The 576,716-nt window shown below is 41.4% G+C and overlaps 2 protein-coding genes, 1 long non-coding RNA gene and 1 pseudogene across 56 annotated transcripts; 2 read left to right on the top strand and 2 right to left on the bottom strand.

Moving 5' to 3' along the window:
• Window positions 1–119,794: 119,794 nt before the first annotated feature.
• On the top strand, window positions 119,795–442,765 carry ENOX2 (ecto-NOX disulfide-thiol exchanger 2). Of its 50 annotated transcripts, none has more exons than XM_089323913.1 (18): window positions 120,063–120,200; window positions 121,684–121,732; window positions 122,148–122,196; window positions 258,286–258,429; window positions 293,000–293,121; window positions 360,934–361,068; window positions 366,753–366,860; window positions 379,043–379,198; window positions 389,300–389,506; window positions 397,408–397,641; window positions 399,856–400,068; window positions 402,561–402,667; window positions 412,945–413,059; window positions 429,394–429,575; window positions 431,578–431,685; window positions 435,138–435,246; window positions 439,381–439,466; window positions 441,182–442,765. In XM_089323913.1, exons 6-18 carry the CDS (start codon window positions 360,972–360,974, stop codon window positions 441,311–441,313), a joined length of 1,854 nt encoding a protein of 617 aa, XP_089180039.1. In that variant the 5' UTR covers window positions 120,063–120,200; window positions 121,684–121,732; window positions 122,148–122,196; window positions 258,286–258,429; window positions 293,000–293,121; window positions 360,934–360,971; the 3' UTR covers window positions 441,314–442,765. The 50 variants fall into 50 exon arrangements, with proteins under 50 accessions (XP_069922598.2, XP_089180039.1, XP_089180029.1 ...); XM_089323903.1 differs by having other exon boundaries at window positions 121,684–121,743; window positions 412,945–413,065; XM_089323911.1 differs by lacking the exon at window positions 120,063–120,200 and adding an exon at window positions 120,242–120,380.
• LOC127485088 (U2 spliceosomal RNA) lies at window positions 157,023–157,113 on the bottom strand (annotated as a pseudogene).
• A 1,694-nt stretch (window positions 442,766–444,459) lies between the features above and the next one.
• On the bottom strand, window positions 444,460–544,875 carry LOC103351970 (uncharacterized). 2 transcript variants are annotated; one of them, XR_007912131.3, is made up of 4 exons: window positions 544,743–544,875; window positions 541,629–541,678; window positions 469,553–469,594; window positions 444,460–444,934 (listed from the first exon to the last, which is right to left on the bottom strand). It is a non-coding gene; the product is annotated as an uncharacterized LOC103351970 (long non-coding RNA). The 2 variants fall into 2 exon arrangements; XR_016227748.1 differs by lacking the exon at window positions 444,460–444,934 and adding an exon at window positions 468,683–469,469.
• Window positions 544,876–545,037: 162 nt separating this feature from the next.
• LOC108178739 (fibrous sheath-interacting protein 2) lies at window positions 545,038–576,217 on the top strand. Of its 4 annotated transcripts, XM_051827511.3 has the most exons (11): window positions 545,038–545,324; window positions 545,565–545,690; window positions 546,267–546,428; window positions 547,573–547,662; window positions 548,352–548,491; window positions 549,171–549,312; window positions 549,938–550,048; window positions 550,471–550,588; window positions 572,050–572,135; window positions 573,607–573,652; window positions 575,142–576,217. In XM_051827511.3, exons 1-11 carry the CDS (start codon window positions 545,214–545,216, stop codon window positions 575,354–575,356), a joined length of 1,347 nt encoding a protein of 448 aa, XP_051683471.3. In that variant the 5' UTR covers window positions 545,038–545,213; the 3' UTR covers window positions 575,357–576,217. The 4 variants fall into 4 exon arrangements, with proteins under 4 accessions (XP_051683471.3, XP_089180026.1, XP_089180027.1 ...); XM_089323900.1 differs by lacking the exon at window positions 547,573–547,662 and having other exon boundaries at window positions 575,142–575,477; XM_089323901.1 differs by lacking the exon at window positions 549,938–550,048 and having other exon boundaries at window positions 575,142–575,477.
• The last annotated feature ends 499 nt before the right edge of the window (window positions 576,218–576,716 follow it).

The raw sequence follows: 576,716 nt of genomic DNA, 5'->3' as shown, positions 1-576,716 counted from the left end.
CTATATTAATGTTTCTTCTATGATAGTGCTGATTTGCAGCTCTCCAGGTGCCAAATGGCATCTGGGAAACATTACTCCATCCCCCAATTGACGTAATAATTAGATTGCATAAATGGCTCCCCTGCGCTCACTGCCAGCCCAAGAGACAAATGTTATTGGTGAGCCAATCAATCTTCCTCCACCCCCCACTCCCTGCCCCATGAAAGTTTCAACCTGCGTCAGCAATTATGCTGTGGAGGTCGAAAGCCACTCAAATGAGTGAAAACTGGCACAGATGAATTTCAGAAGTGGATTCGATTGGGCTGTATTCCAGCAGGGTGTGTAGGATCAGGACCTGCAACTTGATAGACCACCAGGGCGCAGAAGAAGAGAGGAAGGCTAGTGGCAACTTCTGCAAGACTTTCCTTTTCCATATTCCACTTGTAGACACGTCAAGGGACAGAGGAGAGCATATCGGGGCAAGGCATTAGTTACTTAGTATTAGTTCTTGTGATAGGCTGAATAATGGTCCCCCTCCAAAATATTTACATTCTAATCCCTAGGACCTGTAACTACTACCTTCTATGGAACTTGCAGATATGATTAAATTAAAGAAGTTGTGCTGGAAAGGTTATCTGAGTATACATCTGGTAATATGTGCAATCACAAATATCCTACACCAGTTGGTCAAAGGGGGATTCTATACAAAAGAGGAGACAGAAATGGTGGCCAGGGAGGTGGAGATTGGAGTGATGCAGACACAAGCCAAGGAGTGCCAGAAGCTGGACGAAGCTAAACACAGATTCTCCCCAGGGATCTCCAGAGGGAGCTTGGCCCTGCCAATACCTTTGATCTTGGCCCAGTGAAACTGATACCCGACTTCCAGCCTCCAGACTATGAGATGATACATTTCTGTAGTATTAAGCCACAGAGTTTGCAGTAATTTGTTACAATAGCCCTGAGAAGCTGGCCCTCCATATACTGGGCCCAGATCATAGGTAGAATGATAAGTAACCTTCCTGTTGCAGCTTGAAGAGTATCAAAATCCTCCTCTAGTTAAAATGTGTCCTCCACCTATCAGGATGCAATGTCAAGCACCAGGAATCCAAAATTTACACATACATGCCAACATTTTTACTTTGTGGATAATTCCTTCTTGCTACTACATTGCAAACAGTACTACAAGCCCATGTTTTCTGCTAGTCCTTTTGCATGAATTTATATATCCAATTACCTCCAGCCACCAGGCAGGCCTTGGGGGGACAGGGAGGGACACTGAGCAGGTAGGGGAATACAGTAAATATGTCTAAATTGAAACCACAATTGGGCTCAAATCAAATCTCTTTTAGTAATAACACTAAGTAGGGCCTTTAGGAAAACAAGTCATGGCAGAACTAACTTAATTTACTCTTCTGATAAGGTTACAAGGCTTGTAGATCAGGAGAATGTTGTAGACAGGATGCATCTGGATTTTAACAGGGCTTTTGACTTAGGTTCTCATGAGCCCTTTGTAGATCAGGTGAAGAAATACGGACTGTAGGTAAGACTCCAGAGGGAACAGAAAGCTGCTGATATGTGGATCAGGGTCTCTATGTCAGTCCCAGTCAAGGCTCCATTCGAATCCAGTGGTTCATGTGCAAATCAAAACAGATGGCCTACTCGCTGAAAGCGGGGATGCCGGGAAACTAGAGGGTCCAGCTAACAGATTGGATCTGAGAGTCAGGCTCCAAAACAATTTCAACAGGCTGAAGCATGGGCTGACCTCTGTAAAATTCAATGCCCTGCACTAAGAATCCCAAATTCCCGTGTACAAAGACTAGTTTATATACAGTGTAGCCGTCAGGGTACAGAAGGCAGAAGGGGTCAGCAGGCAGACAGCTTGATGAGTCAGAAGAATTGTGAGGCTGACAAGAAAAAAAGAAAGAAAGAAAAAAGCCAAATGTAGCGAAAATGGACCTTTCCAGAAACAGGAAAGAACCATTCTCCCACTTGATTATTTTTCATTGTCTAGGCCATGTTGTTCTGGGCAACAGCCTTTTTTTTAACTCCCAGAAGTGCATTTTCTTTTAAAAAAAAAATGGGAGGGAAGTGGGAGATGTTGGTCAAAGGGTACATTTCCATTAGACAGGAGAAATAAGTTCTGGGGATTCATTGTACACCACGGTGACTATAGTTAATAACACACACTTGAAAACTGCTAAGAGAGTAGATCTTAAATGTTCTCACCCCACACAGAACACTCAATGTGAGAGGTGACTGATAAATTAAGTAACTTGATTTGATCACTTCATAACATGTACACTGTAAATATGTACAATTTTTATTTGTCAGTTATACCTTAGTAAAGCTGGGGGTAGGGGGAGAACAAAAGAACTTCTCAAAAGTACAAAGTAAAAATTGTGGTCTTATGCCCTCCCAGCCTCTTTACTCCAAGGTAATCCCTGTTAACAGGGTTAGTGAGTATCCTTTCACACTTATTTATCCATGTAATTATCTATCATATACAATTTCTTCACACAAATGAAGGCATTCTACTCATATTGTTACTGGCTTTGCTTTTTTTAAATTTAACAACACAAGGACACTTCAAAATGTTCATAGCAAAATTGAATTAAAAGATAAATTTATTTTGATGTAGCAGTTTTTCATAATACACATTTTCCATGAACTTTTTGAAGCAGTCTCATATCTCCTGAGCATTTTCCCATTTCAGTGATGACAATTGTTATTGAGCATTTTCCACATGCCAAGTGTAACTCTCAAAGTATTTCAGGTTTTTATTTATTTAAAACTCATAGTAGAGATGGGTACAATTATTATCCCCATTGTAGAGAAAAGAAAACAGGTTCAGAGCACTTTCCAAAACCACAAAATTATTGAATGACATAAGTTAGATTTGAGTTCTGTATCCACTGGTTCTAGAACCTATGCTCTTAACATTTAAGCAGGCTGCCTTTCAATACTTTGAGGATAGCACAGGAATTCATTGTATCTACACAATAATTTATGTAACTAATTCCACATTAATGGACATAAGATTGCTTCCTTATTAAAGGACTTCTGGGAGCTTTTAATAGGCTAATATGCATTATCAATCTCCCAAGAGGATGGCATAATAAATAGTGTGTCTAAAATTGCCTTCACGAAGGCACCTTTATTTTCCCATGGCGTAGCTGAGGGGCTGGCGCATTGAGGGTGACATTTGGTGTGCATCTGCATTATTTGGGATACTTTTAAGATGCAGCTTTCCAGGCCCCCCAAAATTAAATAATTAAATAATTCTGCTGTGTGCTTTGGGACTAGTCTCTGATTTACAAAATGAATGTACGTGGTGACATAACCACAGTTTTAGAGAGATCAAAGGCATGGGTAGCCGGGGGAGAGAAGCATTCTTTCTCCTTTTCTCCTTGGGCTACCTGATCATAAGAAGTATGTTCATTCCAATACCAGAAACTCACAACTCAATGAAGCAATAATCTGGAGTTCCCAGTGATCTAAGTTCCAAGGGAACTAAGCTGCCAGTAGCCATTACACTACTCTTATTTCTCTCAATGAAAAATTGTGCTGCCACTGAAAGTACAAGCTAGCAACAGGTGAAGATTTCTAGGTGTTCCATTCCATTTAGATTTCCAGTCAATACTGGAAGCACTCTCTTTCAGTTTCCATCATCCATAGGAACATTAGGAAAGGTCAGTTCCTAATGCAATCACCTGAAGATCATCAGGAAAAAAGCAACTATGAGAGACTAAGAGCTCTTATTAAAAAAAAATACATGTGAGCTTGGAAAAGTACAAGATGAACTGTTCATGCTCTCAAGTTGTATTTAACATCAAATCACATTCATGCTTGCAGATTATTGCTTAATGGTCACCTTACATTGGATTGGAGACAGGAGCAGGAGGAGTGAAGGGAAAAGGACTAGAGGGGGAGGACACATCCAGACTGCCTAGAAAAGTGCTTTGCAGGGAGATTCCTGAAGACGCTTGTCTCCAGTGAGTGGACAGAGGCTTACCCCTGAGTGGACCGGAGGAGCCTTTTGCCGTTCAATCCCAAGCCCTGCACTTTAGACCCTCTCCAAGAATCACACGCTGAGATTTCCAAAATACTCTTACCTTTGGAAAGTCAAAGGATCTTCACTTCAGGTGTAAGAGCCCAATGTGACATTGCAACAAAGCTTGTTTGACAAATGGGGGTTTTAAAACTTTCAGGGCTTTGGAGAGGGTACGCCTAGTGGTAGAGAAGAGAACTACACAGATCCTGCCACAGTGGAAAGTACATGGGAACATACAGTGATATATTTAGCAATATCTCAAGTATGTTAAATTGTAAAAACAAAAATGGAAGGAAATATGGATCCAATATTGACAGTTATTTCTGGGAGGTTAGGTTATACATGAGTTGTGTTTTCTAATACTTGTCTGTATCCTCGCTTCCCCTCAAATTGTCCTCCAATGGGCTTTACTATCTTTATATGTAGGAAAGAAGGCTGGTATTAATTAAAGAAAACTAGGACATCACCTAAAAGTCAAGTTAGAGCTCTGCCGCTTGCACAAGCAGCTTCACTCTCTGAGACTCAGTTTCCACAGGTGTCCTCAGGGCCCTAAGGTTGAGTGAAGATAATGGCTGAGAGGGAAAGGAAGGGGGAAGCAGGGCTACATGCTAAGATGTTGCTGTAATTGAAACTGTCTTGGAAAGTGGGGTACTATTTTCTGACTTTAGACATGGTGCCTCTGAGAATGCTTTGCGAGTCGCCAAGTTCTGTTATGCAAATAACAAGAGTTATTGCTGTTGAAATCTCTGTTTTCCTTTCTGACAAATATGTGTGCATATGCGCACATGCACACACACACACACACACACACAGAGAGAGAGAGAGAGAGAGAGAGAGAGAACACCTTCCCCAAGCTGTTTTAAAATCCACACTTTGGCTTAATTTTCTCTTTCGTTTCCTTGTAATACTGAACCGATGATCTTGTTATCAACTCCAGGCAGAGTCTGTTCTCTGCTTGCTCCTAGCTAATCTAGCTACCTTGGACTCCCCACCATATCTGAGCTCTTCCTCTATAGATCATTCTGTCATTAACAACTGTCATCTACATAACTCAACGTCATGTCCCAGGGCTCTGCAGCAGCCATAATAGTGATTTAAAAAGCATCCTGGTCCAACCAGGACCGGATGTGGATCTCCTTATTCTGAGACAGTTAATTGCCTTGTTAATCACAATCCCTCACCTGTGCCCAGAATCTATTGTTTTCAAGGAAGCGCTCTCTCTCTCTCTCTCTCTCTCTCTCTCTCTCTCTCTCTCTCTCTCTTTCTCTCTCTCTGGCTTCACAGCAGCGCTGAAAGAAAAGCAGGGCAGTGACACTCCTGTTATAAGAGTACAGAGAAGGGCCGGTGCCGCAGCTCACTAGGCTAATCCTCCGCCTTGCAGCGCCGGCACACTGGGTTCTAGTCCCGGTCGGGGCGTCAGATTCTGTCCTGGTTGCCCCTCTTCCAGGCCAGCTCTCTGCTGTGGCCAGGGAGTGCAGTGGAGGATGGCCCAAGTGCTTGGGTCCTGCACCCCATGGGAGACCAGGAGAAGTATCTGGCTCCTGCCATCGGATCAGCGCGGTGCGCCAGCCGCAGTGCGCCAGCCGCGGCAGCCATTGGAGGGTGAACCATCGGCAAAGGAAGACCTTTCTCTCTGTCTCTCTCTCTCTCACTGTCCACTCTGCCTGTCAAAAAATAAAAAAAAAATAAATAAATAAAAAGAGCACAGAGAAGGCAAGTAATTTGTTCTAGATTCACAGAGACTGAGTAACAGATAATAGGATTTGAACTCAACTCTACCCTGTATTCGGGACATGCTCTTTCTTTTCTATACCACAGTATTAGCTCATAGTTGGATGTGTAGAAAACAAAACACAGAAAATGAGTAAATTTGAGCTTTACCATTGAGAGATTTGGCATGATATACAGCAGATCTGTTTTCTTCTTGAAATAAGACAAGATCCGGGGCCGGCGCTGTGGTGCAGCGGGTTAACACCCTGGCCTGAAGCGCCAGCATCCCATATGGGCACTGGTTCTAGTCTCAGCTGCTCCACTTCCAATCCAGCTCTCTGCTATGGCCTGGGAAAGCAATAGAGGATGGCCCAAGTCCTTGGGCCCCTGCACCTGCGTGGGAGACCCGGAGGAAGTTCCTGGCTCCTGGCTTCGGATCAGCACAGCTCCGGCCATTGCGGCCAGTTGGGGAGTGAACCATCAGATGGAAGACCTCTCTCTGCCTCTCCTCTGTGTAACTCTGACTTTCAAATAAATAAATAAATTATTTAAAAAAAGAAATAAGGCAAGATACATGACTTGTAATAAGACCCCTTTTGGGATCTGGGAGCCAGAGATAGGAATTGGGCCCTTCCGGAAATCACTTTTTTCTTCCTTTATCCATTCACTTATTTATCCTCTGAGCAGTTGTTGAACATTTTATATGTGTCAGGCACTGAGTTTACAACTGGTGGATAAGATTTAAGGAAGGGCAGGGTATGGTTCAGGCCCTTAAAGAATTAATCACAGTCTGGAAGGAGAAATTGGAAAGAGACACGGCTAACTCCAAACACACAGCAAAGAACATTTCATGCTATAAGAGAACAAACATGGTGTGGAAATCTAAAGGAAGATTCGGATCTATTTGGAATGTCTGAGATTACTTCATGGTGTGTGAGACAGACCTATGGAGGATGAGTAGAATTTTTAAAAATAGGAAATGCATGGCATTGGGGTCTTCAAGAGGTGGGGGGCGGGAATAAAGAACAGCAAGACATAGGTACTGTGGTAAGAAACCAGATTAGATGGGAACTGGCAGCTAATTCTATTTCAGTGGAGCTGGGATCCCTACATAATAAGGAAAAGATAAGATAGGAAGATATGTTTGGGCCAGATTGTGGTAAGCATTGAATACCTCAGGCTCAGCTTCAGCCTCACTCCTTCTCAGAGGCCAGTAGCAGTGACTGCCCATGGAAAGATTTTTTTAAAGATGTATTTGAAAGGCAGAGGTACAGAGATGCAGAGGCAGACAGAGAGAAAGAGATAGAGAAACAGGTCTTCCATCCTCTGGTTCACTCACCAGATGGCCACAATGTCCAGAGCTGAGCTGATCTGAAGCCAGGAGCCATGAGCTTCTTTCAGGTTCTCCACACGGGTGCAGGGGCCCGAGGACTTGGGCCATCTTCTACTGCTTTCCCAGCCCACAGCAGAGAGCCGGATTGGAAGTGGAGCAGCTGGGAGTCGAACTGGTGCCCGTATGGGATGCCGGCACTGCAGGCGGTGGCTTTACCCACTACGCCATAGCACCAGCCCCTCACGGAAGGATTTGAGGTAGGCACAAAGGAAAGATGCAGCTCTTTGCGATCCAAAAGCCAAGAAAAAGAAAATGTGCCCACACGGGCTTCAGAAGTGTGGAAGCCATGCCGAGTCCCCTTGGCAGGGTGGAGAGTAATAGTAAACTGCTTTCAGAGAAAATGCGCTTAACTTTGTTCACTGAAATCTTGGCCTTGGCACCTTTCCCAGTTCACCTTCTGTGACTTCTCTTCTGATAAAGCTTACACCTTTGGTGTCATCCTCAGTCTCTCTCCCATCACTTCTGCTTATTGAAGATGCAGATTCTTTTCTTTTTTTTTTTTCCCCGAGGTGTCTTCCCTGCTTTTTGCTTCACAGCTCTTCGGTTGCCAGTAGTTAAGACAGCTGCTATGTTTCTGCCCAGTGTCCTTCTTGGATGCTCCTTGGCTCATTCCTTCATGGCTCATCGTCCTCATAGTTAAACTCTTGATCCTCTTTTTGCATAGTCTAATTTCAACACACCATTCCCAGGCCACAGGGTCCATACCCCTGTGGCAATTGCTCTGTCGATGACCCCTTAAATCTACATCTTCTCTTCTGAATCCCAGACTCACACATCTATTTTCTTGTTAGGCATCTCTACCTTGATGTTCCATTGTGAATTTCAACATGAAATCCCTTCTGCTATTCCAAAAGAAATAATATTCCCATAAAAAACCAAGCTTTTCTACCTAATCTACCATCATACGCCCTGTCACTTACATTGAGCACTGATATCTGGAAATTTTCATTGACTCCCCACCACTCATTGTCGCCCAAACGTCCAATCAATCAGTGAGTGCTGAAGTTTCTGCTTTGTTAATATTGGCTTACTATGTCTGTTTCTCTCCATACCCACATCTAGATTCTTTTTTTTTTTTAAGGGAAAGAGTTTATTGGGGGAAACCCAAAAGACCAGAGGGAAGGGGCGAAGAATGAAAGGAGAAAGAAGGAGAGTGTAAGAGAGAGAGACAGAAAGATCAAGAGAGAGAGAGAGAGAGAGAGAGAGAGAGATCAGGAGACAGTGAGAAAGAGAGCCATGTGTTCAGGAACAGGTCCTTTTAAGACTTTGTGGGGGGGCAGGGAAGTAAGAGCAGAGAATCCCATTAGGAGGGGGGTGGAGCTGACATCGGTGGTTGGGTCATGTGGCAACCTGGCTTCCAGCAATGGCGGCAGGGACTAGAGCCTAGGATGGTGTCAGGGTGTAGATCACGCCATAGACTGAGCTGTTTTACTAACATTCCTCACTTTTGTTTTTTATAAAGCAGGAATTGTATGGGATTACATTAGCCCCAAAAGTCCAGGAGGGGTAGAGGATGATGATCTGTCTTTAGAGCTACTTCCTGCTGACATGGAGTGATGAGGTACTCTCTGCTGGCATGGGGCGATGTCTCAAGCTGCTGTCTCCTGGGTGGAGAGCTGAGTATATCCCTGTAGCAGCATGTGGTTGACTGCTTGGTTGCTGAAGGCCTTGGTTCATTCCATTAACCACTCCTGTACACACTTAAGCAGACACGGTAATATAAAAGGGTGAGAATAGTAACCAATGATCCTAAGAGTGGCATTAACCAAATAATGAGAGGATTTCATAGAGGAGAAGAAATGAGGAGGGCACATTTGGATTCTTAAAATGACCTTTTCATTGACTTCCTTGTGCCCAAATGAAGTGCCATGATTCCGATGCATGCCCTGACTCAATACTCTGCTCAAATATCTCCTCTTTGAGGAAGTGTTTCCTAATCCTTCCCAAGGAGTGCTCTCCTCACATGGATCTCATTTGGGAAATATTGGAATTTAAAAGCATCTCATAGCCCAGGAACTTCAGAAAAGTCAATACTATGCCCTGTTTCTGTAAAAGGAAATGAAGGCAAGGAAGAATAATGCACCCAGGTGCACTGTTATGGAGAATCCTGAGGGGCATGTGCACCCAAGGGAGTAGGGGTTCAGGGCTTGGAAGTGGACTTCAAGGAAGCAGCCAGATTTGGAAAATGCACACTAATCTGCCTCCAAACACTCTAACTGTTCTAATTTTATCCTTTTTCTTTGGCTTTCTCACTGACGATGTGACCCATTGCTATAGGGATTTGGGAAATAAAATGCATCATTAATTAAAAATTACTCTTCCCTAAAATAAAATATTAGCTCTGTTGGGTAGTTAATTGCATTATCAGAATGAACAACTCATCCTCTTTTACAAGGGCTTTAAACCCTGATCGCCTAATAAGTGCAGGAATTATAGTTAATCTAGCTCAAAATTTAATTATGATGAGTCATACATCACAAAGCAAAGCACACAGGGGCAAAACTCTGCTGAAGTCATGTCCAGCTGACCTTGACCCCAGGCCTGTGGTCTCTTCCTAAGTGGGAAATTGCAAATCCTTTATGCTTGTGGGATAGCAGAGCCATCCAAACATGACACCCCAGCCCCAGTCTACCTCAGAGGTCTTACAAGAAAGCCTGTCTTAATCAAATCTTACCATGAGAAAGTCCAGAAGCAATCCTCTCTCTCGATTCTGCCTTTCCAGATCTTGTTAGTATGTTATGCACTTAGGCTTGAAGAACACCACAACAGTGGATCCAGTCTGGGGCAGGGTATTGAGGAATTGTGTGATGCCTTCCAGAATTTTGAGACTGCATCTAAATATAGTTTCTGAGACTCTCGGGGATGATAAGATCCTCAGAGGTCAACAACCCCTCCATGAGATACAGCATGGCATCCTCAAATTCTCCTGATTATTCACGGAACTGAGGACGATCTTCCAGGTGTTGTTGGAGTTAAGAAGGATGATCAACCTCCTTCATTTGGAATTTTCCATTTCTAATAATGTGATTTAAGAAGTTATTACCAGAGCAGTTACTGTTACTTAAATTATTTTCTCACTGGTTGTGCTAATTATTTTTATACATATCCCAATTGCATCACTGTTCATTAATGCCTGCTAAATTCTGTCTTTTATATTTAACCCAATATTTCAGCTTGTAATGACTTCAGGGAAATACTCTTTCTGCTCCCTAAAATACCTTCTGCCTATCCTTTCTCCTTGTCATGTATAATACTTAAAAACAGTCTTTTTCCCCCTGTCCGTTGGGAAGGCATTTCTATATTGTCTCCATCATTTCAAGGGGCACTAAGCTCTATGTAGTTCTTTCCTGCTGAAAGTATTAAGAGGTCCTTATACTTCTTTACAACCCCTGTGGGGAGCAGCTCGGACTAGACTAAGTTACTGGAATTAAGACTTATTCTATGCATCTGCTCTCCTACAATATGGCGCTGGGAGAGGAGAAAACAGCTTCTACCCAGCTGCCTCCAGTTCAACCAATAAACTGTAGGACTTGCTCCTGATTGGAGAGCAGCGTACTCGGCGTGTGGGCAGCCGAGTTAGGATTGGCGGAGGACTATAAAGGAGGAGAGAGACGGCATGCACCAGGAACATCTATGGGGAACATCTAAGGGAACCCGTGCAGCCCCCGAGAAAGCCGGCCGGCGGTGTGCCGCTCCCCTGCGGAAGTGGGGAATGCGGCCAGGGGGAACTGCCCTTCCACGGAGGTGGAAGGGATAGTAGCCAACCCGGGAAGAACCAGCAGCAAACCCGGGGAGGGCCGAGCAGACGAAAGAACAGCGCAGGGTCCTGTGTTGCTCCTCCACGGGGAGGGGGAGCGACATGATGGTGCCGTGACTCGGATGGGAAACCTAGGAGGGAAGAAATGACTCGGATAGGAAACCTAGGACGGATAGCAAACTTAGGAGGGAAGAAACGGGAAGAAACGGGAGGAATTGGGAAAATACCGGAGAGAGAGACTAGCAAACAGCCTAGGGAAAAGCCGGACGAAAAAGGTGCCGGAAGAAGCTATTGAAAGCCTAGGCATAGACTCGGATACGGACTACGGGGGGAAGCTGGGAGAAATCTCTAAGGTCGAAAGCGAAAGTGAAAGCTAGAACAAACAGACTCGGACGCGGACTGTGGGGAGAGGCCAGGAGAAATGAGGGAGGAATATCGTTGGAGGAAAGCTTGGGGAAACATACCGGGTAGAGAAAAATGTTAGGGAAATTGAAGCCGCGGGGGGCAGGCCAAGGCGGAAACGAAAGCCACTTTGGGATTCTCAAGTTAGCCCGGGAATAGGGGGCGAAAAGTTAAAACCAGAAGCTGAGACGCAAGCCAGATTGGGATCCGTCTGATTAGCCCGGGGAGCAAAGGACGGGAAGCCAAACCGTGGGGCGGAGACGTACGCTGGGTTGAATTCGCCAGGCTAGCCCGGGGAACTTAGATTGAATCCTAGTGGCGGAGACGCAAGCTACGCTGTGTTACTCGCGGAAGCCGCCGCGTGCAGAGAGAGCACGGGGCGTGAATAGATAGGGAACGCTGGCGTAGGCCGTGGTTCAGACGCGAAAGGGTTAAGCGTGGAGACCGCGGAGCGCGCAAAGCCGAGCCGCGCAAAGCCGGGAAGCTGCGCAGATGAGAGAGGCGCGCGGGCTGAAGCGGCGCAGAGCCGGGAACCCGCCGGCGGGGCGAGGTGCCGGAAAGCTGCGGGGATAAGAGAAACAGAAGTTTAGAAGTAAAAGAGAAATAGGAATGTTGGCAGACAGAAGTAAAATGGGAGAAGTAGGAATGCCCGGAGATAGAGAAATAGAGAAAAATAAGGCCTCCCCTCAACATGCCAATTAGAAGGCTTGGATTCGGTCTGCCTGATTTAAGGCGGTAAGCGCCAGCAAAGCTCGACCAGAGTATGAGCTGCAGGTCACCGAAGATAGGCACGAACCAACACTAATGAGTCTCCCCCACAATGCGGCGGTGAGAGGGCTTGGATTCGGTTTGCCTGATAGGTTTTGTAAGCCCCTGCGGGCAGAGCAGAGCATGCGCTGCAGGGCGCCGAACGCAGGCGCGCATCAGCGCCTAAAAACCTCCTCACAATGGCGAGGAGAGGACCCGGATTCGGTTTTCCTGATTGATAGGACTTGTAAGAGCCTGTGGCGGCTCTGGCAAGTAGAGCAGAGTGTGTGCCGCGGGACACCGAGGACGGGCGCGTATCAACGCTAAAAAATAAGAAGGGGGATCTGTGGGGAGCAATCCGGACCGGACTGAGTTACTCGAATTGGGACTTGTTCTGTGCATCTGCTCTCCCACAATATGGCGCTGGGAGAGAAGTAAACAGCTTCCGCACAGCTGCCTCCAGTTCAACCAATTAACTGTAGGACTTGCTCCTGATTGGAGAGCAGCGTGCTCGGCGTGTGGGCAGCCGGGTTGGGATTGGCGGAGGAGGACTATAAAGGAGGAGAGAGACGGCATGCACCAGGAACATCTACGGGGAACATCTAAGGGGAACACCTGTGCAGCCCCCGAAGAGAGCCGGCCGGCGGTGTGCCGCTCCCCTGCGGAAGTGGGGAATGCGGCCAGGGGGAACTGCCCTTCCACGGAGGTGGAAGGGATAGTAGCCAACCCGGGAAGAACCAGCAGCAAACCCGGGGAGGGCCGAGCAGACGAAAGAACAGCGCAGGGTCCTGTGTCGCTCCTCCACGAAGAGGGGGAGCGACATAATGGTGCCGTGACTCGGATATGAAGCCTAGGCAGGGCTTAGTGTCGTTCCTCCATGAAGAGGGGGAGCGGCAAACCCCCTGGTTGACTTCCTTCTCTTGGGATTTTACAGTGTAGGGTGTAAAATGTCTCTATGGTGAGAGACATTTTCATTTACTTATATTTCCCTTTCTTCCATTTTGATTGTCTATTACTGTCTAAAATTTAGTGGCCCAAAGCAGTGATTTTATTTTAGTCACAATTTCATGGATTAGGAATCAGGGAAGACTTCAACTGGTTGTCTGTCTCTGATTCATGTGGAGTTGGCTCAAGAGCTGGGGCTGGGCACTCCGTTTTCAATACAGTTTCTTCACCAACATGTCTATTACTTTAAAGTGTGGCACTTTGGCCTCTTTCTCAATATGATATCTCATCCTTTATGACCTCCCCACATCACTTGAGCTTCTCATAGCATTGGTGGTCTCAGGGTAGTCTTATGTTGGCTGGCTTTCAAGAAATATAAAGTGCTGTTTAGGACATCCGCCATTCTATGAGTCTACTGTGTATCCCGCTTTCCATGTTGGATCGTTCTCTCCCTTTTTTATTCTATCGGTTAGTATTTTCAGAGGATCCGGCTGAAAAGCCCATGAGAGTATTTCAGGCATGGAAAGCCAAGACACTGTGGCAAAAAAAAAAAAAAATGACCTAAATGAAAGATCTCTGTGAGTGAGATCCCAGTGGAAAGAACAAGTCATCAAAGAAGGAGGTACCTTTCTCTGAAGGGAGGAGAGAACTTCCACTTTGACCATGGCCTTGTCTAAATATGATCAGAGTCGGTGAACTCAGAAGGCTTCTATAGCCTTGGCAACTCATGACAAGAGCCTAAGGTGATTACTGATGCCATAAACGAGAGTGTCAATTTGTTAAGTCAACAACAGGAGTCACTGTGCACTTACTCCTCATGTAGGATCTCTGTCCTTAATGTGCTGTACATTGTGATTTAATGCTATAACTAGTACTCAAACAGTATTTTTCACTTTGTGTTTCTGTGTGGGTGCAAACTGTTGAAATCTTTGCTTAATATATACTAAACTGATCTTCTGCATATAAAGAGAATTGAAAAAGAATCTTGATGTGAATGGAAGGGGAGAAGGAGCAGGAGAGGGGAGGGTTGTGGGTGGGAAGGAAGCTACGGGGGGGGAGCCATTGTAATCCATAAGCTGTACTTTGGAAATTTATATTCATTAAATAAAAGTTAAAAATAAAAGAAATATGAAGTGGAAATTGCCAGATCAGTTAAGAGCTATTTAAAGAATTATCACAGAATCACCTCTATTATATTGCAATGGACAAAGCAGTCACAGGTTCTATCCAGACTCAAAGAGGTAGAAAAAATAGATTTTACTTCTTTATGGAAGATTGGCATTGTGCAACATCATGTGGAATCTGAGACGCTCTTGCAGCCATCTTTGGAAAATTCAGACTTTCATATCTTCAACATATATCCAGCTTTAAAAACCTCATGTTTTTAAAGTACACATAAAAAAACTGAACAAAAATAAACATCAAGAAAAAAGTTTCAAGGAATTTTAGTACTTAACTTGAAGATAGTATCATGCAGTAAGTAAAAGATTTGAATTAATGGAAATCTAGATTCAAATCCTGCCACATCCCTTACCACCCATGAAAAACATAACTCTATTAATAAACATTTATCAAACCTTCTTCATATGTTAAACAATACTTAAGCTTTCCAGGTGCTTAAATTATAATAAGGAAGACTAGCCTGAACAAAAATTTGCAATAGAATATAATAAATGATATAATAGAAGTAAAATGCACTTTCGTGGCTCAAAGATAGAAGTTATTATGTTGGGTGGCTAAGAAAACGCTTCACAGGAAAATGAACCCTTGATCTGGGACTGAAAGGTTAAGTAAGAGTTTGCCATACAGAAAGGGGCAAAGGATATTTTAGGCAGAGGTAACAGTGTAACCAAAAACATAGTGCTAAGGAGCAACATAGCTTCTTTAAAGAAAAACAAGTAGTTTATCATGGTTTATATGCATCAGGGACCTATATAAACTTATTAATGAAGCACCCAAACAATTTTGGGAGTCTGTATATTCTATGTGAAGAAGTTGGAACTGTATCTTGTTGGCCAGAAGGAGAGTATAGAAAGTGTATAATAAAGTCATTCTCCAGCAAGTGAAGTGGAGGAAAGATTAGAAGAGGCTTATAAAGCCTGGGGAATTGCTGCAATGATGGAAGAAAGATCCAGAGCTTGATCCAATGCAGTGTCAGTATTCGTAGAGACAAGCAGAACCACCTGAGTGATGCTGCAATAGACTGGAATGACAGGAAGTAGTCTTCAAGTAGATTTTGGAGTTGGAGAGTATGGAGGGTCTTGAATAAGACCCATGTTTCCTGCTTTCATGTTTTGTGTTGCTATTTACTGTGAAAAAGCATACATAGGAGGAGATACCAGTTTCTGTATGCACTGAATTAAGTGTCTTGGCATCAGGCAGGGGAAGATGTCAAATAAGCAGTCAGAAACACTGGAATATTGAATTATCTGAGATAAAGAGAGTTCAGGCGATCATTAGACTAGAAATGGTAACCAAAACCCTGGAAGTGGATGACTGAGAAGAAAAAGTAGCATAGGAATGATCCCTGGGGAATATCACCATGCAAGGATAGATGGAAAAAGAGGTACTTGCAGAGAAAAGATTACTGGATTTGAGGGCATGGCATGAAAAACTGCTGAAAATTAAACAGAGGGAAAACTGAAAAATATTAACATAGTGAGCTGTGAGACCATTGTAATCGGCCTAATAGAAATGTAATTAGATTCCTCAAAGGAAGAGGGAGGACAGAAGAAAAAACATTGGAAAAAATAATGACTAAATATTTCCAAATTAGATAAACATTACAAACTCACAAACCTAAGAATCTCAACAAATTCCAAGCATGAAAAACATAGAGGGAAAAAGAACCACACCAAGGCACATCTGATTGCTGAAAATCAGTGTTAAAGCTAAAATGTTCAAAGAAGCCTTTACAGGAGACAAGGAGATGTGAGTTAAATTACATACAGAAAAATAAATAGAAGAATGACAGTAGATGCCTTACTGAAAACAGTGCAAGTCAAAAGACATCAGGAAAATTATCTTTAAAAGGAATGGAAAGAAAAATTGTTAACCATGCTCACAATAAACACAGGAAAGCTAGAGCGACTGTATCAGTACCTGCAAAATAGATTTCAGGTCAATTAAGGTCATTTTATAATGCTGAAGGGGTCAATTCATTAAAACTACATAACATCTTCTATATTATGCACTTAATAATAGAGACTAAAACTACATGATGCAAACACTGACAGAGCTTAGGCAAATCCACAATTTTAGCTGGAAGACTCAATACCCTTTTCTCAATAACTGATAAAACAAGTAAACAGAATGTCAGAGAGGTTAGGGAAGACTGGAAAAGTACTTTCAACGAAATTGATCCAAAAGATATTTTAGGTCCATCCACAAGTATCAAAATAAAAATTGTTCTGAGTACATACAGAACCTTTATCATGATAGACCATATTCTGATCTGTAAAATATGGCTGAGTGTTTTTAGAAACATTAAAATTATAAAAATTTGTTCTCAAAAATACAGTTGAATTAGAAATAAATAACAGAAAGCTATCTGAAAAGTTCCAAAATGTCTTTTTAAAACTCTAAACAATACGCTTAAATAAACTGTGGATCAAACAGGAAATTATAAAAGCATTGAAATTGTTTTGAACTAGATGAAAACAATAATTCAAGACATCAAATTTTGTAGACTTTTGCTAAAGCAGTGCATAGATGGCAACTTATAGCATGAAAAGCTATCATGGAAAAGAATGAAAGCCTCATATCAATGATCTAAACTTTGACCTTAGGACACTATAAAATGAAAGTAAATTAAGTCCAAAGGAAAGGAAGGAAATACTAAAGATAAAGACAAAAATCAATGAAATATGAAGCAGAGAAGCAATAGAGAAAAATCAATGAAACCAAAAGCTAGTTCTTTGAATAGATCAATAAAGTTGATCTAGACAAACTGACCAAGAAAAAGACACAATTTAACAATATAAGTAATGAGAAAGGTGACACCATTATACATTCTACATATATTAAGGGATAGTAAAATAATATTATTAATAATTTTAGGCCAATAGTTTCAACAACTTAGATGACAGTGGGCAAATTCCTTAAAAGACATAAACTACCAAATCTCATTAGAGAAGAAAGAGACAACTTGAAATTTTCAATACTTACTACAGACAGTGAATTTTTAGTAAAAGATCTTCACATAAAGAAAATTCTATGACTGGATGGCTTTTTTGGACAATTCTACCAAACACTGAAGAAGCAAATAATACGAGTTCTACACAAACATTTCTAGAAACATAAAGATGAAGGACTACTTTGCAACTAAGTCTTTGAGACAGCATTAACCTGAGACCAACTCCAATCAAAATCATTACAAGAAAACCATAGGTTAATATCCTTTGCAAACATAGACACAAAAATTCTTAACAAACTTTGGCAAATCAAATCAAATAACATATTTGAAAGATGTTACATAATAACTAAGTAGAATTTATTCAAGGATCACAAAGTTAGATTACTATTCGAAAATAAACCAATGTTACTTACTATAATAGCACGCTGAGTAGGAAACATAGGTGACTCTCTCTTACATGCAGAAAAATACATTCCACAAAATTCAACATCCATTTCTGGTGTTACAAATAAAAGCTCAGGGTGGGCATTTGGCCTTGTGGTTAAGACACATTTTGGCAGGCCAGCATCTCCTATCAGAGGACTTGTGTATAAATCTTGCTTCCTTTCCTGATTCCAGCTAATGCGCACAGAGTAGTTGGGTTCCTGCCATCCATGCAGGAGACCTGAACTGGATTCCTGGCTCCTGGCTTCAACCTGGTCCAGTCCCAGTTGTTGCAGGCGTCTGGGGAGTTAACCAGCAGGTGGGAGATTTTTCTGTCTTTCTGTTCCTTTTTCTGTCTCTCTGCCTCTCAAATAAATAAAGAAATAATAAAAAACACAAATACAAATGAGACTCCACAGTAGGTCCACGTAGGGATGCCTATTTAAAACAAATCAATAAATAAAACTTCTATGTAAATCCACCACAGAAGAGAACATACTCAAACTGATAACTGATAAAGGGTATCTATGAAAAAAACTACAGCTGATATCAGATTGGATATTGAGAGACTGAATGAATCAGGAATAAAGCAAGATGTCCATTCTCACTACCTCTGTCCAACATTTTACTGGACATCATACTGAATGCAACGAAGTGTGAAAAACAAAAAGATTGGAAACAAAGATATTTTATTCCTGGGTTACAAGATCAGCTCTGTGAAAAATCAGCAGGAATCCACAAAAAATGCTGCTAGAAATAACAAGGGAATTTAGCAAGGTTGCAGGATTCAAGGTCAATATACACAAATCAATTATTGAACCCTAGCAACAAACAAAAGAAAATTGAAATTTTAAAAATATTATTTCCAGGGGCTGGCACTGTGGTGTAGCGGATAAAGTCTCTGCCTGCAGTGCTGGCATCCCTTATGGGCACCGGTTCAAGTCCTGGCTGCTCCACTTCTGATCCAGCTCTCTGCTATGGCCTGGGAGAGCAGTGGAAGATGGTCCAAGTCCTTAGACCCCTGCACCCACGTGGGAGACATGGATGAAGCTCCCGGCTCCTGGCTTCAGATCAGCCCAGCTCAGGGCCATTGCAGCCATTTGGAGAGTGAAATAGTGGATGGAAGACTTCTCTCTTTCTCTGCCTTTGCCTCTTTGTAACTCTTTCAAATAAATAAATAAATCTTTAAAAATATATTATTTCCAAAAGCATAAAATTATATAAAATACTTCAAAATGAATTTGACAATGTGTAAGATGCCTATACAATACTGCTGAGAAAAATTTTAGAAGGCCTAAATAGTTGAAGAGCTATATCATGTTTATGAATCGAAGGCTCAATATTACTATGACACCAGTTCTCTCCCAATTGATATATAGATTTATCACAATCCCATTCAAAATCTCAGCATACATTGACAAGCTGATTCTAAAATTTACATGGGAATGGAGATGGACATCTAGCACAACGATCAAGTAGCCACTTGGGAAGCCCAAATCCTATAGCAGAATGCCTGGTTAGAGTCCTGGCTCCTTGGCATCCGACCCAGCTTCCTGCTAATATGCACTCTGGGAGACAGCAGATGATGCTCAAACACTTGGAATCCTGCCACCCACATGGAAAACTCAGACTGGGTTCCTGGCTCCTGGCTTTGTCCTGGCCCAGTCAGGGCTGTTGTGAGCATTCGATGAGTGAACTAAGGATGTGAGCGCTCTCTCTCTCGCTCTCTCTCTCTCTCTCCTTTCTCTCTATCTCCTAATCTTTATCTCTCTGCTTTTCAAGCACATTAACAAATAATGACATTTACATGAGAATTCAAAGGATTTATATGTGCCAAAAACAACATTGGTAAAGAACACATAAATAAATACCTAGTTTTACGATTTATTATAGGGTCCGGCTTTGTGGCGTGCCTGGTTAAGTCGCTGCCTGTGATGCTGGCATCCCATATGGATGCTAGTCAAAGTTCCAGTTGCTCCACTTCTTTTTTAAAAATATATTTTATTTAATTTATTTGAAAGACAGGGAGAGAGAGAGAGAGAGAGAGGTCTTCCATACTCTGGTTCACTCTCCAAATGGCCATGACGGCCAGAGCTGAGTTGATCCAAAAGCCAGGAGCCAGGAGCTTCCTCCAGGTCTCCCACGTGGGTGCAGGGGCCCAAGGGTTTCAGCCATCCTCTGCTTCTTTCCCAGGCACATTAACAGGGAGCTGGATTGAAAGAGGAGCAACCAGGACTCGAACTGGCACCCATATGGGATGTCGGAGCCACAGGCCGGGGCTTTAACTCAATGTACCACAGCGCCGGCCCCCTAGTTCTTCCACTTCTAATTGGGACAGAAGCGGAGAATGGTCCATGTGCTTGGGCCCTTGCACCCACGTGGGAGACTCAGACGAAGCTCCTGGCTCCTGGCTTTGGCCTGGCCCACCCCTGGCCGTTGCAGCCATCTATGGAGTGAATCAGTGGATAGATTTCTCTGTATCTCCTTATCTCTTTGTAACTCTGCCTTGCAAATAAATAAACAAATCTTCAAAAATTATTATAATTGTATAATAATCAAGACAGTGTAGTACTGGTGTAGAAACAGACATATGTATCAATGAAATGAAACAGAATCAAAATAGATGTACATTTTGGAGAAGTAGATTTTTGATAAAAGTGCCCAGGCAGCTCAATGGAGAACTCTTTTTCAACAAATAGTGCTGGAATAATGGCATGACCATTTGTAAAATATTGACCCTTAGAATTTATCTCACGCTGTATATAGAAATTTAATAAAAATGCATCAAAGACTTAAAAGTAAACGCTAAAACTATAAAAAATGTAGCAGAGCACTTAGTAGGAACTCTAAGTGGCCTTGAATTTGGGAAAGATTTTCTAAATAAAATGCAGAAAGCATGAGCTGTTAAAGAAAAACTAATAATTGAACTTCATCAAAAGTAAAAACTACTCTTCTCCAAAAAACACTGCTACTAGAATGAAAAGACAAAGCACAGATTTGAAGACAATATTTGCAAATTACATATCTATTAAAGGACTTGTATATAGAATATATAAAGAATTCTTTTAACTCGATAATAAGACAAACAAGAAAATAAAAATAGGCAAAAGTTCATAATACACACTTGACAAAAGGAGAAATACAGATGGCAAATAAGCACATAAAAACATGCTTAACATCATTAGTCGTTAAAGAAATGCAAATCAAGGGTGAGTGTTGTAGCAGATAAGACATTGCTTCGGACACCCACATCCCATATCAGACTACTTGAATTCAAGTCCTGTCTCTGTTTTTGACCCGACTTCTTGCTAATGTGCACCCCGGGAGGCAGCAGGTGATGGTTCAAATACTCAGGTTCCTGCTACCCATGTGGGAGAACCAGATTGATTTCCAGGTTACTGGTTTCTGCCTAGTTCAGCCCTGGCCATTGTGGGCATTTGGAAAGTGAACCCGTGAATAGGGAGTTCTCTGTCTTTCTCTGTCTGTTAAATAAATTAATGTTTAAAAAATGAAAAAGGGTACTATTCCTACGACGGTAAAGATGTGAAACAGCTGGAATTCCATTTATTCCTGGTGAGTGTTTAAAATGATATATCCACTTTGAGGCCGGCACCGCGGCTCAGTAGGCTAATCCTCCGCCTTGCGGTGCCTGCACACCAGGTTCTAGTCCCGGTCGGGACGCCGGATTCTGTCCTGGTTGCCCCTCTTCCAGGCCAGCTCTCTGCTATGGCCAGGGAGTGCAGTGGAGGATGGCCCAAGTGCTTGGGCCCTGCACCCCATGGGAGACCAGGAGAAGCACCTGGCTCCTGCTATCAGATCAGTGCGGTGCGCCGGCCGCAGCGGCCACTGGAGGGTGAACCAACGGCAAAGGAAGACCTTTCTCTGTCTCTCTCTCACTGTCCACTCTGCCTGTCAAAAAAATAAAAATTAAAAAATTAAAAAAATTAAAAAAAATAAAATAAATGATATATCCACTTTAAAAAGCAGTCTGGGGCAGGCGCCATGGCTCACTAGGCTAATCCTCCACCTTGCGGTGCCGGCACACCGGGTTCTAGTCCTGGTTGGGGCGCCAGATTCTGTCCCGGTTGCCCCTCTTCCAGGCCAGCTCTCTGCTGTGGCCAGGGAGTGCAGTGGAGGATGGCCCAAGTGCTTGGGTCCTGCACCCGCGTGGGAGACCAGGATAAGTACCTGGCTCCTGCCATCGGATCAGCACAGTGCGCTGGCCGCGGTGGACATTGGCCATTGGCCATTGGAGGGTGAACCAACGGCAAAGGAAGACCTGTCTCTCTCTCTCTCTCTCACTGTCCACTCTGCCTATCAAAAAAAAAAAAAAAAAGAAAGAAAGAAAGAAAAAAAAAGAAAGAAAAGAAAAGCAGTCTGACAGTTTCTTGAAAAGTTAAGCATACACCTACTTTACAACCCAGTCATCTCTGTCTAAGAGAAATGAAAGCATATGTTCACACCATGACCCACAAATGTTCACTGCAGTTTTATTAAAAATAGCCCCAAACTGTAAACAATCCAAATGTTCATTGACTGGTGAGTGGATAAATAAATTATGGCATATTTGTACAATGGAATGGTACACAGCAATTTAAAAGAGCAAACTCTTGTTGCTTGCACAATATGGGTGAATCTCAAAATAATTATTTTGAGTGAAATAAACCAGAAAAAAAAGAGTACATACTGTCTAAGTCCATTTATATAAAACTCTAGAAAATGCAAATTAATCTATGATGACAAAAAGCAGATCAATGGTTGCTAAGCGACAGCATGGGGGATGTTTGGTTTACAAAAGGGTACCTTGAAACTTTTCTTGGTGATAGATACACATTATTTTGATTGAGGTGATAGTTTCATGGGTGTATACATGTGTCAAAAATCATGAAAATGCATATTTTAAATATATGTAATTTAGTATATGCCCCATAAAGCTGTAACACAAAATAAGATTGAGACCAAAGAGTAATCCTAATGCGTACAGGGCAATAAAGTGGTTTGATTGAAGGCCAGATTGTACCAAGCTGAAAAATATAGATTGGAAGCGAGAAGAAGAGATTGAGTACATATAGGTCACTGATTTTGAAAACTTAGAAGATGGGGGGGGGGGGGCGGGCATTTGGTGCAGTGATTAAGACACCATTTGGAATGCCTCATTCCATAATAGAGTGCTGGGGTTTGAGTTGCAGCCCCATCTCCAAGCCCAGCCTCCTACTAATGCCCACCTTGTGAGGCAGCAGGTGACAGATCAAGTACTTGAGTCCCTGACACACATGTGGGAAATCTAGATTAATTTCCAGACTCCTGGCTTTGGCCTGTGCTAGCCCTAGTTGTTGCAGGCCTTTGGAGAATGAACCAGCAGATGGAAGATCAATTCTCTCTCTCTCTCTTTCTCTCTCTCTCTCAATAATAAATAAATGAATTTAAATATTTAATGAATGGGTAGAGCTTTAATAGTGGATGAAGGAGGCAATGATGTCCAGAAAATATTTCTAAAGAAGAAGGATAATATTCAGCATATAAATAATATGAGGTAAGGAAACCAGCAGGGGGTGGGGGCAGAGATTCAGGGAAAGGAATAGGTAATAGTATAAGCAAGCTTGGGGGATGGGAAGGGAAGGCTAGAGGGGAGGACGTACAGCAAGGGTGGAGGAACTAGATGAACATCAGTTATTCTGAGTCAGAAGGACAAATACGAAGTGAGAGCAGTGGAGCTACAGAGATGTTAGACGCAAGGGTTTGAGGGTGACTTCAGTGTCCTCTGGGAAGAGACTAAGTAATGGTGGGAAGTTGGTAGTGGTTGAGTGGAGGGGGCTAGGACTTGAAGGGTGTAAGGAGGAAGCAGGGCACACAGGTGGGAGGCAGAAGGAGAAGGAAGTGACCTGGGGCAAGTGCAGGATGGGCCAGCTGCGGGTGTGCATCCCGACTGGGAGAGGCAGCAACCTGGGGGTGGTGCTCCCTTCTCCCACAGTGGCCATTGCGTGGTTGCAGGATTTAGCTCTTGGGAGGCACCCAAAGCTGAGGTTAAATGGCATGGACACGGTATTCAAAGGGCAGGGAGATGAAGATGCTAAATAAATGTACCCCAAGACCCTGGCTGGATAAAGAAAGAAGTGGGGAGAAAAGACAGGGCTGTGGGCACTGGACCCCTCAGGGAGGCCAAGCGTGGATCCTGGGGGGCCAGCCTCTGCCAGGGGATGTGAGTGTCAGCGGGACATCGAACTCGAATTTGAGAGTGGAGCTGTATGCAGTGAGGCCAAGTGGCTGGAGTGTTTGGAGGTGCGAAGTAATCGTAGGTCAGAAAGGTGTGAGGTCAGGTGCATGGGTGGGTCTTCCACGTGGGTGCTGTTGAGGGCACCCAGGATGAGGACAGGACATGGAGTGTCAGGGAACCTGTGAGCCAGGCCTCAGAGCAAGGGGAGGAGTGACCAGAATTCAGGAACTGATTATCATAATGTTGGTAGATGTTAGTTATAGCAGGGTGCCCTATGCCTTAAATGAAGCATCATGTCCATATTTCTAGTGGGAAAACAATACAGCAGTACACACAAAAAAATGGCTTAATTTTATAAAATTGTAGGAGCAAAGTTTTTTTAAGGCAGCCAATTTTATTTTTTTTCTCTTATTTCCTTTTTTGGAAGAATTGGTTTGAATACTTACTTAGTTCATTGCATCTCTGAGAAAACAAGTTAAGATAATGCATTTAAAGTACTCAACACAGAGCTTAGTACCTAGTAAGTTATCAGTAAATGGAAGCAGTAACTATTAATATTAGTGTATTTTTGATCTATTTTACCCATTAAGTGATGTTATTTCTTTTAAAAATTCCTTCTACTGGCTAGGGTTTTCCCTCTGGAGCCTCAAGGCATGCTTCTCTCTGTGTGAATGACAAGTCTTCAGACATCTAGATACATTTAAGACATCTCTCAACTCAAGGCAAAATATCCTCAATTTATTCCCTATTCCTTCAAGGACCTCCTCTCCTGAATTCCAGTGAAAAAAACGCAAAACAAGTTCAGTCATGAGACTTAACACACAGTGTCTTCTTTCCCTTTCCTTACTGAATTGGCAACCACTCACAGCTCTAACCCTTACATAAATGGCACAGACTATAGGTTGATTGATTGACTATAAAATGCCAATGTTAATTTCAATTGTAAGAATTTAGAGGCCTTGCCATGGCTCAATGGGCTAATCCTCTGCCTGCGGCGCCAGCACTCAGGGTTCTAGTCCCGGTCGGGGCGCCGGATTCTGTCCCGGTTGCTCCTCTTCCAGGCCAGCTGTCTGCTGTGGCCGGGGAGTGCAGTGGAGGATGGTCCAAGTGCTTGGGCCCTGCACCCCGTGGGAGACCAGGAGGAAGCACCTGGCTCCTGGCTTCGGATCAGCTTGGTGTGCTGCCTGCAGCGCGCCGGCCGCAGCGGCCATTGGGGGGTGAACCAACGGAAAAGGAAAACCTTTCTCTCTGTCTCTCTCTCTCACTGTCCACTCTGCCTATCAAAAAAAAAAAAAAAAGAATTTAGAAAATCGATTGACTATGAATTATTTGAGATTTTGGATCTTTTTTTAATCTTTTTACTCAGTTCTAGACTTGCAGAGTGTAATCAATAATGCTCCTTAAAATGAAATAAATTATGCCTTCATGTCATGCCCCTAGGATAAATACTCTTCTGATTAGTAAAATTCAATGGGCAAAGAATGTGTTGTGTACTTAAAGTCAATTAACTGGCATATCCATTCAGAATTATGATTCCAGCACTTTCCTGGCATGCCCTATGCATTTTCTCATCAGTCTCTCCTTGCCTCATTAAACTCAGTGAACTAGGAAAGTCGACTTTGATAGTAATTGCATGCCCTATCCCCATCAGCTTTTAAGCCACATTCTACGGTCACATGTGCCAAATGCACAGGAGAATGGTAACACTGCATGATGGTGTATGTATGTGCGTGTGTGGGGGTCATTAGGATGATTCCTTTCAGGCTGATGTGTTCCCAGATATGGGAGACTGAGAACGAAGTCACGCAAGTACTAGGCCCTAGGTTCCTATTTGGAAAAGTCTCTCCCCCTAACCTCCAAATCTAATCCTGAAGTCTTCTCCCTGGCCAACACAAACACTTTTCTTATACAGAAATATTTCTCCCCATCCTACTTTCCATTTTGGAAGAACTTCCTCTCTGCCTCAAATGACTTCTATTTATTCAACTGTTCCCCTTTCCTGCCACTTCCACCTCTGCTCCATAGGCAGATCCATAACATCCACAATGAGCATTATTTATCTACCTTATTTGAGCTAGATGCTCTTGAATTGGAGTTTCAGATGATCCTTTTTAGAGATCACTTTGCTGCCTACACACAACCTTCCACCATTGCAATGTCTTTGGAAAAAATTATACCTGCACCTCAGATACCATTCTCATTCTGAAAGTAAGGTAAGGCTTGATATTTATAATTCAGCTCCTCATTTACATGGGAGTCATCTTGACTTACTTCTTTTTTTAAGATTTATTTATTTATTTATTTGAAAGTCAGAGTTACACAGAGAGAGAAAGAGAGGTAGAGGTAGAGGTAGAGGTAGAGGTAGAGGTAGAGGTAGAGGTAGAGGTAGAGGTAGAGAGAGAGAGGTCTTCCATCTGCTAGTTCACTCCCCTATTGACCACAATGGCTGGAGCTGTACCAATCCGAAGCCAGGAGCCAGGAGCTTTCTCCAGGTCTCCCACATGGGTGCAGGGGCCCAAGGACTTGGGGACATCTTCCACTGCTTTCCCAGGAGATAGCAGAGAGCTGGATCGGAAGTGGAGCAGCCAGAACTCAAACCGGTGCCCATATGGGATGCTGGCACTGCAGGTGGTGGCTTTACCCTCTATGCAACAGCACCGGCTCCCATCTTGATTTCTTATACACCATTTGTATGATCTGAGATAGGTACAGAGATTTTCTTCATCTATAAAACAAAAGCCATTACAATAAAAAATGCATATATTAAAGGCTAGAATGCTTTGTCACATTTTTAAGAGCTAGTATTAAAACACAGTAATAGGTTTTTCAAATTTGTATTTTTCTGGTTAGTTTGAACTAGACATTCAAAGACTTAAGTCATTCATATCCCTTGGTTCATGACACACAGTCTTCATTGTAACTACTCTCCTTTTTATTTTAATGAATTTTATTTTTCTTCTTCATTCCTCATCTCCAATTCCATTTCCTTTCTGCCTCCATAAACATACATTCTAATGTACTTAGTAAGCATCCTTTCAATCTATCACTCATATTTATTTAGATAGAAGTGGGATCCTCATATTTTATAGTATTTTGCCATAAATTGCATTTCACTATGAAACTCTCTTATTCACTTGACCTCATTCAACATTATGTGTATTATGTGTATTTAAATATCTATTAATGTTGCTAGAGGAGTATTGTTATGGATTGAATATTTGTACCCACCTAAAATTTGTATGTTGAACTTCTATTGGCTTTATTATGGAGAAGCTCTAATCTAAGATTTTGATACTGAGAAGTAGGGCCTTGCTGTAAGAATGTGGAAAAAGCTTTTGGATTTGTGAATGGATAGCGGTTCAATGTTTTTAGGTGTATGCTAGAAACATGAACATTTAGGGCAATTCTGGTGAAGTTTCAGATGGAAATAGGGAGCATGTCATTGGAAACTGAAGGAAAGAGGATCCTCGTCGAGCTGCAAAGAATTTGGCTGAACTATGTTTCTGTAGAACTTGGCATTTACAAACATGAAATTGGTATGTAGCTGAGGCAATTTCTGAGTAAAGTGTTAAAGACATGACTTGGGTCATCCTGACTGCCTATACTAAGTTACAAAAGGAGAGAGAAGAGTTGAAGGAATTGTTAAGCAAGATGAAACCATGAGGATGTATTTAGCCTAGAGGTTGAGGCATCTGTGGCCCATATTGAAGTGTCTGAGTTGGATACCTAGATCTAGCATCTGACTTCAGCGGCCTGTTAATGCATACCCGAGTGATGGCTCAAATAGTTGGGTTCTTGTGACCATATGGGAAACCTGGATTGAGTTCCTGGCTCCTAGCTCCTGGCTCCCGGTTTCAGCTCAGCCCAGTCCTGGCTGTTGTGGTTATCTAGGGAGTAAACCAGTGGACAGAGTGCTGTCTTTCTCTCACTCTCCCTCTCTGTCTCCCTCTCCCTCCCAAATAAATAAAGTTTGAAAAGAAGCCAGTCTCAGAGATTTGGAAATTCTCACCCTATACGCATTGAAAAAAAAAGAGAGAGCGAGCTTGTTGAGAAGAGAACACTGAGAGTGTGTCTGAACCATGATTTTATAAAGAGGCCACGAGTGTGACTCATAAATTTAATCAGCACTCTCAATAGAAGCCAGGAATAGAGATGGGCTTACACCAGCAGACATCCTACCAGTTTTAAATGAAGGGGACAGAGAAGATTTAATAGGATAAAAGAAGGATGCCAGACTTCTTAAGCTTTATGGGACAGGACTATAGGGTTATTCTATTGAGAACAGGTGTGATTCTTCAAGAAAAGGGAAGAATCCGTTGAAACACAATTCAGAGATCATCAGTTTCCAAGCTTTTAGTCATTGCCTTGGTTTCATCAGGCCAGATGACCCATGCCTAGAAGCCTTGGAAGTGGAACTTCCTTGTGAAACCTTGGGGGCAGGATGCCTAGAGCTTTGGAGGCAGGAATTTCACCCTAGCAGAGGCTTGGTTGTGGAAACATCACCTCAGGAGATCCAAGAGGCAGGGCTTCAAACAAAACATGTTTATTCTTGAGCCTTAAAATCTAATGGAGTTTTTCTTGCTAAATTTCACACTTGCTTGGGACCCATAATTCCTCCCCCCTACACACACACATACCCAATTCCTTCTTTCCTATTTCTCCCTTTGGAATGAAAATATTTATCCCATGTTTCTCCCAAAGTTGCATTTTAGAAGCACATAATTTGTCTGGTTTCACAAGTACATAGCTGGAGAGAAATTTAGCCTTAGGGTGAATTATATCTTGAGCCTGCCCCATGTCTGATTTCAATAGTTAATATCTAATGGGACTTCAGACTTAAGGGCTTTAAAATTGATGCTGGAATGACTAAGACTTTGGGGGGCTGTTGAGATGTAATCAGTGTATTTAGCATGTGAGAAAGACATGAATATGTGGGGTTAGAGTAAAATATTACAGACTGAATATTTGCGTCCTCCCAAAATTGGTATGTTGACATCTTAACCTCCAATGTGATCATTGGGAGGTAATTAGGGTTAGATGAAGTCATGAAATGGAGCCTTCATGATGCCATTAGTGCTCTTCTAATAAGAGATATTAGAGTACCACAGAGCTAGTCCTCTCTCTCTCTCTCTCTCTCTCTCTGCCATGTGAGGCTATGGCATATGGTGAGACGGTGGTCATCTGCAAGCCAAGGAAACAACCCTCACAATCACCCAACTATAATGGCACACTGATCCTGTACTTCCAGTCTCCAGAAATGTGAGAAAATTAATATCTGCTATCTAAGCCACACAGTTTTGGTATTTTTGTTTATGGCAGGTGGAGTTGATTAAGAAGTGTACCTAGATTAGAATTCTGCCTTTACATAGTATTCTTTTTTAAAAAAGATTTATTTTATTTATTTGAAAGACAGAGTTACAGATAAAGGTAGAAACAGAGGGAAAGAGAGAGAGAGAGAGAGAGAGGTCTTCCATCCACTGGTTCACTCCCCAGATGGCTGCAATGGCTAGAGCTGAGCTGAGCTGAAACCAGGAGCCAGGAGCTTCTTCCAGGTCTCCCATGTGGGTGCAGGGACCCAAGGACTTGCGCCATCCTCTACTTCTTTCCCAGGAGCATTAGCAGGGAGCTGGATTAGAATTAGAACAGCCAAGACTGAAACTGGCACTCATATGGGATGCCAGTGCTGCAGGCCAGGGCTTTAACCCAATGCAGCACAGTACCAGCCCCTACATAGTTTTCATAGAATCTGCATTTATCACATCTTAGTTTTCTTTAGTTTGTTTTCTTTAGTATCACAATCAGTGATTCCATAAACATCCATTATTGCACATTTCCCTTGAAGGACCTGCTTCAGAATTATAAACTTGGTCACAGGGCTTATGAATTTGTAATTTCATTAAGCAACTCCAGATTGCTCTCAAAAGTAACTCTATCAGATCATACTCCAATCCATCACCCATGAGAATATATGATTATCCATATCATCACTTGTTCATAATATTACCTGACTTTCTGATTCTTCCATTTGAATGGATGTGGAGCAATACCTCATGATTTTTCAAAATTGCATTTGTTCACATAAAACTGTAATTTGGCATCCTTCTATAGATTCAGATTTGCTAGTCTGTGAAATGCCAATTCAAATATTTTTCTCACTTTTCTACCAAGTAGATCTTTAAAATACTTTTTTATCTCTGACTCGTGGCTTGATCTATATCCCAAATGGGCTTAAAGCAGATTCACATAAAATTTTAGAGAAGTAGGAGATATAAATAAAGATGAACAGAGGGATTGAAAAGTCATGTGCAGAAAGGGAGAACTAAGTGTGAAATCATTACTTCTTTTTTAAAAGATTCATTTATTTATGCGAAAGTCAGAGATACAGAGAGAGGGGGAGAAACAGAGAGAGATGTGTTCCATCTTCTGGTTCACTCCCCAAATGGCTGCAATGGCAAGGTCTGGGCCAGACTCCAACCAGGAATCAGGAGCTTCTTCCAGGTCTTCCCCTTGGGTGGCAGAGACCCAAAGACTTGGGCCATCTTCTGCTGCTTTCCCAGGTCATAGCAGAGAGCTGGATTGGAAGTGGAGCAACCAGGACTCGAACCAGAGCCCATATGGGATGCGGCACTGCAGGCGGCAGTTTTACTCACTATGCCATAATGCTGGCCCTGAAATTGTTACTTCTACCTAACATAGTGCTGAGTCTCCTGGTAGAAAAGACAAAAAGAAAAATTGATTCATGTATTCAACAAACATTTTATATTGAAGCATTAAGGTTTCAGATTTTCTTGGTCTTTTGGATGAGTCTGGAGATTTAAAATAAATATAGTTTTCAGAAAATAATTTGGCTAAATCAAGTCCCCAAAATACAATCATCAGAACACCACTAGGGAAAATATTCTTTGAGGATGAATCATCTCACTAATCATCTTATCTGCAAAAAAGCTTTTGAGACATTTGTTTTGGTTTAAAAAATATTTTCAAGACATGTTGATTTTAAAGATTTTTTTAAACTTTTGTTTTTAACGGTAGGAAGCAGAATGTATAAAACTGTCTTGAAAATGTTTTCTCAAAACACTGTTATACTGAACAGTGTTTAAGGAATTTTGATTTCCAAATGTTAGCTTCAAAATGGCTATGAAAATTGCACTCCTCAGGCAAAAGTATACAGACAGTAAGAGGATTGGTGATTGCCAGTGGTTGGGAGGAAAGAGGAATGTATGGGCAGGGAGTAGAGCATTTTTAGGGGGGTGAAGCTACTCTGTTTGACACTATAATGGTGGCTACCTTTGTCCAAACCCCCAGAATGTTCAACACCAAGAATGAACCCTAATGTTAACTATGGACTTTGAGTAAAAATGAAGTGTCTCCATAGGTTCCCCAATTGTAACAAATGTACTACTCTAGTGGGGGATGTTGATAATGGTGGAAACTCTGCATGTATGGGGACAAGAAGTGTATGAGAAATTTCTGCACCTTTCTCTTAGTTTTGCTGTGGACCTCAAACTGCTTTAAAAAAATTCTTTATTTTGAAAAGTTTTTGTACTCCTTGATGACAAATGAATCCCCTAACGCTGGCCTGGGGCCTGCCATAGCTCCTGCCCAAGGACTACACGGGGTCCTGGCTAGGAGCCTGGATCACTAGAACTTAAACTTTATGAATAAAAAAAAGGATCAATTTTCAGAGAGGCACTGAGGCAGACTCCTTAATTCAGTGGCCCCTGGAATGGTCACTGGTAACAATTAGAGAGAGGTAGAGGAGTAAGCAAAGAAGTGGTTCCTTGGGCTTTGATCATTTCCCTCTGCTACCTGTCCAGCTGCAATAGGTAAAACCTCAGAAGTCATTTAGCTAAAGTGGTGAACTGTACCTATTTCTGAGTTCTGGGGTCCCAATGCAGAAGAACCTTCAGCAAATAGCTTTGCATTAGGTGTCACTATACTCCACGTCCTGTGCCAGCCACAGCACATCTGGTGTGGCATTGAATGCTTTCAACCATCCCATGAGGTAGACACAGTATCATTCCCATTTTACCTGAGGCTCCAATGACACCTACTTTGTTTTATTGCATTAATCTTGAATGGTGGCAATTGTACTAAAAAAAAGCATAGTTGATGTTGAAACAGTGGATATAGATTTTGGAGGCTTGCTTGAAGATCAACATGGCAGTTCAAACTTCATTCTCAATATATTTCCAACTCAGAAATTCTAACATACACTTTCTAAATGGTTTCACTTATACAAACCAAAAGTTTGTCTCAAAGGAGAAAACTTTTCTGAGTAATTGGGCAATATTTGGATATGAAAAGGAAAAAAGATGTTAAAGGGGTACATACTTGCACATGATTTTTTAGAAGGCTTTTATTTAATGAATACAAATTTCATATGTACAGCTTTTAGGAAAATAGTGTTTCTTCCCCCCATTCCCGCCCTCCCACCCCCACTCCTATCCCACCTCCTACTCCCTCTCCCGTCCCATTCTTCTTAAGGTCAAATGCATGAGAAAGGTGCTCCCTGGAGGTGTCTTAGGTCTTAACTGGTTCCCACAAAGCGAGTGAAGACTTAACTTTCTCTGTGGTAGGTAGTGTGGGCATAAGCTTAGAATTGCTATTAACTTGGTAAGAGTGCCAGAAGGGTAGGATACTTGTATTATGTAGATGTATCACAAAATTTGTGTAATAATAGCAAGGCATGCTCTCTTGTATTTGTAGCTCAAGCCAGCCATCCGTTCTTTGTCCCTGGGTATAACATGCTTGTTCTTATAGACAGAAATGAATCTATACTTTAATATATATTAAATATATATATATATATCAGGCTCTGAAAAAATGGTTTGGAGAAATTGGTGCTAAAACTAATGTGAAAATACAGGTTAGCTTTTCAGCTTTGGAAAATTATTTTCTGAGGATGTTAGATTTAACACACTGATAAATAGCTTTAAAGAAATGACAAGTAGACTATATTATGGTATTAAGATAGGTCTTAGAGCTATAAGAGTAAACATAATTGAATTATACCAGATAATATATATTCAGTAAGTAGGTAGTGAATTTGCTTTTGTCAATGATGTTAACCTACCTTTATGTTCTTATGTTGGAATCCCTTGAAATGTTCCCTCTAATGTTGATGTATTTAAATTTGGATTTATGGATGTATGGAGACAATGTGGTTCTCAGCTTCAGGCCTAAATTTAAAGTAATAGCCTAGGAAACAGGGCTTTTAATTGCAAAGGAGTAAAAAGGTTTGTCAGCTTATGTGAGTGAAAAAAAATTGTTGGCAGCGACACTTGATTAAGCAACAAATGACTATGATTAGTATTTTATGCTGAAGTTGTTTTGGGATAATCCGTTCAATTTGATAACTGAGTTTCCTCCATTGATGAGTGACAGCTGCTTTTATTTGCACTAATCCTGGTGCTAAGTTTTTGTTAGTGTCTTCATAGGCGGATAAAGAAAAAGTCAATAAAAGATCAAATTATACTATTAATAAAAAGAAAAAGAAAAGAAAGAAACTGAGACTTACGGGTACTATGTGTCGTTCCCTGAGTCACTGCAGCTGGTGAGTAGGGAAACCAGGGCTAGAAACGGAAGTCCCAAAATTTCAAAACTGGCACTTTTAGACAGTTCCCTGTATTGCACTCAGCACTAGGAATAGTAATTGATACTATTTCATTCATCACACTAATGATGCCATATATTCCTATTGTCCTTTACTGCTTGTCAAGCACTTTGCATCCTTGTTTCCTTAAGTGGATTATAAGCTCCTTAAGGGTATGTGAATTGCCTTTAATACTTCCCTTGGATCTCAGTAGTGCCAAACACAGCTCTAGAAAGTTAGAAGGGAAGGAGGGAAGGAAAGGATTTCTATTTATTCAGTGCACACTATGTCCCAGGCACTATCCTATGCATTTTAAATGCTTTGTGTCCTTAAATGTTCACCTCTCTATGATGGAAATGCCATTAGTATTCCTGTTATAAAGATGAGGAAGCTGAGACATACAGAGTTTAAGTGACTTGCTCAGAAAGAGGTTATACACAAAAGAAGTCATTTTGTGTTGTGTTTGATTTACATGAAGATTAAAAACAGGCAGAACTACTGTGCAGTAACAGAGGTTATTATAGTTGCTGCCTCTCCAGGAGTTACTGATTGGGCAGGGCATGAGCGAGCCTACTAGGGTGCTGAGGATGGTCTCCATTCTTATCTAAGAGATAGGTGTATGCATCTGTACAAATTCATTTGGTTGGGGGCCGACGCTATGGCGTAGCAGGTTAAGCCTTGGCCTGTGGCGCCAGCATCCCATATGAATTCGTTTGAGCCCTGGCTGCTTCACTTCTGATCCAGCTTCCTGCTAATGCACCTAGGAAAGCAGTGGGAGACAGCTGAAGTTCTTGGGTCCCTGTATCCACATGGGAGACCTGGAAGAAGCGCCTGGTTCCAAACTTTGGCCTGGCCCAGCTCCAAGCCTCACCCCCGCCCTGCTGCGGCCATCTGGGTAGTAAACCAGTGGATGGAAGATCTCTATCTCTCTCTATCTCTTTCTTTCTTTCTTTTTTTTTTTTTTTTTTTTTGACAGGCAGAGTGGACAGTGAGAGAGAGAGACAGAGAGAAAGGTCTTCCTTTGCCGTTGGTTCACCCTCCAATGGCCGCCACGGCCGGTGCGCTGCGGCCTGCGCACCGCGCTGATCCAATGGCAGGAGCCAGGTACTTATCATGGTCTCCCATGTGGGTGCAGGGCCCAAGGACTTGGGCCATCCTCCACTGCATTCCCTGGCCACAGCAGAGAGCTGGCCTGGAAGAGGGGCAACCGGGACAGAATCCGGTGCCCCAACCGGGACTAGAACCCGGTGTGCCAGTGCCGCAAGGCGGAGGATTAGCCTAGTGAGCCGCAGCGCCAGCCTATCTCTATCTCTTTCTATCTCCTCTTTTCTCTGTAACTCTGTCTTTCAAATAAATAGCAAAATATAAAATTATTTAAAATTAATTAATTGATTAATTAATTAAAACTTCAGTTTGTTGCATATTTAAGATTTATGTACTTTTTGATATACAAGGTGTACCTGAATTAAAAACAAACTAAATAATAGAAAAACATGACTTGCTCTAGAGAACCATAGGTCATTTATGGCAGAATTGAAACTTGAATCCAGATCCATATGTTCCCACTCTAAATGTGTCAAAAATCCCTACCTCTACTTACTTCTGCTATTTTTTATATGTACCAACTTGGTCCTCTTCTACATCCTTTTCACTTCTCACAGCTTCCCTAGTTGAAGCTGAGCAGCAAGAACAGAATTCATTGAATATCCCACCCTGCAGGGCTCTCCACACCCCTCACTCAACACATGAGCCTCCTTTTAATCAAGGGACTGCATTTTAATCCTCAAGATGTCAATAATTCAAGCAGAGGCATCTATCCAGTGGACCTTAGTAATTAAAAGCTGGTAATGTTGAAATAATTTTTCTACTGACCTTCTAATGATTGGAGAGTTTGGCAACCATACACCAGAAGAGGTAACAAACAGCTTCAATTTAGTTCATCTATTCACTCTCATCAGTATTTGCCAGCCAATTGTTCTGCACAAATCATTGTACTGCCTCCAGTGAAGACTACAGAAATGACCACAACCGAGTCCCTGAGGAATTCCAAGTTGAGTAGGACAAGTAGATGTGCACAGGTAGCTCTGTTCTGTGATCTCACTAGCATTATACAGAGTCAGATGGGCATCTGGAGGGAGGCACTGGAGGTAGAGGATGTCAGGGAAGACCTCCCAGAGAAGGTGGCTTTGAATTGAGCCATGAAAGAATGGTACTTGAACTGCAAAAAATCCTCAAAATTATTTGCAATTGCTCTCTCTTGTTCTTTCCTACCCTATACCCAAGCAATCCACAGATATGTTCAACTGTGTTTTCAAAATATATCCTGATCCAACTGCTCTCTCTTCACTTTCTCTACAAACACTTTGGAACAAGCTGTTATCATTTGTCACCAGGCCCATTGCACTGTCTTTCTAACTGGGTTCCCTCCTACTCTTGCCCTCAGGATCATCTTCATCAGGTTTCACATATCTATTAAAAACATAAATCAACTGATATTTCTTGCCTGCTTAAAAATCTTTTGTTGGCTTTTGATTTTACTTAGAATAATATCTCAGCTCTTTGCCATAGTCTGCATAGACCTATATGATCTGGCTCCTACTTCACTGTCTGATCTTTTTTTTTTATTTTTATTTTTTGACAGGCAGAGTGGACAGTGAGAGAGACAGAAAGATCTTCCTTTGCCATTGGTTCACCCTCCAATGGCCGCCGCGGCCTGCGCGCTGCGGCCAGCGCACAGAGCTGATCCGATGGCAGGAGCCAGGTACTTCTCCTGGTCTCCCATGGGGTGCAGGGCCCAAGGACTTGGGCCATCCTCCACTGCACTCCCTGGCCACAGCAGAGAGCTGGCCTGGAAGAGGGGCAACCGGGACAGAATCCGGCACCCCAACCGGGACTAGAACCCTGTGTGCCGGCACCGCAAGGCGGATGATTAGCCTAGTGAGCCGCGGCGCCGGCCCACTATCTGATCTTATCCCCTCCCCATTGCTTTGCTCACTATACGTTAGCCACACTGGCCTCCTTACTATTCCTGAAACTCGTCAAGAACATTCTTATGCACTCTCAGTTCCTTCTGTTTGGAATGCCTCATCACTCACCTCGTTCACAACTTGCTTGTGTCACCTCCCCAGAAATTTCCTTCTTGAAGTCTCCAACTAAAGTAGGAATCCCCTCCACCATTCTCTATCCCTTTGACCTGCTTCATTTTTCTTTCTAGCACTTATTACTACTTGACATTTGCATATATATGGCATTGATTTATGAACTGTCTTTCTCACTAGAATACAGGTGACATCAAGTCAAGGGGTTTTGTCTGTTTTGTTCTTTGCTAAATTTCTAATGCTAAGAACACCTCCTGGGTGCCTTTCTCTGAAGGGAGGAGAGAACCTCCACTTTGACTATGACCGTGTCTAAACAAGATAAGAGTCGGAGAACTCAAGGGGCTTCCATAGCCTTGGAAACTCATAACTGGTGCATAGGGAGATTACTGATGCCATAAACAGGAGTGTCAATTGGTAAAGTCAACAACAGGAGTCACTGTGCACTTACTCCTCATGTAGGATCTCGGTCCTTAACGTGCTGTACACTGAGGCTTAATGCTATAACGAGTACCCAAACAGTATATTTCACTTTGTGTTTCTATGGGGGTGCAAACGACTGAAATCTTTACTTAATGTACACTAAACTGATCTTCTGTAAAAAAAAAAAAAAAGAAAGAAAGAAATTTTCAATTCCCAACTTGACTCTCACTGGGATTAAACATGACAATAGGTCTGATCTGATTTCATCATCATTTTAAAAAAATCATCTATTATTTTTCACTTTATGTTTCTGTGTGGGAGCAAACTGTTGAAATACTTACTTAAGGTATACTAAGCTGATCTTCTGTATATTAAGATAATCGAAAATGAATCTTGATGTGAATGGAAGGGGAGAGGGAGTGGGAAAGGGGAGGGTTGTTGGTGGGAGGGACGGTATGGGGGGGGAAGCCATTGTAACCCATGAGTCGTACTTTGGAAATTTATATTCATTAAATAAAAGATAAAAAAAAAAAAACACCTCCTGTACATAATAAGTGTCCAATACATAATTGCTGAATGGACAGTCAGAGATGGAGGGAAAATACATTACTAGTGGAAGATTGCTTCATGCGTTCAACATAGTGCAGGGTACTGGAGGTAAGATATGTCAGGAAAAGGAAACCTGACAGATATGATCCCTATCCTCATAGAATCCCAGTGTAATAGACAAGCAATTACAAACTGTCAGATAAGTTCTTTGATAAGGGCTAACACAATAGACTACTCTGGGAGCGCGTAGGAAGATCACCTTGCAAGGCTGAACACAGTGACTGGCCCATGGGATTTATTCATGCATTGATTGATTTATTAGACACTTATTGAGCAGCTCTTCTATGAAAAACATAGTGCTTTGCATTGGGAATTAGACAACAAGATTAATTCAGTTGCTTCTTTCACATAGCTTACAGGCAAGTAAGAGGGACACATGAGCAATGCTGAGATACATAAAAAAAAAAAAAAAGGTGAAGGTTGGTGAATGGAACAGAGGCAAAAAACCTGGAGGCAAAGAGCCCAACAAGAGGCTATCATCACAGAGGAAGAAATGCTTGTTTGGACCAGAGATGTTGGGGATGCAGAGTAAGCATTTAGCCTTGCCTATAACCAGTCAACTAAATATGCCACTTTTCCCCCAAGACACCATTAACTGGCCCAAAGAACCCCATTTTAGGCCTTTTACTCCATCTCCTCTCCAACCATCAAGCATGTCATTTTCTCAACTTGTGCCCTTATTTTTTTAAAAGATTTATTTATTTGAAAGGCAGAGTTACAGAGACAGAGAGAGGGGAGAAAGAGGTCGTCCATCCACTGGTTCACTCCCTAAATGGCTGCAATGGCCAGAGCTAGGCCTATTGGAAACCAGGAGCAAGGAGCTTCTTCTGTGTCTCCCATGTTGGTGCAGGGACCCAAGAACTGGTGCCACCCACTGCTTTCCTAGGTGCATTAGCAGGGAGCTGGATCGGAAGTGGAGCAGCCAAGACTTGAACCAGCGCCCCTACAGGGTGCTGGCAATGCAGGCGGCGGCTTTACCCACTATGCCACAATACTGGTGTGCCCTTATTAATCCTTCCTGACATTTCATGAGATCTGCAACACATTCCATTGCACAGAAATTAAATTCCCCATCAGACATACAAATGGGGTGTGGAGGTGTTTCACCTACTGCCACAAAAAGGATACATTAGCTCTACTAAGCAGTGAAGTGGAACGGAGATGAAAGTGTCAGGCAGGAGGCAGACAGGAGCCAAGAAGGGTATGAGAGGAAGAAGGCCCCTCCCTTGAGCCAGCCATCCGGGCCCAGGGAGTCAGACCCAGGGTTGAGCTTCCAGGAGCCCACTGCATTTCACTTGACTGATACAGGCATTACTTTATTTATACCCCTGTCTCATACCACACTGCCTTCTGATCTGATCTGTTGATCCCCTCCCCTCCCCTCACCCTTTCAAATTAAAGGTCATCAGGATAGATTTCCTTGGGGGCCCAGGCTACACCTGTTTCTTGCACGTGCTCAAACGGGAAAGTAGCCAAGGACTAAATACAACTAGTTTGTCGTTGGGGAGAAAATTGAGACCCAGAGTAGTTAATAAACGACTCCAGTTCATAGAGCTAGTAGTTGGCTGAATCCTGATTTTTACCTACATGTGCGTCTAGATCTTCTAAAATTCCTAGTTTGGAAACAACATTGTCTTATGATTCAAATGACAAGGACTCACTTCCCAATGGAGAGCTTTCCTATAGGGAAGGAGACTGTGATTGAGAGGCAAAAGGATTCTCTTTACAAGTTGGCTCACATGCAACTTTGTGAGAAGCCAGGCTTGCATGGGTGAGACTGTGGCGAAAAAGTACATACATGCCTATATGGTGGCTTCTAGCAACTCTACAAACACAAACACACACACACACACACACACACCCCTGTCAGTTGCTTAAAACACTGAACCCATCACTAGTGCAGAAAGCTATATTTTCGGGATGAAGCAATCATTTTGAAGGCTGAATCCACAGTGCTCTACAGGGCCTCAAAGTGGGTGGGGGAGACCTCAGCAGTTGAGCCTCTTCCTGGCCAATTGCAGACCCCAGCCTCTCCTTTTTATCTCTCACTCCCTCTCCTATCCCATTTTGTCCATCACACTGTTATGCTACTCTTAGTTTCCATCTTGTTCTCTGGGCATCTCTCTCTTTCTCTTTCTTTCTCTCTCTCTCTCTCTCTCTCTCTCTCTCTCTCTCTCTCTCTCTCCACCTCTGTGTCTAATTCTGTCTCCATCACACTTTTGTGTTCAGTTACTTGAGTGCACGCTCTCTGCTTGTCTTTTTTGCTCCCTCCCCCTCTTAAAAGAAACCTTCAAAGAATCCCAGGCTTCTGAGCTGACCAGCCAGAACTGCCCTGTCCAGCTCTTAACTGGCTACCTTACTTAATCTTTCTATGAAAATAAGTCCTATTTCTAGGCTAGATTAAAAGCTTCTCTGGATAAAAAAAAAAAAAAACCTGAATCTTTGACTGTTCTTGGACACTTTCTCCCAGGGCTTGCTCCAGGATTGGGCACACACACCTTGTGCTCAAAGAGTGCTTATTCCCCTTGCCTTGGGCCACGCCATGGACTGTTCAGCAATCACAAAGCTACAAAGGTACTCAAAAAACCGTGTGAGAAAAGGAATTAGCAGATGAGTTTACTTTTTGAAACCTCTTTAGAATCCATGCATATATGGAGGTACTCAAGAGGTTCATAGAAATGCATATTATGAAGAAACTATGTATGGATTTCAGTTTCTTTTCCACCAAAATAAACAACTTTTAATTATATTTGTCTACAGATTTTTTTCTTAACCACCCTTGTATTCTTAACCGCAATGCCTCCTTTTTGGAGCTAGGTTCCTTCCTGGCAGCTGGAAAGGAAAAGAGCCTGCCAGAGTCCAACCAGCACATGTGCCTCTCCCCCAGCAGCAATACATCATTTGCCCCAGGGCTGGGCCTCCTGGATTCCGTATAGATGGAATCCATGAGCAAGGCGATATGGGTCTGACTCGTGCCACACCTGTCACCTCAGCCCCATCACCAGCCTTCCTGCAGCTTTCCCTTACACCAGACCTCAAGCCTAGTCTTTCTGCTTACAGGCTCCGTGAGGTCGTGGTTAATGTCTGTCCTACTCATTAGGCAGTGGGCTCCGTGGAGGCCAAGTGCATATGTCTGTCCTTTCACCATTACAATGGAAGCTTCAAAAAGTGTGTGTAAACCTGGAATCACAACCTAAGTTTATTTTCATTTTCTTGGAAGAAAATTTAAAATCCAAGCATTTGAGGGACCCTTCAAAATGGTCATGGAAATACGTATGATGAAACAATTATGCACAGGCTTCCATGTTTTTGCACCAAAAAGAACTTGTCCTTTAATTCCATTTTTCCAAGAACTTTTTGAAGGACCCTTGTGTCCCCAGCACTTAGTGTAGCACCTGGCACAGAGTATGTGTGTGTAATATACATTTGTCGATTAAGTGAACATTATGCTCTGCAGATCTGCATTTTCTCTCCTGTGAAATGGGGACAACATTAACTACTTCCTAGGACTCCTTGGAAGGGCTGGAATGCAGTAATCTTTGTAAAGTGACTAGCATACAGCAGGCACTCCATAAGTGTAAGAACCTTGCAATGTTGTTGGCATGACAAGACAACATGATATATGTACAGAATGGACTAGGGTAGTGCAGTGGCCAGCACAGAGGAAATCTTCATTAATGGCAGCATGCTACCTTCCATTCCTTCCCCGTAGCCTGCAGCCAGAACTACAGGGGGACCAGCTGGGAGTGGGCCTCGTCCCAACCGCTTCTGGGAACTGGGCCCTGCATCCTGTGGTAGCCTCTCTTAGCAGCTCTAAGCGAGTGGACACTTGGTCCGTAATCCCCAAGGCCCCATCTTCAGCCCCTGCCCAGCCTTTCCCGGCTAATTAGATGAGTAACGGTGTTTACTGTCTCTGGCTGGGCAGCTGACGGATGGTCGAGGCTGCGGATCATTAACCTTTCCCTGGGTTCCCAAACGTTCTCATTAAGGAGCCCTGTCCTACATCTCGTTCCAGCCCCAAGCTGAGGGCTGTGGAGCTGGCTGGCACAGGGAGCAGGCGCTGGGTGGGATGTGACTGCAACAGTGTTGGGCAGAGTCCTGTGCTCTGGCTTCAGAATTCCTTCTGTTCTTTCCCTTTCCCCCTTCCTTTAGAAAGTTGTCTCCTTCCAGGGATATATGCTCCTGGGAATACCACACCAAGCACACATAACCTCTCTTTCCTCCTTTACCTCTCACTCAGGCAAGAGGGCTGCTGGAAAGACCCCCAGAATTCCACGATGTGGGTGGTGACACCCAAAGCTCTCCTTGCTTCTGCCTAGAATTGGCTCAGTGACTTTGGACAAACTACCTGTCTCTCTCTGCCCTGTTTCCCTATCTTTGGAATGAGCCTCTCTGCTTTTGAAGGGCTTGCCCAGCTTATGGGACCTCTGTGTCAGGGGTAGGAATAGCGGCAGATTGCTGCAACACAGGACCCAAGAGATCCAGCTCAGAAGTGGGGACCATGTGCCAGTCTACCAGCCGCACTGGCTTCTATCTGAAAAAACTCTTTACTCCCTGGATGCTGCTCAGAAGGGCTCTCTGCAGAATCGCCTGGACTCCCAGAGGCATACACTCCAGTGCATAATGAGAATGAATGAATCAATCAATGAATCAAATTCTCTAAGCACTTATGGTAGAAATATACTTCCAGGTTCTGCATCTGACTCATTACATGACTTTTAATGACTTGTTTAATATTTGGGGCCTTAGATTTTAATTTAAAATGTTTTTACTTATTTAAGAGGCAGAGAAAACAGCGAGAGCTCCATCCCAGTCCCCAGCTGCCTGAACGACCAGGGCAGACCAGGGCTGAAGCTGGAAGCTGAAAACTCAGTTCAGGTCTCCCACAGGGGTGGCAGAAACCCAGTTTTGTGGGACACTACCACTGCCTCTCAGGGTTTACATTACCAAGAAATTGGAGTCAGGGGCCAGGGCCGGGTATCAAACCCAAGCACTGCACTATGGGATGTGGGCATCCTAGCAACTACACTAAATGCCTGCTTCTGGGCCATCATTCCTTTAGCGATAAAATAGAAATAATAACAACCAGAGTGGTTTGGGATATTAAAGAAGACAATGGGTGGAAACCTCCTAGCTCAGAGCCTACATTTTTCCAAAGGGAGTAAGGCTCACCCCATTTTTAGCTTGATGAGGCTATCTCCTCACTGAAATTGAAGGGACAATAATCTAACATGATGTTTATCAACCATTCCCCACCAGTCAGTCACAGAGGCATAAAATTCCCACCAGAAGAGCTACTGTTTTAGCAACCATGTGACTCATGTAGTTTAGCTTGGACAAGCCATCAGAAAGGGACATGGGATGGAGTAAGCACACATACTCACAGGAGGAAGTTTATCTGAGTAGCTTATTAGTACCCAGAGAATGAGGATGGGATTCACATCAGAAAAGTGGAACTGACTAAGATTAAGAGTCATAGAAAGGCTGAAATCCCATACTTGACAAGAGACTCCTCTGTGACTCTCTCCTTCCTCTCCTCCCACTGAATCCAATCCATATGGAGTCCTTGCTGCCTCTTTAAATAGCTCATTTGCCTTAAACTCATTACATCCCAAACTGAATTTATGGTCCCACCCAAAACCTGTTCCTCTTCCTTCAGTGCTTCATGACCTACTGTAGGTCCCAGGTAAGGCACTGGGCCATGTCTTTCCCTCCTCCCTCTCCCTATAATCCCTAGAGAGCCTCTGTCGCTCCCCCTCTTCATGGAGGAGCAACACAGGACCCTGCGCTGTTCTTTCGTCTGCTCGGCCCTCCCCGGGTTTGCTGCTGGTTCTTCCCGGGTTGGCTACTATCCCTTCCACCTCCGTGGAAGGGCAGTTCCCCCTGGCCACATTCCCCACTTCCGCAGGGGAGCGGCACACCGCCGGCCGGCTCTCTGGGGGCTGCACAGGTGTTCCCCTTAGATGTTCCCCATAGATGTTCCTGGTGCATGCCGTCTCTCTCCTCCTTTATAGTCCTCCTCCGCCAATCCCAACTCGGCTGCCCACACGCCGAGTACGCTGCTCTCCTCCAATCAGGAGCAAGTCCTACAGTTTATTAGCTGAACTGGAGGCAGCTGTGCGGAAGCTGTTTACTTCTCTCCCAGCGCCATATTGTGGGAGAGCAGATGCATAGAATAAGTCTTAATTCCAGTAACTCAGTCTAGTCCGGTTTGCTCCCCACAAGCCTCCTAATCCAGTATATTTCACGTGCAGACTAGGTCTCAAATCTGTTCACCTCTCTCTCTCTTTCTCTCTCTCTCTCTCTCTCTCTCTCTCCATTCTCAAAGCCCAAGCTGCACTCCAGGCCAATTGAATCAGAGTTTAAAGAGGTAAGATTCAGTAATCAATATTTCTTAAAACTCCCCCAGATGAGTGCGATGTGCAGTCAGGGTTGAAAACCACTGCTCTACACATTAGCCAGGGTGATATTTTCAAAACATAAATCACACTCTATCACTCTCCCATCACAAACCTTTATTGGATTCCCATTGTGCTTAGAATAAACTCTAAGCTCTTTCCTGAGGCCTATTAGACCCTGTAAAAGATTGTCCCTGTTGATCTCCCTGACATCATCTATATCCTCCCCTCATTGCTTTTTTTTTTTTTTTACATTTCAACCACATCAGCCTCATTCGCCACCTCCAACACTCCAAGATCATTTCTGTCTCACGGACTGGCACTAACAGTTTCAGAATTCCCAAGTCAAATGTCAACTTTGGGGGCCAGCACTGTGGCATAGCGGGTACAGCCGCCACCTGCAGTGGCGGTTCGAGTCCCGGCTGCTCCACTTCCAATCCAACAATCTAGTTAGATCCAAACTGCAAATTAGAACTCTGATGAGACACCACTAAGCACATACACCAAAATGATTGGCAAGGGTAAGGGACAATTGGAACTCGCATACTGTGCTGGTAAGCATGATCATTTTAGAAAGTGGTTGGCAGCATCTGACAATGTAAAAGTAAGATATATGCAGGGGCAGCGCTGTGGTGTAGTGGGTAAAGCTGCCAACTGCAGTACCAGCATCCCATATGGGTGCCGGTTCAACTGCACCTGCGTGGGAGACCCGGAGGAAGTTCCTGGCTCCTAGCTTTGGATCAGCACAGCTCTGGCCATTGCGGCTAATTGGGGAGTGAACCAGCAGATGAAAGACCTCTCTCTCTGCCTCTCTTTCTCTCTCTGTGTAACTCTGCCTTTCAAATAAACAAATAAATCTTTTTTTAAAAAAAGATACATGCAATAAGATATATGTGAGTGTATCCAGAGACATATGTATAATATATATAGATATAAATATAAACAAGTATATATAATATATGTAGATAAAGATATAGCTATAATGACCCAGCAAGTCTATACATAGATGTGAAGGTTCCTCAAAATGTTTGTGGAAAGTGAAATGAAAAGGTAAATTCACTTAGTGTAGAAATTTAAAATATATCTATACAAAGGGCCTTTAAAAATTGTGAAAAAAGACACATATATTTCAAAAAAGATTTACACCAAACATCTCTGTTAATTCTATTTTCCATGAACTTTTTGAAGTACCATTGTCTACAGAGAATTGAAAGCATATGTCCACCAAAAAAAATATGTACAAGAATGTTTACAGTAGGGCACTTCCTGCTAATGTGCCTGGGAAAGCAGCAGAGAATGGCCCAAGTCCTTGGGCCCCTGCGCCCATGTGGGAGACCCAGAAGAAGTTCCTGGCTCCTGGCTTTGGATCAGTGCAGCTCTGGCCGTTGTGGCCATCTGGGGAGTGAACCATTGGATGGAAGACCTCTCTCTCAGTCTCTACCTCTTCTCTGTAACATTGTCTTTCAAATAAATGAAATAAATCTTTTTAAAAAAGAATATTTACAGCAGCAGCATTATTCATAGTAGTCCCTAGCTAGAAAAAAAATCCAGTGTCCCTCAACAGCACAATAAATAAATGAAATGTCATATGTTCATATAACTAACTGCTACAAATACAGCAAAAAACAAAGCACAGAAAAATGAACTGCTACACTATGACTTGGATGAATTTCACACAAAAAGATGAGTAAGAGAAAACAGGCACAGAAGAGTACACTGAAAAATAAGTGAAATTCTTGGATGCTGATAGAAATCAGACTACTGCAGCCATTCTGATAGCACGAGCAGCCCTGGGAATGCACATCTTTGGGCTTCACCCAGATACATTGAGTAAGAATATCTGAAAATGAGGTGTACTCATCTTTGTTTTAACAAGCCCCATTAGATGATTCTGGATTGGTGGTTAGCTCTTGGGAGGGGCAATAACTGGGGAAGGGCCTGTGAGAGGCTTATATGGTGCTTGAAATATACTACAGCATCTAAGACAAAACAGGTGCTGTAATATAAACAAGGAGGACAATGAAGAATAGAGTGGAGATTCAACTGGGGTGTGGAAACAGAACTTGGAATGATGGAGGGAATTCAGACCAGCAGGGGTATCAAACGGAAGAGGGTAATTACAACTGGTGCTACTGGCATTTGCCAGGCTGCTGCTCTCCATGGCAGCCTAGTGGTCTTGCTGTCCAACCCTGCCACCAAACCCAGAGAATCCCCTTCTAGCCAAAAAGTAGTGCTTAGCCATGGACCTTGGCTGCTGACCTGTCTGCCTTTGAAACTTTCTTCTCAATTAATAGAACTCTCATCTCCCTAATGGAATGAGCCAGTTTTGTTCCAAGAGCCATTTCATTTGGCTGTGGCTCTGGGTGGTAGGGGGTGAATAAAGGATCTAGCTGAGTCTGCCAGACTCATCATTTTCCTGTCTACTTCATCAGTTCACTTACTTTAAGAGCCTGTCAGGGAGAAGATAAAGCACCCAACTTTGTGCTATGTCCAAAGTTGGCTGCTGGGGTGCATGGCCCTGCTGACACTGACCTGGGAGCGGGCCCAGAAAATTTACAGCACTCAACAGGTTAGCAGCCAATCAATGTTCATTTCTTGGGGAGCTAGAATGGTAGAAGGTTCAAACCAGAAGAACTACAGAAGGCTTGTGGTCTATCCTCTCATTGCACTCATTGAGAAACTGAAGTCCAGGACCACACAGCAAGCTAAGGGCTCCCAAGAAGGATGCTTAGTAAATATTCCAGCTATATCATCCATGTGTCTTCCAAAAGAGGGCCGAATGGAAAAGTAAACGGCTATAGTTCTAGCTTCTCTCTGCTCATATTTTCTCCGCAGAGCTCATTTCTCAGAGCAATAGTCTTGTGGTAGGAATAGGAGTGCTTATTGCAAATTCACTTCATTTCCAGGGAGCCTCCCTCCAGAATCCTGAGAGTTAAAAATGCTTACCTCAGGGATGTGAAGAGGCACAGCCTTGTGCTACAAATGACTTGACCCTCCCTAAGACTGCTTTCACACCAGTGCTTGGCCATAACGTTTGTATTGAATCATCCGGACTTTTGTTCTGTATTTTGTCAGTGTCTTGTTCTAAGCACCATTGTGAACTTGACTCTTGCCATGGGAGACAAATCTTTCCTTGGAGAACTCTGCTCTGATGAGGATCAAGGAGTCCATGTAGTGTGATAGAATGATAATTGCACATAAAGGTAGAGAGGCATTGATTCATAGACCCAACTCTGTCACTGTCATGGGACAGCAGTCAAATCACTTCATCTCTCTGAGCTCCATGTCCCCCAACTATACACAGGAGAGGCTGATATCAACTTTCAGAGTTCTAGAGATAAAATAATCTCCATGGAGTACTTTTTCACACTTTCCCTGATTTATTTCCTAGTTATCCCTGCTTGCTTCTCTTCTTCCCTCCCCCCAAAGATTGATTTTATTTATTTGAAAGGCAGAGTTACAGAGCAAGAGGAAGAGAGAGAGAGAGAGAGAGCCTTTCATTCGCTGGTTCATTCCCCAAATGGTCGCAATACCTTGGGCTGGTCCAGGCTGAAGCCAGGAGCCAGTAGCTTCCTCTAGATCTCCCACTTCCTCCAGATCTCTCACGTGGATGCAGGGGCCCAAACACTTGGGCCATCCTCTGCTGCTCTCCAAGGCACAGGGAGCTGGATGGGAAGTGGAACAGCAGGGACTCGAACCAGTGCCCATATGGGATGCTGGCGCTGCACGCAGCAGCTTAACCCACTGTGCCACAACACTGGCACACAGAGAGTACTCTATACAATGTCAGGAACATAGTAAGAGCCCACTAAATGATACCTGTTCTTTTTTTAAAGATTTATTTTATTTATTTGAAAGACAGAGTTACAGAGAGAGGTAGAGACAGAGAGAGGTCTTCCATCCGCTGGTTCACTCCCCAGATGGCCGCAATGGGAAGTTGCGCCAATCCGAAGCCAGGAGCCAGGAGCTTCTTCCAGGTCTCCTACGCAGGTGCAGGGGCCCAAGGATTTAGACCATCTTCACTGCTTTCCCAGGCCATAGCAGAGAGCTGGATCGGAAGTGGTGCAGCCGGGACTAGAACTAGCACCCATATGGAATGCCGGTGCTTCGGTCCAGGGTGTTAACCCGCTGTGCCACAGCGCCTGCCCCACCTGTTATTCTTATTAGCTGAGAACTCTTGAGCAATTCCATTCAGCTCTGGAGCTAGCTGATTCAAATGGAGATGATAATATCCACCTGGTAGGGTTGTTATGACAATTAACTGAGATTATGCTTTTAAAATGCCTTGCACAACACCTGTCTGTTGAATTCTAATAGATACCAGAGAGAGCATATACCTAAGTGACAATAGGGCAGGGGTGCGTGACCCACTGGTTTTCTGAAAGCAGGAGTCTCAGTATTCAATTAGAGGAGCTGGTTATTGTAGAGCCATCAACATTGGCTCATTTATCTTGAAGACAGGAAGCTAATAAGGGCTTGTTATGAGAAGATTTTATCCGGTAGCACCAGCTTGTTCAACATCAGTTCCTGTCACCTGGATTTGCTACATTTCTAAGACTCCCAAAGGTACCGTGACAGGATTTGTTCTGGACTGATTGGAGAAAGAAGAACAGAGTCCAGAACACAGACTGACCACAACCAGATGTCTTGGTTCTATTCCTTGGATCACAGCAGCTTGGTCTGAGCGCTCAAACCAGTGCAACTGATAGACGCATCTTGTGACAACTTGCAGGTAACCAGAAAAATGCTGGACATGAGTCCTGGTTAAGTTCTCTGGGAGCATAAGGAGGACACCAGAATGTACACTTGGGAGGGATAGGAAGGACTTACGAAAGGAGGGCACATTTGAGCCTGGAATTGGAAGAGTAGGAGTTCAACAGGTAAGAGTAGAGGAAAGCACAGAGGAGTAAAAGAGCATGATGTGTTTGGGAAAGGGATTTGATTAGGCTCATGTTTAGTGACTATGTGAGAGGGAGACAGGAATCTGGACAAGAAACACATTGACAATGTCCTTATAGGACCAAAAAAAAAAAATGGAGAGCAGACTTGATCTTCCAGGAAAAGTGCCCTCATTTGATTCGTATTTTAGAAAGTGTACCTGAGCACACTGGGCTGCAGAACAGAGAGCGGCCTAGAAACCAATTAGAAGGCTGTGAGAATAGTCTGGGAGGGGAAACGATGAGGCTCTGTACCGGGGTAGAGGCAACGTGGAGTACCAGGCGTTGAGAAGAGGAACTAGACCTTGGTGGTTGATTGAACATGAGGGTCGACGGAAAGGGAGGTAACTGCGGATGATTTTGTAATATACAGTTGAAGCAACTGGCTCAGTGACGATGCCACTAACTGGAATAAGGAGCACGTGAGCGGAGTAATGAGTTCTGTCAAGTTTGAGGTACGTGAACCATGTCCAGGTAGAAATGACAAAGGGGCCGGCGCCGCAGCTCACTAGGCTAATCCTCCGCCTGCAGCGCCGACACACAGGGTTCTAGTCCCGGTCGGGGCGCCGGATTCTGTCCCGGTTACCCCTCTTCCAGTCCACGTCTCTGCTGTGGCCCGGGAGTACAGTGGAGGATGGCCCAGGTCCTTGGGCCCTGCACCCCATGGGAGACCAGGAGAAGCACCTGGCTCCTGGCTTCGGATCAGCACGATGCGCTGGCTGCAGCACGCCGGCTGCAGCGGCCATTGGAGCGTGAACCAACAGCAAAAGGAAGACCTTTCTCTCTGTCTCTCTCACTGTCCACTCTGCCTGTCAAAAAGAAAGAAAGAAAGAAAGAAAGAAAGAAAGAAAGAAAGAAAGAAAGAAAGAAAGAAAGAAAGAAAGAAAGAAAGAAAGAAAGAAAGAAAGACAAAGACAGAGGTTGCTATTGATTTTCTATATGCCATGCATGATACATCATTTGTGTTTTCTAAACGTAGTCCTTAAGACAACCCTATGAGGTAGATTACAATTACTTCCATTTTATAGATGAAAAAACAAGTTGGGCGACACACCAAGTCTAGTACAACTCTAGATGTCTAGTGTTTGTCCTCTACCACTTCAGCAAGAGGTAAAGCCTTGAGGACAGTCTGTACTACAGAAGCCCCTGTATACCAGCTGGGAGGTACCTATCACCACTCTCTTAATGGTCATCAAGAACCTAAATCGATTCCATGGCAATTTCCAAAATCATTCCCTATCATTTCATATGGAACATCTTCTTAGTGGCTAATTTGGGGAAAAGCACCTCCTGCCTGGGAAGCTCTATGCCACTTGGCTGCTGGCAATGGAGAAGACCCTCAGATTCCCCTCTGCATGCCCTTCGTGGGATCCCATAGCCCCTCTCATTTGCACTGGAGCCGGGCCCAGACACCCTGCCAATGGCTAGTAGCGAAATAGCTATGGACTGGCATCACATCATTTATAAAAAAAAAAAAAAAGCATGCAAGGATTGGGGAGATTCCAGGACCCCTGGGAGGTATATCAGGAAAGCCCCCTTTAGATCAGTGATATGTCATCCTTTTGCCATTTTCCCCCTCTTAGATACCTCTCCATTCAAGAAACATGCATCCAATGATTACCCCCTGAACAGTCATTCTCCATTGTATTCTTTATTTGCCTCCTATCGACTATTTCCATACTCAGGGGCTTTTCAGAGTCACTCTAAGACCTCTGTGGTTTTAATTAACCAAGTGGTTTGGTGCCATCAGCCTCCTTCCATCAATTTATTAGTCATTTCCTTCGTGGGTTCATTAATGAACACACTTAATAATACTGTTTCCAGCCCCTTGTCTCTGGGGCCCTCCCCACAATGCCTTTCTCCTTGCCAGGAACAGCTGGACACTCCTGCCCTGACCCCTTCCTCCTGGACCAGTTTGAAATTCATAAATATGCACTGATTCTCCAGGGTTGGGGAGGACTCTGGGCAAGTGTGTGGGTGTGGGGCTGCATATGTATGTGCAAGAAGGGGAAGGAGAGGGAGTCTGAGAGGAAACACGTAAAGAAAACAATGGGAAAGATAATGAGAAATTTTCCAGAATAGGGTTTTTTATTTCATCCATAGGCCTTTTGAAAACTAGTCAATTACATATAATGCATATTCTCCATCCCCCTGTCCACAACCTGCTCTCACGACTTTCACTGTGCCACCTCTCCTCCAAAACCATGAATCACAGGCTCATAAAATGCCACAACTAGGATTGGCCTTAAAGACCATCTTACTCAAATTCCTAATTGCATAGATGAGAAAATTGCAGCTCAGAGGGGGCCGGGCTATTACTCATCAAGGGTCACCGCTGGCATTACTCTTCCAACTTTCCCAGTGGAGGCCCCTCAACCACCTTCCCTGTTTGATCTACAACACTCTCTGACACATTTCAAAGTAACCAGAAAAGAAGGATCAGAAGGTTCTCAACAAATAGAAATGATCAATGTTGGAGGACGTGGGAATGCTAGCCCTGATTTGATCATTACACATTGTATACATGTATCGAATTATACCGTACTCCATAGATATGTGCAATGTGTATTATGTGTCAATTAAAGACAAAAAATAAAATGTACAGGGGTAGGAGATCAGAGAGGATAAGAGGACAAGAGGATAAGAGTCTAGACAGGGCCCAGACTCTGACTGCTTAGGTTCAAATCTGAGTTCTGCCAGCCATTGCATTTCCTAGGGCTGCGGTCACAAATGACCATGAACTGGATGACTTAAAGAACAGAAGTGTATTCCCTCCCAGTTCAAGGGGCCAGAAGTCTGAAATCAAGGCACCTGCAGGGCTGATTCTTCTAGAGGTTACAAGGGAGAAAGCACACTATGCCTCTCCTAGTTTTCTGCAGTCCTTGGCATTCCTTAGCATATACACAAATAACACCAATCTCTGCCTTCTTCTCTGTGTCTCTCCGTGCCCTCTTCTCTTCTTCTAAGGAGTCCACTCAATGGATTTAGGGCCCACCATAAAGCCAAGATGTTTTCATCTCGGGACTGATAACTAAAACTGTAAGACCTATTTCCAAATAAGGTCACATTATGAGGTTCTAGATAAATGGGAATTTGAGGCATTTCTATTCAACTCATTAGAATCACTAAAATTGCCTGACCTTTAGCTCCTTCATCTGTGAAAGGGGGATAATAATATTCCTTACATTTTAAAGTTTTAAAGATTGAGTCAGTTACTAGATGGTAAAGCTTTCAGAACAGTGTCTGGCACGTAGTAAGCACAATATTAGCTTTCTAGCCTCCATCGAATCCTGAGTTTCACAAAGAATTCTGTCTCATCTTAAAACCATGTCTTAGACTGTGAGTAGTGTTTGACACATAATAGAGACCCCATTGGGGTCAGCGCCCTGGCACAGTAGGTTAATCTTCCGCCCACCCCTTATGGGTGCCGGTTCTAGTCCTGGTTGCTCCTCTTCCAGTCCAGCTCTCTGCTGTGGCCTTGGAATGCAGTGGAACATGGCTCAAATGCTTGGCCCCTGCACCCACATGGGAGACCAGGAAGAAGCACCTGGCTCCTGGCTTTGGATCGGCATAGCTCTGGCCATTGCAGCCATTTGGGGAGTGAACCAATGGAAGGAAAACCTTTCTCTCTCTCTCTCTCTCTCTCTCTCTCTCTCTCTCTCTCTAACTCTCAAATAAATAAATACATAAAATCTTTTAAAAAATAATAGGGACCCCATAAATATTTGCAAAATGAACACATGGATATTTTGGGATCTCACCCAAGGGAAGCCAATCTCCACAAGGTAATGGGATCCTGGAGGATTCGTCCACATATCCCTCCAGCAGAAGATGCTAGAATTCATCCAGTCCTGGGGCAACAACTGAAATGGCCTGGGAGTTATTGGAGCATGCAGGGTTAAGGCTTACAAGCCACACCGCTGAAGGCCGTACCAGACCACATGCAGCTCTCAGAGCCTCCACAGATTAGGGACATTGGAATCACTTATCTCTGGGTGCAGATCCAGGTGCTGGGGTGGGAGGAGAAAGGGGAAGGGGAGGCAGGCAGGCACCAGCTGCTGGCTGACCGGGTCAGTGAGTACCAGTAGCTTTCTAAATACATCCCCCAAAAGAGTTCTGGGGACATTGCTTGCGGGACTAAGAGAAACAGTCATGGAGCTTCCTATGGGCTGTGTGTCTTCAATTGGACATTGTCGCCCAAAGGATGCCCTTACTAGGAAAAGTGCCTGGCAAGGGCTGAGCCAGCTGCCCAGCTGTCTTGTAGGGTTCAGTTACCTTTCACTCCCTCCCCCACTGGGCAAGGATTTGCTCTTACAGTTTGGGTGGAAGAGGCATGTGTGTGTGTGTGCATGTGTGTGTCAGAGAGAGAGAGAGAGAGAGAGAGAGAGTCAGCGTCTCCAGTGTGTGGTGTACGTGTACCTGCTTATTTTGGAGAAGGGGTGGCTCTCCAGGTTATAAACATGTAATATAAGCCTGCTTCCAAAGCCAAGGCCAACAAGGGAACTGAAATCCAAAATTAGCACATTGACCTGAAGCCTTAGCCTGAATACATAAGGGTGCACATGGCAGGAGGCTGGCCAGGTGGCCAGGGGAAAAGGCATCATGGAATCTCAAATTGGATCACCCTTGGTAGGAATGCAGGTTCATGGAGCCACCCCCCACCATCTCTCCCAGTGCAATGCAATGTAAGATGACAAGTTGAGACAGTAGCTGGATTTGGAGCTCAGTGTGGTGCCTGATTCAGTTAGTGGCCAGGGTAAGCACAATGTTAGCATTTTAGTTGTCATTGAATCCTGATTGTCACAAAGAATTCTGTCTTTTCTTTAACCCATGTGTCTTAGACTGAGAGTAATGTTTGACACATAATAGGGACCCAGTAAATATAGAGATTTATTGCAAATATAGCAGGTGCCGGGCACTGTGTTAAACTCTTTACAAAAGTTTGTTCCTCAGACTCCTACTGAAATCATTACTGACAGAAGGCCCCCTTTTTCCCCGTAGAAGAGCTGAAACTGAGCGGGCACACAACTAGGAACGAATGAGACCAGAATCAGAACCTAGGCAAGTTTTTCTGGAACTCATGCCCCTAACCATTAACCCGTCCAGTCCTCAGAATTAGTCTCTGCTCCAGGCCAGGGTAACAAGGCTCAAGCTGTGGTCAACATTAGGGATTCAGACAAATTTAAGGGTCTGTTTAGGACTAGTTAGTGTTCTGCCACTGTCTTGGGTTTTGATTAAGCACTGCAGCAAAAACCTAAGAATTCCAGGTGAGGTAGCGCCCCCTTGTGGTGGAGCGATAGTAACAAGGAAATATGGGATTTCAAAACTGTTTTTCTTTATGAATTCTGAGTGAGTGGTTGCACCCAGGGTGCTTGGTGTTGCCTAGGGTCTTGTAGTCCCAAGACAGATGGCCAATGGCAAGTACAGAGTTGCCATGAAAGTACTGAGATAAAGTCCCTAAAATGAACTGAACTGAAGGCAAGGATCTGGGGCATCTCATGTGCTTTGAAACCATATGCTCTGAAAGAGAGTTGAAGGGAGAAATGCAGAGACCACACTCAGTTTCTCAGGGAAACTGAGAAGAGAGGAGTGAAGGAAAGCCTTGTTGGGAAACCTGTAGGTCCCAGCTGTTACAATAGTAAGTAAATGTTATTGCAAATCAAGCAATCAGCACGAAATAGATTAGATTGATTATTGGTAATAGCTCTGATTGCTGAAACTCCTGTGTGCCAGGGTTTTTGACCTATATAATGTTCCTAACAATTCGGTGTGATGGACATTATTCTTTCCATACAATCTCCAAGTTACAATTGAGGAAGCTGACCCTCGGAGGATTGAGACTACCTGTATTTGAATCCTGCCTCTGCAATTTACCAGCTGAATTCTCCTGAGCAAGTCATTGTGCTCTCTATGTGTCAGTTTTCTCATCTGTAAAGTGGGGGTAAGAAAACACAAGCTTTATAGGATTGTTAATCCACATAAGTCTCTTAGAGCAATACTGGCATATAGTGAATACATAATGTTAGTTATCTTTGCTGAAGAGTGCTAAATCTCTCCTCTGGATTCCAGGCCATTTATTCACCTGGCATCTCCAACTGTATATCTCAAAGACAATGCAAAGTTGATATACCCAAGAGCCGAACTCAGGACCACCACCATGCCCCCAATTCCCAACTAGCCCTCTTGCAGTTGCTTGTGTGAACTGCATCATAAGCCGCAAGCCCCATCATAGGAGTTGGCATTATCCCTTCCCCTGCTCAGCCCCCGTAGCCAGTCCATCAAGCGCTGCGGTAATGAGTGTAAGTCATTTGGCGCCATTGTGAAGAACAGAGACTTTGGCATCAAGCATGGCTAAAATCTTAGCTCTGCCACCTGTTAGGGGTGTAGCCAGTCCTCTCTGGGTCCCAGTGTTTTTGCTGCTAAAATAGGAACTGTAATGGCATATCTCTCATTAGATTATTGTGAGGACTGAATGGATTACTACAGGTAAATTTCTCAGAACAGTGCCTAGTAAACGGAAAGTGCACGGTACCTGCTAGGTGCTGTTTTTATGCACGTGAGTTTAGTTTTTGGGCTTTTATTTTGGTAGATGTAGCCTTGGCTTCCTGTTCCTGTGGGCCTCCCTCCCTGTGTTTCCTTCTGTAGGAAGCAGAACTGCAGGAAATGAATGTATGACATACTATTGGTGAAATCTGGGTGGCAAAGCCACAGATGACCTTAAATCAAACAGAACAGCACAGATGGTGCAGTCCCTCATCTATATTCCGTGTCTGTTAGAGGGAGGCTGGTGCCGACCTGGAACACGGTGAATCCTGGCCTTTACAGGCGACCAAAGCCAGATCAGATGAAAATGATTAAAAACATTCATTCAATCAACAAAACAGTACTAACCGAGCTCCTACTATCTCCCCAGACACTGGGAGAGAGAAGTGGATCAAACTATTCCCTGCCCTCAGGGACCTCACAGTATCTGAAGCCTGGGACAAGAACCGTGGAGGTTTCGGGTCACTGCTCTGCTCCCGCACAGGCTGGTACACAAGCGAGTCACTGGAGATAGTTCAGCATCAATGTCCCCAGTGGGGCAGCGGGGCAGCTGCTAGACACAACTGTCCGTGCAAACCCCCCTCTTGGCTGCTCCAGAAACCCGACCTTGAGAAGCAGATAACAACACCAGATCTGCAGTCTCACATGCCAAGGGGCAAACCCCAGCTTGGTCACTTGGCAGCTGTATAATAACTTTGACATAGTCACTCAGTGTCCCTGAGTGGCTGTTGATGTACCTGTACAATAGAGTTAATAATAGGACTTACTTCATGGTATTCTGGATCATCCATTGCAAGCAGTGTGATCTTGGTTACACTGCCTAGCCAATGTGGGCTTTCACTTCTTCATCTGATTTTTAAATTTGTATCTTCATCCATCTATTTATTCCCTTATTTAGTTCAAAGGCAGAGAGATAGACATGCGGAGCTCCCATTTGCTGATTCACTTCCAAAATGTCTGCAATGACTGGGGTGGGATCAGACAGAAACCAGGATCTGGGAACACCATCTGGGTCTCCTCCATGGATGGTGGAATCCCAACTACATTAGCCATCATCTGGTGTTTCCAAGGGTGTGCATTAATAGGAAGCTGACATTCAGTGTGGAGCCAAGATTCAAAGCCAGCACTCTGATAGGGAATGCAGCCATCTTAACTACTAGTCCAAATATGCACCCCTCTTCACCTGTAAAATGGGTATTATGATGCCCAAGTCATGGGCGTTATTATAATGCTGTGAAGTTGAAATGGTATAGTATGTGTTTACATCTTTCTCAGAGTCTACTCCAGAGTCTGGAAATTCAACATTGAATAGAGAATATAAAATGGAGGTGGGGCAGTGAATAGAGCCTGGAGGAAAAAGGGGAATAATGAAGGGAGAGGGAGGATAATGAAGTCAGACTAATGAACATATAATTATTCATACATTCATACCTCATATAATTATCCTTTCCTTCTGGTATTATATTTAAAATCTATTCCTTTAGCAGTTTTGAAATATGCAATATATTATTGTTAATTGTAGCAATCAAGCCACACAATATATCACTGAAACCAATTCCTCCTGTCTAACTGCAATTTTGTGCCTCTTAACCTATATCTCCCAATCGCCCTCCCTTCACTCCTGGTTACTACTATTCCACTCACTGTTTCTGTGCATTCCATTGTTTTTATTTATTTAGATTCCACATACCTGTGTGGCCATGTGGTATTTGTCTTTCTCACTTATATCACTTGGTATAACATCCTCTAGGTTCATCCATGTTGTCATAAGTAACAGAATTCCCTTCTTTTTAAAAAAGGCTGAATAGGATTACATTGTGTGTATATATAACACATTTTCTTTATCCATTCATTTGTTGAAGGACAGTTAGGTTGTTTCCATATTGTGAATAATTAGCTGGGCCTGATCATTGAGCAATGCATATACATATTATAACATCACACTATACCCCATAAATAAATATATGTATATATATAATTTCATTGTTAATTTTAAAAAAGAGGAGATATAAATGTGAACAGAAGGGATGTGTGCCCCCCACCTGATATTTTCTGTGTCCTTTATGAAATGAGAGAGGGCAATGACTGAGAGGAGGTTGAGAAGGAGTCTGTAGGTATCTGACGACCAGTCTTCAGTGCAAATTGTTCACACAGTTGATTGTGTGTGGCTGTTGGTCCACTCCGGTGGCCGCAATTCTTTTAGCTCTGGATATGACCTTCTGCTGCAGAAAACCCTCCTGGGTTAGGCACAGAATGGATTTTCCATGGCAAACACAGTGTGTGCATGTCCTGCTGCTCTTCCCAACTGTCTTATCCCAAAGGTAGATCTGGCCCCTCCTGGAGCTCTTCCACATACCTTGTATGTTGTGACTTGCTAGGAGTATTTCTCTTCCAATGTATACCTTTGAATGCAGAGACCCATCAACAGGTCTCTTTGGTCTGGAAGCTTCCTAAAGGCAAGATTAAGCCAGTGTATTTCTCTCCATGCAGGGGGCACCGCACAGAAACTGAATTAACATTGCCTCTTGTCCCTGTCATTCCGCTTTCTTCCACTTGAGGCAACAGGGAGTCCAGAGAGCCCCTTGAATGTTTTATAAATTTAAATGTCTTTGAATTCTTTTCTATCATCTGTTCTTCTCTCTTTTTTCTCTTCCCCTTCACTTCCTCCTCTTCTTTCTACTTGGTTCTTTTTCTATGTTTCTGTATCTTTGTCTCAATAAACGTCTCTCTCCCTCTTTCTCTTTCTGTTTCTCTCCATATAGGAGTCTTCAAAAAGTTCATGGAAGTGCATATTATTAAAAAGCTATGCATGGATTTCAAATTTGTGTGCACCAAAATAAACTTCCTCTAATTATAAAGTTACCCCATTTATAGTTTCTCTATAAATAACTCATTCTCTCCCACCCTCCCTCTCCTTCTCTCCATCTCTCCTTATCTCCTTCCCTTCTCTCCCTCTTTCCCTCTCTCCCTCTCCCTTATGATTCTCCTTTCACCACGATAGAAGAACCTTCTTTTCTCAGAATTTCTGGAGCCCTATGGAATTCACTCACAACAGGTGGAGAATCTGAGAACATGCTCAAGGCGGGTGGCAATGGCCAGGGTTGAGGAAGATTTGCTACTGCCACCAAAGGATGGAGAAGGAGCTTTCCTTTCCTCCATCTAGAAATGCCCTGCACCCTGCCATCTACCGCAGCCCCTCTGCCCTCCCATCTGCACTACAGTGAAGTAAGCTTACATCACCACAGGCCGGAGGGGGCTGTGCAGATGGTCAGGGTGTGAGAGGAGGTTACTGAGGACCAGGAAGCAGATGCATTTTTTCATACATTTGGCCCCAAGATCCTTTCTGCTTGTCAAATGTTCCCATGAAAAGGCTCAGACCATATCACAAGGGCTTCTGATTGTCAGGGACATGATGAGTGACTCCACCTTCCCCTGGAGCACTCTGCTCTGTCACCCCCATGCCCTGACCCAGGCAACTTGGCTTACAGCCAGGTGCAAGCTTCAGTCAGGAGGCGCACCATGTGACATTCTGGAGCACCCCCAATGGCAGATTCCTCTGATCACATGCTATGTTTAGGCTCCACACCTGTTCTTGCAGCACATGCCTACCTCCTCCTCAGCAGCACTGGGATGCTGGTGTGAAAAGAACCCTGAATTTGAAGGCAGAAGCCTTAGTTTGGGGTGCCAACTCCCACAGTCCTCCTGTTTGCCGCAATGGTCCCCAGTGGCTTCAGGAAGCATTTCCCAGTTGAGTAGCCCCTTTAAAAGGACATATATCTATAGCTCCAATGATTGATTCATGCTGATTGCAGTGTTAAACTATGCACGAAGAGAAAATAAATGGCAAATTCCTTATGCTTGTGGCTGAGATATATATATAATATATGTATTATAAAGCTGAACCAAACTTCTAAGTGAAATGCAAACAAAACTACAAAACCAATAAAATCAAATGCACAACCGTTATTTTAGCAAGGTGGATGATGTTGTTTTTCTAAAATTAAATTGCTGTTCAGATCGTGACTGCGGGGCCGACTGGGACACAGGTTCTGTTGAGTTTGTCGTGCTGTTTTACTGTGAGCTAGGGGATGACTCAGCCCTCACACCGCTTCCCGCTCCCCCGCCATCAAATCTACTGCTAAACTGTCATTCTTACAGCCCTCAGGGACATCATTCGGCCTTCACGAAGACTAAATCATCATTTATGTATTAAGTCCTCCTCTGTTCTTTTCTCATTAGTCCTTGACAATGCAAGCTGGACATTGTGAAGCTAATGAGTTCTTTTGCACGAAATGGGGAAAAGATTGCTATCTATGTATAGTTATCTATCCTAGTTCACTATCCTAATTCCTATCCTAATCCACACCCTTCCTCCCTTAACGTGCCCCCATGAAAAGTCTATTTTTCCTGGCCTCCCTGTGTAGCCATTCCACAAAGTTCTGGCCAATGAAATATTAATTGGAAGTGTTCGAGATTTCTCTGAGATCTTCTCAAAGGGGTCAGGGCTGGCGCTTCTTCATCCTTTCCCTCATCTCACTCACTGCTCAGAATGAGCAAGTATCAGCTGGAGATACAGTAATCAGCTTGGTTCGTGATGAAGGCCATGTCTTAAGCACAGCAAGAGCTGGGAGGAGTTGTGGTATCTAAGAATTTCATGGAGGTACCACACCAAACCTGCACATCCTAAATCCCATCTTCTTTGACATGATAGAGAATGAAACTTCCATCTTGTTTTAACTCAGCCATTTTGGAGCCTAACCTGATCCAAATATGTCAAGACAGCTATAAATGAGGCCCAGAAATAACATGACAGCCTTTAGTTGTAAGGCAACCACCCAGGTGAATGACACACAATAGATTTTAGACTTTGGTTTTAGATTTTAATTATAATCAAACACAATTTCAATTGGCACAACCATTATGGAAAACAATATAGAAGTTCCTCAAAATATTAAAAAATCAAGCTACCGTATGACCTAGCTATCCCACATCTATGTATATATTCGAAGGAGTTAAAATCAGATACGGAAGAGATACCTCCACTTCTATGTTCATTGCAACACTATTCACAATAGCCAAGATATGGAAATCAACCTAACTGTCCAAAAAAGAAATTTTGGCACATACATACAATGGAATATTATTCAGTCTCTAAAAATGATGATCTTGCCATTCATGAAAACATGGATGAACATGAAAGAATTAAGGCTATGTGAAATAAGCCAGATACAGAAAGAAAAAAGTCTTGCCTGGTGTCTCTTTTATATGAAATCTTAAGAACAAGGAGCGGAGCACACAGAAACAGAGGAGAATGGTTGTTCCTAGGGGCGGGGTTGAGGGGTAGGCAATGGGGAAATAAATGGCAAAGGTTACAAAGTTACAGTTATATAGGATGAAAAAGTCTAGGGAGCCGATGTGAAGCCTGAAGAGTATGGTTAGAAGTTTCTATTGTATACTGAAAATGCACTAAGAGAGTAGATTATAGGTCTTCTTACCATACACACAACACTAACTATGTGAGATAATACACACACACACACACACACACACACATTGTGTGTGTGTGTATATATATATATAGTAATTTTAAATATATAGAATTCTATACATAAATATATAGAGTTAAAATACACACACATAGGACTGATATTTATCCTAGTTCTCATCTCACTTGATCTCACTAGTGGTGAAGCCACCCATTGGAATGCCCATATACCATCTTGGAGTGCCTAGATCCATATGTCCTAGTTCAACTCCCAATTCCAGCTTCCTGCCAATGTACACCCTGGGAGGCAGTAGTGATGACACAAGTAGTTGGGCCCTTGACATCTACGTTGAAGATCTGGACTGAGTTCCCCACTCCTGGCTTCAGCCACAGCTCAGCAGTGGCTGTTGCAGGCATTTGGGGAGTCAATCAGCAATGAGAATTCTATTTTATATCCTCTCTGTTCACCTCTGACTCTCAAAAAGACTAAAATGCAGTAAGAAAATCCCATTATCTTAACATTTTTAAAAAATATTTATTTATTTATGTATTTGAAAGGCAGAGTTATAGAGAGGCAGACACATACAGAGAGAGAGAGAGAAAGAGAGAGGTCTTCCATCCACTGGTTCACTTGCCAAATTGGCACAACAGCCAAAGCTGGGCCAATCTGAAGCCAGGAGCGAGGAGCTTCTTCTGGGTCTCCCATGCTTGTGCAGGGGCCCAGGGACTTGGGCTATCCTTCCTCTACTTTCCCAGACCATAGCAGGGAGATGGATCGGAAGTGGAGCAGCTGCAACTTGAACCGGAGTCCATATGGGACGCCCGAGCAGCAGGGGAAGCTGCTACGCCACAGCACTGGCCCCAATATTATTTTAAGATTATCACAGAAAAAAATCTCTAACCCTTGGGAATATTCCATCCCTCCAGAGATTGTCAGAGCCCAGAAGAATCTCTAGCTTAATAGATTCTTGGTTGTCACCCAGACAGGATCTGAGAACCTAATTCTGGGGTGATGAGATATAGATTGTGGAAATTCTATTGGGGATTCCCTGCCTTTGAGCAGAAGCCAAAGGAAAGAAACTAGAAGTGGGCTAAGTGAAGAGCTTGGCTGAGGAGGCTTGGAGAAGCCGAGCAGCCAGTGAGGGCGGAAGACAGACATCATCCCCATCTGCCTAAACCTACTCCCCAGCTCTTTCCCATGTCCTCGCCCCACAGAGCTGCACAGAAGACCACTGCTGATGGCAAGAGAGACCATAAGACAAGAGACTAACTGTCATTGCTTCCTCGAACGCCAGAGGCAAGGAGCAGGTGACAGGAAGGTTAGGGCCAAAGCACTTGCCAGGAAGGGTCAGCTTTCTCTCCTTCCGTGGGGCCCCAGCTGCTGGACATAGCTGTGGTCCTGGCAACTGGACTCCTCTCACTGAAATCCCCGTGCTAATTTCAAATTTAGCCCTGGGCCTTGGGCCACTTCCTAAACTGCTCCTCATTCGTTCCACTCCCCATCACCACTTCAGGGTGCAGGGCCAAAATTTGGTGCAAAAGGGCGGGGGTACGAAACCCGAACCTCACTTTGGCTTGCCCAACCTGTCTCCAAATAATAAATCTTCATTAAGTCTTTGGAGGGAATCCCTTCTGCCTTTGCCACAGTTTTTTCTCTCTATGGTCCCCCTTCCCCTTTCTACTCCTACCTCCCTTTCTGCCTTCCTAGAGTCCTTGCCCTTGGCCCATCTGCCTTCCCCCTCTCTGCAGGCTCTTGTGGGCCCCATGGGATGAAGTAGTGGAAAAAACATGTGTCTGGACTACAGAATGAAAGCTAATCCCTGATCTATCACTAACTAGCTGTAAGGTCCAGGGCAAGTCACTTCAATCCTCTGAGTCTGCTTCCACTCCTGGCAAATGAGAATAGGAATTCTCCTAATGAAGCCGCAGTGTGATTTAATTGAATGAGGTGTCCCCGACACCCGGTAGCGGCTTTCAGTGGCAGGTGCACACAGGTGTGTCTCCCACCAGCCATCACTGTTCCCCAGACCTGGCCGCTTACACTGCTGCTGCCCTCCGTGAATGGTACCTGCTGCTGGCCAGAAAGCAGAGAATGGTTCCTGACTCATTTCTCTGTGTTCCCTTCCAAATCCAGTGCATCATGAAGCAAGTCTTGTCATTTTTATTTCGTTGTGTAAGTCAGATACTGTCTTATGACATCATATATGTCTGGAAACTGCTCTGAAAAGTTGAAATTTTGCAAATTTTACAGTTATGGATGTGATTATTTGTGCTTATCTCTCCTCTCATCATTCTATTCCCAGTACCTAGCCCAGTGCCTGTTGGACAGATGCCTAATAAATATGGTTGAATAGACAAATAACTTGAAGGTACTTAACTGACAAGCCATCTAAGACTCAGAAGGGTTAAGTAACTTGCCCAGCATCACATATATACGCAGATGCTTCCAAAAGTTTGTGGAAAATGGAATTAAAATGTAAATTTCTTTGGGTGGCAAAATGTTTGAAATTCACGCGGAGGGTTTTTTTTTTCTCATAATACATTTTTTCCACGAAATTGTTGAAGACTCCGTGTGTGTGTGTGTGTGTGTGAGTGTGTGTGTGTATAGAGGGATCAAGGGAAAGGGACAACAGGCTTAGACCAGGGGTGTAATGCAGTCCATAGGGATATACACAAACAGGCTGTTCTGAAGCCTGAAGGTAGTGGGGGTGGAGGACAGTAGCACAGTGCACAGAATTTCCTCAAGACTCTGGGCTCATTTCAAGTGGCAAATGAGTTGTAAGGAAAGTGTTGGGGTGTCTGGGGGTGGAAATAGGGCGGCAGAGTAGGAAAAAGAATGATATTCATTATTGAGAGCTCAGTGTGAGCGAGGCAATGTCCTAGATGCTGGTTTGATCTTCACACTAACGCAGATGAGGAACATGAAGTCAGAGTGGTTAACTGGCCTGGGATCCCACTGCTAGAGGGGGTGGAAGAGCTCGGACTGGGACCCAGAGGTTCTGTTCTTTCCATTATGCCGCAATAATTCTGTATGCTGAGGCCACAAAGGGCACAGAAGGGAATTGTAAAGGAAGAACGGAAATCAAAGCCCAAGTCTGTTCTGCCCAACAAAAAAGCACCAAGTCGCAGACTGCATACTGTGACACTCCCAGGCTCCCTCCGAAGCTGCTGATGAACAGCTGGCAGTAACATTAAGATGACATTTTATGTTCCAGGAATCTGCTACACTGGCCCAGCACCCTACCCCTGTGTTATGCCTCACCGCGCTTCGCATTTGCACCAAGTTCTTGATGTCCTCATGTCTCAAAATATTAAGCACTGCTCCCTTGGATTCTCTTCTATCATGACCGGAGAGCAAACTGGCTTACAGAGGCCATCCACCAACCTCAGGGATTTAGATTAAAAATAATGTAACGCTTTCTTTAACACAGCGTTCTGACCTGGGTTTGTATGGTCTTGACAGTTATGAAACAGACACATGCCTGAAATATTTAACTCCTGGCTCTACCGCTTATGGATTAAAGGATCTTAGGCAGCTCACTTCCTTTCTCAGATCCTCAGGTTCTTAGTAGATGAAGATCTTCATTCCTTCCCTTCAGGGCCCTGGAAAATCTAAGAGATAGTATGTATGAACCCCTCCTGCACAGGACATGGCGCAGAATAAGAATACAATATTGTGACTCCTAACCAGCTGCCCCCAGAGAAACATCCTGTTTCAGCAGATCTCAATAGTTCTTAATCAAATGTTAAAGAGTTCCCTTTATTTATGCAGACGTTTCATGGTAAACATAATTAACCATCTTATTCTGTTCAGATACAATCCCTAGTGTGCCTCGTGATCAAACTTGTGAGTGATCAGACTCCTTAGAGAGCCATCTATCTGTGATAAAAGATGGTTTGGGGGAGTTGAAGCACTTTCTGCCACAGGCCTGCATCTGGCGTAGTCAGAAGCATATAAAAAACCATGCACGCTTTTATGTACTTCTTAATTTTCAAATATACAAGGTGTATTTAGCATGGCACACAATAGGGAAATTCTGTGATTACTTTTTTTAAACAACAAGGAAATAAATGACCAGAAAGGCCTACAAGCTCATAGCAGTCAAGCTGTCAGCATCGATGTTTGTGATTGAAAAGGCTTGTATTTCTCATGATCACTGGATGCTTGGCACACACATTGGCTCTTGAGGAGATCTGTGAAACACTCATCAGTCAACCCACCTGAACACCGTGAATCACACCTGAGTGTTTTATCTAGGCAAAGATAACAAATGTGAGGGCTCCCATGATCACAGCTGGACTTTCAGGATGGAATGGGCTCAGTCCCAGGGGTTGAGGAGCATGGCCAGTGTAGTGGGCATGATAAGAAAGAATGAACCCAGAGAAAGACACACCAACAAAATAAGAGCACCAGAAAACCCCAGAGGCACCATTTGCATACGCTACACAGTGAAGGATACCCTTTGGAGCTGTGTGGTATGGTGGTTAGAGCAGAATAGAAGAAGAGAGAGTCCAGATAAACAGAATATGCATTATCTAGGTTGGCTAGGGTCAAATGTAGCCGTCCAGGACAGTCCATATGTCTGGTCACTGTATAGAGTTCTGCTTGCTATGTCTGGAATTATCAGTCTCTCCAGATTTGTCAGTGTTTCTAGTTTGTCAGCATGTCCAGAGTAGGCTATCTGCCTAGCCAGGCCAGTCATTGGCCATACCTGTGGATTTCTCCTGTGCCTTTCCTAGGTGTGTATGACATGTGTCTAGCTGGACATACAACCTGACACTGGCCATGGTTGTCCCTGGAGCAGGAAGCATGTGGTTCAACAATGCTTTCTGCAACTACTTGGCTGCTAGCAATGCCCCTTTGACATAGACCCTAAAATGTCTTGTTTCCAATGGGAGGAAGGGATACATCCAGCTTTAGAGGTGTTACCCAATCCACCACAGTGTCCAAGTGGGGTAGACAAAATGGCCCCTTTTCCCTTAACCACAGCTTCTCCCCAAACCAGCTTCTCACCCCATTACAACTCCGTCTACTACGTGACCTCTGTGGACTCAATACCCACCTTCTCTGTCCTTCAGGCCTTTGTAGAGAAAGGTTGGACCTGACCATGATGAAACTGCTACAATCATCCAGAAATTAGTGAGCAGGAATCTGGAATCAGAAACTCCGCATTTGAGATTCCTCTTTGTCACTTACCCAGCTGTTTGGTACTAGAAAAGTTGCTTATCTTCTCTAAGTCTTCATGTCTTCATAAAATGGAATACAAAAATACCTATTCTATAGCACATACTTTATTGGTAGGACTAGAAGAGATAATTCGTATAATCTATAGCATAACTTTGAGCAAATTACTTAACTTCTCTCTGACTCAGTTTCTTTGTCTTTAAAACATGGAAAATAGTAGCTCCCACCTCATAGAGATACTGGGAGAATTAAATGAGTTATAATTTGGAAAGCCCTTAGGCCAGAAATTGGCATAGAGTAAGTGCTACATAGGTGTTTATGAAATAGGCAAAATGTCAGGGGCCGGCGTTGTGGCGCAGTGAGTTAATGCCCTGACCTGAAGCGCAGACATCCTATATGGGCACAGGTTCTAATCCCAGATGCTCCACTTCCAATCCAGCTCTCTGCTATGGCCTGGGAAAGCAGTAGATGACCCAAGTGCATGGGCCCCTGCACCCGCGTGGGAGACCCGGAAGAAGCTCCTGGCTTCTGGCTTCAGATCGGCGCAGCTCTGGCCGTTGTGGCCATCTGGGGAGTGAACCATCAGATGGAAGACCTCTCTCACTCTCTGCCTCTCCTCTCTCTGTGTAACTCTGACTTTCAAATAAATAAATAAATCGTTAAAAAAAAAAAAAAAAGAGCCGGCACCGCAGCTCACTTGGCTAATCCTCCGCCTGAGGCGCGGGCACACCAGGTTCTAGTCCCGGTCGGGGCTCCAGATTCTGTCCCGGTTGCTCCTTTTCCAGTCCAGCTCTCTGCTGTGGCCTGGGAAGGCAGTGGAGGATGGCCCAAGTGCTTGGGCCCTGCACCTGGGAGACCAGGAGGAAGCACCTGGCTCCTGGCTTCGGATCAGCGCAGTGCACCGGCTGTAGCGGCCATTTCGGGGGTGAAGCAATGGAAGGAAGACCTCTCTCTCTCTCTCTCTCTCTCTCTCTCTCTGTCTAACTCTGCCTGTCAAAAAGAAAAAAGAAAAAAAGAAATAGGCAAAATGTCAGATTCATCTTAACTCATTCCACAATTGTTTGTGGATTACATACTGTGGGACATTATTCTAGTCACCAGGGATGAAAAATGAACAAGATCAACGAGATTCCTCACTTTTGTGAAAATCAGTCAGTTGGGGGGTGGGGAGAAACAAACAATAAACAAGAAAACAACAAAATAAGCGATAAATTATTTCCCAAAAGAAATGAAGCAAGGTAGTAGGAAAGATAGTGATGGAGAGAAAAAGCATATTCCATAAGGTAGTCAGGGAAGACCTTGATGCAGATGTAACACTGCAGCTGGGACATGAGTACAGAAACAGAGCCGGAGCCTAGGAGACAGCCTTCCAGGCTGAGGGAAAAGATAGCGCAAAGGTCCTAAGGTGTGACTGGAGTAGAGTAGGGGGTAGGAAAAGTAGTAAGGGCTGAGGGCAAAGAGGGACACAGAGGCCTGTTTGCTTAGGGCCCTGAGGTACCCATAAAGGAGTTTCAGTTTTAGTTTAAGTACAAGAGGGAACCAAATTCATAGTCCAGCCAACTTGTTTTAGGGGAACTAAAAATCCACTGAGGGAAAGGAATTTCTCAAGATCACACAATGAATTAATAGCAAAGCCTGGATTAGACCTGAGCTTCCCTCATTCCCCAGCCTCATGCATTTGCTTCCAACCATATCATATTGTATGCAAGCAAATATATCAGAACTTTGCAGATTGGATGAATGCAGTTTCCACAGATGAAAGTGGCTACCTGAGAATGAGTTTCACGTCATTTATTCAGTAAGTCCTACTGTGTACACGCCAGTGCTCATCCATGCCAGCCTCTGGCAATGGAGCTGAGTTTCTACACGGATGGGCTTTGAAAGCTGTCAGCCCAGCCCAGCCCAGTCCCTCTCCTTCCAACCTCCTGAGAAACAGCAGGAGTTTTTTGCATTACTAGGTAAGGTAGAATGTAGGCGTCTGGTAGGAGAAAACCTGAAGCTATTCCTCTGCACAAGCAGGCATATGGGGTATTTGTCCTCTGGAGGTCAATTTGAGATGGAGAATTGGGATGAAGTCCTGTATGCTGATTACCTTCTCAAGGCAACGAAAGGAAAAGCACTTGTTTATAAAAGAGAAAACAATGCTATCTCAGATTGCAAAGTCCAGCATTTGCCAAATAGCAACCGCCTAGAGTCTTCTACTGCTTCTTCCTTCAGGAGGCCATGGCCACCTCTTTGCTGCTCACAAAAGAGTAATCCTCCACTAACCCACTGTTGGTGGGAATGCAAACTGGTTAAGCCACTATGGAAGTCAGTCTGGAGATTCTTCAGAAACCTGAATATAACCCTACCATTCAACCCAGCCATCCCACTCCTTGGAATTTACCCAAAGGAAATTAAGTTGGCAAACAAAAAAGCTGTCTGCACCTTAATGCTTATTGCAGCTCAATTCACAATAGCTAAGACCTGGAATCAACCTAAATGCCCATCAACAGTAGACTGGATAAAGAAATTATGGGACATGGGACATGTACTCTATAGAATACTATACAGCAGTAAAAAAAAAAGAAATCTGGTCATTTGCAACAAAATGGAGGAATCTGAAAAACATCATGCTGAATGAAATAAGCCAGTCCCAAAGGGACAAATATCATACGTTCTCCCTGATAGGTGACAACTAACCAAGCACTAAAAAGGAAACCTGTTGAAGTGAAATGGACACTTTGAGAAACAGTGACTTGATCAGCCCTCGCCCTGACTGTTGATGAACAACTTAATACTTTATCCCTTTTAGTATTTTTTTGTTCTACTTAATACTATTGGTTGAATTCTGTAATTAATACACAATTATTCTTAAGTGTTGAAACTTAACTGAAAAGTGATCCCTGTTAAATATAAGAGTGGGAATAAGAGAGGGAAGAGATGTGCAATTTGGGACATGCTCAATCGGACTTGTCTCAAATGGTAGAGTTAAAAACATACTAAGGGATTCCAATTCAATCCCATCAAGGTGGCATGTACCAATGCCATCTCACTAGTCCAAGTGATCAATTTCTGTTCACAATTGATCATAATGATAGGACTAAGAACCAAAGGGATCACATAAACAAGACTAGTGTCTGCAAATACTAACTGATAGAATAAAAAAGGGAGAGAACGATCCAACATGGGAAGCGAGATACACAGCAGACTCATAGAATGGCAGATGTCCTAAACAGCACTCTGGCCTCAGAATCAGCCCTTAAGGCATTTGGATCTGGCTGAAAAGCCCATGAGAGTATTTCAGGCATTGAAAGCCAAGACACTGTGGCAAAAAAAAAAAAATGAGCTAAATGAAAGATCTCTGTGAGTGAGATCCCAGTGGAAAGAACAGGTCATCAAAGAAGGAGGTACCTTTCTCTGAAGGGAGGAGAGAACTTCCACTTTGACTATGACCTTGTCTAAATATGATCAGAGTCGGCAAACTCAAAAGGCCTCCATAGCCTTGGCAACTCATGACAAGAGCCTAAGGTGATTACTGATGCCATAAACAAGAGTGTCAATTTGTTAAGTCAACAACAGGAGTCACTGTGAACATACTCCTCATGTAGGATCTCTGTCCTTAATGAGTTGTACAATGTGAATTAATGCTATAACTAGTACTCAAACAGTACTTTTCACTTTGTGTTTCTGTGTGGGTGCAAAATGTTGAAAGCTTTTATTAATATATGCTAAATTGATCTTCTGTATACAAAGAGAATTGAAAAAGAATCTTGATGTGAATGGAAGGGGAGAGGGAGCGGGAGAGGGGAGGGTTGCGGGTGGGAGGGAAGTTATGGGGGGAAAAAGCCATTGTAATCCATAAGCTGTACTTTGGAAATTTATATTCATTTAAAAAAAGAGAGTATTCCTCTACTTTATGACACTCCACTGGTTAAATCAAGTCCATCCAAGATGTCCCGTCATTCCCCTCCTTGAATTTTAATAATCTGGTATTTTCAAAATAATTCTGATAAATATGTATAACAAAGAGAAAATAAGTTCAGAAATCATGAGGGGGACAAACATTTTAGCTATTAAAATATTCGTGTATGGTATTTGTTTCTGATTAAATAATGTATTCACTTTGTAATCCATTAAGAAGCTATAAGACTATAAAAGAGAGACTTAAGAATCTCCTGTAACTCCACAACCCAGAAATAGTCACTATTAATCTGTAGTCTTTCTACTGTCTTTTACTAAGTATAGAAAAATAAATAAGATATTTTATATATACAAATGTGTATCTATTTTTCTTTATCTCAAATTGTGACTATTTTTCAAACTCATTAAATATTTTGAAAAAGCATAATTTAACTGATTGCTATATAATATTCCAATATAAACATATGCTCTAATCTATATATCCCAAGTCCTAGTGCAGTAGTTCTCAAAGTGTGAAGACTAATAGTGATGCTTGGCTTAAAAAAATTATATAAAAAAGTGATCCCTGGTCAAAAGAATTTTCTCAAATCCTGGTTATAATTGAACTTTACAAGTTTATTTTCAGCATAATTGATCTCAGAGTCTGGTAACACCACCGTGTATTGGACGCTCCAAGGGAATATGGTATGTATTTCCAGTTTGTGTATATGGAGCATTTCATTGAAACGGTGCTTTGTAGAACAAACATAGTAAGATACTGCCCCAGTGTGGACACTTAGAATGCTGCAGTATTTCACTCATAAATCATTCCACAGTAACTATCCTTGGATAGACATCGTTGTGTACTCATTTGGATTTTTCCTTAGGAGAAAATCATAGGAAAGAAACTAATGGGAAAAATACATAAGAATTATGATTCTACCCTAGCTAGCCTCTTCTCTGGGTATGCATGGGCTTCATCCCACAAAGGACCTCAGGGAAAAGACTCTCAGACTGAGTTTCTTTTCTCCAGACTCAAGTCTACCTCTTTGCAGTAGAGATTTTTTTTTTAAAGAAACATTTATCGTCTTGAAACTTTTTAAGGTAAAAACTGGGAAGACAGTACAGGTAGTTCCTATATTCACAACAGTTTGCCTTATTATTTACAACTCACTATTATGGTATATTTGTTACAATTATAGGATCAATCAATAGTGACGATACATAATAATTAACAGAAGTCTGCACTATTTCCTTGGTTTTTACCCAATATTTTTTTTCTGCTCCAGGATCCCATCCAGAATGCCACATCATATTTAGCCACGGTATCTCCTGAAGTTCATTTTGATGGTCATGGTTTCTCAGACTTTCCTTATTGTTGATGGCCTTGAAAAGTTTTAGCAGTTCTATTTAGGTATTTTGTAGAATGTTTGATTGAGATGTGTCTGGTGGTTTCTCATGATGAAACTAGGGTAATGTGTTTTTGGCATGAAGACCTCAGAGGTCAGGTGCATTCCCATCACATCATATCAAGAATATATACTACTCAAATAACTTGCCATTATTGGTATTAACCTTGATCAATTGGCTTGAGATACCGTTTGGCAAATTTTCTTACTGTAAAGTTACTATTTTCCCACTTTCCATACTACATCCTTTGGGAGGAAGTCATTATACAGAGTTCAGACTTAAGGAGTGAGATTTAGTCTTCACTGTTAAGGTCATTTTCAAATATAACATAGAACTATCTATGGTACATTCATCCTTTGAATGAACTACTTGGGTCCATTTACTGGGCAGAGTATCATGGTTGTATTAAACCTAACCATTCTCCCCTAAGAATGTAACATCTGTCTGGGCACATGTTTGAGGGATGATATACAAGCACAATATAACACTGTCAATGGCAGCAGGTGTTTTCTTGGAATTCAGAATCCTCCTCAAGTTATAGAGAAAAACAGGCATCAAAAAAGTATATGACAGTCAGGGTATTCAGTTCCAAGTAACACAAACATGACTGGCAAAAGTTCTTAAAAAGCAACCATTGAAATACTCTCAAAATTGATCTAAGGCAAGACAATAATGAGTATATATTTATTCAAGAAAATATACTAAATCTTGGTAAAAAAAAAAAAAACTGAGTCATGATCCACTGTCCCTCCTTCTTCTCCAAATCAGCTAGAGAGAAACTTTACTCTGGGTGGATGTGACTAAGAAGATAGGGTTCCCTCTCCCTTCAGCTCCCAACCAAGGGACTCAGGAGGATAAGCCACCAGCACTGATCATCACCCCCATCATCCTGCTATGAGCTGCAGAAGCTAAAAACAGTGGATGATGACCCAAAATATCTGGGCACCTGCCACCCATGTGGGAGACCCAGAAGAAGCTCCTGGCTCCTAGCTCCTGGCTCCTGGTTTTGACCTGGCTCAGCTCCGGTTGTTGCAGCCATCTGGGGAGTGAAGCAGTAGATGGAAGACCTCTCTCTATCTTTCCCTCTCTCTCTCTCTCTGTAACTTTTTCAAAAAAGTAAAATCTTTAAAATACAGGAGCACCACTTCCTGTTTTCCTGGCTGATTCACAGGGCAGAGGGAGAAACAAGCTGAGACTACCTGTCAAGCAGTCTGCCCATAAAGTATGGTTGTCACTCAAAAAAAGGGATCTGCTGTCACTGTACGCAGCTTGGAGCTGTGGTGGAGGCAGGCAGGCTGTAAGAACAAATAGCTCTGCAACTCTCGCTAGAGAAAATGACTTTATTTGAAATAGATCGTAGAAGTTCAAGCCTAAGGAGACTCACAAAACTGGGTATTTGCTGCTAAGTGACTAACAGGAAGCTTAAGACTCAATTAGTTAAGAGCAAGAATGTAAAACCTAGACAAACTAGTTCACCAGAGACCCAGGGGAAGGGATGGAAAAGGTAAGCCCTCCTGAGATCTAAACAAACGTCAAAAGCTTGCCTCAAATACACATGTGAAAAGGTCCCAAATTTAATCAAATCTTACTGTGGCACAATTTATGCCGCGGTACATTGTCCAAAAACAATAAAGTGATCACCCAGTAAGTAGTGAAGCCTAACAGCTGGGTACGACTCCAGCAGATGGACCTAGCTTTACTGAGACATGAGAGAGAGAAAGAGAAGAGACAGAGAGCTCTGATACAAACCACTGCCACCCCAGGGAGATGGTGTACATGCCCAAGCTTGTGCTCCCTGAACATCAGCACTAAAGACTTTACACTGACGTGGAAATGTACTTTACTAAAAGATTTTAATTAAATCACTATACAAGCAAACAGTAGCAAAAAAATAAGCCTTGGAGAGAGGGAGGGGGAATCAATAACAAAAATATTAGGAGATCAACAAAGAAATAGAAAAGAGTAAACCATATGCAGGTGAAGAAATGAGCAACAGAAACTGTGAGTGGGACCAGATGTTGGATTTGACAGATAAAATCTTCAAAGCTGCCATTGGAAATATGTTCAAAGAGAACCAGGCGCTGTGCTGTAGCGGGTAAAGCCACTCCCTGCGGCTCTGGCATCCCATAAGGGCTCTGGCTCATGTTCTGGCTGCTCCACTTCTGATCCAGCTCCCTGCTAATGGACTGAGAAAAGCAGTGGAGGACAGCCTAAGTGCCTGGGCCCTCGCCACACACATGAGAAACCCGGAAGAAGCTCCTGGCTCCTGGCTTTGGCCTGGCCCAGCATTGGCCATTGTGGCCATCTGGGGAATGAATCAGCAAATTTAAGATCTCTCTCTCTCTCTCTCTCTCTCCCCCTCTCTCCCTCTTTCTGTATAACTCTTTCAAATAAATATGTAAGTATTTTAAAAAGAAAAGGGAAAAATACATATGCTCAAAGAGCTAAATAAATAAACTGGAAAATAGTGGAATAAGGATCTTCAAAATTCTTCTGAGGCAGGTGGTTAGTCTACCAGTTAAAGTGCCTGCATTCTACACTGAAGTGCCTGGGTTCAAGTCCCGGCTCTAACTCTTGACTCCAAATTCCTGATAATGCATACCCTGGGAGCCAGTGGTGATGACTCAAGTAGTTGAGTTCTGGCAATCCACGTGGAAGACCTGGATTGAGTTCTCATCCCCTCGCTTTGGCCTGGCCCAGGCCCAACTGTTCCAGGCATTTGGGGGAGTGAACCAGCAGATGGAAGTGCGCTCTCTCTCATTCTCTCGCTCTGTGTGTGTGTGTATGTGTGTGTGTGTGTGTCTGTATCTCTGACTCTCAAATAAGCAACAAAAATTAAAAAAAAAAGCAATCCTCTTCTGCATAAAAGCAATCAGAAAGCTGGCAAAAATCATCAGAATAAAATTTTTTCAGGGCTCTAGAAATTAGTTAAGACTTTATATCAATCAATGATGCATTTACTGAAGAAGATAGCTGCATTTCAATAAGGACAGTGATATTTGTTGTATTTGAACTTGCTCTAGTCCAATTCCCTACACTTTAGCACATATCAGTGTTGAATAATAATAACCTATCTTTGCATTGAAAGCCAACAGTTTGGGGCACACCAGAGAGAGAAATAAGAAGCTAGCACTCTTTCCAGAATCATTTCTGGAGAATTGTCATTGTTTGAGCTATCTCATGGTTCCTTGGAAAAGCCCACTTGGAAGATAGTCCATATTTATCCTGACTCACTGAAGTTCCAGTGCGAAAAAAGTTTTCACCTTGAGGGCATTTATCAAAAACAATTAGAGGCCGGCGCTGCGACTCACTAGGCTAATCCTCCACCTGCGGCGCGGGCACCCCAGGTTCTAGTCCCAGGTGGGGCGCTGGATTCTGTCCCGGTTGCTCCTCTTCTAGTCCAGCTCTCTGCTGTGGCCCGGGAAGGCAGTGGAGGATGGCCCAAGTGCTTGGGCCCTGCACCTGCATGGGAGACCAGGAGAAGCACCTGGCTCCTGGCTTCAGATCGGCGCAGTGCCGGCTGTAGCAGCCATTTCAGGGGTGAACCAACGGAAGGAAGACCTTTCTCTCTGTCTCTCTCTCTCTCACTGTCTAACTCTGCCTGTCAAAAAAAATTAAGAAAAAAAAAACAATTAGAGGCAATTGATTGACTTTACTGCCATGTAAGATGGTGGATAACAGCTGAGGCCAACAACAGACTAACCAAAAAATCTTAACAGTAAAGGCCAGGGAATGAGATATTCATAAGGGCTTTGGAAAACTTTTGACAAAGGTGCCAAGCCAACTCAATGGGTAAGAATAATCCTTTCAACAAATGGTGCTGGGATAACTGGATAATTATTAATTCTTTTTCTGAGAGCTTTGCAGTTTTGGCTGCTATATTTAGGTATTTATCTTAACTTTGTGTAAAGTGTGTGGTGGAGATCTTAGTATGTTTTGTACTTCTATCACAGAATAGTACAGGTATTTTAGTACAGGTATTTCCAAAGAAAGGAAATGTATTTCCTCACAATTCTAGAGACCAGGAAGTCCAAGATCAAATGGCTGGCCTCTGCTGAGGCCCTTCTTGTGCAACACCCCATGGAAGAAGGCAAAAGGACAAGAGAGAGTGATAGAGAGGAAGAGCCAAATTTGCGGCCTCAAGTGCTGGCATAATCATCACTACTCCATTCATGAGGTGAATCCCTCAGGACCTAAACAGCTCCCATACCCCACCTTCTAACGCTATTGTGTTAGGGATTAAGTTTCCAACACGTGCTTCTTGGGGGACACATTCGAACCCTTGCAAGAGCTAACTTCATTCTTGTGAATGGGATTGTCCAGTTGGCTCAGCATCAAAAGGCTAGATTGGGAAGCAGGCACAGACATTTCAGGAATATGGTGGTGAAAGTGCTGCTCAGAGAAAAAGGAGAAAAAATACAAAAGGAATTTTCAGCCATGAACAGCAACCTGCACTGATCAATGATGAAGCTAATCACTGGGCCTCGCGTTATGGTTAGAGTGGGAATACATCTCAGTGGTTAAGATAACAAGTTCTACACTCATTGTCTGCATTTAAATCTAAGCTCCATCACTTACCATGTGACCTCTTTGTGCTTCAGCCTCCTCCTTTATATGACAGAGATGGTGATAATATTTACCTCATAGTGTTACTGAGAGAACTATGACATGTAAAGGGTTTAGCTTAATACACATTAGATACGAAGGTGCACCTAGAGTGTGCGTCAGCCTGGAGTCCTATGGTTGAGATCTTCTTAGTACACATGCTACAGATGCCTTGTGCCAGACACCACTGCAGGGACAGTGGGGAACGTGAAGATGTACAAGCTAGGTTCAGGGCTTCAGTGACTGCTCACACGCTAACAACTCTCAAATCTATAGCTCCAGTGCAGACATCACCTTTCCGGAGCTCCACACATCCATTGATTCTTGTTGAAATTCTCTTCACCTGAATTGCCAACAGGTGCCTCCATGTTATCACGTCAAAAATCAAGCAGAAGTCCACATACTTCTCCAACGTGCCTCTTCTCCTGTGTTCTTTATTGCAGTGAATGGCCTCATTCTTTACACAACCTAGAGACCTAGGAGTCATCCTAGTGGCCATGCTCTCTCCCCACATCACATCAAACACTAAATCCATTCATTATACTGAGTACATACCCCTCAAATGCATCCACATAGCTCAATACCCCCTGAAAACACTCCAGGCCAACCCATCATTACTGCTTCCCTGGATTACTCTAACAGTAATGCTCATGTTCCCTTTAATGCATTCTGTGGTAAACAGCTGCAATGAACTTTCAGAAAACAAAGCTCACCCAACACACCCCGGCCCGCACCCCCCGCCCACCCACACTTAACAAACCTTCTGTGGAACAAAGTGCAAATTCCTTAGCCTGGCCAACAGAGTTTGCCTCCCTCTCAAGTCTTGTCTCGGGCGTGATCCACTCCACTCTGTTGGCACCTCCACTCCTAAAGTTTCCGCCAGGCTGCTCTTCCTTCAATTATTCCAAGACATCAAGCTTTATCCAGCCTTGAGATCAGTCATTCTCTAAGTTTGAGTTCAAGCAACACATCACAAGGAACGGCTCCCTTAAGCCCTCAGATTAGGTCAGACCTCTCAGTTAAATACTTTTGCTCCCTAGCACTTAGCAAGAACAGTTTTCTCCTTTAGGAGAGTGTAAGTGCACTAGGACAAAGACCACACTTTAGTCACCATTGTATGCCCAACTACCTAGCACATCGCTTTTTAAAAGGTTTATTTATTTATTTATTTATTTGAAAGTCAGAGTTACTCTTTTTCTGGACAGCTTTATTGAGAAATAATTCACATTTCATACAACTTAACGTGTAAAATTCAGTGACTTGTAGTATATACATAGAGTTATGAAACTATCAATAAAATCAATTTTGAAACATTTTCATGACAACCCAAAAGACGCCCCATACCCATTAGCACAGACTCTGGAGCTAATGATTCGGTTTAACGCCAACTTTTGTCTTTTACTGGTGATGTGGCCTTGGACAAGTTACTAATCTTCCTTAGCCTAGGTTTCCTTCTTTATCTTTAAATGAAGATAATAATAGTATCTAACCCCACAGGCTGGTTGTGGGGATTAAATGGTATGATGCAAGTGAAATGCTTTGCATAGTATTTGGTGCAAAGAAATATTCAAATGACAAGTATGGCCAGAGCCTTCATATAATCATCACATTGTAAGTTGGAAGGTAGAAAATCGCCAACTAGCAAGTGCCACTCCTATTCTGGAGGTTCTGGAGTGTCTCTGCAGCCCAATGCTCCCAGCCATTTAAGCTCTACTTCCTGGCAGTCTACTTCTTCCCACTGTCAGAGCTTCAGGATCTGAGCCAAGCCAAAATGTAAAGGGAAATTGTAAGTTATGTTCTCCATACTGAGGCACGTTCCACAGCGCCGAACTTTCCTCCATCAAAATCTATGGTGTGCATCTCTGAAGCCCAAGGTGAATCGTGTGGGCATTGTTCCTGTTCAAGAGGATCTGCAAACATTTTCACCTCCATCAGAGGAAATAATTAAAATCTTGCATGCTTCCTAAGAGCAATAGTCCTTTGCACTTGATCCTCTTGGATGAGCTTCATGAGAATTCCTTACATTTGTATACTTGACAGCTTTCAAAGAAATTTCACATTAGTCATTGGGAAGTAGGCAACCCACTATTGGATGCAGGGTGTGGAGGTGGTGGATGGGTGGAGGGGAGCGTTGGAACCATTCAGTCACTATGCAACTGAATAAAGAGATGTCTCAGTTTCTTTTTTTTGTTGTTTGTTGTTTGTTTGTTTTTTGTTTTTACTTCTAGTCTGGAGTACTTCTCTTTGGTACCCTAACTCCATTTACTTCTCTCAACAGCTAGCAAGTGATCTCTTCATATTGTAGCAAAATCTCCCCCTTCCCTCAGCTAGCAAATTTTAGCCTCTTTCTGAGTAATCCATACCTGGTCCTCAGTATGGGCGACCCTGCTGGATTATTGATGCTCTCATTCTTTTCCCTCATCACCTCTGCATGCAAACTGCATTGCATCCCTCTCTGTCTTGGTCTCTGACCCAGTTTGACTCATTTGTCAATTTTCAATCTTTGGTTATCACTCCCCACCCCAGTGCTTATTATAAGCTGCCAGTATATTTCCATCTCGTCCATCTTCTCAGCCTCGAAATCTCCCACATGAAAGGTCATATTTCTCTGTTCCAATTTCTGCTAATGGTCTTAACAACATTTAATGGGAACAGAAAAGGATTTCACCTTTCAAAAGGTGTCGATCAACTTTCAACAAGTTTCCCATTAATTCTGACTGTGTTTCCATGGACTAATCGAACAAGACTGTTGACGTCTACTACCCTGGGGCTGCTTCGTGACATGCAGTGCTCTGCTGGAGCCTGTCTGCTGTCTGAGGGCCACCTGTCGACCAATGTTATATTTAATAATAATCATTCTGCCTGGCAAATGACCTTAGGGGAGCAGTCCTCTCCCTACGACATTAGCTACAATTGAGTGCACACCAGAGCTACCACACACTTCCCCTTTCCTTACAAAGTAAAGCAAAATCTTCCCAAGTGCAGGAGTTGGCAGACATTCCCCCAGAGCCATGTCATGTTCCTTGGGCACTTGAAGTAAGGAGTGCTCACTGAGTAACTGGTGGGAAATTGGGCAAATGGAGCAGTATGTAACTGGAGCATTACAAAGAAGGGGTTTGGTTCTTGCAAATAGGAATGCGGGACAAGATCAGCAAGAGCTCTTATGAGTTGTTCAGAGGGTCTGTAGGTGGCTTGCGTGACATTTTGGACATATGTTCCTGGTTCATTGTACCGATGTCTGCCCACTAAACAACTTGTTTCAAAAGATTTCTAAAGTAGAGGTCACTGAAAAGAAATCACACCCATTTGCTGTGTCAGAACTCTGCAAGTCCATGGGAAAACAAGCTGAAGACATACACAGGCCATACTCTAAAATCAAGCCAAGGGAACAGCCAAGTAAGTCATTACATTAGAGGGCAATGTGGAGGGCCTGACACCATGGCACAGCGGGTTAAGCCTCCACCTTCAGTGCTGACATCCCATTTGGGCACTGGTTTGAGTCTTGGCCGCTATGCTTCCAATCCAGCTCCCTGCTAATGTGCTTGGGAAGGCAGCAGAAGATGGCCTGAGTGCTTGAGCCCCTACACCCAAATGGGAAACCCAGAGGAAGCTCCTGGTTCCTGGTTCCTGGCTTCAGCTTGGCCCAGCCCTGGCTGTTGCGGCCACTTGGGGAGTGAATCAGTGGATGGAAAATCTCTCTCTCTCTCTCTCTCTCTAACTCTGCCTTTCAAATAAATAAAATAAATCTTTAAAAAAGAGGACAGTGAGAAAATAACTATTAGGGGAGACATACAAGGTGCTGTAGGAAGAGAAAAGAGGGATACCTAGTTACAGCTCAGGATATCAGGGAAAATCTCTTTGAGGAAGTAACACCTAACAGAGTCTCTCCTTCATCAAACTTTAGTCAGACTCTGAATCCTCTTCCCAACCTGGACTTGACTTTTGGACTTCTGTCCTTGTATTGCATTGCCAAATCTTAGCAAAAACCCTACTAATTGGTTTATCCAAAGTCTACCATCCTCAATACCTGATTGAGTTCCTCATCCTCCACCATCACACAATAATGTCCAATCATCCTGGCCTGCCTTCAGTGAGAATACTTTTAGGTCACTTAAGCCAGAATTCTTCCTTTACCCCTGACATTCTTAATACTTTTCCATCAAGTGACCCCCCCACCCTATTTGGCTGGAAGTCCCCACTTTGCCTTGTTGCATTCAGAGTTGAGTCCAATCTCTCTTACCTATTGCAAAACCCCATTGCAGTAGTCCTGATACAGAGCTCAGTCATCCCCTGAATCAAATGTGGCTTTATTGTGTGTTGACAAGTGTCATCAATTAATTATATCAGTAATTTTGTCTTTAACACATTCAGCCTGATCTCTGAAGCATGCCAAAGAGGTAGACCAGTGAGGGTGTGTGGGAAGGAAGTGTTCCAAGCATTGAGAACAACACGTACATCAAGGCAATTAGAGAGAGAGCAGGAACAAGAGAGAGAATGGGTGAATGCCTAGTATACATCTACATCATGGAGTCTGGCTGAAATTCATCAGTTAGGCTAATATAGTGTTCAGTGATCAGACTACAGAATCCCACCTGCACAGGTTGCACAGAGAAGAGCTGGGATTTGAATGGGACTACAATTTCTGTTATCTACTGTGTACACACACAGCATCTGTGTGAAACGACTCTAGGCTGGAAGAAGTGAGAGAAATTATAGCCATGGTTGCTGTCTTTAAGGTGTTCCGAGTTCATTTGGAGTGCAGAACCTAGGTAAGAAGTGGACTTCAGAAGCCTCCAGCGCATGGTGGCAGGGATCTGGTGTGTCTGCGAAGGCTAGAACCTGACATGGTAGCTAAGGCACCTGAGTGAGACCTAGGGCGTAAGGAAGGGCTTAGGGAAAGAAGAGGGCGTTGCTCCAACTCAGACTCCATCAGCTGCTTCATATTAGGCTTTTTCTTTTGGAGTTAGTCACATACCTCTAGCAAGCCAACAAAGATCCTTGCTAACACTGTGACACAGACACTGGGCTTCAGTGGCTTCTCCTAATGCTCTGAGCCTCAATATAATGATCTATGAAGTGGGCATGGATGAAAACCCAATTAGCTGTAGTTACCCTGAAAGTCCCCTCCACAGAAACCTTACTATGCTCCACCACCCCACAAGTATCTCATACTGCTTCTCCATGGTGGTTGTCTGTCTTAAATGTAATTAACATTCATTATATCTTTCCTTGTGCACTGTTGCCCTTCCCCTATGCAGAGGGAGAGTGCATCCCTCAAGCTCCCTTGAGTCTGAACTGCCCTGTGAGCGTGCTCACTAACTGAAAAAGGTGGAAGTTTCATCATTGCAATTCCAAGCTGGAACTTTAATTATGTCTACTTCCCACGTAAAACTGGAGAAATCAGAATTACACCAGTGAATTATGTGTCAACAAACTAGCCATGATCTTACACTATAGTTTTGCAAAATGTTAGCCATTTGGGGAACTGAGAAGAGTGTCAATGAGTCTCTGAATTATTTCGTACAACTGCATGCAAATCCATAATTATTGAAATACAGATTTCAATTAGTATAAACCATCAACTTGGTTGTTGTGTCAGCAATAAACGTTAAGGGCAAGGATGGCAGGAGGGAAAATAAGAAACTTTTACAGAAATCCAAGTGATAAACAGATGGTCACTTCTACTAAGATTATAGATAGCAGAGGTGTGGAGGTAGGAAGCAATGACTGGAATAGACAATATATGGAAGGTAGAACTAACAGAATTTGCTGGCATGTGCATGTAGGGTGTGAGAGAAGTATCAAGGTTAACATCAAAGCTGCAAGATGAAGAAGGCTGCTGCAGGGGGTGAAGTTTTGACAGTAGGGTTGGGAGAAAAAAAATAAGACGCTAAAGCCCAAGGACTGGCTGAGATCAACAAGGCAGTAATTACAGATAGGGAATAGAAAAGAAACCTAAAAATAGATACTTTAAAGACGTTCTCAAAGAAAGGACCTCAAAAGGGTATCTCAAAAATTTGCTACCCAGGGGGCAGCACTGTGGCATAGCAGGTTGAGCTGCTGCCTGCTACACTGCTTCCCTATGGGCGCCAGCTGGAGTCCTGACTGCTCCACTTCGGATCCAGCTCCCTGCTAATAGCCTGGGAAAAGCAAGAGGATGGCTCAAGTGTTTAGGCCCCTGCACCCACATGGGAGACCTGGAAGAAGTTTCTAGCTCCTGGCTTCAGCCTGGCCCAATCTAGCCATTGCGGCCATCTGGGGAGTGAACTGGTGGATGGAAGACCTCTCCCTCTCTCTGCCTCTTCTTCTCTCTCTGTAACTCTGTCTTTCAAATAAAATAAATAAATCTTTATTTTACAAAAACACACCATCAACAAAAAATGACAGGCCCATAACAGCTGCTTACATATTGTGCAGAAGTATCCCTGCATGAGCAAATACTCATTGTGTAAATATTGTGAAGAATGGCTTCATTCTGCCACCTGAACCCAGCTTTCCACAGGGACCTTGGCCACTTCCCTGAGATCCAGCCTGTCAGTCTTACGGTTGACATGGACTCCTGGAGACAGGGCCCTGGTTGTCATCCTCCCCATCATGCTTCTTACCCCATATGTTGGCTGGTTCTTAATTCTCTGCACTGGTATTAGAATTCCCCTCTGGGAACCCAATTAGGGTGTGCTCACCAAGCAAAACTAATGTGCCCTCTGCATCTCTGCATGGAGTGTACACAGCAATATTCAACATGTTGGTTTGGGGGAACTCAAAGCAGCAAATTGATGGTGCTCCCCTAATGCCTGTCATTCCTGGACAGAGCCAGTGGGGAAGAAGAAAGGAAAGAGGAAGGGAGGGGGAATTGGAACACTTTGAGACACAGCTGCCACCCACTGCTGCTCGGCCATGCCTGCAAAGGCAACAAAAACTGAAGGCGAGAGCTCAGCTTCGAATATCCCCTGTGAGGCAATCATATCTTTAAGCCAATTAGTTACACAGAGGGTGGGAAGGTTGCTCAGTCTGGAGAAACGAAGCGTGGAGAGGGTTGAGTGAAGACAGGAGCTGTTTTTGTTTGCGCGGTGCATGGCTGTCATGTTGGCGACATGAGAATCAAAGGGAAAACTGGGGCTTCAAAGCTCAAACATTCTGATGTCGGTAAGCTCTGGGAAGCAGAGGAAGTAGACTTAGTAAGGAACAAATCTTTTGACAGTCACAGTCTGCCTGCCTGCCCTCCTGCCTCCCTATCCCTAATATAGGGTGGCTGGGGCCTGCAGGGCATACCATGGTTGTGGGCATGTTGGAGTGTGGGGACAGAAGACCAGGATCATCCGGGCACTTGTCAAAGGCACAGATTGCCAAGTGCAACCCCAGGCCTCCTGAAACAGAAGCTCTGTAGAAGGTCTCCGGGAAATGTGCACTTTAACAAGTACCCCTGATGACCCGATCCGAAGCCTATCCACAGAGTGGTCTTTGGCTATCCCTGAACTATAGTTCATCTGGCTCAGGTGCTACGATCTGCCATTGTTCTTACAGGCCCTTCTAAGACCCTTTCCAGTTCCAGGAAACCTATAGTCTTTAGCGCCAGTGCCAGAAGTGAGTCCAGGAAAAGTTACTTTCCAGAGCCAAGGGCAAGGAGGTAAATGTTCTCAGGGAGGACTGCATTCCCAGAAGGCTTTAGCTCTCCAGATAAAGGGGACACGGTTATGGAGCACTTTGTCAGGAGTCGCACACCACCCCTGCCTGGGGTGACATTTTAAGCATGCATAATAAGTCTCCACATGTATAGAGAATCTACTATGTGTCAAGCACTTTGCTAAGCAATTTCCACTTTTTTTCCTTTTTTTAAATAAAAGATTTGTGTCATTTATTTGGATGGCAGAATGATGGGGAAAGACAGAGAGAGATAGAGATCAGCATAGATCTCTGCAGTGCAGAGAAGGGGAAGATGGTATCCACTGATGTTTCCCAGCCCCCACTAGCTTTCTTTCTTTTTTAAAAAAAAAGATCTTATTTTTTTGAAAGGCAGAGTTATAGAGAAGCAGAGGCAGAAAGAGAGAGAGAGAGAGAGAGAGTTTTTTTTTTCCATTTGCTGATTTACTCCCTAAATGGCCACAAGGGCTGGAGCTGTGCTGATCTGAAGCCAGGAGCCAGGAGCTTCTTCTGGGTCTCCCATGTGGGTGCAGGGGTCCAAGGACTTGGGCCATCTTCTACTGCTTTCCCAGGCCATATCAGAGAGCTGGATCGGAAGTGGAGCTACCAGGACTCTAACCTGCACCCATATGGGATGCTGGCACCACAGGCATCAGCTTTACCAACTACGCCACAGCACTGGCTCCTCCCACTACCTTTCCAATATGAATCTTCCACACCAGGGGACTTGGAGAGATGCAGACTGTGTGCCTACTTCGCTGTGCCCTTGGAATCTGCCCAATCCACCCAGTGTACTCGGAGTAGTCCTTTCACACACCATGCTAGGAGAGGGATGGTGCAGCCTCTGGCTCAGGTGCTACGATCTGCCATTGTTCTTACTATTTGTGAGTAAAATTGTTGAATAAATGAATGTCTTCAATTTTGGGTGAACCCTCTAGCCAATATCCATAAACTTTAAAGGGTTTTCTTTGATAATTTTGACCCGTTTAACAGATGTCTCTTGGACAAGATTCTCTAGCTCTTCACACCAAGGAAGAGATTGTGGAAACTTTTTCTCTAATCCTGAGATCAAGATCAGAGCTTCAGGTGACTGAGAACCAGAATCAAATTTGGGTAAGTAGCTCGGTGGGGAAGTGACAGCTATCATCATTAATAACCTGGATCAATAGAGAAGCAGACAGAAAGAAAATACAGCAATGACTTATGCAAACTATATGTGCTATATCCAGCATGAACTGAGTGTAGGCCTATTTTATCTTCATAGGATAGTTCTGTTTGTGTAGCCAACAGATTTATAATACATAAAACTTACATAGCATCTGCCTTCTGGGAAGAATGATGCTTTCTTTGGGTTCACTTACTTCCATGCCCTCATCAGAGCCAATGCATGCATATTCTCACACGTCGTTAGCCAGTTCGAGGGGAAAGAAAAGGCCTGTAGTGGTCCCCAGTCTGATGGACGGAACAAAACATACACTAGGAAAAGAAAACCACAACTCCAAGTTGCATGGAAGAGGTGAGGGAGGCAATATAGTCAGGCAAAAAGAGAAATAGTTCAGGAATCCTGGACACATAAGCTGCAATTCTGGTTTGGTCTTTTCATTATCATTGGGCACTATGTTTGTTCATCTCTTTCTCATTTTTGAATGAGGATATTGATGCTTACTTCAAAGAGTTCCTGAGATAATTGGATAATCAGAATTCAGATCAGAATTCTGTTGAAAGTAGAGGTCAGTTTGTGAAGTATTCAAATCTTAAAACACTGGGCCTTCTAAGCCATGAACATGTTGTACACTTCAGTTTATTAAGATCATCCCTTTCAGTGTAGAGGGCCTACACACTTTTCACTAAACATACATCTTGTATTGTTGATGCATTGTAAATATTTTCTACATTTCATATTCCAATTATTTGTTGCTTATGTAGAGAAATAGGATTCATTTTTAAGTTTGCTATTTTTTGAAAATGTCCTAGGACTTACAGATCAACAATCATGTTGGATGTGGGAAAAAAACAGGTCAATTTTCCTCGCTTTACATCTTTAAGCTTTACTATTTATCTTTCTATATTGCACTTATCAGAGCCTCTAGTACAATGCGGAATAGAAATGCTGAGAGCAAATATTTTTGCCTTATTCCTTACCTTAAAGGTAAAGCACTTGATATTTCACTGTTAAATATTACATTAGCTGTTGATTTTTCTACATACCTAGTTTGCTGAGATTTTTCTTTTCAATCTGAATTGATACTGAATTTTGTCATTTTTTCTGCCTTTGTTATGACTATCATATGGCACTTTAATCTTCATTCCATTAATGTAATAAAATTAAGTTTTTAGATCGTAAACATTAAATAAAACTTCAATTCCTGAAATAAATACTAATTGTTCATGATGTATTACGTCTTTTATGTATTTCTGGATTCCAGTTGTTAATATTTCTTAAAGATGTTTGAGTCTATGTTCATAAAGGATATTGGTTTGTAATTTGTTTTACATGTAATTCTCTTATCTGGTCAAAACTGGGTACCTAATTTGTGGGAATAAGTGCACATGAAAATGAGGGGAACCTTTGTTCAAAAAGTAAGAAAAAAGAACTATAAAAGGAACTAAAATACAATATTTTCCCTTAAAATATATTGTTAGATGAAAAGTAATAAAGAAAATAATAATACATAAATAAGAACATAAACTTACAAACTACAAAAAAGTTTGTTGTCAACATTTTATGTAACACAAAAAATATTTTATTAAATGATACTTTCATTGATCATAAAATTTTCTGGCTCAATTTTCCACAAAATAATTTATTAGAGTCTCAAAATTTGCACTTTGAGCAACCTCACTTTCAATTTATATAATGAAAGTAATATGTAACTCTAAGCCACGATAACATTAGAATAAATTTCTGATAAATGGATTTGAAATACAAATTGTATTACATCTAGAGCTGATGATTCTTGAAGAATAAATTTTCTAAAAAGATCTAACTTCATACGAATCTGTTTACTTTAAGTGTGAATTCAGTTATAAATATGTATTTATAAACAGGTATTTATACAATGGTATTTTTAAACTTTTAAAATTTGAAAGTCAGAAAGAGAGCAGAATCTCATCCATTAATTCGCTGGTCCACTCCTCAAATTCCTGCCATTACTGTGGCTGGGTCAGGCTAAAGAGAGGATCTGGTAACTCAATCCAGGTTTCCCACAGGGGTGGCAGGGGCCCAACTACTTGAGCCATTGCTACTACCTCCAAGGGTCTGCATTAGCAGGAAGCTGAAGTCAGGAGCTGGGGCTAAGTATCAAACTCAGGCACATTAATATGGGACACTGATGTCTTACCTGATATATTAACCACTAGGCCATAGAATTTTATAATGGCTCTAAAACACCATGCCCTAATCCCTAGAACCTACACAGGTGTGTGTGTGTGTGTGTGCTGAGATACAACTCTCATGATTTTGCTATATCATGTGGCACATTGAACTTTAAAATAAGAATATTATATAGGTAATTTTCATCAAATCACAGGAACATTTTTAAATGTGGAGAGTTTTTGCCAGCTAATAGCAGAAGGCGAAGTGAAAGGGATTTGAAGCATGGTGGGGGGCATTCAATATGAGGCATCCTACTGTGGGCTATGATGCTATGAGAGGGCATACAAGAATATTTTTCCCCATTTGGAAGCAAGCCCCTAGCTCTTGCTCGTACTCAAAAAAGTGGTTTGTGGTAATGACAATAACTAAGCTCCAATTCTATATAGATTCTATGGAATTGTTTTGTAAAGAAACTTTTTTATCCTATTTTTATTTATTGGAAAGAGAGAGAGAGAGAGAGAGAGAGAGAGAGAGAGAGATTCCACCAGCACAGGCTGATGTGATTGCTCACAGGTGTGACTTTTCTTTCTTGGAGAAAACTCAGCCCCAATTTTTTAAATAATTTTTTTATATATTTGTTTAAATTTATTTTTTAAGGAATACAAATTTCATAAATACAACTTTAGGAATATAGTTATTCTTCCCACCAAACCCGCCCTCCCACCCACACTGCCACCCCTCCTCCTCCTCCCTCTCCCCTTGCCAGCCTATACTCCATTAAGATTCATTTTCAGTTAACTGTACACAGAAGACCAACTCTATACTAAGTAAAGACTTCAATAATTTGCACACACACTAAAAACTGAGAACTAGTTTTGCAGTTAACTCTCATAATACAACTCATCAAGGACAGAGGTCCCGCATGGGGAGTTACTTCTTAATTGATTTAGTCAGGCCAGCTCAGATTATCCAGGATAATCTCCCTTACTTAAAATCAGTGGATTAGGGGCTCTAATTGCACCAAAGGATCTTTTAACAGCAACCCCTTGCTTAGTGTTTGATTGAATAACTGGGAGCTGTATCCTAGCCAAATCGACACATCACAAGAGCCATTATGCTGCAGCTCTGATGTTATACTTCCTGTATGTGTATATGTAAGCTCTCTTTTTTTATCTTGAGATTTAGACAGGTTTGAAATTTTGCTCCTAGTACCTTTTACATCGTAATCTTCTATAGTACTCTTACTTTTCCTAACTTAACCTACTATCTACTCTGTCATATTAATTTTTATTTGACATCCCTCCCCATCCATGTATTCCTTATGCAATAATAAAACAAAATTAATATTTAAAATAATAATTAGAAGGAGAACCTTTCAAGAATGAAAAGACCTGGATCATCATACTGATACAGCCTTCTGAGTACCTGTGAAAATTGACTCAGAATGGTAAACACTAACAAACCTCCCACGGACATCTATTAGACTTCAAATGTAAAGAAATAATCCTCAGGTGCTCTTGCAAAAGGGTGAAGTGACTTTAAAAGAATGAGAATCACTTCAGCACCACACTTGACAACAACAACATGGGAAGCAAGACAATAATGAAGTAGCATTTTCAAGAAACTGAAGGAAATACAGTGTGAGCCAAGGATTTTACATTCAAGCTGTCTTTCAATTCTCAATGAAAAAAAATTTGTCCTCGTTTCTTTGATAACTTTGTTTTCGATTACTTTCCTAGAGTCAGTCAACTCAATTCATTTTTTTTTTCATTTTCATGTCTACTTTTGCTACAAACTTTGAATTTCTAGTTAAAAGTACTTATTATTTTGTGATATATTATACATGTCTTCTGCTTGATTTGGGGAGACACATTCATCAATGAAATGTTTTGATTCAAAATTTCTGATTTTGTTCACAGTTCCTTTTTATGAATACTGACACCCACTATCTATTTATTTTTAAATAAAGTATTTCCCTGGAGGGCAACACCATTTGCATTATTATGTAGAGGCAAATTAGGTTTCTTGATTCAAGAGTGCCCTTTATCATGGGGTAACAAAGTGAGACTTTTGCTGGTAGTGATGGCGATGATGGTGTTGATGCAGTTATGGTGTGGTTTATGATTATCTTATTTTTTGTTGCTATTTCCCCAAGATTCATATGGATATGTAAGAAATGATACATAAAGATCCTTTGTTAATGCTTACCTAGTTTCTCTCAATGGTAACATCTTGAAAAAGCATGGAAAAAATACCACAAAGAAGATATGGATATACAGCGAAGATACAAAACATATCCACCACCACTTTCCTCCCACCCCGACTCCCTCTTTAACCTTTAACAATTACTAATCTGTTCACAATCTTTATAATTGTGTCTTATAAAGAATTTTATATAAATGAGATCATTCAGCACAGAACTTTTGGAAATTGGCTTTTTTCACTCAACATAATTCTCTAGTGATTTGTGCTTTGTTGTGTTTGTTAACACTTTGTTCCTTTTATTTATGCATGTACAACAGTTTCAGAATTCACTCATTTGGTTCATATGTGGGTTATTTCCCATTTTTGGCCATCGCAAGTAAAGCTCCTACAAATATTTGTGTATGCATTTTTGTGTGGACATGTTTTTATTTCTCTGGAATAAATGCTCAGGAGTATGATTGCTGGTTATATGGCAAGTATATGTTTAGTTTTTAAGAAGCTAGCATTATTTTCAAGAGGGGTTGTACATTGCCACTAGTGATGGACAACAAATTTCATTTCCCTGCATTCACAACAGGATTCATTTTAAAAAAATTAGGTTTGAGGCTGGGATTGTGTCACAGCAGGTAAAGCCACTTCCTGGGATGCCAGTATCCCAAATGGGTACCCGTTCATATCCCTGCTGCTCCACTTCTGATCCAGCTCCCTGCTAATGCGCCTGGGAAAGCCTGGGTGCTTGGGCCCCTGCATCCACATGGGAGACCCGGATGAAGCTCCTGGCTCTTGGCTTTGGCCTGGTGCAGCTTCATTACAGCCATTTCAGGGTGGAGCAGCAGATGGAAGCTCGCTCTCACTCTCGCTCTCGCTCTCTCTCTCTCTCCCTCTCCCTCTCTATCCCTCCAAATAAATAAATCTTTTTAAACATTAGCTTTTTTAATACGTGTGTAGTGATATATCAGTGTGGTTTTAATGTACATTACACTAATGGCTAATGATGTTAATTTTTATGTATAATGTTAGCTGTAGGTTTTCTGTAAATACTCTTTAACAAGTTCAGGGCATTTTTCTCTTCCCACTTTTCTGAGTGTTTTTACATTAATGAGTATTGAAGTTTGGCAAATTCATTTTCTTCCATAATTCAGATTCTTTTTCTTTAGCCTGTATAGTGCATTACATTAACTTCCAAATATTGAACTGTCTTTTTTAGCCCTAGATTAAACTCTACTTGTATGTTGTATATAATTTTTAAATATCTTGATGAATTACACTTGCTAAAATGTTACTGAAGATTTTTGTGTCTATATTTCTGTATTCATGATGAATATTTGTCTGTAGTTTTCTTTTTTGTACACCTTTTGTCTGGTTTAGTATCAGAATAATATTTGCTCCAGAAAAATAAATATTTCCTCCTTATCTAATTCTTGGAATAAATTGTATAAAATTGCTGTTAATATTTCTTTGAACATTTGCTAGAATCCAGTGAAATCATCAATGCTTAGACATTTTCTGTTTGAAAAAAATTATGATTCTATTTCCTTAATAGTTATAGTGCTGTTCAAATGTCTATTTTATATTTATTAACCTGTAGTTGTTTATGCTATCCTATTCATTAGTCAATTTCTTCTAAGTGCTCAAATGCATATGTGTGCAGTGTTATTTAACCATTCCTTATTAAACTTTACATGTCTTCAGGGTCTAAAGTAATAACCTCTCTTTTTATTCCTGATGTTGGCAATTTTCATATCTTCTCATTTTGCTTTTATCATTATTGCCAGAGATTTGTTACTTTCATTGATCTTGTAAAAGAACCAGCTCTTTGTTTCATTTGTTTTGGCTAATGCTTTTTTGTTTTAAATATCATTGATTTCTTCTCTTGTCTTCATTATCTCCTTACTTCTCTTTGCTTTGGATATATTTTACTCTTTTTTATGTAGCTTCTTATGATGAGAATTTTGATGATTAATTTGACATTTTTTCTTTTCTGATGTAAACATTTAGTGCTATAAATTTCAGTCTCAGACCTGTTTTTAGATAGATAGATAGATAGATAAATAGATAGATAAATAGATAGATAGATAAAGAAAACTGGCCTTAATGTTGGCAAGCACCATCCAATCAGCCAGGGGTGCAGATGGAATCAAAAAGGTAGGGGAAAGGCAATTTCCCCTCTCTCTTTCTCTCTCTCCTGGAGCTGGGACATGCTTCTTCTTCCCTTGTACATCAGAACTCCTGGTTCTGAGGTCTTTCATTCAGAGGACGTTGGACTTGGATGGAGCCATGCTACTGTCATCTCAGCGTCTGTATCTTGCAGATGGCCTGTGGTGGGACTTCTTGGCCTTCATAATCATGATAGCCAGTTGTTTGAATAATTGGCTGCCACCTGATAAACGAGTGGCATCAGGCAATTCATTTAACATTTCCAAACCTCATATTCTCCCTTGTAAAATAGATTCCATCAGGATGAACCATTTTTAGGATTTAAGGAGTTTTTTGTCTACAGATTTATTTATTTGTTTGAAAGGCAGAGTTACAGGGACAGAGGGAGAAACACCTGCTGTTTCACTCCCTTAATGGCCGAATGACCAGAGCTGGGCCAGGCAAAGCCAGGAGCCTGAAACAGGATCTGGCACTCCCACATGGGTGGCAGGGCCCCAAGCACATAGGCCATCTTCTGCTGCTTTCCCGGGTGCATCAGCAAGAGAGCTGGATCAGAAGTGGAGCAGCCAGACTGGAACCCGGCACTCACATGCTTTGCAGACTGTAGCCCAACATACTGTGCCACAATGCCAGCCCCAGGATTTAAGGTTATATGTATGTCAGATACTTAAAGATATAAAAGTAGGATAAATAAAACATGCAGTGGTTCCTACTACAATAAACTGGACTATGTGAAAATTATTTGCTCTTTGAAAGGCACCAAAAAGAAAATTAAATGGCAAACCATAGATTAGGAGAAAGCATGTACAAAACAAATATCTGACATAGGAATTACATTCAGAATACATAAAGGTTTCTTATAGCAATATAATAGGCTAAATGTTTTTTTTAAGATTTATTTATTTATTTGAAAGTCAGAGTTACACAGAGAGAGGAGAGGCAGAGAGAGAGAGAGAGAGAGGTCTCCCATCCGTTGGTTCACTTCCCAATTGACCGCAATGGCTGGAGCTGCGCTGATCCAAAGCCAAGAGCCAGGAGCTTCTTCAGGGGCTCCCACGCAGGGGCAGAGGCCCAAGGACTTGGGCCATCTTCCACTGCTTTCCCAGGCCATGGCAGAGAACTGGATAGGAAGTGGAGCAGTCAGGTCCTGAGCTGGTGCCCATATGAGATGCTGGCGCTTCAGGCCAGGGTGTTAACCCACTTCGTGACAGCGCCGGCCCCAGGCTAAATGTTTTAACAGACACTTTTCAAAATAAGAATAATTTGGGTGGGAAATAAGCATATGAGAAAATGCACACTACTCACCAAAATTAAAGCACTGCTAATAACAAGTGGTAAGGATATGGAGAATGAAGAAATTTCCTCAACCACTAAGGGGAATGTTAAGTGATACCACAACTTTGGGAAAGATTTTGAGATCATTTTACAAAGTTTAAATGCATATTTAACATATAACTCAGAAATTAAATTCCATATGTATTTACCAAGAGAAGGAAAGCATCCTTAAATGTTATTTCAATATTTTATGCCAAGTGGTTTTCCAAACTGATTGAACTAATTTTCAGTCACACCAGCAATATGTAACTTGCCTATAAATATTCATAGCACCTTCATTCATAATAGCAAAAACTGGAAAACACATCAACAGGAGAATGGATTAACAATGTGCTGTACATGCATGCAATGGCATGCTAATCAGTAATTAAATGGAGCATACCACTGAAACAAGATGCAAAATGGATCTCAGAAACATTCTGCAGAGGGAACGAAACAAAAAACAAAAGTGTCCATATTATATAATTCAATTTATATACAATTCCAGAAAAAAAACTATAATGAAAAAATCAGTTCAGTGATTATCTAGAATTAGGAGCAAAGGAATTGACTGCATAGGGCTACAAGGGAATCTGGGGTGGGGTGGGGGAGTGATGAAAATTCCTACATTTCAATTGTGTTGCCTACATGGTGAATACATGTATCAAGACTCATCAAACCATACATTTTAAGTGAGCGCAGTTTATTGAATGTAATTTGTGATTCAATAAAATTGATTTTAAACAATGAGTAAACTAATTGCACAGGCATTTCACAACAAAGAATATCCAAATGGCCAACAGGTCATACGGAAAGGGCTCAATATCAATACTCTTCAGGCAAATTCAAATTTAACACGCTAATGAGCTATTACTACACGATCATATGAATGATAGAAATTCGAAAACACTGACCATAGCAAGTGTTAACCTGAAAGAGGAGCAACTGGAAATTTTATATATTGCTGCTGTATGTGAAAATTAGTTCAAAAACTTTGGAAAATCATTTGGCAGAAAACACTGAAATAACACATTTGCTTACCCCATGTTACAGTACTTCCATTCCTAGATATATTTTCTGAAAGAAGTAAGTACATGTGCAAAAAAATGATATGTAATGTCCTTGTGACTGGCATTGTGGCACAGTGGGTTAAGATTCCACCTGCAATACCAGTATCCCATATGGATACTGGTTTGTATCCCAGCTGCTTCACTTCCGATCCAGATCCCTACTAACATGTTTAGGAAAGCACTGGAGGATGGCCCAAGTGCTTAGGCCCCTGCACCCACATGTCTCTGTGTGTGGGTATCTCTGCCTTTCAAGCACAAATAAATAAGCGAATAAAAATGATAAAGTTAAAATAAAAATAGTCACTGTGCACTTACTCCTCATGTAGGATCTTTGTCCTTAGCGTGCTGTACATTGAGATTTAATGCTATAACTGGTACTCAAACAGTATTTTTCACTTTATGTTTCTGTGTGGGAGCAAACTGTTGAAATCTTTACTTAATGTATGCTAAACTGATCTTCTGTATATAAAGAGAATCGAAAATGAATCTTGATGTGAATGGAAGGGGAGAGGGAGTGGGAAAGGGGAGGGTTGCGGGTGGGAGGGACGTTATGGGGGGGAAGCCATTGTAATCCATAAGCTGTACTTTGGAAATTCATATTCATTAAATAAAAGTTAAAAAAAAGTTAAAATAAACACGTTTCATAAAGCACAAAGAAAAATCAATGGTAAAAGGGTAGGAAAAGATATATGCCATGCAAGCGCGAACTACAAAAATTATAAATGTTTGAGGAGATAGATATGTTTGAGCTGATTTGAACATCATACACGTAGACATGTCTCAAAGCACCTCATGGTACCCCAAAAATATATACAATTTTTGTATTAGTTAAAAATAAAAATAAAAACTTGAAAAAATGATATAGCCATGTTATTATGATGCAAAGAATACTTAAGGAAAGAAGGATATTTCATAATGGCAAAGGGTCAGTTCAGCAATGAACTGCAAAGGAAGATATAAAAGAAATTAAAAAGAAGCTATAAAGATCATTAATTTGTATGGAAATAAATCTTCTATAGGGAGATGTAAAATCAGTATTTTGAGGCACGCAATTTCACATCTTGAAAATATATGAGAAGGTGATATAAATTAAAGCAGAAATAGACAAATCTAAAACTGTATTTGGAGATTTTAACACATTTCTCAAAGTAAGTCAGAAAATGCAGAGAAAATGTCAGTAATTACATAAAGATATAAGCAACACAACAGATAACATTGACCTAATTGACATATATATAGAACAGCATTTGCAAAAATTGTGAAAACACACTATATACAAGAGCTCACAGAACATTTCTCAAAAGGGACCATATGGTAAGTGAAGCAAGTTTCAACAAATTTTTAGACTTAAATAAGAACAGAGAGATTCTGTTGCCAACATGGAAATAAACTAGAAACCAGTAAGAAATAAATTAGCAAAATCTTCAAATGTTTGGGAATTAAAAAACACCTTATAATTAACTCATGGGTCAAAAAATTATGGTGGAAAGTTGAAAGTATTTTGAACTGGATGATTTATTTTGACACAAATTATCAAAATGTAGGATTCAGCTAAATCAATTTTCAATGGGGATATTATGATTTTAATCTCCCCATTTTAATATCATTCATGCATTAAAATGACAAAAGTTGAACATTAATAATCTAATGTTCCATTTTAAAAAGCTAATATAAAAATCAATGTAAAGAAAATAGGAGAAAGGAATTAATAAGGACAGCATCTACAGCAATAGAAATTCAATGTAAAATAGAAAAAAAATCTAAAAAGTCAGAATTTAGTCCTTTAGGAAAAAGTAAAACTTATAAACCAATAGCAAGAGAGAACAATATAAAAAAGACACAGATTACTAGTAATAGGAATGAAACATGGATGTGTCTACAAACTTTATAGACATAAAATAGAGGAAATTATGAAAATTACATCAATAGATATCATAGTTTAGATTAAGTGGATAAATTCTTTGAAAAACATCCCTTACAACACTACCATTAAAATAAATGGGAAACATGAGTAGTTTTCTCAATAAAAAAAGTGAATTTGTTATTAAGATCCTTCCCACAGAGAAAGTTCTGGGCTCACATGGTTCATAAATGAATTCTATCAGATGTTGGAAGAAGAACCTATGTCATTATAAAATATATTATTTCAAAAAATATAGGAGGAAGTGACATTTTCTAACCCATTTTATGAAGTCAGCATTATCCTGATACCAAAATCAGACATAGATACTACAAGAAAACAATAGACCATTATCCTTTATGACCACTAATAAAAAATGCTTAACAAAATATTAGCAAATTTAATCTAGCAATACTCAAGTATATACTGTGACAAGGGGATGCTTATCTCATGAATATAACATTACTTTAACACTCATAAAGTGATGGCATTTTATTGAATTAAGAGTATCTGTATGATAAGCTCCATATTTGCAGAAAATGCATTGATAAAATTCAGCACCCCTGGGGCCTGCACTGAGGCGTAGCAGGTAAAGCTGTTGCCTACAGTCCCAGCATTCCATATGGGCGCTGGTTTGAGTCCCGCTGCTCCACTTACAATCCAGCTCTCTGCTATGGTCTGGGAAAGCAGTAGAAGATGACCCAAGTCTTTGGGCCCCTGCACCCTCATGGGAGACCCTGAAGAAGGTTCTGGCTCCTGGCTTCAGATCAGCGCAGCTCTGGCCATTGTAGCCATCTGGGGTGTGAACCAGTGGATAGAAGTCCTCTCTCTACCTCTCTCTCTGCCTCTGCCTCTCTGTTACTCTGCCTTTCAAATAAATAAATAAATCTTTTAAAAAAAAGTTCAGCACCTCTATTTCAGCCACTAGGAATAGAAAATAACTTCTTTGATCTAATAAAAGACATACACACAAAAAAACTAAACCTAGAATCATTGTAAAGGAGTAAACGACTGAATGTTTTCCTATAGTATCAGGAACAAGGCAATTATGTCCATTTTATCATATTGTTCTGGAAGTCCTAGCCAGCACAATAAGGCAACAAAAAGAAATGAAAGGAGGATAGATTAGAAAGGAAAATTTTAAAACTTTATTTGTAGACTGCATGATTGTGCTCATAAAAAACTTCAAGGGATCTACCCTCCCAAAAAAAGAAGAACTCCTACTGGAACTAACACTGTTGGTGAATTAGCAAGGTCACTGGATAAAAACGTTGATACAAAAATATCAACTGCATTTCTGTATAGTAGCAATGAAAACATGGAAAATGATAATAAGAAAACAATTTCAATGACACTGAAACATAGAAAAGCTCTTGGAATAAATCTTACAAAATATTTTACAAGATCTATATTTTGAAAACTACAAACCATAGCAAAGAAAAATTGAAGCCATAAGAAACAATGATATACCAAGTTCATACATGGGAAGACCCAATATTGAAATGATAGCGGTTCTCTGCAACTTGACCTATGCATTAATGTAATTCTATTCAGAATCTAAGCAAGTTTTTGGAAATTGCTAAGGTGATTTTAAAAATGTGTGCAAAATGTCAAAGACCATAAAATCACCAAGAAAATTAAGCAGGAGATAAAGGCAGCGAAAGAAAAGGAGGAGGTAACAGGAGCTGATGAAGCAGAGAAAGAATCACTATCGCCAACATTAGACTACATTGGACTACTAGATAGCAATAATGACTGCAAAGCTACTGGACATAAGCAAGTGTGATGTTGGTGAGACTACAGACAAGCAGACAAGCTGAACAGGACAGAGAGGTAAGAAACAGATCTGCACATACAATAACTTGCCAGATGACAGATGCACCACTACCACTCAGCGGTGAAAAGATGATGCTGGGCTAAGTGAATGACCATATGGAAAAACTGACCCTGATTAGCTGTGTGACTATAGCAAAGTTGCTGGACCTCTCTGATCCTCAGTTAGCCCCATATGTGTTTACTTTTAAACTACTTTTACAAATTATTTATCTATTTTGAAACACAGAGAGATAAAGATGATAGAGATGAGACGAGATAGAAAAGACTGAGAGAGAGAATCTGCCATCCTTTGGTTCACTCCCTTAATGGCCTTAATAGTCAGGGCTGGGCAATACGGAATCCAGGAACCTAGAACTTCTTACAGGTCTCCCATGTGAGTGGCATGGACCCATCCACTTGAGGCATCATCTGCTGCCTCCTAGGGTGCACATGAGCAGAAAGGGGGAATCAAAGCGGAGTCAGCGCTTAAAGCCAGGCATTCCAATATGGTATACGTGCATTCCAAGCAGCATCGGAATGGAATTGCTGCACCAAATGCCTGCCCCTACCTTCATTTTAAAATGCTGATATTGTTAGAAGCTGAGAGGATTAGAGAAAATGCTGCAGTTAGGCACTCAGCCTACAGCAGGTGCTGCTCAGTACATGCTGACTCCCATTGCTGCTGCTGCTGCTGCTGCTGCTTGGTGGTGGTTGTAACCAAGATAGTCTCTAATTCCTGAATCAGCATAGATGGCGTTTCCATTGGGGCTTTTGCTTCCTGTGGGACAGTGCTTTTTTTTTTTTTTTTTTTGCCTTTTTTTTTTTTTGACAGGCAGAGTGGACAGTGAGAGAGAGAGAGAGAGAGAGAGAGAGAGAGAGAGAAAGGTCTTCCTTTGCCGTTGGTTCACCCTCCAATGGCCGCCGCGGCCGGCGCGCTGCGGCCTGCGCACCGCGCTGATCCGATGGCAGGAGCCAGGAGCCAGGTGCTTTTCCTGGTCTCCCATGGGGTGCAGGGCCCAAGCACCTGGGCCATCCTCCACTGCACTCCCTGGCCACAGCAGAGAGCTGGCCTGGAAGAGGGGCAACCGGGACAGAATCCGGCGCCCCGACCGGGACTAGAACCCGGTGTGCCGGCGCTGCTAGGCGGAGGATTAGCCTAGTGAGCCGCGGCGCCGGCCGGGACAGTGCTTTCTAAGAGACACACTAACATACTCCCCTACCTCTGGGCTTTAGGTGACCTGGACTGTAGGGTGGGGAGAGCCAATTAACACTCACACACTACGACTCCTGGGGAGAAAAAACCCTCGGAAGTCGGAAGTCGCACAGAGTCATCCAGATGCCTCACAGGGGCTCACTGGCCAAAGGAGTGGGTGGCTGAATACAGATCAGCTTTTGGAAGGTGTTACTGTGCCTAAGGGTAGGGACGTCAGAGGCGGTGTGTGACTGTGCCTCTTCTCTCCACCCCCTTCCTGCTCCGCTGGCCCCAGAGCCTACCTGCCCCGCACTCACACTACTTGAGGCTCCTCCTTGGTGTCATCATTGTTGGGACTGGCCAGAGCTACAACCTATGGCGTAATGCTTAAAAGCTTGTATGCTGTCTCTGCCACTGCCTAGCTCTTCGTATGGCTTGACTTTTCTGTCTCACTTTACCTGTCTGCAAAACGAGGATGCTGCAATGGGTGGCCGTAAGGATTAAATGGGAAAAAATGCACACAAAGTCTTTTTTGAAATTGTTTTTCTTTTTTAGTTTATAATCAAAGGGCCAGCACTGTGGCACAGTGGGTTAAAGCCACAGCCTGCAGTGCCAGCATCCCATATGGGTGCTGGTTCCAGTCCTGGCTACTCCACTTCTGATCCAGCTCTCTGCTATGGCCTGGGAAAGCAGTAGAAGATGGCCCAAGTCCTTGGAGACCCGGAGGAAGCTCCTATCTCCTGGCTTCAGATCAGCTCAGCTCCGACCATTGCAGCCATCTGGGGAATGAACTGGTGAATGGAAGACCTCTCTCTATGTCTCTACCTCTCTCTGTAACTATATCAAATAAATAAAATAAATTTTAAGAAAATAAAAATTACAAAAAGGGACAAACTTTTGTATTTCATATATACAATTTTACAAGCATACTCTTCCTCACTCCCTCCCTCTCTCCCTCCCTGCTTCCTTTCTTATTCTTCTTTGAATTTTTACAATGACATACTTTCAACTTTCTTTATAATCACAAGCTTAACCTTCCATTACATACAGAATTCAACAAGTAGTAAGCAGAAAAACCACTGTTCCTCAGGAGCATAGACAAGGGCTATAAACAGTAAACAAATCTAAAAGTGTCAATTTTGCTCCTATCCATTACATTTGTGTGTGTTTGTGTGTGTACTCTGTGTATCAGTTAGCACAAATCAGGAAAAACAGATGGTATTTGTCTTTCGGAGACTGGCTGATTTCACTAAGCATAATGGTCTCCAGTATGCAGTCTTCAGCACACTGCCGGCATGTGGTAAACAGTAACCGGTTCATTTTGATGCTCTTACAGCTGGGCCTGTAGCGCATGGGTTTTACATATATTATATCTAGGTTTGTATGCTCCTCCTTGTCCCACTTCCCTTGTCCCACTAGCACCATGGAGCTACCAATTGTTCTTAGGGCGTCTTAGACCCTCCCAGTGCCTGCCCTCACAGCACTAAGCTCTCTTCTGATCTTTCTCTCCCTTCCCCTTCCTTCCCTGCCCAATTGGCCAGTTTCCTGTCTCACAGCATTGCCTCTTGTTATCCACTAGGTGGCACCAGAGAATGTGAGAAGCCTCTGAGCTCTGAATGAAATTTCCCAGATGCCTTTGAATTCTGAGCTGGGCTTCTGACTGGAGGGGGAGTTTGGCTTTTGTTTAAGGCCTGCCTCAAACCACACCATATAAGCTGGTTTAGCCTGTAAGTCAAGTTAAAGCCCTATGCACATTTTTATTCACATGTTTTTACTTTCCTCACCTTTCTCTTCCAGCACTTGGGTCAGAGGTCTTGCTTTTTTTGTTTTTAAAATTTATTTATTTATTTGAAAGGCAGAGAGAAAGAGAGAGAGAGAGAGAGAGAGAGAGAGAGAGAATCTTCCATCTGTTGATTCACTTCCCAAATGGCTGCAATGGCTGGAGCTGGGCTGGTCTGAAGCCAGGAGCCAGGAGCTTCATCCAGGTCTCCCACATGGGTGCAGGGGCCCAAGGACTTGGATTATCCTCCACTGCTCTCCAAGGCCATTAGCAGGGAGCTGGATCAGAAATGGAGCAGCCAGGACTCAAACCAGTGCCCATGTGGGATGCCAGTGCTGCAGGCTGTGGCTTTACCCAATATGCCACAGTGTAAGCCCTAAGGCCTTTCATTTAAGACAAAATATCACCATGACACACTTCAAAAACCTCTTAACCCCTTTTCCTGAGAGACAGCTGGCCCACCTGCATTTCTACCCATCTCTTCCTGGCATTCCTGGAAGATGACACATTGAGAACTTGTCTATGAGGCAGGGAGGGGCAGAAAGGAAGGTCAGAGGTGCCTCAACTCTGAAATCCTCAAGACTCTGGCCCTTGAGTATCATATAGCATGTACTAGCAAATGACTATAACACAATGTTATCTACAGACAAACCAGATCATTAGTGGTATTCCAGGTAGAGCGAAAGAATGAGGATAAGAAAAAGCTCTGAGCAAAGGGGTGGAGGGAGGCATGGCTTAATATGCTTCAGTTTGAAAATGGGGATAAGAAGAGTTTCTGTGACTACGTTTACTGTAAGGAATAAGAGTTCCTCCTTGTAAAGCACTTGTGACCGCAGCTGGCATGTAGCAAGTGCTGTCCTCAATTTGTATAATTGCAGTACTGCAGTTGTCTTATTATTGAGTAGTCCTTGGTCACACTGGGGCCCTCCAGACAGACTGATTTAGAGTGCCAGTCCTTTCCTGGCTCTCTGTTACTTCAGTCTCCAGGATAATACTTCCCTGAACTCCTTCTGGCATACCACAGGATCTGAGATTTCCTCTTCCAACGTGTTCTTGTAGATTCTCTTCACCACCCCCAGCCCCTGGCAGCCAGTGATGAATAAGTAGGGGGTGTCTCAAAAAGCCAACATGTGGCTATTGCACAGGCCCAAGTAAGGTATCTGTAGGAGCAATTTTTTTACTACCACCAAGAGAGGTAAAGTCATCCCCCCCACCACCACACACACACATGCGCATTCTCAGGTTTCCTCACTTGCAGTTGCTCTAACCATTGGATGCTGCAGCAGCTTCCCAGGCTGGCCAGAGAGATGGTTGCCTTATCTGCCACACTTTGTCATCAGGTCCTGCTTTCTGAGACCGGATGATTGCTTGGACCTATGAGCATGAGAAATGTAAAATATTCAGTCCTAAGTGCAAACCATCATTTTACAGAAAAAGCTTCAACCCTGAGAAGTGGGCATGGGACAGGTTTAAAGTCACAATGCTAATGTGTATGTCTGTTCCAAAGACTGTAGGGTTTCTCCTGGATTAGTATTTCTCTCTCTGGATATGATGGAAGGCCAACAAGTGGCACCTTGCCTCAAGTTTCCCTGAAGCATAGGATGCACTGCCCTTCTAGTCCCAAATGCCAGCTGTGGACCAGATAGCTAACAGAGTTTGGCACGACAGGCCTATCTGTGGGCCTGAAGCAGGCTGAGTACTCCCAACTCTACCCTGATCCCTACTTCTGCTATGGGGATGCCCTTTCATCTTTTCACTTTCCAAGTTCTTTAAATCCTTCAGGCGTGAAGTCATAAGCTACAACCAGCATCCCTGGTCCTTATGGTCCCCTAAAAGCTGAGCCCTCCTCATCTCTTCACTATTTACAAGCATGCATTCAGAGTGCCTGTACTGCCCAGTTCAGTGGGGGACACCATTGTGCTTGCTATTATCTTTGTGGGCTAGCTGAATAGTGCCCTAGCATGCAATTCGAGGAATACCACGTGGCTGGTGGTCCCTGCATACGCTCTCTGCTGCTGTCTCCATGCCCATCCACAGGATATTTCCTCCCCTCCGGAATGTCCTATTCCCTTTCTCTCCACATGCTCACACCCTCCCCGCCCACAGATGGCCTATTCAACTTCTAACTCCTCCCAGAAGCTTCCTCTGCTCAGCCCAAGTTGATCTCCCCCTTCTAGAAACACCTGGCATGTAGCAAGTGCTACCTTTACAATTACCTTTGTAATATATAACTTTAGTATCACAGTTATCTTATTAGTGGTCCTTGGTCACACTGAGGCCCCCAAGACAGGGTGGTTTTGGAGGCTAGACCTTATCTGGATCTCAGTCACTTCCATCTCCAGGTTCCAATTTACTACTTACCCTTAAAGTCAGCATGCCCCAATTTAACATGTTTAAATGTTCTCTAGTTTCTTCATGTGTTTTTGTTTTCTCACCTTACCTGTAAGTTGTAGAGGGCAGGGACCACGTCTTAGATTCTTCCTAGAATGATGATTAATATAAATAATGCTACCAGATTGATAAGAGCTACTATGATTTGGTCACTTATGCTGAGTCGGGCACATCAAATGAAACATGCCTTAATTAAATATGGCATTTAATCCTCTTTACAGCAACTTCACAAGGCAGGTATTGTTATTCATTTTTCACAAATGAGTAAACTGAAGTTAACAGATGCCAAGTTGACTCACTTGAGCCAGAGTGCACTCTGAACCATGATCCCATGTTTTTCAAAACTGTGATCTGTACAAACCACATGCAGTAGAATCACCTCAGGTGCAAATAATCAGCTGTCGGGTCCCACCCCAGCTGAACTGTCAGAATCTCTGAGGATAGATCCCAGGAATATGAGAGATTTTATCCATGTATTTGAGCTGCCAGTTGGAGAACTAATATACAATACTTAACACATGCATGCAAATGGATGCAGAATCATGCATGTAAATGCATATCCACATATGCACATAAATAAAAACATACCCATCAACATGTGATGTTTTATATCAGAGTGGTCCTTAGGGATCCGCAAAGAAAGGTTTGTAGCCAAGTCATCACATCAAGAAATCCACATAATGAATATCACACTCCTGCATCCATAGGAAAAATGCGTATGACAATATTTTCACTTTGCTGGGTCCTGAAGAGGAGAGTGGCTGGCTACCTTCCCAGACTTATAGCCTATCTGCCTCCACCAACTGCCTGCGAGTCTGTCCATTAGGCTATGCCATAAGGCAATTTCAAAAGAAAGTGAGTGTGGCCAGTGCCGCGGCTCACTAGGCTAATCCTCCGCCTTGTGGCGCCGGCACACTTGGTTCTAGTCTCGGTCGGGGCGCCGGATTCTGTCCCGGTTGCCCCTCTTCCAGGCCAGCTCTCTGCTCTCTGGCCAGGGAGTGCAGTGGAGGATGGCCCAAGTACTTGGGCCCTGCACCCGCATGGGAGACCAGGAGAAGCACCTGGCTCCTGCCTTCGGATCAGCTCGGTGCGCCGGCCGCAGCGCGCCAGCCGTGGCGGCCATTGGAGGGTGAACCAACGGCAAAGGAAGACCTTTCTCTCTGTCTCTCTCTCTCACTGTCCGCTCTGCCTGTCAAAAAAAGAAAAAAAGAAAGAAAGAGAAGTGTAAAGGAGGTACAAGTTATGTTATGGGTAGGACAGGTTTTGGCTCCCTAGACACTTGCAGACGTTTAAATCCCAAAGTCTTGCATCAACAGTTGATAGATTAGGGTAGTCACTTGATCTGCTTACGGCATCTGGGAGTGGACCTGGTTGGAAGGTATTCAGGTCGTTGGGGACTTGCCCTCTGAAGGTAGTTCTCATGACAGGCTTGCTTATATATGCTGAGTTCAGTCCAGCTGTTCACTCTCTGCTTTCCTGACTTGCCATGTGATCCCTCTTCCCCACACGCTCTGCCATTGCAGCCTCCACCTGAGGCCAGACTAACGAGGCTGCTGGATCTTAGACAGTGAACCTCCAAACTGTAAATAAAAATGGACCTTCTTCCCTCCTAAGTGGCCCTTCTCAGGTATTTCAGCTAAAGCAGCAAAAAGCTGATTAATAGATGGTGTATAAAAATTCTTGCTTAGAACTGATGAAATCTTTACTTAATATATACTGAATTGATCTTCTGTATATAAAGATAATTGAAAATGAATCTCTATGTGAATGGAATGGGGGAGGGAGCGGGAGATGGGAGGGGTGTGAGTGGGAGGGAAATTATGGGGGGGAGCCATTGTAATCCATTAACTGTACTTTGAAAATTTATATTTACTAAATAAAAAAAATTCTTGCTTAGCTAATTCTTAGCTGTGTGAATTCAAGCAAGTGACTCAATCTCTACTTGCTCAGTTTTTTTCATCTGAAAAATTGAGATGATAATTATAAAGTACCCGCTTCATGATTTTTATAAAGATTAAATGAGTCAGTACATGGAAAGAGCTTGGTTTCTAAGCCCTAGAAAAAGAACTTGGCAAGTTGTACTCAATATAACTACAGTGGTAGTAGAATTAATCAGATTTTGAGCTTAGCATCCAGACTCTATTTCCAGCTGGGTTACAAATGAATCCTTAGGTAGAAGACCTTGGGGAGTTTTTCAATATGGGAGAATATGTTTTTGGCTCCAAGCCTAGGATAAGAGAAAAAAATGAAAAACATTTTTCTTAGTGCTTCCTCCCTTGCCATACTAATTCAACTCATTATTACTTATTTTATGATATGCTGTTGTACTGCAAAAGCATTCAGTGTTCCCATTACCTGGCCTTGGCAGATGTTGCCAAGTGTGAGATAAGGTGAAGACGGTTTGGAGAGTGACATCAGAATGAGACAGCAGGGAGGAGAGGACGCACATGTGCAAAATTCCTTGTATAAAATTCTTAGGGTTAGATGTTTTCTGAAATTAAGAATTTGGAAAGATACAGCAGTGTATATGTGGTATATTATATAACACCCTTAGCAGGTGTGACAAATACACTAGTATTTCTACAGTAAAATTAATACATGCATAAATAGATTAAATAAAGACTATAAATAGCTTTATTGATTCAGGTCACATTTTTTTCTTCATTAAGATTCACTTTTAATTATCTTTATACACAGAAGATCAACTTAGTATATACTAAGTAAAGATTTCAACAGATTGCACCCACACAGACACACAAAGTATAAAGTACTGTTTGAATACTAGTTTTACTGTTAATTCGCATAGTAGAACACATTAAGGACAGAGATCCTACGTGGGGAATAAGTGCACAGTGACTCCAGTTGTTGATTTAATAATTGACGCTCTTATTTATGACATCAGTAATCACACAAGGCTCTTGTCATGAGCTGCCAAGGCTATAGAAGCCTCTTGAGTTCACAAACTCTGATCTTGTTTAGACAAGGCCATAATCAAAGTGGAAGTTCTCTCCTCCTCCCTTCAGAGAAAGGTACCTCCTTCTTTGATGGCCCATTCTTTCCACTGAAATCTCACTCACAGAGATCTTTCATTTAGGTCATTTTTGCCACAGTGCCTTGGCTTTCCATGCCTGAGGAACTCTCATGGGCTTTTTAGGCAGACCCGAATGCCTTAAGGATTGATTCTGAAGCCAGAGTGCTGTTTAGGGCATTTGTCATTCTATGAGCCTGCTGTGGGTCCTGCTTCCCATGTTGGATTGTTTTCTCCTTTTTAATTATGTTAATTATTATTAACAGACACTGGTCTTATTTATGTGATCCATTTGACACTTAATCATATCTTTATGATCAATTATGAACTTAAACTGATCACTTAACTAGTAAGATGACATTGGTACCTGCCAACTTAATGGAATTTGGAGTCCCAAGGTACGTTTCTAGCTCTACCATTAGGGGTAAGTCTGAATGAGTGTGTGCTGAACTGTACATCTCCTCCCTCTCTTATTCCCACTCTTATTTTTACCAGGGATCAATTTTCAATTAAATTTAAACATCGGGTCACATTCTGCTGCCTAAAGAATTTTGCTGAAAAAAATGTGGAAACATTTTGGTTTTAGATATTGTTGGATTTATAGATAATGGATCATGGTTCATTGTCTGCTAAATCAAGGATAAGAGCAAAGGAAAAATACTTGGGGCACACTAATGAAACCATGCTAAGAGCCCCCTGGTTGTGGGTTAAGGGATTCATTCTGTACTTGTCTCTAGACAGAGATTATACACGTCCTCCAGACTGATGGCCTCAAAGTGCATATCACTTCAAGATTAGGTTTGTGGACCACCTAATGCAAGTTTATACCTACTATAGATACAGAGAACATGATTTTGTGATAGAAGGGCTGCACATACCAGAGTCAAGTGTTAACCATTGCTGGCACCAGGAAGTAAAGGGGTGAAAGAGAGCAGCTCTGATTTGCTCTTCAATGTATTGAGTTCAAGTCTAAGATTTTATCTGGAGAAAGGGTACTACACTATAGCCAGATAAACATGTGTCAACTACAGCATCAATTAGAGGTACTCTTTCACTTTATCCTATTTGGAGTTTGTTGAGGTCTTAGATGCAGATATTCATATAGTTCATCAACTTTGGGATATTTTGGCTATCATTCATTCAGATATTCTTTGCATTTCTTTTTCTCTCTCATATATCCTGCTGGAACTCCCATTTATGATTCTGTTGGTTGCTTAATGGTATCCGACAGGTCTAGCAGGAGCTTATTCAGCCATACTGAAGGCAGAAACATGGTCAGCCTCTCCTGAAAACAGCATATGAGCTCCCTAGTAGAAGATGTACAGCAGCCAAGGCAACAGTGGACTGTGGAAATAATGGAAATCTGGCTGAATGCTCCCTTGGAAATATTGTTGGTAAGGCTGGTCTTTGAGAACTGAGAAAAGTATAGAGACCTAACTCAATGATCATCCACCTTCTTTCTGTCCCCAGACTCTTCAGGAAGACAACATGTTGTCAGTAACTCCCATTTAAAAAAAAAAAGATTTATTTATTTATTTGAGAGTCATAATTACACAGAGAGAAGGAGAGAGAGAGAGAAAGAGAGATCCTCCATCTGCTGGTTCACTCCCCAAATGGCTGCAACAGCCAGGACTGGGTCAGGCCAAAGCCAAGAGCCAGAAGCTTCTTCAGGTCTCCCATGTGGGTGCAGGAGCCCAAGTACTTGGGACATCTTCCAGTGCTTTCCCAGGCACATTAGCAGGGAGCTGGATCAGAAGTGGAGCAGCCAGGACTTGAACTGGCACTCATATAGAATGCTGGCACTGCAAACGGCAGCTTTACCCACTATGCCACAGCGCCAGCCTCAGTAACTCTCATTCTATAGCCAGTGGTTTCCATGGAGGGGTATCCTACAAATTGCATGTACTCCCATGAAGATGATAGCATACCCTCTTCTGCACACTCTCTGATTTTCTCTTAGTTTCAAAACACTGCACTGAGTGGCACACTGGAAACCTAACATATTCCTACCACTAAATCCTTCCCTACATAAGCCTGCATCAAAATAAAAATTGTCCTTTGAAAGTCATTCCTGGAGACTGAGGTATTCTGAGGCAGCATCATAAACCAGGTAAAGCCTTCAACAGTTGGATATATTTGAGTTCTAATCTCTGCTCTGCCACTTACTAGCTGTGTGACATTGAGACAATAAGTTAACCTTTCTGAACATGCTTTCCTTAACTGTAAAAAAAAGGGATTAATAATATGAATCACTTTTCAAGAGTTCTTTTGAGAATTAAATGAGATACAGTTGATAAAATTTAAGGATAGAAGGTCAGATATAAGTCTCATGTGCACAGTACATACCAAATGATGTCATACAAAGAGTATAGGAGATTGGAGTTACATAAAACTGGCTAGCAAGCTTCGCTCTGCATTCACTAGCTGTGTGATCTTTCAAGTCTCTTAATAAACTTGTCTGCTTATCTATATAATGAGAATGATAACATTTATCACATACAACTGTTGTGAAGCCTCAATGGCAGCAGGTAAGTGAAGACAAACATGCATGCTGGCGCCGCGGCTCAATAGGCTAATCCTCCCCCTGCGGCGCTGGCACCCCGGGTTCTAGTCCCAGTCGGGGCGCCAGATTCTGTCCCAGTTGCTCCTCTTCCAGTGCAGCTCTCTGCTGTGGCCTGGGAGTGCAGTGGAGGATGGCCCAAGTGCTTGGGCCCTGCACCCACATGGAAGACCAGGGGAAGCACCTGGCTCCTGGCTTCGGATCAGCACGGTGCACCGGCTGCAGCATGCTGGCCGCAGCGGCCACTGGGGAGTGAACCAACAGAAAGGAAGACCTTTCTCTCTGTCTCTCTCTCTCTCACTGTCCACTCTGCCTGTCCAAAAAAAAAAAAAGCATGCATGCATGCAGTCAACACGTGTTTATTGAGGCCTATAGCATGCTGTGATGGAGAGCAGCATGAGTGCTGGGGAGGGGGGAGGTAGAGACAGTTTAGAAAAGAGGCTCAGGAAAGCCCATTACCGGCAGAAAACATGAGAGAAGAGTTTACAAATGGAAACTTTCAAATTTGCGCATGTTTCCAACTTGCATTATTCCCACCCGGACAACCTGTAAAAATTCTTCTCCTTCACGAAGGAAGCATGTATCCACTTCCCTGGGGTACAAGCTCCTTATTCAAAAGCTACTTCCTTTCCTGTTAACATAATGCATTAGCTTTGCCCCTCTTAAATATAATATTCTGCTTTTCAACATACCATATTTTTAAAATCCATTTATATTTTTAATCAAAATAATTGTACCTGTTGATAGGGTACAGTTTGACATTGCAATACATGTACACAATGTGTACTGATCAAATTGGGGTAATTACCATTTATTCCTCTTTGTCTTTATTTTATGATTGGAGTCTCAGTGTTCCTCTCTATTGGCACAGAAAATGTATAATAAGTTATTCTGAACCATCGTCATCCCACTTGTGCTGTGTAACACTAGGAAGTACTTCCTTATATCTGAGTCTGATTTAGTACCTATTATGCAACCTCTCTCTATCCTGCATACCCCTCTCAGTATCTAGTAATTTCTAGTCTATGATCAGATTGAGTTGTTTTTAGCTTCCACATAGGAGGGAGAACATAAGGGATTTATCCTTTTGTGTTTGCCTATTTCACTTTATATAGCATTCTCCAGTTCCATCCACTTAGCTGCAAATAACAGGATTTCATTCTTTTTTATGGTTGAGTAATGCTTCATTGTGTATATGTATCATATTTTCTTTACCCATCCATCCACTGATAGACACCATACTCAATTCCATATCGTGAAGGGCTGGTGCTGTGGTGTAGCGGTAAGGTCACCACCTGCAGTGCCAGCATCCCATATGGGTGCCGGTTCGAATCCCAGCTGCTCCACTTCTGATCCAGCTCTCTGCTATGGCCTGGGAAAGCAGTGGAAGATGGCCCAAGTCCTGGGCCCCTGCACCCATGTGGGAGACCCGGAAGATCCTCCTGGCTCCAGGCTTCAGATAGGTGCAGCTCTAGCCGCTGCAGTCAATTGGGAAGTGAACCAGCGGATGGAAGACCTCTCTCTCTCTCTCTCTCTCTCTCTCTCTCTCTCTGCCTCTCCCTCTCTGTTACTCTTTCACATTAAAAAAAAAAACTGGCTTCCTTCCATCATTCTTTCTCTGCATCATGTCTACTATTTCATTTGTAGAAATCTGCTTTTTTCAAAACCTTTTTATGACTATTTAATTGAAACACAATTCACAAACCACTCTCACCCAGGTGGAGCAGGTCTCTTAAGCATAGTCATAGATCAAGCTTCCAACACTGACTATAGGTCCTGTGTTTAAACCTGGCCACCAACCAACACTTAACACAAGATATAGATTGACTTCTAACTCTGCACTTGGAAGCTTTAATTTCAAAGCAAACCGTTAACCCTGGCCACAAATAGAGAACTTAATTCTATCCATAAACCAAACCTCTTTCTGGCAACACTCCAAGGTTGTTAGCCCTGATTAAATTAAGCATCTAGGCCTTAGTCATATACTGACTGCCGTGACTGGTCCTAGACAGAGTCTCTAAACTGAACCTTGACAGTGGCCATTGAGTAAATCCTTAATTCATAATATTAGTAATTTCAGTCATGGCCCCTTAATCTGCCTGCAGGATGAGTTTCTAACCTAAGCTACAGACTGTGACCTAACTCTGAGATATACTTAACATCCTACACTGATCACAAAATGAATGCTCAGCATAGATACTAACTGAGCTCTAACTCTGATGACAGGCTGGAACTCTAACTCAGTCACAGTCTGAGATCTGATCTTGGAAACCAACCCAGCTACAATTTCCACAGACTTAGCACTAACCAGAAAATGACCCCATCATTGGCAACAGAAGGAATACTAAACTTGGCCTCTTACAGAGATGAAAACATTTACAGAGACCAAACTCTACACCAGACCAAACACTGTGTCTTAAGAGTAGCCAAGAAATGAAACCAAATCTTTAAAAAAACTTGAGGATATATTCTGACTACAGCATATGCAATAATCCTTCTCATATACAGAACCTTGAACATGGCCACAGACTGAGAATTAACTCAGTTCAAAGCCAAAGTTCTAAACCTGGATAATGATTGGGTTCATAAGTCTGACCATGGAATAATTCAATGAACTTAGGATAGACTAAACCCTATAACTGGCCTCAAACTTATAACCTCTAACTGATTACCGACTGCATCTGAATTCCTGACTCTCATTACAGACAGAGCCCATAAACCTAACCTCTAACCTGAGCCTTAAACGTGAAAATAAATTTGATCCCCTCAAATGACTAATGACTGATCCAGAATCCTTGATACAGATTGAACTCTATCTCTGGCTAAATGCTAGCCCCAGCCTGGATCCACATTTTAGCCTTAACCTTGTCAATAGACTGATTCCTCATACCAGAAACTGTACTGCTCAGTGACACTGGACAAGGACTGAATCCAAAACGTGAACATGAATTAAGGACAAACCAAGAAGAGAAAAAACACATATTTTTCATATTCTCAGCCTGAAACGTAGTGACAGACTTAATTCTAATACTGAGCATCAGCTGAACTCACCAGAGCCACGGTCTGATTCCTATCCCTGGCTACCTTCTGAGCATTGAGCTAGGATGAAGACTGTAAATCCTGCCCATAGTCTGAGACCTAAAGACCAAGCTCAAAGTCTGACCAATGATTCCTAAAATGACAAAACTAAATCAAAACTCTTCTTATATTATTAGACCTGACAATATTTTGAGTACTAACCTTTGTCACACACTGAGTCTTAAACCCATAGAAAAAGTCACTGGGGGTAGGCATTTGGTTCAAGTGGTTAAGATGCTGCTTCGGATGCCCACCTCTCACATCAGGGAGCCTGGTTTAAGTCCAGCTTCTCTTCTGATCCAGCTTCCTGATAATGCATACTCTGGGAAGCAGCAAGTGATGGCTCAAGTATATGTGAGAGACCCAGAATGATTTCTAGGCTCTTGGCTTCTGTCTGGTCCACCCTCAGCTATTCCAGGCATTTGGAGAGTGAACCAGTGGATGGAAGATCTCTCTCTATGTTTCAAATCAGTAAAAATTCTATTTAAAAAACACTAATGTCACTGACATAACCAAATCCTAGTATTAGTCAGCGGTTAAGCAATCAGCTTTGCTACAAACCTAGCCCCAAACTAAAGATAGATGTACCCATGACAGTGTCCATACTATGGTCACTGAAAATTAGTACAGATTGAACTCTATTATTGATATCCAAATGACTGCTACACGAGCCTGCATCTGAGTTTCAAGACTGACAACAGAACATGAACTCTGTGAGCTCAAGTCCTGGCAACAGCCTGATCCTAAAGCTTTGATTATAACCAGAGTCTCTAAACCTGAACTCCAGGTAGATCCTGTGTGTTGTCCATTCTCACTCCCAACCATATGCACAGACTGACATGTAACATCAACAGCCAATCTGAAAGTCTGTTTAGTGTTTTAGCCCTAAGGCTTAGTAAGCCTTACTCTGGCCACTGGTAACCCTCAAAGTCTACTAAAAGTTTGATTATATCACACCACCAGCAGCATTCAGTGAACACAAATTCTGCATAATTTCAAAGCAGGACCACTACCTCCAGACTCAACTCTAATACTGACTAAACTGAAATGGGAACACAGTCACCAACTGAGCCCTGCTAAGCTAGAGAATGAAGACCAACACTATCCACTGTGATATAGCTCTACAGCCTTTTTTTTTTTTAAAGATTTACTTATTTATTTGAAAGGCAGAGGTATAGAGAGAGGAGAGAGAAAGAAATTTTCCATCCGCTGGTGTACTCCCCAAATGGCCATAACAGCTGGGGCTGGGCCAGGCTGAAGCCAGGAGCTTCCTTTGGGTCCCCTGCATGGGTGCAGGGGCCAAGGTACTTGTACTTGGGCCATTTTCTGATGCTTTCCCAGGTGCATTAGCAGGGAGTTAGATCAGAAGTGGTGCAACCAGGACTCAAACCAGCACCCATATGGGATGCCAGCACTACAGGCAGAGGCTTAGCTTTCTATACCACAGTGCTGCCCCCAACAGACCATTCTTGATATGAGTTATGGACAAAGACAGAACCCTAACACTGGCTTAAGTTACAAATCACACTCTAAACTTACTCTGGCCAAATACTCATTCCATATTCTGTTCACAGTTAAATCTTGGCCACACAAAAAATGATCTACATGAAAGATCTCTGTGAGTGAGATCCCAGTGGAAAGAAGGGGCCATCAAAGAAGGAGGTACCTTTCTCTGAAGAGAGGTATGGCCCTGTCTAAATACTGAGAGGTATTGCTTATGGCCCTGTCTAAATACTGACAGAGTTTGTGGACTCAAAAGGCTTCCATAGCCTTGGAAGCTCATGTCAAGAGCCTCAGGTGATCACTGACATCATAAATAAGAGTGTCAATTGTTAAATCATCAACAGGAGTCACTGTGCACTTGCTCCCCATGTAGGACCTCTGTCCTTATTGAGTTGAACTATGAGAATTAACATTAAAACATGTCTTCAAACAGTACTTTATACTTTGTGTGTCTGTGTGGGTGCAATCTGTTGAAATCTTTACTTAGTATAGAGTTGATTTTCTGCATATGAAGATAATTAAAAATGAATCTTCGAGCTGGCACTGTGGCATAGCTGGTAAAGTCACCTCCTGCAGTGCTGGCATCCCATATGGGCACTGGTTCAAGTCCCGGCTGCTCCACTTCTGATCCAGCTCTCTGTTATGGCCTGGGAAAGCATGGAAATGACCCAAGCGCTAGGGCCCCTGAACTCGCATGGGAGATCTGGAAGAAGGTCCTATTTCCTGGCTTCAGATCGGCACAGCTCTGGCCATTGCTGCCAATTAGGGAGTAAATCAGCAGATGGAAGACCTTTCTCTCTCTCTCTGACTCTCCTCTCTCTGTGTAACTCTGATTTTCCAATAAACAAATAAATATTTTAAAAATGAATCTTAATGAAGAATGGGATGGGAGAGGGAGTAGGAGATGGGATGGGAGTGTGTGTGGGTATGGGGGAAAGAACCACTATATTCCTAAAGCTGTACCTATGAAATTTGTATTCATTAAATAAAAGCTTTCAAAAAAGTAAAATAAAATCTTGGCAACAAATGACATCTTAATTTTCACAGATAAAATGTTATTCATTCTGGTTTGAGACATAGCTCTAGGGAATATTATAGTAATATACTACCATGACAATAGGCTGATTATTCAACATTGACTATGCCTTACCATTGGCTATGGACTGAGACCTGATTACCGGACCAAGAATAAAACCTAGAGGCTGACACTGTGGCACAGTAGCTTGAGCTACCGCTTGGAATGTCAGCAACCTATACTGGAGTACAGATTCAAATCCTGGCTGCTCTGCTTCTGGTCCCGCCTCCTGCTAATGCACCTAGGAAAGCAGCAGAAAATGGCCAAAGTACTTGAGCCCTGGCCACCCATGTGGCATACTGGGGATGGAGTTCCAAACTCCTGGTTTCAGCCTAGCACAGCCTTGGCTGTTGTGGCTATTTGGGGGAGTGAAGATCTCTCTCCCTGCCTCTTGATCACTCTGCCATTTGAATAGATAAATTTTAAAAAAAGAATAAAGTCTAACCATGAACACTAATCAAAACATAACTTGGGCCGGCGCTGCGGCTCACTAGGCTAATCCTACACCTGCGGCGCCAGCACCCCAGGTTCTAGTCCCGGTCGGGGCACCGGATTCTGTCCCGGTTGCCCCTCTTCCAGGCCAGCTCTCTGCTGTGGTCCGGGAGGGCAGTGGAGGATGGCCCAAGTACTTGGGCCCTGCACCCCATGGGAGACCAGGATAAGTACCTGGCTCCTGCCATCAGATCAGTGCGGTGCCCCGGCCACAGCGCGCCGGCCGTGGCGGCCATTGGAGGGTGAACCAACGGCAAAAGGAAGACCTTTCTCTCTGTCTGTCTCTCTCACTGTCCACTCTGCCTGTCAAAAAAAAAAAAAATAACCTGATGAAAGACTGAACAAAAATCTTGCTCATATCCTTACTTAGCCTTTTCCTAGACAACAAAATCAGAATGAATATAGCCATAACCCTGGCCTTTATTGATTCACAAGCCTAGAAATAAAAGTGATTCCAACCATGACCTAAACCAAAGTAAAACCTTGAGCTGAGTCCCAACCCTGTCTGTAGTCTGTCTCAGGCTGGGGCATAGACTGAGCCTTAACACTAATATTAGAATGAAGTCTCTTCCAATATACAGATGCAATTGTAATACTGACCAACATTTGAACCCAAATATTGCACAATCACTCCACAATAATACAGGCCAACATGGCTAACATGTTGTGAGCTTTAACACTGGTCAGAGATACACTCTGTGCCATGTCACAGACTGAACCATGGCTAATCACTCTGGGGCTAACATTGACATCATGATGAACCCTAACCTTGTGTGGACGGTTTTCTAACCATGGATCTACACTACACTGTACTAGTAGCTACACACTGACTAAGCTCTTATATTTTTAAAAATATTTTATTTATTGATTTGAGAGGTAGAGTTACGGACAGTAAGAGGGAGACAGAGAGAAAGGTCTTCCCTCAATGGCTCACTCCCCAAATGGCCACAACGGTCGGAGCTATGCCGATCCGAAGCCAGGAGCCAGGAGCCTTCTCCTGGTCTCCCATGCAGGTGCAGGGGCCCAAGGACTTGGGCCATCCTCCACTGCTTTCCCAGACCTCAGCAGAAAGCTGGATTGGAAGAGGAGCAGCCGGGACTAGAACCGGCACCCCGACCGGGACTAGAACCTGGGGTGCTGGCGCCGCAGGTGTAGGATTAGCCTAGTACGCCATGGCGTCGGCCCCACTGACTAAGCTTTAAGATGAGCAAAGACTGAAGCCAAACATATTTCACAATTCACATTATAATCGTGAACTGTGGTCAGAACCTGAGCTCTATACTAGCTCTGAACAGAGTTCCGACTTTGGACTATAACTTGATCTCTGAATCCAGACAGACTGATTTACCACAGGACATAGGATAAGTTAATTTCACAAATTCATCTACACAACAATGGATCAAAGCATATCACCCATGCTAGTGCCTCACCCAGTAAGCCATTCAGAAATACTACTTGTCACAACTATGTAATTTAATTATGTATCATGCCTGTTGATGGTTTCTCCTATCAGAATATAATCTCCAAAGAGGGGAAAGATGGTAGGTGTGTGTGTGTACCACTTCTCTATTCCCAGAATCTATAATCATGCTTGGAACTTAATAGGTACTCAATAAATACTTATTGAATGGTCACTTAATCATTCCTTGTTACTTATGTTCTCCTGTTACCTGACATTTTGATGCTAGACTCCAGTAATTCCACTTGTTTCCCTCCTGTTTCATCCATCTAGTCATTCCGTCTCATCTTTCTTTCAAGGCATCTGTTCTACCTGCTACTTGAATTATCACTGTTTTTTGAGTTCCATGTTTAATCTTTATATTTAAAAACGGATTCTAATTACTTAACAAGTAAAATGTAATCCATTTCACTCATTTAATTACCATCTATGTACAGATGTCTCCCAAATGTTTAGTTCCAACCAAGACCTTTCTCTTGAGCTTTAAATCCACTTTCTCAACAGCTTACCAAGCATCTCTACCCAAATGTTCCAGACTCCTGAAATTTAAACATCCAGAGTTGATTTCCTCCTACTCCCTCCAAAACTTGTTATTCTTTCTGGATTCCCCATGTCTCAGTGAATGACATTACCACACACTAGACTTCCAAGTCAGAACCTCGGAATCTGAGGGGACTTCCCCTTTCCCTCCCTCCCCACATCAACTAAGTCTAACTGATCATGCCATTCACTTGTTTAAAATCTTTTCAAAGTACTCTGCCATTTTAGATTAAATTTTGAGCTCAACAATATGATTCCCTATTCCTGTCTAGTCTAGTTTCTGCAATGGAAATTTATGAAGAGAGATTCTCTCTCTCTCTCTCTCTCTCTCTCTCTCTCTCTTTTGTATAGAATGTGGTTGACCTCCCTGCCCCAAAATGTAGCACATATCTTACTGGATCTTTCAATCTCATCCTCAAGTATGACCTTCTCTTGAAGTAGAATGAGTTCTTCCTCATTTATGGTCATCTGGAACCCTATGTAAACTTCTTTAGAGCAATTTGAGCATGTATGCTTGTTTATCTCCCTGCCCCAATCACGACTGTGAGTTACTGGAGGGAAGGGACCGTTTTCCAATTCTAGAACAACAATGTCTACTCTAGAGGCTTGCACAAAGTAGGTTGAATAAATGGTTGAAACTATTAAATCTTCTTCCACTTGAATCCAAAGGTTGTCTTTGGTAGGGAAGTTGTAGAAACCCACTGTAACAACCCATCAAACTATAACGATTCATCTCTATGGAAGAAAAAAGTCAAATCTGGGCTGGCGCCGTGGCTCACTGGGCTAATCCTCTGGCTGCGGCGCCAGCACCCTGGGTTCTAGTCCCGGTCGGGGCGCCGGATTCTGTCCCGGTTGCTCCTCTTCTAGTCCAGCTCTCTGCTGTGGACCGAGAAGGCAGTGGAGGATGGCCCAAGTGCTTGGGCCCTGCACCTGCATGGGAGACCAGGAGAAGCACCTGGCTCCTGGCTTTGGATCAGCGCCGTGCGCCGGCCGCAGTGCGCCAGCCACAGCGGCCATTGTGGGGTGAACCAACAGAAAGTGAAGACCTTTCTCTCTGTCTCTCTTTCTCACTGTCCACTCTGCCTGTCAAAATTAAAAAAGTCAAATCTGGAGTGAAATTATCCCTAATAAACAACCATTTCCTTGACCTATAAATTAAAAGTGCCTAGTGTTCCTTACCTATATCTTTATCCACACCTTATAATGTATTTTTAACTTTTATTTAATGAATATAAATTTCCAAAGTACAGCTATCTTATAATATATTTTTACTGAAAATATAGCTTATTAAAGATATACAGTTTTGAGACTTGATTATTGTTTACAACCCTTATCTATGCCCTTGAGAAACACTGGTTTTTCTACTTATTACTTGTTGAATTCTTTATTTAGTAATAGATTAAGCTTGTGATTATAAAGTAAATGGAAAGTATATCGTTGTGAAATTTAAAGAAAAATTAGAAAAGAAGGAGGAAGGGTGGGAATGAGGGAGGAAAGTTAGGGTGAGAAGTATCATTATGCTCTTAAAACTGTATATATGAAACACATGAAATTTGTTCCCTTTATATAAATAAAAAAGTAAAAGAAAAACCTAAAAGTATATGGAAGACAAAAAAAAAGAAAGAAAATATGTCATTGTGAAATTTAAAAGAAAGATAAGAAAAGAAGGAGGAGGGAAGATGGGAGTGAGGGAGATTAGGGTGGGATATATCAATTGCTCTCAAAATTGTATAAAGGGAACCAGCGCTGTGGCGCAGTGGGTTAACGCCCTGGCCTGAAGCGCTGGCATCCCATATGGGCGCCAGTTCTAGACCCGGCTGCTCTACCTCTGATCCAGCTCTCTGCTATGGCCTGGGAAAGCAGTAGAAGATGGCCCAAGTGCTTGGGCCCCTGCACCTGCGTGGCAGACCAGAGGAGGCTCCTGGCTCCTGTCTTCGGATCGGCGCAGCTCCAGCCGTTGTGGTCATCTGGGGAGTGAACCAGTGGATGGAAGACCTCTCTCTCTACCTCTGTCTCTACCTCTCTCTGTAACTGTCTTTCAAATGAAAAAAATAAATCTTTAAAAAAAACTGTATATATGAAATATAGGAAATTTGTTCCCTTTATATAAATTTTAAAGGTTAAAAAATATACAGAGTTATTACTTAAAATCTATTACCTGCTCTAAACTGTATTCTACACTTTTCTGTGGAGCAATAGTTTGACTTCATCTTGTGTTAAATTATTTCTGGGCTGGCCTAGATCATGTGCCAATGCCTATCTGTCACACTGTTTCTAAAGGAAAATATGATTCCCAATTAGAAGGAAAATACACATTTCCCTAGGTTTTTGGAGAGAGAGAGAGAGAGAGAGAGAGAGAGATCTTCCATTTGCTGGATTGTGCCCCAAATGGCCAGGGCTGGGTCAGACTGAAACCAGAAGCTTCCTTGGGTCCTCCGTGGGAGTGGCAGGGGTCCAAGTACTTGACCATCTTCTGCTTTTCCAGACCTTTTAGAGGGGAGCTGGATGGGAAGTGGAGCAGCCAGGACATGAACTGGCACCCACGTGGGATGTCAGGCAGAGGCTTCACCCAAGGCAAGCCTGTTTCCTCTAAGGCTTTTTTTTTTTCCCAAGATTTTACTTATTTATTTGAGAGGTAGAGTTACAGACAGTGAGATGGGGAGACAGCCAGAAAAGCCTTCCATCCACTGGTTCACCCCCCAAAATGGCCGCAACAGGAAGGACCTGCGCCGATTGGAAGCCAGGAGCTTCTTCCGGGTCTCCCATGCCGGTGCAGGGGCCCAAGCGCTTGGGCAATGTTCCGCTTTCCCAGGCCACAGCAGAGAGCTGGGGGATGCCAGCGCCACAGGCAGAGGATTAAACCTAGTGTGCCACAGCGCCGGGCCCTCCCCTAAGGCTTTTAAAGTGATTCTGGGTCCAGCATTGTGGCAAGCAGGTTAAGCTACCGTCTGCAACTCAAACATCCCGTATCTGTGCCGGTTGTGTGCCCACTGCTCCAGTTACATTCAGCTCCCTGCTAATGTGCCTAGGGAAGCAACTTAAGATGACCTAGGTACTCCTCTCCCTGCCACCCATGTGGGAGACTTGGAAGAAACACCCGGCTTCCTGCTTCCTCCTGGCCCAGCCCTGGCATTTGTGGCCATAATGGGGAGTGAACCAATGGATGGAAGCGCGTGCCTGGCTCTCTCACGCTTTCAAATAAATAAATCTTTATCTTTCATTTTTTTTTCAGCAGTGATTCTAAAGCCAAGTAGTTCACGAAGAACAAACTCTTGACAGTGTTTAAAGACTGTTATCTCTGCTTTTGGTGAAAATTTTCCCAGAACATACGTAACATTTAAAACTCTCTCTCTCACAGTGTGAATTTCGAATCACGATATAAAGTGCTTTCCCCCAAATGATGATAACCAACATTAAAATAAATGAGACCTTTGTACCCACAAACACATCCCCCACTCTGAGAAAAATTCCGTAAGAAACTGCGTTGCAAACTACAATACCCAGAATGCCTTCCGTCTGAACTCCGGCGACAAAAGGAAGGGGTGGAGGTATTGTAGCGACAAAGACGCATCTAGACTCCATTTCCCACAATCCTCTGCCTTCATTTGCGTCTCTCCGCCAATGCCAATATTGGACACCACTCAGGAAGAACAGCCTCCTGTGACCTCAAACTACATTTCCCATGAGGGCGAGGGCTTGGGCCTCCAGCTTCCCTGGTGACCAGTAACCAATAGGAGGCGGCGCAGTGGCCGCCGTTGTAGGTGAGTCCTGCGTTGGGCCTGAGTGCTGAGTCTAGGCCGGCTAGCGCGAGGCGGAGAGTTCAGAAGACAGTTGCGCCGCGCGAGGTGCCGCGAAGGCACTCTGCGCCCGGGAGCTGTCGCGCCGGCCCGATTTCCCGCGGCTCTATAAGGAGTAGCGCTTCGGTAGCCGGGCAGCTGGAGGTCAGAGAGGCAGAAAGCCCCAGTGGCCGTGGCCGTGGCTGGGGACTGTGGGACTGAGGGGGCCTAGGGAGGAGGGTGCTTCCGGGGCCGTTGTCCTCTGCGCCAAACCCCGCCCAGCTCCGCCTCTACGGGGGAGGGAGGGGGGGCTGCGACTGGGAGTCGGGGGCTTCTGAGCTCTCCGCGCTAGTTCTGTGGAGCTTTGGGATCTCTTTTTCTCTACTGCCCCTCCGTCTGGTTCTCTCTCTGTTTTCCCCCCAACCCTCCTACTTTCATTTTCTTCCTTAACGCCGTCTACACGTACGTCCCCCATCTCCGCCTTGTGCCTCCTCAGAGATCTGAAGTTAGGGTTCCCAACTAGGGTCTTCCCTAGGCGGCTCCTGGGCTCTCCTTACTGCTTGCGGAAATAGGGTGATTTCTTCCCTCTCTTCCCTCAGTTTGCCAGTCAGGTCTGGGCGCACACACCTTCCAACGCACCCACTCCCCACTCCCCGTTTCCCTTGGGGGGGTGTGGCTTTTGGGCAGGTATTCTCCTTCTTGATCACGGGATCAAGATCGCCACCGCTTGACCGGCCCCTCCCGCCACCTGCCCCTTCCCTGACCAAGTCTTTGGATTAGAAAGGAATTCCCGTCAGTTTCCAGAAGGACTGAAACGCAGAAGAGGAAGGGAATCTTGTTTTTGAGAAATAATGTGTTTAGAGTTCAGGTCAGTGTTCCGGTGAGTGCAAACCACAAGTTAGACTTGTTTTAAAAACCGAGCGCCTTAGGGATTTCTAGCAAAGACTGATAGCGTTAATGTTGACAAGCATTTAGCGAACACACCAACTACAGAATAAAGCAGACCGTGAGAAACAGACTGTATTAATTCTGTATTCTAACAAACGTGTGCAGGAAGTGTGGAGGCATTAGTGGAAGGGCATACTGGTGGGCATGGTGGTTGATCTATGGCCGTTTCAAAGTCTTGAAACCTTCATCTCTTTTAGCCCAGTCCTGGTAGGTTTTGTAAAGGAAGTGAATTTTAATTTGGGCCCCAAGGGGATTTGAAGTGAACCAAGAGAAGGGAGAAAATGCTTCCTTATACTGGGGTGGGGGTTCGAGAAAGGTAGACTGAAGAGGGAGCACCGTGTGACAAACAGGCTTTGGAGTAAGAGGTGTCAGCAGGGCATATATTGGGAAATGAATTGTGTTGAAAAGCTTGGGGTCATAATAACGGGACACTTTGAAGCATCCACTTTGAATATTATTCTGTGTCAAATAAAATTGAAGGCAAAAAATTAAGATTGGGTGATTTTTCTTTTCATCCTAGGGGAACCTGATTTGAGATCAATTCTTGAAGAACACAAAGAAGTGTGGTGGTATGTTCCAGGTGTGATTTTACTTGAATTGAAGAAGTTTGTGGTACTGATGTTTTCTTCATGGCTATTCTTAGCTGCAGTCTATAGTTGTCAGTTTTAAAGCCTAGTGCCATAAATTGATTTTCTTAAGAAGTGCATTTGCTGCCCGTATGCATCATATTATCTTGATTGTATTAATCTCAACAGGTGACAATAATGGCTGCTATTTATTGAGCTCATATGTCCCAGGCATCATCATAAATACTTTGTTGCATTATTTTGAGAGTCTTAGGATGTATGTGCTGTTGTTCCTAGCTTTTTGTAGGAAAAAAATGCAGAGAAGTTAAACAACCTACCCGAATGACATAGATTGTAGAGTTGACTTGGGGTTTGAATGTGCACATTCCTGACACTGAAGCCCATGCTCTTTCCGCAGTGGCTCGCTGGTTTCGATGTTCATTTCTGTTCTTGACTCTCCAGTTGTGGTAAGAAGAGATTACTGTATGGCGTAGTTGATCATTGTGGCAGAAACCCAAGTGATTCATTTTGAATTTTTGTGTCAGAATGTGTCTGCTGTAAAGTAGCTGCCAAAACCAAATTAGCTTAACTGCTATTGCAGCCGTAGCTAATTGTGTCTGCCAAAACTATAGCCAGTATGGCTATTTCTGAATTAGCTGGTTCTTTTTATAAAATATGCCATGCCTGTAAGCTATTTGGACCTGGACAGTAATTTCAGTTTTATTTTCTTTTGCTTTTTCTTGACAAGTGATGTGGGTCACTGTACCTCCTCTCTGCTGCCCACATGCAGTGTTGGAGATGTCACAAAATGTGAGGAATAGATGCCCACCATTCTGAGATACTCTAGTGCGGAGTATAATAGAGGCAGGTACAAAGTGCTATGCAGAGACAGAGGACAGAGTGGTTAGCTGTAAGGGAGAGTCACAGAGAAGGCTTCTGTGAGGAGGCGACATGACAGATTGGTCTGGACGGGTAAATGAGTTTTCCAGGCAGAGAAGAATGGAATGGAGACCTTCTGGATCAAGGCTTCAGTCTCTGAAAGGCCGAGGCTGTCCAAGAGTAGAGCGTGTACAGACAACCTGCTGGGGTGCAGAGTGTTTGGTAAAAGGGAAGTATAATGGTGGGAGAAGAGTCTAGAAATGTAGGTTGGAGCTGATTTGTGAGGAACCATGACTGCAATGCTAAGGAATTTGAAGGGTGCCCCCCATAGGTCAGTGGTTCTCAAAATGTAGGGTATCTCCCCATGGAGATGCTGTGCTCTGGCAAATATTTTTAATTTTATTAGTTATATATTTAAATGTATCTTATAAAAGATAAAACTGAGTTAGGTCATCAAATCTAATGTTAAGTTAGACTTTGTAAAAATAGATAGTGAACCAGTTGGATTTAAAGATAAATATTAAGTAAATACAAGGGGGTCTTTGAAAGCTCATGGGAAATGCATATTATCTTTTAATTCATTTGTCCATGAACTCTTGGAAATACCCTTGTAATGTGTTTCTAAATTTGTGTATATGAAATGAATGAAGTTTGTATACTTTAAATAAAAGGTTTCTAGCTACAAAAAGAAAATTACAAATAGTGCATATAAAAGAAAGTATACCATGGTATGTGAATATGGTAAAGATCACTAAGCGACACTCAAATGACTGAGAAATATTGCTTATAGGCAGTACATATAATGAAAACATTTTAGGGGTGCCATGATCAGATTTTCCTATTTGGATGATGACAGTGGGAAGGATGCACTGGAAAGAGGTATGACCAGTTCAGCGGCTGGTGCCCTGTTGCAGAGAGAGATGATGAAGACCCAAAAGTAGTGACATGTAAGAGGAGGTAACAGATTTGACAGATACCCAGGAAGTAAAATTAATAGGACGTGGTAGCTGTGAATATTATTATATTGATATCAATAATGAATATTATATCAACACCAATATTGTTTTTAAAGTTTGTATGTACCAGTTGCTTGTTATCTTTCATATTCTATGATAAGCATAGTATTGCCAAAAATGTGCATTAAATAGGAGTGGAGGCTGTTGTTACTGTTCAAGAGTACTCCATATCATACACGAGCATCCTTACTACCTTACCGAGTATCCTTGAGAGTAGTGGGACAAATATTCAAAATGCTGATAAGGAGTGTGAGTGTGATCAGTGACTGTTGGCCATCTTAGGAACTCCACGGCTTTCAAGATTCAGCTCAGATATGAACACCTTTTCCAATAACTCTCCCCTCTCTATGCGCACACAAAAATGTACACACAAAGCAGTGCTAGGCCTCCTAGACAGTGAGCTCCTTGAGGGCAGGAACCAGGTCTTATTCATCTCCATGCCTGTAGCCTTCAGAACAGCACTTGGCACACAGTAAACATGTGACAAATGGTTATTGGATGAAAAGAGGAATCAAAACATTCACACAAATTTAACTCTGGACCTTTGTAGCACAGAGGGCAAAATTCTTTGAAAATATTAGCTGGTTGCTGCATTTACTATTTTTGTTGAATAAAACAGCAAAGGAAAATGCCTATACTTTTATTAGCTATTTCTATTTCATTTTTCTCTTTCTCCACTACTTAGCTTTTTTAAAAAATTACTTTCATTCTTTAATTGAAAGACAGACAGAATGGACAAAGAGACAAGAAATCTTCCATCTGCTGATTATTCACTTCCCAAATGCCTGTAATAGCTAGGGATGGGTATGCCAAAGCCAGGAATCTAGAAGTCAATCTGGGTCTTCCACGTGGGTGGCAGGGACCCCAGAACTTGAGCCATTACCTCTGACTCCCCAAGTGTGCATTAAGAAGAAGCTGGATTGGAAGAGACTCTGGTACGGAACGTGGATAGCCCAAATGGCATCTTAAGCAGTGTGTCAAATGCCTGGTTCTCCCCTAGTTATCTTACCTTATTCTTTTTCATCATTCACCGACCCAGACACCTGTTCCTTAGACCTGATCATTGCTTTGCTCCTTTTGACAGAATTCACATCACTCCTGCCCTGATATTATGCTAGAAAACATCCCTCCTTTCTACCAAGTCCAGTTGATACCATCCTTGACACCACTCTCAAACCCATTTCCTGCTCATATACACTGTTAGTGGTGTTGTAATTTGATAAAGCCCTTTGGGAGAGTACTTACTTGGTCAATATATATCAGAAATCTTAAAATTGAGCATAACTCTTAACCTACCACTTCAACTTCTAGGGCTCTATGTTGAGGAAACACTATGTTTTCAGAAGTTTAGTTTTTTTTTTTCCACAGGCAGAGTGGACAGTGAGAGAGACAGACAGAGAGAAAGGTCTTCCTTTGCCGTTGGTTCACCCTCCAATGGCCGCTGTGGCCTGTGTGCTGCAGCCGGCGCACCGTGCTGATCCAAAGCCAGGAGCCAGGTGCTTCTGGTCTCCCATGTGGGCGCAGGGCCCAAGCACTTGGGCCATCCTCCACTGCCCTCCCCGGGCCACAGCAGAGAGCTGGACTAGAAGAGGGGCAACCGGGACAGAATCCGGCGCCCTGACTGGGACTAGAACCTGGTGTGCTGGCGCCTCAGGCAGAGGATAGCCTATTGAGCCGTGGCACCGGCCCAGAAGTTTAGTTCTTAGCATGTATGTGTGTATCCCAGAGTTGTTTATAATGATAGTAATCAAAGAGAAAATATAATAACAAATATTGATTATTAGGTGTGTCAATGAAATTGATTTTGGTACATCTATAGAATAGATTATTAAGTAACCATGTAAGTTAACATTACCAAAGCATAATGTGGCAAGTTTATGGTATTTTAAGGGAAAATTCAGGTCATAATATTTTCAGTACAGAGTGGTAGATCCCAGTTTACATGCATGCATATCACACACACACACACACACACACATCTATATGTGTGCATAGCAAAGATCCTGTAATGGTCATGAACAAAAATGCCAGCAGGGGGTTACTGTAAATGATAAGATTACATATGACTTCTATTTTTTACCTTTTGCATATTTTTATTTACATCAATCCTCTACACTGATATATTTGTTAATTTTAAAAAGTTATTTAAACATATTTTCATGGGGCTGGCATTGTGGCACAGCAAGTTAAGCTGCCACTTGTGATATCAGCATCCTATTTTAAAGTGCTGATTCAAGTCCCAACTGCTGTGCTTCCAATCCAGCTTCCTGCTAATGGGCCTGGGAAAGCAGTAGAGGATGGCCCAAGTCCATGAGCCCCTGCCACCCATGTGGGAAACCTGGATGGAATTCCTGGCTCCTGGCTTCAATCTGGCTCCCAAGTAGCTGTTGTGGCCATTTGGGGAGTGAAACAGCAGATAGAAGATCTCTCTTTTTCTCTCCCCCTCTTCTCTGTTGTTTTGTATTTCAGTTAAATAAATAAATAGATTAAAAAATAAATAAAAATAAAAACATATTTTCCTTGTGTACACCCTATTACCATTGTGTTAGTTTGAGGCATGCTCCCTCCCCAGAATACATGGATCACTTATAGCCTGGTTCACTACTCTCTTCAGCCTGCTGCCTTCCAATTCATTCTGCACTAATGCTGACAGAATGAGTTTTATAAATGACAAATCTGAAGCTTTCTAAGCCCTATGTAAAATAGTTCAAAGGCTGCCCATTGTTCTCAGGATAATGTCCAAACTTCTTAAACCCATTTATAAGACCTTTGAAAATCAGCTCCCTGATTTCCACAACTGCCTCGACTTTTTTTTTTTCCATGTTTACTTGAGGTCTTAGGCCAGTGCCAGGCACATAACAGGTGTTCGGTTAATGTTACCCAAATGTTGATATGAATTGTGTGGGCCAACTGTTCTGTGCCAAGAAATCTGTTGATATTTCACTTAACCCTCAGAGCAAAAAGATGAAATACATGCAGTAGTTATTCCCATCTTATAGATGGGAAAACTAAGTTAAAAGGAGGAGAAAAGTTATCCTAATAAAGAATGCTTTTAAAAGAAAAAAAAATCAACCTCCCTTGCCCTAACTCAGCTCTCTTCATTTTCCTGCAATTCCTGCCAGTCTTTTGTCAGTATGAATACAGTCTTTTTATATGGTCCCTTGGGCAAGTTATATGTGAACAGAGTATAACAAGAACAGCTCCAGACTGACATGATCTCACCATGTCAGGGTTCACTTTGTGCTAACATACAGAAATCTTTCCTTTGTGTGCTTAACACTTCATGCAGGAGAGATGGAATAGTTCCAATTGCTGTGTTTTCCTTTCTGTTTTGAAATTCTATGTCTTTTGGGATGGGAATGTCAGCAGAGAGTTATAGAAAAACTGATAGAATTGAATGTACAAGAAACAATGTGTCTCATGGGAGCTGATGTCATTGGTTAATTTATTATTTCTAAATGTCATGTAGATGTATTTTTTCAGCAATCTGTCCCCAGGGAAGTCCTTGGTTGAATTCAACAGTTAATCCTATTTACAGAATATAGCCCATGCGTGTACTATATTTTTGCATTGCTAAGTCATCTTAGACATATGTAGTAGATTACCGTATAACATACAATTGAGTCAATGTGGAATATCCGATTTTCTCTACAAAAATGTATCAGTGCTCATATTGTCATTCAGGATCCTGCAGTGTGGTCTTTGCTTCTTTTTTCTTGCAAATAATACCCTTTGTGCAAAAATGGATGATCTTTAAAGGACAGAGTCCGGAGCATGAGTCATCTGAATAAAGTAATATTACTTTGTAAAGAGTTGTCACTTTTAAATACTCCAGGAAAAATAATATGTGGTTCTTCTGCTCCAGGATCAAGTAAATTGAATATAGAAATTACAGATGGCATTTCAGTTCATTCAGTGAATTATTGTGGATCACTATTGGAAGCACGGCTTTAGGCACCACACTAGATGCTCATAAATGCCCTTTATAATGCTTTCCAGGCACAGAAAGAGAGAGCATGCACCCACAAGAAAGTGAGCTTTCAAGATCGAATGAAAGAAAGAGAAGATTTTAATAAGTAGGCCCATCATATAAATGAAAATTTACCCAACTGACAATTGGGATCTATACCAATAGGGATTTATTGTGCATTTTTTTTCCCTATATCTTTCCTCTGTGGGCTATCTAGACAAAAATGAGCTACCAGATAGCTGATAAGCAAATGATCTACTTGTCTGTTTACAAACAGTATGAGGAAAGGAACAGTGACTTTCTGTGCATCCAGCCCTGCACAAGCCTGCCGGTGATGTGAGAGTTATGATTGTGTCAGCTCTTCCAGGGTTTCTGTCTCTGCTGCAGAGATTTGGCAGACACCTCAGACAAATTTTCTGTCTCTTAAATCTTCCTCAAGCTAGCTTTGGCTCTTCGATTTATATGTGCAAAAAAGTGAAGTGTTTACCAGTGTGACAGTTTTGAAGATCAAAACAGACTTAGTTTTTTTTTTTTTAAATCAGCGTACACCTCAGCTTAGTCTACAGAAAGGACTAATTGGTTTTTGCTATTTGTTTAAAGCAGCCCAAGTGTTTACTTTTCAGAAGTCACTACTGATCATATGTCTAAAGATTTATATTACAATCCTCAGTGTTGCTTCCTCTTTTTCTTGCCTACAAAGTGTAAAGTTTTGCTGAAGTCTTAATTTTTCTTGTTTTACTGATATGTAGTATAAACTAATGTTGTAGATTGAGAGGCATGGTGGAATATATTGGCAATCTAGGAGGGAAAAAATACAGTTTTTAATAACTTCCCCCTCCCCCAATTGGCACTCTGTTTTCTGGCATCCTGTTACCCACCAAATGTTTCCTGGCATAATCATGATAGGTGAGGATAAGAATTGGAGCCCTTTCAATGACTTACCAGTAACAAGGCTGGTCCAAATGCTTTTGTAGGCAGAGCCCAGGTGGAAGTTTGCCGATAATTCAGGAGAGTTGAAACAGTAGATGGAGACTGTTATATCAGCAACATTGCTTCAGGGGTGAACTATGAAAGATAAGGACAGGGAAATCCCCGTAAGGTCCCTTCTCATCCACTCCAACTGCTTTTCTTTGTTAGTCGCAACTGCCAGTAAGAGTTTCTGGGGATAAAAACTAACTCACAATAAGGCTCTATAGTATGTCCTCTTCCCGTTTCATCTTCAGTTGGCTCCTCAAACACACTTCGCCAGGATAACTTCGGTTATATAATGGTTAATGTTCATCTTGCCATCGATGTGGAGTTTGAACTCAAGGGACACTGGGTGTTCAGACTTATTCCTCGCCAGACATTTGAGCACATGCACAAGGATCAGACCCCATGGCAATATAATAATGAAGTAGACATAATGCCTGCCTGCCCTTAAGGAACTCATAATCTAGTAGGGGAGACAGACTCCAACCGATGATTACATTACAATGTGAAAGGTGCTCCTAGAGAGACAGATGTACAGGGTTTCAGGAACATGGTGGAAGGAATTACTGCTGCAGGTGGGAAATTTACAAGTTTAACTTGTGCTGAATCAGAAAGGATGGTTGGGCATTGCCTAGATTCTAGGTGTACAAGGAAGTTACAGGCAAAAATTCTAGGCAGAGGTGCCACCAATCTGGGTTAGGCAGACACATATGTAAAAATGGATACTTCAGAAAAAACTGTGATATTGTGTGAACCACTGGGAATGTGTGAGAGCGAGACAGGATACAAATCCAGAAAGGTGTCCTGTGGTTACTGGGTAAAGGAAGTCTACTTGATGATAAGCAGGCCAGTGTACTACTGACAAGAGTGCACCAGCATGGGCTTTTAAATGGGGGGATAACATGATTTGATTTAAGGATGGGCTTTGGGGGAAGGGAAACTGGAGATAGAGAAAGTCTCCTTTTTAATTTGGTAGTCTTTGAAAGGTTTTTAGGCTTATCACTTGCCTCTATTTAGCAATGCTGTCTCTATTTAGTTTTCTTTCCATATTTCAAGAGCACTTGGAACAATTGTTCCCTTCTACACACAGGACATACCTTCCTGTGCTCCTTCACATGTCACTTAGCTGAATATTCATTCTTTCCAATCAAATCAGTGAGCCCAGCAGTAATTGAGGCTTGATTAGCATGACGGAAATCAGAGTTTCAAAATGCAGCAGCTTCATTTCAAAAACATTATATGAGGCTTATTTATTGCTTGCTGAGTCAGCAGGGCTGAGGCAAGTGCTGGTCAGCTCCCTTTGGGGGATGTGTCTGTGGGCGGGGAGGCATAGAGAGACACTGAAGAAATGTCAGGAAGTGGCTGTTTGAAAAATGAGCAGAATTGGAATGCTGTAAATCCCTAAAGGCCATGTCCAGATAGGGGAAGTAGGTAGTAGATACAAGGGCCGGAAGTATATGAATATGAAACAAATGCCTGTTGAAGGTACCCATGTCCAAACTAATTGTACTATCCAGTCAATCAGTTTTCCCTGACTCAGATATCAGAAATGGCTTCCCATTATCCATAGGATGATGTCCAGACTCTTCAGTCTGGCATTCAGTACTCTGCAATCTGGCTCCAACCCACCTTTTCAATCTTTATATTTCTCTCCTATGGATCTGTGATCCAACAAATCATCCTTTCAGACACTACTTTGGCATTCCTCCATCTACACTGAGTTCTCTCAGGGAAAGGACTGTGGTTTTTTTGTTTTGTTTTTTACTTTTAATCCCTCATCATGCCTAGCATAATGTCTTGGTGCGGATTATTCTCCTCTACCATTCTGTCATTCTACTATTAACCTAATATTGTTTCTACTAAAAGTGGCAACTAAGACAGTAGATGAAAGGATCTAGTGTTCAGTAAACTATCTTTGAACTTCTTATTTCAAAAACCTTTTAAATAGAGAAAAATTGTAAGGATCCTATGGGAATTCTCATATACTATTCACTCAGATTTACCAAGTTTTATGCTCTTGTATATAAATACATTTATTTTGTACTGAAACATTTGAGGTTGAATAAACTATATCCTTTACCTTATCCTTTTTTCTCTAACCTTTTGTTATGAAAATTTTCAAATATCCATGGAGGAGCACGCATTTAGCCTGTTGGTTAAGGTGTGTACATCCAAGATTGTAGTACCTGAATTTGATTCCCAGCAATGACTCGTGACTGCAGCTTTCTGCTAAAGCAGACCCTGGGATTGGCTCAGGTGATTGGATTCCTGCCTCTCACATGGGAGACTTGGATTATGGTCCTGGTTTCTGGCTTCAGCCTCAGCCCAGTTCCAGCCATCACAGGCATTTGGAGAGTAAGCCAGTGAATGGGATTGCTCTCTCTCTCTCTCCCCTTTTACTTCCCAAATAAATAATTTTTAAAATCTACAGAAAGGTTGAAAGAATTGTATAGTGAACACCCAAATACCTGCTATTTAGATTCTGTAATTTATGGTATACTTGCTTTATCACTAGTCTTTCCATTGATCCATCTTTCGTGCATTTTAAAATAAGGTGTAAGCATCAGTATAATTTCCCCAGATTCTTCAGCATGCGTATCTTTAACTAGATGGACAAACTATTTTTTTGTTGCCTTAACTCTGGTCTACCTGTGCCTGTGCATCTTTGATCTGTTTAGCTATGGAACACGTGTCTATTTAATTACCTTTTGGAGGCCCCTCCATTTCATCTAGTGTAGTGCCAGACACACATTCCATAAATATCGCTTGATGCTGATGAGTTGAGACAGAGCTACAGCCAGGGGAAGAGACACAATACCCAAATCAACTGGAGGAGGAGAGGAGAAGGAAGTATATAAGACAAGAGAGGGATGTGAGAGAGAGAGGGAGAAGGAGAAAGGGAGGGAAGAAAGGGGAGAGGGAGAGAGACAGAGAGACAGAGACAGAGACAGAGACCAAGACTTGAAGAATTAACGAAGGAAGGCTGCCTTAGCCCACCTGGTACTTTTAACAGTACTATTATCTGTTACTCTCTCTAGAAAAATAGATTCCAGGAAACTAGGGACAATAGGTGCTTAGCAAACTGCATGGTGAGTCTTGCTACTACTTAGACACCACTAATTAATAAATTCATGCTGTTTCATGATCATGCTAATTTATATACAGGTACAACTTATATTTGGAGGTATAGGTAGGCCACCGAAAATCTCTCTCAAACTATGTCTGTACTGTAGCTAAAGAGCACTTGCAGCCTTTCCTTTCTTGTATTGTTTATGAGTTTATGACTCCAAGGGTAGATGTAATCTACATTTGTTTAGTAGTCATTTTGTGCCTAGTATTGTGTTACTGCTATCACATCATTGACACTTTCAAACAACCTAACAAGGTAGGTACTGCTTCTTACCACATTTGCCATGTAAGAAAGTTTAAGACTCAGTATGGTTAAGTACCTTGTCCATAAACCCAAATTCAAGAAAGTCAGGTCTGTCTGAAAATAGTCTAGTAGTGATCCTAACCATTATACAGAACTGTCAGGTGACATTTTAAAAAATCAACCCAGTATCAATGCAAGGAAGTTTACATTTACTGTATTGATTTACCATGTGATATATTCACAAAGCAACTGAGTTATGGAATTAAGAAAGAAGTATGCCTTAACATCAGTAAGCCACAGTTTCCTTGTGTATAAAATAAAGAAATAATACCTGCCGTGTAGCAGCAATATAAGGTCTTATTAAGAAAATTATATAGCCAGCGCCGCGGCTCACTAGGCTAATCCTCTGCCTGTGGCGCCGGCACCCCAGGTTCTATCCCGGTTGGGGCACCGGATTCTGTCCCGATTGCTCCTCTTCCAGTCTAGCTCTGCTGTGGCTCGGGAAGGCAGTGGAGGATGGCCCAAGTCCTTGGGCCCTGCACCCGCATGGGAGACCAGGAGGAAGCACCTGGCTCTTGGCTTCGGGTCGGCGCAGCACACCGGCTGTAGCAGCCATTTGGGGAGTGAACCAACAGAAGGAAGACCTTTCTGTCTCTCTCTCTCTCTCTCACTGTCTAACTCTGCCTGTAAAAAAAAAAAAAAGAAAATTATATAAAGCATCATGCAGTAGGTGCTCAACATATTCTAGATCATGCTGTTTCTTTTCTTGTTCTTTTAGGGGGACAATTTACCTGTAGCTTTCTATTAAGTAAAACAAACTATTCTTGAAATCTTTTATTTATTTTTTAAGGGGTGCCGTTCTGAAAAACAATATTAGTTTAACTATTCTTAAGGATGAGAACAAGATCAGTTACCAACTCTTATGTGAGGCATATTTCAAAATAAGTTAGAAACATGAACTCTTAGGAGAGTTTGATGGTCCATCTCTCAGCGTCCTGGAGAGTGGGACCAAGTTGTGACATTGTATATTTCATCACTTAGACTAAGTTTCACAGTAGCATAGTTCATTAGGCCTGAAATGTTGGCAATCCCACTCAGCCATTTCAAGACTAGCAAACTGATTCTAAGACAGTGTAAGTGGATTGACCAAAATCAGCAGTGGACAAAAATCAACTCAGTTCTCCTGAATCCTTGTCCAGTGTTAATAAACACTGTGATTGCTTTGTGGCACGTAAAACCAAGCCTTGAAATGTACTCTCTACAGGAACTTGAACTGATTGGACTCTGAGGGTTTGGTCCAAGTTTGATAGAGTCAGAAAACATGAAGCTTTGTTCTGGTTGAAATCAATTCAGTAGTTTTTGTTGCTGTCATACTCTTAACATTTCTATTTTGTTTGTGGTTTAGCAAATTAGTGGTGTTTCTCACCGTTTAGGTTCATGGTTTGGTTCAAGTTCTTGGTTCTTTGAAATCTTCCACTGGGATTTTTGTTTTTGACAAAATTTCTCTGAATCCAAGGTGGCTAATGACAAGAATTCATTTGAAATGATCAGTCAGGCTTGGTGATGGCTGCTGAGGAGAAGCTGGGTGGTTTTGGGAATCATAGTACTTACATTCTGGAGCTTGAAATCAGGATAGTGGAAACATTGCTGTGGTCTTGTGTGTGTGTGTGTGTGTGTGTATTTTAAATGAGAATTCTTGGATGGTTTTGTTTCCATTCTTGCTAATCTGGATTGAAACTCCTGCCTCCCATCTCATTTCCTTTTGGGACACTCTGTAAGTCATGTTCTTGATAGCATACTCATTTTTTGACTGGGAAAGAAGCTAACGAAAAATCTTCTGCCCTGTCCTTTCTCTTGTATTTTGAATGGTCCTTCTGTAGAATTTGTGGAGTATCAATTTCAAGCTTTTTTTTTTAACGAAAAGATTATTTACTTTAAAGAGTTACAGAGAAGGGGAGAGAGAGAGGGAAAGACAGAGAGAGAGATCTTCCATCTGCTAGTTCACTCCCCGGGTGGCTATGATGGGTCAGGCTGAAGGCAGAAGGCAAGAATTTCATCCAGGTTTCCCATGTGCATGCCAGGGGCTCACGTACTTAGGCCATCTTATGTTGCTTTCCCCAGGCCATCAGCAGGGGGCTGGATAGCAAGTGAAGCAGACAAGACATGAACTGGTGCCCATAAGGGATGCTGGCATCCCAGGTGGTGGCTTTACCTGCTACGCCATAATGCTGGCCCCTCAGTTTCAGGCTTAAATTTGTGAAGCAGTTTAGTTAAAATGCCCAAAGGCAGAATAGATCAAATCTGAGATGCAGCCTTTGTTTCCTTCTTAGCAGTATGGTTTTTAAAGTCTCCAGCAAGCTTCCTTTTGCCTAACCTGAAGTTAAGCTGACACCTTTCTTTTATTGTTCTTTTTTTCAAAGATTTATTTACTTGAAAGGCACAGTTACAGAGAGAAAGATGGAGAGACGAGAGAGAGAGAGAGAGAGAGAGAGAGAGAATCTCTTCCATTTGCTGCTGGTTCACTCCCCAAATGGTCACAACCACCAGGGCTGGGCCAGGCTGAAATCAGGAGCCAGAAGCTTCATCCGGGTCTCCCATGTGGTACTGGGCCCAAGTACTTGGGCCATTCTCTGCTGCTTTCCCAGGCCATTAGCAGGAAGCTGGATCTGAAGTGAAGCATCCAGGACTAACTGCCCATATGGGTTGCTGACATTCCAGGCACTGGCTTTACCTGCTGCGCCACAATGCCAGCCCCAGGCTGGCACCTTTATTAATGGACTGTTGTGCCACAGAATGGCTGTGGCAGAGGGTTGCTTATGAGGCCTCTGAAGGAACCATATTCTACTTGTCTGGCTTTCTGCATGCCAGAGAAAAAGCAAGTTCTGGTGCTAGGGCCACTGGTACCTTTTCAAGTTCCTGATGTTTCCCTGAGTAGTTGGAAGGCTAGGTTTGCTGCTGCAGTGGTAAATGGGCCATGCCTCAATACTGCAAAAAGTTAAGTGCTGTTTAGGAGAAGGTGAGATTTTTTATTTTCCCAGCAAGTATGTTTCTGATTAGAAAGAAAACTCTCACTTTAGATCCATTCTCTCTCTTCTTCTCCCCTTTTGACCCCTATTCCCTCTCTACCTTTGAATAGCTTGATTGCTCTTTGCTACCAGTCACCTAAGTTTTATGGTTCATATTACCTATTTTCCCCATTGATTTAACATAGAATATATATATGTGTATATATATATATTTATATATAGGCATTTTCAGACATCCAAAGGGGCAATTAGAAAAAATTTTCTTTCTTCCCACAAGAATTGGATTGGACTGAGTACTTGTTTGAAGGTACAGATGGCACTGGAGGGAGCTGACGTCTGATATTTCTGCTATAGCCTCCACCTTTCTTTTGGCTGCTTTAAATTTGGCCCATGTGGACAAACACACACTTGGGTAACCACCATACAGATGGAAATCAGGACATGTGGGATTTGGCTGAACCAAAGGTCCCCAAACATTGCCTGGATCATTTAGTGCCCCAGGTGTGGCCACCCTAGGACTTCATGTGCTAAAATAGTGTCCCAGCTTAAGCCAGCTGGTCACTGTATATATAGTATCAAGGCAGCTTGGAGCCTCATAAAGCGTGACTTTGGATTTTTACTTTGTGTATTTAGACTTAATTAATCAACTCAAATTCTTCCCCACCCACTGGGAAGATGTTCATTGTTCAATAGTATGCATTCTAGCTGGGACACAATACAGACCATATGAAGAAAATGGTATAGACATTCCAGAAAGGAAAAGGGGAATTTGAAGGCTCTAGTCTCTTTAATAAACTTTTAATGTGTTATGCAGGTGTATCATATTTTAAAGTTTTTCAAGAAGTTTCCTCCCTGTGCAGTTTTAAGAGCAGTGATTCCTTCTTATGTTAAAATTTGACAGTATTTCATACATTATATTAGTCCTTTATATTTGTTTTCATTATGTGCTAGATGTGCCTCATTTCAGTAATTTAAACAAGATGTGCTTCAGGGTGTGGTAATAATTATCCCCACATAGTTGTATAGCCCTTTACAACTTACAAAAGAGTTTTGATATCCATGATTGCATTAACTCCTCAGAGCAATCCTATGGAGCAGTCAGGATAGGTGCTGTTGTCTTCAGTTTATGCTTTGGGGAATTTAGAATTTAGGTTCAGAGAAGTTAAGTGACTCTCCAGGGTCACACTGCTAGAAAGTTGTGGAACTGGAACCTGAGCTTAGGTTTCCTGATACTCAGCCCCAGTACTCTTTCAAATGCATCATGTTTCCTTCCTGAGAGACTGTGTCCTTTTTGTTCTTATTCATGATTAATTTTAAAATCGGTCTGAAAATTGTGCTTTAGTTTGGTACATGAGTAAAACTGAAGCTCTTGTAGGTAAAGTACCTTTTAAGGCCACCTGTCAAGTGAGTCCTGCACATAGCTCTTGACTTTTCACCTTGACTTTAACTGAACTATTTTTAGGTAGGCCCAGATTTTTTTCCGTGTTAAATATATGCACAAAAGTTGTGTGATTCACTGATTATAGGTGTGAAAGCTGCACCTGGGGAATGGGACTAGGGATGAAAAGTTGATTTAAAATAATTAGCTTCTTGCCTTTTTGTTAAGAGATGTCATGTTCAATAGAATTTAATTCCTTTATACTTCTTTTGCTTCCAGCCTTTTAAATACAATTCTTTAGGGAAAATTAGCAAATATTCATTCTGAATGTTGATTTTTCAAGAATAAGGGTTGCCAGAGGAAAGAGAAAGCAGAGGGGTGACTTTACATGCCCTGTAAGAGTGGGCAAGCATTATTTTGTTCGGAGCTGTGAGCTAAGCTTTCTTCTAAGGCATGCAAATCGTAAAGTTCTGATTTGTCAACTGCATGCTGTTTCTTTAGGCACTGATGTATGAAATCCCGAACGAATTCTCCGATGAACATACTGCTAATTGCTTCTCCACCTGCTCTCCAACCTCCTCCACCCCACCCCCTCCACTCCCAATTCAGCCTATAAGTGTCCGTCATTGGAGATGGATGGTGACACATGCAGTAATAGCAATTCATAAAAGCCAGTTCCAGCCCTTGTCTTCAAGGCTCCTGGATTTTCCACTGCCTGCTTTTGTGTAAGTGAAGTGGATGGAAGTGCTACTGGCATCAGAATCCACCTCCCTATGCTCCGTTGCTAGAGCTCAGTTGGTCGGCTGGAGCTGAGCTAAACAGAAGCATCGGGAATCTGAGCTGAATTGTGGCTGTTTTTTTTCTCTCCTGAATGAGGGGGTGGCTTAGGGATAGGGTGTAGTAGGGGTTTGGAGTGCTTTGGCGTTTCTTTCTGTGGAGAGAAGAGGGTAAGGGAAGAATAACTCACAATAGGATACAACGTGAAACAGTTCCCTGAAGAGTGTCACAATGTTCCTGGTACAATATACAGGTATGGTATGTCTTATTTTATCTGAATTTTCCCTTTTGTTTCAAAGTGCATTTCTTATTTTGCCTCCAATTCAACTGTATTGAAGGACAAATAGGGCTCTAATGAGCTAAACAAAACAGCTGCATAAAACATGCCTGCCCCTAGCTATAATATTTGTAGCAGATTTCTGTGTAAAATCTGGGTTTTCTGTTAAATTGGTAGTCCTGATCCCTTAATTGTGCACGCTTCTCTGCTGTATTCTTGTATTGAATTTCTCAAGTCTTGTGTCTGCAACTGGTAGTATGTGATGTAGCCTGGAGTGTTTGTACAGAAGACACAGTGCATTGGAAGCAAAAAGCAGTTTTTAAACACTTAGTATGTGTTATGTTTCTCTTGAGTTTATTAACTCCTGTATTCCTTAACTGATTGTATAGAATTAGCATATACTTAAGAGTAAGAAAACTTCAAATAAGAAACATTCCAGAATGTGTCTGTGTGGTTAATTTATTTTTATTTCATTATTGAACTTAGGTTGATGAACATAATTTATTAATATTGTTTGTTTATTCTCCTAGTAGAAAAAAGTACTGATAACAGCCAGGCTAAAAGTGCCAGCCCCGAATCATCTGTATTGTAAAATAGCATTGGATCAACAGTGTTCCTTAAGTAGTCTCTTAAGCTTTCAGAAACATCTTGGTCCATAATAATACAGAACTTGAAGACTGACCAGATATTTGTGAATGTTGTTTTAAAGGCTTCTTACATAGCAGTTAGATGGAAAGGACCCTTGTAAATGAAAAACCCTGAGAAAGTTTCACTTTTTTGCTGAACAGAACAGAAGCTTAGTTCCTACAACAGCATGTTTTGATAAGTTTGAATATCATTTATTGTCAAGGGTCTTCATCTCCCTTCTTGCTTTGTTACCCTTAAAATATCATGCTCCTGCCCTTAAGAGCTAAAAGATCATGTTCTGTTTTTGATGCGTGGTTTGACAGTTGATTTCGCTCCTCATTAATTGGACAGCATGCAGATGATGTGGAGAAGTGAGTGAGTGACAATATTTCAAGGTTACGCTGAAGAGCATACAGTGAACCTTAGTGCCTGGACCAACAGCTGCTGAATTGAATTGTCTGCAATTAAAGCAACAGCAGGTTTGTGTAGTCTTCCTGGAGCCCGTTTATTTGAATTTATAGCTTCAGTTTCTTCTTTGGGTATTGGCTGGTTTGTTTTTGCTAAGTGGAAAGTTGTGCTTGCTGGATGTTTTCTCCATACCCCAGTGTATACTTGACTCTAGAAGAGACATCTCTGTATATTTTAATGTGAGAAGTTGTTGAGGTTTTTCTCTTCTGGTTAAAGCCAGAGACTGTCTCGTTTTCTCCACTACAAAATTAAATAGATACATTCTCATGGAAAATATTGCTTTGTTCAATAAATGGAGATTTCGTATGGGCTGATGTTATGGTTTAAGTTTCTGGCTGTGAAAAATGCTGGACTTTGTTATGCTACTAGAATTACTATGTCTGGACAGAACTTTCCTGTGCTAATAAAAATGTTTACTTTTTTTTTTAAAAAGGCAGTGACATTATCTCCTTGCCATCTCTCAATTCCAAGGTGACCTAACAAATAATGACAAACATGTGGCTTTTAAGAATGAATTTTATGCTGATCATTAATACATGTTTAATTCCTTAATGGTTTTATTCCCTTAAAAATGGTTTTACTCTGTTAAACAATTATAATTGCAGTATAGTTTCTAATTATTGAATCACAGTGGTTGTGGTATATAACAATTATACAGTGACTTGATACATACTTTTTTAGTTGATCCTCAAAACAACCCTGAGTGAGGGCAGTGGCAACATGATCTCCATTAGATTGGTAAGAAAACAGAGACAGAGGATAAGTAACTGGCCCAGGGTCTCATGTCTAACAAATGGTAGAGCCTCAACTCCTTGGTTTTATGCTTTTTCCTTCCTTATACCAGGCGGCCTCTCAGTTGATGGATCCAGGGTAAATTTGACTTAAACTACTAATCAGGAAAACTAAATTCAGTCATTTGTTTAAAAAAAAAGTAATATTTGATAGAACTGTAGAGTTTTTCAAAAATATTTTAATCCAACATGTATTTTAATATGTGAATGCTTTCTAGATTTTTATTGATATATCTGAAACACTAGTGTTTGGATTAAATTATGCATCAATATAAATAAAAGTAGAGCCTTGTGAAGTTTTTAGGAGGCAAAATGTCATCTGATCTGAAAGGTTAATATGGAATATTTCCCTTCTGAAATGCTAGTTTGTTTTTAATACTCTGCTTAATGAACCTTTGAGATTGTTTTAATAAAAGTATGTATATTTTAAAATATACTGCCCATGAATTATAAGTGCTGTATATTTTTTAAATTAGAACATTTTGTGCAGATCAACAGGAAAATCTATATAGCTAACTCAGTTCCACACTTCTTACTTTCTGTTTCTCTCTCCCTCCCTCCCTCATTGGCTTCCCCATCTTTTGAAATTTCCAAATGATTTCTCAATTTTAAATTCATTAGTTTTAATAAAAAAACTCACATTCTTTCTGTCCCACTGAAGAAGGAAATACTATTTAAATCTGCAATATCAATTCATCAAATAAACCTAGATATTTAGGTAGCTCATGCTAACTCTCTGGTAAAACTTTCTTTAAAATCCCTTCAAGAAATATTCTTGAAGGAGTCATTCTTAGCTGTGAATTCATTAGAGACTGTTCCCGTATACTGGAAAAATGACAGTTACTTCTTTGGCATTTGACAGTGCTCTTCTTCAGCATTTGACAATGAATATTTGAGAATGTTGTCAAGAAAATGAGCCAGAGGGCAAATATTGTGATAATCTTTTTATGAGACTTTTAGAAAGGTGATGATGGATATATTGTCTCAGATACCATGTAAATTAGAATTTATACTTATCTAAGATATCTTTATGCTTTAACATATCTTAAAGCTATCTTCATGCTATTTCCTTCTGGCAAAAAGGAAAGGAGGCTAAAATGAAGCTCTTTCATCATTCTTAAAACTAAATAGAATTTGACACAAAAAAATACAGGAGGGAACCTGAGGAAATAAGTCTGGATTAGAGGAAGGAGAACTGAGCAAAGTAGACAGGTGATTGGAAGCTTCATATTGAACCTGGTTTCAGGTGACAAATTTTCTGCATGTTTGGAAGCTCTGACTAACCCCCCTTAGTCCATTTCTTTTCCTGGGAAGAAGTCCTCTTCGTATAAATGAAAAAAAGCTTATTGGTGCTTTTTAAGAACTTGATATTTTTGTTTATTTTTTCTTTTGATATATTATTTTTTTCATGTTAATGTAATACTAATACAAAGAGAACAGATTGAATATATTTCATAGATACAATTCTAAGAAAATAGTGATATAAAAATAAAAAGTAAAAAATACAAGCTAAACAAAAACCATCTAACAAAAGAAATTGACATTTCCTAATTGGTGAAGGAAAAATTCTTTCATCTACAAAATAATCATTTGTTCCCTAAACTGTTTGAGGCCAAGGGAAATTAGGGATTTCTAGGTGCTGGTTCTTCAGGGAACTGAAGTTGGGGTGTCTGATGGAATGTGTTTCAGGGTTAGTGAAGGGCAGGTCTTAGGAATGGGAGTGTTAAGAGTTGGTATACATCAGCCAGTGGTGTGCTGGAGCCAGCTTGCAATGGCTTACTTAAGGGGATAGCTGACAATATTTACAAATTGTACTTATTCATATCTACATTTTTCTAAAAAGAGCTTCACCTACTCATTATGAGCAATAATTAAGGCATGTTGTCTATGCAGGATGGTATATTATAAATGACCCTTGGGCTGCTACATTATACTCATTGACATCATATAGGTGTAGCACTGATGCCTTGAAGGGTTATTTAGCATAGCACCATTTAAGTATGTGTCCCCCACCCATACATGTATACAATAATAAGAATACCTAACATTTATTGAATGCTTGTTCTGCCTTGCTGTGTTATAAATAACTTATATGAGGAGTCTTTAGAAAGTCCATAGAAAATGTGTAGTGTGAAGAAACTATTCATGGATTTCAAAAACAATTTTTTAAAGATTTATTTATTTATTTGAAAATCAGAGTTATACACACACACACGCACGCACATGCGCATACACACAGAGAGAGAGAGAGAGAGAGAGAGAAAGAAATCTTCCATCTGCTGGTTCACTCCCCGATTGGTTACAATGGCTGGAGCTGGGCTGATCCGAAGCTAGGAGCCAGGAGCTTCTTCCAGGTCTCCCACATGGATACAGGAGCCCGAGGACTTGGGCCATTTTCCACTGCTTTCCCAGGCACATTAGCAAGGAACTGGATTGGAAGTGGAGCAACCAGGACTTGAACCATTGCCCATATGACAGTGGTTTTAACCCGTACACCACAATACCGTCCCCTCAAAAACAATTTTTATCTTTTAAATTCAGACTAATCTAATATGTAATACTTGCACATTGTAAGGGGTACAGTACATTTTTTACATCAAAATAAGCATGTTTTAATTTCATTTTCCATGAACTTTTTGAAATCTCATGTATGAACCCATCCATTTTCACAGTTCTCCCATAAATAGGTAGTATTAATTCCATTTTAGGGTTTCAAAAAATGGAGACACAGGAGTTTAAGTAGCCTGCCTATGTTGTCACACAGTTACTAAGTAGCATAGTCAAGATGCAGTCACAGCAAGTTTGGATCCAGAGCCCATGCTCTTAACTACCATGTGATGTCTTTTCATCAAAGAAGCTGTTTGCCCCACCTGAGGGCCATCCAGAAAAGATATCCCATTATCCATGACCTCAGAAGATTTTGACAGTCCAGAGCTGTTGAAGATTTTTGCTTTCTTTCTGACCCCCAACACTGGTACCCTCTGTTGACAGAGTGATAGTGGATCACCACAGCACCAGCAGTTTCTGAACACTGCCGCTACTCATGCTCCTTCTTTAGATTTTCTGCTTTGTTTTAAAAATTTCTTTCATATTCTGTTTCTTCTCTCTTGGATCTCAGATTTTTGCAGCAAAAAACATTGCCAACCAGAGTGGAGTTTGTCGTCCATGTAGCCAAATGACCAATTATATACTTTCCTGCATATACTTTCTCCCCACTCCATTTTATATGTAGTTAGAGTATTCTTTCTAAATGCAGATCTTACCCTGTGAGCCTATTCTCAAAAATCTTCTTAAAGTTTTTGAGTTTTTTTTTTTTTTTTCCCAAACAGGCATTCAGGGCCATGATGGTCTCATCCCAGCCACTCAGAATGACTTTACACCTTGGTCTCCTTTTCCACAACCTGCGCTGTGCCCTATTTGCCTGCCAACTAGACCACTTCAGAGTTCTTGTGACTTTCCTCGTGTTTGTGTTTTTCTTAACACTTAAATTGCTATTCTTCCACATCTCCAGCAACAATAGAGAGTCAACATACAAGATTCAGTGCAAACCACACCTGCTATTGTATGATAGTATTTATTGCCTATTTTCCACCATTAGACTGAGTTCTTGAAGTCATAGATCAGATTTTACTCATCTCTCGGTATGTGATCTATTGCCTTGCACATAATTAGCACTCACATACACTATTTAGACCTTAAGCAACTGTATCACCAAGGCTATTTTTCTCTTCTGCTGGTTCAAGGTTCCAGAACTTGAGTGTTCTAGAAACCAAGTGACTAGATCACTTCTGCTTTGCACAGGTATTCCGAAACATTGTGTTAAGATTTGTTTCTAGTACACCTATCTTCTTGACTTTTTTTTCTCCTAACTTATCCTTACTCAGTTATACTCTACCTTGGAAGCTCCTTCATTTGCCTTTGTAGAATACTTTGCACTTTTGTGGAGGTAGAAAGCCTTGCCTATGTACCCACATTAACACTTAAACATATAAGAAAATGCATCAGTATGTAAAAGTGATCATTAGAATTTTTGATGTGTAATCACAGTATTTCTCAAAATGTGGTCTAGGAACTACTCATGACAACATGACCTAGGGCATATGCTTAAAATGTAGATTCCTGGGGCTGTCACTGTGGCTCAGCAGGTTAAGCAGCAGTCTACAGTGCTACATCCCATATAGGTGCTGGTTCAAGTCTCCTGGATACTCCATTTCTGACCCGGTTCCCTGCTAAGTGGCCTGGGAAAGAAGTGGAAGATGGCTCAAGTGCTTGGACTCCTGCAGTCCTGGGGAGACCCAGATGAAGCTCCTGGCTCCTGGCTTTGGCCTGGCCCAGCCCTGGCCATTGTGGCCATTGGGTAGTGAACTAGCAGATGGGAGATCTCTCTCTGTCTCTCCTTCTCTCTCTGTAACTCTGACTTTCAAATAAAAAAAATAAATCTTTAAAAAAATGTAGATTCCTTGATCCCCATCCCTAATTTACTGAATCACTCTCAGTGGTCTACATTTAGCAACTCTCTAGGTGATTCTTATGTACCTTTGCCTTTTGCAAATCACAATTCAAAGTCAAGAGTAAAATGTTAAGTCCTGATCTGTAGTCTCTATGGATATGAATATTAATTACACTGTTGAAAAAAACTATTATTAAAATGGTTTGAATTTTTTGTTCTAGCATAGAAAGTCCTGATCTCTTGGTATCTAACCTGCCCATTATAACTTTTTATGATAGTTTATATTTTTTTAAATGGCCTAAAATGAGTTATTCTCACAAGTAGTTTAACAAATTATTATCACAGTTAAATTTAAATAAGAAATACACTCTGCATTTCTCATCAGTACAGTTTTTCCCATCATGTTGTCTTGCTATTAAGAGCTGGCTGTTAAGCCTTGATTTCTAAACTAGGGATAAGAAAGTTGAGTTAATCAGTAGAAAGAGGTCGCTGGTTTGGGGCTTGTCTTCAGATCCAGCTCCCTGCTATGTGCCTGGGAAAGCAGTGGAAGATGTCCCACGTGCTCTGGCCCCTGCACCCACATGTGAGACCCAGAGGAAGCTCCTGGCTCCTGGCTTCAGATTGGCCCAGCTCTGGCCATTGTGGCCATTCGGGGACTGAGCCAGCGCATAAAAGACCTTTCTGTCTCTCCCTCTTTGTCTTTGTAACTCTGCCTCTCAAAGAAATAAATAAATCTTAAAAAAAAAAACAGAGGCAAGAGTTCCTAGTTCCATTGTTTAGGTCACAGATGCTTTTATGTATTTTAGCTTTCATATACACTTTCACTATTCTCATTTGGATTGTTCAGCCACTCATGACTCACTGCTTTTTAGCTTCCATTTTTCCCTCTGATAAATCATCCTCGAACTAGTAGTATACCCTTTCAGGATGATTTCATTACTTAAAATAGAATTCTAGATTCAGAGCAGATTTTAGGAGGAATTTGGTTAAGAAATAGACTGTGTTCTCTAATTAAAGAGATATAAATCAAGGCCTTCTGTTTTATTGTGTAGAGTTCATTATGTGTATTAATTATACTTGGTTACTTTATAAAGAACCAATGTCAGAATATTTAGTATTGAGAAAAACACATAAGTAGAGTAGTAAACTTGACTGTTGCTATCTATGGAAATTATCTGGTAAATAATGATGCCTGCCTGTCCCGTCCTCTGTTGCCTACATCCCAGAACTCTGTACTCTTTTCAGTTGATGACATTTTTAGCACATCCTGCAATTCCTTTCTCTTTGTATTCTTTTTTAAAAATATTTATTTATTTATTTGAAAGTCAGAGTTACACAGAGAGAAGGAGAGGCAGAGAGAGGCTTCCATCCACTGGTTCACTCCCCAATTGGTCACAACAGCCAGAACTGCACTGATCTGAGCCAGGAGCCAGGAATTTCTTCTGGGTCTCTTATGTGGGTGCAGGGGCCCAAGGACCTGGGCCATCTTCTGCTGCTTTCCCAGGCCACAGCAGAGAGCTGGATTGGAAGTGGAGCAGCTGGTTCTTGAACTGGCACCCATATGGAATGCTGGCACTGCAGGCGGTGGCTTTACCTGCTATGCCACAATGCTGGCCCTGTTCATAATTTATTTTTAATGTTTATTTTCATCTACTTGAAAGGCAGAACGAGAGCAAGAGTATATGAGAGAGATGTCTTCCATCTATTGACTGACTCTCAAGATGCCCATAACATATAGTATAGGGCTGGGCCAGGCCAGCAACAGGAGCCAGGAACTCATTCCAGGCCTCCCAGTAGGTGACAGGAACCCAGGTACTTGAACCATGGCCTGCTGTTTCTGAGGATGCATTATCAGGAAAGTGGATTGAAAGTGAAGTTGATGGAAATCGAACTAACACTCAGATATGGGAAGTATGTGAGTGTCCCAGTTGGCAGCGTGATCAGTTGCCTTGCAGTACCTGCCCTGACCCTTCATAATTTAAACCAGACTGGAGAAGAAATGAAATGTGTTTTAAAAGTGTACTATAGATGGCCCGCGCCGCGGCTCACTAGGCTAATCCTCCGCCTTGCGGCGCCGGCACACCGGGTTCTAGTCCCGGTCGGGGCGCCGGATTCTGTCCCGGTTGCCCCTCTTCCAGGCCAGCTCTCTGCTGTGGCCAGGGAGTGCAGTGGAGGATGGCCCAGGTGCTTGGGCCCTGCACCCCATGGGAGACCAGGATAAGTACCTGGCTCCTACCATCGGATTGGTGTGGTGTGCCGGCCGCGGCAGCCATTGGAGGGTGAACAAAGGAAGACCTTTCTCTCTGTCTCTCTCTCTCACTGTCCACTCTGCCTGTCGGAAACAAAACAAAACAAAACAAAACAAAAAGAAGTGTACTATAGAACCATGCTAGGATTTTACATAAATTATTTCATTTAATCCTCGTTAGCATTCTCAATAAATAAATCAGGACTCTCAAGTAAATAAATGTTAGTTGTCCTTCTTACGTGAGGTTTTTATATACCACTCATTTGTCTCCAGGCTCCAAAGCCTATATTCCTGTAGCCTTTTACTTACACATGTAATTGTGAATTACCTGTGTGTGTGTGTGTGTGTGTGTGTTGTGGGAAGGGGTAGAAGGAGAATAGAGGCCTGGAGAGGAGGGAGAAGGGAGAAGGGAGGGAGAGGAAAAGAGAGGTTATCAGTACTAGGGTATTTATTCACAGCCATCCCATATCAGTGTAAAGTGAAAGACTGTAAAGAAAACACTCCTTGTGCTAATTGTCTACCGAATAGGGATTAGAATGTATCCAGTTAGAGCTTCTGACTGAGAGTTTGTAAAGTTTCTTTATACACTCTACTCATTTGCCATTCCCATCCTCTGCCCTAGGCTGCTCTGATTCTTGCTGCCAAACCTGGTTGGCATTTTCCCAAACCCTGTCCTTGAGTTTAGAGGTAGTACAGAAACTCCAAAGAACTACAACCCTGATGTACTCTGCTGAGCCATGGCAATTGCCCAGCTTATGCAGTGGAAGTTGTCCAACCTGAGTTCACCTCAACTTTTGATAAGGAATGCAAATAACATAAAATAATTGTAAAATTCTGTATTTAATAAAAATGGCAATAATATTCAAGAAAGTAAGTCAGATTATTCTGGAAAATTTTGGGGGATGGGTGGCATATTACATTTTATCTTGCTTATGAACATCAAACAAATATATCATCACTGAAAGTAAATTTGATTCATATTTTTATAAGTATGCAGGTGACAGAGGATAGTAAACTATATTAAGAGTCTGCAATATGATATAGCATTTTAAAAGCCAATATGATATGAGTAACTGACATGGATAAGGACAAGTAACTTCTTAAAGTAGTGAGAATCCCTTTTAATTGCTAAAAAGACTACACCCAAGTTTCCATTCTCTGGAATTGAGATGCTTGAAATGGAAAAGAGTAATTGAAATACATAAGGGATCCGAGAAGAGTGGTTTATGAGTTTGGGACACAAAGTAAATACAATAAGGATAGCTTGAGTAGTTCCTGAATATCTGTGCTCATGGCTATTTTGAGTGGTGTGAACAATAAAGAGCACAATCTGGCAGAAAAAGGGATAAGCACAGGCAGAAATATGACCACTGGAGAAATGAGGCTGGGATTCCAGTAGTATCTCTCCCCATCTAAATTGGAGTTCCCCAAGTGCCCTATCCATGGGCCTTGCAAAGCTTTTAACAAGAAGGGAAAGAAATGACCTGGGAAGAAATAGTCTGAAGAAATTGAAGTGGGAAAGATATAATTGTTTTGTTAAATATTTACAGCTATTTAAAATAAAAATAATCCCCCACCCCCACCCAGCAGCTTACTGTCCAGAACATTTCTTTTGCTGGCCTCACATCAAGGCTAGATGAAGCACAAGCTGCAGAGGAGAACTTCATTCTAACATGGAACATGATCTAGGGCAATGCCCTTCTTGGACTTTGTCCACAGGGATTTATTACTGGAAGTAACAGAAGGGCTGTGTTAGAACACTCGGACACAGTTCCAAGGCATGAACCCTGAGGATGGAATTTATAGTAAGGCTCTGGTGTACTAGTTGGACAATGAGTACGATTTCACTGCAGATGTTTTCCATTTGAGGTTTTCTATATAGGTTTTTCTGTGTGTACGCCTCAGATGTCAATAATGCAGAATAGCTCAGTCAGCACTGCTTAGCTACTATCTACTATATGTGTTGCCTGTCCTTCTTGACAAGTTAAGTGAGGAATATACTTGAAGCTGTCTAGCCATTTCTGATCTGCAGGACACTATTGGAAAGATGCCCCTCCCGGTACCTTAAACTGCTCCTTCTTACTATGAAGCAGATGATGGGTAAGCAGTCTCTCACAGAATCCAAACTTCTCTCTTTTCAGTATAGAATCATTCCAACTAGTTTCAAATTGTAAAGTGGAGGAGAGGACTGGTACCCTTTCTGGTTTTAAATCTGGATCATAATGGAGCACCTGCCAAATCATTTTCCTTTATGATCCCAAATTATTGACAGAGAGAAGAGCACTGTAGAATGGAGTGCCAATTTCTTATGGCATTTGTGGACTTAAGCCAAAATATTTGAAACCTTCAGCCAGATGGATCATTCCAGAGCTTTGAGAGCAACTTGTAAAAGCCAACAGCCTGTATATTCCTTATCTGGTGAAAGGACAGAGGAGGATAGAAAGAGAGAAAAGATAATTCAGAATGATTTATATTCATTAACTTAACTATTATCAATATTAATTGTAATGTAGGATGCTGTTCTAACATTTATGAAGTGCAATGCTTAAAAGCTGAAGACTAAAAAAAAAAGTAAAAAAGGAATCCAGTAGATGAGCCCATTGCTAAATGACTGAGCCAGAGACAGCATATAAATATATTAGAAATGGCCTAAACCACAACATCAAGTTTTATTATTTCATAGGAAATCACTATTGGGATTTATGTCTCTAGTGGAAATATATAAAGTACTCATATATTCCTGGCTAATGAGGAGATGGTTATGAATGAAAAAAAATTTCAGATGAAAGTTCAGAAACATTTTGTATTATATTAATTTTGATAAAATCTTAGGGTTGTAAGAAACCTTAAAAGTTAGGAAGTCAGCCTCCCTCCCCCTCTACACATATACACTACTGTATGTTCCATGAATGGGTTCCATGAACCCATCTACTCCATCCTCAGATGGTCAATCCAGTTTATGTTTTCATACTTCCAATAATTTGGCACTCTTGACCACATTTTAGTTTTGAATGGCACCAGTTGTTGAATGTTTGCACAAATGACCCAAAATTGCTCTCCCTTCAGCTTCTACTCATAGCTCCTACTTTTAGGCATATCACCATTCACATAAACTACAACATGAATTGAATCCTCTGGAGTTGTGTAGTGTGGTGGCCCTGATTCTGCATATTCCTTGAGCCTTCACTAAGCAGCCTCACCTCACTTGCAGAAAACAAATACAATATACTGCTTGAGTAACTGATTTTTTTAATTAGCACCCTTATTGAGGTATGGTTTGTATACTAAACAATTCATGAATTTTAAGTATATAATTTAATGATATTTTATTTATTGACAGTTACAATCATTACCAAAAATTAATTAATTAATTAATTTTATGACAGCCAGAGTTAGACAGAGAGTGACAGAGTTATAGACAGTGAGAGAAAGACAGAGAGAAAGGTCTTACTTTTGTTGGTTCACTCCCCTAATGGCCGCTACGACCAGCTTGCTGCGCCAATCCGAAGCCAGGAGCCAGGTGCTTCTTCCTGGTCTCCCATGCGGGTGCAGGGACCCAAGCACTTGGCCATCCTCCGCTGCCCTCCTGGGCTACAGCAGAGAGCTGGACTGGAAGAGGAGCAACCAAGACTAGTACCCAGCACCCCAACCGGGACTAGAACCTGGGGTGCCGGTGCCGCAGGTGGAGGATTAGCCAAGTGAGCGACGGCACCAGCCAGTACTAATCTCCTTAACCATTACCTTACAATACCCTTTACCACCTACCTCCTCAGTGCTAGGCAGCCACTAATCTTTTTATGGATTTGCCCATTCTGGGCATTTTGCATGAATGGAATCATTAAATATGTGATCCTTTCCTTTTGCATCATGATTTCAAGGTTTGTCCATATTATAGCACACATTGGTATTTCATTTCTTTGTTTGGGTAATATTCCGTTATAGGTTATATATTTTGTCTGTTCATCAGTTGATGAACATTTGGGTTGTTTTCAATTTTTGACTATTATGAATTATGCTACCATGAACATTCATGTTTAAGTTTTTGTGTGGCCATCTGTGTTCATTTATCTTGGGCCTATACCTGGGAGTATATACATGGATCATATTGTAACTCTATGTTTAACTTTTTGAGGAGGTGCCATAATTGTTTTCCAAAGAGGCTACACAAGTTTACAATCCCATCAGCAGTAAGGATTTCAGTTTCTCCACAGTCTTGTCAACTTACAGGCTGTCTTCTTATTTCAGCCATAATAATGCGCATAAAATTGTATTTCATTGTGGTTTTGTAAATGCTTACTACAACTTTGTTGGTTGTCTTTTGATTTTCATGATGGTATCAATTTGTAGCACAAACATTTCTAATTTTTTTGAAGCCTCATCTATTTTTTCTTTGTTGTTTGTGATTTGATATCACATATTAGAAACCATTGCCTAACTCAAGGTCATTAAGATTTACTCCTAAGTTTTGTTCTACAATTGTATATGATATAAGGTTAAGTATCCTGTTATTCCTGTGGGTATCCAGTTGTCCCCATACCATATGCCGAAAAGACTGTTCTTTCCCTATTTCATGGTCTTGGAACCCTTGCTGAAAGTCAGTTGAAGGTAAATGTAAGGGTTTACTTTGGAGTATTCTATTCTGTTCCTGTGATCTCTATACCTGCCCTTCACCATCTTGATTACTGTAGCTTTGTAGTAATTTTTGAAATTGGGATATTAGCGTCCTCTAACCTTGTTCTTTTAGCTATTCTTGGTTTCTTGCATCTGTATCTGAATGTCACAACCTGTCAATATCTGCAAGAAAAAGCCAATTTGGATTTTGAAATGGATTACATTGAATCTATAGACAGGAACTAATTTTTTTAAAAAAAGCCTTTTTAATGATGCCTTTTAAAAGTGTATGCACACTTCACTTAAAATATAATCCTATGAGGAGTGGCTTTGTACAGTTTCTCTGAACCCCTTCAGAGACACCACTATGTACTTTTGGTAACTACCTTTTTGTTTTCTAAGTGACTATAATCCCCTTGGTATAAGTATGTCATATAAGAACCAAAATGAAGTTGTCCTGTTCAGTGACGGATTATTCATACCTAAGTGAAGACACCAAGAACAACCAAACTGAAGGAGAAAATTAGCTAAGTCAAAGATGGTTTCTTTCACTCAGTCCTATCCTGGAGTTAATATGCATGTGTGTGTTTTTGTGCACATGTTTTGGTATCAGTGTCTGCCTGGGTGGTAGTTGGCTGTGGGTGAGTTTCTCTGCATGTTTGTTTTAATCCTGTGTGCAGATATGTGCTTATGTTTACAGGTGTGTGTGTGTGTGTGTGTGTGTGTGTGTGTGTTGTTTGGTGTCTTTTTTTAAATTTTGAACCCTAGCAACAATGCCTTGTGATAATGTAATAGAGTATTATGAATAATCTTCGTGGTATTTCATCCTTTTAGCTGAGCTTGTTGCAATTTTGGAGTTACACATGAATCTGCCCCTCCCACTACAATGGTGGTGTCCTTTATTTTTTTTGCTTTCTCTCCTCGGTATAGCACTCCCTTGCTTGACTCTGGTTTTTGCATTTGCTTTTGGATTGTTAAGCAGCAGTTCCACATGATCTCCCTAGTTGACTCTCTCTACACACACATTTGAACACACATATGCATATGTATGCACACAGACTGCTATGATTGCCTGTGCTGCCAGTCTTGTGATGCTGATTTATTGGCCTTTGCTCTCTCTTCCCACCCTTTACTACCAAGGAGCCAATTGTTATTCAGAACCTTTCTAATTCCTTCACACCCCACAGCCTCAGTTGGTACCAAAAGTGCCAGGTTGTATAGATGGAACAGTGTTTACCTATAGATGGAACAGTGTTTACCTAGTGGCTTTCTAGGCCATGACAAACATGGCTTATCCCACTCACTAGAGTTTGGAGAACAGAAAGCTGGTCCTTAAGAATGAAGAGCTTTCAATTAGGATTTTAAAGCTTAGTCAACTAGAAAACTGGTGTTGTATGTTGCCTCTTGCTTTTTTTTCTTTTAAACTTCTCCCTGCCTTTCTTCCTTCATTCTTTTCTTCTCTTCCTTCATTTCTTTCATTAGCATTGATGATCTGCCATGCAGAGGTTATGAAGGTAGGTAGTAAGTATTAATGGTAGGCTGATGCTGATGCCACCTTGGGGAAATATCAAAGTATCTGAGATTGATGAGACAGAGTTTGCAAAAGATTTCTTGAAGATTCTGATATGTATTCAGTGGGTATTATACAAGCCTGGTTGAGAATCACTAAGATAAATAAAAATGACTACTGTATTATCTATGAGAATTTTATTCTTATCAATCTTCTTTGCCTTCCTATATCTTAACAAATGCTTTTGCCTTATAAAACAACATAGAACAAAAGAGGAGAAAATAGAAACTTACAACAATTTTTCAGATGGTTTCCAGTGTTTACAGTTTACTATATCCATCAACTATGAGGAGCCCAATGAGGTAAAGAAGTTGTTGCAAACAAGAGGAAAAGGCATGCGCTCCCCACGGTATTCCAGCCTATCAAAAGCACTAGCAGATTATGTGAGGAAGGAACACTACTGTCTGACATGAACCAAGAGGAAAACAGTGCTCTGTGAGACTTCTCCCAGATTCAAAATATTTTTCTCACATTATTGTACCAATTGGAGATTCTGTGTTGGTTGATGATCTTTTTTAGGACACAACAGTCTCATGGGAAGGTTAAGCCTGAAACATTTTAACATCAATTACTTTAATCAAATATTAAGATAATTTCTATCTGAGGTTTCTATTTCCCAGTGTCTTAGAAAGGAAGGTATAAGGGAGGTATGTGTGTGTCTCCTTATCTCTTCCTTTAACTGTTTGGTGGTTATGGGGATGGACTTTCAAAATACTTTTGTGTTAAAGAACTGAAGTGCTGATATCGGATGAAGGGACATGTTATAGATTAATTTCATCTTTCTAAATCCTATCCAGCTTATCCAGCTCACATACTACACCTCACAGTAAACCTTCCCTACTTTTGCTAGCCTACATTGATTCTCCCCTTCTCTGAACTGCAACATTTATTGTCTACACCACCCAATCCAATGTTCAATATCCTCCTGTTCTTTAGCGAGTTTATATGTGATGAACTTGTTCCCCTTATACATGACTAATGATGTATGTGTACTATAAATTACTAATGGAAGGAAATGATTGTAGTTTTTGAAGGCATGGACTGTGTCTCATTCCTTACTTGAGTATTCTCCATGGCATGTAAAACAATGTATTTGGATCTAAGGAAAAGGCAACTATGACTTATTAAAACTAAGATTTTGCTTAATATTGTTATCTACCATAAAACATAACAATATTTTCCAGGGGATGCCATGATGGATATGCTGCTCAGAAATGCCTTTAGTTTCTCTGCCCAAGTCGGCTGCATTCTTTCTCTGCCACGCACTAGCCTTAGCTCATCATACTAGCCATTCCCATGAGCTTGATACTGGCTCCTTCTCTTAATGTCTACTGACTGTGAGAGCATATAGAAATGCTGTTCAGTAGCTTCACACAATATGATAAAAGCACTGAAGAAAATATAGCAGCAGTCTCTTTATCTCTCTTGTTTCCCAGGTTTTCAAAGATCTCTACCTGGTAAGCCCATTAGTTTTTTTCTTTGTTGAAGTTTTCTTTATAGAACATAAAAATTCATTTAAACATACTCACCTTTTTTTGAGGGGGTGGGTGTAGACTCAAGTAGGAAAAATAAGAATACCCTTCCAGAAAGATAGAGCAGCTTTTAATTCTTAGCACTTGCTGAAACAGTAAGCACAGTAGCCATAAGCAGAGTGTGTGTTAAGGGGATTTATATATTTAACCATTTCTCCTCTATATTTACTTACTCTTCTACTTCTTCCTGTACCATCAGGTAGAATACAGTGCTGACAGGTAGAATACAGTGCTGACAGTTGCTTCTCTTCCCTCTAGTTGAAGTTTAAAATTATGAACGCTGTATAATGAAATGGTGATTTTTATTCTATCCTGGTGGTAAAAAGGGATTTGCTGATGTGTAAAATGAGACAAAGATAAATAACAAACAGATGTTCTCACAAAATGTTCATTAAATCCCTGCCTAGTGGAAGATGCTGGATTACATGTGTTCAAACTCTAAATGTGTTAGAGAATAAGGAGCTTTTATACCTTAATGCTCAATTTAGGAAAGACTATATAGCTTTCTCTGTAAAAATCATAGTAATCAGTGACTTACAATCTTCCTCATTTCACAGTGGCTTGTCATGACTGTTTTTAAACTTTTCTTATTGATTTTGACAGTTCCAATTATCCAAACAGGCATAACCTTATTGAGAGATTATGAAGTGGGTTTAAACCTCTTTAAAGGCCCCAGACAGGGGTTGTCCAACGTGTGGAAGTTACAACTTTTGCTTGAATTGCTTGTAAAGGACTGTCTGCCTGGGGGATGTGCTAGTGATTTCAGGGACGTGCGGATAGGAAAGGAGAGCAGGAACAAAACCACCTTCACCTTGCTCCTCTGGCTCTTGCATAAAAAGAACCTGTAGTTGTTGTACAGTCTGTTATTTTCTATAGCAAGGGCTACCTGCTCCTGTTCTGTGCCAAGTGTTAGATAGGTGTTGTATGTTAAAGTACTTTCTGTATGTTAAATGTACTTTCTGCTCCAGAGGTAGGAATACAACAAATGTGTTTTGTGTGACCCACATAGGGTTTGAATTTGACTTCCCTTAAACTGAATATGTATTCTTCAGTTTGACATAGACTCTGCAACTCCCTATTGTACTACATCACAAATTCATGCTGTTTTTAAGAACACTTTAAAAACTATTTGAAATACAGATAGAAATAGAGTCCTCCTATCCACCGGTTCATTCCCCAAATGCCTACAACACCTGGGGATGAGCCAGATAATAGCCAGGAGCCCAGAATTCAATCAAGGACTCCCACATGAGTGGCTGGGACTGAGACACTGCTCTCTTCCCAGTGTGCAGTAGCAGGAAGCTCAACTTAGAAGTGGAGCTGGAGCTCAAAACTAGGCGGCCGGCGCCGCGGCTCACTAGGCTAATCCTCCGCCTTGCGGCGCTGGCACACCGGGTTCTAGTCCCGGTCGGGGCGCCGGATTCTGTCCCGGTTGCCCCTCTTCCAGGCCAGCTCTCTGCTGTGGCCAGGGAGTGCAGTGGAGGATGGCCCAGGTGCTTGGGCCCTGCACCCCATGGGAGACCAGGAAAAGCACCTGGCTCCTGCCATCGGATCAGCGCGGTGCGCTGGCCGTGGCGGCCATTGGAGGGTGAACCAACGGCAAAAAAAGGAAGACCTTTCTCTCTGTCTCTCTCTCTCACTGTCCACTCTGCCTGTCAAAAAAAAAAAAAAAAAACTAGGCACTCCAATATGGGATTTGGGCATCCCAAGGGATGTCTTCTGCAACAAATACCCATTCTTCGTTAAGCTCTTTATCAGTAAGGGAGAAGAAGGAATTGAGGATGACCCCTAGATTTCTAGTTTGGGTTATTGAACAAAGGTAGCAACAGCCTATTTTAGGAATTCAGGAGTGTGAACAAATTTGGAAGAAAAGATAAATTGTTTATACTAGGTTTAGGTATCTAAAGGTTATTGATCAGAAATATAGATCTGCAGGTCAGGAGATAAATCTGTACTTGAGATATAGATTTTGGGAAGTCATTAGTTTATAGGTGATAGCTGAATCCATTTAAGTGGATGAGATCACTCATAGAATATATTTAGAATGCTAAAACAAGACTGAGCTCAGTGAGAAATCAGTGAAGTGACCAAAGATATGCTAAAGAAGGAAAGAGTTTTATGTATAATGTAGACCAGTCCTTCTCAAAGTATGGTTGATGGGCCTGTGGGGCTCCCTAAGATTATTCTAGAAAGTCTCAGAGTTCAAAACAATTTTCACAATAGTTCTAAGATGCTTTTTGCCTTTTTCACTATGCTACTATTTCACTGATGGAACAAAGGCAATTGTGTGTGAAAGTGCTGGTGCTTCCCAGGAATGAAGGGAGTGGCACCAGACCGTACTAGTTAGTGATTATATTCTTTACCACCAAAACTCTCAGTTAAGAAAACAAAGATATTTTCACTTAGCAATGTCATTTTAAAATCAGTTAATATTATTAATTTTATTACACCTTGACCCTTGCATTCATTTTAAAATATTCTATGTGTCAAAATGGGAGGTGTACATAAAGTACTTCTGATATATGAGTTATGGTGGTGTCTCAGAATAAAGCACTTGCATGGTTGAGTTGCAAACCAAACTAGCAGCTTTTTACATGGAATTCCAATTTCACTTGAAAGAACTGACAGACTATGCTTATTCTTTGTCACTGTGTATTTGGCAGACATTTTCTCAAAACTAAAGTGAGCCTGTTACTTTAAGGAAAACAGCTGTCAGTGTTTCTTGCTAATGATAAAACTTGAATCTTCAAGTGAAATTAGAATTTTAGAACATGTATATCTGCCGCCATGTGCTTCAGAGCCTCCCAATAACATATAGACACACTTTTAGTGACATAATCTTTATAATCTTGCTTAATGAAATATATCACCATTTGCATGATTTATATAACTCAGTGAACCAATATTTATGAAGTGATCAATACATGATGTTATAAAATCATGCCTGGGAAAAATCCATTTGAGGTGCAAGATTGACCAGTGTTTTTTTTTTTTTTTAAAGATTTATTCATTTATTTATTTGAAAGAGTTACAGAGAGAGAAGGAGAGGCAGAGAAAGAGAGGTCTTCCATCTGCTGGTTCACTTCCCAATTGGTTGCATCGGCTGGAGCTGCGTGGATCCAAAGCCAGGAGCCAGGAGCTTCTTCCAGGTCTCCCACATGGGTGCAGGGGCCCAAAGGACTTGAACCATCTTCTACTGCTTTCCCAGGCCATAGCAGAGAACGGGATTGGAAGTGGAGCAGCTGGGACTCGAACCAGCATCCATATGGGATGTTGGCACTGCAGGCGGTGGCATTACCCTCTACTCCACAGTGCAGAGGCCCCGACCAGTGGTTTTAAAATGACAAAGCTCCTAAAGTTTATTAAACTGATAGGAGAAGATACTACACTTGATCTTAACCAAAAGGTAGAGAAGTGATCCTAAAGTTTATTAATATGGATTCAGATTCCCTGTTACACTAAATGAAACTGACATTGTAAAATTTTGGTGTAGTATCAAAGACTATCTACAATTATCTGAAAAGACTGTTCAAATACCCCTCCATTTGCCAACTGCATATTTACATGAGGTTATGCTTATTTACAAATACTTCAACTGAAGAACACATGTAGTAGACAATGTAGGGGCAGACGTAAGAATCTAGCTGTCTTCTACTAAACTGCTTTCTATAAAAATATTTACAGAATTGTAGAACAGTGCTATTCACTGATTTTACTTTATTTTGGAAAATGTTATTTTTTCTGTTAATAAGTATTGGATTTATTTAAATCAGCAAGTAAATACTTTTAAAATGTCATACTTGCTAACATAATAGATATTAGTAGATATAATCTACAAAAACCAAAAGTTTTTTGGGATTGTGAATACTTTTTTTAAAGATTTATTTTATTTATTTGAAAGAGAGTTACAGAAAGAGGTAGAGACAGAGAGGTCTTCCATTTGCAGGTTCACTCCCCAGATGGCCACAATGGCCAGAGCTGCGCCGATCTAAAGCCAGGAGCCAGGAGCTTCTTCAAGGTCTCCCACGTGAGTGCAGGGGCCCAAGGACTTGGGCCATCCTCCATTGCTTTCCCAGGCCACAGCAGAGAGCTGGATTGGAAGAGGAGCAGCCGGGACTAGAACCGGCGCCCATATGGGATGCGGGCACTTCAAGCCAGGGCTTTAACCCGCTGCACCACAGTGACAGCCCCTTGTCAATATTTTTTAAAAGTATAAAGTGGTCCCTAATAGTAAACAGTTTTATAACTGTTGTAGACTACTAAGAAAAGCATCACATTCATCACCACAACCATCAATGTTTCTTTGTGGTGGAACTTCCAAACTTCTCTTAGTTATTTTGAAAAGGATAATATGTATTTTTTGAAACATCGCAATGTACCTCATAAATTTGTACAATTATTATGTGGCAGTTAAAAATAAAAATAAAAGTGGTAAGGGGAACAAATGACAAGACTCATTATGTAACCTACAGTTTTGTAAGTTAATTGAGATGATGCAAAAGCAGAATGCAGAAAAATTTGACATAATACCAAGTGGCTGACTATACAGTGGGCATAAACAAGAAAAAGAAGAGTATGAACTAAAGTGGCACAGGATTTGTTAGAAATAGAGACTTGAGTATATGTAGGATTTTATAGAACAAGAGAGTGAAGAACCTGCATTATAGCCATGATGACCAGCATGAGCAAAGTCCTAGAGGCCAAGATAAGCATAATGTGCTTTAGGAACAGTGAGGAAACAATTAGACAAGAGATTAGTTGGATGACTAGGCTAGAACCAGATTATGGAGAGCCTTATCTGACAGGATGAAGGTTTTAGATCTTATGGGCAATACAAATCTATAAAGGGTCCATGATTTGGGTTGATGACATCATGAAGGGATATTTCATGAAAATTAATCTAGAAGTAGCATGAAGGAGAGATTAGAAATTGAAAAACTATAAACTAATTAGAACAATATTATAATCATCCATCTGTGAAATGATGAAGACCTAACTATGGGAATGGAAAGTAAATAATAGATGTGAAAGATATTCTAGGGACCGGCACTGTGGTACAGTAGGCTGAGCCTCTGCCTGGGATGCCAGCATCCCATATGGGCACTGGTTCATGTCCCAGCTGCTCTTCTTCTGATCCATCTCTGCTGCTTATGGCCTGGGAAAGCAGTGGAGGATGGCCCAAGTGCTTGGGCCCCTGCACCCATGTGGGAGACTGAGAAGAAGCTCCTAGCTCCTAGCTTCTGGATCAGCTCAGCTGTGGCCATTTTGGCCATTTGGGAAGTGAATCAGTGGATGAAAAACCTTTCTCACTGTCTCTCCCTCTCTCTGCCTGTAACTCTACCTCCCAAATAAATAAATAAAATCTTAATAAAAGAAAGATATTATAATAGCATTATGAACAAGTTTTGATTGATTAGAAAGGGAAGATTAATATTGAAACTAGTTGAGAGTTTGGTAATACCATTGATGTAAAATGAAAGAGCAACAACAGATCTACATTAGGTCTGCCACATGGGTGACAGAGATGCAAGTACTTGGGACTTTATCTGATGCTTCCCAGGGTAAGCATTAGCAGGAAGCTATAATCAGAAGTGGAGCTGGGACTCCAGCCAGGCACTCCAATATGGGATGTGGACGTCCCAAGTTGTATCTTAACTGAGTACTCCAAATGCTCACCCCAGCAGTTAGATTTTGTTAGGAAGAGCCAATGCAGATGGCTGAAGAGGGAGCTGGTGTGGTGGCATAGCTGGTTCAGCTGCCATCTGTGATGCTGGCACCCCAGATGAGTATCAGTTCAAGTCCCGACTCCTCCACTTCTGATCCAGCTTCCTGCTAATGCACCTGGGAAAGCAGCTGGAGGGTGGCTCATCCATGTGAGAGACCCGTATAGGGTTCCAGGCTCCTGGGGCCTGCTCATCCTGGCCATTGCAGCCATTTGGGGAGTGAACCAGTGGGTAGGAGATCTCTGTCTATCTGAGTCTCTCCCCTTCTCTGTAATTCTGATTTCAAACACATACAAATCTTTTTTTTTTGGAAAAAAAAAGTTGAAGAAATCAATGGAGACTGTTACAAGAAAAAATGATTGCAAAAGCCAATGGAAGACAGAATTTCAAGGAGATATAAATCAACCATATCAGATCCCAAAGAGATTTAATATATAATGTAAAGTTTCTGAAAGCACTTTTAAAGTGATCTTTGTATGTTTTATGCAATGATTTTTTTTAACTTTTATTTAATGAATATAAATTTCCAAAGTACAGCTTATGGATTACAATGGCTTCACACCCCCCCCATAACTTCCCTCCCACCCGCAACCCTCCCCTTTCCCTCTCCCTCCCCCCTTCCATTCACATCAAGATTCTTTTTCAATTCTCTTTATATACAGAAGATCAGTTTAGCATATATTAAGATTTCAACAGTTTGCACCCACATAGAAACACAAAGTGAAAAATACTGTTTGAGTACTAGTTATAGCATTAAATCACAATGTACAACAGCACATTAAGGACAGAGATCCTACATGAGGAGTAAGTGCACAGTGACTCCTGTTGTTGACTTAACAAATTGACACTCTTGTTTATGGCATCAGTAATCACCCTAGGCTCTTGTCATGAGTCGCCAAGGCTGTGGAAGCCCCCTGAGTTCACCAACTCTGATCATATTTAGACAAGGTTGTAGTCAAAGTGGAAGTTCTCTCCTCCCTTCAGAGAAAGGTACCTCCTTCTTTGATGACCCGTTCTTTCCACTGGGATCTCTGTCACAGAGATCTTTCATTTAGCTCATTTCATTTTTTTTTTTTTGACAGAGTGTCATGGCTTTCCATGCCTGAAATACTCTCATGGGCTTTTTAGCCAGATCCTCTGAAAATACTAACCGATAGAATAAAAAAGGGAGAGAACGATCCAACATGGAAAGTGGGATACACAGCAGACTCATAGATGTTTCATAAGTGCCTAGAATTGTGCTTGGCATATGGTTGATGATGAATAAATTAATGAATATCCTTGTCTACTGCTGCTAAGTTTTGTGTAAACCTTATAAACATAGTGAAGGAAAATCATTAAAGAGCAACATCTTCAGTTACAAGCCTTAGTAGATATATTGATTCTTTCTATTTGCTTATCAGGCACTGTTGTTGGAAGACAACACAGTGTTATTGAAATGCACAGTGAAGATGAGGGTGGATCATTTCGCTTTGGTGACTCACAAGTGAGGCAGCCAGTGGGAGGTAGATGATAGATGTCTATTTACATTACTCTACAAACCAAAACACAGCTGGTAGACTTACCTTTTTGGATTTGCTGTTCTTTTGAATAGGATGTATTTTTTTGCTGGTGATGTCTGGTGCATACATCATCCTGCTTCAATATCAATAACTGCCTGAGAATTTAAACATTTACGGGCCTGGTGCTGTAACATAGTGGAGAAAGCCTCTGCCTGCAGTGCCAGCATCCCATATGGGTGCCGGTTCGAATCCCAGCTGCTCCACTTCTGATCCAGTTCTCTGCTGTGGTCTGGGAAAGCAGTAGAAGATGGCTCAAGTCCTTGGGCCCCTGCACCCATGTGGGAGACCCAGAAAAAGCTCCTGGCTCCCGGCTTTGGATTGGTGCAGCTCCGGCCGTTGCAGCCAACTGGGGAGTGAACCATCCGATGGAAGACCTCTCTCTCTCTCTCTCTGCCTTTGCCTCTCTGTAACTCTGCCTTTCAAATAAATAAATAAATCTTAAACATTTATAATACTAGTCATTAAGAAATTTGATTTTAAACATTTTTGTATTGGTTCATAAATTTTAGTTGCACATCTTTCAAAAGATCAGAGCATTAGTTATATTGAAAAGACTGTGTCCAATTTGGTGGTTAAAGTAATTTAGTTCAGTTTTAGCATGAGTAGTGATAATTGATATGAGAGACAAATAGGTTTTTTTAAAAAAATGTTTATTTATTTAAACAACACAGAGAGAGAGAGAGAAGGAGGGACAGAGAGATCGTCTATTCTCTGGTTCATTCCCCAAATGGCCGAAACAGCTACAGCTGAACTGATCCAAAGCCAGGAGACAGGAGCTTCTTCTGGGTCTTCCACATGGCTGTAGGGGTCCAAGGACTTGGTCCATCTTCCACTGCTTTCCTAGGCACATTAGAAGGCACCTGAATTGGAAGTGGAATTGAGCCAGGAATTGAGCCAGCGCCCATATGGGATGCTGGCACCACAGACAGCAGCTTAACCTGCTGTGCCACAGTGCTGTCCACAGGGATTTTCCCTCACAAACTAATTACATAGCACTAACTATGTTTTGATTGTGGCTTTTGTGTTAGTTATCAACTTCTTTGAACAAATCATCCTAAAATTTAACATGTTAACAAATCAAGTATTATTATCTTACAGTTGTTGTGGGTCAGGAATCTAGAGATGGTTAGCTAGTACCTTTATTCAAGATATCTCAAAATGATGCTGCAATTGAGCTATCTACTGGGGATGTAGTCTCATCTGAAAGCTTGACTGGTGTGGTTCTTGACAGACCTTGTTCCCTTGCTACCCGAGCTTCTCTGCAGGGCTTCCCCATGAAATGACAGTGGCCAACCAGAGAATGATCCAAGAGAGAATGATAAAGAGTGTCTAAAACAGAAGCCAGAGTTGTTTTTATTACTTAATCCCAGAAGTGATATCCTATCATTTTGAAGTCAATAAATCTATACCACATTCAAGGGCAGGAGATTGCACAGAGGTTTGTGAGTACTACGAAGTGAGGATCATTGGGAATTACCTGAGGAGCTGCATCCCACATATCTGTTGATATCTGTTCTACCTTGTAAACACACAACTGAGGTTCTAGAAAGTGGTATGATACAGAACTAAAGTCAACTCTTTTAATGATGAAAACAGGAACACATCCTATCTCCTGAAGTGTGAAAAGCTAGATTGGGGGCTCGTGCTGTGGCATAGAAAGTTAGGCCTCCACTTGCTGTGAACACTGATTGGAGTCCCTACTGCTTCACTTCTAATCCAGCTCCATGCTCATGGCCTGGGAAGGCAGCGAAGGATGGCCCAAGTCCTTGGGCTTCTGCACCCACTTGGAAGATCCAAAGGAAGCTCCTGGCTCCTGTTTTCAACCTGGCCTTTGCCCTGGCTGTTGCAGGCATTTGGGAAGTAGACCAAGAGATGGAAGATCAATGGATCTCTCTCTGTATGTCTCTCTGTGTGTGTATCTCTGCCTTTCAAATAAATAAAATTTTATGAAAGAGAAAGGTTAGGTCTTCCTCTATAAAGGATAAATAACTTAGAAAAATGTCTAAGTCTTATGCACATACATGCACAGGATTTTAAAAGACATGATGTATTTACTAAAACACAGAATGAGAAAAATAAAAAGCCAAATGAGAAAAAGTGGCTAATATGAAGGGATTAAGTTTTATATTAAAGTGACTCCTAGAATCAATTTTTACCCAGTAAGATAGAAGAAAAGCGATATTAACAGCAATTTTATCTTAATTTTAATGCTGAGATTCAATGTAGGTTAATATTAATGTAGGCTAATATGAAACGTGATGCAAACTATAGTTAAATGTAGCCCCTTTATTGTTACTTTTACCACATACTGGAAGGCAGAGACAGAAAAAGTGCAGTAAACCAGTAAGAAATGAATTTTAGAAGAATATTATAGATTTCCTCATAGTTCATATTTCCTCTTACCTTTTCTTTACTTCTATCACATTTTAGTTTAATAACTGAAATTAGAAAAACACACATTTTTGATGGTGGAGTGGTAATTTAGTAGGAAGCAGAACAATGCCGTCTTGCAGCAGATCTTTAAATTCAACTTTAACTAAATTAATTTCATGAGGTCTAGGTTGTTCTATCTAAATCCAGAAATTATAGGTATTCATTTAGATTCAAAAGTCATTTCCCATTTATTCCAAATAAAAGATACAACCCTGTCCTTGTCTACAGGGAGCAAGAAAGGATTAAGCTGAGAGAGAAAATGCTTTAATAATCATAAAATAGGGGCGGAGCCAAGATGGCGGAATAGTGAGGGCGCGCACCGATAGTCCGGGAAAATTTAGTTTAATAAAAGGGGAGTTACGGTAGCCTCAGAAAAAAGAACCAGGAAAATATTGCAGACAAAACTCTTCTGGATCCAGTGGGCGTGAATCGGAGGACCTACTGGGAGAACAAGGTCGCCCACCGCGCGCGAAAGCCGAACCACAGGACCGAGCCGCGGGACTGAGCCGCGGAAGCCGAGCCGAGGGACGGAGCTGCGCGCAAGTGCTCGAAGGGGAGTGCAACAGCGGGGAGACTTGGGAAGTCCAGGGCTCCGAGTCCACACATCGGCACTGGAAGGGGAGCAGACCTGCGTGGAGAGCGTGGGAGCCCACAGTTCGGGACGTCAGCGGCAGACTCAACACACCAGCGCTGGAACGCGAGGTGAGCCGAACCTCAATAACCCGAGACACCGGCAGGCAAGCGGAGAGAGGAGACTAGAGGGAACGACCCCCGGGGCGGGGGGGACTTCACCAAGCTAACTGGAAGAGAGAGAGGGGGAAAAAAAAAAGGTGACTGGTACGGACACGGGTTTCTCTCTCTCCGCTCACCTCTCAAGGGCGAGCAAGACAAAGAGCAGGCGCCATCTTGGTCATATGTCATAAGCAGAGCGACCTCAGGTCTGCACCGGCCCTGAGCCTAGCAGAAAAACCTGACTCTGGGCGGGGCGAATTAACAGGAGATTAGGACTTAGTAAATTTATGGTGCTACTGAACTGAGACTGTGAAAAAAGAGACGGTGGGGGAGAGAACTCACGGAATTCACGTGAGCACTCTCCAGAGACGCTACAATTCCGTAACTTTGGCAACCCAGTGGGAGACTGAAGGAGAATTTGAGCGCACTCTAAGGGCCGAACAGATTCCCTGTGTGGTCCTTGGGAAAGAGCTTCTGATCTCTGGCTCCTGTGGGTATATCATTTGCCTGCTAACTACCTCCAACTTTGTTCAGCTGTGCAGAATAACTTCCCTGTTGAATCAAAAAAAAAAAAGAGAGAGAGAGAGAGAGAGAGAGAGAGGTTTACCACGCCTAACCTGGGAGTGTCACCTTTGGCACACCAAACAGAGCTCTCAGGCCACACCCATCTCAAGCCCTAAGGCTCCATCAAAAACAGATAGTCCACTTAATCTAGAGTCATAGTATAACAAGAAAAAGCACCACAGTGAAGAAACCAAATATCTCCAATATGACAAATAACAAACGCAAAAACCAAGGTAATAAAAACAAGGAAGTCACCATGAAGCCCTCAAATGAAAAAGACACCCCAATTCAAGATTATGAGGATGATGACATAGAAGAAATGCAAGAAGCAGATCTCAAAAAATTGATAAGAACATTAAGAAGTTCTCAAAAACAAATTCTTGAACTACAGAAATCCTTAATGGACAAGATAGAAAATCTCTCTCGTGAAAATGAAATATTAAGGAGGAATCAAAATGAAACGAAACAACTAGTACAACAGGAAACTGGGATAGTGACTGAAGTGAAGAATTCAATAGATCAAATGAAAAACACAATAGAGAGCCTTACAAACAGAATGGGAGAAGCAGAAGAGAGAATATCGGACTTAGAAGACAGAGAACAGGAAAGGATACAGTCAGACCAAAGAAAGGAAGAGGAAATTAGGAATCTAAAACATATTGTCGGGAATCTTCAGGATACTATTAAAAAAACCAACATTCGGGTTCTAGGAGTTCCTGAAGGCATGGAGAGGGAGAAAGGATTAGAAGGCCTTTTTAGTGAGTTATTAGCAGAAAATTTCCCAGGTTTGGAGAAGGACAGAGAAATCCTAGTACAGGAAGCTCACAGAACCCCTAATAAACACGACCAAAAGAGACCCTCACCACGGCACGTTGTAATTAAACTCTCCACAGTGAAACATAAAGAAAAGATCCTAAAATGTGCAAGAGAGAAACGTCAGATTACTCTCAGAGGATCTCCAATCAGACTCACAGCTGACTTCCCATCAGAAACTCTACAAGCTAGGAGGGAATGGCAAGATATAGCCCAGGTACTAAGAGAGAACAACTGCCAGCCCAGAATATTATATCCTGCAAAGCTATCATTTGTGAATGAAGGTGAAATAAAGACTTTTCATAACAAACAGAAATTGAAAGAATTTGTTGCCACTCGTCCAGCCCTGCAAAAGATGCTTAAAGATGTGTTACACACAGAAACAAAGAAACACGGTCATCAATATGAAAGAAGGTAAAGGAAGGAAACCAAGGAAGGAAAGCTCACAGCAAAAGATCACAGGAAATTCAAAGCATATATTAGAACTTATCTTTGGCAAATGGCAGGGCAAAGTTACCACTTATCATTAGTCACATTGAACGTGAATGGCCTGAACTGTCCAGTTAAAAGACACCATTTGGCTGATTGGGTTAAAAAACAAAACCCATCTATTTGCTGCCTACAAGAAACACATCTTTCCAACAAAGATCCATACAGACTGAAAGTGAAAGGCTGGAAAAAGATATACCATGCCAACAGAAATGAAAAAAGAGCAGGCGTAGCCATCTTAATATCAGACACCATAAACTTTACCACAAAAACCATTAAGAGAGACAAAGAGGGACACTACATAATGATTAAGGGATCAATTCAACAGGAAGATATAACAATTATCAATGTATATGCACCTAACTACAGGGCACCGGTTTATCTAAAAGATTTGTTAACGGACTTAAAGGGAGACTTAGACCCCAATACAATAGTACTGGGGGACTTCAATACTCCACTCTCAGAAATAGACAGATCAATAGGACAGAAGATCAACAAGGATACAGTAGATTTAAACGACACTATAGCCCAAATGGATCTAACAGATATATACAGAACTTTCAATCCTACAGCTAAAGATTATACATTCTTCTCAGCAGTACATGGAACCTTCTCTAGGATTGACCACATACTAGGCCATAAAGCAAGTCTCAGCAAATTCAAAAGAATTAGAATCATACCATGCAGCTTCTCAGACCATAAAGGAATGAAGTTGGAAATTAGCAACTCAGGAATCCCTAGAGCATACGCAAACACATGGAGATTGAACAACATGCTCCTGAATGAACAATGGGTCATAGAAGAAATCAAAAGAGAAATCAAAAACTTTCTGGAAGTAAATGAGGATAACAGCACAACATACCAAAACTTATGGGACGCAGCAAAAGCAGTGTTAAGAGGAAAGTTTATATCAATAGGTGCCTACATCAAGAAATTGGAAAGGCACCAAATAGATGAGCTTTCTATTCACCTCAAGGATCTAGAAAACCTACAGCAAACCAGACCCAAATCTAGTAGGAGAAGAGAAATAATTAAAATCAGAGAAGAAATCAACAGGATTGAATCAAGAAAAACGTTACAAAAAATCAGCCAAACGAGGAGCTGGTTTTTTGAAAAAATAAACAAAATTGACACCCCATTGGCCCAACTAACTAAAAAAAGAAGAGAAAAGACCCAAATCAATAAAATCAGAGATGAAAAAGGAAATGTAACAACAGACACCACAGAAATAAAAAGAATCATCAGAAATTACTACAAGGACTTGTATGCCAGCAAACAGGGAAACCTATCAGAAATGGATAGATTCCTGGACACATGCAACCTACCTAAATTGAACCAGGAAGACATCGAAAACCTAAACAGACCCATAACTGAGACAGAAATTGAAACAGTCATAAAGGCCCTCCCAACAAAGAAAAGCCCAGGACCAGATGGATTCACTGCTGAATTCTACCAGACATTTAAAGAAGAACTAACTCCAATTCTTCTCAAACTATTCAGAACAATTGAAGAAGAGGGAATCCTCCCAAATTCTTTCTATGAAGCCAGCATCACCTTAATTCCTAAGCCGGGAAAAGATGCAGCACTGAAAGAGAATTACAGACCAATATCCCTGATGAACATAGATGCAAAAATCCTCAATAAAATTCTCGCCAATAGAATGCAACAACACATCAGAAAGATCATCCACCCAGACCAAGTGGGATTCATCCCTGGTATGCAGGGATGGTTTAATGTGCGCAAGACAATCAATGTGATACACCACATTAACAGACTGCAGAAGAAAAACCATATGATTCTCTCAATAGATGCCGAGAAAGCATTTGATAAAATACAACACCCGTTCATGATGAAAACTCTAAGCAAACTGGGTTTGGAAGGAACATTCCTCAATACAATCAAAGCAATCTATGAAAAACCCACAGCCAACATCCTATTGAATGGGGAAAAGTTGGAAGCATTTCCACTGAGATCTGGGACCAGACAGGGATGTCCACTCTCACCACTGCTATTCAATATAGTTCTGGAGGTTCTAGCCAGAGCTATTAGGCAAGAAAAAGAAATTAAAGGGATACAAATTGGGAAGGAAGAACTCAAACTATCCCTCTTTGCAGATGACATGATTCTTTATTTAGGGGACCCAAAGAACTCTACCAAGAGACTATTGGAACTCATAGAAGAGTTTGGCAAAGTAGCAGGGTATAAAATCAATGCACAAAAATCAACAGCCTTTGTATACACAGACAATGCCATGGCTGAGGAAGAACTTCTAAGATCAATCCCATTCACAATAGCTACAAAAACAATCAAATACCTTGGAATAAACTTAACCAAGGACGTTAAAGATCTCTACGATGAAAATTACAAAACCTTAAAGAAAGAAATAGAAGAGGATACCAAGAAATGGAAAAATCTTCCATGCTCATGGATTGGAAGAATCAATATCATCAAAATGTCCATTCTCCCAAAAGCAATTTATAGATTCAATGCAATACCAATCAAGATACCGAAGACCTTCTTCTCAGATCTGGAAAAATTGGTGCTGAAATTTATATGGAGGCACAAGAGACCTCGAATAGCTAAAGCAATCTTGTACAACAAAAACAAAGCCGGAGGCATCACAATACCAGATTTCAGGACATACTACAGGGCAGTTGTAATCAAAACAGCATGGTACTGGTACAGAAACAGAAGGATAGACCAATGGAACAGAATTGAAATACCAGAAATCAACCCAAACATCTACAGCCAACTTATATTTGATCAAGGATCTAAAACTAATTCCTTGAGCAAGGACAGTCTATTCAATAAATGGTGCTGGGAAAATTGGATTTCCACGTGCAGAATCATGAAGCAAGACCCCTACCTTACACCTTACACAAAAATCCACTCAACATGGATTAAAGACCTAAATCTACGACCTGACACCATCAAGTTACTAGAGAACATTGGAGAAACCCTTCAAGATATTGGCACAGGCAAAGAGTTTCTGGAAAAGACCCGGGAGGCACAGGCAGTCAAAGCCAAAATTAACTATTGGGATTGCATCAAATTGAGAAGTTTCTGTACTGCAAAAGAAACAGTCAGGAGAGTGAAGAGACAACCGTCAGAATGGGAAAAAATATTTGCAAACTATGCAACAGATAAAGGGTTAATAACCAGAATCTACAAAGAGATCAAGAAACTCCACAAAAACAAAACCAACAACCCAATTAAGAGATGGGCCAAGGACCTCAATAGACATTTTTCAAAAGAGGAAATCCAAATGGCCAACAGGCACATGAAAAAATGTTCAAGGTCATTAGCAATCAGAGAAATGCAAATCAAAACCACAATGAGGTTCCACCTCACCCCGGTTAGAATGGCTCACATTCAGAAATCTACCAACAACAGATGCTGGCGAGGATGTGGGGAAAAAGGGACACTAACCCACTGTTGGTGGGAATGCAAACTGGTCAAGCCACTATGGAAATCAGTCTGGAGATTCCTCAGAAACCTGAAGATAACCCTACCGTTCGACCCAGCCATCCCACTCCTTGGAATTTACCCAAAGGAATTTAAATTGGCAAACAAAAAAGCGGTCTGCAGCCTAATGTTTATTGCAGCACAATTCACAATAGCTAAGACCTGGAACCAACCTAAATGCCCATCAACGGTAGACTGGATAAAGAAATTATGGGATATGTACTCTTTAGAATACTATACTGCAGTAAGAAACAACGAAATCCAGTCATTTGCAACAAAATGGAGGAATCTGGAACACATCATGCTGAGTGAAATAAGCCAGTCCCAAAGGGACAAATACCATATGTTCTCCCTGATCGGTGACAACTGACTGAACACCAAAAAGGAAACTTGTTGAAGTGAAAGGGACACTATGGGAAACGGTGACTTGATCAGCATAGCCCTGACTGTTAATGAACAACTTAATACATTATCCCTCTTAGTAGTTTTTTTGTCTGTTCTACTTAATATGACTGATTTAATTCTGTAATTAATACACAGTTATTCTTAAGTGTTGAAATTTAACTGAATTGTGATCCCTGTTAAACATAAGAGTGGGAATAAGAGAGGGAAGAGATATATAATTTGGGACATGCTCAAGCTGACTTGCCCCAAATGGTAGAGTTAGAAACATACCAGGGGATTCCAATTTAATCCCATCAAGGTGGCATGTACCAATGCCATCTCACTAGTCCAAGTGATCAATTTCAGTTCGCAATTGATCATAATGAAAGGACTAAGAGTCAAAGGGAGCACATAAGCAAGTCTAGTACCTGCTAACACTATCCGATAGAATAAATAAAGGGGAGAGTGATCCAACATGGGAAGTGAGATACTCAGCAGACTCATAGAATGGCAGATGCCCTAAATAGCACGCTGGCCTCAGAATCAGCCCTAAAGGCACTCGGATCTGGCTGAAAAGCCCATGAGAGTATTTCAGGCATGGAAAGCCAAGACACTCTGGCAAAAGATCTCTGTGAGTGAGATCTCAGTGGAAAGAACAGGTCTTCAAAGAAGGAGGTACCTTTCTCTGAAGGGAGGAGAGAACCTCCACTTTGACTATGACCTTGTCTAAACAAGATAAGAGTCGGAGAACTCAAGGGGCTTCCATAGCCTTGGAAACTCATGACTGGAGCATAGGGAGATTACTGATGCCATAGACAGGAGTGTCAATTGGTAAAGTCAACAACAGGAGTCACTGTGCACTTACTCCTCATGTAGGATCTCTGTCCTTAATGTGCTGTGCATTGAGATTTAATGCTATAATGAGTACTCAAATAATATATTTCACTTTGTGTTTCTATGGGGGTGCAAACTGTTGAAATCTTTACTTAATGCATACTAAACTGATCCTCTGTTAAAAAAAAAAAAAAAAAAAAAAAGAAAAGAAAAGAAAAGAAAAGAAACTATCAACTCCCAACTTGACTCTCACTGGGATTAAACATGACAATAGGTCTGATCTGATTTCATCATCATTAAAAAAAATCATCTATTATTTTTCACTTTATGTTTCTGTGTGGGAGCAAACTGTTGAAAGCCTTACTTAATGTATACTAAGCTGATCTTCTGTATATTAAGATAATCGAAAATGAATCTTGATGTGAATGGAAGGGGAGAGGGAGTGGGAAAGGGGAGGGTTGTGGGTGGGAGGGACGGTATGGGGGGGAAGCCATTGTAATCCATAAATCGTACTTTGGAAATTTATATTCATTATATAAAAGTTAAAAAAAAAATAAAAAATAAATAAAAAATTAAAAAAAAAAATAAACAACTGATGGAAGATAAAAAAAAAAAAAATAATCATAAAATAAGATGCATATTTGAAACTGAGGAAAGAGAAAATATGTATAATATTTAAATGGAGTGTGTTTATGCATGCATTTCAAAAGGGATATACTTCTGAAATATTAATTCCTTATTTGGAAGGACAGACATCTTTTCTCTCAAGAAAGGAAAATTATTAGTGAAAAAGGAAGAGTTTAGATTAGGTGATCTGTGAAGTCCTTCTTAGTTTTAACATTCTGAATGCATATTCATATTAGACATTGTAGGTATAAGTTTCCATTATTTGTTTTAGGAGAATGAGGATATATACATAATTACAATTTGTAGATCATCCTTAGATTTCCTTGAGCCTAAGCATTATTAGAGTCAATACTCTATGTGCATGAGTGTGTGTGTGTGTGTGTGTGTTTTCAAGGTATCTAGGTTTCAGGTTATAAGAGTGGGACAGTACTATATACTGTGTGATAGGAAGCTCATTTTATTGTGTCCTGGCAAAAACATAGATAATTGTGCTTTATAGACACAAACCATTGTTGTATTCTTTGTACCTACGATATTGATCAAAAGAAGAGGGGAGCTGTGATTAGCTTTCCTTGTGTCCCTTGGATATTCTCTTCAAATGGACTTTTGTTCTCAATTCTTTTTTTCTCTGGTTTAACTAAGGTGGATCCTCATTTTTTTTTTTATCTCCCATAGGTTCTGTTTCATACTAATACATTTATTCAGCAAGTATATATTGAGTGCCTATTATGTGCCAAGCTCTGTTTGAAGTGTAAGAAATACATTTGAGTATAAAAAAAGCCTTGCTGTATAGCTTGGATTTAAGAAAGAGAAAATAGCAAATATTACACATGCACACAAACAGTCTTAGGTGATTTTATACATAATTGGAAGGTGGTTAGTGATTATATTTATGTGTGTGTATTCACATATATAGTCAGTTTGTGATATGAGAGAAGCAGAACAGGTTTAGGAGGCTTGAGAGCATTGGTCGAATACAGATGACAATTTCAAATAGGGGATGCTTGGGATAACCTCATTTGAGAAGGAACATTTAAGCAATTATTTGGAGACATTTAGAAGGCAGTGGCTATCTGGGGGAAGGATATTCAAGCAGAGGAAACAAGCAGCACAAAGACTTTCAGTACAGAGAGTGGATTGCTCAAGAAACTAGTGTTTTTAAAGATTCATTTATTTTACTTGAAAGAGTTACACAGAGAGAGGAGAGGCAGAGAGAGAGGTCTTCCATCTGCTGGTTCACTCCCCAGTTGGCCACAATGGCCAGAGCTATGTCAATCCGAAGCCAGGAGCCGGGAGCTTCTTCCGGGTCTCCCACATGGGTGCAGGGGCCCAAGGACCTGGGCCATCTTCTACTGCTTTCCCAGGCCATAGAAGAGAGCTGGATCAGAAGTGGAGCAGCTGGGACTCGAACTGGTGCCCATATGGGATGCTGGCACTACAGGCAGTGGCTTTACCTGCTACACCACAGTGCCAGCCCCAGGAAGGCAGATCTTAAATGGCCTTGGGATCATGATAAGGACTTGCTTTTACTCTGAGTATAATGAGGAATTTTTGGAGGATTTTGAGCAGAAGAATCATGTAATCTGGATATTAAATGGATTATGCTGGGGCCGGTGCTGTGGTGTAGTGGGTAAAGCTGCCACCTGCAGTGCCGGCATCCCACATGGGCACCAGTTCATGTCCTGGCTGCTCCTCTTACAATCCAGCTCTCTGCTATGGCCTTGGAAAGCAGTAGAAGATTGCCCAAGTCCTTGGGCCCCTTACACCTGTGTGGGAGATCTGGAGAAACCTAGTGGCTCCTGGCTTCGGATTGGCACAGCTCTGGCCATTGCTGCCATTTGGGGAGTGAACCAGTTGATGGAAGGTCTCTCTCTGCCTCTGCCTCTGCCTCTCAAATAAAAATAAAATAAATCTTAAAAAACAAGATTATGCTGGCTACTACCTTTGTTATTGTTTTACATTTAAAAAGCTATATATATTTAATGTGTACAACTTAATGAGTTTGGAGACAAGTATACACCATGAAATCATCGCCTCAATCTGTGCTGTAAACTTGTTTATCATCTATAAAAGTTTCTTCCTGATCTCTTTATTTTTTAAATTTAATTAATTAATTTGATTTGAAAGCAGAAGAGAGAGAAAGAGATTTCCTTTTCCCACCTTTAGTTCACTCACCACAATGGCCAGGGCTGGGCTAGGCCAAAGCCAGGAGCTGGGAACTTTATCCAGATCTCACACATGGGTGGCAGGGACACAACTACTTGAGCCATCACCTTCTTCCTCCCAAGATACACATTAACAGGAAGATGGCATTGGAAGTGTAACTGGAACTCAAGCCCTAGCACTCCAATATGGGATGTATGCATCCTTTTAACTGCTTCACCCAACATGTACCCTCTATGCACTTATTTAACATTATATTTTGTGTGTGATAAGAACATTTAATGTAAGAACTACTTTATTAACAACATTGAAGTATATAACATAGTATACTGTAGTAGATACTTAGGACTTATTATTCTTTTATAACTGAAACTTTGTGCACTTTGACTAATGCTTCTCTAGTTCACTTTCCTTCCAACCCCTGGCAACCACCATTCCATTCTCTGTACGTTTGACTACTTTAGATTCATTATATAAGTGGTAGCATGTAATATTTGTCCTTCTGTGTCTGAATTTCACTTAGTATAATGTTCTCCAGTTTCATCCATATTATTGCAAATGGAAAGATTTCCTTCTTTCTAAGGATGAGTAATCACATAAACATACAAAACCCACACATTCTTTATGCATTTATTTGTCAGTAGGCACTTAAGTTATTTCCTTCTCTTGGCTGTTGTAAATAATGTTGCAATGAACATAGAGTGCAGATATCTCTTTAAGTTCCTGATTTCCATTGCTTTGGGTGTATACCGAGACGTGGGATTGCTGGATCATACGACAGTTATATTTTTAGTTTTTTGGGGGATTTCTCTACTTTTTTTCATGTGAATGTGCCAGTTTACATTGCCAGCAACAGTGTACATGAGTTCACTTTTTGTTACATCCCTGCCAACATTTCTTGTCATTTTTCTTTGTAATAGCTATTCTAACAAGTGGTAGGTGTTTCCTTGATGATTAGTGATGTCAAACATCTCCCAAACCTGTACATTATACCTTCTTTGGAGAAATGTCTATTCATCTACTTTGCCCATCTTTAATTTTTTTTTGTCTTAGATTTTTTGGTTTTTTTATTGTTTATTTATGTTTTGCTATTGTGCTGTAGGAATTCTTTATATTTTTTTGAATAATCACTCTTTATCTTGAGGCCACATTTTGACACAGTGGGTTAAGCCACTGCTAGCAATACTGGCATCGCTTTTAGTCCCAGCTGTTCTGTTTCCAGTCTAGCTCCTTGCTTTTGAACCTTAGAAAGTAACTGAAAATGTCCCAAATGCTTGGGTTCCTGCTGCGCACATGGGAGACCTGGATGGAGTTCTAGACTTCTGGCTTCAATGTGGCCTAGCCCTGTACATTGTGGGCATTTGGGGAGTGAACCAATGAATTGAAGATCTCTTCCTATCACTATTCCTTTCAAAATAAATAAATATTAAAAAGATAGCCCTTTATCAGATATATACTTTTAAAAACGTTTCTCCCATTCCATGACTGTTCCCCCTGCTATGTAGAAGCTGCTAGTGTCTTAGAAGAGCTGTAAGTGGTGGGCAAGGTGGAAACCAGGAGTCCAGATAGGAAGCTGCTGCAAAAATCCAAGCCAAAAATGATGGTGGCCGGGAACAGGGATAGAACCACATTCAGTGGTGAGATGTGGATAGATTCGGGATATATTATGAGTATATAACCAACAGGATGCTGATAGATTGGATATGGGGTGTCAAAGGGAGATGTAAAGGATGAATCCAAGGTACTTTGGCCTGAGGAAAGAGATGGCGTTTACTGGCATGGGAAAGACTAAGTGGAATGAAGTTGGCATGCAGGAGTTCAGTTTTGGACACGTTGGTTTCAAATGCTTACTAGGCAAATAAGTGGAAATGTCAAGCAGGTAGATTCATATATGATTCTAGAGTGCAGAGCAGAGGCCTCAACCAGGGCTATGTACTTTGGAATCTTCAGTATTTACATAATATTTAATGACAAGGGAATGAATGTCGCTCCCCCTCTTCGTGGAGGAACGACACTAAACCCTGCCTAGGCTTCATATCCGAGTCACGGCACCATTATGTCGCTCCCCCTCTTCGTGGAGGAACGACACAGGACCCTGCGCTGTTCTTTCGTCTGCTCGGCCCTCCCCGGGTTTGCTGCTGGTTCTTCCCGGGTTGGCTACTATCCCTTCCACCTCCGTGGAAGGGCGGTTCCCCCTGGCCACATTCCCCACTTCCGCAGGGGAGCGGCACACCGCTGGCCTGCTCTTCTCGGGGGCTGCACAGGTGTTCCTTCAGCTACATGTTCCCCTTAGATGTTCCTCGTGCATGCCGTCTCTCTCCTCCTTTATAGTCCTCCTCCGCCAATCCTAACTCGGCTGCCCACACGCCGAGTACGCTGCTCTCCAATCAGGAGCAAGTCCTACAGTTTATTGGTCGAACTGGAGGCAGCTGTGCGGAAGCTGTTTACTTCTCTCCCAGCGCCATATTGTGGGAGAGCAGATGCATAAAATAAGTCTTAATTCCAGTAACTCAGTCCAGTCCGGTTTGCTCCCCACAATGAAGACAGAGACGAGATCCAAAGGCTGAGGCCTTGGTTAATTAGCTGTTTAAAAGTTGTGGAGAAGAGGATAATTAAGCAAAGAAAACTGAGAAGGGATGTCCAGTGAGTGATAGCAGGAAAATCAATAGAATCTTGTAATTAAGTAAATTGATCATTGATTATGATCTCTTCTGTCTTCTCTGTTACCACTGCCTTACCTCTAGTCCAGCAGCAGGTCACCACATCCATTCTTAATTGGTCATCTTGCTTCCCTTCTATTCCCTCTAAAGCATCTCCCATGCTGCCAGACTTTTCTGTTTAAAACACAAATTGGATCCTGTCACTCATTTGCTCACAGTGCTTAATCTATTTGTAGTTTATGCACACTTTGTTGCTTCTCTCTTCCATGCCTTTCTTTGCTTATGTGGGCCATTGTTTCTGAAATGCCCCCTCTATGTTACTCATAACCTGGCTAACTCTTATTCATTCTTTCAAGACTCAAAACATCTCATTCAGAAAGCCTTCCCTTGTCTTTATCTGTAATTCAGTTTGCTTTGTGTCTTTTTTATTGGTACTCTGACCGAGCTATTTAATAATTATACATGTATTTAACTGTTTCTCCCACTTATGCTGTTATTTCTTGGAGAACATTGGCCATATATGCCCATCTTTAAATGTCTGGCACCTAGCAAGGCTCTTGACATGTAGCAGGTACTTGGTAAATGCTTAATGAATGAATGAATAAATGAATGGTCACTTTTTCTCCTTGCTCTGGATATGTCAGATTCAGTTTAGAGGGTTATAAGTTTTTCTCTACAACATGGGATTGTTTCTAATTCTTCAATTGAAAATTCTAATATATCTAGTTATGGAACAGAATAACTGATTTACATCTTGCATGCAAGGGTGGCATGCAGAATAATAATATGCTGTGGGCTTCATATCACTGGAATGTCATATCCGCCAGTGTAATCAATATACATCTGAGATACTGTAATACAGCCAATCCTCACAAGTTGAATATGTTAGGTTATTGCATTTATTTCTCTGGAATATCTAAACTATGTAAAGTAAGTTCTTATGTGAAGACCCAAATTTGTTGTTACTTCCTTGGAGAAAGACGGTATTGCCATCCTGGAGTTTTTAAAGGGTATTTAGTGGGGCCGGCACTGTGGCTCATTAGGTTAATCCTCTGCCTGCTGTGCCGGCATCCCATATTGGTGTCAGTTCTAGTCCCAGCTGCTCCTCTTCCAATCCAGCTCTCTGCTATGGCCTGGGAAAATAAGTATATACCACAAAACCATCACCTCAGTGTTTACCATAAAAATTTCTGTCATCTCCAAAAGTTTCCTCCTGTCTTCTTATTTATTATTATTAATTTTTGTGTAGGTAATAACATTTAACATAAGGTCTGTCCTCTTGGAAGCTTTGTAAACATGTATTGTTAACTGTAGGCATTGCACTATATAGATTTCTAGGACTTATTCATCTTTGTATAACTGAAACTTTGTACACTTTGACTAATACTTCACCATTTCCCCCTCCTCATGGCCCCTGACAACCACCATTCCACTCTGCTTCTGTAAGTTTGACTGCTTTAGATACATCTTATAAATTGTATCATGTAGTAGTATCTGTCCTGTGTCTGGATTATTTCACTTAGCATGATGTTGTCCAGGTTCATCCATGTTGTCACAAGTAGCAGGATTTCCTTTTTTTTTTTTTTTAAAGATGATTAATATTTCATTGTATATACACCATTTTCTTTATATATTCATCTGTCAGTAGACATATAGGTTGCTAACCTGTCTTGGCTATTATAAATAATGGTACAAGAAACACTTTAAATATTGAGATAAAATTTACATAGTGATATGCTCAGATCTTAAGTACAAATCACCTGTTACTAAACTTTATATAAATGGGATAATATACTCAGTAATTTCTTACATCTGGAGTCTTTGCCTCAGCATTCTTACTGCTTAGATTGACGCATGAAGTTGAATGTTTTCAGTAATGCATTCATTTTTATCTTGGAATAATATTGCATTGTGTGAATTAGCTGCAATTGGTATATCTGTTTACCAGTTGGTGAACATTTTTTTTTTGACAGGCAGAGTTAGACAGTGAGAGAAAGAGAGAGACAGAGAGAAAGGTCTTCCTTCCGTTGGTTCACCCTCCAAATGGCCACTACGGCCGGCACTGCTCCAATCCAAAGCCGGGAGCCAGGTGCTTCCTTCTGGTCTCCCATGCGGGTGCAGGGCCCAAGCACTTGGGCCATCCTCCACTGCCTTCTCGGTCCACAGCAGAGAGCTGGACTGGAAGAGGAGCAAACGGGAGAGAATCCGGCGTCCCGACCAGGACTAGAACCCGGGGTGCTGGTGCCGCAGGCAGAGGATTAGCCTAGTGAGCTGCAGCACAGGCTGAATATTTGCATTATTTCCAGTTTATATATATGTATATATATATATATAATGAATAAATCTGCTATAAATATGTAAGCACTCAATACTATATATTCCACTCTAAGCACTGCTTTGTCTCATCCCACAAATTTTGATACAATCTGTTTTCATGTTAGCTCAGTTCAAAGTAATTTTTAATATCCTGTGCATTTTATTCTTTGACTCAGGAATTATTTATACTTTTCAGGTGTCTTTCTGTTATTGATTTTTAAAGGTTGATTTATTTATTCAAAAGTCAGAGTTATGCAAAGAGAGAGAGAGAGAGGTCTTCCATCCGCTGCTTCACTCCCCAATTGTCTATAATGGCCAGAACTGCACCAATCCAAAGCCAGGAGCGAGGAGCTTCTTCTTCCAGGTCTCCCATGTGGGTGCAGGGGCTCAAAGACCTGGACCATCTTCTACTGCTTTCCCAGGCAATAACAGAGAGCTGGATCGGAAGTGGAGCAGCTGGGCCTGGAACTGGCACCCCTATGGGATGTCGGCCCCTCAGGCCAGGGCGTTACACCACGGCACTGGCGCTGCCAGCCCCTGTTATTGATTTTTGAATTCCATTGTGTCAAAGAACATGCTCTGTATAATTTAAATAGTTTCAAATGTATTGAGACTTGTTTTGTGGACTTTAGTACCATATATCTTAAAAAATGTTCTAGGGAGTGTAACTTTAGTTCCCTTTAGAGCTGGGAAATCTAGACCAGAAGATCCTAAGGTCATTGGGACAGAAAGCAAAAATTTGCTTGTGAATTACCAACAGTGAACCAAACCATGCCCATTGTTGCCCCCTCTCCGCCCCCAGTAATTATTTCTGGATCCTCTGGAAGGCATTGTCACTTAGCTGGTACTGTGGCTCAGTCTTCAAAAATACCATTCCACCTTTGTAGTAAGCCTGCCGCTTCAGGGTAATGGAAAACATGGAAAGACTAATGATTTCTAGGAGCATGGACTCATTACCACTCTTCATTTGCTGTGAAATGACCTCCTTTACAGAAAGTAATGCTATGTGCAATAACCACGATGGTGAATAAGACATTTCATACTTTTAAATTATTCATTTGCTTATTCTAGAGATATACACAAAGAGTGAGGGAGAGCTCTCTGATCCACTGGTTTATTCTACAAATGCCCGCCACAGCTGGGGTTGGGCCAGGTTGAAGTCAAGCGCTGGGAACTCAATCTAGGTCCCTCACATGTGTAGCAGAGGTCCAAATACTTGATTCATCATCTGCTCCCAGTGTCTGCATTAGCAGGGAGCCACATCAAAAGTAGAGCTGGGACTCAAATCCAGGTACTTCCGTTTGGGACATGGGCATCCCAAGTGGTGCCTTAACCACTAGGCCAAATGCCCATCCTGATTATCTACTTTGCAAAGTGAAACTAAAAAACTATTTTCTTGATTGGCCATTGCCATTTTACATTCTGGTAATATGAATCATTTTCTCATTATCATTGGCAGTATTTGGTGGTTTTACTGTTTTTATTTTAGCTATTCTGATAGGTGTGAATGATATCTCATTTCGATCTTAATTTTGTATTTCCCTAAGGGCTAGTTCTGTTGAATATCTTTTAATCTGATTATTTGCCAACCACATACTCATTTTGGCAAAATGCCTGTTTAAGTCCTTTGACCTTTTTTAGTTGATTGTGTTTTTTACTGTTGAGCTCTGAGAGTTCTTTATGTACTGTGTATGTGAATCCTTTGTCATACATCGGCTTTGCAAACACTTTTATTTTTTACAAAGCATAAAAGTGCTAAGAGTGAATCCACCTGATAGTCTTTCACATAGCAAAAAGTTTAAAATGTTAATGAATGATTTATCATTTTTTCTTTTTAAAAAGTATATTTTATAATGATCACATAAAATGTGTATTTTAAATTTATTTTTAAGGCAAAGAGAGGGGCTAGCTCTGGGCATAGTGGGTAAAGCTGCTGCCTGCGATGCTGGCATCCCATATGAGCGCCGGTTCGAGTCCCGGCTGCTCCACTTCTTATCCAGCTCTCTGCTATGGCCTGGAAAAGCAGTAGAAGATACCCAAGTGCTTAGATTCCTGCACCCATGTGGAACACTCAGAGGAAGCTCCTGGCTTCTGGCTCCTTGCTTCAGATTGGTGCATCTCTGGCCATTGCGGCCAGTTGGGCAGTGAACCATCGGATGGAAGACCTCTCTCTCTCTCTCTCTCTCTCTCTCTCTGCCTCTCTGCATCTCTCTGCGTCTCTCTGTGTAACTCTGACTTTCAAAATAAATAAATAAATAAATAAATAAATAAATCTTTTTTTAAAAGGCAGAGAAAAAGAATAATAGAGATTTTCCATCCATTGATTCACTTGCCAAATACCTACAACAGTCAGGTCTGGGTTAGGCCAAAGTTAGCAACCTGGAGCTCAGTTGGAGTCTCTTGTGTGGCTGGCAGGGACCCAAATACTTAAACCACCAACCTGGTGCCTCTCAGGTATGCATTTGCAGAAAGCTGGAGTAGAAAGCAGAGTAAGGACTCAAACTCAGGCACTACAATGGGTTCTGGACATCCCAAGCAGCATCTTAACTGCTGCACCAAATATTTGTTCTTGTCATTTTTTTCTGTCATGAATTATGTTCTTTGTGACATTCCTAAGAGCTTTTTAAAAAGCCCTAGATCCCAATGATTTTTTCTATGGATATGAATTTTAGGATAAGTTTGTCTTCATCTTGAAAAGAATCTTGCTAGGACTTTGACAGATATTTCATTTAAGCCATATGTCATTTTGAGAGAGAACTGACATCTTTAGTATGTTGAGTCTTCTAATTAATTGAGCATAGTATATGGGTCTTTTTATTGATACCTTTGATTTCTATCATCATTTTTGTAGTTTTCATGATATAAGTCATATATACCTTTTTACACTTATTTTATTTTTTGAACAGTTATAAGTGGTACATATTTTTTTATTTCAATGTCTCCACGTTCATTGCTAGTATATAGTGATGATAGCAAATATCTTTTCTTTATTCCCAATATTACAAAGAAAATATTCAGTCTTTCACCTTTAAGCAAAATATTAGCTATAGGTTTTGTGTAGCTATCCTTTACTAAGTTGAAGAAATTCTCTCTTCTTGTTTTCCAAAATATTTTACCATGGAATTCTATTGCATTTTTCAAATACTTTTTCTGCATCATTTAACATGAATCTGTTTTCTTCTTTAGCTTATTAATATGAGATATATTGATTCATTTTTTTTAGTATTGAACCAGCTTGTATCTCTGAAATAGACCCCACTTGAACATAATGAATAATTCTTATACATCTGCTATCTTTCAAATTGTTTTTCTTAGAGGTAAAAATGTTACTTCTTGATGCTTTCAGCATTTTCTCTTCAGTTTTCAGTAGTTGGATTATCTGTGTTGTCATGGAGTTTTGTGGCTTTGTTCTACTTGGTGGTAATTCAGCCTTTGGATTTCATAGGTTTATATCATTAGGAAAATTTCTGAAATTTTCACCCATAATCTTTCTGAATACTTATTCTTCTCTCCTGAGAATTCAGTTATACAAATATTAATCACTTTGTTGTTTTCCCACAGGTCCCTGAGGCTGTATTCATTTTTTGTTCTATTTTCAATTGATTATTCATATTAAATAATTTTTTCAAAAGTTTTATTTATTTTTTTAATCTGAAAGGAAGAGTGACTGAGAAAGAGAGAGAGAGATATCAAGATCTTCCCATCTGCTGGTTCACTCCCACCTCCAAATGTCCACCACATCCAGGACTGGGCCAGGTTGTAACCAGGAGCTAGAAACTCAATTCAAGTATCCCACATGGTTGGCAGGAACCCAAGTATTTGAGCCATCATCTGATGCCTCCCAGGCTGTGAATTAGCAGGAAGCTGAATTGGAAGTGAAGCCAGTACTTGAACCTAGACACTCTGATAGGGATCACAAATCGTGTCTCAACCACTGTGCCAAAAGCCTACCCCTTTTATTAAATCATTTATATTGTTCTATCTTCAATCTCATTGATCCTTTCCTGTCATTTCCATTTACTATAGAGTCCATCAGTGATTGTTTTTAAAATTTGGTTTGTATATTTTAGTTCTAAATTTACCATTTGGTTCTGCTTTTAATTTTCTTTTTATTCACTGAAACTATTTTTTTCACTTAAGTGTAGTCATAATTGCTTATTCAAGCATTTTTATGGTGGTTGATTTAATCCTTGTTAAATAATTAATTCCAACACCTATATCATCTTGGTGATTGTGGCTATTCTTTCAGTTGAAACTCCTCTGGGTCTAGATATGTGATTCTTTTAAAATAGAATTTTTGACATTTTTAAGTATTATGAGGCCCTGGAATCTTATTTAAAGCTTTTTTTTTTTTTTTTTTTGGATAAGTCTCCTCTGACATCTTGCTGGCAAGACAAGTGGTCATTATTTGTCACTGCCATGTGGAAGTAGAAATCCAGGTTCTCTTTTCAGCCACTATTGATGCTTTTGGAACTGCTGGTTGAGAGTAGGAGTGGAAGCCCCCCTCTAAGCCTCTGCTGACCTGGCAAATGAGGGAGGGACACTTGATTCCTGCTCACCATACGTCCTCCACTGATACTGCTGGTTGAGAATGAAACGTCACCTCCATACTTGGCTTTCTCTGACACACCACCCCAGAAGAGGGGTTGAGGTATTTCAGTAATGTCCAGAGAAAGTGGAAGTCTAGGTTACCCTAGACTATCATTATGATCAATTGTGAACAGAATTTGATCACTTGGACTAGTGAGATAGCATTGGTACATGCCACCTTGATGGGATTGAATTGGAATCCCCTGGTATGTTTCTAACTCTACCGTTTGGGGCAAGTCAGCTTGAGCATGTCCCAAAATGCACACCTCTTCCCTCTCTTATTCCCACTCTTATATTTAACAGTGATTGCTTTTCAGTTAAGTTTCAACACTTAAGAATAACTGTGTATTGATTACAGTATTCAACCAAAAGTATTAAGTAGAACAAACAAAAAAAATACTAAGAGGGATAATGTATTAAGTTGTTCATCAACAGTCAGGACAAGGGCTGATCAAGTCACCGTTTCTCATAGCATTCATTTTGCTTTAACAGGTTTCCTTTTTGGTGCTCAGTTAGTTGTCACAGATCACGGAGAACATATGATATTTGTCCCTTTGGGACTGGCTTATTTCACAGGTGAAGTTTTTACTCAAATGAGCTGTTTCCAATAAGCTTTGCATCAAATTCTCTGCCATTGGTGTAGTTGTCTTTGTTTTACTTAAGTACCTGTTGGTTGACTTTGAGTCCAGAAAGACAAAGTATACCTTATTGGACAGAATTTGAGCTTGGAAGGAAAAAGAAAAACAGCTGCCTTCTTCTTGACCTCGTGGCCTTCTTCCCACCACTAGTAGAGATGAGAGCAGGGAGAGAAAATGGCCCTCATTTCCAGCTTGATTTACCTACTTTGGAGACTTGCTTACTTGCAGCATATGAATGACCTTCCTATAAACAGATTCACTGAAAGAGAGATTTCCTGCCAAAGCAAAATTCAGTCTGATTTTTCTTTCACAAAGAAATTTCTCCAATTATACTTCAAATGTTTGGGCAGAATTTTTATTTTTATTTTTATTTTTATTTACTAACTGAAGGGGTAGACTAACATAAGGGAGTGTAGCTTCTTGCTTTATTTTTATTCTAATATCATCATTGGTAAGTAATTACAGATAGTGGATAGTAAAATGAATAATGGAGATATTTGATTGATTTTCTTATAACGTAAGAAAAAAATTCTATGAACTACAAAATTACTTTCAAAGCTGTATCTTTGGCTAAATTTCAGTGAACATAAGTAATAGTAGCTTTATCCATATACCCAACATCCATCCATTTATTTATTTGATATTTGAGTGCCTGATGCCCCAAACACTGATGATATAAGCCACAAAAAAGATGCAGAAGTGGACCTTCTTCTCATTGGGTCCTCGGTGGTGTCCTGTTCCTTAAAACCCTTCTTCTTTTGAAGTGTATCACTTATTTATTTATTTATTTTACTTAACAAAGTGGTGAGTTCCTCCAAGGTACATATCCCATATTGTATTTTTAGGATGCTAGACAGTTAACAAATACTTCTTTTTTTTTTTTAAGATGTTTTATTTATTTGAAAAGTAGAGTTACAGACAGTGAGAAGGAGAGACAGAGAGAAAGGTCTTCCATTCGCTAGTTTACTCCCCAACTGGCCACAATGGCTGGAGCTGCGCCAATCCAAAGGCAAAAGCCAGGAGCTTCTTCCCAGTCTCCCATGCAGGTGCAACGGCGCAAGCACTTGGGCCATCTTCTACTGCTTTTCCAGGTCATAGCAGAGAGCTGGATCAGAAGTGGAGCAGCCGGGACCATAAACGGCGCCCATATGGGATCCCAGCACTGCAGGTGGAGGATTAACCTGTGCCACAGCGCTGACCCCAACAAATACGTCTTGAAATGAATTGAGCAAAGAGATTGAAGATATAGATGAGAAATGTTTTAGAGTTCATCATAAGATGTTAGATCTAGAGGAAACCTTAAAGATTATCTAGTTTGTATGTATTCAAACTGTGTTTCCCTTCTCTATTAAATTTTTTTTTTTTAGAGTTAGACAGTGAGAGAGGGAGACAGAGAGAAAGGTCTTTCTTCCGTTGGTTCACCCCCCAAATGGCCGCTACAGCCGGAGCTACGCTGATCTGAAGTCAGGAGCCAGGTGCTTCCTCCTGGTTTTCCATGTGGGTGCAGGGGCCCAAGCACTTGGGCCATCCTCCACTGCCTTCCTGGGCCACAGCAGAGAACAGGACTGGCGCCCTGACCGGGACTAGAATCTGATGTGCCGGCGCCACAGGCAGAGGATTAGCCAAGTGAGCTAACTTTTTTATGTTCATAAGATCTTCTAATTATGCAATTATTATTCAGTTATTATTTTAAAGCCTAGAGATTCTTAAAGCCTAGAGATTCAGAGAAACTAGTACCAGATAATGTACAGGCTACTTACACACACACACACAAATACTCACCCTATACCTCAGACGTAAATCATTTATTTGTGTCAGGAACATTTAGAATCCTCTCTACTAGCTATTCTGAAATACTCAACTAATTGTTGACACCATTATTATCCTACTGTGCTGTACAATGTTAGTGATTATTCCTCTCTGTCGAACTGCACCCCTGTACCTTTTCCCCCTAAAGCCTTCCCAGGCTCTGGTAACTACTATTGTATGTTTCTTTGAGATTAGCTTTTCAGTTTTTAGATAAAAGAGAGAATATGTGACATTTGTCTTTCTGTGTTTGACTTAACATAATGACCTTCAGTTCCATCCATGTTACTTCAAATGACAGAATTTCATTCTTTTTTTGGCTGAAAGTATTCCATTGTGTGTATGTGTGTGTGTGGTGTGTGTGTGTGTGTGTGGATGTGTATAAATTTCAGTTATGAACAATATATAGTCTTTATGTGTTGTTACATTTTATTTACTGGTAGTTTGTTGAGAATGTTTGCATATATGCTAATTAGGTATATTGCTCTATAGTTTTTGTTATTGTTCTTTCCTTGTCTTGTTTTGATATCAGGGTAATTCCTAGCCTTCTGAAATCAGTTCTGGAAGGGTATCCTCCCTTTCAATATTTGTAATATTTTGAGAAGAATTGACATTAGTTCCGTTTTTAAATGTTTGGTAAAATTCAGAGTGAAGCCGTCTATCCTGTGCTTTTCTTTGTTGGGAAGCTTTTTATTCCTGATTAAATCTCATTACTTGTTATTGTTCTGTTCAGGTTTTCTATGTCCTCATGATTCGATTTTCATAGTTTATTTGTGTCCATAAATTTACCCATTTCTTCTAGATTTTCCATTTTGTTGGCATGTAGCTGTTCATAATAGTCCCTAAAGATCCTTTGTATTTCTATGGCTTTTGCTGTAATGTCTCCTTTTTTCTTTTCTGAGTTTACTTACTTGGATATTCTCATTTTTATGGTTAGTCTAGCTAAAGATTTGTCAATTTTATAATCTTTTCATAGAGGTGTGCGTTTAGCCTAATGGTTAAGATGGCATTTAAGAAAACAACATCCTGAGGCTAGTGTTCTGGTGTAGCAGGTAAAGCCGCTGCCTGCAATGCTGACATCCCATATGAGTACCTGTTTGAGTCCCAGCTGCTGATAATGCTTCTGGGAAAAGCAGTGGAAGATGGCCCAAGTTGTTTGGGCCCCTGCTACCTGTGTGAGAGACCAGGAAGAGGCACCTGGATACTTTGGGGAGTCAACCAGCGGATGGAAGGTTTATCTTTCTGTTGTCTGTCTCTCTTTCAAATAAATAATAAAATAAATCTTTAAAAATAAAAAAAAGAAATCAACATCCTATGTTGGAGTACCTGGGTTCAATACCTAGCTCTTGACTGCAGCTTTCTAATAATGCAGACTTTGGGAGGCACTGGACTTGGCACAAGTAATTGGGTTCCTGTCACCCATATGGGAGATCTGGATTGAATTCCTGGCTCCTAATTCAGCCCACCCCAGTCCTGGTCATTGCAGGCATTTAGGGAGTGAACCAGCAAATGGGAACTTTATTTATTTATCTGTCTCAGTCTCTCTGCCTCTCAGTAAATTGAAAAATGCAGCTCTTGGTTTCATTAATATTTTTTGTAATTTTAAAAGTCTTTATTAGGTTTATCTCTTCTCTGATTTTTTTGTTATTCCTTTCCAGTAATTTTGTGTTTCGTTGTTCTTTTCTAGTTCCTTGTGTTTCATTGTTGAGCTGTTCATTTGAAATCATTCTGTGTTTTTGATGTAGATACTTATTGCTGTAAACTGCTCTCTTAATGCTGCTTTTGATGTATCACATAGGTCTTTTGGTATGTTGTATTTTGACTTTAAGGAAGTTCTGACATTTTCCTTTGAGTTTCTTCATTGACCCATTAGGCATTCATGAGACTGCTGTTCACTCTCCATATGTTTGTGTAGTTTCAGAAGTTTCTTTTTGGTTTGTTTACTTCTTGTTTTATTCCGTCATAGTCAGCAAAGGTACATGTTATGATTTCAGTATCTTTGAATTGTTGAGACTTGTTTCGTGGCCTAAGATATGATCTATTCTAGAGAATGTACCAAGTGCTGATAAGAATGTGTATTCTGCAGCTGTTGGATGAAATCTTCTGTAAATGACTGTTAGGCTCATTTGGTCTATAATATAATTTAACTCCAATGTTTCTTTGTTGATTTTTTATCTTGATGATCTTTCTCTTGAAGAAAGTGGGATGTTGAAGTCCCCAAATATTATATTAGACTCTCTTATTCAATCAATCTGATGTTTGCTTTATATAATTATGTGCTCCAGTGTTGCGTGAATATGTTTACAATTTTTATTTCATGTTGTTGTGTTGTTGAGTTAATTTTTTTATCACTATGTAATGATCTCCTTTTTTTCCGTTTTATAGTTTTTTATTTGAAGTACATCTTATCTGATGTAGGTATAGCTATTTTTGCTTCTTTTGGTTTCCATTTGCATGATATATCTTTTCTCAGCCTTCACTTTCAGTCTTTTTGTATCTTTATTGGTGAGATGGGTTTCTTAAGGACAACATATTGTTTGGTTCAGTTTTTTATTTCTTGTTTTTATTAAGGTTAATTTTTTTACTTAATATTTAAATTTATTTCTGGAACGTGATTCCTTATATTTAAATTTGTCAAATACTCAAAGCACAAAGAAAAATTATACAGAATAACTTTCTTTTTGTTTAGGGCCTACCTCAGAGGATTATATATATTTTTTTCTCCAAAGAAACATTTTATTAAGGAGTACAAATTTCATAAATAGAACTTTAGGAATATAGTGATTCTTCCACCATACTCCTCATCCACCCCCACTCCCACTCTACCACCTCTTCCCTCTCCCATTCCCAGTCCAATTCTCCATTAAGATTCATTTTCAATTAACTTTAGACACAGAAGACCAACTCTATACTAAGTAAAGATTTCAACAATTTGTCAAAGACATTTTACAAACAAGACCAGTGTAAGCAAATAATGAAGGATAGAATTAAAAGGGAGAGAATGATCCTGCGGGGGAAGCAGAACACACAGCAGACTCATAGAATGGCAAACGCCCAAAACAGCACTCCAGCCTCAGAAACAACCCTTGGGGCATTCGGATCTGGCTAAAAGGCCCATGAGAGTCTCACAGGCATGGAAAGCCACAACATGGTGGCAAAAACAATCTAAATGAAAGATCCTGGTGAACACGACCCCAGCAGAAGGAACAGGCCATCAAGGAGGCCTCTCCGAAGGGAGGAAGGAACCTCCACTGTGATATGGCCTTGACTAAACAAGTTCAGAGTTGGTGAACTCAAGGGGTTTCCATAGCCTAGACAGCTCATGGCAAGAGCCTTGGGTGATTGCTGACATCATAAATAAGAGTGCCAATTGTTAAATCAACAATGGGAGTCACTGGGTACAGGCTCCCCACGTAGGCTCTCTGTCTTTAATGTGTTTTACTATGAAACTTAAAAACAACACTACTAGTCGAACAATATCCTATACCTTGTGCAGTTGTGTGAGGGCAGCCTGTTGAAATCCTAGCTTAGTATATACTAATTTGATCTTCTGTATATGAAGGTAATTGAAAATGAAACGTGATGAAGGGCGGGATGGGAGAGGGAGTGGGAGAGGGGAGGGCCGCGGGAGGGAGGGAGGTTGAGGGGGGAAGCCACAACGATACAAAAGTTGCACTTTGTAAATTCACATTTATTAAATAATAAAAAAATAAAAAAAAACAATTTGTGTGCACAAACACACACATACACAAACTGTGAGCAAGTTTTATAGTTAATTCTCATAATATGACTTATTGAGAACAGAGGCACTGCATGGGAAGTAAATGCACAGTGACTTCTGTTGTTAATTTAACAGTTAACACCCTTATGTATGATGTCAGTGATCACCTGAGGCTCTTGACGTGAGCTGCCAAACCTATTGAATCCACAATCTCCGTCAGTATTTAGACAAGGCTAAGTATTTAGACAAGATAAGCAAAGTGGAAGTTCTCTCCTCCCTTCAGAGAAAAATACATCCTTCTTTGATGGTCACTTCTATCCACTGGGGTCTCACAGAGACACTTCATGTAGGATATTTTTTGGCACATTTTTTGGCTTTCCATGCCTGAAAAGCTCTTATGGGCTTAAGGGCTGATTCTGAGGTCAGAGTGCTATTTAAAGCAATTGTCTATGAATCTGCTGTGTGGACTGCTTCCCATGTTGGAACATTCTCTCCTTTTTAATTCTATCTGTTATTATTACCACACTTGATCATAGTTATATGATCCCTTTAACACTTAATCCTATCTATATGATAACTTTAACATTTAATATGATAATTTTAACACTTAATATGGCATTTTTATCACCCATTTTAATGGGATTTTAGGTCCCATGGCAAGTTTTTAAACTGTACCCTTAGAAGTAAATCTGGGCCGGCGCCACGGCTCAATAGGCTAATCCTCCACCTAGCGGTGCTGGCACACTGGGTTCTAGTCCCGGTTGGGGTGCCACATTCTTTCCTGGTTGCCCCTCTTCCAGGCCAGCTCTCTGGCAGTGGAGGATGGCCCAAGTGCTTGGGCCCTGCACCCCATGGGAGACCAGGAGAAGCACCTGGCTCCTGCCTTCGGATCACCGTGGTGTGCCGGCCGTAGCGCGCCAGCCGTGGCGGCCATTGGAGGGTGAACCAACAGCAAAAAGGAAGACCTTTCTCTCTGTCTCTCTCTCTCACTATCCACTCTGCCTGTCAAAAAGAAAAAAAAAAGAAAAAAAGAAATAAATCTGTAGGAATGTATGTAGGACTATACAACTTTACAGTTAAAACTTCCTCCTCCCTCTCTTATTCCCACTCTTATTTTTTACTAAGATCTGTTTTCAATTGACATTATACATGTATGATTAACTCTATATTCAGTAAGGAGTTCAACAAATAGTATGAAGAAGAAGAAAAAAACTGTTCCTCGTCAGTCATGACAAGGGCTGTTCAAGTCATTGCTACTCAAAGTGTCAATTTCACGTTTACAGATTTCCTGTTAGGTGCTCTATTAGTTATCACAGGTCAGGGAGAACAAATGGTATTTGTCCCTTTGGGACTGGCTTATTTCACTGAATATGATGTTTAACAGATTCATCCATTTTGTTGCAAATAGATGGGTTTTGTGTTTTAATCCATTTAGCCAGTCTGTGTTTTTTAACTGGAGAGTTGAGGACATTTACATTCAAGGTGACTGTTGATAAGTAATGAATTTGCCCTGTTATTTTTCCATAAATATTGCTATGTTTTCCTTTGGATTTCCTTTGTAATTTTACTGGGAGATTTTCTTCCTTTACCTTCTTTAGCAGTGATGACCATGTTTCTGTGTTTCTGTGTGCAGCACATCCTTTTGTGTGTGTCTGTGTGTGTGTGAGTGTGAGTGTGTGTGTGTTTATGTGTGTGTGGCCAATGTTCAGAGTGAGTTTATTTCAAGGAGGAGGGGAAATAAAAACCAACATGATTTTCTCAGACGCCACGGAGTGACTGGCAATTTCATTTCTTTTATCACAGCATACAAAAAAGGAATCAACAGAAACACGCCAACACATGTCCCCATGCCCCTTAAATTAGCTACTTTGTTATACTTTGATTCAAACTCTATTTACAAATTAAATTGCACTTAAAGATGGCAACATTTTTTAGGGTAGTAGGTTATTTTGCTTTATTATGATCTTATATCTGGATATAAAACTTTTAAAGCTTTTTTCAGTAAAAATCATACTTTCTTTTGCAGCACATAATTCATTTATCCACTGAATTTCTGAGCCAGTTTTCTTTTTGTGCTTCTCTGCTCTACTTTATTACACAAATGGCACACATCTTCAGAGTAGGCATAGTCTTGACACTGCACTCACTGTAAGAGACTTCCTTGCATTAAGTGTAAGAAATGGAATATTAAGCAGCCCAATCCTTTGGTTCATCTTTTTGAAAAAAAAAAATCAACTTATATAATTTACAAATTGATGGTTATTCATCTTTTTGGTTAAAAACAAATCCACTAGGTAGATTACTGATTAAAATGCAACACTGCTTTAAAAGTACCACATACCCAGTTTCATCTCATTGCCCAAAGATGCCACTGCAGCACATCCTTAAGCATCTATCGTAGGGTTGGACGGGTGGTGACAAATTCTTTCAATTTCTGTTTGTCATGGAAAGTCTTTATTTCACCTTTGTTCATAAATGAGGGCTTTGCAGGTATAGTATTTTGGGTTGACTGTTCTTTCATCTTAAAACTTGGGTTGTATCTCATCATTCTCTCCTATCCTGTAGGGTTTACGATGAGATGTCCTCTGTGAGTCTAATTTGAGATCCTCTGAAAGTAATCTCCATTTCTCTCATGCACATTTTAGAATCTTTTCTTTATGTTTTACTGTGAAGAGTTTGATTAGATTGTGTCGTGGTGAAGATCTTTTCTGGTCATGTATATTACAAGTACTCTGTGCTTCCTCTATTCGGATGTCCCTTTCTTTCTCCAAATTAGGGAAATTTTCTATTATTATTTTGATAAAAAGGCCTTCTAATTCTTTCTCTTTCTACACCTTTAGGAACTCTTAGAACCCATATGTTGGGTCGTTTGATAGTTTCCTGTGGATTGCCAACAGTGTTTTTTAGTTTTTAATTTCTTCTTCTTGTGTTTGGTCTGACGGTATAATTTCCTCTGCTTTGTCTTCTAAGTTATATATTCTTTCTTCTGATTTACCAATGCTGTTGTTTGGCTTTCACTGCATTTTTTATTTGTTCTATTGAATTCTTCATTTCCAAGATTTCATTTTGATTTCTCTTTAAGATATCAATTTTGTGGGAGAAGTTTTCTTTCATGTCATGTAAGGATTACATTAGTTTGTGCATTTGCTTCTGATTACTTCTGAGTAATCCTATGATCAATTTTTTGAATTCTCTTTCTGGCATTTCTTCAATCTCATCATCTTCACAATCTACTATTGAAGTGTCGTCTTCCCTATTCTAGTTTCTTGAATTGGTGCATTTGTTATTCAACATTTGTAGAGATATTTGTTGGTTTCTTCTTTGTGTTTTCACTGTGATGGTTTTTATGTTTGTACTGTGCCTTCAAGATTAATTTTATTATTTATTTGAAAGAAAGTGTCACAAAGAAGGAGGAGAAAAAGAGAGATCTTCCATATGCTGTTTCACTCCCCAAAAACCCTCTGCCAGGGTTGTGCCAGGCCAGAACCAGGAACCTGGAACCCATTCAGGTCTCCCACGTGAGTGGCAGGGGCCCAAGTTCCTGGACCATCTTCTGCTGCTTTCCCAGGCACATTAGCTAGGAGTTGGATTTGAAGTAGAGAAACCAGGACTCTCACTGGCACTTATATGGGATGCCACGATCACTAGCAGTGGCTTAACTTGCTGTGCTGCAATGCCAGCCCCTGGTCCAGTTTTTTTAATCCATTAAAATCAGTATCTATTAGCTGGAGAATTTAATCCATTTATGTTGAAGGCATTTATTTTTTTTAAAGATTTATTTATTTATTTGAAAGTCAGAATTACACACAGAGAGAGGAGAGGCAGAGAGAGAGGTCTTTCATCCGATGGTTCACTCGCCAATTGGCCGCACCGGCCGGAGCTGCGCTGATCCAAAGCCAGGAGCCAGGAGCTCCTTCTGGGTCTCCCATGTGGGTGCCTGGGCCCAAGGACTTGGGCAGTCTTCTACTGCTATCCCAGGCCACAGCAGAGAGTTGGATCAGAAGAGGAGCAGCCGGGACTAGAACCGGCACCCATATGGGATGCCAGCGCTTCAGGCCAGGGTGTTAACCCGCTGTGCCACAGTGCCAGCCCCTGAAGGCATTTATTGAAAAGTAAATACATAATAGTATCATTCTGTTAATTTTTTCTGCTGGTTTTACATGACTTCCTTTATTCATCTCGTCTGTTCATCTTTATTGTGATGGTTTCCTATATAACTTGAAAATTTTATTTTTATTTAAAAAATGTTTGACATACAAAAATTGTACATATTTATGTTCTGAAATAGGATTTTATTCTGTTTCTCTTTTGCGTAACTAATGTACTTTTAAGTTTTGCGCTTTCATGTGTTTTTATGATGGTAGTTTTCCTATTGGCAATGTGTCCTAGAATGTTGGTTGCATAGCTATACTGGTTTTGGCTCCAGGTGGCTGCTTTAGTGTAGTAATATTGCAGCTTCTTCAGCTGCAATCAGTGTTGGCAATGTCTGCAGATGTTGCAGTGGCCCAGCCTGCAGGGTTTATGGGATTGTACCAGCAGCTAGAATGCACCCTTGGTTGGGGTGCGTTTGGTGGCAGGTTTGTCCTCAGTGCACCCATCTGTGTGCGTAGGACACCCATCAGTTTTTATGGGTTGTTTGAGGTTGTATCCATGCTGGTGGGCCAAAGTAGGTGGGGCTCATTGTGCGTAGAAGTGAGGTGGCCTGTCTGCCTGTATCCAAGGTGACTTTGAGGGTTCTCGGGTAGCTGACCTGCTTAAGAAGGTCTACCCGTGTGCTTCTTATGGCCAAGGTTGGGAGCGCCTGGCTGTGTCCATTTATCAGGGCCTGAGTGGGCACATCTGAGAATGAGATGTTCAGCTGCTTCTTGGGTAATAGGAGATGGGCAGCTTTGTTTGTTTGCCTCGTGGGGGTCTCAGCCAGCCAAACCTCTCAGGGAAGGTTGCCCAGCGACATTATGGGACAAAGTGAGTAGGCAAGGCTGCCTGGCTGCTCTGGCTGCTTCTTTTCTGCTTTCTTGCAGAAAATTAGACAGGACCTCCTGTTTCCCAGGATCCTCATTGGGATGGGCCACTCAGGGCTGGTTTCCCTGCTGCTTCCCAGGGCTGAGGGTGTGTAGAGGGGGCCAGTTGGCTTCTTCTGGGTCAGAATGACTGCTTGCTGGTGCTAACTATGAGTGGATGTGGCTGTCTGGGTGCTTCTGGTATACCAAGACACTGGGCAGGGCTGCTTGGCTGCCTGTGTGGCAGTAGGAAGGTGGACAGGGCCACCCAACTTTTCTCTCCAAGTGAACTGTCCGGTGCTTCTCAAGGCAATGGCAGGGTGGTGAGGTTTCTTATCTGGTTCACAGAGCTGTATTCGTTTAGCTGCTGGGGGCAACTGCCTGGATGTATCACAGAAACCTGAGTGGGTGGGGTCTCAAGATGGCTTGATGGAGCAAGAACCTGCGTAGGGGAGGTCACAACATGGTCTGTGTGCTTTCTCCAGATCAGTGCAGCAGTGTGGTAACAGCTCCCCAAACTGAGCTTAGGGCCTGTGAGGGCCAAGGGTTTTCTAGTGGTAAGTGCCTCAGGCGTCTGTGCTTTGAGTGGAACCTTCTGCTTATACTTTCCTCAATAGATAAAATTCCTGTTGATTCAAGGTCCATTTTTGAGAGATGGAATAGCAGATGCTATGTGCTACGTTACCTTCTTTAGAAGACCATTGTGTACCTTCCCTCTCTGTGTCTCTGACACATCCCGGATATGCTCTGAGGCTCTGCCTCAAAGCCCCCAGTGAAATAGCTGTTGTCTTCTCATTGTTTTCATCCTCTGTTGTGAAGGGAAGCATACCAGGCATTTCAAATCAGCCATCTCACTTATCTGAGAGCTAAGCCGTTGTGACCAGACTATTTTAAGAGAGATTTGAAACTGAGGCTATTAGATGATTTAAGGGTATGAGTAAAGTAGAAACTTGGGTCATTTTAGATTAAAAACTGATTTTTCTAGCCTACAATTATCCTGGAGCTAGGTTTTACTTAAAATGACTTTTAACACAACAGAATCCTTGAACATTAACTATATAATCTAAGACAACAGTTTTCATGCAACGTAGTCAACATTTATTGATTATAGCCATTCACCTTAGGAATTGAGATATTCGTTGCACAATAGCTAGTTTATATTCTAAGTCAAGGTTTTCTATTCTTGATGAAAGAGATTCTTCCACATGTATGTCTGGGTTAGAGAGAAAAACAGACAGCTGTCTGGGTTTTAGTTCTTCTTTTTTTTTTTTTTTTAATATGGATCCTCTGTCTTTTGCCCTTTGTTTCTTAGAGGCCATCTAATTGAATCCACTGTGCTAATGCATCAACTTTATTTTTTATAATTGGATTGAAAGCAGCATCTGTCACAAATGGAATTAGTAAGTAGGTGTTCTCACTACACAGTAGAATATTTCTATAAACTTGGAATTTAAAAAAAAATAATACATAGAAGCCATCAACAGAAAAGACAACCAGAAATTATGCTTATATGTTAATATACATAGGCAACCAAGGATAGACCTGAGGCTTCCTCAAAACAATCCTATTTATATTTATTTATTCATAGATCTTAAGTATTTCAGACCAGTACTTAGATATAGTCTAAAAACATTTTATCCTCCATTAAACTAGATCTTGATGCTTACTTCATTCTGAGCTCACCTGAGATTCCTCTTTAATACAACATGAAAATACATCTCTTTACACATATACACCATAGAATTCAACCTTTTTATGAGATTTCTGGAGACCTTCTTACCTATCAGTTTTGACATGCTCCTGAATTTGGCTATAGGTCTTCAAAATGTCTCAAGGGTATTTTCTTGTTACTTTTCTGAAAAAACACTCTACTTCTTCAATGAAGGCTTGTTGTCCAAAGTCTCAGTGTCTTGCTTCTGAAGTACAGATTTTCCCTCTGCTTGCCCCCAATAGTACAGGCATTCTAAGCTTTAAGGAGACTGTGTATGTCAAAATTCAAAGTTTTATATAAAAAAGCAAAAGCAAGTCCACATGAAGCTTATTGGGACAGGGATACCTTACTTTACAACAAACAAATGTTTCTAAGAAACTAAATATATAAATTATATACTTCTAGAAACAAATCATTTTTAAATATATAATGCTAACTTGTCATTTTTAAAGATTTTTACGTGGAATATTTTTGTAATACAGATAACCACTGCAAACTTCTCTCGCTTGTAGATTGGGTAAGGGAATAATAAATTTTCTTAAAGTAGAGCACACCTATACTCCGGATCCCCACTTTTTTATGTTAGACCCTGTTTTCCCAATATTATCTTCCATAGTCTCTTACGGTTTCTTCCTACTTCATTAGCCCACTGACCCCTGATTTCTTCTTGGCTATAATATATTCAATATCAAAATATAATTATATATTTGCATATTTATAAATATAGCAGGATTTGTATAGAAACTCTATGAACATATATATTTATCTATCCAAGTTTCATGGTATCCAAGACCAGCAGGCATAGTATACATTACTAAGGTTTTTTTCCTATATGTTGATTTTTATTCTAAATATGCTTATTTTGCCTCTTAACCTTTTATACTACACACTAACTGTATACTTCTATATTGCTGAAGTGTGACCATGTCTGAAGTGAAATGACATGTATCTAACCATGTTGAAAATACTATTGGTTTTGGTTAGAATGTAAAGCAGACATTCCTCTTTTTTCTTTGCACTGAAAGACTTTAACCCATCTCCAATGTTGGCAAGCATAATGGTTCTTTTGATTTGTTTTAAAAGGGGGGATGCACTTGTAATCTCATTTTAGCCTTTCATTTTTCTCCTTGCTACTCTGTCCCTTGGCTTCATTTGCCTCTTTATGGGGGAGAATGCATTTGAGGTTTTCTTTGTTTCTACTCTTGCCCATGACATGTAGAGGAGTTTATGGAGAAATACATCGGCTCCCTGCTGTGCATTTAAATTCCCTACTTCCCTGCTGCATTTGTGTGCAGCAAGTGAAAGACAAAGAGATGAATGCAGGGCCATTTTTTGTCAGCAGACCTTTTTGAATGCATATATTACTAACTATGCATCTCTTTAATGCAAGTTTAATATCTGGAAGCAAAAGTAGTAGTACATCAACTTTGTCCACAGAGAGAAAAGGGGTCAGTGTTTATGAGAACTAAATGAAAGTATACCCTTTCTTATCAATCAAAGGAATTAAGAGATGAGAATTGGCTTTAAGGCCATCTGGTTCCTCCCCTAGGGATCAGTAGACAATTGGTCCTTGTATTACTATATTCTTAGTACTGCTTATTGTTGTTACATTTTTTCCCATAGCTTTGCAGCAACTTCAGTGTTTCTGTTTCTATAGTTCCTCTGTTTCTCTTCACCAGGAAAGTTTAAGTTGTATCTTGTTTTAAAGGTGATGTCTCTCTTTTCAACCTTTAATAAGCCTTATTCTACCAAACTGTGTTGTTACTGGGCTTTAGCCTTCATAAGATAGCTTGTGTCTACTCAGTTCTCTCTAGCATTTATCTCCCTTTGTTTTGCTATTGTGAGTATCTTACACAATGTTAAAAAATTTTTATAATATGATAAATTAACATTGTGAATGTCTTAAAATTGGACCTTTAGGGCTGACTGTCATTCTGTACAAAAGATAGAAATGGGAAAAGCAGGGATGATTGCCTCACTATCTCTTCCCTCCTTTGCTCCCTGTCTACCTTCTCCCTTCCCAGGATGGGGTGGGGGCTGAGAGAAGTAGAGGGTCTGGAATGAGGTTTGGGAGATAAGAATTAGATATGTTAAGGAAGCAGAAAAGTAGATTTGCCAAACCATAAGGAATCACAAAGAACTTTTTCCTTATTTATATAAATGTGGAAAGTGAGGCCTAAAGAGCTTCACTTAGATCTGCTGACTTTTCTGGAGCCCACAGTTTGTTTCCTACACTAAGCTGAAGGCAAACATTGTGGAGATTAGGAGTACAAGGTCAAAGTCCTAGAATTTTCTTTTTCTTTTTTTTTAAACTTTTATTTAATGAATATAATTTTCCAAAGTACAGCTTATGGATTACAATGGCTTCCTCCCCATAACGTCCCTCCCACCCGCATCCCTCCCCTTTCCCACTCCCTCCCCCCTTCCATTCACATCAAGATTCTTTTTCAATTCTCTTTATATACAGAAGATCAGTTTAGCATACATTAAGTAAAGATTTCAACAGTTTGCTCCCACACAGAAACATAAAGCGAAAAATACTGTTTGAGTACTAGTTATAGCATTAAATCTCAATGTACAGCACACTAAGGACAGAGATCCTACATGAGGAGTAAGTGCACAGTGACTCCTGTTGTTGACTTAACAAATTGACACTCTTGTTTATGGCATCAGTAATCACCCTAGGCTTTTGTCATGAGCTGCCAAGGCTATGGAAGCCCCCTGAGTTCACTGACTCTGATCTTATTTAGAAAAGGCCATGGTCAAAGTGGAAGTTCTCTCCTCCCTTCAGAGAAAGGTACCTCCTTCTTTGATGACCTGTTCTTTCCACTGGGATCTCCCTCGCGGAGATCTAGAATTTTCATCTGCTCTATAATTCATTCAGTTAACCAACATATATTTATTGATCAACTGTGATGTGCCAGATACTGTGTTAAATGTTAAGGCCACTAGATGGTCTCTGACCTTAAGGAGCTTATATTTTATTCACTAAACTCCTGCTGGAAAGCAGATAGATACACAATCACAGTACAGAATGCTGTTTCCATAACATATGTAGGATGATGATATCAGAACATGTGAGAGTGTCCCCCAATCTAGCTTTGAGTGGTTAAAGAACGCTTACTGCCAGAGTTTATCCAGGCCAACTGGGACAAAGTGTTCCAACCGAACTGATGTTAAAGTGTATGAAAATCTTTGAGGTAAGAACTGAAAATAGTTCAGTGGCTAGAGTATAGAACAGTTAAGGATTTGGATGGCTGTTAAGGGATTGACAAGCTATAGAGTATAGATGAGACTTTGGAGATAAGCAGAAGTTGGATCACAGAAAGCCTTATTTGCCAGTCCAGGAAGTTTGAAGTTCTACAGTCCAAGAGCAATAAAAACTCACTGAAGAGTTTTTAAGTCAGGGCGTGGCATATTTGCCTTTAAAAGGATCACTCTGTCTGCAAGTAGAGGATTGGAGGCAGGGAGAGTAATTGAGAAGGCTGATGCAAGAATGTATCTGAACTGAGATGATGGTAATTGGTATAAAGAGAACAGTTCACATTTGAGATAGGAGGTAGAGTCCATGGGACTTGGTTACTGGGAATTGAAAATAGGGGAGAAGGAAAATAATAAACCTGGATAACTCCCAGGTTTCTGGCCTGAGAGACTAGATGGGATGTTTGCAGTTAATTGACATGGATAACTTGGGAGGAAGATCATGATTGTTGAGTAAACATACCCCTTGGATGCCCACACTGGGAATAGTTTTGGCCTGTAGATTTATGAGTGCATTTCAAAACGTTCATGGAAAAATGGATGTAAAATATAAGTTTATTTTGGTGCAAAAACTTTTTGAAATCCATACTTTTCTCATAATACATATTTTCATTAATGTTTCAAAGCCCCTCGTATGCATGGATTTTAAAATAGTTTTGCAATAAAATAAATTTATTTTTTAATTCCATTTTCCATGAACTTTCTAAATCATTTGTCAGAGATTTGGGAGTTGTCCATAGAGGGAGAGATGACTTGAGGTTGTGGAATCACCAACAGCCAGTCTGTGGATCAATTGCCTCTAGACTTACTTTGCCTTAGACTTCTTTAGGAATCTGACAACCACAGGCCTTTTCCCCATAAAATTTATAAACACAGTTTTGCATATAAGTTTAGGAAAGTTGTCAGACCTTTGAAAATTCTCTATGAACCCTTATGATGTCCAGATCAAAAACATCTGGTTAACTGCAGGATAAGAATAAAAGAGGCTTAAAGATGAAATGCTGAAAAGTACTGGTACGCAAGAAATAGGTAGAGGAGGAACCATCCATGAAAGAAACTGAGTGAACCTGAGAATCACAGGGTGTTACAAAAGGCAAAGAAAGTGAAAGTTTCAAGAAAGCAATAATTATTGATGAAATTTAATGCTACAGAGAGAAAAGAATAAGATAAAGACTGAAAAGTGGCCAGCGCCGCGGCTCACTAGGCTAATCCTCCGCCTAGCGACGCCGGCACACCGGGTTCTAGTCCCGGTTGGGGCGCCGGATTCTGTCCCGGTTGCCCCTCTTCCAGGCCAGCTCTCTGCTGTGGCCAGGGAGTGCAGTGGAGGATGGCCCAGGTGCTTGGGCTCTGCACCCCATGGGAGACCAGGAAAAGCACCTGGCTCCTGGCTCCTGCCATTGGATCAGCGCGGTGCGCCGGCCGCGGCGGCCATTGGAGGGTGAACCAATGGCAAAGGAAGACCTTTCTCTCTGTCTCTCTCTCTCACTGTCCACTCTGCCTGTCAAAAAAAAAAAAAAAAAAAAAAAAAAGACTGAAAAGTGATCACTGGCTTTAGCACAGAGTGTCATTGACTTTTGCAAGGGTTATCTCAGTAAATTCTGTGAACCAAATCCAGAATGCAGTGTTTGAGGGATAAACGAAAGGAGAGAAAGTGCGAATAGCAAGTGCAGTCCATATGCTTTCAAGAAGCCAAAGTGTGTGTGTGTGTGTGGTGGGAGTGGGGGTGGTGTTTAGGTTGTATTTTGTTAATGTAAAGCTGGATTGAGCTTGTCTAGAGTTTCTGTTGATATTTTATTTGAATTAATCAACTGATTTTTCCAATTTCTTACCATAAAAAATAAATAGGTAAACCAAAATTCAGCTATATAAGAAATGGAGTTTCACAGATTTCCAGTGCTTGTCTGATATTAATAAATGATGACTTGTGATTTTAAATCCCTACAGTTATATATCTCATCAGTGTTGCTTAAGGTATCTGTCTAGCCCGGAATCCACAATGCCTCAGGCAATACTAAATTAGCACTATAGGTGTATTCAGGCAAGCCTGGCTGGGAATGAGAGGTAATAAGGCTGGCTTTAGACCCTTGATTGAGGAGTCAGCTTTGTAATACTCAGCTAAGTAATTATGGGGGCTTTATGTTTGCATGTGTGAACCTTAGTTAAGCTTTGTCATAGGTTTTCCAAAACAGCTGGGGCTTTTGGTCTATGAAGACATTAATTTGTGTCTCCAGGGACTCTGCATAAATCAAACTGGGAAAGAGGGGAGGAGGAGCAAATTTCTTTCTTTGTATGGATCTCAGCTCCCAGTTAACTGTTTAATTGAGAAGGAAAGAGTCCTATGACAATTACAGAATTAGTGATGCACTATTATATTCTGCTTGATGTATTCTTGCTTGGTATATTTATGCTAAGAAAGGCAATAAACCCTGTCTCCCCTAAGAAGGCCCTGCTTTGTTGACCTTCAACTGAAATGTAGACTCAGATTTCACAGTTCCTGTTGTTTCAAAGGGAAGCTTAATGTTGGTTGGTGATGGTTGTTAATTTAAACTTCATTCTCTTTTCTTACCATCTGCTGTGTACTGGCCTTTCAGTCACAGTTCAGGGATAACAGCAAGGATCCCACCTGGGGCAAGCAGAGTAATAACACAGGCCTTTGGAAATTCTGCTGTTTCTTCCTCTCTAGCCATGGAAAAGATTACTTGGAGACCATGTCATCATGGAAATGATTGTCATATTGAAGTGAATTAAGCATGGGAAGTGAGCCTGGACGTAAATTCTTCTGACTTTTAGAAATATAACAGCGCAGATGATGCTATGCTAAGTCAAGGTTTCCCTCCTCCCTCACTGCTTTGTGTTTATCTTCAAGCTACTGGGTGAACCTAATAAAAGAATGCCAATATGTAGAAAATTGAGGTTCTTTATACTTTTCTTGTTTCCATATTTTCTGCCTTTTTTGTTGGATGGAAAAATAGATGTTAGCATACAGAAGTCCTCTGCAGAGTAGGATAGGAACTCCCACCCCACAAATGTGTGTGTGTGTATGTGTGTGTGTGTGTGAGAGAGAGAAAGAGAGAGAATTATGTATTTAAGAACATGATCCTAGAAGGAAAGGATTATATTCTCCTATAAAGTAGGCCTGTGATGCCACTGACTTGGTATGATATTTATCAAGTTAGAAGACTAAAAGAGAACAGCTTTTATCAGTATTTTATGGGACACTTTTATTAATACTTATAAAAAGCAATATTGATTCTTAAGATTTTTGTTGTGCAGTATATTTATAGATTTCATATAAACAAATTAAGAATTTGAATGGACAGTTTTCTTATATTGCACAAAAAAGAGTAGAGCCTATTTGAAAATTCAACTAGTACATCGAACACCTCTTATAAACCAATAGTTTTATATTTGCTAGAGGCAAAAAGGCATTATCTTACTAGTTTGACCTTAAGATTTAAATTAATAAGGAAAATTTTAAAGCATGCTAATTGTATGATTGCTGATGCAAAGTCATGAGTGATATTCTCAGATTTTCTCACAACATATTACTAGGTCGTGAGCTGTGAGGAGTGTAGTGTCCACTGAAGGTCACGTCCCAAGCCATTTCCTATGGTTAAAATATTATCAATGGCCTTGCTCATTGGAGCCCTCTCTTTTGTATCTCAGCTATAAATGTTGAACTCTCCCCTTCAGCTTGGACATAGAATGATAATCTTTTTAAAGCACAATTTGATTAATTGCTCTAAATTTATATAAGCAAGACATTGCTAGGGAAAATGTTCAGCTATTTGCAGTTCTCTATTAAAAGTGCAAAAGTTATTTAGAACTCAGTGATAACTGATTAAAAAGGCAAATATGGTCTAAAATATTTTAATGAATCATAAGGCTATAGAATAGAACCATACATTATCAGACCCAGAAGAGATATTAAAATTTATATAGTTCAACTCTCTTATTTATGGATGAGGAAACTATGTGATCAAATATAGGTTAAATGACTGACCCAGAGTCATATACTAAATTAGTAGAATAGACAGGGCTTGAATGCAAGCTCCATGACCCTCAGTGATCTTGTCAGTATTCTATACTGCCTCTAAAAAATTGGAAGGGTGGAAGCTGAACTCTACTTTTGTACGTTTAAAGCTGCATATGCACTTTATCTCTCTACATTCTTAGAGGTGTTTAATCAGTACTAAACATACTAAACAACAAGATTAAAATTATCTTTTTAATTCAATAAATTACTTTGTGAAGCAGCCACATAAAATGGATTGGAAGGGCACTTTGACAGTAATGCTCCTTAATATAAGTGTCAGAAATTATATTCACTGTGTTATGTAAGCATCACAATCTAGTAAGAGAGCAAAATTCTAGGAAAAAGCTACAGAAGCTGGACAATGCACCTGCTCTGATTCAGTAAGTAACATGAAGTCTTGATGCAATTGATCACTCATTAGCTCACTGGGCAGGAAAAAGGAAATCAACAAGCAAGAAGAGTCAAAATGATAGGACAACACACCTAACCCCTGTCTTGCTTGCATATGCCTTTAGTTGAACTTCATCTTCCTAAGATTAAGGAACACTATTCTTCATGGTATTCTTGGACCCAACCTAGAATAACGCTTTCCACCCTGGGAACTACCTCTTAAGAAACATACTTAACCATCTAGAATGAGACAAAGATGGTCAGAGGCTGGAAAACCCTGTCATATAAAGAAAGGTTAGAAATCAGACTTTCAGTGCCTAGAAAAGAGAAAATTGAAATGGAGACGGAGAACTGACATACTTTTTTTTAGAAAGCTTTTATTTAATAAATATAAATTTCATAGGTACAACTTTTAGAATATAGCAGTCCTTCCCCCCATCCCAGCTCCCATCCCACCTCCTACTCCCTCTCCCATCTCATTCTTCATTAAGATTCATTTTTAATTATCTTTATATATAGATCAACTCTACTAAGTAAAGAATTCAACAGTTTGCACCCATAGAGACACACAAAGTATGAAGTACTGTTTGAAGACAAGTTTTACTGTTAATTCTCATAGTACAGCTCGTTAAGTATAGAGGTCCTACATGTGGAGCAAGTACACAGTGACTCCTGTTGTTGATTTAACAATTGACACTTCTATTTATGACGTCAGTGATCACTCAAGGCTCTTGTTGGGAGCTGCCAAGGCTATGGAAGCCTTTTGAGTCCACAAACTCGGTCAGTATTTAGACAGGGCCATAAGCAAAGTGGAAGTTTTCTCCTCCCTTCAGAGAAAGGTACCTCTTTCTTTGATTGTCTCTTCTTTCCACTGGGATTTCACTCACAGAGATCCTTTGTGTAGATAATTTTTTCCACAGTGTCTTGGTTTTCCATGCCTGAAATGTTCTCATGGGCTTTTCAGCCAGATCCAAATGCCTTAGGGCTGATTCTGAGGTCAGAGTGCTATTTAGGGCATTTGAAACTGACATACTTTTAAGCACCTACTGTGTGTCAGTTACTTTACATATACCATCTCCTTTTTTTCTCACAGTCACCCTATGCAGTAGATATTATCTTCTTTGAAGATATCTGCTTTGAGAGTATCAGATAACTTGCCTAATATAGAATTAATAAGGAGCAGAGATGGGATGCAGAGTTGTAAATCTCACGCTTTAGATAGGAGTCCTCCAGTATTTGAAGAGCTGATTTATATCAGATGATAGCCTTAGTAGTGATAATAAGTGTTATAAAAATAACAGTAGTATTAGCAATAGAAACAAGAGCTGATGTTTATTGAGCACTTACTTTGTGTCAGGAACTGTGCCAAGCACTTGACTTATATTAATACGTTTAATCCCTATAATAAACCTAAATACAGTACAATCATTTTCTCTGTTTTACATATAAGAAAACTGAAGGAGAGAGATTACGTGATCTACTAAATGTCATATAAGTGAGGGAGCCTAGATTTGAACCCAGAAATGCATAGGAAGGCAAATTTTAGCCTAGCATAAGGGGAAACCCTTATATTCAAATTGTCTTGTAGTGAAATGGGTGCTCTTGTGAATAAGGGACTTCTCTAGCTCTGAATCTGTTTAGGAAATGTCTAGATGGTATTGATAGGCATGCTATGAATAAGATTCCTTCACTAGACTCAAAGTTAAAGATAAGCAACCTCAGTGGACATTTCAACGCTACAATTATATGAATCTGAGTTGGCACATTTACTGGGTAATGAGCAGCTATGTCCTTTCTAGTCCACTTTTGGACTTACTTAGTTAGGTACTTGGAGCTCATGGTAGACAGTGATCACTTCTGTTACTGTGTAGATGGGATATTGTCACAGGAGAAGTATAAGTTAATGCACTGGTATGCCAAATGGGGAGAAGCCATTTTAATGGTCTTTTACACGCGCAAATTTAGAAACCACGGGACAAGGTCAAAAGAGATCCATTAATGAAATTGATTAGCTCCAAGGGTTCTCCTTTCTAGTTGCAATAATCCAATTTATAATCTAAATAAATTTAATATGCACTTACATATTCTCTTTCATTTTATCTTAATGCTTCCTTGCGTTAACCTGCCAGATGGTTCTTTGCTTTCCAATCCAGTGATAATGTCACTTATCTATTCATTAAAACACCTTCGTATTTCTAATGTTGGTCAATTACAAATGCCATCTGTGGATTCATATAACATACTCATCTAGATCATAAAGAGCTTCTTTAATTTAAAAACGCAAATGCAGCTTGCCATGATGAGAATTACCTAAAGAAACAGCTAAATAGCTAACTCTCTCTCCCTTTCCCTCAGCCTTTCTCCACCTTTCTGAAATAAAGTATTTCAGGAGAAAAAATGAGCTCTCAAGGAATTCCATCACTGTCACTGGTAACAGCAAGAAGACACTATCATTAACCTCCTTTGCTCAGTGGTTCTTGAGAGCATTGGAAAGGTAGCTAGTTGTGTGGCTTATCACTGCTTCCTGTGTCAAAGATGACAGCAGTCCAGAGCTGCTCTACAGAAATACAAACATAAAAAGTGAAGACTCTTCAATTAGTTGGTTGCTCCTCAGACTCACTAGAACAGCTGTAGAAGGTCAATTGAGTCTTTGAATGTGTCCATTCTTTCTGGAGACTCACTGATCAATTTTGCATTTTACCTTGTTAAAAAGGATTAGAACTCAGAGTCTCCCTATAGTGATTGTGACTTCATGTCTTGCCAAGGTTGTGTGAAATTTTATTCAGATGCTTAGTCCCTGGAGAAGGGAATTCTCTAACTGTGGTCTAGTTATGTTTCACAGCTAGCATTTCTCTCAATTCAACTTGACTCACAGCACCAGTGATATTTCAGAAACAATGTATGAGACTTATAATATTAGAACCATTTTTATTGACCTAACTGAGGCCTTTGATTTAGTCACCCATAAACACTTTCTTCAGAAATCCCCTGATTCTGGGTTTAGCAATGACCCTGTAAAATGGTTTTCTCTCCATTTAGTTCTTGCCAACTTAGCCTCGACCTGGAGGTCCAAAATACTTGCAGACTGTCATTTTTAGTGAAGATTAACTGAAGTCTCTCTTTGGCTGATGGTGAAGGAGAGTTCAAAGACTATGCTGGCAGCTCCATTTGCTATCACAAAAAGGCTCTTTTTGAAATCATCTTCCTCTTTCTAGGAGATCTGCTGTGTCAAGGGTATACTTTTTAGCAGAATTTATTCCTTGCATTGCTTTTGGTGTAAGTTATTCCTGGAGGCAAAACATTCATGATAATCCATGTGACATAACTTATTTACAGTAGAGTAAGAGAACAGTGGAGCTAACTGGGATGCAATGGAACCTTTGTGTGATATCCTTGAGGCCCAGATGTGTTAAATAAATCATCTGAAGCCATAAAACATCAGAGCCTAGATTAGAACTCAGGATTCCTAACAATGCTTTTTCTGCTATGTCATGATGCCTTCTACCCAGTTACTTCAGATTTTGTATACTTACATATGTATTAGATAGATAAATACCATTTGCATATTATATGGGTGGCAACATAGCCTTATAGTTAAGAATAGACCTGAACCTGATTTCTACCCCTTATTATCAGTGTGTATTTATGCATCTAACCTAATCTCTGAACCTCAGTTACCTCATCTATAAAACGGAGACAATATATGTATGTATGTACTCACCTGTTAAAATTCTGGTGAGAATTAAATGAGAAAAGGTATGTAAAGTACTTTGTAAAATGCCTTGCATGTAGAAAACTCTCTGTAGTAACTTTTTTAGTGTTTCATTTTTTCTCTATAACGCATTCAGTTCCCCATGCCCCCCTCTCTAGAATGAGAATTCTCTTGGAGATATTAATTTTATTAAACTAATGTGCCAATGTGTTGAAATGCTGTGGCATTCTTCCAGCTAAACTGAGTCTAGTGTATCAGGTTTTTTTTTTTTCTGAGCTAATTGCAGCCTGATTTGGTTCTGTTCAATATCACATCTATTTGCACAAACAGGAAATTGTTTTTGCTGTGTTTAGATTGTCAGGGATGGGTTTATAAACTTTATTGAATTATGCTAGTGTTGCTCTATGGTGGCGGAGATACTTTCATTATCAGCCTCTGTTCCTAGGTGCTTATCTTCTTCATAAAATTACACTTTGGACTGAAATATTTTCAACTTATTTTCTATTTCAGATGAGGTGGGAAAATGGAGGGTATGAAAAAGAAATTTCATATAACATTTTATTTTACTAGGAAGTAATCACATTTTAAGATTTTCCTGTTTGCCCCTGCAGTTCCAAAATGTTAAAACCTCCTAACAATCCAGAAACACAAAGCACAATTATTTAAAGAACTGCTTGTTGAAATTCCACAGGAATCAAGAATGCATATATGAGACCAGAATTTTTTGTAGACCTGGTCCCAAAAGCTTTCTTTTTCAGATCATCGTATATAATATGGATTTTAAAAATTTTTTTCTAATTGGGACCTTGTTCTTTCATATTCCCAATTATCCTCCTTTCTCAACTTGTTTGAGAAATGTTTATGAGGAAGAAAACAGATACAATGTAAATAGAAAGTAAAGATTAGAAGGGAATTAAAGAAAACAAGGATTTGTAAATGGAGTTGGAGACTTTGCTAAACTGGCAAGAGAATGCTAATCAGATGGCAGAGACCAGAAGACAGAGCCCAGTGTCCTGAGGATTTGGGTCCTATTCTTCTCACCAGGATCTAAAAGAGAGAGTTGGTCTCCTTGTAAGAGGAGCTTCATTCTTTAGGGCTACTCTCAACTAAAGGAAGTGTGCCTGAGCAACAGAGAGTGGAGTCAGCCAGAAGTGAGCATCTGAGCTAGGTCTCAGAGTGGAAGTGGCAGAAACTTGAAAAGCAGCAAAAAGACATAGGCCCAAAGGTTAGACTCTAGAGTAGAAGCTAGAGAATGTAGGAAAGAGAAAGGACTATTCAAATCACTTAACCAGTATTAAGCAATGTAGTTATTGCAAAATTGCTGCTAGCTTAGCAATTCCCATTTTTAAAAAGATTTTTTTTATTTTAGAGAGAGATTTACAGACAGAGGGAGAGACAGAGAGAAGGGTCTTCCATCCACTGGTTCACTCCCCAGATGGCCACAACGGCTGGAGCGAGGCCCATCTGAAGCCAGGAGCCAGGAGCCAGGAGCTTCCTCTGGATCTCCCACCTAGGTACAGGGATCCAAGAACTTGGGCCATCTTCCATTGCTTTCCCAGGCCATAGCAGAGAGCTGGATTGGAAGAAGAGCAGCCAGGACATGAACCAGAGCCCATATGTGATGCTGCCACCACAGGTGCAGGCTTAACCCTCTATGCCACAGAGTTGGCCCCAGCAATTCCAATTTAAAATGTAAGCTTTGGGACAAGCACTTGGAGGAATGGTTAAGATGCTGTTTGTGATGCCTACTACCAAATGGGAGCCAGATCCTGGCTTCACTCCTGATTCCAGCTTTCTGCTAGTGTACACACTGGGAGGTAGCAGATAATGGATGAAAGTACTTGGGTTCTTACCACCCATGTGGAGACCTGAATTGAGTTCTCAGCTCCTGGCTTCAGCCTGGTCCACAGACATTTAGGGAAGGAAGAGGTAGATGGGTGTCCATATTATATGAGCTCTCGCTCTCGCTCCCCCTCCCCCTCTCGTTCCCCCTCCCACTCCCCTCCCCTCCTTCCTTCCCTCCCCCTCCTCCTCTTTCTCTTTCAAATAAATACAATTCAACAAAAACCATTTTGATGTGTACTTCATGAGAACAGGGTTCACTGCCAAGCACCAAGAGCAATCCTTGGTTTACAGTAGGTGCTCTATAAGCATTTGTTTAATCAATGAGTGGTTGGCATAGACATTTACTTTGAAATTTCTTCCCTTCAAAATTAAATTATTTGTTTACTAAAAATGCCTCAATGTGCTACTTTGTAGAGGTGGGAAGGAAAAGGTCAAAAATATCCTGAAGCTCAAAATGTAAAAGAAGTGGAAATGGAGCCCTGGACTCAGGGCAGTGATGATCCGGGGCTCCTTTACAGAGTGTCAGTTTGCCTCAGTTACTCAGCAGCAAAAGTGCCTTAAGTTTTCAGATATCCTTTCCCTGGATCCTGAGATGTGTTGTGCTGGAATTAGAAAGGAAACTGAGGTCAGGTCGCTTTGAAGAAGAGATTCCCTGTTTTACATCTCACCTGCTACTGACAGCCCATAGCAATCGCTGTTACCTTGTCTTAGACATAAATTCTTCTCTCCTTATTACTCTCTTAAGCTCGTTTGAACCTGTGCAACCCTTCTGTGGGCCTGTTCCAGCTGCTAGAACAATACATAGCACCTAACAGGCATGTGTTGATTGAATGACCCTGTGTGGTCATGCAGTTTAAAAGACCACCCACCCAGTATGTGGAGCCTCCATGTCCATAGTCCCCTAAAGAAGATAGAGATCAGGAAGAGTGGGGAATGGGAAATAATTACGATTTTATATGTTCCCAAATTCCCATGCATGTTGAGGAATCCCCTAAGTGTCTCAGATGAGTTATACCTCCAAATCAACATGTAAATCAGTTTTTTGAAAGGCGCACTGCTATGACTCAAGAAAGGTTTAGCACTTGTTCTCCTTTAGGGTGAAAAGGAGTATTGTGTATATGTGCCGTTATACATAAACGCTTATTCTTGAGTTGACATTATTAAGACATTTGTCTCTTTGTTGTGCTTCTTTGTTCCAGCAATTATAGTTAGATAGGTAATTCTAGACTTCTTCATGCCTCATCCCAAAACAACTGAATATAACCAACATTTTGCTGAAAGGAATGGTGAGTGAAGGCAGATGTGCTTTCTATAGGATGACATTTGGAATTTGAGTCCTTGAAAGGTTTATAGGCAGGCCTGTAAGGATCCTTCTCTAGAAGCCAAGAAGTAAAATAGCATGGATGGTATTTTTTTAATACTAGGGCTGAATGTGTAGGATGTAAAAGTAGTACAGGAAGTATAGAACAAGAACATTTGGCAACCTTATTCTTCCTGTCTAAAATGATTGTTATGGAATATTAGTGGGAGGTAGTAGGCTATAGTGAATTGTGACTTTTCTTTATTAGATTTACTACTGGATTTTTCCTCATGTTACAGATTTTTGCTTTCTGTTCTTGGAAAGGTGACTTCCCAAGTGTTTTTTAAGGGAATATCTATATTTAGTTTCTGGCTTTAAGCGTGTTTGTTTTCCTGAGTTACTTCTTCAACAACTGACATGGTATTGTTTGGGCAAGTCATTATTTTTAACACTGTAAGGTTTCTGATAGGACTCCTGTAAACTTCAGCTTTAAATTGATGTCAAAGAATCGATAAACTACTTAGCAGAGGAATAAATGGCTTGAGGTAAAAATAACAAAGTAAAATGTATCTCCCTCTTGCTGTTCAAGTGTGTCTAGTGAGAGGGAACATATTTGAAAGAGAGAATCTTAAACAGTATCACCTCAAGGTCCTGTCTCTCATCTGAATTCACTTTGCAGATTTTCATTTTTTATTCATTCAGAAAGGTATCACCACAAAAGAAAATCAGAACCTATACATTAAAATTTGGCAAAAGGTTCACAGTAATAAGCCAACCTAATTTCTTTTCCTAAATAAGGCAGAATTATTTTTCTCTGTGTTATTAGATAGCAATGCATTGATAAGTGAGTATAGAGGACCCAAAGAAGAGCTCTTCAGGTGATTATGTTTATCTTTGTAGTTGACTGGCACTAACTGCTTCCTGTTTTTTGCTTTATTCTAAGGACTGCCTCTCCATACTTGACCAGTGTCCCAGATATTATTAAATCAAATCCATGAATTAACTTTATTTCCTAATTCAGCAAAAATTTATTGAGCACCTGCTTGGTGCCAGGTACTCTGCTATACGTTATAAAAACAACAGTGAAAAAAATAGAGATCCCTTCTCTTGTAGAGCTGAGACAGACAAGTAAATATGGATATACATAAATATACACATACAATATTTGCCAAATGTATTAAGTGTTAGGGCAGCTGTGGATGAGAAAAATAGGGAGGAGCTACTTACATATCATGGAAGGAAGTTTCAGGAATATGAATTTCAGCCTGAGATGGGATGAATGAGAAGACATCTGTCACACCAAGATTCTGGGGAAAAGAAGCACCGGTGTCTAAGACAAGAAATAACTGAGTATGTTGCAGGAGCAGAGAGGTGGCCAACTTAGTTGAATAAAAGGGATCATGGCATGAGATGAAGTTGGGAGAAGTAAACAGGGGTCACATCATAGATGCCTTATAGGCCCTGACAAATTGGGATTTTGTTTAAGAGCTATGAGAATTCATAAAAGTGTTTCAAGCACAGAAGTATTATGAATTGTTTTAATTTTTTTGTAAAGACTACTTTGGCTGCTCTGTGGAGATTGCCTAAAGGTAGGAAGAATGGAAGCATGGCAACCATTTAGGTGGCTATTTATTTCTCGTAGGAGTATAAGTTAGATAACATGGTGATTTGCATCATGTTAGCAAAGATGAAGAGAAATAGACAGAAACAAGATGTAGTTTGGAGTTTAATAAGAAGACAGGCTTTACTGATAGTTGGGATGCATAGCTTTATTCAAAGCATGGGAGACAAGGCTGCCTTCTAGTAGCAAGAAGGAAATTTTGGGGGGATGGGGTGGGGTGATCAGATTTTATTGTTTTGGCAAAAAAATTTCTTTTTAAAATGTATTAATATAAAGGGAGATTTCCTGTATTTCATAAATATAATTCTATGAAAGGGGGAATTATGTTGCAGAAGAAAAGGGACATCTGCAGGAGCAAGTCTGAGCAGCAGTAAGGGATGGCATGGGATGGGATTCAGGGACACTAGTTCCATTTTGATAGGACAGAAGAGAGAGAATATAGCTAGAAATATAGGGAGGTAGGTTTGTATATTTGTTGTGAGTAGATGAAAGAGCTCATTCTTCCAGTGACTTTTCTTTTCTTCATAAAGTATGAGGTAAGATCATTAGGTAAAAGCAGGTAGCAGAGGTGGGCATTTAGCCAAGCAGTTAAGATGTTGGTTTGGAGAACCTGTGTTTGATACCCATGCTTCAGCTCTCTGCTAGTACAGACTCTGGAAGGTGGTGGTAATGACTCATATGATTGTATTCCTGCCACCCATGTGGGAGACCTGGATGTAGTTCCCAGCTCTGGGCTTCAGCCAGTACCAGCCTTGGCCATTGCATGGAACCAGCAGATGGGAGTGTGCTCGCTTGCTCCCTCTCTCCCTCTCTCCCTCTCTCCCCCTCTCCCTCTCTCCCCCTCTCCCCCTCTCCCCCTCTCCCTCTCTCCCTCTCTCCCTCTCTCCCTCTCTCCAATTCTCCCTCCCTCCCTTCCTCTCTCTCACAAAAATAATTTAAAGGACAGTGGAGTGAGGAAAGATACAGAAGGATTGAGGACAGTAGTGAAGATATAAACACTTTGAAGAGAGGGAAAGAAAGTTTAATACTAAAGTAGATGAGTGTTCCGTTAAATCTTGGAAATGAAAGCCCATTCTCAGCTATTTTTTTCAGTTATGTTCAGTTACACAGTCATGTATTTTCTTCAGTCATGTTCAGTTACTCAGATGCAGGCCTAGGAAAGGCAATTTCACTAAATTCAAATCATATTTTTGCCACATGAATACATCCAGGAGAGCACGATGTGATATAATGGAAGACATTTGATTAGGGGTCAGAACACCTGGAATGTAAGGCAGGCTCAGCTCCTTGCAAATCATGTGACTTTAGGCATGTCAGTTAACTTTGTTCTGCCTTACTTTTTTTTAAGAGATAGAGATTTTTTTAAAAAATAATTTATTTATTCAAAAGGCAGAGTTACAGAGAGGCAGAGAGAGAAAGAGACTTCTTCCATCTGCTGGTTCACTCCCCAGATGGCTGCGATGGCCAGAGCTGCGCGAATCCAAAGCCAGAAACCAGGAGCTTCTTCCAGGTTGCCTACATGGGTGCAGGGGCCCAAGGATTTGGGCCATCCTCTACTGTTTTCCCAAGCCATAGCAGAGAGCTGGATTGGAAGTGGAGCAGCTGATACTCGACCCATATGGGATGCCGGCACTTCAGGTGGCAGCTTTACCCACTTCACCACAGTGCCAGCCCCCTGCCCTACTTTTCTCATTGGGAAGATAAGAAGGTTGGAGTTAATAATCTTTAAGGTTCTTTCTAGCTCTAAAACTCTGTGATCAGTTGTTACTCTCTTGGGACGATTTCTGACCTCAACCAATCTCTCATTAATATATTATTTTGGTCATGTATATAGACTGTGGTGCCAGATCACTTGGATTTGAACTTTAGCTTTACCACATCCCAGCTATATGACTTTGAGTAAGTCATTTCACCTCCCAGTGCCAGAGTTTCTTTACCTTTGCCTTAAGTATAACACATACCTAAATAAGATTATTGTAAGGACTAAATGAAACAGTGCATGTGAAGCTACCCTTGTATCTGAGTCCTTATATTAGCAACTGAGCAATAGGTGACTTTTGTCCTTTCTGCTTGCTATTTTCCTGGGGCTCAGAGGAGCAACATATGCCCATCAGACTGAAAGACCTGAAGGAAAAGGCAGAATCTGCCAATAAATGAGAGATAGGGTAAGGGCAGAAGGGCTAAGTAAAGGGGTGCACACAGTTATTTGTTAAAATAAAAACCAATTTCTGTTGGCATTAAAATCTTCTTTTAGAATTTGAATGAATGCCAGTGAGAATTGATTATTAAAGCCAAAGAAAGTTGTACCCCTGATCTGCTCAGCAGCCAGTCTAGGAAGGTCACCATTGCCCTTCACTTCTGGACAAAGACACCTTCCACAGAGCCTGGTTGATCAAACGACAGGGCAGTGGCCATTCCTATGAGGTCCTTGAGCTTCTTGATAAAATGCATCATGTGAGATTGAAAACGTAATAAAATCTCATTCATAGCTGATTCTCAAAACTACTTTGGGACCAGTATCTATTTTGCTGCCTGAGTTTGAAAACACCTCTAAGTTGTATTGATTTTTTTGTTAAGGAAAGGAACTATGAGGGAGAGCCCTTTATTTAAATGCTTTTGTGTAATGTTAACCAAACTAGATCATATAGGGCTAAAATAAAGAGCTCAATTAATACAGATGTTTCCATTCCAATGATAATTTCCACATGATGTTAATTATGAAGATAAATCAGAATGAAAGATATTTTTTCCTTGTCAAGTGCATTTCAGAAAAATACTAGATTTAATTACTCTAGCTGAAAACTGGTCATTCTTGTTAAGTGTATTTCATCTTATTGGCCTGTTGGTCTCTTCTACTATGCTGACTGATGTTAATACAAAATTTCTTTAACTTAAAGAGTAAACGTCAATCCAAGTCCCAATTTCCCCTTGTGTGTGCTAGTTACATGAGTAATTTGAACCCAGAAATGAAATTACCTTTACTACAACCTGCAAGAAGCTAAATTACCTTTACTACAGCCTGGAAAGAACATTAGTCAGTATGAATTATGGGCTTGCTTGCTTTCTCAGATATTTGCCCATATCTGTTTCTCTGGCTCTAAAAAAAGATTATGATAATAATTGTGATCTTACCAAGACACAGTGTTCTAGTGGCTGGAGCATCAACTCGGATATTGGGATACCATTTGCAGTTAGGCAAGTTCACTTCACTCCTCAATCCATTTCCCCTTCAGAAAAATGACATTGATAATATCTGTCCTTATCTATTTTGCTTGGAGCTTGTAAGAATAAATGAAACATGGTTGGAAGCAGTTTGAGCATAAATACATAAATCTGAGGAATTATGATTCCTCGGGAAATTATTTAGGTATATTGATATTTGTGCTTTAAGAAATCCTCTCCCTCTCCATCAACACATTCATAGCACGTTCTGCTATCATCACCAAACTTAAAGACACACACACATACACAAACTCTCATGTTATATAATATACTTTTTTTTCCTCGATGCCTTCTAAAAAATCAGTGACTTTGCACTGTGTAGAATTTGACTGACATTAATAAATTTGTATCTGAATGTCTATACACTTGTTCATTCATTTATTAATATGGTTACCAGATATTTATTGAGTTCCTACTATACACAGAATACTTAGCTATGCTGGGGGGAAACTATAATAAGACAGAGTGTTCTATTACACAGAAGGGTAGTTGTAGTCAACAATATTGCTTAATTCAAAATACCTACAAGAGAGGATTTTCAATGTTCTCTAAATAAAGAAATGATACCTGCATGCCCTGAGTTGATGATTATACAATATATAAATGTTCTGAAATATTACACTCTACCCTACAAATATGTTCTGTCAATGACTAAGAAAGTTTTCTTTCTCACCTGTCTCTCTCTCTCACTGTCCACTCTGCCTGTCAAAAAAAAAAAAAAAAAAAAGAAAGTTTTAAAAGACAGAAATGATTCTTGGCTCATGAGCTTGTGGTTGGGTAAGGAAGACAACAGTTTCAATAAAGTTTAAGTACTGCAATGGGGTATTGTCAAAGAGTGTAATAGAATACCTGACAGGAGTGTACAACTTGAGACTCGGCAGTAGAGAAAGTGGAAAGGGTCCTCATAGAAGTGATGTTCATGATGAAGCTTAAAAAAGAAGCAGCTGTAAGCTAGCAGAAAGGAGTAGGGAAGAGGAGGATTCAGAGGGGACAGTATCATAATAACACTGTGCAGCATTTCGGTGTGCATATCCACCCACATTTAAGACATCAGCCAATTTACAGGCAGTTGTGCCTCTCCCTAAGTTTGGAGGAACTTCAAGCTTTTAAAACCTTGTGTGTGTGATACTGGCGCTGCTCCTGAATATGTTGTGTCAATGAAACCCAGCTCTAGCATGAACTGACTTTGCTCTTGGGTTACTTTTATAACTTCTAAAAGTCAAGTTCTCAATCTTGAATGTTGTATTAGAGCTTTCTTATGATTCTGACTGTTGTTTATTTGTTAATATAAATGCAGATAATTGCACATTTGTGTTGAACATGGATTTAAATGCTTTTAATGAGTTTCTGCATTTTGGCTGGGTTAATTAGGCTATCAGTACAAAGTTGTGTCCATCAATACACATGCTGTTTTATCTTTCTAAACCCCAGCAAGAATTGTAATTTTCCAATGTTAAAATAGACTTAGACAGCACCGTTCTGTGTGATTTAGATAGTGACCATTTACCTATAGACCATTTTTTCTTTTCAATTTTTATTTAATAAATATAAATTTCCAAAGTACAACTTTTGAATTATAGCAGCCTTTCCCCCCATAACCTCCCTTCCACCCACAACCGTCCCATCTCCCACTCCCTCTCCCATCCCATTCTTCATCATGATTCATTTTCAATTATCTTTATATATAGAAGATCAACTTAGTATATACTAAGTAAAGACCTCAACAGACTGCACCCACAAAGACACACAAAGTATAGAGTACTGTTTGAGTAGTAATTTTACCATGAATTCACATAGTACAACACATTAAGGGCAGAGGTCCTACATGGGGAGCAGGTGCACAGTGACTCCCGTTGTTGATTTAACAATTGACCCTCATGGCCGGCGCCGCAGCTCACTAGGCTAATCCTCTACCTTGCGGCACCGGCACACCAGGTTCTAGTCCTGGTTGGGGCACCGGATTCTGTCCCAGTTGCCCCTCTTCCAGGCCAGCTCTCTGCTGTGGCCAGGGAGTGCAGTGGAGGGTGGCCCAAGTACTTGGGCCCTGCACCCCATGGGAGACCAGGAGAAGTGCCTGGCTCCTGCCATCGGATCAGCACGGTGCACCGGCCACAGCACGCCGGCCGTGGCGGCCATTGGAGGGTGAACCAACGGCAAAGGAAGACCTTTCTCTCTGTCTCTCTCTGACTGTCCACTCTGCCTGTCAAAAAAAAAAAAAAAAAACCCTCTTATATTGTGACCCAAGGCTCTTGTTATGAGCTGCCAAGCCTATGGAAGCCTCTTGAGTTCACCACTCCTATCTTATTTAGACAAGGCCATAGTCAAAGTAGAAGTTCTCTTCTCCCTTCAGAGAAAGGTACTGCCTTCTTCGATGGCCTGTTCTTTCCACTGGGATCTCACTCACAGAGATCTTTCTTTAGGTCATTTTTTTTTTCCCACACTGTTTTGGCTTTCCATGCCTGGGACTCTCATGGGCTCTTTAGCCAGATCCGAATGCCTTAAGGGCTGATTCTGAGGCCAGAGTGCTGTTTAGGCCATCTGCCATTCTATGAGTCTGCTGTGTATCCTGCTTCCCATGTAGGATCATTCTCTCCTTTTTATTTCTATCAATTTGCAGACACTGGATCTATAGACCATTTTAATACCATGTAAAACATTTTCTAAAATTAATGGAAGTCATTTCACTCCCAAAGTTTCTAGGATTTTCTTCCTCCCTATGTTCTGGCTACTAAAGATTTTTCAACTGCATATGTTTGCACTCTTTCGTTGACTTTTTTTTTTTTTTGGACAGGTAGAGTTAGACAGTGAGAGAGAGAGCGAGACAGAGAGAAAGGTCTTCCTTTACTGTTGGTTCACCCTCCAATGGCCGCTGTGGCCGGTGTGCTGCGGCCGGTGCACCGCGCTGATCCGAAACCAGGAGCCAGGTGCTTCTCCTGGTCTCCCATGCGGGTGCAGGGCCCAATGACGTGGGCCATCCTCCACTGCACTCCCTGGCCACAGCAGAGAGCTGGACTGGAAGAGGAGCAACCGGGACAGAATCTGGCGCCCCGACCGGGATTAGAACCCCAGGTGCTGGCGCTGCAGGTGGAGGATTAGCCTATTCAGCTGCGGTGCCAGCCTCTCTTGTTGACTTTTAAAAATTTTCTTATATCCTGTTTACAAAGCATGAAGCCACTACCTTGTGTTTTTCTCAACCTAAATGAAGGCTAGCCTCCAGATTAAAGCCTGGACCCAATTTCAGTAGAGCAAAGTTTACCTGGAAAGTTGATTATATTGTGTGTAGTTTACAAGGGGCTATGGTGACTCGTCTCATTGGCTCGAATATGGAGCTAATGTCTACAGATGCTTTCACTTTTGAGACACAGAAAATGAATGGTTTAAAATGTGATTTTGGGGGCCGGTGCTGTAGCATAGTGGGTAAAGCCACTGCCTGCAGTTCTGGCATCCCATCATATGGGCACTGGTTCGAGTCCCTGCTGTTCCACTTCCCATTCAGCTCTCTGCTGTGGCCTGGGAAAGTAATGGAAGATGGTCCTTGGGCCCCTGTACCTGCATGGGAGACCCAGAAGAAGCTTCTGGCTCCTGTCTTCAGATTGGCGCAGCTCCAGCCATTGCAGCAATCTGGGGAGTCAACCAGCAGATAGAAGACCTCTCTTTCTCTCTCTGCCTCTCGTTCTCTTGTGTAAGTTCATGGAAATGCACTCATAATTTAATTTCATTTTAAGAGTTTCATTTATTTATTTGAAAGGCAGAGTTACAGAAAGAGAAAGGGAAGTAGAGAGAGAGAAATCTTCCATTCACTGGGTCACACCCCAAATTGCTACAGTGGTCAAAGCTGAGCCAGGCAAAACCAGGAGCCAGGAACTCTATTCTAGTTTTCTATGTGGGTGGAAGGACCCAAGTACTCGGGCCATCTTCCACTGAGTTTCCAAGCACATTAACGGGGGATTTGAATCAGAGAAAGAGATCTTGCATCTGCTGGTTGACTCTGCAAATGGCTGCAATGGCAGTGGCTGGGCCAGGCTGAAGCCAGGAACCAGGAGCTTCTTGCTGCTCTCCTACATGAGTGCAGGGTCCCAAGGACCTGGGCTATCCTCTGCTGCTTTCCCAGGTACTTTAGCGGGGAGCTGGATCAGAAGTGAAACAGCCGAGATTCTGACTTGCTTCCTTATGGAATGTTGGTGTTGTAGGTGGTGCCTTTACCTGCTATACCACAACACCAGCCCCAAGACTGTTATTTAATACCAAAGCCATAGGTTAGTGACTTAGTTCTAAAAAGTTGAAAAAAAAAATCCTTTATTTTGATAAAGAACAGAAGGCTAATATGTGAATGTGGGGTGGTCAGATATGTGGATCTTGATCAGGTATATCCATCAGCAGTATCTGACTTATAAGTCACTGTCTTTTGCATTGAGAGATGGCCTTTTTCTTGACGATTGATCTCTGTTGGCAAATGACTATCTTTTGCATGCTACTTCCATGTGAAAGCTCTGATTTTTTTAAATTTTTATTTATTTTTTTGACAGGCAGAGTGGACAGTCAGAGAGAGACATAGAGAGAAAGGTCTTCCTTTTGCCATTGGTTCACCCTCCAATGGCCGCCGCGGCCGGCATGCTGCGGCCGGCGCACGGCGCTGATCCGATGGCAGGAGCCAGGTGCTTCTCCTGGTCTCCCATGGGGTGCAGGGCCCAAGCACTTGGGCCATCCTCCACTGCACTCCCTGGCCACAGCAGAGAGCTGGCCTGGAAGAGGGGCAACCTGGACTAGAACACAGTGTGCCGGCGCCACAAGGCGGAGGATTAGCCTATTGAGCCGCGGCGCTGGCCCGAAAGCTCTGATTTTTTAGACAAAGCTAGTACTAGGAGATTTGTTCTGTATGTGACTATGCTTCTGATATTCTAGGCCCAAATCTTTGATCAGAAATACTCTATTCCTAAGGTCTGCTGCCATCCCCAACACTGTCTCAGCTATGTTGGAGGTAAACATCCTTAAACTACTTCTCTATTTTCTGTTGTCCCATTTCTAATCTTTCACTTTCCATTTTTCCTGCCACATTATCTACCTGGCAGTAGCCTAGTTTTCTTACAAGATTTTAGTGTAGATGATATTCTTCTGTATGACTTCTAGGTGATACTGATGAAATTATAAAAGAAGTCAGATAGTATCCATGCCTAATGGTAAAATGAAAGGATGGGCATGGGCAATCTATGTTCAGCAACCATTTACATTATATTCAAGTAGGGCCTCTACTTTTTGCTTGAATTTTTTTCCCTCAGAGCGTTTGCTCCATTAAAACCTTTTGCCTCTTTTCCCTTCCCCTCACCTGCTTTTTTCACTCTTTAAGAACGAGTTCAAATATCATGCCCCCTCCCTGAAAAACCAGTCACTCTATTTCTTTTCTTTTTAAAAATTATTTTTAATTGATGAATAAACTTGTATCTATTTAACAACATGATGCTTTAAAATACATATATATTGTGGATGTCTAAATCAAGCTAGTTAACAAATGCATTACCTCACATACTCATATTTATTGAAACAAAAACTTAAAATGTACCCTTAGTTATTTTAAATAATACATTGCTATTAATTATTAATGGTAATTAATAATAATGGTAATTATTAATTACCATGTTGTATAATAGATGTCTTTTACTTGTTCCTAACTAGAATTTTTTATCCTTTGACCAACATTTTCTCTATCTCCGCTCCTTAAGTCACTGGTAACAGCCGTTCTATCTGCTTCTGTGAGTCCAATTTTCTTATATATAACTGAGATAATGCAATATTTCTCTTGATGTGTAGGATTGTTTCACTTAACATAATGTTATTCATGTACATCAATATTGCCACAAATGACAGAATCCCTGTCTTTTTTAGGCTAAATAGTATTCCACTGTGTATATATCACATTTTGTTTATCCATACATTGGTTGATGGACACTTAGATTTATTCTATATTGTGGCTACTGTGAATAATGCTCCAATGAACATGAGAGTGAAGATATCTATTCAACATATTTTTGTCACTTCCTTTGGATAAATACCCAATAGTGAGACTGCTGGATCACATGTTGTTCTATTTCTAATTTTTTGAGGAACCTCCATACTATTTTTTAAAATTTTTATTTATTTATTTTTATTTGACAAGCAGAGAGAGACAATTGCAGACAGATAGAAGTCTTCTATTAGCTGATTCACTACCCAAATCCCCACAACAAGCAAGCCTGGGCCAGGCCAAAACCAGCAGCCTGGAAATCAATCTGAGTTTCCCACATGTATGTCTGGAACACAGGTAGTTAAGACATCACTGCTGTCTCCCAGGGTGTGAATTAGCAGGAAGCTGGAGTGGAAAGCAGAGATGGAACTCAAACACTGGCACTTTGACATGAGATGTGGGCATCCTAAGCAGTGTATTCATTGCTATACCAAACACAGCAGCATTTGGTGTTTCATAATGGCTATACTAACTTACATTCCCAGCAACAAGAGTATGCAAGGTTCCCTTTCTACATCCTTGCTGGCACTTGTTATCTCTTGTGTTTTGGATAATAGCCATTCTAACAGATCTACATTGATATTTCATTTGTGTTTTTGGTTTACATTTCTCTGATCATTAGTGATGTTAAGCATTTCTTTTCATAAGTGTGTTGGCGGTTTTGTGTGTCTTCTTTTTGGAGAAGTGCCTACTCAAGTCCATTTTTAACTGGACTGCTGTCTTGATGTTAAGTTTTTTGAGTTCCTTATACATTTTGCATATTAATCCCTTAACAGATATATGATTTGCAAATATTTTCCCCCAATTCTATAAGCTGTCTCTTCTTTCTATTGATTGTTTCCTTTTCTATGCAGAATATTTTTAGTTTGATATAATCACTTTTGTCTATTTTCATGTTTATTGCCTGTGCTTTTGGGATCATATCCAAAAGAATTATAGTCTGAACTAATGACATAGAGCATTTCCCTTATGTTTTCTTCCAGTAGTTTTGCAATTCCATGTCTTATCTTTAAGTCTTTAGTCTATGATGAGTTGATTTCTGTATATGGTGTGAAATAATGGTCTAATTTCATTCTTCTGCATGTGGATATTTAGTTTTCTCCACATTATTCATTGAAGAGATTGACCATTCCAGATGCTTGTTCTTGGCACCTTTGTTGAAAGTCAATTGCCTGGGGCTGGTGCTGTGGCATAGTGGTTGAAGCCGCTGCCTGCAGTGCCGGCATCCCATATTGGTGCTGGTTTGAGGCCTGGCTGCTTCACTTCCAATCCAGCTACCTGCTGTGGCCTGGGAAAGCAATGGAGGATGGCCCAGGTTCTTGGGCCCCTGCACCCGCCTGGGAGACCCCAGGGGAAGCTCCAGGCTCCTGGTTTCATATCAGCTGAGCTCCAGCAGTTATGGCCATTTGGGGAGTGAGCCAGCGGATGGAAGACCTCGCGCGCTCTCTCTCTCTCTATGAGCCAGCGGATGGAAGACCTCTCTCTCTCCCTCTCCCTCCCTCCCTCTCTCTCTTTCTTCCACTCTCACACACTCTTTTTTTCTCTCTCTTGCACACACTCTCTCTGTAACTCTGTCTTTTTTTTTTTTATTTTTTTTTATTTTTTTATTTTTTTTGACAGGCAGAGTGGACAGTGAGAGAGAGAGACAGAGAGAAAGGTCTTCCTTTGCCGTTGGTTCACCCTCCAATGGCCGCCGCGGCTGGCGCGCTGCGGCCGGCGCACCGCGCTGATCCGATGGCAGGAGCCAGGAGCCAGGTGCTTTTCCTGGTCTCCCATGGGGTGCAGGGCCCAAGCACCTGGGCCATCCTCCACTGCACTCCCTGGCCACAGCAGAGGGCTGGCCTGGAAGAGGGGCAACCGGGACAGAATCCGGCGCCCCGACCGGGACTAGAACCCGGTGTGCCGGCGCCGCTAGGCGGAGGATTAGCCTAGTGAGCCGCGGCGCCGGCCTGTAACTCTGTCTTTCAAATAAAATAAACCTTTTTTTAAAAAAAGAAAATCAATTGACTGTAGATGTGTGGCTTTATTTTTGAACTCTCGATTTTGTTCAATTGAGCTATATACCTTTTTTGTGTGTATCAATACCACACTCTTTTCATTACTATAGCATTGTAGTATATTTTCAAGTCAGGTTGTATGATGCCTCTAGTTTTGTTCTTTTTGCTCAACAATGCTTTGGCTACTTGAGTCTTTTGTAGTTCCATACAAATTTTAGGACTTTTTTTCTATTTCTGTAAAAAATTGTCAGTGGAACTATGGTGGGAATTGTATTGAATCTGTATATTGTTTTCTGTAGTATGGACACTTTAGCAATCTTAATTATTCAATCTGTGTACATAGGATATCCTTCCATTTATTTGTGTCTTCAATTTCTTTCATCAATAGTTTATTGTTTTCAGTGTGTAAATTTTTAGCTTTCTTATTCCTAAATGTTATTTTTTAGTAGATGTGGTAAATGTGATTATTTGCTTGATTTGTTTTTTAGATAGTTTGTTGTTAGGATATAGAAAAACTATTGATATCTATATTTTTGTATCATACAACTTATGGATTTTATTAGTTCTAACAGGTTTTGCTGGAATTCTTAGAGTTTTCTATATGTAAGATCAAGTCAGGCAGGCATTGGGACACAGTGGGTTAAGCTACTGCTTGGGACACCACAGCCCATATCAGAGTACCAGTTGGCTCCCGCCTATTCCACTTCCAATCCAGAGCAACAGGTGATGACTCAAGTACTTGAGTCCCAGCCACCCAAGTGGGAGGCCCAGATGGAATTTCTTGTTCCTGGCTTTGGCCTGGCCCAGCCCCAGCTGTTGTAGCCATTTGGGGAGTGAGCCACTAAATGGGAGCTCTCCCCCACCCCTGCCCCTCTGTCCCTCTGCCTTTAAAATAAAAAAGTGCATGAGTAATTAAGTAAATGAATATGTCTTTTAAAAAAGGTTATGTTATCTGTAAACAGGGACAGTTTAATTTCTTCCTTTCCTATTTGGATGCTTTTTATTTATTTTTCTTGTCTAATTTCCTTTCCTAGGACTTCTGGTACTATGTTTAATAGAAGTGGCGAAAGGGGCTGATGTTTGTCATAGCTGTTAAGGTACTGCTTGGGAAGCCTGTGTCCTATATTGAAGTGTCTAGATTCAAGTCTTGTCTAAGCTTCTGATTCCTGTTCCTGTTAATGTGCAACCTGGGGGATAGATAATTAACTTAAGTACTTGGATCACTGCCACCCACATGGGAGACCCAGATTTTATTTTTAAAGATTTGTTTATTGGAAAGGCAGAGATAGAAGGAGGGAAAGAGAGAGAGAAAGATCTTCATCCACTGTTTCACTCCCCAAATGGCTGCAATGGCCAGGGCAGGGCCAGGCAGAAGCCAGGAGCCAGGACCTTCTTCCTCCTTTCCCACATGGGTACAAGGGCCCAAGGACTTGGGCCATTTTCCACTGCTTTCCCAGGCTCATTAGCAGGGAGCTGGATTGGAAGTAGAGCAGCCAGGACTCAAACCACATGGGTTGCCAACACTGTAAGAGGAGGCTTAACCTTCTATACCGCAGTGCCAGCCACATGGGAGACCCAAATTGAATTCCCAGCTCTTTGACTCAGCCTGGTTCCACCCTGGTTCAGCTCCAGTATTTGGGGATAGAACTAGAAGATGGGAAATTCTTTTTCTCTGACTCTCTCCCCTTTCAAGTAAATAAAATAAATAAATAGATAGATAAAGAAAGAAGTGGAGATAGTAGACATCCATCTCTTATTTGTAAGCTTTCAATTTTTACCATTTTGTATGACATTCACTGTGAGTTTGTCATACAGACTCTATTGTGTTTAGGTACGTTCCTTCTATACCTAATTCATTTTAAGTTTCATCATGAAAAGAAACTTAATTTTATGTAAATGCTTTTTCTGCACCTATTGAGATGATCTTTTTTTTATCCTTCACTTTGTTTATGTAATGTGTAATATTTATTTAAACATTCTTGCATCCTAGGGATAAATCTCACTTGATCATGATGAATCATGGAATTCAGTTTGATAGTATTTTGTTGAAGATATTTGCATCTCTGTTCTTCGGGGATATTGACTTGTGATTTTCTTTTTTTTTAAAATGATTTTATTTATTTATTTGAGAGGTAGAGTTACAGACAGTGAGAGGGAGACACAGAGAGAAAGGTCTTCCTTCCGTTGGTTCACTCCCCAAATGGCCGCAATGGCTGGAGTTGCACCGATCTGAAGCCAGGAGCCAGGAGCTTCTTCCAGTCTCCCACACGGTTGTAGGGGCCCAAGGACTTGGGCCATATTCTATTGCTTTCCCAGGCCATAAGCAGAGAGCTATATTAGAAGAGGAGCAACCGGCACTAGAACTGGCGCCCATATGGGATGCCAGCGCCGCAGGTGGAGGATTAACCTACTGCGCCACCACACCAGCCCCATGTGATTTTCATTGTTTATAGTGTCCTTGTCTAGCTTTGGTGTCAGGGTATAACTGACCTCATAAAATAAGGTATGTGGGAGTGGCATTGTGGCATGGTGGGTAAAGCTGCTGCCTGCAATGCTATCACCCCATATGGGCACCAGTTGGTGTCCAGGCTGCTCCACTTTGATCAAGCTCCCTGATAATGGCCTGTGAAAAGCAGCAGCAGATGGCCCGAGTGTTTGGGTCCCTGCCATCACCTGGGAGACCTGGATGAAACTCCTGGCTCTTGGCTTCGGCCTGGTCCAACTCTGGTGATTGCAGCCATCTGGGGAGTGAACCAGCAGATCTCTGTCTGTCTCTCCCTCTCTCTCTGTAATGTTGACTTTCTTTTTTTTTTTTTTAAGATTTATTTGTTTATTTGAAAGTAAGCATTACACAGAGAAGGAGAGGCAGAGAGAGAGAGAGAAAGAGGTCTTCCATCTGATGATTCACTCCCCAATTGGTTGCAACGGCTGGAGCTGCGCCAATCCGAAGTCAGGAGCCAGGAGCTTCCTCTGGGTCTCCCACATGGGTGCAGGGGCCCAAGGACCTGGGCCATCTTCTGTTTTCCTAGTGCATAGTAGAGAGCTGGATCGGAGACAGAGCAGCTGGGTCTTGAACCGGCACCCATATGGGATGACAGCGCTTCAGGCCAGGCCGTTAACCCACTGCGCCACAGGCCAGCCCCAATGTTGACTTTCAAACAAATAAATAAATCTTTAAAAAATAAGTTTAGCAGTATTCCCTCTTCTTCAGTTGTTTGGAAAAAATTTAGAAGGATTGGTCTTAGTTCTTTATTTAGTGTTTTGTGTAATTCAGCAGTGAAGCCTGAGATCCTTTTCTTTGATGGTGAAGTGTTTATTACTGAATCAGTCTTACTCGTTATTGATCTGTGCAGGTTTTCAGTTTCTTAGTGATTTGGTTTTTGTAAGTTGTATGTGTCTAATAATTTATCCATTTCTTCTAGGTATCCGATTTGTTGGCAAATAATTACACATAGTAACCTCCTTTGATCCTTTGCATTTCTGTGGTATTAGTTTTCATGTTTTCTCTTTCATCTCTGATTTTATTTGTTTGAGTTTTCTCTTTTTTCTTAGTCTGACTAGAGGTTTATTGATTTTATATATCTTTCCCCAAAACCAACTTAGTTTCATTGACCCTTTCCATTGTTTTTCTAGTGCCTTTTCATGTAGTACTGCTCTGATTTTTTATTGGTTCACTCCCTGTGACTTTTAGCTTAGTTTGATCTTTTTCTGTTTTCTTGAGGTGTCATGTAGGTGTTTAGTACTGTAAACTTTCCTCTTAGAACTATTTGTTGCTATATCTTATATGTTTTGGTATGTCATATGTCAATTTTTGTTTGTCTCAAGATTCCTAAAATTTTTGTTTTTAATTTTTTCTTTTATCCATTGGTTCTTCAGGAGCAGATTATTTAATTTCTATGTATTTGTGAATCTTCTCAAATTCCTTTTGTTACATGTTTTCATACCTTTGTGGTCAGAAAAGAAACTGATTTTTTTCAGGCTTAAACTTACTAAATTTGTCAAGACCTATTTTCTAGCCAACATGTATGCTCTGTCCTAAATAGTGTTTTGTGTATACTTGAAAAGATGGTGCACTCTGCTGCTATTGTATGCAATGTTCTGTAAATGCCTTTCAGGTCCATGTGTTCTAACATGTGGTTTAATTCTAATGTTTCCTTATTGACTTTCTGTCTGGATGATATGTCCATTTCTGAAAGTAAAGTATTGAAGAGTCCTACTATTTTTGTATTACAGTAGATATCTCCCTTCTAATCTGTTAATATTTGCTTTATGTATTTAAGTGTTCTGATGCTGCATACATAAATATTTACAACTATATCCATTTGATGAATTGACCCCTTTGTCATTGTATAATGATCTCTTTGTCTCTTTTTTATAGTTTTTGACTTAAAGGTTTTCTTTTTTAAAAATCTGATACAAGTAAAGGTACTTCTGTTCTCTTTTTGTTTCCAATTGCTTGGAGTATCTTTCTCCATCCTTTCACTTTCTTTTTTTAAAAAAAGATTTATTAATTTATTTGAAAGAGTTACACGGAGAGAGAAGGAGAGGCAGAGAGAGAGAGAGAGAGAGAGAGCGAGGTCTTCCATCCGCTGGTTCACTCCCCAATTGGCCGCAACGGCCGGAGCTGTGCCGATCCGAAGCCAGGAGCCAGGAGCCAGGAGCTTCTTCCACTCTCCCACGTGGGTGCAGGGGCCCAAGGACTTGGGCCATTTTCTACTGCTTTCTCAGGCAGAGAGCTGGATTGGAAGTGGAGCATCTGGGTCTCGAACTGGCACCCACATGGGATATTGGCACTGTAGGTGGTAGCTTTACCAGTTACGCTACAGCGCCGATCCCTTCACTTTCAGTCTATGAGTGTCAAGTGTGTTTTATACTTTCATATGTTTTTATGTCACTAATTAGCACCCATTTCTTTTGTTTTGAAGAAATCCCTTTAGCCTTTCCTCTAAGACAGGTCTGGTGTTATATGAATTCCCTCGGCCTTTGTTTGTCTTGGAAAGTATTTATCTCTCATTTCAGAAAGACTGCTGTGTTTCGTGTCATGGTCCATGAGCAGGCTTACTACTGGAGTCCTCAGGCAGACAGATTTGTTGCCTGGGTCCATGAGATTTGGCTTGTGGCCTATGTCCACTAAGTGGACTTGTTGAATGAGTCTGCTTCGATAGGCCTGGAATCTGAGATTGTAAGTTCAAGCCTATGTACAGTATTCATTGGGGCCAGACTTAAGTGTGGGTATACAGGGCTGGCTCTGATACTGGGGTAGGTCTTGAGTCTGAATCTGCAAAGACCATCCACGCCATGGGTAGGCTTTACACTTGGAACCACTTGGTTAAGCTTGGAGTGTGAGTCCATAGGGGCTTGCTTGGCACTAAGTTGGGTCAGGAGCCTGAATCCATGGAAGCAGGCCTGAGTTCTGGCTCCACAGGAGCAATTCTGGAGCCTGAGTCTATAGGGATGGTACTGGAACCTTTATCTATTGGTTACTGTGACCCCACTCCTGAGTCTACCCGGGGTGGGTCTGAACCCTGTGTGCCCAAGCTTCAGCCTTCCCCCATGGATAAGCACACGAGGACTGATATTGGAGAAGGCATGAGGTTGTATACCTTTGTGGATAAATCTGGAAACTGGATATATCAGGTACTAGTCTGACTCTTGGAGTCTTGGGGACCTGCCTAGAGCCTAGGTCCCCAGGGATGGTCCTGGAACCCAGGTCTGTGGAGGCTGTCCCAGCACTGGGGTCTACTGGTATGGGTTTGGACCTTGAATCTACTGGAACATTGAACCACAGTGGCTGGCCACAGCAACCAGCCTGTGACTGGGTATGCCTAAAGTCTATATCCAGGGACATTGGCCTGGTGCTTGATTCCAGGGATGCCTACCTGGCATTGAGGTAGGCATGAATCATGGGGTTCTTTCTTTTTTTTAATTAATTTATTTTTTTGACAGGCAGAGTGGACAGTGAGAAAGAGAGACAGAGAGAAAGGTCTTCCTTTTTGCCGTTGGTTCACCCTCCAATGGCCGCCGCAGATGGCGCGCTGCGGCCAGCGCACCACGCTGATCCAAAGGCAGGAGCCAGGTGCTTTTCCTGGTCTCCCATGCGGTGCAGGGCCCAAGTACTTGGGCCTTCCTCCACTGCACTCCCTGGCCACAGCAGAGAGCTGACCTGGAAGAGGGGCAACCGGGACAGAATCTGGCGCCCCGACCAGGACTAGAACCTGGTGTGCCGGCGCCACAAGGCGGAGGATTAGCCTATTGAGCCGCGGCGCCGGCTAATCATGGGGTTCTAGAGCCAACCTTGCTTTAGGCTGGTCTGAAATCTGGGGTTAGCCTGGATCCTGGGACTATGGGGGTCTGTCCTGTTGTGGAGGAAATCTGGAGCCCAGGGCTACTAGAGCTGTCCTACCCCTGGGATGGGCCTAGAAACTGAGTCTGCAAGGTAGGCTGAGAACTTGAGTCTGTGGTATCTTGTTTGGTACTTTGACAGCTTGTATGCTCAGTCCATGGGTACTAGCCCAGAGCCTGGGTCCATGGGAGCCTGCCTAGTGTTAGCTTTTACTGGGGCAGGTTCAGTGTTGAGATCCAAGGCAGAATTATGTGCTCACTTTCCTCTCCTTCCCCAACACAAGAGTATTTCTCTGCATACTGTGCTGCCTGAAGTTGGGAGAGGGGTCACACAGGTAATGTAAAGCTATTCTCCACACCCTCTTCAATGTGTCTTTTAAAAAATTGATGAAATGGCTGGCGTCGTGGCTCACTAGGCTAATCCTCCACCTGCGGCGCTGGCACACTGGGTTCTAGTCCCGGTCGGGGCACCGGATTCTGTCCCGGTTGCCCCTCTTCCAGTCCAGCTCTCTGCTATGGCTCGGGAGTGCCGTGGAGGATGGCCCAGGTCCTTGGGCCCTGCACCCGCATGGGAGACCAGGAGAGGTACCTGGCTCCTGACTTCGGATCAGCGCGATGCGCCAACCACAGCAGTGGTTTGTGGGGTGAACCAACGGAAAAAGGAAGACCTTTTTCTCTGTCTCTCTCTCTCACTGTCCACTCTTCCTGTCAAAAAAAAAAAAAATTATGTACTACACCCAGTTGCTACAATCTCTGTCCTGGTTTCCTTAGCTCTTATGAAAGTCTTTTTGTACAGATAATTGTTCAAATTGATGTTGCTGTGAAGAGGTATGTGCTAGAAAGGCTTGTTCTACCATCTTGCTCAAGTCCCTCCACTTCCAATTATCTCACTTCATTTTTAGTGTCTTTTACAATACTTCTTGTATTATATTATAGCTATATATTTCAGTCTGCCCTGCAAACACACATTCCACATTCTGTAGCCCTCCTATGGATGAGAACTTTAACTTTTAATAAAAATAGACCCTTTCCTAACAGTCTCCATGATCTTCCTTTAAATTGTTCTGGTCACAATTTTAATACATAACAGATGAGAAGGGGCACAAATACGAGGAATGATTTAATTGTGGACAATCAAAACAAATTTTATTTTATTCTGCTCCATGTAGTATAAAGCTTGCTTCGGAGAGAATAAAAAACATTGACCTCGGGCATATGCCCTGGTCTTATTTGAAGGACCATGAAAAAGTGAATTTTCATTGTCCCTCCAATAGTACTCATTACTATAGCCATGACACTGGTCTTGGCAATGGTGGAACTAGCATTGTTACTTTAGGTAGTGTAAAGCTGTAAACTTTCTTCATGACAGTGTTATAGATGCTATCTGAAGTGAGTATGTCAGCATCAACACTTGTTAAAATTGTGGTGACTGGTTCATTGTGTTTTCAACAGTTGCACATAAATCAACTCCTCTGTAATACAACAACCAAGAAAGATGAAACAAATTTTAATTTTGATATCTTCAGGCAACTAAAGCAGTATGTACCTGTTAATAAACTTAATAAAATTCTTAGAAACTCTGTCACTTGCTCTTTTTGACATCTTTATTGCCATTTCTTGTTGTTATCAATAGGAACATAGTAGGAACTCACTTCCAATCCACAGGTTTGAAAAAAAAAATATTGTCCAAACTTAACTAATTAAAAACAGCTAAAAACTTAGTGATCTTTATATCATATACAAAGGCAATTAGAAGTCTACCATAAATGTGCACTCTATGGTGTGCTACGAGAGATATAAAATTAATAGTTTAGTCTCTAATTCTGTGAAGTGAGAAATAAAATATATAGGCATTCCATAGTTCGATAAGGTGATAGAGACTGCAAATGCTGGGAGAATGCAAATTAAGGAGAGGTCTTTATGATTGAGGGATTGTATTTAGTCAGATTTTCATTAGTATAATGAAGTACCTATTGACAAGCTACTTATGATGGAAGGTTTATTTTGGCTCATGCTTTTGGAGATTCGCAATCCGAGATCCCACTCACTGTTGTAGTAGGTGTAGTAGGTTAAGCCTCTGCCTGCAGCACCAGCATCCCATATGGGCTCTGGTTCTAGTACTGTTTGCTCCACTTCCTATCCAGCTCCCTGCTAATGGCCTGGGAAAGCAGCAGAATATTACCCAAGGGCGTGGGCCCCTGCACCTATGTGGGAGACACAGAAGAAGCTCCTGGCTCCTGGCTTCAGATCGGCTCAGCTCCGGCTGTTGCAGCTATTTGGGGAGTGAACCATTGGATGGAAGACCTTTCTGTCTGTCTTGTCTGTCTGTCTCTAACTCTGCCTCTCAAATAAATAAATAAATCTTTTTTTAATAAAAGAAGAATCATTACATGGTGAGCTGGGAATCAGTGAGAGTGGCTCTGCCCCACTCAAGCTTTTTATGACCATTTTTGTCTTGAGATTAACCTGCTGAGGACACCCCTCCCCACAGTGGCCTAAAGACATCCCACTGGACCCACCTCCTAAATACCATAATTGGATTCAGGCTCCATCCTTCTATCACCACCAATCTTTGGGGCTTAAATGTCTGCGTGAGTTCGGGAGCCAAATCCTATTCAAATCATCATAGGGTTATTCTCATAAGGCTTTTTTAGTCTTGTTAGGCTGCTTGCTATTGCACCCAAATCACATTTATCTGCGTTTGGGTTTTTCCCTTCCAGATACCACATGTACCAGATCTCTGAGATCTTTACAGATTTACAAATTTTGAAATTCCTTCCCAGGGTTGTATATCCCTTCATTTATACCCAATTGGTGGTGCGTTTGTATATATTTTAAATTCTAGTTTTCTAGCTAAATATTGGAACCTGCTCCATTATTAATTCAATTAGCAGAAGCATTTTCTTTTTTTTTTAAGATTTATTTATTTGAAAGTCAGAGTTAGGGAAGGAGAGAGAGAGAGAGAGAGAGAGAGAGAGAGAGATGTCTTCATCTGCTGGTTCACTCCCCAGATGGCTGCAACAGCCAGAGCTGCACTAATCCGAAGTCAGGAGCCAAGAGCTTCTTCCTGGTCTCCCACATGGGTACACAGACAGCATGGGATGCCAGCACTTCAGGCTAGGGCTTTAATCTGCTGTGCCACAGTGCTGGCCCCAGCAGAAATATTTTCTAACCTGTTCACATATCTAATTCATCTGTCCATACCCTATGCTATTTACCCTTACATCCCAAAAATAGAAGAGGCTATGTAAAGAAGAATTTGGTTTTTACTATATCATCTCTTTAAAAAAAAAAAAAAAGCCAATCTCTCAAAAGCAAATATCATTTGCTTTTCCTGATTTGTGGTAACTGATATACAGAGTATAAAAAAGTAATGGATATGAGTGAAATCAACATTTTGAGATTTAATTATTGTTTATAGCCCTTGTCTATGCTCCTGAGGAACAGTGGTTTTTCTGTTTACTACTTGTTGAATATTTAGTGGAGTATTAACTTGTGGTTATAAAGAAAATTGAAAGTATTTCATTGTAAAAATTAAAAGAAAAATAAGAAAAGAAGAAGGGAAGGTGAGAGTGAGGGAAGATAGGGTGGGGAGTATCATTATACTCTTAAAACTGCATATATGAAATACATGAAATTTGATCCCTTTATAAATTTTTAAAAAGTAAAAAGAAAGGAGATAAGAGGCACCAAAAGTTTCTTCAAAAATGAGTAAGTCATAGCTAATTGACTTAAACTAATATATTTCTTCTGTTTGGACAAAACACTTTATCACTGACATAGTGTATATTTTACTTATTTATTCTGTTTATTTTCTGTGTGTGTTATTAGAATGTGAACTCTATGGAGGCAAAAAGTTTTATCTGTTTTATTCACTTCTGTAATTTTAGACTCTGGAACACAGTAATTTCTCAATAAATATCTGTTAATTGAATGAAAAGAGAGTAATCCAAGGCATACTTGGTCCATGTTAGCTCAGGTACCTAAGGACACCTAAAAATAAGGAAGAATGGTTAAGTGGTATCTCATTTTCACTGTTTTGCTATGTATTAAATCCTGTGTTGACTATGTTTTACTTGGATTATCTTATGTAAGTGCCACAGCAGTTCTGTGAAGTAGATAATATATCCCACTTATAAAGAAATTAATGTTCATGGAGTTCATTATTTTTGGTCACAGTTGCAGAGTTAGCAAGTAGCAGGAAAGAATGTCATGCTGGATTGTTGGAATCCAGAGCCCTTCTCCTACTGTACCATTCTGATTTTTCTTGGAAGGCCATAGAAACATTTAACTACTTAGTCCTACCCAAGATGTGAATGATCCCTTTGGTTAGCATATCTATACCTTAGTACTACCTACCTATTTGTCACTTAGTAAGCATCTTGGTTATCAGATTGAGTGGTGATATCAAAGTGATTATGTTTAAGGAACCCTTATTTTACTTAATGGCCCCAAGCACAAGAGTAGTAATGCTGGCAATTTTATTATATTATAATGATTCTATTTTATTGCTAGTTGTTGCTGTTAATCTCTTACTGGGCCTAACTTATAAATTCAAACTTTCCATAGGTATTTATGTGTAAACAAAATAATATTTGTAGGGCTAAGTACTATCCACATATTCAGTTATGCACTGCGGTTTTTGAAATCTATCCCTCATGAGTAGTGTGGGACAGCTGTACTCATGTGTGCAACATTGTTCTATGTGCTAGAACACTAAATTTGGAATCTTTTTAAAAAAATATTTACTTGAAAGGCAAAATTATAGAGCGGCAATGGCAGAGGTAGAGAGTGAGAGAGGTCTTCCATCTGCTGGTTCACTCCCCAAATGGCCAGAGCAGGGCTGATCTGGAGCCAGGAGCCTCTTTGGGTCTCCCATGTGAGTGCAGAGGCCCAAGGACTTGGGCCATTTTCTACTGCTTTCCCAAACCATAGCAGGGAGCTGGATCAGAAGTGGAGCAGCCGGGACTCAAACTGACACCCATATGGAATGCCAGCACTGCAAGCGGTAGCTTTACCCACTATGCCAAAGAGCTGGCCCCTAAATTTGGAATCTTAAGGTTACTTTAACACCCAATGAGAGATATTAGATAAACTCACATCTTTAAATCTCAGGTTTATCTTTTTAAAAATAAATTAATAATAATAATACCTACTCCAACCCCTGGAGTTATAAAAATGTAAACATGAAATGATATAAAATACATTGTAAATTGGAAAGCCCTATTAAGTGTTGGCAGTTTTTATTTTGAACAGCATGTAAAGGGGTTTATTTAATAATGTCCATTTAGTTTTTGTACCCCCTTAGGATATTTTAAAATAAAGATTTGGAACATGAAATCTGATTGAATGATTTTTCCAACACCCGCTTAGTGAGTCAATAGTAATTCTAGAAGCAGAACTCATGCCTGTATAATGATAAAAGCTGCATTTTAGTACCTCTTGGTGATTTTTGAAGTTTTTTTTTTTAAGATTTATTTTTATTCGAAAGCAGAGTTACAGAGAGGCAAAGAGGGATAGAGGAAGAGATAGAAGGAGGGAGAGAGGGAGAGAGGGAGGGAGAAAGGGAGGGTAGGAGAGGGAGAGAGAGAGAGAGAGCAAGCTACCATCTGAGAGAAAGAGAGAGAGAGATTTTCTACCTGCTGGTTCACTTCCCAAATGGCCACACCGGGCTGCGGCTGGGCCTATCCGAAGCCAGGAGCCAGGAGCTTCTTTCAGGTCTCCCACGTGGGTGCAGGGGCCCAAGGACTGAGACCATCTTCCACTACTTTCCCAGGCACATTAGCAGGAGCTGGATCGGAAGTAGAGCAGCTGGGACTTGAACCAGTGCCTATATGGGCTACTGGCACTACAGGCAGGGGCTTTACCTGCTATGCCACAGCGCTGGCCCCTTGAAGTCCTCTTTAAAAAATCCTCATGATGTGTTAGTATTTTGATATTGGATAACTCACTCATTGCTCTTTTGCACAATTTGCAGAAATATTAATTCAGTTATACAGTCCTTGTTCATTTGTTTCTAATTGAATTTTAAATTTATTTGAATTTGTTAAGTGGAAGATGCTTTTTCAGTATGTCAAAGATAGTAATTCCATATTCAGTCATACATGATAATATTGACAGTGGTGATGGTCTATAATAGTAGAGAGGTTTAAGTAAAGTAAGAAAGTGTGCGATAGGCTGCTGGTATGGCAGGTTGCAAAATTTTTCTCTTCTCAGGCAAGTTTAATTCCAGCTAAACTTTTTCTAGTAATATAAGAGCTTTTAGAATTCATGTCAATTTATAACAGGCTTCCTGTTGTAGTTACTCTACTTACATCCAAATTCATTTCTCAACTCCACATTCTGAAACCTGGCAGCTTCCCTGGTGCATAAAGTATTACTATCTCAATTCCCAAAGATCTCATATTTCCTTAAAAAACTCTGCCTCTTTGACTTGCTATGGTCTGAATGTTTGTGCCCCCCCCCCCCGCCAAAAAAAATTTATGAAGTTAAATCTAATCCCCAAGATGATAGTAGTAACAGGTGGGACCTTGTAGTAGAAGAGGTAAATAGTTTTTTTGTAGATAGGGCCCACTTACATTAAGAAGTAAAAAGGAAGAGAAACAAGAAAGCATTAATGTAAAATTAAAGAGAAGCATTTTAGGTGAATGCAGTGAAATAGACCTTCTATAGCTGCAAATGGCAAATGCATTGAGAGAGAAATCTGATTCTTAATTCCTATATTCCAATATACAATATTCCTGGAATGTTGACTTCTAATGAATCAACTCATCTTTGCTTGAGGGAACAAGAAATACTAGTCCAGTTGTTCCCAGGGCTCCTGCAAAAATTAAACAACACTTTTGGGTACCCAAAACAAGAGCAATAATGAAGTGTCAAGGAAGGCTTTTAACAGTAGTCACAGGGCCAAAGTTTGGCCATCGCTCAGTACTGTTCCTCCAAAGAAGGCCTTGCCGATAAACAGCAATTCTGTGTTTAAGACACTAAAGAAGAGTATAGAATGATGGTTCCAAGAAGGAAATAATTACGGTTCAAGTCAAATCTTGATTATTGAGGAGTTCATTATCTGATTTGTAAGTTACCCATACCCTTGCTATTCTTTATTCTCCATTCTGCTGTCTGACTTTGCTAATTTGACTGTTTGTTAGCTCTTTTACCAGAGGGTGGGCAGGGAAGGACAAGGAGAATTTTTATCACCCAGTTTTGCAAACTGTTAGTGCTCTGGTGAAGATTCTGATGGGGAAGCAGGCAGAAACTATGGGACAAAATGAGAAGTTTGAAGTCTTTGTGAATTTCATTATTCTTCACAATCTCTATCCTCTGTAAAAAGGTGAACTAATTGTATAGCTTTTGGGGAAAAATACTTCTTGATAAGGCTAGATCAGCCCTTTGAAGAAACTACTGGAAGTTCTGTTTTTCAGACCCTTTTATTGCTTTATTATGCTACAAAATGTACTATACCAAGCAAACTTCTGTCAGTCCTTAGGGGGTGGTAGGTTGAAGGATGTTAATGGCATTTTCAGTAATATGCTATGGATTTTTTTTTTGGTGGTGGTCAGCATTTTTCATTCTTTTGAATTACCATTAACAGGTTTGTTATTCATTAACACCCTCATATATGTTTGACCTCTCCCATAGTTATGCCACCTTAATCCTTTTTCACTAGAATTACTGGCTGTGTTCCATTTAATCCATTTTCTTGCTTCCGAACTAATTATTTGGGGTTGGTAATTAAGCCACGTATGTCATTTTCTGGCTTATTTTTGAAGTACAGATCTAATCGTGTTACAATGCATGTTTTTCAAAGGTAAAAGATTTCACTATGGGCAAATTGACTTGGATCACAAAGGGCTATCCTTTGTGGTAATCCAGGAAGCAATGAAGGTGACATTTATTTTAATAAAATGTATGTGTGTAATATAGCTTGTGGTTTACTTACAGTAAGGAAGAAAGAAGCCAGAGGCTTAGAAAAATCAGTTAGTAAAAGCCCAAGTAATCTTCAAGAAAGAAAGGATTAGAAAGAAAAGAAATTAAATTGTGTTTAATAAAACATTTTAAAAACAAAATATTGGACAAATCTATATTATAGAATTAAACAATAAATTTCAATAACAGTTGGAAGATCATGTTTTGTAAATTCTTAGTCTTTAAAATATTACCTATTTTATGCAACAAGTAAATATACCTGTCACTCCCCTGCTCGCAAAGGAACGACGTTGCTCGCAGCTTATCGGTCTTCAGTAGACTTTATTTAAACAGGATAGAAAAAGAAACCCTTGAGCAAGGGGAGCTCCGAAAGAAAGGGGAAGCTGCCGTTACTATTTCACGAACGGCTTATATAGTATATCATTGCAGAAGCATGTAATGCAAGCTTAGTGCATGCTACAGTCCATGCGGTGGCGCTCCAATCGGGTGCTTGATCACGCACAGTCCATGCACTCCTTGTCCAACCATAAAGGTGATCACGTGTCTTCATCATCAAGCTCCTGGTCACTTAGCAGGCGGCTCGGACGCCAGCAGAAAGCTTATCGTTGCTCCACCTGGTGTTTTCTCAACTCTTGGTCAGTGGGAAAAGAAGTATGGGAAGTCCCAAGGCCATAGTTGTTGACTCAACCCTGGGGTTATGGAAAGGTCCCGATATCGCAGCTCAACAGAAACCATAAACATCCACACAGCAGTAACTATTGCAAACGATCAGCAAGCTAAGCCTTAGCATGTGGGTCCATGGCCAGCTCATGGGTCCCCACAGTACCAAATATACATGAAGCTCATATTCTTATATCTTAGAGGGCATTTAAAAATGGCCCATAAGTGATGTAAGCCATGTTTTCACTATTTGTAAGTAAATGACGTATTATGGCATAACTGTCTCCCCGTCCTTACAGAACTAAACAGAATTCTAATACAGAGAATGTACTTATACTGTGATTTTTGTTTATGCAAAGCCTACCTTTTTTGGCTTAATGTTCAGTTTGGAAAGATTTCAATTAAGGCTTAGTGTGCTTAGAAGAAGTCTCTTGTTCAGAATTGCCTGTTTGCCATGATGGCTTCTTCACTTCTTGTTTCTAAGAAATCATTTCTAAATAACTAAGTAGGCAACAGTACAAACTGAGGCAGTGGGTTAGTTCTTTAATTCTTAAAAATGCAACCCTCCTGTCAAGTAGAATCTCTAATAAGATGGTATAATCCCTGGAATGGTAGTTGGGAGACCAAATCTGCCACTGGCTTGCTGTTGGGACTTTAAACAAGCCAGTGTAGCTTCTCTGAGCTTTAGATTGCCATGTTTTAACTGTATAATCATTCCTTCTCTGGTCATCTCACAAGGTAGCTATGAGGCAGATATGAAGGAGAGTTGAAAAGATAATAGCAATCTATGAATATAAGTTATTATTGTTGGTAAAATAATAGACTCAAGCATCTATTTAGTGATAGCAGTAAATGAATGTTCCTACTTTTGCAGCTGCTTCATACTTATCTGCATCTTGTCTATTAGCTCCCAATTCCTCACTGAATCAGACAAGACAATACATTTGGTGCCACAGTTCACCTCTATGCTGAAGGGCAAAAGCAACCGTTTTTTCAAAATAATGTAGCTTGCTAGAGGGTATCTAGGAAGCAGCAACAGATATATTGCCATTTTGAGCGAAATCATTTTGTTGACCACAAGGCAGAACGGCAGCAAGCTCAGATGGGAGAACTGTAGTCATTATCCAAAGGTCAGACTTGATAAGCAGACTCTGCTATTTCTTCCCCTAACTCCCTTATGTCTAGAGGGGCATGTGGGCGGCAGGGGGAGCCAGAAATCTCACTGTAAAAAGTATTTAAGTAATTTCTGTAAATGGAGCTGTCTATATTGTGTGTAAAATGGCAGGATGCCCTGTCTTTTAAATTCTTAGTCTGAGGAGGAAAGGCAGAATCAGGAGGTTCAGGCACAGTCCATATCTGCCTTTTGGCTTGAGACAAAAGTAGGTATTCCATAAATGTCATTTGAATGATTAGATGAATGAATAGGTAGATAAATGTAATGAATGAGCAATTAATTTTAAAAGATAATTCCTCGGAGTTACTATTTGGAAAAGCAGAGATGATCACTTGAAAACATCAAGCAATGTAATTTAAACATCTACTTCCATTATATATTTAAATACCTGAAATTCAGATCAAGGGTAAGAAAAATGTATAGTTCTTATTAATTTATATGTAAAATTTAAAATAAAATTAAGGATTACATGAAGTTAGACACCCATAATTATGAAGTCATATTTAACATTTTATCACATTTTAAATTCATTTTCTTTCCTACCAAACCATCTTGAAGGTAACTCACTTTTCATTTCATCAGTGGTGAACTGTGTGCATCAGTAAAAACATTTATCCCAATAGAACCTTTCAGTTGAGGTGACACAGAGGGGAGGATTTGTAGTCAGAAGATCTGAATTTCAGATCCTCCATACATTCGTGTTATGACCTCAGAGAAATCACTGAAGCTCTTATGAACTGCAGTTAACTCATCTGTAAACCAACAACATTAATCCCTTTCCCCCACCGTAGGGATGTTGGGGAAGCACTTGGTAATATTCTATAATAATGTCGGATAGTGTTAGAGTAGGAGTTAGAAATATTGTCTGAGTGTTCCAAGATCTGGTTTTCGGCATTCTGATATAGAGTGTTCTCAAGTTCCTAAGTGTCAGCTACTACCCTAAGAACATTCAACTTGAAGATAGTTTTGTGAAACATTCCTCAAAGATACTGGTAAAAAATGTATTGAACATGGCAGTTGGATAGATTGTAAGGGGCAATTTTAAACTCCATTTTAGTCATAGTACTCAAGTCTTCCAGATTTCACTTATATTTGCCAATCCAAATGGCATGTACTATGCAGTACTGTAGTTTGCAATGACCAGAATGGAGTTGTTTCATTGATAGGCTCACACCACATTTGACAAGCACCAAAGTTATTAAAAGCTTTGCTTTAATATATTCGTCACTCTTGCTAAACTGTGAAATGGCCATTTCAATTTGGAGGATTATTATCCTACTAAACACAAATCAATTCACTATCCTCTAAAATGTAACTATGTTTAATAGCAGTAGGCAAGCCATAGCCATTCCCTGTGTGCTGGATGAGGTTGTAAATGTGTCACCAAATGCTCAAATCAGGTTGTCACTGAAGCACAATCCTATCTCCAAGAGGGAAGAAAGCTATTAAGAACGAGCTTTAAAAAAAGACATTTTGTAGATGTATTAAAATAGAAAACATAAGCTGATTAGGCACAATTCCAAAGATTCATTAGTTTATTAAAGTAGATTGAAATGAATGTTTGAGAGATTTAAATAAATTAACCTTTAATGAGTACCCAGGGGCCAAGGAAAAAGAATGACAGAGGATTAGGAGTATTTTGTCTGATTGTTGCATAATGCACACTGATTAGTTTTTTTCTGAATGCTCATTGCTATATAACAATACTAATAAATAAAAAAAGATTAAATTTTAAATATCTCTAGATTGTAATTGTTTCCTGTTCTTATGTGAACACAAATATGATGCTTGGCTTTAATAGCAGTTCCTATAACTTTGGCAGAGGGAAACAAGAATTTTTATCATTATATCATATTTTAAAATGTCTCATATTTGAGCAAAACTTGGGTCAATTAGAGTAATTTATTCTAAGATACTGGACATGCTTTTAGTATTTCAGATTAGACTGTTATTCTGAGTTTCACACTTGTGCTCTAAATAATAATAATTGATGGTGGGTTACTTAGAACTATATTGGTACTTCAATATTTTATAAAAACTGCTGCACATCCTTAAAATTCTGGCTTATAATTAGCAAAATTCTTAAGGAGGCTGTTTTTTGAAGCTGTGTTAGAAATGCTTTGATTTTTTTTTAAGGTTGTCTTAACTGTACTAATATTAAATCATTCACTGGCTGCTAAAAATTTTTTTGCATAGGCAGTACTAGGAAGGCATCCTTCCAGGGCTCCCTCCCCTCTCCCTTTTCTACCCTAATTACTGAATTTTATTTCAGATTTAAAATTATGTCTTCTGTCTAGGTTTTTTTTTCTTTTCTTAAACTCAGATCTCAAAGATCACATGTCTCTGTCCTCGTTTTATAGATGAGGAAACCAGTCAAGAATTACTCACCCAGGGTTATCCAAGGAGTTGATAAAGAGCAGAGACCCCAGCCTGTGTCTGTATGGGCTGTTGTTCCTCTGTGCTTAACTACCTCATTTCCATTTTTTTACATTTCACTGCATCCTTTCTGAATCACTGAGGTGATAGGTGACAAGGAAAAACCACATTGCAATGTGATTTTATCAATGTAGTTTTAGTTTTGATGCAATACTTCCCAACATTTTTTATGACACTGCACATATAATAGAATACATGAATGATCTACTTGAGAACAGGAGTGACTGGTCTGGAGTCCCAAGGGTTATGAGATTCAAGGCCAATTCCTAAAGGCAGTTTGGAATCTTTTGTGGAGATAAATAGGACAACAGGCACATGTTTCTTAAGTATCCTAGCTAATTCTCCCGGAAGCGAGGAAATAAACTTAATCCTGTAATCATATTTTGTTACATTTTTTCCAAGACTTCAGTTCTTTATGTTTTTGCCAGTAGTCCTTTTAATCTTTCTTTCCAAAAAAGGAAATCCTAAAAGCATCATTGAAGTAGGCAGGCATACAGGTTAAAATTGATCAGATTTGTGAACTGGAAGACCACGCCCCTGTGTGACCTCATGCTCCTACCTGATGCCTTTGCCATGCCCCTGTGTGGCCTCATTCCCCTACCTGGCCACACCGGGGTGCCCACCAGCCAATCAGGTTAATTAACCACTCCCCTTTGGAGTGAGTTAAAAGCCTAGGGCACAGTGTGCCCCGGCCCTGCTCTTCTTCCCTGGCCTCTTGCCAGGACAGGGCTTGCTGTAGCCCTGTGCCTCCAGGGTGCATGGCCTTCGGGCCTTGTGCTCTAGGCTTCCTGGCCTAGATGCTCATCCACGTGGCTGGTTCCTGGTGCTTGGTATGAACTCTCTTCCCTAAATAGAGCTCTCACTCTCTTATGCATCTTCCTTACTAAATAAAAGCTTAAAACGTACCATGCTGCCTCGTTTATCTGTGCTGGTATTTAGAATTCTCTAAATATTAGGCAAGAACCCTCTCGGGCTTATTGATATTGGGGATTTAGTAATAAGCCCGTGGTGAAATCATAAGGCATCCCAAATTCCGGTAGTGCATGTGACACCCTGGATAGCATTTCTAGAGAACTTTAAGGGGCCACATTTCAGGATAAATTTTAGGGGGTCTTTTCCGATTTCATCATGACTGGATAACATATTTATACCAAAAACCAATACAATTATCTGCATATTGTAGGTGATGAATAAATTAACTTACTCTCTGTTATCTGGTTTTAACTTTTAAAAGCAAACAAACAAATAAAACCATGGGCAGTGGATACTCATTTGTTTGCCATGTATTAGAAAACTATTTAGAATGGTGACTTTCAGTCCTGACTGCACAATACAATTTACCAGACAGCTTTTAAAATCTAGAAGTTTATACCCCACCTTGACATATTAAAACAGAATTTCTGGTTTTTTTAAGAAACAATTTCAGTGAGCACTTGGTGCAGTGGTTAAGATTCCACTTGGGACACCCACATCTGATATTGGAGTGCCCTGTTTCAAGTTCCAGCTACTCTTCTGATTCCAGCTTCTTGCACACCCTGGGAGGCAGCAGGCTATAGCTCAAGTAATTAGTTCCCTGCCACCCACTTGAGAGACTGGCTTTGTCCTGGAAAGCTCTTGGTTGTTGTAGGCATTTGGTGAGTGAAGAAGTTCATGAAAGATCTCTCTCTGTTTCTATCCATCTGTCTCTGCCTCTTTGTCTTTCACATAAAATGAAAAAATAAATTTCCCCAGATGATTTTAATATATAACCCAGAATGAGATAATACTGCCTTAAAGTCTCATTCTTGGTCTGGGGATAAGCCTAATAAATCTATAAGATCAGGTACTGGGTTGAAGCAAGCAAGAATCTGGTAAAAATCAAAAGAACATGGAAAGTATTTTTGGCTCTGTGTGTCAGTGGAAAATCTAAGTGATGGCGTGTATGTACCAAATAAAACAATTGCATTTCAGAAGCCCAAAGAAAAGACCCTTAAATAAAATCAGTTTCTGGTACTTCTGTTCTGTGGTCATGATTGGCATCTGCCCAGGAGACCAGGCAGCCTGGTCAGGTATTTGAAACCTTAATTCATTGCTGTTCCATTTCCTCTTTCCACCATCATCCCAAGCAAGTTTCCAGGAAACTCTGAGCCTATAAATTTACTAATCCAAATCTATCTCTAAAGAATTTGTTCCCGCAAGCCTTAAGTCCAGGAATGGGGGCTGGGGGAGGGCAGCCTTTAAAAACCACAGAATAACCACAATGGAAATGACATTAATTTAATTAGCAAAAGAATGAAAGTGGAAATATTTCAAATCAGAATAAAACCTTGGCTTTTGAGTAGGATTCCAAGATCTCAGTGACATCAGTTGTCTTGCAAAGATGGTTCTCTCTTTTCTGGTCTCATCTTCTTAAATGCACTTTTATAAAGTTACTATACTTTTACAGTCTGCTTTTTGCTTGGTGCAATAGCTTCCTCTATTGTTTAATCAGAATAGTTAGGCTGCACTCTTGGTGTCTCTTGGGTGCCTGGAACTCTTAGGTGTTAAGAATCTATGCAGTGTTTAGAGTAAGGTGATTCTAACTCTCATATAGTAAGTAGTGCTGTTTTGTTGGCAGAGACACTCTTTTCAAGTTGAAAATGTTCACAGAATTGAATTCGACTGTGACATTCTCTTCAACTCCATCCATCATTTTGCAATCTCCTAGGAGCTCCAATTTGCACTGTCAATTGTCTTAGAGCATCTTCCTAAAATGAATTTACTTTAAAGTTAAAGATGATTAGAGTGCTTCTTTGCCAGGAGACAATTACATTGCTATATTCTTTGGCAGAGAGAAAAACAATGTAGCATTAATTTCTCCAAGCTTTCTTTGAGTATTGTTAAAAGGAGAGTTGTCAGATTAATCCAACATGCTATAATAACAAAAAGACAACTGCTATTAAAATGCATGGTTTTCTAATAAGACCATTTTGAGGAGTTGCTTGGGAGGAGAAAAGAAGGGAGAAGGAATAAGGGAGAAAGCAGGGGAATATATTAAGTATTACTGACCTTCAAAGACAGTGAATGTTGTAGACAAAATAAGACCTATTATTAAAATGTTTTTCCCCCTCCTTAGCCCAATAGTATGTTATCTTGCCTCCTAGATTATTATGCTTTATTTCTTCGGGATGAATTTATATCTTTTGACAGGCTTTGTTAAGAATACACAGTAAAGGTCAAATGTGAGCCATTTGCTAGTGTTTCCTGGCAGCCTTTATGCCATGCTAATATAGAGATTGGAAGTGGTTGTATTTTTCAGCATAGCTTTGTGGATTTACTTCCAGTGGGGTGTGCTTTTTCTCATACTGAAGGCCACAAACCTTGCAGGATTTTCAGGACCATGGCTTAAGTGTTTCTACATAGGGTCATCTCATACTCCTGTCTTCTCTGAACTCCTAGATCCAATCACTCTTAATTCAGATGATTCTACTTCCTGAATATCTCAGAAATCCATGTATTTCTTTCTGTCCCACTGCAGCTGTCTGTATTTATGCTTCGGTCATCTCTCCACTGTATCACTGTTTTTCTCCTAACCTTTTTTCTGCCCCTGGTGCCTTTTCACCTTCAGTGCATCCTTCATCCTCCCATGGGAGTGATATTTCTAAGGTACAAACCAGGTGTGACAAACTACATCCAGAACACTCACACAAGCCCACAAACTCCTGCAATAAGTGCTTCGATAAAAAGGCTCTGTGTACTACTGTGGAGAGAGCCTTTGGGGGTCAGGGAAAACTTTGCTGAATAGTTGACATTTGAACAGAGTTTTGAGGGGTAAGTAATAGCTCTGCAGGTGGAAAAAAGAGAAAAATAGAAAAATTGTATTTCACACAGAGGAAGCACAGATACATGAAAGAGCATGGCATGTTTGAGGAATTTTTAAATGTTTGATATGAATGAAGCAAAGCGGTATTTGGGGGAAGTGACGAGATGAAGCTGGTGTAGTAATTTGGGCTATATTTTGTGTGTGTATATCTGTTTTCCTTTCTGGCCATGATCTTCTGGAGGGAAGAAACTGTTATCATAAAGTCCTAAAATCCTTGGGCCTGGCTATGGACAGACACACAGAATTGTTTGAATGAATTGGGTGGAAAAAGAGACAATGAGTCACTATTAATTCATTAATTTATCCATTCCAGTACACACTGAATACCTCAGACTCAAGGCTGGAGCGGAAACAAAGATCCTACTTACTGACGTGTTTTAAAAATGAGATGTTCTTTTTTGCAGGAGTGTACCTTTACTGTAAATTATCTTCTTAGGAAGCATATTCTAGTTTTCTCAGTAGTAGATTTGACTTCAGCCACAGGCAGGGACTTCCCTAAAGGAGTTAATCATTTGTCGGTATCCTGTGTTGATGCTTCTGAGGTGGAACTGGGATAAGGGAGGTATGGATGTGTAAAGATACATTAGCATATTACAGGAATCTGTTTTCTCCTGTGTGTTTCATTTTATAGCCAACAAGATTGTTCATCATACATTCTTAAAAAATGAATCCAAATGAGAATCTAAGATAAGGAATGTAGGAAGCGTGACTCTAGAGCATTAATGATAAAGTATAGGAATATTAGTGGGGGTGAGCCAGGGGAAAGAGGGAGGATGAAAAGTTTGAACATGTAAGTGAAGATTCACTGTATTTATGTAGTTCTGTCTTTAGGGAGTACTAAATCACAAATCCATCATTGGCTAATTAGGGGATAATTAAAATTGTAACACAGTGATTGGATAAATAGTTATTAAAGGCTGAATCATAGAAGAAAGGAAATCTGTTGAAAGTAGTAGTGTGTACATTTTAGGAAAAGCAAAGATACAAATGCTATTTATACAGTGTATCAGCCTTAAAAATACTAATATCCTCCTAGTATTAATAGATAAAATTAACTCTCCAAAAACCAAAAGGCTTCGGGATCCCACTGTCTCCTTCAAACATCTTATGCTGAAATTCAGATTTATCTGACAGTGATTCCAATTTTCACTCTCTCACAGCATGTGAAATTATTTGGCTGATCCTTGTTTTACAACTTATTTACAAATATATTAAGAATCTATTAGAGGCAATTGGTGTCCTCTCTGTGCTGTAACTGTTCCTATTGAAAGGGTTGGCTCAGCCTCTGCTCCTGACCAGATCCAGCTGACAGGCTAGTTTTCAAAACCAGTGGAGTGGTTTCTGCAGGCAGAAACTGTGCTTGCTTTTGATAATTACCTTGGCTTTATGAAATCAATCAGCCTGAAGGGAAGACCTCATTACAGATCTGACAAGATAGACTCCAATTTCAATACCAGAACAACTCTCTATCCTCAGGCTCTGAAATCTGCGATTATTTATTTTATTTAGACAGAGACACCCATAATACAATACCTCTGGGCACATTCTCAGGCAAGTACTAAACAGATAACCTAATGGTCAGTGTGTTAGGAACCTGCCCTTTTCCTGTCAGTCAAGTGGAAAATTGGTCAACAGGAATTGCAGCATGGCCTGGAGCCAGCTCAAAGCAGGCACTGATGAATCACCCTCTTTCTAATCCCCCACCCCCAAAGATGTGAAGAGAAGTTGCTGTAACTGTTTCCAAGGCTAAACCACTGCAAAATAAGGATTTCTCTTCTGCTTTCTTCTGAAGGCTACCAGACTTTATCCTAAGGAAAATGATACTTCGCCCATCTACCATCTGTCATTTTGAACTGTTATATCACATCAATATTTTTTGAACTTTGTTTTCATTGAGGAATATGATTTTTTCTGTTCAGGAAGGAAAGAATCCAGAAGCATTCTTCTTCTTGAAGTTGGAAATACATAATTTGAGTTTCCTGCTCATGGACCTCAAGCACTTTAATGAGTTTAATTCAGAAGTTCCTCAAATAATTTACCTTTACCCGGTCTGAGAGATATCAGCCCCACAGGAAGAAACACAAAGAACACTCTGAGCATGGGAAAATATGGATTTACAGAGAAGTGATCCTTCTCCATTCCAGCTCTAATGCCACTGCTAGTAGTAGTGATCGCATAATACACAACCCAGGTGGAACTGAGTGCTTATTACAGCTTTGGGAAGAGGCATTTCAATTCTAAGGACGAAAATGTGTTTCTTTCACATTAGAAAGTCCAAGGTGCTGACACATATGTTCGCCTGCCCAAGCAAACCGAGTCCAAGCAAAGAGCCATTATTGACTTCTCCCAGCGTTATTCATGAATGACTTACCCTATTGGCTATGTATTATCTTTAAGAAAAAGTAGATTAGAAGAGGAATGCAAAGCTAACAGCTTCTAAGCCATAAATAGGATGTACTCTGGGGACCCAAGAAGCCACTCTAATCAAATATTCTTATTCTATTTTTTTAGGTAAATTCATATAATTCCCCCTTTTGGTTAGAACAGGGGTACTACGTATTTAGTGTCTAATATATTCTAGACCTTAAGCATGCATTCTCTTATTTAAATTTTCTCACTTTCCTATAAGGTGAGGGGGGGCATCATGGTCCCTATTTTACAATGCAGTTGTCTGAGAGACATCAAGTGATTTGTTTTGTACGCTTTATGACACACCTAGTAAGTGGTAAGTAAATGTGGGTTTGAGTCCATGTCTAACTCTAGAGCAGCCCCGTCCACTAAAATGGTCCATGGTTATTTTATTAAAATATTTTTATAAAGATTGACTTATTTATTTGAAAGGCAGAGTTTACAGAGAGAGAAGGAGACAGACACACAGACACATACACAGGGAGAGAGAGAGCTGGAACTGGGCAGGTCTGAAGCCAGGATCCAAGAGATTCTTCCAGGTCTCCCACATGTATGGCCCAAGTCCTTGGGCCATCTTCCCTTGCTTTCTGAGGCATACTAGCAGGGAGCTGGATTGGAAGTGGAGCAGCTGGAATGCAAACCAGCACCCAAATGGAATGCTGACATCGCAGGTGGTGGCCCTCCCTGCTACACCACAATGCTGACCCCAAGGTCTATGGTTAATTGAAATGCTCTACATTTGTGCTGTCCAATATAGTAGCCACTAGCTACACCTGGCTATTGAACATTTGAAATGTGACTAGTGCCACTAAACATTTTATTTTATTCCATTTTGATTAACTTACACTTATATTGAAGTGGCTACACCTCTAGAGTTTGACTTCAAAGATGCATTTTATTTATTTGAAAATCAGAGTTACACACAGAGAGAGAGGTCTTCCATTCACTGGTTCACTCCTCAGATGACAGCCAGGGCTGGGCCATGCTGAAGCCAGGAGCCTGGAAATCCATCTGGGTTTCCCACATTGGTGGCAGGAGCCCAGTTCTTGGGATATCTTCTGCTGTTTTCTCAGGTGCATTAGCAGGGAGCTGGATTTGAAATGGAACAGCCAGGACTCAAATCAGTGCTCAGATGGGATGCTGGCATCACAGGTGGCAGCTTAACCCACTGTGCCACAATTCCACTTACTGGAGATTGCCTTTTCTTGACTATTGTTTGTAAGTCACAATCTGTAACCTGGTTTACATTAAACTATTGACAGAAGATTCATATAAGGGATCTCTTTCATAGTGCTTTCTCACATGAGAGTCTTAGTTGAAGTACTGTTTTGTCCCTGAGAAAGGGAGAATGAAGTTATACACTGACAAGGTTAAGAGTAGCATGTCTGATTGCCTATTACTGCTCCCTAAAGAGTCTGCAGGAATTCTAGGGTAGAAATGATACTAGGATTTCTAAAGGAATTAAAAAACCATACTTTGTTCCTTTCACGACTGCCCTAGCAATAGGTCAGTTCATTTCTGGGGTGAGAAACACAGCATTTGGACCCAAAATTGTAGCTAAGTTCAGGTCAATACACTTTTCTGGTGTGCTTTTGATACTGAACAAGGCACTATCCAGGTACCTCAAAGGAGGAGAGATGAGAAAAATGGGGCATAAAGTTTTTCCTTAAAGAGCTTACAACTTAGTAGGGATAGGGTTAGATAGAAGGGATTGGAGGATAACACAAAATACTCAAAAGAACTGCTCTAAAAGACACAGGGAAAGTAGAGACTAAGATCTAGGGAGGGCAAGAATAGTACTTTAAATCAAAAAAGCTTGAATTCCTTGTTCTTTGTACTTCAGTACTGTAAGTTTCTCATTCCTTGTTGTCAAATGGGAGTAACAACAAGAAAATCAAATAAAGTAAGGTAAAGTCAGGGCACATTCTAAACAACTAAGTAATGATAACTCCCCTGATGGATACTTCTCTTCTCTCCATTGCTGTACCGTGTGTGTGTGTGTGTGTGTGTGTGCACACGCACGTGTGTGTGACTGGATAGAGATAAAGAAAGAAAGAGCATAAGGGAAGTAGCATCTGAGATAAATCCTTAAGAAAGGGTAGTATTTGAAAGTTGGAAATCAAGAAGCAGGTGGTCAGTGTATAGCAATGTGTGGAGGTAGGAAATTACTGGGTGAATTTAATTCGTGCTAAGTAGTCCCATTTTGCTACAGTGTTAGGCCTTTCTATTCAAAATTGGTACTCATACTAACAGAATCAGCATCATCTGAGAACTTATCTGAAAAGCAGAGTTACTGAATCAGAATCGGCAGTTTATTAAGGTCTCCAGTAAACATGTATGCACATTTAAAAGTCTGAGAAGGATTGGGGTAGAGTAAAACTTGGGGCATAATGTGAAAAATGGATGGGATTTTATGGTGAGGAATTTGAATGCCTTGAGCAAGTAGTTTAGGAAGTCACTACCATTTGAAGTATCACGCCAATGAAAACCGGCCTATTTAGGGGAGGACATTTGGCCTAACGTTTAAGATGCCTACGTCTCATATTGGCATACCTAGGTTTGATGCCCTGACACTAGCTTGCTGGTCACTCTGGGAGGAAGTGGTGATGGCTCAAGTAATTTGGTTCCTGCCACTCAAATGGAAGACCTGGATTGTGTTCCTGGCTCCTGGCTTCAGCTCAGCCCAGTGCTGGCCATTGCAGGCATTAGAGGAGTGAACCAGCAAATGCATGATCTCTTGCTTTCTCTCACTCATCAATTTTTTTAAAAAATGTCAGCTTATGATCTGTATTACACCTTTGACAAGGCTACTATTTCCTCTGGAAGTATTTATGTCCACCGCCATTCAAGCAAGCCTAAGTGGAAGGGGACTTTCCCACTTGTTTTCTCATCTCTTCTCCTTACCTGCACTCTCCCAATAATCTTTTACAATTATCCTTGCTTCAGCTAAGCCAGTTATACAGAATATTGAACTTAGAAAATGGATAGAATAAGTTCATTTCTTTGCTATTAATTAAGACCTGGAACTGAGTCATGTTCAGTTGTTCTAGCTGCTAACCCCTGTGACTGAAGAATGGTATTACAGGCCAGCTCTGTAGGACATTTTAAGTATCCCTCAGAAGTAGCTGGTCAAGCAATGGGGATAGAGGTAGTAAGATCACAAATGTGAGCTCAGAGGTTTTTTAGGTTCAGACTAAGGAAAAAGGAGGGGTCAATAAAAATGAGGAGGGTCTTCCAGAGATGGATGCATCCTACAGAAACACCTGCGAGCATGTTAGCGATCTGGCCAATCTCGTAGCCCCGTATTTCTCTAAAAGTTTTAAATTACAAATTAATTTGAAGATCCTCAAAGACCCTAACATGGAATCACAAATCTGATTTTAAACTGAAGTCATATGGAAAATAGGACTCAGGTTACAGAAATTTGTTTTGTAGACAAATTATCTAGAATGTGCCGATTGCCCCAAACTGATATTTATTTTTTTTCAACGTGAATTTCTGTCTGGAGATTGCTACCTAGAATTCAGTTTACTAGATTTCTCAAGATTTTAACCATTTTCTTTTAAAGGGTACTAATCCATGGTAGAATTGATTTTCTTTTTGCAAAATTATACAGTCTTTGGCCCACACCTGCAAATAAGTGACATGGATCACAGGGTCACATTTCAGTACTATAACCTGAGTCAATTGTTGAAAGTGTTAGATTGAATCCTGAAGGTTGCTCCTAATTTGACCTGATAGTGGGAAACTCTCTAGAGTGAATTGTGACAGTAACTGTTACTGCACCTAGACATAAAGAGAGCATTGATCTTCTTTCACAAGTATCATGAAAACTCTAAAGTGCTTTCCTCAAAGCCAGTGAATCGTTTGCATCTATATGGCAGACATCATTGTATGGGAACTCTTGACCTGCATATTAGAGTATTCACGGAGAACCACACTTCATTCTGAGATGTGTAATCCTCTTGTTCCACTGAATGAAAAACGCCCTTCTCCAAGGAGCCCTCCTCCACCTTTCCCCAATAAGCATACTTTCTAAAGCAGCCTTGTATCTGTGTTATCAGATAATTTGTGTTTTGACATGACATGAAATAACAGCTGGTCAGCTGCCTACAGTAGTCAACTTGGTTTTAGAAGAGATTATATTACCACATGGATTTGTTTGATTGTGAACCTAAGATACAGAAATAGCAGAAGTCTATAACACTACTGTTTCTTATCTATTTGTCTTTATTTTATCAATTCATGCTTCGCTTTGAACAAACTAAATTTTGTGGGCTTGGGGAATGAGAGGATGAGATGTGAGGGAGATGAATGAGCAAGATGCCAGGTTTTATTAAGTTTATCCTCAGGAATAAAAGGACTTGGACTATGAGACATGTATAAAACTATAGAAAACTTCTGACTTTATTGTTAATCTCTGTTACTCCCTCATTTATTTTTCTTACAGTGATTATCAAGAGTCTTCCTTAAAAAGTTAGACATCTCTCATGCTTAATTTATGGATAATAAGCAATTCAACAGTTGAACAAAATGCCTCTTACTTCACAGACAGTTTGGAGAAAATGAAAGGAATCTGCCCTCCCCCAAAGATAGTTGTTTTAAAAGTTAAGGAAAGCCAAATTAATACCCAAGAGCTGAGGAAGGAATAGACTATGGGATTGAGGCTTGTCAGAAATCCTGCATATTAATGTATTACATAGAAGAATGAACTAGACAACCTCAAAAATTTCTTCAAAATGTTGTATTTTCCAGTTTCATGATATCTAGTATAAAATGGTAGGAATTGCGCCGCAAGTTTTAAAGATAAATTCTGTAGTTTCTGTGAGAAATACAATATGATAATTGCTAATATTTTTACATGCATATCAAAAATTTCACCAAGATGAATTATTTGGATTAAGATGGTTTATTATTAGGATTTAAATAATTTTGATAGGGCTAATTTGTTAAAATAGTATTTAGTATGGATCAGATATACCTGGCATTTACTCATTTATTTGTGTATTTAGTGCTAAGGAAGGAATGAAACAATACAGTAAAAGTAGCTAGAAAGCACTAGTGTCATAGGATTTTGCTGTCTCTGTAGCCTTTGCTCTTGAACTATACAACTTTGAGACTGTATTAGGTCTTAGATAATCTAAAATGTGGATTTCTGTTCACTGAATCAGCTTATTGAGTGAGATGTCTCTTTCTTCAATATGATATATTTCCACATTCAAAAATTAGGCTTGGGAAGTTGTATCGAATTATCAGGATTTTCACATATCTGTATCATATATGAGGTGGATACACAGAAAGTACTTAAAATCTCAGTCTTACTCAAGGTCAAAAACTCTTTTTATTCATCTTAGAAATAATATACTTAAATCCCTGAAGTGATCATCTGACACAAATAGAGAACTGCACAATTATAGTCAAATGACTATGACTGAATACTTTTAACTCAACAGATCTTTTTTCCTGGAGTCCCTCAACTTTCAAAAAATGATGCAAACAGGAGCAGGTAGTTAGCCTGGCAGTTAAGATGCCAGTTGGGGGCCAGCACTGTGGTGCAACAGGTTAAAGCCCTGGCCTGCAGCACCAGCATCCCATATGGGCATCGGTTCAAGTCTCAGCTGCTCTACTTCCCATCCAGCTCCCTGCTAATGTGCCTGGGAAAGCAGCAGAGAATGGCCCAAGTGCTTGGGCCCCTGCACCCACTTGGGAGATGCTAAAGAAGCTCCTGCCTCCTGACTTCAGATCAGCTCAGCTCCAGCCGTTGTGACCATTTTGGGAGTAAAGCAGCAGTTGAAAGACTCCCTCTTTCTCTATCTGTCTCTACCTCTCTCTGTAACTGTCTTTCAAATAAATAAAATAAATCTTAAAAATGCCAATTAAAAAGTCCACATTGGATTACCTGGATTCAATACCTTGCTCAAGCGCCTGTCTCCATCTTCCTGCTAATGTGCATCCGGGGAGGCAGTGATGATGACTCAAGTAATTGAGTTCCTGCCATCCTTATCAGAGACCTGATTTGAGTTCCTAACTCTGAATTTGCTCCCAGTCCAGCCCCATATGTTGCAGGCATTTGGGGAAGTGAACCAGAGGATGAGAGCTAGCTTGCTCTCTCTCTCTCTCTCTCTCTCTCTCTCTCCCCCCCCCCCTCTCCTCTTCTCTCAATTAAAAAAAATTTTTTTTAAATGTACAAACAGCAGTGAAAAGTTCTATAGACTGTGTCATATCATTCTAATAGAAGATGTTAACAATAGTGAAAGCTGACTGGAAAATATGGGAACACTTTGTAGTACTTCACAGTTTTTGTTTTACAAATTTAAAATATTATGAAATAAAAGTTTGAAAAAAGATTCAATGAGCAAAGTAGAATATATCCTTGGATCAGGGAAAATTCAAGTCAATCTTCTCACATTATATGTCAGTAATTCTAAAAACTTAAAATGGACATTCAGTATCATTCAATATTATAATAGTAGCAGTTAATATTAATCAAACATCAGCTTTGTGCCAGTTGTGATGAAGAATGCTCTACATACATGATCCCACTTAATATTTTGGCAGTCTTGTGAATTAGGTACTATTATTAGCCTCGTTTTACAGATCATGGCTCTGAAGCTCTGTAGGATCTCAGTCATCTCCTTAATAAGGCAGGGAAGTAGACTAATATACTTGTATCATCCTGTAAAATTATCAAATGCAAGAGAAAATAAGAAAGACTTTTATGATTAACAATCATTAATCAGAACCTCCTCATTCTTGAGCATTCCTTTTAATCAGTATTTTACCATCTTGCAGCATGGTACTCAAATGATGGAGATGGGTTTAAAATCTAATTAGTTTAAGTAATGTTGATATAATCAGCACCAGAACTTTTTAAGTTATGGCATTCTTTCTTGATTATTAGCTGCCTAGTCTTTACTGTCATTACATGGGTTAATAAAATGAGTCACCCCATCCATGTGACGATTCATTCATTCAACACTATGTGTTAGGCATGGTGCTTGGCACAAAGGATAAAATTGTGTGTGTGTGTGTGTGTGTGTGTGTGTGTATGTGTATGCAGGCATGAGAAAGAGAATTCCTTCTTAGCGCTTTCAAGCTTAGAGGGGAAATTTTGTGTGTGTGTGTTTTTTTAAGATTTATTTATTTATTTGAAAGAGTTACACAGAGAGTGAAGGAGAGGCAGAGAGAGAAAGGTCTCCCACCTGCTGGTTCACTTCCCAGTTGGCTGCAATGGTCGGAGCTGTGCCAATCCAAAGGCAGGAGCCAGGAGCTTCTTCCAGGTCTCCCACGTGGGTGCAGGGGCCCAAGGAGTTGGGCCATCTTCTACTGCTTTCCCGGGCCATAGCAGAGAGCTGGATCAGCAGTGGAGCAACCAGGACTCGAACCGGTGTCCATATGGGATGCTGGCACTGCATCTTTACCTGCTTTACCCGCTACATCTTAACACACTATGCCACAGCACTGGCCCTGGAGAATTTGTTTTAATTCACTTGGAATTATATGTATATTTTGATACACACATACACACACAAATACACACATATGCGTGCACACACACACATTTGAAAGGCAGATTGATTGAATAAGTGAGAGAGGAGAGATGTCCCATCTGGTAGTTCAGTCCCCAAATGCCTGCAACAGCCAGGGCTGATCCAAGCCAAAGCCAGGAGCTGGAAACTCAATCTGGTTCCCTCATATGGGTGCCAGGGACCCAAGTAATTGAGCCATAACTTGCTACCTCCCAGGATATGCATTAGCAGGAAGCTAGAATTGGGAGCAGGGTCAGGACTGATATGGGATACAGGCGTCCCAAGTAATGTCTTAACCACTATGCCCAACTTCTATCTCCCTCATAAATATTTGTATTTCTTTATCTTTACAACAACCCTATGCACTATTATCATTCCCCTTTCACACATTATAAAACTAGGAGAGGATACATGACTTGTGAAAAGCTGTACAGCTAGTAAATGGTATCCTGAATTTGAACCCAAATCTATTATATTTTTCCATCTGTCTTCCATGGAATTTGTTTTGGTCAATATGATGCTGCAGTAAAAAATGCCAAAACAAATTTTGGGATAGTACACTAATCTTATTTGACTCTGGGACTATTCATGTGCAAAAAAAATCTTCATGGGGCCGGCGCCATGGCTCACTTGCTTAATCCTCCACCTGTGGCGCCAGCATCCCACATGGACACTGGGTTCTAGTCCCGATTGCTCTTCTTCCAGTCCAGCTCTCTGCTGTGGCCCGGGAAGATAGTGGAGGATGGCCCAAGTGCTTGGGCCCCTGCACCCGCATGGGAAACCAGGAGGAAGCACCTGGCTCCTGGCTTCGAATCAGTGTAGCTCCGGCCATAGCAGCCATTTGAGGGGTGAACCAACAGAAGGAAGACCTTTCTCTCTGTTTCTCTCTCTCTCACTGTCTAACTCTGTCAACTAAGTTAAAAAAAAATCTTCATTTGTAAACAATATACAACTCTTGTCTTCTTTGAAAGTTGTCTTCAAAATGATATCAGTATTTTCTAATATACAGAATGTGGTATTTGTTTCTTTAGTTCTGGTCATGGTAGGGATTTAATAGGACATGGATATGACGCAGTGAACAGTTGACTTAAGATACAGAAATGAGGTTCATTCTTACACTTAATGGCTCACATGATGTAAAGGAAGAATGTTTGACAAGTCCCAGAAGATATTTAATGGAGATGTTCCAAGTGGAGTCTAGTTGCTGAAGAAACAGTATTTGTTATGTGGGTTAAAAACATTAGCAATGGAATACACTTTATGTAAAACAATAAAGCAATAATGTAAAGTCATTTTGTTAGAGCCTTAGTATTCATTTTACTGAAACTTGATTGACTTTTAGTTGACTGGATTTCAAGTGATTTATTGACATTTTGCAACATTAACTCAAGACTTGTACAGATACAGACCATAGAAAACTCGAGGGTTAAAGAATAAGCAACATCAGGCCAAACTGATTCCCCTTTTGATAGGATTAGAGACTAACCAGTGGATAAAAAGCTTAGAAGAGATGTTCTAACTTTGGGCTTTAACAAAGCTTTTGATTCCACATTTCATGAAGTTTTAATTGAAACACTTGAAATTTCAGGCACCACTGCCAAAGAAGTAAAAAAAAACTGTTGGCACCTGAATGAACCGTGTAAGACTTGGAGAATAGGAAACACAATTTGCCATTTTATATGACATAGCAGTGACTAGTAAAGTGACTCTGCTTCTTACACCATTTGAAAAGGATGAGGTTAACAAACCTAAACTTGGACCATAACTCTTCATCACTCCAGCTGCTAACCTCCTGTCTGTGTCTTTGTTTCCTTTTCTCATTTGCCATGGTACTCTGGTTTTCTATTTTAGAAACCTCTATATTATTACTGGAAGTGACTTTGACACCAGGATAGTCTAATGATTATATCAGCAGTAGTTTAACCTTGTAATGAAGGAATGGAAAAATGTCAGGAGGTAATCCAAGGAATACAAAGCCAACCTTTTTGAAATAAGAGTGGATCCAACCACAGCCACATTTAAAGAAGGCACTATATTTTTAAGGGAGAAAGGAGAAGATGCTAGCTTGTGGCCAAAATTGCTAAGTTCTCACAGGAACAGGAGGGCTATTACAGATGACAAAGTCATTGTCTTTTATTTTCCAATTTAATTATTTATGTATGTATTCAAAAGGGGGAGGGAGAGGGAGAGAGAGAGGAGAAAGAGTGGGAATTTTCCCAATCTGCTGGTTCACTCCCCTGATGCTTGCAACAGCTAAGACTGGGCCAGACTGAAGGCAGGAGCCAGGAACTCCATCCAGGTCTCTCATGTGGGCAGCAGGAACCCAAGCATCTGGGCCATCATCTGCTGTCTCCTAGGCACATAATCAGGAAGCTGGATCAGTAGTGTGGAGTAGCTAGGATTCCAATGTGGGGTGCAGTTGTCCCATGTAGTGGCTTAATCCCTGTGCCACAACACCCACTCCACTAGCTTATATTTTACTTCTATACCTGTCAATCAGACCTATAAAAATTACACAGGACAACTGTCTGAATAATTCATCTCTTATTCCTGGGCTCTTAAGATTTAAAAAGTTTTCCACTATTGGCTCATATAATTAAATCTGGAAATGATCCCAGTCCTTAATGGAGTCTGGAATTTGGCTTTCTTTTTCTTCTTTAGGATTGAACCAGCTGCCCTTTGACCCTGCCAACAACAACGAGCCCCTGCAGTTTGGTAGTGCCAGTGGCCCTCTGGTCACAGAAGGCCTCATTGAGAATGGAGGGGAATCGAGCAAGAAAAGAAAGAGAACAAATGCTCCTTCAGGTAAGCTAGGTTGATAATGCACTGTTTTAAGTCAGTGCTATTGAGTCAACATTTTCCCAGAGCCTAATAGAATTTGAAGGAACTATAGTAATGACAGAGCTGCCTGCCCTCTTGCTTGGATAGAAGGAGGGAAAAAGCACATGCATGAATAACTCTAATAATAAGAGAATCATCAGTGCTGTGGTAAATGTGTAAAAGGGATAAAAAAACCTATGGGAACACAGAGGGAGAATTTAATTCAGCCTTAGAGATTGTGGAATGCTTCATGGCAGAAGTGACATTTTTAGCTGATCCTTGAAGAATGGATAAATCTTGACATAAGAGGAAATGAGTAAAAGAACATTGTTTTAGGCAGAAGGAATTGCATGAGTGAGTGGTTTCACTGTACATTTTTCTTTGTGTATGCGCATGTGGCTAGCCACCCTTACTTTACTTCTAACAAAGATAACTGAATATATTTGCAGCTCTCTACCTCCACCCGTGTTGCCCCTAATACACACTGTACTCATATGTATTTTATGCCCTGAGAGTTTTCTTAGAATATCTAGCAAATAAATTAGAATATCTAGCAAATAAATTCTTCTAAATCCTCTATAACAGTTGATTGAATTTTAGCCTTTCCTTCAATGCATCCCACATTGACCTCGTTCATGTCCCATTAGCCTATTATCATTTTAAATTTCTCCAAAAGGTGTGAGAAAACAATAGAAGAACAAGATATTAACTGATCATTTGATATTTTAAAATTTAATTTCTTTGTTGCTTCACTATACATTTGGAAACAGAATCATTAGCATATGGAGACTGATCTGAGGTTTTGAGATGGACCCAGTAGACATGTTCATAGTTTTTTGCTTGTTTGTTTTAGTTTACATTTTTGCTATTCTTTTGCCATCAGCTTGTGAAATGCAGCATTTTTATAATCATATAATATCATATATGATATTTATACCATATGCATTTCTGCTTACAAATAAAGATACCTGTTACATATAAGTTTGGAAAAGGAAAATACAGTAAACCATTGGCTACATGGAACATTCAATGATAGAGTGATTCTTGGGGTCGGTGTTGTGGTACAGCAAGTTAAGCCACTCATACAGGATATCTGTGACCCTAGCATCCTATATGAGTGCCAATTCAAGTCCCAGCTGGTCTGCTTCTGATTCAGCTTCTTGCTTATGTGCCTGGGAAGGCAGTGGAAGATGACCCAAGTACTTGGGCCCCTGCCACCCATGTAGAAGACCCTGATGGAGTTCCAGGCTTCTGAATTCAGCCTGGTCCGGCCCTGACTGTTGTAGCCTTTTGGGGAGTGAACCAGCAGATGAAAGCGCTCTCTCTCTCTCTCTCTCTCTTACTCTGCCCTTTCAAATAAATAAAACAAATCTTTTTTTAATGAGTGATTCTGAAAGAGCTCTGTTTTTTAGAGCATGGAAGGCATAGTGTATAGCCAAGGAACTGATCTGAGTTCTAATCTTGGCTCCATCTCTCTTTGTGTGAGCTGGGGTTATTTGCACAATGCCTCTGAATTTTAGTTTCTTCTACTGTGAAGTAGTAGCACTAAAATTGACATTTTAGGATTATTATGAGAATTAATTGAACTGATATACTTAACATTGTATCTGCACACAGTAATCACTTAATAAATGCTACTGTTATTATTATATGATAGTATAATGAACCTAATCTTTTTAAGCCTCAACTTTTTTCACATTTTTAGGTTACCCATTGTGGGTGCAAATTGACTGTATGTGATTGAGGGGTGTGTGTCTATATATCTATATATTTATGTATATAAATTATCTGCCTTTTTTTTTTTGACAGGCAGAGTGGACAGTGAGAGAGAGAGACAGAGAGAAAGGTCTTCCTTTGCCGTTGGTTCACCCTCCAATGGGCCGCTGCGGCCAGCGCACCACGCTGATCCGATGGCAGGAGCCAGGAGCCAGGTGCTTTTCCTGGTCTCCCATGGGGTGCAGGGCCCAAGCACCCGGGCCATCCTCCACTGCACTCCCTGGCCACAGCAGAGAGCTGGCCTGGAAGAGGGGCAACCGGGACAGAATCCAGCGCCCCAACCGGGACTAGAACCCGATGTGCTGGCGCCGCTAGGCGGAGGATTAGCCTAGTGAGCCGCGGCGCCGGCCCAAATTATCTGCCTTTTAACATACAGTCAACATAATTTAACATTTACTTGTTCTTTAGGAGTAGTCATTAATTATTGTGCTATACGCTAATACTCTGTTATAGTTTTCAAGGCTTACTAAGGAATATAGACCTTTTAACTCTGCACTAGATTGTCCTCAACTGTGTTGTTTTCTCAGATATTCATATTTTATTCATGTCCTATCCTTTTTCTGCAGTCTGTGTTCACTTATTTCTCTTGGTGTCCCTTCATGTGGTGGCTCCTGTTCTCCTTCTAATAAGTTACAAGCTTAAACCAGCCAACTCCTCAAGTTGATGTGTTGTGTTAGTATGTTAAAGAAGTCAGCTATCAGTGGAATCTGCTCGTGATAGAGTGCAGGCGATTTAGGGCATCAGTTTTAAAGCATCTGTTGGGTTGTTTTGAGGCCTTTGTTGATTACTGAACTAGTTTCACCACTGTATTCATGCGAAGTGATGCGCTAGTTTAGGGTAACACCTCCTGAACTGCAGTTTACTCATGAGAGTCAGGAAAAGGTTGTATGCATTGATATGAATTGTGAACTAACTTTAAAGGATTATAGTTTTATTTTTAATGAACATACTCAATGAGAGCAAGGTAACTGCTGCAGATATAGGATGTTGACAGTAGAGTACTCTAATCTATAATTAGCAGAATCAATTTGCATTCAAATAATGAATATGCTGAAGTTCTTACAAAACAGTATTTTATTTAAAATACGTGAAATAAACCTTTGGCAGTCTAAATTATCTCCCTTGAAATCTTGTTCATACTATTTGCTTAGTGAACCCTTTCTTTGTAAGTAGTACAAAGGTAACTCCAGCCCAGGTTAAATTACCACAAATTCCAAATTAATGTAGTCCAAATTAATGAGGTTTTACAATACAGGGAGTCTCTTATAATTATCCAGCTAGCAATTTTGTGATATTGTAAATGGGCAGATTGCTGTATAATATTATTTTCTTCCTCTGACATGCTAGACAAAAAGGAAGAGGGGAGATATTTTGTGCATAGGAGCTTCCCTCTGCCTTTGTCATGTTTGCTGCGTTGTGGTAAGAATGGAAGCTAGGGCTGGAAGTCCTTACAGAAACTACCAGCCATTTGAGTTCTAAGGCAAGATACATGTCCAGCCAATTGCATCACTCAATCCTGTAACCCCAATTAAGTCAAAACCATCTCTCACCCTCTCCTTTGTTAGAAATGAGGTAAGTAAGGCATGTGGATCTGGCTGAAATGCCCATGAGAGTATTTCAGGCATGGAAAGCCAAGACACTCTGTGAGGAAAAAAAAAAAAAAAACTAAATGAAAGATCTCCGTGAGTGAGATCCCAGTGGAAAGAATGGGTCATCAAAGAAGGAGGTACCTTTCTCTGAAGGGAGGAGAGAACTTCCACTTTGACCATGGCCTTGTCTAAATATGATCAGAGTCAGTGAACTCAGGGGGCTTCCATAGCCTTGGCAGCTCATGACAAGAGGCTAGGGTGATTACTGATGCCATAAACAAGAGTGTCAATTTGTTAAGTCAACAACAGGAGTCACTGTGCACTTACTCCTCATGTAGGATCTTTGTCCTTAGTGTGCTGTACATTGAGATTTAATGCTATAACTAGTACTCAAACAGTATTTTTCACTTTATGTTTCTGTGTGGGAGCAAACTGTTGAAATCTTTACTTAATGTATGCTAAACTGATCTCCTGTATATAAAGAGAATTGAAAATGAATCTTGATATGAATGGAAGGGGAGAGGGAGTGGATAAGGAGAGGGTTGCGGGTTGGAGGGACGTTATCGGGGGGAAGCCATTGTAATCCATATTCTGTACTTTGGAAATTTATATTCATTAAATAAAAGTTAAAAAAAAAAAGAAATGAGGTAAGGATCTTTGCCTGAAGCTCCAGTTCCTCACTATACCTTCATTTTTCTATCCTCTCCCATCCTTCAAACTCTTTTTTTACAAACCGGCTCTTCTTCTTTTGTACAAAGGTTGATTTCTTAAAGGTTATCATTGACCACCAAACTATCAAAATCAGTGGCCAAAATTTTGACCTTTGTTTCATTCAGTGCCATATGTTGAGCATCCATAATCCAAAAACCCAAAATTCAAGATGCTCTGAAATCTGAAAATTTCTGACTGCCAACATGGTGCTCAAAAACTTTTGGATTTTAGAGCATTTCAAGTTTGGGATTTCCAGATTAGAGTATTAAACCAGTAAAGTCATCGGAAATACTGAAGATTTCTTTTTAAATTCTGAAACCACAAACATGTCTGGTCAAATACCTTTCCTATAAGGGACACTCAACCTGTATTAACAACCTCACATTCCTTGTATTGCTTCTACTTCTGTCTTCCTTGGCAATATATTTTGCAGATTCTTCTTCCTCCTTTAAGCATCATTTTTCATTTTCTTCCTCCCTCCACTGTAGGTTTGCTTTTGTTCACATTTGATGAAGAAAGGTTAAATAAACTTGCCCAAGGTTGAACATCTTAGCAATGTAGTTCAACCAGGCCTCCAAGTCCAAAGCCCATTTCTAGCTAGTAACTAGTATTTCATAGTAACTGTGTCTATAGATATTAAAAAGCTAGGCCATCACTAAAATATTGTTTAAATGTTGATGGCAGACTAGAGAAAACTTAAGATTTTGTGAATACAAGTAAGTTAGAAAAGGTCTCTTCAAATTCTGAGATCCCATAGTGACTTCTTTTCAGGTTCCTTTTCTTTGTTGCTGCTGCCTGCAAACCAGTTTTCTATTTCAGCCAAGCTAATCAGCTACCTACTCACTATGCTCACCTACCATGGAGCCATATTTATCCATTCACTGCCTTTACCCAGAATTTTTTCCCTCTTCTTCCACCCATCAAAATCTTGTCCAATTGACTGCCTAATACGTGTCCTGTCTTCACTAAGAAGACTTCTGGATCATCCTAGTTAGAAATACTCTCTTATACTTTTGAAATCCTCTGATAATTATATTCATATGAATCACTTGACACTGATTGTGGGCCAACTTGAACTATTGTTTATATGCTGCTGTGTATATGTCTTATTCAAAAAGCCCTGACTCCTTGGTCTTTTAACAGAGATGTGGTATCTTGGTCCTGCAATTCTTCCATAAATATTCCTATTGTTTGCTTTGGATTTCCTTTGTAATTTTACTAAGAAATTTTCTGCCTTCATATTCTTTTATATCGGTGACTATTTCTGTGTTTCTGTGTGTAGCACATCCTTAAGTATCATTTGTAAGGCTAGACAAGTAGTGAAAAATTCTTTAAATTTCCGTTTGTTATGGAAGATCTTTCACCTTCATTCATAAATGAGAGCTTTGCAGGGTACAGTATTCTGGGTTGACAATTTTTTTTTTCTTTTAAGATGTGTACTACGTCTCTCCATTCTCTCCTAGCCTGTAGGGTTTCTAATAAGAAGGTCAGCTGTTAGTCTAATTGGGAATCCTCTCAAAATAATCCTGCATTTCTCTCATGCATATTTTAAAATCTTTTCTTTATATTTTACTGTTGAAAGTTAAACTGCAGTGTGTCGTGGTAAAGATCTGGTCATGTTTATTAGGAGTTTTGTGTGTCTCATATGCTTAGACATCCCTTTCTCCAAATATAGTAAGTTTTCTGTAATTATTTCACTGAATAGGCCTTCTAATGCATTCTCTCTTTGATAGCATCCCATAAATCTTGAACATTGTCTTTAATTTTTCTAATTGTCTAATTTCTTCTTCCCCTTCCTTCCTTCCTTCTTTCCTTCCTCCTCCTCCTCTTCTTCCTCCTTTTCTTCCTCCTTCTCTGTCATCATGTTCTTTTTCATCATCATCTTCATCTTTGTCTTCGTCTTCTGTGGGTCTGACTGAGATGTTTCCAAAGATTTGTCTTCTAGCTCAGATATTCCTTCTGCCTCACCAAGTCTGTTGTTAAGGCTTTCCACTGTATTTTTATTTGACATATTTCATTCTTCATTTCTAGCATTTTAGTTTGATTTCTCTTCAAAATCTCAATCTCATGGGAAAAATTTTCCTCCATGTCATGTATGGATTTCTTTAACTCATGAATTTGCTTCTCATTGTTTGTGAGTAATCCTAAGATCATTCTTTTGAATTCCTTTTCAGTAATTTCATCAATCTCTTCATATTTACACTGTAATATTGAAGTGTTATTGAATTCATTTGGGAGAGTCCTGTTGTCTTCCTATTCTTATTTTTGAATTTTTGCATTTATTTTTAGGCATTTGTGGAAATGCTTGTTTGTTTTCTCCTCTGGTGGATTTTATCTTTGAACTATGCTTCTGTTGCTTAGTGGACTATCTGCTCTTTGAGTGAATACTCAGAGGTGTGTGCTGGATGGGGGCAGGGAGCTCTGATCAGTGTTCCAGGGTGGGGTGAGTATCCTGTGTGACACCCAAGTTGGGTGTGGTAGATCTCTGTTGTCAGCAGGGGGAGGGTATGATCACCTGTGTTGGTTGATTACACTGTCACCTCCTCTCTTCCAGTGTGACAATGTCTGTGGTTAGCCCAAATGGATACTCCTGTTTCCACATTAATTGCAACAAAGAATCTGCAATCCTCAGTGTGAGCACAGAACACTCTGCAATGACCCCACCCCAAGCAGTCAGGGAGCTCTGAGCTTCCAGTGCCACACATAATGATTGCCCAGAGACCAGCTAAACCCTGTACCCTATCATACAGAGTTTGCACAGTCAGTACACAAGACTCCCACAATCACAGGGTGCAGAGGATCTGCTTCACCCCACTGGCCTTTCCTGTCCACAGAGATAGCAGAGACATACCCAATGCAAGCTGCCTGTCAGTGTTCTGCCTTGGCAATTAGAGCCCTGGAGCCTCTGATACGTTGAGAGGATTGGGCACCTCATGATCCTACATGGCTGCCCAGCCCCCTGTAACCCCTCCCAGCTGGAATCAGTCAGTTGGGAACACAGCTTTTTTCCCTCTGGTAAAACCCTGGTCAAATACAAACAAGAGCCACTTCAGCCTCTACAGCTATCAAAATGGTGCCTCCTTTCGGCCAGTTGCCTGGTGCCCTTGTGGAGAGATGGGTAGAATGAAACGTGCTTTTCTTTCACTGAATTAGGAATTAGGCGTGCACCCTGTCCCCCACTAGGGCTCCAGTCCAGACTCAAAGACAGTATGGTCCATGTGGCTGTCCCTTGGGCAGAATCACCAGTGGCATGGGCTGCCATAGCCTGATGTCACCTTGCTCTCTGAAGCTGGTGTCTTCTCCAGTTCCAGGCTGTGGGGGTTGTGTGTAGTTTCTCTACTCATGGCTACACGTCTGTGCCTTCCATGGTGTTGCTTTTCCTCTGTAGAATTTCCACTGCAAACTTCACTCCAACCCCCCCCCCCCTTGGAATGTACTTCCTCTGCTTTTCTTCTGCTATTTTCCCCTTGTTTTAAGCAGCATGTCTTTTTTCTATTCAGCCATCTTGGAATCCCCACCCCCACCCTTTATATTTTCTGTTATTTTCTTGTCACTCCCAAGATAGAACTTTGCATGAAACTGAGCATTTAGTATCTGACTTTTATCAACTGCCAGCCTTACTTGTCCCTAAAGGTCAACCTCAGACATTTGTAAGATTACATACTTATAGCAGCCACTAGTCAAATTCGTGGGGCTTATGAAAAGAATACCTGTCCTTAATGGAATGATTTCTTCATTACCAAGTAAAATTTTGTAGGTGCCCAAGGTAAATTTTGAGTGCCCTGCCTCAATTGTCTGTGATGTAGATCAGTAATCTGGATTAGATATTCATGTTCTGTCTGACTACATTCTATTTCTTTATGAATCTATCTGCTTTGTGGCTTTTAAGGTTTAACTCACAATTGTGCAGAGTATTTTCTGCTCTCAACTTTCACCTTTTCCCTATGGAAAGATTTCTTTGGTGGCACTACAACTTACACAAATTGTTCAATGAGGTAAATCATTTATTCAGATGGTACTCTATGGCAAAAAAGTAAAAGATTGTTAAACTCACATTAAATCACAATGCCAGCGTCCCCTCCCAATGATGCCAGCTGCCTCCTGGTTGAGAACCATCTGGATTTGTAGATGCAGAGATACCAATTATCTCATCAAATAGTCCCACTAAAGTGAAAGAATCTATGAGTGAACAATGATGACTAAAATATTAAGCTTTGTTTTAAACAACACCATGGTATATTAGTATTCGAAGAAGGTGTCAGCTCTCTGGAGGAGTGGACATAATTAAGTGGGAATAATTAATGACACTGAGTGAACATCCAGATGTGGACATGGTCCTACTTCCATAGTCTTTTCTCTGTAGACATGTATCCAAAGTTAGGTTTGTGCTTAAACACATGGTGCCCAATACTAATCAGTATTGCCAAGGTTCATGTGAATAACAAATAGCTCTGTATGAAAAGAGCTAGTGCAAATCCAACCATTTAGAATTTGCAATAATTACTGAATTCTAAGAGTTCAAGATCTCCAGAAGGCACTTCGATTCAATAACAATTTGTTTCGATATGGTGATTCTTTCTCTTAATGTATTTTCATACTCATTGCCTTTTAAAAGGAGGTGCTAATAACCAGAGAAGTCAGATGACTTTGACTAAAATAGACTCGTGTCATCAGGAATGTTATATTAAGGACCACTAGAAGGTCCTAATCTTGATCCTAACTCAATTCTTAAAGTTTCCTTTAGAAATTCTAGACATCAAAATGGTACTTGACAAATGAAGACAGTAAGACATTCAAGTATTGCCAAGGCTAGATTAATAAGTGCAAGTGGGCCTATAGAGCAGCAAGAGACATTTGCTCAGATGTAAAGAACTAATTGTAATGGGTCATTGGGAGAAGTTGTTTAAGCTCACTGGGAAGAAAAAATATAAAAATGAAATGAGCACTCATTTGCCTGGGAATCCTTTTGTTTCATTTCTTACCTGGAAGTAGGATGATAAACTAGGAAAGTTTTCTATGACACTTAGAGCCCTTTGATTTGCCTCCGACTCACAGGCCTGAGACTTTTATTTCACATGTACTTTGAAGTCCACAAATGAAAGCATTGATTGTTTTTAAAGAGAGAAAATACCACCATTTTATATCTTGGTGTATGGTATTTCTAGCATGTCAGTTGAATTATTATATTGCCAAAGGCAAGAAGAGGCTATTGTTCCCTCAGATGGAATTAAAATAAGAAAAAGAGTAGACTAATAGCCCTACTCCATTTCTTTAGTCCTTTGGATGTTTTTATCTGATTACAGTTTCAAGAAATAAAACCATTATCTTAATAACTAGAGGATCAAAAAAGTAAGCTGTCTTCTTTTTTACTCAGGTCTGGTAGAACAGTGTAAAATTTTACATCTTCAAGGACTGTCCAGGGGAGAGTAGACTGAGGGTGGCACACACACGAAAAGGCAGGATTAAAAAAATACAGATACATCTCTTTTAAGTTGCCCCAATCATTGGGATAGGCTTGGAAAAATTTTGTGATTTCATTTTACCTATGTCTTTTATGAATTCTTATCTTAGACATGAAGTATAAGTCTCATGTGTTTATAATATAGAGGCTAGTGGTAAATTTTGAATCATAATATTTTAGAATTGAAGACAACCTCATATAATTCCACTATTTGTACAGACGACGAAACTGAGACCCAGGAAGAGGGCTTGTCTAACTTAACATGGTTAATTTGTGGCAGAACAAGAACAAGTTATTACCAGAACTGTATAATCATTTCAAATTGGCTTGACCTGTGGTGTGTGATTGAGTCAATTTTGCTATAGATTGTTACACCCTGGAAGTGCTGACTTCCTCCATGCTAGTGGTATTACATGATTTGAAACAAGCTACCCTCATAATGTATGAGGCCCCATATCTTTTTTGGCTGCCACACAGGGGAAGACCCTTTGGTCTCAACATGGGAGAAGGGGTTGAGATTGAGAAACACCTGGAGGGAATTGCCTCTGAAGGGCTGAACTCAGGGCAGCTCAGCCAATCACAGAAGAAATTCTTGGTGACATCTGCTTACTTCACAGTTTGTCCACCATCCCAGGCCACTCTTAGGTCTACTCCTACAAGTGGGAAAACATTTTATAATTGTGTTTTGTCTGTGAATTAAACTTAGGTGCATATGGTTTTCTAGGGGATTCCTTTCAATTTCTTGATTGTTAGTCAAATATCTGTCTGAAAAAAATCAGTTTTAGGTCAATAAACCTTTCATAGTAAGAAAATTCTTAGACTTGGGGAGGTTGTTTCCTTCTCCTGTTAGCTTAGTAAATTCAACTGACAGCAATTCTCATCCTTAGAGCCTGAAAGGGCGTCCGTGGCCTTAATCTGAGAAAGAGGCATACTTGGACATATATAGTGATAAGTATACTGAATATGACAGTTTTAATACTGTATTTGCACTTTTTATTCATCTTTTAACCCTGATTGAATCATGAAAGCCATTTCCAAGCCTCAGTTTCCACATCTGTTTAATGAGGAAAACAATTTTTTAAACTGTCAGATAATACTTTTAGGATTACTACTGCTATTTTTTGGGGATTGAGAACATGAAGTAATCACACTGGTTTTCTCCTTCCAGTTGTTAATCAAACTAAGAAAAAAAAAACCTGTGCAGAACAAAGTATGCTATCAGCCTTATTATAAATTAAACTAGATTGAAGAACATGTCTTGAACCTAAGGCCTAAAGGGACTTCTTGTCATCAACAGCCACAAATGTATATTTTGATACCAGACCACTTATCCTGCCCATGCCACGGAGAGTAGTAACCTGTGTAACACTTCATTGGAAACTAGAAATCAGGAGTGTGATGGGTTGACATGCCTGTCACTCCAGGACCCTGCCTGTGCCCTAAGCTGTGTTCACTTTATAAGAGAAGAAGGGTCAACTCTGCTGGAGAGCATTGGACCCGAGAAGCAGAATGCATAGGTCAGGCTGTGAATGAGCAAGCAAGGGTGGGGTGAAAACCAGAGAAGTTTCTTCAGTACTGTCTGTGCTCCCTCACAAATAGCACGGAAACATCCTTCTTCCCATGGAGTGGTGACAAGCCCCTCAGCCTCCAACATTGTTGTTTATTTTATGATTAACGTAACTTTGTTTGGGGAAGCTGGCAGTCCATTGTGTTGGTGGGAAGAAAAGTGTTGTTCTTTTTATTTTTATTAATATACTGAGAGCAAATTTCACATACTTCATAGGTACAGTTCCAAGATGACACAACCATACTTCCTAACCTTCCTTTCTCCCTCGCTCAATCCTGCTTCCTTCTTTCCCCTCTTTTTTCTTTAATTTTTGCGAAGACATAATTCCAATTCACTCCATAAACAGAGGCCTAATTCATTACTAACCATAATATTCAACAAGTAAAAATTAGGAAGACTGCAGCTCCACAGGAATACAAACAAGGGCTAGAAACAGCAATCATATCACAAGACATGTGTTACCTATACATTGTTTTGGTATTCTATATTTATTTTTTATTTATTTAAAAAGCAGAGTTACAGAGAAGGTGGGGCAGAGGCAGAGAGAGAGAGAGCTCTTCCATCCACTGGTTCACTACCCTAAATAGCCACAATGGTCAAGGCTGGGCAAGACCAAAGCCAAGAGCCAGGAGCTTCTCCAGGTCTCCCATGTGTGTGCAGGGGCCCAAGCACTTAGGCCATCTTCCACTGCTTTCCCAAGCACATTAGCAGGGATCTGGATTGGAAGTGGAGCAGCTAGGACTCAAACCAATGCCCATATGGGATGCTGGCATCTGAAGCTGTGGCTTTAACTACTATGCCACAACACTGGCCCTGAAAAGAGTTATTCTACAACAAATGTGTGACATTTAGTTTTTTATCAATTTAAACAATCAAGAAAAATTCCATTGGAACCAATCTCATATCTTATATAGCCTCAGAGTCGTACCTTACAGTGAAGACATCTCATTTTCACGAATTTCAAGCACAGAATACCTTGTTGCCATGTCAGAATTATAATTCACATTTGGTTGCAAAGTTGTCAAATCTTCCTTTCTCCTCCAAGACACCAAAGTACAGCAATTAAAATACTTTTTTGCTGCTACAAATAACAGTTGATACTTGTAGAACATCTGCTGAGTGCCAGATACTGTTCTATGTATTTTAAATGTGTTAACTTATTTGATTCTCATAGCAATCCAGTCAGGTAAATAAAATTATTAGCTTCATTTTATAGATAAGGAAATTTAAAACACAGAGAAATTAAATAATTTCTGTATATAGTAATAATTATATCCTGTAATTGCCATATTATAAAGTATATAGTATATAGTGTAGAGGAGTTGAAATTCAAAGATAAGCAGTGGGGTGGGTGTTGTGGTATAGCGAGTTAAGCTGTCACTTGAGAACCTTGCCCCCCATATGGGAGTGCCTGTTTGAGTCCTGGCTCCCTCTGCTTCCAATCCAGCTTCCTGCTAATGCTCCTGGGAGGACAATGGATGATGGCTCAAGTGCTTCAGTCCCTGCCATCCACATGAAAAACCATGATGGAGTTCCTGCTCCTCACTTTAACCTGATGCAGCTCCTTTTGTTGAGAGCATGTGGGAAGTGATCCAATGGATGGAAGCTAGCACGGTTGCTCTCTCTCCTCCGCTCCCCCTTTCAAATAAATAAAAATGAAACACAAAGGCAGTGTAGCTCCAAGATAAGGATCCACAATTAATTTAATTAGGAAGAACTGAGGGAGGGCAGATAGCCTCATCATTTACAGCACTCCAGATGATTCCAACATGCAGCCAGTCTTACAAACCAATTTAGCTAGCCATCTCGCATCAGAATATGCCTGGGGCACTGTGGTTAAAAATGCTGGGTGAGGGGCCCTAGGCTGTGGCATAGTGGGTGGGGCCACCGCCTGCAGAAGAAGCTCCTGGCTCCTGGCTTCAGTTCAGCACAGTTCCAGCCGGCCGCCGCAGCCATCTGGGGAGTGAACCAGCAGATGGAAGACCTCTCTCTCTTGCTGCCTCTGCTTTCTGTAACTCTGCCTGTCAAATAAGTAAATAAATAATTTTTTTAAAAAAATGCTGGGTGTTTACATCTTCTAAAACAGAATATGTCTTGAGTCTTCTGTAAATGTTGACCTTTGTCAGTATCTCAACACAGAAAGAAGGCACTGCATAATTTGCAATTTTGTTTTTGCTTCCTGATACACATTTATTATCTATTTTAATAACAATCTATGGTGATAAAATTCCCTCTGGTGTGGGCAAAGGGACAGTCTTGATTTTCCCCCCAATCTTTAGTTTCCTTGATGATGTAAACTATTCATTTTAAGCCATGTAGGTGATAGTATTCCACATTCAGTAATTCCTTGTGTAATATAATTAATTTTAAAATGTTTTGCTTGTTCTGCATTTTAATTTTAAGCAACAGCAACTTTCATGTGCAATATGTTTCATGGAACATAGTGAAGGTTGATGAGAGTAGCATACAGAGCCAGTGGATGTATGCCCAGTTGCAGAAATGGAGTATGGTGATAATTGGGGAGAGGGAGTAGGTTTTAGAAGGTGGCATTCTCTAGCTCCAGTGACTTTATTCTACATATTTGATTTGATAGCAACAATAACAGCAACAGCAGCAGCAAACGCTTTTATTAAATATTGATTGTATGCCAACCAGTATGACCAAGAGCTTTACATATATAAATTCAAGTGAATTCCACCACAGCACTATAAAACAGACACCATTTCTTCCTTTGCTTGCAGATTTAAAAACAACTGAGGCTTAGAAAACTTAGGAAGCTTTTCCAGGCTACAGTTAGTTAGGACAGGATTTGATAACAGTCCGAGTAATGGTTGTTTCTTTTTTGTTCTTGTTTTAAATATTTTATTTATTTGTTTGAGCACTAGAGTTACAGACAGAGAGAAAGGTCTTCAATCCTCTGGTTCACTCCCCAAATGGCCACAATGGCCCAAGGTGGGCTGATCCAAAGTCGGAGCCAGGAACTTCTTCCAGGTCTCTCATGCGGGTGCAGGAGCCCAAGGACTTGGCCCATCTTCTACAGCTTTCCCAGGCCATAGCAGAGAGCTAGATCAGAAGATGAGCAGCTAGGACTAGAATTGGCGCCCATATAGGATGCTGGCAGTGCAGGCAGAGGCTACACCACAATGCTGACTCCTGGTTATTTCTTTTTTTTCCTCTCTCTCTCTTTCTTTTTTTTTTTGACAGAGTTAGAGAGAGAGACAAGAGAAAAAAGTCTTCCTCCCTTGGTTCACCCTACAAATGGCCACTACGGCCAGTGCGCTGCACCAGTCCGAAGCCAGGAGCCAGGTGCTTCCTTCTGCTCTCCCATGTGGGTGGAGGACCCAAGCACTTGGGCCATCTTCCACTGCCCTCCCGGGCCACAGCAGAGAGCTGGACTGGAAGAGGAGCAACCGGGACAGAATCCGGCGCCCCAACCTGGACTAGAACCCAGGGTGCTGGCACCACAGGCAGACGATTAGCCAAGTGAGCTGTGGCGCCGGCCTCCTGGTTGTTTCTTAAGACATGTTTAGAGTCCTGGTCCTGATCTTAGGCAAGTTATTTCAGCTCTTTGAACCTCAGTTTCATCACCTGTACAACAGAGATTGTAATCCAAGTATACAGGATTGTTTTAGGATTCAGTGCAAAATGAATAAATAGTGCTTAGTATATGATGTTCTTTTGCTCAATTAATATTTATTTAGTCTTAATAAGTGTGAAGCCTTGTGGTAGGCATTAAACTACTACAATAAACTGTGAATTTGACAGTCTCTGACCCTGGCCTTGTGACACACACACTGTGTAGTGAAGAAGATAGTCATTAAGCAAATAATTACACGAATAATTAATTATTTGCAATTATGCTGAATGCGATGAAAGAATGACTGCTCATAGAGAATACTCAGTAAATAAGAGCAAATATTTACTGTGTGGCCATTATGTACTGGGCACTATGCCAGATAGAAAATCAAGAGCAAGTGCACAATTGAGATGAAAAGTAGTGGATTTTCATGTAATTGCATGGCAGATGAGGGTGAGGTTAAAGAGGCTATATGCTTTGCTCTGGTTAATCTAGAAGTTTTGGGGGAGGAAGACAAATTTCAGAAGATGCTTAATTTAGTTCATTACAAAGAGGGCAGAGATCAAGTTGAGAATGTACCTTCTTTCTCCAAGACTACTTCCTGAAAAAATGTGTCAGTCTTTGTTTTGAAGATTTATTTTATTTATTTGAAAGGCAGAGTGACATACACACTCACACACACACATACACACAGATTCAGTCGTCCATCTGCTGGTTCACTTGCCAAATGGCTACAACAACTGGTGCTGGGCCGGGCCAAATCCAGGAGTCATGAACTCCATTTGGATTTCCCAGGTGGGTAGCAGGGTCCTAAGCCCTTGGACCAACTTATGTTGCTTTCCCAGGTATAATAGCAGGGAGCTGGATTGGAAGCAGAGCTGCTAGGACTTGAACCAGTGCTCTGCTACGGGATGCTGGCATTGAAAATGGCAGCTTAACCAGCTGCAACACGCTACTGGCTCCTTCATCAGTCTTGTAATCTGAGGGTCATCCCTAGCAATAGGGGTCTTTGCATTTGGCAAGAGACAGATTATAAGAGGTTTGTGTGACAAACCACAGGGACCAGGCCTTCCCTCTGAGATCAAGGCTAAGTGTTGAATTTACTTCTGAATTTGACATAAAATCTAAGCATGCAACAAGTCATAACTGCATACTGTTTTCAGATGCTGATGTAAATATCATCACATACAAATATAGTGGTTCTGCTGGCAAGCTGTTTTCTAATCTGGACTTCTTTATTCCCCTCCATAATTAACCTGATCTAGGATGAACAGTCCGAGAAACATTGACTAATGCATCCTAAATTATCTCAGCAGGGTAACCAGAAGATTTCAGCTTTTCTTGATTTTGTGCCAGGTCTCTGTTAAGCAGCTCTTATACTACATTAGGTGTGTACAGAGAGGACTATGAATCTTTCAGGCTGAGGCTTGTCATCAATTAAGACTGTTGTCCTTTGCAGTGGGGTGCCACTCTCTGCATGGCATAGTCTACAAAGAAGGCGATGTCTTTCACTTTTTGCCCTCCTGTCAAACAGCCAGTCAGTTGATTGAAAAGCTTTGTGTTGCAGCTCAGACTGCCCAGAAGTGTTTTCTGCCTTAATTGGAGTGAGTCAAGTAGTGGTAGCTAAGGAACTTGATTTTGCCTTCTCCCTGGGCTACTAGCTGATGAAGTTAATTGTAACTAAGGACTTGACACAGCAATAGGTGAAAGTCTGTTCACTGTAACTCTTGTGAACAAGTGCCTGTCAGTAAAGCCAATCTTCCATATGCATTGGTCATGCATAGTAGATTTAACAAATCACATATCAAAAATATTGGGAAATAAATTGCATCTATACTGAAAATGCACAGACTTTTTTTTGTAAAAAGATTTATTATTTATTTGAAAGTCAGAGTTATATATATAGAGAGGGTCAGACATATAGAGATCTTCCATCTCCTGGTTCATTCCCCAGATGGTCACAATGGCCAGTGCTGGGCCAGACCAAAGTCAGGAGCCAGGAGCTTTCTCCAGGTCTCCCATGAGGATAGCAGGGGCCCAACCATTTGGATCATCTGCTGCTGCTTTTCCCAGGCCATTAGCAGGGAGCTGTATTGGAAGTGGAGCAGATGGGACACGAACCGCACCCATATGGGATGCCAGCATTGCAAGTGGCAACTTTACCTGCTATACCACAGACTTCTTTTCTTGCCATTATTCCCTAAGCAATACAGTATACCAGCTATTTACATAGGATCTACATTGTATTAGGTATTACAAGTAATCTAGAGATGATTTAAAGTATACAGGAGGATGTGCTTAGGTTCTGTGCAGATACTACACCATGGTAAGGGACTATAGATTTTGGTGTCTCTTGGGGAGGGATCCTTAAAACAATCTCCCAGCAATAACCGTGGGACAACTGTAATCTCATTTTATACAGGAAGTAATAGAGATTCAGAACCTTACTAGACTGTCCAAGATTAGACAGCCAGTAGGTTCTTCAAACCTGGGTTTTTAGACAACAGAGAATGTGCATTTTGCATTGTGCTCCACTGCTTTTTAAGAGTTTTTGAAGAACGCAATGTTGTGATCTCAGCTAATTTTTCAGAAGATATTCTAACACAAGCATTTTCATTATTGATCATAAAGGGACAAAACTAGAGTTAGGAAGACAAGTTTTAAGCCTTTTAAGTGGCCCACGGAGTGAAAAATGAACTTAAATCAATATTTTGGGAGTAGGAATGAAAGAGATGGGATAAACAAAACAAACCTAGTGGAGGTATATCATACTGAATTGTTAGGGCTTTACGATGAATTATAAAGCCTGGAAATGAAAAATATTGAAATTACCTGACCCAGTTCTCTACCTTTAAGTAGAATATAATTAACCCCACTTTTATAAGTCAGTCAACTGTGTTTCAACCCAAGTGGCTTGTCTGTGGTCCCAAGCTAATTTGGGCGGAAAGAAGCCCAGAATTCATAATTCCTTCTTCCCAATGATGTCCTTTTTCCACTAAAGCATGGGGTCTTCCAAATCTGCTTTGTTTTGTTGATTTTTTAAAAAAAACATATTTTTGTTGGTGTGGGTATTTGGCACAATGGTTAGGATGCCACTTGAGACATCCATATCCCATATCAAAGTACTTGGGTTTGAGTCCCAACTCTAGTTCCTGATTCCAGCTTCCTGTTAATGCACACCCTGGATGGCAGCTGGTAATGGCTAAATAAATTAGGTTCCTCCCACCCACATGGGAAACTTAGATTTAGTTCCCAGCTCCTACCTTGGACTAGCCGAACACCTGGCCCTGTACCAACTTTTGCAGACATTCCAACAAGTGGATGGAAGATCTCTCTTGATATCTCCCTCTCCTTTATCCTTTTCCACTCTCTTTTCTTCTTTTCCTGTCTTCAAATAAAGAATTTTTTTCAAAAATAAAATATTTTGATGAATTGGGTAAAAATCCTATGTGGATGCCAGTGAAGTTTCATAAATAATTTATAAAGGTATCCTAGCACCTGAAATAAGACACAGATTATTTCTGCCAACCCAGAAGACTCCTGTGTCCATTCCCAGTCACTTACTTCCACAAAAGGATAACTTCTATGCCGACTTTCTCTCCATTTTAATAACTGCTTGGTGAACAATATCAGGGTTTATGAAATTTACCGTTGAGATCCTTCTGTTGATGGATATTTAGATTTTTTCTATCTCTTCACTGCCATGATGACAATGCTTGTCTGTGATCATACTTCTTTGTACATTTGAGCAAGTATTTACTCTTAACTAGAATCCATTAAGATCAGAGTGTTGAGGGATTAAGGCCTATGTACATTTTGATGTGTAATAATGCCAGAGTGACTTCTGCAAAGGTTTCACCAAGTCATACTCCTAACTGTGGTATTTCAGAGTGTCATTGCCTATCTTTTTGCCAGTATGCAATATCATCAATCCTATGAATTTTTACCAATTTGATAGGTCAGAAATAACTCTGGACATTAGTCCATTATTAGATGCATAGTTTGCAAATATTTTCCCCTTTTGTTGGTTGTATTGTCACTTTGTTAATTGTTTCCTTGCTATACAGAAGAATTAATATCCAGAATATATAAGGAACTCAAGAAACTCAACAAAACATTCAATCCAATTAAGAAATGGGCAAAGGTTATGAACAGGTATTTTTCAAGGAATGAAATACAAATGGCCAATAGACACATGAAAAATGCTCAGGATCACTTGCCATCAATGACAAACAAATAAAAACCACAATGAAGTATCACTTCACCCCTGTTAGAATGGTTGTTATCCAAAAATCAAGAAATAACAAATGCTGGCAAGGATGTAGAGAAAAAGGTACCATAATACATTGTTGGTGGAAATGCAAATTGGTACACCATTATGAAAGCAGTATGGATATTCTTCAGAAAACTAAAAAATATTTCAGGGCTGGTTTTGTGGTATAGCAGATTAAGCTGCTGCCTGCAACACTGGCATCCCATATGGGCACCAGTTTGTAGCCTGGCTGCTCCACTTCTGATTCAGCTGTCTGCTAATGTGCCTGGGAAATCAGCAAAAGATGGCTCAAGTGCATGGGCCCCTACCACCCATGTGGGAGAACTGGATGAAGCTCCTAGCTCCTGATTTTGGCTTGGTCCAACCCCTGGCCATTGCAGCCATTTGGGGAGTGAACCAGTGGATGGAAGATATTCTCTCTCTCTCTCTCGCTGTTTCTCTCTCTCTCTCTTCCTCCCTCCCTCTCTTTCCTTTTCTCTGTGTAATGTTTATCTTTCAAATAAATAAATATTTTTTAAAAAATATCTAAAAATATATCTACAATATGACCCAGATATTCCACTATTGCAAATATACTCAAAGGAAAATAAATCAGCATATGAAAGAGTTACCGGTACTCCTATGTTTATAGCAGCTCAATTCACAATAGCTAAGATATGGAATCAACCCAGATGTCCATCAACTGATGACTGGATGAAGAAAATGCAGTGTATATACATGAGGGAAAATTACTCATCCATAAAAAAGAATGAAATCCTGACATCTGCAACAAATGAATGAAAATGGAGATCACTGTGCTAATTGAAATAAAGCAGACCTGAAAAGACAAATACCACGTTTTCTTTTATTTGTGGTAGTTAGTATATAGAGAGTGTAAAAGTCTGTGTTTGTCATATTCAGAATATAGTTATAAATATTGATTCACTGAATCATACTATGTAAATGGCAATATATTCTTCTTTATCATGTTAAAAAATAGAGGGAGGGGCTAGTGCTGTGGTGCAGCAGGTTAAAGCCCTGGCTTGAAGCACTGGCATCCCATATGGGCACTGGTTCTGGTCCCGGCTGCTGCTCTTCTGATCCAGCTCTCTGCTATGGCCTGGGAAAGCAGTAGAAGATGGCCCAGGTCCTTGGGCCCCTGCACCCATGTGGGAAACCTGGAAGAAGCTCCTGGCTCCTGGCTCCTGGCTCCTGGCTTCGGATCGGCACAGCTCTGGCCATTGTGGCCATCTGGGGAATGAACCAGCAGATGGAAGACTTCTCTCTCTGTCTCTACCTCTCTCTGTAACTCTGTCTTTCAAATAAATAAAAACAATCTTTAAAAAAATAGAAAGGGGAGGAATAATGAGGACTCTTGGGGTACTAGTAATGTGTTGTTCTTAATTTGGAAGTTTGTTATCACTGTGATCAGAGGATGCAACACTTATTTATCTTTATACTTTCTTGTTTTTCTTGGTATATATACTGTATTTCAATAAAATATTTAAAAATGATGCTTGATAACAGTACAATAAAAAAGAAATGACAACTCTGCATTGGTTGATTTGCATTTTTCTCATGAATGAGAATTTGAGCATATTTTTCATCTTTTAAGCTATTTTTATTCTTTTATTTATTTATTTGATAGGCAGAGACAGATAACAATAGAGAGAGTTCCCATAACTAGTTCTCCCCCTAGATGTCTACATTGGCCAGGGCTGGGCCATGCTGAATCTGGAAGGTGGGAAAACAGTCCAGATCTCCAACATGGGTGGCAGGGACCCAGCAATGCGAGCCATCACCTGCTGCTTCCCATGGTCCACATTAGCAAGAAGCTGGGATCTGGAGCAAAGCCTGGACTCCAATCAATATGAGATGCCCCAAGTAGCATATTAACCACTAGGCCAAATGCCTATCCCTACACATATTTTGTAAATGTTTACTAGGACTTTACAGGGGAATTACAGGAATTTACTAGGAATTACAGAGGCAGAGAGAGAGAGAAAGGTCTTCCATCCGCTGGTTCACTTCCCAACTCGCTGCAATGTCTGGAACTGGGCCGATCTGAAGCCAGGAGCCAGAGAGCTGGGTCGGAAGTGGAATAGCCAGGACTCAAACTGGTGCCCATATGGGATGCTGGTACATAGGTGGCAGCTTTTTACCCACTACGCCACAGCGCTGACCCCTACCTTTTTTTTTTTTTTTTTTCAAGATTTTATTTATTTTAAAGGCCGAGTGACAGGGGATGAGAGCTAGAGAGAACTCTTCAATCCCCGGGCTCACTCCTCAAATGGCCACAACAGCTAGGGCTGGGCCAGTTTAAAACCAGGAATCTGGAACTCCATCTGGATCTCCCACATGGGTGGCAGGGCTCCAAGTACTTGGGCCATCTTCCACGGCTTTCCCAGGTGTATTTAGCAGGAAGCTGGATAAGAAGCATAGCAACCAAGACTTGAATTGGCATTCCAATATAGGATGCTAGCATCACAGCTTAACCTGCTGAGCCACAATGCTTTTATCACTTGTTTGTTATAATTTTTGCTCATTTTTCTATGTTTTTTATTATGAACTTGTGAAAGTTTTTTATGTCATGAAAATTAGTGATTTTTCTGTTGTATATGTCACAAATGTTTTCTTGTGTAACATTGTTTAGGCTCTGTTCTTTCTCATCAAGTCTATTTTATAGCTATTTTCTTCTTGTGTATTCCCTTGGCACTCCTGTAACTATGGAAAACTCACAACTTCTGGATTTTTTGGAGAAGCCCCAGTGTCACCTGTTCTATCCCATTGTCCCCAAAAGTAGAAGTGCATATTTTAAAGTATGTTTTCCCAACCGTACAGTACAAGAGTTTAGTCATCCCACTTATACTGGTTGGCAGTGAAGCTCTTGATCTGTCTTCCAGACATATTCCAGGTGCTCTCTGAGGGAAAAATAGAGTAGCAGGACCCACCTGTCTCATAGCTATAGAATCTGGTATGTGCCAAAGGGAATGTGAAGTGGTGGAATCTAGTCATTCTAACATTGTGGCCCCAGCTGTCTTCTACTAAGAAGCTCAGACAGCTTAGGCACTTAGGAATGTTTGGTTGCTACTTGAAAGTGTTTGGTTACACAGAAGGAGGTCTGGAAAAGTTCTGTCTGGTGTCTATAAAGGGAAATGAAGCTTCTTGTGGCACAAGGGCAGTCTCTTAAATTCCCATCTAGATTCTTTAGGATTACAAAAATGAGTCATTTCTAAGAAATTAAAAGCTTGGTAATTAAAATTTTAAAGAACTGTGAGGATAACATTTAGCCTGTTTATGCAACCAGTTTGGAAGCATTCTCAGCAGCAATTACAAACAAATAATATGCTAACATGTTTATTTGGCAAGCATTTATTGGATGCCTACTGTGTGTCAGGTGAAGTTGAATGAAAGAGTCAATGACTGCTAATTTCTAACAGAAGCTGGGAAATGAATAAGACCTGTCTGTAGTCTACTCAGTGCCCACATCTAGTACATAGATCTTCCCCCTTCCATTGATGAAAAACACTTCCCTAGGAATTCTAAAGGGATCACATTTGTTAGTTTTTAGTTAGAATTACTGAGTTTATGTAAATTGAATAAAACTGAACACACCCTGATTTTATCAGTACCTATGCCTCTTTCTTGTATTTTTCTCTCTGGAGTCTCATCATAGTCTGTTTGCAGGAAAAGCAGATGTAGGAATTGAAGTAAGCAAAAAAGATGCCTAGTCCTTTTCCAGAGTTTTCCTTTGTGTGTTAGTGATATCATTAGGATATGAAAATTAAATTTATTTTGGTTTGAATTGGTGGCTACTTAAATAGTAAAAGATAGGAGATAACCACAATATAGGGACTTAAGCCTATCTAAGTATCCTATGAAATGACACATTTTTCATTGAGAAATGTTCTGGGGTGTTAATTGGCTCCCTGTTGCAGACTGAACATGGCTTGAGAAAATACTTGCCCTGAATTATGAAACAGGCATTGTTGGTATTTTATTTCTAAAACTAATTCAGTGAACATTTTCTCCAATAATTAGGCTCCATAGAGCTTCATGCCGAGGGTACATTTTCATTTCTGTGCAATTTAAAACTTTCTAAGGAATCAGTTAGCTTTTAAAAATAACTAATCAAAATTGGACTGATCGTCTTCTACCCTCTCTACCTTACCCTGTCACCCCCATCCAAATTATATTTGAGGTTTAGACCTTCAAGGTTATTTCTGTAGTTTAGAATTCCATCTCTTTGCACCTTGCTCTCCCTGCAACACACATACTCAGACTATTTCTCACAAATGTTCTTTGAAAGGAATCAGGCTGCCATTGCTTCTAAGAGAGCCCCTGAGTTATTTTTGCAAGTTAGCCACAGCCCAGTAATTCCATCCCCTTCCTTGTGGAGCAGGTGCTCAAGTCTTTCAGATTTCTTTGGCCACTCATAGTTAGTTTTCTTCCAGGACATGAATTTGTATCCCTGAGCACCTCCAGAAGTGACAAGCAATCTCCATAAAATGATTCACTATCAGACTGAAATCTTACTTGTGAATAAACAACAAATCAAGGTGGAGTGGTTTCTAAGAGAGGGGACACTTAGAAATCATCTAGTTCAGTGGTTCTCAACCAACATGGTGGAGTGATGCATTCACATTGTATCTGTCTGGGACTACAGCAGTGATTCTTGTGAAGGGGTGATGGTGGCTGAAAGCAGGTGTTACTGTTGCAGCAGTTTGTAGAAAATATTTCCAGGTGAAATGGCTTAGACCAGAGAACAGTCTCCCTCAGCTTTAATCAAACTATGTTTCTAAATATCATGCAATATTTCAGTGGCAAAACTATGACCTGATCCCACATCCCCGGATTTCCTATCCTCTCCTCATTTTCATAATGTTCTGTTATGAGAAAATGAGGAAAGAGACAGCAAGCAAGATACCCAATGAGAAAGAAGGAAAATAACTGCCTGTGATGGTGTGCCTGCCTCCTCTGTCACTTACTCTCTTAAAAGTTTCAAATAGCTTGAACTCTTGACTGCAAATCCCAGCCAACATTGTAGGCTCTCTCCCTGAGCTCTGTTAAAGCAATACTGGACTCCTTTCCAGAACATGCTCTGTGCTTTAAATCCATTCCCTCTACTAAGAATATCCTCCTTCTTTTCATCAGGCAAACTCCAATTTGCTCCCCCAAATGAAAATGATTTACCACAACTCTGGGTATTTCATGCCTAGATACCTATAGGTAGTAGTTTTTTGGCTGAATAAATATATTCTACAGTTCTCCTTTTATTTGAAGGAAAATATTGTCAAGGCCAACCTCTGACATGTCACTTCTATCATTCAGCCTACGCAGGTCTCCCAGTCTGAATTCAACTGTCCTGTTTTCAAAGTAGTATTTTTTTTTTCTCTCAGTAGCACTTACTCTTTCTTGTCCTCCATTATCGAAATATATGTACATGCATAGATTCGACTGGCTTGTAAGTTCGTGAAGACAGGGAACCTGTCTTTTTCATGTACCCATCATAGTGCTTCACGTACCCAGTAAATGTACTCAGCGGGTGACTAGGCTTTTCTTATTTTCATGGGATTTCTTTTCTTGAGCTCAGCATATTTTCTGTGTTATGGTCCATTCTGTAGTGACAAAAACCCTACCTTGTATATTCGTTCACACATTCATTCATTCTAAATGTTAACAGGTACCTGCTCTAAGCCAGGCACTTTTGCAGGTGATTAACATTTGAAATCCATGCTTACTTTTATCATAATACATGTTGTCCATGAGCTTTTTGAAGACCCCTGATACAATTGAACGAAGAACTGCAGTTTAGATAGGGTGGTCAGGAAAAGCCTATCTGTGAGTTAGTGACATTTGAGCACACCCTCTGTCTTTCCTTAACATTACCCTGACCCTACTTCAACCGACCCGGTAGCTAGTACAGAGCTAAATGGAAAGTTACTGCCCATGATGATGTTTGCTGACTTTCACAACATCCTTCTGAGGTTGTAAGGTAAGGGCCAGTGTTGCTTGCTGCTTTACGGCTTGGCCTAGAACTGCCATCAACTAGTCTGTGATCTTGAGCAAGTAACCAGCTTCTCTAAGCCATAATTTCCTATATCTGTAAAATGAAGAAAATAGTACCTACCTACTAAGAAGATATTGTAGATTAAATGAAATAATCAATGTTAGATTACTTACTATGAATATTACATGAAATAATGAATGTAAAACTTCAGAATGTAGTAAGGAGCCCGGAAATGGAGCCATGAATGTATGGAGCTCTGGTATAAAAATCAAGCTAGCATGTCAGATAAGTGGAAAATGTAGACTATGTAATAAATGCATCTGGAAAATGGTTAATGGTTATCCGTAGGGAAAAAGGTGAAAAAAAAAACATTTTTACACTATCTGAATATATAATATCAATTGAGTATTATTTCAGTCTATTTTGTACACTGTAACAGAAAACCACAGACTATGCAAATAATAATAAACAATGGAAGTTTATTTCACTATGGTTCAAGGTGCTGAGAAGTCTTCCTGCATTATAACATAGCAGAGGGTATCACATGACAAGAAATTATGAGAGAGGGGAATGGGGAAGGGGGTCCATACACCTACTATGCACTTAATAACCCTCATAACCTAATCACCCCCTTAAAAGTCCCATTTCTCAAAACTATTACAATGGCAATTAAATTTCAACCTGAATTTTGGAGGGGACATTCAAAATATTGCAACTATAAATTTCAGTAACCAAATTTTAGAACCTTTAGTAGAAAATGTCAGTGAATATCATATTGACCTTGAGATAGTAAAAGAGATTTTAAGGTACAAAAGGAATTAGTTCTAAAATAAAAGATTGATAGACTTAACTATATTAAAATGTAAAACTTTGTTCATTCAAATACACCTTAAAGAATGAGAAAAGAGGGGCTAACACTGTGGTTGTGTAGGGTGTAAAGCCACCGCCTGGTTTTCTGGTATCCCTATGGATGCTGGTTCGTGTCCTCGCTTTTCCACTTCTGATCCAGCTCCCTGTGAATGGCCTGGGAAAGGCAACGAAACATGGCCCAAGTGTTTGGGCACCTGCCACCCACGTGGGAGACCTGGATGAAGCTTCTGCTTCTGGCTTCCACCTGGTCCAGCCCTGGCCATTGCAGCCATCTGGAGAGTGAAACAGTTGATGGAAGATATTCCCTCTATTTCTCTCTCTCACTCTCTTGCTTTCTCTCTCTCTCTCTCTCTCTCTCTCTCTCTCTTTCTCCCCCTATATATTTCTCTATAACTCCTTCAAAAATAAATAAGTAGAACTTTAAAAAAGGAAAAATACAGGTTGCAAACTGAGAGAAAATATTCACAAAAGACAACTGACAAAGAAATAGCATCAAGGGTACATAAAGAATTTGTAAGAATCATTAAGAAAGCCAAAGCAGTTCCATAGAAAAATGGACAAAAGACATGAACAGACATTTCACAGAATTTTAAACACATATGGCCAATTGTGAAGAGAGATTCAATGTCATTAGTAATCAGGAAAATGCAAATTATATCATAGTAAGATATCATCTTATAACCCAGTGATTGACAAAAAATAAAAAAGTGCCAATACTAGGAAGCCTTTCCCAACTGGGGTTCATGGAAAGTGCTCAGGCCCTAAGGAATCCAATGTATAAAAAGAATGGACTTCTCTCCTTATGCACTAGAACAATGCTAGATAGAGACAAGAGCACTTGAAAAAGTTTCTGGATAAGTAGAATTAAAGAGTAAATTTATTTTGGTGCAGAAAAAATTTTGAAATCCATGCATAGTGTTTTCATAATATGCATTTCCATGAACTTTTTGAAGAATCCTTGTATGCATGCATTTCAAAGATTTTTTTGCCCCATGTAAACTTACATTCTAATTCCATTTTCCATGAACTTTGTGAAGTACCCTTGTACTCCCCTTGGGGAATTGAGGAGATAGCCAAATAATTTTCTGTGTTCTGTGATTCAGATGAGAAATAACAGCTAAAAAAGGGATATATTCAACATACAAAATTCATAATGTGACAGAGGGCTTATAAATAGGGAGCCACATTATATTTTGTAGTTACTAGTGGGAATACAAGGAGACTTTGAAAAGTTTGTGCAAAATGTAGACTTTTAATTCCATTTTCCACAAACATTTTGAACTACCCTCATACATATAAATTGCTGCAAACACTTGAGATCACATTTTGGCATTATCTCTGAAAGCTAAACATTGATACATCCTGTGACCCAAAAATTATACTCCAAGGTAAATACACATGAGGAACTCTTATTCATGTATAACAACAGACACGTACAATTATGTTTATAGAAGGATAATTCACAACACAAAAATCTACAAGTAATCTAAGTCCCTATCAATATTAATAATGGCTTAATCAAATGTGGTACATTCATGCAGTTTAATACTATACAGCATTCAGAACAAATGAACTATTGCCACACACAACAATATATGGATTAATTTTGGGAATATAATATTAGATGAAAATAAGCCTTAAAATATTATGTAAAAGCACATTATATATTTATAAAGTTAAAAATAAAAATTATACAGATTATATGTAGGTATAATAAAACTAGAAAAGAAAGAAAAAAGAGAATTTAGAATTGAGGGAGATGTTAACTTGGCTGAAGGGAGGTGGGCATGTGGGTTAGGGATGGAGCAAATCTCATAATTAGATATTTCAAGATCTCAGCTTGTGAGACCACATTTGTGGCATAGTAACTTTAGCTACCACTTGCGAAACCAGCATCCATATGATAGTGCTGGTTCAACCTCAGCTGCTCCACTTCCAATCCAGCTGCCTGTTAATGCACCTAGTAAAGAAAGCAGTGGAAGATGGCCCAAGTGCTTGGGCCTCTGCCACACACATGGGAGACCTAGATGGAGTTTGTGCTTCCTGGCTTCAGCCTGACCCAGCCCTAGCTGTTGTGGCCATCTGGGGAGTGAACCAGCAGATTGATGATCCTGATCTTACTCTGTCTTCTTCCTACTCTCACCACCACCATCAGGCTGCCTTTAAAACAAATAAATAAATGCTTTTTTAGCTCATGTTTTGGGTTGTGCTTTTGCAGGTGCTTATTAAATTATTAAAAATAGCCTGCTAGAGCTGGCGTTGTGGCACAGTGGGTTAGGCTGCCACTTATAGTGCCAACATCTTGTATTGGAGCACCTGTTTGAGTCCCAGCCACTCTGCTTCTGCTCTTGTGCCTGGGAAAGCAGCAGAAGATGGCCAAGTGTTGGGTTCCTGATACCAATGTGGGAGACCTGGATGGAGTTCAGAGATCTTGATTTCCCTCTGGACCTCAGCTGGAGAATGAACCAGCAGATAGAAGATTCTCTCCCTCTCCCTCCCCCTCTCCTTCTCTCCCTCCCTCTCCCTCTCTCCCTCTCTCCCTCTTTCCCTCTCCCGCTCCCTCTCCTTCCCTCCCTTCCTACCTCACTCTCATTCTCAGTCTCAAATAAATAAATGTTTTTAAAAATAACTGGCTAATGTCCCTGTTCCCTGATACCTTCTCCCCCAGGGTCCTTTTCTATGTAACATCAGAAGTTCCCTCCCTCCCTTCCTTCCTTCCTTCATTAAAATGCTGGATTGTTTAGAACCTATTAGACCACTGAAGCCTGTTAGAACCCATTAGGTGACTGAGGCCTAAAACCCCAAAACCCAATAAACTGGGAGCAGATAATCTAAGGGTTAGTAGAACATCTATTGCTTGGGAGAACCTTCACCTGGACCTTCGAAATTGCTGAGATAAGATATCATAAAAAAGGGACTTTACCAACCCACCCTTCTGTAACAGGACCACTCCCAACAAACAACATAAGTAAATAGGCTGCTGCCATTGCCCAGCAGCACTGAACATTCACTTCAGCCTCCCTGCCATCTCTCTGGGTGGCGTACAATCCTTTCCAAACCCCTTCTGTGCTGTCCTTTCTCCAACAAAAACCTTTTCTGCTTTAAAAATAAAATAAAATAACTGGCTAAATGACTAGGGGACCAGTGTAGAGAATGTGTCAAGAACCAAGTATAATGATACATCCAATTTTATGCACCTGAGACCCTAAAATAAATATGTGAATAATGAAGTACTTGGCGCGGTGATTTTGATGCAAATGAGGCTGAGTAAATGACAGTTGTCACTGCTAGTATTGCTTCCTCTTGCTTCTACTAACTTTTCCCTCTGTGAAGCAATCATTATCTTCATTTTGTACCTGAGAATTAATGATTCTGAGAAATACTAATTTGCACAAGGTGGCCCCAAATGACTGAGAAAACTGGGTTTAAAATTTAATAGTTCTTGGGTTTTTAACCTTCCATTAATCCGTTAAACGTCTTTCATTGAATTGTGCTTTATTTTAAATTATAAAAGTACTCCATACGTGTACTTTCAGGATGTTGCCAACACCAGAAGCTTTAATGCTGCATATTGTGACTTTGGTACTCAAAATCTTAATAATATATTAAGCTAATAGTGGCAGATAATGCTGAATTAGGGCACTCTACTGGAAGGTTATACTATATGAGGAATGGGTAGCTAGAGAAAAAAAGATTGTGCTCCTACCCTGGATCTGTAAGTGTGTTAGCTATGTTTAGTTATTAGGTCTTACCTAATACCTTTCTTCATTCCTTGCAACAAATATTCCTCTAGTCCCACCATCAAAAGAGCTGAGCGTCTGTATATAAAGATAATTGAAAATGAATCTTCATGTGAATGGAATGGGAGAGGGAGTGGGAGATGGGAGGGCTGCGGGTGGGAGGGAAGTTATGGGGGGAAAAAGCCACTGTAATCCAAAAGCTGTACTTTGGAAATTTATATTTGTTAAATAAAAGTTAAAAAAAAAAAAGAGCTGAGCTGTACCTTTTTAGGAAGAAGAGTTTTTAATGTTATAATGAGGAAAAGAAACTTGGAGGTGGTTGTCTGATTTCAGTGTATTTTTGTGTTGGATGGTTCAGTGTGTAACAGGGAAGACCTTAAAGATTAGCAGATTAAATTATATGAAGAGACAAGACTATATGTTTCCCTTCAGGTATAAGCATCTTAAAATTTAAGGCAAATGGGGAAAGAGCTACTTTCAGGAGGATGAAGTAGATGTGCTTTTCCCTATTCTTCCCACTAACTAAAACTGAAAACCCCAGTTATGGTATATTTTAAAATTATTAGAAAACTGTAACATACAGAGAAAGCAAGAGTATTTAGAGAACTCAAGACCTGATGAAATATGTGGCAATAAGTTCCCTGGATTTTTGTTTTGCTTCATTTGTCTCACACTAGGAGCTGAAAAACCTGGAAATTCAGAAACACTAAAGGGTGCAGACAAAATAAAAACCCCCAAGAAGAGCCTCATTTCCTCCAGGCACAGGACCAGGAAAGAACAGTCTGGTAATATGGAAAGCTTATAGAAAATAGCTAGCTTGCTACTCCAGTCAAACACTGTAGAAAAAGCTGTAGCTCTACTCCTACCCACTTCTAGCCAAGTGGGGAACCTAGATTTTCACCTTCATGAAGCTCTAATGAGTCAGTCCAGCACCCCTGCCAGGGACCTCCACCAGGATGATGTGATGGAAAGCAAAATACTGATCTGGAACTTTCATTCCTACTGGCCAGCAGTGAACCACCTCCCTCCTCTCATGCTGTGTGTGGAAACAACCTTGGAGGAGTCTGGACTCTACTCCTCCCAGACAGTTAACAGTTATGAAACCACTCCTATCTATTGAGGTGAGAGAGTAATGACCATCATGGAGAGTAATGACCATCTTTATCACCCAGAAGTGAGTTCATGGAAATAAGATGTAATTGGAGACTGCTGGGGAGCAGAAACTCCCACTCTGGCCATCAGTAATGAGGAGAGTACCTTCCCCAGATGTCAATGCAAGTCACATAGGGTGCCTGGGTTTTTATATCCATTTGGCAATAATGAGGCAATGCACCCCACGTCCCCCATGCTAAAATGTTATACAATGCCAATTAAAACAGAAGATTTAGGCCGGTGCTGCAGCTCAATAGGCTAATCCTCTGCCTGCGGCTCCGGCACACTGGGTTCTAGTCCCGGTCGGGGTGCCGGATTCTGTCCCGGTCGCTCCTCTTCCTGTCCGGCTCTCTGCTATGGCCCAGGAGTGCAGTGGAGGATGGCCCAAGTCCTTGGGCCCTGCACCCACATGGGAGACCAGGAGAAGCACCTGGCTCCTGCCTTCGGATCAGCGTCGTGTGCCGGCCGCGGCGGCCATTGGAGGGTGAACCAACGGCAAAGGAAGACCTTTCTCTCTGTCTCTCTCTCTCACTGTCTAACTCTGCCTGTAAAAAAAAAAAAAAAAAAAAAAAAAGACTGTGTGGTATTGGTGAGGTGAAAGATAAACAGATTAATGGAACATAATAGAAAACAAAGAAATATACCCACATAAGTACAGCCAACTGATTTTTCCAGTGTACAAAAGCAATTCAATGGAGAGAGGATAATCTTTTTAATGAGCAATCCTGGAGCAGTTGACCAAACATAGCCAAAAAAATGAACCTTGATCTAAATCTCTTTGTATGAAAATTTAAAATGTAAAATTATAAAACTTTGAGAAAAAATAGAAAGGAATCTATAGGACATAGGGACATGGAAACAACTCAGACTTGACATCAAAAGTATACCTATACAAGGAAAATTGATGTTAGATTGCATTAAAATTATATTTTCATTCTCTGTGAAAGACTACATTAAGAAGATAAACAAGCTACAGAATGGGAGAAAATTTGCAAAACACATAGTCACAAAGAATTAGTATCTAGGATATATAAAATGCATCAAGCTCAATGGCAAACAAAAATAATTCGATTAAAAATTTGCAAAAGATATCAACAGGAATTTCATGGAAGAGTATATAAAGGTAATTAAAAAAAAGTACTTAAAAAGATGCTCCATATCACCAGTCATTAAAGAAATCTAAATTAAAGTCACAATGATACATCACTTGCCAGAGTGATATAAAAATAATAAAAACTCAAAATTCTGATCAAGATGCAGAGAAATGGAATCATTATACACTGCTGGTGAAAATGTGAAATTTTATAGCCAATATAGAAATGTTTGGACTGTTTCTTTAAACATGAAACTACCTTAGGACCCAGTAGTTGAATAGTTAGACACTGATCGCAATGAAGTGAAGACTTGCATACACGATAAAACCTTTCCAGGAAAGTTTATAACAACTTTAAATCCTAATAGTCAAAAACTACAAACAACTCAGGGCTTTTCATTGGGTGAATGATTAACTTGTAGTATATCTATGTCTTGGAATATTAGTAATAAAAAAGATCAAAGTAGTGATACATGTAATAATATAAATGATTCTCCAGAGAATTACACTAAGTAGAAAAAAAAAAGGTCTGATGGGGCCAGCGCTGTGGGGTAACAGGTAAAGCCGCCGCCTGCAGTGCCAGCATCCCAGATGAGCGCCGGTTCAAGTCTCGGCTGCTCCACTTCCAATCTAACTCTCTGCTGTGGCCTGGGAAAGCAGTAGAAGGTAGCCCAAGCCCTTGGGCCTCTGCACCCACATGGAAGACCCAGAGGAAGCTCCTGGCTCCTGGCTTTAGATCGATACAGCTATGGCTGTTGCAGCCATCTGGGGAGTGAACTAGTAAATAGAAGACCTCTCTTTCTCTGCCCCCCTCTCTCTCTGTAACTCTGTCTTTCAAATAAATAAATCTTTAAAAAAAGAAAAGAGCCTGCAAGGTTACATGTTGTATGATTCCACTTATATAACATGCTTGGAATGACAAAATTACAGAAATACAGAACAAATGGCTGGTTGCCAGGGGTTAATAAGCTAGTGGGAAGAAGAAGGAAGCAGGTGACTGTGAAAGAGCAATATTCAGGAGGAACCCTTGTAGTGAAGGAAATGTTCTGTGTCTTGCCCATATAAATGTCAATATCCTCTTGTACTATAGATGCTACCATTGAGGAGAAATGGGTAAAGGATACATAGCATCCCTCTATTATTTCTTATACCTACAAATGAAACAATTAAATCTCATTACATTGTCATTGAAAAGAAGAGACATTAGAACAAATGAATGACCACCCAAGGGTCACAACAGTTAAGTACAAATATATCCCCATTCTGAAAAAGCAGTGCTAAAAGAATTAGAACAGTTGTAAAAGGGGCAGGCCAATTTTGAATTGGTAGCCTCTTTACCATCATACTCCTTTTGTCCGTGGCCACCCTAAGGTACAAAGAATGCAGCTACAAAAGATTATTTTTCTGCTGCCTATCATGCCATTTCACAGAAAATGTGAAGCTTTAGGAACTAAGCAAGGTGTTTCTTGTAGTTAGGCTGTGTAAATTCTACAGATCTGTATCTCAGGACCAATATTCTTTAGCTACATGACCTTGTTCTTTTATCTCTACAGCTTGGATAAAATTCATTCTGCATGTCTGTGGGGGTGGGAAGCATGAATTTGTAAGGGAGCAAGCATGTGCATGAATGATCACAGGTATGCTAATGTTGGGGAGATTAAGGGAGAGGGGACAAGACAGTCACTGGGGTTAGATGAATGTTGTCATGTCCACACAGGGAATTTGACATCCTCATTCCAGGGAAATTGTTGAGAATAAAAGAAAATAGAAGCTTGAGTAATTAAAGATCCTTATAGAATGCATGAAATTTGTCTGCTTTAGTCATAGAAAATATTCTTAAAAGTGTATAGTATAATGCCTTCACAGTCGAAAATTCATTTGCCAGAGTGCAGGGTACATTATGTCAAGCTATTTGGAAGTAACAGTTTTTTCCTGAATAAAAATGTTTTGTGCTTCTACCGTTTCCGTCTTTCTCAGGGGCAACCATTGCCAATTGCCTAGCCTAGCTAATGAGTTAGAATTTTTATGTCACAGGCTGGTCTCCCAGGCCCAAGGTCAATTTGCTAATTAATATCCTTTCTTCCAGTAGGTCCCCATCTCCAGTTTATCCATTCAGGAAATGGGCAAAATATGCCAAGAGATTATATTTATTGTACACAGTTCTTAGCATAAGACCCATTCAGTATGGGGAAAGTATTAATGAACTTGCCAGTGGTCAATTTACCAACCCAAAACTACAGAAATATATTCTCAGTTGTCCCTCAAAAGCTGCATAAGAGAAAAAGAAATGCCGAGCAAACAATATTGGAGAGTTCTTCAGGTTGGGAGATGCTTTAACAACAGAGAACCTCCAAAGTATACTATCTACAAACAGTACGCAGAAGCAAGGTACAACCTCCACAGACAGCATTTCCAGGAAAAGTATAACATCCACGGATAGCTGTCCCAGGAAAGTGGAATGACTACAAATAACATTCCCAAGAACAGTGTAACACAAGAGAAATTTGGAACAAGGTGCATTTCTACTAAAAAGGATGGTACTCTAGCTATTCAATGATCCAAGTCCAGTTTTCTTTGTGGCAGTGTTGGCATTGGAGAAATTTATGAATTTATGGTTTTTGTGTGTGTGTGTGTGATCTTGTACGAGGTAAGTCAATGAGAAAGCAGAGGTTTGCACTTGTCAGGTTGGCTTTCAAAGTGTTTGCAAATCAGCAGTTTATTCTCATGGATTTTTTTTCTTTAATTTGTAACTTACAGGTTTGACAGACTTGTGAGGATAAAAATTACATCATGGAGCCTGATCTAAGATAGGATCCCATATGTTTAGTGCTCAGAGACACATGGAATTCTAGAGCCATAGGACCTTAAAGATCTTAGAGGTACGTTTTCATTTTATAGATAAGAAAACTGCACAGAGAACAGATTTTCCCGAAGCCACATGAATTTCCTGAGTCCTACTCCATCTCCATTTAGATGTTTACACATAGAAACCAGCAGAAAGTAAGAGGCATAGAGAGGTAGAGTGGTAGAGACTGACAAAGGAAGGCAGGCCTCAAGCATTAGACAGATTGATTAAAAGACAGACTGAGAGTTAGACATGGACAGTTAAATGGAGACAGATATTTAAGCAAAGAAAAAAAGAAATAGGAAAAAAAAAACAGTCATAGGCCATTCATTAACGAAATACAAACAGAAATCCAGAAGGAGACACAGACACATGGAGATAAAATGAGATACAGATAGGCATAGGGAAAGAAGGGAGAGAGGGAAGGAGAAGGAGAGCAAGAGGGAAGGAGAAAGAGAATAGATAATAGAGGACACAGAGCAACAGGATAGACAGGGAGACAGACCTGAGAGAGATAGGGACATATAAAAACAGGAAGCAACAGGGTAGGAGACCTGGACTGAGTTCTCAGTTCATGGCTTTAGCCTGGCCTAGGCCTGACTGTTGCATGCATCTGGGGAGTAAGCCAGTGGATGGAACCCCCCACCCTCCACCCACTGCTGCTGCCGCAGCCAGTCTCTCTACCTCTGAAATAAATAAAATGATTTTTTAAAAGAAAAGGTAAGTAGACAGGGAGTGCCAAAACTGGCAAGGACAAACAGGCAGAGAGAAATTGAGGGACATACTGGGAGAATGACAAAAAAAAAATGCTGACATTGAGACAGACAGAAATGCAGACAGAGAGACAAATTGGAAAATAAATGGAGAGGTCCCTTCTCATTCATCATCCCCACTCTCCCACCATCATCACTACAAATGCCCTTCCTTGTTGAGCCTTACATGAGTGACAACAGGAAGCAATTTTAGCACTGTGTCTGGATCATGATAGAGATTTAGGAGAAGGTGGTGTCTAGTAAAAATCATTCAAATCACACTGGGAAGGGGACTGAGTCTGAACATTTTTGTCTTTTGGAAATATCCCAGGGCTTATGTGCAATTAGGTATGAGAGTACTTGTCCCATGTGAATAATTCAAGCCTTTGTCCCTTGTCAATACTGTGGGGCTTGAGTTGTTATTTTGGTTTTTAAACAAACACATGAATTCTTTCAGAAGTCCATTGTTTGCAGATTTCCCATCATGCCTCATTCCTCCCTGGAGGAAAATGCTTTGTCTTTTTTTTTTTTTTTTGATAAAGCAAACTTATCACTTTTCTCTTTTACAGTTTTCTACTGAGTGTCTTGTTTTCATACTTTAGAATTCATATAGCTCTCAGGCAAGTTTCTCTAAGATGTTTCTATTTAATATTCAGCTGCAGCACCAAGGAGTTTAACATTATTTTCAGAGTTTTAAATGAAATATCTAAGAGAACCTTCTTCCTGTAGGCATTTCACCTTAAATGTCTTCAAGGCACTTCTGGCTTTTTCTTAATTATTATTGACATTTGATATTTGCTGCCCCAACTATATAAAAATGTGCAAATAAATAAGTTGAACTCCATAGATATTGGGCTGTGCCAGATTCTCAGGTGATCTTAGCCAGCCCAGCTCCTGCCCAGAAGTAGAAAACAATGGGAAGTGAGTTGAATACTAGGAACCAGGCTTAACCTCTCTTCTAGAACCACGAGGCATTCATTGTTTATCTTGAAGGAGGTAGAGAATGACAGTGAGTCTTCACGATTTGTGATTTACTAGGGTCTTACTAGGGTCGAGTGCAGGGAGCAACAGTGGCCTGGTTTATGGGAAAGCTCACCATCCTGCTTTGTGGAGGTTGCTCCAATTATAGAAAAATGAACAGGAAATTCAGGACTCCAGGTCTTCCAGCACCTAACATTTGCAGCAGAAAAAGTTACATAGCATAGAATTTAAGAACCAAGTTGGAATGCTGTCTGCCAGAACTTTATCTACACTTGCTTGGAAAAAATAAGATAGTTTTCATTTTCTTTCCTGATGAAATTATTGGAATTTTAGAATTAGGAAGGTTGTAAAATCATCCAGTCCAAATGTCCTACCAATACATAAAGAAACTAAGGAAAGGAACAATACAGTTTAATAAATAGTATAGACCATAAGTAAGGATATTAGTGTAGAAGACAGGCAGTGATTCAAAGAGGTTAAGAACACAGCCTTAGGCATCGGATTAGCCTGGGCTCTGTGTAACCTGTGTTACGTTAGACAAATGTTTGAACTCTCTGTGCTACCTGTAAAAATGGGGAAAATAATAAGACCCATATTGTGGTTGTGAAGAAATAAATGAGACAACATAAGTAAACAGGGGTGTGCTTTCCACAGTATCTGGGATATATGCAAGAGTACTTCAAAAAGTTTGTGAAAAATTGAATTAAAAGGTGAGTTTATTTTGGTAAGAACTGTGAAATTAGTGCATACTTTTTCATAATACACATTTCCACAAACTTTTTGAAGGCTTTTCTTGCATGCATGGATTTTAAAATTTTCACATCAAAATAAACTTTTAATTCCATTTTTCCATAAAATTTTTGAAGTACCTTCGTAGATGCTTAACATGTTAGCTCTAGCTCAGAAAGAAGCAGCTTTGCAGAGTTATGACCTCTTGATTCCTGGCCCAGGTTGCTCTTTGAAAATCAGGATGTACTGAAAGTGTAGCAATGTCCTTAATAGGTATTCTGCCTTTGCACCACCAACCTTCTTTGCCTTTTATTGCTATTATTCTGAATTTTCACAACTTTGGGAAAAACAAGAGCATGATAAACATTTGCCTCTGACTACATCATTCCGCATTTGTGTCTAATCTTTGTTATTGTCTGCAGGCCTTCTTAAATGGTGGCTACAGCCGGAGCTTGAATCCAAATTGCCCACAGGCCTCCACATGTTGAATAAATACATCTGTCCAAAGACACTGAAGACTCCACTCTCAATCAGAGACACTTCCCCAAATGAGGGACTTGGTAGATCTGAGTAATGCTCCAAGTCTGGTACACATTGCTGCAAATTTTTATTGTTGGAAAATACATAGGATGGGAAACTGGTTTTCTGCTGGATGAGCCCTAACCATAGTGTGCAAAGAGCTTGCTCAGCAAAGAAACAGTTTGAGAAGCCCTGCTTCTGGGATTATAAGGCCCACAGATCAGAGCTGCTTTGTGTCTTTTTTTTTTTTTTTTTTTTTTTTGACAGGCAGAGCGGACAGTGAGAGAGAGAGACAGAGATAAAGGTCTTCCTTTTGCCGTTGGTTCACCCTCCAATGGCTGCCGCGGCCGGCGCGCTGCGGCCGGCGCACCGCGCTGATCCGATGGCAGGAGCCAGGAGCCAGGTGCTTCTCCTGGTCTCCCATGGGGTGCAGGGCCCAAACACCTGGGCCATCCTCCACTGCACTCCCTAGCCACAGCAGAGGGCTGGCCTGGAAGAGGGGCAACCGGGACAGAATCTGGCGCCCCGACCGGGACTAGAACCCGGTGTGCCAGTGCCGCTAGGCGGAGGATTAGCCTAGTGAGCCGCGCGCCTTTTTTTTTTTTTATTCTATAAAGGTCTTCCCTCCGTTGGTTCACCCCCCAAACGGCCACTACGGCCAATGCACTGCACTGATCCGAAGCCAGGAGCCAGGTGCCTCCTCCCGGTCTCCCATGCGGGTGCAGGGCCCAAGCACCTGGGCCATCCTCCAATGCCTTCTCGGGCCACAGCAGAGAGCTGGACTGGAAGAGGGGGCAGTCGGGACAGAATCCAGTGTCCCGACCAGGACTAGAACCGGCGTGCCGGCGTCGCAGGTGGAGGATTAGCCTAGTGAGCTGCGGCAACGGGCTGCTTTGTGTCTTAAAACGGGTCTTCTGTGCACTGTATCTGGAGTCACCTGGTGGGCAAAACTCCACAGTGGATTCAGGAAGATGGTAATCAATATTTTTCTGAAACCAGTAGAAACTTGAGCTCCTTTTATCTACATGTACTATTATGAAGTTGAACTGAGGGATTAAATCCTGAGAATATGTTGAAACTCTTGGCATTGAAAGGGTCTTAAACTGAATAATTGACTCCCAGTTTCTTTTATAATTCAGCCTTTTTCCTTTGAAAGGCCATCGCCTATATAAATAGTGGGATTTTAGGGGAATTCAAGCTTTCTGCTGAGCACTAATCGCTATCTTAAGTGAATTGATTAAAACAAAACTAGGAACTTGGTAGACTTGTCTCCTGTCTCAGTGCATATAGTCTAAGATCACTTGTAACTTACAATGCCTTCATTTAGAGTACCTGTTTAAGCTGTGTTTCACAGGTTTCTTTCATAACTTTTCTCCCTTGCCTCCATGGCCAAGAAAGATCCTCAAATTGCTCTTCCACTCAAACTTTAGTACACAGGCTTGAAGGTACAACCTGCTACCATCAAACAGTTCAAATTGACTCCATGGCACCAGTCTCCTTCAGATTCCAGTTAATATTTAACAGTACTGTCACCAGCCTATATCATATTCTAATAGCACCTTAACTTGCCTCCCGGCCTCCAGGTGTTTACTTATCTCTGACTTGCACACAGCTATTCTAGTGTGATCCTTATTGGAGCCCTGGTTCTGGCTGTACCAGTGCCTGTCCCACACAGGCACAACCACCCAGTTTGGTTTGGGGCTGAGGATAATGAACCAAAGTGTAACCATCTTTCCCATCCTCCCTTGATTAGACCCTAATCTCATTTTCACATTCCTCATCAGCTAGTTAGAAATGGAATTGCTCTGTGCCTGGAGACCAGCTTGATTGTTTATTCTTTCCCTTGTGCTAGGCAGTTTCAGCAGTGGGAAATTCCTAGTTGGAGGAAAATGGGAATCCCAGGTTTATGTCAAGTTAGACATGATGGCAGGGATGTTTAAAAGCAGTGCTAATTAAGGCAGAAAGAAATCTTGCCCCAGTAGACACCAATAACTGCTTTGCAACTGTTATATTTCTATCCTCAATACCTAAAACAAAGAGAACATCTTTTTTAAAAAAAATATTTATTTGAAAGGCAGAGTTACAGAGAAAGAGAGGAAAGACAGAGAGAAATAGAGCAAGCTTCCATCCACTGATTCCATCCCCAAATGGCTACAACAACCAGAGCTGGGCTGGTCTGGAGCCAAGAGCCAGGAGCTTTCTCTGTGTCTCCCATGTGGGTGCAGAGGCCCAAGCACTTGGGCAATCTTTCACTGCTTTCTCAGGCACATTAGTAGGGAGCTGGATCAGAAGTGGAGCAGCCAGGACTCAAAACAGCACCCCTATGAGATGCCGGTGTTGCAGGTGGCAAATTAACTTGCTATGCCACAATGCTGGCCCCCAAAGAGAACATCTTAACTAAAACATAAGAAAAGGCAAAATCAAGGTCCCCATTTAAGGAAAAATGAGGATGTGCATTTATAGGGACTCCTGTGTTGGCAGTAATGTGTCTAGTAGACACATTAGTCTACTAGAGAAATGCAGCTATCAGGCAATGGGTGTGGCTCAAGTTCATAATACTGTAATTATTGCTGGAGTGTCCTGTCTGGATTGGAAAAATAGTGGGTACAAATAGTGTCTGCTGGCAAGTAAGTCTGTTTATTGCCTCTCATTAATGGGAATCTTAAGAGGAATGTGTTAGCTTGGAAATGCACTGGCCTTTCACCAATTGCTTAAATCATCAGAGCAGCAGTTTCTCTTCATGCCACAGTTACCTTCTCGGAAGTGAGAATTTGTGGTCTCTTTGATTCAATTCATCACAGACTATTGGAGAACAAATGGTAGACCAAGGCCTTGAATTAGAGCTGGCCAACCAGATCTTCTTTCCTGGCAGTATTTAGTATTCCATTGCAGTATTTTGTCTCTTCTTCAAAATCTTATTCAAGAACCAGTTGAACTCAGGATTTTCTGTAGACTTTAATCATTTGTACTAATGAGGGAGGGAGAGTGAACATGAAGCTTCATCAAAAAAAGATGACTTTGGGGCCGACGCTGTCGCATAGTAGGTTAAGCCTCTGCCTGCGGCACTGACATCCCATATGGGCGCCAGTTCGAGTCCCGGCTGCTCCACTTCCAATACAGCTCTCTATTAATGGCCTAGGAAAGCAGCAGAAGATGGCCCAAGTGCTTGGGCCCCTGCACCTACGTAAGAGACCCAAAGAAGGTTCCAGACTCCTGCCTTTGGATCAGCCCAGCTCAGGCCGTCGCGACCATTTGGGAATGAACCACTGAATGGAAGACCTCTCCCTCTCTGTCTTTCCTTCTCTGTCTGTAACTCTGTCTTGCAAATAAATAAATAAATCTTTAAAAAGGTGACTGTTTATAGCAGTAGATCTTAGACTGGCTGGGAAATTTACTGCATGGCTTTATAGTCTTCATTAAAGGTACCCTTCAACATGGAGCTCTATTATGGAGGGAACTTGGTCTTCTTCTGTATCTTCACAGTCATTGCAGCGTCTGCACATAGTGAACAAACAAGAAGTGATGTATCGTGGACTGTTTGGCCTCCCATCTTTCCTGTCCCCAAGCAATTTAGAATCTAGATTGTGGGAAATAGAAGGTACCTGTGCCTTTTACCTCTAAAAGTTCTTCAAGCCATTCTTTTGATCCTAAAATTAAGCGTATAGAACAGACCTGGAGCCACCAAATGTGTCCCCTTCTGTGCTAAAAAGATAAAGCTTTCTGTTAGAATAAGAGTTTTTTTTTTTTTCAAGAAAGAGATCACATAAATCTAGATGCTGAACGTTATACCTGTTTATTAATGATAGCCATTATAGACATTATACTTGTGCTATACTTTACATCTCAAAAATGCTTTGTGTTGGCCGGCGCCGTGGCTCACTAGGCTAATCCTCTGCCTAGCGGCGCCGGCACACCGGGTTCTAGTCCCGGTCGGGGCGCCGGATTCTGTCCTGGTTGCCCCTCTTCCAGGCCAGCCCTCTGCTGTGGCCAGGGAGTGCAGTGGAGGATGGCCCAGGTGCTTGGGCCCTGCACCCCATGGGAGACCAGGAAAAGCACCTGGCTCCTGGCTCCTGCCATCGGATCAGCGCGGTGCGCCGGCCGCAGCGCACTGGCTGCGGCGGCCATTGGAGGGTGAACCAACGGCAAAGGAAGACCTTTCTCTCTGTCTCTCTCTCTCACTGTCCACTCTGCCTGTCAAAAAAAATAAATAAAAAAAAAATAAAGACAAGAAATTTATTTAAAAAAAAAATGCTTTGTGTTCATAAGGACACAAAGCAACAGAAGAAAGAAAAACAGAAGAAAACAGAAGGATTCTTTAACATAGCATACAGTATGAATCAGAAATGCCTGTGTTCCAGTCTTGACTCTAGTATATCTAAAGTGTGTGATCTTAGATTACTTGCTTAGCTTTGAGACACTATCTCCTCAAATTTAAAGTGAAAATAAGATCTTTGTACCAACCTTCATGAGTAGTTACTGGGAATCTTCTAGCATAGTGATGGATGCAAAGTTGAAATCAGAGCTCTGTAAATTATTATTCTGTCTGCTCCACAAACAGCAAAATAATCATCCACTGATTCATTCATTGAGATGAAATCCTTTTGAAATTTACATTTTCTAAATTTTTCTCATTGTGTATTCCTTTTTAACATTTTATTTCAGAATACTCTTGAATTAACAAAAGAAAAACTCTGAGGTATTAATACAAAGAGTTCCCATGTACCCCTCATCCCATCTCTACTATTAGCATCTTGTCACAATTATTTTTTAATCCAAAAAACTTCTATCCCTCCCTTCCCTCCCAGCTACAGTAATCAACATTAAATGTTCAGTTGGAGGTTTTTTTTTTTTATATCAGGTCCCATATATAAGGGAGGTGGTGTTTGCCTTGCTATGTCTGGGTTATTTCACTCTAGTTCCATCCATTTTACTGCAAATAATATTTCATTTTTTCAACTAAATACTGTTCGATTGTGTGACTAACCCACATTTTCTTTATCCATTAATCTGATGATGGTCCTCTTGATTGATTCCATATTTGGGCTAATGTAGACAGTGTTGCTATAAACATGGTGGTGCAGGTATCACTTTGATACAGTGTGTTCATGGCTTTTGGGTAGATACCTGGTAGTGGGATTGCTATATCATATGGTAGTTACTTTTTTTTTGTAGTTACTTTTCTACTTATTTTTCAGAAATAATGTAGTCACTGTTTTCCACAGTGACTACATTAATTTACATTCCCATCAACAGTGTATGAGAGTTTCCCTTTCTCCCTATCCTTGCCAGCATTTATTACTCTATTTGACAGTAGCCATTCTAACAGGAGTAAGGTGATATCTCATTGTGATCTTTATTTGTTTACTTTTTTGCGAGAGTTACAGACAGTGAGAGGGAGAGACAGAGAGAAAGGTCTTCCTTCCGTTGGTTCACTCCCCAAATGGCCGCAACGGCCAGAGCTGTGCCAATCCGAAGCGAGGAGCCAGGTGCTTCTTCCTGGTTTCCCATGTGGGGGCAGGGGCTCAAGGACTTGAGCCATCTTCTACTGCTTTCCCAGGCCATAGCAGAAAGCTGGACTGGAAGTGGAGCAGCTGGGACTAGAACCGGCGCCCATATGGGAGGCTGGCGCTGCAGGCGGAGGATTAACCTGCTTTGCCACAGCACAGGCCTCCTCATTGTGATTTTGATTTGCATTTCTCTGGTGGCTAGTGTTTATGAGCACTTTTTTTCATATATTGATTGGCCATTTGTATTTTTCTTTTGAGAACTGTCCAGGTCCTTTGTCCATTTCTCAACTGGATTGATTGTTTTTTCATTGCTGAATTTTTTTAGTTGCTGATATATTCGGAGTCTTTTGTCAAATAAATAGCTTACAAATATTTTCTCTCATTCTCTTGAATGTCTCTTCACTCTGTTGATGGTTTCCTTTTCTGTGAAGAAGCTTCTGAGTATCATATAATCACATTTGTCTAGTTTTCTTTTGTTGCCTGAACCCTTGGGTTCTTATCTAAGAAGTCATCACCTACACCAGTGTCTTGAAGTCTTTCACCTACATTTTCTTCTAGCAGTTTCATAGTTTCTGGTCTTAGGGTCTTTGATTCATCTTGAGTTGATTTTTATATATGGTGAGAGATAGGGATCTAATTTCATTCTTCTAAATATATATACGTGTGTGTATGTGTGATATATCTCTAGTTTTTCCATTTCTTGAAAAGACTATCCTTTCTCCAGTGTATGTTCTTTTTCAAAAAAGCAGTTGGCTCTATGTACATGAATTAATTTCTTGGCTGTCTTTTCTATTCCATTGATCTATGTGCTTTTTTTAAAAAAAAATTCTAGTACAATGCTATCTTAACTATAGCTTTGTAGTATATTTTAAAAGCAGGTATTGTGATGCCTCTTGCTTGATTTTTCCCCCTCATGATCACTTTGGCTATTTTGGGTCTTTTGTGATTCCATATGAACTTTAGGATTTTTTTTCTGAATTCTGTGAAGAATGTCATTGGTATTTTGGTTGGGATTTCATTGAATCTGTGAATTGCTTTAGGTAATAGAGGCATTATAAAGATACTGATTCTCCCAATCTGTGAACAAGAACTATCTTTCCACTTTTTAATGTCTTAGGTGATTTCTTCAATCAGCGTTTTATAATTTTCATTATAGAGAACCTTCACTTCTTTGGATAAGTTTATTCCTAAATATTTCAATTTTTGTAGCTATTATGAATGATATTTCTTTTCTGATTTCTCTTTCAGCAACATCATTACTGGGATATAAAAATGTGATTATTTGGCCTGCGCCACGGGTCATTGGTTAATCCTCCACCTGTGGCGCCGGCACCCCAGGTTCCAGTCCCGGTTGGGGTGCCGGATTCTGTCCCGGTTGCTCCTCTTCCAGTCCAGCTCTCTGCTGTGGCCCGGGAGGGCAGTGGAAGATGGCCCAAGTGCTTGGGCCCTGCACTTGCATGGGAGACCAGAAGGAAGCACCTGGCTCCTGACTTCGGATCGGCGTAGCGCGCCAGCCATAGCAGCCATTTGGGGGGTGAACCAACGGAAGGAAGACCTTTCTCTCTGTCTCTCTCTCTCGCTGTCCACTCTGCCTGTCAACAAAAAATGTGATTATTTTTTGTTGATTTTGTATCCTGTGACTTTACTGAATTGGTTTCTCACTTTGAACAGCTTTTTGATGAAGTGTTTAGGGTTTTCCATTTACAACATGATGACATCTGCAAACATGGATATTTTTACTTCCTCCTTTCCAATTTCTTTTCCCTTTACTGGTTTCTCCTCCCTAATTGCTCTTGCTAATACTTCCAGTGCTGTATTGAATATGGGGTGGTGAAAGTTGACATTGGTTACTTGTTTCAGAACCAGGGGAAATGCTTTCAGCTTTTCCGCATTTGGTATGATATTAGCTGTTTGTCATATATACCCTTTATAATATAATTTTTATGTATGTCCCTTCTATACCTAATTTGTAGAAAGTTTTTTTTATCATGGAGGTATGTTTAATTTTATGGAATGCTTTCTCTGAATCTGTTGAGCTGATGACATGGTTTTTATTCTTCATTCTGTTGATATGATTTATAACATTTATTGATTTTTTTAAAACTTTTATTTAGTAAATATAATTTTCCAAAGTACAGAGTAATAGTGGCCTCATAAAAAGAGTTTGGCAGAGTTCCAAAATATTTTTCAATATTTTGGAATAGTTTGAAATGTATGAGGCTGGTGCTGTGGCATAGTAGATGAAGCCACTGCCTGTAATGCCAGCATCCCATATGGGAGCCAGTTCGAGACCAGCTGCTCCACTTCTGATCCAGCTCTCTGCTATGGCCTGGGAAAGCAGTAGAAGATGGCCCAAGAAGTCCCTGGGCCCCTGAACCCATGTGGGAGACCTGAAGGAGGCTCCTCACTCCTGCTTTTGGATTGGCACAGCTCCAACCATTGCGGCCAACTGGGGAGTGAACCAGTGGGGGGAGACCTTTCTCTCTCTCTCTCTCTCTCTCTCTCTCTGCCTCTATGTAATACTGCATTTAAATAAATAAATGCATCTTTTTAAAAAAGTATTGTGGTTAGTTCCTCTTTAAGTATTTTGTAGAATTTAGTAGTAAAGGCATCAGGCCCTTTACTTTTCTCTTTTTTTAAAAAAATATTTATTTGGTTGAAAGTCAGAGTTACAGAAAGAGAAAGAGAAAGAGAAAGAGGGTCGGGGGAGAGCAAGCACTTCCATCTGCTGACTCACTCCCCAGATGGCTGCAATGGCCAGGATTGGGCCAGGCCGAAGCCAGGAGCCAGGAGCTTCATGTGGGTCTCCCACATGGGTGGCAGGGGCCCAAATACTTGGGCCATCTTCCACTGCTCTTCTCAGGCCATTATCAGGGAGCTGGATCAGAAGCGAAGCAACTGGGAAAAAAATTGACACCCATATCAGATGCTGGCATCATAGGTAGCAGCTTCACCCACTATGTCATAATGCCAGCCCTCTGGACTCTTGTTTTATGGGGGAATTTTAATTACTGCTTGATTCTTTTTTTTTTAAGATTTATTTATTTATTTGAAAGTCAGAGTTACACAGAGAAAGGAGAGGCAGAAAGAGAAAGAGAGAGGTCTTCCATATGATGGTTCACTCCCCAGTTGGCCGCAATGGCCGGAGCTGCACTGATCCGAAGCCAGGAGCCAGGAGCCAGAAGCTTCTTCCTGGTTTTCCACGTGGGTGCAGGGGCCCAAGGACTTGGGCCATCTTCTACTGCTTTCCCAGGCCACAGCAGAGAGCTGGATTGGAAGAGGAGCAGCCGGGTCTCAAACCGGTGCCCATATGAGATGCTGGCGCTTCAGGCCAGTGCATTAACCCGCTGTGCCACAGCACCGGCCCTGCTTGATTCTTGTTGCTTGTTATGGGTCTGTGTAGATTTTGTGTATATTCTTGACTTAATCATGGTAGGTTATATTTTTTCAGGATTTTTTCCATTTCTTTGAGTTTTTGTTGTTGTTGTTGTTAGCATATAGTTGTTCGTAGTAGTTTCTTTTGATCCTTTATATTTCTGTGGCATCAGTTGTAAGTCTCTTTTTTATTTCTAATTTTATTTATTAAGTTTTTTCTTTTTTTCTCTGTTAGTCTGGCTGAAGTTTCATCTACTTTGTTCATCTCAAAAATAAACAGCTCTTTGTTTTGTTGATCTTTTATATTTTTTTCATTTCAATTTCATTTATTTCTGCTCTGATTCTTATTATTTCTACCTCCTACTAATTTGGGGTTTGTTCTTGTTTTTGGTTTGGTTCTTGTTTTTCTTTATTTTTAAGATTTATTTATTTAAAAGAGTTACAGAGGGACACACACACACATAGGGAGGGAGGGAGGGAGGGAGGGAGGGAGGGAGGGAAAGAAATAGAAAGGGAGAGAGAGAGAGAGAGAATCTTCCACTCGCTGGTTCACTCCTCAGATGGCCACAGTGGCCAGCACTAGGTCAGCCTAAAGCTAGAAGCCCGGAGCTTCATCTGGGTCTCCCATAGGGATGCAGGGCCCCAAGCACTTGGGCCATCTTCTATTGTTTTCCTAGGCTATTAGCAGGGGACTGCGTCGGAAGTAGAGCAGCCAGGACATGAACTCATGCTCAAATAGGATGCCAGTGTTACAGGCAGCAGCTTCATCCACTGTGCTACAATGCCAGCCCCTGTTCTTATTTTCCTAAGTCCTTGAGATGCATCATTAGATCATTTATTTGGAAATTTTCTGTTCTTAATATAAATACTTGTTGCTGTAAACTTTCCTCTTAATACTCTTTTTGCTATATCCCACAGGTTTTTGTGTTATGTTTTCATTTTCATTGGTTTCAAGGAAGCTTTTTATTTTTTTTTAATTTCTTCAATGATGCATTGATCATTCAGTAACATGTTGTTTAACTTCCATGTATTTGTAAATTTTCTATTGTTCTTGTTGATTTATAGATTTGTTTTATATTTTTGTGATCTGAGACGACACATGATATGATTTCAATCTTTTTGAATTTATTGAAACTTGATTTGTGGCTTAATATATGGTAGGTTCATTTGTTCAATACTGTGGTTCAACTCTATCTTTGTTGATTTTTCTGTCTGGATGATTTGTTAGTTGATGAGCATAGGGTGTTGAAGTACTCTACTATTATAGTACTGGAGTCTGTCCCTTTATGTCTAATAATATTTGCTATACATATCCATGTGGTCTTGTGTTGGATGAACATAGATTTATGACTGCTATATCTTCTTGCTGAATCAATCCTTGTATCAACATATAATGTCCTTTTTCGTCTATCTTTACAGTTTTTGATTTAAAGTCTGTTTTAGCTGTTAGAAGTATAGCTATTTCTGCTCCTTTTAGGTTTCCATTTGCATGATATATCTGTTTCCAGCCCTCCACTTTCAGGCTAATGTGTATCTTTACCTGTGAAGTGAGTTTCTTATAGGCAGCATATATTTGGATCTTGTTTTTTTTTTTGTTTTTTTTTTTTGTTTTTTTTTTTTTTTTTTTTTATTCATTCAGCCATCCTATATCTTTTCACTGGGAGAATTTAACCCACTTACATTCAAGGTTAATGTTGATGGATATGAGCTAACTCCTGTCATTTTCTTGATTGGTTATTGATTGTATCTTCCCTGTTAGTGAATTTGGTACTGTCTTACTGTTCATAGTGTTTACTTCTAATGTAGTATTTCCTTGAGGATTTCTTGTAAGACTGGTCCAGGGGTGGTGAGTTCTTTCAGTTTTTGCTTGTCTGGGCAATACTTTATTTCTTGATTTCTAAAGGAAAACTGTGCTGTATATAAAACCCTTGGCTGGAAGGTTTTTTGTTTTTTTGGTTTTTGGTTTTGTTTTTTGTAGTTTGTTTGTTTGTTTTTGTTTTTGTCTTTAAAGACCCTGAATGCATCATCCCACTCTTTTGGTTTCTGGGGTTTCTGCTAAGAAATATGCTGTTAGTCTAATTGGTTTTCCTTTATGTGTAACTTGACATTTTTCTCCTACTGTCATTAGGATTCTCTACTTGTCTTTATCTTTTCACAATTTGATTATAATATGCTTTGGAGAAGATCTTTTTTGGTGGAGTCTGCTTGGGGTCATTTGAGCATCCTGTATCAGAATGTCTATTTCTGTTTAAACACTTGGGGTGTTTTCAAATATTATTTTATTTAATAGGTCCTCAATGACCTTTTCCTTCTCTTCTGCATTAGATATCTCTGTCATGCAAATATATGTTCTCTTAATTTTATCCTATATGTCACATAGGTTGCTTTTCATTCTTTTCTCTGCATTTTTGTCTGATTAGGTTATTTCAAAAGTTTTGCCCTCCAGATGAGCAATTCTGTCCTCTACTTTGTCTATTCTGCTTTTGAAGCGCTTGGTTGTATTTTTGGTATTTTATTAATTGAATTATTTTTCTTCAGTTCCAAGGTTTCTGTTTAGTTCTTTTTTAAAAAACAAATCTGCTTCTTTCTTTTTTTATTATATATATACACATATATTTTTAAGATTTATTTATTTATTTGAAAGTCCTAGTTATACAGAGAGAGAAGGAGAGGCAGAGAGAGAGGTCTTCCATCCGCTGGTTCACGCTCCAATTGGCCACAATGGTTGGAGCTGGGCTGATCCGAAGCCAGGAGCCAGGAGCTTCTTCCTGATCTCCCACGTGGGTGCAGGGGCCCAAGGACTTGGGCCATCTTTTACTGCTTTCCCAGGCCATAGCAGAGAGCTGGATTGGAAGTGGAGCAGCCAGGACTCAAACTAGAGTCCATATGGGATGCTGGCACTGCAGGTGGCTGCTTTACCCGCTGTGCCACAGCACCGGTCCCTGTTTGGTTCTTTTTAATGATTTCTATTTCTTTATTGAATTTATCATTCATGGTATCTGTTGTTTTCATCACTTCGTTAAACTATCTATATTCCCTTGCGTCTCATTGAGTTTCCTTAGGATCGTTATTTTGAATTCTTTTTCAAGTATTTCATAGATTTCATTCAGATCAGGATCTATTTCTGGAGAAATATTTTATCCTTTTTTAGGTGTCATGTTTCCTTGCTTCTTCATGTTTCCCATGTCCTTACATTGACATCTGGCATAATCTTTTTCTATGGAGTAGGTCTCTGGAAAAGACCTCTTTGTTTAGACGGAATGTGGAATGTCACCTGGGTTGATTTGCCTTTAGTACTAGGTGATTACAGACATGTAACCTCTAAGTGATTTCTTTAGTGGTCATCAGTATCTTCAAGAACCACAGTTTTCTAGTGTATAGCAGTTTTTAGAGGTAGTAGTGTTACTTTGCAGTGGATGTGAACTTCCAAAGAAATGTGCCTTTATTACCCAGAGTTGGATATCAATCACGCTGAGTTTTTGATGGCTGTAGCCACATTTTTAGAGCTGTGGACACAGGGTGGCTGTCCTCTTATCCTGAAAGGCAAGTCTGAGTGATGCTGGGCCTCATGGTACCAATAGCTATGACCCTTAGACTGTACAATGTAGATAAGACCTTTCCCAGATCCTGCTGTGTGAACATGATTGATGCTGGGGCTTACAGCATGAAGAGCCCAGGTTCCAGCACTGCAAGATGTTAAGGGCACCTTGCCCCAGTCCCACGGGGTGAATGCAGGTTATTTTGAGGATTACACGATGGTGAGTGCGGGTCTGGAGAACTGAAATACAGGTAAGTTCTGCCCTAGGTCCTGCAGGATATGTTCTGATGACTCCGAGGAATATAGTGTAAATAGTCACAGCCCTGAAGCTGCAGGATATAGTGGGGTCCTTACCCAGGTTTTTACAGAGTGAATGCTGGTTATTCCAGGGATTGTGGACTGATAGTCACCAGCTTGAAGGAGAGGAATGTGGGGAGGGCCATCTAGGTCCCACCTGTGAGTGCAAGTTACTCCAAGGGATATAGCACTAGTAGCAACAGTCCCAGAATTACACGACACAGAAGGGACTGCTCCCATTTCCCAAGTGGCATGCAAGGCTGATGGTTGGGGTTGTGCACTGACCCCTCAGCACCCAATGGTTAAGAACTGTAGAAGGGACTTCCTCAGGTCTGGTCCTGTAAGATTGTATATGGGCTACTACAGGTGACTAGCCCCGTGAAGCCATGGGAAACTTCCCTAGCACAGAGCAAGCGAGTGTCGCTCCAGGGCTTATCCCGAGAACCCCCACAACTACAGGACTTATAAGGGCCTGCTCTCTGCCCTGGAAAGTGCTCTTGCTGTCTCTGAGGACTTCTTTTAGCAAAGGGGCTGCTTGCTTCATCCTAAGACAGATGTAGTTTAGCAACTTCTCAGTAGCAGCTAGGGTGTGGCACTTTGGGCATGGAGGTAGGCAGTGGGGATTCTCTCTTTGGAGCGGAGTGGTTTCTTGGATCCCAGTGAGCCCTCTAAACTTGATTTAAATCAGTGAGACTGTGGACTTCTTCTGTAGTTGGGGCTGCCTGTCTGCAGCAAGGGGATTGGTGGGTGCACTGGTCACAGTACTTTTTGCTTATCTCTTTCAGCAAGATAGCTCCCCCAGGAATGGGAGCTGGGGAAGGAGCAGTGGGTGGTGGCAGTGGGTGGCATGCTTTGTTCCTCACTCTCTCTGTTAGCCTTCAGAGTCTGTGCTGTTGATAGATCTCATTACTTCCTTACCGAAGTTTTTCCCTCAGTCAGCCTCCTCAGTTTTAATGTTTTATATATGAAACCCTTTTCCCAACAAGATGGCATCCTGTGGCCAGAGAGCCAGGGTAGGAGTGACGTGCAGACAGCAGCTACAGTCAGTGGCTGCAGTGACAGGATGCATTGTTTCCCTCTCTCTATTTTCTGGACTTTCTGTGCTGTTTACAGTTCTTGTCATTTCTTTACTGGAGTGTTCCTTCACTCAGTCTTCTCAATTCTAATATTTTACATATAGAACTATTTTCCTGGCAAGATGGTATCCCCTGGCGAAAGCACCAGGGTAGGAGCAGGGGCAGTAGCAGTGACAGTAGTGGTGTTTAATTGTGTATTCTTGACAAAATGATGTATATTTCAATTCCTTCCCATCATAAATGCAACATATGTTATTTTCTCACTTTGTGCATGAGCTTAATTAATAGACTAAGTATTGTTAGGATTCCAGATCATCCAAAGCTGCCACATATCCAGATGGTATCCATTCTTTTTCCTTAAACCCTGGTATGTATATAATTTTAAAAATAAATATATATGTGTATACAGATATACACACAAAGACATAGCAGCAATCTTATGGAGAGTTCACAATACTATATTTGGACCACCAGCTTATACTGTTTAATGTTATGAAGTTGAAAACAGGTAAAATAGAATATATATTCTTATTTTAGATAGGGTCTCATAGAATCATCTAATTCAATTCCACCTAGTAGCATCTCAATTCCAAATCACATGTGAATGATTCATTGAATGCTATATTTAACATAGAGTTAATATATATGTATAATGTTAATTGAAAATAGATCTTAGTAAAGAATAAGAGTGAGACTAAGAGAGGGAAGAGGAAGGGGGTAGGAGTAAGGGTAGGAGGATGGGCACTGTGGGAAGAATCACTAAGATCATAAAGTTGTAATTGTAAAATGTGTGAAATACACAACTGCAAAGCAGTATAGTCCTACATACATTCATGCAGACTTACTTCTAAGGGTACTACTTAACAACTAGCCATAAGAGTCTAAAATCCCTTAAGCTGGCTGATAAAAGTAGCAGCTTAAGTTTTATAAAGATCAAATGAATAGAAATAGGGGTAAAGTGATCATTAGATACGATCAAGAGTTAAAGTGATCATATAAATAGGATTAAGTATTTGGAAGGAATAATAGACAAAATTAAAAAGGAGTGAAGGCTCCAACATGGGAAGCAGTCCGTACAGCAGACTCATAGAATGACAATCACTTTAGCACTCTGACCTCAGAATCTGACGTTAAGGCATTCCAGTCTGGCTGGAAAGCCCAAGGCGAGCATTTCAAGCCTGGAAAGCCAAGACACTCTGGAAAAAAATGTCCCACATAAAGGACCCCTGTGGGTGAGACTCCAGTGGAAAAAAAGTGGCCACCGAAGAAGGAGGTACTTTCCTTTGAAGGGAGGAGAGAACTTCCACTTTGCTTATGGCCTTGTTAAGCTAGTTGATCCAAAAAGATCCCATAGCTGAGGCAGCTGCTGTCAAGAGCCTTGGGTGATCACTGATGTCAAACATAAGAATGCTATTTGTTAAATAAACAAGAGTCATTGTGCACTAACTTTCCATGCACACTTCTGTCCACAAAGAATTATATCATGAGACTTAACAATAAATCTTGTTCTCATGAATCACTTCCTTCTAGTATATTAAATGGAGGGTATTATGATGTCTCATAAGTTATAGTTAAGTCTAAGAGCTTACAAAAGATGTACCATCCTTGGGTTCTTCTTTAAAGACAATTAACTTTCAAAAAGGAAAGAAGGAGGAGGAAGAAAAGGAAAAGAGGAAGGGAAGGGAAAAAAAGCAAAATCACCTTCAAGAAGCAATAATAAAGAACAGCCCTGGTTTAGTCTATTGAGGAAAAGTTTTCTTAGTTTTTTTTTATTCAATTCCTTCTTTTTTCTCTTTCTTACTGTTTCTTTTTCTTTCTCAAACCAAATAGGAGAGGGGGGAGGAAGACAATGCACAGTAATGAATGGCAATGTAATACATTAGAAAGAGCATGGGATTTCATAGTAGACACACTCGAGTTTAAGTCTTGGCAGTGCCACTTACTAGTTATGTAGCTTTGGATAAGCTATTTAAAACCTCTCTAAGCCCTACTTTCCTTTGGCTGCAAGATTTCAGTGAGACAGTTTATGTACAGTAGTGCCTAGAAAATACTTAATAAATGAGGGTAATAATTATTTTTGAAGCTCAGTTGTATCATCAAGTAAGTTATGTATACTCTCCACCTTTGTCTTATTTGTAGTTATAACAAACAAGTTATTATTCTACCTTCATCCAAAGTCATAGATTAAAATATTGAACAAGACATAATCAAACAGAGAACCCTATTAGTACTTATTGTAGAGCTCCCTCCAAATTGTAATCAATCCATTCATCACTACTCTTTGAGTACAATTCTTCAACTATTTCAGAATCAGTTATCTGATCTGAATTTCTGTATGTTTGATAAAAGGTGGCTGTTAAAGCAATACTGTAAAGCTGTCATACTAGTTGCCCTTTCCAGGAAAAAAGAAAGGAAATTCCTTTTACTTAACTATATATGTTCTTATACTGGCTTTGCTGGTTAACACTTACTTTCCTAAATGCTTGTATATTATCTGTTTAACAAACAAATTTTTTATTAAACAGTAATAGCCACCAAGCTCAGTGAGCTGTCATTTTAAAAATCTGGGTTTCCTCTCTTTTTTGAAAAAGTGAAGAGAGTAAAATGTAAGAAAGACAGTACATGTGGTCATGGAGGGTGGCTTCCCAAGCTTTTTCTTCAAAAACAAGACTGTAACCCAACGTAGAACAGAAAGATTATATTTGAAGGCTCTTTTTGGAAACATTTGCTTTGGATTTGGCATAGGGTTTTGAAGGTGGTTGGAGCTACCCAAAGTTAGCAGGGTAATTTTCTTTATCAAAAACAGAGCTAGCTTGACTCTCTTGAGTTCCTCACATTTAAATATTACATTGTACTCTGTCTCTCCCTCTTTTAATTAGGGTATCCATCTGTTTTTCTGGTTCTAAGGGGAGGCTCGTTGGTTGGTAATTACAGCGATGTCCCTGGGCTCCTATTTTGAAAATGTGCTCCACATTCATGACCTTCCAGGCTCAGGTAACAGTTGCTCTTTCCTGGGATTCTGTTGCTTATCATTGTTAGCACCTGTTATTTCCTTCTGCTTCACTCAAGCCAGGAGTTTCCTTCCCTGAAGTTTCTCAGACTACTCCTCAGTGTATCTGACCCTTTGCTTAGATGTCCCTGACCTCTTATTAGAAAGTGATTTATACCCAGAGCCTCCAGGGCAAAATGCTGATCCGAATTTCCCATCCATCAGAAAGTATATGAGGGAAGGCAAATGTGCTCAGCACATCGTAACTCTCAGAAATCCTACTTAGAGGAAGAAAAGGAGAGGAGCTCAGAGTGTCAAGTGGATGGCGATAAGGATGAGCAGGTTGCAGGCTTGGGCCACTGTTGCCAGAAGTTTGCTGAGTGCTCTTGAGCTGATTCCTGTGGTTCCTTCTCCTTAGTCAGAAGCCCTTGGTATTCCCTAAAGGACAATCTCTTCAAACCAAACATGAAGGTCCTGCATAAACTGATCTTAGTTGTCCTATTCAGTACCATTTCCCACTTTCTCCTTGCAACTATCATAGTTTTTTTTAGCATTTTTTATCAAAAGTTGAATAAAATATTAAAGCAGGTGGTTAGACCACTTTTTTTGTTTATCCATGTGAAAAGAAATTATCAAAGGTAGAAAAATGAAGTATCTTTCTTTGGATCATTTTATTGTAGTTCACATTTAATCAATGCTTACCATGCACCAGCACTATGCCCAGTACTAGATGGGATCATATAATAGGCTCCTCATTAAATCCCCCATTTTACAGAGGAAGAAATGAAGCCCCTAAAGGTTAATTAATTAACCAGAAGTAATGTGGCAAGCAAGTGGTAATCCTGAGGCTCAAACTCAAGTCTGACTCCAGAGCCCAAGCTCTTAACCATCGGTATGCCTACTTTCAATGACATTTTATTCATAAGTAAACAGAAAGCTATGAAAGGCAAACAACCCTCTGTTTGACTTAGGGTGAATCATGGCTCTACCGGACACTTTCCCACTTTTTTTTCACTTACATTAGTACCTTCCTAGATACACAGTCTCATGTATGCCTGCCTCTTTTTGGTTTAGCTCACACTGTTCTCTTTCAGAACTCTTTATGCACTTTTTAATATGGAATTACCCTCTTCTGCCTCTCTAATAATTAAATTCTAGTCATTCTTTAAATGCTTCAATTCCTTGCCTTCCATAAATACTCCCTACACACAGCACTTAACTGTTGTGACTCCACTATTTAGGACTTCATTACACAATTTTGTGCTTCTAAATCTCTGTGAGATGGGGAACCACATTTGATATTTTATATATCCCTGTAACACTTGCACAGGGTCAGTTATTATAGATGGTCAGAAAATATTTGCTTTGACTCTAGAGGATATAAAAATCAGTTGACTTCATTGTGTAATATGTATTTTTTTCTAAGAGTCCTCCTAGCCACTAATTGCATGATGAGAAATTAAACCTATGACAGAAGTCTCCAATATCTTGACTCAGTACAAAAATCTCTGAACTTTAATTTGCAGTTTTGCCAATATCTAGCAGTTGACTATTATCAAGACAGTTAGAAAACTTTATTGGTGAATTAGCTGAACCAGTCAAGATTTAAGTTCTACTCTCAGGACTGCCACTTTCTATGATACTTGGGATGGGTCATTGACTCTCTGAGCCCTAATTTCCTTATCTGATAAATAGGAATAATAATGCCTATTCTCACCTCAGTAAGTAATTGTAAATGAGAAAAATACATTTATTAGCTTGTGTTGTAAAATGTAAGGCACTATGCAAAGTAGGCTATCATAATTTCTAGTATGTTTTCTAAACATTTTTAAATATCTAAGAATGAGAACCACTGTTATCAATTATTTAGAAGTAACTCCATCACCTCCATGTGGAAGGAACTCCAGCATTGCCCTCAAAGTAAGTGTTAGACTTGGCACAGGGTTTCTGTGAGTTGGCCAGGATTTCTTCTGGTGATAGAATCATATGTTCCTGATCTAAAAATTGACCTGTGTGGGCACAAAGAGGAAACCACTTTGTTTTCACTGGGTGATAGGGAAGCTCTCTCTGGCTGCACAGTTGGGGCCTTTTGTAATAGTACTTGCTTGCTGTGCTGCCTGTGGGGTAAGTTAATGAACCACTAGAGAGCTGCTCTGAATTAAAAAGGTCATACCTGACAGGAGCCATTTCAACGCAAACATCCTGTTCTTTCCCCTTCTCCAAGGGGGAGATTTTATTGAAGACCATCTGCTATTTGCCAAAAAATTAAATTGTGTAGATGGCAGAATGACCCTTGCAAATAGATGTCAGGAGAGAAAATCCTACCAGGAATTACAGGATCATAAAATATTAGAGGTGACAGATCCCTTAGAGATTCTGGAATCCAACCCCCTCATCTCATAGACGAGGACAATAACGTCCAATGAGAGGAAGTGCCTTAGTCAAGATCACAAAGTAATTTGAGTGACAGGGCTAACACTAGAGAGCCAATTTTCTCCAAATGTGCATACTTCTTCACTGTGCCTTCCTCTATATCAGTTTGTTAAGTTACACATTTGAAGCCATTAAAGTACTTATCATGATTTCAGTCTCTAAAATGGAAATGCTGCCTCTAATCCAGTAGCTGGAACAGCTCGAATGTTTCAACCCTGAAATGAAGTCCGTACCCCTAATGCCTTTGTAGATTTTATCAAGCCTCAGAATCGCTTCCTTAGCTTGCAGTTCCTCTGTAAAGATTAACTCACTAAGTTCAAGGAGTGACACAAGGGTAAAGCCAGAACTGAGACCCTGAGTCATAAAGACTTGAACTGCCCCTACAGTTAATATAGTTAATATCTCAAGGCTGGCCTCTACTTGGAAAGCTTTGCAGAAATTCACAGGCCGTGATCAAACAAAATCATACCCAGTCTACCTTTAGACCCAGGCACTCTGGAGCCCACCTTTTGCCTTTCTGCAGGAAACACACTGGCCCCTATCACTGAACAAAGGAAAAGCCACCTACACTGCAGACCAACCAGAGGCCCACACAAAAGCTGATCACATGCTGCCTATCCTCAGCTTTGCACTGTGAGATTCACTGCCTTTCATCCTTCTGGGAGTCTGGAAATTGAGCTGCCTGGCTCCTTGCTCTGAGCTTTGCAACAAATCTCTTTTTTCCACCACCCCACCATCAGTGATTGGCTTGCTGTGTGTCAGGCCAACAGACCCAGTTTTAGGGTTATATAGCAACTCCTTCGACTAGTTTTGGGAGTTTTCTATAATGGCTCCATTAATTCAGAATCTACCACTTATAGGTTTTAGAGCAATTGGTTCCTATAACTTAGAATTTCTGCCATCTCCATAGAGGCTTCAAGCAACCATTTGACAACTATATGCAACAGTATTTCTAAGGTGTTGAAATATTCAAGAAAATGAACAAACACCAGCTTTGTGAGCAGCTTTATGGCTTGGTGTGGTACAACATCAGGGTAGAAACTGAAAGGGTAAATTTACATTTCAAGATAACTGAGGTGGGCCTTGAGTGAATCATTTAACCTGCCTCTATCAATTAGAAATTACAAATCTAGGAGCTCTGCTCCCTCAATAGTCCTCTCTTCGTTTTAGATCACATTTACCCAGCATCTTGACTCCATATCCCCACCCATTGAACCTTTGAAAATCCCCATTGAACCTTTGAAACATTGTGTTTTGAACTTCTTGGTTCTCCCAATGACCTTATCTCACTTCCCATTCTTTTACCCACTTTATTCCTACTCCCCACTCTTCACATGGCTGATTGTGGTGGGCTGCTCCCCATGTGACCTGTGCTGCATGTAAGTCCTGGGATTCTATAAGTAAATCTTTGATGCTACATATCAGATTTTCCCAAGTAGGGAATTCAGGACATCTGGCCCCATTGTAACCCAGAGTCCTTAGTAGTTGTCTCCGGTTCCCTAGATCTAGGAGCTAATGTTTTCTATTCTTAAGAATATAATTTTGAATGTGATTTAATATTTTAGATGGCAGTGTTAGGATGATCTAGAAGCCATGTAACTTTTAATCATTTCAGAAGAGAAAGAATTTGTCTGTGTGTGCATCCATGCATGTCTGCACGTGTGTGTGCGTGCATGTAGGTGTGCATGTGCTGTAGTTTAACCCCCCTTACTTTTAAGAGAAAAGGAAGATTGGATGCTATTGTTTACAGATTGGACATCTCAAGTAAACTACTTCAAAAAACTGTACCATTGTTTGTAACTTAAGGTCAAGGTGAAAGAGTGAATTGAGTTCAGTTATCCTTGTTCTATTGCTGTCCTGGGAATCAACGATGCTGTCCATGACTAGGAATGCCTGGCCATGTTCAGCTGTAATGTCTTTTCTCTTCCATGTGTATTTTGCCTCAGCTATGAGAGTATTTTAAAAACTTTTAAAATTAGGCTGTTGTTAAACATTTTAAGACCCTCTGAAAGCTTTCCTCTGGATAGGCTATAATAATCCATCTCTTCAGAAATCAGGTTTACAGAGTGTGTTCATACTGGTGACCTGCAGGAAGCAATTGATCCCTTTTGGACTTTCTTGTTTTGGGTAAGGTCTCTCAGTTGTTTGGCTATGAATTCTTCAACCTTTGCAATCACTTAGGTGCTTCTGGCCGTCATAACTTTGTTTATGACAGAGCTACAGTTCACTTGGGTGGTTAGGGTGACCCTAGATAAAGCATGACCCCAGTACTGAGTACGAAAATTCCCATCCCAAGAGTCAAAAACTGAAAAGTTCCAGTTTTTTCTCCTAGCCATTTTGGCCTTAATTCTGGGGTGCTGCAACTAGTAATATTACTTGTGCTAACATGGGATAGTAAAGGAAACTAGCTGGATTCTCAAGGCACCTGGGACTTAAGTCACCTCTCTTTAGCCCTCAGGAGCAGAGTCAGTAAACCACACCCTTTGGGCAAAATGTGGCCCCCGCCTGGTTTTATGAAGTTGTATTAGAGGGGCCTGTGTAATGGCATAGCAGGTTAAGCCTTCGCCTGCAATGCCAGCATCCCATATGAATGTCTGTGGCTGCTCCACTTCTGATCCAGCTCCCTGCTAATGCACCTGGGAAAGTGTTGGAGGATAACCTAAGTGCTTGGGCACCTGCACCGACATGGGAGACCCTGAAGAAGTTTCTGGCTCCTGGCTTCAGCCTGGCCCAGCCCCAGCCATTGCAGACATTTGGGGAGTGAACCAGCAGATGGAAGAGTCATTCCATTCCTCTCCTCTCCTCTCCTCTCCTCTCCTCTCCTCTCCTCTCCTCTCCTCTCCCCTCCCCTCCCCTCCCTTCTCCTCTCCTCTCCTTTCCTCTCCTCTCCTCTCCCCTCCCTTCTCCTCTCCTCTCCCCTCCCTTCTCCTCTCCTCTCCTCTCCCCTCCCCTCCCCTCCTCTCCCCTCCCCTCCCTTTTCTTCCCCTCCCTTCTCCTCTCCTCTCCCCTCCCCTCCCCTCCCTTCTCTCCTCTCCTCTCCTCTCCTCTCCCCTCCCTTCTCCTCTCCTCTCCCCTCCCCTCCCCTCCCTTCTCCTCTCCTCTCCCCTCCCTTCTCCTCTCCTCTCCCCTCCCCTCCCTTCTCTTCTCCTCCCCTCTCCTCTCCTCTCCTCTCCTCTCCTCTCCTCTCCTCTCCTCTCCTCTCCTCTCCTCTCCTCTCCTCTCCTCTCCTCTCCCTGTAACTCTGCTTTTCAAATAAATGAAAAACCAATTCTTTTAAAAAATGAAGTTGTATTAGAACGCAGCCTTGCTAATAATTTACTTATTCACTATGGCTTCTACAAGAGTAGGGTGAGGTAGCTACAACAGAGACTGCATGAGCTGTACAGCCTATAATACTTATAATCTGGCCCTTAACATAAAGGTTTGCCAACTTCTGCTATAGGTTAAAAACCTGGGGTTTAAATGGAAATATAAAGCTTATTTGGGCTGCAGTTTAAAGGTAATTTTTAAGCTTTATAGCTATGATCCTGTAGTATCTTTTTTATTTGGGAGTCAGAAAGACAAGCAAGCACCCATGTACTGGTTCACTCCCCAAATGCCCACAACAGCTAAAGCTGGGTAACTGAAGCCTGGAGGCAGGAACTTAATTCCAGTCTCCCACATGGGTGGAAGAGACCGAACTACTTGAGCCATCACCACTGTCTCTTAGGTTATGCATTACCAAAAGGATCTGGAATCAGGAGCTAGATCTGAATATCAAACCCAGATAGTCTGATATGAGACATGGGTGTCTTAACTGGCATCATAACCACTAAAACAAATGCTACCCATGTACTATTTAAAAAATAATAATAATTTTACCTGTACTGTATATGCTTTTCCAGAATCCAGAGAGTAAAAAAGTGAAGAAAATATAAAAAGTCATTTACAATCACAACACCCAGAGAGAACTTGTTAACATTTCAATGTATACCTTTGCTGGCTTTTTTGATGTAATATCAATTTTTTTACAAAAAATGATTGAGTTTTAAGTATACATAGTGTTTTAGCTTGATTTATTAATATATCTTAGCATCGTTCCATGTCAGTAAACAATCATCATTCCTATTTGTTACAAAGTATTCCATTATATAAATATATCATCTATTTAACCAATCCTCTATTAGTGGACAGTTGGGTTGTTTCTAATTTATTTTCTTCTTTTAGCAATGCCAGAATAGACATTCATCATATGTATATTTCGCACTTTTTTATGTTCTTTCCCATGTTTCAGAAATCATCAGTTACTTTAATGATGTCAGAAAAAAATCCTGCACCTTTCCTTATGGTGAAGGAGTGTTTTCATAAGTGACAAGAAATTTCAGTTATATTAATGTAGGCACAGAGACAGAGGGACCAGGAGGTCACCTTCCCTCAAGGGTAGGTTGAATTAGTGTACCCACCCGAGATCATTAAATAACAGCTTTGGCACTTAAAGCATGTGCATCTCAATAGGTTTTTGTGAAAGCTTCTAGTCACTTTAAATATTAATGACTGATGGTAAAGCACTGTTTCAGAAGAACATAATGGCTCAAAGGAAACTGGAAGGCTCTATTTAAAAAAAAAAATAGACAAAAAAAAATAAACCCACAGCACTTCTGTCAGGATCAAATTTCTGATTGAGATAACAGAGCTGGCAACCAGAAGAGAAAGTGAGAACTGCAGGAAGGTGCTGTGCTTTGTGAAAATGGGCTGAGTACAAAATGAGCTTGGAAGGCCAAGATTCTCCCCTCTGCTTCTGGAGCATTAGAGAAGACGGCACCAACTTCCTACACTGCTGCCGTGAGACAACCAGATAGATCCCATGAGTGGGATTTTCAGTTTACCTTAAAATTTCTTAATTCAGACACATTGGATGTTCGCCTGACCCAAAGGAACTCTGCTGATTGTAGGTGGACTACTGGGCATTTTTCAGTAGACTTGGTAAATGGGGAACCAGTGTGTAGGGAGGTTTGAAAGGTAGTGTTAATCAAAATGTTTAATGAGATCATGGAAGAGAAGTGAGTAGCAAGACTCTTGTGTCTGTTTGAAAATACTTTGCCAGTGATATGAATGCTTTGCCAGTGATATGAAGGCATTCTCCCTGTAGATCCATCTTCCAGATGGAAAAGGAGGCTGGTCTTTAATATTCTGCCCAATGATTCATGAGTGAACAGTTAGCCTTCGAAGTGAGATGTCAATACTCAGTTGGTCTTTACCCAACACCTTTCTTCAGGTTGCCTGAAATACTGCATGACATCCATAATGGGAAGTTGATGCCCAATTACCCAGATATGCAGGCAGAGAAATTTCTGCTTTCTCCCTTGTCAAGCTTGGAATTCCTTATCTCTCTTCTTCTCTGCCACTCTTGAGCCTCTCTTTTCCTTCTCTAGGCCATCTCAGATAGAGCTGGCATACAGCCTGCTCTCCCTGTGTCTCTTCTTCAGAATCTAAGCAAAAGCCCACTCCAACCTCCTTCCCAGTCCCTCATATCTGCTCTGCTTAGCTTATCCCTAAGGAAATTTTTGCAGCAACAGCCTGGGTCCAAGTAACAGGGCCACTTGGAGGAATTTTGCTAGTTCTGACTATAACCCAGAGCTTCCTTGGCTTCAGGAACTGTGTGATATGCCTTTCAGTTTCCAAATTTGTAAGAGCAATAACTAATATCCCAGTGAGATGAGCAAGTGCCATCTCTGCAGGAAAACTCTTCCTCGCTTTCCTACACCAGTGGGATCTCTGCAGTACATTAGATTAGCCTGCCAAGTGGAAACCCTGCTATAATCGGGGACACACATCTGAACTGTATTACTAGCTGCAGAGACTATACTCTACTCCATCTATCTACATTTTTTTCTAATTCTTTTTTAAATTAAACTTTTTTATTTTAGATAAAGAAAGATTCAGATTCAGTTATAAGAAAGAATATTATATAGAGACCCAATATACCCCTTACTCATTAATATCTTAAAACTGTAGTACAGTATCACAGCCAGGATATTGATGTTGTAGTCAAGATGCAGAACAGCTCCATCATCACAAAGATCCCCCATGTTGCCCCACCTGCCTGTCTTCCTCTGAACACTAATACTTGTGTGTACTCCGTTTTTCCAATTCTGGCATTTTGAGGATATTATCTAAATGGAATCATACAGTATGTAACAATTGTGGATTGGTTTGTTTCACTCAGCATAATTCCCTCCAGATTCATCCAGAGAATTGTGTGTATCACTAGTTGATTATATAATATTCCACGGTATGGATGTTCTGTGATTTAACGATTCATTTGTTGAGGACATTGGGGTTTGTTTTTCCAGTTTTTACCATTAGAAATAACCCTTCTGTACATATTCATGTGGAACTGTTTTGTGTGAAAATAGTCTTCATTACTCGGGTTGTATATGCTCAGGAATGCAGTTGCTGGGTCATTTGGTAGTTGCATATTTAATTTTTTAAAGATTTATTTATTTACTTGAAAGAGTTACACAGAGGAGAGGCAGAGAGAGACGTCTTCCTTCCACTGGTTTATTCCCCAGTTGGCCACAACTGCCAGCACTGGGCTGATCCGAAGCCAGGAGCCAGGAGCTTCCTCCTGGTCTCCCACATGGGTGCAAGGGCCCAAGGACTTGGGCCATTTTCTACTGCTTTCCCAGGCCATAGCAGAGAGCTGGATCAGAAGTGGAGCAGCTGGGACTTGAACCGGCACCCATATGGGATGCCAGCACTACAGGCGGCAGCTTTACCCGCTATACCACAGCACTGGCCCCATGCGTATTTAATTTTTAAAATAAACAACCAACCTTTTAAAGAGTGACTATACCATTTCACATTTCTATCAGCAATGAATGAGTGATTTGGTCTCTCCACGTCTTCACCAGCATTTGGTGTTGTCACTTTTTTTGAAAATTTTAGCTATTCTGACAAGTGCATACTGAGCTCTCACTGTGCTTTGGGTTTGAGTTTCCCTGATGATTGATGACATTGAACATGTTTTGGCATATCTGTTGGCCATTTGTATGTCTTCTTTAGAGAAATGTCTATTCAAGTCCTTAGCCTATTTTAAAAAATCAATTAGTTGGTTTTTTGTTTTTATTTTTGTTCTGCTGTTGAATTGTAGGAATTCCTTATGTATATTGGAGATTTTGTCCTTATCAGATGTATGCTCTGCTAGTATTTCCTCCCATTTTGTAGGTTGGCTTTTTATCCTGTTAATTCTTTCTTTCTCTGCACAGAAGCTTTTTAGCTTTTTTAGTTTTATGTACTCCCCATTGTTTATGTCTGGCTTTTTGCCTGTGATTTTGGTGTCATATGCATGAAATAATTGCTCAATCTAATATGAAGAAGCTTTTCCCCTAGATTTTCTTCTAGAGATATTATGACTTCAGGTCCTGTATTTAAGTCTTTAATCCATTTTGAGTTGATATTTATGTATGGGATAAAATAAGGATTCAATTTCTTTCTTTTGTTTGTAGATAGCATTTTTCTTTAAATTTTATTTGTTATACAAGTTTCATATATCTCACATATACAGATTTAAGGACATAGTGATACTTCCCACCCTAACTACCCTCCCACCCATGCTACAAACCTTCTTCCTCCTCCCTCCCCAATTCGCATTCTTAATTTTCACACAGATCTATTTTCAGTTAACTTAATGATCATAAAGTTAACCCTACACTAACTAAAAGAGTTCAACAAATAGTATGAAGAAAAAAAAAACAAAAACACTGTTCCTCAACAGTAGAGACAAGAGCTATAAACCATCATTGAATCTCAAAATGTCCATTTCACTCCAATACATTACATTTTAGATACTCCATTAGTTACCTCGGATCAGGAAAAACATACAATATCTGTCTTTTTGGGACTGGCTTATTCCATTAAGTATAATGTTTTCCACTTGTGTCCATCTTATTGCAAAAGACAGGATTTCATTTTCATAGCTGAATAGCACTCCATTTTGTATATGTATAATAATTTCTTTATCCAGTCAACAGTTGATGGACATATGGGTTGATTCCATATCTCAGCTATTGTGAATTGTGCTGCAATGAACATAGGGGTACAAATAACTCTTTCATATGCTGATTTCTTTTGGTTTGGGTAAATTCCCAAGAGTGGGATGGCTGGATCATATGGTAGGTCTACATTCAGATTTCTCAGGTATCTCCATACTGTCTTCCACAGTGGCTGTACCAGTTTACATTCCTACCAGCAGTGGATTAGGGTACCTTTGCCCCAACATCCTTGCCAGCATTTGTTGTTTGTTGATTTCTGTATGAGAGCCATTCTAACTGGAGTGAAGTAAAACCTCATTGTGGTTTTGATTTGCATTTCCCTGATGGCTAGTGATCCTGAGTATTTTTTCAGGTGTTTTTTGGCCATTTGATTTTCTTCTCTTGAAAAATGCTTGTTCAAGTCCTTTGCCCATTTCTTCACGGGATTGTTTGTTTTGTTGTTGAAATTCTTGAGCTTTTTATAGATTCTGAATGTTAACCCTTTATCAGTTCTGTAGTTTGCAAATATTTTCTCCTACTCTGTTGGTTGCCTCTTCACTTTGCTGAGTGTTTCTTTTGCATCTCAGCTTGATGTAATCCCATTTGTCAATGTTTGTTTTGATTGCTGTGCTTCTGGGATCTTTTCCAAGAAGTCTTAGCCTATGACAGTGTCTTGCAGAGTTGCAGAGTTTCCCCAGTGTTCTCTAGTAATTTGATGGTATCAAGTCATAGCTTTAGGTCTTTGATCCATTTTGAGTGGATTTTTGTGTAAGATTTAAGGTAGGGGTTTAATTTTATACTTCTGCACATGGATATCCAGTTTTCCCAGTACCTGGGAAGGCAGCAAAGGATGGCCCAAGTACTTGGGCTCCTATACCCCTATACCCAGGTGGGAGACCTGGAAGACACTCTTGGCTCCTGGCTTTGGATTGATCAGCTCTGGCCATCACAGACATTTAGGGAATGAATCAGTGGATGAAAGACCTCTCTCTGTCTCTACCTCTCTCTGTAACTCTTTCAAATAAATAAAATAAATCTTAAAAAAAAAAGATTGCTTTAGCTATTTGGGGTCTCTTGTGTTTCCATATGAATTTTAGCATCATTTTTTCTAGACCTGCAAAGAATGTCATTGGTATTTTGACTGGGATCACATTGAATCTGTAAATTACTTTCAGTAGTATGGATATTTTGATGATTTCACAATACATATAAAAAGAATTAAATACATTGGAATAAATTTAACCAAGGATGTCAAAGATCTCTGTGATGAAAATTACAAAACATTAAAGAAAGAAATAGAAGATGACATTAAAAAATATAGATATCAGTTTTACCAATACTATTGTTGAAGAAACTGTACTTTCCTCGTTATATATATTATATATATTATATATGTTATATATTATGTATCAGTTGACCATATACATATGCTTGGATGTATTTCTGAGGTTTCTACTATGTTCCGTTGGCCTCTATGTCTGTCTTTGTGTTTCTATTTACCATTTTCAGGATTTCCTTTATTTATTTGAAAGGCAGAATGGCAGAGATAGGGAGAGACAGAGAAGAAAAGAGATCTTCATCCTCTGGTTCACTCCTCAAATAGCCACAACAGCTAAGGCTGTGCCAGTCCTAAGCCGGGAGTCTGGAACTCCGTCTGGATCTGCCACATGGGTGGCAGGTGCCCGAGTACTTGCGCCATCCTCTGCTGCCTTCCCAGGCACATTAGCAGGGAGCTAGATTGGAAGCAGAGTGGCCCAGACTTGAACTGGCACTCATATGGAATGCCAGCTTTGCAGGCAGCAGCTTAACCCACTATACCACAATGCTAGTCCCTATTACTTTAACTTGATAATATATTTTGAAATCAGGAAGGGTGGTACCCCCCTCCTCTATTCTTTGTGCTCAAAATTCATTTGGCTATTTGTGATCTATTCCAGTTCCATATAAATTATAGAATTTTTTCTATAAAAATTGTCTTGGGATTTTGGTAAGGATTGCATATAATCTATATATTTCTATAAGCAGTATGAACATTTTAATAATATGAAGTCTTTCTATTCTTGAACATGAATGTCTTCACATTTGTCTGTTTCTTTAATTGCTTTTATTAATGTTTTATTATTTTCATTATACAAGTCTTTCACCTCCCTAAGTTTATTCCAAAGTTTTTGTTCTTTTTAGTATTATTGAAAATGAGATTGTTTTCCTAATTTCCCTTTCAGATAGTTTTAGTGTACAGAAATGCAACCAATTCTTATAAGTTGATTTTATACTCTGAAGCTTCGAAGTTTATTATTTAGTAACAATTTTCAAGGAGTCTTGAGGGTCTCTTCTATATAAGATCATGTCTTATATAGAGATAATTTTACTTGTCCCTTTACTATTTGGAAGCTTTTAATTTATTTCCTTCACTAATTACTTTGGCTAGGATTTATGAGTACTCTGTTGAATAAAAGTGGTGAGAGAGTGGTCATCCTCATTTTCCTTCTGATATTAAGGAAAAGCTTTCCATTTTCCACCATTGAATATGATGTTAGCTATGGTTTTCTTATATATAGTCTTTATTATATTGAAGTCTTTTCTTTCTGTTCCTAGTTTGTGAGGGTTTTTAATCCTGAAAACATGTTGACTTTTGTCAAACATTTTTCCACATATATTGAGATAATTATGTGATTTTGATTCTGTTAATGTGGTGTATAATATTTATTGATATTTGTATGTTGAATCAACCTTGCATTCCCATTTAATTATGGTGTATGATCCTTTTAATGTTGTGCTAGATTTGGTTCACTAGTATTTTATTGGGGATTTTTGCATCTATTTTCATCAAGGATACTATGCTTCATCTATACAATGTGTATGACTTGGGTCAAGATCGCTTTCCCACTCTGACCACCACCACCACAAATGTATAGTTGCCCCAGCAGCATTTGTTGAAAGCCACTGAATGGATTTTGTACCTTCATCAAAAATTATTTGGGAATGTTTGTATGGATCACATCTTTTTACCTCTGGAAATACCTCCACTGTCAACACTTCCAAAACAGGCACAAGAGAACAGTGCGATAGGATGCCATGACTTTGTGCTTTTTAGTAAATAATGCGATAGAAATGATGGTTGCTACCACATACGGAATTTTTCTATAGTTGGTTCACTCCCCAGCTGGTCACAATGCTGGGCTGGGCAAGCCAAAGCCAGGAGTCAGGAACTCCATCCAAAACTCCCACATAGGTGGCACTGGTTCAAGTCTTTGGGCCATCTGCTGCTGCCTTCCCAGGTGTATTAGCAGGGAGGTGGATTGGAAGCAGAGCAGCTGGGATTCAAACTGGTGCTCCTGAATGGGATACTGGCATTACAAGCAGCAGCTTAACACTCTACAACACAACACTGGCCCCACATCAGTTCTTGTAGTTCTTCGCGTACCAGACCATCTAGAAACCCTGGATAAAGCTAGTGCTCCAATCTGCAGTCATTATAATGGCGGGAACAGAGGACAGATGCTTGTTTTGAAAGGAAAGGCAGGTCTGCATTTGTTTATAGCAACCCCTGATTTGTTTCAGTGACCTTCTGGACTCTTCAGGGAGAAGCTCTAACTGAGGCAACAAACTACTACATGTCACCTATTCTACCTGTCCCCACCAGCTACTGAAGTATAAACCATTAAACTGCTCAGATATACTGCTCCTTTTCCATTCTTGGTTATGTGATGTATGCATGTGTGTTTGTGTAAAAGACAGAGGGACAAAGGGAAAGCTAGTAGTGAGGGTTTCCAGGAATGTTAACCAGGGCCAAGACTGGTGGGAGCAAATAAGAAGGGAAGCAGCAACTCTAGTTGAGTGGATTTTCTGAAACTCCAATTAGTTAATTTTCTGTCTGCAAAAATTACTGTGTAGTGGCTTAAGTTGGCATCTTCAATCATGTATGAACACATGGTACTCTAGGTGATCCAGAGGACTACCTGGAAGCCTCTCAAAGACCATAGATATTGCAAGCTACTCTGCATACATGTGCTTTATTGAAAGCTTATATGGCTCCAAATTCAGTTGCTATTGCTGTGAGGCCTCTAACACATGGGGTATGTGTATTAGAAACTTCCTAGCAATTGAGCAGACTGTCTGATTAGCTATGAAGTTTTTAATGTTTCTGAATTTAATGTGGGCTAGTGCTTCCTAAATACTCCAAAGATGAATTTGTATTATGTACAGGGAGCATTTAAGTTGGTAATTTATTCTTGAGATTTACATTTCCTTTATTCTGTCTTATTTAACTACTTGCCTTCCATTTTTGCATTCACTGAGCTTTGGGGAGAGAGTACTGTAGTTTAAGATAGTGGAAGGGGAGGAAGCATAAAGAAAACAATAGGTAGGTAGTGGCTAATTAACAAGTGTTTTGGAAAATAATTCATTCAAATTCAAAAATAACTCAGCTGTCCAAATCCATGAGTAATACAAAAATGATGATGTGTTCTGTAACTGGTGAAAAACTACTTCTTCCTGTGATATTTGGAAAACATACTGTCACATAAATCCCAAACACTTAACTTCTATACTGAGGTTTCAGAAGTTTTTACAGAATTCATGACATTTTAAGTTGTCTAAAATTTGTGTTCACAGGAAAGCAAGCTGGAAAAAATGAAAATAGTTGATCTCTTACAATGGAGGGAACACAACTTTTAGCTTTGAAAAGCATTCTGTGGGCAATCAAAGAGATTTTGAGTTCAACATTAGTCATTTTCTTAACGATGGTGATTGTTCAGAGATTGTCATCACAAATACATCCTCCATTAGGGCACCTGAGCTATAGAATTTCAAGTACTCTAGACTGGGAATAATCAGAAGCCCTATGAGTCCCATGACTCAGATAATATTCAGATTCCAGTTGCCTTTTTTATCTAGCAGATTCTTTTCTCTTCATTGAAAGAATTCAAGCTCCTGAGAGGCTACCCATGTTCTAACTCATTTTCTTATATTACAAAGCAAGACAGAGATGTAATCTGATTCCTGAAAAATAAGGTACTCTTTTCTCTTTGGACCTTGTCTCTAGGAAAAGGCCATCCTCCCTACCCTCACTCTCATTCTAGAGGCATCCCTTTACCCTTGGAATGCACTCTATTTGGGGAAAATTAGGAATGAGAAACCACATAGTAATTTGAATAGAGAATGAACATTTAATAATAAAAAAACCATTAACTACAACAGGAAGTTAGCAAGTAAGAGGTAAAGAGAACTATAAAGAATGTAGGACTAATATAGAGGGAACAGTTACCACACCTAGAGCTGAGCTAGGACACCCAAGAGAGACCCCTTCACCCACGACTGAGATCCAGATCCTGTAGGAGAAATTGTTGTCATGCTGCATCATCCCAACTTGATGGAATTCTGCCTTGTGGAATATCTGAGAAGTGCATCTCTATAATGCCAATGAAAATTAATCACAGGAAGGTATCTCTTGAAAAGTTGCATATGTCACAGGACCTTGATTCTGGGGAAGCTGTGTGTGCTGCTTGGACAGGGCACTAGGGAAACTGGGTACCTACACCTAGGAGCTTACCAAGTTAGAGCACTAAACACACCAGTGCTCAGGAACTAGAAAGAAAAGCCCCTTCCTCTTGAAATGTCTCTCTAGCACCCTCTACTGACAGAGGTGAATTTGCACCAACTGGCAAAGGAAAAGTATTTAAAGGGCCCAGATCACTTTTCACAGAGCTGGCAACAAGGGTGAATTTGGAGCTAAGAGGCGTTAAATGGATAACTGGCATACCAACTCAGCTGAGATAATAGTCCCGAGGTAATGGTAGATCTCTACTAGTAGTGTTATCTCCTTGCCTTAACTCATGTGCTGAGTGATCTCCCCACCTCTTTTTTTTTTTTTTTTTTTTTTGACAGGCAGAGTTAGACAGTGAGAGAGAGAGACAAAGAGAAAGGTCTTCCTTCCATTGATTCACCCCCCAAATGGTCGCTACAGCCGGCGCGCTGCAGCCGGCACAGTACGCTGATCTGAAGCCAGGAGCCAGGTGCTTCCTCCTGGTCTCCCATGCGGGTGCAGAGCCCAAATGCTTGGGCCATCCTCCACTGCCTTCCCGGGCCACAGCAGACAGCTGGACTGGAAGAGAAGCAACCGGGACAGAACCGGCACCCCAACCGGGACTAGAACCTGGAGTGCCAGCACCGCAGGTGGAGGATCCTCACCTCTTATAATTTGAGGATGAGAGGATAGAAATCAGTTATCCCCTTAACTTTCTGTGTCTCTTACCAGCTCTCCCTACATTCTGTGTAACAGTAGCCCCAGAAGAAAATAGATGATATGGTTCCAGCTCAACTGTATAACCTCTTGTGCTGGTAACCTTCCATAATTTGTCCTCCATCTAGGTAACTTTCCATAATTTGTCCTCCATCTACCTTACCTGTACCACTTGTGATAAGGACAAACTTTTTTTTTTAAGAGAAAGTATTTATTAGGGGAAACCTGACAGACAGGAGGGAAGGGGTGAAGAAGGAAAAGACGGGGAAGGAGAGCATAAGAGAGAGAAAGAGAGAGAGCCACATGTTCAAGAACAGGTCCTTTTAAACCTTTGCCGGGGGGCGGGCAGGGAAGTAGGAGCAGCGAATCTCATTAGGATGGGGGTGGAGCTAACACTGGTGATTGGGCCATGGGGTCACCTGTCTTCCAACCCTGGCAGCAGGGGCTAGGGCCTAGGATGGTGTCTGCGGTGTAGATCGCGCCATAGATAAGACTGAGATAAAACTGCACCATTTTACTAATATTTCCCCCCTTTTTTTATAAACCAAGAGTTGTATGGGATTACATTAGCCCCAAAAGTCCAGGAGGGGTAGAGGGATGGTAATCTATCTTTAGAGCTACTTCCTGCTGACATGGGGCAACGTGGTACTCTCTGCTGGCGTGGGGTAATTTCTCAAGCCGCTGTCTCCTGGGTGGGGAGCGAATATATCCCTGTAGCAGTATTTGGTTGGCTTCCTGGTTGGTGAAGGCCTTGGTTCATTCCATTATCAACTCCTGTAAACACTTAAACAGACACAGTAGTATAAAATACATGATGAGAACAGCAGCCAATGATCCCAAGAGTGGCATTAAGCAAGTAGTGATTTCATAGAGGAAAGGAAATGGGGGGGGGGGGAATACCCTCTGAACCCTTGTGAAGACTGAAGAACAGACTTGATAAATGTTGAAAATAAGTCAGATTACAGTAGAAATAGTACAGTTCCGTGGTTAAGAGCTTTGTTTTGGAGTCAGGCTTGGATTAGAACCCTTACTTTCACTTAACTGCTTATGGGAACTTGGGCAAATTTCTTAAACTCTGTAAACCTCTGTGCCTTAAAATTTATATAGACATAATCCTACCTGCAACTCAAGGATGTTATGAGGATTTATCATTAAGTGAAATACTAAGCACAATGCTTGACACTTAGGTCTAAAAGAAAGGAATCTGGCTTCAAATCTTAGTACCGTCTTTTACTGCTCATGAAGCCCTTGAACATGTTGCTTAAACATCCAAGACTCAGTGTATTTGCCTCATAAAATTGTTGTGAGAATCACACACATATAAAGTGTAATGTAATAATTAACACACAGGAGGTGCTTAACAAATGGTAGCTTTGTGTAGAGGGGTGCTCATCAAGTATTGTGTGTTATGACTAAAAAGCACAAAGCCTTATATCTTTTCATTTATTTCCTCTTTATTTCTTTTATCTTCCATTCTCCAGCCCTAGCCTCCCTACTCCAGGGCTTCTGTCTACAGAAGGAACAGAAACGATATATATATATATATATATATATATATATATATATATATATATATTTGAAAGGCAGAGTTAGACAGAGAGAGAGACAGAAAGGTCTTCCTTTCCATTGGTTCACCCACCAATGGCCACTGCGGCCAGCATGCTGTGGCCGGCACACTGCGCTGATCCAAAGCCAGGAGACAGGTGCTTCTCCCGGTCTCCCATGCGGGTTTAGGGCCCAAGGACTTGGGCCATCCTCCGCTACCTTCCCGGGCCACAGCAGAGAGCTGGACAGGAAGAGGAGCAACCGGGACAGAACCGGTGCCCCAACCGGGACTAGAACCCAGTGTGCCAGCGCCGCAGGCAGATTAGCCAAGTGAGCTGCCAGAAACAATATTTTATAAGATTAATTTATTTGGAAGACAGAGTTACAGAGAGAGGTAGAGACAGAGAGAGCGAGAGAGATCTTCCATCTGCTGGTTCACTCCCCAAATGGCCATAATAGCCAGAGCTGAGCTTATCTGAAGCCAGGAGCCAGGAGCTCCTTCTGGGTCTCCAATGTGGGTGCAGGGGCCCAGGGACTTGAGCCATCCTCTTACTGCTTTCTCAGGCACTTTAGCAGGGAGCTGAATCAGAAGTGGAGCAGCCAGGATTCAAACGTGAGCCCATATGGGATGCTGGTGCTGCAGGCTGGGGCTTTAACTCACTGCACCACAGCACTGTCCCCCCACAGTATTCTCTTGTTAAATAATTTTATTTATTCATTTTCATTTTATTTGAAGCACAGATAGATGGAGAAAGATCTTCCATCTGCTAGTTCATTCCCCAAATGCCTGCAACAGCCAGGACTGGGCCAGGCCAAAGTCAGGATCCTGGAACTCCATCCAGGTCTCCCATGTGTGTGGCATGGGGCCCAAGTACTTGAACCATAATCTGTGTCCCATGGTGTGTATTAGCAAGAAGCTGGATCAGAAGCAGAGTAGCTAGGACTCGAATAAGGTACTGCAGTATAGGATGCAGACATCGCAAGCAGCAACTTAACAACTGTACCACATCCCCGAACTGTAAACAATATTCTTGACCAGCTGACTACACGCTGCTCAAGTGAACAAACCTAGACCACCAGCCGGATACTCCTCTAAGCCCAGAGGCACTCTTGAGGTGAAGCCAGGGTCTTTGTTCTTCATTTTGGCATACGACCAAAGGTCTCCATCCCTCAAAAAAGGACTCATTTCCTTAGTAGTGTATAAAATAGGTTATTTGAAGTTGGTCACATAACAAGGGAAGAAAGAGACAACTCATAGACATTTGAATCATAAAATCGAAGTCTCATTCTGCTTACTGTTATTAGGGACTGGGAGGGAAAAGGGAATGAAACTAAATCTGCTTGAAAAGAGCATATTTTTCTAATGTCAGCGTGATATGCCTCTGGCAGAGTGTAGACCAAGTAACACATCCAAGCGCTTCCTTTATTGGAAAAACCTCAGGTGCTTTGCAGGCAAACATTTGTACTCACACATAAATATTTGGTTGGTCTGTTGCATAAGGGAAATCCCTGGATAAGACATCTTAACCTTTGTGTTTGAAGCTATTGCAACCTAGCAGGAGGCAAGGCTAGTCATAAAAATTGGAAAAGCCTGTAACTGTCAAATTGTTCTCTTCCTGGGCATGTGTGTCAAAGTTCTTGTGTGCTGTGCAACCCAAGTCATTATTTTCAGTGTGTATTCCATAAGCATCAATCCTTCTCAAGGCTCTTCTGCTTTCCTTTTTGGAATTCTGTAAAGGTAGGGCTTTGCTTTGTTGGAGATCCCTTTTGTTAAAAATATTTATTTATTTATTTGAAAGGGGGTCGGGAAGAGAGATATCTTCCATCCGCTGATTCACTCCCCAAATGGCCACAATGGTCGGAGCTGGGCTGATCCAAAGCCAGGAGCCTGGAGCTTCTTCTGGGTCTCCCACGTGGGTGCAGGGGCCCAAGGACCTGGGCCATCTTCTACTGCTTTCCCAGGCCATAACAGAGAGCTGGATCAGAAGTGGAGCAATGGGACCCAAATTGATGCCCATATGGGATGCCAGCACTGCAGGCAGCAGCTTTACCAGCTATGCCACAGCACTGGCCCCTGGAGATCTCTTTATATTGTGGTGGATAACAGGTAAAGGGATTTTTTCTGGGATATTTTCTTGGAACTCACAAATAAAAACTTGTAGTGGGTCTTTTGCCCCAATCAGCTATGTGGCATGTTCAGTACTAAATATGCCAACTTCTTTTGTCTGTCCGGTTTGCAACCTGACAGGTGTCTCAGACGGGAAGGGATACATCATGCTCCTGAACTCCTTTTTTAAGCATACATTGGTGAGAATTCCTACTTTGTCAGTTCAGTGATATTATAGTGCGAATCTCAGGATTAATTTCCCAGCACTAAGAAGGGTATGATGAACACCTTGTGTCCAACATTGTTGCTTAGGCCTCCTTCCAGGCAGAAGTCATAATTGTGACCCCCCTTTTCCCTAGTCTAGAATACCTAAGGAGCTTTGCCAATGGTATATGCCTATAATATACCCATACAACCACAGCCATCATCCCTAGAGAAACAGGAATTACTTTGCTGATCTCCCACATGCCTTTTCTCTTCTCTTCTCTTCTCTTCTCTTCTCTTCTCTTCTCTTCTCTTCTCTTCTCTTCTCTTCTCTTCTCTTCTCTTCTCTTCTCTTCTCTTCTCTTCTCTTCTCTTCTCTCTCTCTCCCTCCCTCCCTCCCTCCCTCCCTCCCTCTCTCTCTCTCTCTCTCTCTCTCTTTCTTTCTTTCTTTCTTTCTTTCACAGGCAGAGTGGACAGTGAGAGAGAGAGACAGAGAGAAAGGTCTTCCTTTGCCGTTGGTTCACCCTCCAATGGCCGCCGCGGCCGGCGCGCTGCAGCCGGCACACCACGCTGATCCGATGGCAGGAGCCAGGAGCCAGGTGCTTTTCCTGGTCTCCCATGGGGTGCAGGGCCCAAGCACCTGGGCCATCCTCCACTGCACTCCCGGGCCACAGCAGAGGGCTGGCCTGGAAGAGGGGCAACCGGGACAGAATCCAGCACCCCGACCAGGACTAGAACCCGGTGTGCTGGCGCCGCAAGGCGGAGGATTAGCCTATTGAGCCACAGCACTGGCCCACATGCCCTTTCTAAGCAATTTCACTAGTATTCCTACAAATTAAACTTGACACTAAATGGTAAAGACAGGCTTACCTAAACCAAGACCTTGAAACTCTACCAGTCTCCCAAAAGAGAAGTGTTACTTATTGCAATACAACCCTAAGGAGTGAACATGGACAGGTGGTAATAGGTGACAAGTTATCTAAGCAGCCACTGTATGTCGAGTGGAGTAAGTCTACCACCAAGAGACCTGGATACTGGACTAGGATAACAAGAATTTTAAAGAGCACAAAGCATGACACTTTTTCTCCATTGTTTCTAATAATTTCAAGGGAGAGCTTCATGTTTCTCAGCTTCTGCCATTTTCTAAGTTTTTGCTTTTTCCACCCAAGCAGAAGATAGCTGCTCAGTCTCTACTCCCCAGCTACCTCTACTCAACTAACCTATTACATTGGGATATGGTTTTTTGTTGTTGTTGTTGTTTTAGGTTCAGAAACAGCTGAAAGTCAATTTCAATTAATTTATATAAAGAAAAAAGCATGTTTAGCAGATAACATACAGTTAACACAACAGAAGAGTAGGTTAGTAATTCTGTTGGAAAGGATTTTTCACTGGAATTTAATATAAGAAATGACTACAAAGATTTCCTTGAATGGTAGGGCAGGGTTTTTTTGAAAGACTACCACTATGGATATGAATATCTGTTCACTTACACTGTGTGTTCAGGTGAAAAGTTCTTCCCCTAATTCTAGGCTGATATTTAGCCAATATGCACTGATCAGAAATATAAGTTTTAAAATACTGAAAAAAATTGTCTGTACCATTTGGTAAATAGGTACTTCCAGGAGTTCCCTAATCCCTCTGATATTCCCTAGGGTACCCCACATTCTAGCAATAATGGATTGACCCCTGGCCAAGGAAGGGGATCTCCCAAACCCTGCTCCAATGTGAATGTTAGGTGTCCAGTTCTATTTGATTTCTCATGCCATATTGGTATTTGAATATTTTGAATGTCACTACTGGTTCCCTTGATGTTTATTCCCATGAGTTGAGGCCACTTTTGTAGGCAGAATCAACCAACTTGCCAGAGAATCACTAGTGGAGTGTATTGCTCTTATATAAACTAAAGTTCAGTTAGTGGAAGCCAAAATTAATATGCAAAATATTAGCAAAATTAACTTGAGGAAATTTTTTTAAGTTGAGGAAACAATTTCTACCTTGAAAAAATACCCAGCAGGGGCAAGTGTTTGGCACAGTAATTAAGTTGACACTTAGGATGCCCTTACCCCGTATCAGAATGCCAGTGTTCAAGTTGTGGCTCTGCTTCCAGTTTCGGTTGCCTGCTAGCATGCACCTTGGGAAGCAGCAGAAAATGGCTCTAGCACTTTGGTCCGCACTACCCACATAGGAGATCCAAATGGAGTTTTGGGCTTTAAGCTTCTGGCTGGCCCAGCCCCATTTACAATACTGTCAGCAGATTGAAGGAAGTACAAATAGATCTGTGCTGACTATTTATTCATTCACTATGCCTTATGCTGGGGGCAGAGTGGCAATTTATCAGTATATTGGCACCATTCCTGCCCTTACAAGTTTTTACAGTCCAATAGCGAAGCACCCTGTTAGCTATGCATACAAAGTAAATTGCTAATAGTATTTACAGTATCACATTAGTTATTCTCTAAGTATTTCTTTTTATGTATTTTTTAACTTTTATTTAATAAATATAAATTTCCAAAGTACAGCTTTTGGATTACAGTGGCTTTCCCCCCACCCATAACTTCCTTCCCACCCACACCCCTCCCATCTCCCGCTCCCTCTCCCATTCCATTCACATCAAGATTCATTTTCAATTATCTTTATATTCAGAAGATTAATTTAGTATATATTAAGTAAAGATTTCAACAGTTTGTACCCACACAGAAACACAAAGTGTAAAGTACTGTTTGAGTACTAGTTATAGCATTAATTCACATTGTACAACACGTTAAGGACAGAGATCCTACATGGGGAATAAGTGCACAGTGACTCTTGTTGCTGACTTAACAATTGACACTCTTGTTTATGGCGTCAGTAATCACCCTAGGCTCTTGTCATGAGTTGCCAAGGCTATGGGAGCCTTTTGAGTTCGCCAACTCCGATCTTATTTAGACAAGGTCATAGTCAAAGTGGAAGTTCTCTCCTCCCTTCAGAGAACGGGCCCTTTGATGGCCTGTTCTTTCCACTGGGATCTCACTCGCAGAGATCTTTCAAAAGAAAAAAAAAACTAAATGAAAGATCTCTAAGTATTTCTTAAAGAGGTGCCAAGTCATCATACTTTCTGTGGTACGAAAGAACCTGTATGTTGGAAAAATGTTCAGTTCTGAAGAAACAAAAGTGTGGGAGGGGGATGAAACCAAATTATCCCTGTGATGTTAAATTAGTACTGACTCTGAGATGATGAGTAATATTTAATTCTGCAAACCCTAACTATTAAAATAAAACTTACTGAGATCAGTAGAATGGTACAAAAATGACCATTGCAGGATTCCTTCTGCTCCTATGATGGAAATAAATTGGATAATTTTGATTCCCTTATCATCTTCTGTGAATTATATTTGCTAATAGAATGCAAATATCATTGGTAAAGAAAGAAGAACAGAGATGAATCATTATAATGAGTGTTCAAATAAAGAGCATCCGATTCAGAAAGCTACATTATTATATTGCCTAAATAAAGCCAACCACTATTTCCCACTGCAAACAGTCTTAGGGCTTTGTGTATTACACACTTGTTAAAGTGCGGTGACTGGAACCTTGATTCCTCCTGGGTGGTGCTATAGTTGGTACTACTGTTGTAGAAGCTTTCTGGAAACCAAACAGTTCTTTCCTTTAGCTGCCTTGAGGAAGACAGAGCCCTCCTGCTTCATTGGTATCCATTTGGCTTTCTTTGTTTCTGAGTAACAATCTTGTGCCAGACTTCCAACCACAAACTGGAATGGAAAGGGCAATGCAGAAGTATGACATGTCTCTCATACCTCCCCAACCCACTCACCTTCCACACTTACCCTGGGATCTCTGGCACTTGCCAGATGGCTCCCGTGCGTGGAAAGTTCAGAGAATGAAGTTGTCTGTGAGTGATAGGGAAAGGAACTCTCTGGGTGTCAGACATCAGATTTGACTTACTTTATTGCCTTGGTCACTGAATCAGTTCTCATTGAATGTATACTATGTATCAAGTGTGACCCCTTACACTTTATTGCTAGCATTTTGTATGCCTTCCCTTTCCTACCTAGTTTAGTCGATTCACTGGCATCCTGAAATGCATCAACCTCAATTCTCTCCTCTGATGAGCTTAAGTGGAATTTAATAATCCCTGCTAAATTGTCTTGTGACTGTCATATGAATAAAGGCTACAGACTCTAAGTTAGATTGTAACCATCAAATTAATTTTATTGCAAAGGTCAGGCTACTCTCCTGGCGTTCTGTTGTGCTTGAAGGTTAGTCACTGCTTGACCAAAACCTTCCTGTCTGGGTTATATTCAAAACAGATTTCAAGATATAACCAGATTGAAAACAAGACATGGAGATAAAAGGCGGTGTACTCTGACCCGCTGGAAATAGCAAGCAGCTGCAGTGATTTTGTGTGTATATAGAATACATCCTCTTCTCCAGGCGATGATGGGCATTAAGCTCAGTACCTCTTGCTCCCAAAGCAAATGTCTGCTCATCTTTTCCACCTAGCTGCTCATGTTAGAGCAAAGAAATATTTCTTCCCAAATGACTTTTAAGCTTGCTTGTCTCAGAAGTGCTGTCCCTGAGGAAGCACGACCTATCAGTGGAGTTTGGCTCAAAAAAAAAAAAAAAAAAAGACATAATCATATTCAGATAATGGCAGACACCTCCACTCTGGTTCCCTTTAACCTTTATCTGTCTTCCTAATTTACCATGGGCCCTCTCTTTCCAGCTTACCTCTTTCAACCAACCCTGTTGTGAGTTCATGCACTCCTGACGTACGTGTCTAATATACTCATCAGTTCAAGTTATATAAGCAACATTCATGTTACAACTTGCCATCTATTCTCCTGGAAAAATCCAAGGATAGACTCTGAAGTTATAAGGAGCATCTAGGCCATTATCAGAGCTACAGTACTTTGAACCTATAAGCGCCAGGATCACAAGCAGATTTCTTATAGCATGACAGTTCCTTTGGGCATAATTATGGCTTCTTTCAACTGTCCTTAAAAGAAATAGCCACGGTCAGTTGTTGTTCCAGAGAATAGGTCTTATAGAAAGAAATTCAGTTAGCTTGCCATTCTGCATTCTGAATTTTCATCTTCCCAATGAGAAATTTAGAAGTTGACCTAGGGAAGCTCCATAGTTTTTTTCTTGTAACAAACTTCAGCGTTCACCTGTTACAGTGAACGCTGCTGACCCATTGTGTACAGAGCAATGTGTGTGCTCAGTGTTTGAGTTCTCTAGAACAGTTACGACCTCTGCCCAAATTTCCAAGTGATATTTGCAAGACTGTTTGTTAGCTGTGGGCTGGGGCTTTAGTGCCAAAAAGTGACTCTAGAAGGTATCATCTGGGATGCTGTTGAACATCAGAAAAAAATGCTACAATGAATCCAAAAATGCTTGTTTTTAAATTTATTCAAGAGCCAGAGAGAGAATTCCCATCCCCTAGTTCACTCCCCAAATGCCTGCAATGGCTGGGGCTGAATGGGGCAGGAGCCAAGAGCAGGAAACTCAGTTTCAGTCACCTATGTGCGAGGCAGGAAACCAATTAGCTAAACCATCACATGCTGCCTCCCTAGTCTGCATTAGCAGGAAGCTGGGAATGAAGCCCTGGCACTCTGATGTGGGACATGGGCATGCTCACTACTAGGTTACTCCACTTGGAAGATAATGCAGACCTCCTTGCAGATACCCCATGAATGGGATGACACTCCATCCGGACAAGCACACAAGTCAAATAACTTAATTTCACAAAAGAATGACAGCCTTGACACTGTATGTCTAACATACATGTGGTTCTCACCTCAGCCCACAACACAGTCACTAGAGCACTCAATCTCGAATTAGCTTCCCTCTAGCTCTTACATACATACAACTATATGGGCATGCCAAGCAAGTATACTTGCCTAACAAGCACTGCCTCAGGCAAGCAGGACCTATCAGTAGAGTTTGCTTCAAAAAACGACATGATCATACTCAGGTAATGGCAGACATCTCCAGCCTGGTCCTGGTTCCTTTTTTTTTTTTTTAATCACATCTGCCACTTCTAATTTACCTCATGTTCTCTCCTGTTCATGTCCTTTGGCTGCCCCCTTTGTGAGTGCATTTACTTCTTTTTTTTTTTTTTTTTTTTTTTTTTTTTTTGACATTCAGAGTTAGACAGTGAGAGAGAGAGACAGAGAGAAAGGTCTTCCTTCCTTTGGTTCACCCCCCAAATGGCCACTACGGCTGGCATGCTGCGCTGATCCGAAGCCAGGAGCCAGGTGCTTCCTTCTGGTCTCCCATGCGGGTGCAGGGCCCAAACACTTGGGCCATCCTCCACTGCACTCCCAGGCCACAGCAGAGAGCTGGACTGGAAGAGAAGCAACCAGGATAGAACCGGCGCCCCAACCAGGACTAGAACCCGGGGTGCCGGCACCACAGACAGAGGATTAGCCTAGTGAGCCGCGGCGCTGGCCAAGTGCATTTACTTCTGATGGAAATGTCCAATATGCTCATCAGTTTAATCCTACTAGTAACATTCATGTAGGAATTTGCCATCACTCCACATTTCAGGATTTCTCATGTTTTCCCTCTACCCAGTAGGAAGTTAGGCTAGTCACTTTATACTCAGGCCTACTATGGAGTCTTGTTTGGTCTTTATTTTGTGTGTAAATTTGTTGGCTCACACCTGCAAGTAAATTATGAGCTCCCTGGGGGACTAATTTCAGGCTTCTGAAAGTCTTCTGCCTCTCTTGTGTCCCTCTGCAGCCACTAACAAAGAGCACTATGGGGGCTCAATGAATACCTGTTAGTTCATTTGTAACTAGGAAGTACTATCCAAGTGGATCACACTGATTTTTGAAATCAGATGCAGTTTCTTTTCCCCCCTTCTTTTCCTGTGTAAATTCTCCCTCTCAGGTTGTATGTACTCTACCAAAAGTGAAACTGTGCTCTGTGGTTCTGTGCTGTGTCCCACAACAGATTTCCCAAACGCAGTGGCTTTTTCCATTGTAGCTAAGAGAGTCACTGAAAACCCCAACCCATTGCCTTCCATAGGTGCTGCCCTCATGGAATGTGCAGCCCAAAGGCATGTGCTTCTACCTTGGCTCCTTTTATAACCCAAATTATCTTATGGAATGGTGATGCCACCTCAGCTCATTTTCATTTAACCTTTCCATGCCTCCCTGTTTTCTTCAGAAAAGCCCATCAATATTGACCTGCTTTCCAGGGATGTTTTGAGGACGTAATACTGATAAGAAAACACTCTCTATGAGAGAATATTGATGACAGTTGTCTTGTGGCCACAAAAGGAGAGGGCACTCAGCGGTAATTGGGGGGCCATGTTTAGCTATCCAACCACCCATTATCTTCAGTACTCAGATTGATTCTAATGCATCAGAATAATGCAGCTTGTAATCCATATGTTGGGGAGGAGGTGATTTATTGTCAGGTGGTGATTGTTAGTAAGAGCAAGCTGTTTGAACATATTCAGGACATAGCTGTACAAATCTCCATGTTTCTCTTCTTTCCCTTGTTTGCAGATCTATTTTTTTACCCCTTTGACTATCCTATTTTCTCATTTTCCACTCCATATTATAGTATTGTTTTGATTCTTTAACAAAAAAGCTTTGTGTCTCAATGAAGAGCTAGAACACAGGAGACTTATTTGGAAAAGCAGTGTGAGTAGCCAAGTCCAATTTAAGAATGGTGGTGGATTTTATCACTCAGCTTTATTAATGGACCTCGTTCCTGCTGTATCATGTTTCTTTCCCTAATGCATTTGAATAAAAGCCCTTGCCTCCACTATTAACCCGTTAACTGGTGTTAACTCATTCCTGGGCATCTGTTGCCATAGCTGCAGCTGCCCCTTTGCTAGCCCCTGTAGAGGCCATGAGGGGCTGACCTGCTTGTTCAAGACGTCAGCTGTTAGGCGAGGGCAAGAGTCTTACAGCCTCAGAGGTCAAACAGCCTGTTCTGGGTGCTTATTCCCTGTCTATTTTTTTCTTAGCAACAGATGGGCATGTGGCTGTCCAGCCTCAAGGCTGGGAAACATGTGTGGGAACCTTAGCAGCACTGTTCCTCCCTCCCCCTCCTGGGAACCCAAGCAGGTAGCCTAACTCCATACTCGGAAAGATGATCAATATTTCCCCACTGTTGTTTGATTCTCTTCCTTCAGCACCTGAGGCAGCCACAGGGAATCATGCACAACTTGCATCTGTTCACTGAAATAATTGCCAGCAGTTTTATGGAGCGTCTCTTGTGTATGTTTTTGCCCATTTACAGATTTGATTATATCATTTGCAGAATGGAAACGTGGCTTTCCACTGCTTACTCTCATTCTCATAGATCTTCAAGGAGAGGCCCTTTTAAAAACAAAATGGAAATGGCATGCAAATGGTTATGTTAATATCACACAAGCAAAAGTCAGGACCTCCAGAAGCTTCCTCAGGCACAAACTGATCAGGTGATGAGCACATCTTGCATACATTTCTATTTGAGTTACCAGCCAGCACCGTCCTATGAGAAATGATTAGGAAGAAAAAATGTTATATGCCTATAATGTGTGACTGCTTTCTGCCCTGGGCTCCAGTACTGACGTAGACTGGAGCCAACACAACTCCCACACACGCAGATTGGGCAGGTACATTGGGATTTGAGGAAGATGTTTGAAGGTAGAAGCTTTCCAGGTCGACCAGCATTGGATAAGAAATTTCAATTTTTTTCTGTGCTGTTCCAGCTCTGCCAAGCAGCTAGCAAGATTATATCTGTGCATTAACTCCAGACTTAGAAAATTCATAACCCTTTAGCCCTTTACCATGACTTTAATAGAATTTATATGTTGTCATGATGTTGTTAACAACTAGTATTTAGATACTTTTTTACAGCTTTCAAAAAACTTTTACAATTAATATTGCATGTTTAACCATCTCACCAATGCTTTAAGATGATGATTATTGTTATCTATGTTTTTGTGATGAGGGAACCCAGGCCCGGAGACATTGAATGACTTGCCCAAGTTACACAGCCAGTAAATAGCATAGACTTCTGCCTCCAGACCCCTGCCATATCCATGCTAGGCGCTACTCACAGCCCTGTCACCCTGCATTCTAACCCACTGTAACCTCTGTGTTCCAAACTACCTTATAACCTGCAGGTAAACATGTTAGGTTCATGCAGAGATTCACTTGAAAAACCAAGGGAAAGTAGCCATGTTACACAAAAGAATAACTGTCCTTATATATGGGTTCACTGGTAAATGATGTCTCTTGGAGTCATGTTTGTTTCTAAATCACCAACTACTCCACTGGCTGATGGGGGAGGATGTGGTAAGCAAGGGACAAAAGAAGAATATGAGGGAAAAGCATCAAAATTGCTTGGCAACTAAAGAATCCTTTAGAAATTAAGATAAAACATTTCTGAAGAGCACATCAACATATGTAGTAGAACTGTAAAGATAAGTGATAAATGATTAACACAAAATTTAGAATAGTGGTTGTCTTCCAGGAGAGATGGAAGAGTTTAGGGAGAGCACGTAGTGGACTTCAATAGTATTAGTTTTGTTCTTCAATTGCTTGTTGGATACACAATTTTCATTGCATTGTTGCTTTTTTTCATACTTTGTGCATGTGTTTTATAAATCCCCCTTTGTACCTGCTCAATATTTAATTTTTATTTTTTTAAATACATAAAACTTTTATTTAATGGGCCGGCACCGCGGCTCACTAGGCTAATCCTCCGCCTAGCGGCGCCGGCACACCGGGTTCTAGTCCCGGTCGGGGCGCCGGATTCTGTCCCGGTTGCCCCTCTTCCAGGCCAGCTCTCTGCTGTGGCCAGGGAGTGCAGTGGAGGATGGCCCAGGTGCTTGGGCCCTGCACCCCATGGGAGACCAGGAAAAGCACCTGGCTCCTGGCTCCTGCCATTGCATCAGCGCGGTGTGCCGGCCGCAGCGCGCCGGCCGCGGCAGCCATTGGAGGGTGAACCAACGGCAAAGGAAGACCTTTCTCTCTGTCTCTCTCTCTCACTGTCCACTCTGCCTGTCAAAAAAAAAAAAAAAAACAACTTTTATTTAATGAATATAAATTTACAAAGTACAGCTTAGGGATTACAATGGCTTCCCTCCCACCCGCAACCCTCCCCTTTCCCACTTCCTCTCCCCTTCCATTCACATCAAGATTCATTTTCAATTATCTTTATATATAGAAGATGAATTTAGCATATATTAAGTAAAGATTTCAACAGTTTGCACCCACACAGAAACACAAAGTATAAAATACTGTTTGAGTACTAGTTATAACATTAAATCACAATGTACAGCACATTTAGGACAGAGATCCTACATGAAGAGTAAGTGCACAGTGACTCCTGTTGTTGACTTAACAAATTGACACTCTTGTTTATGGTGTCATGAGTTGCCAAGGCTCTTGTCATGAGTTGCCAAGGCTATGGAAGCCTTTTGAGTTCACCGACTCTGATCATATTTAGACAAGGTCGTAGTCAGCGTGGAAGTTCTCTCCTCCCTTCAGAGAAAGGTACCTCCTTCTTTGATGACCTCTTCTTTCCACTGGGATCTCACTCACAGAGATCTTTCATTTAGGTCATTTTTTTTTTTTTTTTGCCAGAGTGTCTTGGCTTTCCATGCCTGAAATACTCTCATAGGCTTTTCAGCCAGATCCAAATGCCTTAAGGGCTGATTCTGAGGCCAGAGTGCTGTTTAGAACATCCGCCATTCTATGAGTGCTGTGTACCCCACTTCCCATGTTGGATCGTTCTCTCCCTTGTTTTATTTTATCAGTTAGTATTTTCAGACGCTAGTCTTGTTTATGTGATCCCTTTGGCTATTAGTCCTATCATTATGATCAATTGTGAACAGAAATTGATCACTTGGACTAGTGAGATGGCATTGCTACATGCCACCTTGATGGGATTGAATTGGAATCCCCTGGTATGTTTCTAACTCTACCATTTGGGTCAAGTCCGATTGAGCATGTCCCAAATTGTACATCTCCTCCCTCTCTTATTCCCACTCTTATATTTAACAGGTATCACTTTTCAGTTAAATTTCAACACTTAAGAATAATTGTGTATTAATTACAGAGTTCAACCAATAGTATTAAGTAGAACAAAAAAAAAATACTAAAAGGGATAAAGTATTAAGTTGTTCATCAACAATCAGGGCAAGGGCTGATCAAGTCACTGTTTCTCAAAGTGTCCATTTCACTTCAACAGGTTTCCTTTTTGGTGCTCAGTTAGTTGTCACCGATCAGGGAGAACATATATTTGTCCCTTTGGGATTGGCTTTTTTCACTTAGCATGATGTTTTCCAAATTCCTCCATTTTGTTGCAAATGGCTGGATTTCATTTTTTTCTGCTGTATAGTACTCTACAGAGTACATATCCCATAATTTCTTTATCCAGTCTACTGTTGATGGGCATTTAGGTTGATTCCATGCCTTAGCTATTGTGAATTGAGCTGTAATAAACATTGAGGTGCAGACAGCTCTTTTATTTGCCAATTTAATTTCCTTTGGGTAAATTCCAAGGAGTGGGATGGCTGTGTTGTATGGTAGGGTTATGTTCAGGATTCGGAGGAATCTCCAAACTGACTTCCATAGTAGCTTTACCAGTTTGCACTCCTACCAACAGTGGGTTAGTGTCCCTTTTCCCCACATCCTCACTAGCATCTGTTGTTGGTAGATTTCTGTATGTGAGCCATTCTAACCAGGGTGAGGTGAAACCTCATTTTGGTTTTGATTTGCATTTCCCTGATTGCTAGGGATCCTGAACATTTTTTCATGTGTCTGTTGGCCATTTGGATTTCCTGTTTTGAAAAATGTCTATTGAGGTCCTTGGCCCATCTCTTCTTAAGTGGGTTGTTCATTTTGTTGTTGTGGAGTTTCTTGATCTCTTGGTAGATTCTGGTTATTAATCCTTTATCAGTTGCATAGTTTGCAAATATTTTTCCCCTTCTGTTGTTTGCCTCTTCACTTTCCTGACTGTTTCTTTTGCAGTACAGAAACTTCTCAATTTGATGCAATCCCAATAGTTAATTCTGGCTTTGACTGCCTGTGCCTCTGGGGTCTTTTCCAAGAAGTCTTTCTCTGTGCCTATATCTTGCAGGGTTTCTCCAATGTTCTCTAATAATTTGATGGTGTCAGTTCATAGACTTAGATCTTTAATCCATGTTGAATGGATTTTTGTGTAAGGTATAAATTAGGGGTCTTGCTTCATGCTTCGGCAAGTGGAAATACAGTTTTCCCAGCACCATTTATTGAATAGACTGTCCTTGCTCCAGTAATTGGTTTTGGATCCTTGAACAAATATAAGTTGGCTGTAGATGTTTGGGTTGATTTCTGGTCTTTCTGTTCTGTTCCATTGGTCTATCCACCTGTTTCTGTACCAGTACCATGCTGTTTTGATTATGACTGCCCTGTAGTATGTCCTGAAATCTGGTATTGTGATGCCTCCGGCTTTGTTTTTGTTGTACAAGATTGCTTTAGCTCTTCGAGGTCTCCTATGTCTCCATATGAATTTCAGCATCATTTTTTCTTGATCTGAGAAGAATGTCTTCGGTATTTTGATTGGTAGCGCATTGAATCTATAAATTGCTTTTGGGAGAATGGACATTTTGATGATATTGATTCTTCCAATCCATGAGCATGGAAGATTTTTCCATTTTTTAGTATCCTCTTCTATTTCTTTCTTTAAGATTTTGTAGTTCTCATCGTAGAGATCTTTAATGTCCTTAGTTAAGTTTATTCCAAGGTTTTTGATTGTTTTTGTGGCTATTGTGAATGGGATTGATCTTAGCAGTTCTTTCTCAGCCATGGCATTGTCTGTGTATACAAAGGCTGTTGATTTTTGTGCATTGATTTTATATCCTGCTACTTTTCCAAACTCTTCTATGAGTTCCAATAGTCTCTTAGTAGAGTTCTTTGGATCCCCTATCAATACTTAATTTTTAAAAACCTATAAAAAGTGTGAGTCAGTGGGAAAATATTTTGCTGTACAGAGATTTAGCTTTTAATTTTTAAAGAACTTAGTCACTCTAGAAACTGGGTGTAATTTGTAAAAAAAAATCTTAGCCATTTTGTTCTGATGGTATCTCCCAATCACATACTAGTTATTTCTGAGGACGTGGTGACTTAGGAGGAGGGCATGCTTTTCCAGAATATTCCTGGGGTCTTTTGAGTGTTTGAGATGCCTTTGTCCCTTACCTCGCCTCCTTTCTGATGGTGAACTTCTAGCTTCTTTGACAGACAACAACGGTGGCATGGTCATTTGGGAATTGGAGGTTAAGTGTTTGAACTGTAATCATGGATTTATAGGTTGTTACTCAAAGACTTATTATCTTTATGGCTTTCCTTGATGTTGTATCCGACAGAATGCAATGACCAGGTAGGCTTGTGTATTTATTGTCATTGGTTGTTTTCTCTCTGGCCAGTCTAGACACACTGTAAGCACAGGCTGTCAGGAATTACAGCTTTTCTTCCATGTGGAAATAAGTGGATAAGCAAATACTCCCAGCTTGATTTTCTTTCCAATTCATTATTTACAGGGAATTCACCTTTTGTAATCATTTTCAAATCAAATTTGCTCTACCAATCCCTGTAAGGTTTGCTCTGGAGATCATCACCAACCTAGATGCTTTTTATTTTTTAATAGCTTATGTCCCCATCCTTGTTAATGTCAATTTTTAAAAAATGAATATAGTTTAAAAGTGATGTCACTAGTGGCCTGGAGATTCACTCAGGATGAAAATTTAAGTTACAGCAGAAATGGATTAAAGAAATGAAAGTCAGTGATTCACATGCATTTGCTATTTGGGCTACTATTGCTGTACTAAAATATTCAGGAAAAGCTATTGAATTAAATAGGACAAAATACATCATATATAAGATAGATTCCAGGAAAGGCACTATGGTTAATGCAGTTCAGAATCACAAACTGTCAACCAAATTCACTTGTTACATGGATTGTTCCTGGAGTAGGTTGAAACAGTGGTGTCCTCTGTCCAGCTGTCACAAAAGTCATAGCTATCACCATAACCTTATTTTGTCTTGTTGGAAAACTAGCCATGAAGAACAAGCTCTTCTCCTGCCTACTCCTTTATTTCCCAAATTTGTCATGTATATTGGAGATGTGACACTGGGTAATACTGGCATTCCTTCACCACAGATGGAGGATCAGGAAAGAAAGCCTGGATGAAAATGCCATCCATGTTTTTGGAGAAAAAAGTAAATGGGTTTTGGCAGCAGGTCTGGTGTGTTTGGGGTATACAAGGCAAAGGGTGATACTGGAAAATCTTTTGAGCATTTTATTAGCAATACCACTTTTAGAAAACTCATCAGTTAGATGACAGGAATACAAATTAGTTCCACTGTTCTTGTTGGCAGTGCTCTTGCCAAATAATTTGTTAAAGAGAAGCCATCTTGTTCTTTTTTGTTGTAAATACATCGCCCACTGTTATTAGTGGCTAGTTCCTGTACTGCTGCTTTCAAGTCCTTTCCACCAGAAGGAATGATAATACCTCCCTCTCTCCTCACACCCAGGGGCCTCTGTTTTCCATACGGTATCAGAGGCAACACTCATTATTGGCAATATATTGATAATAATTACCAGTATTCTGTAACCACTTGCTGGGCTAGACACTGCAGGAGACCTTTCTCACGTATTTTCTCCTTGAATCTCTGTAGTGCTTTTCTATGGAATAGGTACCTTTATAATCCTCATTTTTCAGATGTGGAAGATGAAGCACAGTGACATTGGTATCCTCCTTGTATCACACAGCTACTAAGTGGTGGATCAGGGTTAGAACTCAGATCTAATCCAACGGCCATTATTTTCTGATTATTTGTATTTGACTGTATTTGTATTGATGTATAGTTTGAAAACTCATTAGGCTGCCTGTAGAAGTAAAGAAGCCTGAAGAGGGCCAGGGCTGCTGGCCCAACGCAGGGCCATTAGTCACTGCCTCCTGCGGCTGTATGGGTATATATAGCTTTGCCCTTAATATTTGAGGATGACCCTGCTGAGGAAGCTAGTTCTCAAGCCAAAGTTCCCATTATCAGTAGGATTTAACACTTGACTTGTTTATAATCATCATGGCCTGGATCCTACCTCCCTAACTTAGCACATGGCCTTGTTGTTAATGACCTGCAGAGCAAGTCAACAATATAGTTTAATACCCATCTTCTCAGAGTCCAACCAACTGGAGATTACAAAACGACTCCAGTTGTTCAGCATTCCACTTCAGGAGAGAGGAATGATAGGGAAACTACCATGGAAATACTCTCTACTGACACCCATCCCCTCAAACAAGATCAATTCTATTCTAGGTTTTAGACTTAGCACAAATACAGCCTTATCCTATACTTTTAAGCTATCCATAGTACGATGAAAATCTTTCAAAATTCAGTTTAAGTCACCTCAACCATCTTCACAGCGCTTCCTTTATGCCTCCCCCTTCTTTGTCTCTCTGTTTAGCCATTATCCAACTATAAGGTCATTTTTGTTTTCGTATCTGCCTTTGTCACTACTCTATCCATGAGCCCCTCCAGGGACAGAGGAATGTATTTTTCACCTTGGTACCACATGGATTTAATGAGTTTGCCAAAGTAATATTCCAAATGTATCCTGAAGCCTGGCAGTGTAAATTCATTCAAAGATTCAGATATAGCTATCTCATATTGATACCTGTGTTGTCTTTACCACAACCCTGTGAAAGGAGTGGTATCATTCTTATTTATAGATGAGTAAACTGAAGCTCTGTGCTTCTCAAGCTTATGGTAGGCATGAGTTTCCTAGGGTACTTGTTCAACAGGCAGAGTCCTCCCACCCCAGCGCCACCCAGATGAAAACCTCAGCAGTGGACCCTGGAAATTGGCCTATTTACTAAGCATCCCAGATGATTCTGATGCACATGGTTGGAGTACACGTATATAAACACAGGTGTAAGTGATTGCTACACAGCCAGTAAATGATAATGCCAGAGTTCAGATGAGCCCTCCTAATTCTAGATCTAGTTCATGTTATCTTTATCTTTGTTATACTCTCCTCCTGTGGCAAGGATGCGGACTAAAACATGTTGGAAAGATTTCCAGCAATAAAACTAAAGCAGAATGGCTTGAGGATTAACCTAGAACTGTGTATTTCTTTTCCCAAGAGATCTTGCCAAACCTCCAACAGCACACCAGCCAGGTTGCCAAGTCACCTCTTGGCAACTTACCTTGGAGAGGCATAGAAAACAGAACTTTGGGAACTTAACAGAATTTATGCTTCTATCATTTCTTTCATCATCCCCACCCCCCCAGCAGTAGCAGCCACATCATTAACTTAAAGAGTGTCCTCAGTACCTGAAATGCCATTAGCTGGTTTGCTTAATATTCAGATTTGTAGTTGATAAAACATCGAAGTCCAGACAGTAATACTAATGCGTCAGTTTCAAAACCAGAAATTGACTTAATAGCCAATTAGTGCAAATGTTAAAGTAGCTGGGGTAAGTAGCATATGTGTGGCACATTTATGCTGTTTGGTGTTTTTTACCTAAATGTTAGATGAGGAAATATGGTAAAAATGTGATAATGTGGGCTGGCACGTGGCACAAAAGGTTAAGCCACTGCTTGTAACACTAGTATCCCATATGAGCACAGGTTCAAGTCCAGGCTGCACTGCTGCTGAACTAGCTCCCTGCTAATGCACCTGGGAAAGCAATGGAAGAGGGCCCAAATGCTTGGGCCCCTGCCACCCATGTGGGAGACCAGGATGGAGTGCCTGGCTCCTGGCTTCAGTCTGGCTCAGCCCTGGCTGTTGTGGCCATTTTGGGGAGTGAGCCAGTGAATGGAATATATCTTTGTGTCTCTCACTTTCTCTCTGTCACTCTCTCTACCTTCCCACTCATGCCACCCATTTATGCCTTCCCCTGTGAAATAACAAAGATATGTGAAGAAGGAGGCCCCAGTAGACAGCTGAATGGTGTTTTCCTTGACCAGAAATATACACATATGTATATGTAAAGGAAAGGAAATGGGGTTAAATGATCAAGGACTTGTTCTGTATCAGATATTCGGCTCAGAATTCTTTTAGTTAATAGAAAATGTATATTATGGAAAAACTATACAGGGAATTCAAATTTTTACACCAAAGTAAACTTACCTTCAAATTCCATTTTCTATGAATTTTATGAAGTACCCTCATATATAACTGAGTGGTTAAAAGTGTGAGTTCTGGGGGCCAGTGTTATGGCACATTGGGTTAAGCTATGGCCTGCAATACTAGCATGCCAGCACCAGTTTGAGTCCTGGCTGCACCACTTCCAATCCAGCTCCCTGCTAATGTACCTGGGAAAGCAACAGAAGATGGCCTAAGTACTTGGGCCCCTGCCACCCATGTGGGAGACCCAGATGGAGTTCTTGGCTCCTGGCTCCTGGCTCCTGGCTTCAGCCTGGCCCAGCCCTGACCATTATGGCCATTTGGGGAGTGAACCAGCTGATGGAAGATTCTCTCTCTTTGTCTGTCTGTCTGTCTGTCTTTCTCTCTCAGTATGTAACTCTGCCTTTCAAATAAGTAAAATAGATTGTTTTTAAAAGGTATGAGCTCTGGAGCCATACTTCCTGAACTTGTATTTTAACTCCAGCATTAACTATATCTGTGACCTTGGGCAACTTCCTAACTTTCTTAAGTGTCATCTTCCTTATCTATAAAATGAGTATAATGATAAATATTACCTATCTCATAGATTTGTTGTGAGGTTTAGATTCTTTAATACATGTAAAGTCTTAAAACAGAGGTTGGTACATTGTAAACACTTAGTCAATGTCAGGAAGCAATATCATTACCATTATCTTAATACATGAGAGATAGGTATCATTATCCCCAAAAAACAGGTGAATAAGCAGGTTTTAAAGTTTTTGGAACTTGCCCAAAGTCATACAGCTAGTAAGTAGTAGAGCCAAGATATGATTTTAGATTTAACTGCCTCCACATTCTGTATTCCTTCCACTGTACCCTATAGCCTTCAAAAATATAGGGAATGTGATGTGAGTTCCTTGGAGAGACCAGGCCTTCTTCCTCACTACATCACTGCCATAGCCCAACTGCACCTACCACCTAGAAAACTAGCTTGGCCCCCTATGTTGTTATAGACCTAATTTATTTTTTAAAGATTTATTTATTTATTTGAAAGTCAGAGTTACACACAGAGAGAAGGAGAGGCAGAGAAAGGGGGGGGGGGTGGTCTTCCATGCACTGGTTCACTCCTCAAATGGCCAAAATGGCTGGAGCTGGGCTGGTCTGAAGTCAGGAGCCAGGAGCTTCCTCTGGGTCTCCCACGCGGGTCCAGGGGCACAAGGACTTGGACCATTTTCTACTGTTTTCCCAGGCCATAGCAGAGAGCTGGATCAGAAGTGGAGCAGCCAGGACTTGAACCAGCGCCCATATGGGATGCCGACACCGCAGGCAGTGGCTTTACCTGCTACGCCAGAGCACTGGCCCCTAGACCTAATTTAAAACTTTAAATATTCTTATAACCATCCCAAAAAAGGAGGAGGCTCTTTTTAGGAACCTCCAGCTTATGGACTAGAACAATGGAATCTTCCAGGATGAAGTTTAGTTTGTGGAAACACCTGCTACCCTGAGGTTCTCACTCAAATACCTTGAACATCAAGCTACCATCTCCTACTTTCCACCATGGGAAAATGATTACTTACTATACAGGCTGGCATAAATACCTTCCCTTTTCTATCCCTCATTTTTCCTCTTCCCTTCTCTTCAGAGAATATGTTGTGATATCTTGATTCCCTTGAGTGGCTCTTTGATCCATCCTTGGTAGCACTAGTGAAAGCTCCTGCTTGTTTAATAGCATCAACTCTCTCTAGCCTCTGGGAACCTTGTCTTAAAAAAGCCCCTGTCAGTTTTCATACCCTGCAAAACCATGATGCAAGCTGTGGCGTCACTGTTGTCTGGAACAGGAGAGAATGGAGCATGCCTAGAGCTTCAGTGAATTGTTCACAAACAATGATGGATTGTTAATTTTCAGTGAAAATGAATGCACATTATACTGCTTCATGAGCAGTAAATACCAAGTAGAAGCTAAAACCCTGAGCCCTAGGCTTAATGCAGACCCAAAATGTGATTTATTCTGCTGTTTCCTTTCCCTTAGCCTGAAAACAGAAAGCTCAGTGTTCAGTGCTATGACATACGAACTTTCAAAACAAATACTTTTTGAGTGTCTACTGTATGCAAAGTCCTATGTAATATGCCAGATATGGGGATTTTTTTCTGTGTTCTGTGCAAGGATGTTCTTTTTTTAAAGATTTATTTATTTATTTGAAAGGCAGAGTTAGAGACAGACAGACAGATCTTCCATCTGCTGGTTCACTCCCAAAATGGCTGCAATGGTTGGAGCTGGGCTGGTCTGAATTCAGGAGCCAGGAGCTTCTTCTGGGTCTCCCACATGGGTACATGGGCCCAGGTACTTGAGCCATCTTCTGCTGCTTTACTAGGTTCATTAGCAGGGAGCTGGATTGGAAGAGATGCAGCTGGGACTCGAACCAGTGCCCATAGGGAATGCCAGCGCTGCAGGCAGCAGCTTTATCCACTACACCACAGTGCTGGCCCCTGTGCAAGGGTTTTTTGAACTTTCTTTCTCTTTGCTTTGTCATGATGTCCCTAGTGCTATTCCCAGGACCACTCTGTAACCAGTACGCATCAGCCTTCTCTGATACCTGGAGTCCCCACCACAGGGATTATTTCTTTGATGGGAACATAGAAGTAACCATGCTAAAAATGTTAATAGATTACTCAGTGGTGGGGGGAATGGATGGGAGAGTTGATCAGATTAGTTTTAGGAGTACAGTAATGTAAGAGAGTAGAGCAGAAACTGTGGAAGTTGAGATTGGCTGTACGTATGGTAGATGGTGAAGAAGCCAGGGGGTTGAGGAGCTCTCTAGTAAGAATACACAAAAACGGCTGCAGTTGAGCAGGGTTTCTCAGCCTCAGCACTGCTGACAAATTGGGCCAGAGCATTATTGTAGGGGGTTGCCCTGGACTTTGTAGGCTGTTTAGCAGCATCCTCCATCTGTATCCCCTAGATGTCAGTAGCAATTCTCTGTCCCTCTATCTGAGAGCCAAAAATGCTGCCAAATAGCCCATGCAAAGCAAACTTAGCCCCATTATGAACTATTGCAGTAGAGAACATGGAGTCTAGTTATGATCTGTGTAACCCTCCTAGCTCCAATATTCTGCAACTTCATGACTCTCCTGATGTAGTATAGCATAGTGGATGAGGGCAGGAATTGTGGAGCCAAACTATCTGGGTTTGAATCATAGCTCCATGGCATGCCAGCTGCATGACTGACTATGAATAAGTTGCTTAAGTTCTGTTCCTGTTTCCTCAACAGTAGAATGGGGTTAATAAAAGGACCTACTTCATAAGGTTGTTATGAGTTTTAAATTAATATGCATAAAGAACCTAAAACAGTGCCTGGCACAGAGTCAGCATATTTAAGTGTTAACCTTTATTAGTCATTATTATTATTATTCTCATTAGCACTATCATTAACCATTTGTGTAAGTCCCAGTATGTTCTAAAGGTCTGATGTGTCACCCAGCTTTGGGCCACTAACTTCTTTCTGCAAAAATGACTGGAGAGCTAAGTCATTGTTCAGGCCCGTGTAATGTAGAGAGATTTTAGATGGCTAAGGGGCTATGAAATGGGCCATTAACGTAAGGTCCTCTTTTATATAATTACTGTGTTCTTACAGAGTTCGCTCATTTAAATGCCTACTTATTGGCACCTATTTTGAGATAACCATTGGCTAAAGATTCAAAAGTAGATAAAATCTGTGTCGCCTGCTCTCCAGGAACTAACAGGACAGCTGCTACATGCACATTTATGTTAGTAAATTGAATTACCTTAAATTCTCCAAGAAAATTCCAGTCAGTCCCTTCTTATTCATGAAGAATTTCACTATGATGAAAATTATTTCCTGCCTAGGCTTAGCTCTCTTGAAGTTGGTTTCTCTGTAATTGTGATTTTCTTGTATTATCAGTATGTCAGGATTATAATGCCTCAAATTATCACTATTTTCTCTTCCTCTCTTTCTCCATTTTAAAATTTTTTCTTAATATTCAACCCTCAAAAGAAACTCCTCAAAAGAGATTTTATCTTAATACAACAGTAGGGTATTATCCTGTTTTAAATAGCTTGACACCTGCTTCTAGAAAGAATATTAGTACAGGACTATCTTATATACACTCTTATATTTCCTCATTAATTTTTTTTTTTAATGAATATACGTTTCCAAAGTACGAATAATGGATTACTATGGCTTCCCCCCCATACCGTCCCTCCCACCCACAACCAAAATAGTTTAGTGGGACCAGCACTGTGGCGTAGTGGGTAAAGCTGCTGCCTGAAGTGCCAGCATCCCATATGGGCACCGATTCGAGTCCTGGCTGCTCCACTTCCAATCTAGCTCTCTGCTCTGGCCTGGGAAAGCAGTAGAAGATGACCCAAGCCTTTGGGCCCCTGTACTCATGTGGGAGACCTGGAAGAAGCTCCTGGCTCCTGGCTTCGGATTGGCGCAGCTCTGCCTGTTGCTGCCAATTGGGGAGTGAACCAGCGGATAGAAGACCTCTCTCTCTCTGTCTCTGTCTCTCTCTCTGCCTCTCCTTCTCTCTTTGTGTAACTCCGACTTTCAAATAAATAAATAAATAAATAAATCTTTAAAATAAAATAGTTTAGTGAATATCTGTTCTGTGTCAGGCATTGTGTCTAGATAACGGGAATACTAAGGAAGAATAAGAGATTCTAGACTCTAAAGGGAGGGTTTCATAGAAAGAAATGATTTAAAATATTGTGTGCTAAGGGCTAATATAGCAGTGTATTCAGTGAGCTAAGAGAACACTGAAAATAAATATACTCTTTGGGAGTTTAGTGTGATGGGTAAGGCTGTAAGCATTGGCATCAGAACTGCCTGAGTTCATATTCCTGCTTTACATTGTTTTTTGACAGGCAGAGTGGACAGTGAGAGAGAGAGACAGAGAGAAAGGTCTTCCTTTGCCGTTGGTTCGCCCTCCAATGGCCGCCGCTGCTGGCACGCTGCGGCCAGCGCACCGCGCTGATCCGATGGCAGGAGCCAGATACTTATCCTGGTCTACCATGGGGTGCAGGGCCCAAGCACTTGGGCCACCCTCCACTGCACTCCCGGGCCACAGCAGAGAGCTGGCCTGGAAGAGGGGCAACTGGGACAGAATCCAGCGCCCCGACCGGGACTAGAACCCAGTGTGCCGGTGCCGCAAGGCAGAGGATTAGCCTAGTGAGCCGCGGCACTGGCCCCTGCTTTACATTTAATTGCTGTATGATACTGAGCTGACCACTTAAACTGTTGTGGCTTGATTTCATCATCTATATAATATATTCTAATAATTTATGTATAGACATGTGTCTCTCAGTAGGCCTTGAGATCCTCAAGTAAGGGCTGGGGACGCTTTATCATCATCATCCTGACTATTACCATGTTATGATTACCATTTGCTGAGTGCTAATATGAGCCAGAAACCATGCTAAACTCTTCATCTACACTAATTTAATCTTCATGAAACCTGTAAGATAAAATACTATCATTTTCCCAGTTTTGTAGCTTGCCAGTTTTTCTCATCAAATTCAGATCTTTATCTATAACATTTATTATGATATATAATTATAGTTATTCAATAATATTTTAATATCTGTCTCCTCACTAGAATGTAAGTTCCATAAGGCCAAGGATGAGTCTGTTTGGCTCACCATAATGTCCTCAACATTTGGACTAGTGCCTGACATGTGGAAAATGTTCAATGAATGTACAGCAAATGTGAACTAAAATCTGGAAGACATCCAGGCAAGAAGAGAAGAGAAGAGAAGAAAAAAAGAGAATGAGCACATTACAGTCACCAGAGAGTGGAGCTAGACTCTAGTCCAGAGCCACCTGACTACCAAACCAATGCTCTTGATCACTAGGCAGGATTGCTTCCTACTCTTAATGTCTTTTCATTAAATGTTTGTTGACAAAATCCTTTCCTTACTTTACAGAATACTGTGTAACAAAATTACAGGACACATAAAAACCAGTGAAGATAAGCCTGGACACAAGAAAGAGAATTATAGGAGAGTAAATTGTCAGAGAAGGAGAGTTTTTGTCTTAATAATAGACAATAGCTGGAGAGGTGGCACCAAAATTGTGTCCTTGTTTCAAAGGAAATATGTGAAATAATTAACTCCACCACAGGATGAATGTATCACAGAATGTGTGTGTGTGTGTGTGTGTGTGTGTGTGTAGTTTACAATATCAAATAACTTTGTTAGTATTGACTAATTAGTCAGCAGTGCATAAACAATACAAAAATAAACAGATGGCAGTGATTTAATGGTTATGGAGTAATACCGATTAAAGTGAACGGTCACTTGCAAAGCTTTTATTGTTTTGGTGCCAATGTACTCTTATTCCAAAGTGCCATATTTCAGTCAAATTATCTACAAAGTGCTTACTTATTCACCACCACTCTACAATCTCTGACCTCTTGAGTAGTTGTCACACATCAGAAAAGGAGAACCAGCATGTTTGGACATATTCTTCAGACTCAGGAAAGGGATTTTTGAAGTCCATTCAATAACTGTAGCCTTCAGTAACTTACCTTTTGAATATTCTTGGCTACTGCCAGCGATTATAGGAAAATAAGCAATCTCTTCCTCTAGCAGCATAGGTCTACTTTGATAAAACACTTCAAAAAATTGCTGGATATCCATCTCCAGTCTGACAAGTTAATCAGGCCAGAACTTAACTTTGCCACCACACAGTGGTAATTCTAAACAGATGTCTAGCACAGTATGTTTTGTTAATGTGGACCTTAATTCCAGATTGCTGCCAGAAATGATCATCTGGGATTGCTCTTTAAACTAAAATTTTTCAAGCTTGCTTATATGTATGATTGTGCCTAGACGGGAAAATGATTCTAGCTGGTGAGATCAAACTGAATTATTAGTTGGGTGCAACTATCCCTGGTTGTAATCCTAAGCAAATTCTTGCATGTGTCTAGTTGTCTTAGAAAAAGAATTGGCTTAGCAATCATGCCAGCTCATTTAAGACAATTTATCATTTTAAAAGGTATACAATCACTGAATGTCATTTTATACATTGCTTACTTTGTCCAAAATCAATATAATTTGATTTTCTTCTTTCATTCGGGTATTTCTTGAATATCTGCTTTGTACTAGATGCTGACCTAAGAAATGGGGAAGCAAAAGTACCTAAAACCCATTCCCTGACCAAAGGAGCAGGCAGGCTAGCAGAAGAGAGACATTTACTCAGTAACTATGATTCCAGTTCATAGTAGATATCTGTTGTTTTTGCTTCCTGGAATATTCTTATTCAAACCTCCACTCATTGCCTGGAAGAAAATCCTGTGCCTCCTAAAAGACTCATTTCAACTACTTCTTTCCTAGTGAAGGCTTCCCTGGCATTCTTTATCTCCTCTACTACCCAACCCCGAATGTATACACCCAAACCCTGTCCCACACTTTTAATTACTCCATTGTGTTCCCATAGCACTTTACTCAATTTTATTATAGTACTTATTACAATAATTTATATCTTGTTGTTTAGATGACTGTGCCTCATATCTAGTTGTTTATATGACTGTGCCTCTCACTATATTGCAAGTTCTTCCAGAGCAGTAAATGAGTTTTGTTCGTCTCTGTATTCCCAGTCACTGGCACAGAACCTGGCATATAATAAGACTCAAAAAGTTTGGTTGAGCTGGCACCACGGCTCACTAGGCTAATCCTCCGCCTGTGGCACTGGCACCCCAGGTTCTAGTCCCGGTCGGGGCTCCTCTTCCAGTCCAGCTCTCTGCTGTGGCCCGGGAAAGCAGTAGAAGATGGCCCAAGTGCTTGGGCCTGCACCCACATGGGAGACCAGGAGGAAGCACCTGGCTCCTGGCTTCGGATTGGCGCAGCACGCCGGCCGTAGAGGCCATTTGGGGTGTGAACCAACAGAAGGAAGACCTTTCTCTCTGTCTCTCTCACTGTCTAACTCTGCCTGTCAAAAAAAAAGTTTGGTTGGAAGAAAGAGAGAGTCAGAAAGCATATGAAAAGCAAATTATAGATGCAGTGTTATGAGGACACATAAGAAGGAGTAACTAATTCCAGTGTGGTAGCTTCATAGACAAGGTGGAGATGTCCCTTGGAAAATGAGTAGTATTTGACAGGTGGGGATGGATATTGGGGGATGGGAAGGAGATGAGAAGGGCATTTAAGGCAAAACTTTTTCAGAAGTTAGGAACAACATTCCCTGTGGCAAAATAATGCTGTTCCTTATCTGTTCATGTAAACCAGCCTAGCAGGAACCCTATTTGCTAACATTTTAACTGGCACTTCGAATTAATATACATTTTAAAAACAGTAATACTGTGTTGTCCTTTTAAAAAGCTAATGATTTAGGTCATTCTCTCTCCTCCACCCCCACCCTTGCCCCAAGTTAGTCCAGAGTTTGGCTAGGTTGGCACATTGTAAAATCTCATTCTTTGATCTCAAAATCCTTTGTGGAGAAGAGTTTCTGGTTTTCTTACGTATTTCCCAGGATTACAAAGCCAGTGAGTAGGTTGTTTTACATTGAGGTCAAGTCCTTCCAAACCTGCCTCTTTCATCTAGGAGTCATTCTCCAGCAACCAGAGAAAATCAGGGTACAAATGCAGTAAAGTCTAAAGGTTTCTTCCAATTGTAACATTCCCTAAAAATCTTGTCTTCAGTAGCTAGGATTGGGAGTGTATGTGGACCTAATTGTAGCCATGTGAACTCTTTACCCAAAGGATTTTTTAAATGATACCTCTTGTTTGTTTTCTTGGTAATAGTTACAAGAGGTTTTTCTAGCCTTAAAATATGTGTTTGTGAGAGAGCACTGAAAACTGAGTACGAGGACTCCAGTTCTTGCAGATGAAGAAGTCACCAGTTCTGAAATGTGACTTCTGACTGCATTAATGAACTCCTAGGGCCAGTAATCACTGTATGTGTGTTTGTGGGGAGTCTTATGAGGGAAGAAATAAAGGCAGTGCAGAAGAATGTCAAAAACTAATATTTCAGAAATAATGTCTTTAGAAATTTGCATTTGCTTGTTCTGACCAATCAGTGACCAAAATAGCACATGTATAAATAAACCAACCAAGGATCATCCCTGATGTTGCCAGATTGGAAGGATACAATGGTCTTTCACAATCGACTGTTAGAACAGAGTTGCTTTGGGGGTGTAATTGTTAGAAGTGCACACTGGAAGGTAGGAGAAAAGTCATGGAAGTTTTTTCTGTAGCTATCAGTAGTCAGAAGGAAATTTCTGAAAATAAAAGTCTTTTTGTACTCAGATGGCCTATGACTATATCTCTTCCATCTGTGCAGTATGTGCATTCACATACATATATAACCCACTTTAATGTCTTTGTTTACGTCATGTCTGCTTCTGAAATGTCTTCTCCTTTCTTCTTTACCTATCTAATAACTACACATCACTCAATAGTAGTTGTGTAGAAATCTGGCTCATTTTTTTAAAACTCTGTCTTCTCCATGAAGTATCTCCTATTTGCTAAGGCCACAGTAGCTCTTCCATTCTTCATTCCTTAAACTTCAATAACACTTCTGGCCTATACCATTCAAGTCTCATTATTTCGTAATTCTAATGTAATTGAAGATACTCAGGCAGAGTGGCTAAAAAGTACACAGTCCTGTATGACCTTGGACACAGTACCCTTTCAAATCATCTTACCTATTGAATGTAGATATAAGTAGTCTTCTCCCTCATGCGGTTCAGCGCAAGCTAAGTGCTTTACCTGGTATATGGTAAATGTGCAATAATTAGTGGTAGTGATGGGTGGAGGTGATAATAGTAATAATTATCACCATCATGATCAATCTCTTCAGCAGCTAGATTGTACAGCCTTTGAAGGCTGTGGGCATGTCTCCTGTCTACTTTTTCTCTGGTACTCCACTAACCACCACCACCCCCCCCCAAATGTACAATTGAATAGCTTGATATCTGCTGATCGTGTCCAGCTCTTTTCTATACTACTGCCTCTAAGATGTGAAATTGCATCTGTAGTACAATTTTCATATTTTATTGCCAACTACAGAAACTCTAAGATTTTTTTCTTGGTTTGCAAGCATGAGTAGTTTGGACAGAAGCTGCTGAAGTAATCATATGCTAGTAGATGGAAAAGAATAGGAAACTTCTTAATCATCCCAAGACCCTGTGGTGTGTACATACACTTGGGAACAAAATGAAGAAAAGGAAGGAAGGGGGGTGGGAGAAATGAAGGGAATCACTTATACTGAAATGCCATCTGCTAAATTACTTTCAAATTCCATGACTTCCTGCCAGTTCAAGCTGTATTGTTTTATTCCTTGTAAGAAAGCTGGCATTGAGACCTCATCTACCACTGTCCATCAGACTGTTTTGTAAAGAGTTTGCCATAGTTTATGTTGGTAAGTAAACTGGATACTAGAACCTTGACACAAAAAATTATTTGACTTGTCATTTCTTTTCAGCTGATAATAGTAGAACTCTGAATGTGGATTCTACTGCAATGACACTACCTATGTCTGATCCCACTGCATGGGCCACGGCAATGAATAATCTTGGAATGGCACCGCTGGGAATTGCTGGACAACCAATTTTACCTGGTATGTTATTTTTAATCACCTCACAAGTGTTTCTTTTTATTGACCATGTGGTAATAAATATAACAGTATGACACAACTTATTTTGAAGTTGACATTTACCAGATTCTGCCTAGAGTGTGCATTTTTGTAATATGAGCTTTATAGGCCGAGTGGCCATTAGTTACTAGTATACTCACTATTGCACTTGAGGCAAGCTGAAGGTATATCTGATGCAAGATAGAGTCATCGACCATTTAAATAGCTCATTGAAATAACAAGCAACAGGATTGTGACAAGGAATTAGAAGCCTTGTCTGAATTTATAGATTTCTTTTAGGAGGCAAATAAACATGGCGTAGATATCTTCAAAATCATGGATTCCTAAAGGAGAGGAAAAGAGATGGTATGGACATTAGCTGAAGGGTGTAGTTTAGACACAATAAAGCTTTCTGGACAGTGAAACTTAATTAACCATTACAAGGGATTTGTGAAGACATTAGGGAACTACCATATCAGAGATACTGGGATGGCTTATTAAACAGCCTAAACATTAACCTCCCCAGATTCATTTCCTTGTGATCCTACTTAAAAGCAGGACAGCACCGGGTCAGTCTAGAATGTTGCTACTCAAAGTCTGCTTTGTCTAATATGGGATCTATTGAAATCACAAAATTTCAGGCCCCAGCCCAGATCTACTGAATCAGAAGCTGCATTTTCACAAAATCCCCAGATAATCCATAAGCTCATTAGAGTTAAGAAGCTAACCCACAGTGAAGCTACTTTGTCTTGCCATTTGCTTATGCAGTAGCTACTCCTCCCCCCCCCCCAAAATAAGTTCGTAATTCCAGACCAGATCAATTCTTATAGGTTATAATGTAAGTGAGGTAAGTTAGGTAACAATAATACCAATAATAAAATAAGAAACATTTTTACATTGAATGCCAGGAAACAATCATAAAAGCCACCAAATATGAAGAGAAAAAGATAAGAGAATGAGAAATAGGTAGAGAAAAAAAGGAATCTAAATTCTATATGAGGCAAAGGCAAAGAACAGTTATACCAGACTATGATTCAAACAATGAGCTATGGTTGGCTAGGCTATATCTTCCTGTATTAGACCAACCATGATTAAATTGAATAACCAGGAATCTTTGTAGCACTTGAATGGTTGGTTCACAGATCTACTTAGGTTCTAAATGGATACTGGGGCCAATCTGGGATCAATGGATGTTACTATGGGAGCCAATATTGTAGAGTGGTTAAGATCTCAGATTCCAGATTTAATCTGCCACAGTTCCAGACCTATTTCCTTCAATATTTGATCTTGAAGTTAAGCATCTTACAACACTCAATTTAATCATCCATAAAATCAGATTGATAGTAGCTAACTTCTAGAGTTGATATGAGAATTAAATCATGCTTACCACAGTGCTTAGCACATAGTACATGCTCAAAAATGTTATTAAAATACTCTGAAAATAATTATTACTATATTTCTAATAATCATTATAAATAAGAAATGAGTTTTTATTTAGTGTTTCTTCATTATTTCATTATAATATAATTTGCCTGAAATATTATATATTATAGCTCCATGTAGAGTTGTCCTGGGTCATAATAGCTTATAGTCTAAGGTGACTAGGCAATTTCATTCAGCTTAAATATTCCCTAGTTATAATGGTCTGGTTCATATGGATAAATGCCCCAATAAAATCTTGAAACTACTTGTGCTTTGAGGCCAAGGGAGCTAGATGTTAACTGATACAAGATTATTTGTAAATTACCACATCTAAGAGTAAATCTGTGCTCACAAAGTAATCTTTAATATTTAGCCACTCTTCTATAATGCGGAACAGAAAAAGCCTAGCACCAAGAGCAAAAATTCCTCCAAGCAATCATTAATAGGCCTAAAGCTTGAATAGGGCACAATAATAGGGCCAGAAGATTAGCATAGGTTTCCTTAACAATAGCTCTGAAAACTATTTCTTTTTTTAAATTTTTTTTTATTTAATTGCAAGGCAGAGATAAAGAAAGATAGAGAGATCTTCCATCTACTGGTTCACTCCCCAAATGGCCACAATAGCCAGGGATGGGCATTGCAGGTGGTAGTTTAACCAGTGTGCATTGCCAGCCCCTCAGAGGACTATTTCTGCAGAGATAATACATTGCTTAATGCTTAACAACACAGGCTTTGAAGTCAGAATGCTTGGGTCTGAGTACTTGCTGCTTCCTGGCTGTGTGACCTTGAGCGATTTACTTGATCTCCGTATCTCAGCTTCCTTATCTGTAAAATGGGGTAATTATAGGATCTACCCCCTTGGGATTGCTTTGAAGATTAAATAATATGCTTAGAAAAGTGCTTGGCATATATTAAGCACTCAATAAAGACTGACTGTTATCATTGTTTTTATAAGTCAAGGGATTACTGTGCACTACGCATCATTCTAAGACTTAGCATATGGGGCCTATGTTGTCATACAATAGGTTAAACTGTCCCTGTGATACTGGCATCTTATATGAGCACCCATTTGAATCCCAGCTATCTCAGTTCCAACCCAGCTCCCTGCTTATGTGCCTAGGAAGGTAGTAGAAGATGGCCCAAGTACTTGAGCCTCTGCCGTCCATGTTGGAGACACAGATGGAGTTCTAGGCTCCTGGTTTTGGCTTGGCCCAGCCCCAGCCATTGTAGTCATTTGGGGAGTGAAACAATAGATGGAAGATATATATATATATACACACACACACACACACACACACACACACACACACACATATATACATACACACACATATATCAATTTCTCTCTCTGTAATTCTGCCTTTCAAATTAATAACTATTTTTAAAATGACTTTGCATATATTAACCCATCAATCCTCATAACAACTCCATGACAGGTGCTGTCATTTACATTTTACAGATGAAGAGCAAATACTTAGAACAGGAAGAGCTTGAATAAGAAGTGTCTTCAATTTCAGATTTCTTTTTTATTTTTGAATATTTGCATGTATGTAATAAGGGAGGGGACCCAGATCTAAACATGAAACTCATTTATGTTTCAAATAGACCTTACACACATAGGCTGAAGGTAGTTTTATCCAATATTTTTAGTACATCTGTCTTTTGACAGCAACCCATCACATGAGGTTCAATATGGAATATTCTGCTGTGGCATTATTTTAGTACTCAGAAAGTTTTGAATACTGAAGCATTTTGGATTTCAAATTTTTGGATTAGGGATGCTCAACTCTGTACTATTAGTAGTACTATGTGCTCTTTGAGGTAAAGGACGTACTAACACACTTCCTCAAATGGCTGCTATGCTCCCACCTACATAGAAAGTATTTGGGAGTTATGCAGCCCCTGTTAATTTTAATGAGTGTTCCCTGCATCCAGCTCCAACCAGACATTTGAACCTTCAAGAGCTGTTTTAATTTCTACCTCTAGCCCCCTTTTCCTCGTTTACTTAAGAACTGTAAAAAGAAAAAAAAATAAGTCTTCTTGGGGGTCCCTTTCAACCTTGCAATACAGTGATTTTTGCCTGCTGCTCTGCTACAAGGAAAGTTATTTGACTCATAGCTCATAGGAAGTCTGGTATTGGAAATGCTAATATTTAGCTCAGTAGTTCCCCTCTTTTCTTAAAGCATAAGGGACACTAACACAGACTAAGACATACTTTGTTGAGCTATGTATAAAATCACTTAAGTTCTGTTTGAATTGATTTTTCTCCTCTCTATTATCTTAGAAGGCAGTTGACCACTGAGATAAAATGTGTGTTCTGCATCCAGACTGACCAAGTTCAAATCCTTGTCTACCATTAACTGACTACATGACCTTTGACAAGTTACTAAACCTCTCTATACTTCAGTTTCTTCATCTGTAAAATGAAGATAAATGCACCTATGTCATAGGATTGATGAGTCAATAATTGTAAAGCCTTAGAATGATGGCTTGGTACACAGTAATCCCTCAGTTAACTCAGCAGTTATTATTGTCCCAAGTACACATATGATATATGACTTGAAGAAAGCTGAATTATGTTTACTTGTAGTCATAAGAACAGTAAAAGAAAATGAATGCAAAGGTGAAATTATTCCCCAGTGAGACACTGGACAGTGGCAGGTGGAGAGAACAGTATGCAGGTGATAGTGTTCATGCCTGCTTGTAAATATGGAGGGAAATATATTTCAGTATATGTAATATATGTAAATATCTGGGAAGCAGGTACCTGCCATCTTTATGATGTTAACATTTTATCCAAGTGGGTTAAAACATCTTCCTAATCCTGTCCTAACCCCTTCAAGATTCCTTACAATGGAAAAAGGCAGCAAATAGACCTCGTGGAGCTGTTCCCTGAAGTCACCTATTGATAGCTCAGTAATTCAGCTACTTTTCTGCCCCTCAGGAGATTTCCTACTGAGCCACCAGACTGTTCTTTGTCCTGTTTCATCTGGCCAGTCTGTGACGATAGAAAAGCCTTTTAGAACTGATGAAAAACAAGTGACATATAAGCTTCCCTGACTTTCCCCTAGAGAGCTCAAATCTATACTGTCATAGCTGACAAGTCTGTTAGACACATGCATGTCTTGAAGGCAATGTCTGGCATAATTATTATCTTCATTGGTTGAGAGCAGAGATGAGCCATCTCTAGGGTTTGGTGTGGAGCTTCCCTTCATCTAATGTGGTGTTTTGTACAGCTGATGTTCAATGAAGTTAATATGAAATGATGGTCTGTAAGGAGGTCCCCTATGGCTGGCAGCTATATTTCCTGCAAGAGTATTTGCTTGGCTAAACTGGCCAAATAAGACTAATGTTAGTTTTCCCATGAAGAGTGGCACTCAAGTCAAGTGTTCTGATTAAAGAGCATTGTTCAGCCTCAGTCATCCTAGATAAATCCAAAGATGGGCCTATTAAAGAATTATTATTGAATACTGCTTGTTGCTTCCATTATCCCCTCAATTAGCAGCCACATGTGGAGCTTGTAACATCCTAAAGAGAAGAGTTCCTCATCCGGTGTCTCCCCTGTATCTCTGCAATGGGAGATCTTGGAAAATGTGAACTCGTAGGCCTTATTCCTAGAGCAAGACTCTGCCCATCTCTTGGCACTGTTATTTTTAGGTATACAGTTCTCATTGTACCGAACAGGTCAACTATGACAAGGACAGAAAGAATGAATGAAAGTGTTGGACTCATCTCTGTCCATTGTCCTGCAAGCTCCTCAAGGAAACCTGCACTTGGGCTTTGTGTGATTTTTCATGTATTCTACAAATAGAGTGTGTTTTCAGTGGCAAATTAGTTGAGATCCTGAGAAAGGAGAGCACCGTTCATTATCATGACACTGTACCGGAGCCAGTAATATGTAAAACATTATGCCAAATTGAATGAATGAACGTCTCTCCAAAATAAGCTTGAATCCTACCCAGTTTAGTACTCTCTGTACTCCCTATGGAGTGCATCCATGCCCACAAGTATCTAGCTAAGTCTCCAAGATGTCACATATACCACCATACTTGTACTGTGGCTGGCTGGTAGATCAGGTCAGAGGAAAGGATAGGACCCTACTTCTATGAAAATGGATGAGGTTCACTGTAGGATAGCTGAAAAGGTTAAAAATTTTGCAGTTATTTATCTTGTAGATATTGTAGAACTACTTGACTTAACAAAATGTGTGTGTTATACAATCCATGTACTGTCATGTCTTTCTTCAGGAACAGAGTACATCATGATTGACTTGAGTGCTGTCAGCAACAACAAAATTAACTGGGCCATGGAGGACAATCAGGATATGGTCAACATAATAGAGACCGTGTATCGAGGTACCCAAAAAGGCCAAGGCCTAGTTGTGTCTCCCAAGGACTACTCCACCAAATATAGATACTGAGGCAGTCATCATCACAGTTTGTGTAGATAAATGCTGTAGAGTTATTTTTATGTGGAAATAGTTTAAACTATTTAAAGCCTTTGTAGAAGTACATAAAGCTCAAGGACTGGAAGATCTTAGAGATAAGAATTGCACAGCCTTAGCTAGCTGAAATAAATAAATACAAGGTGACAGGAATAGCCATTAAATTAAAAAAAAAAACTCCCCATGGAAACTGTTAAGAAAGATCTGAGTGAAACTACTTGCTTATTCATTCATTCATACAAGAAGTATTTACTGAGGCCCGCTGCATGCAAGGTAATGGGAGAAGCCCTGGCAAGCAAGCAGTGAATAAAAAAAGACAAAGATTCCTGCCCTCATACTGACTCCAGTACATTTGAAGTCCCATGTCTTAATAAAACCCATTCTTAGGTATGAGCTGCCATTACTGTCAACAGCTTAAAGGCTTCCCATCCATTTTGTTCTTTTATTCTTTGATTCAGCCATCCATTCATTAAAAAGTGTTGAGCTCAGTTGAAATCTCTACTTGGTATAGAGTTGATCTTCTATTTATAAAGTCAATTAAGAAATCTTAATGGAAAATGGAATGGGAGAGGGAGTGGGAGGTGGGATGGGAGTGGGAGTTGGAGGGCAGGAATGGGGGGAGGAAACACTATATCCCTAAAAGATGTACATATGAAATTTGTATTCATTGAATAAAAACCTTCAAAAAATATATTGAGCTGCACCAAAGGGATCCAAAGTGGGCATGGCTCAGTCCTTGCCTTTAAACTCTCACAGTCCAATGGCAGAGGTAACAAACTAAACTATCACTACACAGGGCTGGCATTGTGGTGCAGCGAATTAAGCCACTGCTTGCAATGCCAACATCCCATATTGGAGTGATGATTCAAGTCCCAGCTGCACCACTTCTGATCCATCCTGCTAATGTACCTGGGAAAGCAGCGGAAGATGGTTCAAATCTTCGGGCCCCTGCACCCACATGGGAAAACCAGAAGAAGTTCCTGGTTCCTGGCTTCAGATTGGCCCACCTTAACCATTGTGGCCATTTGTGGAGTTAATCATCAGATGAAAGATGTCTGTCTATCTCTCTCTTTCTCTCCCCACACCCTTTCAGTCTGCCTTTCAAATAAATAAATTAGTCTTTAAGAATAAATAAGTAAGTAAATATTACTATAATACAACATAGCAAGTGTTATAGTATAAGCATTTACAAAGTAATGTTTTTAACCATGGTGGGGTGAAGGGGAGTGTTAGGTAGATAATGGTCAGGGAAGGTTCACCGAAGAGGTACATTTGAGATACCTTCCCAGGAATATATAGGAGTATGTTAGGAAGGGGAAAAGAACTGAGAACATTCTCGGCAGGAGAAATAGTGCATCAATGACTGGAAAGTATGCAAGAGTATGTACTTGTAGTCTGGGGACAATAGTTACTATTGAGTTGAATTATATTGCTTCCTTCCACAAAGACTCTGAGGAAGGTTATAGGAAATATTATAATACAAGTAAAAACTACAAATAAAATAAAACAGCATCTGGGAAAATATAAATGAGAATAGAAGGTGAAGATCAGGTAGGGAGGTTAATTAGAATTCAAATGTATAGGTCATTAGATCTTACCACATTTCTTTTTTTTAAGATTTATTTATTTATTTGAAAGGCAGAGTTACACAGGGGCAGAGGCAGAGGCAGAGGCAGAGAGAGATCTTCCATCCAACGGTTCACTCTCCAGATGGCTGCAACGGCTGGAGCTGGACCAATCCAAAGCCAGGGGCCAGGAGCTTCTTCCAGATCTCCCACGTGGGTACAGAGGCCCAAGGATTTGGGCCATCTTCTACTGCTTTCCCAGGCCATAGCAGAGAGCTGGATCAGAAGTGGAGCAGCTGGGTCTCAAACTGGTGCCCATATGGGATGCTGACACTGCAGGTGGTGGCTTTACCCACTATACCACAGCACTGGGCCCCCTACCCCATTTTTAAAGTTGAACTGCACCTGCAACCAGGCAGCCAAAACAAAAAAGGGGAAATTTGTTCAGTTACATGTTTTACATTTTCCATGAAGAGAACATATACCAGTCTTCAGGGGAAGTGAAACTTTTCATGGCCCTATAAGTGTGTCTGTGTATGTGTTATATTGTAGTTCTGAAAGAAATTTTTCACAAGGAGTGTCATGTATGGGGCTGGGGGAGTGTACTGGGTAAAGTAGCTGAGTGATCTAAAAAGCCCAAACACTGGCTTGTAGCCCAGGACCAGTCAATATTACTTTCCCTTTTCTTCTGCAGAATCTAAAAATTAAAAATACAGTGAATTTTTCATGAAGCTAATTTTTTTGATTGAAAGGACTGCCCTTTATTTGGTGTTATAGATTTCCTGTGTTTTGGTGTTAACATGCTGTGTCCTTTATGAACAGCATGAATGGTAGATTGGTTAGTTTCTCTGCTATTTTTCCATATATATTTTCTTGGCAACCTCAAATATATTTTATTATATAAATAAAAATATAGTTTATTATATGATTACAATAAAATTATACTTATTTTATTTATCACTGAAAATTGGAAACCATGAAAATAATAGGAAATGTTTTCATTAATGTCCTTCCAAAGGTGGCATCCAGGATGAGAGTTGAGGGCATGATCCTGAACCATCATATGTTCTAACAAGATAAGAATACAATGTAAATGAATGGGAAGAAGCAGACTTGAAAACTAGATATGTGCGAGACCTCACACTAAAGGAATAAAGCTCCATTGGATGAAGTTTGAGATCAAAGTTGAGATATATTGGGGATAGCCTTGGTGAACTGAAATTGTGCCATATAACCCACTCAAGCCCCACTTACTTGCTGGTTTGTCATCATCAGTGGAAGCAGAATAGATATTCATAGAATTTGACAGTCACTATACAAAATTTTGGGAACTTAGGCTCCCAAAAGTATTGGCAGTAAGTCCAGGATCATCTTGGAAGTCAGCCTGGCTGTCCTAGAAATCTATGTTCTCTCTCCAAGTTGGCTGCCTGCAAAGTCTTTTAAACAATTTGTGTAGACAAGAGGCAGTCAGGACTAGAGACGGTTAAAATTTCTCAATGTTCAGGTATCATTCTTAATTTTCCAGTGAATTGTATAGAAACTCTAAAGAAATAACGATAATGTCCCAGAAAAGTGTAGCTGAATTTGAATCATAATTTACTATAAAATAGCTTAATTGTGCATAAGTAATTAGATCCTATTTGGAACACTTTTTTGGGTAATCTATGATTTAATATCAGTGGTTTTATTTTGAGTACAAACTAGCTCCTGGTGCCCACTGGTCTCTGGAACACCTGAAAGATTGAAAATGCCTTTGTGGAGGCAGGGGTACTTGAATGGGGAAGAAACCACTAAGTACAGATAGAACATTTCTGATGGGAAGGAGCTTACAGCCAGCCAGAATCACGGTCCAGTTCTGAAAATACGAGCAGAAGGGTAAATGCGTCACCTCCAGTTCATACATTGCCACAATTCCAAAGTCTACTGTGGCCCAAAATTGAAACAATGAATTTTAAAAAGAGGCTCTTGGGGTGGGCATTGTGGCACAGCAAGTTAACTCATTACTTGGGATACCCATGTCCCATATCAGAGTGCCAGTTAGAGTCCCGGATCTCTGCTTCCAATCTGGCTTCTTGCTAATGCTAATGGGAAGGCAGAGAATACTAGCAAAGTGCTTACATTCCTGCCACCCATGTAGGAGACCCAGATAAGAGTTCCTGGCTCCATCTTCAGCCTGACCCAGCCCCAACTATTGCAGGCATTTGGTGAATGAACTAGCCGATAGGAGAGTTCTCCCTCTCCCTGTCTCTCCCTCTCTGTTACTCTGCCATTCAAATAGAAATAAATAAAGCTTTAAAATATAGGCCCCTAAGTTACCTAACACTGTAGCAATACTTGTATCAAATATCCTAATAGAAAAACCTACTTGTAGAGATAGGCAACCCTAAGGTAGACTTGCGGATGGGAACATTTGAAGACTTGCTACAGGATCAAGTAGATAGGTACTAAGCTTAATCTGACAAAAAGCATCCTTTTCCCCTCTGTGTGCCTGTGATCTTTGTGGAATATTTTGTGGGAATCATGCATCTGTTGGTTACAACATGGTTAGTAAGGGCCACCTACTGTTTGACCTTACTTACTATGTTATTCCTATGGTCTTCAATTTCCTCATGTGTGAAATAGGGATATTGCCATCACTTGGGATTGTTGTGAAAATTAAGTTAGATGATGTATATTAAGCCTAGAAACTAATAAGTACTCAATTAATTAACAGCTAGAATTTTGGATGCCATGCCTCTCCCCTGCTATGAAAGTAGAGATTGCATTTTACCAGAAGAAAGCCGTCATAAACCTGCCTGCCGTAAAATATCAAGGATTGAACCATAACTGGGCATGTGTGGTGTCTGTCAGACATCAGATAGGAAACCTCTCAGGTTTCTAGGGTTTTGTAGACTACTATAGTCTTTTTTTAAAGATTTATTTATTTATTTGAAAGTCAGAGTTAGAGAGAGAGAGAGAGAGAGAGAGAGAGAGAGAGAGGTGTCTTCCATCCGATGGTTCACTCCCCAATTGGCCGCAACAGCCAAAGATGCGCCAATCCAAAGCCAGGAGCCAGGAGCTTCTTCTGGGCCCAAGCACTTGGGCCATCTTCCACTGCTTTCCTAGGCCAAAGCAGAGAGCTGGATTGGAAGTGGAGCAGCCTTTCTTGAACCTGTGCCCATATGGGATGCCAGTGCTTCAGGCCAGGGCGTTAACCCACTGCGCCACAGTGCTGGCACCACAACTGTAGTCTTAATACGTCTAGTAGAGTGTCAGTCATCTGGCATTAGTCCTGCTTAGCCTTTCTACACAGCAATAGTATAATGACAGCAATTGCTCAGTACAGTGGTTCTGGGGCCCTGCATGATTGCAATGCACCTTTTGGTTAACCTGAGAAAAACTGTGATCTATCTAGTTCAGGTGCTTAATGTACTTTCTATTTTCATTTTTCAAAAATAGTTTGCCCTATTAACCAATCACACCACACCCTGGACATGCTGAATATTCTCTTTATCCATTGCTATATAACAAGCTACCTTATAGTTAGTAGCTTTGAGGACAGCATTAAGATACCAGTTGGTAGAGCCACATCCCATATTGGAGTGCCTGGGTTTAAGTTCTGGCTCTACTCCAAACTCAAGCTTCCTGCTTATGTGTGTGCTGGGAGTCAGCAGCTGTGGCAGACATTCATCTCTTTCTTTCTCTCTCTCAAATAGATAAAATAGTTACTTTTAAAAGAATTAGTAGCTTAAATAAATTATTTTAAGATTTTTCTGGATGAGAAATTTAGGCAGGACTTAAATGGGTAATTCTTCTCTTCTATATGATATCAGTTGGGATACCTTAGTTATGGCAGTCTGGTCTGGAGGTTCCAAGACTTCACTCAGATGCATAGCATCTTGGTAAGGATGGATAAAGGGATCACATGAACAAGACTAGTGTCTGCTAATACTAACTGATAGAATAAAAAAGGGAGAGAATGAGATCCCAGTAGAAAGAATGGGCCATCAAAGAAGGAGGTACCTTTCTCTGAAGGGAGGAGAGAACTTCCACTTTGACTATGACCCTTTCGGAATAAGATCAAAGTCGGCGAACTCAAAAGGCTTCCATAGCCTTGGCAACTCATGACTAGAGCCTAAGTAGATTACTGACGCCATAAACAAGAGTGTCAATTGTTAAGTCAGCAACAGGAGTCACTATGCACTTACTCCCCATGTAGGATCTCTGTCCTTAATGTGTTGTCCAGTGTGAATTAATGCTATAACTAGTACTGAAACAGTATTTTACACTTTATGTTCTGTGTGGGTGCAAACTGATGAAATCTTTACTTAATATATACTAAATCGATCTTCTGTATGTAAAGATTATTGAAAGTGAATCTTGATGTGAATGGAATGGGAGAGGGAGAGGGAGATGGGAGGGGTGTGGGTGGGAGGGAAGTTATGAGGGGGAAAAAGCCATTGTAATCCATAAACCGTACTCTGGACATTTATATTTACTAAATAAAATTCTAAAACACACACAAACACACACACACAAAGACTGGAATCATCTGGATCCCTCCCTTTCCATTTACTCTAAGGCCATGTCCACATGGTCTCTCCAGCATGGTAGTGGGATGTCTCACATGGTGACTCTAAGCTCCCATAGCAGGCATTCCCAGGGGAAAAAGTGGAAATTGTCTGTCTCTTAAGTCCTGGGCCTGAATAAGAACATAAAATCCCTTCTACCATATTCTACTTGTCAGAGCAGTTGTAGAACCTATACAGATTCAAAATGGGCTGGGGGCTATAGATGCCACCTCTTGATGGGAAGAGTATCAAGGAATCTGTATTCATCTTTAATCCACCACACCAGAGGAAAAGAATTGTATGGGAGCATTTTGATGCTCATATGTCATGTTTTTCAACATACCTGCCTTACTTGATGCTTGCAATTGAATTCATTGAAATAATTGTCATACTATACTGAGAGGCAGTATAGTGATTAAGAGCATTAGAGGTAGACCAAACCAGATTTGAATCCTAAGTCAGCCTCTTACTGGCTACCTGCACTTGAACAAATAATTAAATCCCTCTGAGCTCCAATTTCTTTATCTATAAAATGAACGACAATAAGAGTACTTAGCTCACAGGTCTATTGAATCAAGAGTATATAAAATACTTAGGAAAGTGCCTATCACACTGTAAACACTCAATAAACAATCATGGTGGTGACAATAATTAGTGATGCAGCATTGTAAATATGTACATGGCTGTTTCCAAACTAGAACATGAGATCAAGGATTTTGTCTTATTCCTTCAACACCTGTCACAGGATCTGGCATCAAAATATTGAATGGAAGGGCATATGGACAACAGGTTAGCGGCACAGCAGAAATGACATTTGCCTCTTTGTAAGTCTCTGGCTCAGATGTGCACAAAGAACGGAGGATAATGATGTTCCCAGGTTGAGTAAGCACAAGTTGCTAGGTAGCAGAAAGGCTTAAGGCGATATTGAAGCAGTACTTGAAATCATGTGGGAGAGCTGCAACTCTGAGGTACAAGCTTGCCCAGCGAACACAGCATTTGTAGCATTTCCAGTGGTTTGAGACATAGGGAAGTACATGAATCAAAAGAGGGCATACAATCTAATACCTTAAAGCTCTTCTGGCAATGACTATGCCAAGAGTCAAAAAGGCAGTGAGGAGAGGGTGCTAGAATAAAAGATGGTAAAAGCAAAAACAGAATAGAGTATTTATTGTGAACAGGTCTTTGGAGAGCTATATTGGCCTTTTCTATGACCCTTTTATATGATTTCAAATCTCCTTCAAAAGTTTGAATTTCTAATACAAGTGGTAATTGTACATACTTGTTGACAGAACTCCTTAAGCCAGACTAGGTGATTAGAAAAGCAAGAGTACTTCTCTGGTGGTTTATTACCAGGGTGTTATTTTAAGATTGATCTATTTATTTGAAAGGCAGAGTGAGAGAAAGAGAGAAGGAGGACAGAAAGAAAGATCTTCCATCTGCTGGTTCACTCCCCAGATGCCCACAATAGCTGAGGCTGGGCAAAGCCAAAGCCAGGAACTCCATTCAGGTTGCCCGCATGAGTGGCAAGGACTCAAGCACTTGGCCATCATCTGCTGCCTTACTAGGCATATAAGCAGAGAACTGGGTTGGAAATAGAGTAGCCAGAACTCAAACTGGCACTCCGGTGTGGGATCTAGATGTCCCAAATGACAATCTGCTTTGCCACAATGCTGTCCCCTAAATTCTTGGTTTTCTTGATTTTTTCCAGATAGTGAAATATTTGCATAAGGTCTATGATTTCAAATGGTTTTCTTGGTTGACATTGGAAACTCACATCTACTTTGGAGATTTATTTATTTATTTGAAAGAGTTACATACAGAGAGAAGGAGAGGCAGAAGAGAGAGACAGAGAGACAGAGGTCTTCCATCCACTGGTTCACTCTCCAATTGGCCACAACAGCCAGAGATGTGCTGATCCGAAGCCAGGAGCCAGGAGCTTCTTCTTCTGGGTCTCCCACACAGGTGCAGGGGCCCAAGAACTTGGGCCATCTTCTACTGCTTTCCCAGGCCATAGCAGAGAGCTGGATCGGAAGTGGAGCAGCCAGGTCTCGAACCAGCACCCATATGGGATGCCAGCACTGTAGGCAGCAGCTTAACCCGCTATGCCAGAGCACCGGCCCCCCACATCTACTTTGGCACTTAATGGTTAAAGAAAAACAAAAATAATCAGTGTGATAGGAGCCTTTGAAATGTCATGTACAACCTGCCTCTAGCAAGCTCTGCTGGGCAATGTAGCCTATGGAACTCTTGGCATATTGAACAAAAAGAAGAAAGGAAGCCTATCTACTCTGGCTTTAGCCATATGTCATGAATACATTTGCTTTTAAATGAATTTATAAAATATTAATGTAATCATACCAAATAGCAGAGTGGTGAGTACATCAGTCAGGAGTTATATTTATCCTGCATATTTGTTTTTTGTTTGCTCCATTTATTAGTAGACAGTACATGGAGACAAGCATTTCCTTCTCAGTTGGAGTGGCAGAACTTGTTTAATGTACTGATGTTTCTGTAATCTGTGGTAAGGTAGGGTTGTGAGTGACAGAGCTGTCTGAATAACAATGAGGAGGTAGACGGAACAGTAAAAGGAAGGCAAACACTTCAGTAGGAGGGGAAAAATAGATGGGATTGTTTAGTTGACACACAATCTGGTCTGATCTTTTCCCAAAGAAAAGTAACAGTTTGTAAATGTGTGAGATAATTTTAACAATTTCTCCAAAGTCTTCTGCAAGAGGAATCAAATTTTCCAAAGACATAATTGGCAGTTCTACCCATAGTGCTTTGATTCTGCAGCATAGGAAGGCAGGGTATCAGGAACCTTAAATTCGCCACAATGGAAATGGAAATGGAAACCTAGACACCACCTCTTGCATGCAGCCTGACAGATAGAAGGCCCAGAAGGCCCATCAGAATGTTTATGGAATGTGGGAATGACTGCCTTAATCCATGAATTTATCAGTGTGTGTTTATACATTCTGAATAGAAGAAAAGAAACTTACCTATCGTGACCTATCATGCCAGAGGTCTTTACATCTATTCTATTCTTTCATCCTTTGCGCTAAATATTTATACCAACTCTTAACAAAAATGGAAATAGACGTATGCAGATATTAAGAAACTCTTTTCAAGGTCATATGCTTACTATGTTGAGGAGATTAGATATATGAGAGCCATGGAAGGGAAGGTATGTGTGTGTGCACACTCACATGTTGGGTGAGATGACATGAGGGCTAAAAGCAAGTGATTTTGTAAAAATTAAAATTCCTATTAGAAGAAATTTTTTTCTTCCCAAACATCTCAGGATGACAGACATAGGGATGGCAGAGGATAGGGAATGCCATAGTTCATTTGGACTGACTTTGCAGTGGGGAATGACCCGTGTGCCATCTGCTTACTGATCTGCCCAGTGACAGCACTGACTCCCTCTTATTGGACTTGAAGTTCTGCTTCTGTGGGAACCACAGTCTCTTCCTGCAGTTTAGGCCCCACCTCCTCTAGCATCTCAGAGAGTTGCCAAGGGGACTTTAGGGCCACCTTGAGGACGGACCTGCTTACATCATTGCCCCTCTGACCTGTGCAGCGAGCCTGGTAAAATCCCTGGGAGTACGGCCTGCTACTGCTATTGCAACTGCCCCCTGCGTTACCAAACCTCCTTTCTTTGTTTGCAATCCACTGTTCATGGTTCTATAGCAAACAGCAGTCGCAGGAGATGGGGAAACAAAGGAGTAGAGTGCAGTTTCTTCTCTCTCTCAAAAAAAATGCATTGTGATAAGGAGACAAAATATGAACAGTGTAATTAGTGCTGCCATTAGACCCTGGGTGTACACCTCAGGGGGTCCTGTGCTTTGAAACATCTCGATATGTGACATTTCCTTAGTTCACCTGCAATGTTCAAGACTGGCCAGGGCTGGCAGAGTCATCTGAGGAGCCCCAATCTCAGATTGGACCCATGTACAACCCAGACCCCACTTCTCCCCTTCAGGAGCACTCTCCAATCCTCTCCCACAAGTGGAATCAACTGAATGCTCCCAGAAGCTTCAGAACTCGTGCCTATGGAAACCTCCCAGAACTGCCATTCTAGGAAAGGGACCTGGCGATTAAATCACTCCAGCTGGCTGATGTGATATTTTTCTTTCATGATATGCAAATCTGTGCCTCCAGAATGCTGTTGATGCTGATTTGGGGTGAACCAAACTGAGCATATAGATGAACCCCACAAAAAAATTTGTTTGGGTAGCCACACACACCTTAGAGCATCCCTGAATGAAACAAAGGGCAATGCAAAATAAAATTCAGTGACAAGGAGTTCAGAACAAACAGTTCTTAGACAAAATGTCAAGAATGAACCAAATTTTTCTGGGAAGTCATCTTTAAAAAACTGAGACCAGTCCCTAAAAGAAATGACGTTATGTTTTCCCTGATCTGGGGTAACTATTAGAGTACCAAAAAAAAAATATAATGTGTATGAATAAAATTGACATTTTGAGATTTGACTTAGTGGAGGGTTAAGATTATGATTTCAAGACACTCTGGGGGAAAAAAAAAAAAACACCTAAATGAAAGATCTCCGCAAGTGAGATCCCAGTGGAAAGAACGGGTCATCAAAGAAGGAGGTACCTTTCTCTGAAGGGAGGAGAGAACTTCCACTTTGACCATTGCCTTGTCTAAAAATTATCATAGTCAGTGAACTCAGGGGGCTTCCATAGCCTTGGCAGCTCATGACAAGAGCCTAGGGTGATTACTGATGCCATAAACAAGAGTGTCAATTTGTTAAGTCAACAACAGGAGTCACTGTGCACTTACTCCTCATGTAGGATCTCTGTCCTTAGTGTGCTGTACATTGAGATTTAATGCTATAACTAGTACTCAAACAGTATTTTTCACTTTCTGTTTCTGTGTGGGAGCAAACTTTTGAAATCTTTACTTAATGTATGCTAAACTGATCTTCTGTATATAAAGAGAAACGAAAATGAATCTTGATGTGAATGGAAGGGGAGAGGGAGTGGGAAAGGGGAGGGTTGCAGGTGGGAGGGACGTTATGGGGGGCAAGCCATTGTAATCCATATTCTGTACTTTGGAAATTTATATTCATTAAATAAAAGTTTAAAAAAAAGATTATGATTTCAAAATAAGCTGAAAGTATGTCATTGTAAATTTAAAAGAAAGACTAAGAAAGGAAGGAGGAGGAAGGGTTGGAGCATGAGTGGGAGAGAGGGTAATGTGGGAAGTATCACTATGCTCCTAAATCACTGTATATATGAAATACATGAAATTTGTTCAACCTATATAAATAAAAAATGGGGGAAAAACTGAGACTTAAGCCAGGCCTTGAAGCAAGGGGAGAATTTGTGGTGATTCCAGGAAGGGGGGGAAATACGAGCAAAGGCACAGAGAGTAGTTACTTAGCCTTTTTGTGCTATGCCCTGTGATAAACTCATCCCATTAATCACTGTGCTTGCTCCTCACAGTGCCCTGGAAGGTAGGTGGTATTAACTCTATTTTGCTGATGAGGAAATACAGTTCTTCCTGTTAAGCAAATGGTAAAACTGGAACCCACGTCTGCCTGATCCTCAAAACTGCTCTTAATATCATACTATATTGTAAAAAGACAGAAAGCTTATACAAGGGATAGAAAGAAACTTTGTAAGAGTGGAGCTTAGGGTTCGTGTTGGAAACTAGTGGAGGCAAGATCAATCGACAAGGCATAGTCATGTTATGAAAGACATTGAGTATCAGAATGAGATATAGAGACTTAAATAGGCCCTGATCAGACAAAACAAACAGTCCCATCCCAAAGGGGATATACACAGCCATAACATAACATTTAACACTTGGGAACTGGAAAATACCAGGTTTTTTAAAGCATTTTGCCCCTGTCCTAGAAAGACCTTTGATATGAAGCTTATAAGGAAGCATTCTGCCTCCAGTTGACCTTGCCTGGTGTCATTTATTGTTCTCTCTTTCCTCTCCTTTTTTAGACTTTGATCCTGCTCTTGGGATGATGACTGGAATTCCACCAATAACTCCAATGATGCCTGGTTTGGGAATAGTACCTCCACCAATTCCTCCAGATATGCCAGTAGTTAAAGAGATCATACACTGTAAAAGCTGCACACTCTTCCCTCCAAATCCAAGTAATATTCTGTTTTGTTCCTCATACAAGTCACAATTTTTTAGTATATAAGAAAGCTTTCTTCTTTTTCAAAAGAATACCCAATGGCTTCATAGTTGCATTTACAGAAGCTATACTAGTAAAACAGAAGGCAGGAAAATTCTCTCTTACTAGGTAAGGCTGATTTATGCACAGAATAGTATATGCCTGTGTCCTGGTTGCAGTACAAATGATACAACATGTGTCTTATGCCACCTGGTAAGGAATTCAAGTGTGTACATAATGAAGGGGGCACCCTACACAAATTGCACCACACTATCTTTGGCAGTTTCTCTTTCTCATAACTGGCCTACATGCTGGCAAGGGCAGGCACAGAATGTGGTCTGGCCTACCAGAGGTACATGACAATATTCATTTGGTGCTAGGAATCCTCCACTGCCACCAACCATTCACATATCACACAAACTACTGCTATTCAACTAATGGGCTGCAGTGCATAGTAAGGTGCAGTTCAACTTGCTGGAAGGGCCAAGAGAAATGTTGAAAATAAATCAGACTGCTTGTAGCCATCCAGTCAGCACAGTTCATGTGGAAATGATCTAGGTATTTGTCTTGTCAGTAATGAATAAAGCTGCTTTTTAGTCTTGCTTTAAAATATCTCTTAAGATATTATGGCCATATTTCAGTTAAAATACAGCAGCAGTAATAATTGGCTCAATTTTTTTCTAGATCTGCTTAGGGTTTTATGTACTTAAAATTATTAAAAGGTACTTGTACATGTGACCCAAGTCTCATTAATGATTCTCCACAGTGCTAGTGGGCCTGGGTGGCATACCAAGGGAGCTACCACTATAGTGCAAAGATTAGAACTGTTTGTTAAGGGACACACTCAAGGGTTTAGGCTATGGAACAAATGAACTTGCCTCATCAAGATAAATATGAAACCATTGACATGTGACTTCAGACAAATATTTCATTTCCTACCTTAAATAGGAATTGGTTAGTTATGGAATCAAGCCCCAGCAGGGACCCAGATTGTAGTTAATATGGTCTGCTCATACCTGAGAGGATTTTTAGAATCAATCAGAGTTGGTTGGGCAGATCATCATAGCCACTTCTGCTGATGAACAATGAACTTAATGCCATTTAGTTTTTTAACTTGGTTGTCAACAAGATACATCTTTCAGTACCAATAAGAAATCTAGGGAGCTGGCTTTGTGGCACAGTAGGATAAGCTGCTGCCTGCAACACCAGTATCTCATATGAGCACCTGTTTGAATTACAACTGCTCCACTTTTAATCCAAATTCCTACTAAAGCATCTGGGAAGGCAGCAAAGATGACCTGAGTGCTTACAACCCTTCCACACATGTAGGAGATCCATATAGAGTTCCAGGCTCCTGGGTTTGGCCTGGCTAAGCCCTGGCATTTGTGGCCATTTGGGGAATGAACCAGCAGATGCAAGAATGAGCTCTCTGTCTTTGTCTGTGTGTGTGGGTGTCTGTCTGTCTGTCTGTGTGTTTGCCTTTCAATAACTCTACCTTTCAAATAAATAAATTTTTTAAAAAATCTAGGAGGGCAATATCTCAGGACTAAAATGGGAAAAGAGCTAGCTTATCACAAGGAGAATTAGGGATTAGAAAATAAGGTGTCCTTTGTAGCCCTCACTTGCCAGCTGAAATGGCCTTTCCTGGATTTGTGTTTAGTGGCATAGATGAATGAGCAGCACTATTATTTCCTTGTCTCTTACTCTTAGTTACACTGTCCCTATAGTGTGTTACTTTTGAATTAGAGAAAGCTGTGCATTCCTGATAGTACCTTTTTTCAGGCCAAAAGCCATGAATTTAGGCATTGCCAGCATTCAAACCTCCTGCTCATGAAAAAGTAGATTCCTTCTGATTTAATCATTCATTTATCACATACCCAGCCTACACTGGTCTTTCATTGACTCAGTCATGTCTAAGCTAACAGGATGGCTCATAACCGGCAATGCCCTGGCCCATGACTTTACATGATGCTCAGTTTCTAAATTTCCAAAGAACTGTACAAGTGCCTTATTTTAACAATATAGAACACACTACTGAGCAGTCTTTAAGTGATTGTAGAGTTGGATGGCTTATGAAGGCTCTAATTTTTCAGTCTCTAGTAAAAGAAAGACATCTCTCAAATACATCTTTATCTTTCTTGAGCTGGGTTCGGGGTTGGAAGCGCCTCAGAGTGAGAGGGAAACATTGTACCCTCATGGTTCAATCCTTGAGTTCATCTTTGTATTTAGAATGCTAACGGGGCAATTAGTGCCGGTAAAGCAATGGCTTCTAGGAAGAAAACTGGCTTTGGAATTGAATTCAAAAATAACACTCTTGACACATCTTGAACTAGTGTTCTACTTGCTTTTTAGAACTTGAATTTTTGTTCAAAGGAACCTTCTATTAATTGGATAGGGAAAACCCTAAGAGAGTCATTTCCGCTCCTTGTCTGCTGAAAGAACAGCCCCAAGACTTTGCTTTGTGAATGTGAGATAGGAAGCATGTAAAACAGGAAGAACAGGAGTTTGATGTGACCAAGCTCCTTATCTTCTCAGAGCCCACCAGCCCTGCCTTATATGATAAACCCCCACTACTTACTTCTGCCTATTTCTGGTATAGTCTCATACTCAGTGGCTTCTGAAGTTCCTCTTAGTATGAGGTCCTGTGATTCAAGGACTCTAACAGTCTCTTGATTCACCATTCAGTCTGCTTCTAAGTCGTCTTGCTTTATTAGAAAGAATCTTTACCATCAGTTCCTTTCCCTCTGTCCCACCTGGAACTTAATCTGAATACTCATCGCATATACAGAGCCATAAAATTGCCCTGGGATTCCCGGTGCCCTCAAATTCACAGTCTAATTCCTGACCTTAAAAACCTTAAAGTGATCTTCTTTGTGTGACTGTCTTCAGTCCATCATTTCTACTTGCCATACACCCACCCTTTAGTCAAGTTCAACTGCTTCCTGACCTCATATTCCTCACACTTCCCTCTAGCCCAACTCCATGTGCACCTTCGCATGGAATACTTCCACATGGAAGGTACTGAAATGAAAGCCATAGATAATCACTCTCATGGCTATCCACTTAAATATTGGGTGCCAAATCCAATGGATAATCTTTAATCCTTAAATTACTTTCTTTTCTCTGCTATACTTAAAGTTTCTCCGCTGAAAACTCTACTTCATCTTACTGGAAGCTCTAAGTATTGAAAGGTAGAATGACTGAGACCAACCAGAGAGATTATAAAGCTCAATAAGCGAAGAAGACCACATACAGCACCCCTGAAGAATTCCAACATGTTGAAATTTAAAAGATAAAGAGGAGTTTCCATTTCTGTACATCCCTGGAAACAGTTCCTCAAAAAGCTTAATCTAGATGCCAGTATTGTGGCATAGCAGGTAAAGCCACTGCCTGTGACACTGGCGTCCTATATGGGCACAAGTTTAGGTCCTGGCTGCAGAACTTCCAATCCAGCTCTCTGCTAATGCACCTGGGAAAACAGTGGAAAATAGCCCAAGTGCTTGGACCCCTACGCCCACGTGGAAGACCTGGAAAAAGCTCCTGATGCCTGCCTACAGTCTTGGTCCAGCCCTGGCCACTGTGGCCACTTGGGGAGTGAACAAGTGGTTGAAAGATATTTCTCGGGCCAGCGCCATGGCTCACTAGGCTAATCCTCCGCCTGCGGCGCCAGCACCCTGGATTCTAGTCCTGGTCGGGGCATCGGGTTCTGTCCCGGTTGCTCCTCTTCCAGTCCAGCTCTCTGCTGTGGCCCAGGAAGGCAGTGGAGGATGGCCCAAGTGCTTGGGCCCTGAACCCGCATGGGAGACCAGGAGAAGCACCTGGCTCCTGGCTTCGGATTGGTGCAGCGCGCTGGCTGTAGTGGCCATTTGTGGGGGGTGAACCAACGGAAGGAAGACCTTTCTCTCTTTCTCTCACTGTCTAACTCTGCCTGTCCAAAAAAAAAAAAAAAAAAAAAGATATTTCTCCTCTTTCTCTCTCTCCCTGCCCTACCGTGTGTGTGTGTGTATAAGAGAGAGAGAAGAAGAATACAAATTTGAGTATCTCCCTTTTCTCTGTCACTCTGCTTTTCAAATAAATAAATTTTTACAAAATTTATTCTTCCTTTAAAAAATAAATAAAATGGCAGTTCTCCCCCACCATACTACCAATTCTACTTACCCTATTTTTGTATAAAACATGTTTCCTAATAAATATGTAAGTTATAGAATATAAATCCCACAAAGTTGGAGATTTTTCTGTTTTTTCCCACTGGTATCTTCCCAGCACTTAAAAAAAAAAAAACCTGATATGTGGTAAGTGTAAAATTAATACTTGGTGAATGTTGGAGGGAAGAGTTGGTAGATAGGTAGGTAGATGGTTGGAGACAGAAGGATCAGAGTTCTCAAAAGCAAACCAAGAGAGTATGGGTGATGACGCCCAAATCTATATGTTCAGCCTATATCTCTATTTTGAACTTCAGACATATATAGTCAACTGTCAACCAGACTTTCCTAGGTGACTATCTCAAATGTACAAAAATGTACATTTTTCAAAAAATTTATTTGACAAATAGAGTTAGACAGTGAGAGAGAGAGACAGAGAGAAAGGTCTTCCTTCTGTTGGTTCACCCCTCAAATGGCTGCTATGGCCGGAGCTACACTGATCCGAAGCCAGGAGCCAGGTGCTTCCTCCTGGTCTCCCATGCGGGTATAGGCCCAAGCACTTGGGCCATCCTCCACTGCCCGGGCCATAGCAGAGAGCTGGACTAGAAGAAGAGCAACCGGGACTAGAACCCGGCGCCTATATGGGATGCTGGCACCACAGGCAGAGGATTAACCAAGTAAGCCACAGCACCGGCCAGAAAATGTACATTTTTACGGTATAGTGGACAAGCTATCAGGTTGCAAGTCAAGACAATTGTATTCTATTACCAGCTCTGTCACTAACTAGCTATAGGATCTTAGGTTAGTCACATACTCCTTTGGATCTCAATTTTCTTGGCTCCAAAGCAAAAATATTGGGTTAGATTAGTCTAACAACCTCCAAGACTCCATCTAGCTTGAAAATTATGATTCTTTGCATTATAAATATAGCTACCAAAATAATGATTTATCTAGGCAAAAGCCCCTCAAAATGTATTGAGCAAAGTAACAGCAAATTGGTAGATAGCACATAGAGCTCTGTACCTTCACTTGATTGGCACAATAGAATGGTTATGTATGCAAGCGTAACCACAGCTCTGCTTTCTTTTTCTTTTAAGATTTTATTTATTCATTTGAGAGATAGAGTTACAGACAGAGAGAAAGGTCTTTCATCTATTGATTCATTCCCCAAATGGCCTGAACAGCCAGAGCTGGGTGGATCTGGAACCAGGAGCCAGAAGCTCCTTCCTGGTCTCCCATGTGGGTGCAGGGGCCCAAGGACTTGGGCCATCTTCCACTGCTTTCCCAGGCCACAGCAGAGAGCTGGATTGGAAGTGGAACAGCCAGGATTTGAGCAGCGCCCATATGTGATGCTGTGCCACAGACAGAGGCTTAGCCTAGTGTGCCACAGCACTGGCCCCAACCTCTGCTTTCATAGTCTAGCTCTCCACCACTAAATAGCTGTGGGATCTTTGTTAAGTAACTCAACCTCTCTTATCTCGACAAAGCAAAATCATATCTGGTCTATAATTTCAATTTATCAAACTGGACTGGAGCAGACTAAGCATCAGTCTCTTGAAAATAAGTGGTAAGTACTTCATTGTCCTGAAAGTAGCAGTGTATGGTTCCCAGAGTTTGGAAGCATGGCAAAAGAAAGCTCTGGAACATACTTTTTTTCATAGGGTGGCTGTCAGAGACTTCATTAGCAGTTCTCAGTGCTGAGAGAAAAGGGCAGCCCCATCTCCTGGAAATTCAGTTTTGCCAAAATGTTTCACTTCAGTTGCTAAGTGAACAGTGCTAATGTATGGAGAGGTTGCATTTTGAGTGTAATAGAATAATAGTGAACAGGGAATAAATGGTGCAATATTATTTTCTATCTGTCCAGGCACATGGGAAAACAACCAGAAGTCAGAAAAAGCAACTTTAAAATTTTATGTCATTTAACTCTTGGTGCTGGATTCTATAAAGGGAATTAGAGAAAGTGGCTAAAATTGAGCATTAATAAAAATTTGCTGACCTTGAGATTATTTCCAATCAGTTTGAATTATATTAAAATACACCTGACCCCTACTGATTGTCCAGGGGGACTTCAATCTTGAGCTATCAAATAAAATCAACTCAAAGACTTTGCATGATATAAATTCTGGTAAATCAGCTGAGTGATTTGTGATGCTCCTCTGAAAAGCAAGATGCAAGTGGTTTTCAGGTCCTCTACGCTGCTCCCTGTGTAACTTTTCAAAAATCAGCAATGATTCTGATCCTAATGCTGATTGCTCTAGCATAGCTCCCCAGAGTGGATGCTTGGGTATAATTAGGATTCCTAGGAGCTCCTCCTTTTCCATCACCAGAGACTAGAGTTCTTTATACTCCCAGGTTTCTTGCCTCTTTTTACGTGGAAGTTTTCCTTGTCTCAATCCTGAGTGGTGACTGGGATGCTACAGAGCTAAGCACATTACCTGATAAATAGGTGGACTTGAAATTTGCACTCTTATGAGGTTATCATTTTTGTACCTTGATCACTGTATTTCAGAAAGATTAGAAAATCAGGCCCAGACAACTGAGTGCTTTGAGCCATTAATTAAGGAACAGGTAGTATCCATTAAAGAAGATGGTACAGCCCATTGCCTTGTTTGCTGGCATACACCTAAATCTCAGCAAATGCTATCAGAGAGACTTCCTACGTTTAGCCAAAGAAAATAAATAAATACCCAGCATTCTTGACATTACTTCTAGTGGCTTTTTATGCCTCTTCACTTAGCAGACAGTCACCACAGAAGAAGCACAGCATCTAAATAGGGTGATGACTTCATCAGAATTTTTAAACTCCACAAATATAGTCAGGGAAAGGAGCTTTTGCATTTTGCTTGTTACATGTAGCTGCAGCAGTACCCAAACACTCCCTTAGAGTCTCTTGAAGAACCTAAAAGTAGACCTAAGTGAAGTCAAATATAAAAGATGATTATTTGCTTCACAAAAAGGAAGATTTGTCATTCTGTTTCTTTAAATCGTAAACCTCAAAAGGTTTTGTATTCTCAAACAAGATTTTATCTTAAAGCTTTTGATTTGAAACCTAGTTCTATATGAATGCTTTTGAGTTCCATGGTCAAAGTCGTGTGTGCCTGTACAGTTGTAGATTCCTCTATGCAGGAGTGATTCCTTCTCCAACACAGCCTTGTCTAAAGATCTGGGAGAAGCAAGGGAGCTTAAAGTTTAGAAGTCCAGGTCTTAGCTAGCACTCCATTACTTGTGGTAGGGATTTAGAAAGCTTCAGATTGAGAATTAAGAAATCCTGGGTTCTATAATGATGAATAATAACATTATAATGAATACTGTTTTATTGAGAATTCACCAAATGCCAGGCATTATAGTATATGCAAGTTAGAGAGTATATTATCAATTATCCCACAATAGCCTTCATAAGGTAGAGAATAGTATCCCTACTTTAAAAATGGAAAAACAAGTTTTCAGAGGTTATGTATTTTTCCCAGTCATACGGATAGTAATTAGATTAAGATTTAAGTCCAGGTTTGCCTGTTGCAAGTTCATGTTCCTTCTGTTTTAATCTAATGGGATGACACTGAATGAGACACTTAACCTCACTGACTTTTCTCCTGTAATATCAAAGACTGTCTAATTCAGTGATTTTCAACCCTAGATAGGCATTAGACCTGCCCAACAGAGTTTAAAACAGCAACAACTAACACACAGTCTGCACCCTGGACTAATTAAATCAGGCTCCTTAGGGTGGGGCCCAGGCATTGTTTGTTTAATTCCCAGATTGATTCTAATATACTTCCAGACTCACTGGAAGTATGATGGCTAGACTTCCATCCAATCCTTTTAAAACTGAAAACATGAGTCTTACAGGATTTTGGACCTCATTTTTTTTCTTTTTGGCTCAAACTACAGCTGCTCCCAGGGGCCATGACTAAGGCATTTCAGATTTTTGCGTACTAGGTTATTTTTTTTTTCTCTTTACCCCTCTCATATGGAAGGGGAAAAACAATACAATTAGCTCTTGAAATTGCAAAGGTAAAAAAAAATTAACAGAAAGTTCCATAAGTTTCTTGAATCCCTCTACCTGTTTTATCAACTGACTAGAGGAAAAGAGAGCATCATGAAAAACTGAATATCCTGAGCCACACCAATAAGGTAGTCAATGGTAACAAAGTGAGGGAGCTATAGATGCTGATAGCCAAGGAAGCTCCCAAATCAAGTGCTTGCCAACTTGGAAAAGAGTCATGTGGGGGCTTCGGCCTAATCGATGAGCAAGACTCATTTATTTTTGCATGTGAGCTGTATTGCTGGTTCACGAGCTCTCCAAATCTTGAGCTCAGAGAATTGTAAAGAGATGAATAGAGAGAATGGATTACACAAAATAAATCCTTGCAGATACAGAACCAACACTGGGAAAACCATGACCATCATGCTTTGTTTTCTTGGGCTATGAACTGTAGGATTTTGCTTAGAAAATGCTTTGCTAAATGCAAATAGCAACAAGGAACTGACAGCTACAACCGAGCTTTATGTATAAGATAAGTGAGTGAAAAGCATATTTTTAAGCAGAGGGAGAATTCTCATTAAATGGGTTTCTAATGACTCTCTATGGCCAAATTTATCTCACTTTAGTTAATGATTTCCTAGATGAGCTTGCTCTCTGGGCTGTCTTTCATACTTCCCTCTAAATGCTACAGGATTGGCTCTGGACCTCACCTCTCCAGAAACGAATTAGAGGAAGAACTCACTTGTTAAAAAATAAGACATAAAAAGGGTGGTTTGTACTCTGACTTTGTTATACCAAATTATTCTGACAGCTGTAAACATTTTTGTAAATATTCATCCCATCATTGTCAAGTTAATCCTGAAACAGTTCTTTCAGTAAGCACGAGCAGAGAGAGATTATAGTACATAGTCGGAATGAAACAAACCCTCTCTCAGGAACCGTGGTTTCTGAGAACTCCTAAAAGTAAGAAATTAAACTGAGTAAGGTTACCTGCCACATACAAACAGTCTTCTCAATAAAAATCACTCAAAATCTGGCATATCTGAATTGTCATAACAAAAGTAAGGAGTGAAACTTAAAGAATTCTGAATGACAAGGGAAATGAAATCAGCATATGAAAGTTATCTGTGTCCCCATGTTTATTGCAGCTCAATTAACAATAGATAAGATATGGAATCAACCCAGATGTCCATTAAGTGATGACTGGATAAAGTAATTATGGTAGAAAAATAGTGTTGAATATTATTCAGCCATAAAAAAGAATAGATGCAACTAAAAACCATTATACTTAGTGAAATAAGCCAGTCCCAAAAAGACAGATATTGTATGTTTTCCCTGATCCAAGGTAACTAATAGAGTATCTAAAATGTAATGTATAAGAGTGAAATGGACATTTTGAGATTTGATGATTGTTTACAGCCCTTGCCTCTACTGTTGAGGAACAGTGGTTTTTTTCTTCTTACTATTTGTTGAACTCTTTCCTTAGTATGGGTTAATCTTATGAGTATGAAGTAAACTGAAAGTAGATCATCACAAAAATTAACAGAGGGAATAGGAGAGGAAGGAGGAAGAAGGGTGGGAGAATGGGCAAGAGAGAGCATAGGTTAGGAAGTATCACCATGCTCCTAAATCTGTATATATGAAATATATGAAATTTGTTAACCTTAAATAAAATTAAAAAGAAAAGAATTCTGAGTGAGACAAAGGGATGGGCCTGGGTCTTTACCCTCTAGACATCATGGTAACCAGATTATCAAATAAAATTATTTTTAAGTTCATGCTATCAGTCTTCTGTGGAGCAGAGATGAGCACCTTGGAGGCCACATCCTTCTGGCACTCTTGGACAGAAATATAGATGGGGAAAATAGAGCTATCACTAGGAAATGTCAGGTATCTAAGAGGCCAATCTCAAGCAAACACTTTTAATTTCAAATGTTTTTGTCCTTGCACATAGACCTTCCACCTCCTGCAACCCGAGAAAGACCACCAGGATGCAAAACAGTATTCGTGGGTGGCCTTCCTGAGAATGGGACAGAGCAGATCATCGTGGAAGTGTTTGAACAGTGTGGAGAGATCATTGCTATTCGGAAAAGCAAAAAGAACTTCTGTCACATTCGCTTTGCTGAGGAGTACATGGTGGACAAAGCTCTTTATTTGTCTGGTAGGTGTTTAAATTGGGGATCAGAGTATTTGCAACTGCAGCAGCTAAAGTCTGAACTTAATATTGCTCCCTCTTGCCTTCAGAGATGGAAAATGCCTGTTAACACCCACCTTCTTCCTTTTAAAAATCTTCAGTTTCTCCCAGTTGTCTATGAGATAACTCCAGACTCCTTACATGTGGTATCTACTGGCCTCAGTTATCTGTTCTCCTTTTCAGCATCATCTCCCAGTTCTTCCGTCTGATACTATATCCCAACCACACTAAACAGAATTTAGTTCCCAGAATGTACTAAGGCATTTTATACTTTTTAAAAAAAAAAAACAAACAGTGGCCGGCGCCGCGGCTCACTAGGCTAATCCTCCGCCTTGTGGCGCCGGCACACCAGGTTCTAGTCCTGGTCAGGGCGCTGGATTCTGTCCCGGTTGTCCCTCTTCCAGTCCAGCTCTCTGCTCTGGCCAGGGAGTGCAGTGGAGGATGGCCCAAGTGCTTGGGCCCTGCACCCCATGGGAGACCAGGAGAAGCACCTGGCTCCTGCCATCGGATCGGCGCAGCGCGCTGGCTGTGGCGGCCATTGGAGGGTGAACCAACGGCAAAAGGAAGACCTTTCTCTCTATCTCTCTCTCTCACTGTCCACTCTGCCTGTCAAAAAAAAAAAACAGTAAAATTATCTTTTTCATCCCTATCTACTAGTCACACATCTTCATATGCTACAGCTCCAGCTCCAGCAGGACCTCTGGAAAATTTTCTCCCACTTATCTCCACAGTGTGCCCCAGGATGATTTAAGCAGCTGTTTCTTCAGTGCCTCCTCAGTGCTTGGGGCTTCCTACTAACATGATGCCTATCACACTATGCTAGAGCTATCTCTTTTTTTTTTTTTTTTTTTTTGGACAGGCAGAGTTAGTGAGAGAGACAGAGAGAAAGGTCTTCCTTTTTCCGTTGGTTGACCCCCAAAATGGCTGCTATGGCCAGCACGCTGCACCGATCCGAAGCCAGGAGCCAGGTGCTTCCTCCTGGTCTCCCATGTGGGTGCAGGGCCCAGGGACCTGGGCCATCCTCCACTGCCTTCCCGGTCAACAGCAGAGAGCTGGGCTGGAAGAGGAGCAACTGGGACAAAATCCGGCACCCCGACTGGGACTAGAACCCGGGGTGCCGGTGCCGCAGGCGGAGGATTCCTAGTGAACCATGGAGCCAACTGAGCTATCTCTTTCCACATCTGTCACCCCCCTCACTAGAGTGTGAACTCCTTAAGAGACTTAAGGGACTGTGTCATATTTAATGTTGAATCCCCAGCACCAAGCACATAACCTGGCACAAAAGTAAATGCTCAAAAATAGTTATGAAACTCAGGTATGAATTTTTATTGACTGCTGGGCATAATGCTGGAATGCTAGATTGCTGGACATTCAACAAAGATGGATATGGTTAGACTTCCTATCATCAAGGCTCTTTCATCCTGGACGTGGCAAAACATCATCTATCAGGTAATGGCAAGTGCTCTGAAGAAGATTAAAAAGACTAATCTACCTAGAATTGTTAGGAATGGAGTCTTGGCATTTGAACTCAGATGTGGACAATATTAAAGGAGATTGCTATGCCATCTTGGGAGAGAGTGTTCCTAAGTAAGGAATAGCAGGCCAGAGACCCTGAGTTAAAAATGGACTGGGCGTGTTTAAGCAAAAGATAGAAGATTAGCATGACGGGAGCATTGTAATGAAAACAGGATGGTGAAGGGAAATGAAGTATAAGAGGGAGGCAATACCAAATTGTATTGAGCCTTATAAACTATGGTGATGAGTCTTATTATGGAAGCCACTACAGGATTTTAAAGATTAGCGTGCCATAACCTGATTTACATTTTAAAACTATTACTTCTGGGCAGAAGGTAGACTAAGTGGTATCGGTAAGTGTGGTGATTGGGAGATAAGTAAATTAACACTAATATTAGTCTAATCCAGAAGTGATAATGATTTATGTGAATAGTATAGTGGTTGGAATGGAGATATTTTGCATAAAATTTCCTGCTCAAAGTGAAAGTTCAGATTTGGGATGACTGAGGCAAAGAATGATTTCTGATGAATATCATAAAGCAAAGACCCTTGCTAGTGGGTTGATTGCATGATAAATTCTCATGGCTGATGTTTTGCTTACTTTGAATTGATATTCTTTATTGCACAGTGGACAGATATACTAGAAGGAAGAAGACAGGGTAATTGGAATGGGCATAGAGCAGTTAACTACTTCCTTGCCTAAGAATAATGGTTCAGAATCATTGGATCCAAGTGCTAGACATTTTATGATAGGAGCGCCTTCACTTATGTAGCAGGTGCTTATTGAATATCTCTGAGTAAATTGTTGTGCTAGATTCTGTGCAGAGTAGAGAATGTATAAAACCTAGTTCTTCCTCTTAATGAACTTAGGCTTAGTATGCAGTCATACGTTCATTATTAGAGAACCATTTATTTAGCCCAAGCATCACTCAAGATATAGATCAGAACCACTCATTGCTAATAATAAGGACTGAAAACATTGAGGAAATGTAGACAGGGGAAATAGAGGGTGAATATGAATATTTGGGACCCCCAACTAGGCATATCAAGAAAAGTAACATTTGGACCAAGTCTTTGACAAAGAGAAAGCATTTAGTTATGGGTGGTGGGGCATAGGAAGAGAATGAACAAAGATACAAAAGTGGCAAGCTTTGGCACACATTCAGGAAAGTGAGCAGTAGTTTGTGTTTGAACTAAGCATGAGGGAAGGAGGGAAACCATCAGTTGTTAGCACACTTTGAAAGCTTTAGCAGTTGGATCTTTATTTCTTAGATAATAGGAAATTGTTTAAGGCATTTGTAAACAAGGAAGGTAATAGTTTCGAAAAGATTAATCTTATAGTTCCATGTAAAACTGGATTAGAGAAGAGAAAATAGCAAAGGAGGTCAGCTAGAAGCCTGTGGCAGTAGGCCAGGGAAAAGGCAGTGGGTTTGAAAAAGTAAGCTAGCAACATGGGGAAAGAGAGGAGGAGGCAGATGTAGAATACTCTTATTACAGTTGCTAAGTACCATAGACGCTACTGAAGATTTGACAGCACTTAGCAACAATAGCAGAGCATTCCACAATAGACTATTTTAATAAGAATGGAAAGGTCTCGAAAAGCCCTGAATAGTTGCACATACTGCTCAGAAGGCATCCATCTAAACATCACTGAAATCAGCTCACTGTCAACAGCCACCTCCTAGAAACATTATCAGGGCTGCCAAAGGAAAGGAGATCACAGTCAGTGATGTGAAAATAACGAAATTGTGCCCTTTAAATTTAAACCTGACCCCAAAGTTCACAAGTGCTAGAAACCTCCTGTTAGCTCACATTGTAAGAGATAGTGGTTAAAACAAACAAAAACCCCTTAGAAAAAGGTCTGGAAATGTAGAAAGAATCATTTTCTCTGTTGTGGTTGGAACATGTCTGGGAGCTGGAATTGTGCACAGTGCACCCATCGCATAGCATTATAGCATCTTTCTGTGGTTTACATAGAGCTTTCGTACTATACTTGCTTTTGATCCTTTCCACGATCCTAGGAGGATAGGCAAGTTAATCATCGGTAGCCCTGTTTTTCTGAAGGTTCAGATGATCAACTAAGATGAGTGGATATGAAAATGTGTTGTGAACTATAAAGAGTCCTAGAAAATTTACTTATGAATTGTATTTTTTCTTCCTCTTTATAAATGAATGTGTGACAGTTTTAGTGTTACAGGGCACTGCCCATTTTTAAATTGTATTTTTTATTTGAAAGGCAAAGAGACAGCAAGAGAGTACACAAGCAAGTGCTCAAGACCTCACCTGCTGGTTCACCCCCCAGATGCCCACAAAATGGCTAGAGCCAGGCTGGGGGCAAAGCCAGGATCAGAGAACGCAATTCAGGCCTCCTGTGTGGGTTTCAGGGACCCAAGAAGTATCTGAAGCATCCCACTACCTCCCAGGGTCTGCATTGGTAGGAAGCTGGAGCCAGGAGCCAGAGCCAGGCATCCAACCCAGGTGCTCTGATGGCAAATGCAAGTCTTTTAACGACTAGGCTAAATCCCTACTTGCCTTTTTTCACTATAATAGCTTTATTGAAGCAGAATAATTGACAGTGACCTTAACATATTTTGAAAATTCAATTATATAATATTCAGTATGCATTTATAGCTGCAAAACCATCGCCAACATTCAAAAATCAAATAATGAATATGTCCACCACCCTCAAAAGCTTCTTTCAGGATTCTTTTGTAATCTATTCCTTCTCTCCCTCCCCTTGCCCCCTCAGGCAAACACTTATCTGTTCTCTATCAGATTAGTGTACATTTTCTAGAACTTCATATAAATGGAATCATATATTATGTATGCTTTTCCTTCCTTTGTATAGATCTAGATTTCCTTTGGTATCATTTTCCTAAGCTTAAATTTCCTTTAACAGTTTTTGTAGTTCAGATTTGCTTCTGATGAATTTTCAGCATTTTGTATGTTTGAAAAAAATTGTTTTCATCTTTATTTTTGAAAGTTTTTTATTGATATAGAATTGTAGATTGACAGTTTCTTTTTTCCCCTCTTTCAGATGTTGTTCTACTGTATTCTTGTTTTTACTGGTTCCATGATAATATAATTCTATCCTTACATTTGTTTCTCTATACATAATGGCTTTTGTCTATGGCTGCTTTTTTTTTTTTTTTTTTTGACAGGCAGAGTGGACAGTGAGAGAGAGAGAGACAGAGAGAAAGGTCTTCCTTTGCCGTTGGTTCACCCTCCAATGGCCGCCGCGGCCGGCGCGCTGCGGCCGGCGCACCGCGCTGATCCGATGGCAGGAGCCAGGAGCCAGGTGCTTTTCCTGGTCTCCCATGGGGTGCAGGGCCCAAGCACCTGGGCCATCCTCCACTGCACTCCCTGGCCACAGCAGAGGGCTGGCCTGGAAGAGGGGCAACCGGGACAGAATCCAGCGCCCCAACCGGGACTAGAACCCGGTGTGCTGGCGCCGCTAGGCGGAGGATTAGCCTAGTGAGCCGCGGCGCCGGCCTATGGCTGCTTTTAAGATATTGTCTTGGGCCGGTGCCGCGGCTCAATAGGCTAATCCTCCACCTAGCGGCACCGGCACACCAGGTTCTAGTCCCGGTCGGGGCGCCGGATTCTGTCCCGGTTGCCCCTCTTCCAGGCCAGCTCTCTGCTGTGGCCAGAGAGTGCAGTGGAGGATGGCCCAAGTGCTTGGGCCCTGCACCCCATGGGAGACCAGGAGAAGCACCTGGCTCCTGCCTTCAGATCAGCACGGTGTGCTGGCCTCAGCACGCCGGCCGCAGCGGCCATTGGAGGGTGAACCAACGGCAAAGGAAGACCTTTCTCTCTGTCTCTCTCTCTCACTATCCACTCTGCCTGTCAAAAAAAAAAAAAAAGATAGTCTCTTGATTACTGTTATTGAACAATTTGATTATGACGTGACTTGGTGTAATATCCTTCATGTTTCTTCTGCCTAGGATTCACTGGGCTTTCTGAATCTGAGTTTTCATCAAATTTCAGAATTTTTTCTACCCTTATTTCTGCAAATATTTTTTCTGTTCCGTCTCTTATCCCCTCCCTTTCAGGGCTTCAATTCGGCAAATATTAGGTCTCTTGATGTTCTCTTGTGGCTTACCAGTATTCTGTTCAATGTTTTTTCCTGTCTTTTTTCTCCCTGTATATCATTTTGGATAGTTTCTATTCCTCTCTTCAAGTTCATTAATTTTTTCTTCTGCAATGTCTTATTTGCTATAAATCCTACCTGTCATTGTTTTTTCAACTTAGACATTTCAGTTTAAACCTCTAGATTTTATTTGGGTTATTTTTATATCTCTTATTTCTACCTAATATGGTCAATCTTTTCTCTAGCTTCTTGAGCATGTGAAATAACATTTTAATAGTTGCTTTTCTGTCCTTATCTATTGACTGTCTTATCTGTATCTCCTCTGGGTCTGTTTTGATTGAGTGATTTTTTTACATCTTTTTTGTGAGTCATATTTCCCTGCTTCTTTGCATGCCAGGTAATTTTTTAAAGGGTACCTGGTATTAGGAACTTTACCTTATTTGGCGAGATATTTTTATTCCTATAAATATTCTTGAGCATATGATCTGGGATGTAGTTAAGTAACCTAGGAAAATTTTATTCTTTTAGTTCTTACTTTTGAGGATTTGTTTGGTGACACCAGAGCAGTTTAGTGTAGGGCTAATTTGTCTTCACTACTGAGGCAAATTCTTTCTCATGCCTGCAGAGTCTGTGAAGTATGAATTTTTCTGCTGTGGCTGGTGGTGGCAAAAGGAACTATTTGCAACCCTATGTGACCTGCAGGAATTGTTACCTGTAATATTCAAGTAGTTGCCACACTCCTCGGATGTACTCAGCTACATAGTTGTGGAGAACCCTCTACACATCTCTGATGTGCTTTCTCTGTGCAGTTTTCTTCCTTCGAAAACTCTGTTGTATGAACTCTGTTTGCCAGGCTCTCTGGACTCCCAGTTCAATCTCCTCAACTTGGGGAGAACACAATGTTTTGTCTGACTTCCCTTCTCTCTACTAAGGCCTGGAAACCTTCCAGGTAATAAAATGGGTAATCACAGTGATCACTTGGTTTAGTTCTTGTCTTATAATGATCACTGTCTTCGTTGTCTGATGCCCAGTATCTTACATACCATTATTTCATATATTTTCTTCTTACTCTTTAGTTGTTTAAGGGAGGAGAGTAAATCTAACCCTTGTTACTTTATCTTAGCCAGAAGCAAAAATCTATGCTGGGTATTATTCTTGAGAGGCAAGTTGGAAAGAAGGAAAGAACAATGGATTTGGAGTCTGACATCCTGGATTCAAGTCCCAGTTCTACTATTTGCTAGTTGTTTGACCCAGGACAAGCTGCTTAACCTCTCTAACCTCTCTAATGTTCAATTTCTCCTTGGTAAAATGTTTGCCCTGCAAGCTTGTGCTGAAAATGAAATGAAATAAATGTATGTGGAAGTATCAAGCTCAACTCATGGAATCTAAAAGGTACTTAACAGTTTTTCAATTTTGTTAAGAGACCTGTCTTGGGTAGTATAGCTGGCACAAGAAGTGGAGGCAGGGGGTTGAATCCTCAATTTCTGAATTCTAACTCTGTAGCACTACATTAAATTCTAACGTTTCCTTAAGGATCCCAAATTATATGTCACTTGGTTATATATCACTTCTCATCATATCTGTTTTTTTCCAGAAAAAAATGATTCAAAGATGCCAGATGCATCTAAGACTACATTTAAGTTTTACCAGGATTCTGTGTGATGATATGACTACTACATTCTTAAAGTTATCTGAAAAGACCATAGTTTGAGGTTACCATTTCTATTCTTCCCAGCACATGTAAGACTCATTCTTGATATCATTACCCACAGAGCCACCAGTTAAAGGTGGCAGATGAAAGAATGGAAGTCCCAAGAACAAGACTGACCCAATCCACAGAATAATACAAGTATACTTCAAAAAACTTGTGAGAAAATGGAATTAAAAGACCAGTTTATCTTGGTGCAAAACATTTGTGAAACCCATGCATAGGTTTTTTTTTTCATAATACACATTTTCCATAAACGTTTTGAAGACCCCCCATATGGTGTTATCAGAGATGAAATAGCAGTCTAAGTCTTTTGATGATTCACCTTGCTAGGCATGAGGAGAGAATATGGGGTTTTGTGGTCACTAGGAACTGCTGCGATCGCATCTGAAGTGCTTAACTTGGAAAGATACGTTTGCTCACTCCTATGTTCTCCCTTACATTTCTCTCTTCCCCCTCCCCCTCCCCCTCCCCCTCCCTCCCCCTCCCCCCTCCTCCCTCCTCCCTCTTCCCTCTGTGCCTCCTTCCTTCCACCTTTCCCTCTTGCGAATTTAGGTTACCGCATCCGCCTGGGCTCCAGTACAGACAAGAAAGACACAGGCCGGCTCCATGTTGATTTTGCACAGGCTCGTGATGACCTGTATGAGTGGGAGTGTAAACAGCGGATGCTAGCGAGAGAGGAGCGCCACCGGAGAAGGATGGAAGAAGAAAGACTGCGTCCACCATCCCCACCCCCAGTGGTCCACTATTCAGATCATGAATGCAGTATTGTTGCCGAAAAATTAAAAGGTACAGAAGAAGCTCAAGCTTCACAATAAAAAACAAAAACCTCTTTTCTTTAGGGAAACTTAATAAATATAATTGTGTTGTAGGAAGTTACTCTTTGAACTTCCCACTAACATATTCTAAGCATTTCTTGTATTGGAGCATTGCAGAGGGAGAGTTGTACCTAGTGAAGAAGAGCCAGGAGCTTTGTCCTTGCCCCCTTTGACTCTGTTCCTTCATTGGCTCAAAGGATAGCGTTTTTCTCTCCAGACATCAGATGACTAAAAATAAACAGGTTTTCTCCACTTTTCCACAACAGAGAATTTTAGGTGGGATCCATGACTCTGGGTCTTTAACTGTCCCCTTTCATGGGGAGTGCAAGCCAGGCTGTGACCCTGAAAAACTCAAACAAAATTCCTCTTTTAGGGATGAGAAAGTGGAAGTCCAAAAAGTACTTACCGTGTATATTCTTCTTAAATTACTCAAAGCCTTACCACCAATTGAAATAAGACCTCTTAAATCATCATAAAGGGTCAATTCATTTCACACAGCAGCTATGGAGACTTCCTTACATTCCTAAATCAAGACTACTTCTCCTTTAGTTTTGGATTCCTGTTCCCCTTGCTTGACTCTTGGAACAATTTTGCTAATTTAACATTAATTAACCTGCCTAGTCTTTTGCCTTAGTATCTAAAACCCAGTCTTTCTCATTTTCAGAGTGTGGTTAATTTTATTGAATGAATGCTGGTGCCCCATTGATCTTACTGATGACACTTCTAATGGTATGAATTTCCCCTGCATCTTGTACTCTCAACTGAGCAAGATGCTTCTAATTCCATTTTCCAAACAGGTTTCACTAAACAGATTTGTTTGCACCAGATAGCCCAAGGGACTCACACATTTAAGAAACCTAACAAATCTCTTTTGATTGATTTTGACTTCCTGTGAAGGAAAAGCAGAAAACATGGAGTCCAGAATAGAGACACAGAAATAATGCTACATTTTGAACAGCTGGGAAAACTGAAAGCATTGGTAAGATGCAAGGTCTAAGACTTGCCTATTCACATGACACCAAACCAATCAGTTTACATTAAAAAAATGAATCTGATGGTTGTCTGGCCCTTAAGAGAAGCAAACACTGAGCCTCACATAAATAGTGTATCCACTTACTGAAATGGAAAACTGTATAAAGTAGAGGCTGACCTCTCATTGTATATCTGCACTGAAAAAAAGGACAAGAGACTAGAAGCTCAAATTACGATGAGAGATATTTCCACTTGACACAAGGGTTTCTGGCCAGAGAGGGATGTAAAATCCTGGAATGGGGCTTCAATGGCCTGCTCAATGCCTCTTCCTAGCAGGAGTCCACAGTAGCAGAATGTCTGAGTGGCCATCTCAGGGAGCTGGACCAGGAGTGTTGAGAGAGCTGGGCTGCTAACTGAACATCAGAGAATAATTCCTAAGTAGCTACGGACATCTGCTTGGAGGGTTCCTCAGGCAAGAGAAAAATGGTGTAAAAAATATGAAAGTAAAATGAATTGCATCAAAATAGGTTGTGACTGGGACTCAGTAAAAAACCTGTTGGCTATGGATTGGATGCAGAAGTGATGTTATAAAAGATTGAAGATGTAAGTGTTTATACCTAAATTACTACCCACTTAACTCTTTCCTAAGAATCCTTCTAATATTGTAAGTCCATGGATCCATGGTAAAGTTACTATGAAATTCAAGTTAAACTCAGGACTGAAGCTTGCTTTTCCTTATTGAAATACAAAATTGGAGAATTCTGAAGGTCTCTCATTGCTGACATCTCTCTCCCTCCCTCCTCTCCTCTCTCCCTCCCTCCTTTCCTCACCCTCCCTCCTTCTTTCTCCCTCTACATCACCATCTCTCTCTCACTTCCTCTCAGTCTCCTAAATTCCTCTCACTCATACACACACACACACACACACAATCAGAGGTTAAAAATTTTTGCAATATGTAAAAACAGTACAGAAGATATTTTTTTGAAGGAAAGAAGAAAGAATTCTCTTTCTGAAGTTCTTCATAGACCACAAGCAATCAGACCACCTTTTGAGCCTTCCATTCTGTGTACTTGCCTACTACCTGTGCATGCATGGCTCCCAGGCCTCAGCAATTCATTTACCTGCCACCGGCCTCTTTGCCAACATGCTTGGGAGAATGATAGCGATTTGGTTGCCTTTGAGTTTCTAAATATAAATTCTCCTTTTTTTAAAGATGATTCCAAATTCTCAGAAGCCGTGCAAACCTTACTCACTTGGATAGAGCGAGGAGAAGTGAACCGTCGCAGTGCCAACAACTTCTACTCCATGATCCAGTCAGCCAACAGCCATGTCCGCCGCCTGGTAAACGAGAAAGCTGCCCACGAGAAAGATATGGAAGAAGCAAAGGAGAAGTTTAAGCAGGCCCTTTCTGGAATTCTCATTCAATGTGAGTAGAAGTTGGAGTTCCGCTGGAAAGGTGAAAGGGCACTTGACTTGGCCACCATTTGCTCCACCTAGGAGCGCATGCTGACTGAGCCATCCTGTGTCAAGGATCCTGGTTTCTTTCTTCATTGCCTTGCACTAGCCTTATACTGCCAGATGCTAGAGCTCCAATTTCACAGGATATATGCAGACATCTCCACCTTTTCATTTTTTTCTGGTATGTCTACCCCAGCTCCTTAGGAACACTGAAACTTCAGTCATATCCTGTAATTTTGCAGCCCTGGGCCTCAGTGGAAGCTTTAATATTTTATTGCAGAAATTAGGATGTGGCATCAGCATTTTAAAGCTCATTTTCTTCAGTTTTGCATCGTTGTAATCATGTCGTACACTTTTTAAGACCTCTACTTTAGTAATAAATATATTTCCCAAGGTTACTGAATATAAATCAAATGTGTTATTTCTTTTTTTGACAGGCAGAGGTAGACAGTGAGAGAAAGAGACAGAGAGAGAGTTATAGACAGTGAGAAAGAGACAGAGAAAGGTCTTTCTTCCATTGGTTCACTCCCCTAATGGTCGCTACGGCCAGCGCTATGCCAATCCGAAGCCAGGAGCCGGGTGCTTTCTCCCGGTCTCCCATGTGGGTGCAGGGCCCAAGCACTTGGGCCATCCTCCACTGCCCTCCCGGGGCACAGCAGAGAGCTGGACTGGAAGAGGAGCAACTGGAACTAGTACCCGGCGCCCTAACCAGGACTAGAACCTGGGGTGCCGGCGCCATAGGTGGAGGATTAGCCAATTGAGCCTCGGTACCGGCCAAGAAATGTGTTATTTCTGCATTTTGTATTCTATTCTGTTTTTTACCACTACCTCTTCTGGAAATCGTCGACACTGGGATGGAGTAGGAAGCCACTGCAATGACCATTCAAAAGCTATGAAGGGTCACTTTCTTGAAATAAATCAGACCAATTTTCAAGGAATATTTTGGTTCACTATATTATAAAATTATATACTCACATCTTTTCAGTATGGAACTGTGTTCACCTTAAGAATAAGGATGTTGGCCGGAGCCGCAGCTCACTAGGCTAATCCTCCGCCTGCGGCACCGGCACACCGGGTTCTAGTCCCGGTCGGGGCGCCGGATTCTGTCCTGGTTGCTCCTCTTCCAGCCCAGCTCTCTGCTGTGGCCCAGGAAGGCAGTGGAGGATGGCCCAAGTCCTTGGGCCCTGCACCCGCATGGGAGACCAGGAGAAGCACCTGGCTCCTGCCTTCGGATCAGTGCGATGCGCTGGCCGCAGTGTGGCAGCCATTGGAGGGTGAACCAATGGCAAAAGGAAGACCTTTCTCTCTGTCTCTCTCTCTCACTGTCCATTCTGCCTGTCAAACAATAAAATAAAATAAAATAAAATAAAATAAAATAAAATAAAATAAAATAAAAGAATAAGGATGCAGCTTTATGATTTTGTTTTTAAACAGTTATGGTTCACTCTTCCCTTACTTGACTTCCCATATTTGATTCATATGTAATTGGGATTAAGGAGGGGTTTTTCCATTTGCACTTATATATTTAAAGTATGTGTGGACATAAAATTCAAGAGGTGAAAGCGTATGTCTTCAGGACTTCAGAATAAGTAGAAATAGAGAACAGTGATCATCGTGAGGGTATAAATCCTTAAATGATTAAAAGGGTATAAACAGAATTGTAAAGAAAAAAACTAACAGCTCTGTATTTTCTTACTGTGAATACCCAGGCAGTGGCTCTTGTCCTGCTTCTCTTTTCCCAAAAGAGTTGTGTCTAAGCTTCCACTCTCTTGAACTGGTTAGGATAAAGCTTCAGAATATTTGTGTACATTTTCCCATTTGGCATCTTAGACCCTGAAAATACGAGGACTGTAACACAGTATTCTTCCATAAAACTTGTATTTCTCCAGTCAACAAGCCAATCTGTGGAGGATTAAAGTAGATTCAATCCATGTAGGTTTTGATTTGATGCTTCTGGTTAAACATACACCACAATAGTAAATAGACTGAATTCTGTCACAGTGAAGCACTCAAGCTTTTTTCAGAGGGCTAGCTATTGAAAGGAGCCAGTGGTAGAAAGTTGCAGATACTTGGCTGTTTGCGTCTGTGCTGTGTGGGGTCAATAGTACTAAACTAAACACAAATATTCAACTAAAACACAATTTCTACCCCTCTCACCTCTCCTGATTGAATGAATACACACTGCTTATACTAGAACTTTTAGTCATCATCTAACCCAAGACCTTCTGGAGTTTCCTTTTTGCTTTCTTTGTATTGTGTCTCTTCCTTTCAGTCCCCTTTAGAATCTTGGTGCTCTAACACATGTAACTTTTTTCAAGCACAATCAGGGCCTGGCAAAGTGTTCTGACAAGAAAATACAACAAGCCTAATGCTTCTCTTTTATTTTGTTTCTTTTCTCCTCTCTTTTACCATCCCTGGATGACGCTGGGGCCGGATCCAACTGTTGACTTGATGCTACAGTTGAGCAGATAGTGGCTGTGTACCATTCCGCCTCCAAACAGAAGGCATGGGACCACTTCACAAAAGCCCAGCGTAAAAACATCAGTGTTTGGTGCAAACAAGCTGAGGTTGGTAACTTTTTACTCTGGTAGCACCTCAGGGGGACAGTTCCTTTCTTTAACAAGTTATTGATTTGGAATTTAGCCAGAATTAAATGGTGCCAAGCTCCCATGGTCAGAACAAGGCCCTAATGAAACACCAAGACATGTTCTATAGCCTGTCACTGTGTCCAGACCACCTGCTGTCAAAAGGATAATAAATGTACACGTGCTGTCTTGAATGCAGTCTGCGGGGTAGAAACCTTAGGAGTGAAAATGTAGCTGGGATAATTATAAGTTTGCTTCTCTAAGCTCGCTACTCTTGGGTACAACAGTAATTACTGACCTCTGCATCTAGTATTAGTAATATTAGGGTTGTCTTACATTTGTTAGGGTGTCTTGACAGTTGAAGGTGGAAGCTGCCTGCTATTAGAGCATTTAAATTTCCGAGCTTCCTTTATCAAAGTCATTCAGCAATCCTTATAAGAGAGCATCTTTAAAGGGAACAGAAGACTCTGATTTCAGGTTAAGGTTGACACACGCTTCTACGCTTGTGCTTAAGTGACACTTTCAGTGTAACACTAGGATGTCTGTGATGCGATTACAAATCCGAGATTAAAAACCAAGATAGGAGGTAAATTTTCACTGATCTGCCTTTGGAATTGGTGCCATGTATACCTCAAGTTTCCCAGCTCCTGTGGCAGCTTCTCTGCCCAGCCTTGATACTTTCAATCTGTATATGCAGGACTGTTTTCAGTTTCATTTTTGAGTCCTCTTTCCCGGTGTAGTAAGTTGTCATATCCCTTAGCATTTAAATAACATTTATACTATTCACATTTACATTTTCACTTACTAAGCGCTTTTACACTGGTTATCTCACCTGTCTGAGACTCACAGCAGTCATGATGCAATGGGAAGGGTACTGGACTTGAAGTCAGACATGAATTGACCCCTCAGCCCTGACTCATTGTGTGACTTTGTGCAAGTTATCCAGCCTTTCTCAGTCTCTTTCTTCACCTATGAATGGGAGATAATGAAATCAATTTAAATGGTTAAAAGAAAATTAAAAGAATTAAAATCTGAAAACAATTTTTTAAAAATGTAAATTATATTTCATTGTATTATTAACAGCTCTCCAGGGGAATAATGAGTAGGTATAGGATCCCATGTTTTACATGTAAGCAAACATGAAATGAAGAAATGTTAAATGATTTATGCAAAATTATACAACTGGCAAGTGGACTGGAAATTATTCTTCTCATTCTTAGCTCTAATACAAGCTGTCTTGTGGTCTTGAGTAAGTCACTTAACCTTTGTGCACCTTTGTTTCCTAACCTATAAAATGAAAATAATCAATCCCTCCTGCTTTCATGGGAATATATGAGAGAGTTTGTTTAGGAGTAATTCAAACACCATAAAGATAATTTCAGGGAAAAAGTTGTCAAAATCTGTCCATAAAATCAGTCTTTGGGCCATTGGTTCTGGTACAGCAAAGGGATCTGGGAGTCACTGAAGAGAAGTCCCTGAAAACATCAATACAATAGATGGGTAGAGTGCTAAGAATCCAATAGCATCTTGATTTTTTTAAGTAATAGGAACAAAAAAAATGAAGCTAATGACTTATTGTAGCACAAAATGAGTTTATAATCCTAGGGCTACCTCGTGTTGGCCTTCAACAAGCTCAATTCCATGTTGTGGTTCAGGTGTTTACTGAGCACATTCTCTGTCTTAGGCATCATGACAAGCAACACAAGAGTGAAATGGTCTTTGCCCTCAGGGAACTGGAAGGATAATGAAAATGATCAAGAGGAGGAATGGAGTTTTGTACACCAAATTTACAATATCAAAACTCTTGAGAATAAAGGTTGGGAGGAAAATGAGCACTATATCTTATAATTGTAGAAAAGCAGTTTTTTAAGTCTCTACTTCCCTCTAATATACATATACCTGTATCCCACTTGGGGTTTGAAGAGGCTGTCTGAACTGTCTCACCATCTAAGGGCAGCTCAGTCAGTACAGTTACCTTTTCCCAAGAGGAAGGAACCCACTAGTTGGAGCACTGATCCGACCAGGCCACCACTCTTTTGTGAACTATGTTGCCATAAAATATTCCCTATCAACATTGTTCATCAAGGGTCTGTGTAGTTACATCAAGCCTACCTATATGCTGGATATATGCCTGAGTTTAAGTAGATTCACAGTAGAGAGAAATTTTCCAGAGAGCTGGACATTTATCTGGGCCTGTAGAGAACTGAGAGTTGTGCACCTATTACCCAATGTAACTTCCTTGGCAGACTAATGAGGATAAAGTACATAGCCAGCGTGACTTGCCTAGAGGTACTTGTTTCATGCTGTGCCTTGTAGACTCTGTGGAAACAAACAAAAGTACTTCCTCCCTGTTTGATTATATTAAATTAAGGTCCTTCTTGAGTACCTCAATCTTGATAAATAAAGCTACTACTGAGAGTGGGACCCAGCTCATGACCTAAATCTAAAAGTTGTTTCCACTTTATATTGGTGCCTATTTAAGTCGTGGATGGTTTGGCTTGGCTTTTATTGTTGTTTTTGGTTGTTTTTTTGTTTTTTGAGTTTTTTTTTTTTCTCTGCAAACTTCTGCTTAATAGTGGAAAACTCTGAAGACAGAAAGAACATATCCTCTGGGAAGTAAAGAGACTGTCCTCTTAGATCGTGGCTGCCTTTTAGCACCCTATTGAAAACCAAAGCATCTCAAAGACTCAGTCCCCTATGCCAGATTCTTCTGGACCTAAGCATCAAGGCTACAACTCCTAAGTCAGAGGTTTCATGAAGGTGGAAGTTTCTGACACTTAACCTTTTTACCAGTTGCCTCTGAGAACAAGTCAGCTGGTGACTTACTCATGTCACAAAGTACCAATTCCCTTCTCACTCTCATCCTTCCACCAGAAGCCAACACTGTATTAATCTACTCAGAAAGAGGGTTTGGAGTAAGAAGGAAAACAACTCAGGCACTAACTTTGATAACATGTGGCAGGCAATCTATTTTGCCGAGTCTTTTTCATTGCTTTACTTTCCTGATTTATATGTATGTGAGGCTCCTACCAATTCAAGACTACTTCAGATAGTTTATGAGAAAACAGAATTAAAAATCAGTTTCTTTTACTGCAAAATATTTTAAAATCCATGTAGTTTTTATAATATACATTTCTATGAACTCTTTGAAGACCCCTCAAATGTATGGATTTCAAAAAAACATTTTTAAAGTTTATTTATTGGGACAGAGTTAGAGAGAGAGAGAGAGAAAGAGAGAGACAGAAAGAAAGAGGTCTCCCACCCGCTGGTTCACGCCCCAGATGGCCACAATGGCCAGAGCTGGGCCGAACCAAAGCCAGGAGCAAGGAGCTTCTCCCAGGTCCCTCATCCAGGTGCAGGGGCCCAAGCACTTGGGCCAACTTCCACTGCTTTCCCAGGCCATTAGCAGAGAGCTGGATCGGAATAAGAGCAGCCGGGACATGCTGGCACCACAGGCAGAGGGTTAACCTATACAAGTTCACTAAGACACAATGCCAGCCCCGGATTTCAAAAACCTTGCATCAAAATAAATTTATGTTTTAATTCTAATTTAGATGAACTTTTTGAAGTACCCTTTTACAATTGAAAAGAGCAACAAGAAAAGGCAAAGTACCTTTGCTTGCTGAAAGTATCTACAGTCATTTTACTGGTACTTCTGTGTGTTGCACACATTTTCTACAGAATCCTTTAAAACCTAGGTGTTTCTGTGAAGCTGGCCTAAATTAAAGACTAAAACTTAGATGACATATGAAAACTAGAGCCATAGCCATACCCCTCTGCATGCTGCCTAGCATGAACTTTTATAGCATTGGGCCAGAGGAAAGGGGACTGGATAATTGCTAGACTTCTTGCAAAATGAAATGATTGCTGAAAGAACTTTGTCTCTAGATTGGCTAGCCTACCATTCCAAACTCTGAAGAACTGTTTAGAAATATATATTCAAGTCATCCACATACCCTTGTTTTAGGATCCATTTGCACTAACACTAGCTATTGGCTATTCATCATCAAAAAACATAATAACCCAATTTAGATCAACCTAATTGTATTGCCATTGTGTATCATACAATAGACATTGATTAACAAAGATCCTGTGTTGTACTTTGCTTCATTGTATTAAATGATATCTCAAAATCAAATTTCTACGTAAGTATGGAAGCTAGCTCCCTCTCCTCTGCTCCTTCCCATTGCCTCCTCTAACCCTTTGCCCCCAAGTTTCCTGTTAATGTTGAAAGTCTGGGTACGTAGAATCTTGTTATACATTTAATAAGGAAATTTGCTTTTCTAGCAGTCATGTTTCTGTCATAAAACGTGAATAAAATGAATTTAAGTCCACATAAATTTGTGTGAATCTATGGTTAGGTAATTAATGTGTAATGATTTATGATTTGCTTACTTTATAATAAATCAAAAATGTTTGCTGGTACAAAAGTGATTGTTTTTCATGCATTTCCCTCCATCTCAGGCTTTAGTTTTATTCTATCTGAAAGTTCTTTGTCCTCCATTGTGGAGTGCTGGGTAAGTTTCTAAGCCTCAGGGAAAAAAAATTCCTTCGAACAGACTGAAAGTCATCATAATGTGTTTCAGAAATTATTAACAGCTCATTATTGAAATGAAAAATACCAAAAATCTACAGTAAGCCAAGAAAGTGGTATCAAAGCTTTAGGACTGTCTTACCTCTTCAGATGTAGTTTATAGTGACATGACCCAGTCAGCTTCAGGTAGAGATTTTCAAGTGCAAGGTGTTGAACATTGCTTTTGCACACCATTGTCCCTCCTTTGGTTCCAGCACTGGATCCAAATGTCAGGGAAATAGGACAAATCTAGGAAGTAGCTATTTCCCTTGCTCTCTGTACTTCAGTGACCCAGAGTCCTTTCCCTGCCTATACCTAGGTCCAAGCTAAACACAGTATATTCCTCAGGTATGAAATGTCTTCAGAAAGTTCATGGAAAATGTCTATTATGAAAAGCACATGGATAGTTTTTTTTTTAAGTTTTGCAGTAAAATAAACTTATCATTTTAAAAGTTTATGGCACATTTTATTTTTTAATTTTTATTTTTGTTTGAAAGATTTATTTATTTGAAAGTTGGAATTACATATAAGGAGAGTCAGAGTCAGAGAAAGAGATCTTCCATCCTGCTGGTTCACTCCCCAAATGGCCAAAATGGCCAGGGCTGGGCCATGCTGTATCCAGGAGCCAGGATCTTCATCCAGGTCTCCCACTTGGGTGCAAGGGCCCAAGGAATTGGACCATGCTCCACTGTTTTCACAGGCATATTAGCAGGAAGCTGGATTGGAAGTAGAGTAGCCCATTTGGGATGCAGCTATACCACATTGCTGGCCCCTACTTATTTAATTTTAAAAGGCAGCACAACAGAGATAGAGACAGAGATCTGCCATCCACTGATTCACTCCACAAATGTTCACAACTTCTAGGACTGGGCAAGCTGAAGCTAGAGCCTAGAACTCCATCAGGGTCTCCTATGTGGGTGGCAGGGACCCAGGTACTTGAGCCATCATCTTCTGCCTCCTAGGGTGTGCATCAGCAGGAAGCTGGATTAGAAGTATAAAGGAGACTTGAACCCAAGCCCCCTCCAGTATGGTATGTGCAGGACCCAAGCGACATCTTAACTGTGTGTCACAACACTCTCCCCAAACTGATCTTTTAACTCCATCTCCCCACAAAGGTTCTAACATCGTCTTGCATATGCTGCCTTTTAACCTTTCACTCTAAAGGTATTTGTTGGGGTTCTTCTCACAGTAGCTCTTTTCTGATCCAGCTGGGGAATGGAGAAGAGGATACCTCAGATACTCTGTATTTTAATGATAAAGTTTTCAAAGAATGAAAATCTCACTCACTTTGCCCAGGAGTGCTATGATTTACTAAATGCTCCACATATACTATTGTGTGGCACTCCACTTCTGGTGTTCTCTTTGGCCTTTATCCCATTCATCTGACATAGTATTGGCTCTTTATAGAGAATAATGATCTAAGCCTTAGTTCCTTAGTTTTGTTTGTTTGTTTTTGGATCTAAGAAGGATTGGGTAGTGGGTAGAGGACTCTGAGCTCTACTATTTTGCCTGACTGACTGAACAACTTAGAGTAACCGTCTCCTTACCTTTTCTTCCCCTTATCTCATTATTAGCTAAAGCAATTCATGTTCCTGAAGTATTTTGAGACATTCAGATAACATTTGCCCATAGATCTGTTATGTTTCTAGGGATTTTTGAAGATGTGAAAGACCTCTAGATAAACTATAACACATACTTATTGAACTTTTTTATATAGCTAAGAAGAGATTATGCTTGCTTACCCAGCTAGGAGCAGAAAAGATGCTTTGTAGATGCTGAACAGCTACAGGACATGTTGTAGCTCTCACATCTCTCTGCCCTGGGATTCTCCTGTAGAAGGAACACAATTTACTCTTTTGAGAAGCACAGTGACTTTCCTGGAGTTAAGTGATATGTCGGTGAATTGAGAAGTGTTCTCTGCTTATTTCCTTGACAGTCTACATTTTTGTTAGGCAACTAGAAAGTCACGACTTCTTCTTACGCAGTAAGTTGTATGATATTCAAATTTGCCATTGTCAAACATCATAATCACCTTTCCAATAACAGCTCTGATGATAACTGAAACCCAGATTCTTGAGACAGAATAAATTCAGAGAAATGAGAAATTTCTTTATTATTCTCTACAGTGAATCAGAATAAGACATAGCAAATCTCTCTATCTTGACATGGCCCTTTAAAGTTCATTTTTCTCAAGCAAGTCATTATTTTCTTCTATTTTAAGTAATGTCCCTGTAGCACGTGGAAGATGCTATGTTAGAGTCTGATTTTTTATATTACTTCTTAACTATCAATGATGATATTGAATGGCTCACATTTTTAAAGGGCCTTTTATTTACTTCAATAAAAATTTAAATTGAGAAAGAAAGCATTATTTTTCCTGATAAATGAAACAGAAAAGGAGGATATTAGTTGAGATAGTTACTAACTATAGCATTAATGATTAAGAAAGCAATCTGAGATAACCAAATCCCATATTGGAGTACCTGGGTTCCAGTGCCAGCTCTGCTTCCAGTTCCAGTTTCCTCTAATGCACACCCTGGAAGACAGCAGGTGATGGCTCAAATACTTCAGTCCCTGCCATCCAGGGAAGAGACCCTATGGAATTCTGGACTCCTGGCTTTGGCCTGGCCTAGCACTAGGTGTTACGGACACTTGAGCAGTGAACCAGTGAGTGGAAGATTCATCTCTGTCTCTATCTTTCTGCCTTTCAAATAAGTAAAAATAAGTTAATAAAATTTTTTTAAAAAGAAATCTGTATGAAATTGTAATCCCTCTAAATGGAGGCAATTTTCACCAGACAGCTTAGACTGTGTCCTTTATGACAGCCCAGTAGGGGCTAAACCTAGACAAGGAATTCTCAGCTCAGTGCTAAGGAGACTCTGACAGGCATCAAGTAGCCCCTGAATAATTGCAAGCTGCTTCAAAGTACACAGTTCTCAGTTCTCAAGCTTAATTTTTAAACTGGATTTTCCAGTGTGATTGTGATAATCTCCAGTGTTCCTCATGCCTTCCTGAAGATATGTGTTTACATCTAGTAGCACTTTCCTTCAGCCTGAAGAACCTTCTTTATTTAGCCTTTCTTACAGAGCAAGTCTATTGGTTAAGAATTCTTGCATTTACTTTTGTCTGAAAATGTATTTCTCTCATCTTCATTGTTTTTAAAGATTTATTTATTTATTTGAGAGGCAGAGTTACAGACAGAGAGGGAGAGACAGAGAGACAGATCTTCCATTCACTGGTTCACTCCCCAAATGTCCACAACATCTGGAGCTGGATGTGAAGTCAGGAGCCAGTAGCTTCTTCCAGGTCTCCCACGTGGGTGCAGGGGCCCAAGGAGTTGGGCCATCCTTCACTGCTTTCCTAGGCCATAGCAGAGAGCTGGATCAGAGGAGGAGCAGTTGGAACACCAACTAGCGCTGACATGTGATACCCGCACCGCAGGCTGAGGCCTAACCAACTACACCATAGCGCCACCCCCTCTTCATTCTTGAAAGATGTTTTTCTCTAACTATAGAATTCTGAGTGAATGGATATTTTTATTTTGTCTTGAACTTTAAAGATATTGTCCCACTGGCTTCTGGCCTTTATTGTTTCTGAAAGAGGTAGTACCTTTCAAATTGTTATTCTCTATATGATGTATTGTTTTTCTCTGCATATTCCAAGAATTTCTTTTTATCTTTAGTTTTCTGCAGTTTGACCAATGATATTCCTAGAGATTTTTTTTTTCACAGATATCCTGCTATGGGTTCTCTGAGCTCTTTAAAATGTGTAGATTGATGCCTTTCATCAAATTTGAGAAATGGTTAACCATTATTTCTTTGAACCTTTTAAAATTATTCTCTCTCTGCTCTCTGGGATTCTATTTATATATATGTTACACCTTTGTTTGCAGTCCAAGTCCCTGAGGCTCTGTTTTGTTTGAACATACATTTCTCTTTGTTTTTCAGATTGAATATATTTGTATTGAATATATTTGTCTTTAAGTTCTCTCTTTATTATGTCACCTCTATTCTATTTTTAGGCTCATTCAATTATTTTTTTCCAATTATTTTTATTTCATATGTTGAGATTCTGTGTTTTTCAGATTTAAAATTACCCAGATGTATTACTTAGCAAACAGGGAATTAAAGCAGCTATTGTAATTATGCTTATGATATAAAGCAAATATGCTCATAATGAATAAAAAGATGGGGATATAGCAGCTGAAGAATAGCAACTTCTTTGATTCTTTTTATTCCCAGACAAAAGAACCTTTGACTCATTTTAAAAGTTTCTGTTACTCTGCTAAGGTTTCCTATCTTTTCATTCATAATGAGCATATTTTTTTAAATCATGAGCAGAGTTACAATAGATATTTTAATTCCTTCTCTGTTTATTATACATCTAGATCATTTCAAAATTGGCCTCTGTTCTCTTTTCTCTTGGAAATTGGTCATGTCATCCTAATTCTTTGTATGTCAAGTAATTTTGGACTTTTTGAAGAGTACTAATATTTTCTGAATATTTTGTTGTGAAGACCCTAGATTCTGTTTTGTTCCTCCAGAGAATGTTGACTGTGTTTCTGTGTTTTCTTTTTGCTTTAATTATCAGTTCTCTTGGTTGAATTCAATATGAAAATTCTATCTCTTGGATAGCAGCTGAAAGCTTCGTTAGTTATTTTAGCCCTAACTGTGCTGTTTGAAATATGCCCTGTGCTTTTATAGTTCAGGGGTTATGCAGAAATTTAAATAGATCTTACACATAGAATTTTAATTTCTCTCCCTCTCCCTCTCCCTCTCCCTCTCCCTCTCCCTCTCCCTCTCTTTCTCCCTCTCTCTCTCTCTGTGCATGTGCGTGTGCATGTGCATGTATGTGCATGTGCATGTGTGTTTTCCTTTCTGGGATCCCGCCTCACTTTCCAGTGGCTGTGGCTGCCCTGAATTATCTCTTCAAATTCTTTAGGCCGTAAAAAAAACTATAGGTTTTCTGTTAGAACTTTAAACATTCTATAGAAGCTAACTCTGGTCTGCCCTCAGACCAACAGGCCCTTTAAATACTGAGAGACTGTCCCAATGCTGTTCTCTTCTTCCACAAGTCAGCTCCTCTTCAGAATATACCTGCCTTTGTTCACTCTCTAATGCCACTGAGCAATTATGGACTTTGTTTTGGGTTTGTGTGTGTTGTCCAAAGATTACAGCTGTTATCCATGGGAGGGTTGATTTGTTAGCAGTTTGCCAATGATAGCTCATTTTTCCATAACTTGTAAAACTGCAAAACAAATGATTAAGAACTCTCTTGAGTAAAACTATAAGAGGACAGGGGAAAGAAGAGCAAGAAGCAAAATTAAATGGTCTGACATGGGAAGGTAAAAATGGCAGAACCCTTAAGGGAAAGTCTAAGTAGTCCACATAAAGGGTAGGGGATATTTCCTGATCAGAACTTTCTAGTTTGGGAAGGATACAAAAATCATAGACTTCCAGAACTGTGCATCTGGAAAGAAAGATTAATGCAAAACAGAATGTATCCAAGTCTGCTTTTTCCAGTGAAACTGTGTCAGTCTCAACATGCCCTTTTCCTTTGCCTTAAATGTACTCTGAGGGGTTTTTTGAATGTGCCATAAAAAAGCTGCTCTATTGTACCCCTAGCACTGTTCATTTCCTTAACATTTTCAATGCTTCTGCCTAACTAACATAACTTTTCACCTTAGGAAATTCGCAACATTCACAATGATGAATTAATGGGAATTAGGCGAGAAGAAGAAATGGAAATGTCTGATGATGAAATAGAAGAAACGACAGAAACGAAAGAAACTGAGGAATCAGGTAAAGGTGATTCTGCCTTGATTTATTTAATAAGCATATAGTTACGGGGTGGTATTTTCAGATCTTTCACACCCAGTAAGGAATGGTCATAAATCATCAGACTGGGTACCAGCTAGCAGTAATTGATGAGGTCATACACGTACACACTGACTGAGTATCAGCACTGTGGCCATAGGATTGTCTGTGGTCTTCATTTATCCCCATCTTACCTCAAAGTGCCTAATTAAAAGTATACTTTCAAGACTGGCATTTAGTACAGTGGTTAAGACATTGCTTGGGATAGTGACATCCCATGTTGGGGTGGCTGGGTTTGAGTCTAGCTCCATATCCAATTCCAACTTCCTGCTGTTGTACACTTTGGGAGGAAGCAGGTAATAGATCAAGTAGTTTGTACCCTGCCACACCATGGGAGACCTGGACTGAGTTCCCAGCTCTTGTCTTTAGTCTGATTCAGCCCTGGCTATTTTGGGTAGTTGGGGAGTAAACTAGTAGAATATCTCTCTGTCTGGCTCCATCCTTCTGTATGTCTCTCTGCCTTTCAAATTAAAAAATATTTTAAGTGGACTTATTTTTCCAAGAATTACTGAGTTTTTATGTAGCATTTTTCTATATTTGGTTTGTACTCATTAATACTTTTTGTAATAGAAACCATAAGAAAGCATAAGCATAAATAGGTAACTAACCAACCTTTAAGGAAAGATGGCTAGATCCCTACATCACTAGTACCTTAAAATTAATAACATGTTTAAGATTTTAATTTTAACACAAATATATATAGCAAAATAAATTATGGAAAATCTCTGTGTCTATCCTCTCTCTCTCCTCTTTCATTCCCTCCCCCTCCCTGCCTCTCAAATAAGTAGATAATAATTAAAAAAAAAAGAATTTGGTTATATGATTTGTGGTGAAGATCTACAAAGAGACATCATAAAATATTTTGATAAAATTAAATATGTCTGTAAAAAAACACAATTGGAAGAAAATCTGCCCACTAATGGGTAATATCTGCAACATGGGACAGTCTGCTTATCTGTTGCCTTCCATTGTGATTACTTGGGGTGTATTGGGAACCAAGCAAGAGTCCACAAACAGTTGTCTTGGTAAAGACTTTTGCTCTTATCTAGTATAGTCAGGACATTACTTTGAGACAGGCCACAGTGTGGATCCCTGTGGGTCCTATAAGGCAAATTTTCGAACAACAGGACAACACCCTAGCCTTCAATTTCATAATAAACTATCTTGGATGGGAGTATGCAATGAGAGAGAATACAATAGCCAGAAGACCAGTATTTGTAGGCAAACTGTTCCAGACAAACTTAGAAGCTTGATTGTGAGAAGGTACAGTGAACCTAAAGTTAAAAGACACAAGTTCTGGTTCCATCTATGTCTTCCTTAACCTAGAAGGAGCTTCTTCCCCACTGAGCCTCAGTTCCCACACTTGTAAGACAAGGGATTTGTAATGGCTAAATTATCTAATCCCTTCATTTATTAATTATTGTCTACCAAGCACAGTGCTAAACATTGGAGATTTAGTGATCTATTGTCATGTGTGTGTGTGTGTGTGTGTGTGTGTGTGTGTGTGTGTTGGAGGGGGGAATTATGATTCAAATCTGAATTTCCTGGTTCCAGTACCTGTGTATTGATGTCAGTAGTTCTACACCCACTTGAGTGCTGTTAGAACCTTACTCCTTGAACAGAAACTAGTAAGGAAAGAAAATTCTCCAGTCAGACTTTTTTCTAAAGGCATTCATTCAGCTGTTACATCTGAATTTTCTCTATTTTACCCATATATTAGATCCTTAAACATACAAATGGCTGTCTATATTGGATAAGTGCTTTGTAATCAGCAGTCACCATTTGCAGAAGTGAACTAATTACTGCAAATAAATACTAAAAACTAGTAGCCAAAACATACAAAAGAGTTTAATAACAATTGAGCCATTCAAATTATTTAAGTGCTTAGCTAGGATGTTTTATAGCTGATTAATCTTTTAACTTCTATGATTACCTCCACGTCAGCCTCTACAGTATTGTATACAGTGTTTATCCAGTGATACCATGAAATAAATGCAACCATAAGTTTGAGCATCCACTTGATGAATTGCTGCATTTGAGGAGTTATTGGGGAAAGAGAAGGGTGTGTGGGAGATTCAGATTGAATGCACTTACTAGGGTTATATAATTGCATTTTGCTTCTGTATCTCTTTTGAGTTAAAAGCTGTATTGGCTACTGCACAGAATCTTATTCGTTTAGAGACTGGAAACTCCCTGACAGATCATCTTAGAGCTATTTTCTTTCCTGTTCCACATGCCAGGATGCTGCTTTGTCAAATAAAGCTATCTACAATAGACTTAATGGAGCTTACCAAATAGCTTTTCTCCCAGAAGGTTTCAATTCATTTTAATTCAAGGACTTTTGCGCATTTTTCTTTCTCTTGATCGTATCTAATTCTGTTATCTTGCTTCTGTAGTACTCAACTGCAGAAATCCTGCTCACGGTGAGCCAGTGGGAGAGTCTGCAGTTTTTATCTAAATCAGCTCCATTTTTTCACTACCATTTGGTTTTCCAATTAAAAATGTAAGCAACTGGATCTCAGAGTTGTTATTTCCTCTGTCTGTGCTACCAAACTTGAATTCTAGGAGCCAGTAGCATGTTTCTGGTTGAATTTTATTTCCCAAGAAAGTAAAACCAGACTAGCAGCTACAGTTACTTTTTCTTGAGTGCTACAAAATTTCTGTTCTTGGAGATACTCTGTTAGCCAGCCCATATTTGTGATACAGTACTTGAAATACTCTTGCCATAGAAGAAAGGTCTGCTGTGCTCAAAGCAGTGTGTTGAAGAGTAAATTAGGATTGTGAAATTACTTCATACTGTTGTTAGCCATAATGAAAAGTACAGGTACCCAGTAAACTTAAGAAAAATTGCTCCCTTTCAACATCCATCTTCTCCCTTCTTCACTTAAACTAGTGGTTCTCAGAATTAGTATAACAAAAGAGCTTTTGGATTACCTTTAAAAAATCAGGTTTCTAGGATACCGAGTCTGACCTTGCAAGTCTGTGATGAAGTTTAGGAATTATGCATTTTGTTGGCATCCTAAGTGATTCAGATGCTGGTGTTTGAGGGAACACTTTTAGGAAACATTGACTTAGACTAATCTCTTCCATCATTCGAGCCAAAATTTTCTCCTTCCTTAGTATCCAGTCTCCTTCTGATTCCCACTATCCCCCTTTAAAAGTTTAATCAAGGGCCAGTGTTGTGGTACAAGGGTTAAGCCACTGCCTGCAACACTAGCATCCCATATGGGTGCCGGTTCAAATTCCAGCTGCTCCACTTCCAATCCAGCTCCCTGCTAATGCATCTGGAGAAGCAGCAGAAGATGCCCAAATACCTGAACCCCTGCCACCCATGTGGAAGACCCTGATGGAGTTCCAGGCTCCTGTCATTGGCCTGGCCCAGCCCTAACTGTTGCAGCCATTTGGGGAGTGAACTAGCAGATGGAAGGTCCCTCTCTCTGTGTGCATCTCTCCCTCTTTCTCTGTAACTCTGCCTTTCAAATAAATAAATAAATAAATAAATATTTTTAAAAGGTTTAAACAATTAAGTACTGTGTCCCATAAACTGATAAAAATAAAAATGTAAATATATGTGACTCCACATAAAATATAAGAAATATCACTTTGTGTTAACCCAGAAGATAATGATTAGAATGCACCAAGAGCAAGAGATATCAGTATGGGCCAGAGTAGTCACAGTGAAAACTGATCAAGGCCTTACAAGATGAACAGGTTTGGGTGAGAGGAAGAAAGATGAGAAAGCATCTTGGTGGAGGAGAGGGGTGGAAGGGTTTAGGGCTGAAAGAGTGAAATAAGCATGATGTTTATAGGAGGATAAAAGACTGGCTCCAAATTACAGGGAAACACGAATAACAACCTTCAGTTGATCATGGTAGACAGTATGACACAATAAGCATAGCTTGCCCATGGCACTAATATGATGAGAGAAATACAAATTATACATTTTAGAAGATAATTTTGGATTAAGAGATACCAGTCAGAGATTTTTAGGAATAGAGATGTGAAGTGGTGGAGGTTGATACTAGAGGGAAGGCAGTAGGAACTGGGAAAAACATGGTACATGAAAGGGAGGCAATGAGGAATATGAAATTAAAGATACTGTGAATCATTGTATAGGAATAACAAAAAGTCTTTAGTGACAGATTGGATTTAGATGATGAATAAAAGGAATGAGTCTTAGGTTTTCTAGTCTGGGGGACTGATTGCATCAATTCACTAAGCATGCCATTACAAAGTACCACAAACCAGGGGGCTCAACAGACAGAAATGTATTGTCTTTGTACTGGAGGCTAGAAATCTGAGATCAAGGGGTCAGCAGGGCTGGATCCTTCTGAGGGCTGTAAGAAGAATCTTTTCCATGCCTCCTTCCCAGCCAGCCTCTGGTCATTTGCCAGCAGTGTTTGATGCGCCTTGGCTTGTGGATGAATCACCTCAATCTCTGCCTTCATTTTCACATAGCATTCTCTGGATGTGTGTGTCTGTCTCTGTTTCCAGTTTTTGCCTTTGTGTAAGTGATAATCAGGACCAACCTTAATCTCGCCCTAACTTTTTTTTTTTTTTTTGACAGGCAGAGTTAGACAGTGAGAGAGAGAGAGAGAGACAGAGAGAAAGGTCTTCCTTCCGTTGGTTCACCCCCAAAATGGCCACTATGGCTGGCGCTGTGCCGATCCGAAGCCAGGAACCAGGTGCTTCCTCCTGGTCTCCCATGTGTATGCAGGGGCCCAAGCACTTGGGCCATCTTCCACTGCCTTCCCAGGCCACAGCAGAGAGCTGGACTGGAAGAGGAACAACCGGGAAAGAATCCGGCACCCAACCAGGACTAGAACCTGGGGTGCCGGCGCCGCAGGCAGAGGATTAGCCAAGTGAGCCACGGCACCGGCCTCCCTAACTTGATTACCTCTGTAAAGACTCTTTCCAAACAAGGTTACATTATGAGAAATTGAACATAATGTTTTGGGAGAAGGGGTAGATACAGTTCAACTCATAACAGTAAAACTGACAGAAATGGACTGATGGGTAGGACTGACTTGCAAAATATGATGAGATCAGCTTCACCTAATAGGTAGTTAGGACATAGGCAGAAAGGATTTGTATTCCAGTCAGAGTTGAAGAAATTAGAAGGAATAAAAGAGAGTAGTATAGAAATATAGGCTGAATCCTCGAGAATATGAATAAATGAGTGTGAAAGACAAGTGAAAGACAGAAGGGCAAAGGGATAAATACAGAACTTTTGGGGGCTACCCATCAAGGAAAGAAGAGGGATTTTAGAGGATTTAGACAAAGAGCAGTGTTGGAAGCTAGAAAACTGGAAGAGAATTAGGCTGTGGAAACCAAGGGATTTTATGGAAGTAGGCAGTAACCAATATTATCAAATCATACAAAGAAAATAGGAATTGAAAGAAATAGCATTGAAGAGAAGCCAATTTAGTAAATTGATACAGGTAGAGGACAGGCAGTATGACATTAAGAAGAGAAAATGGACCAAAATAAGATGTACAGGTCAAAAAGCTGGGTACTAAGCAAAAGGAAATAAAGGTATTATATAAGTGGAGACTAGAATTGATAACAATTTTAAAATGAAGTTTTTGTTGTTGATCAATAAAAGAGGAGTTCATCAAGAAGATAAAGTTTTTTTTAAACTTTTATTTAGTAAATATAAATTTCAAAAGTACAACTTTTAGATTATAGCAGTTTTCCCCCCATAACCACCCTCCCATCTGCAAACCATTCCATCTCCTACTCCCTCTCCCATCCCATTCTTCACTAAGATTCATTTTTAATTATCTTTATATACAGAAGATCAACTTTGTATATACTAAGGAAAAATTTCAACAGTTTGCACCCACACAGACAAAGTATAAAGTACTGTTTGAATACTAGTTTTACCGTTAATTCACATAGTAAAACACATTAAATACAGAGATCCTACATGGGGAGTAAGTGCACAGTGACCAAGAGGATAAAGTTAAAGGTGCTAGAAAATGAAAGTGTACTTATAGGTAATTACGCAAATGGAATCCTGGAAAAGAGGGGGAAGATCCATATCTGGGTGGAGTTTGTTTTCTACAAGGGAGAGCCCTCTTCCTCTGAGACAAGAGCAGGGAAACAGAAAGCATAAGTGTAGGTGTAGCCCAGGCTTCTCCCTATAGCAAGAGAGTGGTCATCTGTTAATGACAGAGTGATTTACAAATGAGACCAGGAGGAAAGAGGAACAAATCTGGTAAAAATGCTGTGGGCAGTATGGAATAAAGAAATCAGTGAGAGGTTGTCAAGGGCCCACATGAATCTGTGTCGGTCTTGCTGCCTAGTTCTGCAACTTCCAAGACACGTTTGAGTTCACTATGGCCCAGATAAGGAGCAAAGAAAGTTAAGTCAGTGATCATCAGTTGGGGATTGGCCAGGTAAGCCTGAAGGAATAAGGGGTCTAATAAGTTGGCAATGAAATCTGTTAGCCAAGAAGCAATTAATGGACTGGGTGAGATTTCCTCACTCTGAGATGAAAGGTCCCAGGAGGAAAAGCAAAGGGAGCCTCGTTGTGGTAAGGGCAAGTAAGAATTCTGTGTTTGAGAGTGGAACATAAAGATCTCAGAAGGGAAACAATGAAGTACCACCAGGTACATCCATGCTGGCAGAAGCCTGATTTGAGTGGAGATAATGAAGCAAGGAAAAGGCAAGGCATTGTGAGGTCAGGGAACTCAATTGAGATTTTGCCTGAATCAGCTTGCAGCCATCCCAGTGGCTCATACTTATATCATCTCCCTCTTTCTTCTCACTCTTTGTTCTTTTTTACTTTTTTCCTTTGTGAATCACTCAGCTCAAACATTTTTTATGAGCCTTGGGGATAATTTTGCATTCTCCCTTCTATAATTTTATAACATTTTTTAGCATCTCCTGCAATGAAGCTTTGTAAGGATGGCTGACTCCCTGAATTTACTTCTGTTGCTTTGTTTGTTTTGTATCACTTGTACCACTTGTGCCACTGTACCACTGAAGAAACCTAGGCATTAATATTTTTAATGGCACAAAATCCTCTTGATCTTTTGTTGTACAGAAACATAGCTGAGATTTTGCTCTTAGTGGCTCTTCTGGAAGGAGTTCACAGCTGCCTTCACACTGTCATATTTCCTTGATGAACTGGCCGCCTTCACATCTGAGGGGCAATCCTCATAAAGAGAAACATTTTCACACATAGAAAAGAGTCCAGAAGGAGAAGCCGAGGACTAATGATGGCAGGATGGGAATATTTTCACTGTACTATGCTCTTTAGTATCAGGACGGATGGATTCGCCTGCTCAAACACACTATTAAAAGGTAATATTGAACTTTTCAGTGTTCTGGCAATGTACAAAGGACTCTAACTTCAGAAATGGGCCCAATTAATATTAAGTCTGTGAAAGGAAAGACTTGGTGTCCTCATTAAAATGACAAAAACCCTCAATTCAGAGAGTGGGAAATACATTTTATAGGTAAGGTCTTCTCAGTAGCATTATAGGTGATTACTTTTTTTTTTTTGCTTAGTTAACAGGTCCAAACTAAAATAATTATTATCTACTCCCACTGGGCTACAGGTGTGCATAGCTGCTCATCAGCATGCCCTTACCCCACCCACCGAGACAGAGCAGTCTCTCCTCATTTTCTCAGAGGGAAAATATTTTCATATTTATACTGGAGAACATGCTTCTAACAATTCTCCCAGATCTCTGCCCTTTTCTTGCCTGTGTATCTCCATATGACATGTAAAACATAATAAGTATATATAATCACTGGCCTGCAGTGCAAAAGGAAACAAATGAAATGTCACCAGTTTGTGTTGGGCCATGTGGACTGCTACAGGACAAACATGCAAACTAGAGCAGATATAAGTAACTGTCCATCTATGAGAGTCACTTCATTTACAGAGTAAACTGTGTGCTAGTCAACCAGACTACACCTCAAGATGCTGTCCTTGGTACTGACCCAAACCAAGGATTTCTTCCACCGTGTGGCAGATAGTTAATTTGTCCCCCCCCCCCCCTTTTTTTTGACAGGGAGAGTTAGACAGTGAGAGAGACAGAGAGAAAGGTCTTCCTTTTTCTGTTGCTTCACCCTCCAAGTGGCCACTATGGCTGGCGCGTTGCAGCCGGCACACTGTGCTGATTCAAAGCCAGGAGCCAGGTGCTTCCTCCTGGTCTCCCATGCAGGTGCAGGGCCCAAGGACCTGGGTCATCTTCCACTGCACTCCTGGACCACAGCAGAGAGCTGGCCTGGAAGAGGAGCAACCGGGACAGAATCCGGTGCCCCGACCTGGACTAGAACCCGGTGTGCCAGCACCGCAGGCAGAGGATTAGCCTATTGAGCCGTAGCGCTGGCCAATTTGTCCCTTTTTCTATACAGTTTGCTATCTACAAATCATCTTCACTTGTAGCATCTTCTTTAGGTGCTGTGATTGTTAAAAATAATACCTGTCTGATGAAAAATACCCCAAGCACTTGAAGAGATAGAAAAGATAAATATTACTTGGAATGCTGGGAATCCAAGTTCCTGTGCACTGGATTTCTCTTCAGTGACACAATATGCATGATCATGGCAAGAATTAATATCAGTAATAAGGGACTGGTATTGTGATACAGCAGATGAAGCCACTGCTTACAACACTGGCATCCCATATTGGAGTGCTGGTTTGAGTCCTGCCTGCTCTGCTTCCAGTGCAGCTCCATGCTGATACAACAGAAGATGACCCAAGTGCTTGGGCCTCTGCCACCCATGTGGGAGACCTGGATGAATTGCTAGGCTTCTGGCCTTGGCCTGGCCCAGCCCCAGCCATTGCATCCATTGGGGAGTGAACCAGTGGATGGAAGAACTCTTTCACTGACTCTGCCCCTGTCTGTGTCACCCAGCCTTTCACATAAATAAAATAAATCTTTTTTTAAAAAATATCAGCAATGGGCTGGTACTGTGGCACAGTGGGCTAAGCCTCTGCCTACAGCACCAGCATCCCATATGGGCACCGGTTTGCATCCCAGCTGCTCCTATTCTAATCCAGCCCTCTGCTATGGCCTGGAAAAGCAGTGGAATGATGGCTCAAGTCCTTGAGCCCCTGCACCTGCATGGAAGACCAAGAAGAAGCTCCTGGCTTTGGATCGGCCCAGCTCTGGCAGTTGCAGCTATCTGGGGAGTAAACTAGTGGATGGAAGACTCTGTCTCTCTCCCTCCCTCCTTCCCTTTCTCCTTCTCTCCCTCCCTCCTTCCCTTCCTCCTTCTCTCCCTCCCTCCCTCTGCCTCTCTGTAACTCTGCCTTTTAAATAAATAAATAAATAAATAAATCTTTTTTTAAAAAATCAGCAATAAAAACAAACATAAAATGAATGTGTAGGGGCCAGCACTGTGGCATAGCAGGTAAAGCTACCACCTGCAGTGCTGGCATCCCATATGGGCACCAGTTCTAGTCCCAACTGTTCCTCTTCTAATCCAGCTCTCTGCTGTGGCCTGGGAAGGCAGTGGAAGATGGCCCAAGTCCTCGGGGCCCCTGCACCTGCGTGGGAGACCCAGAATAAGCTCCAGGTTCCTAGCTTCCTTGGTGCAGCTCCAACTGTTGCAGCCAACTGGGGAGTGAACCAGCGGATGGAAGACCTCTCTCTCTCTTTCTCTCTCTTCTCCTCTCTCTGCATAACTCTTAACTTTCAAATAAATAAATAAATCTTTAAAAAAAAAAGAATGTGTAGTTCGAAAGGTCTTGGTAATTTTTTACCTAAAATTCAAGGTTTTTTTTTAAAGATTTATTTTATTTATTTGAAAGACAGAGTTATAGAGAGAGGGTAGAGACAGAGAGAGAGGTCTTCCATCTGCTGGTTCACTCCCCAGATGGCCACAACGGCTGGAGCTGCACCGATCTGAAGCCAGGAGCCAGGAGCTTCTTCTGGGTCTCCTATGTGGGTGCAGGGGCTCAAGGACCTGGGCCACCTTCTGCTGCTTTCCCAGGCCATAGCAGAGAGCTGGATCAGAAGACGAGCAGCCAGGACTAGAACTGGCGCCCATATGGGATGCCGGTGCTTCAGGCCAGGGCATTAACCTGCTGTGCCACAGCGCCAGCTCCTAAAATTCAAGTTTTAAAACTGCCATTTCAGGATAATTGCATGGCCAGCAACAGAAAACATGTGGACATTGAAAATGTCTCAATACTACTAAAAGATACTCCTAACCAGAACACTTCCTATTATATTGACAGTCTTTGCTTTGGCTAGGCAATCTGATCACAGCAGCCTGCATCAGTACCTAATAGTTTTAGAAAAACCCTCAAGTTAGGCATGGAACTGAACTCAGCACCTCACCAAAGGCAGCCTACTTTTAGGAACAGGAAATATTTTCACTCTCAGAATGCAGTTCTCTTCATCTTTGTAAATCACAACTTCTTTGAATTCATTATGTAGAGGATTAATCTTGTCTTTGAAATCCCTTTAGAAAACTCTTCTTCCACTTTTATAACTGAAAATTTCAACGATTTTATTTCCATTAATTTTCTTTTAGTTTCTTCTACCCAAGTCCCTTCCCATAGATAGCTGAGAAAGCTCACATCTTTTTGAAATTGTCTTTTAACCTTTTTGTACATTTTACATACATATTTATAATTTTGAATCATTTTGATAATATATTTTCTTGGCTTTATGTTCTGTTAGTAATTTAAAAAGGAATAAAGTGCAAATGTTCCCATAAATATGGTATATAACTAATAGAGATTGGTGGAATTATGTAATTTTGTACCATAGTTATAAATCTGGAACATAGAAGGTACTCAATAAATGCTTGCTGAATTAATGGAAATGTTCTTATTAAACATTGTTAAATAGCTTTTATGTTTTTGACCTTGAAAAATGTGCCTTAAACCATAAATAATCAAATTTAGCCTAGGTTTTTTTCTCCTGTATCTTCATTTTTTAATTAATAAACTTTATTTAGAGTGATTTTAGGTCCACAGCAAAGTTGAGAGGAAAGTAGGGAGTTTCCATATTCTCCCTGTAGCTACAGAAACACATTCTCCCCCACCCTACCCCTGCTGTCAACCTCCCTCACTAAAGTGGGACATTTGTCATAATTAGTGAACCTGTATTGACACATCATTATCATCTGCACTGTACAGTTTTGGTCTCACTCTTGATGGTGTATATTCTATGGGTTTTGGCAAATGTATCAACAGCCATCATGGTAGTATCATATAGAATAATTTCTCTGCCCTAAACTTCCTTTGTCCTCCACCTATTCATCCCTCCCTCCTGGCTAAATAATGGCAACCACTAATATTTGTACTGTGTCCACAGTTTTTCCATTTCCAGAATACCACATAGTTGAAGTGATATAGTACATAGCCTTTTCAGATTGGCTCTTTCACTTAGTACTGTGCAACTAGGTTTCCTTCATGTGTTTTCATGGCTTGAAACTCATTTCCTTTTAGCATTGAATAATATTCCATTGTCTGGATGTACCACAATGTATTTGTCCATTTGCCTACTGAAGGACATCTTTGTTGCTTCCAAATTTTTGCAATTATGAATAAAGGTGTCATAAAAACCCATGTGCAGGTTTTGTGTGGATGTTAGTTTTCATTTCATTTGGTAAATGCCAGGGAGCATGATTGCTGGATTGCATGGGAAGAGTATGTTTAGTTTCATAAGAAAGGTATATGCATATTAAAGTAATATTTAACTTGTCTTTTTCTAGTTTCCTAAGGTAGAAGATTAGATGATTGATTTTAGATCGTTCTTCATTTCTCATATATGCATTCAATATGACAAATGTCCCTTTAAGTAGTGCTTTCACTGTATCCCACAGAATTGGATAAGTTACATTTTCACTTTCATTTACTTAAATATCTTTTCATTTTTCTGAAGATTTCTTTTTTGACCCATCTGTTATTTAGACGGGAGCTTTTCAATTCTGAGTAGATTGGGATTTTTCAGCTGTCTTTCTGTTACTGATTTCTAGCCTAATTCCACTGTGGTTTGAGAACATACATTATATGATTTCTATTCTTTTAAAAATTTTGGAGGTTTATTTTTAGGGTCCAGAATGTAGTCTCTCTTGGTGAATCTTCTATGTGAACTTGAGAAAATATGTAATTTGCTCTTGGTGAATGACATAAATATACAGATGTCATTAATGTCCAGTTGATTGGTGGTGCTGTTGAGTTGAACTCTGTCCTTACAGATTTTCTGCTTTCTGGATCTAGCCATTTATGATAGAGAGGTATTGAAGTCTCCAACTGTAATGGAACATTCATCTATTTCTTGTTGAAGTGCTGTCAGTTTTTGCCTCATGTATTTTGATGCTCTGGTGTTAAACTCTTGTAAACATTGAGGATTGTTATATCTTCTTAGAATATTGACCAATTTAATACTATGTAATGGCCCCTTTTTATTCCTGATAATTTCCTTACTTTGAAGTCAGTTTTATCTAAAATTGATATAGTTACTCACACTTTCTATTTATTAGTGTTAGAATGGTATATCTTTCTCCATCTCTTTTCATGTAATCTATAGATATCCTAATATTTAAAGTAGATTTCTGGTGGATGGCATATGGTTGGATCTTGTTATTTGATCTACTCTAACAATCCGTTAATTGGTACATTTAGACCAATTATGTTTAAGGTAATTATTGGCAATATTGGATAAAGACCTACCATGATGTTTTCTTTTGGTTACCCTTGGTCTTTGTTTCTATTTTTGTCTTCCACATTTTTTCTACATTTTGTGGTTCCAGTTGAGCCTTTTATATTCCATTTTTCTCCTTTCTTAGCATATCAAATTATATTTCTATTTTTAATTTTTTGGTACTGATTTCCCTAGATTTTCACTATACTTTTACAACTTATCCAATTACACTTTCAAATAACAGTATACCACCTCATTGGTAGTGTATGTATAGCCCTTGTCTCTGCTGTTGAGAAAGTTTTTTTTTTTTTCATACTATTCGTTGAACTCTACTTACTCTACGGTTGACTTTATGGGTATAAATGAAACTGAAAGTATAAAACTGAAAGTAAATTTTTGTAAAAATTAAGAGTGGGACTAGGAGAGGAGGAAGAAGGGTTGGGAGTGTGGGCAGGAAGGGAGGTTGAGGTGGGAAGAATTACTGTGTCCCTGAATTTGTATTTATGAAATGCATCAAGTTGGTATACTTTAAAGAAAATTTTTAAAAATATATGTATTTCTAATTCTTCCCTCTCATCCCTTGTATCATTGCTGTCATTCATGTCATGTGTACATAAGCATATGTAAGTTTATATAAGTGTGTGTGTGTGTGTGTATTCCCAAATGCACAGAGAGTTTAATACGTTGTTGATATTGTTATTTTGAACAATTATGTTAAATCAAGAATAAGAAAATTTTTAATGTTACCTTTACTTATTCATTCTTTGATGTGCTTTATTTATGGAGATCCAAATTTCTGACATATCATTTTCCTTCTCTCTGAAGAAAACTTTTAACCTTCTTTCAAGCCAGGTTTACTAGTAACAGACTTTCTCAATGCTTGTTTCTCAGGGAAAGTAATGATTTCTCTTTCACTTTTGAAGGGCAATTTCACAGGGCACAGAATTCTAGTTTGGTGAGTCTTTTAACTCAGTAAATATATAATTCCACTTTCTTGTTTGCATGGGTTCTAAGAAGTCAGATGTAATGTGTATATTTGTTCTTTCCATAGGTATGTTTTTATTTCTGGATTTTTTTTCTTTTTTTAAAGATTTATTTATTTATTTGAAAGTCAGAATTACACAGAGAAAGAAGGAGAGGCAGAGAGAGAGAGAGAGAGAGAGAGAGAGAGAGAAAAGGTCTTTCATCTGCTGGTTCACTCCCCAATTGGCCACAAAGTCGGGAGTTGTGCCGATCAGGAGCCAGGAGCTTCTTCCAGGTCTCCCATGTGGGTGCAGGGGCCCAAGCACTTGGGCTACCTTCTGCTGCTTTCCCAGGCCATAGCAGAGAGCTGGATAGAAAGTGGAGCAGCCAGGTCTCGAACCAGTGCCCATATGGGATGCCGGCACTGCAGGCGTTGGCTTTACTCACTATGCCACAGCACTGGCCCCTCTTGCTTTTTTTCAACATTTTTCTTTATTTTGATTTTCTGAAGTTTGAATGTGATATGCCTAGTGATAGGGTTTTTGGGCATTGATCCTGTTTGGTGTTGTGTGAGATTCCTGGATCTATGGTTTTGTGTCTGACATTAATTTGGGGAAATTTCTCCATCATTTTTGCTTCAAAGATTGTTTTTTTTTTTTCTCTTACTACTCCATATATTCCCATTCATATGCTTCTACCTTTTGAAATTGTCTTGCAGTTCTTGGATATTTTGTTACTGTTAAGTCTTCTTTTCTCTGCCTTAGCTATGGGCTGGATGTTTGTGAACCCCAAAATTCATGTGCTGAAACCTAATCACCAGTGCAATACTATTAGGAGGTGGGGCTTTGGGAAGAGTGCTTATGAGGATTAGTTCCCATATAACAGAGACCCCAGAGAGCTGCTTTGCCCCACTGTGATATGATGACACAGCTAGAAGGTACTACCTATAAACCAGGATGGGGGCACTCACCAGATTCTGAAATTCAGATGCCTTGATTTTAGATTTCCCAGTTTCTAGAACTATGATAAGTTAATGTCTAGTCTTTATATGCTGCCCAGTGTATGGTATCTTTTTATAGCAGCCCAAATGAACCAAGATGGGTTTTCCTTCTTAGAGGTTTCTGTTGTCATGCCCTCAAGGTCAGAGACTCTTTCCTCAGCCATGTCCAATATATTACTGGCCTACCAAAGGCATTCTTAATTTCTGTTGCAGTGCTTTTCAGTAATCTCTAGTAATTCTTTTTGATCCTTTTTTAGAATTTCCATCTCGCTGTATTACCCATCTGTTCTTGCATGTTATTTACTTTTTCCATTAAAACCCTTTGCATATTAATCATGGTTTGTTTGTTGTTTTTTTTTTTTTTTTTTGATTCTTAGCCTGATAATTTCAACATCATTACCATATCTGAGTCTGGTTCTGATGTTTGTTCTGTAGTTGTATCTGCAAACTCTGTGTTCATTATGCCTTATAATTTTTGTTAGAATCCAGACACGGTGCATCGAGTGATGGGAACTCTGGCAAGTAGACATTTATTTGTGAGGTGGCAAAATGTGGGGAGAGGGAAGAGTTCTCTGGTTCTATGATTAAGTCTCATCCTTTTGGGGAGCACATATGCCTGGATTGGTGACCTTCACCAGTGCTTCTCAGTCCTTCCATCATAGGCTTGAAGAGGCTGGCGTTGGGTATTTTCTTTTCCCAGACCAGTTAGGCTCTGATAATACCCAAGAAGGTTAAGCTCTGGTGAAATAGATTTTCTTTACAACAGGCCTCGTTAAGAAGGGCAGAATGCTGTGCCATTTCAAATTTAAAAAGAGCCCTTTCCCTCCTCATGCCAGAAGCCCAAGGGAGGTTTCTCTGATATTCATTGTGAGAACCTATAGATGACCTGTAGGTCAAACTAATAAAAGTATGTGAGCCCTACCCCATGACTGGATCTCCCTGGAGATTTTAACTCTTGGGCTTGTCCACACTGAGCCTCCAAATATTCGTCTATTAGAGTTTAGTTTTACTTCCCTGGCACTGGGTCCCCTGGAGCTTTCTGCTCATGAGTTTCTGGTCCAGAAAGGCGATTTGTTATATTCATCTGTGTCTCTAATTTGGGAGCCAGCAATTTTCCCTGTGACCTCACTTCTCTGATATATATGAGAATTGTTGATTACAGCTTTTTGCTTACTGTTAAGACACAGTAAAGGCTTCCAAGCTCCTTACATGAGGGACCTAAAACCAAAAATCTTGTATCCTAGCTTTTACATTTACCTTTCTTCTGTAGCAGTAGTCAATGCTACATTTTTAAAAAGCATCTGTCAGGAAAATGATTGTGTAGGCAGTTGTGAGTTTAAGATAATTATTCCTATATTTTATTATTAGAGTTCTTGTAGTTTGTGCATTTCAAATAAAAGTAACATGCTACCTGGAAATATCTTAGTTATATTTGAGGTGGAGACTATGACCCACGATGAGGACTTTTATGCATTGGAATCTTGGTTCATTTACAAAAACGGGCCTGTATGCTTCTGTGTCCATGTTTTTCTGCCATGGCTAACTCAGACCTAAAGTTACGCATCAAGAGGCTTTTTATACATGTTAATTTAAAATACCAAGTTCTCAGGGTACTCAGGTGAGCCACAAAGAAAAATGACCATATGTTTTAATATTTTATATTGGTTTTTTAGCCTTAGTATCACAGGCGGAAGCTCTCAAGGAAGAAAATGACAGCCTCCGTTGGCAGCTTGATGCCTATCGGAATGAGGTAGAACTGCTCAAGCAAGAACAAGGCAAAGTCCACAGAGAAGACGACCCAAACAAGGAGCAGCAACTAAAGCTCCTGCAGCAAGCCTTGCAGGGAATGCAACAGGTGAAGGCATTTTGGTTTTCTGAGCTTTCTAGAAGGGTGTCTCTGGCTTGGCTGAAGAAGAGATGATGTATTGCAGTTAATGAAATATGCAGGCTAATGTAGAGTTGATAATGGATCACCAATTTTCAAAGAATTGCATTCAATGAAAATATTTAACATTAAAACTACATTCAATGTAATTAATATTTTCTTTATAGATAGGACCTCAGGATGTTTATGAAGAACCTCAATTATTTAGATATGAAAAAGTACTGATTAATAAATATCTAGTTACTAGAATGCTAAATAATGCAGCCCTTTAGAAGGAATAGCAGGAATTCTACCTTTAATTTGGGTGGAAGTAAGGATGTTATGGGTTTTCAAGTATCAGTGCTTTGGGCACACAATAGCATTTTATTTGCATTTTATTTGGTTTTCAGTCATCTGTGTGAATGAGTTTACCTCCACATAATTCTAAGTATAAAAGTCAACAAGTGCATCAAACTACAGCGGCATTCAGATATGACATTGTATAATAGAGACTCAATGTCTAGATGTTTTATGTAACTGTCACCACAGTGATTCTCAATTTAAAAGATCAACATCTGTGTTCACTATAGCAAAGGAGTAGCACTTCTGAGTACTGTCATCCCATACTACCATCCATTTTCCTTAAAACATAAATTGTGCAAAAAATTGTTTAACTGAATGCCTTGGAATTATCTCGGAGACAGCCAGTTGGTGGTTGGAAGTTACAAATTATGAATGGAGAGTCTCTTCAGCACTAGCAGGCCCCAGTTATTACTTCTGCCATCATTGCCTTCCTGTGTGACAACTAATATCACATTAATATTTCACCTTTCCTATTAGCAAAATGTGTAAAGTAATGTTTACTTTCCTTTTACTGTCACCATGGAGTTTAATTAGACCATGTAAATTATATCAGAGATCTTTTTACCAAAAAAATGCATTTCCTCAGCTATACTTCAAAGAAATTTGACACTGTGTGTTGTACTGTGTTTTTTAAGCTCTTCTAATGGCCTTTTGCAAGGCTCTGAAAAGCTAGACTTTGGAAACATTTTTGTTGTTTTGATCCCTCTTCCTTTTTTTTGAAACTGCCACATAAAGACAGTTGTGCTACTTACATGCAATTCGAAGATGATGAGCTTATTTTTTTTTTTTATTTCATCACCTCAAAGATCTCAGGGGGAATTAGGTTTCTGCCCCCTAAAAAATCAAATTCACTCATTTGGATAACTTTTTGTTGGAAAATAGCCTTGTAAACTGACAAAAATTTCTCCCATCTTATCCCAAAAGATGTATAGTATAATATGCTGCTTAAGAACATGGAATCTGCAGTTCACCCAGCTTGGTTTTAAATCCCAGCTCTACCACTTCACTGTCTGAATGGCCTTTGGGAATCTATGAGACGTCCCTAATCCCCAAGGCTTACAGTATCACATGGTTATTGTGGGGCTTAAATGAGAGCATAAATATAAGCCCTTAACAGAATGCTTAACACATAGTAGGCACTCAATAAAGAATATTATTGTAATTATTAATAATGACAAACCCAATTCCCTGCCTTCTGATAGGAAAACTAATGTGTGAAAGTTGGATTCTTTAGCACTTTCCTCACAGAAATTGAACATGGCTTTTAAATGGTTATTTTCAAGGCTGTTCTACAATATCAACTTCACTTCTGTGCAGCAATGACAATATTACCCACACAGTATTAACTGCACCCTGCCCTCACCCCTGGCCAGAATATAGGAGAAGTCAAGTCACTGACTGGATCAGTTAGTTTCTTTGGGCCTTTCTAAAATATGAACAGATTTGTAGGAGTCAGATAAAATAATTTAAAGTGAGGAGAGTCCCTTTATGCTTCCAAACACTGCATGGAAAAATGATTGTGCTGAGGGGAAATGAGGCACGATCACTTGATACCAAACCTCAGCCAAGCATTTTAAGGGAAGTTTAGCTCCTTAATTACTGACTTGATTATCTTGGGTCTGTCTTGTAGCACCTACTCAAAGTCCAAGAAGAATACAAAAGGAAAGAAGCTGAGCTTGAAAAACTCAAAGACGACAAGTTACAGGTGGAAAAAATGTTGGAAAATCTGAAAGAAAAGGTACCTGAGTGCTAAGTGAACCTTTTCCCTTACCACTTTCTCTCCTTTGCAGTGACAGTAAAAATACCTTGAAAGAAATGGAATTTTTGCCTGATTGGGGTTCAGAATCCCTCTTCTGGGTAATTCTTGAATCAAGGGCTCTGCTTTTAGATATGAGTCCTTGGCACGTCTAAGGGTTCTGGAGAATATATTTTTCAATGAAGAAGAAATCAGTCCATTCCTAAAATTCCTCAGCCTCTTCTCTTGGGCAAGACAAGAGTGTACACATCTTCCCTGCTTCATTTCAAGCAAATAGCAACATCGAAACCTCAAATGCCACACAATGTCTTTACTTGAGCCCTTTATAAAGTACAGCTAGGATATTCACATTTCTTTGAAGAGTCTCCATTTAGTGTAGTAATGAGCAGCTGCAGACAAGAGTAATAGCCAACCTCCAAAGGCGGGAAGCCTTGGGAAGAAACAAGGAGACGCGTATTCTAAAGCTGGAAGACAGCAACAGGGAAGACAAAGTGGGACTTAAGCCAGAACCTGGAGCAATAAGAGCCACCTTTGAGGACCTCTTAGCAGTCTACTGATATGTAGACACATTAGTGTATCATAGCCATAAACCAGATGAATGCTCTACTTAAGGTGTTTAAGGTCTGTGAATGGGCATCTCCTTATTGTACCTCTCCAATGTGCTTGATGCCTGAACACTGAGCTGAAGTTACACCTCTGAAAAACAAGGCCCATTGACCAGAACTGACGTTAGTCTCTCAGATGAATAGAAGATTAGGAACTTGGATCAAGAGTCAGGAATCAGTAGTGATACAAATCCTAAGAGCTGATGCTCCGTATCTTCTGTGTTCAGTTCAGGAAGACGCCAGGCATGCAGGCCCTGGATGTGTTTATCAGCACAGCGACTTCCCCTAGAGTGCCATTAGCAACCAGCAACCTTGGTGTACTTCAAATGAATGACTGAAAGTATTTTCTGGAGGCCATTTGCAATATGCTTTTAATTCTTCCACTTCATAAAACCAACTCGCTTTCCAGTTTTGTAGGTACTATTAAAGAAACGAGCACAATCCCAGAGAATTTCATTTATCAAGGATTTAATTGAAAAGTGCCAAAACTGCTCTACTTATCAGGACTTCCCTCATACTATCAGAGTTTCTAAAATATCCCAGAGCTGCTACATAGCTCTGTTTTGCTTCCTGCATAAAATGGAATGGGTAGCCAGAACACTGTAGAGAGATGGAGGATTATACTAATGACTTGATGCTTAGAATCATTTATTTATTTACTTTTAACTGATGCATTACAAATTGTAAATATTTAGGGGGTAATGTGGTATTTCTGCACATGGTTTAATGCTCAAATCAGGGTAAGGCTATCTATCTCCCCAGACATTGTAGGATTGATATTACAGATTGACTTAAGGACATTTTTAGTGTAACCAGCTTTCTCCTTTGTAAAGTGTTTCATTTAAAGAAGCAAAGGGTCTAGTGAACTAGTAGAAACTTGCCATATTGTGCCTCAGGATAAGTGCTTCCAGTTCTGAAACTGAATATACCATAAAGTGGCAGCTAAAAATGACAAAGAGAAAAATCCAACTGATAATCAAAACATAGCCAGGGTATGTTTTTTCCTGTTATTTTAAGCAAAGCCTCTTTTAGAGAAATTCATGACAGTTCATTATAAACTGATCTTCTTTTAGAAGCTGATTTGTGACCAAATATTTCAACCTGACACAATTAGGTTAGGAAGCAAAGTGCCATCACATTAGACTGCAAAAATAATCTCAGGTTGAAAGGAAAGCAATAAGTTTTGGTGAGGAGGGATTTTTTGTTTTGTTTTTGTTTGCTTTTATTGACAGTAAGCCACGAAGTGAGTTATTAGTCAGTGTTTTGCAATATAACAGTGTGGCTTACGTCTGCCTCACTGATGAAAGGACTGGCTCTCTGAAAGTGCTAGGAAAATTCAAGGTGATAAGCATCCCTTCAATATGCCTTCTAATTTTTAAAATGCCAGCTATAATAAAATTGAAGTCAGGTTTCAGTAAGACTACAGTTCTATTAAAGATGGCTAAAATGTCTCAGGATATCTTCACATCTTAAATCAACCCTCAATCTGTTAAACTCTCCACTTAAGAAATGGATTACAGGATTGTTTAATATTTTAAGGGGGTTACAAACAGAAGTGAGACCTGTGGCTTAGGAGTGAGCCAGTATTTTAAATCAAACTTGGCATAATGGTTACTGCCTGGATTGGATTCTAAAGGCTAAAGATTGAGTAGGTCATCAAGAAAGGGTTCCCCTCTGACTATAGCCAGGAAGTCTGTAAATCCACCAAACAACATGTCTCGCAGCGTAGACCATTCATTTCATTCACAGACAGCATCCTGGAAGCTTTGATGACATCTTTAAAGAAAATGGAAAGAATCCTGTCCCTGCTGAGGGCTCATATAAGGGAAAAAGTGACAAAGCATCTGAGTCAGCCAGGATCTGCACCACCCCCCACCTGCCCAGAGCATTTGCTTTTACAACGTAAAAGTGAAGCAGCGAGGCTAAAGCAATGATTTCTTTTATTGTTTCTTCTGAAGGCTCTTCTTCACATGCATAATACAAAGACGATGTTGTGTGTACTCAAAGAGAGAAAGGTCCATGAAAGGTGTGGAGATACATTTCAGTTTGATTCCTGACCATGGATCCCACCTGAGTATCTCTTAGGAAATCTACCGACTATGCCCAGAAAAACTTTCAACAACAAAGAAGGCTGCTGCTGAGTGCTGATGTTTTAAGTCACAGTCCTTTCTTGCTATAAAGTCAGGAATATTCTAGCTGCTAGCATCCTTATCAGAGAGAGGAGTCGCTAATCAATAGATAGAGGCTATAATGTTTACTTCAAAAGCCAACAGTTGATGGCCTGTGAGTGGATTGACTACATGGGGATTCTCCATTCAAAGATGGGGTTTACCATCAGCAGAATGTGGACCTAAAATGTACAAAGAATGGGCCTTTCAACAGTGCATATCCTAGAATGAAATCCTGGCTCCACCATTTCCTAGTAATGTGATCTTAGCCAGTTTACCTCTGAGCCTCACTTTCCTCAGCTGGAGGATGGAGATACATACAAAACAGTGTCTGGCATCTACTTAGTGGACAATAAATACTGGGTCAGCTTCCCCAGGTTACTTGCATGGAGTCAAGAAGATGACGGCAGGGTGGGGGCGGGGGGAGCAGGTGGAGATAAATGCTTAAATTTCTCTATGTTGAAGCCATGTAAAGAAGCTTCAGGTTATCTGGGGTACTTTGGTTAAGTTAGGCTATTTTCCTTCCATCCAATAATAAAATTGGCAGTACTGCTTTTGCAATTAAGAAGTTACCTGTTGTATAATTTGTTGTATAATTCATTAAGAGCAACACAATCACTACATGAGATGAGGTGACCTAGGAGACATGTTATTCCCGCAGGAAAGCTGTGCTTCTAGACTGTGTGCATCAAGCCAAGAGAGTGATTACCCTCTTGAGAAGACCATGAACAGCAGTCCCATCAAATCTGAACGAGAGGCGCTGCTAGTGGGTAAGGAAGCCAACACATGCATCCAGTGCACAGGGCACGGTGGAGGGGGAGGGGTTTACCTGAGATTAATAAGCATATGCTATGTGTTCATGAGGCATGACGGTTTGAGAACCCAGAATCCCAAGGATGATGGAGTAAGAGCAAGTACACAGTTCCATAAAATTTCTTAACAGCAGCTAACAGCAGCTCCCAGCAGCTCTTCAGGTTTCCTGTAGCCAGTACCACGCCGAGTGTACCAGTAAAAGCACTATGCTAAGACAGGGTCAGCAGAAGCAGCACAGGGTGTTTGTTTTTTTATAAAAATCTCTGTGCAAGGATAGCTCAGCCCTCTCATGTCCACTGAGGGATTCAGTGCAGACCCTGTTTGGCAAACAGCCTTTCCAGATGAGTCTCTGGAGCAAGCATGTGCCTCCCAAGTTTTTCCGGGTTACTGGCTGAGCTGTTTTCACTCTGACACTTCTGCCACCGTAGGAGAGGTTTTCCCCACTTCCCGGCACCACAGACATAGCCTGTTGTCCAAGACCACTTCTCCAAATCTCTGTCAGCAACTAGGTTCCTATCATTTAATTCACTACAGCTCTGACACTACCTGAAGTTACCACCAGATCCCATCGGTTCAAGGGCTCAATCTCACAAGACTGTCCGCACCTTAGAAGCCAGGCTCAAATGTCAGGCACCCAAGCAACCACACCCTGTGTGATTTGGCTACAAAGTCAAAGGGTCCTACGACTCCCCACCCAGGTTTGATAATTTACTAGAATGAAGTCAGGACAGTACCATACTTATTCTCACCAGTTTATCATAAAGGAAACAATTTAGGAAGAGCCAATGGAAGAGGTGCTTACGGCAAGGTACTGGAAAGGGATGTGCGGAGCTTCCGTACCAATTCTGGGTGCGGTACTTTCCCAGTTATCTCCCAACTGGGAGGCCCTCCGACCCCCATTGTTTAGGAATTTTTATGGAAGTGTGATTACGTGGTCGTCATTGTTGAAATCGTTGGCCACTGTTGGTTAAGTCAGTCTTCAGTGCCTTTCCGCTCCCTGTTGTGGGGTGTGCTCTAATCCTGCCTTGGTCCTGGCAGCCAGCCCCCATACTGAAGCTATCTATCCAGTGGCCCCGCCACCGGTCATCTCATTAGCACACAAAGGCACTCTTAGGGCTTTGGAAATTCCAAGGATTTTAGGAGCTGTGTGCCAGGAACCAGGAGCAAAACTGATTTTTTTATTATTATATCACATTGGTTGATGACTCAGAAGGCTGTGTGTGAACACTGCTCGGTTCCAAATAGCTAATGCATGATCACACTGTAAGAAAATTTATTCAGAGGCAAGTTAGCACAAATGGTTAAAGAATCAGATAGGGCTGGCCTAGTGTCGCAGCAAGTGAAGCCCCCTCTTGCAATTCCATATCAGAGTTCCAGATGCTCTCTGCTCATGCACCTGGAAAGGCAGCAGATAATGGCCCAAGTGCTTGGGCCCCTGCCACCCATGTAGGAGACTCAAATGGAGTTCCTGGACCCTGGGAACAGTTCCTTCAGCCTGGGCCAGGCAATACTGTGGTGGCCACCTGGGGAGTAAACCAGTGGATAGAAGATCTCATACTCTCCCTCTCTCTCTCTTGCTTGCTCTGCCTTTCAGATACATAGATAGATAGATAGATAGATAGATAGATAGATAGATAGATAGATCTTTTTTTAAAAAAAAAGAATCAAACAGACCTGGCTTCCCTTCTTGGCCCCACTATTTCTTTTCTGAGCTTCAGTTCTTCCATCTGCAAAATGGACATACTAATGTTACCTACCTCAAATGGCAGTGGCAAGTATTAAATGGAACAATTCAACCAAACCCATTAGCACAGACCTGATCCCGTACATGGTAAGCCCTCAGTAAATAGAACCACTTTGCACCTACAGCATGTAGAGGTAACCATCGCTTGTTGGCGTTTTATTCTATTTGGAGAGCAGTGGCAGTCTGAGGTTCTAAAATATGCAGTCATTTAAGAAGGGCTGTCCTTACAGCACAGCAGATAATCCTAGCTGCCTTCAAGGAAGGTAAGCACACGGTAGTGCCACTCCACTCACAAAAGTCCTCCTTACCCACTGGCTTCTGCATATTTTAAGATATATCTGCCTCCCTTGGAAATAGATATTATACTCAGACTTAACTCTTTGATATGTTAATAAAGATGCACCGGGAGATTTGCCATTGAGTCTTTAAGAAAAGTGACAACTTTTAGCGTTTTCCAACTTAAAATTCTTAACAAATTGGCATGGCAACAGGGAGACCTGTCAGAGAAGTTCTGAGAGTAGAAGGAACCCTCTGCAAGTGGATAGGCCTAGAAAAAAAGATTCTTAAAGTACATGTTTCTTGTTTTGTTTTTTAAGGAAGGTAGTTTTGGACCGACAGAGGGAGGGGGAAATCTGTTTTTAAAAATGGTTCTTTGGATGTGGACCAACAAAAATGTTTAGTGTTTCTAAAACTATGGAGCTATTTCTTGGCATTTGATGGCTTTTCTTGCCATGATGTCTGCAGTTTCTTTGAAAGTGGACTGTCTTCCAGAATTTTTCCCAGCTCGCCTGAGTGTTTAGAAATTCAGTTTACCTAGTAATCTAAGAAGAAAGCAGCGTGTGCTGTAATAAGGGCCCTTTTGAACTGATTTTGAGTCCACCATCAGTTCCTCCTGGCACTCCCAGACACACTCCTTGCCGTCTAATATTTGGAAGATTTTCACACAAAGAACTGATTGAACTTCAAAGTACAACTTAAATGTATGCTATTCTTTGTCAGCCTCTTAAAGGGATAGAAAAGTTGTGGTTTATGAGCCAAATTAAATTGCACTTTTATTCCCTGACCGTTTTCCGCAGACTCCAGTCCAGAGCTATTTGATGTACCTAAGATCTTATGAAAGGAGGTGAATCCAAAAAGTTTTAAAAAGAAATAGTCTACTCATGAACAATTTCCACCTGTTGCCAGAAAATGGAGTATTGAAATAATTAACCTGGTGGCCAGAGCAATCAAGGCAGCATTGTGCAGCTGCCAGTCACCCCAGAGGCAGACCGGGGAGAGATGCTGCGCGTTCCTCAAGGCTGGAAATTGCTATCAGAATTCTGTATGCGAAGCCATTAGGGGCTCTAAGCACAAAATGCTAGTGACCACTCAAGGCAGCCATGAATGAAATGTTTGGCTTTTCCCTACCGAGCCACGCGCAAAATGAAACCTCAATACAATCAGCAGATTCTTTTGGGAGAGGCACTAGGTTAATCAGGCAAAGTACATGATTTGTGTGTTTGCTACAACAGCAAGACATTATTAATGCCTACGAGGCTGAAGTCTTAATTTAAAGATTGCACAAAGGAATTGGAAAAACCCGACACAATCTAAATTCATTGTAAAATTCCAGAATTTAAATGGCCTCTAGCCATCACTAAATATGGAAGCCACTTCAAATGCCAGCCTTCCTACATGTGATACAGTACAGTGAGAAGCAGCAAGTGTGGCGATTGAGAGCAAATGTCTGAGTTCAAATACCAGCTCTGACACTTATCAGCTGTGTGACCTTGGACAATCTGCTTCAACTTTCTGTGTCTCAAATGCACCTTACCTGTGAAATGGGATGGCAATACCTCCTGCACAGGGTTATTATAAAGATCAAATGAGTAGGCCGGCGCCGCGGCTCACTTGGCTAATCCTCCGCCTTGCGGCGCCAGCACACCGGGTTCTAGTCCCAGTTGGGGTGCCGGGTTCTGTCCCAGTTGCACTTCCAGTCCAGCTCTCTGCTGTGGCCCGGGAGTGCAGTGGAGGATGGCCCAGGTGCTTGGGCCCTGCACCTGCATGGGAGACCAGGAGGAAGCACCTGGCTCCTGGGTTCAGATCGGCACAGCGCCAGCCATAGCGGCCATTTGGGGGGTGAACCAATGGAAGGAAGACCTTTCTCTCTGTCTCTCTCTCTCTGTTTAACTCTGCCTGTCAAAAAAAAAAAAGATCAAATGAGTAAAATATATGTAAACTTAGAATAGCACCCAGTATTTGTATTGTACACATACACGTGAGACAGCTCTTGCTGGCTATTCGCTAGCATGTGGAACCTCAAGGAATACAGGGGTCAAGTGTAACCTGCATGGTCTTGTCTCTGTAGGAATTATTTCCACATTCCTTCACGTTCATCCTTTTGGAGCAAGCATTGAATATATCTGTTCCTACTTGCATCGTCTTGATAATCAGGTATGTGGGGGCCCAAAATGGGGGTGCAAGAGAATGCAGGCTTCCTTGTGAATAGGTGACTTTACTGTCCACAAGCAAAATATTAAAAAGATGAAACAGTGAGCTAAGATCATGTATAACACAGACTAAATATTTGCTCATAGCTGATCTCATAGGTTAGTTCCCGCCCCAGATGCTAGTCCTTGGGGTCACTCTGCAGCAAGGTAAGTACCAACTCCCTAGGAAGTCAAGGGTGTCTGTTAGAGGCTGGAGGGGACTTGGACCCCTCAGAGTGAATAGGCTCATGAGGCAGGTTTTTTAGACGCAGCATTCAGTTTAACCTGTTCGTGGAGTATACTCACTATTTCCCAGGCCTGGGCCTCTTGAGAAGTGCCATGGAGTGCAGACTCCTAGTGGATGCCCAGAATGTTGGGCCGTGTAAGCACCCACCCTCTCCACGGTGGCACTGGCCCAGCTGGGCGTCTTACTGCTTCCCCATGCTCCCAGTGTGGCGCTGCATCCTTCGCCGTGGCGCTTGTTTCCGCTCTGGCTAGCACTGCTCCTCCTTCCCTGTGCAAACGATTCTGCTCTGCAGTAATCAGCCCAGGTGGCAGTGAAGGAGAAGATACGTGGCCAGTGGCAATACTATGAAATTAAACTCTGGGTCAGTCAGAAGTCTCTGGTTGTTTTTTAATTTACAGAAAAAAAATACATACATCATGCTTAACAACGCAAGCGGTATAGAAATAAAGGGAAAGTGAAACTTACTTACAATCCGCGCCTCGGGGTAATCACTGTTACTAATTTGGCATACTTTCCAGACCCTCTTCTATATGTGTGCCGTACCTGTAGCCTATTTACATATCTGTGAACATTCTCTGTGATTCTGATGTGGGCATTCTATCGCGCATGGTACCTTGCAGCCTGCTTCTTTCGCTTAACTGGGGCAGGTCTGCTGTCAGCACTGAAAAGGAGGCCTGACCGCTCCTATCCTAGACCCAGTTCCTCCTTGGCTTCCCGACAGAGTAGTACTGGGAGAGCCTGCAGTAGCGCCAACAGAGCTGGAGGCCCCCTCCCTCCAGCCTCTGGAACAACTCTAGTTTTCTTGAAGGAGTCCCTGGTGCTTTTCAGGCAAGGCCCGGTAACCAGGTTCATGGCTATTCAAGAATGCTTCCCAGAATTATTTTATGTTTGCTGATGTATTGAGGTGTGTGTGTGTATGTGTGTGTGTGTGTGTGTGTGTGTGAGAGAGAGAGAGAGAGAGAGAGAGAGAGAGAGAGAGAGATTTTCAAGGGGCGGGGAGGATGGCGCCAATGCACAGAAGTAGGAACACAGAGTATTCCTCGTTCCTGTTATTTTTTCCTTTGTGAACCAATGTGTGTGGGAAGAATTCTGCTCTGCTGGCAGCCGTTTCTGCCTCCCTCCCCTCCCAGATTACTTGGCAGCTTCAGTGGGCTTGCACATAGCATCACCGGCACTGAGCAGTGACTACAAACCCAGGCCTCTCTGCATGACTGACACCAGCTCTTTCCAGTAGTCAGCTCAGTGGCCTCTATCTGGTGGTCAGGCAGAGGAACACTGCTGTCTGTCTGGCAGTCATTCTACCAACACACACACACACACATACACCCATGCATATCAGCATTCTCAAGCAGGCAATGCCAGGGAAAAGAAAAAGGCACCAGGTTGGGAGAGCGGAACTGGCTTTCAATGGAGGTGTCCTCTCTGTCCTGCAGATCTGCACCAGTGATGTGGAAGGTCTCATGCGTAGACTCCAGCATACCTTCAAGCAGGAAATGACTGGAGTTGGAGCCAGCCTGGAGAAGAGATGGAAATTCTGTGGCTTTGAGGGCTTGAAACTGACCTGAATCTCTTTGCCTAACAACTTAGGATCCTGGAAATAAATGTATGTTGGACAAGATTAGAAAGCGATTTATATTTTCGATGGTTTTCAAGTGGAAATTGCTTTACATTTGGTATTTCATTCCTGGAATATCGGCAGAGTTAACATAAGGATCCTAGAACAGCACCTCGAGCTACAGGCCCTAAGAAGAAATTGCCTCAAACCTCCAGTGCTGTAACTTCTCCCCTTTCTGGCAATTGGTTGTCTTTTCTTATTAGTGCTATTGAAAACGTCCTGAGGCTAAAGAGTGTTTGGAAGTGTTTTCAGTGTCTGTACTACTGTTGTAGACCTTGGCATTTTATTTTCAACACTGTTAACTGAAATGTTTTCGATGATTTGTATGTGATTTGTGTTTGCAACCCTCTCTTCACATCAGTGTTGCTGCTGGTGAAAGGAACGGGAGGGACCTCAGTATTCCGTGTAACTGCCATTGTCTTTCCCATCCCCAGTAGACCAGTAACTGAGTAACACATCAGTGTCTTCTAGAAGGTGCTTAACCAAGTTTACCCTGTAAATGACAAAGCATGGTTTGTGGCTTTTTGCAAAATTACTATGAACCAAAAGTTGACAAATGTTCCAAAGTTATTTTCTCTAATATAGCAAACAAAAGCTCTATTTCAGAATTTTACAAACAAAACCTGGATGTATGTATTCATTCGCAGAAGGCAAGTATCCAGTTTGACTGGCATGTGTTCGTGCTATTCAGAATCACTTGTAAATAGTCTGCTTTTAAAGGAGGGCATGTTTAGTTTTCTATGAATTAAAATACACTCGCATGTGGGCTCGCACACAATGCGCGCACACCCACACACCTTAGCCAAAGGGATTTATTTTAACATCCATTCCCCTGTGGCCTCCTTACAGTCCCTTTTCCTGTGCTGTCCGTGAGTTGACTTGCAAACCGTGTACCGCTATAAGTGCTATGTTGGCTTCATGCCGAATGTCTGCAAAGAGTTGATATGAGTGTTAATAGTAATGGCTTAATGTGTAACAATGGGCCAAGGCACGTGGGGCTTCCTGCCCACAGGTCAGCTCCATGTGGTGTGCTGATCGCTGGTGGTACCTCCTCTTCTGCAGTGCCCAACCACAGACTGCAATGGCAGGGTGCAAGCAGGCCAATCAGGAAGTCCTGCTCAGTCAGTGGAAAAGGGAGAAGACAGGGTAAGGGTGGAGCTAATATCCTGAGATGGCCTGTGTGTGTGTGTGTGTGTGTGTGTGTGTGTCTGGTGGCAATGGTGGTAGTGGCAGCACCTAAAATAACACAAACATGCCCTCCCTAAGTTTCTATTGAAGGTAAGAGAATGTACTGAATTAGCAAAGCCAGTGCACAACACGTCCCAAACAGACTTTGTAAATGAAATGTCAGTAGTGTTCAAAGTTGTATTTTTAAAAGATAAATATCTCTTTTTATACCTCAGTTTGGTGTTCTGTTTTGAATAACTAAGTATTCCCTGAGTAGGTCGTCTCCAGTTCTTCCTTGGGGTTCCCAGGCTGTTGGAAGAAGATGCCCAAGCTGCCTTGACAACTAGAATTGCGTCCAGAGCAGCCCATTCGTGCTGAAAGCTGGCTCCCCCCTGCAGCGCCCACTGTGGCACCAGCACGAAGCGAGGGTTGTTTCTGCACAGCTTCCTCACGGAAGCGTCTCTGTCACCAGCGCTGTGGAAGCCTCTGATTCATCAGGCTCAGGGGCTCTTGCACAGCCTTAGTTTCACAATATCTATGCCATCAAGGGAAATGTTCCGCTCATCAGTTACTTCTTATTTAATTACAATAAATAAAAGTGGGATTTTAAGACAACAGCTGCCACACCTAAACACTGCTCTCCTTCACTTCATCTGCTTACATTGTGTATTTTCACTTTCTGATCCCCCTGTCGGTGTCATACACAGCCTGATTGGGAGGTTCACTGTGATTGGACTACGCTATAGTGCCCGATTACTTGATCAAACTGATATAGGTGTTGGTGCAAAGATATTTTGTTCATTTTACTTGAAAGGCAGAGAGACAGAGACAGAGGTCTTCTATCCACGGTTCACTTCCCAAATGCCCACAAGAGCCAGGGCTGAGTCTGGCCAAAGCCAGAAGCCTGAAACTTAACCTAGATTTCTCATGTGGGTGGCGGGGAGCCACCTGCCTGGACCATCACCCTCTGCCTCCTAGAGTTTGCATTAGGAGGAAGCTGGACTCTGGAACTGGAGCTGGCTGTGGAACCGAGGCACTCTGATAGGGGATACGGGCATCCCAAGTGGCATCTTAACAGCTGCGTCAATGCCTGCCCCCAGAGGTATCTTTTTTTTTGAGATTTATTTATTCATTTGAAAGAGTTACACAGAGAGAGAAGGTGAGGCAGAGAGAGAGAGAGAGAGAGAGAGAGGTCTTCCATTTGCTGGTTCACTCCAATTAGCCAAAATGGCTGGAACTGTGCCGATGGGAAGCCAGGAGCCAGAAGCTTCTTCCATGTCTCCCACGCAGGTGCAGGGTCCCAAGGACTTGGGCCATCTTCTACTGCTTTCCCAGGCCACAGCAGAGAGCTGGATCGGAAGTAGAGCAGCCGTGTCTCAAACCAGCACCCATACGGGATGCTGGCACTGCAGGCGGTGGCTTTACCCACTATGCCACAGCGCTGGCCCCAGAGGTGTCTTTTCAATATGATTCACACTTAAAACCAGCATAGAGTGAGTAAAGCAGATCCCCCACCATGATGTGGGTGTGCCTCATCCAACCAGCTGCAGGCCTTAATTGGAAAGACTAAGGTCACCCAAGGAAGGAATTCTGCCTCCAGACAGCCGCAAACTGGACTCAAAATTGCCACTGGTTCAGCTTCTCTGGAGAACCATAATATATGAGTCCAGAGTTGTTATAAGGTGTAAAAATGGAATACACTTGTGTTGTGTCGTATAATCAAACTGTAGCACATACCATCTCTCATAATCCTTCTCATTCACCAGAGAAATCTGCTAATGATGCTATTTTACCTTACAAATTCTCAGTGCTATTTATGATTCTGTTGTTCCCCCAAAATTTTGAAATATTGCAGATTTGTTATTTTTATGATACAGTAGTTAGATTTTTTCCCAGATAATGAGTAGAAGCCTTCTGTTGTTCTACAAATGGTTGTTTCTTTTTTTTATTTTTTATTTAGTAAATATAAATTTCCAAAGTACAGTTTATGGATTACAACAGCTTCCCCCCCCCCCATAATTTCCCTCCCACTCGCACCCCTCCCATCTCCCACTCCCTCTCCCATTCCATTCACATCAAGATTCATTTTCAATTATCTTTATACACAGAAGATCAATTTAGTATATATTAAGTAAAGATTTCATCAGTTTGCACCCACACAGAAACACAAAGTGTTAAATACTGTTTCAGTACTAGTTATAGCATTACTTCACATTGGACAACACATTAAGGACAGATCCCACCCGGGAGTGCAGTGGAGGATGGCCCAAGTCCTTGGGCCCTGCACCCCATGGGAGACCAGGAGAAGCACCTGGCTCCTGCCTTCGGATCAGCGCGGCCATTGGAGGGTGAACCAACGGCAAAGGAAGACCTTTCTCTATGTCTCTCTCACTGTCCACTCTGCCTGTAAAAAAAAAAAAAAAGTACACAGTGACTCCTGTTGTTGACTTAACAGTTAACAATTGACACTCTTGTTTATGGCGTCAGTAATCTCCCTAGGCTCTAGTCATGAGTTGCCAAGGCTATGGAAGCCTTTTGAGTTCGCCGACTTCGATCTTATTCATACAGGGTCATAGTCAAAGTGGAAGTTCTCTCCTCCCTTCAGAGAAAGGTACCTCCTTCTTTGATGGCCCCGTTCACAAATGGTTGTTTCATCTTGTTCCCCAGTCCTGTGATATCTCTAGGTCCAATTCTTTTAATTAATATTGCTTGTTTAAAAACTTCAATACAAATGAAAAAGTTAGTTTTCAGAGAAAATTAGACACATATTGATGTTCAAGTTAGAGTATTTTTAAAAGTTCAAGCCACAAAATGTGTGCTATTCATATAATGAAGAATAAACTGTATTATTTGAAAAGACAGTGTATCCATACAAGAACTTTCGACTCACCAGCAGAGCTGTGAGCCCTTGGGATTCTAAGCTGTCTTGGGTAGTCCATGCAATAAACTGATTTCATTTTTCAGAATTGCTACCATCTGCTGAGCGCCTAGTATGCAGTCAGGCTGGGTATCTTTAGGCAAATTACATGGACACACTGAAAGCTTCAATTTCCTTGTAGGCAAAATTAAGGAGGAATATTACATTACCTGTCACAGAGTGGTGGTAAAGATTCACAAGAAGGCATCTGCATTTCCCAACCAACGCCTGGCCCAAAATGAATTTCCAATCAAACTTACTATGATTTGGAGTCAGTTAAAATTGAGGACCTCACCTGCGTTTTGCAAAAATATTTTTTATTCACCCGAGAACTGTGGGGCTACATCATGTTGCAGGATCTCGAAAAAGAAAGTTCATCTGGGGGCCGGTACTGTGGCGTAACGGGTTAAGCTGTCATCTGCAGTGCCAGCATCCCATATGGGCCCTAGTTTGAGTCCCAGCTGCTCCACTTCTGATCCAGCTCCCTGCTCATGCACCTGGGAAATCAGTGGAAGATGGCCCAAGTGCTTGGGTCCCTGCGCCCACGTTTGAGACTGGATGAAGCTCCTGGCTTCTGGCTTTGGCCTGCCCCAGCCTTCAGCCATTGCAGCCATTTGGAGAGTGAACCAGTGGATGGAAGATCTCTATCTCTATAGCTCTGCCTTTCAAATAAATAAGGTAAATCTTTAAGAAAAAAGAAAATTCATCTGTTCGAAGTATTCCAAACATTTACTCTGTTTCAGACACTACCGGGCACTGTGAGATACAAAATGAATGTGGTTGGCTTTTGCCTTCAAGGAGGTAGAAGAGGCACTTTTAACCCATTGAATTAAGTCCAGCACCCTTTAGTGAAAAGCACAAAATCTCAGTGTGTTAATCAACCATGAATTATGTGGATGAGGTGGTAATGATGTCTTGCTCTTGAGACCTGAACTATTTCTGTCTGTGCCCCCACTACCGCCAAGCTGTAAGGTCCATGAAAGTATGGTCCTCATCTGTCTTGCTTACTGCCACATGCCTAGGACCTGGTGCAATGAAGTTGCTCAGTAAATGTTAACTGAGCGCTGTGTACCACTCTAAATAAGCTACATTCTTATGCATACTAATAATGATGAAAGCCAGTGCTGGGGTCAAGTACTGTAGTGCAGTGGCTAAGTTGTCACCTAGGACACCCATATCCCATACTGGACTGCCATTCAAGTCCCAGCCACTCCACTTCCCACCCAGCTTCCTGTCAATGTACCTGGAGAGCAGTAGATGATGGCCCAAGTGCTTAAGACCCTGCCACCTTCGTGGGAGATTCAGATGGAGTTCCTGGCTTCTGACTGCAGCCTGATCCAGCCCCACCTGTTATAGCCATTTGAGGAGTGGAACCGCAGATAGAAGATTTTCTCTCTCTCCCTCTTCCTCCTCTCCCCCCTCCCTCTCCCTCTCCCTCCCTCTCTCCCTCTCACTCCCCCCTCCCTCTCTCTCCCTCTCTCCCTCTGTCTCCCCCCTCCCTCTCTCTCCCCCCTCCCTCCTTCCTCTCTTTTTTTCTCTCTCACTCTCTCATCATTCTGCCTTTCAAGTAAATAAATCTTTTTTTCAAAAAATCTAACATTGATTAGTGATTCCTGCACACTAGAATATATATGAAATGATGTAAAATGCCCAGTAGGATGCCTGGCAAAGTAAATGCCCAATAAAAAGCTATAATCATTGTTCAACTAGTAATCAGCATCACACAGCTTTGATTATGCCAGAGCTACCTTTACCATATTGGAGATTCCGTAAATCCACACAGTAAATGAAAAGAAGAACGAGACCTGCCGGCTCAGAGGACGTCAGGATACTTTATGAAACAACGCTCCAGAAGATGTAGGTAATGCCTGGCCCATGCCTGCCATCGGGAGGAACCTTCCTTCTGCTGTCTCCCAATTGTAGTCTAGTGTCCTTCCAATTCCACCCCTCCCACCACAGGAAAGAACACATCCCATTAACCAGGAGGCCAAAGGGGCCTTATCTCCTCTCCCACGGCCCAAGATCCATCACAGCCTCCCAGTGTTTCAGTTAGACAGTAAGCTTTGAAGCTCTCCGCTTGCCTGAATTTTCTATCTTGCAAGAAGATCTCAAAGGCATGCAGAAGCAATTAATTACTGGGGCCATGGGAAGAAGGAAAAGAAATCCATCCCACATGGGTGTGCGCTCTCAAGGCTACCCAGCCTCCTGGCGATGATATCAGCTCTTGCATGGAAAATGCTATGCAGGACACAGTAGCGCGGATTCTGCCCAGCTGCATTCATTCACGCGTGTTGAATGTTAGACCACCCCAACACCAGTAACCCTCTAAGGGATCAGACCTCTGCAGTCTTAACTCATTAATATTCCGCACTAAATACCTTATATGCTCTCGCCCTTCTTTCAAGTGGTAAAGTGTTTTTCAAAGCAACTCTGTGCACAGGCATTATGTCTTTTGATCTTCCCAACAGTCTGTGAGCCGGCAGGGGCAGGGGCAGCGGGGGAGCCAGCTCCCTCACCCTGATTACAGATAAGGGAAACAATCCCAAAAGGTGAAGAACCACACCTTGGGGCACACTGCTAAGTAGATAACGGAGCTGCAGTGAGGATGCAGGATTCCTGAGGCCTTCCCATCTCTGTCCCATTTAATCTCCAGCCTCAGCCGACTATGACTAAAGAGAATATAAAGAAAGGTTCCTTAACATTTTTGGTGCCATGGCCCTCTTACCTGAATAAGGTTCTGAAATGCATGAAATAAAATACCAAGGATTACTAAGGAAACCAACTATGTTGAAATAATATAGTTATCAAAATATTTTTAAGGCCGGCGCCGCGGCTAACTAGGCTAAACCTCCGCCTTGCGGCACTGGCACACCGGGTTCTAGTCCCGGTCAGGGCACCGGATTCTGTCCCGGTTGCCCCTCTTCCAGGCCAGCTCTCTGCTGTGGCCAGGGAGTGCAGTGGAGGATGGCCCAAGTTCTTGGGCCCTGCATCCCATGGGAGACCAGGAGAAGCACCTGGCTCCTGCCATCGGATCAGCGCGGTGCACCAGCCACAGCGCGCCGGCCGTGGTGGCCATTGGAGGGTGAACCAACGGCAAAGGAAGACCGGTCTCTCTCTCTCACTGTCCACTCTGCCTGTCAAAAAAAAAAAAAGATGAGCTTCATTTCATTAAATTTATAAATTACTTAGACTAGAGCTCATCAGGTGGGAGGCTCTACATAAGTTTTTACTCAATAAAATATGTTTAAAAGATACAATTTATAAGTGATCAAGACACTGCTTCTTTGCACATTTCAAAACTCTCGGGTCAGTGCATAAATGACAGGAGGTTTCCTGCAGCCTGTATTCCTGTGTGAGAAAGTGACAGCTGAGCTTCTGCGTGAGCAAGCGGAAAGCACTGCCTCTCTAGGAAAATGAACCGAAAGCTATCCACAAGCTGTTTCTCTTCAAGCCATCGGTTCTGGCACAGGAACGCGGTCTGGGAGTTGTCGGAGAGCAGTCCCTGAAGGTGTCTGTGCAGTGTGTGGTTGGAAGCATCAAAAAGGCAACAAATTTGAAACACGGGGGGGAATAAAAAAGAAACAAAACATAAGGCATTATCTTATCCCTTTTTGCGAAAGGAAATAAATTTTGTGCTCACACCAGTAAAAGCGTGTGTCCATGTGGCTGGGCCTCAGGACAGGAAACAGCAGTTCTCATGCTGAGTGATGTCTGCTCTGAGGCGACCTGCCAGCCAATGGGGGAAGCAAGGCTGCACTGGACATGCTACTTGTCCCAGAGGAGTTTGAAGAGTTCAGAGAATCAAGGATCCGGGTGACGGTTGGTACATTAATGGAATACGTTCTACCCCCCCCCCCCCCCAAACCAGAACTGTATTGCCTGCGAGGGAAAAAATCTGGAAAGCTGAATTCAGTGTGTTTCACAGAACACAAATGCTCCTTGACTTACGATTGGGCTAATGTCCCAATAAACGCATCCTAAGTTGGAACTGTCATAAGTGGGAAATGCGTTGAATAGCCCTGACCCACCGACCGGCCTATCCCAACAGCACAATTTATTGTAGACTGTGAGTGTTCCCCCCTTGGGATTGTGGGACTGACGGATCTGTGCTCTGCTGCTGCCGCTGCCCAACATCACCAGACAATCAAGCTGCTAGCCCAGGAAGAGATCACAATCCAACATCTGAAGTACAATTTCTACTGAATGTGCATGGCTTTTATATCATCTCAAAGTTGAAAAATCTTCCATCAAACCATTCTAAGTCTGGGGCCATCTATACAGTGCCCCCCCCCTCTGTGTGTGTGTGTGTGTGTGTGTGCAAGCATTACAATCATGCTTCGTGTGTTCAGTACCAATCTTGTTTAGTTTGATCACTTTAAATGAAAACATTTCTAAGACGTTTTACACCCTTTCCTGTGTTCAGCAGAGGAATGCGGGCCTCTCCTGATCTTCCCACGGTGCCTTGTTGCCTCTAACGACATTAGTTAGTGGATGCGACAGGAACAGAGGTCCTAAGTCTACAACTCAGGATCCATATCTTCACCCTGCAGGCCAGTAAGTCATGGACTTCTTTGCGCCCTGGGGTGTATCTGTTTTCAGACTCAATCTCTCTTCCCTTTTTTGCCTGTCTGCTTCTTAATCTCTGGTAGCTTAGGAACCATATATCAGCAAGCCCCTAAAGAACTTAGAGTTAAGAAACAATTGAGTAAAGAACCAAAAGTTAGAGAAAATCACCGACTGGTGGCTCGACTGTTTATGACCGCTCCTGCAACCTGCATGTCTGCTCCACTTCAGACCACACTCAGAGAAAAAGCTCCTTAACCTGGCATTCGGGGCTCTCCTGTTTGGCCCCAGGCTTTGCTCTGATCTTATTTCCCGCTGTTGTCCTTCACGTACCCTGCTTCCACCTGACTGATCTTCTGTGCCTTCCCATACAGCCACAAGCCTAGATCTTACCTGCCTGGAAGGCCTGGCTCAATGCTACCTCCTCCATTAAGCCTTTCCGGATTCCCCTCGCTCCCTCTCCATCGGAATGACCCTCGCCTTCGTGGAGCCCCAGCACCCTTTCTCTGTACCTCTGCCCATCACAGGACTTCTCTACATGGCAGCAGGCTCGTGTATCCGTCACGCTCTGCAGGGATCATGTCTGACTGATTCATTCATACATCCACTTAGCAAATGCCTATGGGGTACCCACTACAGGCCACACAACTGTTCTAGACCTTGATGATGCCACAGTATACAATCAGACAAAACTCCTGGCCTGGAGCTTACGCTCCAGTGAGAGGGGCTATTTGAATCAGCTTAAGCTTCCATAACAAAATGCCATCTATAGGGTAGCTTATTTATTTCTCATAGTTCTGGAAGCTGACAAATTCAAGGCCAAGTTTCTAGCTGGTAAAGTCCCCCACCCTGGCTTGTAGATGACCACCTTCTCGCTGTGTCCTTGCATGGCAGAGGTAGAGAGAGAAAGAGCTCTGTGATCTCTTTTTTTTATTTTTAATAGAGGTTAAGTCACCCTCTTTTTATTTATTTAACATAATTTTTTAAAGATTTATTTTATTTATTTGAAAGGCTAAGTTACAGCGAGAGACAGGGACACATATACACACACAGGATGGGAAGGGAAGGAAGAAAGGAGGGAGGGAGGGAGAGAGAGATTTTTAAGAGGTGAGATAGAGGATAGATATAATAGATAGATATAGATGATATAGATATAGATTAGAGGGAGAGAGAGAGAGAGGAAGGGTTCTAAGCCGAGGAAAATGCATAGGCAAAGGTCCTGAGGCAGGCGCTGACCTTCTGTATTTTGTATTTAAGGACAGCCAGAGGCACAGTATGCCTGGAATACGGGGGCAGGGGTAGATTGGGAAGAGTAGCAAAAGATGAGGTCAGAAAAGTCACAGAAGCTTACATCCTATAGGACTGTGTAAGCCACCATAAGGACTTTAGGGTTTACCCTGTGTGCAAATTGGAGCCTATATAGGATTTTAAGAGAAGGAAGATGGTATAGCAAGCATTCAACAAAGATGACTCCGCATGCTGGGTAGGAAATAGATTTGAAGCGGTAATGGAGGAAATAGGGACTCCAAGAGGAGGCTGCTGCAGTAATACAGGTAAGAAATAAAAACAGGTTGGGGCTGGCGCTGTGGTGCAGCGGGTTAACACCCTGGCCTGAAGCGCCGGCATCCCATATGGGCGCCAGTTCTAGTCCCGGCTGCTCCACCTCTGATCCAGCTCTCTGCTACAGCCTGGGAAAGCAGTAGAAGATGGCCCAAGTCCTTGGGCCCCTGCACCCGCATGGGAGACCCGGAAGAAGCTCCTGGCTCCTGGCTTCGGATCGGTGCAGCTCCAGCCATTGTGGCCATCTGCGGAGTGAACCAGCAGATGGAAGACCTCTCTCTCTCTGCCTCGCCTCTCTCTGTGTAACTCTGACTTTCAAATAAATAAATAAATCTTTAAAAAAGGCCGGCACCGCGGCTCACTAGGCTAATCCTCCGCCTTGCAGCGCCAGCACACCGGGTTCTAGTCCCGGTCAGGGCGCCAGATTCTGTCCCGGTTGCCCCTCTTCCAGGCCAGCTCTCTGCTGTGGCCTGGGAAGGCAGTGGAGGATGGTCCAAGTGCTTGGGCCCTGCACCCCATGGGAGACCAGGAGAAGCACCTGGCTCCTGCCTTCGGATCAGCGCGGTGCACTGGCCACAGCGCACCAGCCGCGGCGGCCATTGGAGGGTGAACCAACAGCAAAGGAAGACCTTTCTCTCTGTCTCTGTCTCACTGTCCACTCTGCCTGTCAAAATAAATAAATAAATAAATAAATCTTTAAAAAAAAAAAAGAGAGACAAAACAGGTGACACCCGACCATAGAAGTAGTGTGGGAAGTCAGGAGAAATGCTAGGATTCTAGATGCATTTTGGAGATGTAAATGAACTGAATATGTAAGAGAAAGGTGAGTACTGACTCGTCTTGGCATGAATGACTGCGGTTACTAAGATGGGTAAGAGGACGGGGCAGATCTGAGAAGGAAGGTCAGACTGGGCGCGGGGGGGGTACTTTCAGGGGCCTCATCTCTCCTCCAGGTGAGAACAGCAAGTGGGCACGTGGATAAAGGAATTGAAGGTCAAAACAGAGGTCTGAACTACAAATACATGATTGGGAGTCATCAGCTTTTAGGGGATTTTTCAAGTCACAAGTCTAATTGGGATCACCGAAGGAGTGACCCAGGTCCAAGGACTGAGCCCAGAAGAGCACCAAGATGAACAAGTCAAGGATGTAAAAAAAAACCAGCAAGGAACCCTGAAACCAAGAGAGTGCTGCGTCCTCGAAGCCAAGTGAAGGAAGTGCTCGAATGAGGCCAGCCAAAGGCAAGTTACTGTGAGAGCTGAGAAGTGGCAATGCAGAGGCTGCTTGGGACCTTGCATTCTGAGTGGAGTGGTGGCAGCCACAGGCCTGATGAGTGGGGTTAGGAGGATGTGAAAGGGGAAGTATTGAAAATATATGTACCTTTTGTTAAAGATTTAGTTATTTGAAAGGCAGAGTTAGAGAGAGGCAGAATGGGGGTGGGGGGTGAGATCCTCCACCTGATGGTTCACTCCCCAGATGGCCACAATGGTCGGAACTGTGCTGATCCGAAGCCAGGAGCCAGGAGCTTCTTCCAGGTCTCCCACGAGGGTGCAGTACTTGGGCCATACTCTACTGCCTTTCCAGGCCACAGCAGAGAGCTGGATCGGAAGTGGAGCAGCCGGGACCTGAACCGGCCCCCATATGGGATGCTGGCACTGCAGACAGCGGCCTCACCCACTGTGCTACAGCGCCAGACCCTATATGTACCCTTTTGAAGAGTTTTCTATGCAGAGGAGCAGAGAAATGGAGCTGAGGTGAACAGGGAAATTGAGGCAAGACAGCATTTTGTAATACGGAAGAATGACAATATTATTGCATGCAAGCAGTTGAGAATAATCAAGAAGATAGGAAGAAAGGTCAACAAATGAACTTTAGAAAGGGGGGGAGCAAGCTAGAAAGAAGGAAGGAATCAATTTTATTTTTTTAACTTTTATTTAATAAATATAAATTTCCAAAGTACAGCTTTTGGATTACAACGGCCTTTCCCCCCCATAACTTCCCTCCTGCCCGCAACCCTCCCATCTCCCGCTCCTTCTCCCATTCCATTCACATCAAGATTCATTTTCAATTATCTTTATATATAGAAGATCGATTTAGTATATACTAAGTAAAGATTTCAACAGTTTTCACCCAGAAACACAAAGTGTAAAGTACTGTTTGAGCACTAGTTATAGCATTAATTCACATTTTACAACACATTAAGGACAGAGATCCTACATGGGGAGTAAGTGCACAGTGACTCCTGTTGCTGACTTAACCAATTGACACTCTTGTTTATGGCATCAGTAATCACCCTAGGCTCTTGTCATGAGTTGCCAAGGTTATGGAAGCCTTTTGAGTTCACAGACTCCGATCTTATTTAGACAAGGTCATAGTCAAAGTGGAAGTTCTCTCCTCCCTTCAGAGAAAGGTACCTCCTTCTTTGATGGCCCGTTCTTTCTACTGGGATCTCATTCGCAGAGATCTTTCATTTAGGGGTTTTTGTTTTGTTTTAATTTGTTTTTGGTGCCAGAGTGTATTGGCTTTCCATGCCTGAAATACTCTCATGGGCTCTTCAGCCAGATTCGAATGCCTTAAGGGCTGATTCTGAGGCCAGAGTGCTGTTTAGGACATCTGCCATTCTATGGGTCTTCTGTGTATCCTGCTTCCCATTTTGGATCGTTCTCTCCCTTTTTTATTCTATCAGTATTAGCAGACACTAGTCTTGTTTATGTGATACCTTTGACTCTTAATCCTATCATTATGATCAATTGTGAACTAAAACTGATCACTTGGACTAGTGAGATGGCATTGGTACATGCCACCTTGATAGGATTGAATTGGAATCCCCTGGCATGTTTCTAACTCTACCATTTGGGGCAAGTCCGATTGAGCATGTCCCAAACTGTACATCTCCTCCCTCTCTTATTCACACTCTTATATTTAACAGGGATCAATTTTAGATTTATTTATTTATTTATTTGAAAGTCAGAGTTACACAGAGAGGGGAGAGGCAGAGAGAGAGAGAGAGGTCTTCCATCCACTGGTTCACTCCCCAATTGGTTGCAATGGCTGGAGCTGTGCTGATCCGAAGCCAGGAGCCAGGAGCTTCCTCCGGGTCTCCCATGTGGGTGCAGGGGCCCAAGCACTTGGGTCACCTTTTACTGCTTTCCCAGGCCACAGCAGAGAGCTGGATTGGAAGAGGAACAGCCAGGACTAGAACCAGCGCCCATATGGGATGCCTGAATACCAGCCCCAGGAATAAATTTTTTTAAAAAAATGGAAAGTTGAGAGAAAAGGAGGAGGAGACAGCAAGGGAGAAAGAACCAGAGAGAATTAAACTTCCTCTTGCCTAGTGGTCATGGTAGGGCCCTTGAACTGGCTTAGGCAAGGAGGATTTAGAGAATTGCTACAAGGATTAGCAGTATAATGTTAAGAGCATTGAACCTGACTGTAAATCCTAGTTCTGCGACCTTGAGCAGGTTATTCAGCTTCCTGTGCTTCAGTTTCTTCATATGTAAAATGGGCATGATGAAGCCAGCATTGAGATATAGTGAGTTAAGCCTCCACTTGCAGCACCAGCATCCCAATGGCTGCCGGTTCGTGTCCTCACTCCTCTACTTCTGATCCAGCTTCCTGCTAACGGCCTGGGAAAAGCAGAGGAAGATGGTTGAGGGGTTTGGGCCCTGGCCACCCAGGTGCAAGACCCAGATGAAGTTCCTGGCTCCACGCTCCTGGCTTTGCCTGGCCCAGCCCTAGCTGTTGCAGTCATCTGGGGACCAGCAGATGGAAGATCTCTCACTCTCATTCTCGCTCTCGCTCTCTCTGATTTTCAAATAAATACGTAAATCTTTTTAAAATGGGCATGATGATATTATCTTCCTCACAGGGTTGTTACAAGGCCTAAGTGGGTAAAGTGCTTGGAGCACGATGTGAATGTGAGCTGTCATCATGCCTGTCTCAGGGAATCAAAGGCCAGGAATCTCCCTGGAACCCCACAGGAATCAGGCCCCTGCCTGTCTCTTGTCACCAACCCTACCTGCATCCGGACTTCATTATTTCCTCTCACTCTGTCACCAATAACTCCAGAGCATCACATGCGAAGACAACCAACTTCCCAGAGGGTGCTAGCTGAACTGAACTGCTTTCTGATCTCAAATACAGAAACTCAATAAGGAACACACCAACTTATCCGAGTGACCAAGCCAGGTGCCTATGGGGCCAGTACCAAGTAAGTGGACTGGGATGTAGATCAGTGTCCAGAAAAAAAAAAAAAAAACCTGACGGCTGGGCAGTGGTTGGGGTGGTGGGGGAGAGACAGAGGATGTTTGAGAAGGGCAGTGCCAGTCACCCAAAACAATACTTGCCACACCCCATCCTTGCATATCCCACTATTGCCCCATCCAAGAACAGTGAGCCCAGGAAAAGTGAGCACAAGCCACGTAGGCGGATTCTCCAGAGAGAGCTTTCTAATAGGCAGAGGCATCTCTTTGGTGGAGACCCTTGATAAAAACTGTGGCCCGAGCCTTGGGGACAATGAGCCTCCCAGTTCTGGGGTGTCTCCAGGATGCCTGCATGCTGCTGTACACATTCCCTCTGGCTCCGGCCCTTGGCACGTCCCAACCAGAGTATGGGTGTCTCATTCCTCCCACGACCCAGAATGTCTCAACAAGCCTGCCCACCTGTGGACTGGTGCTTGTGTCTAGATGTGTTGCTCTGAAGGCTGACGACAGACTGACTGTTGTGTCCCCCTTTCCGATTCCCAAGCACCCCCCCCCCATTTTAAGCAGTCCCTGCAGTGTGTTTAAATCCCCAGATTCTAAAACCACAGTCTTGCTGCCATGCTCTGAATGTCTGTGTCCCCTCCAACATTCATACACCCAATGGGATGATATGAGGTGGGGACCCTTGGGAGGTGATCAGAATGTGAGGGCAAAGCCCTTGTGCCTGCAGGTAGTGCCCTTGTCAGAGACCTCAGAGAGAGAGCTGCCTTCCCCCTCCCGCCAGGTGAGGGCACAGCAAGAGAGAGTAAGTATCTAGGACGGATGGCCCTAGAGACCTGTCCTACCCCTTCCCAGCTGAAAGGTACCTTCGATAAACCTCAAATGGAGCCCTCAGCAGATGCCAAATCTGACAGCTCCTTGACCCTGAACTTGCCAGCCTCCAGAACTGTGAGCTATACATTTCTGTTGTTAAGAAGCCACCCAGTCTACAGTATTTTGTTAAAGCCTCCCACAGAGACTAAGACACTTGCCAAGATGCAGGATAATTAGAATGCCAAGAAGAAAAAAAAAAAAACAGCTGGGATCCAGCGAGTCAAGCAGAAGGCTATTAAGGTTTGCCAGGCATAAGATGATTAAGGTTTGGACCAGAGTGATAGAAAGAGGACTGCAGAGGAAAAGACAGACTGGGGAGACATTCTACCGACAAAGTAAATGGAGACGTGTCCCAGAAGTACAGCTCAGTTATACTTATCCAGGATAACTTAGTGTCCTGGAAGAAAAGGGTAGGAAAATGTTTGAAAAATGAGAAGGTGATTACCAACACAAGGAGTGGCAGAGCTGAGAGGAAGGAGAAATATTAGACAATATAAACTGTTTACCGCTGCCTGCTGTGTCATTATTCTCAGCAAAACAGGAGTGAAAATGCATAATAAAAATAAGCTACAAAAAGTTGTGGACCTAGCCTTCCACACCCGATGATAATTTCTTCCATAACTTTTCCCATTGTTTTCAAAAGACTATTGGGGCAGGCGGGGGGATGAGGGAGTACACAGCCATTATGAGAATAAACATAGTGTATTAGTCATGATCCTCCAGAGGAGCAGCCTGAGATGTGGTTCCAGTCTGAGACTGAAGGCCTGAGAGCTAAGAGAACTGATAGTGCAAGTTCAAGTCTGAAGGCAAGACGAAACCAATGTCCGATCTCCAGCAGTCAGGCAAAGAGAGAGCGAGTGAGAGAGAGAGAGAGAGAGAGCGAGCTAGTTCCCCCTCCTTCCACCTTTCATTCCATTCAAGCACTTAGTAGATTATATACTAGCACACACACTGGAGAAGGCAATCTTCTTTATTAAGTCTACCAATTAAACTGCAATCTCATCCAGAGAAGCTCTCACAGAATCACTCTAAGTCATTTTAACCAAATAGCTGGGCACCACATGGACCAGTCAAGTTGCCATGGAAACTTAACCATCATAGTACACCATCACTCCACATCTTTGACTTTAAGTTCTTCCATTATTAAAAATTTTCATATGTCAGTTATTGTAAGTTGACTAACAAAAGCATATTTTTATAATTCTATTATTGCAGCTAGGCAGGTAATGGGAATCATATACCCCTAGATTGGGTGAGACCCTTATTCTACATTATTACAAGACCTAGTGACATGGGGCCGGCACTATGGCATAGGTTAAAGCTCTGTCTGCATTGTCGGCATCCCATATGGGCACCGGTTCTAGTCCCAGCTGCTCCATTTCCGATCCAGCCCTCTGCTATGGCCTGGGAAAGCAGTAGAAGATGACCCAAGCACTTGGGACCCTGCACCCATGTGGGAGACCCCAAAGAAGCTCCAGTTCAGATTGGCTCAGTTCCAGACATTGCGGCCATCTTAGGAGTGAACCAGCAGGTGGAAGATCTCCCTCTCCCTCTCTCTCTCTCTCTCTCTCTCTCTATCTCCTTCCCTCTCTCTGTCTGTAACTCTGCCTCTCAAATAACTATAAATCTTTAAAAAAAAACAGACCTGCCGTGGTTCTGGCCACTGGGAATACAATAGTGGACAACAGAAACAAAAATAATTTTTCTACTTTGTTGTTATGGATTTAGCATTCTAGGGGAGGAAAACAGGAAATAAATAGGGACAGACATTTGGCCCACTGGTTAAAGATACCAGATAAGATGCTAACAACCCACACCAGAGTGCCTGAGATTAATTCCGAGCTCAGACTCCTGACTCCAGCCCCCTGCTAATGCAGAATCTGGGAAGCATTGGTGACGGCTCAAGTCATTGGGTTCTTGCCTCTCACATGGGAGACCTGGATTGAGTTCACAGCTCCCAGCTTTGGTCTCAGACTGGGGGCACTGCAGGCATCTGGGGGGTCAACCAATGGATTGGAGCTCTCTATCATCTATCTATCTATCTATCATTTGCTTATCTTGATCTCTATCTCCCTCTGACTCTCAAATGAAAAAATTTTTAAAAGCACACATATATGGATATATAGATAGATATAGATATATTATGGATACATTCCTGGTACTACAGCAAAATACCTGAGACTGGTAATTTATAAAGAACAGAAATAATTTCATTCTAATAGTTCTAGAGACTAGAAGTTCAAGATGAAGGTGCCAACATGTTTGTTGTCTGGTAAGGGTATAGTCTCTGCTTCCAAGATGGCACCTTGTTGCTCTGCCTTCCCGAGCGGTTGACTGATGTACCCTCATATGGCAGAAGGTAGAAGGGCTAGAGGACCTAACTAGTTCCCTGGATCCCTTTTATAACCCATTCGTGAGGGTGAAGCCCTTGTAACTGAATCACCTCCCGGAGACACCACCCCTCCAGGTCTCTACACTATCACACTGGTTCCAACACATGAATCTGGGGAGGATGCACACATTCAAACTTTTGCAGTGTCTGTTTGTGTGTGTGTCTGTGTGTGTGTGTGAGATGTTAGATGGTGATAAATGCTGTGTAAAAACTAAAGCAAGGGGGGCTGGCGCCATGGTGCAGTAGGTTAATCCTCTGTCTGCGTCGCTGGCATCCCATATGGGTGCTGGTTCTAGTCCTGGCTGCTCCTCTTCCAATCCAGCTCTCTGCTATGGCCTGGGAAAGCAGTAGAAGATGGCCTAAGTCCTTGAGCCCCTGAACCCACGTGGGAGACCAGGAAGAAGCTCCTGGCTCCTGGCTTTGGATCGGCGTAGCTCTGGCCCTTGTGGCCATTTGGGGGGTGAACCAACAGAAGGAAGACCTTTCTCTCTCTCTCTCTCTCTCTCTCTCTCACTGTTTGTTACTCTACCTCTCAAATAAATAAATAATAATAAAAACTAAAGCAAGGGGGCCAGTGCTGTAGCATAATGAGCTAAGCTGCTTCTGCAATGCCAGCAGTTCATATGGGCACTAGTGCATGCCCTGGCTGCTCCACTTCTGATCCAGCTCCCTGCTAATGGCCTGGAAAAAGCAGCAGAAAATGGCTAAGTGCTTGGGCCCCTGCACCCACGTGGAAGACTCAGATGAAGTTCCTGGCTCCTTGCTTCAGCCTGGCCCAGTCCTGGCCATTGAAGCCATTTGGGGAGTGAACCAACAGATGGAAGATATTCTATCTGTCTGTCTCTCTTTCTTTCTGAAACCCTGCCTTTCAAATAAATTAAATAAATCTTTTTTAAAAAACACTAAAGTAGGGAATAGATGTAAAGATGAGAGAATGAACCATGCTGATAATAGTATTCCTGCAGAGGGAACAGCAACTACAGAGGCTCAGAGTCAGCCATGTCGTCAGCGAGTGCGAAGAACATAAAGAGAGCAGAGTCACTGGAGCAGAGCGGGACAATGCTGAGGTGAGATCAGAGAGCTAACTAGAGGGGAGAGGGCAGATCACGTTGGGCCCTGCTGAACTCAAAGTGAAATGAGGAGTGCTGGCGGGGCTTGGGGCTGACAGGTGACAGCATGTGACCTACTCAGTACAAGAATCACCCTGAAAGCATCGAGAACAAGCTTCTGGGTAGAGGGAGGGAGGAAGCGGGAACACCAGCGAGGCGGCTGTTGCAATAGTCCAAGAAAGAGGTCATGGCAGCTTCAGGGTGTTCACCGTGGAGGACAAAAGTGGTTTTGAAGGTGCTACCAGCAGGGTTTTCTGATAGGGCTGGGAGGCGGAAGAGAAGGAGGGGAGTCGGGGTGGCTGCTGGATGGATGGGTGGAGAGCCATTACCTGAAATGGGCAAGACTCCAGGATGAACAGACCTGAGAGGGAAATCATTTTGGCTTTTCTTAACCTGTTAAGTTTGAGACATCTATTACACATTCTAGTGTGCGTGTCAAGTAGGCTATTAGACAGTCTGGCGTGCAGAGGGGAGGTCTAGACTAGAGATACAAGTTTGGGATTTGCTAGTGTATTGATGATTGCTTTGGCTTGAATGCCCCCTCCAAAACTCATGTTTAAATTTATTGTCACCGGGGCCAGTGCTTTGGCTTAGTGGGTAAAGCTGTCACCTGCAGTACTGGCATCCCATATGGGCACCGGTTCCAGTCCCTGCTGCTGCACTTCCGATCCAGCTCTCTGCTATAGCCTGGGAAAGCAGTAGAAGATGGCCCAAGTGCTTAGGCCCCTGCACCCATGTGGGAGACCTGGAAGAAGCTCCTGGCTCCTGGCTTCGGATCGATGCAGCTCTGACCTTTGCAGTCATCTGGGGAGTGAACCAGCAGATGGAAGACCTCTCTCTCTCTCTCTCTCACTCTCACTCTCTGCCTCTCCTTCTCTGTGTAACTCTGACTTTCAAATAAATAAATAGATAAATTTATTGTCACTGCAACAGAATCAAGAGCCTTTAAGAGACTACTAGGCTATGAGGGCTCCATTCTCCTGACTGTATTAGTGCTGTTATCACACAGGGCTGAAATGATTGCAGGAGTCCAACCCGCTTTCTCTCTGTGTTCACACTCGCTCAGCCCGTGATGCCATTGAAGTGCTCTTGGACTTCTCAATCTCCAGAACAATGAGCCTCAGAGTTACAGAGAGAAAGAGTGACACACACACACACACACACACACACACAGAGAGAGAGAGAGAGAGAGAGAGAGAGAGAGAGAACCTTCCATCTGCTGGCCGCAGAAAACAGACTAAGACAAAGATATTTAAAGACATAACACTGAATGAAATCACAAAAAGAGTGGGTATTGCTAGAGAAGAAAACAAGCTCAAGGACTAAGCCTGCAGGCAATGCAATATGAACAAACTGGAGAAAAGAGTAGGAAATTGCAAATAAGACTGAGAAAGAGCAGTCCAAAATGTAGGAAGAAAATAATTTTAAAGGTTATATTTACAAAGTTGTTGCCCAGCCTACATAAAAAGCAGCAGAACCCAGAGTGCAAAATTACCTGCAGAAGTATTACACAGGAGAGGGTATTTAAGTGCAGCAGTTCAGATGCTGCTTGGAATGCCCACAACCCGGGTGGGACCCCCCAATCCCAGCTTCCTGCAAATGCACACCCTGGAGGCAGTGGGTCCCTGTCACCCATCTGGCAGGCCTGGATTTAGTTCCTGGCTCCTGAGTTTGACCTGGCTGCTGTAAACATTTGGGAAGCGAACCAGCAGATGGGAGTGTTCTCTCTCTCTCTCTCTGTGTGTGTGTGTGTGTGTGTCTGTCACTCTCTGCCTTTCAAATAAATAAAATAAATATGTAATGTTTAAATGCTAGACAAATGAATGAATAAAAATTGAAGTTGCTCAGTAATCTTGTCGTTCCCAGCAACATGAATGGAACTGGAGGGCCTCATGTTAAGTGAAATAAGGCAGGCACAGAAAGACAAGCACCACATCTCACTCACATCTGGAATCTAAACAAGTCGATCACACAGAAGTTGAGAGCAGAACAGTGGTTAACATAGAGGGGAAGACTCGAGGTGGGGCAGTTGATCAACAAATCATAAGGCATAGATAGGAGAAGGAAAGATCTGGTGTTCTATTGCACAATAAGATAATTCTAGATCATGATAATACACCATATATTTTTCTAAAAACCCTATAAAAAGATTTTGAGTGTTTTCACCATAAACAAGTAAGTGTTTTGGGGACCAGCATGTGATACGGCGGGATAAACCACTATCTATGAGTCTGGCATCTCATTATCAGAACACCAGTTCATGTCCCAATTACTCTGCTTCTGATCCAGCTCCCTGCTAATGTCCCTGGGAAGTCAGTAGAAGATGGCCCAAGTGCTTGGGCCCCTGCCACCCACGTGGCAGACCTGGATAGAATTCCGGCTTTTGGCTTCAGCCTGGCCCAGCTCTAGTATTTGTGGCCATTTGAGGAGTGAACAAGTAGATGGATTCTTTCTCTTTCTCTCTCCCCCACTCTATCACTTTGCCTTTCAAATACATATATACATATACATATTAATCTTTTTTAAAAAAGAAATAAATGTTTGAGGAAACAGATGTATTTACCCTGACTAGACATTTCACGGTGTATGTGTGAATTGCAACATCACATAGTATCCCATAAGTATGTGCAATTTTTATGTGTCAGTTAAAAATTGAAATTTAAAAAAAATCTGAACTTCTCACCATCCTTAGGCAACTTTTATGCACATGCCAGTATATTAAGTATTCGTATGGAGTCTGGAAGAGTATATGAGGTCAGCAGGTATTTTTGCCAAATTTAACACACGGCCCATCACTTAGGGAACTATATTTCCTGTTCGACTCTGCCCCTCCTCCAACATCCTGGAAATACACTCCCTGGTTCTTCTTTGATCCATCTAGAGTCCCTTTTCCCAGATTCTTCGTCCAAGCCTGGCCTTAGAAAATGAGTTCACTCTGAAATACTCAGGGATGTCTTAATGAGCTTGATTTTCAGCTGTTACCCCTGATGGAACTCACAAACTACATTAAAAAAAAAAAAAAACAACAATCAACTGCGACAGCCTTGACAGGAGACGGGAATGCTATTAGCAACCACTATTAGCAGTGAATGAGTGTCCTTATATATACACTGAGCTCTCTAAGCAGTAAAACGCAGGTGGCTGGGGGAGGAAGAAGCACAAAGAGGTGGGCCAGGACAAAGATAAGCTTTGTTTTCCCTCACTCATTACATTTCCACTTTTCTTACCGCTAAGACACATTCGTTATGGAAACATGCCTGGATAAAGAACCCGGAGAGAAACCGCAAACAGATCTTCAAGTGTCATTTGTGTCTCTGGATAGCTAGAGACACGAATACTAACTCTACCCAGGCTCCTGTAACGCTCCTTTCATTCTGGCTGCAGCCTGGAGGAAATTCTCATTTTGCAATCCCACCTCTGAGGCTTCTTAGTGTGAGAGGGAAACTCAGCTAATGCCAGTTCCAAATGCCATTAAAAAAAAAAAAACCCTCCCTCAAAGTAGCATATTTGATTGTGGTAGTAAAGCATCAGAGGTGGAGGGGCACTCCAAGACCATTCAGTCCAAGATCCTCATTTTCCAGATGAGGAAACTGAGGCACGGAGCAGGAAAATGAGCTGCCCACAGTCAGAGAGTGAGAGAATGGCAGAGCTGGAACATTCCCGAGCTCCCACCCCCGGCTCGGGCTCGCTCTTTTCACTACACGTGAGCACGTACTAATGGAAAACAAATTAAAGCGGAAGATTGCAAAAGGGCTAGAAACCCTGAAATTGCTTGTAAAGGATTGTTATTTTCTCAACTGGTTTTCCGCAGCACCAGAAATTCTAGCTGAAGTAATCCACAGAGCCAAACAAAGAGCATGACAGTCAAATACTAATCACTACTTTCATTTGAAAGCATTTTATTTACAGCCCGCGTTTCTCTTCAAGGGGCAAGACTCCACATATGTAAAGACGGAATTTAACACTATTGAAAGTTTGTTGTAGCGATTACTGACAACTGCAGGTGAATGACTCATGGTTCCCAGGCACACCTTTTCTGCCATCAAACAGCTAAAATTGCTCACCAGCAAAGAGGGAGCCTAGGGCCCGTCTCCGCCTGAGATGGATGGAGCGGGTTAAATCACTGACGACATCAGGCTAGGTTTTTGTGAACAAGGACAGGGAAAGACAGGGCCAGGAAGACTGCATGCGTAAGAGCAGGGGAACAGGTGTGTGGTACTAAATGCCACTCCTTCCGCAGCTCTGTGGGGACATCCCGGGAGCCACCTGGTGTACACTATCCTTAAGAGCACGGATCGTGAGCAGGCAGGGTGGTGGCAGCATCATTCACTGACAGTAAGGATAGAAAATGGGACTTCATTGTAGCAATTAAGACACCATTTGAGGCCGGCGCCGTGGCTCACTAGGCTAATCCTCTGCCTTGCAGCGCCGGCACACCGGGTTCTAGTCCCGGTTGGGGTGCCGGATTCTGTCCCGGTTGCCCCTCTTCCAGGCCAGCTCTCTGCTGTGGCCAGGGAGTGCAGTGGAGGATGGCCCAAGTGTTGGGCCCTGCACCCCATGGGAGACCAGGAGAAGCACCTGGCTCCTGCCATCGGATCAGCGCTGTGCGCCGGCCGCAGCGCGCCGGCTGTGGCAGCCATTGGAGGGTGAACCAACGGCAAAGGAAGACCTTTCTCTCTGTCTCTTTCACTGTCCACTCTGCCTCTAAAAAAAAAAAAAAAAAGATACCATTTGAGACACCGCATCCAGTATCAGAGTGCCTGCTTGGAGTCCTGGCTCCTCTCCCGATTCCAGCTTCCGGCTAATTCACATCCTGGGAAGCAGCAGTGATGGCTCAAATACTTGGGTCCCTGCCACCCATGAGGGAGACCCATATTGAGATCCAGGCTCCTGGCTTCAGCCTGGCACAGCTCAGGCTGTTGTGGGCATTTGAAGAGTGAAAGAATAGATGGGACGAGTGTGTATGAGAGAGAGAGAGAGAGAGAGAGAGAGAGAGAGAGAGAGATGGACTTCCTACAGGAGGCAGCTCGTGAGGAAAGACAAGGAGAACCGCAGGAGGGAAAGCGCAGGGGCGGGGACTGTCGCTCCCCGTCTTCGTGGAGGAACGACACTAAACCCTGCCTAGGCTTCATATCCGAGTCACAGCACCATTATGTCGCTCCCCCTCTTCATGGAGGAACGACACAGGACCCTGCGCTGTTCTTTTGTCTGCTCGGCCTTCCCCGGGTTTGCTGCTGGTTCTTCCCGGGTTGGCTACCATCCCTTCCACCTCCGTGGAAGGGCGGGCCCCCTGCCACTTTCCCCACTTCTGCAGGGGAGCGGCACACCGCCGGCCAGCTCTCTCGGGGGCTGCACAGGTGTTCCTTCAGATAGATGTTCCCCGTGCATGTTCTCTCTCTCCTCCTTTATAGTCCTCTTCCACCAATCCCAACTCTGCTACCCACACGCCAAGTACGCTGCTCTCCTCCAATCAGGAGCAGGTCCTGCTGTTTATTGGTTGAACTGGAGGCAGCTGTGTAGAAGCTGTTTCCTCCTCTCCCAGCGCCATATTGTGGGAGAGCAGATGCATAGAATAAGTCTTAATTCCAGTAACAGTCTAGTCTGAGTTGCTCCCCACAGATCCCCCTTTCTTTTTATTTTTTGGCGTTGATACGCGCCTGTCTTCGGTGCCCCGCGGCACACACTCTGCTCTGCTTGCTAGAGTTGCCCACAGGTGCTTACAAGCCCTACCAATCAGGCAAACCGAATCCGGGTCCTCTCTTCGCCACGTTGTGAGGAGGTTTTTAGGCGCTGATGCGTGCCTGTGTTCGGTGCCCTGCCTGTGTTCGGTGCCCCTGCCTGTGTTCGCATGCTCTGCTCTGCTAGAACTGCCTGCAGGTACTTACAAGCCCTACCAATCAGGCAAACCGAATCCAAGCCTTCTCATTACCATCTTGTGGGGAGACTTATTGATGTTAATTCATGCCTATCTTCAGTGACCTGCGGCGCATAAGCTGCTAGCCGCCCGCAGGTGCTCACCACCTCCCTAATCAGGCAGACCGAATCCAAGCTCTCTCATTGCCATGTTGTGGGGAGGCCTTATTTTTCTCTATTTCTCTATCTCCGGGCATTTCTATCTCTCCCATTTTACTTCTATCTGCCAGCATTCCTATTTCTCTCATTTTACTTCTAAACTTCTGTTTCTCTTATCCCTGCAGCTTCCCGGCACCTGCCCCAAGGCTGCTTCTCGGCGCCTCACCCCGAGGCTGCTTCTCGGCGCCTCACCCCGAGGCTGCTTCCCGGCTTTGCGCGCTCCGCGGTCTCCGCGCCCTTTGCGCCCGCACCACGGCCTTCGCGCTAGCCCCACGTTCCCTATCTATTAGCGCCCCGTGCGCTCTCCCCGTTCGTGCCCCACACGCTCTCTGCGCGCGGCAGCTTCCGCGAGTCGCACAGCCTAGCTCACGTTTCCGCCACCAGTATTCAGTCTAAGTTCCCCGGGCTAACCTGGCGAAATCCAACCTAGCCTACGTCTCCGCCTTACGGTTTGGCTTCCCGTCTTTTGCTCCCCGGGCTAATCTGACGGATTCCAACCTGGCCCAAGTCTCTGCCTCTGGTTCCAGATTTTCGCCTTTTGCTCCCCGGGCTGACTTGAAGAATCCCAAGCTGGCTTACGTCTCCGCCTCAGCCTGCCCCTGCAGCTTCATTTTCCCTAATATTTTTCTCTACCCGGTATGTTTCCCTAAGTTTTCTTCCAACAATATTCCCCTCTTATTTCTCCTGGCTTCTCCCCACAGTCCGTATCCGAGTCTAAGTTTCTTCTAGGTTTCACTTTCACTTTCAACCTGCAGTCCATATCTGGGTCTAAGTTTCTTCTTGCTTTCACTTTAAATCCTAACTTCTTTCCCACAGTCCGTATCCGAGTCTATGCTTAGGCTTTCAATAGCTTCTTCCGGCACCTTTTCCATCCGGCTTTTCCCTAGGCTCTTTGCTAGTCTCTCTCTCCGGTATTTTCCCACTTCTTCCCGTTTCTTCCCTCCTAGGTTTCCTATCCTCCTAGGTTTTCCTATCCGAGTCATGGCACCATTATGTCGCCCCCCCCCTTCATGGAGGAACGACACAGGACCCTGCGCTGTTCTTTTGTCTGCTCGGCCTTCCCCGGGTTTGCTGCTGGTTCTTCCCGGGTTGGCTACCATCCCTTCCACCTCCGTGGAAGGGCGGGCCCCCTGCCACTTTCCCCACTTCTGCAGGGGAGCGGCACACCGCCGGCCAGCTCTCTCGGGGGCTGCACAGGTGTTCCTTCAGATAGATGTTCCCCGTGCATGTTCTCTCTCTCCTCCTTTATAGTCCTCTTCCACCAATCCCAACTCTGCTACCCACACGCCAAGTACGCTGCTCTCCTCCAATCAGGAGCAGGTCCTGCTGTTTATTGGTTGAACTGGAGGCAGCTGTGTAGAAGCTGTTTCCTCCTCTCCCAGCGCCATATTGTGGGAGAGCAGATGCATAGAATAAGTCTTAATTCCAGTAACAGCCTAGTCTGAGTTGCTCCCCACAGGGGATGAATACAGGGGGTCTGTGTACAAGTGAGGCTGCCGGAAGATTGGGAAAAGGTGGGCAGAAGCGGGGCGGCCAGAGAGCCATGCAGAAGAGTATGGACCTGGTGGAGCTAGAGAACAGGATGGCATGAAGATCTGAGCTTGGAGCCCATTTGGGGAAATAAACATTGCAAAAGCAGCCGTGTGGCAGGACGGATTCGGCAGGGGGAAACAGCGAGGAAGGTAGTTATGGCAGCCCCAACAGGAAATGATGGAGGGTTAGATTATAAAACTGGAAGAGGGGGCCTGGTGCTGTGGCGCAGAGGCTTAAAGCCCTAGCCTGCGGCACCAGCATCACACATGGACACTGATTTGAGTCCTGGCTGCTCCACTTCCAATTCATCTCCCTGCTAATGTGCCTGGGAAGGCAGTAGAAGATGGCAGTAGAAGTGTTTGGGCCCCTGCACCCACATGGGAGATCCAGGCTCCTGGCTTCAGATTGGCTCAGCTCTGGCTGTTGAGGCCATTTGAGGAGTGAACCGGTGGATGAAAGACTCTCTCTGTCTACCTCTCTCTGTAACTCTGTCTTTCAAATAAATAAAATAAATCTTGGGGGGAAAAACTGGAAAAGGAACGGGAATTAGCAGTGTCAAAGATGCTTGAGCCTAAAGAAGGAAGAAAGGTTAGACCACTTGGATTTAAACTAATTTTGTCACTGCTTGCTGCGGATCTGTGATGATGCTGTATGCCATTGCTTTTGGATAAACAGGACTGAGAAAACCTCTCCCCCCACTCTTTGCCCCCTCCTCCCCAGCGTGTGTGTGTGGATGTGTACACATAGGTTGCAGAGCCTGACGCCTAAGGCAATCTGCCCTATACCTTCTGTTGTTCTGAATCTTATTAGAGGGAAGACAGGGAGATGGTCACAGGCATTCATATATGCAGATACTGTTTGGCTTAAATGAGTGACATTCCTCATTTATTGTTTCCCATAACAGGAAACCCCAAAGTAGAGCAAACTCCAAGTATCCATCAACACGATTTATTTTAGAATATTTTCACTCTGCTCCCCACTCCCCAAACCTCTCACAAGCCCCTATTCTGGCCCCATACATCACTGATGACAGTGGAGAAGGGTACGTGCACTTTGGAGAACAGTTCTAGTTGCACCTGGTAAAGTTCGGTGTATACATCCCGTATGTCTTGGAAATTTCACTTCCAGTTGTTCATCTAAGAGCAATGGAAATCTATGTCCACAGAAAGACTTGCATGGGAATGTTAGCAGTACCTTTTTTCATAACGGCCAGAAACCGGAAGCAATCTAAATGCCCAACAGCAGACGAATAAGCAAACCAGGTTGTAATCCAGACAAGGAAATGCTACGTCATGACGAATATGCTCATTAACCCATATGAGTCTCAAAAGCCTTCTGCTGAGCAAAAGAAGCCAGACTCAAAATCTAACGTAGTGTAAGATCTCGTTTGTTTTGCTCTCTATAAAAGGTAAAACTAAGGCAAGTGACAGCAAGGAGATCCATGGCTTCCTGGGGCTGGGGTGGCGGAACTGACTGCAAAGGTTGGAGAGGTCACCTTTAGCATGTCGGGAATGTTCTACCTCTTGATTGTCATGATGGAGTCTTGGGTGTACGCATTTGTCAAAACTCATCAACCTATAGCACTTCAAAATGGTGTACTTTATTATGAATAAATAATACTTCAGTGAGGTTGATTTTAAAATCTTGACTGTTGATCACGCCAGAGAAGTGGAGACAGTGCATTGTTGTGATGAATGGGGGCAAATCCGAGTCTTCCTTCTCTTTTTTATTAAAAATTGTAAAATATGAATAATTCAAGCATACAAATTACAGAAAATAATAGAACAGACACTTCTGTACTTACCATTAAGATAAAACAGAGGTAAACACTTTGTCTTATGGAACTCTAAAAAAAAAGGAAGAACAAAAGAACAGGAGAGAGAAAACATTACCATTTCAGGTAAAGCCTCACTTCCATCACTTCTGTCTTCCTCCCCCCTCCCCAGAGAGAGCCATTTTCCTCAAGTTAATGTTTATTAAGCAGCTGCCTGGTTTTGCACATTTGCCATGTAAATATATGTCTATAAATAATGCATAGCATTGTTTTGTGTATTTTTTGACTGTATATAAATGGAATCTACTGCATGTATCTTCAAGCAAATTACTATTATCATATAACATTATTTTTTGGATTTTGTATACATTGATTCAGATAGATATAGCTCATTCATTTTAGCTACCATGTGAATAAGCCACAGTTCATTTAGCCTTTCCTCAGCTAGGAATAGTATGTTCCAACTTCATCACTTTTATAAGAGGGCTGCAATAAGCATCCTCATATGCATTTTTGTATTGACACGTGCAAGGGTTTATCTTGGGTAGCATACAGATGTGGAGTTGCATCGCTTCTCGGCCTTTTGGCTAAGATCAAGTGTAGATGTGGAGTTGCTAGTTTGAAGAACCTTATGGATATGTATGCTGCTTAAGAAACACCATGAAACTTGGTGGCTTAAAACAGTAACTACTTTTCATAAATCTGCAGTTTGTACAAAGATGGCTCATCTCTATTCTACACAGAATCACCTGGTTGGCTCTCCTGGCACTGGAATCCTCACTTCCAAAATAGGATCATTCTCATTATTGGCAAATGAGTAATGGGTGTCACCTGGGAGCTCCGCCGGTGCTGTCAGCGGTGGATCTCCGTTTCACTCTGTGTGTGGCCCTCCGTGCACAGCAGTGTTTTGTATATTTTTGAATGCATGTAAGTGAATGCATGGTGTTACTTGGACTTTCTCACACAGCATGGTAGGTGGATTCCAAGTAGGCCCAGGCAGAAATCAAAGCCTCTTCTGATCTTGTGAATAAAATCCTAGTACATCACATCCAGTGCCTTCTATTAGTCAAGTAAATGACTAAAGCCAGCCCAAATTCAATGGGAGGAGTGAAAAAGGAATCTGCAGCCATTGTAAGCCTACCACATTCCACCTGCTAACTCTCTAAATATAGATTATTTATATTTTTCATACATGCAAAAAAGATTCCCTCCTCCCTTTCCCCACAGCTTGTAGTCTAGGGCTACAGATTCACTCTGTGAGGGAGAGGCTGCTGGGGTTTTTCATCCTCCCCCAGCCCCAGGCTGCCAAAGTTCTATTCCTGGCAGGCAAATCTGAAAGGATTGGATCTTCCTTTCATGGCCCAGCTCCCACTGGTACGATGAAGCAACAGACCCAAAGGACTGGCCCCCAAGTGGCTTCACCAGCCTGCTCATGGGATAGAGATTCCACATGAGACAGGCAAGCTGAGAATACCAAAGGGTACTGACATCTGCAGAGCCCACTGGTGAAGCAGGAGTGTCACTCTGGAAGAAGCTTCCCCCAACTCCAGGGTAGTGGTGCAGAAGTTCTGCCCACGGTGACAGGCAGACCTTAAGGACAGACAGAGCACCATAGCACTGCCTGTGATGGTGGGCTTTATTTAAACGAGAACTTGACTCAGTTGTAATAGAAATTAACAAGAGGTCAACGTTCAACCCAGACAAGGGAGACAACATGATGGGAAGAAGTTCCACCCACTGCTCCAATGGAAGCTGACCGTTTTTTTTATTGGGTTGGGGGGGCATGGCCTCTAAGTCTCTGGCTCATCCCCCTTGGCACAGGCACTTCAGTTTGCACCCAGCTTGGCGTTCTGCACAGGCACGGTTGGTTTTTTGCACATGACACGCTCAAAATGGTGCTTCTGCTCACTGACACCTCACCAGAAAGGTCGTAAATAGGTCATACCAGCCTATTCTGGGCACCCCTACTGGTTGGGGAAGTCCCTAATGGGGCAGTAGAAGATCTTTTGCAGTTAGTAATGGTCTGAACACTCCCTGCTCCTATTGGTTTGAAGCTGGGTGGAGCAACCTTTGGTCAGAGGAGGATACATAGATTAGGAGATGGCTATGTAGTCAGTGGGGACGGGCTTGATTTAGTGAGTCCTGCCTCTGCCCTATAGGGGCAGACATTTGGTGCAGTCATTAAGATGCTTGGGACACCCGCATCCCATATTGGAGTGCCTGGGTTCAAATCCTAACTCCGTTTCCAATTTCAGCTTCCTGCCAATGCATACCCTGGGAAGCAGCAGGTGATGGCTCAAGTACTTGTGTCCCTACCACTCAATGCAGGAGACTTGGAATGAGTCTCTGACTGCTGGCATCAGCCTGGTCCTGCCTCAGCTGTTGTGGGCATTTGGGGAGTGAACCAGCACATGGAAGATTATCTTTCTCTCTCTCTCTCTCTCTCTCTCTTTCTCTCTCTCTCTCTCTCTCCCGTCAAATGAAAATAAATAAATCAAAATTTTAAAAGAGAATGTAGAGAAATTCATACCTACAGGTGTGGTGAAAAACTGGAGATTTTGGTGGCAAGCAATTAAGAGACTGGTAGCTTCATAAGACTACTAAGTACCAAGCAAAATGGCAGAGCAGTCAGAAGATTAGCAGAGAGAATTTGGAGGAGCCAGTCCAGAAGATCACTATTGCAATCACACTTCCCACACAGGTCCTAAGACTGCTGTACTTTTCTGTACATCATTAGGCAAGATTTACTTCAGTTCTTTGAACATATTTATAATAGTTACTGCATTATTCTGTTTTCTATTACTATAACACACTGCCTGATGCTTGGCAACTCATAGAGAAAAGAGATATTTGGCTCATGGTTCTGGAGGTTTGAGGACATGGCACTGGCATTGAATCAGCTCTAGTGAGGGCTGCATGGAAGAAGACATCACATCAGGAGCACATGCAAAAGGAGAGATCATATGGAGACACAGAAAGCCAGAATGAGGTGACAGGCCAGGCTCTCTCTTTCTCTCAAAGACGGATTTATTTATTTGAAAGGCAGACTCACAGAGAGAGAGAGGCAGAGACAGAGAGACAACAGAGAGAAATTTTCTATCTGCTGATTCACTCCCCAAATGGCCACAACACTGAGGTCTGGGCAAGGCTGAACCCGGGAACCAAGAACTCCATCCGGGTCTCCCAGTGGGTGACAGGGGCCCAAGACCTTGGGCTACCTTCTTCTGCCTTCCAAGGCACATTAGCGGGAAGCTGCAGAAGCAGAGTAACCAGGACTTGAACTGGCACTCTGATATGGGATGAGAGTGGCACATGTAGTGCCTTGACATGCTGTACCATAACGCTGGCCCCAGGCTTTCTCTTTAAAAAAAAAAAAAAAAACAGCTCTCCAGGGGCCGGCATTATGGTGCAATGGGATAAACCACCACCTGCAATGCCAGAATCCCCTGTGGAAGCCGGGGCACCTAGCAGCTCCAGTTCCAATACAGCTGCCTGCTAATGTGTTTGGGAAGGCAGCAGAAGATGGCCCAAGTATGTGGGCCCCAGCCATCCTTGTGGGAGACCCAGATGGAGTTCCTAGTTCCTGGGTTCTCAGCCCTAGCCATTGTAGCCATTTGGAAAGTGAGTCAGCAAATGGAAGATCGATCTCTCTCTCTCTCTCTCTCTCTCTTCCTCTTTCTGCCATGCTGCCTTTTGAATGAATGAATGAATGAATAAATAAATAAATAAAATATTTAAAGGGGGAAAAGCAACCCTCCAACCAGGCAGGGGTTCTGTGAGAACTACATCAATTCCTTCCAAGGACAGAACCCCCAAAGGCCTTAATCACCTTCCACTAGGCCCCACCTCTTTTTTAAAAAAGATTTATTTTATTTATTTGAAAGGCAGAATCCAGAGAGAGAGAGAGAGTGTGCGCGAGCTTCCATCTGCTGGTTCACGCTCCAAAGGGGCTGCAATGGTCAGGGCTGGGCCAGGTCAAAGCCAGGAGCCAAGAGCTTCATTCGGGTTTCCCATGTAGGTGCAGGGGCCCAAACACTTGGGCCATCCTCTGCTGCTTTCCCAGGAGCATTAGCAGGGAGCTGGATAGGAAGTGGAGTAGCTGGAACTTAAATCGGTGCCTATGTGGGATGCTTAACTTGTTATACCATAGCACCAGCCCCATAGGAGTCACCTCTTAAAGATTCTACCACCTCTCCCATTGCCATCCTGGAGATCAAGCTTCCAATACATGAACCTTCAGGGCACAAGCCACATTGGAACCATAGCAGCTGCTTTGAAGCCTTTGTGATTTTCTCATTACATCACATCTAATGACACACGCCAGTTTGTCCCATTATTGGCAATGATAATGTGACAAGTTTGTTAAGGCAGTGTCCCTCATTGTAACAGTAGCCTTTCCTTTGTAAATAGTGTTAAAATTGTCTAAGACTGTCCACTGAGGAGCTCGCATTGTGGTGCAGCAGGTTAAGCCGCCACCTGCAATGCCAGCATCCCATACGCGCACCTGTTCGAGTTCTGGCTGCTCTGCTTCTGATCCAGATCCCTGCTAATGGCCTGGGAAAGCAGCAGCAGATGACCCAAGTGTTTGGGCCCCCGCCTCCCATGAGAGACACCTGGAAGAAGCTGCTGGCTCCTGGCTTCGAATCAGCCCAGCTGCAGGTTGTTGCAGCCATTTGGGGAGGGAACCAGCAGATGGAGGATCTCTGTCCCTCCCTCTCGCTCTGTAGCTCTGCCTTTCAAATAAACAAATAAATAATTTGTAAAAAGGATTTACATGTGATCATGTGAAGAAGCAAACAGAGGCTAGTGAAACATGAGACTGTTAGGATGTCTTTTATTTATGGCCCATGTTCTGTGGAACTTATACATCATGGGGTCCCTGACACAAGTTCTCCCAAACTCTGAAGACCAGGAGACAGTGAGCCCCCACAGAATCAGCCTGGTTTCCCAACACTAGATCAATTTCTCTTGCTTCCCTCCCTGTTCAATGAATGATGATTCTGCTCTAAGGGACATGGGCATTTTAAAAGAGTTCATTGGCTATGCATCAACATCTGTATGGCAAACGCAGAATTCTGCAGCAACAAGCAGGGCACACTGGCATTCTGATTTAATCACGAGCAAGAAATGCTCTTCAGAGATCTACGGATGTGCCAGAATACCAAAACTATTGCAACAGCTGCAACACATTACACATTCTTAGGTGTTGTGCTTTTCTTTAGGGGAGAAAGAGGTGTATGTGTTTAGAGGGGAGTTGTTAATTTCATCCTCGTATATGTAGGTAAGGATTAAAAGGATATAGTCACACAAGTCAGTCTCCCAGAATTCAATGAAGTCTTCCTTGGGCAGCTGTAGGAAAGCTGACTACAGATAAAACCAAAACAAAGAATGAAGACAAGTAGCCTCCCATGCGTTCTGTGCAAATGAGACATTGCACTTGGACTCTAGAAAGGAAGTCTCTTTGTCGCACTTCATGTGCTGCTTTCTGGAAAAGAAAGGCAAACCTTGATTTCAAAGACGATTTGCACTCATGAATTGACTGTTTATATACCCTCAGGCCACGAATGAAGCGCTCTAGGGTCAGAATCCCATAATCCAAAAAGTCCTCTTTGGGCCGGCACCATGGCTCACTTGGCTAATCCTCCGCCTGCAGCGCCAGCACCCAAGGTTCTAGTCCCGGTTGGGGCGCTGGATTCTGTCCCAGTTGCTCCTCTTCCAGTCCAGCTCTCTGCTGTGGCCCGGGAGTGCAGTGGAGGATGGCCCAGGTGCTTGGGCCCTGCACCCCATGGGAGACCAGGAGGAAGCACCTGGCTCCTGGCTTTGGATCGGCGCAGCGCGCCAGCCATAGCAGCCATTTGGGGGGTGAACCAACGGAAAAGGAAGACCTCTCTGTCTCTCTCTCTCTCACTGTCTCACTCTGCTTGTCAAAAAAAAAAGTCCTCTTTGACTAATCCTAAGATTCTTATCCCGGGGCCCATGAACCCCTGGGGGGATCTCTAGCAGACTTCATAAAAGACTTTGTACGCCCCATCTATGTCATCTATGGTGTGTGGGAGTGAGGGGTTAGGGCTTATTTGCATCCATTTGTGAAGGGGGCCCTTGTTTTCCTCAGATTCTCCAAGGTACTTAGAACCCTTAGCAAAATGGCTGGGCTGCTAGAGCAAACAATGGTTGAGCTCTTGCCCTGGTCTACAAAGGCTTAGAATTTATGAAGAAACAGTGGCTTAAATAAGTTCGGATCTGTCAAATATAATCCAAAATGGCACACGCGGAACATCAACAGTTTTGACGTCCTAGGCAACATGCTGAGTGTTAGCACTGGGGTCACTGGGGCAGGTGAATCTTAGTTTGCCCTCTTCCTCACCAGGCTCATACATTCTCCTTAGCCCTAACAGAATATTGTCTGCACCATGCTCTACAACTGAATCGTGGCATCTACCTAGCTGTTGTGCTCCTGACTTGCAGTGTCAAATGCCAAAGACAAAAATAATTTTTAGAAAATGGCAGCATTTACTCTATGATAAGCACCGTGTCCAGTGTTTCACCTGTCATTTAGTACTCACAGCAATCCTATAAAGTTAGTGTTACTATTAGTCCATTTCACTGATGAGAAAACTGAGGCCCCAAACTGAGGTTGTGACTACTCTAAGGGCATACAATTGGTAACAGATAAAATTGTCAAAGATCATGATAGTCGCCTCTAAAACATACCGCTCTCCACTCCTCCAACAATAACCTGCTCCACTCAGAACACCTTCTCATACACTTACTCAATGCAGTCCATATATCTCTCCAGGTATTCGTAATCCCAGAAAAAAAAATAAAACTCTTTAATATTCACTATTGCCAAACACTATACAGAGTATTTTTCATATAGCATCTCATTTAATCCTAACTACAAAAATTACCCAGGACTAGGGTGCATAATGAAGCAGTACGGTTAGTAGTCAAGTAGACAAGGAAATCAAGGTTTTGAGAAATTAAATAATTTGCCTGAGACCAAAAAGCTACTAGGCGGCAAAAGTGAGACATGAATTTAGGATTATCTGACTCAAGACACTGCCTTCTTAAACACAATAGAAATCTTTTAAAAATATTTCCATGGGATGTTAAGAAATGAGTCACTGATGCAGTGCGGGTGTCAACATCGAACTTCATTTTCACTTTCCTGTGTCCCTCTCCAGGAGACAGAGCATCACATGCAGCAAACTGTGTGAACAGAAGTATAATGAGACAGAGCCTAGACACTGTGTGCATAGGTAAGCCAACCAATACACACAACTTCCAATCCACTAACCCAGCCATGCCGGATTTAAAAAAGAAAAGGGCAGAGGATGTGACCAAAATACACTCTCAGCAAGCAGCACTTTTTGTCCACCCCCACCCCTGCTTTATTGCCTTGTTAGACAAGAATTATGGCATAAAGCACATGGCTTATATCGTAAGCAGGTCACATGTGGTGCTGGTGACCTGCGGCTCTTATCTACCCCTAGCAGATTCACTTACAGCCCTCTTCTATCTCTGCACACTTTCCTGAATATAAACATGCTTCCTCAGTGGTCTCTACCTTGCTTCCATTCTTTCTCTGCACTTGCCTTGGGTAGGGAACACACAGAATTCTGGGACTAGACATAAGGATCCTTTAGTGAGACAATAGTCTCAGAATTTAAAAAAAGGAGGAAGGCTACTGTGTCTCTGCTGCAGATGGCAGTAAGGGGAGGGGGAGAAGTAGTCAGAATACAAAATCGCCTTTCTTTGTATGCATGGTCAGATTTGCTATTCGAAATTCAGCAAGCTCTGCAGACATGAAGCTCTGTACTGCCTCCCGGCTTGGCAGCTCTTCCCTTTCTGTTGGGATGAGTGCCCGGCCTCAGGGAATAGTTCCTTTAGATGTCAGCTACACACCTTGCCCAGACAAAGCTTCCAACAGCTTGACTTATTCTAAAGCACCCCCATAGCAACTGAGAGGCTATTAGCACGGTTAGATGTCAGGTGGGCCGAGCTGTATCTGCATAAAGCAAGAGACATGGAGACGAGAAGGATAATGTTGGTAGAAGCTTTGCGAGTGAGAAAAAAATGTCACTGAGAATCTATTGTAGAAGAATCTTATGCTCTTTTCAGGTGAGCTTCTAGAGAATTCTTCAACTTCTGACTTTAGTGTCATAAGCGAAGTGTCCTCCTTAGGAAAGATTGGAGCCTTTCCAGTGTAATATGTAGAGATAGCATTAGGAGACAGATTTGAGGATGTCAGCATTATCACCACACACATTCACTCATCTGCACAACCCTTAAGCAAGTATCACAAAAATATCTCATGCTAAAAGCACTGGGGATTTTCTAAGACATTTTACAGGGCTTACTTTATCGGATAAAGGCAGACTTATTGCATTTTATAGGCTAATGAATCAAACATGCTTATAACTCTGCTATTTGAACAAGGGACACACACCATATTAGTGTACAGTGTATAATAAACCAATGGCTTTAGTTGTTAAGAGAACAGGATTGGGGTGGTCATTTGGCGTGGTGGTAAAGACACCACTTGGGATGCCCATATCCCATAGAAGAATGTCTGGGTTTGAGTCTCAGTTCCACTCCAAATTCCAGCTTCCTGTTGAGGCACATCCTGAGAGGCAGCAGGTAATAACTTAAGCATTTGGGTCCCTGCCACTTATGTGGGACAAACATACTGATTTCCTGGCTCCTGGCTTTGACCTGGCTTTGCCCAGGCCATTCCAGGTGTTTCGGAAATGAACCAACAGATTAGAACTCTCTTTCTCTCTCACTCCCCCTCCTTCTCAAATAAAATACATTAATTAATATATAAATAAATAATTTTTAAAAGAGAGAGAAAAGGTTTAAGAGGTAGCCTTATCTGGCTTTGAGTTCCTTTCAGCTTACATACTATGTGGTACTGAACAGGTAACTCAAACACTCTCAGAATCACTCTTCTGATAAGTAGAACAGAGATTATAACAACTATCTGGAGTTACTGTCTGTATAAAATGTGATGTGCTTACCCCTGCACCAAGTGTCAGGGGACTTCAAAACATTCACAGAAAATTGAATTAAAAGATAACATTATCTTAGTGCAAAAACAATTTGAAACCCAGACACTTTTTTTTTTACAACATGTATGTTCTATGAGCTTTTTGAAGACCCTTCATATGCACGAATTCCAAAATTTTTTCACCAACATAGACTACTCCTTTAATTTCATTTCCATTGATTTTGTGAAGTCCCATTGAACATCAAGGGATCGACAAATGGTAGTGCCGGATGGTGGTCATGAGTTTATTAGTAGTCACACAGGGGAAGACAACAGGTGTGAGCCACAGTCCTTGCCTTTGAGAGTTTTCTAAGAGAAGTCAGTTATCCATATATGACAAAAACAAACAAACAAACAAACAAACAACACCAGGCAGTGAATGCTAAGTGCCACATGAGTGGTAAAAAGAAAGTGGTCTCCAATTTAAAAAAAAGAAAGAAAAAAGATAATCCAATTGAACAATGTACAAAGGAGCTGAAAAGACAATTCACCAAAGACTGTATACAAAAACTGTATACAAATGGCCAATACGGCAATGAAAATATGTTGAACATCAGTGGTCATTATGGGAAATGCAAAGCAAACTATGTGACAACACTACACATTCAATAGGGAAAAAACAAGTGAAAACAGCAAGTGCTGATGAGAATGTGGAGCAACTGGAACTCTGAGTGTCACTATGTGTCACTGCAAAGAGAAAGACAATGGGGATGAGTGCTAAATTAGGACCAATAATCCAATTAAAGACAATATTCCAGATAGAACATTCATTCATCCAACAGATGTTTTCTGTCTGCTCTGGTCCGAGTGACTGAGAACCAGGGTACATGTAACAAGTTAAGATCTTCCTTGGTGCAGATGACAGTAGGCTAGAAATGGACTTGTACAAGAGGAGCTACAAACTCAAATATCCAGAGTCCAGCCTTGTGAAGCAAAGGAGTTGAAATAAGGAGCAAGACTAAGGTGAGTTGGCGTCTGCAAGTGTAGCTGGAAGGAGGCAACTACTACTCAGATCTCAGTGACTCTTACCACGAGAGAATATCAGCTTAGTCCTTTGGTCCTTCACACAATAAACCTCGCTGTACAAGTCACACAAATCTCCTGAGGTACAAAGTGACCAATCTGTTGACCTCTGGCGTGGAAAAGCAGTTGGGAAAAACATTAATTGTTGTCATGAAGATCCATATGACGTGCAATGGGAGCGCAAGGGAAGGTGTGTCGGTGACTGCCTTAGGGGATCTAGGAAGACAACAAAGAGGAGGTGACATTTCAGTGGATGCTAAGGGGCAGGAGTCAGGGAGTTTGGGCAGAAGCAATGTGGCACAAAAAGGTATGGAGGACTGAGAAATAACAATGAATTGCCACTAGGTTGATACAGCTGAGAGGTAAGGTTCTAGAGAATGAAGTGGGTGTCAAGAAAAGAAGCCATTTAAGCTAAGAAAAATAATCCAGTCTCGAAAAAACAAATATCCTATGTTTTTTTTCTGATATGTGGCAGTTAGTACAGAATGCAAAAGAATTATAGGAATGAATCATACATCTTGTGATATGATTGTTGTTTTTAGCCCTTGTTTATACTCCTTTGGAAATGCAGTCTTTCTACTTTTTACTTGCTGAATATTATGGTTAGTGGTGCATGAAGCCTGTGATTATAGATTAAAATTATGTCTTTGCAAAATTAAAGGGAAAAAGGAAGGAAGGAGAAGTATTGAGGGAGGGAAATAGGGAAGGAGAGAACTATTACCTTCTTAGAATTGTACCTATGAAATACAGGAAATCTGCCTCTTCATATTAAAAAAAATTAAAAAAAGAAATGAAGCCAATGAATTAGACAGGCACTAGATCACAGAAGTTCTTTCAGGCCATACTAATTGTCCAAGTCATACTGAATAGAAGCAGGCATTGTGGTACAGTGGATTAAGCTGCCATTTAGGATACCTACATTCTATATCAGAGTACCAAGGTTCAAATCCTGGCTCCTCTGCTTCTGATCCAGTTTCCTGCTAATGCATCCTAGTAGGCAAGAGATTATGGCTCAAATACTTGGGTCTCTCCTGCCCATGTGGGAGACCTGGATGGAGTTCCTGGTTCCTGGCTTTGGTCTGGCCCAGCCATGGCTGTTGCAGCCATTTGGGGAATAAACCAGCAAATGGAAGATCTCTCTCTCTCTCTCATTGTCACACTGCCTTTAAGTTATGATTATTGTCATGATTGCCTCATTTTGTGAAATTAGTAGCTTGTTTTCAAGAAAAAAATAGTATGCATATAATATCTTCACATGAAGTAAAGTGGCAAAATGTTAAAAATTATTAAATTTTAAAGCTAGAATATCAATTTATTTTAACAAGAAATAAACATTTTAAAAAGCCATACTGGGCTGGCGCCGCAGCTCAATAGGCTAATCTTCCGTCTGCGGTGCCGGCACACTGGGTTCTAGTCCCGGTTGGGGCGCCGGATTCTGTCCCGGTTGCCCCTCTTCCAGGCCAGCTCTCTGCTGTGGCCAGGGAGTGCAGTGGAGGATGGCCCAGGTCCTTGGGCCCTGCATCCCATGGGAGACCAGGAGAAGCACCTGGCTCCTGGCTTCGGATCAGCGCGGTGCATCAGCCGCAGCACGCCGGCCACAGCGGCCATTGGAGGGTGAACCAATGGCAAAGGAAGACCTTTCTCTCTGTCTCTCTCTCTCTCACTGTCCACTCTGCCTGTCAAAAATTTTAAAAAAAAAGCCATACTGAATTTTGAAAGGCTGTGAGTAGGGAAAAGATGTGATTATCTATCTATTATGAGTGTGATGGATTTTAGGGATGCAATAATGGAGACAGGAAGACCAGTCATGTGGCTTTTGCAGTAATCCAGGTGAGAGAGATCAGGACTGAACTAAGGCAGTGACATAGAGGGGCTAGACAGATATGAGAGGTGGCAAGCAGGCAAAATCTACTGAATTTGATACCCAAAAGATGGCAATAGTAAAGACAGTAGAAAGCAATAGAATGAGATCTAGATTTCTGGGTTAAGAAATGTGGCATGACAAAATGGCATCCACGGAGATAGGGAAAGCAAAAGAAGGTTGGGGCCATAGTTTGAAATGATGACTTTCATTTTGGACCTGTTAGGTTTAGGGAGACATGCCTAGAAGGTAGTTGAATATGCAAGGCTAGAGTTTCAGAAGAAATGTTGGTGCCAGAGGTGTGGATTTGGCCATAATCAGCTACTAGATGATAATTATTTTGGAAGTTGTAGAGTTCCCAAATATCCCACATCTAGCTTCCCCTATTGCTAACATATTAATATATTTGTTACAATCTATAACTGCATTCATCTTCCCCTATTATTAACATCTCATATTAGAGTATTTGTCACAATTAATGAATCACATCTAGCTTCACCTATGTCTTTAATCCAAATTCCCCCTCTTTCCCCCAACCACCAGCACTCCCAGCGTCTGGTAGCCAGCATTCTGTGTTAAGATTGAGGTCAGTCCTTTTTTTAAAAAAAAATTTTAGCTTCCACATATAATAGAGAGCATGCAACATTTGTCTTTCCATGTCTGGCTTACTGCATTCAATTGGTGCCCTCCAGTTCCATCCATTCTGCTGTAAATGACGGGATTTCATCCTTTACAAGGCTGACTAATACTCCATTGTGTATATACACCACATTTCATTGTTCCTTCATCTGATGATTGACACCTTAGTTGATTCCATATCTAAAAGCCAAGGTTTTAAAGGAATTTACAGAGAGTTGCAGGTGTAAAAAAAATAAGGCAAATCCTAAGGAAAAAAATTTTAGGGCATGGGGTTTAAAAAAACAGCTTGCAAACAATACTGAGGAATAATCAAACAGGTAGGAAGAGAATCAATAAAGAATGCCACCACAGAAATGACATGTAGAGGCTGGCATTGTGGTGTAGCAGGTTAAGGTGCTGCCTGCAACTGGCATCCCATATGGATGCTAGTTCGAGTCCTGGCTACTCTGCTTCCAATCCAGCTCCCTGTTAATGGCTTAAGAAAGCAGAAGATAGCCCAAGTGTTTGGGCCCCTGCCACTCACATGGGAGACCCTGATGAAGCTCCTGACTTCGTCCTGGCCCAACCCTGGCCATTGTGGCCAAATGGGAGTGAACCAGCAGATGGAAGAGTCTCTCTCTCTCTCTCTCTCTCTCTCTCTCTCTCTCTCTGTGTGTGTGTGTGTGTGTGTGTGTCTCCCTCTCTCTCTGTAACTGACTTTCAAAATATATTTTTTTAAAAAAGAAATGAAGTGTAAATGTGATTTTGAGAAAACAGTGACCATTATTAACAGTTGCCAAAAGAGATTGAGTCAGGTGGGAATGCAAGCTATCTTTTAAGATTAAGGAAGGAGGCTGGCACCACGGCTCACTAGGCTAATCCTCTGCCTGTGGCGCTGGCACACGGGGTTCTAGTCCCAGTTGGGGCGCCGGATTCTGTCCCGGTTGCTCCTCTTCCAGTCCAGCTCTCTGCTGAGTCCGGGGAAGGCAGTGGAGGATGGTCTCCCTGCACCCACATGGGAGACCAGGAGGAAGCACCTGGCTCCTGGCTTCGGATTGGCGCAGTGCACAGGCCGTGGTGGCCATTTGGGGGGTGAACCAATGGAAGGAAGACCTTTCTCTCTGTCTCTGTCTCTCTCTCTCTCTCTCTCTCTCTCTCACTGTCTAACTCTGCCTGTCAATAAAAAAAGGTTAAGGAAGGAGACTGTGGTTGATAAAGGTGGGATAGAGGGGTTTGAAAAGAGTAGAAAGCTTAAAAACAGTCCTTGAAGGGAATGGGAATGGCACTGATGAAAGACAAAGAGTAGGATACCTGAGCTGCATTGTTAAAAAATACAAATTTTCATTGGCCCCAATCCGAACAACTGTGTGCATTTTCTCCAGCAGCACTCAGTAGCCTGGGAACTGGAGCAAAGGACTTAGAAGGTTTGGATTGATTTGGAGTTTGGATTTCCCATGGTCTGCAGGCAGCAGGGGAAGAATGAAAGTAAGACTGAAGGGTGATGTGATGAGCTCTTAAGTCTGTGGTCAAGGATTAAAGTGAATCCAGACAGGAGATGACCATTCAGAGAGAAATGAAGTGGTTTCCATTAGAATCAGGAGTAGATATTGTACAGCTTGAGGGTGAGAGACTTGGGGGAGTAAAGAATTGTGGATGGATGGATGTCAGAGGATTAGATCTCATAGGGGGAGCGCGACAAGTTCCAAGGTGTGTTCTTCAGTGTGAATGGCTGAGGTGGAGTACAGGAAGAAGCGCAGAGAAGGGAAAATCCAGGAGGTGGGATAGGTCATCCAAAATGATGACAGGTACACGGAGATGAAGATAGTGATCTGGGTGATGAATTCTTCACCAAATAAAAGTGAGTATTTTGGGAATTCAAAAACCATAGTAGTAAGAATATAACCTGGTGGTACTGGGTAATGTGCGCCTTAAAAGGGAAACACTGCTTCGAAGTGGCACTTGAAATCAAGTGTAATTCTGACCTGACCCCAGTCCAGCAGTTCAGGGTCATAGAAGAATGAGTAGCAAGTACTCATAGGATCACAGAGAGCCCTTCCCCTGGAAGAGAGTCAGGACAACCTAAGCACTGCAGAAGGTACCATGGAAAGCCTGTTTGAGAAGGAAGGGAGTGAGCTCAGGGTGGGGTCAGTGTGGGGGAAAGAAAAGGCAGTTTGCAAATGAGCAGAGAAGACGCTGAAGATGACCAGAGAGGTCAGCATTTCGGGAGAGATCCAAGAAGATCAGAGCTGATAAACCTAACAGGATTAGCTGGTATCAAAGTTCCAAAAGGAGCTCTCAGGAAGATTTCCATGCCAACGCAGACCCATGCACCAGGCGCCACAGAAAGCATGTGTTATTAGCACTATACACTCTCATCGGCATTCCGTGACTGAGTTTCTTGGTCTAAAGTTTCAAAAGATCATGAGGTCTAGAGTCAGATTCTCTGGATTCTAATCCCTGCTCTACAGTTTCCTAGCTGTGTGACTTCAGAAAAACTACCTAAACCTTCCTAAGCCTCCTTGATAAAAAAGAAATAATAACAGTACTGACCTCATGGAACTGTCGAAAAGATGAAAGAGATGCTATGTCTTAAGTGCCTGGTATGTAGTACGTATTCAATAAACATTGAATACATTTTCAAATGTCAAAGAGTAATTTTGGCTTCAGCACTGAGCTCCAGGCTTATGTAACCAACAGGCTGCTTTACATTACCATTTGTTTATCTCCCGGGCACCTTCCACAGTCCAGCACTGTACTGACAGTCTTCCGCACTGCCTTATCCTCTTAAAACATCCCCCACCTCACTGAATGACACTTCTACCCACCCCATTCTGCAAACCAGAAACCTAGGCATTAGAGCCAGCATTGTGGTGTAGCAGGTTAAGCTGCCACCTGCAATACTGGCATCTTATATGGATGCCAGTTCAAGTCTTGGCTGTTCCACTTCTGATCCAGCTACCTGGTAATGCACCTGGGAAAGCAGTGGAAGATGACCCAAGTACCTGGGCCTCTGCTACCCATGTGGGAGACCCAGATGGAGTTCCAGGCGCCTGGCTTCAGCCTGACCCAGCCCCAGCCATTGAGGCCATTTGAGGAGTGAACCAAAGTATGGAAAATCAATCTTTCTCTCTCTCTCTCTCTCTCTCTCTCTCTCTCTCTGACTTTCAAGTAAATAATTTTTTTTGACAGGCAGAGTGGACAGTGAGAGAGACAGAGAGAAAGGTCTTCCTTTACCATTGGTTCACCCTCCAATGGCCGCTGCGGCCAGTGCACCGCGGCCAGCACACCGTGCTGATCCGAAGCCAGGAGCCAGGTGCTTCTCCTGGTCTCCCACGCGGGTGCAGGGCCCAAGCACCTGGGCCATCCTCCACTGCACTCCCAGGCCACAGCAGAGAGCTGGCCTAGAAGAGGGGCAACCGGGACAGAATCCGGCGCCCCAACCGGGACTAGAACCCGGTGTGCTGGTGCCGCAGGCAGAGGATTAGCCTACTGAGCCGCGGCGCCGGCCTCAAGTAAATAAATCTTTAAAAAAAGAAACCTAGATATTATCCTTGAGTCCTAACAATGGATTAACACTCCATATCAAATCTATCACCAAACACTGTCATTAGAGACAAAAAATTTTTTGAGAGAGACAGGAAGATAAATAGAAAAATTCCATCCTCTGGTCCATCCCCCAAATGCAAGGGGACAAAGATAGGAGTCAGGAACCCAATGCAGCACCCCCTATGGATAACAGGAACCCAATTACTTGAGACATCACCTGTGGCTTCCCAGGGTCCTCATTAACAGGAAGCTGGAATCAGGATCCAGAGCCAAGGTCAGAAATCAGGCACTCTGATGTGGGACCTGGGCATCTCAACCAGTGCCTTAACTGCCAGGGCAAACGCGCACCTTCCCAAAACCTTTCCGTTTTTATCTATAAAATATCACTCAAGTTCAGCCTTATCTCTGCTCTTTCACTTCTCTCCTCTTCTGCTACCACAACCTTACCCTAAGAGCCTGAAAATCATACTGGATTCTTCCTAACAAGCTACACTAATCATCAGCAAATGCCTTTAATATTGCCACCTAAGTACATTTTTTCTGACAGTTTTTTAAACTATTAGTGGTAATACATATCATACCCAGAGATAACAAAAAATAGGTGCAACTTAAAGGATAATTACGAAGTGAACACCCATGAACCACCATCCAGGTAAGCATTACCAGTGCTTTAGAAGTGCCTTAATGCTGTTACCCTTTGTCACATTATTCCTCTCTACCCAGAGGTAATCACTAGTCAAATCCTTGATTTTCTTTGTAACTTTACTATGTAAGCATCCTTAAACAGTATAGTTTATGCCTGAAGTTCCAAGAAATATAATCATTCTTAGATATCCTTTGATTCCTTATTTTACTCCATGCATTAGTGAGATTCATCTATGTTTTGTGTGAATTTAGTGCATTCACTTCCTTTGCTATATTGTATTCCAGTGTTGTAAAGATACCATAATTGATTTTCCTTTTTCCAGTTTGGACTATTATGATGTAGTTATGAACACATATAAGAGATTTTCTAGGGTACACAGCAAATGGTTGAACTGCTATATTCTATCAGATAGCAATTTCCAAAATGTTTGTATGAATTTATACTCTTATTTGCAGTATATGAGATTTACCACTGCACCTCATTCCTGAACTTAGGAGAAAGCATCCAGTTTTTACTATTAAGTCTGCTGTTAAATGTAGTTTTTTTTTTTTTTGTAGGTACCCTTTATTAGGTTAAGGACACTCCCTTCTATTCCGGGTTTCTTGTACCATGAATGGGTGCTGGTTTCTGTCAAATTCTTTTTCTGCTTCTCCTGAGATGATCACGTATGGGTTTTTTGGTCCTACATTCTGTTAACATAGTATATTAATTGATTTTCACATGTTAAGCCAATATAGCATTTCGAGGATAAATCTCATTTGTGTCGTGGTGAACAATTCTTTCATATGTTGCTGAATTTGGTTTGCTAATTGTAATAGTTTTCTAGTGCTGCATAACAAATTACCACCACTCAGCAGCTTAAAACAATACCCGCTTATGAGCTCACAGTTTCCTGAGTCCGAAGTCAAGCATATCAAGACTGAAATCAAGGTGCCAGCCAGACTGAGTCTCATCTGAAGGTTCTGGAGTGAATTGAGTTGTAGGACTTGTCACTGTAGGACTGATGTACTTGTTTCCTTCTGGCCAACACCTGGGGGCTGCTCTCAGCTTCCACAAATTGCTGATATTCCCTGCTCCTTCCATCTCCAAGCCTCAACAGCATAGCACATCCTTGTCACGCTTCAAACCTCTGACTTCCTCTTCTTAGACCAACTTTCTTAAAGGGCTTATGCAACTAAGTAAGGCCCACTTGGATAATTTCCCTGTCAATGAAATTATTTTGGACCCTAATTACATCTACAAAAAACCTTCATGGCAATATCCAGATTGGTGTTTCATTAAATAACTGATAAATGTGTGAATACATCAAGGGCTAAGGATCTTCAGAGACATGTTAGAGTCCTGCCTACCACACTAATATTTTATTAAGGATATTTCTAAATACACTCATGAAAGATAATGATTTGTGCTTTTCTTTCATTGGAATATCTTTGTCTGACTTTGGGATCAGGTACTACTGGCCTTACAGAACAATTTTGTAACAATCACATTTAATTTATTTCTGGAGTGTTTGTGAACGATTAGTATCATTTCTTTAAATATTTGACAGAATACGCCAGTGAAGCTATTTGGTTTATGGACTTTTACAAAATGCACAAAAATCAACAGCCTTTGTATACACAGACAATGCCATGGCTGAGGAAGAACTTCTAAGATCAATCCCATTCACAATAGCTACAAAAACAATCAAATACCTTGGAATAAACTTAACCAAAGACGTTAAAGATCTCTACGATGAAAATTACAAAACCTTAAAGAAAGAAATAGAAGAGGATACCAAGAAATGGAAAAATCTTCCATGCTCATGGATTGGAAGAATCAATATCATCAAAATGTCCATTCTCCCAAAAGCAATTTACAGATTCAATGCAATACCAATCAAGATACCGAAGACCTTCTTCTCAGATCTGGAAAAAATGGTGCTGAAATTTATATGGAGGCACAAGAGACCTCGAATAGCTAAAGCAATCTTGTACAACAAAAACAAAGCCGGAGGCATCACAATACCAGATTTCAGGACATACTACAGGGCAGTTGTAATTAAAACAGCATGGTACTGGTACAGAAACAGATGGATAGACCAATGGAACAGAATTGAAACACCAGAAATCAACCCAAACATCTACAGGCAACTTATATTTGATCAAGGATCTAAAACTAATTCCTGGAGCAAGGACAGTCTATTCAATAAATGGTGCTGGGAAAATTGGATTTCCACAAGCAGAAGCATGAAGCAAGACCCCTACCTTACACCTTACACAAAAATCCACTCAACATGGATTAAAGACCTAAATCTACGACCTGACACCATCAAGTTACTAGAGAACATTGGAGAAACCCTTCAAGATATTGGCACAGGCAAAGAATTTCTGGAAAAGACCCGGGAGGCACAGGCAGTCAAAGCCAAAATCAACTATTGGGATTGCATCAAATTGAGAAGTTTCTGTACTGCAAAAGAAACAGTCAGGAGAGTGAAGAGACAACTGACAGAATGGGAAAAAATATTTGCAAACTATGCAACAGATAAAGGGTTAATAACCAGAATCTACAAAGAGATCAAGAAACTCCACAAAAACAAAACCAACAACCCACTTAAGAGATGGGCCAAGGACCTCAATAGACATTTTTCAAAAGAGGAAATCCAAATGGCCAACAGGCACATGAAAAAATGTTCAAGGTCACTAGCAATCAGGGAAATGCAAATCAAAACCACAATGAGGTTTCACCTCACCCCGGTTAGAATGGCTCACATGCAGAAATCTACCAACAACAGATGCTGGCGAGGATGTGGGGAAAAAGGGACACTAACCCACTGTTGGTGGGAATGCAAACTGGTCAAGCCACTATGGAAGTCAGTCTGGAGATTCCTCAGAAACCTGAAGATAACCCTACCGTTCGACCCAGCCATCCCACTCCTTGGAATTTACCCAAAGGAATTTAAATTGGCAAACAAAAAAGAGGTCTGCACCCTAATGTTTATTGCAGCTCAATTCACAATAGCTAAGACCTGGAACCAACCTAAATGCCCATCAACGATAGACTGGATAAAGAAATTATGGGATATGTACTCTTTAGAATACTATACCGCAGTAAGAAACAACGAAATCCAGTCATTTGCAACAAAATGGAGGAATCTGGAACACATCATGCTGAGTGAAATAAGCCAGTCCCAAAGGGACAAATACCATATGTTCTCCCTGATCGGTGACGACTGACTGAACACCAAGAGGGAAACCTGTTGGAGTGAGGTGGACACTATGGGAAACGGTGGCTTGATCAGCATAGCCCTGACTGTTAATGAACAACTTAATACATTATCCCTCTTAGTAGTTTTTTTATCTGTTCTACTTAATATGACTGGTTTAGTTCTGTAATTGATGCACAGCTATTCTTAAGTGTTGAAAATTAACTGAAATGTGATCCCTGTTGAACATGGGAGTGGGAATGGGAGAGGGAAGAGATGTATAATTTGGGACATGCTCAGGCTGACTTGCCCCAAGTGGTGGAGTTGGAAGCATACCAGGGGATTCCAATTCAATCCCATCGAGGTGGCATGTACCAATGCCATCTCACTGTTCCAGGTGATCAATTTCAGTTCACAGTTGGTCATGGTGGAGGGACTGGGAGTCAAAGGGAGCACATAAGCAAGTCTAGTACCTGCTAACACTAACCGATAGAATAAATAAAGGGGAGAGTGATCCAACATGGGAAGTGAGATACTCAGCAGACTCATAGAATGGCAGATGTCCTAAATAGCACTCTGGCCTCAGAATCAGCCCTAAAGGGATTCGGATCTGGCTGAAAAGCCCATGAGAGTATTTCAGGCATGGAAAGCCAAGACACTCTGGCAAAAGATCTCTGTGAGTGAGATCCCAGCGGAAAGCACAGGTCATCAAAGAAGGAGGTACCTTTCTCTGAAGGGAGGAGAGAACCTCCACTTTGACTATGACCTTGTCTAAACAAGATAAGAGTCGGAGAACTCAGAGGGCTTCCATAGCCTTGGAAACTCATGACTGGAGCATAGGGAGATTACTGATGCCATAGACAGGAGTGTCAATTGGTAAAGTCAACAACAGGAGTCACTGTGCACTTACTCCTCATGTAGGATCTCTATCCTTAATGTGCTGTACATTGAGATTTAATGCTATAACGAGTACTCAAACAATAGATTTCACTTTGTGTTTCTATGGGGGTGCAAACTGTTGAAATCCTTACTTAATGCATACTAAACTGATCCTCTGTAAAAAAAAAAAAAAAGAAATTATCAACTCCCAACTTGACTCTCACTGGGATTAAACATGACAATAGGTCTGCTCTGATTTCATCATCATTTAAAAAAAATCATCTATTATTTTTCACTTTATGTTTCTGTGTGGGAGCAAACTGTTGAAATCCATACTTAATGTATACTAAGCTGATCTTCTGTATATTAAGATAATCGAAAATGAATCTTGATGTGAATGGAAGGGGAGAGGGAGTGGGAAAGGGGAGGGTTGTGGGTGGGAAGGACGATATGGGGGGGAAGCCATTGTAATCCATAAGTCGTACTTTGGAAATTTATATTCATTAAATAAAAGTTTAAAAAAAAGAAAAAAAATGTTTAATTAACTATTTTACTTTTTAAAAATTTTTCATAAGTCTATTCAGATTTTCTATTTCTTCCTGAGTTGGTTTCATTAATTTGTGCTTCTAGAAATTTCATCCAAGTTGTCTCATTTGTTGGCACAAAGTTGTTTATAATCCCCTGGTTGAATAATGTGTTCCAAATATTAGTATCCACCTAGAATTTCAGAATATGATCATATTTAGAAATAGGTACTTTGCAAATATAATCAGTTAACATGAGGTCTTACTAAACCCAATGAATGTGGTACTGATAAGATGGCTATATGAAAACACAGAAGACACAGCCACACAGTGAAGACAGCCATGTGAAGACACAGATAGTAGTTCTGCTGCCATAAACCAAGGAATACCAAGGATTTCCAATGACCACCAGAACCTGGAAAAGGCCAGGGAAGATTCTCTGCTACAGACTCAGGAGGGAGTGTGGCTCTATCAACACCTTGATTTCGAACTTCCAGCCTCCAGAACCTTGAGAGAATAAATTTCTGTTGCTTTAAGCTACACAGTTTTGAGTAACTTGTTACAGAAGCCCTAGGAAACTAACACATTTCCTTATAGTCATTTTAATTCCTATAGGATAAGTAGTGGGATTTTCCTTCACTCCTGACATTGGTAACTTGTGAAATTGTGCTTTTCCTCTTTTTTCCTTCCTTCCTTCCTTCCTTCCTTCCTTCCTTCCTTCCTTCCTTCCTTCCTTCCTTCCTTCCTTCCTTCCTTCCTTCCTTCTTTCCTTCCTTCCTTCCTTCCTTCCTTCCTTCCTTCCTTCCTTCCTTCCATGTAGAGTACATGTCCCATAATCTCTTTATCCAGTCTGCTGTTGATGGGCATTTGGGTTGGTTCCAGGTTTTAGCTATTGTGAATTGAGCTGCAATAAACATTAATGTGCAGGCAGTTTTTTTGTTTGCCAATTTAATTTCCTTTGGGTGAATTCCAAGGAGTGGGATGGCTGGGTTGTATAGTAGGGTTATATTCAGGTTTCTGAGGAATCTCAAAACTGACTTCCATAGTGGCTTTACCAGTTTGCATTCCCACCAACAGTGGGTTAGTGTCCCTTTTTCTCCACAACCTCGCCAGCATCTGTTGTTGGTAGATTTATGCAAGCCATTCGAACTGGGTGAGGTGAAACCTCATTGTGGTTTTGATTTGCATTTCCCTGATTGCTAGGGATCCTGAACATATTTTCATGTGTCTGTTGGACATTTGTATTTCCTCCCAGATTTCAGGACATACTACAGGGCAGTCATAATCAAAACAGCATGGTACTGGTACAGAAACAGATGGATAGACCAATGGAACAGAATAGAAACACCAGAAATCAACCCAAACTTCTACAGCCAACTTATATTTGATCAAGGATCTAAAACCAATTCCTGGAGCAAGGACAGTCTATTCAACAAATGGTGCTGGGAAAACTGGATTTCCACATGCAGTAGCATGAAGCAAGACCCCTACCTTACACCTTACACAAAAATCCACTCAACATGGATTAAAGATCTAAATCTATGACCTGACACCATCAAATTTTTAGAGAACATTGGAGAAACCCTGCAAGATATAGGCACAAGGCAAAGACTTTTTGGAAAAGACCCCGGAGGCACAGGCAGTCAAAGCCAAAATTAACAATTGGGATTATATCAAATTGAGAAGTTTCTGTACTACAAAAGAAACAGTCAGGAAAGTGAAGAGGCAGCCAACAGAATGGGAAAAAATATTTGCAAACTATACAGCAGATAAAGGATTAATAACCAGAATCTACAAAGAGAGCAAGAAACTCCACAACAACAAAACAAACGACCCAGTTAAGAGATGGGCCAAGGACCTCAATAGATCTATTTCTGAAAGTGGAGTACTGAAGTCCCCCAATACTATTGTATTGGAGTCTAAGTCTCCCTTTAAGTCCCTTAACATATCTTTTAAATAAACTGGTGCCCTGTAGTTTTGTGCATATACATTTATAATAGTTACATTTTCCTGTTGAATTGATCCCTTAATCATTATATAGTACCCTTCTTTGTCTCTCTTAACAGTTTTTGTGTTAAAGTTTATTTTGTCTGATATTAAGATGGCTACACCAGCTCTTTTTGGTTTCTGTTGGCATGGAATATCTTTTTCTAACCTTTCACTTTCAGTCTGCATACATCCTTGTTGGAAAGATGTGTTTCTTGTAAGCAGAAAATAGATGGATTTTGTTCCTTAATCCATTCAGCCAGTCTGTGTCTTTTAACTGGAGAGTTGAGGCCATTAACATTCAATGTGACTATTGATAAGTAGTAACTTTGCCCTGCCATTTTCCCAAAGATATTTCTAATATATGCTTTGAACTTCCTGTGATCTTTTACTTTGAGGTTTTCTTCCTTTACCTTTTTTCATACTGATGGCCGTGTTTCTGTGTTTCTGTGTGTAACACATCTTTAAGCATCTTTCGCAGGCTGGACGAGTGGCGACAAATTCTTTCAATTTCTGTTTGGTATGAAAGGTCTTTATTTCACCTTCATTCACAAATGAGAGCTTTGCAGGATATACTATTCTGGGCTGGCAGTTTTTTCTCTTAGTACTTGGGCTATATCTCGCCATTCCCTCCTAGCCTGTAGGGTTTCTGATGAGAAGTCTGCTGTGAGTCTAATTGGAGATCCTCTGAGAGTAATCTGACGTTTCTCTCTGGCACATTTTAGAATCTTTTCTTTATGTTTCACTGTGGTGAGTTTGATTACAATGTGTCGTGGTGAGGATCTCTTTTGGTCATGTTTATTGGGGGTCCTATGTGCTTCCTGTACTTGGATGTCTCTTTCTCTCTCCAAACCCTGCAAGTTTTATGCTAGTAACTCATGAAAAAGGCCTTCGAATTCTTTCTCTCTCTCCATGCCTTCAGGAACACCTAGAAACCTAATTTTGGGTTTTTTAATAGTATCCTGTAGATTCCCAACAATATTTTTTAGATTTCTAATTTCCTCTTCTTTTCTTTGGTTTGTCTGTATACTTCCCTGTGCTCTGTCTTCTAAGTCCGATATTCTCTCTTCTATCTCACTGATTCTGTTTTTAAGGCTCTCTAATGCGTTTGTCATTTGTTCCATTGAATTATTCATTTCATTTTGATTTCTCTTCAATGTCTCAATTTCATGTTCTACTAAATTCCTCATTTCATTTTGATTCCTCCTTAAGATTTCATTTTCATGAGAGAGATTTTCTATCCTGTCCAGTATGGATTTCTGTAATTCATGAATTTGTTTTTGATAACTTCTAAATGTTCTTATCATAATTTTTTTGAAATCAGTATCTTGCATTTCTTCTATCTCATCATCTTCATAGTCTTGTATTGGAGTGTCATGTTCATTTGGGGGCATCATAATGTCTTCCTTGTTCTTGTTTCCTCGGTTTCTGTGTTTGTTGTTTGGCATTGTGGAGATATTCCTTGGTTTCTTCTTTTTTTTCTCTCACTGTGGTGGTTTTTCTCGTTATACTATGACTCTAGATTTAGTGGACTGTCTGCTTTTGGTGAATCTCTAGAGGCTTGTGGTGGGTGTGGCCAGAGAGCTCTGTTCAGTTCTTCAGGGTTAAGGGTGTGCCATAGGTGACACACCCAGGTTTGGCATGGTAAATCTTCTCTCTCTCTCTCTTTTTATTCAGAAGGGAAGTACTTCTACTCAGCTGAGCTCTTCTCCTTGATGGCAATCAGTGCTTGAGCACTAGGCCCAGTGGGTATAATATTCATCTGCTCAGTCCCAAGGACCACACAAAGGATCTGTGCAGTCCTCAGTGTAAGCTCAGATTCCCCTGCAATGTCTCACCAGGTTGCCAAGGTTACCAAGATTGTGGCATTTCCCACAGAGAGTACTCACGTTGCATACACATCGTGAGTTCTCCCACACACCCTTAGTTGTTTTTTTTTTTTTCACAGTCCCAGTTCATAAGCTCCACACATTCACTAGGTCTTAACCTCCTGTTATTTCTCCCCACCAGAGTCAGGTTTTTCTGCTTGGTTGAGGGCGGGCACAGCCCCGAGCTGGTGCAGCTGGTTACGTATGTCCAAAATGGCACCTGCTATATTGTTTTCCCCACCTTTGTAAGGTGAGTGGAGAGAGAGAATCTTGTCCGTTCTGGTCCCTTTTATTTTTTTTTCTCTCCTCTAGTTAGGCTGGTGAACTTTCCCCCACGGGGCTTCAAGCCTTGTTCGCTCTAGGCACTTCCTGCTGCTTTTCGGCCAGTGTCTTGGGCTACTGCGGTTTCGCCTCACCTCCCTTTCCAGCGCTGGTGAGTAGATTCGATGGCTGGTGTCCCAAGCCATGGGCACCCGTGCCCTCCACATAGTTTCACCGTGTCCCGCTAGTTCTGGAAGAGTTCCCTCTGCAGTTTTTTCCCTAACTCTTTCCTGAAACTACAGTATCTCCATTTTTATTAAACTATCTTTTCCCAGACTATAAGTGCACTCCCTCCCTATTCTGCCATCTTGGAGCACCTTATTCTGTGATGTTTTGATGCAGTATTCTCTAAGTATCAGGTGAAATTGGTTGATAATGTTGTAAAACTCTTCTATATTATTGTTAATTTTATGTTTAGGTGTTTACTGAGAATATTGAAATATCCAACTATAATTTTCAAACTGTTTATTTCTCCTGAGACTCTGTTTTTTAGGTATATAATTATAATTGTTATATTATATTCGTTTATATTATAATTGTTATGTCTTCCTTATGCATTGACTCTTTAATCCTTATGAAATATCTTTTTCTCTAATAATATTCCTTGTCTTAAATTCTTTCTTGTCTGCTATTAATATGTCATTCCAGCTCTTTTATAGTTACTGTTTTCATGGTGTATCTTTCTCCTTTCTTTTACTTTCTATATATTTGTGTCTTTGAATCTAAAATGCGTCTTTTGTTAGCAGCATATAGTCGGATTTTGTTTCTCTGTCCAGCCTGAGAACTGTTGCCCTTTGTTTATAGTTTTTAGACTACTCACATTTAATATAATTACATTTGTCACTTTCAATTTGTTTTCTCTGTTTCTTTGTTTTTTCTCATCAGCTGCCTTTTATCATGTTAAATAAATTTCTCTGTTAATTTTTTTTTACTAAGGCCATTGGCCTTATCTCATTGGCCAGTATCCTAGAAGTCAATTCAATTGAGAGTGATGCTAAGCAAGGGCATTTGCCCTTTTCTCCAAATAGACTGGGTCCTGCCCTTGGGCAGACAAGCTGCCTAGTCCAAATCTGAAAAAATCTTCACATCAGTGGGATGAGGAGGGATAAGAGCAGACCTATGCCAGAATACCACAGATTCCCATTGTTCTTAACCAAAGTTAAACAGTTTTTCAAGCAGAAACACTTCTCATTTTGTTTTATGCCTTGGGTTAATTTCTAAACTGTTGAAATCCTTGATAATTTTGAGAATGAAATTCCTCTTTTATCAAGTGCCTATTTGAGTTTCTTGATAATTTTTCCTTTAGCTTGCCTGTCTTTTAGGAATTTGTTCTATATATCCTGGGGATGAGTCATTTATTGGTTCATAGGTGTTGCAAAATTTGCTCACCCCTTGTAACCAATTTTTTCATTCTCTCATGATGTATAATCATAAATAGAAGCACATAATTTTAATTTAGCTGAATATATCAATATTTCTCCTGTGTTTACTACTTTTTCTTGCTTTACAAACCCTTCATTACTATGAATTTCTGAAGGTTGGCCTTTCACATTCAGGTAATTTTATCCTCCTGGAGTTGATTTTTATATATGGGTTTGGCACATATATGTTGTAGGGGTCAGTTTTTCCCTGCTATGGTCTTACAGATTTCACAGTATGAATTGAAAAAGATGTATAATTTTCATGCTACTTCAGTTTTATATGAAATATCAACATATGTATGTACCTATTTCTTGGCTTTGTTTTGTTCCAATAGATTATTTATCTCTCCCTTTGAATACACCACCCTGTTTTAATTATTATAGTTGTGGAGTTTTTAAAAAGATTTATTTATGTATTTGAAAGCCAGAGTTGCAGAGATAGGGGGAGGGGAGAGAGAGAGAGAGAGAGATATCTTCCACCTGTTTGTTTACTCCCCAAGTAGCTGCAATGGCCAGTACTGGTCCATGTCAAAGCCAGGAGCCAAGAGCTTCTTCCAGGTCTCTCACACGGGCAATATGGGCACAAGCACTTGGGCCATCTTCTGCTGCTTTTCCCAGGCCATTAGCATTGAGCTGGATTGGAAGTAGAGCAGCTGGGACTTGAACCCGTGCCCATGTGGGATTCTGGCATTGCCCATGTGCTTTACCCACTGCACCATAATGCCGGTCCTAGAGTTTTTCTTTTTAAGATTTATTTTATTTATTTGAAAGACAGAGTTACAGAGAGAGGCAGAGCCAGAGATAGAGATAGAGAGAGAGAGAGAGAGAGAGGTCTTCTATCTGCTGGTTCACTCCCCAGATGACTGCAATGGCCAGAGCAGAGCTGATCCAAAGCTAGGAGCCAGGAATTTCTTCCAGGTCTCCCATGCAGGTGCAGGGGTCAAGGACCTGGGCCATTTTCTATTACTTTCCTAGGCCATAGCAGAGAGCTAGATAGGGAGTGGAGCAGCCAGGACTTGAACTGGCACCCACATGGGATGCTAGCACTGCAGGCTGGGGCTTTAACCTGCTGCACCACAGTGCCGGCCCCAGTCCCTAGAGTTTTATAATAAATCTTGATTAAAGTAAAATTTTAGATTGACATGTGGGATAATTTTAATCTTTTGTATATTGAAATTATATCTGTTTTTTTCTCCTCGAAGTTGTCAAGGTAGTAGATTTATACCAATTTATTTTCTTGTGATGAACTGACTTTGCATTCCTAGGACAAATATAACTTGGTTAACATATTTTTAAACATGGCTGGTTTCAATGTGCTAATATTATGTTGAGAATTTTTACACCAGTGTTAATTAAAGAGATTGGTATTGAATTCTTTCAGTTTCCTTATTGGATCTTGTTACTGAGGTTCAGCTAATTTCATCCAATTAATTGGAAATATCTCCTTTTCCCATTTTTCTGGGTAAGTTTGTGTTAGTTTGGAATTATTTCCTTTTTGAGTATTTGGAGGCACTGACTGGTAAAGACATCTGGACCTGGGTTATTCTTCACAGGAAAATTGCTAATGACAGATTCAATGCATTTCATGATTATAAGAAAATTCAGCTTTTCTGTTCCTTCTTGAGTCAGTTTTGGTAGGCAGCTTCTTATGTCTACTCCAGCTCTCCCAAACCACGTTTTACACATGAGCTCAAGGAATTATTGCTCCCAAAAGCAAAGCAGAGGATATCATTCCTTTATTTAAAGCCTGTGATGGCCTTTAATTTCATTTAAAACAAACATTTAAGCAAACAAAAGCAAGAACTACTTGCCTTAACCTACAATACCTTGCATGAACTGGTCCCCACCTAACTCTCCAGCCTCATTTTTCCTACTCTCTTGCTCACTCAGCTCTAACCACATTGACCTTTTTGTTTCACAACACAGAACGAAGCTGGCTCCTTCCTGAGGGCTTTACATTTGCTGTTTCCTGTCTTTAGAGTGAGTGTACTGCCCCTAGTGCTTGGTCCTTCTCTTTCTTTATATCTCTGCTTGCTATGTGGCCTACTTCCTCAGAATGAACTTTCTTGATCACTTGATATAAAGTATTTGTATTGTTATTTTTTTCCCTTCATGGCACTTAATCCTAATTTGCAGTCCTAATATTTTCAATTCCTTTAGCCTCCATTTCTCTCACTAGATTGTAATGTCCCTGAGGCCTATCTTGTTCCTAGTATCTAGCCCCAGTACCTGGGACAAAGTAGGCACTCAGTACAAATGAGCCTAATCAGAGCCAGTAACATGGATGGAGGGCATAGTTTGTTAGGGATGAGTCAGAATATAAGCGAATCAACCTCAAAGCAGTATTGAATAAAAGAAGGGAAAGTTCAAGTGGATTTGATATTTGAAGAAAGTAAACAAATCACAACTGAATAGGAGCCTTGAGTACCGGACTTAGGAACTTTGGTTTGATGCTAAAGGCAATTGAGAACCACTGAAAGCATAGCAAGAAGAGATTAAATACATTGCCCAGGCTCTAAGAGCAGGTTAATGGCTGAGTCAGAGCTAAACTTCAGGTCCTTGATTCTGATTCCTCTGCAATGGGCTGCTTTTCTAACAGCCCTTGAGATAAAAATGTAAAAGCCCAGTAGTTAAGGGATTGGGCCAGATGCAGACTTCCTGGGTCATATTCACATGTCAACTCTATCACCTCTGAAATGTGTGACCATGGAGGCCAGTTTCTAGCTCTCTAATGAGAGAAGACTTACATCATCAACCTGTTCTGAGGATTCAATGAGGTAGTGTGTAAGGATTTAGCACAACGTCTGGCACGTGGTAAGTGCCCAATAAATGTTGGTTACTACTAACCACATTTCCCTATTTCTTTTTACTTTGCTATACTTTCTAATTTTTTCTACAATGAGCATTTTCATGTACAAAAAGACTAATTGGTAGAATTTGGATAGATGGAAAAGTGCTTTTAAAAATGTATCTATTTATTTGAAAATCTGAGTTACAGAAAGGGGGAGGGAAGAGAAAACAATTCATTTCACAGATGGCTGCAACAAACCACGGTGTGCCAAGCCCAAGCCAGGAGCCAGGAGTTTTATCCAGGTCTCCCACATGGGTGAGGGCCCCAAGTACTTGGGCCATCTTCCACTGCTTTACCAGGCCATTAGCAGGGAGCCGGATCAGAAATGGAGCATCTGGGACACAAACTGGCACCCATAAGGGATGCCAGCATTGCAGGCAGCAGCTTTACTGCTCTACCACAACACTGGCCCCTTGAAAAGGTATTTTTAAAATAATATTCCTTCAGCCTAGGAAGACCACCTCATCTAATTTTTAATATAATCTTTGGAAGATACTCACATGGAAGCCTATCAATAAAATCTCATTGTCTCTCCTGAACTACTTCTGATACAATATTAAAGGGAGAAACACCCAAATTATATTTGAAGCTCTCATTTTGTGAAGATTTTAATCCATAGGGATCCAAGATGTAAGAGAGAGGAAATTTAAAGGAGGAGTCATTACGTGAACATCAAAATTTCTGGATTTCCACTCATTCCTTTGTTAAAACAGGTTGGAAGAATGTAAAGAGGGAATCCTCCAGCTGCAGAATTAACTTCCAACCAGCTTGGAACTTTAAGAACTGCTCATGTGAACAAGCTCAATTTCACACTCCGTTCTTTTCATCTTCAAGATCCAAGAGAGTAAATTCAGCAGGAAACAGTTATTTTAAGCTAGTGCACGTCAATTTACTTCGTGTTTCTCAAGTGTAGATGCAGCCTGAAGAAGGCATTTGCCCAATCTGAAACTAGTGAGCATGAGCATTCCTGCTCACTGGGCTACAGCGCCCCAAGTGGCCTTCCAAGTGTATGAAATACGGCAGCCCACTTTCAGCTCCCTTCTGTGGCGTTGCTGGTTTCCAGAGTTGAATGGCCTAGATACTTTCTAACTGACAACTTCTTAACCTGAGACCCCCTGATAGATTCCAGGGGGTCTGTGAACCTACTGAGATTGCATACTTAGTTTGGTCTGTGTGTGCTTTCATCAGCTTTACAAAGGACGCTATGACCCCAAACCAGGCACTGCTCCAAGAGATGTGACTTTACATCTATCTCTGGTATAATTTATAAGTGCACAGAATTGAAGCTTTACTGGGCTGGAGTTTTTAAAGGCATTATAATGAGGAGGGCCAGCATTATGGCTTAGAGAGTTATATAAAAGGTTTAAATGGACACACTCTGAAAAGGCCCTGTGCCTTAAATAGACACCTTCCTTCAGTTTACCAGGGTGCGCAAAGTTCTTTCCATTAGCATAGCCCTGTAAGACCTCCTTTGATTAGGTTCAAAAGCTTCTGGGAATTTCTATTTCCTTTAATAACAAGCTAGGTTGTTTGGATGAATCCTCTTGCCAAAAGTAACCAAAAAAATGCTGGATAAAATACTAAAATAGCCCCCTTAAAATATTTACATGATTAAAAGATAGGGCAAAGTGACCAGATCAAATTCTGGGGAGAAAGCCTGATCTACAGACATAAACTGAGTATGAGTATACCAAAGCCACTTGCTGTGGGATGGCTATTTTTGTCCACCTAAAATTCCTATGTTGAAATCCTAATTGCTGGTGTAATGATTTTTGGAGGTAATTAGTCCATGAGGGTGGAGCCTGCATGAATGAGATTCAAACCCTCATAAAAAGGATCCCAAGCAGTTCATTCTGCTCTCTGGCACTTGAGGATAAAAGAAGTATGTAGTCTGCAAACCCAAAGACACACCTTACTAGAACCTGACCGTGCTGGCCCCTTCATCTCAGACTTCCAGCCTCCAGAACTGTGAGCACAAATGTCCATTATTGAGGCTACCAGGCTATGGCGCTTTGTTAGAGCAGCCTGAATGGACAGAGGTTCCACTTGTGTTCTGCAAGTATTTCCTTGGTACTGCAAACTTTGAGCATCGGTTCCCTGGCCTCCAAGGGCCAGGTGCAGAGAGGCGAAGACCCAGGTCCCTCTTAAGGTAACTAATCTTATAGGAAACCCAACCCACATGAAGCTGAGCCTCTAAAGGGCTCTATGTTAGGGGATGGATAAAGCCCAACTGAAATAGGCCCTCTCTATTCATTAGAGTTCAATCAGCAAAATAGAAGCCACTCTATGTGTTCCAAGTATCAAAGGCCTTAATACAAGGACAAAGAGAACTACACATCTGTTGGAAGGGCTAGGGGAGCAAAGGCCAGAGGAGCTGCTGCCAGAGTTCCTGGCCTGCACTACCAAGCAGGTAGATTCTTTTTGTTTTTGAATAACCAGGTAATTCTTAAGTGCTAGAAACCACTGCAAATCTCAAGAACCATCAATGTAATTTCTATTTCTATTTTTTCTTACAATGAAATCTTAGTTCCTAGTAACATTAATGTACTCATTTGCTTTACCCTATGATATACAAAAAATTGCTTCAAAATTAAAATAACATTAAAGCTATCAAGGAGAGTGAAGATTTTTTGGGGGTTCTTAGATTTTTTTCTAAAGATTATTTATTTGAAAGGCAGAATTACAGAGAGGCAGAGAGAGAGAGAAAGAGAGAGAGGTCTTCTATCAACTTGCTGGTTCACTCCTCAAATGGCTGCAATGGTTGGAGCTGAGCCAATCCATAGCCAGAAGCCTGGAGCTTCTTCTGTGTCTCCCACGTAGGTGCAAGACCCAAGCACTTAGGCCATCTACTGTTTTCCCAGGCTACAGCAGAGAGCTGGATCAGAAGAGAAGCAACTGGGACGTGCATGAGTGCCGGTGCCACAGATGGAGGCCTAGCCCACTATGCCACAGCGCCAGCCCCCTAGATTTTTTGAACATGTGGTAAAACTCTGGTGGAGCCAGTTAAAAGAAATGTACAATGCATACCCACATGCTCTCTATCTAGACCAAACAACTGTTAATATTTTGCCAGATTTGCATTGCATAAATAAATAGTAGATGAACACATATTAATTTGTTGCTGAGCCATTTAAAAGTTGCAGGGGGGCCGGTGCTGTGGCATAGCAGATAAAGCTGCTGCCTGCAGTGCCAGCATCCCATATAGGTGCTGGTTCAAGTCCCAGCTCTGCTTCCATGGGAGACCTGGAAGAAGCTCCTGGTTCCTGGCTTTGGATCAGCCCATCTCTGGCCATTGCATCCATTTGGGGAGTAAACCAGCAGATGGAAGATATCCCTCTACGTCCATGCCCACGTCCACGTCCACGTCCACGTCCACCTCTACCACCTCTACCTCTATCACCTCCACCTCTACCACCTCTACCTCTACCACCTCTACCTCTCTGCAACTCTTTCAAATATGTAAGTCTTAAAAAAAAAAAGTAAGTTGCAGGAAACACAAAGGTTCACACCTAAATTCTTCAGCATGCATTTCCAGAGAATAAGGGCATTCTCATGGAAATGACTATTCTGTCTGAAATTTCAAGAGTATTTTGTCTAATCTCAAGGATAGTATAAGAAAAGAACTCTGAATAATTTTTCTAAAATGCAAAAGAGAGGAAACAAGCCATCCTGTGTGATGGTTGAGGAGAAACACTCACCACAATTAGAGGATTTGAACTGAAATTGAATTTGGACACTTGGGACTAGTTGCTATAAGTACTCACCACCTGTGGTATTTGAGAGCTAGATTCCTAGAAGACAAGCTCTGATGTAGTGTGTTAAGTAGTTTCTCAAGCCTCCCCTCACCTCGCTCACTCTTCCACATAAAACACAGAAACTCTAAGCCTGAGAGAATATTCAGGAGAACCTGAGGACAAAGTCCAATCTGCAAGAGTGGGCTCTGCTGATATCTTTGCCCCTGTTATGTGAAAAGGCCGCTTGTAGCTCTGCAATTCATTACTTCTATGATACTCTGATTTGAGATTCATACCTACTTCCCAAATAATTTTAAGTGCATTTTAAGCTTAATCCAGGGTAACAATAGGACAAAGATATGAAATCAGAACAGAAGCCATTAGGGAAGTAGAGAGGCTTGTATTTATCAGAAAGCATGGGAGACAAATAGCAAGGTAGCATTTTTTTGGAAAAATGAGAAACTGAGGCATTTGATAGCTATCACTAATATCCAGCTAAACAAATGCAGGTGCCACTATCTTTCTTCTTCTGTAGAAGATGATTTGGAATGGCTGGTCCTGCTGCCTATGCTCCAATCCTTGCCAGCACAACGGATGGCCTCTGTTCTGCTTTCAACACCAATGAATCTGGGCCAGTGCTGTGGTGTGGTGGGCTAAGCCTCTGCCTACAGTGCTGGCATCCCATATGGGCACTGGTTCATGTCCCAGCTGCTCCTCTTCCAATCCAGCTCTCTGTTATGGCCTGGGAGAGCAGTGGAGGATGGCCCAAGTCCGTGGGCCCCTGCACCCATGTGGGAGACCTGGAAGAGGCTCCTAGCTCCTGGCTTCAGATTGGCACAGCTCCAGTTGTTATAGCCAACTGGGGAGTGAGCCAGCAGATGGAAGACCTTTCTCTCTCTCTCTCTCTCTCTCTCTCTCTCTCTCTCTCTCTTTCCTTCTCTCTCTGTGCATCACTGCCTTTCAAATAAATAAATAAATCTTTAAAAAATAAAAAAGAACCCAAGAACTTATTACTGCTCAATAGCTATGGATCCTAGATGTCTATGTCTCCAGGTATGGCCTCTGTTTATTACTCCACATCAGTCTTAATGTAATAGTCAGGGGCAGGTGTTTGGTGCAGCAGTTAAGACACCACTTGGGATGCCTGCATTCCATATCAGAGTGCCTGAGCTCAAATCCTGGCCCTGCCCCTGATTCCATCTTCCTGCTAAATGCACACCTTAAGAAGCAGCAGGCAATGGTTCAAGTACACTAGTCCCTGTCACCCACATGGGAGACCCGGAAGAAGCTCCTGGCTCCTGGATAGCCACCATGGGTCCACTCAGCTCTGGCTGTTGCAGCCATTTGGGGAGTGAACCAGCAGATGGAGGACCTCTCTCTCTCTCTCTTTCTCTCTCCCTCTCTCTCTCTCTCTGCCTTTGCCTCTCTGTAACTCTGCCTTTCAAATAAATAAATAAATCTTTTAAAAAATATATACTAACCATCATCACTCCATCTCATCTTTAAACAGCAAATTCCCTCCACAAAGCACATGTAAGCCATGCAGATTTTGCTGTCCAGTTTACCCAGCATACCAAACAGCAGATGCATCAGTACAGGAGCCGCATTAGGCACCTTTCTCTTGAGTTTCTGAACCACTCTTCCTCCCTTTGTTCTTCTTTCCTTGCCCATGCACTGACTTTCCTCTCTCCCCCCTCATTTCTGCACAGCATTTGATCCTCTTCAGACAGCTCCAAACTTGCATCAACCCTACTCACCCCATCACGAAGAGACTCTCTAGTGATTGCAACTCACAACCCTTAGAAGGCACTGAGACTACACGGAACCATGTTTTCCTGGCACAATATTAATTGCATTTTCCTGTTACTGTGCCCTCTGTCAAAAAGTAAATAAAAATCACGTGCCTCCCCTGCTGACAACCCTTCATCGGCTCTCCTTCCCTACAGAACAAAGTACAAACTCCTTGGTGTGGCAATAGCATGGCCTCCAGGGTCCACTGCTCCCTGCTTCTCTCACCTGTCTTAGGCCAACGCTTTCTCACCCTGGGGTGTTGCACGCAAGCATTTAGACTCATCCAAATGGGTTGCTTCAAACCCTCGTGCCTTTGCTTGTGTGGCGCCCCCTGCCTGCAATGGCCTCACCCCCACCGCAATCTGTCTGTCTAGCTCACACCGCTATGAAGCCTTTCCCAAGTCTCTGTGAGAGACTGACCTCTTCCCTCATTCATGGCCCTGCCACATGTTGAGATGCTTTAGATTACTTACCTATTTCCTGCTACAACTCGGTGAGCCCCTGAAAGGGAATGAACATGTCTTTTCATCTCTGTATCCCCAGTGCTTGGCACATAGCAAATGACGAAATTAATCAATTTTGAGGTTAGGTTGTAAAAGCAATTTCATAACTATTTTAAACATCATTTAAATATTATATAATTCCACAGTGACTACTTTGAAGGTAAGATCATTAATTTGTGGAATTATAAATTCAGGTAAGTTGTTAAAAATCAGTCACATTAACTTCATCCTCACTTTTTATACTGTGTTCTCAAAGACACTACTAAGTATTAAATTAAGGACACTCTGCTTCTACTTTCTGAAGCACATAAATCAAGACAGCCAGGTTATGCTGCGATACTGAAAGGGCTCAAGATCTCAGTGGGTTAAAATAGCATGAGTTTCTTTCTTTCCCAAGCAGCCTACTGCTGCTCTGGGTGACTGTGTGGGGCCACTCTCCTCCATTTGACGGTTTCACATTCACTTCCATTATCAGCAAGTGCTTTTTCATTTGACAAAGCAGAGGAAGACAGCGCTGGAGAGCTGAGAACCAACTATTAAATGCCTCTACCTAGAAGCCCTTCTTCATATTTCATTTGCCAAAACAAGTCATGTGGCCACACCTGGCATCAAGAGAGAAGTGTGGGCCAGCTGTGCATCCCGCAGGAAAAGGATCGGCAATATTGACGAGAAGCACTACCACCTTCCACAGCGGCGCGCTACTGGACCAAACCTAGGCAAGGAATACTATTCCTTAGGCTGCCTTTGACTTCGGAGCCCAGTTCATACGTGTGGATGCAATTTCACTCCTTTCAGTATTTCTGCATTTTCCTTCATCATCCATGGATTGAGTATATACCAGGTGCCAGGCACTATGCTATGTGCTTTTTCTGTCCATCATCTCATGGATTCGCACTACTACCCTAAGATATATGACCTATCATTACCCCCCAAACCCCACATTTGCCTGGTATGGAGACTGAGGCTGAGAGAGATTAAGTGACCTCAACAAGGTAATAAATTAGTATGCAGTGCAACTAAGAAGCAAGTCTGTAATACTCTGTAACCTTTGCTCTAAGTATACAAAACAGATCCTCTACATTAGGGAAATGCATAGTAAAGCCACAATAAGATACAACCTCACTTCAGTTAGAATGCTATTATCAAAAGACAAAAAAAAAATAACAAACAATGGTGAGAATGTGAAGGAAAGAAAACTCTCATACACTGTTGACAGGAATGTAAGTTAGCACAGCCATTACAGAGAACAGAATGGAAATTCCTCAAAAAAAAAAAAAAAACTAGAAATAGAACTATCACATACATATAGATCCAAAGGAAGTGAAATCAGTGTGTGGAAGAGATCTCTGCATTCACAGGTTTATAGCAGCACTATTCACAATAGTCAGATAGGGGATCAACCTAGGTGTTCATTGACAGATGTATGTACAAAAAAAGTCACACACACACACACACACACAAATAATATTCAGCCAGAAGAAAGAATGAATTCATGACATTTGCAGTAATATGGACAGAACCAGAGGATATTACATTAAAGTGAAATAAATCAGACACAGAAAGACAAATACAACACATTTGCACTTACATGTGGAAGCTAAGGAGTTGGTTTCATAGAAATAGAAAGTTAGTTGGTGGCTATCAGGACCTAGGAATGGTGTGGGAAAGAGAGGGATGCAGTAAAGGTGGCTAATGGGTACAGGAGAGAACTGGATAGAAAGAATAACATCTAATGTTCTATAGCATAGCAGGATAATTAAAGCTGACACAATTAACTGAATCCATCAGAATAGCTAACAGAGAGGATTTTCAGTGTCTCCAACACAAAGAAATGATAAATGTCTGAAGTGATAGATCTGATCATTACATTCTATATACACGTATTGAAATGTCACATTGTGAGACTGGCATTGTGGGAACACCAGCATCCCATATCAGAGTGCCGGTTTGAGTCCTGGCTCCTCCACTTCCAATTCAGTTCCCTACTAATGTGCCTGGGAATGCAGAAAACTATCTACACAGGAGACCTAGATGGAATTCCTGGCTCCTGGCTTTAGCCTGGCCAAGACCTGGCTGCTGTAGTCATTTGGAGCATGAACCAGTGGATGAAAGATCTCTATCTCTCCCTCTCTTTCTCAGTTGCTCTGCCTTCCAAATAAATAAATTCTTTAAAGAATAAATGTCACACTATATACATAAACATGTATAATTATTATGTGTCAATTAAAATAAAAATATATCATAAGTAATTATTCTGAGTTCAATTTTTCTGAGCTCAATTTTTAAAATATTTTATAATCAAATCATATTTCTCCAAGATCTTATAAAGGATATAATCTATTCTTCTGTCCTCCTCATGCTGTGCTTCAGTATCCTGCATGAGATTAAATTAATTTTGTTTCCAGTTCATTGATTGTTTTTGAAAAGATCCATGTGTGACAAAGTAGATCATTGTGATTCCTATCTATTAAGAATGAAAATGGGACAGGCTTTGTGGTGCAGCAGGTCAACTGCCACTTCCAACACTGGCGTCACCTATCCTAGCACTGAGAGTTCTTGCTGCTCTGCTTCTGATCCAGCTTCCTGCTAACGTGTCTGGGAAAGCAGCAGAGGATGGCCCAAGTCTGCCATTCATGTGGGAGACCCTGATAGAGTTTCCATTTGAGGACTGAGCTAGTGGATGGAAGAGCTCCCTATCTCTACTTCTTCTGTCTCTCTCCTTGTCTTTCAAAACAATCAATCTTTAAAAGTGAAAATGCAATGAAGAAAGACACATCCTGTGCTGTGCGCATTGCACCACATAGGTCCTCCTACCCCAAGCTGGGCTCTCCAACTCTGATCTCAGTCCTATTCTCTTCTCAGCTGCTCCAGGAACTCACTCCACTCATTATTTACCACCCTCACCCACTGATTTGCCTGAGCCTTCACTCTCCTCAACTGTCCTTCTGGTCATTCAGTCATTCAGTGCCTCCCTCCCATATTTGCATTCTTCAACCAGAGATCCCCTCTGACCTCCCTGCCTCCATCAGTGCTCTGGTCTCTCAATTTGCGTCATCTGCAGTCGGCCCTCAGTCCCTAGCACTGTCAGTTGCAACTGTTCTCAAATATCTCAGCTGAGCAGACCCAACATTCAGGAACTTCCATGTGACTTCGTCCATGGTACTGACTCAGCAGCACTGAACACAGGGCTCTGTACATCCTCCCATCCCCTCCTCTCCCCTCCCTCCCCTCCCCTCTCCTCTCCCCTTTCCTTCCTTTGCTTCCTTTTGGCTTGGCACTGAGGTGTGTCTCCTTCTGAAAATTCACATGTTGAAGCTTTAGTGCATTGTGTGGCTATAACCAAATGCCTGAGGTTGAGTGACTTATGAAGTAAAGAGATTTATGTGGCGATGATCCTGATGTCTGGAACGTCTAAACAGCATGACACTGGCATCCTGGTGAGGGACCCTGGCTGCTTCACAATATGGTGCAGAAGCAGAAAGGGAGCAGGCTGCATGTAGAAGGGGCCAGGCATGCGGGCGTGGCCTCACTTTATTACAACCCACTCACGTAAGAAATAATTCAGTCACACAGTAGCACAAGACTTGGCCTACTCCATCAAGACTACAGGAATCCGTTTATGACAGTTCAGACCCCATGACCTAATGACTTTCCACTAGGCCTCACATCTTAAAGGTACACTGCTTCACTTTTTGATTCTATCAGCTAGTATTTGCAGACACTAGTCTTGTTTATGTGCTCCCTTTGGCTCTTAGTCCTATCATTATGATCAATTGTGAACAGAAATTGATCACCGGGACTAGTGAGATGGCATTTGTATATAAAGAGAATTGAAAATGAATCTTGATGTGAATGGAAGGGGGGAGGGAGAGGGAAAGGGGAGGGTTGCGGGTGGGAGGGAAGTTATGGGGGGGGAAGCCATTGTAATCCATAAGCTGTACTTTGGAAATCTATATTCATTAAATAAAAGTTTTAAAAAGAGGTACACTGCTTCAACACTAGGGAGCAAGCTTCCTGCACACAAAGTTTTGGGGAACAAACCATAGCAAAGCCCTAACCCTTGATATAGTTTAAGAGGTGGAGACTTTGGGAGGTAATTAGGTTTAGATGAGGTCACAAGGATGGAATCCCATGATGGGATCAGTGGCCTTATAAGGAGAGGAAGAGAGGAGATGGCATTGTGGCAAATTGGCTTAAGCTGTCGCCTATGACACCAGCATCCCATATGAACACCACTTAAAGTCCCAGCTGTTCCACTTCTGACCCAGCTCCTTGCTAATGTGCCCGCAAAAGCAGGGGAAGATGGCCCAAGTCCTTGGGCCCTTGCCACCCACGTGGGAGACCTGGATGAAGCTCCTGGCTCCTGGCTTCAGTCTGGCTCAGCCCCAATTGTTGTGGCCATTTGGGGAGTGAAACAGCAGATAGAATCAATCTCTCTCTCTCTAGCTCTTTCAACTAAATAAACAAATCTTAAAAAAAAAAAAGAGGAGGAGGAGGAGAGACCATAGCTGGAGCTCTCTCTTTCTTGTACACATGAAGACACAGCAAGAAGGTGGCCGTTGTGAAAGCCAGCACAAGGGCTCCTGCCAGGGCACAAAATTAACTAGAACCTAGAACCTTGATCTTGCTTCTACAGTACCAGAACTGTGAGAAATAAATGTGTGCTGTTGAAGCCACTCACTTTGTGGTACTTCACTATGGCAGCCTGAACAGACTAATCCACCTTCTGTCCCTTTTCCTCTCCTCTCCTCTCCTTCTCTCTCCTCTCCACTTCCTCTCTCCTGTTCCCTCAGTATTCTCCTCGGCAGGCTCATCTACTGCTGGAGCTGCAGTTAACACCATCATATACTCCACCATGTGATATATTCACATTTACAACCTTAGACAAATTTCTTTACATCCCTGAGACACTATTTATTTATTTAGAAAATGAAAGCAAAAACGATGCCTTCCTCACAGCACTGCCACAAGGGCTCAGTGAGCTACTGAATACAGAACGATTGGTGGAGTTTGTGGCAGGCCAGTAAGTGCTCAATATACATGGAGCTTTTTCTGGATGACAGGGTAGATAAAGCCAGGGAAGAAGCAGCCATGGATGTTACAGAAGGGAATAGCTTTGAGAGACTAGTGCAAACCTCAGACTTTGGCATCAGTTAAATTCCAGTTGCAGGGGCTGGTGCTGTGGTGGATCAGGTAAAGCCACCGCCTGCAGTGTCAGCATCCCATATGGGCACCGGTTCCAGTCCCGGCTGTTCTACTTCTGATCCAACTCTTTGCTATGGCCTGGGAAAGCAGTAAAAGAAGGCCCAAGTCCTTGGGCCCCTGTACCCTCATGGGAAGATCCAGAGGAAGCTCCTCGCTCCTGGCTTCAAATTGGCCCAGCCCCAGCTGTTGTGGCCATTTGGGGAGTGAACCAGTGGGTGAAAGATTCTCTCTCTCTCTCTCTCTCTCTCTCTCTCTCTCCCCACTCCCCTCCCCTGCCTCTCAAATAAATAAATAAATCTCTTTAAAAATTCCAGTTGCAGCACTTCCTAACCTTGCCATTCTGGGACACTTTTCTTAGTTTCTTTAAGCCTCAGTTTTCTCAAGATAATTAAGCATGGATTCCTCAGTTAGGCATTGAAACTCCTCCCTCAAAACCTGGCCTCAATGAACTTTTCTAGTTTTCTGTCACACTATTTTTCCATATACTGGTACTTCCAAAAGTTTATGTAAAAAGAAAATGAAAAGATTAGCTTATGGCTAGCACCGCGGCTCACTTGCAGCGCCAGCACACTGGGATCTAGTCCCGGTCAGGCACCGGATTCTGTCCCGGTTGCCCCTCTTCTAGGCCAGCCCTCTGCTATGGCCCAGGAGTGCAGTGGAGGATGGCCCAAGTGCTTGGGCCCTGCACCCCATGGGAGACCAGGAGAAGTACCTGGCTCCTGCCATTGGATCAGCCCGGTGCGCCGGCCGCAGTGCTTCGGCCACAGCAGCCATTGGGGGTGAACCAATGGCAAAGGAAGACTTTTCTCTCTGTCTCTCTGACTCTCAGTCTCTCACTGTCCACTCTGCCTGTTATAAAAAAAAATGGCAGCACCTCACACTGCAGTAGCAGGACCTGCAAAGTCCTTTGTGATCTGGCCCTGCTTCATTCCTCAGTGTCATCATTCACCTTTTCATGTGTGTATCTAGTTTTGACCTGCTGAACTCCAATTTCCCATAGAGCCAGGCTCTTCCTCACCTCTGACTATTTAGCATCGAAGCTACTCCTTTTGCCTGGAATGTTCTCCCCACCTCCATTTTTGCTCAACTCCTACTTATGCTTTACATCTCAGTCTAAATGTCACTTTCTGCAAGACACCTTCTCTTCCCTACTACAGTCTATGGTAGGCAACCCTTCCATGTACTTCCACATGGTAACTTGTATGCTCCCAAATAGTACTTTCTGTATACGTCCCTACATTCCTCAACTATATTGTGAGATCTATGAGGGAAGGGATCACAGCTATCCAATGTCACTCCCACAATGAGGGCATCTCTGACCATCAGTCTCAAGTAGCACTCCCTGTCACTCTCTACACTCTCCTAATCATTATCTGGAATATTTGGAATATTTGCTTGTTCATTTACTTGCCCTTTGTCTTCCTCACCAGTGGGTAAGTTCAAGAGAAAAGGGCCCATATCTGTCTTGTTCCCCACAAAATTTTCACCGTTTAGAAGGTAATCTGAAAAATAGGATTTGTCACTGGTTGAGTCTGGGATATGCAAGGTGTAGAGGCAATGCCATTCAGGTTTAAGAAAAGTCACATGCAGGGGTGTTTAATACAATCTCTTTGGAGCATGGAGTATAAGGACATAATGGGTAGGAAAACTGTGGACAGCTTGGAATGCCAAGCCAAGGCATTTTATTTTACCTGGTTGGCAGAGGGAACCATGGAGAGGATTTGTGCTAAGGTATAATGTGTAAGATATGTATAGCTTGCTTATACATCGCAAACATAGACATCAACAAGATGATTAGAATGCACCTACTACGTGGCTGCCTAACCACTGAACTCCAGTTTCCCATAGAGTCAGGCTCTTCCTCACCTCTGAATATTTATCATTGAAGCTACTCCTTTTGCCTGGAATGTTGTCCTCCCCACCTCCATTTTCAGAGTTTTCCAGAGAAACAGAGCCAACAGGGTGTGTGTGTGTGTGTGTGTGTGTAGGAGAGAGGCAGATTTATTAAAATAATTGGTTCATATGCAATTATGGAGACTTGATAAATTTAAAATCTGCAGAGCAGGTCAGCAGGCTGGAGACCCAGGCAAGAGTTGATGTTGCATCCCAAACCCAAAGGCAATCTGGAGGCAGAATCCCTTCTTGCTTAGAGGAGGTCAGTCTTTATTCTCTTAAGGCCTTCAGCTGAGTGGATGAGAGCCACTCACATTATGGTGAGTCATCCACATTCCTCAAAGTCCACTGAATTCAATGCTAATCTTATCCAGAAGCACTTTGAGAAAGATTTGGAATAAATAATATTTGACCAAATATCTAGGTACCATGGCTCAGCCAAGGTGATCCATAAAATTAACCAGCACACCCACAGAAACCCAATGTGCACCGAGTACCCATTACAGATACTAACTAATTTGGTCTTGTCCAGAAAACCAGGCGGCCTATTAGAAATCTAGTATTTTCCCAACAGATGCTAATTTATATTTCAAAAGTAGAAATATCATCCATGACTTCCCTAAGCAAGCCTTTTCACTATTCTTCTGCCATATATATTAATTAACCTAGCAGTGAGTTCCCTACCAACCCTTGCCATTTCAGAAGCAATTTTACTTTGTATATGACTGAATCTTAGTTTTCACAATTAATTGCTTCGAGTGTGTATGTAGTTGGACTGGGGAGAGTGGCAGGATGAGGGCAGGGAATGGAATATGCTTGGGGATGGATACGCATGAGGTTACAACTATATTTGTAACATATAGTTATTTTAAAACTTGATGGTGAATGCATTTATGCTTACTGTATTATTCTTTTGTATCCTTGAAAGATTTGGAATTTTTCAGTTTTTCAAAATCTGAGGCTCAGGACTGGTGCTATGGCACAGTGGATTAAGCTGCTGCCTGTGGTGCCAGCATCCCATATGGGCACCAGTTCGAGTCCTGGCTGCTTCACTTCAGATCCAGCTTCCTGCTAATGCACTTGGGAAAAGCAGTAGAAGATGGCCTGAGTGCCTGGGCTCCTTCACCCATGTGGGAGAGAGACCTGGATGAAGCTTCTGGCTCCTGGCTTCAGCCTGGTCCAGTCCTGGCCAGTGTAGCCATTTGGGGAGTGAATCAGTGGATGGAAGATCTCTCCCTTTCTCCTCTCTCCTTCTCTCTCTGTAACACTGTCTTCAAATAAATAAATAAATCTTTTTTTAAAAAAAAGGCTTAGGACATATGAAATTCTAAAAAAAAAAATCTGAAGCTCAGTGAATTCAGCTATATTTCTTATTTTTAAAGAAGATTTTATTTATTTGTTTGAGAGGTGGAGTTACATAGAGTGAGAGAGAGAGGCAGAGAGAAAGGTCTTTCATCCACAGGTTCACTCCCCAAATGGCCACAATGGCTGGAGCTGGCTGATCTGAAGCCAGGAGCTTCTTCTGGGTCATCCACATGGGTGCAGGGGCCCAAGTGCTTGAACCATCCTGTACTGCTTTCCCAGGCCATTGCAGAGAGCTGGATTGGAAGAGGAGCAGCTGGGACTAGAACCAGTGCCGATATGGGATGTTGGCACTGCAGGCAGAGGATTAACCTACTATGCCACAGTGCCAGCCCCCAGCTATATTTCTAAAGTTACACTGAACTCAAACCTAAGAGTGGGTAATGTCAAAAGTCCATGTTGTTCTCATTTTGCCCCCACGGTAGTCATTAGTGATGCCCCTTTGTAAAGTCAGGCCAATTTTCAACTTTGATTATTTTAGTTATAGTTAGGTACCCTAGTTCTTCTCAATGCAGTTTTTGCAGGACAGTTAGCCATCTAACATTCAGCAGCACTACAAACACAGCTCTGAGAAAACACTGTCAAGAGGGTGAAAAAGCAAAGGTCCCTGTTTTCCAAAATTTCCAGGCATGTGTCCTGAGATCTCAGCTGGGTATTACCTGGGGTAGATTAGCACTGCATGCTTATTGATCATTCTTAGTAACTCTGTATCAGTTCCAGGATGAAGAAGGGATATTGAACAGTACGAATTTCTTGGATTTGATACTTGGAAAAAAAAAGACACCTTTAGATCCAGTTTCTATCATGTGACACTGCAGTGACAGCTGTATCACCCACGCAATGACATAAAAAACCTTATGTTAGCAAGACCAGATGCCTCATCTTGAAAGCAAGATGAGGTAACAAATATCTGCAGAGTGCCATGCAAGCAGGGGGCTTATAACCATCCCAAAACACTATAACTATGCCTACAGAAACACTGTTGGCCAGCACATCTATGCTATGCAGCCACCAACCAAATCATATTCCTCAAAAATTCTCCCTCTCTCAGAATAAGTACAAGCAACAACATGATCAAATGATCTTACAGATTCAATAAAGATGTAATGGTTAATTTTATGTGTCAACTTGACTAGACAAAGGGATACCCAGGTAGCTGGGAAAACACTTCCTCCAAGTGTTTCTGTGAAGTTGTTTCCAGAGATTAGCACTTGAATCAATAGAGTAGAGAAAATCTGCTTTTACCAATGAAGCTAGGCCTTATCCAATCCATTAAAGATCCAAATAGAACAAAAAAAGTTAATAAAGGTAAAATTCACTGGTTTTTAACCAGAATATTCATCTTCTCCTGCCCTGAGACATCATTTTCCCTGATTCTCAAGCCTTTGGACTCAGATTGAATTATGTCACTGTTTTTCCTGGGCCTCAGTAGACAGCAGATTGTGAGATTTCTCAGCCTCCATAATTATGTGAGCCAACTCCTATAATATCTATCTCTCTCTCTCTCTCTCTTTCTCCCTCCCTCCCTCCCTCCCTCCCTCCCTCCCTTCTCTACACACACACATCCTTCAAAAAGGTCATGGAAAATGAAATTTCAAAATAGGTTTAATTCATGGGCAGGCATTTGGCACAGAACTTAAGTAACCAGTTTGGACACCTGTATCTTGTATTGGGGTGCCTGATTCAATGCCTGGTTTCTCTGCTTCTGATCCAGCTTTCTGCTAATGTGCATCCTGGGAGGCAGCAGGTGGTGGCTCCAGTACTTGGGTTCTGGCCACCCATGTGGAAGACCCACATTAAGTTCTAGGCTCCTGGCTTCAGCCTGGCCCAGCCCTGGCTGTTGAGGGCATTTGGAGAATGAACCAGCAGATGAAATATCTCTGTCTCCCTGACTTTCAAATAAAATGAAAATAAATATATTTTTCTAAAGTTCATAAATTTATCTTCTTAAAAATTTTGAAATCTCTGAATACTTTTTCATAATACACACTTTCCATAAATTTTTGAAGAGTGTTTGTGTGTGTGTGTGTGTATGTCCTCTTGGTTCTGTTCCTCTGGAAAACTGTAACTAATACAGAAGGCATGGACAACAATCATTAACATTACCACCATGGATATTTTACTTGCTTCCAAATAAAATGTATGTTAGATGCTTGATTTTTCAACAAATTTCTCTCTCCGGCTCTAATAATATTTACCTCTGGGGGATTACAAAGTTATCCACTTAGATGTGCTAGTTTCCTAGGGTTGCCATAACAAAGTGTCATAAACTGGGTGACTTACAATCACAGAAATGTAATTTCTCACAATTCTAGAAGCTACAAGTACATGATCCAGGTGTCAGTAGGGCCATGCTATCTCTTATGGCTCTAGAGGAGGATCTTTCCTTGTCCCTTCTAACTTCTAGTGTTTGCCAACAAGCCTTGGTGTTCCTTGGCTTATCGATGCATCACTCAAATCACATAGCCATTTTCATGCTGTGTCTATATGTTGTCTTCTTTCTGTCTGTGTCCAAACTTTCCCTTTTAACAAGAACATTAGACATATTGGAAGAAAGCCATCTCATTTAAAATAGTCTAGTTAGAATGACCTCATTTTAACTTGATTATCACTGTAAAGGCCTAATTTCCAAATAAAGTCATATCCTGAAGGACCTGGGTGGAGGGGTAGGACTTCAACATATCATTTTTGAGAGATAAAATTCAATCCATAACAGTGAGAGAGCCAGAAAAAATAGAAAAAATAAAATGAGAGACATTGTGATAGAAGGAGCAGAATTTTTCAGAACATATGGTTTAATAAATAAAAGGATCTTTTAAAGAAACAGTGTGCTATAAAGAAATAAGCACTTGAGTAGGTGTCAGGAACTTGGCCTCTATCTCCAGCTATGTCATGAATCCCCTACCTAGCTCTGAAAAAAATAAGTTGACATCTCAGTGTCTCAATTCCCTCAGCTTTAAAATGAGTGGCTCAGACTCACGGTCTCTAAATGTCCTCCAAACTCTGATACACCATGAATTTCTCAGTTAGAGGAAAATCATGTAAAAAATAAATTTAAACTCAATAAAGTACATGGTGGGTGGTATAGGAATACACTTTCTCTATCCTTGAATGCCACAAGGAGAATTATACAAGGTAATGAGACACAATGATGAGAAAAGAATAATACGGAGGGTGGACAATGATTTCCAACAATCACCTTTGTATCAGCCATAACCAGGCTGTGGAGCAGCACATGCAGATGGTGGTAGAGCACAGAATATAAGGATTGCTATAAAGAGTTCTGGGCCACCAGGTGAAGAAGACAGGGGTCTTCTAAGTAATGATTTTCTTAAGTTCACGAAGCTAGGAAATGACAGAACTAGATTATCTGACTTCTAAGTCTCATTTACTTACACTCTACTACGGTAACTCCACAATTACAGATGAAGAGAGAGGGGAGGACGGATGTAGGAAGGGAGGGCAAGGAAGAGGGAGATCCACAGACCTGATTCTGTTCATAGAGAGAAGAAAAAATGAGAAGGACAAGAAGAAAACGCAATGTCACATACAGATGGAGGAAAACAAAAATTAGTCTCCTACAGAAATGATGCCCAGATCTCTTTTTTCTCAATTCCATTCTAAGTAACCATGAGAATTAGAGGGCTAGAGGAAGGAGAGAGCGAAAGAAGGCCAAGTATCCATCAGAGACAGCCAATTAACAACAGATGTATCAAATGAGATTGTGTGTGTGCACGTGTGTGTCTGATGAGCAAATCAAGGCAAAATCAGCAGCAGATGCTAAAGTCATGCTCTTCCTGCAGAGGAAGGGAAGTTGGGACAGGACATGCAGCTATATGGCAAAAGCAAAAACATCCCCCAGGAGATTACTATTGTAAACACTTCCTAGCCCATGGACATGCCCGCCTCTCAGGATATATTATTACCATATTGTATCCATTTACAAGTTGAAGATGAAACAGGATTGCTGCTGTCAGGATTGTATCTAATCAAGAGTTGGGAGACAATTATGGTAATGATGCTGGGTTCTGGAGGGCTCATGTTAGGAATAGAAGGTAAACTTTGCCTAAGGTCCCATGTCCACTATGCAGGGCACAAGCAGAGTTGGGCTAGCACTCTAAAGTGATGCCAACCAAAGGATACTAAGGAATCTCAGAAGGCAGAGAGATTTGGGCAGCATGGTATGGCCATGGGTGCATGGGAGTAGTAGGAAGCTGAGTCCCACTAACCCAAGTTTCCCAAGTCTGACCATGGTGTTTTTGATCCCTGGGCCTGTTCCAATCCCACTGAACCTGAATCTCTGAGGATGGGGACCCAAGAGACTGCATTTTCACAAGATCTCCAGCCAATTCTTTTGATGTATCCATCAAAAAATGATGAAACCAAAAAGAAATGAGAGGGGGCCAGCCTTGTAGCACAGCAGGTTAAGCCACCTTCTGAAATGCCAGCATGCCATATGAGTGCTGGTTCAAGTCCTGGATGCTCCACTTCTAGTCCTGCTAACATATCTGAGAAAGCATCAGGTGACCTGAGTAACCTGGGCCCCTGCAACTCACATGGAAGACCTAGATGGAATTCCTGGCTCCTGGATTCAGCTTGAACCAACCCTGGCTTCTGAGGTCATTTGGAGTGTGAACCAGGAAATGGAAGACAGACTCTGTCTGTCTGTCTGTCTGTCTCTCTCTCTCTCTCTCCCTCTCCGTGTGTGTGTGTGTGTGTGTGTATAATTCTGCCTTTCAAATAAATCCTTTTTTTATAAAAAGAGAAATGAGATGTTGCATACCTCAGCTTACTATCCAGGATAGGCCCCTGGGTATCAGCACTTGGTATATTTAAAATATATATGTATTGTCACCAATAGTAATTGTGGTAAGTAATGGGTAACAATTGCAGAAATGCATCATATAGTCTTCTCTCAAGTACTGAGGACTTTATCAAGGGCAGATTATTGTATCCTCCTTAGTCTATTGTATCCTCCTTAGTCTAAGTGCTTCAGTTTGGATATTAGTTTGGATGTCAAATGTCCCCAAAAGGCCCAGGTGTGGCACTATTGGTATGTGGTGAGACATTTAGAAGGTGGGGCCTTGTGGGAGGTCTTTGGTCACTGGGGGATGTCCTTGAAAGGTAATGTAGGACCCCAATCTCTCTTCCTCTCCCTCTCTTCCGATTTGAGATACAACCACTCACCTCAACATCTGTTTCCACCATCGCCCTCACTGGAGGCCAAAGCAACAGGACCCCTGCCCAATCTTGAACTTTGAACTTCTAAAACTGTGAGTTAAATAAATCTTTTCTCTTTATAAAGCTGGCTGCCTCAGGTATTTTATTATAATAACAAGAAAGCTGATCAACATAGTTTAAAATCTTAATTAAGGAAAGCAGCATTGTGGCACAGCAGGTTAAGCTGCTGCTGGCAGCACCAGAATCCCATATCAGAGTGCTGGTTCCAGTCCAACTGCTCTGCTTCTGATCCAGCTCCCTGCTAATGCACCTGGGAAAACAGTGGAAGATGGCCCAAGGACTTGGGCTCCCGCCACCCACATGGAAGACAGCTGGCTCTTGGCTTCAGCCTGGCCTAGCCCTGGCCATTGTGGCCATTTGGGAAGTAAAGCAGCAGATGAAGAGATTCTCTCTCTCTCTCTCTCTCTCTCTCTCTCTCTCTCTCTCTTTCTCTCTCTGTCTCTCATACATAAATAAGTAGACAAATATTTATAAAAAGAGTCTTCAAAACTTATTTTAAAAATCTTCATTATGAAACCCTCATACAAAATACTTGGTCCTCATGTTCATACTTTCCTTTTCAAGTGAGCTTTAATGAGGGCACATAAAATAAATCAACCCCCAAGTGCACACACCCCCAGTGTATTACACATTTGCTTTAAATGGCTGCTATTGTCATTAAATGACTATCACTCACTTAGGGCCTACTATGCACTAGGCACTGCACTAAGCACTCCAAATTCGTGACTTCCTTGAACACTCACAACAGTCCTCAGAGGCAAGTACTACTGTCATAGCCTCCTGACCCACGAGAAACTGAGAGAGAACTTCCGTCATTCAGCCAAGGTCATGCAGCTGCTTAGCGGGGGAGGATGGATAATAAGAAGCTGCTCTGTGCCTTGTCCTGCCTGAAAGAAGGAAAGCAGTAATACAGATGACAGCAAGCAATCAGAAAGGCACAGGCCCTTTAGATTCGGCTTTGGAATGCACTAGGTGATTTCTGACCACAGAACAGCTTCCCTAATTAAGTTTGTTTGGGCCAGCATTAAAATTATTCTACTTGCGTTCAACCCTTGTCAGCTGCAGGCAGTAAGGAACAAGGCCTGACCTTATTTGAAGAGAACCAATGAATAATCCAAACTTGGTGGTATCTCAGAGTAAAAAGTGCCGTGGGTTAGAGGAAAGCAGGGAGTCTGAGCCACGGTTTGGTAGCCGCATGTTGAGTACAAGCACTCGCTTTCACACTGAAATCCCTTACTTCTTCTAGCCAATTCACAGCTTTCATCTTCGTGCTCCCCACAGATTTACTCCTTAAAGGAATATCCATGTCATCTAATGACAAGATGCGATAACTAATGTGAGGTTGCTCCTGACCCCTAATATTCCCACACTGAAACTCTTATTAGATTCCACATTGACAGCTCCTCTGACTCCAATCTACCAGCTTCTCACTGAGCCAAAGAGTATAAGGTCCCTCAAGAGCAAAGCAATTTATTTAAATAACACAGTTAAGTAGATGGAAAAGTGTGGTGCATTCAAAAAGTCAACATCCTCCTGCTGAAAGTAAAAGGCCCAGTGTGGCCACTCCCGGGGCAACAGTATAACTGGCACACATCCCTCTGTTCCCCACTTCAATCCTTCTGTTGGGTCATTTCCCAGTTCATTTAAGTGGAACCAGCTAAATTAGTTTCTGCAAGATGTATTTACAAGAGGGCTGTTATCTTTCTATGGGGAAAAGTCGGACTCTGGCTTACTGTGGCCAACACCCAGCCCCCCCGCCTCCCCAGGAATGTGCAGGAAGGACAGACACAGAGGATCGGACCTGCCTCTGTCCAGATAGTGCAATGACACAGAAAGTTTGAGCTTCCCACTGTTTAGAGCAACCTCAATTCTTCTCTTTTCAGAAAGATCAGAGGGCTCTCGTCTACCAAGGAAGATCTCCCGGGACTCCCCCTTGGAGAAAGTGAGAATCTTCTGTTTCTAAGGTCATGTTTATCTCTGCCCCTTGCACTGGTCGGGAATATTCCATGTCCGCAAGATTGTGATACGTGTGAATGTGGAAATGCCAAGTCTACTCAAGCAGACCTCGAACAGCCACTGATTCCTCTCAAGTGATAGCGGTTTAATTGGTTGTGTAATGAGGCTGCCTAGGTGCCGAGCATTGCTTGCTCTCGGGGGAAGAGCCATTTCTGCTGTCTTTGAAGCCCACCAGAAGGGCTGAGCCAACTGCAGCTGTCAGGGTGCCTGTGACTGAAGCGGAAGAGAATCAGGCCATAAATCCTGTGGAAGAGTGCTGAGTGAAAGGTAAGCTGTGAGAAGGGTGTTCGAGCATGCTTACTGCTGGGAGAGCAGGGCTCTGTGTCTAGGCCCGAGCAAACTTTAGCTCCTCTTGTGGCTCATTCTCTTCTTCAAGGCATTTCCTTTCGTCTCTCCTCCTTTAGTCGCATCTCTGAGAAAGGAAAACTCCTTTCCAAGGAAAACTTCCACAGATGACCATCTTGACCTTCTCTGGGATCTCTGAAGGAAGCAGCTGGTCTCCCCCTCCTTTCTGTTGTCTCCCTCTCCAAAGGCTCCTTCCTCTCTGCCTTCAAAGGTGCTCAACACTCCAGAAGCTTTTCCTGCAGGCCCCCGGGCCCTTGAGTTGCTGAGACTTGCTCCATTACCTTCCCTCCACTATAACAATCATTCTTTGAAATCTTTGAAGTCTGTCTTCTGACCTCACCAATTTCCCTGAAGTATTCTTTTTTTTTTTTATTTGACAGGTAGAGTTATAGACAGTGAGACAGAGAGAAAGGTCTTCCTTCCGTTGGTTCACCCCCCCAAATGTCCACTATGGCCAGTGCTGCACCCATCCGAAGCCAGGAGCCAGGTGCTTCTCCTGGTCTCCCATGCGGGTGCAGGGCCCAAGCACTTGGGCCATCCTCCACTGCCTTCCCGGGCCACAGCAGAGAGCTGGCCTGGAAGAGGAGCAGCCGGGACTAGAACCCAGTGCTCATATGGGATGCTGGCGCCGCAGGTGGAGGATTAACCAAGTGAGCCATGGAACCGGCCCTCCCTGAAGTATTCTTCTGAGAGGTCTAGGAAGCCTCCTGATCACCAGTCATTGTTACAAAAAACAAACTGGCCACCAGTTCTGTCATCAGAGCCATCACAGGAAATAAATCTAGGTCCTCATTCTTGTATTTAACTATTATTCAATGGCTCCATTAACGCCTGCTAATCAAAAGGCAAACTCCTCTTCCTGGCATTGCAGCCCACAAGCCTCCCTCCAGACTGCATCGCATTGTCTTAGTCTGTTTGGTGTTGCTGTAACAAAATACCTGATGCTGGGCACTTCATAGGGAAAGAAGGCTATCTGGGCCACAGTTGTGGAGGCAAGATCAGATGACCACACCTGGTAAGGGCCTCATGCTGGGTCCCAATATGGCACCAGGTGGCAGGACTGACAGCGAGAGCAGTGAGTATGAAACAGGTCACGTGATGAGAGCTGACTGCTAAGAATGGGGAGGGGCCCAGGCTCATTCTTTTTTAAAAATTTTTATTTATCTGTTTTTATTTGTCTGAAAGTCAGAGAGACAAACAGCAAAACAGAGAGATGTCTTCCATCTGCTGGTTCATTCCCCAGATGCCCACAACAGTCAGGGCTGGGTGAGACTGAAGCCAGGAGCCTAGAATGTAATCTGGGTCTCCCATGTGAGTGATACAAACCCAAATATGTAAGCCATCACCTGCTGGCTTGCAAGGCACACATCAGCGGGAAGTGGGGATGGAATCAGAAGCAGGGCCAGGGCTCAAACCCAAGCACTCTGAAATGACACGTGGGCATCCCAAGCAGTGTATTAAGCACTGAGCACACACCTGCATACTCATGTATTACAGCCTTCTCTGGCACAGGAAGGAACTGATCCACTCCTGCAAGACCAAACCCACTCAGCAAGACCAGCATGAGTTCCTTCATGAGGGCAGCCATAACCCAATCATCTCCCCTAGGCCCCATCTCTTTAAAGACCCCACTACCTTTGATGACCATTACTTTGGGGACCACATGAACTTTTAGCATAGAAACCACATCCACATCATAGCACACACCCTTGACTCCGGGCCAGCCACTTTCTCTTTCCAACACACACTGTGGACCCCTCTTGCTTTGGGGATGCTGCTTACACTACTCCCTCCACTTGACAATGTCCTTTTGGCCTAGTTCATCTGTCTAACCCCACATGACTAAATCTTTCTCACACAACTGTTTTGTACCAGAGCCAGAGAAGATATCACTTCCTTTGTGACATTGTCCTTGGTTCTACAGACACAGGATCCCGACACAACTGTCTTTTCTTGGGAGGAGGGGAGTATTTTCCTGGTGAAAATTCAAACTCTACAAAGGCTTTGAAGATGCGGTTTCAGCCCTTCATTAACTCCTATGCCCTATAAGGACAGGGACCAGGTGTTTATGTATTCCTGCAGTATTCAGCACAATGCTTTACTCCTAATTCACATGCAATCATTTTTCTGTCAAATAAATTCAGACCATGCAATTTATAATGATTCTGCCTCACGATTCCAATAATTTTCCTGTGACATTAATCCTACTGAATCCCGGCTCTCCCCACTTGCAGCAAGGGAACTGTGCCTCTTTTCACCCCTGCGCTGGGTGACAGCAGGGAGACTCTAGGAACACCATATGCCACCAGGCCTGAACAGAGGCTGTGTGAGTGAGCAGCACCTAAAAGGGCATGCTATTTCGAACAAAGAAGCAACACCAAAGCTGCAGAGAGCATCGGGCGCCTGAGCCAGCCATGCCATATGCCAAAAAGCTGAAGCCAAAGGTGTGGGTGCCACAACAAGGGAGGCAAAAAGCACACAGGTCTCCTAAAAATATGAGGTCCAGCATTTCCTGTACTCATATCCTCTGAGCCCAACCCCAGCATAATGTCCTCAGACTCAAGGCCCTTGTGTTTGCAGCAGCAGTAATCTACCTGGAAACAAAAAGCTACCAAGAAGTGGATGTTTAGCAGAAGATGAAAAGCTGAAACATCAGAAACACCTTTGTTTCACGGAAATAACACTAATTTAGCAAGAGGAAAAAGCTGGCTTTGGAGAAGAAAAAGGTGGCCCCAGCAAACCACAGGTAACAAACAGCTCCTTTGCCCTGGAGTTGAAAGCGAGTAGAATGAACAGTCAGAGTACCTCAGGGGCTAAAGAGCATGTTTGGGATTTGTTCTTGTGATTATTTTTAGATGATAGTTGGCCTTGTGCTTCTCATTTCTGGAATAAGAGTAATATTTCTGGGAGACATTATAAAATGTTAGGAAGATCACAGACTTTTAGACAGAGGGATCTCAGTATAAATTCTAGCTTCTGGCGAGCTATTTAGTCCCTTTAAGCCTCAGTTTTCTCAACTGTAAAATGGAGACAAAACATATCTACTTTGCAATGAAAGTGGAAGGATAAAGGTAGTAACAATAGCACTTCGCAGGCAGGAGGCACTGTAAGCTTATTTCACTCATGTTATTAGCACACAACCATCTGAGCTAGGTTCTATTGGCTCTGCCATCTTACACATGGAGTAACTTCTTTTTTTAACTTTTATTTAATGAATATAAATTTCCAAAGTACAGCTTATGGATTACAATGGCTTCCCCCCCCATAACTTCCCTCCCACCCACAACCCTCCCCTTTCCCGCTCCCTCTCCCCTTCCATTCACATCAAGATTCATTTTCAATTCTCTTTATATACAGAAGATCAGTTTAGTATATATTAAGTAAAGATTTCAACAGTTTGCACCCACATAGAAACACAAAGTGAAAAATAGTTTGAGTACTAGTTATAGCATTAAATCACACTGTACAGCACATTAAGGACAGAGATCCTACATGAGGAGTAAGTGCACAGTGACTCCTGTTGTTGACTTAACAAATTGACACTCTTATTTATGGCATCAGTAATCACCCTAGGCTCTTGTCATGAGTTGCCAAGGCTATGAAAGCCTTTTGAGTTCACCGACTCTGATCATATTTAGGCAAGGTCGTAGTCAGAACGGAAGTTCTCTCCTCCCTTCAGAGAAAGGTACCTCCTTCTTTGATGACCTGTTCTTTCCACTGGGATCTCACTCCCGGAGATCTTTCATTTAGGTGTTTTTTTTTTTTTTTTTTTTTTTTTTTTTTGCCAGAGTGTCTTGGCTTTGCATGCCTGAAATACTCTCATGGGCTTTTCAGCTGGATCCACATGCCTTAAGGGCTGATTCTGAGGCCAGAGTGCTGTTTAGGACATCTGCCATTCTATGAGTCTGCTGTGTATCTCGCTTCCCATGTTGGATCGTTCTCTCCCTTTTTTATTCTATCAGTTAATATTTTCAGACACTAGTCTTGTTTATGTGATCCCTTTGGCTCTTAATCCTATCATTATGATCAATTGTGAACAGAAATTGATCACTGGGACTAGTGAGATGGCATTGGTACATGCCACCTTGATGGGATTGAACTGGAATCCCCTGGTATGTTTCTAACTCTGCCGTTTGGGGCAAGTCAGCTTGAGCATGTCCCCAGTTGCACATCTCTTCCCTCTCTTATTCCCACTCTTATATTTACCAGCAATCACTTTTCAGTTAAGTTTCAACACTTAAGAATAACTGTGTATTGATTACAGTATTCAACCAAAAGTATTAAGTAGAACAAACATAAAAAATACTAAGAGGGATAACGTATTAAGTTGTTCATCAACAGTCAGGGCAAGGGCTGATCAAGTCACCGTTTCTCATAGTGTTCATTTCACTTTAACAGGTTTCATTTTTGGTGCTTGGTTAGTTGTCACTGATCAGGGAGAACATATGATATTTGTCCCTTTGGGACTGGCTTATTTCACTCAGCATAATGTTTTCCAAATTCCTAACAGGGATTACTTTTCAGTTAAAATTTAAACATCTAAGAATAACTGTGTGTTAATTACAGAGTTCAACCAATAGTACTAGAACAAAAAAAAATACTAACATGGATAAAGTATTACATTGTACATCAACAGTCAGGACAAGAGCTGATCAAGTCACTGTTTCTCATAGTGTCCATTTCACTTCAACAGGTTTCCCCTTTGGTGCTCAGTTAGTTGTCGCCGATCAGGGAGACCATATGATATTTGTCCCTTTGGGACTGGCTTAGTTCACTGAGCATGATGTTTTCCAGACTCCTCCATCTTGTTGCAAATGACTGGGTTTCATTGTTTTTGACTGCTGTATAGTATTCTATAGAGTACATGTCCCATAATTTCTTTATCCAGTCTACTGTTGATGGACATTTGGGTTGGTTCCAGGTCTTAGCTATTGTGAATTGAGCTGCAATAAACATTAATGTGCAGACAGCTTTTTTGTTTGCCAATTTAATTTCCTTTGGGTAAACATGGAATAACTTCTAATATTTCTGTTTCTCCCTGGACACAAACTTGATGCAGAGGGACTTTGCATTTTCCAGTTTTCCCTTTTCATTTGCGTTTAGTAATATTGGAAACTACTTTAGCCAGGACTGTCCCACTCTCTGCAGCAGGCAGGCTGCTACTGCTCCCTTGGGAGACTTTTCATCATCCCCTTTTTTGATGTTCTCTTTTCATGCATATTGATACTACCAAGATGAAAAAAGATTCCAGATTGCCTGTTTCAATAGCTGTTACCCAAAGGGTATTAACTTGCTAAGACAAATAAATGGGATCACTTAACATCTTTTTCATCTGTGTATTCGCAGCTTGCCACTGCTGATGGTAGACTTTAGCCTTCAGACCAATCATCTATTTTGCCTCCATTGAATGTTCGTGAACCTCCTGACTTCCTTCCTCTCCCTTTCTCACAATAATCCAAATGATACCCACAGTGTTTATGGTGTAATTCAACATATTCATTTCTTCTGGGCATGGTGACTGTCCTAGAGCCACTGGTCACAAAGAAGGTCCCAATCTTTGGGCCTCAGAAACCCACGAGATGACTCTGCTCAGCCTATGACAGGAAAGCAATAAACCTAACTTTTAATCCCATCTTTCCATGAATTTTTTGATGTACCCTCATAATAGCCACGGCTTTCAGAAACTTTGACCCCCGGTCCCTTCCAGTTTTGTCACCCTCATGCCACTTCCCAACTGGCACTCAGCAATCTTGACATAGCCAAGATCAGCAGCCCAACACTTTCACCGACTTTCTCCCAAACTCACCCACACACAGCCCAAAGGCGATGCTGGTTCTATCACCCTATTCCTCCCCAAGAAAACTAAGTCTGTGCAAGCCACTTCTCCTTCTCAGAGGCCATCTCAGGTCACAGGCGCCCACCTTTTCAAACTCAGAGATCCCGTTTGAATTCACACAGCACACGCGTGGGGCTGATTTGATGAAACTGCCTGCATATGTCGCTTGGTGTAGGAGAAAGGTAGGTACTTCAGGCAATTGCTTCAAGTTGTACCACATGCAGCTCAGGGTCACACCCAAATAATAGGTCAAAGGTTTCTTATCTCCTCACTATTGTATAAAAATAGCTTCTTCCTCCTGATCTTAATCTTCTCTTTAGCAGTGGGAATAGAATTGCTTTTCCCAGATAATCTCTATTTTCAACTCAAAACTTTAGTGCATTAACCTACTTTCCTTTTTTAAAAAAATATTTATTTATTTGATGGGAAGAGAAAGAGAGCAAGAACGAGAGCGAGAGACACAGAGATCTTTCATCTGCTGGCTGCTTCACTCCCCATATAGCCTCAACAGCTGTGACTGGGCTAGCAAATAGCCACAACAGCTGTAACTGGGCTGGACAGGAGCCAAGAACACCATTTGGGTCTACCACGTGGGTGGCAGGAACTCAAGGGCTTGGGCCATCCTCCACTGCTTCCCAGGCACATTAGCAGGGAGCTGGGTTGGAAGCAGAGTAGCTGGGATTCAAACTGGCACTCCCATATAGAAAGTGGGCATCCCAACTGGCAGCTTAACCTACTGCACCACAATGCTTGCCCCTACTTCTTTGAGAAAACCTAATACTATGATGTATCCTCAAACATCCAGGGTCTTATGATATACTGATGGAGAATGGAAATAGGTGAATATTAGCAGTCAAAACATCAAGGTCAGGAACTGTTACATAGAAAGTCATTGCCTTAATATATTGTGTCTGTGCAATACTCATGCTGAATGGTAAACACTTTCTTTTTCAATGAAATTTCTCTTCAGAAGGAACATCTGCTGAGTGAGTAATTTTCTAGAAGGACTAGAATTTTGCACCTGTTTCAGAGACCATTCCCTGTTAGGCCTTTTAAATTAGAAAAGGTTAATTATTTCATGTCTGGTTATAATGACTTCCTTGAGGCTTCATGTGCTATCTGATTAGGAGGCTATTACAACAAATATGCGATTGTTGGTGTGGCAGAGATCTCCACTGTGCCTTCTGCAGTTGATATGCCTGCACTGAAAGAACATATGTGCTGTTCGGCAGTGAAGAGTAACTAGTTGACATTAAAGAGCCTAGAGAGTCTGCATTAATCAAGCATACATTACTGTGGTTTACTCTTTGTATCTAATGAATCAAAAAGAAAAAGGAAATTGTGGAGTTTTCCAATTTTAGGCATGACAGAAACCAATCTTATTTAGACCATATCAAAGTATTTTTCCAGCTGTTTTTCCTTTCCCTTCTATGTTTGCAACACAGTATGTAATAATTGAGGGCAAAGGGTTAAAAGGCTTTTAAGTATTGCTTCTATTTTCTGAATAATAGGAATGTTGGGACACTGCTCCAGATGATGTGGTTCCCATGGCCCATCAACATGCAACCAATGTTGGCGCATTCTTCGTTTTCCTATCCTCATGCCAGCTGCTCACTTGGCCACTACATTCAACTTTGGCCTTGTGTCTACAACATACACAAATGGGCCTCTCTTCAAGGGCTTCATTAATAGCCTTCAGCATCTGCTCACATTCCAAGCATTGGGTACTAAATCCAGAGAGAGACTGGCATATGGCTGCATTGTTCCACTTGTAGAAAATGAAAATTGCAGGAATGTGCCCTTAACTTCTGAACTTTAAATTTCCAATCATTGCTGACTTAAAACAAAAACATAAAGAGCCCCTCTAGCTTGTGTATGTGTGTGTGTTTGTAAATACATAGGAAAAGCATTGAAAATATTCATGCCAAATACATATCAGTACCCATTAGGACTGGAATGTGGGTTGAGGATGTGAGGAAATTTCACTCTTTATACAATACAGGTCTTTCTGTATTGTTTGATTTTTTGCAAGAATCACCCAGTCCTTTTATTATTAAAAATTACAATCTACATAAGCATAGAAAGCAGTTGGTAAGAACACATATCAAAGTATTTGGAAGTATTACCTCTGGAAGACAGTATTAGAGAGAAAGACTTTTGCCTCTTTATAGATTGTATATATTTATAAATGTTAGATGGTTGGATTATGGTCATGTTTTCTTTTTATACATAACATTGTGGTATTTTAAAATTAATTAAAAGGAATGATCAGGGCCAGCATTGTGGTACAGTGGGTTAAGCTACCACCTGGTACACCCACATCCCATACTGGAGCACCTACTTGAGTCCCCACTGTTCGGCTTCAGATCCAGTTCCCTGCTAATGTACCTGTGAAAGCAGCAGAAGATGTCCCATTCAGATGGGAGACCCGCATGGAACACTGGGCTCTTGGCCATTTTGGAGCATGAACCAGAAGGTGGAAGATCTATTTCTCTCTGTCCCTCCTGCTCTCTGAAACTTTGCCTTTCAAATAGATAAATAAGTAAAACTTAAAAAAAAAAGAAATATAGTTACAGAAAAGTGTTCTAGACCTCGTGAGTTTTGTTAATATCTATTACTTTCAAGTGTTCATTGAGGGCAAATATCTATTACTTTCAAGTGCTCCCATGTGCTAGTGGTATGATTTTAACAATTCCCATTTTGTTTCCCCATCATTGCTGGAGGATTTGGAGTTACAACAAATATATTATATGACTGGAGAAAGCTGAGAAGTGAAGCACAAACTGCGTGTGTACTTTTTTGAATGTAAGCTTCACAAAGTCAGAGATCTTGTCTATTTTGTTCACCACCACATTCCCAACTCCCTATTTTGGTCTGGTATTTAATAGTTATCCAATACATATTTATTGAAGGACTAGATGAATGAATGTTCAAATTCAAAGGCAAAGTGAGTCACGAGTCACTCAGAAATCTACAGCATGAAAGAGTAGGATTCCATATAGGTTGTAAGATGAGAGGAGTATAATTTAACAAAAACCAAACAAACAAAACTCACATTGAACTGGGGAGTCAAGAGACCTGGGTCTAACTGAATGAGAAAACTTGAACAGGTTTTTCCCTTTCTCTAGAACTTGATGTTCTAATTTTTCCCCAAAGATAGATTTATTTATTTATTTATTTATTTATTTATTTATTTAAAAGGCAGAGGTACAGAAAGAGAAGGAGAGAGAGAGAGAGAGATCTTCCACCTGCTGGTTCATTTCCCAAATGGTGGCAATGACCAGGGCTGGATCATGCTGAAGCCAGGAGCCAGGAGCTTCTTCTGGGTCTCCATGGGAAGCAGGGGCCCAAGGACTTGGGCCATCTTCTGCTGCTTTCTCAGGAGCATTAGCAGGGAGCTGCATGGGAAATTTAACAGCTGGGACTCTAACTGGTACCCATATAGGATGCTGGCACTGCAGGTGGTGGCTTAACCCTCTATACCACAGTACTGGCTACAATGTCCTCATTTATAAAGTAAGAGGATTAGAATAAATCTGTATAACATTCAAACTGTTTACAACAATGGACCTGTATAATTTAAATATTTTAATAATGATCATGTATCAGTTTTACAAAAAATAGAAGAGGTATTACAGTTACTCAACAGGATTAAGGAGAGGCCCCGAGGGCTACAATCCTTCCTAGTAAGATGAAGGCTCCTTGAGACTTATGCCGGTCTTAGGAAAATCAAAGGGGTGCTCAGTGCTCCTCATGCTTCTGAGAAGATCATCACTCCACCTCGTCCCCATCCCCATTATCGAGCACTGTGCATCACAGAAGACTCCACTTCCAAGAAGAGGCTTCATCTAATCCTTCCTATGTGCCCCCAAGCCAAGAGGCCATCAGGATTCAATAATCATCTAGATCATCATCCATTATCACTCACATGGAAATGAATTCTGCATTTTCTGATCTGATCAACCTACCACCCCTCCCCAAACCTCCTAAACCCTCTGTCCTTCTCCTTGCAAAATCCCTTACACTCTCACCTTCTCCAAAATTTCCCTTGAACTTGCCCACCTTACCACATACTTGGCTCCTTTCTGAGAACATTGCTTCCTTTTGAGTGGTGGCTATTTTTTTCTCGTGCTGCATGTACTGGGAGCAGAGATGGGATCAGTGTCTACCTTGCTCCTCCTTGACACTTTCTATCCATGGTCCCCCCAAAATCCCTTTCCCCATCTCTTTGCTATCAAACTATATTCCCTATTACACCTCCTTGCCATCTACCCTCCTCCTGTCCACTCTTCCTTATTCATTGATGATGGTTCATGGTTCACACTCTCCATGATTGCTCCTGTCATGTTTCTTGATTATTTTAATATCCACGTGAAATCTACATACATACACACACATACATAAATACATGAATACAATCAATCTACATTGTAAACAATCCATACAACACCTGGCCTCTCTGTTGCTTGACTTCCTGTACCGCAAAGATCTTGTCCTGTGGCCATCCTCTACCACTCATGCCCATGCTCATTTTTTGGACTTTGTCATTGCAAATTATGGCACTACCTTAAAAACATCTTACTTTTAAGCAACCCACTCTGTGTCTCCCTGATTCCCTGAAGTAGTTCCACTCCAACAATCCCCCCACCTCTAACCATCTTTCTGCTCTCCATCACCTCCTCACATCCTTACTTCTGTTTATCTGAATTAAATTCCATGACTCATAGTTATAGCCACTATTTTGGCATCCATCTTCAGCTCCACGACTCCCTTTCATCATATTTCCCTGGAAAATCCTGAACAAAGGTTAAACTCAAGTGTCCATCTTCTCTACAACTGCATCCCAGCAATCAATCCTGGCTGGAGCAAGTTTCACTTTAAGCTTTCTGCCTCAACTTGCAAGTAGGCTCTTAGGCATTCTGGAAATCGCTCCCAAATCTTTGTCTCTAGCTCTGAACTCTTTCCTGAAGTCCAGGTTCATGACACTGCTTACTGGACATTACCACTTGAATCTCTAACGAGCATCTCAGATTTAATTTAAACCAAACTATGATTTCCTTCTCATTTTGTTCTGCTTTTACAATCATAGTTGTTGCTAAGTCCTTAAGCCAAACCTCTTGGAGTCTTCTTTTATTATTCTCTTTATCTTAGGCACACTCTCAGTTCATCAGTAAAGCCTTTTGTCTCTACCTTCAACATATATTAATATCCAGATCACTTCTCACTATCGCTAGTGCTACCTCCCTGGCCCAAGCTCCCATATTTCTTGCCCAGATTACTGTGACAGCCTCCTATTATAGGTTATAATGTGTCCCCCAAAAAGATGTGCTGGATTGCTAACCTCCAATATCTCTAAATGTGATCTTATTAAAAAATAGTGTCATTCCAGATCTAAGTACATAAGTTGAGATTATATAGACCCACAAGAAGAAGTGTTCTTGTAAGAAGAGGAAAGAGACCCAGAGGGAGATGACCATGGGAAGACAAACACACACAGGAAGAAAGTCATGACCATGTAACACCAAAGGCAGAGAGTACTGCAGCTAAAAGCTAAGGAATGACAAGGATTCATGGTTACCACCAGAAACTAGGGAGAAGCAACGAAGGAGTCTACTCAGAGTCTCAGAAGGAGCATGGCCCTGCTGAAACTTTGACTTCAAACTTAAATCATCAATTTACTTAAGATTTCTGGACCTCTGTTCCCCAATCTGTAAACTCAGAAGATGACGGTGTTAATCATGCTATTAAATCACATCTATATGCAAGGTGCTTGCTATGTAGTAAGCATTCAGTAAATATCACCTATTATTGTTAATGAATTTTACAAGAAGTTTAAAACTGAGTACTAAGATCCTAAAGGTAATTATGCTTACAATCTACTAAAAAATAAGCTATTGTGATATTTGAGTGGCAACATTCTCCTTTAGCACAAGTTTGAGCTTCAGAAACTCCTTAATAAAATTCATATCGAACAGTTAGGAAACTCTAGGATTTCACCAAGTACAGTTAAGAAAAGACATTATTCTTTCAGATTTCTCTTGCCTCTGACACTGTGTCTTGATGATGTACTCATCATTGCAACAGTGCACTGGAACAGTCTTAGACCTGGCAATTGCCTGGCTTCATGGCCAAAATTCCCCAGCAGGTATATCTACCCCCAAAATACCTCCTCATACAAACCCAGCTCACGTCATCCCTCAAAACACCCTAATATCAGGATTCATTTGACATTCAAACAAGGAAAACATCCTTTATCTTGCTCTAGAAAGCCATAAAACTCACAAAAAATTTAATCCATAAAAATCAAAGTAAGTCTTAGAGCTCCAAAGAGAAGAAGACATATATCTAGGGCACAAACATTGACAGAACAGTGGTGGCAACTCTGCCTCTGTTGAAGTCCAAGAAAATCATAGGGAGACTCTACAGAACCTCAAGACAGCTCATGACAAAAGGGGAGAAATAGATTGAAATGGAAAATGAAATGTTTTGATAGCCAAGACATAGACAGTAAATCCCATAACTTCTCATTCTGAAAGTAAAGAAGATGTGAGATAAATAAAAAGGTTACTAAGATGCCAAACTGGTGTCTCCAAAAATACTGAAATACATGAAACTTGTATAACTTAAATAAAATGTTAAAAAAAATGTATGGAAGCTTATGGGAAGCCTATGTTTCAAAAAGTGGTTTTTTTGTTGTTGTTGTTTTTTTTTTTTTTTTTTTTTTTTTTTTATTTTATTTTTTTGACAGGCAGAGTGGACAGTGAGAGAGAGAGACAGAGAGAAAGGTCTTCCTTTGCCGTTGGTTCACCCTCCAATGGCCGCCGCGGCCAGCGCGCTGCGGCCGGCACACCGCGCTGATCCGATGGCAGGAGCCAGGAGCCAGGTGCTTTTCCTGGTCTCCCATGGGGTGCAGGGCCCAAGCACCTGGGCCATCCTCCACTGCACTCCCTGGCCACAGCAGAGGGCTGGCCTGGAAGAGGGGCAACCGGGACAGAATCCGGCGCCCCGACCGGGACTAAAACCCGGTGTGCCGGCGCCGCTAGGCGGAGGATTAGCCTAGTGAGCCGCGGCGCCGGCTGTTGTTGTTTTTTTAATTTCAGAACTTTGCCTGGTCTTTGATAATAGTGTGCCCTCTAGTGACCACAGCCATGACTTACAAGTTAGCCGGTACTTCCCATCAGAACATGCTAAAGAGGAACTTCAACGTTTCCTCTAAAAGTGCAAGAAGAAAAATGATTTATGTGATTTTTAAGTTTTACAAAAATTACCCCCTTCAAAAAGTGTATGCAATTAAGTTTTTCTTATTTTAATATTTCTTTTTTTAATAAGTAAATCTTATTTATTTATTTATTTATTTATTTTTGACAGGCAGAGTGGACAGTTGAGAGAGACAGAGAGAAAGGTCTTCCTTTGCTGTTGGTTCACCCTCCAATGGCTGCCGCGGCCGGTGCGCTGCGGCTGGCGCACCACGCTGATCCGATGGCAGGAGCCAGGTACTTATCCTGCTCTTCCATGGGGTGCAGGGCCCAAGTACTTGGGCCATCCTCTACTGCCTTCCCTGGCCACAGCAGAGAGCTGGTCTGGAAGAGGGGCAACCGGGACAAATCTGGCGCCCTGACTGGGACTAGAACCCGGTGTGCCGGCGCTGCAAGGCGGAGGATTAGCCTAGTGAGCTGCGGCGCCAGCCTAATAATTCTTTTTCAACATAAAGGAAAGACATGTAGTCTTTTAGATTTATTTATTTACTTGAAAGGCAGAGTTACAGAGAGTTACAGAGTTACAGAGAGACTGTCTCAGTCTCTGTCATTCTTTCAAATAAATAAATAACTCTTAAAAGAAAAAAGAAAGTAATTACTCATGCCCAGCGATTGTTAAGACTGGATATCTCAGCCTGGGATTGTGGTGAAACAGGTTAAGCCACTGCCTGAAATGCCAGCATCTCATATGGGCACAGTTTGAGTCCTGGTTGCTCCACTTCTGATCCAGCTTCCTACTAATGTGCTTGGGAAGGCAGTGGAAGATGGTCCAAATCCTTAGGCCCCTGCCATGCATATGGGAGACCTGGATGGAGTTCCCAGCTTCTGGTTCCAGCTCTACCCAGCCCCCTGGCCATTGTGGCCATCTGGGGAGTGAATCAGTGGATGGAAGATAATTTCTCTTTCTCTCTTTCTCTCTCTCTCTCTCTCTCTCTCTCTAACTCTGCTTTCCAAATAAGTATTTTTTTTTTACTGCTTTAAAAATAGGGTGGAACTTTGACTATGACCTTGTCTAAATAAGATCGAAGTCGGCGAACTCAAAAGGCTTCCATAGCCTTGGCAACTCATGACAAGAGCCTTGGCAACTCATGACGCCATAAACAAGAGTGTCAAATTGTTAAGTCAACAACAGGAGTCACTGTGCACTTACTCCTCATGTAGGACCTCTGTCCTTAATGTGTTGTTCAATGTGAATTAGTGCTACAACTAGTACTCAAACAGTATTTTACACTTTATGTTCTGTGTGGGTGAAAACTGTTGAAATCTTTACTTAATATATACTAAATGATCTTCTGTATATAAAGATAATTGGAAATGAATCTTGATGTGAATGGAATGGGAGAGGTAGCAGGAAAGGGGAGGGTTGCGGGCAGGAGGGAAGTTATGGCGGGGGGAGCCATTGTAATCCATAAGCTGTACTTTGGAAATTTATATTTGCTAAATAAAAGTTTAAGAAAATGGGGTAGAGTCTTAACATGCATCCTGGTGCTTGAGACACAGGAGCATCCTGGGGAGGTGGGCCTCTCAAGCCAACAGTTTAAAGAAATAAACATTTTATTGTAAGGCTGCAAGAATTCCAGCTGGCTTAAGCCTAACTAATTTCCTGCCTGGTTATACCATATCAATACGAGCAAAGACATTACCTGCATGACTGCAATACAACCCTCAGTATTTTCAGACCTCATTTAAGTTCCACCCATGGTCTCAACAATGTCTTGTGATGACCCAGCAATACACATGAGTCACCCTCTTCACCTTGCTTGGACTCTAGCTCTCCAGCCTGCGTTGTTCCTACTACAAGGACGTCTTCTTCACCACACTCAGACCCTGACACCTCCACAGAAGATCCCCATTCAGAGCAAAGCCTTGCTTACCCTGTTCAGGCTCAGAAACCCAGCACACCTCCCAGAGATGCTCTCCTTATCCTGTGTGCATTCAGACCTCCTCGCCAGGCTTTCTCCTACCTACACGTCCTTCTCACATCCACATGTGTGCATGCCCTCCTCACCCCGCCCCTGCTCTAACTCACCATGCTGGGTAGCCCACATACAAGGAGCCCTGTCACACTTGGTTTTGGTTCTGATGTAAGTCCCATTGGGTTCTCCCAAAAATTTATATGTTGAAGTCCTAACCTCAAGTACCACAGAAGGTTGCAGATGTAATTATAGTTAGCCTTCCATATTCCCAAGCCCTACATCTGTTGATTCAACCAATCATAGATTGAAAACATTCAGAAAAAATATTGCATTCATACCCAAAGTGTGTAGACTTTTTCTTGTCATTATTCGCTTAACTAATACAGTATGACAACTAGTTGCGTGGCATTTACATCGTATCAGATATCATAAATAATAGAGAGATGACTTAAGGTATAGGTATTATGTGGGTTATATACAAATACTACTCCATTTTACATAAGGAACCTCCCAGTATCCACTTGGGGACTTGTAACCAATCTACCTCAGATAGTATAGAGATGGCTGTAGTTATAATGAGATTATACTGGAGTAGTAGAGGCCCCTAATTCAGTATGACTGATGTCCTTTTTAAAATATGGATTTATACATTTTTATGTATTTATTTGAAAGTCAGAGTTAGAGAGAGAGGGAAAGAGAGAGAGAGTGAGAGATCTACCACCCACTAGTTCACTTCCCAAATGGCCACAATGGTTGGGGCTCGGTCACACCAAAGCCAGCAGCCTGGAATTCCATTCTGGTCTCACACATGAGTGGCAGGGGCCCATGTATGTACTTGGTCCATCCTCCGCTGCTTTCCCAGGAGCATTAGTGGAGAACTGGATCAGAAGCAGAGCAGCCAGGACTCAAACCAGCACCCATGTGGGATGCCAGTGTCACAGGCCACAGTTTAACTAGCTGCACACCAACGCCAGCCCCCATGACTGGGTTACTTATAAGAAGATGGCTACATAAATACAGAGACACATGAGATTTCCACGTAGCAACAAAGGCAGAGACTAGAGTTTTCAGGTTGAAAGCCAAGGGACACCAAAGACCTCTGTCAAACCACCAGAAGCTGGGCAGAGGCAAGAAAATACTCTTTTATAGGTTCCAGAAGGCATAGAACTTTCAACTCTTGGATTTTAAACTTCTATACTCCATAACTGAATAAATCTCTGTCATTTTAAGCCACACAGGGGGTCTGTGCTGTGGCATAGCGGGTGCCAACATCCCATATGGGCGCCGGTTCGAGTCCCGGATGCTCCACTCCTGGTCCAGCTCTCTGCTATGGCCTGGGAAAGCAGTAGAAGATGGCCCAAGTCCTTAGGACCCTGCACCCATGTGGGAGACCAGGAAGAAGTTCCTGGCTCCTGGCCAGGATGGGCACAGCTCCGGCTGCTGCGGCCAATTGGGGAGCAAACCAGTGGATGGAAGACACCCCTCCACCTCTCCTTCTCTCTCTGTACAACTCTGACTTTCAAATAAATAAATAAATATTAAATAAAATAAGCCACACAGTTGTGGTATTTTTTAAAGTAGCTCTAGGAAACTAATACAGATGCTAGAATTGGGAAATGGTATACTGCTCTAACAAATACTTAAAAATGTGGAAACAGCTTTGCAATTGGGTATTGAATAGAGGCTGGAAGAATCTTGAGGTTCATGACAGAAGAAGCTTTAATTGCCTGGAAGAGAGTGTTTCTTGAAATATAAAGGTTAAAGGTGTTTTTGGTATGGCCCCAACCGAAATGAGGACCAAGTTATTGGACATTAGAAGGAAGGTGATCTTTGTTATAAAGTGGCGGAGGTTTTGGTTGAATTGTCTTCTATTGTTGGAAAAATTTGGACGTTGTAAGAGATTATCTTGGATATTTAGTTAAGTAAATTGACAAGCAAAGTGTTGAACACCTTTCTGCTTATAGCCAGATGAGAAAGAAAAATAAAACAAGGACTGAATTGCTAAGCAAACAGGAATCAGAATTTGAAGACTTGAAATATTCTCAGCCTAAAATCACTCCAGAAGAGAACACTAAAACTGTGACTCAGACAACCTTTGGTAGAGATTACAAGTGTGACTTATGGGACCAATCAACCATCTACCAGAATCTAGGAATCAGATGCAGTTAATCTGGTAAAGATAATTGAAAACCTCTCTATGTTGATGGCTTGTATGTCCATGAACTTTCAGAGAGGCCAACAAAGTTTTTCAGAATCTTATACCTCAGAAACACTACCAAGTTGGACTGAAAGGATCAGAGAGGGACAAAATGAAGGAAGAATGACTGGGAGAGCCATAGATTCAGACAGTGCCCCCGGACCTCCTTTGGGCCAGTACCCAGGCCTGATGGAGCAAAGCTGCTGTCCAGGGTTAAGAAGGTAGTTCTGCTATTTTGGGTCAAGACATACAGGTCACCGTCTCCTTTCTGGAGACGAGGGCAGCCTCCTAGGTTCCAGAGGGCCACCACCAGAGTTCCAGAGGGTAAGGCTGCTGCCCAGGCCTGAGAGGGCAGGGCTACCATTCATGGATGAGGAGGCGGGGCCATATTAGTGTTTCAGCAGAGAGAGCTTCTGGCCAGGGCTGACAGAGTGGGGCTGCCATGCAAGGCTGAAGGGACAGGGTTGTTACCAAATTCTAGGGGGTGGGACTGCTGCCTAGGCCTCAGAAGGGGTGGGACCTCTGTCCATGGCCCAGGAGAAGGGATCACCATCCAAGAATGAGGGTCAGGGCCTGCACCCAAAGCAAGGCAGGGGTCAGGCTGCCTCCTCAGCTGCAGAGGGTGGGAGAGCTGCCCAGAGTTTAAGGGGGAAGGGCCAGCAGGAAAGGCCACCAATCAGGGCCCACGGGACAGGCTGAATCCTGGGTTAGAGAGGAAAGGATAGCCTCCTGAGTCCCAGATGGTAGGACTCCCTTTCTCCTACAGGCAGAACCACTGCCCAGGATTAAGAGAGCCAGTTCAGCAACTCATTGACAGAGGGCGGGGCATTTCCTGAGTTCCAGAGAACCAGGCGGTTGTCCTGTCCTGAGAGAGTGGTGGGACCTCTGCTTGGGAAACAGTGTTGCTCTCCATAGACAAGGGGGCAGGGACAGGGCTAGGAGGTCAGGCTGTCTCTTTTCAGAGGGTGGGGCAACCACCTAGGACCCAGTAGATAGAGAAACAGAATTATTTTGAAGCCTTAAAATCTAATAGAATTTTGGCCAGCGCCGCGGCTCAATAGGCTAATCCTCCCCCTGCGGCACTGGCACCCCGGGTTCTAGTCCCGGTCGGGGCGCCAGATTCTGTCCCAGTTGCCCCTCTTCCAGTCCAGCTCTCTGTTGTGGCCAGGGAGTGCAGTGGAGGATGGCCCAAGTGCTTGGGCCCTGCACCCCATGGGAGACCAAGGGAAGCACCTGGCTCCAGGCTTCGGATCAGTGTAGTACGCCAGCCGCAGCGGCCATTGTGGGGTGAACTAACGGAAAAGGAAGACCTTTCTCTCTGTCTCTCTCTCTCTCTCACTGTCCACTCTGCCTGTAAAAAAAAAATCTAATAGAATTTTGCCTTCTGTGTCACAAACTTCCTTGTGATAGCTAAGGTGATAAATGACAGCTTGTTTCCTTCCAATTTCTCCCTTTGCCCGTCCTTCCATTGTGTCTTGGTAACTGATAACTTCCTTTCTAGGTTCCACACATCTACAGCTGGAGAGGAATTTTGACTTAGGGATCATATTCCAAGTTTCTCCCATAACTGAATTAGATGAAATTTTTAGATTTAGAGTTGATGTTGGAACGGGTAAGATTTTTGGGAATGCTGGAATAGGTGAATGTACTTTGCAGGGAAGAAGGACATTGGTTGGCAGGGGACATGGAGAGAACAGACTATTATGGGTTGCATCATGTCTGCCAGAAAAGGGTATGTTGAAGTCCTCCTCTGTAGTATCTCAGAATGTGACCTTAGTTGGAAATAAGATCATTGCAGATGGAATCAGTTAAAATGATGTCATACTGCAGTAGAGTGTGCCCCTCATGTAATATGACTGGTGCCCTTTGAAGAAGACAGTCAGTGAAGACAGAGACATACAGTAAGGATTCCATCAGAGAATGAAGACAGAAGTTGGGGTTACACATTTCCAAACCAATAAACACAAAAACATTGATGACAAATCACCAGAAAGAAGGAAAGGGCAAAAGAAGAACTCCCCTGCAGGTTTCAGGAGGGGAAGGGCCCTTCCAACACTTTAATTTCAGCCTCCAAGACTGTGAGACAATAAATTGCTGTTATTTTCTGCCATTCAGTTTGTGGCACTTACTTCAGCAGTCCTAGGACACTAGTAGTGGTTCTAACACCCCATGCTGCCCCGCATATTGATAACTCCCTCACCCCACTCATACTCTGAATGCCATGCTAGAGCACCTTCTCTTGTAAACACCCTCATTGACCTGCCTGGGTTCTGACATCACATACTATGCGGTCCATAAACCTGGACACCTTCCTCTTTCATCTTGGGTTCTGATTCTTTTCACCAAACCAACCCCTGTAGGGAGCAACCTTTTCACTCTCCTCAGGCCCTGAGTAAAGTCCAGGCTGCCTTCCCCTGTGGCTCCCCTTCTTGCCCCAACTGAGCTCCTGCATGCAGAGCTGCCTCTATGCATAGACACCTATGCTCTACCTATTGACTTCAGCCCTCACTTGTTCTAGAAGAGATGGCAAGGGACAAAAAGGAAGAGGGTAGGGGAAGGGATAAGAAAAGACCCAAATGTGGTTTCAAGAAATAAAACCTGAAAATGAAGTAAAAATCTCCTTCCTATCCCTTCATGATCTTATTTACCTCCTTTTCTTTGTAGGGGTATGACTATCCTGAATATATTTTCTTCTTTTCCATGTGAGATTTTCTACTAACACTGTTACATAAATTATTGCTATGCTCTGGATATGGATTAAGTGTGTCACCTGGGGGTCATGTGTTGAAAGCCTGGTCCTCAGTGGGGGCAATATTAAGAGGTGGTGGAACCTTTAAGAGGTGGAGCCTACTGTGAAGTCTTTGGGAGTGTGCCCTCCCAAAGGGACCTCCGAGTTAATTATTGAGATTGAATTGTTCCAAAAGCCTGAACCTGACCTCCTCAAAATCACTCTCTGGCTTCCTGTCCTGCCATGTGCTATCTCCCTATCACATACACTCCTGCCACATGATGCCATTCCCTGTGGGGTTCTTACCAGAGTAGAATCATTGCTGATGCCAGTGCCATATCCTTGAACCTCCAGAACTGCAGGAAAAATAAACATTTTTTATTAGAAGTTACCCAGCTTCATCTATTTCATTACAATAGATGAAAACATACTAATTCATTGATTATTCATAAACATTATTTAATCTTCAAATAAATTATAACATTCTGCAGCTTTGATGGGTATACCAGTCCATTTTCTGTTTCTATAGCAAAATTCTTGAGGTCAGGTGCTTTAAAAAAATAGTTAGCTAGTTCACAGTTTTGGAAGCTATAAGTCCAAGATCAAGTGGTCCATCTATTCAGCCTCTGGTGAGCATCTTCTGGAGGATGACATCATGGCAGGAGCATGTGTAAGACGAAGACATCAGATGATGATGATGATGATGATGATGATGACGACGACGACGATGACAGAGAGAGAGAGGCTGACTAAGTTTTGAATGTATTTCAAAGACAGAGAGATAAACCAAGATCTTTTATCCACTGATTACTTGCCCAAATGCCCACAGCACATAGGGAAGAGACAGGCTAAAGCCAGGAGCCAGGAACTCAGCCCAGGTCTCCCACATGGGTGGTAGGGACCCAACTACTTGAGTAATTGTGTGCTGTCTCCCAGGGTCTGCATTAGCAGGAAGCTGGAATCAACAGTGAAACCACGACTAGAATCTAGGCACATCCATATGGGATACATCCCAACTGGCATCTTGACTATAGGCCAAATGCCTGCCCCTGAAGTGCAACTCTGGTAGAAAGAATTTAGTTGTTCACATTTTAACTGATTCTTTCAATATCTTCATATTATTGGGTTTATGCCATTTACATTTAAAACAATTACTGATATGCTAGGGCTTAATTCTACCACTTTATTATTTTATTATTATTTATTATTGCTCATTTCATCTTTTTCTAATTCCTCTGTTTCATTTTCTTGCCTTCCTGTAGGTTAGTGAACATCTGGAGAAGTCCATCTGAATTTATTTATGTTTTGAATATATCACTTTATATAATTTTCTTAACAGTTGCTGTAGAAATTACAAAACACATGTATAACTTATCACAATCTACTAGTATTAATATTTTACCATTTTGAGTAAAGTGTAGAAAACTTAATTCAAATCATGTTCTTTTTTAAAGATTTACTTATTCATTTGAAAGGCAGAGTTGGAGAAAAGGAGAGACAGAGAGACAGTGATCTTCCATCTGCTGGTTCAGTCCCCAAATATCCACAATGGCTTAGGCTGGATCAGGCCGAAGCCAGGACCTGGAACTCCATCCAGGTCTCCCTTGTAGGTGCAGGGGCCCAAGGACTTGGGCCATCTTCTGCTGCTTTGCCAGGAACAAAACAGGAAGCTGTATTGGAAATGGGGCAGCTGGGGCTCAAACCTGTGCTTATATTAGAACAGCTTAACTTGCTGTGCCACAGATTGGCCCCCATTTATGTTCTTTATTATTCCTGAATTTAAAAATAGTTATATGAAATATTTGCTTTACATAATTAACCTTTACATTTCCTTTATGTAATATCAGATGTTATAATTTTTACTTTCATCATCAAATGTATTTAACATACTCATGAAAGTAAGGTAGTCTGTTATATTTATCATCATTTTAAACTATTCTGATGTGTTTTTTCTCTGAAGTTCTAAGCCTTCTTCTGTTACATATTTTCTATTTAGAGACCTTCCTTAAGCCATTTTTAAAGGATCTGTTTGCTAGCAATAAATTTTGTTTTCTCTCTTCTGAGTATGTATTTTTTCTTCATTCATGAAAGAAATTTTCTCTAGGTATACAAATCACAGTTGAAAACTCCTTTCTTGGGACCGCCGTTGTGGCATAGCAGATAAAGCCATCGCTTGTGACACTGGCATGCATATGGGTGCCAGTTCGAGTCCTAGTTGCTCCATTTCCCATCCAGCTCTCTGCTAACAGCTTGAGAAAACAGAAGATGGTCCAAGTGCTTGGGCCCCTGCTACCCACATGGGAGACTCAGGGTCCTGGCTTCAGCCTGGCCAAGCCCTGGCTGTTGTAATCATTTAGGGAGTGAACCAGTGGATGAAAAATCAATCTCTCTCTCTCTCTCTTTTTCTAACTCTACCTTTCAAATAAATAAATCGTTAAAACAAAAACCTCCTTTCTGGGGCCAGTGCTGTGGCGGAGTGGGTAAAACCTCTGCCTGCAGTGCTGGCATCCTATATGGGTGCCGGTTCGAGTCCCAGCTGCTCCTCTTCTGATCCAGCTCTCTGATATGGCCCGGGAGAGCAGAAGATGGCCCAAGTGCGTGGGCCCCTGCACCCGAGTGGGAGACCCGGAGGAAGCTCCTGGCTCCTGGCTTTGGCTTGGCACAGCTCTGGCTGTTGCGGCCATCTCGGGAGTGAACCAGCAGATTGAAGACCTCTCTCTCTCTCTGCCTCTCCTCTCTCTGTTTACCTCTTTCAAATAAATAAATAAATCTTTAAAAAAAAAACTCCTTTCTTTCAGTACTTGAAAAATGCTATGTGCCTTTTTCTTCTGGCTCCATTGTTTCTGATGAGAAATACTGTCATTCAAATTGTATTCTGTAAATAACGTTTCATTTCTCTCTGGCTACTTTCAAAAAAAGCTTTTTCTTGTCGCTAGTTTTCAGAAGTTTAATTATGATGTGCCTGGAGACAAAGTACAAACGCCAGAAATGTCAGGTGCAGTCTCAGTGCATGGTATATTTTTAGTCTAGTAACTCTTTGGCGGTAATGTCTGCACGTTACTCACTGTTATATAAAGTCCAGCACACGTCTAGCACAGAACAGACACTCAGTAAATAGTTTGATGAAAGAAAGAGACAGGGAAAGAAAGGAAATAAAGAAGGGAAGAAGGAAGAGAGGAAAAGGAGAGGAGGGCAAGGGAGGGGAAGATTCCAAGTCAGAAAGCAGACAAGGAAGACAATGAACCCTTAAAAAACCAGTGTCCAAAGTGGGACAATTACTTCTGAGCGTTTGGCCAGAAATCATATCTCCTTCGGGACCAGGAAGAATTAACGGAATTATAGCCAACTACTCATTAATAAAACCTGACACATTCCGGTTTAGGTTCAGTGAGGAGTGTTGGTTTCATATCTATAACCGACCTTTTCAATTACTTTCTCCACAAAGACGCAGTGAAGCTGAGCGTCTTGAGTTGTGCGCATGCGCGGCTGGGAAGGCCGCGACGATCGTCCCCTCCCGCCCACCGTAGCTTACGTCCATTGAGCGCGCCGCCCATTGGGGGCGACATCCATTAGAGCAGCGCGCACCACCCGCGAGTATGACGTTCATCGATGCGACACACGATGCGAGCGTGACGCTCATTGGGCGACGTCCATTAGAGCAGCCCGCCCAACCCGTGAGCTCATAGGGGCGGCGACCTTTTGAGGATCGCCCTTTGACGACGTAAGCGCTACATTGCGGAACTGGCTTTGTTGGGGGGCGTGGCCTAGAGGACGCGTTACCCTGGCGACCACCTTGTGGGCGGCTCAGAACTGATCTGAGCGTTGAGTGTGAAGGCAGCTGAGGGCGGTCGGCTACCCCAGCCGCCAGCCCCTTGGGGGCTGACGGTGGCTATGGAACTGTACCTCAGCAACTGCTGCAAGACTGCGGAAGCCGCCGCCAATAAGGTGGCCGCTAGTAGCCTAAATGAAGAAAAGGAGCAGTGTAGCATCCGAGGCGGCCCCGTGAGTCCGTCCTCCTCTTCCTGTCCCCAGGGCGGGCCCAGGGCAGGGGAGGGAGGGGAATGGGGCGGGTCCTTGGCCAGAGGCGAGGCTGGTGACCTGGGGAAGCAGAGAGGCCCTCCCGGGGAGAAAAATCTTTCGGTTTATTTGGAGATATTAGCCCATCGAAGTGTGATTAGATTGTTCTAAATTAAATGAGTAGTTTCTAGAAGAAAAGACAAGCTTCTTAATTGTATCCAACAGGCCTTGCAGAGAAACCTGTTCCCAGAGGTCGGAGCATGTAACTTGTTGGATCTGCCTCTTGGGGTCAAGTTGCCCATTATTCCTGGAAGTCATAATGTGTTCTACACTACAGATATAAGTGAGAAGGTAAATTCGTCTTTAATAATGCTTACGTGATTTTCTTTACCCTTTCCAGCTTAATGTTGAACTGATGATTTTGCTTTGTGTCTGCTTCAGTGTTACACACCCATCGTAGTTAAATGAGTCGAAATGCTTAAGTTTATCTCCAGCTCAGAGCCTTAGCTCTGACAGGCCACAGCCCCTTTTTGCCTACCCGCACACAGCATAATGATTCCTACTTGGTGCCTTTGTCCATCCAGTTCACTCCCCGAACCTAGAATGTGCTGTCCCCACTTTCCCGACAATCAAGAGTGACCTCTGTGTTCAGGAATGGGACTAAAGTTGAGTATACAAACACACTGGACAGAGTTCACATCTTGGGGTTCCACAGGCCACTTCCAGCCTAAAGACAGGTCTGGGAGAGAGAGGATGAGAAAAGCAGTAGGTTTACTCACATTAGTACACGAGGTGTACTCTGTTTCTTTAGATTCTGCATGCATGTTTTATTTGCAATGAGTATCCTAATCACTTCAGTAAATTGATGTTTAAAAGTGTGTGCTCATTTATTCTACATTTGTAACACTTTTGAATCTTTCTTTGCAGCTTTATCAACCTTCTTATGATTTTAACCTGACTGATCCTTACTGCCGACTTTTGGAGACTAGCTATAAAAGTCTACATGATCCACATTTAAAAACATACTATAAGCGAAAAGATGTCCTGAGGAGATTAAAGAAAGGTGGCTACATCACCAGCAATAATAAAGTGTGTTGAAGTCTACTTCCTGTTAACCAGCACAAACCTAGAGGCTTGACTGACACTTGCTTCTGTAATTCCCTGGGAGCCTGTGTCGACTTTTAGTTGAGCAATAGAGGATATTTTATAAAAAGCCAACAAATTACTCAGTATTTGGGTCCGGGAAATCAGGAGACTGTTTTTGCGTTGTTGGTTTTTTTCCCTAAATAAAATTATTCGTCCCTACTTGCCTTTTTTTTTTTTTTTTTTTTTGACAGGCAGAGTGGACAGTGAGAGAGAGACAGAGAGAAAGGTCTTCCTTTTCCGTTAGTTCACCCCCCAGTGGCCGCTGCGGCCAGCGCTCTGTGGCCGGCGCACCGCGCTGATCCAAAGCCAGGAGCCAGGTGCTTATCCTGGTCTCCCATTGGGTGCAGGGCCCAAGGACTTGGGCCATCCTCCACTGCAGTCCTAGGCCACAGCAGAGAGCTAGACTGGAAGAGGAGCAACTGGGACTAGAACCCGGTGTGCCAGCACCACAGGCAGAGGATTAGCCTATTGAGCCATGGCGCCGGCCCCCTACTTGCCTTTTCCCTTTAGTAATAGCAAAATACATAAACATACACATTTATTTATGTACTTCTTTTCCCCCAGGTACATTGTAGTGCCTCACCCCGAGTCTAAAAGTAATAATGGCAAAAAGTCTAAAAGTCTAATCACTTCAATAAATTGATGTCTAAAATCAATTTTAAACACTTTTAAAACACTTTTAGTGATTTAAAAAAAAAGTCTAAAAGTAATATATGTGTCAAGGACTGCATTACATACCTTTTAGGAACTAAAACAAAATGGGAAGCTAGTAAAATACAGCTTGATAGAATAAGTTCTTTGGAGGGGGGATTAAACATTATGTTGGTGTTATAATAGCAAATTAATTGGGAATGGTAAGTTTTTCATTATATCATGAACCACATTAATAAAATAATAGTATTTAGCTAGAAATCTCCTGGTGACACAGCAAATGTATAGAGATACTACTTTCACAGTTGTTACCAAAATGCAATACTATTACACTTGATCAACCAGGATTGTAATTAAAATAAATGTTATTACTCTCTTCTCTGGAAAGTGTTATAATTGTTAAAACTTTGAAATTATATTTTTGGGATTCTTCTAGGTAATTTGTTCCTTGAAGGAAATGAATAAGTACAGGGAGTATCTGACCAGTTTAAAATTAGACTTTGAAAGAAAATATATCAGAGAACAGGTAAGTTAAATAATTGAATTTGGAGCCCGTAAGAAAATTTTTATGTAAATTTGGTCCAATTCAGGAAATTTTCTTATAGTGTTCTTATGTAAAAGTATTAAGATAACAAAAAAGATCTCTAGGGGGCCCACACTTGTGGCTTAGTAGCCTAAGCTGCCTGTGGCTCCAGCATCCCATATGGGCAAGGGTTCGTGTCCTGGCTGCTCCACATCTGATCCAGCTCTCTGCTAATGGCCTGGGAAAGCAGTATAAGATGGCCCAAGTACCTGGGCCTCTGCACCCACGTGGGAGACCTGGAAGAAGCTCCTGGCTTTGGATCTGCGCAGCTCTGGCCGTTGCTGCCATTTGGAGACTGAACCAGTGGATGGAAGATTCTCTCCTCCCCCTCCCCCTCCCCCTCCCCTCCCCCTCCTCCTCCCCCTCTCCCTCCTCTGAAACTACCTTTCAAATAAATAAGTAAAATTTTTTAAAAAATGTCTCTGTAAGAGATCTATAGAAGATAAAATGGAGACATTTGCTTTTCATTCACAGAGAAAATTTGGAATAGAGCCACACTAGACTTAAATACAGTTGACAGAATTAGCCGTTTGCAAAACACAGAACATTCACTAAGCCAGAAATATAGGAAGACATATCAAAGGACAGGTTTACTTTTGGCAAATATAAAAGCTTTCTCTGTTTTCTTTCAGAAAATGATTGAAAAACAAGTACATAAATTGTATGAAAGCAAGAGAGCCTATGATAGCTGTGAGGCTGCTCTATTCCAAGAATGGCTATTACAAGAAGATACACAAACAACCCCAGAACAGGAGCAATTACTAAAACACAGGTACAATCAAAGTGAATGCATACTTCATGAACATACTGTGGGTCCCCAAAAGTTGTAAAAACACTAGAAAGAACTGGAAGCAGGCAGAACAGAAATGATAGACACTATTTAACCCCCATGAGATTAGGAACCTTGGTACCAAGGCTAGGGAAGGGAGTTTCAGCCTGATAAATCAGAGCCACTGGGAGCCCAAGAGGTAAACCAACCTGATGTTTGAAGAAGCAATCTGATAGTCTGCAGTGTTCTTCTTAGATGAGAAGTTGTTCAGGGATTTGCAAATTACAGAAGGACCAGGACCCACTTACTTGTAAAGGAAATTAAAATATCCTGATTCTTTGAGATTGGCCTTCAGTTCATTCTGGCCATCTTTGGAAATTTGTGTTCCCAAACTACTGAGTTATGAATAATTTCTATGTAAAATGGCTTTCTGAATCATTATGTTCCACATTTTGCTATTATCCCAGCTACAATGACAGAGAGTTATATAATGGAGATTAGTAAAACAAGTACAGCATAGTGAGCTGATAGGTCAAACTAGCTGAAAAGTCCTTGAATAACTAAATTTCCTGTAGTTCAAGAAATAAACCACCAAGCAGGTAGTTTGGGAGTATCAAAGTAGGTCATGCCATCTTAAGAGAAACATGTAATTTACCTTCACTTATATTTGCACTTTATATAGATATGCGGATATGATTCATAGGGAATTACACAAGGCTCAACACACAGCTGAAAAGCGGAATGCAGTCTGTACGAAGGAACAGAAAAGTCAACATCAGGACCACATAAGAAGAAAACTTGATCTCCGTAAACAAATTGAAGATGTGAGCACCACCAAATTTTAAATATTAGAAGGAAATTGTGTATGACTGTTTTATTTGTAAGCATTTTAGCATGCTTAGCTGCAATTATGTCAGGTCTACAGAATAAGCCCCTTTTAATCTTTCATTTCTATTACAACTGAGACTGATACCACAAATTATATATTCACTATATTACACTCACATCTCTTCTGCCCTTTAAAATTCTAGCACTATTGAGAAATAATCATGCCTGCATTTTCACTCTCCAAATTCAGATAAGGTTAGTTTCTCTGTCAAAATACATAAGGCATACCTCCTGAGTCCAGAAGAAGAAACCCTCTTGGCTGGTATCCTTTTAGATCCCTCACTGGGGCCAGGTTAATGCTTGAAGTAAGCTTCTAAAAGCAAAGCAGTTTCTTTGCATTTTCCTTCTGATTGCATCTACCCATACATTCCCAATAAAAAATTAAGATCAGTGCATTCTAAAGCCAATGCAAGATTATCACTATTTGTGACCCAATTTCTATTAGGCCATTGATTTGATCTAATTTACTATTAGATTATTGATGGTAAGTAGAAAAAATACAAAAAAAAAAAAAAAACTAAGCAAGAACCCATGTTGAGTACTGTATACTTTGCTCTTTAGAAATGGAAAACAAAAGAAATGTTACTTTTGTCAAAGATTGGAGAAGAAGTAAGAAGAGAAGCAAGAATTGAAGAACAGCGTCAGAAAATTAGGGAAGAAATTGATCGGAAGGTAGAATGAGATTTTACCAATGATGTAGACTTTGATAAAAGGCTTTTGCCATTTTTAATATTTTAAAGGGAGAATTTTCAAAAGTGGGCTACACTCAGAAAGATAGCTACTTATGGAGAGACCCAATCTGGCCTAAACCTATACTCAAAGGGCTGGCCAGAAATGGGACCAGTTCCAGGAAGTGGGCAATGAGTTAAATTGGATCTAGTCAGTTATTAAAAGATACTCTTCATGCTAAGCCACAACAGAAAGCTTATCCCTTATACCTGTCTAGTTTTATATTCATTGTGACTTTAGAATTCTCAAGATAGGAAGACAGGCTGACTTCAAATACATCATCACATTTGACATATGTATTTTGCCTTTCCAGTGTCAAGTTGATAACATTTTTAAATGTATTAAATATATTTTTATTATCTTAGAAAAAAGCACTTCTGGAGAAAAAAATCGCTCATCATTTACAAAAAATGCAAAGACATGACCTTAAAAGAGGACGAGAAGGAAGTCTATTTTCAGGCAAAGGACAAGATGAAACAGAAGGTGAGAGAGGGAGACAATAAAGACAAAGTAGAAAATGCATACTTAAACATTGAATATTGGTGTCTATAAAAAAAAACCTCTGCTTATACAATGAGGTCAAAGGCCCTTGCAAAGGTAAGTCATATAACCTCATGCTACCTGTTCCAGCTATTGTGGAAGATATTTCCTGGTCACAGCTCTATTGTAAGTACTATATATACACACACACACACATACACACTCATGTATGTATATACAGTATATGTAGAACAGATAAGCTGTCCAGTAGACAAGATTTCCTGTACTGCAGCTTTAAAGAGGAGTCACTAGGAAGAGACAGCACACACACAAAAACAGATAAGATAGGAAGAAAAGAGGCGGCAGAGATAGAGAAATAAGCTGAGGGAAAAAGAAGTTTGAAAGGAGGAACCAGTAAGAAAATAAAATTATAAAATTGAAAGGAAAGAAAGAAATGTTTGACAAAAGGAGCCAGTAAAAGGGAAAAATAGACTGAAAAAAAAGGAGACAAAGAGAAATATGGTTTTTAAAAAGGGATTTGTTTATTTATTTTAAAGGCAGAGTTACAGAGAGGCAGAGAGATAGAGAGAGGTCTTCCATCTGCTGGTTCACTCCCCAAATGGTCACAATGGCTGAAGCTGGGCCGATCCAAAGCCAGGAGCCAGGAGCTCCAGGTCTCCCACACAGGTAAAGGGGCCTAAGCACTTGGGCCACCTTCCACTGCTTTCCCATGCCATATCAGAGAGCTGGATCAGAAGTGAAGGTGGGAGGGTGGTTATGGGGGGGGGAGCCACTATAATCCAAAAGTTGTACTTTAGAAATTTATATTTATTAAATAAAAGTTAAAAAAAAGTGAAGCAGCCAGGACTTAAACCAGCGTTCATATGATGGAATGCCGGCTCTGTGGCTTTACCCACTATACCAGAGTGCCAGCCCTGAGAAATATGTTTTATAAAAGAAAATTTTTATGTTGAAGAACAAGCAAGCAAAGATTATACTAACGTGTATGTAGAGAGGGTAAGCTAGTGAAAGAGAAAAAGGTTTTTTAAAGGGATATAAAAATGAAGACATTTTAAAATATACAAAGCAAGAAATAGAAAAAGTAAGAACAACAGTGGTGAAGAGGAGGCAGTAAGAAAAGATGATACATGACTGGAGCATAGGGAGATTACTGATGCCATAGACAGGAGTGTCAATTGGTAAAGTCAACAACAGGAGTCACTGTGCACTTACTCCTCATGTAGGATCTCTATCCTTAATGTGCTGTGCATTGAGATTTAATGCTATAACGAGTACTCAAACAATATATTTCACTTTGTGTTTCTATGGGGGTGCAAACTGTTGAAATCCTTACTTAATGCATACTAAACTGATCCTCTGTAAAAAAAAAAAAAAAAAAGAAATTATCAATTCCCAACTTGACTCTCACTGGGATTAAACATGACAATAGGTCTGCTCTGATTTCATCATCATTTAAAAAAAAATCATCTATTATTTTTCACTTTATGTTTCTGTGTGGGAGCAAACTGTTGAAATCCATACTTAATGTATACTAAGCTGATCTTCTGTATATTAAGATAATCGAAAATGAATCTTGATGTGAATGGAAGGGGAGAGGGAGTGGGAAAGGGGAGGGTTGTGGGTGGGAAGGACGGTATGTGGGGGAAGCCATTGTAATCCATAAATCGTACTTTGGAAATTTATATTCATTAAATAAAAGTTTAAAAAAAAAAAAGAAAAGATGATACAAAAAGAGTGAAACAGAAAGAAAAAGGGAGAGAGAATAAAGAAAGAGTTAAAAGGAAATTAAATGGAAGAAGCCAGTGGGAAAACAAATTCTGGATGAGGGAGTTGGGGCAGGGCAAGATAAGGGCAAAAAAAGAAATAAGAGACAGGGGATTGGTGGGAAGGAGAAAGGCAGCCAAGCAAAGAAAGAACGATAGTGAAAGAAAGGAAGGCATGCAGAAAAAAAAAAAAAAATGAAACGGGGAGGGAGGGAGCAGGAGCAAAGGGAGAGAAGGTGATAGGGGAAAGTTTATTTTAATTTTTGCAGCAGGAAAAGGTAAAATAAAGGAAACAATAAGAGTGGGTGAGAATTTGAAAAAGAGGAGCCAGTTAGAAAATGAACTACAGTTTGGGGAATGGGAATAATAAAGATTGAAGTAATCAGTAAAACAAAATACTTACTTAAAAAATATCAACAGATCAGTAGATAAAATGGACTTTAAAAAGGAGAAGCCAGTCATGGGAAGCCACGACACTCTGGCAAAAAAAAAAAAAAAAAACCCTAAATGAAAGATCGCTGTGAGTGAGATCCCAGAGGAAAGAACGGGCCATCAAAGAAGGAGGTACCTTTCTCTGAAGAGAGGAGATAACTTCCACTTTGACTATGACCTTGTCTAAATAAGATCAGAGTTGGTGAACTCAAGAGGCTTCCATAGCCTTGGCAGCTCATGACAAGAGCCTAGGGTGATTACTGACATCATAAACAAGAGTGTCAATTGTTAAATCAACAACGGGAGTCACTGTGCACTTACTCCCCACGTAGGATCTCTGTCCTTAATGTGTTGTACAATGTGAATTAACGGTATAACTAGTGCTCAAACAGTACTTTATACTTTGTGTTTCTGTGTGGGTGCAAACTGTTGAAATCTTTACTTAGTATATACTAAGTTGATCTTCTGTATATAAAGATAATTGGAAATGAATCTTGATGTGAATGGAAGGGGAGAGGGAGCAGGAGATGGGAGGGTTGCAGGTGAGAGGGAAGTTATGGGGGGGAAAAGCCACTGTAATCCAAAAGCTGTACTTTGGAAATTTATATTTATTAAATAAAAGTTAAAAAAATAAAAATTTTAAAAAAAGGAGAAGCCCGTGAGAGAAAGCAGTAGAATGGAGATAGACTAAAAGAATACAGTAAAGGAGAAAATAAACAAAAAGGAGGCACTAAGAAAGACATTACAGGAACATAACCAAAGAAAAGTGAGATAGAAGAGAGGGAAAATGAGAAAATGCAAAAAGGAAAGAAAATAGAAGTTTCAAATGAGAAATCAGTAAGAAGACGACAATGAGGAAGCTTTTAAAATAAGGCAGTGATGTTAAATGATAAGTAAATACAGATAGAAAATATGATCAGACTTTGTGAGGGAATGGCCGGTAAGAAAGGCAGTACAGGAAAATACAGAAAGAAACCATGGAATAGAGAGAGGGTAGGAGACAGAGGCACAGGAAAAAGGACCAGAACCATGAGAGTGCATTGGAGGGAATCAGAAGGAAAGTATTAAAAGAGAAGCCTGTAAAAAAAAAAAAATACGGGAAGGAAGACTGAAGGGAGGGAGGGAGGCGTGCAGCAAGGTAAGCTGAGAGAGTGAAAGAAAAGTATGAGGAGATACTGAGGCAAGGAAGGGGGAGGAGAGCGAAGGGCAGGGAATCAAAGGAAAGACAGGGAAAAAGTTGGAGAAGGATCACCCAGTAGGAAAAGAGTAAAATAAAAAAGTAAAGTTAAAAAATAAAACTTGTGGCTGGTGCTGCAGCTCATTTGGCTAATCCTCCGCCGGCGACACCAGCACCCCGGGTTCTAGTCCCGGATGGGGCACTGGATTCTGTCCCGGTTGCTCCTCTTCCAGTCCAGCTCTCTGCTGTGGCCAGGGAGTGCAGTGGAGGATGGCCCAAGTACTTGGGCCCTGCACCCACATGAGAGACCAGGAGGAAGCACCTGGCTCCTGGCCATAGTGGCCGTTTGAGGGGTGAACCAACAGAAGAAAGACCTTTCTCTCTGTCTCTCTCTCTAACTCTGCCTGTCAAAAATAAAATAAAATAAAACTTGTATGCGAAAAGAAGCGGCCATTAAGGAACAATTGTAGAGGGGGGAGGGTGCACAGAGTTTAAAAGGAGACATTGTGAAATGGACACTATGGGAAATGGTGACTTGAACAGCATAGCCCTGACTGTTAATGAAAAACTTAATACATTATCCCTCTTAGTAGTTTTTTTGGCTGTTCTACTTAATATGACTGGTTTAATTCTGTAATTAATACACAGTTATTCTTAAGTGTTGAAAATTAACTGAAATGTGATCCCTGTTAAACATAAGAGTGGGAATAAGAGAGGGAAGAGATGTATAATTTGGGACATGCTCAAGCTGACTTGCCCCAAATGGTAGAGTTAGAAACATACCAGGGGATTCCAATTCAATCCCATCAAGGTGGCATGTACCAATGCCATCTCACTATTCCAAGTGATCAATTTCAGTTCACAATTGATCATAATGAAAGGACTAAGAGTCAAAGGGAGCACATAAACAAGTCTAGTACCTGCTAACACTAACCGATAGAATAAATAAAGGGGAGAGTGATCCAACATGGGAAGTGAGATACTCAGCAGACTCATAGAATGGCAGATGTCCTAAATAGCACTCTGGCCTCAGAATCAGCCCTAAAGGGATTCGGATCTGGCTGAAAAGCCCATGAGAGTATTTCAGGCATGGAAAGCCAAGACACTCTGACAAAAGATCTCTGTGAGTGAGATCCCAGTGGAAAGAACAGGTCTTCAAAGAAGGAGGTACCTTTCTCTGAAGGGAGGAGAGAACTTCCACTTTGACTATGACCTTGTCTAAACAAGATAAGAATCGGAGAACTCAGAGGGCTTCCATAGCCTTGGAAACTCATGACTGGAGCATAGGGAGATTACTGATGCCATAGACAGGAGTGTCAATTGGTAAAGTCAACAACAGGAGTCACTGTGCACTTACTCCTCATGTAGGATCTCTGTCCTTAATGTGCTGTGCATTGAGATTTAATGCTATAACGAGTACTCAAACAATATATTTCACTTTGTGTTTCTATGGGGGTGCAAACTGTTGAAATCTTTACTTAATGTATACTAAACTGATCCTCTGTAAAAAAAAAAAAAAAAGAAAGAAATTATCAACTCCCAACTTGACTCTCACTGGGATTAAACATGACAATAGGTCTGCTCTGATTTCATCATCATTTAAAAAAAATCATCTATTATTTTTCACTTTATGTTTCTGTGTGGGAGCAAACTGTTGAAATCCTTACTTAATGTATACTAAGCTGATCTTCTGTATATTAAGATAATCGAAAATGAATCTTGATGTGAATGGAAGGGGAGAGGGAGTGGGAAAGGGGAGGGTTGTGGGTTGGAGGGACGGTATGGGGGGGAAGCCATTGTAATCCATAAATCGTACTTTGGAAATTTATATTCATTAAATAAAAGTTAAAAAAAAAAGGAGACATTGGTTACTAAGAGTTTAAGATGAGGAGCCCATAAAAAGTAAGGAAAAAAGGGAAGGTGGAGGGAGAGGAGAGATCCAGGGAGGGAGGGAGAGAGGGAAACTAGAGAGAAGGGAAGGAGAAAAGGAACGCAAAGAAAGTGCACACAGTGAAAGAAATGGAGTAGAATTCATAGACAAAGGGACTCCACCAAAAAAAGGGGAGGGGGAGGAATGGAATAAAATTTTAATAAAATAAGTCAGAAAAAAACTAAACAGGAAATGAGATTGTTAACATAGAGGTTTTGAAAAGGAGCAGCCAGTAAGACATCCAAACACAGTGGAGAGGGAGGGATGGATTTTTAAAGGAGAAATTTTTTTGGAGTACAAAGTAGGAACCAACATTATGGCTTAGTGGATTAAGCTGCTGCTGGCATCCTATTTGGGTGTCGGTTTGAGCCATGGCTGCCCCACTTCTGATCCAGCTCCCTGCTATTGCACCTGGAAAAGCAGTGGAAGATGACCCAAGTCCCTGCATCCCTGAACCCATGTGGGAAACCCAGATGGAACTCCTGGCTCCTGGCTTCAGCCTGCCCCAGCCCTGGCTATTGTGACCATTTGGGGAGTGAACCAGTTGATGGAAGATCTCTTTTTCTCTGTCTCCCTCTCTCTCTCTTAACTCTGCCTTTCAAATAAAATAAATACATCTTTTTAAGAGAGTGTAAAATAGACATGATAGATGATTGATTGATGTGATAAACAAGTCTGACTTTAAACAGAATAAACCAGAAAGAAAAAAACAGCACAAGACAAGACTAGGAAAGAGAAGGAAAAAAGTCAAGAACAAAGTTTAAGAAGAGGAGCCATAGAGTGATTTAAAAAAAAAAAAAAAAAGGAAGGGAAGGAGAGAGAAACCTGGGAAGGAGAAGGGGGATGGGACTGGAAGAAGTGAGAGGCTGGGGAAAGCAGAGAGGAATGGAAAGAAGGAAGGCAAAGACAAGAGAAAGTGAAGGTCAGTAAAGGCATGGACAAAAGGAATCAAGAAAGTGTCGCTCCCCGTCTTCGTGGAGGAACGACACAGGACCCTGCGCTGTTCTTTTGTCTGCTCAGCCCTCCCCGGGTTTGCTGCTGGTTCTTCCCAGGTTGGCTACTGTCCCTTCCACCTCCGTGGAAGGGCGGTTCCCCCTGGCCACTTTCCCCACTTCCGCAGGGGAGCGGCACACCGCCAGCCGGCTCTCTCGGGGGCTGCACAGGTGTTCCTTCAGATGTTCCTGGTGCATGTTGTCTCTCTCCTCCTTTATAGTCCTCTTCCACCAATCCCAACTCAGCTGCCCACACGCCGAGTACGCTGCTCTCCTCCAATCAGGAGCAGGATCAGCTCCTGGAGGTCATCACTCAAGTTGGCAAGAGGCAGCTGCGTAGAAGCTGTTTTCTCCTCTCCCAGCGCCATATTGTGGGAGAGCAGATGCATAGAATAAGTCTTAATTCCAGTAACTTAGTCTAGTCCGAGTTGCTCCCAGTTGCTCCCCACAGAAAGAATGGATGAGGGGAGCTAGAAATAAAGCTAAAGTTTCAAAGTGATAGGCCAATAGGAAAAGAGTAAAATGAAGAGTAGGGATAGATGATCCAAAAGGAGCCAGGAAGAAAAGTACAATATGGAGGACGTTTTGGAAAGTCACTTTTTTTAGATTATTTATTTGAAAGAGTTAAACAGAGAGAGGAGAGGCATAGATAGAGAGAAAGGTCTTCCATTTGCTGGTTCACTCCCCAGATGGCCACAACGACCGGAGCTGCACCGATCTGAAGTCAGGAGCCAGGAGCTTCTTCCAGGTCTCCCACATGGGTGCAGGGGCCCAAGGACTTGGGGGCCATCTTCTACTGCTTTCCCAGGCCATAGCAGAGAGCTGGATTGGAAGTGGAGCAGCCAGGACTCGAACCAGTGCCCATGTGGGATGCTGGCACTGCAGGTGGTGGCTTTACCCACTACGCCACAGCGCCAGTCCCTGGTAAATCACTTTAAAAACCATTAAATTGAATTATGTGACTGACAGGTATATAGGTATCTAGATAAAATTCCAAAGTGGAAAAAGTATAAAATACAATAAAATAAAGATAGGTGATTTGATGGCTAAGTAGGTAGATAAAACTTTATCTATTAGCAGATATAAGTAGAAGTATATAAAGCAAGTAAAAGGCAGTACAGAAGACACAGGCCAAGCCTTTGGCGCAGCAGTTAAGATGCTGCTTGAGATACCTGCATTTTGTATTTGAGTTCCTGGGTTCAGATCCTAGTTCTGCTTCCTATTCAAGCTTCCTGCTAGTGCACACCCTAGGAGGCAGCAGGTGATGGCTCAAGGACTCGAATCACTCATGTGGGAGATCCAAATGGAGTTCCTGGTTCCTCGCTCCCACCTGGCCCAGCCTCAAGTGGGCATTTTGAAAGTGAACCAGTGGATGGAAGATCTGTGTGCCTATCTGTGTCTCTGCCCTTCAAATAAATATAAATATTTCTTGAAAAAATAAGACAATGTAGACACAAAAGAACTACAGAAATAGAAGGAAAAGGATTTAAACACAGGAGCCAATGAATGTAAAAAGGGGAAGAATAGAATGTATGAAAATACTAGGAAACCAAAAAGGGTTGCGGGGAGGATGAGAGGGGTGAAAATGCCTACAGGCAAGCAAACAGAAGGCAAGGAAAGCCTGAGAGTGAGAGGAAGTGACCAAGAGACTTATAGAATGGGAAAGAGGGAGGGAGGAAAGAAGGGAAAGGGAGCAGGCAAGAAGGAAAAGTAGAAAATATAAAAGGGATGAGAATAGGGGAAAGTAACTTTTATTTTTATTTGAAAGGCAGAGACACAAAGGGAGTAGCAGAAAGAGCTTCTATTCACTGGTTCACTCTCCAGATGCCCTCAACAGTCAAGACTGAGCCAGGATGAAGCCAGAAACCTTGAACTCCATCTGGGTCTCCATGTGGGTGGCAGGGACCTAAGTACTTGAGCATCGCCTGCTGCCTCAGAGAGAGTGAATTATCAGGAATCTGAGTTGATAGCAGAAGCAGGACTCAATCTGAGGCACTCTGATAAGGGATGCAGGTGTCCAAAGTGGCTGCGGAACAACAGCCCCCCTAAAAGAGAACAATCTGAGAAAGTGAGTTACCACCCTAAATCTCTGTATATGAAATGAGAGGCAGAGGTGAAGACTTTAAAAGGCCAAAAGCAGTAATGTACAGAAAAGAAAGTTGAGAAAGAAAGAAGTGCTTAAAATGAACCAGTATAAAGAAGAATGGTAGGCAAGCAAGCCCTAAGGTGGACGAATGGGGAAAGAAAGGGGAGGAGAGGAAGAATGAGACATAGGCCGGCAAAGAAGAGACATGCAGAAAGTGGATAAAAGATGAATGAAAAGCAGAAAAAAATGATAAAGGAAGACTCAGGTAATGAAAAAGAGATTAATTGTGAGAATGAGGGGTTTGAAAAGGAAAAGCTAGTGAGAAAATCAAACACAATTGTGTGTAGAAGCGAGAGCTTTAAAGATAGAAGGAGAAAAAGATTAAGCTAGGATGATCGATGATAGATACATAGATCAAACTGTTTTTAAAGATTTATTTATTTGTTTGAAAGAGTTACAGAGAGAGAGAGAGAGAGGTCTTACATCTGATGGTTCACTCCCCAATTGGCCACAATGGCTGCGCTGATCTGAAGCCAGGAGCCAGGAGCCTACCCTGGGCGCCCATATGGGATGCCAGTGCCTCAGGCCAGGGCGTTAAACCCACTGCGCCATAGCGCCGGCCCCAGATCAAATTTTAAAAGGAGAAACCAGACCAAAATGGATAGAAAATTATAAAAACAAGAGCCAAGGGAGGAGAGAAAAGCAAAAGAGGAGAGTACGTCAGAAAATCAGACCTGGGCAGTGAAGTGCTAAAACAGATTTTATTCAAGACTGAAGAGATCTCAGGGTAGAACTGGCTCAAGTCTTAAATACAACAAGGAATAGTGGGAATTTATAGCCAGGGAGCAGGGAGAGGTCAGTGAGTGGAAGATCAGGAGAGGAAACAGCAGAGTGGGCAGTGGGATTCTCTCTAAACCAACCCAACAGGATCTAACAGGATTCTTGTTAAAGGCAGAGGCCAAGGTGGGCACAAAAGGTGAATGAAGAGGAAACAGGGTGAGGATTCTTGCTAAAACTGGATTTTTTGCTAAGAAGTGTACCTGTGGCCGAAGGAGAAACTTAGGCTGCCTAACTAAAAGTTTGATCAAGCCAAGAATTTTTGTCAGTAGAAGGGGAGAAGGAGAAAAAGAAAACAGACATCTGTAAAATTAATGGGTGAGTCAAGTAGGATAAGGTGAAATAGATAGATTTTTTGAGAGAGGGGAGCTTGTAATGTGGAACTATTAACTCAAATATAATTGTGGGGATGAGAGATTTAAAGAGTAGACACGATTAAGAGTAAAATAATGAATAGAAGAGGTAGATGACTGGTGGATACATGGATGGATACACAGGTAGGTAGGTAGGACTTTATAAAGAAACCAGTGAAGATGATATAAAATGATAGGGCTTAACAGAGAGTAACACAAAAGTGTTAAAAAAAAGAAGGTAAAATAAGCAGGCAAGCAAAGAAACCTGGAGGAAATGTGAAAGATGAGTCAGAAGAGAGAAAGGGAGGGGACAAAACAAATTTAAATTATATAGGTAAGTAGAGGAAAAGTAAAATAAAGAAGACGAAAATGAAGCGTGATAGAGATAGGGAACAGATATTGTAAAGGAGGAACCGGTAAGAAAATCAAATACAATATGGAGAGAAAGGGAAGAGGGATAGAAAATGAAGTTCATATAAAAGCATTGCATCAAAGAATGGTAGGGATATAGACAGTTGATATACACATATAGGTAGGTATAGAGCTTAAAGGGGGAGACAGCAGGAAGTACAGAAAGTGAAAGGGAAGGAAAGAAAGTATCAAGAATGATCCAGTTTGAAACTAGTAAAAGAGAAGGAAAGGAAGAATAGAAGAAAGGAGAGCAGAAAGAAAGAAAAAAGTTTATAAAGGATGAGTCCATATAGAACAAGATTAATTAAAGAAGGAGAGAGATGGTGAGAATGACGGGAAAGAGCTGGTAAAAAAAGTCAGTCGTATGCTGGAGGACTGATTGTAAAAGTAGGAGTAGAAAAAGGTAAGTAAAATTAGCTGAGTAGATAGCCAGGTAGGCAGTTGACTGATTCACTAGTTGGACATAAAAGATAGGGACTAATAAAAAAAGAATGTACTAAAATGATAAGGAGAGAGACATTAAAAGAAATAGAACACAATAGGATAAAGAATAATACAGGCAAGCAGGATGGAAAGAGAGAATGAAGGTTGGGAATGGAGGACAGGAAGATAGATCTATAAAGAAGTCAGCCAAAAATACAATAAAATAAAGCTGGATGACAGGTAAGTTGATAGATAGATATGTAGATATATTTAAAGAAGGGACAAGAAGACTATTAAAAATGTAAAGTGTAAAGTAAGGTTTGAGAGAGAGAGCTTTTTAAAAAATGATGTATTTATTTGAGAGGTAGAGTTATAGAGAGAGAGGAGGAGAGACAAAAAGAGATTTTCCATCTGCTGGTTCACTCCCTAAATGGCCACAATGGTCAGGGCTGGGCCAGGCCTAAGCCAGGAGCCAGGAGCCAGGAGCTTTATCCAGGTCTCACACGTGGATGCAGGGGCCCAAGTACTTGGGCCATCTTCTCTGCTTTCCCCGGCCATTAGCAAGGAGCTGGATTGGAAGTAGGGCAGCCAGGACGTGAACTGGCACCCATGTAGGATGCTAGCAGCACGAATAGTGACCTTACCCACTCACCACTATGCTTGCCCTGAGAAACAACTTTTTCTAAAAAGTATAAGATAGAGGGAGTATAGTTTATTGTGTGTTTTATAAAGAACCACAAAAGAGGGGTTTGAAGTTTTTCTTAAGTGTTGAAACTTAACTAAAAAGTGATCCCTGTTAAATATAAGAGTGGGAATAAGAGAGGGAAGAGATGAACAATTTGGGACATGCTCAATCGGACTTGCCCCAAGGCATTCAGATCTGGCTGAAAAGCCCATGAGAGTATTTCAGGCATGGAAAGCCAAGACACTCTGTCAAAAAAAAAATGACCTAAATGAAAGATCTCTGCGAGTGAGATCCCAGTTGAAAGAACAGGTCTTCAAAGAAGGAGGTACCTTTCTCTGAAGGGAGGAGAGAACTTCCACTCTGACTATGACCTTGTCTAAATATGATCAGAGTCAGTGAACTCAAAAGGCTTCCATAGCCTTGGCAACTCATGATACCATAAATAAGAGTGTCAATTTGTTAAGTCAACAACAGGAGTCACTGTGCACTTACTCCTCATGTAGGATCTCTGTCCTTAATTTGCTGTACATTGTGATTTAATGCTATAACTAGTACTCAAACAGTATTTTTCACTTGGTGTTTCTATGTGGGTGCAAACTATTGAAATCTTTACTTAATATATGTGAAACTGATCTTCTGTATATAAAGAGAATTGAAAATGAATCTTGATGTGAATGGAAGGGGAGAGGGAGCGGGAAAGGGGAGGGTTGTGGGTGGGAGGGAAGTTATGGGGGGGAGCCATTGTAATCCATAAGCTGTACTTTGGAAATTTATATTCACTAAATAAAGTTAAAAAAAAAAAAGAGGGGTTTGAAAGTTCCAGGTGCAGATAATAAACTTTTAAGGATATAGAAGTACAAATTGCCCTGATTTAATCATTACACATTGTGTACATGTTTTGAAATATCATGCTGTACCCCATAAATGTGTGCAATTGTTAAGTGTCACTTGAAAAAGACTAAAAAGACTAAAAAGACTAAAAGTGGCATAGCAGGTTAAGCCACTGCCTGTGACACCAGCATCCCATATAGACGCCAGTTTGTGTCCCAGCTGTTCCACTTCTGATCCAGCTCCCTGCTAATGGTCTGGGAAAGCAGCAGAAGATGACCCAAGTGTCTGGGCCCCTGCACCCACATGGGAGACACAGAAGAAGCTCCTGGCTCCTGGCTCCAGCCTGGCTCAGCCCTGGCAGTTGTGGCCATCTGGGAAGTGAACCAATGGATGGACGATTTCTCTGTCCCTCTTTCTCTGTAATTCTTTCAAATAAATAAATAATCTTTGTAAAAACAACTTAAGATATAAGGAGAAAGGAGTAGGAAGGAAGGGAAGAAGGCAGGGAATAGGAGAGGTAGGAAGAGAAGTGGAGGATAAAGGCAGCAAGTGTATAGGCTCACAGAGAAAGAATGAATATGCCAGAGACAGGTACTAAAGATTAAAAGCTGGAAGAAAGGAAGGAGGCAAAGAAGGAAGGAAGAGAAGGAAGGAAAGAATTTGTAAAGGAATTAAGCTAGGAAAGTAGTAAAAAAAAGAATGAGACAGAGAAGACTTTAAAAGGAGAAATGATATTTGTGGAGGACAGACAGATCTAAAAAGAAACCAGTTGAAAATAGAGTAGAAAAAATACAGGGTCTGGCACTGTGGTGTAGTAGGCTGAGCCTCTGTCTGTGGCACTGGCATACCATATGGGGGCTGGTCCATAACTCAGCTGCTCCTCTTCCAATCCAGCTATCTGTTTTTGGCCTGGAAGAGCAGTGGAGGCTGGTCCAAGTGCTTTAGACCCCTGCACCCACATGGGAGACCCAGAAGAAGTTTCGGGATCCTGGCTTTGCATTTGCCCAGCTTCAGCTGTTGCAGCCATTTGGGGGGTGAACCAGCAGGTGGAAGACCTTTCTCTCTATGACTCTTCCTGTCAAATAAATGAATCAGATATTTAAAAAAATACAGATAAGATGATAGCTAGGTGATAGAGTAGTAAAAAAGATGTTTTAAGAGGGTTAATTAATTTCTAAAATGTAAAATAAAGGAGGAAATATACGGATGAGAGGAAGGGAGGGAGAGAAGGAAACAGGAAGAGCATTGCTGCACAAGTTGGACAGGGCCAGTAAGAATAAAATATACAAAAAAAAGATGAAAAGACAGAAAAACAAGAGACAGAGAAAACCAAAAAAGTGTTAAAAATTAGAAGCCTGTATGAAGATTTTACACAAGAGAAAAGGAAGTTCTAAAACAAGAGGCCAGTAAGTTTAAGAGACATCTAAAAAAGAGCGAATAAGAAAATATTAAAATGATAAAAGGAAAGTGGCAAAGAGGGAGAGATGTTTAACAAGCAAGGGTCAAGAAGAAATACTATTGTAAATAATGAAGCAACAAAATGAGAAAGAAATTTCTAAGAGGGAGAGCCAATTGTACTTCTTTTTTTTTAAATAAAGATTTTATGGCCTGCGCCGCGGCTCACTAGGCTAATCCTCCGCCTTGCGGTGCCGGCACACCGCCCTGTCGGGGCGCCGGATTCTGTCCCGGTTGCCCCTCTTCCAGGCCAGCTCTCTGCTGTGGCCAGGGAGTGCAGTGGAGGATGGCCCAAGTGCTTGGGCCCTGCACCCCATGGGAGACCAGGAGAAGTACCTGGCTCCTGCCATCGGATCAGCGCGGTGCGCCGGCCGCAGCGTGCCAGCCGCGGCGGCCATTGGAGGGTGAACCAACAGCAAAGGAAGACCTTTCTCTCTGTCTCTCTCTCTCTCACTGTCCACTCTGCCTGTCAAAAAAATTTTAAAAAAATTTAAAAATAAATAAAGATTTTATTTCTTTGAAAGAGTTACAGAGAAGGAGAGAGGGAGGGAGGGAAAGAGAGAGAGAGAGATCTTCCATCCACTGGTTCACTCCACAGTTGGCCTCAACAGCCAGGGCTGGGTCAGGCCAACCCAGGAGCCAGGATCTTCATCTGGGTCTCTGACATGGGTGGCAGGGGCCCAAGGACTTGGGTCATCTTCTGCTGCTTTTGCAGGTGCACTAGCAGGGAACTGGCTTGGAAGTGGAGCAGCTGGGACATGAACCAGCTCTCAGTTTTATTTTGTATTTGTTGAACTCTAGTGGAGAATTAAATCTTTCACCATAATGTACATTAAAAATGTGTTATCTTGGTGCTGGCATAGTGGCATAGCTGGTTAACCCACCATCTGAGCTGCCATCATCCCATATGAGTGCCAGTTCGTATCCCACCTGCTTCACTTCCAATCCAGCTCCCTGCTAAAGTGCCCAAGAAAGCAGTGGAAGATGGCCCAAGTACTTGGGCCCCTGCCACCCATGTGAGAGACCTGGAAGAAGCTCCTGACTCCTGGCTTTGGCCTGGCCCAGCTGTGGCTGTTGAGGCCATTTGGGGAGTGAAACAGCAAATGGAAGATCTCTCCCTTTCTCTTTTTCTCCCTCTCTCTCTGTAATTCTGCCTTTCAAATAAATAAATAAATCTTTAAAAGATGTTATATTAAAAATAATAAATAAAATATTAAGTTAAAAAAACAAAGATGAAGGTAATTAACAAAAGCAATTACTTATGAGTTTAGCTTTGCTCACATAGGATGCTGGCATCATAGGTGGCAGCTTAACCTGCTGCTCCACGATGAAGGCCCTCTGTTAAACTTTTTTAAAAGATTTATTTATTTATTTGAAAGTCAGAGTTACACAGAGAGAGAAGGAGAGGCAGAGAGAGAGAGAGAGAGAGGTCTTCCATCTGCTGGTTCACTCCCCATATGGCTGCAACAGCCAGAGCTGGGCTGATTCGAAGCCAGGAGCCAGGAGCTTCTTCCGGGTCTCCCACGTGGGTTCAGGGGCCGAAGTACTTGGGCCATCTTCTACTGCTTTCCTAGGCCATAGCAGAGAGCTGGATTGGAAGTGGAGCAGCCGGGTCTTGAACTGGTGCCCATATGGGATGCCGGCACTGCAGGCGGCAGCTTAAGCCACTACGCCACAGTGCTGGCCCCTGTTAAACTTTTTAAAAAGAAAATTTAAAGGACTAATTAATAAGAAAAAGTAAAGGAGAAAATATGACAGGGAGGAAGGAAAGGATAGGAAGGGAAAAGAAGGAAAGGAGCTGATGAGAATAAAGTATGTAAAAATGGTAAACATTGGAAGCTGGTAGGAAAACTATACAACAGGGAAACAAAAAGTTTTAAAAAGGAAGAGGTGATAAAATATATTTGAGAAAGATTAAGTAAAAGATAAATGCATTTTTGAGTCTAAATATGATGAGAGTCAATAGAGAAATATGTTTAATAAGGAAGTTTCAAGAAGAAAATACCACTGCAATAAATAATGAAAGCAAGAGCAAGAATGAAATCAGTTCTAAAAGGAGTCAATCAAGAAAACAGTGGAAAAAAAACAAAAGTTAAATAAAGTGAGAGCGAAAGAGGGAAGAAAGGAGGAAGAATGGAGAGGAGTGCAGGAAAAGGAATAAAGAGAAAAGGGAGATACAAGAAGAAACAATTTTAAGTGAGAATGTGTACAAGAGAAAGTTTGAAAGGTGGTGCTGGTAAGAATTGACATTAGAGGGAAGAAGGGGCAGTAGGAAAAGCTTGCAGTGAAACCAGGAGACTAAGGTTGTGCCTCTGTGATAATAGATGTCTTTAGCAGCGGTGTTGCTCTCTCCATCTTGTCCTATTAGCTTCTGCTTCCAATTGAAATAAAGTTTCGTGACCACCTCAAATCCTTTTGAAAAAAATATATAAGTGAGTTTATGTTCACAATGTTACAGAGTTGACAAAAGAGGATGGCTATTTTACATATGATATTGATTTATACCACTATAATAAGCTCTCATCTTTTACCATGCAGACACCAAGCAATGCACAACTTAAAATGCTAATAAATTAAACACAATACAATGGTAATTTGGAATCCTTTTGTCTTTCTAAATTTTCATTTATTATTTTCATTTTATTTGAAAGACACAGACCGACAGAGATCTCCCATCTGCTGATTCACTCCCTAAATGCCTACAATGGCCTAAGCTGGGCCAGGCAAAAACCGGGAACCAGGAACTCAATCCAGGTTTCCCACGTGGGTTGCAAAGACCCAAGTACTTGAGCCGTCATCACCTGATGTTCTCCCAGGGGCTGCATTAGAATGAAGCTGGAATTGGCAAGGGAGCCAGGACTTGAACCCTAGATACTCTGATATGGGATGTGGGCATCCCAAGAGGCAGTTTAACCCTGCCCCAAATGCCTGCCCCTCTATCTTTAAATAGAATCAGGAGCTATTATCACTTTTTTCCAACACGAAGACTAGCATGGGGCTACTTCTACCAGGTGGTGAGAAACAACCAAGGATTGTTAGTGAAACTGTAGCCTAAAGGATCTCCAGCACAGCTATGACGTTGGTCTGCATCCTGCACAGAGGAAAGGCCACGTTCTCCTGGAGCAAGATGTAGTTTTTCCTTTCTCCCAGAAGACAACTCTGTGTCAGTAGAGCTAAAGTATATCTTTAGTTAGACAAGATAATGTTACAAAAGTAATCCTGCTACACCTCCATCACCTCTGTCTCCTGAGTCTCTGAGCTTTGGCACTGTTGACTTTTGGGGTCATAATGTCCTCTGTCATTTGTGGGGGCTGTCCTGTGCATGATAGGATGTTTAGCAATGTTCCTGGCCTCTACTCAGAAACACCCCACCACCACCACTATTTGTGACAATCAAAAATATCCCCAGTCAGATATCCTCTGGAGAAAAGAATCACCTCCCATTGAGAACCTTTGTCTTCTCCAACTATACCCGCCCAACCCTATATACAGATTGGCATGTAGCTCTCCTCTTAATGGGCATGAAAGGATAAATAAAATATATCTGAGATAATTTTGTCATGTTTACTATTAAAATGTGTTGTTAATGTCTCTAAGCTTTTCTAGAGATGAAGAAAGTGCTGCCAGTGGCCAGAAATCACATCAAGGACACCAAGGCCAAAAATGTAATTGAAATGTTATGACTAGGAATTAGCAATTTGTGGAAGGACTGGATTTCATAGTGACTTCTGATTATAATGTAGATAAATCCTCTATCACTTCCTCCACACTCCCATGAGCCAGACAACCCACATTCTGCAGCTGATAACTCTCCAAGCTTAGAACAGAGCCCTGACTTTCCAGACCCTGCTCCTGATGTGTCCGTATACATTTCCATTCCCAAGATGATCCTGTGATTCACTGGCTGTTGCTGCTGCTGCTGCCACCCCTTGCTTTCTGCCTTCTAGGAAAGCATGTGCCTGCATCTCACTCATTCCATCTAGAAACCATCCTTGGAGATTGTGGACCACAGGTTCTGTTGACACTTCTGAAGCCCATGGCCCTTAGGGACCTAGCAAGAACTAAGACTCCTGCCAGTGCTCTTTCTCAAAAGGCTGCCCTTCCTTTGCCTTCGGGCATTTCAGACCTGCAGCAACTTACGCCACTTCACTGGAAGCAGAAATATTGCATAATGAGACATTTTCCTACAGCAGTGGAGCATCTCCCACTCTTGGTCTTCTGTTCCTTTCAGAAAAGCCCAGCTGATTAGTAGCTGTGTTGTCATTTGAGCATTTCAGCCTACTTCCTGAGTAGGTATTAAAATACGTGTAGGGCCCGCACTATTTGCTGGATGTGTTTCTTCCTTCCCTGCACTTTCTGGCTCAGTCATTGGTATCTCTAACACATTTCTCTGTGTTCTGCCTTTGTGGGGCCCTCAAAATGGCTCAAACTTTGAGAGAGACTCCCTAGTCTTTATGCTTCTTCCCCAAAGGTGTGTCCAGATGTCTGGCTTAAATGTTCTTACTCCTTCAAGTATCAGCATCATGGTCATGATCATTATGATGATCACCTAGGAACTTATTATGAATGCATATTCTTAGGCACCCCAGACCTACTGAATCAGAATCTGTGTTTAACTAGAACCCCAGCTGCTCTTCATGCCCATTACAGTTTGGCAGGCACTGGTTTCCACAGCCTTATGAAAGAAGAATATAGTCAGAGTGCTTGGATGAAATGTTCTCTGTCCCTGTCTGAACTCAAAGATTGCCTGCTGGTCTTTAGAGTTGAACCTGCCACTGGTGCATGATATATCTCTTTGGGCTTAGTAGAGCCCTCTGGTTTTCAGATTTCACCATCCACTCCAATTCTGGCTGGCTACTCCATAACATTCAAGTTAGAACCCTCTTACCTCCATGATGGTGACTCCCCCTGGCAAGCTCACCAGACTCTCATCCCTTTCTGGGCCATGTCCACACTACTTGGAAACCAAGAGTGGCTTAAGAAGGCAAAACCTTAGTGAGATCCTTGCTGTGCTTGTCTGCATTGCAGCGCCAAGTTGCTGTGGAAGAAGAGACAAGGGTGCAGGGATAGCCTAAGAAATCATGCTGAGTGAAATAAGCCAGTCCCAAAGGGACAAATATCATATGTTCTCCCTGATTGGTGACAACTAACTGAGCACCTAAAAGGAAGCCTGTTGAAGTGAAATGGACACCATGAGAAACAATGACTTGATCAGCCCTTGTCCTGACTGTCCAGGAACAACTTACTATTTTATTCCTTTTAGTATTTTTTTTGTTCTACTTAATACCATTGGTTGAACTCTTTAATTAACACACAATTATTATTAGACGTTTAAAATTAACTGAAAAGTGATCCTTGTTAAATATGAGTGGGAATAAGAGAGGGAGGAGATGTACAGTTTGGCAAATGCTCACTCAGACTTAACCCTAATGGTAGAGCTAGAAACATGCCAGGGGATTCCAATTCAATCCCCTCAAGGTGGCATGTACCAATGCCATCTCACTAGTCCAAGTGATCAGTTTAAGTTCATAATTGATCAAAAAGTTAGTATTAAGTGTCAAAGAGATTACATAAATAAGACCAGTGTCTGCAAATAATTGATAGAATTAAAAAGGAGAGAATGAGCCTACATGGGAAGCAGGATGCACAGCAGACTCATAAAATGGCAAATGCCCTAAATAGCACTTTGGCCTCAGATTCAGCCCTTAAGGCATTTGGATCTGGCTGAAAAGCCCATGAGAGTATTTCAGGCATGGAAAGCCAAGACACTGTGGCAAAAAAATGACCTAAATGAAAGATCTCTGTGAGTGAGATCCCAGCGGAAAGAACGGGCCATCAAAGAAGGAGGTACCTTTCTCTGAAGGAAGGTGAGAACTTTCATTTTGACTATGACCTTGTCTAAATAAGATTGGAGTTGGTGAACTCAAGAGGCTTCCATAGCTTTGGCAGCTCATGACAAGAGCTTTGGGTGATTACTGACATCATAAATAAGAGTGTCAATTGTTAAATCAATAACGGGAGTCACTGTGCACCTACTCCCCATGTAGGATCTCTGTCCTTAATGTGTTCTACTATACAAATTAACGGTAAAACTACTGCTCAAACAGTACTCTATACTTTGTGTGTCTGTGTGGGTGAAGTCTGTTGAAATCTTTACTTAGTATATACTATGTTGATCTTCTGTATATAAAGATAATTGGAAATGAATCTTGATGAAGAATGGGATGGGAGAGGGAGTGGGAGATGGGATGGTTGGGGGTGGGAGGGAGGTTAGGGGGGAAAAGCCCACTATAATTCAAATGCTGTACTTTGGAAATTTATATTTATTAAATAAAAGTTAAAAAAAAAGAAATCTCTTTCAAAGAACTCTGCATGGAGAGTGGAACAGTAGTCCCCCTTTTTGGTTCTCCATGTTAACCACTTACCAGAGGCAACCAAAGACCAGAGTAAGACAAGTGGAAAGCCACATCTGGTTTCTTTTTGCTAATTCTTTTTTTCTTTTTTCCAGCTTCTTTCCCACCATTCTTCCATCTTTCCACTGTCTCAGAACTGCCAAACACGTGGCCTTTCCCAACTTTCCCTAAATCAAATTCCTCTTATTCCCTGACTCCACATAACTGTAAATGATGGATAAAAGTATCCCAGGACACCACAGGAGAACTGTCAGCTCAGCACATCAGGCTGTTGCTACACAAAAAGGAAGATAAAATTTAGATAAATTCTTGAGACAGTTGCTTGATTTACATGGCTTATTGTCTCATTGTATCATCCTGAGTTTGGATGACAGGTGCTAACTACTACCTTGGTGTTTATCATTGGCATTCTTCCAGTTACAAATTTTAATTTCCCCTCCCCTACCTGCACCCTCAGACAGCAGATGCCTTTGAAAAACTAAAGGTACTTAAAAGTAAAAAAAATTATAAAATCATATAAAAATTTTCAAATAATTACCTTGTTGTACAATGGTTGTTTCACATCCGTCAGCTCCAAAAGCAAGCGCAGAAAAATACTGGTTGCCACATCTGTATCTTGAAGGCATGCTTATTGTAAAAAAAAAAGGTGCTAACTACAGGAAAAAAAGATAAACACACACATATATAATGTGACAGCCTAATAAGATGGGCAAAATGCATTAACAGATGTTTTATTGAAGAAGATATATGAGGGTACTTCAAAAAGTTAATAGAAAAATGTAATTAAAGGGTAAATTTATTTTGGTGCAAAAAATTAGATCCGTACATAGGTTTTTTCAGAACATGCATTTCCTGTGAAATGTGATGGTACTATTATACAGATGACAAATAAGGAAGAGCTGTTTAACATTATTAGTCATTAGAGAAATGCAAACTAAACCACAATGAGATACTACTACATACCAGCAAAATGGCTAGAATTTGAGCAGTTGATCATACCAAGTATTTGCAAGGATATGGGGCAACTAGAACTGTTACCCTGCTGTTAGGAATGCAAATGGTACAACCACTGTGGAAAATACTTTGACAACTTGAACTTATAGCTGTTATATGACCCAGCTGTTTCACTATGCCCCCCCAAAAGCAAAAATGTATGTCCACAGAGAGTTGTACACCAATGTTCATAATAGTGTTATCCATAATATCCCAGACTGGAATCAACCCAAATGTCCTTGAGTGGGTAAGTGGCTAAACCATGATGTATATGTAACATAGAATACTGCTCTGTAATAAAAAGGAATGAATTATTAATACAGGCAACAATATTGATGAATCTCAAAATAATTACACTGAAGGAAAGAAGCCAGACCACAAAAAAGGGTATAAACTGATTCCGTTTGAATAAAATTCTTGAAAATGGAGACCAATTTATACTGACAGCAAGATCAGTGATTGCCTGGGGTCCAGGATAGAGAAGGGACACAGGGAAACTTAGGGGTGATGGAAATGTTTCCTATCTTGATTGTGATGATGGCTTGAGGATTTATACATATGACGAAATTGAACAAATTCCGCTTTTAAATGTGTGCATTTTATTGTACTTTATTTTTTAATAAAATTTTTTAAAATATTGTTTCCTTTTCATTTACTTTTAGGATCAGTTCACTATTCTCATAATACTAACAAGATTTCTGCTAAAAAACCAACAACCTCATTCTCTCAGAAGGAAGCACAACAAAAGGTTGAAAGTTTTTTGTTCCAGATTTTGTGTATTGATCATTAATTTATCTGGTTAACTTTTATTTCTAAGGGCTATCCCCTTCCCCGGCTTTGGACTCACTGAATAGTGATCTTGGGATCCTACACAGTCTTAACCCTCTCCCTGGCAAGGAAGGTGCTAAGTCAGCTTCATGCTGAATATACTATGCAGCTCAGCAGAAACAAACTTAAACATTTGACACCGATGATGACAATAACAGCTGACATTGATTGAGATCCTACTGTGAGCCAAGGATCACAGTACAAGGAAGGGAGAACAGGAAACATGGGTGACATAGGGTGCAAAGGTCAGACACACACTTGAATGAGCAGAGTTTTGATTTGTACAAAATGCTGTGGGAACACAGGTTTACAGACTAGCCCTGCCAGAGAGGTCTTAAAAGGCTTTATTAAAGGAGGATTTAACTGAGTCTTAAAATGTGAGTGAGAATTTCTGGATGAATAGACATATGAGGATATAGTGAGGCAATTTCACACAAACTAAAAGCATGGAGGTGTAAGCCAGCATAGCCAGGGGAGTACAGAAAAAGAGACTGGATGGTAGGCTGAAGCTAGAGCCTTGTATATCTTGCTGAAGTATGAATTTATCCTCTCCATTGTAAAGAGCCTTTGAAGGTTTTTCAGTAGAGATATGAAATAAGAATGATTGGATTCTTAAAAGATAACTCCAGTTGCAGTATATGAGATATGTAGTAAAGAGAAGAGCTCAGAGACAAGATAGTTGCAAGTCTACTGGTATAGTCCAGATAAAAATGATAAGGGCCCACACTAAGGCATTGCAGTGTGGGTGAACAAGAGACCACAGATTCATAATATTTCAGAATTAGGCTGTGTTGGGACTTGGTGACTCAATGTATGTATGAATTCAGAGAGGGTGGTGATGATGATGGTTCACGTTTTATGATAGGTTTTAATAAATGGGATGTCTTTTCTTTGTGGCACCATAGTGCTCAGGCTGACCTCTATCTCAGAATTTGTCACACAGTGTCATATTTGTCTGCTCTACTTGGTGATAAGCTTCTTGGGGACAGAAATGTCTTATTTCAGTTCCAAGCATTATGTTCAATAAGCATTAGATGTAATTGCATTGGCCTTATTTGAAATAAATGGAGCAAGTCTGACCTTTTTAGAATGGAGTACTGGGTGGGTTGCCATGCCTTTAGCCAAAATATGTAATACAGGAAGAGGAGTGAGTTTTGAAAGATGGGAGTACATGGGTACACAATAAGCTTCATTTTGAACTAGTTAAGTTTTAGTACCTGTGAGAGAGATCCAGTATGAGGTAAATTTAGCATTGAGACCAGTGCTTAGGAAAGAGGTAGGAAATCGGAAGAGGGTATTGAACTAACTGGACTGTTCTAAAGTAGGCAGAATTCTCTTTTAGGAGCTTAATTACTAATGAATGTTTTTCCCTTGGATGTTAAACCACACAGAAAGATAAAGAAATTACAAACACATCAGATCCTGTAAATGTCAAAGGTAAGAAAATGAAGCATATTCATAATTGCTCTGCTATTTTTCAGTTAAATAATTGGTTTTGTCATAGTTTTTCAAGTAATGTTTTTGTACTCATTATAAAACTGCTTATTTTGCTACAGGAAGACAAAAATTATTCATTTTTGTAAATATTAGTATCCTACATTTTTTGAGTAATTGTTGGTTGCCTAGGGCCTTTGGAATTTGCAAATTTGTGGAGAAGTTAGAGACACTACTGTGGCTGCCTATATGGATAGGCTAAGTAAGTTCCAGACAGATAGTGATTTGGGAGTCTTGGTGCAAAGAATTCTTCCCAAGAAGACCCCTACCTTCCAATGCTATCCTTTCTCCCAAAACATAAAATTACATCCCATTTCCCATCTCCCCAGGAAAGTTGGACTAGTGGATAGCTAAGTCTGCTGCTTTCTGCAAAATATTTCTATGCATATTCTATAGACCTATATACACCAAGAATAGTGGGACATTTTCATCTGGGTGGCCAATAAAGTACCTCAAATCTAATATGCACAAACCTAAATTCATCATCTTTCAGTCACTCTAAAAAATCTGTTCCTTGTTCATCCCAATTTTATTCTGAAACAAAACCTGACTCAATCTTTGTCACATTTTGTCCAATCTATTTCTTATTTTTATTAAAGATTTATGTATTTATTTGAAATAGTAACAGAGAGAGACCGAGAGCCAGAGAGAAAGAAAAAAAATATCTTCCATCTGCTGATTGACTCCCCAGATGGCTGCAATGGCCAGGGCTGGGCCAGGCTAAAGCCAGGAGCCAGGAACTTCTTTTAGATGTCCCACATGGGAGCAGGGACCCAAGCACTTAGGCCATCTTCTGCTACTTTCTCAGGCACATTAACAGGGAATGGATTGGAAGTGGAGCAGCTGGGACTCGAACCAGCACCCATATTGGATGCCGGCATAGCAGGCAGCAGCTTTACTAGCTATACCACAACGTTGGCCAACCCCCTAATGTATTTATTAAACTCTCTCGTAACTTTCCTCTCCTTCCCATTTGTGCCACCCTACCCATAACTATTGTGATAGTTTGCCTCCAATTTTTTCTTCTTCCTTTTAACCTATTCTATGTTTTACTGCAGATATAATTTTCCCAAAGTTTCAGCTTTGGATATATAATCCCTCTACTTGAACATTCCCAGTGGCTCCTACTTAATAAAGTGTTAAATTAGTTCCTTCTGGCAGGAACAGAAGATGTGAGGGGAGAATGAGTAGGCAAAGGAAATTAGGGCCACAGGTTAGAGAGTTCAGGCTTATTCCTGTGGGTAGTGGTGAGCCACTGGAAGATTGTAGGCAGGGGAATCCAAAAAGTCAAATCATCTTACCACTGGAGCTACTGCTTTAACTTGCATAAGTAAATACATCCTTGACTACAATAATTCCAGACATTCTAACAGCCGAGCAAAGAGAACTGTGTCATTTTCTCTTATTTAATGGTGTCTCTTCTTTCCCCCAGGAGTGAAAAGAACCCAAATTCATGCTTCTACCAAGGCAACAAATTTCCCCAGACAATCTGTACAACATATTCTGAAAGAAGAGGCAAGTAACACTTGTTTTGTACTAGATGCAGGCAGAACAAATGCACAGAAATTATTATCAAGATTGGTACAAAACAGTTTCATCCATTATTCCCTGACATTAGCCACTATCCATATTAAAATTTTATTTTAACAAAGTGAAATGCAAACCCCATCATAGTCCTAGGCTAATTCAACTCTAGTTATGTTAGTGTTGCCATACGGTCAGTGTGGAGAATACCAGGAACAGTTTGTAAGTCAGCAAAAGCAAAGTGATGAGCTTGAAATTTAAAATTTGTTAGACAAATCCAATCTGCATCACAGCCTTGACTCCATTAGCACTGTATCAACTGATTCGAATTCTCTAAAAAGTTAATATGGCTTGAGAGAGATTTCATCAAGCAGAAAATTTTCTGCATTCTTTCCAAATGAACTCAACTAAAATAGAAAATGGCATCATTTGCCATATTGTATGCTAAAGACATAGTAAATGACCGACTCACTAATATGTAACCACTAAAATGTCACATGTTAGTCATAGTATGCTTCTCTGTGTAAACCAACATCTACAAACCACCTGTTGGTATGCAGTGCACTATGCTACTGTTTCAACACCCATGATCAACAAGCTCAGTATCCAAAGACAGAAATTTAACTACTTTGAGATGTTTTAGTTGCTGCACATCAGGAATTACTTTTTTCAACAGCCTTAGTATATAGCAAGAAAAAACACTTTTCCATGGATGGCAAACTTAATACAACATAGCCTAGTCAACGAAGAGTCAATTAACAAATTAAGATCACCAGTTTTTAAAAGTCTTTGAAATATGTTGGATAATACGAGTGTATCAGATGGTCACAAATATCTCTTATTTTGAGAAATAGCATGAACACTAATAGGATAGAATGCAATCCTGTTTTTTGTCTTGTTTCATCTATCCCATCAATGTCAAGAAATACACTTCTGGTGGCTTGTGTTCAATTTTCAGGCCTGAAAAAAATAAAGTCTGCTCTGTTGGATTTATTTGTCTCTATTATTACCCAGACAGGTAAAGGTCTTGGCCAAGTGAAAGAGTCACATTCTGTGTGTGCATAGAACCTGTTCTCTGCCTTCCAGCTCTCTAAGAGTGCTTCTTCTATAGTTAGCTTCATTTAAAAATTATATACATTCTTTTAGCTGTCCCATTGATTGCCTTTCTTGATGATCAGTGCATTCCTCAGTTACTGTTAGAATACTAACGGTCTCTCCAACCCTTTGAATTCCACCAATAAAACGTGGGGATTAATGTAGGGGTCCCTTTTCTCCCAGCCAGTTCTTTTGAGGCTGAAATTAGCCCTTTTGAGGACATCATTGGGACTGCCCAAGCTAGGCAGCCTCATTTTCCTACTTCACACATCTGTGGGAAAAAAAAATACAGATATTATACATGAACTTAAAAATAAGTCCTTAAATCATTTCCTTACATTTCTATTTTCTTAAAAGATTATTTATTTGAGAGGCAAAGTTAACAGAG

This window comes from Oryctolagus cuniculus, chromosome X (genome assembly GCF_051225735.1).
Source record: "Oryctolagus cuniculus isolate XC-2025 breed Fujian yellow rabbit chromosome X, ASM5122573v1, whole genome shotgun sequence".
NCBI classification, from domain to species: domain Eukaryota; kingdom Metazoa; phylum Chordata; class Mammalia; order Lagomorpha; family Leporidae; genus Oryctolagus; species Oryctolagus cuniculus.
Note: the sequence above shows the minus strand (reverse complement) of the source record. Positions and strands in the feature narration are given on the sequence as shown.

What these genes read in the sequence shown, in the direction of transcription:
- ENOX2 (XM_017349904.4), top strand. Translation starts at nt 360,972, where the DNA reads ATGACACTACCTATGTCTGATCCCACTGCATGGGCCACGGCAATGAAT. An exon ending in TGGACAACCAATTTTACCTG is followed by an intron (nt 361,069 to 366,752) that starts GTATGTTATTTT and finishes GTCTTTCTTCAG; the next exon opens with GAACAGAGTACATCATGATT. An exon ending in ACGAGAGGCGCTGCTAGTGG is followed by an intron (nt 435,247 to 439,380) that starts GTAAGGAAGCCA and finishes TTGTCTCTGTAG; the next exon opens with GAATTATTTCCACATTCCTT.
- LOC108178739 (XM_051827511.3), top strand. Translation starts at nt 545,214, where the DNA reads ATGGAACTGTACCTCAGCAACTGCTGCAAGACTGCGGAAGCCGCCGCC. An exon ending in TCCGTAAACAAATTGAAGAT is followed by an intron (nt 549,313 to 549,937) that starts GTGAGCACCACC and finishes TTTGCTCTTTAG; the next exon opens with AAATGGAAAACAAAAGAAAT. An exon ending in AGGACAAGATGAAACAGAAG is followed by an intron (nt 550,589 to 572,049) that starts GTGAGAGAGGGA and finishes ATTTACTTTTAG; the next exon opens with GATCAGTTCACTATTCTCAT.